At 40.3% G+C, this 463,677-nt stretch overlaps 8 protein-coding genes, 4 long non-coding RNA genes, 1 other non-coding gene and 1 pseudogene across 19 annotated transcripts; 5 read left to right on the forward strand and 9 right to left on the reverse strand.

Moving 5' to 3' along the window:
• Nucleotides 1-7,268: 7,268 nt before the first annotated feature.
• Nucleotides 7,269-9,298, reverse strand: Tceal3 (transcription elongation factor A like 3). Of its 3 annotated transcripts, none has more exons than XM_074062841.1 (3): nucleotides 9,137-9,297; nucleotides 8,500-8,572; nucleotides 7,269-8,134 (listed from the first exon to the last, which is right to left on the reverse strand). In XM_074062841.1, exon 3 carries the CDS (start codon nucleotides 8,106-8,108, stop codon nucleotides 7,509-7,511), a length of 600 nt encoding a protein of 199 aa, XP_073918942.1. In that variant the 5' UTR covers nucleotides 8,109-8,134; nucleotides 8,500-8,572; nucleotides 9,137-9,297; the 3' UTR covers nucleotides 7,269-7,508. The 3 variants fall into 3 exon arrangements, with proteins under 3 accessions (XP_073918942.1, XP_073918941.1, XP_073918943.1); XM_074062840.1 differs by having other exon boundaries at nucleotides 9,036-9,297; XM_074062842.1 differs by lacking the exon at nucleotides 8,500-8,572 and having other exon boundaries at nucleotides 9,137-9,298.
• A 24,708-nt stretch (nucleotides 9,299-34,006) lies between these two features.
• Tceal4 (transcription elongation factor A like 4) lies at nucleotides 34,007-36,203 on the reverse strand. Of its 2 annotated transcripts, none has more exons than XM_020183679.2 (3): nucleotides 36,049-36,203; nucleotides 35,375-35,447; nucleotides 34,007-35,017 (listed from the first exon to the last, which is right to left on the reverse strand). In XM_020183679.2, the coding sequence occupies exon 3, from the start codon at nucleotides 34,989-34,991 to the stop codon at nucleotides 34,413-34,415; it is 579 nt and encodes a 192-aa protein (XP_020039268.1). In that variant the 5' UTR covers nucleotides 34,992-35,017; nucleotides 35,375-35,447; nucleotides 36,049-36,203; the 3' UTR covers nucleotides 34,007-34,412. The 2 variants fall into 2 exon arrangements, with proteins under 2 accessions (XP_020039268.1, XP_073918784.1); XM_074062683.1 differs by lacking the exon at nucleotides 36,049-36,203 and adding an exon at nucleotides 35,692-35,978.
• Nucleotides 36,204-48,379: 12,176 nt separating this feature from the next.
• Nucleotides 48,380-126,265, forward strand: LOC141419635 (uncharacterized). Of its 3 annotated transcripts, XR_012444261.1 has the most exons (8): nucleotides 48,380-48,605; nucleotides 61,721-61,932; nucleotides 65,041-65,125; nucleotides 70,563-70,652; nucleotides 71,124-71,338; nucleotides 72,344-72,444; nucleotides 77,943-78,042; nucleotides 89,733-91,192. It is a non-coding gene; the product is annotated as an uncharacterized lncRNA (long non-coding RNA). The 3 variants fall into 3 exon arrangements; XR_012444260.1 differs by lacking the exons at nucleotides 65,041-65,125; nucleotides 89,733-91,192 and adding an exon at nucleotides 125,740-126,265; XR_012444259.1 differs by lacking the exon at nucleotides 65,041-65,125.
• Nucleotides 98,443-99,775, reverse strand: LOC109699117 (actin-related protein 3 pseudogene; annotated as a pseudogene).
• Nucleotides 101,170-108,794, reverse strand: LOC141419554 (uncharacterized). Its single transcript, XR_012444196.1, has 3 exons — nucleotides 107,962-108,794; nucleotides 102,236-102,392; nucleotides 101,170-102,097 (listed from the first exon to the last, which is right to left on the reverse strand). It is a non-coding gene; the product is annotated as an uncharacterized lncRNA (long non-coding RNA).
• Nucleotides 126,266-163,208: 36,943 nt separating the features above from the next.
• LOC141419601 (uncharacterized) lies at nucleotides 163,209-164,920 on the reverse strand. Its single transcript, XR_012444238.1, has 2 exons — nucleotides 164,796-164,920; nucleotides 163,209-163,637 (listed from the first exon to the last, which is right to left on the reverse strand). It is a non-coding gene; the product is annotated as an uncharacterized lncRNA (long non-coding RNA).
• Nucleotides 164,921-209,685: 44,765 nt separating this feature from the next.
• Nucleotides 209,686-210,111, reverse strand: LOC109697911 (histone H2B type W-T-like). Its single transcript, XM_020181810.2, has one exon. The coding sequence runs from the start codon at nucleotides 210,109-210,111 to the stop codon at nucleotides 209,686-209,688; it is 426 nt and encodes a 141-aa protein (XP_020037399.2).
• Nucleotides 210,112-216,872: 6,761 nt separating this feature from the next.
• On the reverse strand, nucleotides 216,873-217,500 carry LOC141419901 (histone H2B type W-T-like). Its single transcript, XM_074064150.1, has one exon. The coding sequence runs from the start codon at nucleotides 217,323-217,325 to the stop codon at nucleotides 216,900-216,902; it is 426 nt and encodes a 141-aa protein (XP_073920251.1). The 5' UTR covers nucleotides 217,326-217,500; the 3' UTR covers nucleotides 216,873-216,899.
• A 9,480-nt stretch (nucleotides 217,501-226,980) lies between these two features.
• On the forward strand, nucleotides 226,981-228,805 carry LOC109696939 (protein BEX4). The gene is made up of 3 exons (XM_074064210.1): nucleotides 226,981-227,041; nucleotides 227,449-227,522; nucleotides 227,863-228,805. The coding sequence occupies exon 3, from the start codon at nucleotides 227,868-227,870 to the stop codon at nucleotides 228,228-228,230; it is 363 nt and encodes a 120-aa protein (XP_073920311.1). The 5' UTR covers nucleotides 226,981-227,041; nucleotides 227,449-227,522; nucleotides 227,863-227,867; the 3' UTR covers nucleotides 228,231-228,805.
• LOC109675574 (protein BEX1) lies at nucleotides 226,990-455,068 on the forward strand. 2 transcript variants are annotated; one of them, XM_074064209.1, is made up of 3 exons: nucleotides 226,990-227,041; nucleotides 227,449-227,522; nucleotides 454,445-455,068. In XM_074064209.1, the coding sequence occupies exon 3, from the start codon at nucleotides 454,450-454,452 to the stop codon at nucleotides 454,825-454,827; it is 378 nt and encodes a 125-aa protein (XP_073920310.1). In that variant the 5' UTR covers nucleotides 226,990-227,041; nucleotides 227,449-227,522; nucleotides 454,445-454,449; the 3' UTR covers nucleotides 454,828-455,068. The 2 variants fall into 2 exon arrangements, with proteins under 2 accessions (XP_073920310.1, XP_073920309.1); XM_074064208.1 differs by lacking the exons at nucleotides 226,990-227,041; nucleotides 227,449-227,522 and adding exons at nucleotides 453,515-453,668; nucleotides 454,015-454,081.
• LOC141419631 (uncharacterized) lies at nucleotides 242,503-247,206 on the forward strand. The gene is made up of 3 exons (XR_012444255.1): nucleotides 242,503-243,748; nucleotides 246,257-246,393; nucleotides 246,890-247,206. It is a non-coding gene; the product is annotated as an uncharacterized lncRNA (long non-coding RNA).
• LOC109679009 (histone H2B type W-T-like) lies at nucleotides 252,128-252,520 on the reverse strand. The gene has a single exon (XM_020154354.2). It carries the CDS (start codon nucleotides 252,518-252,520, stop codon nucleotides 252,128-252,130), a length of 393 nt encoding a protein of 130 aa, XP_020009943.2.
• Nucleotides 293,081-453,390, forward strand: Nxf3 (nuclear RNA export factor 3). The gene is made up of 22 exons (XM_074062227.1): nucleotides 293,081-293,216; nucleotides 296,069-296,110; nucleotides 442,104-442,278; nucleotides 442,496-442,631; nucleotides 443,172-443,255; nucleotides 443,370-443,474; nucleotides 443,596-443,676; nucleotides 443,798-443,864; nucleotides 444,020-444,108; nucleotides 444,228-444,335; nucleotides 444,507-444,616; nucleotides 446,115-446,151; nucleotides 446,453-446,521; nucleotides 446,606-446,661; nucleotides 446,799-446,906; nucleotides 447,021-447,079; nucleotides 447,193-447,308; nucleotides 447,404-447,446; nucleotides 448,025-448,097; nucleotides 448,594-448,776; nucleotides 449,155-449,215; nucleotides 453,316-453,390. The coding sequence occupies exons 1-22, from the start codon at nucleotides 293,081-293,083 to the stop codon at nucleotides 453,388-453,390; spliced, it is 2,013 nt and encodes a 670-aa protein (XP_073918328.1).
• On the reverse strand, nucleotides 307,947-308,162 carry LOC141419998 (small nucleolar RNA U3). The gene has a single exon (XR_012444713.1). It is a non-coding gene; the product is annotated as a small nucleolar RNA U3 (small nucleolar RNA).
• Nucleotides 455,069-463,677: the final 8,609 nt, after the last annotated feature.

Here is a 463,677-nt window from a genome sequence, read left to right on the forward strand (position 1 = left end):
GAATTCACATGTCATATAATCCCCCCATGCAAATTGTACAATTCTATGGTTTTAGTATATTAGTAGTAAAGGAGTCCAGGGACTGTCACCCCAAAAATGGCATCCAAGTATGCTGATTATTTTAGGACAAAGGAACTTACGGGACAACAAACAGATATGCTGAAAGAGGCATTTCTCTGATATTGCCTTGTCTGCTGAAAGTCTGGACTCCCAAGGTAGAAAACAGTTCTGGTCCTATCTCTGAATTCCATTATCTTCAATCATATCACAGGAAGAGAGATTGCAGTCTGTCAACACATGTGAATAGACTTTTGTCACACACGATTGTCTTCAATTTCTATCCTGAAGAGAATAATTTGCAAATTATTATCCATTTTGTGGCCCAAATAGGCTTTGTTCCAGGCATTATGTGTTCTCCAAATCCACTGAGTTCCCCTAAAATCATTTATCAATCATTCCCTATTTCACCCTCCCCCATAGAAAAAATAATATATAAGTTTCTACATTTTTGCAGGTTTTTTGGGGGAGACAAGGTTTTGTTACATAATCCAGGCTAGCATGGAACTCAGTATGTAGCCCTGGTTGGGCTCAAACTCACCATTCTCCTACTTCAGCCTCTAAGTGCTGGGATTATATAGGCATGTGCCACCATGCCCAGCTAGTTTCTAAATATTGTGAAATTAGTGGCCAATCATACTCCTATGATTTTTCCCTGTGTTATGGATTTTCCCTTTTTGTACATTAATAAATATGCATGTATTTTCTCCTATTTAATCTCCCTTTGTTGGTTTAGTTCAATAAATCTTGAAAAGATGGAGGGGAAATTTCCTTTCAACCCTACAATAAAGTTGGACCACTATCTTGGCTATCTAATTTTAGGATATTTTTATCACCCATAAAGGAAACCTTGTCCTCACTGGCAATCATTTTCCATTCCTGCCCTTCTGCCAGTCCCATACAACCTCTAATGTACTTTTTGTCTCTTATAGATTTCTTAATATAGCCATTTACTATGAATTGAATAAGATGTGGTCTTTTGTGACTGCCTATTTTCACTTAGAATATTTTCAAGGTTCATCCATGATGGACCATGTATAAATATTTCTTCTTTTTATTTTCAAATAAACGTATTATTTATATAGTTCACCAGCTAATCAACATTTCTTCCAATTATGGGGCTATTACCAGCAACACTGCTATGAACATTTGTGTATACTTTTGTATGTTTTCATTTATTTTGTGTATATGCCTATGAATGGAGTTGCTGGATCATATGATAACTGTTTGAAGAACCGCCAATATGTTTCTCAAAGTGAGCACAACATTTTATATTCCCACCAGCAAGGTTTGAGTTGCTGGATCATATGATAACTGTTTGAAGAACCGCCAATATGTTTCTCAAAGTGAGCACAACATTTTATATTCCCACCAGCAAGGTTTGAGAGGTGCAGTTTCTCTTCATTTTTGCCAAACTTATTTTCCATCACTTTCATTTTAGTTAGGCTCCTGTGTGTAATATGGTATTACATTGTGATTCTGATATGCATTTCGCTAATTATTAATAATTTTGGGCTTGTTTCCATGTACTTATTAGTCATTTGTATGTCTTTTGGGGAGAAACATCTTTTCAAATCATAAGCCCATTTTTCTTTATTTTGTGATGCTGTGGATCAAAGATAGGGTCTTGTGCATGTCAGGAGGTGTTCTACCACTTTTTGTAAGATGGTAGTGATGTCCTCTCTTTCCATCCTAATTTTTCTAGTATATGTCTTCTCATTTTTTCTCTTTTTCTCAGTCAGTACTGTTAATAATTGATTACTTTTGTTGATATTTTAAAAGAATGAAATTTTAATTTCATTTTTCTCTATTGCTTTTGTATTCCCTATTTTATTAATTTCACTCTAATTTATTAATTCATTTCTTCTACTTGCTTTATTTTTAGTTTGCTATTATTTTCATAATTTAAAGGTGGAAATTAGGTTATTAATTGATCTTTCATTTTTAAAAAATGAATGCTTATACCTATGAGTTCTCCCTCTTAATCTCTGGTTTAGCTACATCCAGTAACCTTTAGTATATTATTGCTTCATTTTCTTTGATCTTAAATTACAGCATAATTTCTCTTTTGTTTCTTATTTGACTCATCAGTTATTTAGAAGTGATTTTATTCTACAGATATTTTTTAATTTCCCAATTTTCCTTATATTATTGATGTCAATTTCATGCCATTTTGGTCATAGAATATATTTTATATTATTTCAATACTTTAAAAAATTTTAAGAGTTGTGTCATGGCTTAACATAGTTACTGGAAAAAGTAGAAAAAACTAACCACAAAACAGAGAAAAGGAAGGAAATAAAAAAGATTATAGTAGAAATAAATAAAATAGAGAATAGAAAAATGATAGAGAAAATCAATAAAACCAAAAATAGTTCTTTTAAAAAGTCAAGAAAGTGAATAAACTGTTAGTTACACTAGTCAAGAAGACTCACATTACTAAGATCAAGAATGAAAGTAGGGCATCAATATTGACATTATAGAAATGAAGATTACATTATAATGGAATGCTGTGAACAATCATATGTCAATAAATTAGATAACCCAGATGAAATAGACATTTCTAAAAACATACAATGTCCTATAACTCAGGAAGAATTAGAAAATCTGAATAGACCTATAACAATTGAAAAGACTGAATTAGTAAGTAAACTATAACCACAAAGAAAATTATATTCTAGAAAACTTTTAAAAGAGAAGTTAACAACTACCCTTCAAAAAATCTTACAAAATTAGGTGAAGACAGAACACTTCCTAACTCATTCTATGACTTGAACATTACCTTGATACTAAATCAGAAAAATAAATTGCAGAGCAATATCCCTTATTGATATAGACACAAAACATCCTCAATAAAATAGTAAATATGATGATTAATTCAGCATCATATATAGTACCAAATGAAATTCATCTTAGGAATGATGAAATGAAATTCATTCTAGCAATGCAAGTCTAGTTTAATATCTGAAAATCAATCAATGTGTAATGCCATAATAATTAAAAAGGAAAATCCCACACTATCTTATTATTAGACACAGAAAAGACATTTAGCAAAATGGGAACTTCCATGACCTGATGAGAATATACACAAGTGTAAGCCATAGGTTACAGTAATGATGAAAGACGTAATGCTTTTTCCTTAAGATCAAGAATAAAGCAAGAATGTTTGGTCTCTATACTTTTATTCAATATTACAGTGGAGATTCTAACCAGGGCAATTAGAACAGAAGAAGAAATAAAAGGTGTCTAGATTGGAATGAAGAAGTAAATTGTCTCTATTCCCAGATAAAACGATCTTGTATACAGTGTCTTTAAAGTATCTACACACCAAAAAGCTTTTAGGACTAATACTGTGTTCAGTAAGGTTACAGAATACAATGTCAAAATGAATTGTATTTCTATGCACTAGCAAAGGATTATCTGAAAAAGAAATTGTGACAATGTTTCTGTTTACATAGCATCAAAAAAGAATAAAATGGGCTTTGGATGTAGCTTAGTGGTAGAGCACTTGCCTAGAATGTGCAAGGCCCTGGCATTGATCCCCAGTGCCATAAAAATGAAAGAAAACAGAAAAGAATAAAACAGTAATAAATTTCACCAAAGAAGTATAAGAACTATACACCAAAAACTAAAAAATAAGAAATTAAAGAAGACCTAAATATACGTAAACACATACTGGGTTTGTGGACTGGAACACTTAATATTGTTAAGGTGGCAATATTCCTCAAAATGATCTACTGATTCACTGCAATTCCTATGAAAATTCCAAGTGACATGTCTGCAAAAGTTGATAGACTTATCCAGAAATTTATGTGGGCATTCAATGTATCCAGAATAGCCAAATAAATTTTGAAGAAAGAGAAGAATTTTGGAGACCTCATATTTTTCTATTTTCAAACTTCTTGCAAAGCTACAATAATTAAGACAATGTGGTGCTGGATTAAGAATAGACACATAAATCAATAAAATAGGAGCAAGAGTTTAGAAGTAAACTCTCACATTTATGGTCAGTGGGTTTTTGAGAAAGTTTCCAGATCATTCAATGGAGAAATAATGTTTTTATTTCAAGAAAGAGTACTAGGGCAAATGGATATCTACATTCAAAAGAATGAGTTTAGAACCCTCTCTTGCATTATATAAAAACTCAAAATGAATCATAGACCCAAGTGTAAGAGCTAAAAATATAAACTTAAAGAAGAGAGTAAATATCCATGACCATAGGTTAATGTTTTATTAGCTATGACATCAAAAATAATGCAAAAAGATAAAATAGATAAATTGGGCTCATTCAAAATAAAAAAACTTTTGTGATTCAAAGGACACTACCTAAAAAGTTAAAAGATAATCCGCAGAATGGGTTGAAATATTTGTAAATCATATATCTGATAAGAGAATTGAATCTGGATATAGAAGTCTTTTGCACCAAACATTAAGACAAACCACCCAATTTAAACATGGATAGAAAATTCGCCAAAGAAGATTTAGCACTTATCATTATACCAGTGAAAAAAATTTCAAACCATCAATTATGAGAATGTAAATCAGACCACAGGAAGATACCACTTCATACCCACTAGGATGGATGAAATAAAAAGAGAAAATAGCAACATGAAGAAATTGGAACCCTCAAATATTGTTGGTATGGATGTGACATGGTGAATCTACCTCAGATAATAGTTTAGCAGTTTCTTAAATGTTAAACATAATATTACCAGATGACCCATCAATGCCATTCTCCCATTCTTTTTCAGTGCTAGGGATCCAACTCAGAATCTTACTCATGCTAGGCAAGTGCTCTACCACTGAACTACATCTTCAGTCCTTTGACTCAGCAATTCTGTCCCTAAGTATATACTCCAAAGAATTGAAAATAGATGTTCAAACAAATAGTCATAGCGGCATTATTCATAATAGCCAAAGATGAAAAGAATGCAAATATAAATGAACTGATGAATGGTTTTTTAAAAAATGGAATATTATTAGATAGTAAAAAAGGAATGGGTTAGTAATATATACTGCAACAAGGGTGAACTTTCAAAATACACTGAGTGAAAGAACCTAGTCACAAAAACCATATAGTCTATGATTCTACTTATATGAAATGTCAACAATATTCAAGTCCATACAGACAGAAGGTAAATTAGTGGTTGCCAATGTGTAAATGTGCCAATGTGTAAAGGGTTTCTCTAAAATCAGACATTGACTATGGATGAACAACTTCGTGGAAATACTAAATACCAGTAAATTGTATACCTTAAAAGGGTGAATTTTGTGGTATGTGAATTAATTATATCTCATAAAACTGGTATTTTCAAAAGTGCAATTGTTTCCATTTAAGGTCAAATTATTGCTTCTCCAAGGTGGAAGAGGTTCACTGTAATCAACCTTTCCTCTGGAAGTGGTGCCATATTAGGAACTCATCATTAGGTTTGGGTTTTGGCAGATTCCAAACTCAGCTGTAGTCTGAGTCAATATTGTTGACTAATTTCCTAGCAGTATTCCTGCTTCAGTGGCCATTTTATAATTGCGTCCATTGAGTAAATGCTGGAATAGTGAGTGGGATGCAAGGAGAGGCTGAAGGGTATCTACAGAAGGGTATCTCCCAATTATTGAGTTTCCTCTGTAGTGGATGCCTTTAGTGGGCACACTCACTACCTAAATTAACAGATGTGGGTTATTTAGGGCGGAATATAGCCTGGTATATCTTTAGTTCTCCACATCTTTCCAATGGGTAGAAACAGACAAGGCGTCATAAAGGAGCCCTGTACCCCTGTTTTTCTGCTGCCATTCAAATACATTCTGTATGCTGGTGCCTAAGCCTGAACAGCACAAGGAGGATGAGCTTGATCTCTCTCACACTGCCTCTTCAGAATAGACCCCACCAACAAATGATGCTTTCCTGAGAGTGTGGGAAAACTGATTAGCAGCCGATAGCTCTCCGCAATCTAAACCTTTTCTTCTCTGGCACTGGATGGGAAAGTCTCTCCTTGAAAAAGTAATTGAGATAACCCTTTTAAAAATTAGAGCATAAGGCTGGCTCAGCTATTTTGTGGGCTGAGTACAGAAAGAGAACTTTGAAGTTTACTTCTGATTAAATTTTAGTAACATTTGACTGAAAAAAATGCAAGGCATTACATGGTGTTCTGTCAAGGACAACACATGTTACTTCAGGCTAAGTGTCCTTTCCCAGAAATGCTTAGGAAGCAAGCATTTTCAGATTTCAGAGTTCTTTTGGATTTTGGAATATTTGCATGGATTTTACCTGTTGAGCATCCTTAATCTGAAGTCCAAAATTTGTAGCAGGGAGGACTTTGTTCATACTCCCTCAGGGGTCAAATAGGGGCTTCAGCCCCTTTGGGACTATAGAGAATTAGAAGGGCCTAATCACCACGGGGACTCCTTCCATAAGCAGGGAGTACAAGTACAAGGCACAGTGGGACAAGAATGACTAGTAGATATGGTAGTCTTCTGAGAAAAGTGACACCTCAGCTGCTTGGAGTTGTTCCTGCACACAAGTGAGAACTATCTTCAGCTCTTCCCTGAGTGTTTGATAGCAGGGTCCTACTATTGCAAGGCAGCCAGTTCAACACACCTCACATATTTAGCATGTCATCTGACCTACCAGGCAGTCCTATGAGGCAAGCATTATTCCCATTTCAGATGATAATATTGACCCTTATATTGGTGGATTTGTTATAAATGCCAGGCTGATTCCTCTAACTGTGTGTCCCAGAGGTAATGTGAATCTTACTTATTTTACATTCTGACAACAGGAATTTTAAGTGTCTTCATCAACCTCCTTAAGCTCATTTAACAGCCCAATTGCTCATCTTCTGATTTTAGGCTTTAAAAATTATTATGACAAACATAATCCATATCCTTTAGGAAAAAGTGGAGATGAGTGAGTAAAAAATGCCACACATGGAGGAGCCATACAATTGTAGAGGATTCAGGGGAAGGGGCAACAGTGCCCACTGATCTGGTTACACCTAGGGAAGACCCAGAATGGGCACACAGCAGAAGAATGATATGGGGCATCCAACCATCAGGTGGTCAGAGTGACTTTTCAGTACAGGTGAGACCTACTCTTGGTCACAGGGTAGGAATAACCCTTGCTGACTTTTAGTATACACACTTTTGGAGTTTTCTCTGTGTACATATGCATTATGCAAACATACTTACATTTTATAAGAATAGGCCAATACTGTATATGTAGTTCTGCAAACTGTTTTTTATTGTTATTTTACAATGTACATGCACATGGGTGAAAAACCTGTACTAAAAGACAAAGCGCTGTGGTTGGGTGGAAAGGCTGCTGGTTAGGGCAGTGACACCTAAAGCAAAATCTCAGCTTAAGGTTAAAGCACAGGGCCTGGCAAGTATCTACCAGGGAAAGAAAGCAGGGCCCGCAATGTCCCCATCAGAGAAGTCAGAATCCAAGGCCAAAGGCATTAAAGGTATGGGATATCGTGTAAACCCCTTTGGCCTCTACCTCCGCCCCTCACTCCCCTGACACCACGTTGGCCCCTGGGGGCGAATGCATCCTGGGCATCTCTCTGCATCCAGTGATAGCTACCCATTTTCTGTTTTTTCCTCAGCTCTTCCTGAGCCCTTGACACATCTCCACATTCTCTCATCTCCTCACTGCTCAAATGCCTGTCCTGCAAATTCTCCTGAGAGTCCCTGGGGGAGTCGTCAGTCCCCCTGTCCGTTTTTCTTTTTGCTTTCCTAGGCACATAATCTTCAGCTGGGCGCTTCTCAGCAGCGCGCGGCTCGCTGGCTGGCTTTGCCTGGGATTCTGCCTTGCCCTCCCCTTGTGGCTTGCCCTCACCTTCAGAAGACTTTCCCTGCTTTTCTGACTTGCCCTCATCCTGAGCTTTTCCCTCCTCTTCTAGCTCTCCCTCTTCCTCCAGCTTTCCCTCACGTGCTGGCTTCCCCTCAATGTCTGGCTTTTCTTCTTCCGACTTTCCTTCATCTTCAGGTTCTACTTCATCTTCTGACTTTTCCTCCTTTTCCAGTTTTCCTTCATTTTCACTGTGGAGTTCTTCCATGTCCTGATTTCTCTCTTTTTCCTGTCCTGGAGGAAGGGACAGAGGGAGGAGGAGACAAAGAGATAAGGGAGACTGAGGGCACAGAGGAGGAACCAGGTTCATTTAGTGTTTGCATCTGGCCCTTGTGAGGGGTCCTCTAAGCTGGCCCAACCCTCCGAGTGCGCCTTCTGCCTACTCCTTACCCACATTCCCTCCTCACATGAGAGCCACCCATTCCCAGGCATGCCCTGCTGCCTTCTCCATGCTCCTTCAGAGGGGCAAGGTGTGTGCATCACATGTGGGGATGGAGCCAAGCAGTGGAGCCCAAATCCTGCCCTGGCCCTGCCCTGGCCCTGCCCTCTGCACTCTCAGCCCTCCAGGGTTCCTGTCTGTGCTGCTCCCTTCCACTGACCTGCAGGGACTCTGGGCAGGTTGCTCCCCTTTTTCAGGCCTTGCAGAGCACAGGGAAACACAGAGGAGCAGACCTGCAGACAGGACACAGGGGCAGGGACGGCGCGCTCAGGGAACTCAGAGGGACTGAGTCCTTCTGAATCCAGACCCTCCGTTTCCAACCTTTTCCTCCACTCTGCCCCCCCTCCCTCTGCACCCCAGCCGCCATTTCTTTTCAGGCCTTGGGCACCAAACCTGGATGCTTTCCAAGCTACACAGGTCTGCTTGTCCCCCTCCCTCCCAGGGGGCAACCTACTCCACCACCCCCAGCCCCTTTTGGCCCAGGTCAATTTGTTTTCACAGAAGCAGACTGTAAGAGTGGGGATTATTTTGCAAATGCGTGTACGTTTCACCGTCGCACTGCGGGGCGCCCACCCCCCCAGCTCTAAAATGTTTAGAGGGATGGGGGGGCTGGACAAGGCAGCGGAGTCACAGCGGGGTCCTCCTTCTCTCCCCCTTTCTCCCTCTCCCCCGACCGCTCCGTGCCCTCCTCCTCACCGATCTCTCTGATCCCTTCTCCTCCCCGCAGCTGCTGGAGCCAGCTGCCATCCATCTCCACCCCTGGCCAGTCCGCTAGCAGCGCCCGTCTTCACACTGACCTGAGGGGACCCGTGACAGGCCTGCGCCTCCTCGGGCTCGCAGAAGCCCGCTCGCCGCTCGCCCGCAGCCCGGGGCAGCTCTGGGAACTGGTTGAGCGCGGGCGCTGGAACTGGACCGCAGGGCGGGCAAGCGGGCGCGGGGGCTGGTGCCCACGTCGGCGCCTGGCCGGTCACGTGAGCGCCGCGTCACCCGAGATCGCCACCCCCCCGCCTGACCCATCTCACACCCCCCCATTCCCAAGGGACTGAGAAGATGCAGACCGTAGGAGGTGTGTGTGTGGCAAAGCCCACAGATCCCAGAGAAGAGGAGGAGAGGCTTCCTGATGCTTTACCTGGTGCAACTCACAGCAGCCTCTCATCCCTCTTATGTGTCTATTACAGGTGTGCCCATTGCCGCCTGTTAAAGAGGGTACCCGACTTTGCCAAGAGCCCTCAGCTTCTGAACTCCAACAGCTGGCTTTCTAAACTAACTCTAGGCGCTATAGCCCCGGTTTGTAACCCCAGCAATTCGGGAGGCTGAGGCAGAAGGATGGGGAGTTCAAGGCCAACCTGGGCTATTTAGCAGGATCCTGTCTCAAAACAAACAAAACACAACAAACCCAGCTCCACTGGACTGCAGAGCCTGGCGGTGGTGCCTGCCAGGAAGCTGAGTTGCCACCCTGCATGATAGGGTTGCCCCAGGGCTCTGTCCTGGGCTTCTTCTCCTCAGTTCACATGTTCTGTCTCTCTGGGTGATTTCGTTCCTTTGCTTCTAAACACTGATGACTCACCAGACTGCACCCCCAGGCTAGTTCCTACTCAAATCTCAGACCCAGTTTTGCTTTCGCATCAGTAATAATAGAAGAGGTGTTCTCCATACCCTTTCCAACACAATGTATGACATACTTTAAAATTTTCACTAACATGATAGTAGAGAAGTATTTAAGTGGCATTTTGTTTTGCCTTGCTTCATGTTTAAGGACAATTTAAATACCTTATTTGATGAATTGTCTGTTCATATCTTTTCCACTTTTTCTAGTAGGTTGTTGGTTGAGCTCCCTTCGTTTTTCAGGTGTTCTACATATATTAACTTTATTAGACCTTTATCTGCTGTATGTGTTTTTGTGTTGCAAATCTTTTCTTCCAGTTTTATCAATTGCTTTTTGGCTTTGTTTATGGCATTCTTCTGCCATGCATTAGAAATATAGTCAAATTTAGTAAACTTTTATTACCTTTAGATTTTCATTCATGGTTAAGAAATCTTTTCTTACATTGGGTAAGTAATTTCCCTCCTGTTTTCTTCTACTGCACATTTGTTTTATTTCTTTATATTTTGAGAGTTTATACTTATATGGGATGTGAAGTGTGGATCTCCACTCAACAAGGTAGGTTTCTCCCCCTTCCCTGCCACCTCAAATTGGCTTCTTGTTGCTTCACCATCATATTTTAAAAAGTCCGTCTTTGTCCCAGTGTCTTGAGATGTCACTTTTATTACATACTAAAGTTCCATATGTACTTAGAAAATTTTCTGGGCTTTCCATTGTATTCCATTGGTATGTTTGCTATTAATTCACCAATTTGAATTATCGAAGACTTATAATAAGTTCATAAACCTGGTAGAGCTGGTCCCCTTATTATGCTGTCCAGACAGGAAATACCCTTATGGGACTGAACAAAGGAAACAAAATGTTCTCTGGATAAGATTCTTTCACCCTAGGTCTCAAATGATTCAAAGAAGCAGTTGCTCAAGTACATTATCTGCAGAGACAATGAGAAGTACAAGAAAAAGACAGTAAGAGTAAGAAGTGGTAGATACAGCAGGAAGCACAACCAGATCATGAGATTTGAATGTATCAGACCCAGACTATTAAACCACAATGATTACTGTATTCAGATAAATAGAATTTAACCTTGATGATTCCAACAGGGAACTAGAAGCCAGAAAAAAGAACAAATGGACATGATTTTAGTAAACAAATTAAGGAGTATCTTGGCTAAAATTAGAAAGTAAACAGATGGTTGTAACAAAGATTAGATGAGTGGATGACAGAATTAAAGAACTAGAAATTATGTTCAGAAGAAAGTATCTGTAAGGCTCCACAGGGAGTAAAAGAGATGAGAAAAATATAATGGAAGAGGTAAAGTATAGTAGAAATAGAGACAAGATCTGATATGTTTAATTGGAATTTCAGAAGATAAATGGAATTGTCCAGAAACAATCTTTGAAAATATAATGACTGAAGGTATTTTATAACTGATTAACTGATGAAAGGCACTGACCCATAGATCCAAGGATTCCAACAAATCCTAAACAGGTTCTTTACAAAGAAACTTAGTCCAATATGAATAATGCAGTAGTTTTCTTTTATCCATGGTTTTACTTTCTGTATTTCCAGTTTCCTGTGATCCACTATAGTCCAAAAATATTGAAGGGAAAATTCAAGAAATAATTCATGCTTTAAATTGTATACCATTCTGAATAGCATGATGAAATCTCATGGCGTCCCATTCTATCCCTTTGTCCAGCATATCCACACTGTATATGCTACCTACCTGTTAATAATTTAGTAGTTGCCATATCAATTATCAGACCATTGTTGTGGTATTACAGTGTTTGAGTTCAAATAACCACTATTTTACTTAACAATGGTCCCAAAGCACAAAGGTAGTGATGCCAGCAATTCAGATATGCTTAAGAAAAGCTATAAAGTGCTTCCTTTAAGTGAAAAAGTGAAAGTTCTCGATTTAAGGAAAAATCATATGTTTAGGTTGCTAAGTTATATGGTAAGAATTAATCTTCTGTGAAATTGTGAGAAAAGAAAAAGAAATTCCTATTAGTTTTGCTCTTAGACTTCAAACTACAAACATTATGGCCACAAAGCATGGTAAGGTGCTTGGTTAAAATTACAGAGAAAGGCATTAAATTATAGGATTTGATGCTTATTGAATTTCAGACATCCACTGTGGATCTTGGAACAGATCCTTCAAGGATCAAGAGAGGTCAAGTGGCTTCCAGAGAATCAAATGAAAAGAGAAAAAGATTTCAAGTAGCCAGAAAAAATAGCTTATGCCTTGGAAGAACAAGTGAGGGAGACTTCCAGCTTCTCAACAGCAACAACGGAAGTGTGAAGATTGTGGGATATTTTTAGTGTCTTGAAAAAAATGTCAACCTAGAAATTCATAACTAGAAAAAGTACACTTCAAGAACAGTGAAATAAAGACTTACAAATACACAAAAAGTGAGAGTGTTTGCCAGCAGCAGGTGTGAAGTAAAGGAAATACTAGAGAACATTTTTCATATGAAAGGAAAATTATCTCAGAAGACTGGAAGTGAAGGAAGGAGTGAGCAGCAATTAAAAGGATAAATACATAAATAAATCTATATAAATTTAAATCAATATTCTATAAAACAATAATAATATTGTCTTATTAACTCATTGATGAATTGCATGAGAGCTAGCATAAAAGGCTATAAGGTATTTGCAATATCTGGGGAGTTTGTAAATTAACCTTAACCTTTGACTGGTCAAGACTGTATGTGATAACTGCTGGGTAACCATTAAGGAAGAACAAAAGATGTAATACTTTTACATTGATAAGGGAGAAAACAGAAAACTAATCTTGGAGAAGAGAAAATTAGCATGGATCAGATAGAACAAAGAAAAAGAACTTGATAGAATGGTTAACTTATAATTATTATATCAGTAATTATGTTAATGTAAATGGTCTATGTGCAGCAATTAAAAGACAGATATTTTTAGACTGGAAAAATACGAACTGTGTGCTGCTTACAAAAGACAAACCCTGGGGACTGGTGATATAGTTAACTGATAGAGTGTATGTTTTCCATGCTGAGGCTCTCAATTCAATCCCCAGCATGTGAACATCCCCCCAACCCCCACACCCACACCCACTCAAAGATAAATCTGAAATATAAAAATATATGACTATTCAAAGAAAATGAACAGAAAAATTATACCATGAAGAGAGTAACCAAAAAGAAAGGCACTGCAGTTATATTAATAATTTAAAAAAATCTTTAAAGCACACAGCATTTCAAAAGATAAGGAGTGTCATTTCATGATATTTAAACATTTCTATCCACTTATTAACTTGATGTCAAAATAAGCTTAAAAATTGCTAGGCCTACAAAGAGAAATAAACTTTCCATTTAAATGTTAATGCCTCCTTCTCTGTTAACTGAAAAAAAAAGAGACAAAAAAATCACTAGGGACAAATATTAAATGAACAAATGATCCGTAAATTTGGCTTAAGGGGACATATAAAACACTGTACATACTGTGCATGTTCTTTTTGAGCCAATGAAAATCATTTACCAAAGTTGGTTAGGTTCTTAGTCATAAAACAAGTCTTAAAAATTTTGGATTGAAATATTACAGGATATCTTCTCTGTCACAGTGCAATTAAACAAGAATTCAACAACAAAAGTACTTGCAAAAATGTTTGAAATTTAAGTAATAAATTTGCAATCCAATGGAAATTAGAAAAATGTTTGAACTCCAAGATAATTAAAACATTACATACCAATCATTTTTTTGGAATAAAAAACTCCTGGCCAGTAGCTGAATCACACCTAGAAGAATAGTTATTACATGAAATATACATGTTAGAAGACAAGAAATACTGAAAATTAATGACCCCGGCAGCCAGTTTCAGAAAATGGAAAGAGCACAAATTAAACCAAATAAAATCAGAAGCAAGGAGACATAAATCTAAGAGCAGAAATTAATGAAATAAAACACACACACAATAACATGCATCAACAAAACAGGAAGTTCTCTATTTAGTAAATGGTAATAAAATTAATAAACACACAGACGACCTAGGAAACAGTGAGAAAGCACACTGAATCCATGGCAGGAACAAAATTTGGGAGCATCGCTTTAGATCCTTCAGACTAAAAATATATTAGGAAGAACTTTATGTCAATAATTAAAAAATTCAGATTAAGGAGATAAATTTCTAGTAAAATGAATCTTATAAAAACTGAAACACAAATGTTAAAAATCTTAATTATTTATTTTTAAATTTTTTTGGTATAGAGATTAAACCCAGTACCTCTCACATGGTAGGCAAACACTCTGCCACTAAGTTACATACCTAGCCTTTAAAATTTTTTATTTTGAGATGGGGTCTTGCTAAGTTGCCCAGGCTGGCCTGGAATTTACAATCCTCCTTCCTTAGCCTTCAAGTACCTAGAATTACAGGTGTGTGCCACTATGCCCAGTCCTTAGTTATTACTTAAATATGAAATAAATAAAACCCATAATTTAAAATCTTCCAGGATGTTTACCACCATGAAAATTTCAGGCCTAGATAACTTCACCAGTAAATCCTACCACAGATAAATCTAAGAGAATAACACCCATCTTAAAACAAATTCTTCCCAAGAGTTATAAAAGAGGGAGTAGTCTGTAAGTAATTTTGTGTTCAGTGTAACCTTAATATTAAAGCCTCACAAGATTGTTATGCGACAGGAAAAACGCAGGCAATTCTTATCAAAATAGGTGAAAAAATCCTAAATGAGAAAGAATCTGACAGTGTATGAATAGAATAATATATCACAAACAAGTTAAGGTATTCCAGAATTGAAAAGTTGGTAAAACATCTTACATCAACTGATATGATTCATTATATCAAGAGAAAAAAATTCTAACAATCATGATTACCTCAATAGATGAAGAAAAATCACATTACTATTTAGCATAACAAAAACCCTAGAAAGGGACTTCCTTGATTTATTAAGATATATTGCTAAACACATACAGCAAATATCAGTACAGTAAGTATTGAATGCTTTCTTTTATAAACACTTTTATTAGTATATAATAATAGTTGTACAGGGGGTTTCATTGTGACATTTCCATATGTGCATGTAATGTACCTAAGTTTGGTTCATCCCTTCATTTATTCTTCCTCGCCCTTTTAAAAATGACTTCCACAGGTTTCAATGTTCCATATTCATACATGTGTAGAAAGTACTTCAACCATATTCACCCCCCTCTTCATTTACCTTCCACCTCCCAGTAATAACCTTCCCTTAATATGTCTTGTTTTACATTCCTATCCTTCATTGTTTGTCTGTTCATCATTCAGTAGGGATCTGCCTTGGTAATTTACCAGTAAATATATTGTACTTTAATCAGTCTAACCCCTTCTATTACTCTTCCTAACCCTTTTCCCCCACCCCGTATTGTTCAACAGTCTTCAGTGCATTTTGTTGTGTCTTATTCCTATAGAGATGTGAGGTATTTCAGTTTTATTCACTGTATTTCTCTTCCTCTTTCCCTCCTCCTACAGTCTTCCGTTCCCACTATGGGAAACATGTTCTGTATATAATACTTGTATATGTATTTGGATCTGTCTTCCACATATGAGAGAAAACATGTGATCTTTGTCTTTCTGAACCTGGCTTACTTTACTTAACATTGTGTTTTCCAGTTCCATCCATTTACCTGTGAATGACAAAATTTCATTCTTCTTTAAGACTGAATAATATTCCGTTGTGTGTATATACCACATTCTTTTAACCTACTCATCAGTTTTAGAGCATCTTGACTGTTTCCATAGCTTGGCTATTGTGAATAATGTTGCAATAAATATGGGTGTGCAAGTGCCTTTTTTGTAACCTGACTTACATTCCTTTGAATATATGTCCAGGAGTGATATTTTTGGATCATATGGCAATTCTATTTTTAGTATTTTTTGAGGAATCTCCATACTGCTTTCCATAATGGTTGTACTAATTTACATTTCCACCAATAGTGTATGAGGGTTCCTCCCTCTCCCACCACCACCAATCCTCTCTGACATTTGTTATTTTTGTTCTTGATGATAGTCATTCTGATAGGAATGCTGGAAGTGTCTCTGTACCTCATTTTCCTCATTGCTGTAATGGAAACACTATCAGATTCTACCTCATAGAGTTATTATGAGAACTTATTCATGTAGCTCATTAGAGAGTGCCTGTAGGAAATAATGTTAGCTATTTTTCATTGCCTCATAATCTACGCACTGCATGGCCAATGCCATATCTAAATACTAAGTACCACAAAACCAAGCAGGGACTAATGAGGAATTGCTTTGTTTGCCAGTAACTGGAAAAAAAGTAAGAGGGAATCAGGAAGATAATTTTCAGCAGAGTATATTCTTCATTATTCTTCACTTTAAGAGTCATTGGATCCTCAAACACCATTATTGTCTTTTTAATTGATGCATACAGTTGTACAAATCTATAGGGTACAATGTGATGTTTCAAAGTATGTCTATATAGTAAGCGTGCCTTATTTGTAGATTTATTGCAGGCAGTTTTGATCAAGCATGGTCAAAAACAATAATAAAAAATCAAAAGAAATTTAAAAAATAAAAATATTAAATTCTGCAGCTCAGTTGATACAGAGAAGCTCTCAGTTAATTGTGTTTAAATCATTGTGGGATCTGCTGAGTGTTTCCCTGCCCTTAATTTTGTGAAAAAAATGCCTTGCAAAAAGCAAGCGTTGCCTAAAAAGCAAGGTGAAAGTTAATGTGCTCAATTTAAGTGATTAAGTGAAAAATTTAGGTTTGTTGAAATGAGGTATGTTTTAAGCAGAAGTTGGGAGGCATTGTGGAAAAACGAGTCAAGCATCCACAATACAATGCTGACCTGTATGCATCCTTAACATTTGTGGGTTTTTTTCCTGAATGGCAGTCTCCTTAGAACCATACACTTGTGAATACCAAGGGTCTAGTGTACTGTGTAATGATCAAATCACAGCTATTGGCATATCCATCATCTCAAACATTTCTAATTATTTGTGATGGGAAAAGTCAGGAGAAAGGACTCAAACCTTATCACTCAAGAAAAATTACCAAATGCAAAAATCATGTATATGAGAGGAAGAAATGAAGGATATATAAAACAATCAGAAAACAATTAACAAAATGACAGGAGTAAGTTCTTACCAATTACAATAGCTTTAAATGTAAATGGATTAAATCCCCCATTTTAAAGACATAAAGTAGTTGAATAGATAAAGAAAAAAAAAATCCTTGGGTGCTGGTGACTCACACCTGTTATCCAAGCTATTTGAGAGGCTGAGATCAGGAGGACCATGGTTCAAGGCCAGCTAGGTCAAATAGTTTCAGAGACCATGAGACCCCAATCTTCAAAATAACCAGAGCAAAATGAACTGGAGGTGTGGCCCAAGTGGTAGAGTGCTTGCTTTGCCAGCACCTGTTTTGTGAATGCAAAACCCTGAATTCAAACCCTGGTCCCACTAAAATCAAACCAAACCAAAAGAAACAACAACAAAAAACCCAGGACCTGATTATTTGCTGCCTATATGCAACTCACTTTACTGGTAAAGACACATAGACTGAAAGTGAAGAAATTGAAAAAGATACTCTATGCAAGCAGAAACCAAATGTGACCAGGAATAGCCATACTTACAGCAGATAACACTGTACAGAGACTAAAGATATAGTGGTAAATAGATCAATTCATTGAGAGGATATAACCGTTATTAAACATATATGCACCTAATACTGGAGCACCCAAATATATAAAACAAATATTAGTTGTAAAGGGAGAGTTAGACTCTAATACAATAATAATTGGAACTTTAAGAACCAGTTTTGACAGTAGACAGATCATCCAGACCAAAATCAACAGACAAACCTTGGCATTAAACTACACTGTGGACCATAGGGACCTAACAGACATTTACAGAACATTTCATCCTATAGCTACAGAATACGCATTCTTATTAACACAAGGGATATTCTCTGGGATAGCTCAATTGCATTTCTTAACCAGAAAAAATAGTTACAAAGTAGTTTAAAATTCAATATCTGATATTTCAAACTTATATGTTAAAAATTGGAAGACTCAATGTTAGGAAGACAGCAACTCTCTATTAATGCAATACTGAAAAAAAAAACCCTCCTTCCGTCTCTCCTTCCCTTCTTCCTTTGTTTCATGGGCCTTGACAAGCTGTTTCTTTTTTTTTAACAGTACTCATTTTTAAATTTTAGGATATTGTACAGTTTTCAAAGCCAACAACAGAATCTTTATGTATGTGTATTGAAAGCATAACAAAATAAAAGTCTATTTCACAAAAGAAGTTCATATTGCAGTACTATTGAAATATGAGGCATAGAGCAATTTTGCACTTGTGGGTTGTAAACAATACATTCATTTTAAAGAATAAACATTTAATGTGAATAGCAACATTTTGGTTAAAATAATATCATGGTAAATGTTAACAGCAACACCTGAAGTATATGGATACAAGAAAGGTGTTTTGCAATAGATACTATGTAGAATGGTAGAGCATACATGAAGTGCTATAATATCTTACTAAGTTTATAATCATTGCACATTGTTGAGTACTTTTATTTATATAGGGATACATTTCATTCACCAAAGCTGTTTCTGTAGTTTATTTAAAAATGCAAAAAGTCAAGAATAGCCTAAACATTATTGGAAAAAGAATCTAGAAGACTTTTTTCATTAAATATCAATACTTATTATAAAGTGTAAACATTGAGACATATTAAAGTCAAAGTAATTTAGTGTGATATTAATCCAAGGATAGCCAAGGAGACCAATAAAATCAAATGAAACAGACTCATGCACTATGGATCTTGGATTTACAAAAAAGGATATATTTTTATATTTATATTTATTTATTTATTCATATGTGCATACATTATTTGGGCCATTTCTCCCCCCTGCCCCTGCCCTCTCCCTCTCCCAAGGAAATATTTTTAAACATTGGAAGAAAGAACAACTTTTTAACAAATGATGCTGATCAAACTGTATATTGATATGGAAAATATAAATCTTGACCCCTACCTCACATCATACATGTGATGGTTAATTTTATGTGCTAATGATTAAGTCATAGGGTGCCCAGACATTCGTTCAAACATTATTTTGTAGCATTTCTGGTTGAGATTAACATTTGAATCAATAGACCAGATAAAAACGGCTCACCCAATTAATTGAAGACCTGAATATAACATAAAGTTTAAGCAAGTGGGTAATTCTCCTACCTGACTGCTTGAGCTAAGAACTTATACCATTGGCTCTCCTGAGCCTCCAGCTTGCCAACTGGAAATCTTGGGATTTCTTAGTACCTGTAACCTCTCTCTCTCTCTCTCTCTCTCTCTTTCTCTCCACACACACACATGAATCTGTTTCTCTCTCATATAAATATATATATATATGAGTCTGTTTCTCTCTCATATATATGTATATATGAGTCTGTTTCTCTGTCTCTCTCTCATATATATGAGAGAGAGAGAAAAAGAAAGAGAGAGAGAGAGAGAGAGAGAGAGAGAGAGAGAGAGAGAGAGAGAGAGAGAGAGAGAGACCTGATTGCTTAATCACCTCCCATTACAATCAGCTTGTGGGTTAGGATTTCAACATATGAATTTGGGAGGGGACATATAAACATTCAGTGTAATTCACAGTATTTAATGAAATATGCTAGTTATAAAAATGTATGGTGTATTTTCATTTCTATAAAGTTCAAAAACAGGCAAATCTAGAAGCTATGCAATATAGGTTGTAAAATACAATAATGACATTAAGAGCATGATTAACATAAAATTCAGTATCATTATTATCTCTACTGAGGAAGGAGAATATAACTACTGAGAGAGGATATGAATGTTGTTTCTGGAGTGCTAGCAGTGTTCTGTTTCTTGATATGAAGTTTGTTTCCCAGGTTTTTACTTTGTAATAAATAATGTAGCTCTACATTTTATTTATGTGTGTGACTCTGCACGTGTGCTTTAATGATAGTATATTAAAATGGCAGCTCTTCAAGGAGAAACAAGTTCATAACAATCATGAGAGACTTTAATATATTTTAGCAATAATTGATAGAAAAAGCAAATAGCAAAATAAAACATGATAAAGATTGGAACTATTCAACTAAATTTCCCTACATACATAAAACACTGCATCTAGTAAATGGAGGCATGAAACATTTTAAAAAATTAACTATATTTTAGGCCATAAAGATGTCTCAATAAATATGAAGTTAAAAATTATAAATATTATATTCTCTGAGTATAACACACTTGCACAGAAGTCAATAATTAGTAGTAAAAAGAAAACTAGAAAATTCTATGTTTGGGAATATTTTTGTCCTTTTCTCAAATCATTCCTTCTGCCATTTACTGGTAGAATTTGACTTGGTTTTAGAGTATTCAGTCTCTATCAAGGGCATACTTCTTGGCCCAATAATACTAGCAAGGATTAAAGTGAAAGGAAAGTAAAAAAAACCACCACTTTAAACATGGGATAACTAAATTTGGGGAAGGATAAAGATGGTCCCAAGATTAGAAAAAGTTGACAGTAAGTGGTATGGATTAGACTGGAACTTGGTGTAACTCAATAGCCCATTGTCTGGGAGTTGTATGTGTGATGGTGGGGAAGGGTCAATTACTTTTGGCTCCATTTGAAAACAAAAAGAACCCGTTGGTCTTGGAACTCATGTCTGTGGCCTCCCAGCTATTCCCAGTAGACTCAACAATGAGCCTGTAAAATTCAAGAGGGCCTTGCTCCCTGTATCTCAGAGCTTTCTTCATAATTCTTTATGGGAATGACTTTTACCAGACTTTTCTCTCAGAACTGTGGTAGAATGGAAATTACCCAACTCAATCACCTGATACACTTCTTGTGCCCCTTAAGAGGAAATGGGAGATACACAAAAAGAAACACTTACGTAAAGCTTGATGGTTTACGTCTGTAATTCCAGCTATTTGGGAGGTAAAGATTAGGAAGATCAGGGTTCTAGGCTAGCTGAGTGGAAAAGTTAATGAAACCCCATCTCAATGAAAAATCTGGGCATGGTGGTGCAGTTTATCATCTCAACTACTCAGGAGGTATATGTAGGAGGATTGTGGTCCCAGGCCAGCCAGGCAAAAAACATGAGACCCTACTTAGAAAAGAACTAAAGCAAAAAGGGCAGGGGACATGCCTCAAGTGGTAGAGCACCTGCCTTGCAAGCACGAAGCTCTGAGTTGAAATCCCACTAACACCAAAACAAAACAAAACAAAAAAAGCAAGCAAACAAAAAATCAAAAAGGCACATTTGAGAAGGTCATAGACCAAAGATATAGGTCTGCTAAAAGATGAATATTCAGCTTTCCCCCCACATCTTACCACTATAGGATCAAGGCTCTAGTATAAAGCTGGAAAAAACCGGAGTCTTTCTTAAAAAAAAAATTGACACAACAGCAAATATTAAACCATACCAAATTCCTAGTCATATTAACATAAAATTTCACACTACAGGATTATTTACATTTCCTATTATCTGAAATATCATACCTTGCTTTTAACAAAAGTCAAGGAAAAAAACATTCTGATGAGACAAAGCAAGCATTGGACCCATTCCCAGATAGCATAAAGTTAATGAAATCATCAGACAGGGAATTTTTAAAATTAGGGTATATTCATTGTACAGGGGGATTCATTGTGACAATCCCAAATAGGCTTATATTGTGCATTGGTTAGATCACCCCCACCATATCTCCCCCTTGGCCCCCTCCCTGCAATTGCAAGATGTTTCTTTGTTCTATTTCATATAAGAATATGAACTCAATCAATCATATTCCCTCACCTTAATCTCCTTCATCCACTCTACCCCCTCTCAGAAGTACCCCCCCTCCACACACACACACACACACACACACACACACACACACACACACACACACACTGTACCTATTTTAGAGTCCAGACAGGGAATTTGTTTTTAAGGGACAAGTTTTTTTTTTAATTTTTATAAAGAGTATTCAGAGGTTCTACAGATGTAGAAGATATTTTTTTCTCTCTTCTTTTGTCAGTTTTACATTTACTTACTTGTGTATACATTGTTTGGGCTATCTCCCTGCCAGTCCCTCCCCCTCCTGGGTGGAAATTGTTTTGCCCTATTATTCTCCGATTTTGTTGGAGAGAAAACAAAAGAGATAATAAGAAACACATAGTGTTTTTGCTAGTTTGAGATAAAGATAGCTATACAGAAAGATTCCTAGTGTTGCTTCCATGCACTTGTGTATTGCAACCCACATTGGTTCATCTCTGCCAGACCTCTTTGCTACTTCTTGGTCCCCTTCCCATAGTGGCCTCTGCCAGTTTAAGATTACTATATTCGCTCCTCTACAGTGAGCACATCAACCACATTCAAGTTTTAGGTTTCCTTTCCTTTCCTTTCCTTTCCCTATTCCTCCTGTGCGCATTCTCCCCTTAGTGTGTGACCCATGTCCAATATTACTGCATTCGTTTTAGGTCTGTAATCTACATATGAGGGAGAACATACGATTTTTGGCATTCTGAGCCTCACTAACTTTACTTAAGATGATGTTCTCCAGTTCCATCCATTTACTTGCGAATAACAAAATTTCATTCTTCTTTGTGGCTGAGTAAAATTCCATTGTGTATAAATACCACATTTTCTTAATCCATTCTTTGATAGTGGGGGCTCTTGGCTATTTCCATAGTTTGGCTATTGTGAATAGTGTTGCAGTAAACATGGGTGTGAGGTGCTTTTGATATAACTTGAATTGCATTCCTTCAGGTCTATTCGTAGCAGTGGAGATCATATGGCAAATCTGTGTTTAGTTTTTAAAGAAGCCTCCATTTTGTTTTCCAGAGTGGTTGTACTAGCTTACATTCCCACCAGCAGTGTATGAAGGTTCCTTTTCTGCCCACATCCTCACCAGCATTTGTTGTTGGTGGTGTTTTTGATGGTAGCTATTCTAACAGGAGTGAGGTGGAATCTTAGTGTGGTTTTGATTTGCGTTTCCTTTATGGCCAGGGATGGTGAGAATTTTTCATGTGTTTTTTGGCCATTTGGACTTCTTCCTTTGAAAAAGTTGTTTAGTTCAGGTGCCCACTTCTTTAATGGTTTATTAATTTTGGGGGAGTTTAGTTTTTTCAGCTTTCTGTATATTCTGGTTATCAATCCTTTGATGTATAGCTAACAAATATTTTCTTCCACTCTGTGGGTGGTCTTTTCAGTTTAGAGAACATTTCTTTTTTTGTGCAGAAGCTTTTTAATTTCATGTAGTCCCATTTGTCTACCCTTTCTCTTAGTTGTTAGGCAGCTGGAGTTCCAGAGGAAGTCCTTGCTTATACCTATTGTTTCCAGGGTATCCCCTGCTCTTTCGTGCACTAACTGCAAGGTTTCAGGTCTGATATTAAGGTCCTTAATCCACTTTGAGTTGATACTGGTACAGGGTGACAGGCATGGATCTAATTTCAGTTTTCTGCAAGCAAATAGCCACTTTTCTCAGCACCATTTGTTGAAGAAGCTGTCTTTTTTCCATCGTGTGCTTTCGGCAACTTTGTCAAAAATAAGTTGGGTGTACCTGTGTGGATTCATATTTGGGTCCTCTATTCTGTTCCACTGGTCTTCATGTCTGTTTTTGTGCCAGTACCATGCTGTTTTTATTGCTATTGCCCTGTAGTATAGTTTGAAGTTGGGTATTGTGATACCTCCAGCATTGCTCTTTTTGGCTATTCATGGTCTTTTGTGTTTCCAAATGAACTTTAAGGTAGATTTTTCAATCTCAGTGATGAGTGTCATTGGGATTTTGATGGGAATTATGTTGAACAGGTAGATTGCTTTTGGTAGTATAGCCATTTTTACTATGTTGATTCTGTCAATCCATGAGCATGAGAGATCTTTTCATCTTCTGTAGTCTTCCTCTATCATTTTCTTCAGTGGTTTGTAGTTTTCCTTGTAGAGGTCATTTACATACTTTGTTAAGTTTATTCCTAGGTATTTGATTTTTTGAAGCTATTGTAAATGGATTTTTTCCTATATTCTTTCTCAATTTGTTCATTGTTGGTGTATAGAAAGGCTACTGATTTTTGTAAGTTGATTTTGTACCTGGCTACATTGCTGAGGCTGTTCATGGTGTCTAGGAGTTTGGGTGGAGTTTTTTGGGTCTTTGAGGTATAGGACCATGTCTTCTGCAAATATAGATACTTTGACTATTTGTTTACCTATTTGTAGTCCTTTTATTTCTTCTTCTTGCCTTATTGCTCTCGCTAGGAATTCCCAGACTATGTTAAATAGGAGTGGGGAGAGTGGGCATCCTTGTCTTGTTCCTGACTTTAGGGGCAGATTTCTATCTATTGGGTGTAAAATTAAAATTAATATTTTAATTTTTAAAAGAAGTTTTATCAAGGATTTATTTTAGTATAACAGGATAAGATATGGAGAAGTGAGGCGGGGAGAGAAATATTTCCTATTTGCCATGCAGGAAATGGGAGCACAGACTCCCAGATAAGGAATTTAAAATAACTCTGATCATTATGCTAAAAGTACTAAGTGAAAAAGTAGACAACGTGAAAGAATACATATCTAATATAGTCAGAGAAATGGAAATTCTAATAAAGATTGAAAAGGAAGTGCTAGAAATCAAAAAAGCTGATACAGAAATGAGGAGTGCCTTTTATTGGTTGATCAATAGACTGGGCACAACCAACGGGGAAAAAAATCAGTGTGCTGAAAGATATGCCAGTAGAAATTTCTCAAACTGAAATGCAAACAGAAACAAAAATTTTTAAAAAGAACATAAGTGAACAAAGCCAAAGGAATATTTGAAGTAAAAATTGCTGAAAACTTTCCAAAATAAGAGACATCAAACTATATATCCAGGAAATTTAGAACAAGCAAAAAAAAAAAAAAAAAAAGCCAAAAACTACACATAGGCTTATGGCATTCAAACTGTATAAAACCAAAGGCAAAGTAAAATACCATGAATGAAAACAGGGGAAGCTGGGTGCCAGTGGTTCATGCCTGTATTTCTATCTACTCAGAAGGCAGAGATCAGGAGGATTGTGAGACCCTATCTGGAAAATACCCAACAGAAAAAAGGGCTGGTGGAATGGCTCAAGTGGTAAAGCACCTGCCTAGCAAATGTGAGGTTCTGAGTTCAAATCCCAGTGCCAGCAAAAACAAAAGCAAACAAACAAAAAACACCAGGGAAAAACAGTACACCTGTTGAGGAACAAGGATTAAAAATTGCAGAAGCAGCAGAATTCTCAACTGAAACCCACACTTGTAATCCTAGCCACTTGGGAGGTTGAGATATGGACGAGTGTGGTTCAAGGGCATCCCAGACAAAAAGTTCTTGAGATTCCATTTCCAAAAATAATCAGAGCAAAATGGACTGGAGGTGTGGTTCAAGCAGAGTTCAAACTCAATGCCACAAAAAAAGGGGGGAGGGGAGTGGTGTGAAATATTTTAAGTGTTGAAAGAAAATAACTACCAACATAAAATTCTGAATTTGGCAAAACTATCCTTCAAGTGAAGGAAGGATAGTGAAGGATAGTGAAGGAAAAATGAAGACTTTTTATTCAAGCAAAAACTAATGGAATTCAGCACTAATAAACAAGATCTTTGAGAAATGTTAAACAATTTTCTTCAAGCAGAAGGAAAATAATATGGGTTAATAATCAGATCTACACAAAGAATGAAAGAGGATTAGAAATGGAGTAAATGAAAGTAAAATAAAATATTTTATTTTTCTTATTCGTAATTGTTTAAAAGATAACTGTCTAAAGAAATAATAGCAACAATGTATTGAGTGATTATCGAGTACATATAAGTGTAAGGAATGAAAATACTCTGTATTAAGTCACCTACACTACATACAAGTTCAGCAGAAGAATGTTATTTAAAAGTGCATTAGTTAAAAGTCTACAAGGAAGAGAATTGTAGGCCCGTCTCTTTCATGATCTTAGATGCAAAATTCCTCAATAAAATATTGGCTAACTGAATTCAATAGAATATCACAAAGATCATACACCATGATCAAGTTGGTTTCATCCCACGAATGCAGAGATGGTTCAACATATGCAAACCATCAAGTATAATACAGCATATTAACAGAAGCAAAGACAAAAACCACATGATCCCCTCAATAGATGAAGGAAAAGCCTTCGACAAAATTCAACATTTTTTAATGGTAAGAGCTTTGGCGAAACTAGGAATAGAAGGAATGTACCTCAACATAATGAAGGGTATAAGTGACACACCTATAGCCATCATCATACTTAATGGGGAAAAAAATGAAACCATTTCCCCAAAAGTTAGGAACAAAACAAAGGTGTCCATTCTCTCCACTCTTATACAACCTAGTCTTGGAATTCTTAGCCAGAGAAATAAGACAGAAAGAAGAAATGAAAGGAATTCAAATAGGAAAGAAAGAAGTCAAGCTATCCCTATTTGGAGATGACATGATCTTATACCTAACAGACCCAGAAAACTCCACCCCCAAACTCCCAGACATCGTAAGCAGCTTCAACAAAGTAACAGAATAAAAAATCAATTTACAAAAATCAGTAGTCTTTATATATATCAACAATGAACAGACTGAGAAAGAATACAGAAAAAACAATTCCATTTACAGTAGCCTGAAAAATACCTATGAATAAACCTAACAAAGGAAGCAAAAGTCCTCTATAATGAAAACTATAAACAATTGAAGAAAGAAATCAAAGAAGACTACAGAAGATAGAAAGATCTCCCATGCTCATGGATTGGCAGAATCAATATTGTGAAAATGGTTACATTACCAAAAGCAATCTGCATGTTCAATGCAATCCTCATCAAAATTCCGATAACACTCATCACAGAGATTAAAAAATCAACTCTAAAGTTCATTTGGAAGCACAAGAGACCATGAATAGCCAAGGCAATACTGAGTGAAAAGAGCAACACTAGGGGTATCACAATACCTGACTTCAAGCTACACTACAGAGCCATAGCAATAAAAAGATCATAGGCACCAAAAAACATATGATTGAGAAAAATCAAGTTCTTCCACAAGTTTTGCTGGGAAAACTGGATATCTGCCTGTAGAAAACTGAAACTAGATCCATGTCTTTCGCCCTGTACAAGTATCAACTCAAAGTGGATCAAGGACCTAAATGTTATATCTAAAACTTTGAAGCTAGTGAAGGAAAGAGCAGGGGATACACTGCAACAAATAGGCATAGACAATGAGTTCCTAAATAGAACACAAATAGCTCAGCAACTAAGAAAAAGGATTGACAAATGGAACTACATGAAATTAAAAAGCTTCTGCACAACAAAAGAAATGGTTACCAGATTGAAGAGGTAGCCCACAGAATGGGAGAAAATGTTTGCCAGCTATACATCTGACAAGGGACTAATAACCAGAGCACATAGGGAGCTCAAAAAACTGAACTCCAAAAAAATCAATGACCCATTGAAGAAATGGGCAAATGAACTGAACAGAACTTTTTCAAAGGAAGAAGTTCAAATGGCTAAACAACACATGAAGAAATGCTCGACATTCCTGGCCATAAAGGAAATGAAAACCAAAACAATGTTAAGATTCCTCCTCACTCCATGGTAGTACAAATACTATGGAAAACAGTTTGGAGGCTCCTCAAAAAACTAAACATAGAACTGCCATATGACCCAGCAATACCACTGCTGGGGATATACTTGAAGGAATGTAAGTCAAGATACAATAAAGACACTTGTACACCAATGTTTATTGCAGCACTGTTCACAATAGCCAAACTATGGCAACAACCCAGATGCCCTACAACTGATGAATGGATTGAGAAAATGTTATATATATATATACAATGAAGTTTTATTCAGTCATAAGGAAGAAAGAAGCCACATGGTTTGAAGGTAAATGGATGCATTGGAAGACAGCATGTTAAGTGAAGTAAGCCAGGCTCAGAAAGTCAAAGGTTGCATGTTTTCTCTCATATGTAAGAGATAGACATCTCATATGTGGGAGATAGACACAATACAAATATATGCAATATTATAAAAAACATGTTACACTAAGGGGAGGTCAATAAGGGAGGAGAGAGCATAAAAGAAGGAAGAAGGTGAATATGGGTGATGTACTTTCTATACAAGAATGAACATAGGATTTTTAAACTTGTTAAAATCATCCTAAGGGGACTAAGGTAGAAAGGAGGAATGAAGAGGGCATGAGCCCATTTGAGTTATAATACTTATACACATGCAAACATCACAAGGACACTCCCTGTGGAGCTATCTTAAACAACCAAAAATGCCTTTTATTTCCCAGAAATGGAGAACAGGAACATAAAACAGGTCCTGTGTGGGTGTTGGTACCAATGGGAGGGGGGAAGATATAAGGAAAGGGTGAAGGAGATTGATGTAGTGGAAATATTGTGCTCTCATGTATGAAAATGGAAAAATGAGACATGTTGAAGCTATTCCAGGAATGGGGAAAGGGGGGATAAGAAGAATGATGGAGGGGGTGAAGCCAACTATGATATATTGTAAGAATATAAATAACACACTGTATATAAATATATAAATAACACACTGTGCCCCTAGTACAACAATAATAAAAAACATGAAGAAAAAAAACCCAAAAATCAAATAATAAAATACAAGAAAGGAAAAAAATTGTATACATGCTAGGGTTGTAACTCAGTGGTAAAGCACTTCCCTAGCAAATATGAGGCATGGGGTTTGATGCCCAGCACCACAAAAAAGCACACTGTAAGCTCCAGAAACAACAATAAAATTTTAAAAGAAAATATTCTACACTAGAGAAGACAGATAAAGGAGTTTCTGGCAACAAACAAAAAACATTTGTGAACATGGTTGATACTGATCCAATATATTAAGAATCACTTTAAGTGTGAATGGCCTAAATACACCAATTAAAGACAGAAATTGTAAGAGTGGACAAAAATATCAAAATATATGTTGTCTACAAAGAATCTATTTTAATTTTAAAGACTTTCAGAGATTAAACATAAAGTAATGGATACATATATAGATATATGTACATATATAAATATATATATATATATATATTGAATCAAAAGAAAGCCAGAGTAGCTTTATAATATGAGAAAGAGAAGATTTCAGAAAATGAAAAATTATTAAGGATAAAAGGGAGCACTATATAATAATAAGGTGATCAATTCTTCAACAACTCAAAATAATCCTAAACATGCATACACAGAACAAAGCGCCAAAATGTGTGAAGCAAAAACTGACACAGCTGAATAAAGAAGTAGACAAATCTATTATTAGAGTTATAGACTTCAACATCCCCTAGTCCGTAGTTGACAAAGTGGTGAGAAAATCAATAAGGATGTAGTTGATCTGAACAGCATGATCAATCAACTTGCTCTAGTTGATCTTTGACTTAATTTGTAAACACTCCATTCAACAGCAGAACACCACTTTTTCTTCACATGGAATATTCACCAATAGAGATCCTGTTGTAGGCCAACAAATGAAACATAGAAAACGAAGAATGGAAATCATATATGCATGCTCTCAATGGAATTAAACTAAAAGTCAATAACGGAAATATAGATGGATACCCCAAACATCTAGAAATTACAAAGAATTCTTAAGAGAACAAAATGAAGATACAACATACTAATTTTGTAGGAGGTAGCAAAAACAGTGCTCACAGGGTAATTTCTAGCTTAAATGTGTATATGAGAAAAGCAGTTCTAAAGTCAAGAATCCAAGCATTTGTTTTGGGAAACTAGATAAAGAAGAGTAATTTAAGCCTATAGCAAACAGAAGAAAATATATAATAAGATTTAGAGAATAATTCAATGAAATTGTAGCAGGAAAAAAATTCCACAATATAAGAAGATAAATAAAATGGACACATCTCTTGCCAGACTATCCACAAAAAAGAAACAGAGGGCCCAATAGCAGAAATGGAAAGTGGAGTTCTCTCTACTGATCATAAGGACAGTATGAGAATAATGAGGGGATACTATAAACAATTGTATGCACATATAATTTGTTAATACAGATGAACTAGACCAATTCCTTGAATGACATTCAAGGTTTGGTTTCTCTACCAAAACACAGAAAGAGAAATAAATAACCTGAATAGCTTGCATCTATTGAATTGAGTCATTAATTAATAACCTTCCAAAGACAGAAATCTCCAGGACCATAAGGTTTCACCAGTGAATTATACCAAACATTTAAGAAAGAAATAATACCAATTCTCCACAATATGTTACATAAGATAGAATCAGAAAGAACATTTCCAGACCTATTCTGTGAGGCCAGCATTACCCTAATTCCCAAACCAGATAAAGACATTGCAAGAAGAAAATTACAAGGGTTGGGGATACAGGTCAGTGGTAGAGTGTTTGCCTAGCGTGCACAAGGCCCTGGGTTTGATTGCCCAGCACTGCAAGAAAACAAGAAAGGAGAACTACATATTAATATGTGCCATTAAAAAATACAAAAATCTTCAATAACATATTGGAAAATCAAATCCAATAATGTATTAAAATTAGGCAAGACTGATTCAACATTTAAAATCAATGAATATAACTCACCACATTAGCAACCTAAAAGACAAAAAACCATATGACCATATCACCTGATGCAGAAAAATCATTTAATAGAATCCAACACAAATTCACCATAAAAGCACTCAACAAACTAGAATTAGAGAGGAAGTTCCTCAATTTGATAAAGAACATCTCCAAAATTTTGTGGCTAACATAATAGTTAATAGTGACAAAGTAACAATTTTCACCTTGAGGTCCGGAATAAGAAAGATGTGGATGTCCTTTTCCATTGCTCCCATTAAACATAATACTGGAAGCCCTAGCTAGTGCAAAATGAAAAAAAATGGAAACACACACACACACACACACACACACACACACACACACGAAAGGAGGAAGTAAAATATCTCTATTCGCAGAGAATGTGATTATCTATGTAGAAAAATGCCAAAAACCTGACAAACTCCTGCTTGCAAATACCCAGGATGAAGGTTAATGTACAAAAGTCAACTGCTTTCCTTTATACCATCAAGGAGCAATTGAAATTTTAACTGGGCACCGGTGGTACATGCCTATAATCCTAGCTACTTTCAAGGCTGAAATCTGGAGGATCACAGTTCACGGTCTGCCTGGGCAAATATTTCGAGACTCCTCCCCTCTCTAAAATAACCAGAGCAAAATGGACTGGAGGAATGGCTCAAACAGTAGAGTGCTTGCTTTGCAGGCACAAAGCCTGGAATTCAAACCCCAGTCCCACCAAAAAAAAAAAAAAACATTTATAATAGCACTTCCCAAATGCAGAACAGGAGAAAAGATCTTTATATATTATAAATATATGAAACAACCTCACTGGAAGGGATGGGGGAATAACATGCCAACACAGATAAATTTGGAAATGAATGGAGTCTGTAAGATCCAATCCAAAGAAACTGTACATAGCACTCCAATTGTTAAGGTAGTTTCAGGTTAACACTTTGGAAACCCTTCATATGCAGACTGGAATTTAACAAAGCAGATGATGGACAGAGGGAGACAGATTTTTCACAGTAGGAGTAGAAAGTTACAGATAAACCAGGGAGACTAGAATGATCTGTGCAATATTGATTGCAGTTGAAGACACCAGTATAAATGCATGTTTAAATTTATATAGATACAGATGGTTACATATAGGAATGCTTGTGTTTGTCTTTTATTTTCTTTATAAGCATAAGGGTATATACATACACAAATACACAGGTTGTTATATATGCATGTATATGCTTGTTCTGTTAACTGAGAGCCTAGAAGAAATGATATCCCTATAGCAATAAGTATGCTTAGCAACCATATCTTCATTTAAAAAATACCATTATCCAACAAAAGATATCAGGCCTCCTTGGAGAATGGTTGGCTCTAGGAATTGGACAGGAAACATGCAAGACAAGGCTAGAAGATCTTTTAATTTTTTGAGACAAGTTCTCATTATGTATCCCAGGCTGACCTCAAACTTGTGATCCTCCTACCTCAGCCTTAAGAGTGTTAGGATTACAGATGTGTGCCGCCATGTCCAGCTAGGGCACCTCTAGTGCCAGAAAGTACTGAAAAACCCACAATACAGTGATAAAGAATGAATGGATCGAGGAGCTAACTGGAAGAGCTCCCAATGGTCAATATAGAAATTATTTGAGCAATAAAATATGTAAACTAGTATTACATTATAATCCAAATTATAAAATAAATATAAATATTCATGAGTCTGTGCTTATATAAATAAATTGAATAGATAAATGGAGAAGAATCAAATATCCTGTGCTGAAGCATTCCAAATAATTTTTGTGGTCTGCCATCAAGGAGGTGGAGCACAGTGCCCCTCTCTTTAAGTGCAGTTAGGTAACAGTGACTGTTTCAAAGGGTACAGTGTGGAAAGGGAGAAATAAAACAGTAATGTCACTGTGAAGAAACCTGATAAACACTACTTTATCCAGGTGACCATATTAACATCAATAGTGTCAAGAAATATTGATAATGTGTACCCTTTACGTATTTGAGGAGAATGGCATTTTATCTCTGATTTTCTTCCCCCAAACTCATAAACTCCTGTATAACCACAAGAAAAAAATAAAGCAAACCAAAATTGTGGAACATTAAATACCCAATCAGTAGTTCTCAAAAGTGTCAAGATAAAGAAAAAAATAAAAACAGGGAAAGTCTGAGAAAGTCTCACAATCAAGAGAAGGGGCCTTAACAGAAGTGATGACTAAATGTAATGTGGATGGGATCCTGGCATAAAAGACATCAGGGAGTGGAATCTGAATAAAGTATGTATGTTAGTAATAGTGGGTCAATATTGGTTCATTGTGACAAATGTACTATCCTAATGTAGGAGGTTAATAATAGGGGATACCTGGGATGGAGTGTGTGGAAACTGTGTGTTACTTTTGCAATAACTCTCTAAACCTACAAGTGTCCCAAAACAAGTTTGTTAAAAATCATCAAGCCAAGCACAGGTCTATAATCCTAGCTACTCAAGAGGCAGAGATCAGGAGGATTGCGGTTCAAAGCCAGCACCAGGCAAATAGTTCATAAAACCTTGTCTGGAAAATATCCAACACAAAAAAGGGGTGGCAGAGTGACTCAAGTGGTAGAGTGTCTGCCTAGCAAGCATGAGGCCCTGACTTCAAACCCCAGTACTGCCAAAAACATCATAAGCAAATAAAAGGCTACTGAATAGACAGGGGAAAAATCACATAGTGTAGATGAGTCTGTTGAAATGGTGAGGCAGGGTTTGACAGGAATTTCCTGGGAGACAATTCCTAAGAAAAAGTGCACACAGATAAGAGATAAGAGATTAAAAAGTGAGAACACCTAGTCACTCGGATTTTTTTTCTGTTTCCACCTCCAGGATCGAAATCCCAAGGAACCAGCTATATGTAACACACACACGCACACACGCGCGCACCCACACACACACGCATATGCACACACACTCACACTCCTGGGAGTCTATGAAGTTTATAAATTATCAAGACCCAAATGACAAATGGGTACTGGGTTAAGACAGGTCTATTGTAGTTAAAGAGGGATTCTCTACTCTGTTAAGACACAGTGTCGCTTTACTTCATCATAGTCTCCACTTCATCTTCAGCAGTAGAGACCTTAGGGGCACGGGATCCATGAAGATTCCAGGAGACATGGCACTACTGAGGGGAGAGTGGCACTCACTTCTCAGATACCTGGACTTATTCCTGGGCACAGGTGAGACCTCCCTCAGTCTCCCCCAAGTGTCTGACTAGGTACTGGTTCTGCTAGTGAGGGAAGAGGGTAAGAGCCAGCCCAGCCCACTTAACACACCCAGTACCTAATTTTATCTTCTTCACAGCCCTGGAAGGCTAGTTTTATCCCAAATTCACAGATGACAAGCCTATCCCTAACAGCAGTGGATCTGTAGTAATTGTTATGTTGCTTCCTCTAACATGGAGCACCAGAGGAAATGCAACTTTTACCCATCACTTTATATCCTGAAAGCAAGAATTTTAAGTGTCTCCATTGCATTTAATAAGCTCACTGGATAGTTCTTTTGATTGCTTATTTATTATTTTCTTGTTTTTATCTTTTATTATTTTATGACAAAAGTAATCTTTTTAGGAGACAATGGACAGATGAACAAAAGAGAACAGAAAAAAAAATCATCCACAGGTAACCAGTTAATCATTTAGGGAACATCATAAGTTTCAGAGTTGTTTTCCCTACATAATAGATTGAGGAAATTTAATTTACAAAGGTGGGTTGATGCCATGTGTAGCTCTGCAAGTTAATTTTACAATGCACTATAAACATTTTTCCATGCAAAAAATGAAAATCTACCACTGAAATTAGAAGGCTGCAGCTGTGTGGACAGGGCTGCTGGTTAAAGCAGGGTTACCTAAAGCATTTGCATAAGGTTAAAACACAGGGCCTGGCAAATGCCTGCCAGGGGCACTACACATAAGGAATGTCTTCAATGTCCTTTCGTGGGGCCCTGCAGCCACCCCTGAATTCCCGTGGGCCCCTTGGGTAGAAGGGGTCTTGTAAATTTCTTTGCATCCAAAATAAACCTCCAAATTTCTGCTTGATTTTTCTCCTGTCATCCTTTACCTTAGCCATATTGTCAAATTCTCTTATCATATCCTCATTGCTGAGATTCATATCATGTATAGCCTCTTTATAGTCCTTAAGGTACTGAGCCAGCCCCTTGTTGGTTTTTCTTTTGGCTTTCTTGGGTATGTCACCCTCAGCAGGGCGTTTTATGGCAGCCCTTATTTCACACTCTGGCTTTCCCTCTTTGGGCTCTCCCTCACTCTCTGGCTTCCCTTTCTCTTTTGCTTTTCTCTCATTCTCTGGCTTTTCCTTATCCTTTAGAATGTCCTCATCTTTTACTTTTCCCTCATTTTCTAAGGTTCCCTTGTCCCTCAGAGAACAAACTACTTCTGGCTTTCCCTCGTCCTGTGGTTTTTCTTCATGTTCCATCTTTCCTTGGCTGGAAATTACTCCTTCATTTTCACTGTGGAGTTCTTCCATGTCCTGATTTCTCTCTTTTTCCTGTCCTGGAGGAAGGGACAGAGGGAGGAGGAGACAAAGAGGAGATAAGGGAGGCTGAGGGCACAGGGGAGGAACCAGGTTCATTTAGTGTTTGCATCTGGCCCTTGTGAGGGGTCCTCTAAGCTGGCCCAACCCTCCGAGTGCGCCTTCTGCCTACTCCTTACCCACATTCCCTCCTCACATGAGAGCCACCCATTCCCAGGCATGCCCTGCTGCCTTCTCCATGCTCCTTCAGAGGGGCAAGGTGTGTGCATCACATGTGGGGATGGAGCCAAGCAGTGGAGCCCAAATCCTGCCCTGGCCCTGCCCTCTGCACTCTCAGCCCTCCAGGGTTCCTGTCTGTGCTGCTCCCTTCCACTGACCTGCAGGGACTCTGGGCAGGTTGCTCCTCCTTCTTAGGCCTCACAGAGCACTGCTAACAACAGCCGCACAGACCTGCAGACAGAGAGGACTCAAGGGCACTCACTGCACACTTAATGGACTCGCAGGGACTGGGTCCCTTTCCTGAATCCGGGCGCTGGTCACTAAGCCTTTCCCAGCGCTCCCCTCCTTCATCCCCCCGCCCCGCACCCCAGCCGCCATTTCTTTGCAGGCCTTGGACACTAAACCTGGATGCTTTCTTAACTGTCTTTGGGTCTGTGTGTCCCCCTCCCTCCCCAGAAGCAACTGGCGTCCCCACCTTTGGAGTCAACATTGTTCTTGATGCACAGAATGGCAGAGCACTGTTATTCACACTGTCTTATTGCTGGAGCGTCTCCCAGCTCACCATCTCCAATTCCAAAATGGACGGAGGGCAGAGGAGTGGCCCGAAAACAGGCGTGGACACTTGGGGTACCTGCCTTCTCTACCCTCTGCCCACCGGCTGCTTTCTCCCCCTCAGGCACAGGTTCCCCGCTGCTATCTCTACCTGCACTCCAGCCAAGTTCCCTGGACCCGAGCCCCATCTCTACCCTTTCACTGTATCATATCCGCTCCCGCTCTCCCTCCGCATCCAATGTTCCCTTCTGCAGGCAGCATGGAATGCGCTCACACTGACCTGAAGGAAGCCGGCACAATGATTAGGAGCCCAGGGACCAGAGAGATGGCTCTGCACCACAAGCTAGGGAGCGAGGGCAGGCACTGCAACTGGCAGGTCACGTGAGCATCCAGCACCGGAGTCCGCCCCTCCACACTCACCTACTACTGGCCTCTGCTTGCCACCCTCCTCCTCTCTTGATCAGGGACCCCTCGCCAGTCTGGGCCCTTTTGTCTTTTTCCCCTGTTTGGGAATTTGACCAGAGAGGGAATTTTGATAAAGACCACAAAGAGTTTTTTTTTTTTTTTTAAATGAGTTGGGCCATCTGTGGGAGGAGTCTTGACAAAGGTGCTTTAAAATGCCCTTGCAGGAACACAGAGGGGGTCCAATTGAATCCTAGAAATGTAAACTTACATATTGTATGGAGAGTAGAATATTGCACTTTCAAAAAATCAGAATTTTCCCCAAAACAACGACACGTTTGCTTTTCCCTGACATGCACAAATTTTGTACTGAATTAAAAATTATTATATTTGAGCTGAATAAAATAATTATTAATTTATATTAAATGAGAAATCGAATATGCAGTTTTCACTGTAAAGGACTTTCACATCTTTAGGTTGATTCCTATGTATTTTTAAGCTATTGTGAATGGAATTGAAAAACTCTATTATCTTTAGACTGAAAATGCTAGCCTCTTTCTCAGTGGTTTTTCCACAAGAGGGGAGGACCATCCTTTCCTACCCTAACCAGACAAAATTCGCTTGCATGTTTATAGAAAGGAATTATTTACTTTGCTCTAACTTATACAGCTTACAGAGTTATAAAATAGCTCAAATAGAATTAAAAGATCTCCAAGAATATAATATTGATAATACAATTTTTCCTTTAAAGAACATTTTTCTCTATAGTCTCCATAATAAACATTGATCTCAAAGTATAATTATTCTTGAGCAGAAAATAAGGATGAACTCATTAGATTTGCTATTATTATTTACATAGGTTAAGCAGGAATGCTAATTTAATACATTGCCATTCTTTAACTTTCTTTGCTGAGAGTTTTCAAGATTATCATATTGGAATTTTTATTGTGGTAAAATATACATAATATAAAATTTATCATAGAAATCATTTTTTGGTAAATGATTTAATTACATTAAATATAATCACATTGTGGGTATGACTAGCCAGGGCTTTATAGACAGACTCTATCTCAAAACAAAAAAGAATAACAAAAAACATTCACATTGCTATGCAACATCATATATCTCCAGACTTTTTCATTTTTCAAATAGAAACTGTACCATTTTTGGTGGCACTGGGGTTTGAACTCAGGGCTTACACACTTGCGAGGGAGGTGTTCTTACTGCTTGAGCCACTCTGCCAGCCCCAAACTGTACCCTTGAAACACCTAACTTCATGTTCTGTTCCTGCAACCCCTGGTAACCACCATTTTGCTTTCTTTCTCTATGGATCTGACTACTCTAGGTGTCTCATATAAGTGGAATCATATAATGCAGTATTTGTCCTTTTGTGTCTAGTTTATTTCTCTTAGCATATTAGCTTCAGGTTCATCTGTGTTGTAGCATGTGTCAGAATATTATTTTTATTTTAAAGCTGAATAATATTCCACTGTATGCATATTGTACATTTTATTTATCCATTCATTTTTTGGCTATTGTGAATGATGCTTCTGTGAGCATTGGTGTGCAACATCTATTCAAGCCCCTGCTTTCAATTCTTTTTGGGTATGTACCTAGAAGAAGAATTGGTGGATCATATACTGTTTGCATGTTTAATTTTAAAGAATTGCCCTACTGTTTTCCATAAAGGATACACTATTTTATATTCCCACGAACAATGCACAAGGGTTCTAATTTCACTACATTCTTGCCAGCACTTGTAATTTTGTTTTTGTTTTGTTTTGATTTTATAATAGCCATCTTGACAGATGTGAAGTCATATCTCATTGTGGTTTTGATTTGTATTTCCCCAATGATTAGTGATGTTGAATATATTTTCATGTGCTTATTGTGATCTGTATATATTCTTTGGAGAAATAGCCATTCAAATGCTTCCCCTATTTTGAAATTTTGGATTTGTTGTGTTTTGAAGTTAAGTTATAGGAGTTCTTTGTACATTCTGGATTTAAATTCCTATGAAGATATATGACTTGAAAATATTTTCTCTTCTTTTATGGGTTACCTTTTCACTGGGTTGATAGTGTTCTTTGATGAGCGAAAGTTTTTCACTTTGATGAAGTACTACTTAACTTTTGTGGCCTGTCCTTTTGGTATCATATACAAGAATTCATTACCAAATTCAATGTCATGAGTTTTTTTTTTTTTTTGTGGTGGGACTGGGGATTGAACTTAGGGCTTTGCACTTGCAAATGAGGTGCCCTACTGCCCCACAACTCCAGTCCATTTTTCTCTGGTTATTTTGGAGATGAAGGTCTCATGAACTATTGCAGATTGGCCTTGAACTATAATCTTCCCCGTCTCAGCCTCCCCAGTAGCTGGAACGCAGGCACTGTCATAAAGCTTTTATCTTGTGTTTTCTTCTGAGAGCTTTATCATTTTAACTTTTTTGTTGAAACTTGGATCTATTTTTAGTTAATTTTGTATATGGTATAAGGGAAAGGTCTAACTTTATTCTTTGGCATGTGCGTATCCAGTTTTCCTAACTCATTTGTTGAAAAACTGCTTTTAACTCATTGAGTAGTCTTGGCACTTTCACAAAAAATTCAATAGGTCAATTAATAAACATTAATAAACAATGAGCTGGGCTCTTGTGGAGAACATGGCAGCCTTCTGTGAAGCTGTTTTTACACCACTTCCTACTTGTTTCACTCATCAGAGTTGTTCATTGCCTCCTAGCTTCTGATGAGGTGTGACTCTTTCTGTCTCACTCCTTTGGGGTGCAGCTGCAGGCTGTAAGACTGTTTAGATGCAGAACAGTCTCAACTCATGAGAAACAGGATATTCCATTATCCATGTTGCAGTCATTTGAAATGTTTTGTTTTGACCAATGCAAAGAATTATAAGAACTATTACATCTAGCTACTTAAACTTTCAATGTCTATGTAAGTAACAAACTCTCTGAATCTAAAAAGAAGGACTCATTGTTTTGTTAGTGAACAAATCTGTCCCTTTTTTAATTGACATCCATTTCCACAGGCTTTAAGACTGTCCTCATTTCTTTCTTTCTTTTTTTTTTTTGAGGTGGAAATAAAAACTAAGATTATGTTTAGGAAATGGGAATTATAAAGTTTGGGAACTTACATAAAACAGTCAAAATTATACTCATGAACAAATTCAAAACCATGAATATTTTCAGAATTACACACAACATTAAGATGCATAAATTAAATATGTAACATTAAACTTAGGCTATATATATCATATATTGTATATATATCCTATATGTGTATATATATGTGATTGAAAGAACAAAATAGTATATATCACACACCATAGCTCAAATGAATAATTTGCCAACTACTGTAAACAAATCTGCCAAAATATGAAACATCATAGTGAAGCAGTTGAAATTCTGAGAAGATAAAAAGTTATTGTGTTAAGATATTAAAAACATATCAAAGAATTGTTTCTCAAAAGTTTTAGTCTAGACAAATTTTCAATGAGTAAGTGATTTCTATAATATTCATGTGACTCAACATAAGTAAATAAGGTACAATTGTAGATTTCATTTTGTAATATTGACAGCTGGTGTAATCTTATACTAAAATAGTAACATTAACTCAAAGACTATTGACCAAAAAACTAAATTCAAAGGTGAATGAAATAAATCATCTTCAAAAACAGGTGGAAGTTTCTTTCAAATGTATGTGGCTTAATCATTTACATGGCATATTATAACCAGGACCTATTGTTCATCTGAGATGATAAAATAGTTCGTGATAAAATTCAGAATTCTTCATAAAAACTCAGAGGAAGCCGAGATTAGGAGAATGCTTATTCCCAAGAGTTTATAAAATGCTAGAACATTTCTACTTATGTAAGAATATTGTATCTGCTATTAGAATTATTTAAAAATTGTTCCAAATGCAACAGCATTTTCAGTAACACAAAAGTATGAAAGTATATAAAAGATATAAAATTCTTATTATTTGTAGAATATGTGTCTGAGACACTAAAAAAATAGATGGGAATCTTTTAGAATTAACACTAAATTTGCAAGACACAAGATATATACAAATCAATGCCATGTATGAATGTTAAAAATGCATAAATATTCATTCTTGAGTTAAGTCATATGTTAAACAGTTTTCTGATCAAAATACCAGTCAAATTTCACAAAATTAAAATAAATTTTATATGAAAGACTAAACATACTACAACAAAAACAATTTAAAGGTGTTACATATCAACAGAATGGAATAAACAATGCTGGGATACATTCTCACAAAATAATTTGATGGAGGACAAAGTGAACTTCTGGAGAAAGGATGGCTTAGTTAATGAGGTTAAAATAATTGTTGGCTTACTTAATGGGGTTAAAATAATTGTGTGACTAATTGGAGCAAATTTCAAGTGAGACCTTCACTGTATCTAATATCCAAATATAAATTCTTAATCATTTGAAGAGTGAGAAGTTAGAAAGAAAAATTGGAATAACAAAAAATAATAATAAATAAAATATGGGCAAATATTAAATTTTGATGTAAGAAAAATTTTCAACATTAAAAGCAATTGAGTAAATCATAATAATTTAATCACATAAAGTTTAATTCCATAGAGGTAAAAGTCTACTAAAAATATAAAAAAGAAGGCAATGACAACTCTTTCAAAATATTTAAATAAACATAAAATTTCATTGATGATATTATTGTCATCTGAAAAGCTATTCAAAATAGTATGAACAAAAATTCCCATCAAAAGATGGACAAACAATGTGAATAGTCAATTCACCAAAGTGGAGACACACATGATAAGTAAGAAAAAATGACATCTCAACCTGAAATTAAATAATTGCAGTTTATGCAAGAGATCACTTTTAGTGTAGCACATTGGTCCTAATGTAATGTGTCCATAATTAATGCCATTAGTATTGTAAATTGGTGCACATTTTGGAAAGTGGCTTGGTGAGAATGTTTTGGTCCTTGACTTATTATTTCTCCTAAGAATTTATAATGATAGTTGTGGATAGATCTACATTTTATATTGCCAACATGCTTAGAAGTCAAGAACTTTTAAAATAAACTGTATCACATTTCTATTGTTCAATTATTGAATACTGTGTGGAATTATGTGGAATCTAAAATTAACTACTAACATCAACTTACTATACAGTGTGAATCTATGTCTGAATAATAAATGAGGCATAAGCCAAAATTTGGTTTTCTTCCTTGTGCAGTAGGATTACATGTGTGAGCCACTGGCACCCAGCTGGTCATTCTTGAAAGAGTTTCTCAAGTTAATTTTTTGAAATTGAATTTTGAATCAGTTAAAGTTCTTCCAAAAGACAGTGTTCCCTGCAGTATTATTTGTGTCTTCTGTTACAGGTTTGGAGGCCTGATAGGGAGATACCTCCCTATCTCCATTTCCAGATTGTAAGTCTTTGAAGATCAAGGACTCTATGACCCATTTATTTTTACTATAACACCTTGCACAGTGTCTCACTCAGGGAGTTAAATAAATCTTTCCTGATGTGATAGTCAGACTTTCATCACTATGACAGAATATCAGACATAAACAACTTACAGTTTCAGAAGTTCCACTGGCCAGGGATTAGATGACTAGAACAGCACCCACACCTCAGAGACAGACAAAATTATTCCAGTTTTAATCTTAGTTATCCTGTTCTCTCTGTCTTGTCCAGTCCTTTCCACAAACACCACAATAAATCCCTTTGCCCATGCTTCTCCTCTCTCTTTCTGTCCCTGACCACCCAGTGTGGTATGCCCTGCCTCCTGCTTTTCTAGGGAACCAAACCTCTAGTAAAAACTTCTTCCTTCCTGACAGTCATCTCCTGATCTGTTGGTCTCAGCATTCCTGTACCTGATAAAATATCAGGTACACTTTAATTCAGAATCTCACTCTACCAAATATGGCTAATTACGTATGCAGTGACCTATTTCCAGATAAAGTCAAGTTCTGAAGTACTAGGGGTAAAGAATTCTGGGGAGACAATCCAACAGAAGTCAGTTTTACATACATCTTTTTATGTGACAATCCAACCACCCTTTGCTTTAAACCAAACTGCAACCCAGTGACCAAATCTGGTTCTTGGCTTGTTTTTGTACAGCCAGTAAGTTAAAAATTATTGTCAGCATTTTTTTAGAGTTGTAAATGCAAACATATATAAAGCAGCATCAGAAGACTTTGCAACCGAGACTGAATGTAGTCCACAAACCCTACCTGGACAGTCCGCATTTCTAATGACAAACTGTGGCTTGTAGCTGATTATATAGCCATCAGGCCAGCATCACTGTAAACAAAAACTATTTGTAGGGGACAGGGATTTAAAATGGTTGCAGTTAATTTATTGATGGTAATTTCCTGAAGTATAACTACAGATGTATCTGTAGCAAGAATAATTCAACTGATAGGAAATTTACTTGTTTCAATGGCAACAAAGATAATAAAATCAATTCACAAAATTTTAGGTAAAATATAAATTTTATGTCTATTTCTGTAACAGCAATTGTCAATCTGATTAAAAACATAGATGAACATGATTTTTATAAAGGAAATATCTTGAGATATAACTAATAATTCAGGGGCATAATGTATCAGGAGTATATCTGCATTCAGTAATAATAGATACCAAGAGATTCAGTAATCTGGAGTAGGCTCTACACTTCATCTTAGCCAAAAGGCTGAGAAGCAATTGGAGCAGGTTCTAAACATCTCTACTTTAATAAAAATTTATAGGAAAGTCTTTACAAGTGTTTTAGTTACTTTTTTGCTGAGACAAAAATAACTGAGAGATCACCATAAGGGGAGGAAAGATTTATTTTGGCTCATAGTTTCAGTTCATCATGGTGGGGAAGGCATGATGGGGAAGCAGAGAAGTTCACCTCATGGCAGTCAGGAAGCAGAGAAAGAGGGAATGCAGGAAGGGACTGGGGTAACTTATATCCTTGAAGGACCTATATTCTCCAACTAAACCTCATCTCTTACCTTTCTCCATCTCCCAACAATGACATCATACTATGATGGGAGCAATCCATTGACTAAGTTCAAGCTCTCAGTCTAATAGTCACTGGAAACTCCCTTAAAGACACACCCAGAGTTGTCCTTTTTTTCCTAGGCATTTCTTAACCTAACCAACTAGACAATCAATATTAACCATTCATTAGGGGAGCATGGTGATAGAGAATGAGTAAGTCACGGGGAGGGTGTTAATTTGATTAAAGTACAATATATACAGGCCTGAAGTGCTAAGGCAAACCCTTCTAGAACTTCCAATATACACTTTAAAAAATAAAGGGAAGGAGGGAAAAATAGGTCTTTTCTAGGTGTGGGTACCAGTGGGAAGTGGGTGGGCACATGGACAGGGGGAATAAGGGTAATATAGTAGATGTATTTGGTATCCATAAATGAAACCTGTTGAAATTGTTCTGAGAAAGGAGGGCAGGAGGAAAGAGGAAAAATGATGGAGGGGGCAAATCTAACTAAGATATATTGTAAGCACATATATAATTATCATAATGTATCCCCCTATACAACTATTATATGATAATAAAATTTTTTAAAAGATTAATCATTTCAGCCAGTATATGTACATGGATTTAACTAGGTTGTTATTGTGTAATTTGCAATTTTCACTATCTTGTTTCTGAGGTTCAAGTATATTTTAATTGCTGTAGCTCCAGTTCATTCATCTCGATGGGTATATTGTGTTCACTGTATGATTATACCATGATTTATTTATCCAGAACGATGTCTTTTGTTTTTCATATTAATAGGAGTTTCTTTTATAATTAGTACATATAAGTTGTACAGGAGAGTTACATTGTGATATTTACATATGTGCTTTCAATGATCTTAATTAGATTAGCCTCCATCATTCTCCCTCATTACCTCTCCCCCCTTCTTAGAACAATTTCATTGTCCTATTTTCATACACGTGTAACAAATAAGTCGACCATATTTGCCCTTCCTCACCCTCTCCATTTACCCTCTCCCCTACTACTAGTATCCTCCCCCAGACAGTACCTGTTTTACCTTCCTGTCCTTCATTTTTAAGTGTATATTGATTGTTCAAAGGGATTTTGCCTTGATATTTCACATATGTGTATACCATACGTTTATCAGATAAACTACCTCTATTACTTTTTCTCTATGGAGCTGCTCCTTTACAATGCATTTTGTTATACACTGCATCGGTGCGTAACTATCTCTTGATATACATTTCTGTTTTCAGATTAGCACTACTAAAGTAAGTGATGCAAAGGCATTACTTATGCAGATCTTTTGTCCATTTGTCAGATATTCTGTATATATACCAGTAGGTCCATTGGAATTGTTGTCAGATAGGCAAAATCTGCTAGATATGACCAATATTCTCTGCAAAGTCAGTGTACCAGATCACAATCCAATCAGTTGTATATAAGAGGTCCCATTGTTCTACACTGTCCATCTAAAGAGGAGGCTGAGTGCCTGGTTCCATACACAAGCTTTTGAGTCAAGCACATGGAGAATATGATTGCTGCTCTTTCTCTTAGTACAGAACCTCTCTACTATAATTAACCTCCCTGCTGTGATCTGTAAAAGGAAATTCTGATATCAAATAGAATATACAGAACACCTAGACAGGTAGCAGGTGGTTGAGGTTTTTTTCTATTCCATCTTCCTCTTTGAGATTTTATTTTAACCTCAAATTCAATATTGTGATAGAGAGAATTTTGGAAAAGTTAAAAGAAGGAAATTAAACACTCAAGTACATTATATGACAGATTTAAGTCCATGTCTGTGATAGAGAATGCTATGGAGGGAGTGGTCAATGGATTCACTGTCATAGCTGGATAGTGAGAAGTTCAGGGAGGTGACACTGGAGCAAGAATCAGGAGCTTGCCTGAGTCTCAGTAGCTGAAACTTCACTGTTGACAGGATCTGTATGAATCATTTCCTCTTTCCTCTCCTCAGCTGTCAAAGAGGATTATATAAGTCAATGGGAATATGGTACTTGGATTGAGAGTCTACAGTGTTCCAGCATTGTGCTATCTGTTTTATTTTTATTTTTTCCTTTTTGTCATGCATTTTTGCTTAAGTGAATTTTATGGAGCAGAGTCAAGCATCTTGGAGAACAGCACTGGTAATAGTTGGAATGGAGACCTAGAAATCTCTACAGTGAAATTACATTTAATTGATAACAGGAGAAACTCAGTTGCAGAGACTCCCGGGGAGTGAAAGCAGCATGTTTAGAGGCCCCTGTGGCAGAGTGTGAGATGATGGCTCTAGATTATGGTAACTAGAAGGCAGGCCATAGAGCACACAGGGTCTTTAGGGGAAGGTTCAGAGTTTGCATTTTACCTGCTGAGCTCTGGAAAGGCACCAGGAGTTTGTAAAAATGTGTGATCCCACTTATTTTTGGCAGCCTGAAAGATGTTGGACACTGACTAACAATAAAAATGCCACCCTCAGAGTTGAAAAGAGGGTGAGTATCTATGTGTCAGTGTTGTGGGTAGGGTCTCTACTGCTGAAGTAATAGAACATTAGATTTTCACTATGGAAACCTAACATTGGGCTAGTGGTGAGGGCATCTAACAGGACTTTGGGACTGGCTGGTGAGACTCTCTTGATACTTCTACCCAAGCCAGTGTGTTGCTTGAGGAGAAGAAGGATGAAGGATAGGTGATCCATCATGAAGTTTAGGTCAGGCTAAGGCAAAGGCCAATGAAGCATATGGACCCACTTCCTCTTATATGGGTCTTAAACATAATTCCTATTCTCAACTCTCTTGGCCCTAGAGGCAGGATTTAGTTTCTATCATTATCATCATCATCCCACACCTCCCACACCTCCCACTCCCACCACCAATCAAAAGAATTTGTTAAGCCAGGTGCAGGTAGCTCACGCCTAAAATCCTAGCTACTCAGGAGGGAGAGATCAGGAAGATCACAGTTCAAAGCCAGCCCCAGAAAATAGTTCAAGAGACTCTATCTCGAAAATACCCATACAAAAAGAGGCTGGCAGAGTGGCTCAAGGTGAAGGCTCTGAATTCAAGCCCCAGTATTGCAAAAAACATTGTTAAGTGAGTGTCCATGACAAAATGTAAAATACCCAGCCCCCGATGGGTGCCAGTGGCTCATTCTTATAATCCTAGCTACTTGGGAGGAAAAGATCAGGAGGATCAAAATTTGAGGCCAGCCCAGGCAAATAGTTCTTGAGACCCTATCTCAAAAATACCCAACACACACACAATAAAATGGTTGGTGGAGTGGTTCAAGTGGTAGAGTGCCTGCCTAGCAAGCACAAGGCCCTGAGTTCAAATCCAAAAAAATTGCCCAGCCTCTAAGTCCTTGTGGCCCATCATCTACATGAGAAGTCACTGTATATAGTTTGTGTCAAACCTTATTTCGTTATCATCTCAGCTCCAAGAATGCCTTTTAGATACTTTCTTCTTAAACATCACTCTCAACAGCACAATGTCACAAATTTAATATCGTAGATATAGTTCATATTGTGCATGTAATGTAGTTCTTTGCAGGGTCCCAAACCATTGCCATATCTGTGAAAACTCTACCCTCAAGAACCAGATTTTGGCCCCTCTGTGTGATGTTATATCTATTGAGAATGCATGGTATATTGTGACTAGCAAAAAATCTTGAACACCATTCATCCATCCATCTCTTTATCCAAACTAGAAAATCTATCATAATGGGATGCCCAGCCTTAATGGGATATTTATGAAGCTACCCCAAGTGTTGTTATGGAGCAGTATTCAGGTTCTTACTATTGGAGGGAGCTGTAGATCACCCTCAACATCCCTGTTTGGGAGAAACAGTCTTCCTTGGCTCTCTGTTCTTAGAGGCCTTCCTCTCCTTACCAGATAAAGTAGCCCTATCCATTCCACAAGTTTAAGTTTTCATAAATGGTGGGAAGAAACAGTGGCTTCAGATGGCTTTTGCTTCCAGACTTGCCATAAACTCGTGAGGCAAGATGAAAGGGCCCCAAGCCTCGCTCCCTCCTGGAAAAACAGGGATGGTAAGTGGAGGGATGGTAAGTACAGTACTTGCTCAATCCTCAGAGCAAGATGTGTCTTGGCATTTTTGCTACTGATCTCCCATCAGCTACTCAAAGAACCCAAGCTGACAGGCTCTCTCCATGCCTCTGGTCTTGGATTTGGTGAGCATATGTTTTGCCATCCACCTCTGTGGTTAGGAGCATGTGCTTTGGAGTCACGTAAGTCCATAAAGAGAGGACAGCAATTTCTCACTAACAGACTTGTCACAACATTAAATCTAGCTATTAATGTGAAGAGCCTAGAGCTGGACCCTCTAAACACAACACAATATATTCCATAAAAGTTGCTGTCTTTCTTCCCTTGAACAGGAAACCTATGTGGTTCCTGGCCTGCCCCATCAGCCAGGGGCCTTTAATTAGATTATAGGTCAGAATGATCCTGAGATCCTTCCCTAAAACCCTCAGATAAATTTCTTATGTTGTGGAACTAGGACTTCTGTATGAAGGCCATTCACATTATTAATCCATAATAATATGGGCCTCAGAAAATGTATTGATAATGCCATCAAAATGTATTTGATAATGCCAGCACTACATGACAGTGTCTATTTGTCTTTCATGCCATGAGCTCCAGGTATTACCAGATTTTGTCTTTAGTGCCAGTGTAATTTCCTTATTTTTACTAGATCTCCCCCCCAAAAAAAAGGGTTTCCCAAATGATCATTAAACTTACAGATTCACGGTGTCTTCCCCAAGGCTGCCAGATTTAACAAATACAAATACATATAGGACATCCAGTTGAATTTGAATTTCAGATCACATCAACAAGTGTGACGTTGTATATGACTAAAATTATTTGTTGTTTATTTGAAATTCAAATTTAACTAGTTAAATTCGATCTGACAAGCCTAAAAATGGAATACTTTATGAGGTAGAACCAAGTCCCAGCTGAGCTCCCAGTAGACATCAGCACCAGCTGTCATGCCTATTAAGGAGCCTTGGATGTCCCAGATGAGTGGAGCCTCCAATTGACTGCAGCCCCAAGTGACAGCACAGGAAGTACAGAACACTCAGTTGTGGTTTTTGATTTGCGCCGTTTGTTAAGCAGAAACGGAAATCCACACTGTGAACTTTCTTTTTTTTTATGCCCTCTTTATATATATATTTGAAACCAGAGCATTACAGCTACCATAGAAACCTGACGTCATCACAGCGACCCTGGCGACCATGACGACTTTGTAATGGAGACCTGCGTGAACTGGTTGGAACAGAGCAGGCTCCCGCCTCCAGCTGTGTGCAGCAGGCTGAGGGTGTGGGTGCCCGCGGTGGGGGGTAATGAACCCCCCGGGGGGTGGAGAGACGCAGGGATCACAGACCCAGGTCGGCTCCTTCCCGTTTTGGGACTCGGTGCCGGGATGTGTCGTGAGAGAGAGATGTGGGACCCTCCTGGGCCCAGGGAGGGTGGTGTCCTGGAGCTGCTTTCCATGTACAGGTGGGGTGTGGGAGGGTAAGACAGGGAGGGACTCTCTGAGCCCAGCTTCCCCCTGTGTGACGTGGGGGTGAGAGCGCTCACCCTCAGCATCGCTGGGACCTTCAGTGATAACACACGTGTAAGCCCATAGGTCTGTGGTTATTGTGGGATCGCCAATGCCTGTGTAAATTCAGCACACTTCTTACTCCTTTCAAATTTGTTGTTAGTAGATAGGCAAGGAGAAGAAAAATCCCTGGTGAAAAACGTGTTGTACCCCCTGTTTTTTATGATCAGTCGCCTAATGTTTTAGAGCCTTTGGTCACTGACCAGGGCCTAGCATGGTGCCTGGCAAGAATTTACTTCCTAAAGCATAGTGTTTGCTGGGTTCTTTCTCTCAGTGGGCAGCTCTTTATCAGGTGATTGAGCTCATATCAAGTGTCTAAAGCAGTTGGGTTCTGAGGATTGGGTGGTGATGGCTGCTGAATTTTCCTCAGATCTGAAGGGCAGCACTGCTCAGACCCCCCACTACTTCCATCCCCTGGTAGACTATGACTCCTGCCTCCATTGTGTTCATGGTGCTGATCAAAAGCATGCTGTGTGGACTCCTCTTGACATTCACAAATTGGTCTGACAGTACATAAGCTTTGATCTTATCATGGTAGAAGAGGTTCAGTGTGTGAAATTTAATTCCATCAGCAGCTACATGCTTTGTTGTAGCCTTTGAGGACTATCTTGCCTTCTTTGTCACAAAGCAATGGACAGTTGTGGAAGGAAACTGATGTTTAACATGGATTTGCAATAAATTATGTATATTTTCTGACTGTATAAATAATATTCCATGATTTCTGTGTGTAATATTATTATGTATATTTTGGGTTTTGTCCACAGCTCATAACTCCTTCTCTGAGGCAGGTTACAGATACTAGAATTTCTTTTCCCCAAGCTTGTTACTGAATTGCTAATGTTTCCCTGAGTTGTTTTTTTGTTTTTTTTTTTTTGGTCACAGAGCTGACCATCAAGAAATTCTGTGACCGCCTTGTCTGTTAGTAAATCATAAGACCCTCCCATTTCAGTAAGAGTACTGCCCCATATCAGAGAGGAAAGAATGATGTATAGCATGGCCAAGAAAATTTGGAACAGGCCTTGCTGAGTTTCCTTGCCCAGTCTGTTATCATTAGATCATAGACTTTTTGTCCAGTCACATTTCTACATGGTTTTCCACCCTTCAATTATGCTTATGTAATGAAGCCTCTATTAAAAATCCAAAAAGGCTGGGTTCAGCGAGCTTCTGAGTAGCTGAATGGTTGGAAATTCCTGGAGGGTGCCACCAAGAGAGGGCATGGAAGTTCTAAGCCTCTTTCCCCACTCCTTGCCCTACACATCTCTTCATCTGTAACCTTCACAATATCTGTTATTATAAACCAGTAAACATGTTTCCCTGAGTTCTGTGAGCTGCTCAAGTAAGTGAATCAAACCCAAGGAGGGTTGTAAGAGTGCTGATTTATAGTTAGTCATTCAGAAGCACAAGTAAAACCACCTGGGGCTTGTGACTCACATCGAAAGTGGGGAAGGACAGTCTTTGAGATGGAGCCCTCATTCTGTGATAGTGTCAGAACTGAATTGAATTAGAAGACACTCAGCTAGTGCCTACTGCTTTAGCCCTGCTTGCTTGGTGGGCTACACACCTGGTGTCAGAAGCGTGCTGTTGAGTGACAGTAGGAAGGAGCTGAGTTTGAAGTTGGTTTACCTCTAAATGTACAGATAACATATCTCTCAGATGATTATGGAAATGTTCACCTATTAAATCTTCCTACCAATTTGAGATTGTAATGTAAATTCTTTCCTAGTGACAACCTTTTTTCCGTTGTATAAATTAAATTTTCTTTTAAGTCAGAAGTATTACAGATGTTAGTAAAAGATGTCAGTTACTGGAAGTTAATATTTTTAAAATAAGAATTACTCTAGTGTTTACTCTATTATAATGATACTAAGCCACATTCCCTAACTGACCAATTACTCATATGTAACATTATTTTCCTAGAATGTAATTTTTTTATTACTGTACTTCAAAATGAAATGGGCATCACCTTTCCTGAAATATTTAGACCTTCAAATGATTATTTCTATTGTGGTTATTTGTAGTGTACAGCAATTTGATGTTAGTGCAGATCTGTTAATACAACAAGAGCGTAACAGTGGGAATTTTTAGGCTGATTTATTTAATTGCATTGAAGACTTAAGATTATACAAATGTACTTCAAGTGTTTCGAGACACTATTTAAATACAAACTTTAATAAGTTTTAACTTATTTCCTCTTGCCCCTTAGTAATCCCCTCCACTTACTTGTCTTCAGCTTCCCTCTCCATGCCTCCCCCTGCTACATTCTCAAGCAAGCACTGATATTTTCTCACTGTAGATTTTCATTTCTTATTGTTTTATATAAATGAAATAATACAGTGTGTTATTCTTTTTGTCTGGCTTCTTTCATTTCACCTAATTATTTTTAGATTTGTCCATATTGTTGCATGTGTGAATAGTTCCTTCTTTTTATTACTGAATAAAAAATCCATTAAATGGATATACTCCATTTTTTTATCCATTCACCCCTTTTTTTTTGAGCAGGATCTTGCCGTGCAGCCCATACTACCCTCAAATTTGTGATCCTTCTGCCTCAGCTTCCTGAGTCTTGGGATTATAGGTGTGCTCCAACACATCTGGCTCAATTCACGTTTTAATGGAAAATGGATTTGTTCCCAGTCTGAATCTTTTAAGTTAACTGATTAATTTTAATTATTTTTATGGTGCTTGGAATCGAATTCAGGATGCACACATGCTAGGCAAGTGCTCTGCTACTGACTACATCTCCAAACCTTTATTCTCTTTTTAAATAAAAGCTGCTGTGGACATTCATGTATGCCTTTCATGGGCATATGCTTTCTTTCTCTGTGGTAAATACTTAGGAATACAATCAATGGCTGGATGATATAGTAGATGGAAGATTAACTTTGAAAGATTGTGCTAAACTGTTTTCCTAAGGGGTCATACCATTTTCCCCACCAAAAGTATGTAAAAGTTCCATCTTCCAAAACCTAGCCAAGGTTAGTGGAGTGGCTCAAGTGGTAGAGTGCCTGCCTAGTAAGCATGAGGTCCTGAGTTGAAGCCTCAGTACTGCCAAAAAAAAAAAAAAGAAAAATTAATTCAAAACCTAGCCAACAATTGGCACACATTTAATTTTAATTCCAGCCATTCTCCAAGGGGCATAATGGTATCTCATTGTAGTTTTCACTTTTATTTCCTTAATGAATAATGCTTTTGAGCATATTTTCATGTGTTTACTTGCAATTTGTATGTCTTCTTTGATGAATTGCCTGTTAAAATCTTTTGTCCATTTTCTTATTGGAGCATCTGTGTTCTTATTTAAAATCTGTGGGATTTTCTGTATTAAGGATACAAGTCTTTATCAGATGTATCATTTGCAGATACTTTCTCCCAGTTGGTGGCTTGCCTTTTTATTCTCTCTTGTATCTTATACCACTGGAAAACCAGAAGTTTTCATCTTTTTATTTTGAGGATGTCCAATTTATTAATTTGTTCATTTATGTTTTGGGTGATGCAATTTGTTTCATATCTAAGAAATCGTCACCTAACTCAAGACCACTAGAATTTCTCCTATAAATTTTATAGATTTAGCTTTTATATTTTAATAATCTTTTCTCATTTTGATGTCATTTTTGTGTGTGTTCACAGTTTATATTTGTGCATATGGAAGGTCACTTGTTTCAGGACCATTTGTTGAAAAGGCTATCTTCTTTCTCTATTGAATTGCCTTAGCCCCTTATAAAAAACCAGTTATCAATATATGTGAGGGTCTATAGCTGCACTCTGTTGTTTTGGCATACATTTCCATCTTGATACCAGCATGACACTGTTTTGGTTACTGTAGGTTAAGAATGAATCTTAAAATTCATTAATGTTTGTTCTCCAAGTTTGCTTTTTTTCAAACTTTTTTTTTGTGGTACTGGGGTTTGAACTCAGGGCCTCATGTTTGCTAGGCAGGCACTCTGCTATCTGAGCCACTCTACCAGCCCACTTTTGGGTTGAGTATTCTTGAGATAAGTTCTCACTTTTGTCGCCCAGGCTGATCTCAAATGGAGATCCTCCTGATCTCTGCCTCCCCAGTAGCTAGGGTTGCAGGCTTGAGACATGGGTACCAGCTCAAACTTCTTTTTTTATAGTCCAGTTCCTTTCCATTTTCTCATGATTTTTAGCATAAACCTGTCAAGTCCTTGTTAAAAAGTATATGCTAGGGTTTTTTCATTGGGGTTGCACTGAATCTATAGATCAATTTGACAATAGACACCTTAACAATACCCAACATTCTGAGTCATGATGATAGTATGTCTATTCTTTTACTTCCCTCAGGAATGTTAAATAGTGCTCTATTTATAGGCTTAGACATATGTGGACAGATTATCACTATATACTTCATTCTTTTCTATGATATTATAAGTGGCAGTATTTTTTTCTTCTTTTATTTTATCGTTTTTATATTTACTTACATGTGTATACATTGTTTGTGCTACCTCCTCCCCCCACCACCGCCCCAACCCCTCGCTTCCAGGCAGATCCTCTTCCACCCTCTTCTTCTCTGATTTTGTTGAAGAGAAAACAGAAGAGATAATAAGAAAGACATAGCGTTTTTGTTAGTTTGAGATAAGGATAGCTATACAGAGAGATTCCTAGCATTGCTTCCATGCACTTGCGTATTACAACCCACATTGGTTCATCTCTTTGCTACTTCTTGGTCCCCTTCCCATAGTGGCCTCTGCCAGTTTAAGATTACTATATTTGCTCCTCTACAGTGAGCACATCAACCACATTCAAGTTTTAGGTTTCCTTTCCTTTTGCTATTTCTCCTGTGCGTGTTCTCCCCTTACTGTATGACCCATGTCCAATAATATTACTGCATTTGTTTTAGGTCTATAATCCACAAATGAGGGAGAACATGCAATTTTTGGCCTTCTAAGCCTGAGTAACTTCGCTTAAGATGATGTTCTCCAGTTCCATCCATTTTCCTGCTAATGGCAAAATTTCATTCTTGTTTGTGGCTGAGTAAAATTCCATTGTGTATAAATACCACATTTTTTTGATACATTCATCAGTAGTGGGGCATCTTGGCTGTTTCCATAGCTTGGCTATTGTGAATAGTGTTGCAATAAACATGGCTGTGAGGTGCTTTGTTTTAACTTGTTGCATTCCTTAGGGTCTGTCCCTAGCAGTGGGGATCATATGGCAGATCTATGTTTAGTTTTTTAAGAAGCTTCCATATTGTTTTCCAAAGTGGTGGTACTAGCTTACATTCCCACAAGCAGTGTATGAGGGTTCCTTCCCCCCACCCCTGCACATCCTCACCAACATTTGTTGTTGGTGATGTTGTGGATGGTAGCTATTCTAACAAGAGTGAGGTGGAATCTTAGTGCAGTTTTGATTTGCATTTCCCTTGTGGCCAGGGATGGTGAGAAGTTTTCATGTGTTTTTTGGCCATTTGGACTTCTTCCTTTGAAAAAATTTTGTTTAGTTCGGTTGCCCACTTCTTTATTGGTTCGTTAATTTTTGGGGAGTTTAGTTTTTTTGAGCTTTCTGTATATTCTAGTTATGAATCCTTTGATGTATAGCTAACAAATATTTTCTCCCACTCTGCGGGTGGCCTTTTCAGTTTAGAGAACATTTCTTTTGTTATGCAGAAGCTTTTTAATTTCATGTAGTCCCATTTGTCCATCCTTTCTCTTAGTTGCTGGGCTGCTGGAGTTCCACTGAGGAAGTCCTTGCCTATACCTATTGTTTCCAGGGTATTACTGGCTCTTTCGTGTACTAATTGTAAGATTTAGGGTCTGATATTAAGGTCTTTAATCCACTTTGAGTTGATACTAGTACAGGTGACAGGCATGGATCTAATTTCAGTTTTCTGCAGGCAGATAGCCACTTTCTCCAGCAACATTTGTTGAAGAAGCTGTCTTTTCTCCATCGTATGTTTTTGGCACCTATGTCAAAAATAAGGTGGGTGTAGCTGTGTGGATTCATACCCTGGTCCTCTATTCTGTTCCACTGGTCTTCGTATCTTTTTTGTGCCCGTACCATGCTGTTTTTTAGTGCTATGGCTCTGTAGTTCAGGTTGAAGTTGGGTATTGTGATACCTCCAGTTTTGGTCTTTTTGCTCAGTATTTATAAATGGCAGTACTTTTAATGATGGTTTCTTTGTGCTATAGTTTCACTGAACTCTCAGAAGTGAAATATATAATAGTAGTTGGCAGGGAAAGCACAGGATAGAAAAGATACTATCTGTATTAGTCAGGTTTCTCCAGAGAAAAAGAATCAATAAAAATATAAATATTTAAACTGAAAAACATACATAAATATATAAACATATATATATATATATATATATATATATATAGAGAGAGAGAGAGAGAGAGAGAGAGGGAGTTATTTTAAAGAATTGGCTTATATGACTGTGGAGGCTTGGCAAGTCCCACTTCTGATAGTGGATGCCAGCAGACTTCAGACTCAGGAATGAGTTGAAGTCTGAGTTTGAAGGCAGTCTACTAGTGACTAGGAAGATCCAATATTGCAGATGATATCCAATGAGTGAGCTGACAGAATTCCCTCTTCAATGCAGGTATCAGCTTTTTATTTGACTCAAGCTTCCACCTGATAGATGAGGCCCACTCACATTGTGGAGGGCAATCTGCTTTACTTTGTCTGCTGATTTAAATGTAAATCTTATCCAAAAAACACCCTCACAGAAACATCAGAATGTTTTACCAAATATCTGGGATCAGTCAGTTGACATATACAATTAATCATCACAATATCCATTTTACTTAATTTCCATTATCAGCTTTTAGAAGTCATTGATAATATACTCAAACTAGGGAGAAAAATGTTCCTGAGACAATTTCACAGGTCTTCAAAAAAATCAGCTACTGAAATGAAATAGTTTAGGTGCTTTTGAATTTTAGAATTAAATTTTGTTTATTTCCTTTTTTATCTACAAACAAATCCTTCTTGATGAATTCCTAGGTTCTTGGGTGATGAGAGAAAGTGAGAGAACATGTAGATATGTGGTTGTATGCATGTGTGTATATTTGTGAATATTGCTGAACCTGTGAAGTACGGTATATTTGAGGTTAATTACTGTGAGTTATGTGAGTGACATTCAATTTCTAGCACTTCTTAGGAAACAAATGGAGGGTGGTGGTTGTTTGATTTTTTTTTCCCAGCTTTCCTTGGCCAGCATGGTTACCATGGTAACTGAGTGCTGCAGGATTTGGTGCAGACTGAGCATCCATTTATGACTCTTTTCTCCAATCATATACACAATTTCATTTACTATGATAGTTGTCAAGTGGTGCTTTTAATAATTCTGTCATTCTGTCTGGATTTATTAATTGTTATTTGACTGTTGGCTAGAGCTGTATTTATATTAATATGACTCATAGATTTCTGTTTTGGTCAGAAAACTGCCATTTGTTACTGTAACTATGAATTTTATAATCAAGTTGTCCTAGCTTTGGCCTGTGGAAGCCTCTTCAAGTTGGGTTTAGTTTCCATTTGACTTTTTTTCTTTTGATGGTACTAAGATTTAAATTCAGGACTTCACATTTGCTAGGCAGGTGCTCTACCACTTGAGCCACACCTCCAGCCCTTGAATTTTTTTGAGACAGGATATCATTATGTAGTCCAGGCTGGCATCAAACTTGAGATCCTCCTGCCTCAAGCTTCCAAGTGCTAGTATTACAGTTGTGTGCCACCTTGCCTGGATATCAGTGTCCATTTGATATCTCCCTAGAATTCTTGGCACATGTACTTTACTCTTTGAGCCTGAAAAGGTCTCCATTTGTAGAAAGGGACTATCATGCCTACTTTGGAGCATTACCTTAAATATTATAAGACTGAAAACAGAAGTATACTTCATGTGGCATCTAGTTGGTTAGTCCTCTAGCTCAACATCATTCTGCCCTTGCAATATCTCTAAACATTAACATAATAGTATCTTGACCAGAGAGAATATTTAGAAGTGTAACACTAAGCAGACTTAAGATTATTAAGCTTTATTTTTAAAATGTATTTAATTAACAAATAAAGGTTGTGTGTATTCAAGTTATACATGTGATAATTTGATATGTTTGCATTGTGTAATGGTCACATCGATTCCCAGAACTCGTTCATCTTTTAACTGAAAGTTTGTGTCATTTGATCAACACATCCCAATTTTCCTCACCCTCTCAAGCCCTTTATTGACCAATCCTATACTGTTTCTATGAATTCAACTTCATAAGATTACATCTATAAATGAGATTGTCTTTCTGACTCTGGTTTATTTTACCTAGTCTTATATCCTCCATGTTATGGCAGAATTTCCTTCCTATTTATGGTTGAATAATATTCCAATGTCTTTCTGTATGTAATATGTATTTTCTTTATCCATTCATTTTAGGGTGGACACTTAAGGTTTTTTCCCTATATCTTGCTTATTGTGAATAATGGCACAGTGAACATGGAGGTGCAGCTACCTCTTTGAGATGACGATTTTATTTCCTTTGGGAATATACCCAGAAGTAAGATTTCTGGGTCATACAGTAGCTCTATTTTGAATTTTTTTAGGGTTGTATGGCAATTCTATTTTAAATTTTTCTTTATACTATTACCCATATTGCTTTACAAATTACATTCCTACCTACAGTGTACAAGGTGTTCCAGTTCAACACGTCTTTCTCAACACTTATTAATAGTTGTTCTATTTTTGACAATAGTTATCTTAACAGGTTTGAGGTAATATTTGAATGTGGTTTTGGTTTGCAATGTCCTGATGATGAGGGATATGGAGCAGCATTTCACATATCTACTAGCCATTTGTATATCTTCTTTGGAAAATGTCTATTTGGGTTATTGCCTCATTTTATTGGACTATTTGTATATTACTATTGCATTAAGTGAGTTCCTTGTATATTTCAAATGTTATCCCCTTATAAGATATATGGTTTGCAAATATTTTTCCATTCTGTAGGTTGCCTTTTTTTTTTGATTGCTTCCTTTGCCAAGCAAAAAGGTTTTAGCTTGTTATATATATAGCTATATTTAACTATATATATATATATATATTTGTTGTTGTTTTGTTTTTTTGCCTGTTCTCAGATGTTGAGGAATTTTCCCTATGTTTTCTTCCAGTAGTTTATGGTTTCAGATCTTAGGTTTAAGCTTTTAAAATATTTTAGTTAATTTTTGTATATGATGTGGAAGCAATTTCATTTTTTCCCATGTGGGTATCAGTTTTCCCTGTGCTACTTATTGAAGAGACTGTTATTTCTTCATTGTATTTTCTTGGTGCCATTATCAAGGATTAGTTAAACATTGTGTTTGGACGTATTTCTGGATTCTATTTTGTTCTGTTATTCTGTGTCTATTTTATACTAGTACCATATTGTTCTGATTAATATGGCTTTGCCATATAGTTTGAAATCAGGGAGTGTGATGCTTCCTGTTTGGTTCTTCTTTCTCAAGATTGCTTTGGTTGTTCCAGATCTTTTGTGGTTCCATACAAATTTTGGGATTTATTCTTTTTTCTGCTATTGGAATTTTGATGGGGATTGTATTGGATGTGTAGGTCATTTTTGTCAGTATGGACATTTTAACAATGTTACTCGCTCCAATCCATAGACCCAGGATAACTTTCCATTTGTTTGTTTCTCCTTCAATTGATTTCATCAATGTTTTACAATTTTCAGCATACAATCACCTCCTTGGTTAAAATTTATTCATAAGTATTTTATTGTTATTGTTATGTTGTAAATGGGATTCTTTTTTCAGATTATACATTTTTAATGTACAGAAATGCAACATTTTTTTGCTTATTTTGTATCCTGCAAATTTACTGAGCGTGTGTCTTAGTTCTAATAGTTTTTTGGTGGACTTTTAAGGGTTTTCTCTATATATGTAAGCTTATACTTTTGGCAAACAATTTAACTTTTTCCTTTCTGATTTGGATGCCTTTTATTTCTTTCTCTTGCCTAATTGTTTTGGCTAGGAGTTTTGTATTATGTTGAATAGAAGTGGCAAGGCGAATGGGCATGTAGCTCAGTGGTAGAGCATCTGCCTAGCATCCACAAGGCCTATGGATTCAATCACCAGACAGACAGACAGACACACACAAACACACACACACACACACACACATACATGCACACAGACATATACACACACAAACTGAGGAAAGAATGGGCATCCTTATCTTGTTTCTGATCTTAGAGGAAAAGCTTTCAACTTTTTACCATTGAGTATAATGTTAGCTCTGGGCTTGTCACAAATGGTCCTTATTGTGTTGAGGTACATTCCTTCTATACCTAACATGTTAAGAATTTTTATAATGCAATGATGTTAAGTATCATCAAATGCCTTTTCTGTACCCATTGAGATGATCATATAGTTTTTTTCCTTTACTCTGTTAATGTGGCATATGACATTTATTGATTGGTCTATATTGAACCATCCTTGTACCCCAAAGATAAATCCCACTTGATTATGGTGAATGATCCTTTTGATCCTATTAAATTCAATTTGCTAGTATTTTGTGAAAATTTCTGCACCTCTGTTCGTTGAGAATATTGGCTTGTAATTTTACTTTCTTACAGTGTCCTTGCCTTACACCTTGGTACCAGGCCTAATACAATTAGCTTGGAAGTTTTCCCTCCTTTTCAAGAGTGTTTGCGATGGATTGTATTAGTATTTAGATGTTTAGTAAAATTCAGAAGCAAAGCCACTAGGTCCTGTTTTTTTTTTTTTTTTGAATGGGAGACTTTTTTTTATTACTGATTCAATATATTTCCTTATTTTGGTCATATTTCTTATTTCCTGATAGGTTATTTGTCTACAAATATATCTACCTCTTTTAGAATATCCAATTTGTTGATGTATAATTTACAGTAGTCTCTTACGATCTTTTGTAGTTCTGTGATATCAGTTGTAGTGTCTCCTTCATTTCTGATAATTTGAGTCATCGTTTTTCTTAGTCTAGCTAATGTTTTATTAATTTTATCTGTCTTTTCAAAGCATCAGTACTCAGTTTTGTTGATACTTTCTAAATTTTTCTAGTCTCTATTTCAATGATTTCTGACCTGATCTTTATTAGTTTCTTTTTTCTACTTACTTTGGGCTTAATATAGTATTCTTTTTCTATGTTCTTGAAGTAGAGTATATGTAGGCATTAATTGCCATAAGTTTCCTTCTTAGAACTTCTTCTGTTGCATAACTTAAGTTTTGGTATGTTATATTTCCATTTTTGTTTATCTCAGTGTATTTTTAAAATTTTCCCTTTTAATTTCTTCTTTGACTCCTTGGTTGTTTAGAAGCACATTTTAAAATTTCCATGTATTTGTGAATTTTCTGATATTCCTTCTGTTAATGATTTCTGGCTTTATATCATTATGATCAGAAAAGACAGTTGAAATGATTTCTATCTTCTTGAATTTTTTAGGACTTTTCCTGTGGCCTAGATATGATTTTGCCTGGAACATGTTCCATGTGTTCTTGAGGAAAGCATATATTCTGCTGCTAGTGGATGTATCCTGCTTGGCACTGGGTCTGGCTTGTGTAGTCACCTGCTGTAGCAGTGGCCCTGGTGTCTGATGAGTGCTATCTATGAAATGGCTGTGAAGCTGAGCCTGAAGGACAAGCAAGCATGGAAGAGTTGTATCTCTGGGATCCAGGGTGGCATTGGAGACATGGGTGCTTGTGATGCAGTCAGAAAATCAAGACTGAGCCCACAGGTGTAAGCAAAGTGAGAGTGACTCAGGCATGAGGGTGGAGTCTATCTCTCTGTGGTGGCTCAGCTAGTACCTGGAGCACAGTCATGCATAGTGAGGGTTTGGTTCTGGGCCCAGAGTGTGGACCAGATCACTATGGCAACGACTCTGGTATTTGAGGTATAGGTGGACATGATATAACCATGGAACCTGGCTCTAGAGTGTGAGCCTTCATGGAATAAGTACAGCTCTGGATCTGGGAATGCTTGGGGTTTGGAGAAGCGGTGGCTCCTTTCCCTGTGCAGTTCAACAGTGGCTGCTCCTTTTTGGGAAAGAAGGAGTATGCATCTATGTCTTCTTCTCTGGAGTTCCCTTGCCAGAATGGCTGTTGGTTACTTAGTGGTGAGGGATGCTAGATTCCTCTGCGTAGCTGGCCTTTGAGGACTATGGTGGTCCCATCATGTGGCTGATAGCAATAACTTCCAATTTTGTTCTTTGATCCTTGCTTTGGTCTTCTCAGATATGCTGATCTCATCAAAGACCCTTTCTATGTGAATAGTCTCTGGTATTTCCTTTGTGTTGCTATAGATTCTTTAATGGACCTTGAACTATCTCTGGGCTAGCTATTTTAGTTTGTGAATCTCTTTCTCTCTCTTTCTGAAGATGAAGACTGGTACCTCTTTAGTGGACTTTTGTTTAGACCATTTTTATAGGTTACCCTTAAGTGAAATATTATATTATTTTGTTGCATGGTTTGGCTATAGATTCCTGACTATCTCATGGAAAAGCAGGAAGGAAGAAACATGAGGAGGATAAATGTACATTTACATCTCAATAGTAGGAGTTGCCACATGCAGCTCCAGGTCATGTATAACCTCTTTAGTACTTACTAAAACATACACCCATTTTCTCAGTTTATATGTTCTGCAGATAATATTTTTGTCACTTTAAAAAATCTAATGTGTTAAAGTCTTAAAAGTTTCCCAGGTTCTAGAACAAAACAATGCACATGAAACATCTTCCTATTGTTTTCTGGCCCAATTTTCTATCTATTTTCTCAATATGATTGCTCATTACATTGTTATGCTTCTATATCTGGAACTTTATCTGGAACATCCTGGTTAAAGAAGACAGTGTTTTCCAGGAGTTGATTTGCATTCAACCAGACCATTGTCCAAACTCCTTGGTTGATTTAGGGATGTAGCTCATCTAGAACTTGATCTGATTTTGGGCTCATGTGTATTTTCCTTTCTTTTATTATTTTCAGTTGCACAAGGGAGATACCACAAAGATGTTTTAATTCCCAGGTGTTGATCACACGTGGGGTCTGGGGACAAATGAAACTGAGACTCAACGTTTACCCTCAATTCTGGTGTGTCAGCATCTCTTCCTGTGGAAGCTGTGGAATTGAGCACTGGGCGATTTCACACAGTTCCTCACCCTCCTTCCCCTGTGGCAGCCACTGCTGATCTAAATAAGGTGGGTAAACAGACTGCTGCCAGTTCAGGGGGCTTTACTTGGGATAGTGCAGGGAGAAACATGCTCTGAAACTTTTTTCATTTCATAACCTTTACTGAAATCCTGGGCAATAGAGACCTGGTGTGATCACTGAATGTGAGACTCATTTAAGAGACCTACCTGCCCGGAGCCTGGCAGCTGTAACTTCCCCGACACTGCTCTAACTGGGGTTGTCATATGGATACACGCATACATTAGTTCTAAAGCCACCCTATTAGCTAATTCCCGTGGTTTAGGGTTTTCCTATTCTATTGTTGTGTTACTTTCCCATAGGAAAGGCTGGGGATATTTATTTATTCTTTTCACTTACAAAACTAAGGCAATCTTGTTGTAGATAAAAATAGTAAATGAAACAAGCACAGTGGCCCAGACCTGTAATCCTAGCTACTCAGGAGGTGGAGGTTGAGTGGATCACGGTTCAAGGCCAGCCCAGACAAAAATTTCATGAGACCCCCCATCTCAACCAATAAAAGCTGTGCATAGTAGTTCATGCCTATCATCCCAGATACGTGGGAAGCCTAAATAGGAGGATAGAAATCCAGATTGGCTAGGACATAAGAGACCCTATTTGAAAATTAACTAAAGCAAAAAGGACTTGGGGACATGGCTTAGGTGGTAGAGCACCTGCCTCACAAGAGCAAGGCTCTGAGATTAAATCTCAGTATTGCTACAAAACTCAGAAAAGGCATGAAAGGGAAAAAAATCATTAAAAACCCTTAAAATTCTGTTACTTATAAATAAACATAGTAAAATTTCAACTATATATTCAAAAAGTTTGTTTCTCAAATGAACACTTTTGAATATATATTCAAATATATATGCAAATGTAACTATTTAAGAACAGGAATCAGATGATGATCATTATATTACAAAAGTGAATCAATGCCCATTAATATAAATCCACATAACAATAAAAAGGCCACAGGAACATTAGTGGTTATATTAGACATGAAAATAGTGATTGAAATGCTTAATGTTTATTGCTGACTTTCTCAGTAGCAGATACTGTCGTCAGTGGTAATCCTCTCCACAATCTAAGAGTAGGAGCTAATAGTTGCCCAACTTTAAAACTGAGAAACAGCAAGGCCAGAGCTAGCAAGTGGTGAGACTGATATCCAAACACAGGCTGTGGAGCCCCTGGGTAAATACATCTAACCAGTACATGCTACTGCCTCTCATAGATAAGACTAGCCTTACTGCTCATTATGGCACAGAAAAACAAATGAAACTAGGGTAACATGTTTTTTCTCAATTGACAAGGCAGAGATAGAAAGTATTTTAAAAAATGAATATGGTTTGTAATTTGGGGAAATGGCTTATATACAGTGGAAGGGGTTGCCCAGCATCTTGTTTTCCTTTCTGTGCCCTGGGATGTTCCCATCCTGAAGTGAGTGGCTTTCCTATGATTATGGCAGAAAATGCTTATGATTCCCAGTGTTTTTTAAAATTATTTTATTTATTTACAAGAGCAATAGATATTATAAGGAAAAATAGAAAACATAAGTAATAATATAAAATAAAATTCCCCAAACATAACAATCAAAGAAAGCCCTACTAATGATTTCATCTCATTATATTATTCCACAATTTTTCTTATGCATGCGTTTATTTATCTGTGTATGGGTGAATTTTCATATTTATGTATGAAATAGAGGAGCTTCTTTCAGTTTTTTGTACTGCTTTTATCACTAATGGGTTGAATTATATCCCCCAATGAGATATTTCCAAGTGTTTGTCCCCAGTACTTGTGAATGCAACCTCATTTGGATATGGAGTCTATGCACATGTAATTTAGGATCTTGAGATGACATCAGGCTAGGTTTGGAGTGGACTCTAAATTCAACATCTGTTGTCTTTGTAATAGAAACAACAAGGAAATTTGACATACACAGGGGAGGTCTTGTGAAGGAGACAGAGATTGATGTATGCTGCCACGAATCAAGAAAATCTGGAATCAACAAAAGTTAGGAGTGCCAAAGCCTTCAGAGGGAGTGAGACCTTGTGGACACATTGATTTTGGGCCTTCAGTCTCCAGAAATATGAGAGAATAAATTTCTGTTGTTTTGTGCCATGAAGTTTGTAATAATTTGTCATGGCAACTCTAGGAAACTACTATTCTCACTAATAACATATCTCAAATGTCACTGATTGTGAATAAACATCAGTCTATATCCTGTTTTATCATGACTGTAAGAAAAGTAATATTAATGATCATATGTAAAACTAAATGTAAAATTTGGTACAAATTTCTTATTTTCCATATCCTTTACCAGTATTGAGTCATTCAGTGCTCAGAGCACACTTACAATCCTAATCTTCATTGTATAAGTGAAAATCTGAGGTACAGAAAGAATAAAGACTGTGCCCTAGGCTGCACCATTAGACGGTAGGACAGCTTGCATTTGTACCTAGTATATCATGCTTCAGAGTCTTGGAAATTGTCAAAGATTTATTGTTAAGGGAGAGAAGCTGTCTGTATAAATATGCATATTTTAAGACATCATTAATAATACTCAAGGGCTGGGAGTGGGGCTCAAAATGGTGCAGCACCTGTCTAGGAAGCATGAGGCCTTGAGTTCAAACTCCAGTACCATAAAAAAATACTCCATATGATAGTATATTTATTCAAACAACAGTACCAACTGACAAAAAGGTGATTTGTGATCTTGGTGAGAGCATGTTCCATGCAGTCCTGGGGATAGAAGCCAAGTTCACTGGGATAAGGAGTGAGTAGAAAGTGAAGAACGTTAGCAGTGAATATAGAAAACATTTTTTGGTACTTTGAATTTGAAGGGGAGAGAGAAAGAAAGAGAGGGTGGATTGATCTTGTTACTGAATGAGTAAGGAAGTGTCCAGGAAGCGTTATTGAATATCTTCAATCTTTTGAAACTTGAGCAAGTTTACAAGTTAGCATGAAAGTAATTCCATTTTCACTATGAAATTCATGAGATACCGCCGATGGGATGCTATAAGTTTTAACCTCAATAAATATTTAGCTATTGGCAAATGAAAGGATGGACTATTATGTGTCAAAGAAATGCCAATATCTCCTGGGTTTTTTTCTCCTAGGATGCAAGCACATAGGTGAAATCCTGGTGTGACATGGCTAAATTATGCAGGTTCTGGGTACCTGGCACTGGTCACTGCAAGAAAGGTACACGATTTTCCTGGATTTATGTTAACATGCCAAGCAGTCTGGGAGCAGCCATTGGACACCTTGCTTTCCTGGTGTGAGCCTGGTGTGAGCTCCCAGGTCACAGATGGACCTGTCTTTCCAGGTTGGGACCTGCATTTGTGTTTGCTCAGAAGCATGAGGTGAAACAGCTCTTATCAGATTATGGAAGGCCCCAAAATGGAAAGAACATTTTATTCCCAAAACTTTGAACTCAAGGCATATCAGAGAGAACTCTTTACTTCATCAGTATAGATATCTATGTTCTCATTAGAAGAAACAATGAGAAATGATTTTTATGTTGCCCAACTGAGCCGCAAGGCACAGACAGCCCCTACTGCTGTGTTGCAACATTTAAAGGGCCATTAAAATCCCACTTAATGCCATGGAAACTGGGCAGGTTTTCTTAGTTGCCCTCAGGTCAGCTCTGTAAGAATGGCCTAGTCAGTCCAATTTCACAGATGACCAAGCTCAGGCTCAGAAAGCCTAAGTCACTTCTCCAGGTAAGTGGCAGGATTGGAAGGAGTCCATCCCTTACCTTCCTTAGAGGACACTGAGCACTCACAGGTGCAGTTTTATCTCAGTTCAGGTGGGAGGCTGGAACCAATCTCAGTTTTAGATATCCCAGACAATGATAACCGCAGGGAGATTCCTTCCATTAGTTCAGCAGTTCCAGAAAACTCTGGCTGATATGTTGGAACCAAACTCCAACCTGTGACCCTACCTTCTTCATCTGTCTGGTCTGAGACACTCAAAGTTGCAATCTTTATCTGGCCACCAGATGATACCCATCTCCATTTTTCTTTGTCTTTTTTTAATGAAAGGAATACATTTTGCAAAGAGCAACATAAATGATGGAATGTTTTAACGTGATACTAGTTTGGAAATTTCTCATATGTATTAAAGCAGTTCCATTTGCTGTTGACCTCAGACCTAGATGGCATTCACCGATCTGTTTCTTCCCTTGTCAGTGTAGGTTGATGTGTGCATACTGCAGAGGGATTCTTCCCAGAGAGGAGGCTATTTATCCTCTATTACTCAACCACTGCAAGGCTTTTCAGATCTTCTTCCGCCTCCCTCCATCATCCCACCCTAGCACACTGTGGTACTGCTTCCCAAAGTCAGTTCAGAGGCAACTACTATCCTCTCTCAGTCACTCACCTATAGCCTGCCTTGACTTTGCCAGCTGGTGACTGCAAGGCACGGTAGAACTAACCTGTCCTTATATGCTATTAGGGTAGTTTTTTTGCATCTAACTTTTTTCAAAAGCATTAGAATCATTCTGTAAAAGCTGTAAAAGCTGGTTTTAAGGGTAGTGTCATATTTTTCTGTTTATTGTAGAAGCTTCTTTGTAAAGAAATTTGATAGCAGTGGTACACTGGTGCCTTCTGGTGTCTGTAATCTGAACTGCAGCGTGAACATCTGAGCAGGAAGGTGGGAGGGAGGGGCTTTGGGCAAGCCCATCCTTCAGAACTTTCTGGAAATCGGGGTGTATAAAAGGGTCTTTTCCAGTGAGTGCCTTCAGACACAAAGTGCAATCCATCATTATCACGAAGAGAAAGCTATATGTGAGAGGAACAGAATGATCTTTTTTATTTTATGCTTAAAGTCTGCTTGATAAATAACTAGAAATATATATGAGCAAAAACGAATCCAGGCCACTTGTGTTCTTTGTAGCCTACCTTTGCCTTTATGATGACTATATTTAAATGTACATACATTTCTATGATAACATTTTAAATTTGTGTACAGCATAATTTTAGTTGTTTTTACATCAAATGGCTTTTTTATCATATGAATGCCACCAAGTTCATTTTACCTGTATTCTTATAAAAATTTAATTCCTTTACAATTTTTAATTTACAAACTATAGTTTAATAACCTTGTCCATACATATGCAAGTATACTTGTAAACCTTTCTTTACAATAAGTTTCTCAAAATATTCTTCTAAACCATAAAATATATACATCCCAAATATGTATATTATTAATAATATGGTATGAAAGTATCTGTTTCTCCACATGTTGGAATAATGTGAACCATTGCTAATCTGACAGGCAACATATCACTTCTGGTCATTATTTTTATCCAACTTTATTTTTATTGTCAGCTAGAATTCTATCCTATGGAAGTAACATAATTTTTACAATCCCTGATTATATAGAGTGTTCTAATACTCTCTATTATACACCTTATATGGATGGCATTTTCACATTGTATACATTGCTGAAGTATACAGTTGAGTAGAGTATGTGTGACTGCAAGATGAGAGGAACATGCCCTGTTTGAGTGTAGAAAACTGTCATGGGAGAACTATAGTGATACCAGAACCTGGTTAGTATAAGAGAGAATGTATGTATGTGTGTGTGCATGTTAACAACCACACTTCTCTCTGTCACCAGGTCCAAGGTGAGCCAAGGAAGACACCTCAGAGGAAGGAGTCCCCAGCTTGGGTTACCAGGTTCTTGATGTTGTTGCAGAAAGGAATTTCAGGACACATGTAGATAGAGACCAGGAGAATTTTTTAGTAAGGCAATAGAAAGGACAGTACATACCCAGGCATGGGAGAGGGCACATGAAAAGAGGTATATTGAGTATTTTAACATTCAGGGTATTTATGGTAGAAAAAGTGGGAGTTCTGTTAAACGTTTTTTGAGACAAGGCCTTTCCTTTGTTTTGAGCACCTGGTATGTTTAATCATTTCTATTGTTCTAGCGTCTTGACATTATCTGTTGGGCCCAGAGATATTAAGTCTAAATTTATTGCTAAATTTGGGTCATTGTGACATAGATGTCTATTCTCGTTGAACATCCTTTCAAAAGGATGGGTTTCACCAGATGCTCCTTTCAAGATAGGTGTCTTTTCTAAAGATAAGTAGTTTTCTTTTGTAAGCATTTCTGTAATTAAGGGAGTCACTTTCCCAAATGTTTTTCCCAGGGGTAAGTATCTTTCTTCAAGATATACCCACTCAGTTCCCATAATAATCACTTGGGCCAGGTCAGAAATATTGCTTTTCTATTATATGCTTCAGGTCAGTGAGGGAGTATGAAACCAAAGAGAAAGACATGTATGTTTTTTAATCAAGTTATTCATTAATATAGTGTTTCTCTTAGATTCTGGCTTTTGTTTCCCATGCCCCATTTCCCTTAATCTCTCCTGCTTCACTTTTGCTTCTTCATGGTTTTGCATCCTGTTTGGCCTCCTTTCCCAAATTCAAACAAGAAGTGAATGGAGGGAATTCTCCTATAGCCAGATCTTTACCCACATCTTTCACTCTGTCCTGAAGGTAGACTTCTACAAAGGGTGTGTACCTGTGTAGCCTTTTGATAAGTACTACCATACTGACACCCAGAGAGGTGCTTCCAATTTATTCTTCCTAAAATGAAAGCATGTGAAAAAATCTGGAGAGTTTTGAAGAAAGGGATAACACTGACTTCCTGTCACAGAGAGCAGGTCTTGGATTCGGCTGTGGAACTGTTCTTAAGCCACCAGCACAATTTGAAGTTGTGAAAGTGATCAGAGATAAGTCAGGCTTCCTGTATAAGGGCAGTCTGAGGAAGCATGTTAGGGAGAGGGGAAGGTGATTGGTTTGAAGCCTAAGGGGCATAGAGTCAGCAAAGCTGGGATGCAGCCAGATTTATATACATATATACACATATGCATCAAGCCTTTGCATGAAAAAGTTTGGTCATTCCTGGGGTACAGCTGAAGACCAGGGGCTGGGAATGCAGCCTAGTGGTAGAACACATACTGACTATGCACAGGGCTCTGAATTCAATCCTCACTTCACCCCCAAGAAAAAAGAGACCGGGCCAACATCACTTTTTAGCAGCTTTCTTGCAATATAATTTGAAGGCAAAATCTACACATTTTTAAGGTTGATGATTTTTATTAAATGTATAGAGTTGTGCATCCACTAGCATAATTGTGTTTTAGATGCTTCTGTCATCTCAAAAACCCCATTGAGCTGTAATACAGTTAAACTTGCACCTATCCACAGCCCCAGAATCCACAGCTGTGCTTTCTCTCTTTCTGTAGATTTTTCTACTCTCAGCATTTCATGTAAATTGAATTTACAATATTTAGTCTTTTGCATCTGGCTTCTATCACTTCACACTATGTTTTCAAGGCTCATACATATTTTAACATGTAGAACTACTCATTCCTTTTTATGGTTGAATAACAATCTGTTGTATGAATATACCACATTTGGTTTGTTCAGTCATATGTTGATGGTCCTTTGATGATTTCTAGTTTGGGGCTATTTTGAGTAACGTTGCTATGAACTTTTGTGTACAAGTGTTTATGTAGACATATGTTTTCATGTCTCTTGGGTATGTACCTAGGAGTGGAATTGATGGGCATGCAGTAATTCTATATTTATCTATTTGAGGAACTGCCACAATGCTTTTATGACCCTGACAGTCATGAGAAGCAAGGCTTAGACAGTCATCTCTCTCAATATAGACCATTCTAAGGGTTTGAGGAAAAAATACCACAGGGTTGACATGTCCTTCTCATTGCACCATGGGAGTACTACGATACATATGTGACAACACTGGTATATTGACTTTCTTCATTTTGTTAAGGCAGTGTTTGTTAAGTTTCTCCAGGGTATAGGAACTATTTTCCATTTACCTAGAGAGAATATGGAGAGAACGGAAATACTGGCACATTTCTCTTTTCACCATGAATCCATGCGGTACTCTATGTGGTAGAGTGAGTGTCCTCATGGGGCTAGGGCAAGAGACAAAGGTGATTATATCACTTTCATTCAATAGAAGTCACCACCCATCCCATGTCTTTGTGTTTCCCATTTTTTCCTGTTTCCTTACTTCACCCTCATGTTTCTATGTTTCCTTTGAGTTCCTGAAGGGTGAGAACAAATCTTCACACTGCATCTGCTGGACAGGATGCTCAAGTGAGAAATGGGAGATCTCCCTGGGCAGGTGCCAGACACCAACCAGAAACTCTGGGACATTCTCATCTCATGGTACACATCTTCACTCTCTTAGCCTCATATTGGGAATATATGTATTTGATATGTGTGTCTTTGCTGTGTGGCAAAGTGATGGCAACCAGATGAAGGTGGAGACTGGGCACTTGATGGATGAGCCAACATTCAGGGTTTGGCCTCCAGTGCCTGGATTTTCTGATCTTGTTCTCATGCTGGGAATGTCTTATTTCTCTGTTCCCTCTCAGGGTGACTTGGATCCCCAACTTCTCTCTATGTCATCTGTTGTCACAAAGAGCTGAGATTAAGGAGTGAGGAAAGGGCAAAAACAGAGAGGAAGGCAAACAAAGCTTTTGGAGAACCTTCTGTTCGCTGCTCTCTCCCCTGGAGAAAGAAAGAAAGAAAATCATTGCCCTGTTTCCTCTTGTTCCACATGCTTTCATGTTCTCAATTTCTCTCTACAGTTAAACTCATGCACACGACCCCACTGCCATGCCTCCTGATGCAAAAGATTTCATCTCCACTGGCATCTTCCCCAACATGGTGGCTGTTGAGTGAGTACCCACAGGGCACAATACCAGGAAAGTTGAAAACAATTGCCTTCCAAATGGGAAGCTGCTGGTTATATCATGAGAGAGCAAGAGATGGGTCTATTTCTCATCCTGGTGCTTATGTGGAGAGGGTCTTAGTTTCTGTGAGCCTGTGCTTGGTTGTCTGTGAAATGAGACTCACAGTAAATGAGAAAACCTGTAGCGGGCATTTGGGATACAGTAGGACTCCAACACATATCAGTCCTGGCCCTTTTGTATTCTCCCTGCCAGGAGCAGACACCATTGACCCAAACTCATAGAGAGGCTGTGGAAAGGGAGCAGAAAGCACTGAAACAGATCCCAGAATGTGTGAGCTTTGGGTTAGCACTGAGTAGTAGAAGAATGAGTTACCTTTGGGAGTTGTGGAAGAGGCAAGAGTCATGACACCATTTCCTATTACCACTCTGTTTTCCTGTCCTCTTATTTACCATCTAGCTGGACATCGGAGGAATAGTTTTCCATCTATTCCAAGGTAGAAGGGTCATTACAGAGCAAAGGCAAAGGAAGCTCCTGGAGAACCTTCTGTTCCCCGCTCTCCTTCCCCGGAGAAAGAAAGAACGAACATCATTGTCCTGTTTCCTTTTGTGATGTGGATGCTGGACCAAAGACTGGAGTCAGGAGACCAGACATCCCTTAATACAAGATCTCAGGTGAGTCACTTCCACTGTGTTGACCTCTCTCTAGCACAGTGATACCTATAATAGTGGCCTGAACTTTGGTTCTGAAAACACAGTCTAAGTCTGGTCACCACTGTTGAAGTTTGAGTATTTTTTTTTAATTTTAATTTCTATGTGTTAGGCAGAATTCTAAGATGACATTCAATGATGCTTACCCTTGCGCAGTTCCTTTCCCTTTGAGTGTGGCTGAGGAGGGGAAGTTAGAGGAAACATTCAAAGCACAGGAAAAATTCAATGCACTATTGCTATCTGGGAAATGGAGGGAGCCACATGGCATAGAAGTGGACTAATCTCTAGGAACTGAGATTTGTGATTGCCCATCTAGAAAATTGATACAGTTTAGTGAAGTCAAAGCCATACTGAATTTTATATAGCGTGTGTGTGTGTGTGTGTGTAGAGGTAACTGGGGAGAATATATCACGTAAGAGCTTTTACAAGCTATATCATGATAGCTGAAGGTTATGAATATATTCCTAGTGGTATTTGAATGCATTTTCTAAATGGACAATGGATTACTTGTTAATCTGAGCTAAAATACATTAGAGCTTTATTCAAGTAGAATATGTTAAATTTCAAACTTTTCAAAAAAGGTATTGTTAATACCATTATAGCCAAATATGTACACAACTAAGGTTATGAAGTAAAACACTGTGGAGTGTATGGTTCTATTTAATCTATCCCATTTCCTCACACTTCTGAGGAAACCACTATCCAGACATTCTTGTCTAGTCTTCAATACATCCCCTGAACAAAACACACAATTGCTTTACATATTTTAGCTCTAACTATGTAAGTAATACATTTATCAATTCTTGACATGTTTTATTCTGAGAATTGTGTTTCTGTGTAATAAAGTGACTTGAGGGTATTTTCATAGTGTAGCCATGCTGTGTTACCATTCTTGCACACATGCCTGAGATTCTTTAAGTGTGTATCTAAGAGAGCAGCAGCTGGCGGTGTCACTTTACTCTCTCACAGATGCTGCCAAGTGTGTCCACAAAGAAGTTGCACCAGTGTCCTCTCTCAGCAGTGTATGGATTTCTCATGACTCCACGTTTTCAATTTAAACAGGATGCAATGTAAGTACAAGCTCAATGATCAGGTTTTATTGTCAGACTCCAGAATTATTCTAGGACATAATTGGAGGCATAAAGTAGGACTACTAGTTGATCATTTAACATGCACATGTGAACTACACCATTTATAGGTGAATATAACAGGGAAAAAATAAAATGAAACTTAGTATGCAAACAATAGGATATCAGATTAATAAATATTTAAAAAATCATGAACACTTGTTTGTATGTATATAGAAAAACAGGGGCTCTCACTTTGTAGTTATATGGAACACATTATCAAAGAGATTTTTAAGTCCAACTAAATAGTAAGTATTAAAATGCTAAATATTCATGTTCTTTGACAAAGCAGTCCCACTTGTAGGAAATTACCTACCAAACAGCCTGGAAAAACCCGTCTTGCCGTTACTCATCCATTCATACTGCTTAGGGTCAATCTGACCATTTCTCCAGCTGGCTCCGTGACTTCAGGCCTCTTGACCCTGATTCAACCACCCCTCAATCCAAACAGAAAAATCTAAATCTTGACTAAATGCCCAGTCATAAGGGACTATCCACAGAGCTACTCCAAGGGTTGATGTGGAGTAGTGCTCAGGTCTCTACTCCTAGATGGACCTATAGACCTCCCCCAATCCCTGTCTAGGAGAAGTATCCCTTTATCTCCCTTCTCTCTGGAATTGGAGGCTCTCCCCGACCCACAATGTACAAACAACCCAATATTCCCCATAAATTTAAATTTTCATGAAGAATGAGAGAAACACTGGCATCAGACAGCTTCTGCTTCCAGCTCTGCAATAAATCTTCTTTGATGCAAGAGAAGGAGCACAAAGTCTGACTCCCTGCTAGAAATGAACTTAGGATAAACACAGGGAGACCAGAGATTAGCCATCACAAGCAGTATATGAACTGACACATTTGCTGCAGATCTGTCACTGGCTACTCAAGATGCCCAGGCTAGCAAGTTTTCTCTGTGGTGAGCAACCTCTGCCATCCAGCACATGCTTTGTAATCACACACATCCATGCAGAGAGCATAGTGTGGTGTTTGAGTTTTACATGTCATTATCAGAGGGCTAGCTCATCTTTAAGAGACCTAGGAAATCTCTTTGGCTTTCTGTACTTGTACTAATACCTTAAGGTCAATTTTATTTTTTCTCTCTTTTAAAAAATTGTCATATATTAACTGTACAATGGGGTTTCGTTGTGATACTTGCATATGTCCAAGTAATATACTTTGATCTAATTCATCCTACTACTCTTTCATATCCTTCCCTCCCTCACTCCCTTTAAATCATATTTGAAGGGGTTTCATTATTTTATTGTCATACATGCGTGTGAAGTACTTCTATTCATCCTAAGATTACTTTTAGAGCAGACAAAATTCCTAACAAGGACTTCCTTTCCTCCACCTTAAGGAGCAGAGTTCCCACAATTAATTGCCTAGGTCCCAGCCTGGTTCCTCTAAGTAGTAGGCTTTTTAAAATGGTGCAATGAAAGGTGAAGGTGCTCAATGAAAAGCAAGGGGACCTAAGGACAAAACGAGAGTATTTCCGGTGGGATGACCAGTCTGCGCATCGCGGTTGCCATAGAAACCTGACGTCATCACAGCGACCCTGGCGACCATGACGACTTTGTAATGGAGACCTGCGTGAACTGGTTGGAACAGAGCAGGCTCCCGCCTCCAGCTGTGTGCAGCAGGCTGAGGGTGTGGGTGCCCGCGGTGGGGGGTAATGAACCCCCCGGGGGGTGGAGAGACGCAGGGATCACAGACCCAGGTCGGCTCCTTCCCGTTTTGGGACTCGGTGCCGGGATGTGTGGTGAGAGAGAGATGTGGGACCCTCCTGGGCCCAGGGAGGGTGGTGTCCTGGAGCTGCTTTCCATGTACAGGTGGGGTGTGGGAGGGTAAGACAGGGAGGGACTCTCTGAGCCCAGCTTCCCCCTGTGTGACGTGGGGGTGAGAGCGCTCACCCTCAGCATCGCTGGGACCTTCAGTGATAACACCTGCTTAAACAGTAGTCAGTGATTCCATGTATCCCTCCCATGTGTGTTGAAACACGCAGTTGTTGGGAAGGTCTTTAGGAATTTGAGGTAGTAATATGGATTCTTTCATGGTCACCATGTTCGTATTCATTCCATAGTCAATTTTTGAGAATCACCATTCATTTATCAAGTGTTAAATAAAAGTGTCTTGATGTCAGATACAGAATTCGGTAGTTTCAAAATTGCAATACCGTATACTTTGCTCTATTGTAATTACACCCAAGTATGTCCCCTAAAATAAGCAGATAGACCTCAACATTACCATCATTTCCTAGGACATAGCATTTTTTGTTCTCTAGTCCTATCCTCCCTATTCCTCCTAATGCCCATCCCTAGGCAAATACAGCACTTAAAGTACTTTAAGTTTCATGTCCCATAAAATTATCTAAGTGGACTCATTGCAGTGTTTTTGTCTGCTTAATTTTGGGGGTGGGGTGGGGGAGTTTGGCTTTTTCATTCATAGTATTTATTTCTATTTTGTTGCATGTATCCATGGCTCATTAATATTTATTTTGCAGTAGTTGGAATTGAATCCAGGGCCTTGAGCTTGTTAGGCAACTGCTCTACTCACTGAGCTGAACCCCCAGCCTTATTTATTCTTTTTTTGATTGTTGAATAGTAACCCACTATATGACTGCACAATTGTTTGCTTTATCCATTTATCTGTTGTTGGATCTTTGGGTTGTTTCCAATTTGGAGCTCTTGTGAATGAAGCTCCTATGAGCATTTGTAATACTTTTCATGGAAATATACTTTTCCTGCCTCTAGGGTAAATATTTAAGGCTTCAGTGCAGTGACTGGATTGTATCTTAAATATAAGACTAACATGGTAAGAAATTGCCACACTGTTTCCAAGTGGTTGTAGCATCTTTCCTTGCCACCAGTGGTATATGAGTGTTTCATTGTCCACAACCTTCCCCATGCATGATATGGTAAATCTTTGTAGTTTTGGTCTTTCTTATGGGAGTATACTAATATCTCATTGTAGTTTTCATTTACCTTTCTAATGTTTAACAATGTCGAGCACCTTTTCATGTACTTATTTGACATCTGTGTATCTTCTTTAGTGGAGTATTCAAATCTTTTGTGCTACTCTCTTGTTGAGTGTCTATTTTCTTAATGGCTTGTGAGATTTTCTACATTCTGGAAAATCAAATGTATGATTTTCAAACATTTCTCTCATCCAGGTGCTTGTCTTGTCATTTTTTCAACCATATACTTGAAAGAACTAAATTTTTTAATTTTGAGGAATTCTTCTTTGTCCAGTTCTTCACTTATAAATTGTGGTTTGAGTGTCTCATCTATTTAATCTTCACCTAATCCACAGGCATGAGGATTTTCTTCTGTGTGCTTTGATAGAAGTTCCATAGGTTTAGGATTTATATTTAGATCCATGATCCATTTTGACTTAACTTTTACTTTATATGATATATGGGTCATAGTTTATATTTCTGCATATTGATGTACACTTGCCCCAGCACTATTTGTTGAAAATGCATCTTTTCTCCACCGAATGGCTTTTGCATATTTGTCGAAATTCAGTTGTCCAAGGAGCCAAGCATGTTGGCATATGCCTGTAATCCCATCATTTGTGTGGCAGGAGGATCATAAATTGAAGGCCAGCCTGGGCTACATAGCAAGTTGAAGGCCAGCCTGGGATGCATATCCATTTATGTATCTCTTTATTTTGTTCCTTTGATCTACTTACTTATCTGTCTTGATGCCATAGCTTACTGTCTGGATTACTGTAGGTTCATAATGAGTTTTCACATCAGGTAGTGTTGCTGCCTAACTTTGTTCTCTTTTCAAAACTGTATTTACTAGTCCTGGTCCTTTATGTTTCCATATGAATTTTAGAGCCAATCTACCAGTTTCTTTAAAAAATTCAGTATGATTTTATTGGGACTGCATTGAGCCTATAGATAAGCTGAGTCTTCTGACTCATGATCATATAATATCCTCCATTTTATTTAAGCCCTCTTTATCTTAGTAATGTTTTGTGGTATTCAGTGTATAGGTGTCACATATCTGTGCCTAAATTATTCATATATACTTCATATTTTTTAGTTTTTTATATATGCATTATTTTAAAATACAATTAATATTTATTATATCTTCAGTGAACTTTCAGCAACCCAATGTTTAATGACACTTGTGAGGAATCTTTTTGTTTGAAAGCATAGGTCATATCAGGATGGAAAAGGTATTTGATGCTTAACATGTTTTACCCATATCTCCATATCTGCTTTTAAATGTCATTGAAAATATATTGAAACTAGAAGGAGGAATGTTGCACAGATAATTCTGCAGGTCATTTTTGAAAGAATCACACTAAAAGTACATAGTTTAGTAGCTTTCAACATTATGTGTGTGGTTAGAAATGAATATGCTGATTTGTGTGATTATACTTCATTACCTCACATAAGTCTACCTTAATGAGTTCCTTGGATCTTGAGTGGTGAGAGAGACTACATGTATATATGTGGGTATGTATGTATGTACTTATGTATGTGTATCTCCTTGAACCTACCAGGAACGTTATTGTTGAGGTACTTGAGGTTAAGTAATGTGCTCACGTAATTCATATTCAGATCTTAGCACAAGATTGGTATATTGTTTGTTTGTTCTCTAACATTGCTCAGCCAGTGTAGCTCCAGTGGTGACTAAATGACTTTGGGATTTGGTGCAGAGCAAGCATCCATTTATGATATTTATTTGAACCACTTATTACTGTGACAGCTTTCAAGTGCTGTTATTACTTTTTGAATTATTAATTGGCATTTGAGTGTAGATCTTTCTTGTCCCTTGTACTTATTTATTCATTTACTTATTTATATCAGTATGGCTCAGATATTCCTTATTTTTCCTAAACTTTTAACCTTGGTTACTATCATTATTGATGCTCAACGTGTCCTAGCAATGGCCAGTGGAAGCCCGTTCAAGGGTTGCCTCAGTATCCATTTCATGGCTCCCTAGAATTCCTTGATCATGTAATTTGCCCTGTGAGCCTGATCAGCTCCATACCTGTACAAAGGAAGTAATGATACCCACCTCAGAGCATAACTTTGAGGACCTGAAGAGTCTGAAAATAAAGCCTACAGTATGTAGCATCTAGTAAGCCCTCAACATATGTGAGTTCCCCATTCCCAACTTGCCTCCTTCATTCTGTCAATGCAATGACTCTGACATAATGGCCTGACTACAGAGAGAAAACTTAGAAATGTAACAGTAAGCAGGGATAAGCCTACATTTTCATTATGTGTGAGCATCACTGTCACTGCTGTGTTTGGGAGAAGTATGGGATGGAACTGGGAAGAGGGAAAGTGCCATTGCACATTTTCCAGTTAACTGAGTGGGGACAAGCAAGACATCACCATACCATCTCTGCATTCTTCATCCATGTACTTTCCCATCCCTTACTTTCCTCTATTCTATGTGCTTTCTGCTTACTCCTCCTTCTAGTTTAACATCAGAGTGATGTGGACTCTCCACCCCAGAACCAGGGTATCATAGAGAAGAACCAAGTGTGGTGTGGAGTGAAGAGATCATAGGAACATTATAGGTAAGTCACTTCTGCTGTCCTTGTCTATTCAATAGGACAACAGCACCTAATCCCCTGACCATAAAGAATTTTCTGGACTTAAGTGTGAACCAATATAGGAGAGCAATTTGTGATCTCAGGTGGGAGGAAAGGACCAGGGCATGTTGGAGTAATTATATTAACAGATACTTAGAGGTCTCAGAACTCTGCATGGTAGGCCTTGCATATTAATGGCACTCAAATGTGAGCTGATTGGGTCTGTATTTTTGCAACTGAGGTCCATGGACCACTTCAACAAATCAGGGGATGCTTGTTAAAATAGCAGACATTTGGGTCAACCATAACTAAGTTGGCTGAATCAAAACAAGGGAACTGGGGCAGAAGGTGTCTACATTTTGAGCAATTTTTCTAGTTCTGATATTCATCCAGGTTTGAAAAACACTGCTGTGGATGTTCAGGAAGGTCCTGTAATACTTTGAATCTTTTTGTCTTTAATTCCATTAGTGGTTACTCATGAAACTGAGCTTTAAATATCAGTGTCTTCTCTGGTGTATCAAATAGGTAGCAATCCCTCCAATTAAGTAACTTTTATTCAGTGCTTTATGTACAAGGTACTGGTCTAGGTACTGGGAAAACAGCACAGACAACAAAACAGGCAGGACCACTGGAGCTGTCATTCCAGTTTGGGAAAACTGTCAAAGTGTGTAAAGAAATCAATTAGCAGAGTGATTTCATATGGGAATTTGTTCTTTGAAGACAATAAAGATTAAGAGTAGACAACCAGAGAACAGAGATTATTACAGATGGGGTTGTCAGTAAAGCTCTCTCTCTGGAAGTAGCATTTGAGCTGAATTTTGAATGACAAGAAGCCAGGCATGAACAGGCCATTTTGTCAGTGTTCCTGCACTGTGTGGGCACCAGTTGATCCAGGAGCAGAGGAAAAACCCAGTGGCTGAAGCCTGGCAGACAACTATAGACTGGTGGAAGGTGAGGTGGGAGGGAAGATAAATCTCAGGATTTGGGCTGTATAAGGCATTTGGATTGTATTCTGAGATGGAAAGTTAGAGTGTGGGAGTGACATGACCTTATTCTTGTTATCAGGTGACTGGTCACTGTGTGGAGAATGGACTGGAGAGGGATGAGAGTGTATGGGGACAACCATCAGGACGATATTGCAGAAGGCTAGGGGAGGGTCAAGGGTGGATGTTTGCTGGGCTCTTCAGCAGGGTGCAAAGGGATAGGTGCCCTATCTGGATATGGTGCAAGTGGGACCTGCAGTGGTTGTGTGTGTGGAGTGTAGGAAGGGACAGATCAAGGACCCCTGGGCTTGTTCAGCCACATGGATATCTGTTGGTGCCGTTTTAATGGGTAGAAGAATAGTGATGTTTTAATTCTGATTTGTTCTGCATTCATCAGCTGGAATCCTTAAAATTTAATTTAAGACATTTCCCTTAAAAATATTGGGTAACACTGAGGTGTGGTATGCAAAGTAAGGGAAGAGCAAATGTTTTCTTTTGCACTATTTTCTCTTTTCTAAACAAGATTTATTTCCCTAGGGTCCTCAAAGGTGAACTTGTTTTGTTTTCTATGAAAGGGTCATCATGGATGAATAGATGCTTATGCATTGGATATGTCTTAATCCATTGCAGTCATTAGTCTTTTTCATGCTGCAAATGAAATGCTTGTCCAGTGGTAGCCCCTTCAGGTTGGCTTCTTAAGTTTTTTTTTAATACAGTTTCTAGTTTGATAGCTTAGTCCAGATGAATTTGGCATATTCTCCACTCCAGACCTGGAACCAGACATTTCCCCAAGGGAGCTTGGTTCCTTTTAGTGGGAAATGATTTTAGAGCTTCTCTCTGGGTACTGAAGGTGCTCATTCTACTGGGCTGCTTATTGTTTCTTGTCCTTTTCAGTGCATCAAACAAAAAATATGTATTGTATTTTTTTTGGCGCTACTAGGGTTTGAGCTCAAGGAAGGTCTCACACTTGCTAGGCAGGTGTTCTATAACTTGAGCCATTCCACCACCCTGTATCATATTTTTAAGAGTCTATATCATTGGCTTCCATTCTGGGCTGTTTCCCCGTCCCATTACAAATAATCATTTTTCTCAGTTTTTATTTTAACTTTTAGTAAAATAATCAAATTTAATAAGCATATTAACCCTTCTCCCCATGGATAAAAGGCAGCATATTCTACAGCAGAGTAGTGTGGTATAAAAGAAGTGAAAATGTTCTGTACTGAAAGTGTCCAACATGGTAGCTACACCTGTGGCTATTGATCACATGGAACTGGGTGAATGTGACTGAGGACCCCAGTTTATAATTTAATTTAATTTGAAATTTAAATAGCCATGTGTGGGTAGTGGCTACTTTGCTGGACAGCTGCAGCTATTTATTCTGCACCTTGTTTTTTCACTTACCAGTATAACTTGCAGATCACTGCATAGCAATGCAGAGAGGGAGTCTTCATTGCTTTTTATACCTGCTTAAAGCTCTACTTTGTACGTGTAACTTAGACTATCCTACCAGCCACCTCTTGGTGGATATCATCCTTTTTGTCTTTTTGCATTGTTTCTTTGTGATATATTCTTAGAAGTCAGATAGCTGGGATATTGGTAGATAGCATCACATCCCTCCACAGAGGTTGTAGCATTTGACATTGCCTCCAGCAATGCATGAGAATGCCTATTTCCTCACAGATTAAGAGAAACACTGAGGGGAGGTGGATATCATGTGAGAAATCTGTGGAAACCATTGCATTAAATCAGCAAAACTGGATATTCTTGCAGGGGTTCTAGTCCTGTGTTTGTCATTGAGAATTCTGTCTCTGTCGATTTAGACTTTACTTGAAGCTGAAACCCCATGTCACCCCAGAAAACCAAATGGAAAGGACCTCCCTTCTAAGGAAAAGCAGGCACAGAACCAGTTCAGAAAACTACCACTTAGTCCTAGCAAAGGGTGTCTGCCCTTGAGAACAACCATGACTGAAACCACACAACAATCACCTCATCCTTCACTCTCATCTGTGAGCGAGATCCTCTGAGAAGGTAGCTCATTGGCTCTAGATTCCTTAGCTTACCCAGGCCCAACCTCTCTCCACTTAGCCACAGCATTTTCTATTTAGATCCTGAGTTTCAGGACTCTGGGTGACTGCTGGACTAAACTGTCCGAGAATGGAGTCTGTTTGAGTTCATACACCATGGGGTGGGCTCCAACGTCCATGTTGGCTTCGTGGACATTTCTAGTTCTGAAGGTCTAGAGAGCAGTGGCGAGGTGTAGGATGCACATGGAGAATTGGACTGACAGTGCTTGTCAGAAAGTAGACCCCAATAATTATTGCATAAATTGATTACATGTAAATGTAGGAGTAACAGGAATTTAAACCATGTATATAGTATTTCAGTGGTTTTTAAACACATGGAGATTTTCACTTGGTTACCCTGTACTTTCTATTTTGTTATCAGTTTTTAGGAAAAAATTGTTTTTGTTTACCAGAATTTTGACTTTTAATTGGGGAAAAAAAATCACCTATGGAAAATGGAGAATGATGCCATCTGGTGATAAGAGTCAGAATTGCAGTGGCAAAGGTCTACCTTGGGTTTGGCAAGAGGTCAGATATTTGGGAGAGTGAGAGAATTACATGGATTTCATTGTGTAAGCCAAAGGTTTCTGGAATCTTCCACATGTTGGTGGTGATCTGCTATCATCTTATCTACCTTGGCATCCTTATTCCTGGGACTGAAATTCCAATCCCTGTGTGGAGTTGACATATGAGTAATTGCTATGAAGAAGGTTGAGACATAGAAACACACAGGTACATACCCCCAACAGATATATAGCATCAAATAGTTTTGACCTGCCTTTTACACATGAAACAGTGTACTATGAGCATGTTTCCAAAGTAATGATTACATAGGAATTATATTTGTAATCAGTTAATAATTCTTTTCGACCTTTTATAAAATTTTCATGTTTAAACACTATAGTTTACATATTTAAAACGCATGTAAATTTAATTGATGAAATTGTCCTATACCTTATCCTATTTCATAAACACTGAATTATTAAATATTTTAATGTACAATTTTCACACAGCAGTATATAAATATAGTTCTTAGCCAATAAATGTATTTATACACTGTCATTTTGTGATTTGGTTCACTAAATTATTTATTTACAAAGTTTCCTTATTTATAAAACTTTATCTCAACAATTTTGTGATATTAGTGGTTAATTCTCTTACTGAAATAATTGAAATGTGTCAAAGAAATTGAAATTATTTTGTCTCTCCTTTCTGTCTCTACCTTTTCCCCTCCTTAAAGTATAAAGATAAATTTTTTTAGTTTATTCCTACTTCTCTATGTAATACAATAAAATTATATTTACTCACACACTAACATTTATAAGTCCAAATTAATAAATGTTTTTTTTTGTAATGTGACTATGTTCCATGTTACATTCAGTGACTTTCTTGATTAACCAAATATGATTCTTTTTCATTTTATTTTTATTTGCTTTGGTCTATTTCCAGGTGTTCACTGGAGATTTTACTTTGGTTTTTATGTTAATTGTCTCCTGACATCATTGACCTATGCCCATTACTTAAGAATGTTATACACGTTAAGGATATAAAATCTGTGGAATATAGATTGAACATAACTTTTCTTAAATTTTCATAGTCTATTTTCTGCTTTACATATTCAAATGGAATTTTACACTTTAAAATGATTCTTAGTATTAAAAACATACTTCAGCATACTCTTTTCAAGACAATAGCTGAATGATAATGCCTTATATATCAAATGTTCATCAATGTCAGCTCATAGGCCAGAGGAGACAAAGCTTAGTCTTTTGAATCATTCTGGCTCTGTCTTTATGTACAAGACCATGGGGAGTCACTTCCCCTGTGTTGGCCTTAGCCCTTACAGAGAGAAAAACTGTCCCAATGGTTAGGGACAGGGGATTCAGACTCATATACATAAGTAGAAAACTTGTGATCATTTGGTTACCAGATCCACAATCTTAAATACTTATTCCCCAGATAAACAAAGTCCTCATGTATGCATACACTCAATATACCTGCAGGATAATAAAATGGGAGGAAATGTGGTACTATTTTGTAGCACATTTTTATCTGTAGATGCCCAACTACCTCATGGAAAAAGAAGGAAAGAAAACATGAGGAGAATAAATGCACATTCACATCTCAACAGTGCAACCTGTCATTTGCCTCCTTGTCATGAGTAACCTCTATTAGCTTACTGGGGGTCTCTTTTGATCTCTTTCAGACATTTCCAGTTCATATGCTGTAGGGAGCACTAGCAGAATCTAAGAATATATTAACCAATCATTTGTTTATTCATTCCTTTTTTATGTTTAATTGACAAATAATAATTGTGTATATCCTTCAGGTACTATGCGATCTCTCTCTCTCTCTCTCTCTTTTTTTTTTTGGCAGTACTGGGGTTTGAACTCAGGGCTTTGAGCTTGTTAGGGCCTGAGCCACACCTCCAGCCCTTTTTACTCGGTTATTTCAGAGATAGGGTCTCACTTTTTGCTCAGGCAGGCCTGGACTATGGTCCTACTATTTTGTGCTTCCTGCTGTAGTTGGGATGATTGGTACACACTACCACGCTCAGCTTTTTCCCATTGAGATGGGAGTCTCATGAACTTCTTTTGGAAGGCAGCTGTGCTCACCACTATGCCACCAACACACATGAACTGTTTTTGCTTGCGCTGACCTGGAACTTTGGTCCTTCTGATCTCAGCTTCCCACACTTGGGATGATACAAGTGCACCCAGCTATTGGTTGGGATGGGGGTCTTGCTAACTTTTGCTGTGCTAGCCTCAAACTGCAATCCTCCCCATCTCAGCTTCCCAACTAGCTAGAATTACAAGTGTGAACCACCAGTGCCTAGCTTAATGTGATGTTTTGATCTATATATTCAGATAAGACAGAGTAAATCAACCCTTTCTCCCCTGATATGTTCAAAGTCTTTTACAAATCCCACAGAGCCAACCAGCCTAAAACAGTGTCTCTGCATATCCTGACACGTAGGATTGTGTCTTTCATTCTCACTTTATTCATCCAGGCCTGGCTTAAACCTAATCTGCACCATCCAGGTATTCAAAAAAAAAAAGGAATGGTTACCAGAAGTGAGTTGTTGTGTGTACTGACTATCACCCAAACACTTTGGTCAGTTTAGGGATACAGTCTGTTAGGAACTTGATCTGTTAGGAATATCATCTGACAGTTGATTGTAAAGTTCATTTCAGAGACACACTTGTCCTTCCATTGGTATGTGTAATTTCTCTGAAGCTGCCCAATTGGAACTGCCCTGTAGATAGATTTATATACTAGTTCTAGAACTACCACCATGTCCTATTACTAAATTCCATTTGTTTAGGGAACCTCCCCTTGACACTAACCCACTTTCATATGACAATGGCATGCTTACTCTTTTCACTTTCCAAATCAGGACATTTTTGTTGTTGATAAAAATGGAAAATGTATGAAAAGAATAAAATCATTAAGCATTCCTTAAAATTCTTTTACTTAAAAATAAACACTATTTTTTCATTTGAATGATTTTCCTTTCTTTCTTTCCCTTTTCTTTCTTTCTTTCTTTCTTTCTTTCTTTCTTTCTTTCTTTCTTTCTTTCTTTCTTTCTTTCTTTCTTTCTTTCTTTCTTTCTTTCTCTCTCTCTCTCTCCCCCCTTGCTCCTCCCTCCCTTCCTTCCTTCCGTCCCTCCCTCCTTCCTTTCCTTCCTTCCTTCCTTCTCCCATCTCTCTCTCTCTCTCTCTCTCTCTCTCTCTCCCCTATCTTTCTACTGGGGAATTGAACATAAGGCCTCATATATGGTAAGAAAACATTCTAACACCGAGTTACATTCCCAGCCCTTTTAAAAATTTGATTTGAGACATGTGCTTCCTAAGTTACCCAGGGTAGCCTTCCATTTGTGATCCTCCTGCCTCAGCTTTCCTAGAACCTGGGATTGCAGCCAGGTGCCACCATGCCCAGCACAGAAATTTGCTAAAGTTTCTTATGTATCAAGTGCTTTTAAATGTATTGAGCCATTTATACTTACAACATGCTTACAGGATAGATACTATAGCTAACTCTCATGCTGTAGATGAATAACTGATGGACAGAATAAGGGCTTTGCCCAGGATTGCATAATTAGGGAGTGAGACAGGGAGGTTCAGAACACAGTACATCATGTTCCATTGCCTGGCAATCTGTCAACAATTTGTTGTTAAGTAAAAGAAGTTGTCCATATAAGCATGCATATTTTAACAGGTCATTGAAATTAATACTCAGTATGTTGTCATGTTTGTACAAATCTTTGAGTTAAAGAATGTTAACAGGGAATGCAGAAACCTCTGTTTTGAACTTTAGGTTGGAATGGTGGGAGGGGTGTAAGAAGAGGAAGAGAGGAGAAAAGATGGAGGGGGGAGGAACAGAGAGGAAAAGGAGAAATTTGGTGACTGAAGAGGTGATGAGAGGGTCCAAGGAGAAGGTTTTGAAAGCCTTCAATTTTTTGAAACGTGAACAGGTTTCAAAAGTTAACATGAAAAACTTAGGTCAGAGGTAAACCATGAAGTTATATACATGCATTTCTTCTTGCCCCCTTACTCCACTTTAGAGCTCATAAGACACTTCCAGTGGAAAACTATGGGCTGTGTGCACAATTGCTATTTAGTTGTTAGTGAATTCAAGAATAGAAAACTGTGTGGAGGAAATATTAGTAATGCCTGGATTTTTATGACTCAGGGAGGCATCAGGTGGCTGAAAGCCTGATGTGATGTGGCTGGATAGTGCAAAATCTAAGGTCCCGGAATGGGTGACTGTGGATTGGTCCAGAATTCCCATGTATCAACCTGCTAAACAGTTCAGGAGCAACCATTAGGTAAACACTGCAATTTGTCTACAGGTGGAGAACTGCATTTATGTTTGCTCAGAGGCATGATATTAAACATCCTTATCAGATTATGAAAGACCCTAGAATGGAAAGAACTCCTATCTCTAAAATTTGAATTCAAAGTATAGCAGAGAAATACTTGCTTCTTTAGGGCAGATGTCTTGTTCTCATTACTAGAAATAATGAGAAATGACTTTCATGACTCCTGACTTAGCCCTAAGTTTCAGTGAGAACTTACTGCTGTGTTCCAACATTTAAAGGGCCATTTAAATCCCACTCAGTGCCATGGACACTGGGCAGGTTTGTTAAGTTACCCTCAGGTCAGCTCTGTAAGAAGGGTATCGTGAGACCCATATTACAGATGACCAAACTGAAGATCACAGTCACAGTGGTAGGATTGGAAAGAGGTTCCATCTTTCATACTTCCTAAGCAACCTCCCCTTAAGGAGATGGGCTTCAAGCCTGAGACATGGTCACATTACATGCCCCTGTTATCATGGCCCCAGTGGGTCCTGGTCAAAAGCTCCTTCTGCTGGTGAGGATGGTAGAGGAGACAAAATCCTGCCCTGGGGTGTGGGGCCACATGAGGTGGCTAGTCCCTCCCTGCAGAGGGGAGGTGAGGGTGTCAAGCAGCACCTCAGGTGTTGGGACAGATGAGCAAGAGAAAGGGAGAGTGATATGTGGTGTACTACTTTAAGCCAATATTTTTTATATCTCATTTTCTTTAATTCTGATAGCTATTTAAGTTATTCATTGTTCTAATAATTATTCAGATTAGAGTGCTAACTTTAGAGAAATTTATGTAAATCAGGGAGACACATTTGTCATTTTCCAGTGAAGAACCCATTCTCAATTACGCTAACATTTTTTCCTATTTTGTGTTTTTGCTTCCTGTGCTTGAATGACCTAAATTGATGAGACTGCCCTTCCCAGTTTCTGTGGTATTCATTTAAAATTGTTTTTGACCTGTTAAGTTTTTAAGTCACAATACTATGCTTATAGTTGAAAGGCAAATTCTAAAATTAAAAACAACACTAAGAATTGTTTGAAATGTTGGGGAACATATTTGAACACTGCATCAAAGATATTGGGCTAGTATGCATGGTTTCTGAAACACAGGAACAAAGAGATTGGCATTTAATTTCAACAGAAAATTCATATAAGCTAATATATGAACAATAAACATGATGTATGCCAAAACTACAAGAATTAGTTAATGAAAATTTACTTATTATTTCCTTAAAAGTCCTGAGAATATCAATTGGAAAAGGCAAGATACAAATGAAGACGATTAATGTGGTTCCATTTTTTGAAAAGTCTGTGTCTAGGTGTATATAATCGTGTACAGGTCACTTACAGGGACATGTCTAGAGAATATGCACCATTCTAGTAATGATAGACCCCTATGGGTCAAGGTGTAGGAGTTGAGCCAGTGAGAGATGATTTATTTGAAGTCATAAATATGCTTTTGTGTATTGTTTGTGTATTTTGTATCCAGGGAAAAAGCATTTTGAAGAAATATGTAAAACAAATTACTCGTGTAAAAATTGATTAAAAGTTCACATATGTTCTATACAATGGAAAAGTAGTCAGTGTATTCAATTTAATGGGGAAAATGAAGGTAGATGGGCAAATGGAATTGACGCACATGTGTACGTGTGTGTGCATGTGCATGTTTCTAGCTCCCCCAGCTCTACCATCTACAATATGACTCACAGTTTGCAGCCTTATGGTCAGTTCAGACCGGGACTGGCTTCCAGTTGCAGGTTTAGATGTTCCATAAAATGTGCTTCTTTATATCTCAGGAAAGTGGTTGGTACAGAAGTGGAAAAAATTCCAAAATACTCTAGAAGTATGATCCCATTAAGTCAAGTTCACAGTCTACATTCCTAAGTCCCCACTGCTGAGCCAAGGTAGTCTGACACTCTTATAGCTGCAATCCTCACTCTGGCCAAAAAGCAGCATCCAAGGTATCTTCGTATATATTTTTTAGTTGAAAAAGTGTATACATTTTGAAGAGTAACAAATGTCTCGAAATAGTTTAATGTGATATAAATTATGTTTGGAAAATTTACATGCTCACTAAAATAGTTCTATTTGCCCTTTTACCCCAAATCTACCTGATATTCACTGATTTCTCCCCCTGCCCCAGTGTAGGATGAGGTTTGCACACTATAGAGGGGTCCCTTCTAGACAGCAGGGCATTCACCTTCCATTTTCCCATACTAATACAGGCTTTCCAGACATTTCTCCACTCCCTCTCCATCACTTTTCCCCAGGACACTCTGGTACAGCTTCCCAGACCCCACCCTGACTCCCACATCCCCTCAGCCACCTCCTGCCTGCAATATGCTGCCCTATGCCTGCTGGTGACTGCCAGTGTGTGCTAGAGTAACCCGGTGTTTTACAATATTCTTTTACACATCTCATTTTTTCTTCAGACGGAATTAAAATCTTTCTGTATAAGCTGGTTTAAAGATGGTGTCATATTTTTCTGCTCACATATGAGCTTCTTTGTAGAGATGTTTCATAATCGTGCTGCTGGGGTTCCACCTGGTGACAGAAGCCAGAACTGCAGCTTGAATACTACTACACAGGAAGATGGGAGGGAGGACTGTGGCTACACCCACCCTTTAGAGCTTTCTAGAAGTCTAGGTGGAAAAGGGGACAGTCCCAGTGTGCAGTGATATTGAAGACCTCCAAACAAAGTGCAGCCTATCATTATCATGAAGAGAAAGAAAGCTCTGTGTGAACGGATCAGAAAGCTCTTTCTTATTTTTATGCTTTGATATCTCTGGAGAAATAGACGCATACAAGCAAAAATGGATCTATACCAGTTATGACCTTTTCCTTATTATGACCATCTTTACAGGAAATGTATTTTGTGTATGCACATTTGCTTGTTTATTTATTTACTTATGACTATGTAGTCAAGGTTAGCCTGGAAATCACTATGTAGCCCAGGCTGGACTCAAATTCATGATCCTCGTGCCTCAGCCTCCCAAGTGCTGGAATTCTAGGCATCATGGACCCAGCTAGAAAAATATATTTCTATAATTACATTTTAAATTAATTTAAAACAAAATTTCAGAGTTTTTTTTTCCCTGACTAGGTGTTTTACTGTATGGATGCCCAAATGTTATTCATTAGTATCCCAGTGATGAAAATTTAGTGCCTTTCCTAGTCTTTCTGTGACAAATAGTAGTACCTAACAAGCTCTTTTACATCTATATGCATGAACCCATACACAAATATGCAAATATATACATACACATTTCTGTTAACACATTGAGTTCAATATAGTCTTCCCAGTTTATATTCCTTACATTATAGTATGAAAGTACTAGTTTTGCCACATATCAGAAATAATGGGAATCAAAACTAATCGAAGAGTGAAGAAATCTTATATCACTGTGGCTCATTTGCTGCATCTACAATTCTATCTCATGGAAGTGACATAATCATTTCTTACAAGCACCTCTTATTTGGAGTATTCTGATATTCCCTCTTATACATACTGTGTAGGTGGCATTTCCAGAGGGTGTACACTGCTTAAGGGCACAGTTTAGGGCAGGGCTCATGTGGCTGTTTGCAAAGAAAGATAAATACGCCCTGTTTGAGCCCAGAAAACTGTCTTGGAGAATTCTAGTCTTAGAGCCTGGTAGGTGTAGGCGCATGGACGTGAGAGTGTGTGTATTAGAGTGTGTATGTGCTAACAACACACTCCCCTCTGCTTCCTTTTCCCCTTCATGTTTTTGCATCTTATTTGGCCTTTCTTCTTAAATTCAGGCCCACAAGTGAAGGAAGGGAATTTTCTGGAGAGTGGCATTTATAATCAGGACCTTATCAACAACCTTTACTGTATCCTGAAGATAGATTTTACAAGGGAAAGTGGTGGTACAAAGGCTGTGCACCTATTTGACCCTTTGGTAAGTACTGTCATACTGACATTCATATCTGTAATGCCGCTTAAGCTCTCCAAGGCCACATAGGAGTATAGAAAGTAACAATACAGATAGCCTGTCACAGAGGGTAGGCCCCGTACTCTGTCGTGGATGCACTCCCAAGCAATTGCTGCAGTTAGAAGATATGAAAGTGATGAGATGTAAATTGACTTTTGCACAAATTAACACTCAAGGTAGAATGTTTGATGGTAGGGAGTGAGGGGACAGTCTTGCTTGGAGTTACAGAGGACATAGACTCATCAGGACTGAGATACAGCCACAGTTTGATTTATACTCATGTTTGTTTAAAACATGCATCAATATTCACTATGTATGAAAAATGTTTGGTTGTTATTGTGGTACAACAGAAGCCTAGGCGTATGTCATGTTTTAAGGACTTTTCTGCTATGAAACTTTCAGACAATAAAATATATTCAACTACCCGTTGTACCATTTTAAGGGTACAATTTGACACCCCTCCAACATCCCATAATGCTCCAGTGCAGTTAAAGCTAGATCCCACCCTCAGCACAAGGAACCACAGATGCACTCTGTGTCTCTGGATTTGCCTCTTCCAGACATTTCATATGAATGGAATCATATAATATCTCATCTCTTGCATCAGACTTCCTTCACTTGTCTTCAGGGTTCACCCCTGTTGTTGCATATCAGTACTTCATTCCTTTCATTGCATTTTATTTATCCATTCATCAAGTGGTAAACACGAGTCATTTCCGCTCTTTGGCTTTTATGCATGATGATGCTACATCCATGTACAAGTTTTATGTAGATGAATGTTTTTGTTTATCTTGGATGTGTACCTAGGAGTGTAGTTGCTGGACATATGATAACTCCCTATTTAACTGTTAGAGGAATGGTCAGACTATTTCTGTGACACCAGAAGTCTTGAGCAACACTGACTTAGTCCTGTTTTTCTGATTAGGTCATGGTTATACGTTTTGAAAGACAATACCAGAGATTTGAAGTAGCAGGTACTCGCCCTAATACTATGAATCAAGCCTAGGGACAATTTCTGTGTTGTAGGAGAACCTTTCTGAGAGAGAAGATTATCACACCGTTTCCTTTAATTACCTATCATTTTTTGACCCCTTATTGACATTCTAGTTTTGCATTAGAAAAGTGATATCCCACTGAACCTCAAATGAAGAGAGTGTGAAGATAAAGAGAGAGCAGAAATCACAAGCCCTTGGTGATCATACCAGACTCATCACCTATAGGACCCTACACTGGGATTTTCTCTGCTCCATCAGCTTCTTCAAAGAGAGATAGAGGAGTTGTTGAATGAGTACCCACAAGAACACAATAGTAGAATCAATTGAAACTATAAATGTTTTAAGTCCTAAATGTTATTCATTGATAATGGAGACAGTTAAATGCTTTTTGAGGGATTGTAAGAGGTAAAATCTGATTTCTGCCCCTTACTACATGTGTGATTTTGTACCAGGGACTTTGATTTTGCCGTATGTAAACTGGGAATAATGATGGCTTCCTCACAGAGGTTTTTGAGAGAGTAATGCACCACATTTGATCATTGGCATGTAAGTTTAGCTGTCACATACCATAGATCAAGTTCCTGTTTGCAGATCTTCTTTCTTCTGAAAAGAGTGTTTCTGAGGTTTCTCTAAACAGGTAGTTTAAAGCTGCTTTCACATGAGTAGCCATGCTGCCATGACCACTCTTGTGCACCTTTCCCGGAGCACATATGCCTGGGACTCTCTCCACTCTGTAACCAACAGAATGTTCATTAGTTAATGGAAGCTTTATTTTTTTCTCTTATTGATGTTGGCTAGTGTTTTTACAAATAGAATGAGAATAAACCAAATTTATCATCTTCTAGCAGTGTATGGAGGTCTCCTCTCCACTTTTTCCATTTAAATGGGATGTAGCACAACTCAGCCATCAAGGTTTTCCCTTCAAATTCTAGAATTATTCCAAGATGTGTTCTGATGTATAAATGTGAACTATGCCATTTATGGGGAAATTCAATAGTAAAAAAAAAAATCCAAACTAACCTAATATTCTAACACCAGAATGTCAGATTAACAAAGGCTAAAAATATTTAAAAATTTGTGAAACATAATTGGCTTAGATCTGCAAAGACAGATACTTCCTTCTGGTAGTTGGTAGGAAAGTGCACTAATAAAGAGATTGTACCATCCAATTCAAAAGTAAGAATTTTATGCTTTTTGAGTATGCAGTTCCAGTTGTGAAACTTATCTTCCTGAGGTAGAGGGGGAGACTTTGTACATATCACTTATCTGTCCACACTGCACATGGCAGAGCTGACCACTTCCCTACCTGGCTCAGAGCCTTTAAGCCATCTGTCCCTGAAGCATTGTTTTACAATATAGGTTTTCTTATTATGTAGGTATGGTAAGGTGAAGAGATCAGGGGACCACTGCCATAGAGAAGAGTTTGTTATAATTCCTAAGAAGAGTGGTTCCTCCTGCCACACAAGTTCTCACAGGGAAATAGCAGATCTGGTCAGGAGGAAGAGGTAGCAGCAGGAAAATATAGCAAGAACCTTTCTGTGAGAGTGACAGGGTAGGTAGGCTTAGGATTCAGTACCCTTGGGAATTTCTTCAGGTTCCTGGTGCAGGGACTGCCATGAGTTGTGTGATATCAGACCCTGCTATGATTACAACAGAGAATTATTGGCCTGGAGTGTAAAAGCCCAATAAGTGGAGCTATGCGTGTGTATGGCAAGGGGTTCTGCATTGGTTCATTTGAATAGGACAGGCCCATGCCTAGGTGGGTTATTTGCTTGGTGTAGGAATTAGGTAACCCTGAAAAGAGGAGACCCTTCCCAGTCAGTAAGGCCCCAGATGCCAGAGCACAAAGTGTTTAAGAAAAGAGAAAGAAATAGTTAATACAGTCATCTGTTCCTCAATCCAAACAGGAAAATATCCCTCATGACTGGATGCTCACCTTAACTGTTCCATCCAGGCTCTACTCCAAGCATTCATACTTGGGAGTGCCCAGCCAGGTTCTTACTCCTGGAAGGACTGGCAGATCTCCCTGTCTGAGAGAAATCTCCCTTCCTGTCTCCTTTTGAATAATTGGAGGTCCTTCCCTCTTTGTCAGATATAAATGAACTCATCCTTTCCACTAGTTTTTCAAAGAACACAAGAACAGTGGCTTCAAACAGCTTCTGCTTCCAGCCCTGCATTGAACCTTTCCTGAGGCAGGGGGAAGTGGCAGGCTTCCCTGGAAAGTGCAGGGAGGTAAACACAGGGAGAACAGATCTGAACACCCAGCAGGATGTGTCCTGGCACATTTGGTACAGATTTGCCATCAGCAACTCAAGGTGCCCAGACTGGCAACTTCTCTCCCTGGCTCTGGCAAGAATGAGGATTAAGATTTTCTTAGGATAAACTAATATATATTTGAACTTACTAGGTTTTTGCCTTCTAAATGACTGTTATTATAGTTCTGCCTCCCTGAAATAACTGTGAGGTTCCTTAAATGACATATTTTGGTGTTCCTAAATCATTCAATCTTATGATTATACACAGTCTCTTAGTTTTTGGACACAGACAGCTTACTGTATAGTGTGTGTGTATCTTACATGTTCTTCTATCAGAAGAATCTCCAAGAACCCTGGGATGACTCCTGGGTCTCCATTTTCAAAGCCAACACAATTTCTGACAACCAGGACTTGCTTTGTTCTCATAACCTGGGCAAAATTCTGCCAACTGCCTGCATCCCCACTGAGATTCTCTAATGCGTATGCTTTCTCAGGTGGCCTGAAGGGTCAAGATGTTTTGCTTTTAGGTAAAGGCAGGGGTACAGAAGAGAGAGCTGTACAGAGGCATTTTACAGAAGTGAAGGCTCTGCGGAGGCATTCTGACTTCATCATAGCGACCATGGTGTCCATGACAACTTTTTAATGGAGACCCATGTGCTCTATTTCAAACAGAGCTGGGTCTTACCTTCAGGTGTTTGGACTTGGCTGAGGGTGTGGGTGCCCGCGATGGGGACTGCTGAACCTCCCTGGGGTGTGGGGAGACTCAGGAATCCCAAATCCAAGTTGGCACCTTCCTGCTTTGGGACTTGGTGCCAGATGTGTCATGAGGGAGAGAGATGTGGGATCCTCCTGAACCCAGGGAGGGTGGTGTTCTGGAGCTATGTACAGGAGGGGGCACAGGAAGATCAGAGGGGGGAACTTTCTGAGCCCAGCTTCCCCTTCCGTGACATGCAGGTGGGAATTCTCACTCACAACATCGCTGGGACCTTCAGTGATAACAACCGTAGTGATTCCTATGTATCTTTCCCGTGTGTGTTGACACACGTAGTTGTTTAAGAGGCTTTTAGGAATTTGAGGTTGTAGTATGCATTTTTCCATGATGCCAATTTTTAATTCCTTTTTGTAGCAATTTTTTAAGAAGCCAGGAAATTATCAGTTATTAGTTAAAAATGTCAAAATGACGGATAAAGCATTCAGTAGTTTAAAAAATAATACCAGCTAGGCATGGTGGCTCACATTTCTAATCTTAGCAACTTGGGAAGCTGAGATTAGGAGGACTGTGGTTCAAGTCCATCCCAGGGAAAAAGTTCCTGAGATCCCATGCTAATCTGATATCATGATGACAATATTTTAATGGAAACACAAGTGTGCCTGAGGTGGGGGCTGAAGCTCCCCAGGGGATGGGAGACTCAGGGATCCCAGACCCAAGTTCTTCTGGCTTTGGGACTCAGAGCCAGGATGTCTCTTGAGGGACAGAGATGTGAGCCGCTCTTGGCCCCAGGGAGCTACTTTCCATGTACAGGTGGGGCACGGGAGGATAAGACAGGGAAGGACTCTCTGAGCCCATAATTTCCCTGTGTAATGTGGGGGTGAGAATGCTCACCCACAGCATCGCTGGGACCTTCAGTGATAACACCTGCTTAAACAGTAGTCAGTGATTCTTATGTGCCTTTATTCTCCTTTTAAAAAAGAGTGATGGGCCATTATTGAAGAAGAGGAGGGCCAAACAGGGAGTGTTGGCACATGCCTGTAATCCCAGCTATTCAGAGGTTAGCTCAGGAGACTTGTCAAAGCTTGGCTCAGCCATATCTCAGGCACTTGTCAGTAGCTGTGAAGAACAGACAATGGCAGCTGCTGAAGGACCAGGCTGTTAATACTGGTTGCATTGTCCCATGTCGTGGGCCAACTCAACATCTGATTGGATGACATGCTCTGCAAGGAGCCTGTCACCAAACCACATGCATGTGCTTAGTGGACAGTCCTTTTGCTTGACATCACATTGATCAATCTTCATTGTGTCTTGAGCCCCAGAACTATCCTATGGCTGCACTAGAAAAGACTAGGAAGCTGCCCTAGGAAGTAAAAGTTCCTTGGACCACATCAGCTCAATGATGCTACATGGTGAGCATTTTGAAAACACCCTACTGAAATGTCCTAACATACAAATTTCAGTTCTGACTCCTTGAGAGAGTCTGGTTTCACTATCTAAGTCAATTATCTCAGTGCAGTTGACCCTAGGTCTGTTTGTTCCTTTGATTCTTTAAATAAGATTTTTTTTTGTTTTCCTAGCATAACCTCCCTGGTTTGAGCTGCATCTTACTGACATGGCCAACACAATGCTCCTGGAAGTAAAGAGAAGAGCTGTGGCTAACTTCAGATCTGATCACAGTTCAAATTCAGTGACTCCAAAAATGTAGGAATGCTAAACACAGAACATTGCATTCTCTCACATCATGGGCAGATTTGGCATCTGATTGAATAACATGCCCTGCAGGGAGGCTGTCACTATGTCAGAAGCATGTGCTCAGTGTGATTGGGCAGTTCTCCTGCTTGGCATTATGTCAGCCAATCACTGTGAGTTCTGGTACCTGAGAAGCTTCCTCTTGCTTCCACCAGAGAAAGGTAGGAAGATGACCCAGACAGCAAAAGGTCATTGGACCACATTTGCTGACTGATGTCACACTGTAAGCATTTTGAAAAGATATACTGAATTATCCTAAAAAGATGTACTGAAATTTCCTAAAGTGTACAGGTTTCACCTCTGGCTCCTTGAAAGGGTCTGGTCAAGTAACCAAGTGCCTGAACCCAGAGAAGAGGCTCTAGGAACACTGTGGGTGTTTCTAGTTCAAACTAGAATTCATTGCCCTGGGTTTAGCCACCTTGGCTTGAGCAAGAAGTCACTGACCTGGCAAGCACAGTGCTCCTAGCACTCAAGAGACTTGATTGGTCAGCTCCTACTTCCAGTTCCCATCAAACTCTCACTTTATTGAGAAATGGAGAAATTCTAAAACCACAGTGTAACCTGAAGACACAAACAGAAAGGAGCTTTTTAAAAATATATGTATATAAAAAACAGATGCCTATGGCTCACACCTGTAATCCTAGCTATTTGGGAGACAGAGATCAGGAGGATTGTGGTTCAAAGCTAGCCTGAGCAACAAAAGCGAGACCCTATCTCAAAAATACCCAACACATAAAAGGGCTAGTGGAGTGGCTCAAGTGGTAGAGCATCTGCCTAGTAAGTGTGAGGCCCTGAGTTCAAACCCCAGTACTACAAAAATATATTATCTATCTATCATCTATCTATCTATCTCTCTCTCTATCTATCTATCTAAGAATGTTCAACATTTAGCTAAGTTAAAAGTATATTCTATGGCCAGGTATGGTGTCACATGTCTGTAATCCCAGCAATCGAAATATTGAGGCAGGAGGACTGTGAATTTCATGCCAACCTGGTCTACATAGCAAGACCCTGTTGCAAAAAGTGCATATTCTTTGCAAAAAATGTTGATAAAAATGCCCTAGGTTTAAAATTGGTGACTAGACAATGAAATAGTTTTATGAAGAAAAATCTGGGATTGGTATAAAAGTAAGTCTCAAAGTAAAAGTTTTGAGGAGAAAGACATCAACATTATAGAAACAGTTTTAGATTTAAAGAATATGATAATATACAATAATGTTTATTCATATGTATTTGTGGAAGTAAATTACAGTAAATTACAGAAGTTTTGAAGGCAACCTTCAAAACTCAGTATAAACTGTAGTTTAGGTAATTGAGGACAACACGGAGCTATTCTTGGAAATGGCTAAGGGTTCAAGCATGTTGGCTGCTAAAAACTTCAAAGAAAAGTGTATTCTACTTGTAACAAACTAAGCTAAACTAATGTATAGTGATAAATGGTCCTTGATTATGATGGGGAAAAGTTAATTTTTATTTATGAAATTATAACATGATGAGAAAGGCAGGTGAAGAAAATGTAAAGTGGACATATTTACAAATGAGGATGCACAAATCCTACTTGAAATATTAGCAAGTAAATCCTCTTAATTTTGATGCAGGAAGCAAGGGCCATGTCTGTATATCCCCTGGATCATATCACTAATTAACCATCACTGAAACATGCAAAGAAACAAACAAGCAAACAGCACACAGCACACAAACAAACCCATTTTCCCCCCAGATCCCAAGATGAGTTATTGCAGAAGGGCTGTTCTTGAATTGTCCTTGGTCACCTGCTCACACTCTGCCTGTGATTGATTGTAGTTTAGACACTGCAAGTCTTTCAATGGCTGAGTCAGTAGAGACAAAATCATGAGTTGCTCTCATAGGATGCTCCTATTATCTGAGTGATGCATAACTGCACAACTTAGTTCTATTTTGTTTACTTTAATCCCAATCATGCATATTAGAGCTGTCATGTGCATAGGTTTTATTTACCTATGTTTGCTAAAGTTGTTCTATCACCATTCCCTTTTTTTTAAAAGAAATTTGTGCCTTTATTAGAGTGGTGTTAGGCTTTAATTATACCAATTTTGGTAATCAAATTATTAATCATTTTTTAAATAAGAAATGCACTACAGAACTGCAACACTGCTCCAACAGACTTGTCTTTACTTTTCTTTTAAAGCAAGAAATAGAATGCGAGTAATCAGAAAGCACTAGCAGGCATCAGTTAATCCAAGATACTAGCTTCTTAGTTCCAAAGCACTTGCAAAGAAAACCACTGGTGGGCAGTAAGGGAGAGGGGAATGGAAGCAATTCATAATAACTGGAATCCCATGAGTGTGTATGCCAAGTCTCATGAGGCTACTTTTAAAATTTATTCTTTACTTGGTCACATTTTTTCCTCAAATACTACAGTTTCTCTTTGACATTTTTTTCCTCAAAGTATAAAAAGTATGAAATATAAACAAGCTCTTGCATTGCACACTTGGAAGTGTACAATTCAAGCATTATAGAGCTATCTACATACTGATAAATCCCATCAAATGTTGGATAATTCAATAATATACAAAATATCAGGGCACAGAAAGAACTAAAACCCACTTCTTTTTATTGCACATAAGATTCAAATATTCAATCTAAAGAAAAACACTTAATCATTTTGGCTCTCTTCTACATCTGCATGTTGATACATTTATTAAAGTATTCCTGTATAATCATGTTTGGTCTTACTATTCAAGTCAGGTTTAAAACCTTAAAACCAGCCATCCAGACAAAATAGGTAGTCAGGAAGATTATCTCTTTTCCATCTCCCTAACCCCAATAACTACGTAGTCAATTTTATGACATGACTCTGAACACTGGGTTGTGATGACAAATGCTAGGTCCAATTTCTTCATAATCCTTTTTGGTGTGGCATACTTGGTAGAACTCAGGCGTGGAAGCCAGCATGGATCCTCCAAACCAAACTGCATATCACTGCATATGGTGTGTAATAACTTGTACATCAATAGGTTTTGGCTTCAATCTACCGCCACTCAATTCCTCACTTAACTTCAGCCTGGCATCCACAGTTCTTTTCAAATCTCTTTGCAAGTGACGTCCAAAGTCCCTGAACATGGTTGAACCTCCAGAGAGGACAATATTCTTGTAGAGAGGACGTCTGACATCAATAGGACAGTTCTGAATTACTTCATCTACAACTTCTGAGATAGGTTATGTAAAGTCTGGATTAGCAAACTCTGGATGAAAAAAGATTTCAGGTCCCAAGAAGCTCTCATAACCAACATCAATGGAAAACTCTTTCTTTGAGATAGCATTGATTCCAGTATATTGTTTAATTCACTTTGACCCATCAGTGTAATACTTGTTAAATTCTTTTACTAAATCTGGGCAGACGTAACTATAGCACTCCTGTACTGCCTTAGCAGTTTCCAGGGATTGTTCTGGAGGGATTCCTACTTCTCGGTCTCTCAGCAGTTGCTGAATAAAATATGTTATATCTCGTCCTGCGATTGGAATGTGTTTAATACAGCTGCCAATCACATACCATTCAGCCACAGGAATGACATGAGTGACACCATCTCCACTGTCTATTACTATACCAGTCAATGTCACTTCCCCTACTTGTCTTGAGGTCCAGGACGCAGCTAAGGCAAGAACAGCCTGCACAGCAATATACAAGCTGGGAACATTGAATGACTCAAACATTATTTCAGCAGTATATTCCCTGTTTTCTGGAGTATTCAGTGGAGGTTCAGTCAAAAGAAAATAATGGTCTTCAGGTTCTGCCCTTAAATATTTAAAGATCACTTGCTCCATAAACCTTTCCATCAAGTCCCAATCTTCAACTATACCATGGCAGATAGGCCACTTTGTTGCATATGTAGGTTTTTCTATTGCTTCATCACCAATGAAGAAGTCTAGGTCATCAACACCTTTCATCACCCTCCTTTGAGCTTGATCACCTACTTTTGCTGACTCCTTAATAGCAATACAAGATGGGATGATAAACTGTGGTTCTGTATTTCCAGCATATCCTAGTTTTGTATATCCCATGCCACAGTCCACCACACAGGCTGGCAGGTGTCCCGCCATCTTCCTCCTCACCTGCTGCTGCCGCTGCCACCATCTGCTCTGTGCTGGTTGGGGCCAGAAATTGGTGGCAGGAGATGGGAGCTATCTGACCATCCACCGCTCAGCCGCCCTCTGTCCTGGGGTTTGCTGGGAAGCCGAAGCAGTAGCAAGACACCATTCCCTCTTGTATCTTAGATTATTTTTTTATGATCACTTTGAAAAATCTTCCTAAAGCACTTTTTTCCTGTTTTCCTTTGAGGTGCAGTCACTGGTATAAACACTCTTACTTTTGTGGTTTAAAATTCTGTTATTTTTTGGGGGATTGGTTCTGCAGGAAGCTGACTCTTAGATGGAATTTGGTGTGCAGGACATTTATTCAGGATCAAAGCCTGAGGAAGGATCAGAAGGAGGCCAGCATGGGCAGAGGCAGTTCCACATCCTTAATGCAAACCCAACCAAAGTCCTCTCTGACCCAAAGGGGACCTCTGAAGGTAACAGCCCACCAGAGTTATTCCTCTGGGCAGAACAAGTCAGACTGTTATACTCTCTCCTGGATCTGTCCTAGTATGTGGCCTATCTGGAAATGTGTGATGTTGAGAAAGGCACCTCTCTGCAATTCAGGTAGTACCTCAAGGCACTAATGACTGACCACTGGCAGCCCACTTGCTTTGTCAGCAGCTGAAGCAGCAAGTCTATACTTGAAGAAGTTTCTGGGAAGTCCACCTATATGTCTGTCACAACCTCCTTAAGTGATATTTTGTCTAGGAATGCATCTCTGTGATAATTATTTTACCTTAGCATGTGCTTATGGTTTTCTGTTGTTGACGTAGGTCTTCTCTGACACTACTTGGTATTCTTTCAGAGACATTCTCTTTTCTGTGTGCTATTGAGATCTGTGTTGTTACTGTTCTGTAGCTGTACTATGATATGCCCAGTGTGTTTCATGAATTTAGTGAATCATATCTTTCCTTAATTCTGGAAAATAAAAAATCATTTCTCTTTGATTATTACTTCTCACAATTTGCTCAATGTCCTCCACCTGGGATGCCTGTGCTATGTACTATTAACTCTCCTGATCCATTCCTTATGTTACTTCACCTCTTCTGAATATTTTCTCTCTGTAAAGCATTCTGTACAGTTTCTTTTCAATCATCCTTTGTGATATTAATTGCCCATCTACCTGTGTCTAATCAGTTCTTTAAAATTATATTATATTCCCACAATGAGTTTTTTTTCTTTAAGCAGTACTGGGGTTTGAACATGGCCTTGTGCTTGTTAGGCAGGCACTCTACTACTTGGCCATGCCCCCAGCCTTAACAATGAGGTTTTTAATTATGGAAATTTTATTAACTTTTTGTTGTTTTGTCATTTATTTCACATGTCTTTTTTTTTTATCTCCTCACTTATTTAATAATGGGATACAGTGTTTTAAATTATTGGCATATTCTAAGTCCTCTTTTTGTGGGGGTCCTAAGAATTGAATTTCATGTTTTGTGAATGCTAGGCAGATGCTCTACCACTGAGCCACACCCCAAGCCTTCTTCCAAGTATTTTGAGGTCTATAACTTGGTTTGTCATTTATACTAAAGGTGGTACTTTTGAAATATCTTATGTTCATAAGGGTTTCCTGTGTGGGAAACTTGCTATAGAGCCTTGTTTGAGGGTAGGCCCTTTCAGAAAGTATTTGACTTATATTTGCCACGTGTCTACCATAATTAATTGGACTGTACAGATAGTGTTAATATGAACCCCAAAGTTTCACAAGAGTAGTCTTCTGATTACAAACACTCAAAGTGTCTATTTTCCCTCATTCAGAGTCAAGGAGATATGACCAAATATTCCTTGGCATCTCCCTTTCCCAGTAAGAAAAATTTCCAGCTTTTCCCTGAGGGCACAATCATTCTGGAGTCTAGAATTATGCAAAAGTCTCAGTAGTTCATTAATTCCTACAGCATTTTTAACAAGAGATGAACATTTAAAATACTGCTCATTATATTTTTGTTGAGTTCAGGACTGGGATTGTATAATTTCACATTTTCTATTCTAAACATCACCACATGAGAAGATTAAGTGACTCTTAGAAATATAAAATATACAAGGATCACTCGGTGATATTCAATAAATATATATTTTACTCTGTAAAGCTCAAAACAATTTTCATTCACATGCTTAGTTCCTTGGAGGGGCTGGTTGTAGGGCTGGGCTCAGCTGGGCCCTTATTCCTCTCCACAATCTCAGATCCTCTCTATATGATGTCTTCAGCACGATGGACATACTTCTCACATGGCTGTTCATAGGACTCAAACAGCAAGACACAGTGTACCAATCTCTTAAAGTGTAGCTCTGGACCAGGCTTAAAATAATTCCGCAGACCATTCTCCATAGGCTAAAGCCATCACAAAACTGCCTGGTGTCTAGAGGACTGGTAAAAAAAGACATGATCTCTCAACAGGAGGAGTATCCAAGAATGAACACACATTGCCAACATGACAACATATATCCAGAGTTGTTAAAGGGTGCCTAACAGAGGGCATATCCATACAAACAAGTCCTTGGTTACCTGGGCCAGAGTGATGGAGTCTGGAATGATTTCATATTTGAATTACCTCTAGCAATGGTAACCTCTCACATTTCATGGATTCCTGTACTCTTAAGCCAGAAATTTCACCCTGAAGAGACATGAAGAACTATATAGAAAGTATTTCTCATGTGAGTGCCTAGATTTGGGAAAGAGAGAGAGAAAGAAAAACGTATAGAGAAATTGTTTATAGTAATGAACTAGACCAGTACATGGTCCCAATATGTGATTCTACTGATCCAGGGCAATCAAGATTTCCCATATTTCTCATAATATTAGATAACAGCTAGATATGAGCAGTCAGGTGAAGGGATGAAAGACAAAATGGAAGATCAGAGGCCTATTTTAAGAAAAATTTCCACTTAGCTCCTCCTTGCCTAACCTCTTTACTTATTTACTATATGTTTCATATTACGCTAAGAATGCCTCAAGATTGTGGTACCACATTTATCATAGCTGACAAGGCTGACTCTGATGTGCCTCACAGAAAAGACATTTGTGGGCATGAAAAGACAATTATAAAGATTTAACTCTGCATAAGAATGTATAAGCAACAGAGTTCAAAGGGGGCCATCTGACTTGGCACTTTTCCCTTGCAACTTTCAATATTCTTTCCTTGTTCTGTATTTTTAATGTTTTAACTATAATGTGGGGATGTTCTATTCTTTTCCTGTCTGGAGTTCTAAGCCTCCTGTGCCTGGATGACCATGTTTTTCTCAAGATTTGAGAAGTTTTCTGCTATTTATTAAATGTTTCCTATACCTTTAGCTTGCACCACTTCTCCTTCTATGCCCAAGATTCATAGGTTTAGTCTTTTAATTATATCCCAGAGGTCTTACATGTTCCATACATACTTCTTCATTTTTTTCTTTATCTTCATCTGATTTTATAATATATTTACCTTGTCTTTAAGCCCTGACATTCTGTTTTCCATACATTTCAGTCTGTGGAGAGGCTTTCAACTGAGGTTTTTTAAATTGTTGTGCAGGGTGGAGGTACATTGTAGCATTTTCAAAAGTTCTTACAATAGATCAAATATATCATACTTGAATTCACTCCTTTCACCATTCACCTTTATCCCCCCTTCCCTCTCAACTGAGTTTTTCTTTGATTCGTAGAGCTTTTCATTTCTAGAATTTCAGTTTGATTTTTTTCAGGATTTCTGTACCTTTATTGAGTTCCCACCTCATATGTTGTTGCATTGTCTTCTTTATTTTTAACCATTGTTTATTTGTATACTCTTTGAATTAATGTAACTGTTTATTTGACTCTCTTTGAATCCATTGAGGTATTTATGTTGTAGTATCTGATCAAAAGATTTCCAAATTCTCATGTCCCCTGTGGAGGAATACAGGCAGAATAGGTGGATGTAGTAAGAGAGATAATGAAGTTTATTATAGGTTAAGGAAGAAGGGGATTACAGGTGTGGCCCCTACCAGGTGGAGTGGAGGAGCTGTGCAGAAAAAAGGAGTGATTCTTTTTGTTTGTAGGTGGTTTTTTTATACCATCCTTAAATTGGAGGTGGGGTAAAACCTGGGCAATTCTTGGTTACCAGTGGCCTTTGGGGGGTGTGTGAAATCTGGGCAGATTTGTGCATACATTTATGCTAATTTTCAGATATCCTAAGTCCATGTGAGGGGAAATTTCCACAGTTCCCCCCTTTTCTCTAGCTCTATAGCTAACAAAGGATTTTCAATTGAAAATGAGCCCTTTGGATTGAATGAGAAGTTCAGAGGGAGTGAGAGAAGGTGTCTAATCTGAGATGCTCTAAGTTAAGTCATGTATATTTAAGAGTTCCAATCTTTCCCTAATTCCTATCTGCCTCATTTATAATGCCCTCTTTAATTTCATTGATCATTCTCAACATCATTCTTTTGAGTTCATATTGAGATTTCATCCTTTTACTGTCATTTAAATTGTTTATTGTGTGATTGTTGACTTTTTGAGGTGTCATGTTGACTTGTTTTTTTCATACTACTTGTATTTTTGCATTAATATTTGCTCATTTGAAGTCAAGTCATTGGTTGGAGGTCTTAATTGTCTGATATCTTTCAGTTGACTTATTCTCTATGCTGGTAGGACTGGGTAGTGGCATAGATGATGTGTCATTTCTCTTCACTGGCTTAAGGGTAGAACTCAGCAATAACAAATTCACCAATTCAAACCCAAACCAGATATTTATATGAAGTAAAAAACCAATTGGTCACATCATCCACACCCCCATAACATATATAAAAGGGACTAGCATTCTTATATGTACACTAAGGGGTTAGAAAAAATATTATAAATGTAAGATTTGAAATTAATACAAATAAAGTGGCAAGGGAAGGAAAAAGGGAGATGGGGAGAAGGTGGGTGAAGTGTGTGAAGTGAAGGTAAATGAAATAGTGTCTGAGAATATAGTTTAATTATTGTGGAGTTAGATGTTATAAGTAAGCATTGCAAAAGGATAGAAAAATTAAGAATAGCAAAGAAGGAGCTACAATAAATTACCAACACAAAAATAATTAAAAGAGAAATAGAAAAACTAAAAGTTAGTATTTCTTCCTTACTGAGGGGAAGAGGGGAAGAGTGTATGCCAGCTGGGTTTCATCAGTGCAGTGTATGTTCTCCAGTCTCTGGCCCTTAGTGTTCTATCTGTGGTTTTCCTGTTGTGTTTACTCACACATCCCCTCTGCATTTCCCCCTGGCTGCAATCTTATTGTGTTGTTCTGTGGTCAGATCAGGTTCTGGACTGGAGCAGTGGCTGGAGTGAAGTAGGGAAGGATCTGTGTAGTAGCAGCAATTCCTAAGGGCTAGTTTGCTCTGGGGATAGGGCAGCTATGTCCCACTACAGGGATTTTGGTGGGGGTGGACTGGACCCAGGACTTTGAAGTAGCAGTTGAGGATTCATTGGAGGGATCTGTAAGCACAGCTAGTTGGTCAGGAAGCACTCTGCTAAGTGCACTCACTCTCATAGTCTGCAATTTGCCCTGCACAGCTTTGGCTTGTCAGTAGCAAGATTTTATCTTTTCCGCGTTTGCCTCTGGCTTTATGTTTCCTTTGCAAAGTGATAGGCTAGTCACTTTATCCCTTGTATAGATGCTTGACTGGGCAGTGGGTTTAAGGTTGTGCCTAGTTAGCTTGCTTCAGCTCCTAACCTTTGCCCTGGGCAAGGGCTCAGGCACCATGTATCTTCTGCTGGAACAAAGCAAGGCTTAGCAGCCTGTAATCAGCTCATCTTTCTAAGAGACTCACCAGAAGTTGTAAATACATGTGTACACTAGGCTGAGTGGTGAGGTTAGTGCTGTAACTGGTTAGCTTGCTTCCACACATGCAGTTTGACTCTAGGTGGGAGTGGGGTGGGGAAGGAAGCAAGCACCAGCTATCTTCCACTTCAAAGCAAAGTTTGATAGCTTCTGATCAGCCTGTCTTGCAGAGGGACTTATGGGCAGTTGTATATATGAATACACACTGGGCTCAGCAGTAAGGTTAGGGATGTTGCCAGTTGCAGGAGACCTCACAAGGCTTGCTTGTTCCTATGCTTACCTTTTGCCCTGGGTAGTAGGGCACAATCATCATCTGGAAGGTGTAAGGCTTGCTTGCCTGTGCTTAGGCTTCCAGATAGGTGTTTTCCTTGTAGTGTGGCAATGCAAGTGGATCTTGCTGCTGATGCACTGGGCTGGAATAGTCCTGGGATAGAGGAGTTTAGTTCCCACTTCCATGGGGCTGCTCTGTGCTCTGCCTGAGCCACATTTTTCCTTTGTTTCTTTTATAGACATAAAGTTTGATATTTAACTTTTTTCTCTAGCCACTATCTGTATAGTCTTTTATGTTTCCCTCCCTTTGCTCACTAGCTTGCCCACCTTTCTTTCTAGCCATGTGCCTGAAGCTTTATTTCTGGTTCATGGAAACAGGAATGTGGTGTGTTTCTGCAATCCACCATTTTAGCTATTTTTGCCTATGTATATATTTTGAAGTGTTTCCCCTTAGTTTTGCCTCTAGTAATATCAAAGCTTCAGGTCTTACATTAAGGTTTTAGATCCATGCTTGAGGTGATTATTTTTCATTTTTAGTTAATGTAAATTAACTGTTTTTAGGGGTTTCATGCACACTCATGCATATAATATACTTTGATCAAATTCACCCTCTCTTCCCTTCCCCCATTTTATCAATTGTTAGTGAATTTCATTATGCTATTTTCTCTCTCACACACACATGCACACACGAGATGTACTCTAAACATATTTACCCCCATCACCCTCTTCTTTCCCCTTTACCCCTTCCCATGTTTGGTTCCCTACTCCAAACAGTCTCCCTTTTGTAATCATGTCATATTATTGTTGTTTTAGGTCTGGATTTTGAATATGAGCAAAAAAATGATATTTGTCATTTTGAACTTGGCTTATTTCTCTCAACATGTTGTTAGTATATAGAAAAGCTACTTATTTTTGTATGTTGATTGCATCTTGCTAACCTAAGAGTCTTTCTAGTAGAGTCATCAAGTCTTTTTAAGTATGGGACCATATCGTCTGAAGACAGGGACAAATGAAAGTGAAAACAAAATTTGTTAGAATCTTTGGGATGCAGCAAAAGGAGTTTGAAGGAGGAGGTTTATCTCTATGAGTGCCTACATTAATACAAATACAAGCAGTATTATCAAAAACAGGTCACGCTAAGGGGAGGTCACTAATGGAAGAGGGAGGGTAAAAGAAGGTAGTTAGGAAGGTGAGTATGGTTGATGTACTTTCTATACAAGAATGAATATAGAATTTTAAAACCCGTTGAAATCATCATAAGAAGGGAACTAAATTAGAAAGGAGCAAAATAGAGGGTATGAACCAATTTGGGTTATAATACATGCATACATGGAAATGCCATAATGAAACTCCCTGTATACTTATCTTAAACAAACAAAAATGTCTTTTTTTCAAAAACGGAGAACAGGAAGGTAAAACAGTTCCTGCCTGGGGGTTGGTAACAGCGGGAGGGGAGGAGGATATAAGGAAAGGATGTAGGATGCTGAATGTGGTAGAAATATTATGCACTCATGTATGATAATGGAACAATGAGACCTGTTGAAACTGTTCCAGTAATGGGGGGAGGGGGAAAAAGGAGAATGATGGAGTGGATGAATTCAACTACGATATATTGTAAGAAATTTTGTGAATGTCATAATATACCCCCAACACAACAATAATAAATAAATAAATAAGAAAACTACTTTTGGGTTTTTGTCAAGAAAGTTTTTCTTACAAAAGAACAATAAAGGGGAAAATATAATTTATACTTGCAGAACCTGCTCTTCTAAGTCTATATTTCACGTTTATTGGACCCATACCATTTTTGCCTTGTAAGAAATACCTTCCCTTTCATTTTCTTCTCCTTTTGCAATGAACAGCAGAACACTGAGGGAGAATAAAGCTAAAATCCACACAGAAAGAATTTTGCAGAGTTGCACAGACTGAACTGGTTCTGTTTGAGCCAGTGTAGCTGAAGCTTTGCCAACTCAGTACAGTAGATCTGTACTGAGGCTATTCCAATTCAATTATCTTACAAAGCTCAGAGAAAGGTTTCTTATTGCTTTTCCCGAAGCACAAAATTGATTTACTAAGTGAAAGGGTAAAATTACCTTAGTAAAGTTGCTGAATGCCTTTTTGCTTTACTGTAAGTTAAATGTAAAACCTTACTCTAGTGTTCCCTTCTATTAGTTATAAACCCCCACTTACCACGATGCAAATGGCATTCATTTTTAGGCACAGTAAGTGAGCAGAAGAATCCAGGCTGCTGGGAAAGGGCTGTGGACCCGCTGGTTTTCTCTGGTTACTCTGGTATGCATGCAGCCGCCAGCTGGTGGTAACAGAACTAGGAACATACGAGACACGCGGCACCACACGGGCAGGAGGTGGCGCACTCCACCAACGCGAACTCGGGCGTCAGTCTGCAGATCAGCCTCCTTTGATGATTCCGCAAAACTCAGACTCTCGGAACAAGGACTGATGCACTCCCACGATTATCAGTTATTATGGAAGGAATTATCAAAGTAGGAATCAAAGTCCTTGCAAACTTGGGATCATTAGTCCAAAATGATCAGAATTTGAAGAAGCTCTGCATCCCCGGATTCTGAGGTCCCACAACGCACTGGGGTTCTCCTCCACGGAGAAACCGGTCCCCAAGTGCAGCACCAGCGGCAGACGCTGCTTATCCGGAGAAGATGCTCCGCTGTGCGCGTGGTGCACGTGTGCGCATGTGTGATTTAGGAAACGCTGGCCCTTTTTAACATGGTCCACCGATGGTTAACAGTCTCTTGAATCCCTGCACGAGCAGCCTTAAGACTGCTTTCACTCAAACCCTTCTTCATAAAAACCATGGAGACACCACCGGGTCTGTTTTTTTTTTTCTTCTTCGAGATTTGATCTGGAGGTTTCCTGAGGTTTGTGGGTGCCAGCACTAGCTCTTCTCCTGCTGACTCTTGACCTCCAGGGAATGCTTTTATCTCTTCAATATTCCCACTTGCTTTTCCATTTTTGTTCTAGGTAGATGATATCCTCCCACTCCTTTTCTCTTTATTCTGTTTGAATGATAAGGAATGATTTTGGATGCAAAATCCACACAACTTAAGGGAAGGAAGTAAAAGAGCTGAGCTATAGATAATACTCTTTGGAATATATATACATATATATGAATTAATGGACTTGCTGGACTTTTATTCTTACATTTGACCATTAGGCGTTTGCATTTCCCGCCCATACGTGAAAAGACAGCCTTGTTCAGGGAGAGCTTTCACCACGCCTCACCTGGACCCACTGCAGTTCAGGGGTATGTTTTTTAGGCTCCCACTGGACACACATTGGCCATAGTGAGCCTCAGAAGTGACACTTATTAGTTCATCTTCGTTTCATCCCCAGTGAAGTCATGAAGAAGCAGAGGCAAAATACTAGCCCTGTAAAAAGTGGGGTAGGGGAGGCACGTTAGATCCCCACTGGCAAAATCTTGTCTCAGGTTCCGCAGAGTCTAGTAATCCCCATGTGAAGAGACAACCCGAGTTTTTAGCCAGACAAATGGAGGGCACTCACGCTTGCCACCAGGTTTGTGAACTCTGATGAGTCTCCTCATTGCCGTCTCTAGGGGGCAGTGTTTGCCTTTCTTTCATTCTGAGTTGGGGGAGGGCACCCCAGAGGGTTTTCTTGGGGTTCTACTGGAATAGCAGCACTGAGGGAAGTGGACTGTTGGCTAGCTACTTAAAGTCGCTAAAAGCAGTAAGGTGGAGCTACTACCTAAAGTGAAAACATTCCATGAAACCCACAATGCCAAATGTATTATCATAAAAATACTCAGAAGATGGCCTTTTCCTGTGAAAATGCAAAAATCTGGAGCTAAAAACTTGCTCTGAATGGAGGATACGAACATACAGACATGATACAATGTGTGTGCAAAGTGTGGCAGGGCACCAAGCAGGGTGTCAGCACTGGTGGGGGCTTCTGGAATACAGAGGTGTAGTCTGTATTCTGAAGGATGAATAGGGGAACCTCGGGCTGGCAAGAGTAGAGGGAAAAATTTCAGGCAGATAAGAGAAGGGTATGTGCTGCTTTTCCCAGGAAAGGAGTTTGGTGTGTTAGAGTGGAGATGTCAGGTTGGGAATACTAGAAGGATGCTTTAAGAAGGCCAGCTTTTGCTAGCTGATACTCACCCTAATCCTGCTAGTGAAGGGGTCATGGTGCATGGTTTGCAGACTGGCTCATACTGACTCATACATTTCTCTTACTGTGTGGAAAGGAAACAGGATACTGGAATTCTAATGCCTCTCTGGGTGTCTTGTATTCTTGGAGTGGTGAGGATAACCTTTTTGTTGGAGTTTTAAAGGGAAAATTGAGGCCATTGTGCATATATTTTCAAACTGGTCTTTCATATCTTTTCTAATTATGGTGACTTTTTGTGGCATTTCCTTAGATACTGTGATTGATGTAACATATTTGATTTTCCTAAAATGAAATATGTTCTTTTTTTATAACAAGGTAATCTATAATTATTTCCTTTTACAGTAGCTGCAAAAAGCACTTATAAGTAATCACAATGTCCATATTAGCATAAATAAATATTAGCTTATTTATGCTCGATTATTGCCCCTTTAGTAATTCTAATTAATTTAAGTCTATTTAAATGTTAGCAACATTACTATGAAAGAGTTTCTATTAAAACCGAGTTTAAAATAAAATTAGAGATATCTCAAATAACCTAATGATAAGCCTTAAGGTCTTAGAAAAAAAAAACGGAAAAAGCCAGACCCAATATTGCTAGAAAGAAATCACAAATATCAGGGCTGATTTTAATGATGTGGATACTCAGAAAAAAATTTTACAGGGTCAGTAAACAGAGAGTTGATTCTTTGAAGAGATAACCAAGATTGACAAACTGTTAGGCAAATAACCAAACAAAAGAGAGTAGACCCAAATTAATAAAGTTGGATGAAAAAGGTATATGACAATAGATACTACCAAAGTGCATATAACCATTAGGAAATATCTTGAAATCTTGTATTCCAATAAATTGAAATATCTGGGAGAAATGGATAATTTTTGAGACACATATGAACTCACAAAATTGAGCTAACAAGATATAAAATCCTAAACAGATCTATAATGATCAATATGATTAAAGCATTAATAATGAGTCTCCCAAAAGAAAAGCTCAGGACTAGACAGTATTGCTGCTGAATTCTACCAGATCTTTAAAGAAGAACGGACATCAATGCTCTTCAAAATATTCCACAAACTACAAAGGGAAGGAACACTTCTAAACTCATTCTGTGTAGCCAGTATTACCTTGATACTAAAGTTGGATAAGGATACAACAAAAAGGAAAACTGTAGGACAATTTCCTTGATGAATATACATGCAAAAATTCTCAATAAAATACTGATAAACCAAATTCAAAAGGACAGTAAAAAGATCAGACTTGTTTCACTCCAGGGATGCAAGATCTAAAAAGATAACATACACAGATCTATAAGCATAATCTAGTACACAAATAGAATCGTGGCCAAAAATCACATGATTGTTCCAGTAGATGAAGAAAAAACCTTTGACCCAAACTCAGTATTCCTTCATGATAAAGCCTCCACCCCAAATTAGGAACATATGTGTCATACCTCAACATAATAAAGGCTATGCATGACACACATATAGTTAATATTATATTGAGTTGGGAAAAAACTGAAAGCATTTCCTCTAACATTAGGAACAAGACAAGGGTGTCTGCTCCATTCTTATACAGTATAGTGCTTGAATTCTTAATTGGAGCAATAAGGCGAGAGCAAGAAATACTAGGGATACAAATAGGAACTGAGCCTTGTCTTCAATCCCTGATTTTCTTTCTTCTGTCCTGTTTCAAGTATTGGTGACACTTTCCCTTGAGCTTTTTTATTTCCATTTTTAAAAGAAGCTCTATCTCTACTGAATTTCTCATCCTGGAATTTTCCGGGTGGGGGATAGTCGAAGATGGAGTTTATTTTAGTTCTTCTCTGTTCCCACTATACAGGCTGGTGCTGTATGCAGACTGAGGGCCTGGCTGGTAGTGGATCAGTTGTCAGCTTTAGGGGCTGCATTTACTTTAGGATCCTCCCTTCTTTGCTACTGGGAGTTGCTGCTGGTCCCAATGAACTCTGCACACCGTGGGCTGTATAGGTTCCCACTCATTCCAGAGGCCCCCAAATTTTTCCACTCAGGGATGGCTAATAACCAAGCTGAAGGATGCCCCCAAAATGTGTAGAGAATGGGTAAAGCAAACAACACTGAATTCTGGAAGGTGAAAACTGAGGGATTCTAGCACTTTGCCTGCTTTGTCAGCATTTTCAGATCCTTGTCCAACAGTGAACCACTGTGTGAGAATGAGGATGCTGGGTAAATTGAACAATCCACTGGAGTTGGGCTTTGATCTCTCAGTCCTGCCTGGAAGCAAACCACATGTGGGACGGAGGCAGTCCAGAGGCTGAGTAATAGCCAGCCACAGGTTTGAGCTCTTAGTCTCTACAATAATTCACTGGTGACAGAACTCATTCCTCGCCACAAAGGGTGAGGCAAATGACTACTGTGCCCTCTTCAGCCTGCACTTCCTGCTGCACTGACTTCTCAGTGGGTCCACTTCCACCTGTTCCCTCCACGATATGCACTGTCTTTCTTGGCATTCTGCACCTAGATGCTCTGTTCGTTAACCCCAGGCTCCCTGGCTTGTGATTATCCCTTAATTTCTTGTCCCCAGACTACCTCAGCCTCAAACAATAGGCCCTTCTCAAGATGGTGCCAGGCTATTACACTCTGATATGGGGACTGATCACTCCCAAAGTGGATTTCTTCTCCAATGTTGCTGCCATGCAGGAGGAATCACTGTACACCAAATTTCCCAACTGGATTTATGGTTTAGGAGAACTTTGGGCTTTGTTCTGTAGTTTTCACTCTAGTCTATTGTCACCAGGGTTTCCAGGCTTACCTTATGGTTATGGCTTCAGCTCCCCTTCTCCCCCTTGGAGTTGAGGTTGGAGCTGCAGACTATTTCTATCAGGTTGTGCCTGATAAGGATGGGTCCAATGAGACCCTAACACTCACACACATGAGACAGACACTCATGGGTGACAATATGAGAATGAATGTATTTTACTCAAACACAGGGAGAAGTCTCAGTGCTGACCATGGGCCCCAGAGAATAATCTGAGAAATCTCTGTGCCCATCTGCAAACACGGGGGAGCAGAGACAGAGCTGCCAATCCTTACCTGGAGCCCTGCTCCACTTTCACCTCACATGAAGGAGGAAACTTGCCCTAAGTGACCCCTTAATGATTGTAGATCCCAGTGGCCACTCAACTTTGCCCTATTTTCTTTGATGAGGATCCTTCATTTGTGAAGCATCATTTTTCCTTTTCTGTTCATGATTGTGAGGATCTACAGATTTTAGACATATTATATGGACTATTTTTAAATGCTGAGAACAGATCAAGAACCTTTGGTGGACGCTTACTTTGCCCAACACCATGAACCTCACATGTTCCAAAACCACATTCTTTCATGATCTGGAAATTAGTGATGTCTGAGCCTCTCCATGTCCTAGACACCACTGACCCCACAACCACTCTGAGTACTGAGGCACAGATAAAAGATTCCAAACAAAGAAGCAGAAGCTCAGAGATGGGATGTTAATGCCTAAGATTGCTTGTGTAGTGGGTGATGAGCAGACATTAAAGGAAAAAAGCCTCCACCTAAACGAGGAGAATTCTACCTTAGGAGGCAGAATGGTTTAGAAGTTTGTTACCAGGGAGATGGGAGTGGGGAGACTCTTCAATAAGAAAAAAAGGGAAGTCCACGAGGAGAGTGTTAATAAGAGGAAATCAGAGCCCAGAGAAGACCCATATTTGCTTCTTCATTTTCCTGCATGCCCCCTCTGTGCTTATCTCCATGATGATGCTGTAAGTGAGCTGCACAGTCTTGTTTTCAGTGTGTCTCTGTTGCTTGGTGTCTGCCCTGTGGCATGAATTTGCATCTTAAGCATCTCCAAGGCTGAGGAGATGACTGGCCATTGTAAGCACCCCAGAATGCTGTGCAAATAGACAGACTGAAGGGAGGGGACAGTTCTCCTTCTTGTGGGCCTGATAAAGATAGAAGACCACCAGTTAGAGATGAATCAACTTGGCTTGTAACACATTTGTACATGGAAGCAATACTAGGAATCTCTCTGTATAGCTATCCTTATTTCAACTAGCAAAAATGCTTTGTCTTTCTTATCGTTTATACTCTCTCTTCAACAAAATTAGAGATAAGAGCAGAACAGATTCTGCCTGGAGGTGAAGGGGTGGGGGAGAGAGGGAGGGGGCGGGGGACAGGGGAGAGAAATGACCCAAACAATGTATGCACATATGAATAAACGAATAATAAAAAAGGTCTTCAAAACTTAAAATTATATAAGTCCTTTAAAGTTCTCAAAGCAAAGTAAATAACTGAATGCACAAGAAGGACCAAAGAAACTGTGAGCCTCCTGAAGGAAAGTCAAAATCTTAAAATTGAGCTTTGCAGAATGGAACAATGGTGCAATTAGCAGGCCAAAGCATATAAGTCAGCCATTCACCTAAAATGACTGTAACTCACTCTAGTAAAAAACAATGTTCAGGAAAAAAAAGATAGAAGACCATGACAGAAGAATCTGATTTAAGAGTGGACACACTCTGTGTCTGCTGTCTTGTCAGGTACCCTAGTCTAATACACCTGCACAGGGAAAAGGGACAAAATGACCCCCACTCTCACAGACCTGCTCTGCCTTGATGAGGGAAGTCCAGATCTTAGGGACAGATCCCTCTGGAACCCAGGAAACAGGCCAGGTTCTCCACTGAATTGCTCTCAGAGCCTTGTTTGCTGGTCAGAGCACAGTGACCCCTTGGAGCTGGTATTGACACATGAGAAAACACTAGAGTCTGAGCCTCAGGCTCTGCCCTCAGGAAGAGGGTCTTCTCTCAGAGGTGTCCCCTTCCTGCAGACCAGCCCTGGGAAATAAGGGATGCAGGACATGTGAACTAAACAGAACTTTCTCAAAAGAAGAAATTCAAATGGCCAGAAAACACATGAAAAAATGCTCACCATCTCTAGCAATAAAGGAAATGCAAATTAAAACCACGTTAAGATTCCACCTCACCCCTCACCCCTGTTAGAATAGCCATCATCAGCAACACCACCAACAACAGGTGTTGGCGAGGATGCGGGGAAAAAGGAACCCTCTTACACTGTTGGTGGGAATGTAGACTAGTACAACCACTCTGGAAAAAAATTTGGAGGCTACTTAAAAAGCTGGACATCGATCTACCATTTGATCCAGCAATGCCACTCTTGGGGATATACCCAAAAGACTGTTACTCCAGAGGCACCTGCACATCCATGTTTATTGCGGCACTATTCACAATAGCCAAGTTATGGAAACAGCCAAGATGCCCCAGCACTGACGAATGGATTAAGAAAATGTGGTATCTATACACAATGGAATTTTATGCAGCCATGAAGAAGAGCGAAATGTTATCATTCGCTGGTAAATGGATGGAATTGGAGAACATCATTCTGAGTGAGGTTAGCCTGGCTCAAAAAACCAAAAATCGTATGTTCTCCCTCATATGTGGACATTAGATCAAGGGCAAACACAACAAGGGGATTGGACCATGAGCACATGATAAAAGCGAGAGCACACAAGGGAGGGGTGAGGATAGGTAAGACACCTAAAAAACTAGCTAGCATTTGTTGCCCTTAACGCAGAGAAACTAAAGCAGATACCTTAAAGCAACTGAGGCCAATAGGAAAAGGGGAACAGGCACTAGAAAAAAGGTTAGATCAAAAAGAATTAACCTAGAAGGTAACACCCACGCACAGGAAATCAATGTGAGTCAATGCCCTGTATAGCTATCCTTATCTCAACCAGCAAAAACCCTTGTTCCTTCCTATTATTGCTTATACTCTCTCTACAACAAAATTAGAAATAAGGGCAAAATAGTTTCTGCTGGGTATTGGGGCAGGGGGAGAGGGAGGGGGCGGATTGGGTGGTAAGGGAGGGGGTGGGGGCAGGGGGGAGAAATGACCCAAGCCTTGTATGCACATATGAATAATAAAAGAAAAAAAAAGAAAAAAAAGGGATGCAGGACGTATGAGCACATTTAACACACTACCTCCTTCTCTTCTAGGAGATTACAGCAGCTCCAACCCTGGGGTGACCTCAGGAAGGATGTGGTTCTCATGGATTTTGTTTCACAGGTTCATTCTGACTAAGGAAGGAGAAAAGAAGCTCTCATGGGCCCAGGACTCATAGCGACACACAAATGGGCAGTTCCATGGTTATGACAGGGAGAAACCTCAGATATGGTCTGGATCATATGACCTCTGGGAGCTCCGGGTCTTGGGTGAAGAATAACCATCTTTGATCCAATTATTTTTGAGTCCACAAACGTGTTGCTATCTTTCCTGTTCCAAGGGGAGTCCCAGGTGGGAGGGTGGGTGAGGGGATTTTGGAGACCATGAGACAGAGACCTAGTGCATGGGAGACAATGGGACCTGCAGAGCAAGATGGAAGGAGGCAGGTATTTGGTAGGAAACAGTACCTCAGCTTCTAGCTCATTTTCCCTTCAGGGGTGTCCAGGAAGTCCTACCTCCTTCTCCAGCAGGGCCCTGTCCTGGTCTCTGGAGACAACCTGATCCTCAAGTGTTGCTCTGATGTTGGCTACAACAGATTCACTGTGTTTAAGGAGGGGGCACTTCATCTCTGCAAGAGCTCTAGCCAGCAGCTCCAGGTGTCTCAGGCCAGCAATCCCCTGGACCCTCACAGGTGCGGATACAGATGCAAAGGTGCACACAACCTCTGCTCTGAGTGGTCAGTGACTTCCTGGACATCCTAACAACAGCTAAGGAGTCCAGTAGGTTCAGTCAGGGCTCAGATTCTTCACACACCCTTCAGGGAGAGCCCCAAGAGGTGATCCTGATTGAGGGATGGGGGTCTTAAGGAGGGAGGGAAAGACAGAGAGACAGGAAGGGAATTGGGGGAAGGGCAGAGTCAGAGAAAACAGGGACAAACAGAGAACAAAGACTTCAAAAACAGGCCTTGGTAAGGTATCAGCTCAGAATAAGGTAGGCTATCTCCTCACCCATCACTCTCTCTCAGACAGCTCCCTAACCCTCCCTCTCCATACAGACAGGCCCCATGATTTCCTCAAGACAAAACATAACCTTTCTGTGTCAGTCATGGAGCTTGATGGACATTTTCCTTTCCTTTCCTTCAAGGAGGGGGCAGCTGATTTACCCCTGAATCTAAGATCGAAATATCTGGCTCAACAGTACCAGGCAGAATTCTCCATGAGTGCTGTGACCTCAGCCCTCAGGAAGAACTTCGGGAGCTATGGTTCTTGAAGCTAGTGCTTCTACCTATTGTCACAGCTCAGTCTCAGGTGAGGGACCTCTGACCCCATCCTCTCTCAGCCCAAAGGGTTACTCATGACACTGTTCTCATGACAGCTTTGAGACCATAAGAAAAGATGAATTGAATGGGAAGGCCTGCATGGTAGTGTCCAGACCAATAAATGATGAATATACCTCCTGTGGGCTCCCCAAACCTGAAGTTTCAGGTGAGATTAAAGGGTAGGAGGGGATGGAATGGGACATGGATAAAGCTCAGAGGAAAAAGGATTAGACTATGTGTGGAGGATAGTGACCCATACCTCTCACTTCCTAATGTCCCCATCTCAGAATCAGGTCCTCTGTGTGTAACAGGTCCTAACCCCAGTGGTGGTGAAAACACCTTTTCCCTTACAGAAGGGAAACTTCTAGAAGCATCTGAACCCTATTTCCAATATCCAGGGGGAGGATCTGTCTCCAGAGGATCAGGGAAGGGTAGAAATTAATGATGTGTCCAGGTGGCTTCCTGGAGCTCCATGGACAGGGCAGGTGTGTTATTATGTTGGTCAGAAGAGTGAGGGTATCTGAGGTTCAGGAAGGAAAGAGGGACCCAAGGTGATAAGTGGAGGAAGTGGGCCTGTCCCTCCCTGAGCAGAATTCCAGGAGCCTCAGTACTCAGTAGGGGTCAGGACCAAGAGAAAATGAGACAAGATAAGAGTCTAGCTTGGGAGGGACTCCTGGGAGGTGGGCTGAATCTATGTTAGCTTGGCTTCCTTGGGAGGTGACCTTCTGAGAAAACCTTCTTCCTCTTGCTTTGGGCTTCCCATCTGAACAAGGATTGTTGTCTGGTTGTGGCCCTCAATAACTTCCAAATTTTTGAATTTCAGGGGCTTCTGGGATGGGGTGAATCCTAGACCGAGCTGGTCCAGTTCCCAGTCCTCTCTGAGCATGTTCTGATTCTCTCAATAACTGTGAATTGTAAGGATGGAAAAGCTGAGGGATGGGGGCAGGCACATGAAAGTTTATCTATCAGTCCTTGATTCCCAGCTCAGTAAGAGGAAGCCACAACGTTACGGAAGTAGCAAGGATTTAGAACCCCCCTCAGGTTTAGAATTAGCCTTCTTTGGTGGACAAAACAAAATCACTCAGACTTTCTACTCAGAGTCACACTCATCAATGTATGCACATATGAGTAAATGAATTAAAAAAGAGTCTCTCTCTCTCTCTCTCTCTCTCTCTCTCTCACACACACACACACACACACACACACACACACACACAGACACACACACATCTGTTTGATGACCAAGACAATCCTGGAGGATGTGTGAGGAGCAGAGGAGAGAGAAGAACATGCAGGGTTAGCAGGATGTGGTGTCCAGGCCTGACTTGGAAACAGAAAATGCTGGGACTGATCGGGGAGGAAGAACAGCTTGGTGTGTTTGGACAGCACACATGGCTGTTCCCTTAGCTGCACTTATTTTTCATTTCTGAGAAACCCTGAGGATGTGACCCCTCACCTATCTCTGCAGTACACCTAAGTCCTTTCAGACCAGGGCAGGAGGCTTCTCAGGATACCGGGAGGTCTCACTGTGGATATATTTGGAGCCACCACCAGACAGGCTTCACTAAAGAAAAGCATCTCAGGCTGTGGGTCCCACTCTGTATGGCCCCTCCTAAGCTCACCTGGGAACATTCGTACTCAGCATACGCTGGAGACTAAGGAGTGGATGTGCACCTGATCACCAGAGTGAGTCAGGAGATCACCACCCAGCACGTCTTGTGTGCAATTCAGTTTGTTCCTATTCTGTATTTTCTGGTTACACTTGTGTATTCTTCACTTTTTTCTTAAACTTTTAAAGCAATAATTTACCATAGAAATTTAATTTAAGGCACCTGGATTTATGGCTTAAAAATAAGTAATTCTAAGGTCAAGCTTGGTGGTATGTATCTGTAGTCCTGGCACTAGAGAAGCTCAGGTAACAGGATCAGGAGTTTGAGGCCAGCCTAGGCTATACAAACTGTCTCACACACTAAGTCTTAAAAAATATTTAAAAAGATGTGTAGCTGTACTGATTTACATTCCCACCAGCAGTGTATGAGGGTTCCTTTTTTCCCCACATCTTCGCCAACATTTGTTGTTGTTTGTGTTCTTGATGACAGCCATTCTAACAGGAGTGAGATGGAACCTTAATGTGGTTTTGATTTGCATTCCTTTATAGCCAGGGATGGTGAGAACTTCTTCATGTTTTTTTTAAGCCATTGGACTTCTTCTTTTGCAAAAGTTCTGCTCAGTTCAGTTGCCCATTTCTTTATTGGTTCATTGATTTTGGGGGAGTTTAGTTTTTCGAGCTCCCTTTATATTCTGGTTATTAATCCCTTGTCAGATGTATATTAAATTAGTACAAACACTATGGAAAAACAGTATGGAGGCTCTTCAAAAAACTAAAAAGAGAACTGCCATATGATTCAGGCAATACCACTCCTAGGGATATACCTGAAGGAATGTGAGTCAAGATATAATAAAAACACTTGCATACTGATATTTATTGCAGCAGTGTTCATATTTGCCAAGGTGTGGAAACAACTGATATTAAGGAAGAAAGAAACCACATGGTTTGAAGGTAAATGGATACAATTGGAGGACATCATGTTAAGAGAAGTAAGCCAGACTCAGAAAGACACAGGCCACATGTTTCTCTCATATGTGGGAGATAGACACCATAAAAATATAAGCAATATTATGAAAATGGGTCATGCTAAGGGAAGATCACTAATGGGAGAGGAGGGTAAAAGAAGGAAGAAAGCCAATATAGGTGATGTACTTTCTATACAAGAATGAATATAGAATTTTTAAACCTGTTGAAATCGCCATAATAAGGGGACTAAGTTAGAAAGGAGAAAAATAATAAAGGGCATGAACCAATTTGAGTTACAATACACATATACATGGAAAAGTTTCTTAAACAAACAAAAATACCTTTTTTCAAAAACACAGAACAAGAAGGTAAAATAGGTCCTATCTGGGGATTGGTACCAGTAGGAAAGGGAAGGATATAAAGAAAGGGTGTAGAAGGGTGAATATGGTGGAAATGTTCTGTACTCATGTATGAAAATGGAAAAATGAGGCCTATTGAAACTGTTCCAAGAATGGGGAGAGAGGGGATAAGGGAGAATGATGAAGGGTGTGAATTAGGCTATGATATACTGTAAGAACTTTTGTAAATATCACAATGTACCCCAAGTACAACAATAATATAATAAAAAATAACAACAAAAATAAGAAGTGTGGCTAAAGTGGTAAAGCATTTGCCTAGCAAGAGTAATGCCCTGAGTTCAAACACCAGTACTGCCAATAAATAAATAAATAAATAAATACTGCCAATAAATAAATAAATAATAAAGTAAGTAAGTAATTATACTATTTTAAGCAGATTAGACTAAATCTACACATCAATTATGGAGAATAATTTCTTAAATCATTTTTTCTAAGATGTTTGAAACTTAGGTTTATTAATGAACTTCAAAAGTACTTTGAGTCAGGCACAGTGGCTCACACCTGTAATCCAAGTTACTTGGGAGGCAGAGATCAGCAGGTTCATGATTCAAGGCCAGCCAAGGCAAAAATTAGCAAGATCCCATCTCAATCATAAGCTGTGTGTGATGGCATGCATCTGTGATCCTAGCCATGTGGGAGGCCATAGGTAAGAAGATTGAAATCTGAGGCTGGCCCCAGCCAAAAATGTGAGACACTACTTGAAAAATAGCTAAAAGCAAAAAAGGGTTGTGGGGGCATGGCTCAAGTGGTAGAGCACCTGCCTAGAAAGTGTGAGGTCCTGAATTCAAACTCCAGTACTGAAAAAAAAAAGTATTTTGATGTTTCAGTCATAAACCTTCTGTACATTTCATTGATAAATTTAAGAATTGTTCAAGTATTTAAAAATTTGTTGACTCCTTGATTGCTTGATATTTTGTAAATAATAAGTATGCATATAGAAAGCAATTGGTTTGGGTTTATTTTGCTGTTGAACTCAGGGCCTTACACTTGCTAGGCAGGCACTCTACCACTTGAGCCACTCTGCCAGCCCTTTATTGTGGTGGGTATTTTCAAGATAGGGTCTCTCAAACTATTTGCTGGGGTTGGCTTAACCCTAACACTCTAGGTGGAGGCAGGAGGATTGTGAGTTCAAGGCCAGCCTGGGCTACATAATAAGATCCTGTATCAAGAAACAACAACAAAATGTGAAAATTTCACATTAATGTGGTTGATCAAGATTTTTATCAGTAAATCAGAAGCAATTGATTGAAAAGCAATTAAGAAGGGAGAGAATACTAAGTTAACATGAAATAAAAGTAATTACTTTTGAGACAGGGTCTCATTATGTAGCCCAAGCTAGCCTTGAACTCCTGATCCTCCCACCTCTACTCTGAAAGTGCTAGGATTACAGACCTGCATCACCATGTCCAGTTGAGATTTTAAGTCTTAATTTTTAAATTGCACACCAATTTTTCTTGCTTGGAATATGTATATATAGGTAGCTTCATATATATCTACTATATAAATATGCATATATGAATTTACAATTATGTTCATTATACATACCTACATATATTCATATATGCAAATATCTACCCATACAATTCAGCTGGTATATTTTACACATTTATTATTTGTCCTTCTATATACATTTACACTTCAAAAATATAAAAATTGTTTTTATGAACACATTATAGAATATACATCCATTTATGTGTGTGCACATCTTTGTGTTTGTGTGTTGCATTGAAGGTGTTTTAACTATGTGATGATTAGTTAACAGGAAGTTAAACAGATGATGAAGCTCAACTGAACTGACTGGGGTGGGGTACATGGAAGCAGATCCATGCATTCATCTCTTTGTGCTCCTGATGTTCAGGATCCCTGAGGACCAACTCCTTACCCTGGACCTTGAATTTTTAGCTGGTGACTGAGTGGAAACTAATTGCCAGGGGAATTAGCTTACATGGTCCTGCATGCCAGACTGAACTCTGAGCATAGGAAAATTCCATTATTTCTGAACTGAGAGACCATTATTTTCACTCATCATGAGCTCTTGGGACTCAGAAAAAACATTTCTCCAAAGTCACTGAAACACAAGTTCTGAACCCAAGAAATACAGTTTGGCTAAAGAGTCCTCTTAAGAGACCAGGGAAAATGCTGCTATAGCAGGGAAAGGGTTCGTTCAGGATCTGTATGAAATTATGTCATTTGAATAAGACATAAGAATGTGGAGCCCAAGGGAAAGGCTCAGGTCTCTTCAGTGCTTCACACATTCTACTCCTCTTGTTTGGTTCTCAGGAGCAGTTGGGACCATCAGTTCATCATAGAATATGTCAGACCCTATGAGAATTCTCAGTTATGCTGCAAGAGACAGAGGGAAAAGTACTATCTAGGGGATGCAGGTACCCACTGGGGAACTTTTGTTGTGCTCTGACCTCTATGACCTCTTTGTCTACAATTCCCAGCCTCACACTGCCAGGAATACACAGTGGAAGATCTCATCCACATGAGCATGGCTGGTTTGTTCCTCGCAGTCCTTTGGATTTTTCTATTTCAGGTTTGGCACAACCAGAAAATGACACAAGACACAGCCAGAAGGTAAATAGGAGAGAGAGCTATGCACCACTTAGACTGATGGGGCCTGGGAGATAAATCTGATGACCCAGGAGGTTCTGGGGGAAAAGCTGGGGCTTAAATTGGGGAACTGTATTCTGGCACTGTCCAGGATGCAAATGTGGTTCAGGTGTAGGGCCTAGATCTTGGGGGTAGAAAGTGCTTTCCCTGCCAAACTGTGGTGCCTTCCGCCACCTTGCTGTGGACTCTTGCTGACTGTCCCCTTCTCTCCTCTTACCTCCATGATGTGAGGGTAAGTACCATAGGTCAGGTTTGGGTCCTTGCCATTAATGCTGCTCCACGTTCAGTGGAGCTTTACCTTTATTTGGCACATTCCCCATTGTGAGTTAATGAGGTTCCATCGTTTCAGCTGAGAATGTAAAACTTGAGTCAAATAACAGTACAAATGGGCAAATATTAGACACTAGACTGAGAAATATTAAATGCAAAGCGATGTCCTAATACTCTCTCTGGACCCTCAAACCTTCAGTCCTCATCAAATGCTCTTTGTGTAGCTTCTCCTAAAACAATGACCCTTTGACTCACTACACTGTTGTGCTGGAAAGAACTTTCTGGTGAGGCACTGTTGACACTGCTATTAAAAATGTCAGTTTAAGAAATATCCTGATTTGTGGCTTTTGCTGATTGCTGTGTATATTCCCTTCATTGCTAACTTCAAATGCCACTTATGTGAAGTTGGGAAGCAATGCACAAAACTTGTGTTGTCATTTTAATTTCAAATTCTACTGTTTCTCTTCATTATATTTTGCTCTTTGTCCCTCAGATGCTTTGGGACAGTTTCCTTTCTGTGGTTTTGAAAAATAAAGCTTTGAAGGAAAACATTGTGGTAATGTTGTTTGGTCTTTGTTTTCATGTTTTGTGATGGATTTCTAGGAGAGTGGTAGGCCAGAGATACACTGGTTGTATAATCTTGAAATAGGCATCTGGTTGTTCACATTTAATCTGAAATTCTCTCATGGGTCAAAAGCAGAGCTGTCTATTTTTTCTTCTCCTCCTCCCCTCCCCTCCCTCTCTTCCTCCTCTTTCTTCCCCCCTTCTTCTTCTTCCTCTTTCTCCCCATTGTTCTTCTTTTCTTTCTTTCTCTCTCTCTCTTGTCTTAATTCCACTGCCACTTTCTCAAAAAATTTAACAGAGGGGTGCTTTTGGACAATTGTGAAGATCTGAGAGTTTACCATACTTGTGAGCTCACAAGTAGCAAGGCTGACACTGTCTTGTGGAGGCTGGCAGAAGATATGAGGCTCCTGGGTCAGAGACAAAAGGTAGTTCTTGCTCACAGCAATAGAAGTGGCTAGAATCTCAGCATTTGCAGGAATTCTGCAAGTCCCACTTTTCACAGAATGACATGAACAGGGCCAGGCAGTGAACTGTCTATGAGCGCGTTGTGTTACACCATAGAACCTCTGAGTGCTGAGAAGAGTAGGCATGCCTACTATTTCCACCAGATGGAGACACTGTATTCTAAGGCTATTCAGTACACCAATACCTTTGAGAAGATATCCTGGAACAAAAGGAGTCAGCGTCTCTGCTCGTGGTATGTGCAGAAATATCACCTAGAGAGAACAGGGGAATGGAGCATTGTTTGACTGACATCTTAATTTGGAGGTTGGGGAACTTGCAAATTCCAGTTCATAATCCACTCACTGATTTGTCTTCTGCTTCAATGCAGTCTCTTCATCTATATCAGATGTCCTCTTTTGCCTGCCTGTACCCAACTACACACTTACTCGTACACAAAAGCAGCTTCTTCTCTACAAAGTACTTCTTAATCTTTGGGATTTAGTTTATTAAGTCTTCTTTAGGCCAAGTGTTCATTTAAAGCTATAAGCAAAACACAGCTTTAATTTGTTTAGTATTTTCTTTTATCATGGAACTGTATTTTGTGTTACAAAAGTGGAACAGTTGAAGTGTCTGAGTCTAAAATGCCAACGAACATCATTGTGTCACATTGGTTATGAGAAATGTCTGCATGAGGCCAAAGAGCAGATAGCTCCGAAACACTACATTTTATCATCAAATCACCCTAATTTGACAGGTGGAGAGACAATCCTCTCAAACCTTATTTGGGTCCCCTTCTGTTTGGGCTCACTTTCCAGTCATTTGATATCAAGGACCAACGTGATTTCCCAAGTTTTGTTCTCCTATATTGTTTGGGTTATATATAGTTTTTTGAATTTCCATGTAACTTTTATGAGCAGCTTACACATTTTCATGAAATACAGCTGGAATTTTGATACTTTTTCTTTAAAAAAGTTGAACCTATACAGTTGACATTTTTGAACTTACAGGGCAACTGACAATTTTGTATTATCAAAACCTTTGGATCCATAACCATGTGCTTTCATTTATTTTTAATCAGTTATTTCCAAACTCATTTGTAGTTTGAAGTATACACATCTGTCACAATTTTCATTAGATAACTTTCTAAATATTTGATTTTTATATGAGGTTTAACATGCTTACATGTTAAACTGTCCCCATGTCTGAATTAGGAAACACACTAAATTCTCAGACCTTTTTCTCCAGAAGCTCCAAATTCATAGGATGACAATAGACTATATGGAGAATAAGATGATAAGTTTGGTTTGTACTTCAAAAGGATGCTAGTGGGGAGTGGTTGTTATGGTTTGAATGTGAAATGTTACCCATGGGCTCCAAGTTAAATACTTGTAGCTGGTAGCACTATTTTGGGAGGGCCTATTACCTTAAGAGATTATATCTAGCTGGTAGGAGTAAGTCTATGGGGTGTGGTCATTGGGGTGTCTTGTCCCTGTCTGCTCTGCTTGGAGTCTTCAAGGAGGTGAAGAAGTTCCTTCTCCACTCACTCCCACTGCCTTGATGTTCTTCCCAAGCACATGGAGCCGAACAACCTGAGACTGAACCCTCTGAAACAGTGAGACAAAACATAACCCTTTTTCCTTCCTTTCTCTCAGGTATTTTAGATGCAGCAACAAGAAAGCTAACTGAAGCCCTCCTGAGTACCATTTCTCTGTCATGCAGATTTTGAACTTCAACTAAGTGGATAGAGAGGATGATCTGGTTGAAACACCTGGGATGCTGGTGATTATCTAAACATAAGGTCAACATATGTATTTCTTTTGTTTGCTCCCCTTATTTTATTTTGTGAAAAGTCACATGGTACCTGATAAATGTGTATAATTATTATGTGTTAATTCACTTTTAAAATGTCTAAGCAGAATAAGCTGTAATAGTCTATTGCATAGTGAGATGAGTACAGTTCAAAATAACATTATATATTGTATAAAGAACTAGAAAAGAGGATTTGTAAGGTTTCCAAAACAAAGAAATGATAAACATTTAAAGAAATGAAAATGCTGATTACAAGATTTGATCACTACACATTTTGTTTTATATGTATTGAATTATCAGTGTACCCCATGAATACACACAATTGTTATATGTCAATAAAAATGGTGGCAGTTACTCAAGAAGCTTCTGGAATGATTGCCGTATTCTTTTTTAATCAATTTTTGTGTATATAAATTGTACAAAGTTGTGTGTTTCATTGTGACATTTTAATATGCATATAACATAATTTGATCATATTTACTCCCTCTATTTTCCTTTGTCATCCCCCACCCCACTCCACTTTTTCCTCTCCCAAATCCCTGATAGCCTCATTTTTACTTTCATGTTCTTTATTTCCTCTAAATTCCACATATGAGGCAGAACATGTGATACTTCTCTTTGTTAATCTGATTTATTTCAGTTAACATGATCATTTACAATTTCATCCATTTTTCTGCAAATGACATAATTTTGTTCTCCTTTAAATTGAATAAAAATCCATTGTGTGTATATTCCAATTTTCTTTATCCATTAATTCATTGATGGCCAACTAGGCTGATTCCATAACTTGGATATTGTGAATAGATCTTCAATAAACATGGGTATCCAGGTATCTCTGTAGTACTAACTTTGAATCTGTTGGGTACATTCTGAGAAGTGATATAGCAGGATATGCTGTAGTTCTAACTGAAAAAAAATCATAGTGGTTGGACTAATTTATATTATCACCAACAGTGTATAAGGTTTCGTTTCTCCTGCATGCTCACCCACAGTTTAGGTTTGTGTTTTCATGATGATAACCATTCCAACTGTGGTGAGATGGAATCTCATTGTAGTTTTGATTTGTACTTCCCTGATGGCTAAAGATGGTGAACATTTTTCCATGTATTTATAGACCATTTGTAATTGTTTTGTAATCTTCATTTTCAAATGTCTGTTCAGTTTGTTAGTCCAAAGGATTATTTGCTTTATTGTTGTTTATTTATTTTAAAAATACATTCTAGATAATAATTCCTGTTGTATGAGTAGGTGTCAAAGATTTCTCCCATTCAGTAGGAAGGCTCTTCACTCTGTTGATTGTTGCTCTTGCTATGCAGTTATTTAAATAGATACAATTTCATTTGTCAATTCTTGCTGTTATATATCTGCAGCTATTGGTGTCCTATTCAAACAGTCATTGCTTTTGTCTATCTATTTTTTTAAGTTGCATTTTTTCCTTTATTGTTGTGCTGCGTGTGGGTACATTATGGCATTTACACAGGTTCTCACAATGTATCAAATATATTGTAATTGAATTCACCTTTTCAAACATTCTCCTTTATCCTCCTCCCTCTGATTCCTGGAGTAGTTTCAACAGATATCATTTTTGGTTTATGTCTATATTTTGAAGTGTTTTCCTCAGGTAGTTTCAAAATTTTAGATCTTACGTTAAGGTCATTCATCCATTTTGAGTTGATTTTTGTACAGGGTGAAATACAGGCGTCTAGTTTCGGTCTTCTTCATGTGGATATACAGTTCTTCCAATACTAGTTTTTGAAGAGGCTGTCTTTTCTCCAATGTATTTTTTTGGCACAGTCATTGAGAATCAGGTGGCTGTAGCTTCATGGCTTATTTCTGGGTCCACTGTTTTACTCCATTGGTCTATGTATCTGTTCTTATGCCAGTACCATGCTGTTTTGTTACTATGTCTCTGTATTATTACTTGAAGTTAGGTATTGTGATACCTCTAGTGTTGCTCTTTTTGCTCAGGAATGCTTTGGCTATGTGTTATGCTTTGTGTTTACATATGAATTACAGGATAGCTTTTATATTTTTGTGGAGAATGCCTTTAGCATTTTGGTGGGGATTCCATTGAATTTGTAGATTGCTTTCAGTGATGTGGCTATTTTAACAATATTAATTTTGCTGATCCATGAATGTGGGACATCTTTCCATCTGCTAGTGTCTTTCAATTTCTTTCTTCAGTATTTTGTAGTTTTTGTTATAGAGGTCTTTTGCCACCTCCTTGGTTAGGATTATTCTTAGGTATTTCATTTTTTGAGGTTATAGTGAATGGGATTGTTTTCATGATTTTTTTCTCATCATGTTAATTAAGGTATAAAGAAAAGATACTCAGACCAGGGAAGGAGGCTGTTTAGGGCACAGTGGAGTCTGATTGGCAGGTTTGAAGCCACACCACATATGCATCATTAAAAAAGGCATCCCAAGCTGTGGGTAATGCTGGACATAGCCTCCTCCTATGCTCACCTAGGAGCCTCAATACTCAGTATACACCTGAGACTGAGGGGCCAATGCACTTGCTGACTCAGGACATTGTTGCCAAACATGTATTGATACTTGTAGATTGGTCTTTCTTTGAAACTTTAAAGATATTGCTTTCATTTAGAAATTTAGTTGAAGATACATGGTTTTGTAGTTTAGAAGTAAATAATTCTACTCATTTTCTTGGGGATTAGATTGCAGTTATACGTTAATTAAGTTAAAGAATAACTTCTTCTTTTGGCAGAACTTGGGTTTGAACTCAGGGCTTTGCGATTGCTAGACAAGTGCTCTACTACTTGAGCCATACCTCAGTCCAAGAATAACTTCTTAACATCAAATCTTCTTATCCAAGATTTTTTAAAGTGAAGTTTGTGGAAAAAGTTTAGAAAACATTGATATTTTATTTAATAGAAATAATTTGCAGTCATAAGCAGTAGTAATTGTTTAAATGTTTTCATAATTTGTAAGAGAAGCCTTAATTGCTTCATAATTTCTAAATTATAATTAAGTATGCAGAAGAAAGCTATTGGTTTGAACCATATTAATTTAACTTCATACTAACTTAGGATTCTCTAATTTCAAATTGCTTTTCAATCAACATCTTCTAATTTAATGGCAAAGTTAAAATCAACAATAATAAGATAGAAATTTCACTTATTAATTTCTAAATTGCACACCATTTTTCTTATTTCACATGTACATATGTATATAGTTACACATATATCTATTATTGCATAAATATGTACATACACATCTATAAATATGCATGTTATGCATATCTGCATCTACATATATTTCATCTATAAATATTCATCCATTGTCTTAATATTGTTGAACTGGCTTGTTTTTACTAGTTTATTATCAGATTTTTGTATATATTACATTTGAAATGTAAAAAACTGTTTCTGTGAACCATGTACATTACCATCATTTAGAATATACATGTGTTTTTGTGTGTATCCATGTGTCTGTGTGCATTGCATTGTAGGTATTTCTCACTGTGTGATAACTAGTTAACAAGAGATTAAATGGATGATGCATCTCCAGTGAATAACTGCGGTGGGATGCAACAGAGACAGTCCTAGACTCTCATCCTTTTGTGCTCCTGAGGTTCAGGAGCCCTAAGGACCAACTGTTTATCCTGGACCCTGGGTCCTCAGTTGGTGAATATGTAGAAACTCATCTCCAGGGGAATTAACTTACAAGCTCTGGTGTCCCAGACTAAACAGAGATCATAAGAAAGCTCCATTATTTCTAAACTAGGAGGCCATGTTACTCACAAGTTCATAGCTCTTGGCATTCAGGTAAATTTTCCTCCAAAGCAACTCAGACACAAGTTCGTAACTCATGGAACAAAGTTAGCGAGAAGAAACCAATGTGGAGACCAGACAGAATCCTTCCACAACAGGGAAATGTTCATTTAGGATTTTCAGGAATTTATGCTGATTAATAGAGGTTGAGGGGAAAGGGTAAGGGAGAGTAATAGAGAGAGTTAATCTGATTTAAATACATTTATGGGTGAAATGTCATGGCAAATTCCTTTGAACAATGAATATATGCTTAAAAATCAAAGACTGGAATGCAAAACAGGTCCTGTTAGGGAATGGGTACTAGTGGGAGAAAGGTAAATGAAGATGGTGAGGAAGGGTGAATATAGTTGATATACTTTATATATTTGTATGAAACAATGAAGCATGTTGAAATTATTTTAAGTAGAGGAGTGAGGGAGAATGATGGAGGGGATTAATCTAACTAACGTACATTGTGAGCATATATGGAAATGTGACAATGAACCCCCCTGTATAACTAGTATATGCTAATAAAATATTTAAAAACTAAAAAGAATAAAACATAAGAATTTGAAGCTCTGGGGAAAGGCTTGGGTCTTTTTGGCTTTACACATCCCACTCCTCTTTTATAGTTCTCAGCAGCAGATGAGACCATCAGGTCATCACAAAACATGTCAGATCTCAACATAGGTGAGTAAGGAGAATTCTTAGATAAGAGGATGGACACAGAGGGTCATGTCCTGTCCAGAGGAGGTGGGTTCCTTGGAAGGACATGCAGGGATGCTGGGATGATTTTGGTCTGTTCTGAACTCTGTGATCTCTTTGTCCACAATTCCTAGCCTCTCACTCCCAGGATTACACAGTGGAGAATTTGTATGGCCATGACTGGCTTGGTCCCGGGTGGTCCCTGAAATTCTGCTGTTTTAGGCTCAGTAAAGACAGAGGACTCAAGATGAAACTAGGAGGTAAATGGGAGAGAGAAAAGTGCACTGTTTAGAGTTGTGGAGCCTGGAATCTTGAGAAGAATGATATGGTTTGGGTGCAAGGAATGTTCAGATGGTCTGTGTATTAGACCTCATCGTTTACTAAATTGTAACACTTTTCCCCAAACACTGCTGAGTTGTCTTTAACTAGTTCCTTTTTTCCTTATCTCTAAACTCCCCATTTTATTACATTTTCACATAACATCACTTTTTGAGGCAATTACTGCATTCTCTAATGTATGCTATTGACTATTCAGCTCAAACACGGACTGGGGGAAAAAAGAGAATAAATAGGCAAACATATTACAACCTGAATCACAGAAAGTCAAAATGATGCCCTAAGACCCTTCACTCTTCAGAACATGGCCCTGTATAGTTTTTCCAGGAACCAATGGAGACCAACACACTGGTGTTTGATGGAAGGCCTGGGAAACCACACTCTGAAAAAAAAAGTCTTGGTTTTTTTTTTTTTTTTTGCTGATTTCTATGGTTGAATACTCCCTTCACCAAATTCCAGGTGCTAATATGGTATCACAAGTGAGGAGCTGGGAAGTGGTGATGTGCAGAATTGCCTTTCACAAGTGAGTGTGAGGCAGCCACACCACATTTCTGTGATGCAGCCTCAGTGTGTATGTTCCCTTCTGTTTAATAATAATTTATACCCCAACATCATGCCATCACTCCAGCAAAATGATACAAAAATCCTATTACATCCATGTTAGAGGAAAAAGGAGTTAGTAACATCATAGTGAGAGAGAATATTGACCACATAGAATTGTTATGCATTAAGTGTAGGAATAGAAATGGACTTAATCAATTAGGGGAGTAGATTGGGATTATAAAATTAAAAGGAAGAAATGCAAAACTATAGCTATTTTTATTAGAATATGTTAATCATACAATGTAAGAAGTTTTCTTGTGATATTTCTATACATGCACATAATGTACTTTCATCATGTTTACAACCTCTATTACTCTTTCTTATTCCTCTTTGTCTCTTACTTTTCCCTCCCCCTTCACCTCCCCAATGGTCCCCCTTTTACTTTCATGGTCTTGTTTTTCTTTTTCTGTTCTCCCTTATTTTTCACAAGGGAGAGAAAACACAGTGATACTTGTCTTTTAACTATAGAGTCTAGATAAAAATATGTGCAAATGCACCAGGATATAATCACAAGAACATTTATAGAAATATTACTTTTGTTGCCAAAAGCTATAAAGTACAAAAATCCATTCAATCCCTGAAATGACAACAAAAAAAGAAAAATTGGTAGTATAGGTACACATTGGAATATTTCACAAGAAGAGAAAATGTATAAACTAAAACTGCAAACAACAATATGGATCAATTTTAAAAAATTGTTGTGAATAAATGAATTAAGAAAAGAATGCTTTCAGGGTTGTTCCACTATAAACAAAATAAAACATTTACTATTTAAGGAAGTGTTCTGAACATCGTATGTGTAAAGGAAATGAAAGACCCCTGTGAAATTTGTGATGGTGGTGACACACAATGCAATGTTAAAAGGTTGTGTTCAAGATGGAAACCTGAGGAGCTGCTAGAATGCTGGCATGTTTTCACTGACTTCCATTTGGTGTCTCATAATGTACTCATTGCTTGTCATAGTAGTATATTTCTATTTTATAACCAACTTTGATTGTGTATACAATTTAGTCAAGTGTTGGTTTAAGGTGATAAAGTTCAGAGGCTGCAGTAGGCACTGAACATCAAGATTGGCATTGTGTTTTCCTCAAAACATGTCCAGAATCCAGGTCCAGACAATAGCACCTGCCCACAGGAGAAACTACTGACTCTGAATAGAAAACCTGTTTTTCAATATTGCAGGAAATGCATTGAAAACTACAACTGGAAGTGATACCAGCAAGTGGAAGAACAAGAGCACTCTAAGGAACTGACCTTTGTGTGGAGTGAATTCCCTGACATACTTTTAAGTGAAAAGAAAAAACTGTTAAAGAGAAGAAAATGATACTGGAGAAAACTAGACATTGATATGAGAATCAGAAGGAAATATGAAAGCTTGTAAACACCTGCTTATTACTGTAGAAGGAAGCATGAGAAAGATAAACCATACTCCACAAGGCATTTAAAAGCGATGAAATGTTGCAAAATTGTTGTCTAAATATAAATAAATACATTTGGGACCAGTGAAAGATTTTGCTACAATACAACAGTCAGTAGCCGTTTAACTAAAAGTTGAATGACCTACATAATATTTGCACTGCCTCAAAATATTTTGCTACATATCAATGACCAATTAAGAAAGCCAAATAACAACTTAATCGTGGAGAAGACTCAGTGGATGCCAAATTAACCAAGCTATCAAAGGAAAACATCACCAATTAGTAACAGGACAATATCACTGTGTGATTCCAACCAAGAATACATACACTGAATCTAATCATTTGGTATTGGACAAATCTCTTCCCTTGAAATTAGCTGATAATTTCTTACTATCCAGAATACCCCTTTTCTACATTAATCTTCAATTATTTCCACTCATTATTTCTATCTGTGATCAATGCCCATAAGAAAAATCTCCCCCAGTGTTAGGACACTGTTGCCATAAGCATGATTAATCCACACAGGATTCTGTGACTGGGAAGACAACCATTGACAAGTAGAGAAAAGTGAGACCTTGGACAGAACCATGGTTACTGATCTTCCCACAATGGACTTTTCTTTACTCCATGGCATAATTGGAAAACATCTGAAGTAACGAAAATTGGGTTCATAACAGGTTGACATTATTTTCTGAGAAAGGAGAAATAACGGATCTTATTTGGGACCACTGCAGAAGCTGATATGTTGGGAAAGAGCCGTTTTCCTTTCTGTGAAACTTTCAGTGTTGAAACACAGACTGGAGCATGGATGTCCACCCACAGCATCCTCTCAATCAGTGAGATCTTGGGGCTCTTTCCTCTTATCCTCCTTCACAGTGGGGCAGGCAGGGAAATCATCATGATTCTGAAAATCACCACCCAGTTCTGTTCATTCCTTGAGGAAGGGCAATGAGTCATATTTTCATTATTATTTTGTACTTTTAGAAGGAGCCTTGAATTTCATTGATATGTTTATCACTAATTAGTCCTTTCACTGGTATTTTATTAACTTATTATTTATCAATAATTATTTTTAAATTAAATATTCATCTAGACAAGCACAATCTTGGTATATGAGAACCTGTTGCAAGGTACCGTGAGACCAAAGAAAGAGGCAGATGATTAAGGACAAAACAGAGTGTGATTTACTGGGGATTTAATGACAGAAGCATGGGCATGGGCAGAGCCAAAACTAGTAAACCTCTGTGATTTGGATAAGGAAGGGACTTATATAGAGGTCAGAACAAAAGTGACTTCACCCAAACCAGAATGTAGGTGGTTTATCCAAAGATAATATCAAACATGTCAGGCATGTTCCTGGTGCTGACTGAGACCAGGTCCAATCATAAAGCTCCACATACTACTGGTTCTGTGCATGAATATAGTATTCTTGGAAATCATGTATGGAAAACAGACCGTGTTCACTCAGGGGCAATCATGGTGGTAATGGCTCAGGATGACAGCAGTAATGTCAAGGTTGGTCCTTACAGCATTAATCAGAAACTGATCAACAATTAATTATTTGTACTCATAAAGTATCTCCTTAATTAATCTTCTCACTCGTGTATGGTCAGTATATTACTCATTAATAAATGTTCTTAAATTAAGTGTTGATGATTGTGCCACTCAGTTTTTTGTCACAATAACAAAATACCTGAGAAAATCAACTTAAAAGAGCAATGATTTGTTTTGGCTCATGGTTTCAGAGATTTTAGTCTACAATTTCTGGGCAACTGTGGGTTTTTGATGAGGAAGAAAATCATGGCAGGGGCAAAGTGGCTTACCTAATGGCACACAAGAGGTGGAGGAGATAATAGGACAAAACATAACTTTCAAAGGCATGTGCCCCTATGACCTACTTCCTCCAATTGTGCCCCACCTCCTGATAGTGCCAAAAATTATGAATCCACCAATAGATCAATCCATTGAGTCCAGAGCCCTCATGATCCAATCATTTACCAAAACCACATTGTGTTGGGGACCAAGTGTTCAACACATGGACTTTTTTGGGGGAAACTTCATATCCAAAAAATACTGATCAATTAATCAGTTATTCATCATCACTAATAATGCATTTGACTGTTATGTAAATGTTCACTTATTTTATCTTACATGCTGGAACACAACGTAAGCTGGTGGTTTACTTCAGCAATAAGAAGGATATGTCTTTATAATCCAATGTGGCATTTTATTTGCTTAAATTCTGCTAATTGACTAGCATTACAACACATTCTGAGGTATGCTTCCTTCCCTGCAATGGTAAATTACTTATTTAGCATAGAGTGACATTGAATGTGATGTAAACACAAAATTACCTTGAAATTGTAGGATTACTCACTTCCTTGAACATAACCTTCTTTATTGGTAAAAAGCAACATGTCCCATGTGTCCTTTTTCTGCTAAAATGTTCAATGTTGACTGCACCATTTTGTTGACTATCCTACAATATCACTTCTGGAGACCCCAGGACTCCTGTGACCCTGGATGTCTGCAGTCAACATGGAGGCATATGGAGATTGGGTGTTTACAGTGGTAGTCTAGCTGGGGTCCCTGAACCAACTCTACAGATACTTCACTACTTCTGGGATGAGCAAGTGATACAGACATCCTTAGCACCTGTTACTGTTTTTCTGACTCTGGGGTAAGATGTACCATAAAGGAAAGTCCAATGTGGGAAGATCAGTAACACCATGGTTCTGAGAAGCACTGAAGGGAGAAGCACTGAAGATGCCTCTCCCTACCAGTATAGTGAAACAATAGTCACTCCACATTCCTGGAGGGATTGTGTGGGTCAGAGTCCCCATCAAGAATGCCATCCATATTCCTATTTAAATCATCTGTTTTGTTTGCGCTTAACACAGAGGGATTGTGGAGTCTGCAGTGGTGATTCCAACTTCAGCTTCACTCCTGACAAGACTGCCTTACTAGGGAGAATCTATGTGTCCCCTGGCCCCCAGTGGGCAGCTATTGATGTGGAAAAAGTCTACTTTCCATGGTTCTGTGTGTAAATGCTCTGAGGATCATCAGTGCCTCTTCACTGTGGTACTGCAGGTCTGTATCAACCCCCATTCCCTGCCACCTAGTCTGCAGGCCCACAAACTCCCTCCATTGTGCAGGACATACACACATCCATCACATTGATGATGCTGTGAGGTTGGACTTCACAGGAAGTAGCAGCACTTTCAGGCAATGAGACCCAGTGTGTGGGGAATAAATCATAGCAGAATTCAGGTTCTTGCTGCCTTGATAGAATTTCTAGGCTTCCAGTTGCCCAAGAGATGTTGTTATTTCCCATCCAAAGTGAAGACATGCTGTTTCATCAGACCTTTCTAAAAAAATTAAAAATCCCAAGGCCTAGTGGGCCTCTTCTGGAATCTGCAGACAACATATGCCTCCTTGGGTGTGCTATCTCAACTCATTCATTATGTACCTTGAAAGCCCACTAGCTCAGGTGGTGCCCAGAACAAAAGAAGTCTTTGCTCAGGTCCAGGCTGCAGAAAGCATGAGCCACATGATCCAGCAGATGCCATTGTGTGGAGTCTCTGTGGCACATAGGTGCCATACAAAGCCCTTAGTAGGAGGTTGTAGAAGAGTTTACAACACAATCTTTAAGAGTTTGGAGTCCTACTGTGCCATTGCTGTAGACAGGTCTTTGGAAAAACAGCTTCAGGATTTCTTCTGGTCACCACTAGAGACTGAATGCCTGGCCAGAATTACCTGAGACACCATGCTACCCTAACTGCTGATCATAGGTGTTGACTGGCCCACCAAGACCTAATTAAGCATTCTTAGCAGCACTCCATTGTTAGAAAGCAGCTCACATGAGATTTAGCAGAAGAAGTTCCTGAAAATAGGTGCTAGGCAGAATAATAACACCTGAAGGTGTCCACATTCTCATCCCTAGATCCTATGGCTGTTACATTACATGGCAGAATGGGACTTTGCAAATGTGCTAAGTTAAAGGTCTTGGAGGGAGGCGGGGGTAGAGGTTGGAATAGCATGATGGAAGGGGGAAATGAGGCAAAGGATGCCCTAATTTGTATGAGCTTGAAGTGCTTAAGTGAGCTGAGGTTTCACCATCCTCTCAAGCATGTAGACAAACACAGCTCTGAGGGACACTTGACCTAAGTATAGGGAGATTCGCCTTGCACTTAAGATCTCCAGGCATAAGATAATAAATCTGTGTTGTTTTAAGTCAGCAGAAATATGAAGGTAATATACTAAATATCTATGGGTTTTGACTAATATGAGCTCTACAAGCTAGGAGACTCCATCTATTATAGTCAGTGAAATAAAATGCAAATACTCAATAAATATATGCTGATTCTAGGGAAAAGAAGGAGTTCAGACCAGGCAGAAAGCAATCAGGAATCATCATTTCTGCCTGAGGTGCCTATGAGAGCCTGGTGCCCAACAAAGCCTCAGTTCTTGAGAAATGAGGGAGCCTTGCTCCTGCAGAGGACAGTTCTTCTTGTGGGGCTGCTGATGTGAAAACCATACGATGGGGAGGACCCAGCCTAGTGTGTGTCCACACCCTGTGTGTCTGTCTGTACTGAAAGGAAGTGTGGTCTCATCCATCTGCATAGGAGGCATCACAGAGAGACACCATAACCTCCATAATCACAGCCCTGCTCGGCCTGGGTAAGATGTGAATAGGGAAAAGGGATGCTTAGTCTAGGAAGGACACCACCCACAGCCAAGCCCTGGTCCTTTAGGGGATTCTAGGGGCCCAGGAAGTTCTGGGGAGGAGAGGACCTTCTCAGGCTTTAGGGGCAACCTCTCATAGGTATCTCTATTCTAGGGCTGAGTCTGGCAGGTAAGTGTGTCTAGCTGTCCCAGGTCCTTCCTCCACAATGGCAACAAAGAGCTACTTCTGGGCCATAAAGAAAGAGATCAGCAGGTATTGAATGATACTGTATGTGCCTGGAGGGTCCTGGGGGTAAGATCTGAGATCAGAGGAGCCAATGTCCTGGGAAGCAGTCTCTGATTTCCTCATAGGGATCTTCTTCAAACCTATTCTCTGGGCTGAACCAGCTTTGTGATCACCTGGGGTAGAACTGTGACCATCTGGTGTCAGGGGACCCTGGAGGCCCAGGAGTACCATTTTTATGAAAAGAAAAGCCAAAATTCCTTGAACATACAGACCCCATAGGAGCCCAGGAACAAGGCCAAGTTCTCCATCCCATCCATGACAAAGCACCATGCAGGGTGTTATTGCTGTTACTATCACAGTCCTACTGGCTGGCCAGAGCCCAGTGATGTCCTAGAGTTGGTGGTGTCAGGTGAGAGGACACTCTGGAGTCCCAGTCCCAGGATTTTCCCTCAGGAAGGGATTCTTTGCTCAGGGTTGTTCCCCTCTCACAACCCAACCCTGGGGATATTGTGGGAGGTGTGAGCACATTAAACAACGGCCTTCTCTTTCTCCTAGGAGTCTACTGTAAACCTGGCCTCTTAGCCCTGCTTAGCCCTGTTGTTACCTCTGGGGAGACCATGGCCCTCCAGTGTAGCTCACAGTTAGGATTTGGCAGGTTCATTCTGACTAAGAGAACTCAAGCTCTCCTGGACCTTGGACTCACAGAAATATAGCAATGGGCAGTTCTAGGTCCTTTTCTCTGTGGGCTCAGTGCTCACCACCAACAAGTGGACATTCAGATGCTATAGCTGTTGCAGGAACACACCCTAGGTATAGTCAGATCCCAATAACCCCCTGGAAATCCAAATCTCAGGTGAGAAAGCCCATGTGATCATTTTGAGACCTTCAAACACTTTGCCATGAGCCCTGCTTCTCGGTGGAAGGGAATCTTAGGTGAGCTTGGGGGACCCTGAGCCTGAGACAGGAGTGTGAGAGACAGTGAGACCTTCAGGGTTGGATGGGAAGAGGCAGGTATTTAGCAGGAATCAGCTCCTCATCTTCTGTTTGTCTTCTCTCCAGGGGTGTCCAGAAAGCCTTCCCTCTTCACTGTGCAAGGCCATGTCATGGCCTCTGGAAAGAACCTGCGTTTTCCATTGTCACTCTGATATTGCCTACAACAGATTTGCTCTGTCCAAGGAGTGGGGATGTGACTTCCCCCAGCACCCTGGCCGACAGAAGTTACCTGGGGGAAACAAGGGGGTCTTTTGCAACCTACTGGGAAGCTGTACAAAAGTGAGCAGAAACTGGGTTCCCACAGACCTGCTCTCCCTCCTCTTCCTCATTCCCGGGATACTTTGGTCCCAGCCACCACCCACAGGACCCATCCCAACAGCTGGTCACTGAGATCTCCTGGCTCACAGGGAGCACAGACTCTCTCAGGTACTTCTAACTATCTCAGAGGATCTTATTCACTCTTAAACATATCAAGGATGAGATTTTGTCAGGAAGCTGTTGGTTAGACAGATATGGATGGGTACCCCTGAGCCCCAGAGACTCACAGATTGGTCTGCATGAGGGTGCAGTAAAGACAGAGGGAGATGTTGGGGCTCAGAAGGGAAGAGGAGCAGCTGGGAGGAAATGGGGAGCAAGGAGCTCAGCCCCTTAATTCCACATCTCTCCCCAGGAGGCTCTGAGGATCAACCCCACACTCCATGGGAGTCAGGCTCCCAGAGAGGTAAGTGAGGGGCTCTGTTAGAAGGTGTGGCCCAGGAACAAGAGGGCAGGAGCTGAGTTATAGAGTTGGTAAAGCCTTCTCTGGAGATGCTGATTTGGAAAAGGACTGTCTTCATCTTGACCTCAGTTTCTCCAAGTAAAGGAGAGGCCTGGGTCAGACCTTCAAGCTACTTTCAGTGCTGACTTTGGCTGTGACCTCCTGATAGAGGAGGCCTCCCAGGGAAGTCTGCAGTGTGCCTGTCCCCTCTGCCACAGTGATGGTGACATTGTTCAGGAGAGGGGCCCAGGGCTGTGGCAGGGGCATTCAGACTCTTTCCCTCTACCTCAGAGGGCTCAGCTGTGGTGAAGAGAAAAAAGCTGGAAGTCAGACACCCTGGAGTCAATCCCTAGCTCTGCATTTTCTGCTAGGTGACCTGGGGCAGGTGTTCCCCTTGCTAAACCTCAGTTTCCTCACCTCTAAACTGGCTGGGTGAGAGGGGCAATCCCATGTGACAAAACTGTGAAGCTTATACATGACTAATTCAAATATAGGCCAGTATGGGCTTGACACACAGTAGGTGCTCAATTAAGCAGTGATGTTCTTCATTCATAACATCATATGTGCCCAAGGATTGGAAAGGTACCTGAAAGTTCTGATTGGAGTTCCAGTAGCATTCGTGCTGCTCCTCATCCTCCTTGTCCTCCTCAGACACTGGTGTCAGGGCAAAAGCAGGAGGTCAGGCAAGTAAGGAGTGTGTGACCTGGGTCACAGGAAGCAGTGGGATTGCCCAAAAGATGACTAAGGGTGGGATCATGGCCTCAGTCACAGGGAAACCCTCTCATTGGGGACAGGCTAGATTAGAAACCCTTCTGCAGAATCTCAAATCAGAAAACCTAGAACAGAAAACACTTGATCTTGGTATCTGCAGAAATTTTAGGTATTCTCTGAGCTTTTCAATCTCATGAAACTTTTGAACACCTGCCCAATATGTTCAAAGGTCAGTTGATCCCCTGCCTGTACATGAGGGTGCTCCGACCTTCCTAGGCTGAGTCTCTTCCATCTCATGTAGCCCAGAGAGAAGCCAACTTCCGACATCCTGCAGGGGCTGAAGAGCCAGAATCCAGGGAGAGAGGCCTGCAGAATAGGTAACTCTTGGGCTAGGGGTATAGCTCAAAGTATTAGAGTGCCCGCCTAGCAAGTGCAAGGCCCTGAGTTCAAACACCTGTATTGCAAAAAATAAAAGTTAGTTCCTGTCCCCTTGTCTCCTCAGCTCCAGCCCAGCTTCTGTTTCCCAGAAAGAAAGCATCTGTGAGAGTAAGATGGGGACCCGGGGAGATGGCCAAGGGCTCAGCATCATAAAGGGAGGTGGGGAGGGCCTAAGGCTCTGGTTGAGTTGAACCAAACTCCACATTATGGACCTGGGGACATCACCACCCTTCCTTGCTCTGTGTCCCCATTTGGGACAGGGAACAGGCCTGGGGGACTAGAGATCTTAGGGATTCTGACCAAGAAATGACCCCTTTGTTCTGCCCAACAGATGCTACCATGATGGACACACAGCCTGAATATGGGGTGGAGCTGGGCAGTTGAATAAGAGACCTCCACTCTGTCCACAGCACCAAGAACTTCCTGGTGCTCAATACCAAAAGATTGGAAAATGTAGACAAAGTGACAAAATCTCAAGTATGTAGTTTTTTAAATGGACATAAGAATAAATAGAATACTTGAATTGTTTTACATGCCTTAAATGCAATCATGCATCACCTAATGATGGGAATGTGTTCTAAGAAATATCTTTAGTCCATTTCATCATTGTGTAAACATCATGGCCTTACTTACACAAACCCAGATGGCATAGTCCACTGCACACCTTGACCATATGGTGTAGCTTACACCACCTAGGCTGCAAACCTGCACACGTTACTGCCCTGAACACTGCAAGCAACTGCCCTGTTATTGCCAAATTGTAGTACAGTGGGAAGTATTTGTACATCTAGAAGTATGTAAACATAGAAGAGAAATAAAAATTCTAGATGATAGTTATTTTTCAGTTCCATTGTACCTTTACAGATCACTATCCTATTCATAGTCCAAATTTCTTATGTGGCACATGGCAGTACATTGACTTGGTAATCAAAACTTGTCCCACATTAACTTTGGTTTAGCAAGCTTCTTTGGTGATTTCCTTCAAATAATAATGCAGTTATGAAACACAATGCACATGCATACACACTCCAAACCTAAACTTTCTCTGAGAATAGGAAAAGAGGAAATACCCACAAATACATTTTATAAGGCAAAAAAAATTCGATACCAAAGCTTGCAAGGAAACACAACATTGGAAAGGCACAAGACGATGTCTCATGCAAACATATATATAAATTGCTAAACAAATATTACAAATAAAATTCATTCCTGGCTAGGCACAGTAGCTCACACCTGAACTCTCATCTACACAGAAGGCACATATAGGAGGATTGCAGCCCAAGGTTGTTCCAGGCAAAAACTCGAGATGCTATTTGAAAAATAACTAAAATCAAAGAGGGCTGGGGGCATGGCTCAAGTGGTAGAGCACCTACCCAGCAAGTGCATATCCCTGAGTTCAAAACCCCTCAGTACATCCGCCCCCAAAATTTCATTCCTGTCAAAAGGACTAGATTTTTGCTTTTGCTGATGGAAGGTAAGGGTAGCTTAATTTCCAAAAATCAATGATGTAATTCAATACACTAGAAGAATAAATAAAATTTTTCTTTCTAAATAGATGCAAACAAATCTTTTTGTCTGAACATTTTTCATGTATCATTTTATGCCTTTTTCTGAGAAATGTCTATTTAGGGTTTTTTCCATTTTTTTAGTTGAGTTACTTACTTTATTGCTAGTAAGTTGTCTGGGTCCTTTATAAAGTTTGGAGATCAATCCCTTTGCAAATAAATGTTGGCAAATATTTTCTCTCACTCTATAGATGGTCTCTCCACTCTGTTGATTGTTCCCTTTACTGTGCAGAGTTTTATTTGTTTTATGTAATTTCATTTGTCTATTTTTGCTTTACTTTCTTCTGCTTTGAGGTCATATCTAATATATCCTCACCCACCCCAATATCACACAACTTTCTCCTATGTTTTGTGCCAAGAGTTTTGCTGTTTCGTATCATACATTTAACTCTTGAGTCTGTCTTGAGATGATTTGTTTTAAATGGGGTGTCAAAGTATTTATACCCAATCTTCTGCATGTGAATATACAGTTTTCCCTTCATTTATTGAAGGGACTGTGTTTCCCCTATTGTGTGTTCTGGCACCTCTGGCAAAAACCAATTGACCAGAAATGCATGGATTTATTTCTGGGCTCTCTGTTCCATTACAGTGATCATTATGCCTTCTTTTCTGCCAGTTTCATGCTTATTTTCACTACTGTAGCATTGTAGTAGATTTTAAAGTCAGGTAGTGTGACACCTCCAGGTTTATTCTTCTTGCTCAAGATTGTTTTGGTTATTTGTGGTCTTTTGTGATTCTGTTTGAATTTTTGGAATTTTTTTTCTGTCTCTGCAAAAAATGTCATTGGAATTTTCATAAGGATTATACTGAAAGTGTAGATAGCTTTGTGTAGTTTGGATATTTTAACAATATTAATTCTTCAAAATGATATCTTTCCATTTATTTCTGTCATCTTCAAATTTTTAAGGATGCTTTCTAATTTTCAGTGTATACACCTGTCAGTTTCTTGGATAAGTTTACCCGCTAAGTATTATATTTTCTGTAGATATTATAAATAGAATTGTTTTCTTGGTTTCATTTAAAACTTTACTTTGTAGAAGTGGAACTTTTTGTGTGTGTTGATTTTGTATCCTATAATTTCAGTGGGTTTGTTTATCAGTTCTAGCATTTAAAAATTATAGTGAATAGTAATTGAACAAAATAATGTTTTGCATTATGGCATTTTCATATATGCATATAATGTACTTTGAACATATTCACCCTTCTATTTTTCTTTCTTTTTAAAACTAGTTTTATTGACTTTTGAATTAGTACACATTAATAATATGAGGGTGTTGATTGTTACATGTGTACAGTGTACTTCAAAGAAGTTCACCCTCTACATTAAATTCTCATTCTCCTTTCCTCCTTCCCCCAGCATTTCAAACAGTGTTTGGTAGGTTTCATTATGCTGTCTTTGAACATATACATGTAGCATAGCTTGGTCCTTTCCCCGCTACCCTCCTGTTGAACCTCCATTCACCTTCATGTCCTTCATTATTATTATTATAATCATCATAATCATTTTAAATATAAGTTCCACAAATGAGGGAGAACATGTGATACTTGGGTTTTTGAGCTTGGCTTATCTCACTCAACATTATGATATCCAGTTCCATCCATTTTCCTGCAAATGGCATAATTTCATTTTACTCTATGGTTGAGTAATATTCCATGGCATGCATATACATAATTTCCTTTACCCATTCATTGGTGTGGGCACCTCAGCTGATTCCACAGTTCAGCTATTGTAAACAGAGCTGCAGTGAACATGGGTATGCAATATCTCTCTTGTATATTGATTTACACTCCTTTGGATATATGCCCAAGGATGCTATGGTGGAGTCATATGGTATTTTTAGTTGTTGTGAGAAACCTCCTTAGTGGTTGCACCAGTTTACATTCCCACCAACAGTTTATGAGAGTTCCCTGCATCTTTGCCAGCATTTATTGTTTGTTTTCTTGATGACTGCAAATCTGACTAGGGTGAGATGGGATCTTGGTGTAATTTTGATTTGCATTTCCTTTATAGCCAAAGATGTTTAACATTTCTTCATGTATTTATTAACCCTTTGAATTTCTTTTTTTGAGAACTGCCTGTTCAATTCGTTTGCCCATTTATTAATTGGATTAGTCTTTTCCTGTTTAGTTTCATGAGCTCTTCAAATATTCTGGAAATGAATCCTTTGTTTGTTGAATTGGTGGAAAATATCTTCTTTCATTCTATGGGTTGTCTCTTGATTCTAGTAACTGGTTCTTTCAATGTGCAGAAACTTTTTAATTTGATGCTGTCTCATTTGTCAATTTTTGATCCTATTTCCTGGACAATTTGAGTCCTATTCAGAAAATAACTACCAAGGCCTATATCTTCCAGAGTTTTCCATATTTTTTCCTGTACCAGTTTTAAGTTTTCAGGGCTTACGTTAGGATCTTTGATTCATTTGGAGTTGATTTTTGTACAGTGTCAGTGGTAAAAGTTTAGTGTCAGTCTTTGCATATAGATAACAAATTTTCTCCAGAACCATTTGTTGAAGAGGTTATCTTTCTCCAGTGTATGTTTTTTGGATCATTTGTCAAAGATCAGATGGCTGTAGCTGTGGATTTTATTTCTGTATCTTCTATTGTATTCCATTGGTTTCATATTAGTTTTTGTGCCAGTACCAAGACATTTTTGTTACTATGACTCTGTGGTATAATTCGAAGTCAGGTATTGCAATACCTCCAGTATCGCTCTTTTTGCTCAGGATTACTTTTGCTATTCAGGATGAATATGAATTTTAAGATTTACAATAGATTTTTCTATTGCATTGAATCTGTAATTGCTTTCAGTAGTATAGCCATTTTCATGATATTCTGCCAATCCATGATCATGGAAGGTCTTTCCATCTTCTGGTGTCTCCTTCAATTTCTTTCTTCAAGGTCTTGTGTTTTCATTATAAGGGTCTTTTACCCCATTGGTTAAGTTTACATCCAGGTATTTTTTGAGGTTATTGTGAATGGAATTGTTTTCCTGAATTCTTTCTCAGACTGTTCATTGTTGGTATATAGAAAACTACTAATTTTTGTATATCAATTTTGTATTCTGCGATATTTGTGAAAATGTTTATCAGATATAAGAGTTTCTTGGTGGAATCTTGAGTGTCTTTTAAATATAAAATCAATGCAGGTTACTCCAGAGGCACCTGCACACCCATGTTTATTGCAGCGCTATTCACAATAGCCAAGTTATGGAAACAACCAAGATGCCCCACTACTGATGAATGGATCAAGAAAATATGGTATTTATACACAATGGAATTTTACTCAGCCATGAAGAAGAATGAAATCTTATCATTCGCAAGTAAATGGAAGGAACTGGAGACCATCATTCTGAACGAGATTAGCCAGGCTCAGAAGACCAAAAATCATGTGCTCTCCTTTATATGTGGACTTTAGATCTAGGGCAAATGCAGCAATGTGGTTGGACTTGGATCACATGACAAGGGGAGAACATATATGGGAGGTATGGGGATAGGTAGAAAACCCAAAACATGAAAGCGTTTGATGTCCCCATTCCAGAGGAACTAATACAGAAACCTTAAAGCAACAGAGGTTAGCATGACAAGGGGATCAGGAACCAATGTAAAGATCAGTTAGAGATGAATCAACTTGAGTTGTAACACATTTGTACATAAAAACAATGCTAGGAATCTCTCTGTATAGCTATCCTTAACTCAACTAGCAAAAATGTTTTGTCTTCCTTATTATGCTTATGTCTTGTCTTCAACAAAATTAGAGATAAGGGCAGAACAGGTTCTGCCTGGAAGTGGGGGGGAGGGGGGTGACAGTGGGGGAGGGGGGCAGGGGGAAGAAATGACCCAATGTACGCACATGTGAATAAATGAATAATAAAAAATGTTTTAAAAAAAGAAAAAAAAACATGCATTTTTAAATCTCAAAAAAAAGAATTCAATGGGTTTGAAAAATAAAGTATTGTAGTAAAATTTGCATTCTACATGAAGTGCTGTCTTGAGTGGAATTTGTGTATTTTTCATAATATAGAAAACAATCCATTGGAGTTGAAGAAGAAAATGTTTCTACTTTGATTTATACTCATTAAAATCTAAAATACAGAAAGACACTAATTTTTGAAAGTTAACTTGGATTATTGACCTTGGGACTTCACAGTTCATATGGTATGTGAGGCTTCCTGAGTGGGGTTCCACACTTGAAAGGTTCTAGGTGGTGCATCACCAGACTTCTAGCCTATTGTAATTTACTGCAGTTTTTCTTGCTTACTTACATGGATTTATAGGTGATATGACTTAAATAACAGAATAATTACCATCATTTTGTATTGAGATGTAGATATATTGATATGAAAATATTTTGGGACACATAGATGTTTGCTGGTTACTTCCTGCAAATTACTACTGACAAGTTTTGTTTATAAAATGAATGATTGTAAATTTGTTAAATTTTATTTGTGATGAAAAATGTCTTTCAGAGTATGAAACCTAGTTATTAAAAAAATTCACTTGAAGCCAAGTACGGTGGCTCACATCTATAGAGTTCCAGCTAGTCGGGAGGTGAAGATAAAGAAGATGGTGTGATTCCAGGCCAGCCCAGGCAAAAAAGTTAGTAAGACTCCATCTCAATGAAACAAGCTGGTTGTGGTGGTGACACACACCTGAGACTTTATCCAAAAACACAAAACCTAAAGCAAAAAAGAGGTGGGGGCATGGTCCAAGTGGTAGACCAACTGCCTAGAAAGTACAAGGTCCTGAGTTAGAACCCCATACAATACTGCCAAAAAATTGTGTGAAGAAATATTAATCTTTAAAAATCTTTCAATAGTGTTGAACTCGAGTTTACAAATTGATGTCTGATTAGCTTGCAAGAACTAACATCAGAAATGAGAAAATTTACCAGTCAAATTTCAAAGATTACCTTTGCCAATTGGTGCAAGAAATAAAAAAAACTGTATATAATTTAGTAGGCACAGATGTCTTATATTTTTTATTTTGTGGGAAGTATTTTATCCAGTTTCAATAGGCAATGAAACTTAGTATTGAAATAAACTGGATTTAGAACACGACTTTTGAATCACTGTACCACAAAAAGTTCATTTAACATTTAATTTAACATTGAATTATATCATTATTACTAACATTGACATTAAAATAATTTTAGTGAGAGCAAAAGTTTCTGTATCACTAATAAATAAGGACTTAATTTAGAAAAATCAATGTAAAATCATATTACATGAAAATAGGGATATTTTGACTTTTTCCTTCACTATTTGAATCCCCTTTATTTCGTTCTCTTGTCTTATTGCTTCTGGCTAGAAATTCAGCACTATATTAAATAAGAGTATAGAAAGTGGACACCTTTGTCTCATTTCTGACTTTAGAGGACATGATTTCAGTTTTTCCCCATTTAGTATGGTGCTGGTTGTGGGTTAGAATATGTAGCCTTCATTGTTTTGAGGTACATTCCTTCTATTCCTAGTTCCTTCAGAGTTTTTGTCATAAAAGGATGTTGAACTTTATAAGTCTTTTTCTCCATCAGTTGAGATGATTATGTGCTTTTTGTGCTTGATTCTGTTCATATGCTGTATTAAATTTATGGATGTATGTATGTTGAACCATCCTTGAATCCCTGGAATGAAACCAACTTGATCATGTTGAATAATCTTTTTATTGTGTGGTGAATTTGGTTTGCAAGTATCTTTTTAAATTTTTTTTAATTTACCTTATCATTTTTACATTTACTCACATGTGTATACATTGTTTGGGCCACAGTCCCTTCCAACCCCGGATTGCGCTTCTGGTTCTGCTCTCTTATTCTCCAATTTTGTTGAAGAGAAAACATAAGAGGTAATAAGAAAGACATAGTGTTTTTGCTAGTTTGAGATAAAGACAGCTATGCAGAGAGATTCCTAGCATTGCTTCCATGCACATGTGTATCACAACCCACATTAGTTTATCTCTACCAGACCTCTTCACTACTTCCTGGTCACCTTCCCATAGTGGCTTCTGCCAGTTTAAGATTACTATGGTCATTCCTATACAGTGAGCACATCAACCACATTCAAACTTTAGGTTTCCTTCCCTTTCTTTATTCCTCCCGTGCATGTTCTCCCCTTAGTGTGTGACCCATGTCCAATAATATTACTGCATTTGTTTTTGGTCTATAATCTGCATATGAGGGAGAACATGTGATTTTTGACCTTCTGAGCTTGGCTAACTTCGCTTAAGATGATGTTTTCCAGTTCCATTCTTTACTTGCAAATGACAAAAATTCATTCTCCTTTGTGGAGAATTCATTCTCCTTTGTAAAATTCCATTGTGTATAAATACCACATTTTCTTAATCCATTTGTCAGTAGTGGAACAGCTTGGCTGTTTCCATAGCTTGGCTATTGTGAATAGTGGTTTGCAAGTATCTTATTGAGAATTTTTGTGGACAAGCTCATTAAGTAAATCGGCCTATGATTCTCTCTGACTCTCTCTCTCTCTCTCTCTCTCTCTCTCTCTCTCTCTCTCTCTCTCTCTCTCATTCTGTCTCAGTCTAGTTTTGGAATAAGTGTAATGCTGACTTCATAGAATGGGTTTGGTATTATTCCTTCCCTTTCTGTTTCATGGAAAAGTTTTAAGAGTATTGATGATAGTTTTTCTTTAAAGATCTGGTAGAATTAATAATTGAATACATAGGCCTTGGGCTTTTTTTTATTGGGATACTATTGTTGCTTCAATCTCACTGCTAATTAAATAATCACAGATCTATTTAAATGGTTTATTTCTTCTTGGTTATATTTGGTACATCAAATGCATGCATTTCTTCTAGATTTTCTACTTTACTTGGGTATAGGTTTTTGAAGTATTTCCTCATTATCTTCTAGATTTCATTGGTATTTGTGTGATATCCCATTTTTATCTCTAATTTTATTGATTTGGGTCTTTTCCCTCTTCCTTTTAGTCAGATTGGCCAAGGGTTTATCAATCACATTTATCTTTTCAAAGAATCAACTTTTTGGTTCATTGATTCTTTGTATAGTTCTTTTGGTCCCTATTTTACTAGTTTCTTTCCACCTGCAAATTTTTGTTTTGTTTTTGTTTTCCTAGGCGCTTGGTGTGCATCATTAGGTCATTTCTTTGAGCTCTCTGCCTTTTTTTTTTTCATGTAGACGCTGATACATATAATCTTTCCTCTTAGCACTGCCTTTGCTGTATCCCATAGGTTCTGGTAGTCTGTGTTTTCATTTTCATTAGACTCCAGGAACTTTAGAGTTTCCCCCCTTATTTCTTCAGGGACCCATTGGTCATTCAACAATATGTTATTCAGTCTCCGTGTGTTTGAATATTTTCTGTAGTTTCTATTGCTATTGGGTTCTACTGTTATTCCATTGTGGTTTGACAAAATATGGGGACATCTTTCAACTTTATTTTATTTGCTAAGCCTTTTTTTTTTTTTACTATTTTTCTCTTTTTATTAATAAGCAATCTTTAGGGGACACTTTAAGACTAAATATCCCATTCTTTACCAAAATGTTCTCCCAAGATCTAGTCAGTGTTAATGCTTCCTGCTGAATACATTGTGTATGTAAGCCATATTTTCTTTATCTATTCATTGGTTGATGGGCACCTTGACTGATTAAATAATTTGGGTATTATGAATAGCGCTACAGTGAATATGGGCATACATACATCTTTGTAGTAAGCTGACCTGCTTCTTTTGGTTACAAATTCAGAAGTGGTATGGCTGGATCATTAATTTTTTAATTATTATTCATATGTGCATACAAGGCTTGGGTCCTTTTACCCCCCTGCCCCCACCCCCTCCTTACAACCCACTCTGCCCCCTCCCTCTCCCCCCACCCCCTCAATACCCAGCAGAAACTATTTTGCCCTTATTTCTAATTTTGTTGTAGAGAGAGTATAAGCAATAATAGAAAGGAACAAGGGTTTTTGCTGGTTGAGATAAGGATAGCTATACAGGGCATTGATTTCCTGTGCGTGGGTGTTACCTTCTAGGTTAATTCTTTTTGATCTAACCTTTTATCTAGTTCCTGGTCCCCTTTTCCTATTGGCCTCAGTTGCTTTTAAGGTATCTGCTTTAGTTTCTCTGCTTTCAGGGCAACAAATGCTAGCTAGTTTTTTAGGTGTTTCACCTATCCTCACCCCTCCCTTGTGTGCTCTCGCTTTTATCATGGGCTCAAAGTCCAATCACCTTGTTGTGTTTGCCCTTGATCTAATGTCCACATATGAGGGAGAACATACGATTTTTGGTCTTTTGGGCCAGGCTAACCTCACTCAGAATGATGTTCTCCAATTCCATCCATTTACCAGCGAATGATAACATTTCGCTCTTCTTCATGGCTGCATAAAATTCCATTGTGTATAGATACCACATTTTCTGAATCCATTCGTCAGTGGTGGGGCATCTTGGCTGTTTCCATAACTTGGCTATTGTGAATAGTGCCGCAATAAACATGGGTGTGCAGGTGCCTCTGGAGTAACCTGTGTCACAGTCTTTTGGGTACTTTCCCAAGAGTGGTATTGCTGGATCAAATGGAAGATCAATGTATAGCTTTTTAAGTAGCCTCCAAATTTTTTTCCAGAGTGGTTGTACTAGTCTACATTCCCACCAACAGTGTAAGAGGGTTCCTTTTTCCCCGCATCCTCGCCAACACCTGTCGTTGGTGGTGTTGCTGATGATGGCTATTCTAACAGGGGTGAGGTGGAATCTTAGTGTGGTTTTAATTTGCATTTCCTTTATTGCTAGAGATGATGAGCATTTTTTCATGTGTTTTTTGGCCATTTGAATTTCTTCTTTTGAGAAAGTTCTGTTTAGTTCACTTGCCTATTTCTTTATTGGTTCATTAGTTTTGGGAGAATTTAGTTTTTTAAGTTCCCTATATATTCTGGTTGTCAGTCCTTTGTCTGATGTATAGTTGGCAAATATTTTCTCCCACTCTGTGGGTGTTCTCTTCAGTTTAGAGACTATTTCTTTTGATGAACAGAAGCTTTTTAGCTTTATGAGGTCCCATTTATCTATGCTATCTCTTAGTTGCTGTGCTGCTGGGGTTTCGTTGAGAAAGTTCTTACCTATACCTACTAACTCCAGAGTATTTCCTACTCTTTTCCAGTATCAACGTTAGAGTTTGGGGTCTGATATTAAGATCCTTGATCCATTTTGAGTTAATCTTGGTATAGGGTGATATACATAGATCTAGTTTCAGTTTTTTTGCAGACTGCTAACCAGTTTTCCCAGCAGTTTTTGTTGAAGAGACTGTTATTTCTCCATCGTATATTTTTAGTTCCTTTGTCAAAGACAAGTTGGATATAGTTGTGTGGCTTCATATCTGGGTCCTCTATTCTGTTCCACTGGTCTTCATGTCTGTTTTTGTGCCAGTACCATGTTGTTTTTATTAATATTGCTTTGTAATATAGTTTGAAGTCAGGTGTTGTGATATCTCCTGTATTGTTCTTTTGACTGAGTATTGCCTTGGCTATTCGTGGCCTCTTGTGTTTCCATATAAATTTCACAGTAGATTTTTCAATCTCTTTAATGAAAGTCATTGGAATTTTGATGGGAATTGCATTAAACATGTAGATTACTTTTGGGAGTATCGACATTTTTACTATGTTGATTCTACCAATCCATGAGCATGGGAGATCTCTCCACTTTCTATAGTCTACCTCAATCTCTTTCTTCAGAAGTGTATAGTTTTCCTTGTAGAGGTCTTTCACATCTTTTGTTAGGTTTACACCTAGGTATTTGATTTGTTTTGAGGCTATTGTAAATGGAATTGTTTTCATACATTCTTTTTCCGTTTGCTCATTGTTAGTGTATAGAAATGCTAATGATTTTTCTATGTTGATTTTATATCCTGCTACCTTGCTATAGCTATTGATGATGTCTAGAAGCTTCTGAGTAGAGTTTTTTGGGTCTTTAAGGTACAGGATCATGTCGTCTGCAAATAGGGATATTTTGACAGTATCTTTACCTATTTGTATTCCTTTTATTCCTTCTTCTTGCCTAATTGCTCCAGCTAGGAATTCCAGTACTATGTTGAATAGGAGTGGAGATAGTGGGCATCCTTGTCTGGTTCCTGATTTTAGAGGGAATGGTTTCAGTTTTTCTCCATTAAGTATAATGCTGGCTGTAGGTTTGTCATATATAGCTTTTATAATGTTGAGGTACTTTCCTTCTATTCCTAGTTTTCTTAGAGCTTTTATCATGAAATGGTGTTGGATCTTATCAAAGACTTTTTCTGCATCTATTAAGATGATCAAGTGGTTTTTGTCTTTGCTTCTGTTAATGTGGTTTATTACATTTATTGATTTTCATATGTTGAACTACCCCTGCATCCCTGGGATGAAGCCTACTTGGTCGTGGTGAATAATCTTTTTGATGTGTTGTTGAATTCGGTTTGCCATTATTTTGTTGAGGATTTTTGCATCAATGTTCATTATGGAGATTGGCCTATAGTTCTCCTTTTTGGAGGTGTCTTTGCCTGGTTTTGGGATAAGTGTAATACTGGCTTCATAAAATGTCTTTGGCAGTTTTCCTTCCCTTTCTATTTCGTGGAACAGTTTAAGGAGGGTTGGTATCAGTTCTTCTTTAAAGGTCTGATAGAATTCAGCAGAGAATCCATCAGATCCTGGACTTTTCTTTTTGGGGAGACTCTTGATTTTTGCTTCAATTTCATTTTGTGTTATAGGTCTATTCAGGTGATTAATTTCCTCTTGGTTCAGTTTTGGATGATCATATGTATCTAGAAATCTGTCCATTTCTTTCAAATTTTCAAATTTATTTGAATATAGGTTCTCAAAGTAGTCTCTGATGATTTTCTGGACTTCCATGGTGTTTGCTGTTATCTCCCCTTTTGCATTCCTTGTTCTACTAATTTGGGTTTTTTCTCTCCTCATTTTAGTCAGGTTTGCCAGGGGTCTATCAATCTTGTTTATTTTTTGAAAGAGCCATCTTTTTGTTTCATTAATTCTTTGTATGGTTTTCTGGTTTCTATTTCATTGATTTCAGCTCTTATTTTTATTATTTCTCTCCTTCTATTTGTTTTGGGATTTGCTTGTTCTTGTTTTTCTAGGAGTTTGAGATGTATCATTAGTTCATTGATTTGGGATCATTCAGTCTTTTTAATATATGCACTCATGGCTATAAACTTTCCTCTCAGGCCTGCCTTAGCTGTGTCCCATAGGTTCTGGTAGGTTGTGTTTTCATTTTCCTTGACTTCCAGGAACTTTTTAATTTCCTCTTTTATTTCATCAATGATCCATTCTTCATTAAGTAATGAGTTATTTAGTTTCCAGCTGTTTGCATGTTTTTTGTCTTTACTTTTGTTGTTGAGTTCTACTTTTACTGCATTGTGATCAGATAGTATGCATGGTATAATTTCTATTTTCTTATATTTGCTGAGACTTGCTTTGTGCCCTAGGATATGATCTATTTTGGAGAAGGTTCCATGGGCTGCTGAGAAGAATGTATATTGTGTAGAAGTTGGATGAAATGTTCTGTAGACATCTACTAGGTCCATTTGATCTAGTGCATATTTTAGATCTTGGATTTCTTTATTGATTTTTTGTTTGGATGACTTATCTATTGACATAATGGGGTGTTAAAGTCTCCCACAACCACTGTGTTGGCGTTTATATATGCTTTTAGGTCTTTCAGGGTATGTTTGATGAAATTGGGTGTGTTGACATTGGATGCATACAGATTGATGATTATTATTTCCTGTTGGTCTATTTCCCCTTTTATTAGTACGGAATGTCTTTCTTTATCTCGTTTGATCAAGGTAGGTTTGAAGTCTACTTTGTCAGAGATAAGTATTGCTACTCCTGCCTGTTTTTGGGGGCCATTGGCTTGGTAAATCTTCTTCCAGCCTTTCATCCTAACCCTATGCTTATTTCTGTCAGTGAGATGGGTCTCCTGTAAGCAACAAATTGTTGTATCTTCCTTTTTAATCCATTTGGTCAAGTGGTGCCTTTTGATGGGTGAATTAAGTCCGTTAACATTAAGTGTTAGTACTGATAGGTATGTGGTGATTCCTGTCATTTAGTTGTCTTAGTTGTTTGAAGGTTTGATTGTGTGTACCTAAGTTGAGGTTACTCTCTACTGTCTTGCTTTTTCTTTTCCTGTGGTTTGGTGCTATCTGTCTTTTCTTGGTTAAGTTGGGTTTCACTTTCTATGTGCCGAATCCCTTGCAGAATCTTTTGTAGTGGTGGCTTTGTGGTCACATATTGTTTTAGTTTCTGCTTATCATGGAAGACTTTTATTGCTCCATCTATTTTGAATGATAGTTTTGCTGGGTAGAGTATCCTGGGGTTGAAGTTATTTTCATTCAGTGCCCAGAAGATCTCACCCCATGCTCTTCTTGCTTTTAATGTTTCTGTTGAGAAGTCTGCTGTGATTTTGATGGGTTTACCTTTGTATGTTACTTGTTTTTTTTCTCTTACAGCCTTCAATATTCTTTCCCTAGTTTCTTAACTTGTTGTTTTAATGGTGATATGTTGTGGGGTAGTTCTATTTTGATCTGGTCTGTTTGGAGTCCTGGAGGCCTCTTGCATCTGTATGGGAATATCTTTCTCTAGATTTGGGAAATTTTCTGTTATTATTTGATTGAATATATTACGCATTCCCTTCACTTGCACCTCTTCTCCTTCTTTGATGCCATGATTCTCTAGTTTGGTCTTTTGATGGAGTCGGTGAGTTCTTGCATTTTCTTTTCACAGGTCTTGAGTTGTTTAATTAATAGTTCTTCGGTTTTTCCTTTAATTACCATTTCATCTTCAAGTTCTGAGATTCTGGCTTCTGTTTGTTCTATTCTGCTGGATTGGCCTTCCGTTTTGTTTTGCAGTTCTGTTTCATTCTTTTTTCTGAAGTTTCCCATATCCTGGGTGGTTTCCTCTTTAATGTTGTCAATTGTTGTCCTGAGTTCATTTATCCATTTATTCATCGTGTTCTCTGTTTCACTTTGGTGTTTACACAGTGCTTCTATGGTTTTCTTTATTTCTTCTTTTGCTTTTTCAAATTCTCTATTTTTGTTGTCTTGGAATTTCTTGAGTGTCTCCTGTACATTTTGGTTGACCCTATCCAGTATCATCTCTATCAAATTCTCATTGACTACCTGTAGTATGTCTTCTTTTAAATTATTCTTGTGGGCTTCATTGGGTCCTTTGGCATAGTTTATCTTCATTTTGTTGGAGTCTGGATCTGAGTTTCTGTTTTCTTCATTCCCCTCTGGTTCCTGTACTAATTTTTTGCTGTGGGGAAACTGGTTTCCCTGTGTTTTCTGTCTTCCCGTCATTGTCTTTGGTGTTGTTACTGTCCCTGTACTGTGTGCAATTAAGTATTTTCTAGCTTGTAATAATAACAATGGTAATATTTAGAATGGAAGGGTGAGCTGGGATGGAAAGCAAGAACTTAAAGAAAAGGGGAAAACAAATACACAGACAAGAGGGAGAAAACAGAACAAGGTTTCAGACAAGAAAGTTTCAAAGGTATAAACAGGGAGTGTTAGTGTACTAATTGACAGTAAGCTGAACAGACATTAGAGAGACAGAGAGAGGATTGAAAATCAAAAATAAAATAAAGATAAGAATAAAAATAAAAAATAAGTTAATGAAAGAAATATCTGTGTATAAAAATTAATTAAGATAAAATGGAAAATAGAAAATTAAAAAAAAAAGCAAACCAAAAAACCAAAAAACCAAAAACACCTCCAAGTTTAAATGCAGTGAAGTTTCAGTCTTAATAATTTGGGTGTCCATCTCAGTCTCCAATCCTGGAGATGGTGCCTCAGATGTTGTTCTGTAGTTGTCTCATCAAAAGGGACACATAAAGTAGAACAAATCTCCACACACACACACACACACACACACACACACAAAAACCCCACCAAGTGTCCCAAGTTCAAATGCAATACAGTTTCAGTAAGGTTTTCAGCATGCAGGTGTAATTCGGTTGTTCTCTCATCAAAGGTAGGGAGATAAAGAAAAAAAGAGTCTGGAGATAGTTCTGAGAATGGTATCTGCAGCTGTGGCTTGCCTGCCTGCTGCTGTCAACCTGCTGTTGCTGGAGGCATTATTTATGCAGATCTCTGAGGTGAGCTTAGCACTCACCTGGCCCTGCAGGCTTTGTTTGTTCAGAGTTCTCCTGGGTGGGAGCCTCTGCTACAGGCTTTCCCCTTTCCAAGCACACTGGGAAAGGTGACACTGCACCTGTGTTGTCAGGCCTGCCTGTTTATTTACAGTTCATGTGGTGGGTCTTCCCCCCTCTCCTGTGCAGTTTTCCTCCCACCACCACTTTCACAAGCTTTCCTGCTCCTGATTACTGTGCGGTGCTGCTGCTCCTGCCAGCCACCATGTTTGTTTACAGTTCACGTGGGAAGTGGTTCTTCCTTCCTCTCCTGTGGAGTTTTCCTCCCTCTACCACTCTCACAAGTTTTCCCGCTCCTGGTTGCTGGGTGTGCACCCCCGCTCCTGCCAGAGCCTCTCCGGCCCGCCCGGCTTGTTTATTTACAGTCCCAGGAAGGATTCCCTTCCCCCAATCTTCAGCACTCAGGGCGCCACACCCTCTTTCCCATGCGTCTTTATTGTTCTTATTGCTTATTACTCAGTTTCTCTTTTTTCCCCAGGTGGAGGTCAGTCTGTCCAGGGGGCTATGCTGCTCTGGCCCAGGCTTGTCTGTGGGAGTACCGTGGTACCACGAAGCTCACCTGGTCCGTGTCTTCCCAAGCCATCTGGGCGCCGGTGACTGGCGGCCCAGGGGTCCTCCTGGTTTCTCCGTTTAATGTGAAGTGGAGATTCTCTGCGCCAGCTGGAGGTGTGGAGGGGTCAAAGTTATGCCTCTTCTCAGTGATTATGCCTGCAAAGTGTGTCTCCAGCGTCTCTCCAAGATTTCACTATAGGAGACTCGCTTTCTGCTTCCTCCCCCTAGACGCCATCTTGGAATCCCCTCACAATGAAACTTGTTGAAATTATTCTGAGAAGGGGGAAGGGAGATGAGGGAGAATATGGAACAAGTGAATCAAATTAAGATACAGTGTAAGCACATATGTAAATATCACAGCGTATACCCTCTTTATAACTAATATATGCTAATAAAAAGAATTCATCATTAATAACACTTGGGAATATTTGTGTGATTAGGTGATTTTTCTATTCTTGTTTTCTTCAGTGACAACTTTTAATTTTTAATTTCTCATATAGTTCCAGTCTTATTGCCTGTAATGAATTTACCGTCATAATAATTTGCAATATGCACAATATAATGGTACTAATAACAATACTCATAACACACTTTTCATGAGCCTTGTCTCAGCCAGTGTTGTAAGTGATTTATAAGTATTATTCAACCCATTCCCCATAAGAAACCTGTGAGGGCTATACAATCAATATCCCTGTTGCAGGATACTCAAGGACAGGGAAACAGGACACCGAAGCAGTTCAGCAGGAAGCAATGTTTTATTGTGCCAGCACAGACTCAGCCAACTCATGTCCAAAGCCTGAGCCCTGAGAACAAAGGGGCCTTACCTTATACACCCTTGCAAGCAGGTTACAGAAGCAAAAAGCAAGGTTTAACCCATATATGGTTGCATGAAACTCTATTGGCTACTTCATTCCCCAGTGTTATATGACATTCTTCATGTTTAGATCCTTTAAGCTTTATCTCCCTGCTATGTCATTCCCTCCTCCCTGCTACATTATCAGAACACAGACTTGCTTACTTCTTTTCTGGTCCTCCTCCCTGCTATATCCCCACTTCACATAGGAGGATAGAGGTTAAGTAAATTACCTGAAGTTGTTCAACTAACAAGTTGCAAAACCAGAACATAGGCAAACCTTCTGATCTCCAGAATCAGTGCTCTCAGTCTCTAAATAAAGAAAATAATAAACATATTAAAATGATGACCAGGAGAGATGAAAACAGTCATCTGTTTTCTTAGAATAAGTTTGAAATTGGATTATTTTTCTAATATTTTAGTAGCAGCAAATTCCAATCCCACTCTTTCTTCTAAGGAGAACCATGTTTTCTCTCACATTGAATAAGACTGAGCAAAGGTAAAATCCCTGATATTGAGGACTTGAGAGGTTATCACAGTAAGACCAAGTAATGATGAACTTAACAGGGAGTGGAAACTAAAAAGTCAGAAACTAAGCCACAGAGGAAAGCTGTCCAGTAAAAAATCAAGGCACCTCTCAACAATGGCAAAGGTAGCTATTTATGTATGGATGCATAATTCATGTGTGAGAAATGTGCCAGGTAGATTCCTTCTGCTGTTTTGACCCATACACATTTTCAAAAATGAGTAGCTTTTGTGTGATAAAAAATATCTCCTAATTTGCTTTTTATAGTATAATAATGGATTTATTTTTCTTCCTGAACAAAGCTTGGATGTCTATTGCAGAAACTTAAAAAGGAAAGGAAAGGTCACCTTTTGACCAGAATCAGTGCTGGAGTTTGAATATCCCTGAGCCTGGGGCAAAGAAATAGGGTTAATCTTGATTACTGGTAGAACTAATTTTGGATGTATTGTGATACTATGGTACACTTGGGATATGCTGGAAAAGAGTTCTACTAGAAAATTGGGTAGGAATCTACAGAATATGAGAGAGTCCTGGGCTACAGATGTGGAATACTGTGTTCTCATTCCTAGGACTATAGTGACAACCTTAGAATTATATAAGATCAGCCAACAAGAACATGGAGACTGAGAAGAGAGGGGAGTTGCAATATTTAGAAAAGAAATACACTTCAGGCTCTAAGAATCCAAGTTTTGGAGTCTGTCAGAAATAGTTGGGTACAAATTTCCACCCCGTCCCTTACCTGTTTCAAGTAAAAGAAATAAAGAGTAAAAATGTAAGATGGTTACAAAAGATTCACATTGCACATATGAACAGAGAAAGAATGAACGTAAGAGAATCTTGAAAGGCATATTATGCAATCCATATCCATAAGAAATTTGGTATTGTTTCTTAAGTGGTCACAGAAGATAGATTTTAAGACTATGAGCATTTTTATAAATAAACAGGCCATTTAATAAAGAAAAAATGATCAATCAATCCACCAGAATAGAATTGTAATCTTTAATTTATATGTACCTAATAAAATAAAAAAAATGAAAATCAGGATAAAATGATGATATATTAGTCAGTTTTCCATTGCTGTGGCAAATACCTGAGTAAAACAACTTAAAGGAGGAAAGATTAAAAAAATAATAAAATAAAGGAGGAAAGATTTATTTTGGGTCACAGTTTCAGTTCATTATCAGCTGGCTCCAGTGGTTTGGGCCTGAGGCAAGGCAGAAACATCATGGCAATGGGAATATGTGGCAGAGGCTGCACATTTCATGGCAGCCAGGAAGCAGAAGGAGTGACAGGAAGGAGCTGGGGTTTAATCCATTGATTAGGTCAGAGCTGTCAGGATCCAATCACTTCCCAAAAGCCCATCAGCTGGCAACCAAGCCTTTAATGCATGAGACTTTGGGGGACACTTCAGATTCAAATCATAACAGATGACTAGAGAAATCCATAATCCTAGTAAGAAAAAATAACATGTTTCCAATAACTAATAGTATAATTAGAAAAGAATCAGTAACAATATTGAAGATTTTACAGAAGTAGTAATGTATTTGACCTTACTGACATATTTGGAATACAGCAAACAACTGCTGAAAAAATTTTCCTTAAAATGTACTTGTCAATATAGCTCAGTGGTAGAGCTTGTCTTGCATGCCCAAGGCCCTAGATCCATCTCCAGTACCACAATAAACAAATAAATAAATAAGCACATAAATAAATATTCATGAACTACTTCCCCAGATTGCCACATAATCTGAACCACAAAAGAAAGGTCACCAAATCTGAAACACTAAAATCATTCTAGGACTGGGAGTGTGGCTCAAACTGTGTGACTCAACCTGCTTTGCAAGTGAGAAGCCCTGAGTTCAAACCCCAGTCTCACCAAAAAACCCCTAAAAAACCTAAAATCATTCTGCATATTTTTAGTCTTTACAAAGATAACTAGAAGTCTCAAAATGTTTCAGAATTAAGTAATATGCTCTAAGAAAGGCTTGGGTCTAAAAAAGGAATCACAGTGGAAATTGTATAATACTTTGAATTTAATGATGATGAATAGACATGTACAGGAAGAAATTAATGCTGTCTTCTAGAACAGGGCTGTGCTCAATTGACTACTCTGGCTTTTGTACCAATTCTATTGAGCAACCAGGTGTCAAGGTGGTCAATTGGGATAATGAGCTAAACTGAAAGTAACAATAAAGCTTTGCTCCAACAGTGCAAACAAGAGGCCAAAAGAAAAGGGACTGGCTTCACATCATTCCATTTTTCCCTATAGAATTGTACCAGGAGAGAGAAAGATGGATTGGTGCAGATGGTAAGAGTCATCTCATTGCCAAGAAGCCCCAAACCAACGGCTCCTATCTCTTAATTGACTCATTTCAATTAAGTCAAACCTGTATTCAACACATGTACAATACATGTGTGAGCACATGTGCACGTGTGTAGACAAAAATTGGAGGAAACATACCATTCTGAGAATAGCTTCTACTCGTGCATGGTAGGGCTGAAGGTTACAGAAATATTCATAGTAGCATTTAAGTGTGCTTTCACATTTTCTAAATGAATGACAGGATACTGTTAGTAAGAGTTAAAGCCCATTAGAGATTCATTTATGTCAAATGTGTTTGATTTCAAACATCTAAAAAGGTCTTCAAAAACCATAACAGGCAAACGTCAACATGGTTAAGATTATACAATGAATCACTGCAGAGTGGACGCCTCTGGGTAACTTCTCTAATTTTCTGACTCCCAGAGGGAGCCAATATCCACAATCTGTTTTTATCATTCTCATGTTTTGCTCCCTATTTAACAGTTCATGAATATACCCCTAAACAAAACACACAACACAACTGCTTTGCACATTTTAATCTCTAACCATCTAGGTACTATATTTATGTAACACTTACTCTTAAAATAATGTGTCTCTTAAAATAGTGTGTCTGAGATTCCTCAGGTAAGGTGACTTTGCTATTTTGTTATTTTAACCATGCCACATGACTGTGATTGCACATGTGCCAGAGGCTGAGTACAAACTTAAGAGAGCAGCAGAGCATGAGGCCTCACTTTATTCTCTCATAGACATTGAGAAATGTGTACACAAAAAGTTGTACCACAATTATTCCTCTGCCACCAGTATTTTGAGATGTCATGGTTCTACAGTTTCAATTTAAACAGGACATAGCATAAATCTTGCCAAAGTCTAGAATTATTCCAGGACATATTCCAAAGCTAACTGTCTTTGCATGTTGAGATGTACATGTGAAATATACCATTTATATGGAAATAAAGTGGAGAATAATGAAGAGTAAGTTAATATTCCAACAATAAGATATTACTAACAAATATTAATAATGTTAGCAAACATTTAATTGCACAGATCTGCAGAAACAGGGACGCTCACCTTGTAGTTGGCTGGGATATACACTATTAAAGACATTATAAACTTTAACTAGATAGTAAGTACTACAATGTTAAATGCTGAGGCTCTTTGCCAAAGTGGTCCCCCTGTGGGAACTTATCCTCCTGATACAGCCTGAGGAGATGTCTGCCATCATGACTTACGTGTCCTCACTGATTAGGGACCAGCTGATCATTTCCCTAGCTGGGTCAGTGCCACCAGAACTCTAGGCCTTGCTCTATCCACACTCCATTCAAACAGAAAATCTGTCTCATGATTAGATAACCAGATTTGGTGGGCTATATAGCAGCTGCACCAAGCATTGATAAGGAACATTGTTTAGGTTCCTACTCATTGAGAGACTTGTAGACCTTCTCCCTCTTCCCTGTTTGGGAGAAATATTCCCTCTCTGTATCCTTCAAGGCCCAGCCCTCCTTACCAGGTAAAACCAGCCCAATATTGTCCATTAATTCTAATTTCCATAAAGGATGGAAGAAAAAGTGACTTTAGGTAGCTTCTGCTTCCAGTCCTACCTCATAGCAAGAATGGTCCCCAAGCCTTTATCACTGCTGGAAGTGCAGAGAGGTAAACACAAGGAGAACAGGGATGAATCCTCACAGCAGGAGGTATCCTGACAAATTTGCTACAGATCTGCATCAACAACTCAACGTGCCCATGCTGGCAGCTTCTCTCCCTTGCTCTGTCAGTGGGCTTGGTGGACAACCTCTTCACAATGTAGCTCTGTGGTTAGGAGCATGTGCTCTGCAATCACACACATTCGAGAAGAAAGGATAGCCAGACCTAACTAGCAGGATTGTCATGGGATTAAATCCAGGTACTAATTCTAGGAACATGGATTTGACACCCTCTAAACAAGTGTTTCCATAAATAGTAGCCATCTTTCCTTCCTAAGGCAGGGGACTCATGTGGTCACTTTACCTACCTGTTCAGTCAGCCTGATCGCAGGTGAGAATCACTGTGGGATGCTATCTAAACCCTCACCTGCTACTCCCTTGTTGGAAGTAGTGCTTCTTCTGCATCAAAGGCCAATCAAGTTGTTAAGCCACAAACCTGAGAAAATGTATACCCCTATTTAGTACCAACAGTGTATATGCAAGTCAGTTTTCCTTTATGTTAGGTATTAACAGCATTCATCTCGAGAATTTGAACTGCTTGTTTCACCAGACCTGCCACATTGAAAATATCTTGGATAGTCATTAAAATTACATAGAGGGTTTTCTCCTAGGACTGTTAGATTTAGCAATATGAAAGCCCAGCCTCATTCAAATGAACAAAATAATAGTGCATACCAAATCCAGAGAAACAGAAACAATAGTGTGTGTGTGTGTTAGAGGTAGAGAGTGCAAAATCTGCAGGGTGGGCTGGCAGACTGAAGACAAGGGAAGACAAGGAAAGATCCAATGTTGAAGTCCAAGTGCAAAGCCTGTTTGCTAGCAAAATTTCCTCCTGCTCAGGGGAGATCAGACATTTGCTCTAATGAGGCCTTCAGATGATCGGATGAGGGTCACCCACATTATAGAGGGAAATCTGCTTTACATTGTAAAAATATACAGAATAATGTTGAGCTATCTAAGCACAATGGCCTAAGTCTGACTTAACACATAAAATTAACCATCACACTTAGGTTAAAAATCAATATTTATTTCAAATCCAAAATTGATTGGCTGTTCCTATTTTATCTGGTAACCCTACACATGGAGGACTCTGTGTCTAACCAAGGTGCTTCAGGTAGCATCCCTAGCTGAACTCCCAGCAGACACCAGTATCAGTCACAATGCATATGATGGTTCTCTCTAGATGTCCCTGATAAATGAGCCTTCAGATGACCACAGAAGAAGTGCTTCTCAATGAAGACATCCTCAAATGCTTTCTCCTGGTACAGGGATAGTCCTTTCCAAGGAAGTCCCTTTTCATGGGCAGTCATACACAGAGCTCCTTCATTAGACAGCAGGTAGATGTACTCTGCAGTCCTTGGCCTTTGTGAATGTCTCAGCTCAGCACTTCTGGGTGGATGTGTTTGTCCAATTCTGGAATTATTTTATAAGGCATCTACATTCCAGAAAATATACATATCACATTTTCCAATATTACATTTATGAGGAATAAAATTCATGTCTTTTTCTTATTTCGCCATATTTATTAGTTGGTTTAGAGCTTAGACTTTGAGTAGGAGGTATTTTGGGGTGCTTTTAAAAGACTTAAGCCTTTTGGAGCAAAACCATAAGAATACTTTGGGAGAAAGTGAGACAAAGAAAGAGAAGAGCTGTGAATCTATTGTAAGACGCATCCCTGAAGAGCAGATCAGAACAAGGGCTCATGATGGGCAGCTTACTAAAAAGAGGTTTGACGGGAGATAGTCTGGGATGTGCAAGCCCTGTTTCTCCTCCCAAACTCACCAATCAATGAAATTGTTTCTGCTATAGAAAATGAGTGTGTAGAGAGGATAGATTTGTGTTGGTCAGGGATGTCCCTGTTTCTCCTTCTAAATTGATTAAGTAATTCCTGAAATAAAGAAGGAGTTGATGTGCAGAGAGGGAGAAGTGTTTTTGTCATGGATGTCCCTCTATATGGAAGAAAATACCTGGAATGGAGGATAAGAATTCCTCAGTATAAACCAATGTATGGTTGAACTGACTAGGTTTATGCCCACTAAATTACTATGTTGTTCTAGGCTCATCTTCCTAAAATAACAGTGAATGTCCTTGAGTGACATTTTTTTGGTCATTTTTTAGATCATCGAGTCGGGTGATTGTGGACAGTCTCTTAGTTTTCTGCCACAGCTGTTTAACTGCATAGTGTGTTGTGTATCTTACGTGTTCCCCCTCAGAGGCTAGCCCATCTCCAAGAGCCTCAGGCGACACCCTGGGTCTCTGTGTACTGATAATTCTCCTGCTCCTTCACTGATACTACTCCCCTAAGGTCCCGTTTATGGTGAATAAAAATTCCCTTCCCGAGAACAGGTTTTTTGTTCCAACAACCTGGACAGAGTTCTGCCAATTGCCTGTGTCCCCGCGGAGATTCTCTAATGCATATGCTTTCTCAGGTGTTCTGAAGGGTGAGGGTGTTTTGTCAGAGAAAGCAAAGGTACAGAAGGGAGGGCTGTGCTGAGACATTTCCAATCTGTGGAATAGTGTGCAGTGCGGTTGCCATAGAAACCTGACGTCATCATGGGGACCATGGCGTCCCCTCCTGGACTCGCTTACTTACGCTTTTCAGATGAAGTTTACAGGGTAAAGACATTTTGCTTTGCGAGAAAGGTGAGGGGAGTCAAGGCCAGGGCTGTGCGGAGGCATTTCCGGTGGGAAGGACAAGTCTGCGCATCGCGGTTGCCATAGAAACCTGACGTCATCACAGCGACCCTGGCGACCATGACGACTTTGTAATGGAGACCTGCGTGAACTGGTTGGAACAGAGCAGGCTCCCGCCTCCAGCTGTGTGCAGCAGGCTGAGGGTGTGGGTGCCCGCGGTGGGGGGTAATGAACCCCCCGGGGGGTGGAGAGATGCAGGGATCACAGACCCAGGTCGGCTCCTTCCCGTTTTGGGACTCGGTGCCGGGATGTGTGGTGAGAGAGAGATGTGGGACCCTCCTGGGCCCAGGGAGGGTGGTGTCCTGGAGCTGCTTTCCATGTACAGGTGGGGTGTGGGAGGGTAAGACAGGGAGGGACTCTCTGAGCCCAGCTTCCCCCTGTGTGACGTGGGGGTGAGAGCGCTCACCCTCAGCATCGCTGGGACCTTCAGTGATAACACCTGCTTAAACAGTAGTCAGTGATTCCATGTATCCCTCCCATGTGTGTTGAAACACGCAGTTGTTGGGAAGGTCTTTAGGAATTTGAAGTTGTGGTATGGATTCTTTCGTGGTCACCATCTTCAGCACTTCAGTCACTATTAGATCAGATTTCATGCTCTGGGATATATTTAAATGGAATTGTAGAGTTCATTTACCTGTATTTGTGCTTATCTTTATATCCATTTTGTTGCATTTACCAATAGTTCATTCTTTTTTATTGCTGAATAGTATTCCAGTATATGTCTATACTACAGTGTGTTTTTATGTGTTTATCTGTTGGTGAATATTTAGATTGTTTCTAATTTGTGGTTCTTGTAAATACAGCTGCTATGAATAAATATTCTTTCTCTGGGGTAAATGCTTAGAAAGGCAATGGCTATCATGTTATAGAAGTCAGATTCACATTCTAAGAAACTGGCAAGCTGCTCAAAGTGATCATACTGTTTTTCATTGCTATGAGCAGTGTATGAGAATTTCATATTCCACAACTTTTTTAGTGCTTGGTATGGCCAGTCTTTGTCATTTTGGCCATTCTTATGGGAGTGTACTAGTGTCTTATTATAGTTATGTTCTCTTCCCTAATAATTAATGATGTGCTTATCTGACATTTGTATGCCTTCCTTGTTGGAATGTCCATTCAAACCTTTTGGTCATTTATTTATTGTATTGTCTGTTTCCTTATTGTCTTTTGTGTGATTTTCTACATTCTAAATACAAGTGCCTTATTAAAAACATTACTTTCAGACATTGTCTCCAAATTAAGAGTTTGTCTTTTCATTTTTCTCAACCATATATTTGGAAGAGCAGCTGTCTTTAACTTTAAGGAAGTCCAAATAATCTGTTTCTTCATTTATGGATTGTGATATTCATGTCATATGTTAGAAATACTTTTCGAACTTATGGTCATGAAGATTAGAGTGTTTTCTCCTATGTTTTCTTATTTTTTTAAGTTTAGGATTCATTAATAGTACAGGGGAGTTTCATGTGAAAATTCCATATATGCCTATAGTGTATTTCAAACAAGTTCACTCCCTCTATTATATTCCCGTAACCTCCCTCCCAGTTTCCTCCCTTTATAAAACAATATTTAGTGGGTTTTTTTATGATAGATTTAGGTATTATTTTAGACCTGTGATCCATTTTGAGTTGACTTTTATATATATTATGATATATAGGTCATTTATATTTGTGCATGAGTATATCCATTTGTGACAGCAAAAAAGTTTGAAAACACTATCATCTACCCACTGAATTGTGTTTGCAACTTTGTAAAAAAAAGGTTGCCCATACAAAATAGTTTCTGCTGGGTATTGAGGGGGGCGGAGAGGGAGGGGGCGGAGTGGGTGGTAAGGGAGGGGGTGGGGGCAGGGGGGAGAAATGAACCAAGCCTTGTATGCACATATGAATAATAAAAGAAAAATGCAAAAAAACCAAAAAACAAAACAACAACAAAAAAAGGTTGCCCATATATGTGTTGGTCTATTTTTTGGATTTTTCCATTTTTATTAAAATATATTCATTGTATGGGGGGTAATTCATTGTGACAATTGCGAATAGCCTTATGTTGTACACTGGTTAGATCACTCCTGCCATCTCTCCCACCCCTGCAAACCTCTCGCTTCCCCACTTGAAGCAATTGCAAGAGGTTTCATTGTTCTATTAAGTATATGTATATGAAGCCCATCAACCATATTCCCTTACCTTTATCACCTCTGTTCATCCTCCCCCGCCGCAAGTACCCACCCACACTCTATCTATTTTATAGCCCTGTCTTTCATTATTAATTCTAAAGTCAGTGTTCAAAGGGGTTTCCCAAAATATCCCTGTTGTGAGTATACTTTAGTTTGGTCATTTCAGTCCCTTCCATTATTCTCTCTTATCTCTTCCCTCCCACCCGCCATTTTTCAACAGCTTTCAGTACATGTTGTTATGTCCTCGACCTGCACAGATGTAATGTGTTTTCATATTGTTGACTCTCTATCATTCTCTTTTCCTTTCCCTCTTCCCCCAAGTTCCATAGAGTAGTTCCACTGTTGCAAACATGCTCTACATGTAAGTTTGTATATGATCATGTTTGTTTTTGTGTATATGTTTATCTTTTGGATCTATCTTCCACATATGAGAGAAAACATGTGGCCTTTGTCTTTCTGAACCTGGTTTACTTCACTTAACATGATGTCCTCCAATCGCATCCATTTACCTTCAAACCATGTGTTTTCATTTTTCCTTATGGCTGAATAAAACTCATATATATATATGAGATTTTCTTAATCCCTTCATCAGTTGTAGGGCATCTGGGTTGTTTCCATAGCTTGGCTATTGTGCATAGTGCTGCAATAAACATTGGTGTGCAAGTGTCTCTATTGTGTCCTGACTTACATTCCTTCAGGTATATGCCTAAGAGTGGTAATGCTGGATCATATGACAGTTCTATTTTTAGTTTTTTAAGGAATCTCCATAGTGCTTTCTATAATGGTTGTACTAATTTACATTCCCACCAACAGTGTATAAGGGTTCCTGCTTTGCTGCATCCTTACCAACATTTGTTGTTTGTGTTCTTGTTAATAGCCATTCTAACTGGGGTAAGATGAAATCTTACTGTAATTTTGATTTGCATTTCTTTTATGGCCAGGGAAGTTGAACACTTTTTCTTGTATTTACTGGCCATTTGTATCTCTTCCTTTGAAAATTCCCTATTTAATTCATGTGCTGTTGATTCATTGGGCTGTTGATTCTTTGGGGGTTGAGTTTTTTGAGTTCCCTGTAGATTCTGGATATTAGTCCCTTATTAGATGAATAGCTGGCAAAGATTTTCTCCCATTCTATCGACAGCCTCTTAACTAGTGACTGTTTCTTTTGCTGTGCAGAAGCTTTTTAGTTTGTTTAACCTTTCAATTATTTGTTGAGCCACTGGAGTTCTGTTTAGGAAGTCATTGCTTATGCCTATATGTTCCAGTGCATTTCCTACTACTTCCTGTAGTTGTTTCAGAGTTTCAGGCTTCATATTAAGGTCCTTAATTCACTTGATATTTGTACAGGATGAGAGTCATGGATCTAGTTTTAGATTTTTGCTTTCAGATATCCAGTTTTATGTTTTGGATTCTTTATTCTGTTCCTTTCATATACATTTCTACCTTGGTGCCATTATCACAGTGTCCTGATTACTTTAGATCAAGGTATGAATATCTTGAAATAAGATATTTATCCTCCAGCCAGGTGGCTCACACCTGTAATCTTAGCTACTCAGGAGGCAGAGATCAGGAGGATCATGGTTCAAAGCTAGCCCCAGGCATGAACCTGGGTTCATGAGACCCTACCTCAAAAATACCCAACACAAAAAAGAGCTGGCAGAGTGGCTCAAGTGGTAGAGTGCCTGCCTAGCAAGTGTGAGGCCCTGAGTTCAACCCCCAGTACCACCAATAAAAAAGATATTTATCCTCCAACTTTGTTCTTTGATAAAGTTTTTGTAGTGTAGGCTCTCTGCATTTTCCCGTGAGTCAGCCTGTTAATTTCTTTCTTGAAAAGTCTATTAAGAGTTTTGTTGCATTAAATCTGTAGATCACTTTGAGGAGACTAGACATTTTAATAATACGGAGGCTTCCATCTCATGAAGATAATATGTGTCTATATTTAGGTCTTAATTTCTCTCAACAATGTCTTGTTGTGTTCAGTGTACATGTATTATATAGTGGTCGACAAACTATTACTAAATATTTCACACTTCCTATGCTATTCTAATTGGCAGTATTTTAAATTACATTTCCACATATTTTATTTTTATTCAACTATCAGCAGGCAAATGTTGAACAATAGCTGTTGAAGAATCGTTGAGGTTGAAATCTCAGGCTACCTACTCTATGATGAAAAAGTACTTGATGCTTAACATGTGTTTGCCTATATTTCAGTGTCAGCTTTTAGAATTTTTTTTAGCAGTGTACTGAAATTTGGAAGTGAAATGTCCTCTAATTAATATTGTGGATGATCTCTAGAAAAGCCCATCACTAAAATATGTACTTAAAATTGAATCTGTTGAATTATAGAGGTTTTTCTTCTTTATCCCTCAGCAAACTATCTCAATCAATCACTGGGATCATGAGTGGAGAGAAAGAGGGAAGAAGGGAGGGGGGAGGGAGAGAGAGAGAGAGAGAAGGAAAAAGGGGAAGGGAAGGGGAAGAGAAGAGGGGGGAGAGAGGGGAGAGACATGCACTTTCCTCTTTTTTCTCGGCTTTCCAATGCCAGTGTGGTTACCATGGTGACTCAGCAACTACTGTGCCATTTGGTGAGACCGAGCATCCATTATTGATGAATTCAGTTATTGCCATGACAACTGTTAAGTGTTGCTTTTCTAATGTTTTTATTCCTTCTAAAATTTCTTTGAGTGTAGAGTAGAGCTTTCAGTTCTCCCTTATTTTTTTGTTGACATATTTATTCATGTATTGATTTATATGAGTGTGACCCATTTTCCTCAAAGGATTGTTCTCTGTTATTATCATTATATATTTTGATGCTCAAATTGTCCTATAATTAGCCAGTGGAAGTCTCTTCAAGTTGACCTCAGTGCCTGTTTTTTGTCTCCTTAGAATTCCTTGAACATGCTCTTTGATTTCTGAGCCCGACTGTCTCCCCCATCTGTAGAAAGGAAGTAATGATGCCTACCTCAGAGCATAACTTTGAGGGTTTAAAAGGAAAAACCTATAAAGAGGGACATTAGAAGGTCCTTAGCAAATGCTAGTTCCTCATTGAAACTTTGTCTCCTTTATTCTGTTGTCAATGTCATGTCTCTTATATTAACATAATAGCAGAATATAGAGAGAATGTTTGGAAATGTAGCAGCAAACAGCAATAAGGCCACATTTTCATTACATAGGAGCATCAGTGTCACTTCTGTGTATGGGAGGGCTGTGGAATGAAGCTGGGAAGAGGAAAAGTGTCTTTTTCCAGTCGACTGAGAGGGGACAGACAAGATGTCATCTCCCCATCTCCTGTGTTTCATGTGTTTTCCCATCTTCCTAGTTTCCTCTCTGTTCCATGTGCTTTTTTTATTCTTCTCTTTCTTCTAGTGTAATATCAGAGAAGGAATGGAGTCTGTATCACTGAATAAGAAATTATTGGAGAGGAGTAAAGTGTGGTGTCTAGTCTGCTAGACAGTTCAGAGTAGTAAGACTGAAAAGATCATGGGAATACTGTAAGTAAGTTACTTCCTTTCCACCATCCTGTGTATGCAACAGGATGACAATTTTCAATCCTCTTCATGACCAGAAATACTCTGGAGTAAAGTGTGATCCCATGTGGGAGAGACATCTGTGGTCTCAGATGGAGGTAAGGACTAGAGCATTTTGGAGACCCTTCAGATGTCCCTGAACTCTGCATGGGTGGCATTGAATTAGTGGTACTCAAATGTGAGCTACTGAAGTCAGGATGTTTTCAAGTGTGGTCCATGGATCCCTTCATCAAACCACCAGTGGTGCTTATTAAAACAGCAGTATTTGGATCCACACTAAGTCTGCTGAATCAAAACCTGGGAGGGTTTGTGAGAGTTATTTATATTTTGAGTACATTTTCCAGTTGGTTCTGATATTTATTCATGTTTGAAAAGCACTGCTGTGGATCTTCAACTTTGAATCCTTTCATGTTTAATTCCATTAGTGGCTGCTCCTGAAACTCAGCCTTAAATATCAGTGTCTTCTCTGGATTATCAAATAGGTAGCAATTCCTTCCATTAGGTAATATTTATTCAGTGATTTATGTACAAGGCACTGGTCTAGGCACTGGGGAAACAGCACAGAGAACAAGACAGGCAGAGGTCTTGGATCTGTCATGTTGAGTGGGAAAACTGACAATAAACAGGGAGTCAAATCCATAAGCAGGGTGATTTCATACTGGGTATGTGTTTTTTTTTGGTGGTACAGGCATTTGGACTCAGGACCTTGTGCCTGCTAGGCAGGTGCTCTATTATTTAAGCCATGTGCCCAGTCTTTTTTGCTTTGGTTATTATTTGTTTTTTTGGTGATACTGGGATTATAACTCAGGGCTTGACACTTAGTAGGCAGGCACTCTACCTTTTGAGCCACAACTCCAGCCCTCTTTGCTCTGGTTAGTTTGGAGATAGGGTCTCACTTTTTACCCAGACCATCCTGGACCTTGATCCTCCTATTTTAGGCATCCTGCTGTCTCAAGATGACAGGCACATGCTACCATAACCAGCCCTTTTCTGTTGAGATGGAATCTCACAAAACTTTTTGCCTGGGTTGGCCTGGGATTGAAAACCTCCTGTCAGCCTTCTGTATAGCTTGGAGATGACAGGTGTACGCTTGTGTGTAATTTTTCTGTATGGCTCTTCCACAACTTACTGTGAAATTTCCATTTATTATTATTTATAGTTGTAGATCATTCTTTATCTTTAGTGTATGGCCTTACATTGGCTGTTTCACAATAAATGTATCTATTCTGGAGTTCTGGGTATTCTTCAGTTTTTGACTTCTGAATAATGGTGCTATTGACATCTTGTACATGTCTTTGGATGGCAATTTGTTTTCATTTTTCTTGGGTGTGTACCTTGTACCTACCACAGACCCAAGAGTGGAATGTGTATGTTCAGCTTAGTAGATGCTGACAAGCAGTTTTGCAAAGTAGTTGCTCTAATTTATATTCCAGTTAGCAGTGTTCACAAGTTCCACTGTTCTACATCTTTGCCAGCACTTGGGACTTTGATACTATTTGTTGTTTTGGTGAGCATGTGATAATATGTCATTATGATTTTAATTTTATTGTCTCTTTTAAATTTTGTTTGATTTAACTCATACTGATGTTTTGAGTCTCTTTTAATCTAAGCAAGATTCCTTTTTTGCTTTCCAATTTATTAAGGTATTAGAGTTTGTATTCTTGATTTTACTTATTGTGTTCCTCTTGTGTTGTTGTTTGTTTTCTTCTGGCCTCTCCTATTTCCTTTAAATTGGTAATTAGAGTTAGAAGCTCCATCCAGTTCAGGTGTTTTGGCAAGAGTACCTCAGATATAGTGTTATGTGTTTCCTATAGCCTTATACCACATCCTATACCACAGTCAGTTTGGGCTGCTATAACAAATTATCAAAGAGTGGGTGCATTAAACAACAAACATTTATTTCTCATGGCTCTGGAGGCTGGAAGGCTGAGATAAGTTTGCCAGCATGGTTGGATCCTGGTGAGGGTCCTCTTCCTGGTTATGTCCTCATGACCTTTCCTTGGTGTGTGGATACAGAGAAGAAGAAGCAATTTTTCTCATGTCTTCTTATCAGGGGACTAATCCCACTATGAGAAAATGCCACCCTCATGACTTCATTCTTCCCAAAGGCCCCATCTCTAAATACCATCACATTGGGGATTTCAAAATATTAATTTGGGAACAGCACAAACATTTAGTCAGTAACACATCAGGAGCCTCATTGTGATGTTAAGCTTGCACACTGGGTTCAGCTGCTGTCAGCTTGATCCATCAATCCTTGGTCCATCCATTATCAAACTTCCCATGTGCCTTCATCTTCAAGTTTCTTCCAGTCTCTAAAGGTTGTTGCCTAGGTCTGCATTTTATTAAACATTGCAAATGGTGATGTTCTAATTCTATAATTTCTTCTGCATTTTATTAACTGCTGTAACAGAACTCACCCCCATCAACGATTAAGGTTCATTGTACTTGTAGGAAGTGAAGGATGAATGTTTAATTTTTTTGCAGTATTTCCAATTTTCAGAACAACTATGTCTACAGGAGTTTCCAAATGTAGGCAATGAGCTGATTTTTATTTGTTTTATTTTGTTTTTCTTGAGAAAAACTCAGAGATGTTTCCATATTTGATGTTTTATTTATTTATTATTTATTTAATTATTTATATTTATGCATTTATTTTGTGGTACTGGTCCTCATGCTTGCTAGGCAGTGGACTAGTTGAGCCACATATCCAGCCTTTTTTTTTTCTTTAGTTATTTTTCTAATAGGGTCTTGTGTTTTTTCCTGGGCCAGCTTCAAACCGCAATCCTCCTACCTATGCCTCCCACCTAGCAGGAATTATAGGTGTGTCCTAACATACCCGAGTTTTTATGGGTTGAGATGGAGTGTCGTTAACTTTTTGCCCAGGCTGGCCTCAAACTATGATCCTCTTAATTTTCACCTTCTGACTAGCTGAGATTACAGACATGCACCATTGTGCCTGGCTCACTACTTGATGTGTTTTAAACCATTGTGGTCACTAATCTCTTTGATGTTCAAACTGTTTTTACCTTTGTACAGTGGGAATTCCTTCAGCTTGGCTTCTGAATTTTTTTGTATTAGTGTATTAATACACTAGTTAGTGTAATTGCACCAAGTGGTGGGTTTCATTATGACATCTTCATACATGTATATAAGGTACTTAAATCACATTTATCCTCCCTATTACCCACACTTGTCCCCCCTCCCACTGGTCCCCTATCTACTTGGCCCCAAATAATCCCCCTTCTACTTTCATATGTTTGTATACTCCACATATGAAAGAAAACATGTGATGCTTGTCTTTCTGAGTCTAGCTTTTTGTTGTTGGTGGTAGTGGTCGTGGTACTGGGTTTGAACTCAGAGCCTCACTCTTGCTAGGCAGGCACTGTACTACTTGAGATATTCCAGCATCCCTGTTTTGTGTTGGGTATTTTCGAGATAGGGTCTCATGAACTATTTGCCTGGGCTGGCTTCAAACCACGATCTACCTGATCTCTGCCTCCTGAATAGTTAGGATTACAGGCATGAGCACCAGTGCCTGGCCTGTGTTTAGTTTATTTTGCTTAGCATGCCAGGCTCCAGTTCCATCTATTTTCCTAAATTGGCATGAAATGGTGTACTTCTTAATGGCTGAATGATAATCCATATATATGTACTGTATATATATACAAACTGTATATATATATATATATATATATATATATATATATACATATATATACATTTCTCTCTCTATATATACACACACACACATACATACATATACAGGCTTCTGAGTCTTTTTGTTATATTCTCTGGATGATAGTTTAGTCCAGTTTATCTGATACAATTCTGGCCCCCAGACCAGAAATCAGCCATTGGAAAATTTTTAGGGAACTCAGTCTGAGAATTAGAGTTGCTAACTGTTACTCAATTCTTTATAGTTTATTGCCTTTTTCAGTGCCTGGAGCCAGTAATTATAGATGACATTTTTTTGGTGGTACTGGAGTTTGAACTCAGGGCCTTCTGTTTGCTAGGTAGGTGTTCTACCACTTGAGCCATGCTCCTAGCCCTTTTTGCTTTCGTTATTTTTCAGATAGGGTCTCACATTTTTGCCTGGGTCAGCCTAGGCATTGATCCTCCTATTTATGCTACCCATGTAGCTGAGATGACAGGAGTGTACCACCACACCCAGCTATCGGTTGAGATGGGGTCTCACTTTCTCTATGAGCTGGATTAAAATGGTGTTCCTCCTGATCTCTACCTTCTGAGTATCTGGGATTATAGCAGTGATGCACTGTGCCTGGATACATTTTTTTGGCGGTACCAGAGTTGGGACTCAGGGCCTTATGCTTTCTAGGCAGGCACTCCACCACTTGAGCCATGTCCCCAGCTACATTACATTTTTAAGAGAGTATATATTATCAGCTTCCTTTCTGGGCTACTCCTCTCTCCTCTTGTATAGCTAATCATTTTTTATTAGTTTTTGTTTTAGTCTTCCATTTTTAAAAATGCAAGCAAATATTATATATATATATATATATATATATCAATTACCTCCCATATCTACAAGTAAAAGGTGGTATATTATACACCATCACTGTTCAGTGGAAATTTCTTCATTGGTGAAAATGCTCTGTAACCTGCATTGGCCAACACAGTAAACACTAGTTATCTGTGGCTGTTGACCAGTTAAAACATGGTGAGTGTTAGTGAGGAACTGAGTTTATAATTATATTTAAACTTAATTTGATAAGTAGATTATTTTAAATTACTTAAATTTATATAACTATATATAGCTTGTGACTAAAGTAGTGGACAGCAATAGCTCCTGCCATTTTTTGCATCTTGTGTTTTTCATTCACAATATATCTAAGAGATTACTCAGTGGTAGTGCAGTGAGCGAGTCCACCTTGCCTTTTTTTTGAGACAGGGTCTCACCATATATCCCTGAACTGACCATGTAGCATAGACTGGCCTCAAACTTGCAATCCTTGTGCCACAGCCTCCTGAGTGCATGTCTAAAAAGAGTCTCATGATGCCCTATTTACACAACTGTATCAAAGGATAAATGAGAAATCTTGTACAGAGTATATGGCTCATAATAGGTTTTTCACAAATTTCTCTTCAACTCTTTCCTCTAAGAGAAGTGGTATTACCTAAATCAAACAGTATAACTTCCATAGAGACCACCTAGAAATGTAGCAGTAAGAAATAGCACTTACTCACATGTTACGAATAAAGCTTTGGAGCCATTATTGTGATGCAAAGTGACTGATGATAAATTTCAGGAGAAAGATCATCAAATCATTTCTTTCAGTCCTCATCATTTTCTGTCCTCTTATTTGATATTCTAGTTTGATACTGGAAAATAGTTTTGCAATGAGCCCTAAATGAAGAGAGAGAAGAAGGCAAGAATCACAAGTCCTTTATCTTTTTACCAGACCCATCACCTTGTACAGGACCCTGCCTTGGGATTTCCTCTCCTCCATTAACTTCCCCAAAGAGAGACAAGTACACAGAAGTAAAATCCTGTGAAGCTACAAGTTTCACAGAGGTTATTCATTGACATGGAGACAGTTAAATGCTCTTTGGGGGATGACAAGTGGAAAAATCTGATTTCTGCCCCTTACTACATGTGTGATTTTGTACCAGGGACTTTGATTTTGCCATATGTAAGTTGGGAATAATGATGGCTTCCTCACAGAGTTGTTTTGAGAGAGTAATGCAGCACATTTGATCATTGGCATGTAAGTTTAGCTGTCACATAAACCACAGATCAAGTTCCTGTTTGCAAATCTTCTTTCCTCTGAAAAGAGTGGTTCTAACGTTTCTCTGAACAGGTGGTTTGGGGCTGCTTTCATGTGAGTAGTCATTTTGTCATGACCACCTTTCCTAGGGCACATATACCTGGACTCTCTCCATTCTAGCCAACAAAACATTAGTTGACGGAAGCTTCTCTCTTTTTTCTCTCAATGATGTTGGCCAGTGTTTCTACAAACAGGTCATACCAAATTTCTCCTTCCCACATTTTCCATGTAAATTGAATATAGCAGAAATATAACTCAGTCATCAAGGTTTTCCTTCAAACTCTAGAATTATTCTAAGATATATTCTGAGGCATAAGCGTGAACTATGTAACACTCATAATTGGATGAGTTCTCAAAAATAGCTACTCCTTTCTGGAAACTAGTTAGAATATGCACTAATAAAAAGATGGTACTGTTCATTTAGACAGTAATATTAACAATATTGAATTTTCATGCTCTTTGAGGAAGCAGTTCTACTTGTGGAATTTATTCTGATGTAGCAGTTCGAGCCCCTCCCCTACATCACTCATCTGTCCACACTGCACTGGACAGAGGTGTGGTTACTTGTCTGGATCATTCAGAGACTGCAAGTGCCCTGTCTCTGAAGTTTAGGTTTTCTTAGTATTCAGGTATAGTGAGGTGAAGACATCAGGAGACCATGGTCATCCAGAAGAGACTGTTACTTACAGTTCCTAAGAGAAGAGGCTCCTCGTGTCATACAAGTCCACACAGGGAAACAGCAGATTTGGTCAAGAGGAAGAGGGAATAGCAGGAAAACATAGCAAGAGACTTTATTGTGTTTCCCATACAAAAGGACGGGCACAGCAGGTTAAATGGGCTTAGGAGTCTGTATTCTGAAGAATTTCTGCAGGCTGGAGGTGCAGGGACTTCCCTGAGTTGTGTGGTATCAGTCCCTGCAATTATTGTAGTAGAGAATTCTTGGCCTGGAGTGTAAGAGCCCAATAGAGGAGCTATTGTATGTTTGGAGGTTCTGGATTGGTTCAGTTCAACAGGAAAGATGCACACCTGGGTGAGTTCTTTGCTTGCTCTAGAAATTAGCTAACCCTAGGAAGAGGAGGCCTTTCTCAGGCAGCAAGGTCCTAGATGCTAGCACATGAAGCATACAAGAAATAAGAAAGAAATAGTCAGTTAATACAACCATCTATTCCTCAATCCAAACAGGAAAATCTTCCTTATAACTGGATACTCACCTTAGATGGTCCATCGATGGGCCACCCTAAGCATTCTACTCGTGGAGGGATCAATAGACCATCCTGTCTGGGAGTACTCAGAGGTCCTTCACTCTTCACCAAGTGTAAGCAGCCTCCTCATTCCCGTAAGTTTAAAGTTTTCCAAAGTACACATGAAATACTGGCTTTAGATATTGTCTGCTTCCACCCCTGACTTAAACCTTCCTTGAGGTATAGGAAAGGGGCCCCAAGCCAGGCTTCCTGCTGGAAATGCAGGGAAGTAACCACAGGGAGAACAGAGATGAACCCTCACAGCAGGATGTGTCCTGACACATTTGCTACAGGTCTATAATTTTCAACTCAAAATCACCACGCTGGCAGCTTCTCTTGTGGGCTTTGACTGTGGTCCCGGTGAGCATCCTCTTTACCTGCAGCTCTGTGGTTATGAACACATGCTCTGTAGTCACATCCAAGAAGAGAGAATAGTGACACTTCATTAGCAGGGTTGTCATGAGATTAAATCTAGCTACTAATGAGAGGAACCTGGAGTTGACACCCTGTAAATAATTGCTTCCATAAATAGTAGCTGCCTTTTTCCCCTGCAGCAGAGAACTCACGTGGCTGCTTGACCCACCTTCCCTGCCAGGGCTTCTTAACCTGACTGCAGGTAAGAATCACTTTGGGATGTTTTCTAAATCCTCACTGGACACTCCCTTGTTGGAAGATATAGGACTTCTAGGTAAAAGTCCACTCAAGTTGTTTAGCTGAGATAACATGGGCCTCAGAAAACAGATATGTCCATTTGGCACTGTTCAAAGATAAACTTAGGCATATTAAAATTTGAAAGAGTTAGTTTGAGCAGACAGCGATTCACGAATTGGTAGTTCCAAACCACAAGAAGTTTGAGCTGCAGTAAGGGAGAAGGGGGGGTTGTTTTATAAGTTGTTCATAGAATCAAGGAGAAAATGTTTTGTTGCTTGAAGTGAAACTTATTATTTATTTATTTATTTTGTGAGTAAAGCAGGAGAGATTATTGAGGTAGAAAAGAGTAGAATTCCCAGAGTTGGGGGGAGTCCTAAGAGAAGGTGCCAGAGAAGTGACATGGTCTGAGGCTTTTATCCATTTTTCTCCAGGGCATTGCTCAATCTCTGTCCTAATTTGGTATATACAAAGCAGCATTTTGCTTGGCTGTGCCTGCAAAGTTCTGATTGGTTGTGACCTAAATCCTCATACTGCCCTTTTTCTGATCTGTCCTGTTTTTCCTTCTTTCCACCCATTCAGGTCACAGGGAGGTCATAATGGAGGTTTCCAGGAGCCCTTCCCTGTTGAAGAAGTAACCCTAACTGCCATTAGAGAAGAGGGGAGGTGACTTCTCTCTGACTGCTTCAAGCTAGAAAGGAGTATTGGTAGGGGACAGCAGTCAGGGCTTTCTCACAGAGACCTATTTAAGGGTCCCCGGTATTTGGAGGTCTTTATTTGAGGCTCCCATTTTTATCTTAAACTTAAGTGGTGACAAGGGAAATTTAGGTGGCAGGAAATTTAGTTGATTGGTTGACAGGACCAAGACCAGGAGACATCCAGTTATTTTTTTTTCTTTTTACTAAAAGAGAAATCAAACAGAAATTAGTGAAAACCATCCTTTAAAGTAAAAGGTATTTTTTATATTTGGATAAAACTAATAGGATTTTTAAGAATCATAAAAACATTAAGGACAATATATAAAGTCTATTGAAAATACTTGCCATTCATAGAGACAGTATAGTAGATTGACAGGCCTAGAGGATAGTGTCGCTGGTGAGGGAAGGCTGTGGGGTTTTTAAGATGGATTTTAATAGGGGTGGCATTGATTGCTCTGCCTATTTTACCTTGAGTGGCCCATACTTCTGCATCCATGTTTCCCTCCATTAGGTAGACAGACATAATAATTACCCTGGTGCCATGAGAATAGTGTCTCTCCCCAGTAGGGCTCTCTGGAATGATTAGGAAGGCATGTGTGAAAAGGAAGTCGTTCCATTTACAGCTGAGCAGCTGAGACGGATCTGGTTAGAGGTTTTCCTAATATATCCTTTGTAGTTATTTGGTGGGTAGGGAGGAGTCCAGGGTTTAAGAGAAGGGCTGAATAACTAGTTCCTGTGTCAAGGCAGAAATTTACAGGCATTCCCTCCACATTTAAAATTACCTGAGGTTCCAGTTCAGAGATGCCAGTCCAAAGAATAAGAGTTAATTGAGGACATCTTGGGCCCCCTCAGTCCTGTTGTTGCGCCATTCTGAATGGGTCTATCCCCAGAGAACTTTGCCAGTGGGGACAGTCAGACCTCCAGTGGCCTCCCGTGCAAATTGGATAGGGCTTTGGGAGTTCTTTCTCCAGGTACACTTTCACTGGAAGTGTCCTTCCCAACTGCATTTAAAGAAGGCTCTCCTGGATCCTCTCTCCCTATTGAGGGAGTGTCCATTTATATTGGCCTCTCTCATAGCGACCGCTAGGAATGCTATCCCCCCCATTTTTATGGCATTCTCCCTCAGAAGCTTGTTCCTCATCCCTGCTATAAAGTATTTTTGTAACCATTTTTAAAAGACTGTCTAAGGTATTTTTTAGGTCCTAACAGAATCTTTTGACGTTTCTTCCAGATATTCTGAGCACATTGGGTTATGAACTTATCTCTCAGTATTAATTGTCTCTCATAGGATTCAGAGGTCATACTAGTATGTTTGGCCAGAGTTTCTCTCAGTCTTTCTAAAGGGCTGAGGGAGTTTTCTCAGGGCCTTGTGTGATCAGAGACAACTTTAAGTAATTTAGGGGCTTAGTACATGTTCTCCTCAGCCCTTCCACAATGTGCAGAGGAAAAGAAACAATTGTTTGAGAAATAAATGCTTGTTAAAATGTTTTTATGAATTTGATTGTAAATGCCATAGAGAAGGATCCAAACTGTAGGTCACAAGAAAACTTGGAACAGTCATTGTTAGAATTTTTAAATCTTTAGTAATTGGCAACAGTTAGTTGACAGCATTGCCTTAGTATCATTAAGCTCTCTGTATGACATTTGGGAATACCTGTGTACAAACCTGTAAATGTGTACCATCATTAACAGTTTTAATTTGGAGGATAATAGCTTAGTATAGCATTTTTAGATGTTGTATTTTAGTAGGCTTACTTGAAGAGCATAAATACATTTAACACGTAAAAGAGTCAGCAACAGTCAGCATTATAGCTTTATACATATCATACACATATATTAACTTAATTGTTACCCTTGGGAGTAAAACCTTGACTCTTTTGATAGGCAAGATAATGGGTGTACAGCACTACCAAATCCTTAGTTTTTTTATTTTTTTTATCAGTTGGGAGAGCAATGTCAGTGAACCGAAATATATATATGACATATATGTATATGTATATATATGACAATGTTTACCCAGCCAAGACAAATAGATGTAGTTCAGGTTCCAAGCAGTAAGGCTGCCCAAATGGCACGCCTCTCCCATCTGGATGGCACTGACCATAAATGACAGAAATGCCAAAGGTCATATTAACAATATTTATATGTAGAAGGTTTAGATGCAATGCATTTGGATAAAAGAGACCATTAGCTGGTCATTTTACATGTACTAAACTTACATACTTTTAACTCTGCATATGTTTGCACAACACAGTTATTAGGTGTCATTTAAGTGACTTTTACATGAATAGATACTTAAATGAACTCTGATTTAGTTAAAGATTAGTTTCCTAAGTAGTCAAAAGCTTGACAAAATCGACAGAAAACACAGCAATTATTTTGATACAATCTTTGCTTTAAGCCAGTTTCTTACAAATGTTACTAAAAGCAGAACAATATTAAGATAGGCTTATTATAGATTTAAGTTTTAGTTTTACTTCAGTGCACTAAAGTTTGACCTTAGATTTTTGACCTTACAAAATTCTTTTGGCAATTTTTAAATTACAGCGAACTTAGTCACATACATAAACTTTTGATAAGCTTTAAGACCTTTGTAATTTGCACTTATAAAAGATTTGAATTTAGACAAAATTGTTTCTTTTCCCAATAAAATAAAATACTCTCCTAGCTTTATATTTGAATATAGACTCGGGAAGAAAAGCAATCAAACTGTTTCTCTATACAATAAGCAATTTACAAAAACACATTTGTTAATAGATCCAATTATAAAAGAGTTGAAGGCTAATTATACTTACGACAGAATGAAACAGATGAAGGTTACTATCCACAGTATCCTTTTCTCTAGTCCTAAGGCAGAGGATAATTTTTGAGTGTCTGCATTTTAGTTAGACCTGGTTGACATAAGAACTGTGAAAAACTGGTTTTCTTAAAAAGTAGCAGCAGATGAAGTGGGAGAAAGAACAGAAGAACAATTTACACTAACTCTATTATACGAATCATCCTAAAGATGTTTACATATGCATATTCAGAAAAGGTTTTAAATTAGACATGCCATAAATGTCAATTTAAATCCAAATAGATTCAAGAGCTTAAAATATGCAAGCTTTTAATTAAGTGGCCACAAGTTCTTTGGTCAGTTATTATTTAAAATTTCAGGAGCATACTGAGATGTACCCCATGCTCTTTTTTAAGGCTCATTTTCAGAGGCTTGATAGCTGAAGCAAGAGTCAACCTTAAGGAAGCATTTTGAATCAGTCTCAGTCTCCAGTAGATAGCTACTGTTGCCATAGCTATCAGAATTTTAGCCTAACAAGACAATCATCAGAGACATACAATAATGAACGCACACAATATCCACACAATGACAAGTAAACACAATTACATTAATTCTGAGTGCACTATTAGATGCTGTTTTCCTCTTTTTTAGTAGTCTAGTCACCTATCATTCTCCATGGAGGGGGGGTGGTCAAGATGGACATAGTGCTTTTTATTCTTAAGGAGTTCACAACGGAGATCTCTAATACAAATACCCTGGGTTCTCTGTTATCTCACATTCCTTTCCTGCCAATTGCTAGCACAAAATTCTCAAATGACCCCAAATGCTGAGAGAAGTCTCTGAACAAGGGATCCAAAATTCCTTGTCAGACAAACAGCGCAAGCGCAAATGGTTCAGATGAACCCCAAATGGCTCAGAAGAGCCTCCAGGCAACAAGGAAAAGGAAGGTGAAGGCCCGAGGTGCATCAATGGGGAGAACTCATGAAGGTCAGACTTCAGGACCTCTACAGTCCAGATGATTGTTTCTCTAGCTCACCAGATGATGGTAAAAAGAAGCTGATGCTGGCCAAAGTGGATATACAAGAAAAGAGATTCCTGAAATAAAAGCAATTCCAACAGCTGCGGGCAAGTTGCAGGTGGCTAGCACCTAAAGGATTAATTTTCTCCTAGCATGGCTTGCCAAAGCTGAAACCAGACTTTTGGACCTAAGGTCCAAACTCCTGGGATTCCTTATAGCAGGTCCAGCCACTCATCCCAGTACTCCAAATAAAGAAGCATGCTGAAGGCAGAGAAAGGAGATTCATTACACAGCCTGGGACACACCCTGGAAAGAGGCACAGTAAGTACTCAACCCATCTTCAGCCATATTTGGGGTACAGACATGAGTTATAGGTTTAAGTAGGCAAAAGAACTCAAGGTGAAACTTTAGTTAGAGGTTAGTTGGTGGCTTTTTCATGGTTAGGGATTGTTTTACTCTTTACATTGAGTTGACCTTTGTTTTGCTTATGTATGAGTTCAAGGTGCAGGATCCATCTTGTTTAATGCCTTCCCACCCCATTACCTTTTTTTTAACAGTACCAACATTGCATTTGAGTGTCCTTTGTCCCTTTATTTCTACTGATACCAGGGCATTAGTCAGGGTTCTTCAGAGAGGCAGAACCAATACGATATATAGTGATGTATAAGAGGAGATTTACTGTGGAATAGGTTCATGTGATTATGAAAACCAAGAAAACCCAAGAACCAGGAATGCCAGTGGTGCAAGTCAGTCCATCAGCATGGGAACTGAGCCCATGGGGGAACCTCAGTCATAGACTGAACATCTGAGTCCCTGAGGGGCTGCTGGTATTAAGTCTCAGAGTTTGAAGGCTTAACCATGAGCCTGGAGTCCCAATGTCTAAAGGGCAGCTTCAGAAGAGAGAGCCAATAAATATTTCGTCTGTCTTTTTTGTTGTGTCTGGGTACTCAATAGGTTTCACAGTACCTGCTCACATTTGTTGGAGATCTTGTTTATTTTGTCTACTGACTCAAATACTAATCTCTTCCAGAAACATCCCCACAGACACACTCAGAAATGATTTACTGCCTGTTTCAGTACTCCTTAACTCAAATTGACACATAAAATTAACCAATAGAGACAGGTATTACCAGCTTGTGTCTTTATTGCCAATCTTATCTGCTTGTTTTCCATAGTCCTGCCTACTAGAAGAATTCTCATAGTTGTTAAACTTAGAGATTCCCTAGCATTGCCAGATTTTACAAAAGAAAATCCAGGATGCCCATTTGTATCTCAATTTCAGATAAGCAAAATAATATTGCATTCCATGAAGAGTAAAAATGATTATTTACATAGTATTCAAAGTTAAATTAAATCTGCACCGCTACACACGGCAGGCTATATTAGGTAGAACCAAAGTGCTACAGTAAACAGAACCTGCTGTGCTCCCAGAAGATGTTAGCACCAGTAGTCATCAACATGAGGGAGCTCCATGGGGGCTCCTGATGAGTGGAACCTCTAGAAGATTGGAATCCCAGGTGATAGGCACCATGTAGAGCACAAAACACCCAGCTGAGCCTAGTCAATATGCAGACTCCTGGGAGAAAAGAAATGGCTTTTGTTTTATTGGGCAGAAATGGACATTGAAAACACCTGGTTTTGGTGAATTTTTCATTGTGTTCTGTGATCTGTTGTCATAGGGTCATATGGGGATTCTATTCTCCTTGAAGGCTTAGTAAGACTTGCTATAGTTTTGACTATAGTCTGTGGTATATATGTGTGTGTCGTGTGTGTGTGATTTCTGAACATTTTATCAATTCCATCATAAAGAGAGTTCTAAGAAAAATTTCCACTATATGTGCTTTTTACCCTGTTCTTGGTATTTAGATGAATTCCATTGTACTTCCATGAGATAAGCCCCCACTACAGTCACTAGTATTAAGGAATTGAGAGGATATTGCTACAAATTGATTCCTGTGCCATATGGAAAACCATAACTTCAGTGGGTTTCTTGGTGAGTGTAATCAGGACAAGGAGTATTTATTCACTTTGGGAAGTATTCCTCAATGAGATATCCTGAAACACTTCCTCATGCTACAGCATAGCCATATGGCAGACATCACTTTCCATGGGCACAAATAGGGCTTCTTCACAAAACACTTGATAGATACAAAGTTCGGCCCTTGGCCTTTGTGACAGTCCAGTGCACTCCTTCTGGTGGGATGAGTTTGTTCAATCCTGAGGTTCATTAACACTAAATGCCCCAACAGCAAGCCTAAGTCACATTCTCCAATATCACTTTTATAAGGAACAAAGTTGAAGTGTTGTTCTCCTTATTATTTTGTCACATTTCTTAATTGGTTTAAAGTCCAAATTTTGGAGCAGGGAGTTATTTGGGGGATCTCATTGACACCTAGAGAATTTGGAGAAAGACCAGAGGAATAGTTGGGGAATGAGCAAACTTCAGGAGAGAGCTGTAAGCCTATGGTAAGACCCAACCCTGAGGGGTAGAGCAGAGCAAGAGCTCCTGCAAGGCATGTTACTAGTCATATGACTAAAGGGAGAGAGCCTTGGCTGTGCAACTCCTGTTCTTCTTCTTAAATTTCCAATCAGGGAAATCCTTCCTGTGATGGAGAAGGGTCAGTATGTAGAGAGGCTAGATGTGTGTGAGTAATAGATGCCCTCTCCATGGAAGAAAATATCTGGAACGGAGGACAAGAATTCCTCAGATTGTATATTTGAATTGGCTAGGTTTCTGCCTACTAAATATCATATTATTTTAGGCCTGATTTCCTGAAATAACTGTGGGATTGCTCAAATGACATTTTTCCATGTTCCTAGATCAATCAGTCTTGTGATTATGGGCAATCTCTTAGTTTTCTACCTCAGATGGCTAACTAATTAGCCTAATGTGTCAGTTTTCCATGTTTCAGGTCAGAGGGCTAACTCATTTCCAAAGGTCGAAGGAGACATCCTTGAGTATCTGTCATGATAACATTCCCCTATTTTCTCTTTTAAAGCTAATAAAATTCCTGACAACAGAGACATACTTTTTTCCCATAACCTGGCAGAGTTCTGCCAAATGCCTGTGTCCCTGCTGAATTTCTTTAATGCGTATGCTTTCTCACATGAAGGTGTTTTGCTTTCCTGAAAGGAAAGGGCACAAAAGGGAGGGCTGTGGTGGAGGCATTTCCAGTCTAGCACAGCATGTGCATCATGGTTGCCATAGAATCTGATGTAATCATGGCAACCATGACAACCATGTGGACTTTTTAATGGAGATGGATGTGATCTGGTGAGAAGAGCAGGGACCTTCTGTATCATTTTTCATTCTTTTTTTTTGTCTACTTTTCAGTTTTAGAGGTTGCTAGTGACACATTCTGAAGCTCAAGATTCTTTCCTAAGCCACATTCAATGTACTAATGAGTACACCAAAGACATTCTTTGTTACAGAGATTTTTGGGTATTTTTAAAAAACTTTCTTTCTTGACGTTTGCATGTCTCTGTTTATATTGTCTATCTGTTCTTGTATGTTGCCTGATTTATCCTGTAGAGCCCTTCACATATTAACCACAATTGGTTTGAATTCCCAGTCTAATAATTCCAATGTCTTTGCCATACCTGTATCTGATTCTGATTCTGATTCTATCTCTTCAAACTGTATTGTCTTCCTTTTATTCTGCCTTATAATTGTTTTGCAGAAAGCTAGATGTGATGTACTGGGGAAAAGGAACTCAATTAAACAGGGCAGTAGTTGTGTGGTGGTAAAGTATGGGGAATGGAGAAGTACTCTAACCTATGAGTAAGACACCATCTTTTACTTAGCTTGTGTCCCAGGGCTCAGAACTTCACAAGTGTTTCTCAACCCCTTCCCCCATCTTTAGGTGGGGCAAATTAGCCAGAGGAGGCTGTTGCTGGATAGTTCCTTTCCATCAGTTCAGTTAGAATCTGATAAAGCCCTGAGATATTAGAGTCTGGTAAAACAGTCTCTGTTAAGGGCAGGCCTTGTTAAGAATAGGATGATCTAGCCTGTTTCAAAATGGGTCATTTCCCTTTTTCCTGCTGGAAGCACAAAGATATTTTTGTACATATTCATTGTGAGACTTTGTAAGCTCCTGCCAATAAAACTCTCATAAGTGTGGGGTCTCCTATAACTGGTCCCCCCCTGCAGTTTTTAACTTTCATACATGTCTACATTGAACCCCAACAAATTCATCACTTTTAATTTTGTTTATATTACTCTGATTCTGGTTGCTATGGAGATTTCTGCTGATAGCATAGCAGGGAGGAGGGCCAGAAAATAAGCAAGCAAGTCTGTTTACTGATAATGTAGCACAGGGGAAAGGATGGCATAGTAGGGAGATAAAACTTAAAGAATCTAAATGTGAGGAAGGTCACATAGCACTGGGAGTGGTGGTGAAGTAGCCGATAGAGTTGCATGCATCCATATATGGGTTAAACCTTGCTTCTTGCTTCTGTAACCTGCTTGCAAGGTATGAAAGGTAAGTCCCCTTTGTTCTTGTTGCTCAGCTTTTGTACTCGAGTTTGCTGAGTCTGTGCCAGCAAAAGAAAATGTTGCTTCCTGCTGAATTGCCTCAGTGCCCTATGTCTCTGTTCGAGGATCCTGCAATATTTCTGGGGACTCATCCAGGGTTTTGGAGACAGTGGTTTTTCATCTCCCTTGTTGCTGGAGTGCATCCCCTGGACCACCGGGAGAAGTGATTCCGCCAGGCACCAATGGACGGTTTGATCTGGAGGAGGGACTTGTCCTCTTGGCAAGTCAGGGTGAGGGCCTTGGATGCACAACGAAACCCAGTGAGGTGCAGGAATCAGTGAGGGGAGTGCCCCCTGTCAAACTGGTAAGAACCCGGGTTCAAATATTAGGCCTGCCACTAAGTGGCAGAAGGGGAGCTTGAGCACCTCCCAGAGTCACTAGAGTAACTTTGAGCAACAGTGAAACTATGACTTCTAGATGCTGGGAGTGGGGCGGAACTCTTGGATGCCTGCATGTGAATGTGTATGAATGAGATGTAGCGTGGCTATGAAGCAAGTGTGGTGCCCCAATCTGTGGGTCTGTGGCGAACTCATATGGTTTAGGGTGAGCCCTAACAGAGCCTCTGGTCCAGGGTTTATACAGATCACTATGCTAAGAGATGCCTAAATCCCCACAAGGGGAGCAGCCGGAGACAGACAAAGCAAGTGCAGATGTTGTGTAGGTACAGTTACTGGCTGGGCAACTGCATCCAGGACACCAATAAGGGGCCGTACTGTTCTTCCCTGTGTATCGGAGAAGAGGACCCCTTACCTCTCCTCCAAAACCTCTACCCCTCCGTTTCTGCCTTGATGTCTGTTAATGGGAGGAAATTGGAGTGTATGGTTAAACTCTTTAAAAAGGGATTTAATGGAGTTTATGGAGCTAAGTTAACTCCTAACAAACTCAAGGCCCTTTGTGAAATAGATTGGCCCACCTTTGGTGTAGGGTGGCTCCTGGAAGGGTCACTAGACAAACTGTGATTAATGAAGTTTATAGGGTAGTTGTAGGAATCCTGGGCACCCAGATCAGTTTCCCTATATTGATTGACGGCAGGATGCTGTCCTCAGCCAGCCCACATGGCTAAGACCCTGTCTGGAGGAGGCCTGTAGGATTATGTAGCTAGGATGGCCATGACTTCCAAGTGTAGAGAGAAAACAAATGAGCCTGTACTGGCTGAGGAACTCCAGGAAACACCACCACCATATATGCCACTTTATCCACCTCTGCCACTGGCACCCAGTTCCTCACCCTCACCTCCAACATCAGATGGGGAAGCTTAAGGGACAGTCACACCTGTAAAATCTGGCCCAGAGCCTCTGGAGCCTCAACTTCCCTGACCTCCCTGAGTCCTATGGATCCCATACCCCCTCCAAGTCTGCCAGTGCTCACCTCACATCCCCCATTCAATCAGGGGCATCCAACCAGTCTCCATGAGGACCCCTTCTCTGCTCAGACTTCCACCACCCTGCAGATGCCCCTGAGGGAGATCCAAGGCCCAATGTATTATGACCAGGATAGTCAAATACAAGGAGGATAGATATTTGTCTACCAGCCCTTAACCACCACAGACCTCCTAAACTGGAAACATCATACCCCCTCCTTCATGGAAAAGCCTCATGCTCTGATTGATTTGATGCAGTCTATCATCCAGACTCATAAACCCTCCTGGACAGACTGTTGACATCTTCTTTAGACTCTTTCATACTGAAGAGCGGTGCCATATGATGTTGGCAGCTCTAAAGTGGTTAGAAGGTCATGCCCCTGAGGGCACTCTAAATGCCCAAGCATATGCTCAAGCTCAGTTCCCTGAGGAAAACCCCCATTGGGACCCCAATGATGACCAAAACTACCAGTGACTTGAGCAATATCAGGAGGCACTATTGGGAGGCATAAAGGAAGGAGGGAAAAAGGCCATGAATACGAGCAAAACATCAGAGGTCCTCCAAGGGCCAGATGAGAGTCCCAGCCAGTACATGAGCATTTGTGTGTGGCCTTCCACTTTTACTCCCCCTTTGACCTGGAGGCCACTGAAAACCAGCAGATGTTTAATGTGGGTTTTGTTGGCCAGGGTGAGGGGGACATAAGGCGAAAATTGCAGAAACTGTAGGGATTCGCTGGAATGAACACCAGCCAGCTTCTGGAGGTGGCCACAAAGGTTTTTGTCAGTTGAGATCAGGAGGCTGAACAGGTGGCCAACAGGAAGATGAAAAGGAAAGTGGACCTCCTTGCATCAGCCCTTGCTGAACAGTCAGGCAGGCCCTGGCAAGCTAATTCAGGCAGAGGCAGAATCAATCACCACAGATGGTGACCGATGTCCCCAGGACGCCCCTGCCCTGGGGAGGAACTAGGCAAAATCAATGTCCCTACTGTCCTCAAGAAGGGCACTGGAAGAATGAATATCCCCAATGGGCCAGGGATTCCCAGAGGCCCCCCAGACCAGAGGCAGAGGCCAAATTGTTGAGGGAAAGTATCAGCCTACCCACAGGGAGGATGGTCCCTGGGAGGAGAACATTGTTGCACTGGCAGGCCTGGAAGGCTATGAGGAGGATTAGGACAGACTGGACTCCATTCAACTGGGCCTCCAGGAGCCTATGGTCCGAATGAAAATAGGGGGCCAACCTGTTGATCTCCTAGTGGTCACAGATGCAGAACATTCAGTTGTGACAGTGGGCCCCCTTTCCAAAAAGCATACATCTATTATTGGAGCTACAGGGGACTGGGCCCACCACCCCTTCTTAGTGTCCTGAACAGGCAATCTTTGGAGTCATGAAGTAAGGCATGAATTCCTCTATCTCCCTGATTGCCCTGTGGGCCTGAAGGGCAGAGATTGTTATGCAAACTGAGGGCACACATAACTTTTGAATCAGATGGTACAGCAGCCTTTAAGTTGAGAGGACCTGAGGCAAAGACTCTAATCCTCACAGTTGCACAAGAAGAGGAATGGTGGCTCTATGCCCCTGAGGGAAGGCTTTCTGAGATTCCTGAGCTTCCCTTCAAGATTCCAGGTGTATAGGCTGAAGATAACTCCCAGGTCTGGCCTGAAATGTGCCCCTAGTAGTGGTGGAACTAAAGCCAGGAGCTACCCCCATCAGCCAGAAACAGTACTTCATCGCCTCAAGGCCCAGATCAGAATTCAAAAGCACTTTGACAGACCCCTAAAATATGGGATCCACCGACCTTGCCAGTCATCCTGGAATACCCCCTTATTACCAGTCCAGAAACTGGGGACTGAGGATTTCAGGCCAGTTCAGGGCCTCCAGGCAGTGAATTCAGCAACTATCACTTTGCGCCTCGTAGTCCCAAATCCATACATGCTTTTAGGCCTTGTCCCAGCTAAGGCAAAATTTTTTTTTACCTGTCTAGATCTTAAGGACACATTTTTCTGCATCTGCCTGCCCCCACAGAGCCAGCTTATTTTTGCCTTCCAGTGGGAAAATCCCAATAATGGAGAAAAGGGGCAACTAACCTGGACTCAATTGCCACAAGGTTTCAGAAATTCGCCCATATTTACAGAACTGCCTTGGCATCCAACCTCAAAGCCTTCTCAGCTGACCAGCATGGCTGCACACTCCTCCAGTATGTAGGTGGCCTCCTGCTGGCTGGACCAACTCAAGAGGACTATATGGAAGGGACTTGCCTCCTCTTTTCTCTTTTATGGGAGGCAGGGATACAAAGTCTCTAGCAAAAAGGCCCAGATTTGCCAAAACACTGTCAAATACCTAGGCTTTCATCTGTCCCAGGGGCAATGCAGGCTCGGCCCTGTGAGGAAACAGGCTGTCTGTTCCATCCCAGCCCCTAAGACTTGCCAGCAAATCAGAGAGTTTTTGGGAGCTGCAGGTTTCTGCTGAATCTGGATCCCTAACTACTCCCTCTTGACCAAACCCCTCTATGAAGCCACGAAGAGGGGAGAACAGAAACTCTTAGTATGGGGGGGAATAACAAGAGAAAGCCTTTAAAGAAATCAGGAGGGCACTCACAAATGCCCCTGCTCTAGGCCTGCCAGATGTGATGAAGCCCTTTTTCCTGTATGTCCATGAGTGAAAGGGAACAGCTATTGGGGTCCTGACACAGCTACTAGGCTCATGGCACTGTTTGGTGGCTTACTTGTCAAAGCAAGTAGATGCCATCTGGGTAAAGGAATGGAATATCCAACTGTTAAAGCCTCATTGGAGAGGCCCTTTTGTTGTTATTTTGTCTACTCCCACAACAGTTAAAGTTGCAGAGATTGCTCCTTGGATCCACTACAGCCGAGTAAAGACAGCCTCTTTTGAATGGGAATGCATCCCTGACCCAGCCTCACCATGCAAGATCACCTTCTGGAATACCTGTATTCTTCCCTGGCAGAACTCTGCTCCCCAGGAGACAGCAGGGGACCATGAATGACGGGACAACAGCCCTGCTCTAGTCACTCTAGAAGCTGACTAGTCTATGCACGGAAGTTCAAACATGGGATGTGCCCCTGTTTTCCTCTATACACTTGGACTCTTACTTTTTGGGTTGGCCCTTGCAAGGTTTCCCCCATGTTTTGAATGTTATAAGAGAGACTTTGTTGGGACCTCCACACAGCCATACTTTGTACCATACACTCACCAACAGGTGGGATGTTACATCAGCTCATATACTCCTCAGGTTTGGGAGGTTGGTGGTAGGTGATACTGAAAGTCCCAGAGTAAGGGAAACAATGCAGGCTACAATTGTCATGGGAAGTGGGGAGAATGGGTCTGCTAGGCTTATTTGGGATATTGGGGAAGCTCTGATGGTGGGGGAGTCCAGGACCTAGCTTGGGAACAACTTGGTAGAGAGACAGCACACCGAGTGTCAAACGTACTCTCACCCCGAATGGTGCCAGCTGCCAATCAAAGCACTGGACCACTGTATAATAAAATCAGAAGTGAACTAGACCTCCCAACAACAGGAAAAAATCTTTTTGTAGATCTGGTGGAAAGGATTGCAAAAGAACTAAATGTCTCAAACTGCTTGGTGTGTGGAGGCACCCTCATGAGTGAGGAGTGGACTTGGAAATGGAACGGTTTAAACGCTTATCAACTTTTATTGTGGAATCAATCTATAACTAGACAAGAGAGTAACGGACCGCAGACCTACATTCTCACATCAGAGATAATTAGGGAAGAATGTATCAGAAGAACTGGGCCAGGATGTGAAAAGTGGGTGAGAGAAACCCTCATAAGAAGCTACTCTCTTGGGATGGGACTAATCTAACCTGGTCGCCCGATGGGCCTACATTTTACTGTGCATTGTCCCCATCGGAAAACGGTTCCCAAATGTCATGATTCTTCAACCAATGACAGCCTCTTAAATTGTTTACTACTGATGAGGTGAACCCATTCTGAGGTGTCCCTGAGATTGACAAATATTGTAATAACCTTACCAATACTGCCCTGGGGTGGTGGAGGGCACTGGATGGGTTATTTTGGATATGTGGGGAGCGAGCGTATACCAAACTCCCTAGGACTTGGAAGGGAAGCTGTACTATAGGAGTTATCCAGCTGGGGTTCTTCCTCTTGCCCAACCACCAAGAGGAACAGCTGGGAGTTCCCCTTTTTGAAACTCTGGGGCCTAGAATAAAAAGGGACCTCAAGTTGGGGGACCAACAGAGATGGGGAGAAGATGAATGGCCCCCAGAGGATTATTGAGACCTATGGCCAGCCATCTGGGCACAGGATGGGAGCTGGGGTTACTGGACTCTTATCTATATGCTCAACAGAATCATTAGATTACAGGCAGTCATGGAGATTCTTACCAACCAGACCGCCTCTGACCTAGAGCTGATGTCCAGACGACAGACCCAAATGTGAGCTGCTATATATCAAAATTGCCTGGTCTTGGATTATCTTTTAGCTAAGGATGGGGGAGTATGTGGCAAGTTCAACCAATCAGACTGTTGCCTCCACATAGGTGACAACAGTCAAGCAGTAATGGAAATTGCCACTAGTATTAGAAAGATGGCTCATGTACCCGTACAGGTGTGGAAAGGATGGGACCCAGACAGTCTGTTCAGTGGGTGGTACTCTGCCTTGGGTGGATTCAAAACCCTGATAGGAGCAGTGGGTCTAGTCTTAGGTTCATGTCTGATGTTACCCTGCCTGGTTCCCCTGGTATTGCAGTCTATCAGGACCATTATGGAAGCCACTACAGAAAGAAAAATGGCCGCCCATATAATGATGTTGTGGAAATATAAACCCCTAAATCAGGATGATGCTCTTTGACCCTAGGTGGATCTGAGCATCAAAGGGTGGAATAGTGTAGCAGGGACGAGGGCCATAAAAGAAGCAAGCAAGTCTGTGTTCTGGTAATGTAGCAGGGGGTAAGGGATGGCATAGCAGGGAGATAAAGAATCTAAACATGAGGAAGTTCACAGCACTGGCGGGGGTGAGGGGGGGGTAAAGTAGGCAAGAGTTGCATGCAACCGTATATGGGTTAAACCTTGCTTCTTGCTTCTGTCACCTGCTTGCAAGGTATAAAAGGTAAGGCCCCTTTGTTCTCAGGGCTCAGCCTTCGGACTAGAGTCCGCTGAGTCTGTGCCGGCACAAAAAACATTGCTTCCTGCTGAACCGCCTTGCTGTCCTGTGTCTCTCTTTGAGAATCCCGCAACAATAGGTTCCTGCTCCTGTAAACTGAGGTTCTCTATGTTGACCTATCTGTTTCACCAATGTTGGGAGCGATAATTTTCCCTTTAATCTCCCCTCCCTCAGGCACCTAAGAAGAATTGTTGATTTTTCAGTTTCTTCAGCTTTTTACTTGCTATTAGGAGGGAGTGAGGACTTCCAAACTTCATATATGACAGGACAAAAACAGGACAACTAATTTTTGATTTATCTCTTTTATTGCATGTGTAAAGTTTTCCTTCTTTTTATTGCTGAGCAGTGTTTTTGTGTCTACAAAGTATGTTTTATCCATTAACTTCTTGAGGAACATTTGTGTGGTTTTGAATTTGGGTCTTATGTAAATGAAGCAGCTGTCAACATTGGTGTATGTCATTGCATGGATAGCAACCTTCTTCCTCCACAATAAGTACTTAGGAATTCAATTGCTGCATCTGTGGTGAATAAAAGACACTGAGAAATCATAAGGCATTGACAAACTTTTTCAAAGGGGCCCCAACATTGTTTCTTCCCTCAAGCAATGCATGAGAATTCCACCTTCCACAACTTGGCCAACACATTGTATGGCTAGTCTTTTTAATTTGAGTTACCTCCTAGGGGAATAGTGGTATCTAGCAGTTTTAATTTACATTTCCCTTTTGACTGGAGATGATGATTATATGCTTATGCTCTTGTTTGCCATTTCTATTTCTTCTTTGGTGACCTTTCTCTTCATATATTTTGCTAATTTATCTATTAGAGTATCTGTTTTCTTCTTGTTGCCTTTGAGGCATTTTCTGTGATGTATATGGAAGTCTTCAATCATAGATATGATTTGAAAGTATCTCCTAGTCAATGACTTGATTTTTCATTTTCCTAGGCATGACCACAGAATAACAAAAGTTTGTAATTGTGAGAAAGTCCAATTTATTTGTTTTTTTAAAAACTTAATTATTGTGCCTTTGTGTCACATCCAAGAAATCTTCACCTAACACCAGGACATAAGGACATTCTCTTTTGTTTTCTTCTGGAATTTTATAGTTTGCATCTTATATTTCAGTTTTTGATTAATTTTGAGTTAATTTTGAGTATGATGTAATATATGGATTATAGTTATATTTGTTTTTATGGATAACCATGAATTTCACCACTACTTCTTGGAAAGACTGTCATTTTACAGCTGAATTACCATGACATCTTTGTTAAATAAGTTGTCCATGTATGCATGAGTCTATTTCTGTATTACATACTAAGTATGTAATACTTCCACTGACTCATGTCTACCTTGATGCCAATAGCATACTGTTTTGCTGCCCGTAGGTTTGTTTTAGTTCAGTTTAGTTTTGAGACAAGGTCTCACTAAGTGTTCCAGGGTGTCCTCAGACTTGTGATCCTCCTGCCTTAGCCCCCTGATTGCTGGGATTACTGACCTGCCCTATCAGGCCTTATTTTGATTATTGTAGGTTTATGATTAGTCTTGAAAACAGGTAGTGTTTATTGTTCAAATTTAAAAATGTATTTGGCATATTCTATTATTTGTATTTCTACATTAATTTTAAATTTATTAGAATTCATTTAGAAATGAAGAATTTCTAAAATAAAAATCTGCTAGCATTTTCATTGGGATGTTATTGACTATATAGGTCATTTGAGAGATAGTAGACATCTTCACATAAGATCATCTCACTCAAGAAGAAAAAAATTTCCCATAGACAGTTCTACAGATCATCTGTAGTAAAGTTAATCATTAAAATGATTATGGTATTTCATCTTTGTATTTGTGGTTAGAGTTGAATTTGTTGAGCAGTAGAATTTTTCTTCTATCCACTAGCAAATCCACCTCCATCAATCCCACATTTTTTGATGGTGTGAGAGAGGGAGAGAACATGTATGTATGTTGTATATGCGTATTATATATGTTTATATTGCTGAAATAGCGAGGCATGGTGTATATATTGTGAGGAAACATGAGGGAAGTTACTGAGTTCACATAAATCCCAAATAAATCAGGATGGTGGTTGGTTTTTTTCTCGGCCAGCATTTCTATCATAGTGATTTAATCACTGTTGTGGGATTTGGAGTAGATTGAACATCCATTTTCCTTTTTTGCCTGAATCACTCCCACACAGTTCCCCATCCATCGGAAATGGTATTAGCCTTTGATTTTATGTGTAGTTAATCACTTTTTGGGGGTTCCAAGGAAATTTGATTTTTTCTGAGGTAAAGTTATAGATAACTGAAGAAAACACTAAATACTTTTTGAAAGTTATTGGGGTATTGATATTCTTCTGTAGCTCAAACTGTATTAGAATATTAGGAGAAAAATTCCTGGAATCATATGTAATATGGTCTTTTGTGTCTTCCTTTTTTTATTCAATACAATGTATGAGGTTAAGGTTTGATATTCTCTGTAGTTGAACATTTTTCATTCCCATCATTGTCAAGCATTATATTTGGATGCTTCATTTTATATTTATCTGTTAGGAAGATTTGAGCATTTTCAAGTTTTTGACTTATGAATAACTGGTGTGAATGTTCTTATCCATATATTTTGGGTGGATATTTATTTTCTCTTGGACATGTACCAAAGAGTGGCATTTCTGAGATACAGGGTTTGTGTATGTTCAGCTCAGTAGATCCTGTCAGCCAACTTTGTAGAATGACTGCTTTGATCTGCATTTCCACTAGCAGTGTGTAGGAGTTCCACTTGCTCTATAACCTCACCAACACTTGGTATCTTTCATCTTTTTCATTTTGTTTTTTGTTATGAAGGCTGAGAAATGCCATGATTTGCAGTAGTTATCAAGGTATGAGTAAAGTCTAAATCTGAGTACCGAAGAACTAGGAGAGCCAATGCTGTAAATTCCAGTCCAAAAGCCAGTTTTTCATTCTTCTCTAAAGCCAGGAAAAGACTGATAGCTCAGCTCAGGCAGTTAGTCAAAGGAGTTCCCTCTTATTCAGCCTTTTCTTTCTATTCAGGTATTTAATTGATTGGATGAGGCCCATCCATATCTGGGAGAGCAAGGTGTTTCACTCAGTCCACTAATTAAATTTAATCTCACCCAGAAACACTATCATAGACACACCCAAAATAATAATGTTTTACAAAATGTCTGGGCATTGCTTGACCTCGTCAAATTGACACATAAAAGTAATCATCACACCTTCTAACTCATTTGCTTCAGAATCTGGACCTTTTGTCCCATGCAGTTTGCGTTGTGGTTTTTGTTGATTGTATCCTTATTATGTCATGCACTAAGTCCCTTTGGTCACTCTTATACCTTATAAATTTGTATTAGATTTAGTGGCTTCACTAAATTCAGAATTTTTTGAAAAGGCACATCAGCTGTGGTGATCTTTATTCCTATAGTCTAACCAAGAAACTTACTGTGTCTAGTTGTCTCTTCTTCGGACATTACAATTGATCACTAGGTTCAAGTGTTACTAGCCTGATCAATTTACTATAACATTTCCCCTTTGCCTTACACAGCAATTCTTTTGCAGGTACTCAAGATCATTGTGTAAATCCAGAGATCATGGGAAGGGGAGAATGTAGTTACTACTGTTTAATTGAGTAACTTCTATGGGAGTATGAAGAAATTTTGGAAATAGTGGTGATGGTTTCACAATATTGTGAATATAATTAATACCACTGAATTGTACATTTAAAACTAGTTATCAGGCTAGTTCAAGTGGTAGAGTGCCTGCCTAGCAAGTGTGAGGCCCTGAGTTCAAACCCCACCACCATGAAAAAAACAAACAAAAAACTGGTCATAATGGCAAAATTTTGTTATATGTATATTTTACCATAATAAACTATTTTTAAAAAGGTTTACAGAAGGGTGACATTCTAATTCTAGAAATATTTTTGTGTGTATTAGCTAGAATTCTATTATAGAAACTTTCCATCTTCAACTATTAGCTTATACTATTAGCTATACTGAAGGGTACAATGAATGCTTAATTCTTTTGCAATAGTTCATGCTTCAAAAAACAAGTTGTTTCTCCAGCATTCTGTAAAAGTGAACAGTGATTATGTTTGTGTCTTGGTTTTTTTTTTTTGAAGTTTCATAATGAGCTCTAGATATTTGATGGTTTAACCCATTGCAGTCATTAATCTTTTTGATGTGCAAAAATTTCTATTTTTGTCCAGTGGGTGGCTTCTGAGTCAGTCCTTCCTTCCTTCTTTCCTGCCTGCCTTCCTTCATTCCCTTCCTCCTTTCTTTCTTTATCTCCCTCCCTCCCTTTCTCTTTCCCTTCATCCCTTCCACCCTTCCTCCCTCCCTCTCTTCTCCTTCCTTCTTTCTTTCTTTTCTCTCTTTTTCTCTTCCCTTCTTTCCTTCCTTCCTTCCTCCCCTTCCTTCCCTTCCCCTCCCCTCCCCTTCTCTGCCCTCACCTCCCCCTTCCCCTATCTAGCCTTTGTTTTGAAAACAAATGTTCCATCCTGGGCTACAACTCATTTTCTTCAATTTTTTTTTTTTTGGTCAGAAGGCGTGGCTCAAGCAGTAGAGCACTTTCCTACTAAGCATGAAGTGCAGTACTGGCCAAAATCTTTTTTCTTTTTTAAAAATTTCGTTTATTTCTTTTTTGGATTTTTGATACAGAGTTCAATACAATTTCTGCAGAGATTAAAATATCCTGTATCTGCATTTTCCAACACAGTAGTCACTAGATATCTGTAGATACTGACTGTGATTGAGAGACTGAAATTTTAATTTCATATAAATTTAACCAACTTAAATTTAAATAGCCACATGTAACAAGTGCCTACCATATTGGATAGCAGCTGCTCAACCTTGGTTTCCTCACTTTACAACATATCCTGAAGATCACTATTAGTAGTTGTCATTATTAAGTCATTCTGGATTATTACCCCTGCATAGCAGTCCTAGATGAAGATGTACCTAAGATTATTCAGCCAATCCCTTATTGTTAGACATCTGGCTTATGTCTAGTCTTCTGCTATTATGAATTGTTTTTATCAGGCAAGGCCTATCCTTCCGTCTTTTTGTATTTTTGCATTACAACTTAGGAATGTAGCATCAAGAAGCGAATGTGGGTACTATCTCATTTCTTTGATTCCATGTGCTTTCTGCTTTTCTATTTTCTTTCTAGTGTGACATACATGGGTGAAAGAATTTCTTACTGAGCCCCAAGAAGAACAAATAGTACAGAGGGGCAAAGAATCATGATGCATCATCTAGATAGACAATGGGAGTCATCAATCCTACATCCTGGATATCACATTCATCTACAGACCCCAGAACCTTGAGTGAGTCCTTTCCCTTTATTGGCCTTTGATCTACCACAGAAGGATACTCAGTATAGTAACAGCGGCTTTGGGCTTTGGGGTGACAAGACCTGGATTTGACCCTTTGAACAATTTATTGCTCACTTTCTGATCTAGACAAGCAAGCTATTTGTTATGTGCCGTATAATTATAGGCATCTATTATTATTATTCTAGCAGCCATTCAAAATGCGAATGACTGAAGGAGGCATTATATTATCAGTTATTACCATGTGCCACACAATTGTGAGTTTTTAAATGTTGCATTGAGTAATGAACACAGAGATTAAATAAAGTGTTTAAAAAGCTCATGAGAAGAATCAGACATATAACATTACTTAGTGTGCTGCAGATACGGTATCTCTAATCAGATGCATTGTTCAAGCAATGTGCTTAGTTGGCTGGTAAAGGTTCATTAAACAGCAAAGTTAGATCATATCTTATACTTTGTTATTTAATCAGAGCGTTTCTGCCACGTGTTAATGCTTAGCATAAACCTTTAGAAGAAAGCTAAAACACAAATAACAATCAGAATACTAACATATACGTAATAGTTATGTGAAATGTAATTTATGCATCTGCATTACATTTGCATACATGCATTGCCAAGGAAAATTAATGGAATAAAATAACATAATGTGAGTTTTAATGATGACAAAAATGCTGGGTATTAATATTTTATTTTCTGCACATGACTCAGTATTAAACATTTGCAATGATAAGGAGAGATTATAATAAAAATGTAGTTTCTAAAATATCTGCTTGTTGTGTTATATTTCAGAAACAAAACTACGAAATTAATCTGAGTGGAGAAAAAAACATTACTCCTCTATGATCTCATCTGTTTCCTTCTGCCCTAAAGATAATCACTACCCAAAATGAGATGATTTTTCATTCCCGTGCATAACTTCATCCTTTTCTCCATATGAGAGCTCTGTAAATAAAAACAAAACTATTATATTTTCCCTGCACGCACAGTGTTCTGACCTTTTAACTTGTTAATATATATTTCTTATACTCAAGGGAATCTTTCCATGGGATAACCTGCAATCCCAGCACAGTGTTTGGTACATCATTCATAATGGCAATGTTTGCTTCCTTCCCAATAGTTCCATCTTTGACAGGGATGTTATTTCTTGACTTCAGTAGCATCACTATATTTCCTGTTGCATAGGAAATTCAGTGCCATCTCTGCTGTACAGGGTAATCAGTTGGACTAGGGGAAGAATCCTCACCCCTTTCCATTGAATAATCATGCTTTTCCTGTACTCTGTCAGGGGCCTCTGTTCTCATCAGATGTTTATAGGACCTGGGGCTCTGGAACATTTTGGAGTTCCAGAAAGAGATGAAACTAGATTTTCAGGGGGGGATGGTGCTCGAGTGAGAGTGATGAGCTCTTCTTGGGCCCCTGTGCTGGAGTACCCCAAGGTGAGTTCCTTCTCCTTCACTGTCTTCTGCCTTCACCAGCACTGTCATACAGGTGTTCACTTAGGTTCTGTCCCACCTCCAGTGGCTTTGGGATGGATGGGTCATGGTAATCATTGCACCAGACCTGCGTCCTTGTGGAAGTTATGGTGACCTCTTTAGAGCCACCTTAATATATAAAGAAGAGGAAGCCCTCACTATAGCCTTCAGAGACTCCTCAAAGAAGAACTGGGCCTGGTAGCAAGGGCAGGACTTGTGGGGGTATGTAACTCACTCAGAATCCCTCTAATTAATATGCTTAAAGAGTGAAAATGTATTCTCTTAGTGAAAAGAAGAGGAAAGACAGCCAAACAGGCATTTCCAGTTTAGAAGACCAGCATTCATATTGCAGTTACCTAAGTAACCTGAACTCATTACGGTGACTATGAGCTCTTGAATACAGACTTGGCATGGCAGGAAGAATAAGGTCCTACCTTTAGGTCTCTGGACTCAACTGAGGGTGTGGGTGCCCCACAGTATGGGGTTGAACCTCTCTAGTGTATGAAAGACCAATCTATCCTAGATCCAAGTTACCTCATTCCTGCTTGGGAGTCAGTACCATGAGGCGAAGAGATGTAGGACCCACCTGGCCCCGGGGAGTGTGGTGTCCTGAAACTACTTTCCATTTATGGTGGATGCAGGAGGATAAGACAGGGAAGGACTCTCTGAGCTTAGCTTCCTCCTCTGTGAAATGGGGGTGAGAATATTCATGCACAGCATCGCTGGGACCTTCAGTGATAACAATGGCTTAAACGGTAGTCAGTGATTCTCATGTATGTCTTTAGTGTGTATTGAAATACACAATTGTTTAGAAGGCCTTCCTAAGAATTTTAAATTGTAATATGTATTCTTCAGTGGTGCCTCTCTTTTAATGCATTTTATAATGATTTTTAAATGAAGCCAGGAATTTATTAAGTGTTAGTTAAAATTATCAAAATGATAGGGATAAGGATTCACTATTTTCAATAATAATCCACCTGTTTTGCTCTACTATAATGATACCCAGCTATCTCTCCTAAAATAACCAGATAGACCCAAATAGAATTGTCATTTCTCAGAACATAAAATTTTCAGTCCTGTGGTACCTGACATCTCTTCCCCTATGCCTGTGTTGTCTCTGTAGAACACAGAACTTCTGTTAATATAAATTAATTTTGATGTCATAGAAATTCTATTTAGAATCACAGAGGAGTTTTTGTTCATTTTTTTAAAAATTTGGCTTCTTTCCTTTGCCCTGTTTAATTTTGGATTTATCTGTTTTATTGCATATATCAGTGGTTCATTCTTTTTTTTAATTGCTGAACAGCATTTCAGTATACAACTGTACCCCAGTTTGTTTTATCAATTCACCTTTTGTTAGTCCTTCAGGTTGTTTCCAGTTGGGAGCTCTTGCCAATAAAGTTGCTATAAACATTTCTAAATAAGTCCTGCCATGGAAATATGATTTCTTTGCCTAGGGTATACATTTAGGAGTGCAATGACTGGATCATATTTTATTTATAAGATTGACATTGAAAGAAATTATCAAACTATTTCCAAGTAATTGTACCATTTTCATTGCCACTAGCAGTATATACAAGTTTTATCTTCCACAACTTTGCCTGTGCTTGATTTGGTATGGCAATTCTTTTTATTGTTTGCCATTCTCATAAGAGTCTAGTAGTATCTCCTTGTAGTTTTCATCTATCTTTCCCTAATGATTAATGATGCTGAGTGTCTTTTCACATACTTTTAAAAATACTTTTTGCTTGTATATCTTCTTTAGTGTAATATCTGTCTAAATCTTTTGCCTATCTCTCTGTGCAGTGCCTATTTTCTTACTAACTTTTATGAGATTTTCTACATTTTGAATGCCAATCCTTTATCAGATATATAATTTTCAAAGGGCCTTGTCTTATTTTTTGGACTATGAATTTGGAAGAGCTGAAGTTTTTAAATTTGAAGAATTCTATTTTGTTGAGTTCTTCATTTACAGATTGTGGTTTTGGTGTGTCATTTATAAAAATTTCACCTAATGCAGTTACAAGAATTTTCTACTATGTGTTCTGCTAGACCTTTTATAGATTTAGGTTTTGTCTTTAGAGTTGTCACCCATTTTGAGTTGACTTTTGAATATACTATGCTATATGGATGAGTTTTTGTTTATAGGGATAGCTATTTGTCCTAACACCACTTTCTGAAAAGACTATACTTTCTCCATTGAATTGCCTTTTTATCTTTGTCAAAAATTACTTGTCCTTATGTGTGTGGATGTAGCTCTGGTTTCTTTATTCTCTTACTTTTATCCACTTGTCTATCTAGATGCCAATAGGATACTGTCTTATGTGTAGGTTGTAAACAAGTTTGGAATCAGGTAATGTTTTCTCTAACTTTGTTCTTTTTCAAAGAGGCATTTCATAGTCGAATTTTCCACATTGCTGGGATGACAGGCACGTGTTACCATGCCCAGATTAAGATGGGGGTCTCACTGTTTGCTTGGAATGGCCTCCAAATGTAATTCTGATCGTCGCCTTCTGAGTAGCTAAGATTACAGGTGTGACCCACTGTGCCTGACTATCCTAAATCTCTTTTAATCCATTTTATTATTGTTTCTTCTCCTTAAATATCAAGATTGTAACCCCTGATTTCTCTTCATTAGCAATTGGTTGGTATGTGGCTGCTTATTTAAAATTTTTTAATATAACATTTGAATGCCTTTATTTAAGGTACATGTCTTGAATAGCATTAGTCCTGGATTTTACCTCAATAGGCAATCTGAAAATCTTTTTTTTAATGGGTAAGATATATCCATTTACATTTTTTATATGATCAATACATTTGGTCATTTGGGTTTAGTTCATTCTATTACTTAAATATATATAAATAATATATAGAATTGCACTAAGCCATTTAATAGATAATCTGTTTTATTTTATTTATTTTCTTTTGAGGGCGGGAGGTTGAACCCAGGGTCTCACACATGCTAAGCATGTGCTCCATTGCAGAGCTATATTCCCTGGCCCAAGTCACCTGTTTTATTTGCTCTCTCTTTTTATGCAGTGTTTAGAATAGCATTGTACTTTTTTAGGTGTTACATTAATTTCAATTTGTGCATGATGCTGGGGACTAAACACAAAACCTGATACCTGGCAGGTATGTCTACCACTGAGCTACATCTCTGGTCAATATACCCTGGGAAAAAAACTACTAGTAATGAACAGAGAGAAGGCCAAAGATAATAACACCTAATTCACATAAAAAGCAATATACATATGTATCAAACTTTCAAAAACATGTCAAATAGCTTTTTGGTGGTAAAGAGTTTAAATTCAGGGTCTCATGCTTGCTAGGCAAGCACTCTACCACTTGAGCTTCACCCCCAACCCTTTTTACTTTAGTTTATTTTTCAGGTACGGTCTCACTTTTGCCCAGGGCCAGCCTAAGACCATGTTCCTCCTACCTCTACCTGCTGCATAACTGGGATTACAGACATGAACCACCATGCCTGGCTAAGTTTTGAGATAGGGTCTTGCTAACTCTTTTTGGGGAGGGGGCTGGGGCTGACCTCAAACTGTGATCCTACCATCTGTGCCTCCTGTGTAGCTGGGATTACAGGTGTGAACCACCATGACTGGTTTTGTTTTTGAGGTAGGGACTCGCTAACTTGATTTTTTTGCTGGGCCTGGCCTCAAACTGTGATCCTCCCATCTCTATCTCTTGTATATCTGTGATTACAGGCATGAACCACCATGCCTGACCCTCAAACGACAATAATTTTTAAATTACAAATTTATATCCATGGCTGTCAAACAGAATTAAATTGGCAAGTGCTTAAAAATGTGGTCTTAATTTTTCAAAATAATACATGTAAGTAAACATGTTTTGTATATATCATATATATGCATGCACATATTTCTATATACAGGTTGATCCCCATTTCTGTCTCTACTTATATATGTGTGACTCTGTATTATTGTGCAATGATGTGTGAACTTGACCTGGGCCCTCTGTTAGATGGGTACATTGACACTTAACTCATGGAGCTGTTGTGAGAAGAAAATGAGCAATGAACAAATGTTGTGGATAGCGTCTGACACATAATACTGCACCAAATGTGTGCACTGGCCTCCCTATGTTTGACAGGACTTTAACATTTGCATTTCCAGCATATCAATTAGATTTGAAGCATGAGGAAATGAAATGCTTGCATATTTTTTTGATGGAAAGCTTTACTGTCTCTTTGTAGGACAATATACCTGCTTGTGGTGTGGAGGGAAAAGCGAGTCATCCTCTCATTACTTTTTATTTGATGTCCTTTCTTACCGTATTCTTTTACCCTCTTTTCACATTGAATAACAACTTCCCATTGAGTCCCAGATAGGAGACAGTACAGAATAAGAGAGTGTAAAGATGGGTCTGTTGTATAACAGACTGAAATATAGCCTGTCTCCCACGTACCAGCTCTGTCGTTATGTAAGGGACCATGGAGAGCCACTTCCCTTGTGCCGGCCTCAGCTCTTTCAGAGAAAAAGGTTGTATATTCCAATGGTTAGGGACATGGGCTTTGAAGTCATATAAAGTGAGTGGAAAATGTGTGAACATTTAGTTACCGGATTCACAATAATTAGCAGATGCTTATTCTAGAGATAAGTGAAATCTCCATATCTAATACCTATATACTACATATACCTGCAAATATAATAGAATGGGAGGAAATGCAAAAAATGATGCCTTTTTAAAATGAATGACTGATGAGGCTATTATTTAATTATTTGTTTCTGCACTTGGCTATGTTTTCCACAAGCTTTAAATTACAACAAATCATTTTAAAAATTAGAATTAAAGGTGGCAGACTCTCACAGCCGCAGCCCTCACTCTGGCCAAGAGGTGGAATCCAAGCTATGTCCTTATGTATATTTTAATTGAAAAAGCGTACATGCTGCAGAAAAATAAATGTCCTGAAATAGTTCAGTGTGATACAAGTTATGTTTGGAAAATTCCCATGAGTATTAAAGCTGTTCCATTTGCTTATTGACCCAAATCTGGCTGGCATTCACTAACCCTTTCCCTCCTCACTACAGGTTGAAGTATGCACACTGTAGAGAGATCACTCCAGAGATCAGGACATTCGCCCTCCATTGCTCCCCTTTTGCTCAGGCTTCTCAGACCTTCTTACACCCCATATCCATCACTCCCCCAGGACACTTTAGTGTAGCTGCTCAGACCCTACCCTTGTTCCTTCATCCCCCTCTTGGCCACCTCCTGTCTGCACTGTGCTGCCCTATGCTGGCTGGTGACTGCCAAGATGTGCTAAAGCTACCTGGTGTTTTATGACATATATTTTTACAATATTCTTTTACACTTAACCAATTTTTTCCAGACAGAATTAAAAACATTCTGCGTAAGCTGGTCTTAAGAGCACTATCATGTTTTTCTTCTCATCATAGAAGCTTTTTTGATGAAACATTTGATAATGATGGTGCCCTGGTACCATCTGGTGACAAAAGCCAGAACTGCAGCTTGAACACCCCTGAACAGGAAGGTGGGAGGAAGAGGCTGTGGGCAAACCCATCCTTCAGAACTTCCTGGAAGTCTGGGTGGCTAAAGGTGCCAGTTCCGGTGTTCAGGGATACTGAGGAAATGCTAGATGAGGGGAACAAAACAAGCTTTCTTATTTTTATTCTTTGATACCTCTGGATAAATATCTAGAGAACTAGAAGCAAAAATTGACTCATTCTAATTGTGGTATTTTTTCAGTTATTATCTTTACAATCCAATTCTCCCCTTATTGCGACCATCTTTCCAAGAAAATATTTCTTTTATTTATCTATTTTTGAGACAGAGTCTTGTGTAGCCTCAAATTTGTGATCCTCCTGCTTCAGCCTCCCAAATGCTGGGGTTGCAGTCTTTAAACATTATGCCCAGCTAGAAAATTATATTTCTATGTTTACATTTTGAATTAATTTTTTTTTTATTGTTTTATTATTCATATGTGCATACAAGGCTTGGGTCATTTCTCCCCCTGCCCCCACCCCCTCCCTTACCACCCACTCCGCCCCCTCCCTCTCCCCCCACCCCCTCCCTTACCACCCACTCCACCCCCTCCCTCTCCCCCCACCCCCTCCCTTACCACCCACTCCGCCCCCTCTTTCTCCCCCCACCCCCTCCCTTACCACCCACTCCGCCCCCTCCCTCTCCCCCCCACACCAATACCCAGCAGAAACTATTTTGCCCTTATCTCTAATTTTGTTGAAGAGAGAGTATAAGCCATAATAGGAAGGAACAAGAGTTTTTGCTGGTTGAGATAAGGATAGCTATACAGGGAGTTGACTTGAATTAATTTTCAATGAAATTTCAGGTCTTTCTTGGGTGTTTCACTATATGGATGTCCCCAAATTTATTCATTAGCATCCCAGCAATGACAATTTAGTGCCTTTACCAGTTTTTCTGTGCCAAATTATAGTATCCCTAACACTCTGCTTTTACATATATATGTATGTGGAGACATACATAAATACACACATACACAAATATATGTGTGAACATTCCTATTAACATATTGAATACAAAATGCCTTTACTAATTTATATTTCTCAAATCATAGTTTGAAAGGACTGGTGTGCCACACATTAGAAGTAATGGGAATCATTGCTAATCAGATAAAGAAACTTCAAATCACTGTTTTCATTTTGAGTCATTTGATGACTCACTTCATCCTGAAGATAGACAGCTGCAAAAGAAAATGGTGGTGCAAAAGGTGTGCACCTATTTGGCCTTTTAAGTAGTGCCATACTGACATTCATATCCATTGTGTCACTTAGAGTCCCCAAGACTACAGAGGAGTATAGAAAGTAACAATGCTGAAAGCCTGTCACAGTGCATAGGCCCTGGACTCTGTCATGGACCCACTGTGAAGCCGCAGCTCAACATTGGTTCAATATCTTAATATTGGGTTTAGCTGGTACACCTGATGAGCACACGGCTGTTGTTCCATGGCTGCAGGTTCCTCATTGGCTGAATGGGAGCAGAGTGGAGCTTGAGCTGCTTTCCCTGTACCCTCCCATCTTCCCTATTTTGCTTACATGCAAGTCATGAATATTCACATGTTCCAGAACAAAATATTATAGCAAGGAAAGGAACATAATCATATAACTGAAGTTGAAATAATGAATTCAGTTTCCGAATAGGCATTGCTTCTTGAACTTTTTAGGCTTAGTTATTTCTCTACTATGTTTGTTTGGCTCCTCACTTATTTTTTTCAGTGAACTCCCTAGAGCATATAATATTGAAAAGTTTGATTGTAGAGTATGCTTATATTATTAATATTATTTTCCTCAGATGCTTATAATTTATAATTCTTTTTACTTTCATAATGTGATTTATACAAATCCATATATTTAAAATACCATTTCGAAATATAATCAGTATACACAATTTATAGTCTTTTACATAAGCATACCGTTTGTTATTTAAACATTAACTCTTTCACCTAGTTTGTCTTTTCGGTGAATCACACCATTAGATCATGACTGATCATTAGCTATCACTTTTACTCAATCAACCACTGCAATGAATAATCACATATATTCACATTTACTCCAGTCATTAGCCCCATTTTAACACTCTTACACCAGTAATTCATCTTTATCAGTCCCATCGTATTCCCTGTTTTGTATCTACATATCCATTTTTGAATGTTCTCCTAATGCTGTAATATTTGATCGCTGAATTTACAAATGTAAAACAATAAAATAATCTAATGGATGTGATTTTTTAAAGTTACTTTTTATAAAGATATGTATGATTTCAGTGTATGTGAAAAACTGTAGAATAACATACTAAAATTATTGACATTTTGAAGTAACACCAAGTACGATAAATTCAGTATCTTAGTAAAAAGTTCTTTTCTTTTTTTGATTTCTTTCTTATTATTTTGTTGTGGTACTAGGGGTACATTATGACATTTACGAAAGTTCTTACAGTATATCATAGCTGAGTTCACTCCCCATAATTCTCCTTTATCTCTCCATCCCCCCATTCCTGGAATAGTTTCAACACATCTCATTTTTACATTTTCATACGTAAAAATGTTTTTTTTACAATAGTCCACTGGAAAAGGCACATAGCTCCTTTGGCAGCATCCAGCATTATGTTCTGGATTTGTATAGCAGTTTTGAGTCAGTATCCAAGCTTTTACTTGCTTTCAGGGTAGATTTCAGGCAAGAACTTTTACTCAGATCTATTCATATGATTGATCTAATTGTCCTGCATAAAAACAAGTACTAATTCTGTCCCTTTTTGTACTTCGTCCTGTCACTATTAATTCCAAGGGGAGCTCAGGAGGTGAACTTACCTCCTTCATGCCTGCACTACTCAGGGAAGCTTCTCTGATATTCTTCCCTGTCCCCATTTTCCCCTTGAGCAAGTGGGGCCATATTGAAAGGGAACAATCCATGGGAAGGTGTCTCCTTAGTGGGGCATTGGGGTTATATCTCTATCCTCATGGGCTCAAGGAATGTTTTAAATTTTTTAGTTTCCCCAGCTTTGTTTGATTGTTTGGCTGAGACTAATATCCTTTAAAAGCTGTCAGATAACTTTTAAAAGTTCACATCTTTAAAAAAAACTGTTCAAATGAAACACTTAACAAAAATGAACAAATATATGTCATGTACCTCTGGAAAATTACACTCTACCATCCTAGGGTATCAAATTGAAAAATGTTATTACAGAAATGAGGGTGACCTGGCTGATCCTTACAAAGTGACCTAGTGACATAAATAATCATGTGATTAACTGCAGAGTCAGTCAATGAAACCCACTATAATCCCTGGAACAAGTAACAACACAAATATCTCGGTATCTGTCTAGCTCTCCATAGTAGATCTAGATACAAATATCCACCTGAAGACACACGTGGCGATGTGGTATTTGTAAGGAGTTAAGAAGGGCAGGACACCCCCACCCCCAACCCGGAGCTGTGCACCGCTGCCAGTGCTACAGGTCTTTTGGGACAAGTGGTGGCTCTGAAAAGAGCCTTTGGGTTTTGGGGTGCTCGGGGCGTGCAGAAGCGGCTCACTTTCTCTGGGTGAACATGGCCATGGCGCCGGCGGCCTGGTACACCACTTTACTGCCGACCTTCCCGGGCAGCAGGAGGCGCACGGCCCTCTGGATGTCCCAGGTGGTGATGGTCGAGCGGTTGGCTTGGCGGGACAGGCGGCCGGCCTCGCTGGCGATGCCATCCAACATGTCATGGACGAAGGAGTCCATGACGCCCGCGGTCTCCTGGGACAGGGAGAGGTCCTGGTGAAACTTCTTCAGCACCCGGGGGAAATAGGTGGCAAAGCTGCCACCACGGCCGGGTCGTCGGTGGCACCTTGGCTTCTCCTGAGTCTGCTGGGTCGTAGAGTCTGTCCCCTTGGTCTCCTGGGGACCAAGGTCCTCCTCAGCAGACATCTCAGAGGTTGGCTCGGTTGACTTGTCCAAGCTCCGCTCTGCCATCCCTCAGGCTGTGAGGAACAATGGCGGCTGCTAAGGGGCCAGGCCTTTAATATTCAGGTCAGTGTGTCACGTCACAGGCCGACTGAACATCTGATTGGAGGGTGTGCTCTGCAGGGAGCCTGTCACTAAGGCGTGCGTGCGCTCAGTGTGATTGGATGGGCCTCCTCCTGCTTGGATCACGTGGACCAATCACAGTGGGCACTCAAGGTGATTGGACGCTCCTCCTGGTTGGCATCTGGGCTACAAAGATCACATCAGCCAATCACCATGGGTGCAAAGCTTTTTTTTTTCTTTTTTCTTTTTTTGTGGTCGTGGGGCTTGAACTCAGGGCCTACACTTTGAGCCACTCCACCAGCCCCTTTTCTGTGATGGGTGTTTTCCAGACAGGGTCTCACAAGCTATTTGCCTGGGCTGGCTTTGAACCGCGATCCTCCTGCTCTCTGCCTCCTGAGTAGCTAGGATTACAGGCGTGAGCCACCAGTGCCCAAAGGTAGGAAGATGATCCGGAGAGCAAAAAGTGTTTGGACCACGTCTGTTGACTGTTGCCACACTGTGAGAATTTTGAAAAACCATCATTGAAATTTCTGAAATTATGCAAGTTTCAGTTCTGGCTCCTTGAAAGAGTCTGATGTCAAGTAACCGCATGTATCAACCCAGAGAAATGACTGCACGCACGATGTGACCAATTCTAGTCCAAACCAGAATTGTTGACTTTGGTCGAGCCACCCTGGCTTTAGCGGGAAGTCCCTGCCCGGCCAGTCCAGTGTTCCTGGGAATCAAGACATCTAGTTGTCCAGCTCCTACTTCCAGTTCACATCAAATCCTCAGTTTATGGGGAAAAGAAGAAATTCTAAAACCACAGTGTCCAGCCAAAGAATGCAAACAGAAAGGGGCTGTTAAAAAATTTTTTTAACAACGTTCAACGTTTACCTAAGTTAACACTGTATTTTAGGGTCAAGCCTGGTGGGGCGTGTTTATAATCCCAGCACTCCAAATGCTGAGGTAGGAAGATCGCGAGTTGCAGGCAAGCCTGGTCTATATAGCAAGACCATATCTGAAAAACACCTATATTCTTAGCAATATTTAGATGTCAAAACTGCCCTGTATTTAGAATTGGTGACTATACTATGAAACAGTTATATTTTAAAAATCCAGAAATTGTTACATATTAAGTCTCAAAGTAGAATATTGTAGAGAAAAAGGGCAGCATCACTATTGAGACATTTCAAGGATTCCATGATAGCATAAAAAAGTGTCCGTGTGAAGATATTTGTTCAAGTACATTACAGAAATTCAAAGGGCTGACAGACCTCTAAAATTGAGTATAAAGTGTAGTTTAGGTAATGAAGGACAAGGGGCTTTTCTGGGAAATGGCTAAGCATTCAAGCATGTTTTCTGCTAAAATTTTCAAGAAAAGTTTATTCCACTAGTAATAAAATAATGAGCAGTGATAAATGGTCCCTGATGATGATGAGAAAAAGTTCATTTCTATTTATTAAATTATAATATGATGAGAAAGACAGTGAAGAAAATGTAAAAACAGAGTTGTTGAAACTTCCATTTGTAGGTCAGGATGCACAAATCCTACTTGAAATATTAGCAAACAAATCTTACTCTTAATTGTGATGCAGGAAGCAAGGACCATGTCTATACATTCCCTAGATCATATCACTAAATAACCATCCCTGCAACAAGGAAGTGAACAAACAAGCAAGCAGCACACAAGAAAACACACCAGTTTCCCTCACCATGTCCCAACGTGAACACCCAGAAAGGCTCTGCTTGGGTCATCCCGGGTCACCTCCCTACACTTTTGGCCATCGATTATGGCTCAAATGCTGCAAGTCTTTCAATGTGCCAGTGGGGATAGTCATGACCTCTCATGGGATGCTCCCATCCTCTGCATGAGGCATAACTGCCTAATTAAGTCCTACCTTGTTTTCTTTAATCACAAAATAACCATCATCAATATTAAAATTGTCATATGCCATTGTTGTTTTTGATTACCCATGTTCACATTGGATTATCTTTCTTTGATCACTTTCAAAAAATTTCCTAAACCACATTCTTTCCATGTTGCTTGGAGATGAAGTCACTGCTGTATTAACACTCTTATCTTTGTACCTTAAACATGCCTTCATTTTCAGGATGGGTTCTGCAGGAAACTGACTCTCAGGTAGAATTTAGTTTGCAAGACATAAACTCAGGATCAAGGCCTGAGGAAGGCCAGAAGGGGTAAAAGGGGGCTGACATGGGCAGAGGCAGAGTCGCACATCTTTAATGCATGCCCACCCAAAGCCGCCTTTGGCCCCAAGGAATACTTTGAAGGTAGCACAGCCCTCCAGGCTGAACAAGTCAGAACAAGTTAGACTTTGATGTGGTCCATCTGGAAGTGTGCCATCTTGGGGAAGGCAGCTTCTGCTTAATACCTGAAGGTACTGCTAATGGCTGACAACTGTCAGCCGACTGCTTTCCCAGCAGCTGAAGTGATGAGTCTCTCCTTGAAGGGGGTTCTGTGTCTATCAACTTTTTTCTTAAGTGATACTTTGACTGGGAATGCACCTCGTGGGTGATCATCATTTTCTCTCATCCTGTGCTTGTGTCATAAGATAGGTCTGCTGTGACAGCACTTGCTATCCTTGTAGAGTCATCTGCTTTTCTCTCTGCTATTCAGATCTGTGTTGTCCCGGTTCTTTAGCTGTACAATGACATGTCCAGGTATGTTTGATGAATATAGTGAATTATGTCTTTCATTTATTCTGTGAGATAAAGGGCCATCACTTCATTATGTAATTGCTTGGGCAATTCCAGCTTAATTAATTCCCAAATGTAGATTGAGTTAGGTCGCACAAGTTAGTAATGCATTTCCTTATAGTCTAAGGTATTTCCTGTCAAGTAGGTTAATACAGAGAACCATGGTTTCACTTTCAACTGAATTTACTACAAAAGAATTAAAGAAAAATGACACATGTGATTTCAAAGAAAGAAAGGAAAAAAGCTTGCGAACCTGGGAAACAGCTTCCCTGGTTATGAAAGGAAAGTGTGTCTTTAAGGACAAAGCCAGAGACTCAATAATAGGAAGAAAGTTCCCTACTCCATTCCACTTATGCAAATGAGGAATGTAAGTGTGCTTAATCCAGACTGATCATTTTTATGTAAGTGGAGGATACGACCATGTCCATTCCTGATTGGCTGGCTTTAAATATGACTGTGGGTCATGTACTTCATCAGTCAGGGATGGGTAACAAAGTGATACTTTCTGGAGCTATTTATTTTGGCAGTAGAGACAAAAACATTTCTTGCCAAGGGCCACAAAGCTCAATTGGTGGTCCTTCCAGGGACACAGAGTACTGTGTGCCCCCATAATCAGAAAATGGCTATCAGGCAACATTCCAAATTTTAGCTCTAATGAATCACTTGGGGTCCTCCTTGTAGATTCAGCTTCTCTTAAAGTTCACACCATTAAATTTCTGATCAGCTCAAAACTCAAAGGATAATAGCATGTCTGATAGAACAGATATTAGAGTGAGATTCAGCACCATATCTAACCTAAGTCCCTGGATAAGGCACTTTCCATCTGTACAAAGATTGCATCTGAGAAAGATCTGAATTGCTGCACAGGATAGAATCACTATGGCAGCCTGAGTATCAAAGTATCATAACAAGCATAGTAAGTATGCCTGCTTAAAATATGTTTCCAATGTTACACGATACCATTTAGGTGAAAGTACTGTTTATTGTAACAGAAGTAAATGAAAAATGTCAGCATCACCCCTTTGGCTTGTTTTCCTCGTGGTGTTAGTTATATTTCCACCAGGTCTAGTGAAGTCTGACTGAGGACACAGCCTTCAGTTCCCTGCCCACGTGCTCAGTGATAAGGCAATCAAAGACAAGGCCACCCCAGCACCTGGCCTTCAGACAGTAAACACAGAAGCTTTAAACAGACAAAAGACCCACAGACCTTGCACAGTTCTTGATTTTATGTGATTCTTCATTAAAACCAATTTGCCAAGGATGAATAATGGAAACCTGGATAATCATCAGGTCTAGCCAAAGCCACATCATCTTTGCATGTATCCAGTATCTCAGGACCTGACATGTTTTACACTTACTTCTGTGTAGGAAGATCTGGAAAGTAGATGTAGTAACAGTATGGACAGCTGAAGGATCCCATTGAGAGCTGAAAGCCATGAGGAATAGGACTGGCCTGTCATAACACTCAAATAGATACAGGGAAGCATGGCAAGGGCTTGCCTGCTTCACTAAACTCCTTCGAATCCAAATGTGGTCCTGAGTTTCTTGTTGACATTACTCAAAATATGAGGAAAGAAAGGTCACATTTTCAAACTTCATCCTACCTAACTTACCCTCATTCTCATTTTAAGCACAAGTATGAGCCATGATCAAAGAAGGAGAGGGGAGTGATGGGCCAGGAATCAGGGTCGATTCTGTTGTATTAGTCACTGTATTGGGAACTGGGTTTTCATCCTGCATAGTTAATGTGGCAAGTTTTATTTTGATAGGTAGGAGTGCTAGGAAGTGAGAAAAGTAAAATATCTCAAAACCCAAATATAGTGAGGACAAAACCAATGTGAGGACAGGAGGAATCATTTATATTCTACTAATTGGTTTCCATTGTCCCCTTCGATGGCTGGAGGATGGACTCTGTCCTCTCATAGGACTAGATTCATATCCTTTTCACCATGATTAAAAGTATACACTGTACCCCACAAACAAGAACCAGTAGGCAAAGAATCATACCCAATAAATCACATGTTTCTCTCTCAAATCCAGGACTCAGTATCCCAGGAAGATTCTCATTTGTTCTACCTGGCATACCTGATCACATTGTGAGCAAATGGCTGTTGTTCCATGTCTGCAAGTTCCTCATTGGCTGACTGGGAGCATAGTGGACTTTGAGCTGCTCTCCTTGAACCTTCCATTTGCCCCTATCTTGCATAGATATAAGTGATGGAGGTTGACACGTTTCAGAACAAAATATTATAGCAAGGAAAGGAACATAACCAGGTAGCTGAACAAGTTAAGTAGTGAGTCCAGTTTCTAAAAAAGTAAGAATAGTTACAGTTTCTTGAATTTTTAACTTAATTATTTTGGTACTGTATTTATCTCCCCATTTATTTTTTAATGAAATCCTTAATGGAGGTAATATCAAAACTAGTTTGATTGAAGTATGCTTATCTTATTAATATCATTTTCCTGAGATAGATGCTTACAATTTCTTATATTTTTTCCTTTCATAATTTGCTTTATTTAAACCAATTTATCTAAGATATCATTTCAAAATGTAATCAGTATAAACAATTTATAGTCTGTTATGTAAGTGCAAGATTTGTTATTCAAGCATGAACTCTTTCCCCTAGTTTGTCTTTTCAGTAAACCACACCATCAGATCATGATTGCCCACTAGGTACCCCTTTTACTTACTGAAGTGAATAATCACATTTATTCATTGGTCACGAACCCCATCTTTACACTCTTAGAAATAGTTCACCTTTATCAGCCCCACTATATTCTCTGTTTTAGATCCACATATTCACTTCAGGTTGTTTCTTAATGCTCTTATTTGATTGCTGAATCGGCCACCCGGAGCACAAGAAAATAATCTACTTGACTTCTTAAAATTACTTCTTGTAAAAAAACATGTATAAGATCAATATACATGAAGAACTTTAAAATAATATATTAAAAGCATTGGTCTTTGAAGTAGCACCAAATATTGAGTATCTTGGTGAAACAGGTTTGGGTTTTTTTCCTAATAGTTCACAGGAAAAGCACATAGATCCTTTGGCATCCAACATTTTGTTGTGGATGTGTCTAGCAGTTTTGAGTCAGTATCCAAGGTTTTACTTGCAGTTAATTTCAAGGTAGTTTCTCTTGGCTTCCCTGTGCAGTAAGAACTTTTACTCAGATCTTTGCATAATTGGTCAAATTGTCCTGCATAATAACAAGTGCTAATCCTGTCCCTTTTGTACTTTTTGTACTTCCTCCTGTCCCATTGATCCGAAGGGGAGCTCAGGAGTTAACTTGCCTCCTTCATGCCTGCACTACTGAGGGAAGCTTCTCTGATATCCTGCACTGTCCCCATTTTCTCCAGGAGCAAGTGGGGCTGTGTTGAAAGGGAGTAATCCATGGGAAGGTGTCTCCTGGGGTGGGGGTGGGGGAGTCATATCCCTATCCTCATGGGATCAAGGAATGTTTTAAATTTTTTTAGTTTACTCAGCTTTGTTTGATTGTTTGGCTGAGACTGATAGCCTTTAAAGGCTATCAAATACTTTTTTAAAGGGTCACATCTTTTTTTGCAAAAGGTCAAATGGAACTTGTAGAAAAATGTATAAATATATGTCATCTACAATGTCCCTCTGGATAATTCCACTCTACCCTCCTGAGGGAATCAGAGTGATAAAGATAAAAGTCGTTATTACAGAAATGAGGGTGACCTGGCTGATCCTTACAAAGTGACCTAGTGACATAAATAATCATGTGATTAACTGCAGAGTCAGTCAATGAAACCCACTATAATCCCTGGAACAAGTAACAACACAAATATATCGGTATCTGTCTAGCTCTCCATAGTAGATCTAGATACAAATATCCACCTGAAGACACACGTGGCGATGTGGTATTTGTAAGGAGTTAAGAAGGGCAGGACACCCCCACCCCCAACCCGGAGCTGTGCACCGCTGCCAGTGCTACAGGTCTTTTGGGACAAGTGGTGGCTCTGAAAAGAGCCTTTGGGTTTTGGGGTGCTCGGGGCGTGCAGAAGCGGCTCACTTTCTCTGGGTGAACATGGCCATGGCGCCGGCGGCCTGGTACACCACTTTACTGCCGACCTTCCCGGGCAGCAGGAGGCGCACGGCCCTCTGGATGTCCCAGGTGGTGATGGTCGAGCGGTTGGCTTGGCGGGACAGGCGGCCGGCCTCGCTGGCGATGCCATCCAACATGTCATGGACGAAGGAGTCCATGACGCCCGCGGTCTCCTGGGACAGGGAGAGGTCCTGGTGAAACTTCTTCAGCACCCGGGGGAAATAGGTGGCAAAGCTGCCACCACGGCCGGGTCGTCGGTGGCACCTTGGCTTCTCCTGAGTCTGCTGGGTCGTAGAGTCTGTCCCCTTGGTCTCCTGGGGACCAAGGTCCTCCTCAGCAGACATCTCAGAGGTTGGCTCGGTTGACTTGTCCAAGCTCCGCTCTGCCATCCCTCAGGCTGTGAGGAACAATGGCGGCTGCTAAGGGGCCAGGCCTTTAATATTCACGTCAGTGTGTCACGTCACAGGCCGACTGAACATCTGATTGGAGGGTGTGCTCTGCAGGGAGCCTGTCACTAAGGCGTGCGTGCGCTCAGTGTGATTGGATGGGCCTCCTCCTGCTTGGATCACGTGGACCAATCACAGTGGGCACTCAAGGTGATTGGACGCTCCTCCTGGTTGGCATCTGGGCTACAAAGATCACATCAGCCAATCACCATGGGTATCCTGCACCCCGAAAGCTTCCTGTTGCCGCTCCCGGAGAAAGGTAGGAAGATGATCCGGAGAGCAAAAAGTGTTTGGACCACGTCTGTTGACTGTTGCCACACTGTGAGAATTTTGAAAAACCATCATTGAAATTTCTGAAATCATGCAAGTTTCAGATCTGGCTCCTTGAAAGAGTCTGATGTGAAGTAACCCACATGATTTATGAAATCATTATGGGGGCTGGCGTAGCAACTGAAGTGGTACAATGCCTCTTTAGCTAGCGTGAAGCCCTGAGTGCAAACCCCAGTACCACGACCAGTAAAAAAAATACAAACAATACTTGGTAATATTAAATTTAACTAAGAAAATGTAAGACATGTACACTCAAAAGTATAAGCCATTGGTGAAAGAAATTAATGAATTCCTAACCAGAAAAACACCCCATGTTCTTGGATTGAAGGACTTTATAATATTAAGATGTTACATTATGTGCAAGCATGAAGCCTAGAGAGAGAGAAAGAGAGAAAGAGAGGATAGTATATAATATGATCTACAGATTCAATGTAATATGCCTATCCAATAAACTTTTTTCAAAAAAAGGAAAAGATAATACTAAAATTCCTATGGAATTTTTTTGGTATTGGAAATTAAACTCAGAATTTCTAGTCATATGAATCTTGAAAAATAAGACTATTGTTTCCTATTTCAAAAGTTACTACAAAGCCACAGTAATTCAAACAGTGTGGCACTGACATAGGATATATAGTCAATGAAATGGAATTGAGAGCTCAGAGATAAGTAATACATATGTAGTGAATTCAGTTTTGTCAGGGATATCAAGACCATTCCATGAGGGAAAGAATAGGCTCTTCAACAATGGCGCTGAGACAACTGGATAACCATATACAAAATATTGAAGCTATTTTATGCCATATATAAAAATTAATTCTAAACTGGTCAGTTACTTAAATGTGAGAGTTAAAAGTAAAACTCTTATTTTTAAAATTTTTATTTTATTCATATGTGCATACAGTGTTTGGGTCTTTCTCCCTCCTTCCCCCCACATCCTCCCTTAGCCCCCTTCCTCCCTAACCGTCCCTTACCCCTCGTTACCTGGCAGAAACTATTTTGCCCTTATCTCTAATTTTGTTGAAGAGAGAGTATAAGCAATGATAGGAAGGACCAAGGGTTTTTGCTAGTTGAGATAAGGATAGCTATACAGGGAGTTGACTTGCATTGATTTCCTGTACATGTGTGTCGCCTTCTAAGTTAATTCTTCTTCAACTAACCTTTTCTCTAGTTCCTGGTCCCCTTCTTCTATTGGCCTCAGTTGATTTAAAGTATCTGCTTTAGTTTCTCTACGTTGAGGGCAACAAATGCTATCTAGTTTTTTAGGTGTTTTTCCTATCCTTATACCTCCCTTGTGTGCTCTTGCTTTATCATGTGATCAAAGTCCAATCCTTTCTTGTGTTTACCATTGATGTAATGTCCACATATAAGGGAGAACATATGATTTTTGGTCTTTTGGGCCAGGCTAACCTCACTCAGAATGATGATCTCCAATTCCATCCATTTACCTGTGAATGATAACATTTTGTTCTTCTTCATGGCTGCATAAAATTCCATTGTGTATAAATACCACATTTTCTTAATCCATTTGTCAGTGGTGGGGCATCTTGGCTGTTTCTATAACTTGGCTATTGTGAATAGTGCCGCAATAAACATGGATGTGCAGGTGCCTCTGGAGTAACCTGTGTCACAGTCTTTTGGGTATATCTCCAAGAGTGGGATTGCTGGAACATATGGTAGATCAATGTTCAGATTTTTAAGTAGCCTCCAAATTTTTTTCCAGAGTGGTTGTACTAGTTTACATTCCCACCAGCAGTGTAAGAGGGTTCCTTTCTCCCCGCATCCTCGCCAACACCTGTTGTTACTGGTGTAGCTAATGATGGCTATTCTAAAAGGGGTGAGGTGGAATCTTAGTGTGGTTTTAATTTGCATTTCCTTTATTGCTAGAGATGGTGAGCATTTTTTCATGTGTTTTTTGGCCATTTGAATTTCTTCTTTTGAGAAAGTTCTGTTTAGTTCACTTGCCCATTTCTTTATTGGTTCATTAGTTTTGGGAGAATTTAGTTTTTTAGTTCCCTATATATTCTGGTTATCAGTCCTTTGTCTGATGTGTAGCTGGTAAATATTTGCTCCCACTCTGTGGGTGGTCTCTTCAGTTTAGAGACCATTTCTTTTGTTGAGCAGAAGCTTTTTAGTTTTATGAAGTCCCATTTATCTATGCTATCTCTTAGTTGCTGTATGCTAGGGTTCCATTGAGAAAGTTCTTGCCTAGACCTATTAATTCCAGAGTATTTCCTACTCTTTCCTGTACCAACTTTAGAGTTTGGGGTCTGATATTAAGATCCTTGATCCATTTTCAGTTAATCTTGGTATAGGGTGATATACATGGATCTAGTTTCAGTTTTTTGCAGACTGCTAACCAGTTTTCCCAGCAGTTTTTGTTGAAGAGGCTGTCTTTTCTCCATCGTATATTTTTAGCTCCTTTGTCAAAGACAAATTGATTATAGTTGTGTGGCTCCATATCTGGGTCCTCTATTCTGTTCCACTGGTCTTCATGTCTGTTTTTGTGCCAGTACCATGCTGTTTTTGTTGTTACTGCTTTGTAATATAGTTTGAAGTCGGGTATTGTGATACCTCCAGCATTGTTCTTTTGACTGAGTATTGCCTTGGCTATTCATGGCCTCTTGTGTTTCCATATAAATTTAATGGTAGATTTTTCAATGTCTTTAATGAATGTCATTGGAGTTTTGATGGGAATTGCATTAAACATGTAGATTACTTTTGGGAGTATAGACATTTTTACTATGTTGATTCTACCAATCCATGAGCATGGGAGATCTCTCCACTTTCTATAGTCTTCCTCAGTCTCTTTCTTCAGAAGTTTATAGCTTTCCTTGTAGAGGTCGTTCACATCCTTTGTTACGTTTACACCGAGGTATTTTATTTTTTTTGAGGCTATTGTAAATGGAATTGTTTTCATACATTCTTTTTCAGTTTGCTCATTGTTAGTGTATAGAAATGCTCATGATTTTTCTGTGTTGTTTTTATATCCTGCTACCTTGCTATAGCTGTTGATGGTGTCTAGGAGCTTTTGAGTAGAGTTTTTTGGGTCTTTAAGGTATAGGATCATATCATCTGCAAATAGGGATATTTTGACAGTTTCTTTACCTATTTGTATTCCTTTTATTCCTTCTTCTTACCTAATTGCTCTGGCTAGAAATTCCAGTACTATGTTGAATAGGAGTGGAGATAGTGGGCATCCTTGTCTAGTTCCTGATTTTAGAGGGAATGGTTTCAGTTTTTCTCCATTAAGTATAATGCTGGCTGTAGGTTTGTCATGTATAGCTTTTATAATGTTGAGGTATTTTCCTTCTATTCCTAGTTTTCTTAGAGCCTTTACCATGAAATGGTGTTGGATCTTATCAAAGGCTTTTTCTGCATCTTTTGAGATGATCAAGTGTTTTTTGTCTTTGCTTCTGTTAATGTGGTTTATTACGTTTATTGATTTTCGTATGTTGAACCACCCCTGCATTTCTGGGATGAAGCCTACTTGGTCGTGGTGAATGATCCTTTTGATGTGTTGTTGAATTCGGTTTGCCATTATTTTATTGAGGATTTTTGCCTTGATGTTCATTATGGAGATTGGCCTATAGTTCTCCTTTTTGGAGGTGTCTTTGCCTGGTTTTAGGATAAGTGTAATACTGGCTTCATAAAATGTGCTAAGCAGTTTTCCTTCCCTTTCTATTCCATAGAACAAAAACTAAAACTCTTAGAAGAAAATATAGCAGTAAATATTTCTTGTATTGGATTTGGTAGTTGTTTCTTAGTTTTAACACAAAAAGCATAATACTCAGAGAAAAACAGACATATTTTACTTGATCAAAATTTAAACTCTAAAGTGTGAAAAGGCATCTCAACTAAGTAAATTTTAAATTTACAAAAATGATAAGTGAGATTATGAATATATTAATTAGCATGATTTATCATTCTACGTTGTATACATGTATCAACATTTTACACTGTATTCTATATTTAATTATGATATGTCAGTTAAAAGCTGCTTTGATTTGGATCTAAAATGTCCCCCAAAACTCATATGTTGAAGGCTTGGAACCCAGTGCTGCAGTATTCTGTATATGTGTGTTTGGGTCTTTTTGGAGATGATTGTATTATGAGGGCTCTGATCTCACCAACCTGTTTACCCATTGATGGATTCATAGCTTAATGAGTTACTGGGAAGTGGAAATTTTATGAAGTGGGACCTAGCTGAACAATGTAGGTCACTGAGGGCATGTCCTTAAAGGGTAGTTTTTCCCCTGGTCCCTCTCTCTCTGCTTCTTGGCTGCCATGGTTTTGCTCCACGCATGCTTCTCACCATGATGTTCTGTCTCACCACAGGCCCCAAAACAAGAGAGGGAAATGACCATGGACTGAAACCTTCATAACCATGAACCAAAACAAAAATTTCCTCTTTTAAATGGATTTTTTTCACAGTGATGGAAAGCTGAATAACACAAAACCATTAATTTAAAAAATATAAGTCACTGATTAGACATAATGTTTGTAGGTCACATATACGATAAAAGACAGAATATATCCAGAATATATGAAGAATTCATCCAACTTGAGAATAAAAGGACAGATAACCAAATTATAAGATGAATTTGAATAGACATTTCTCTGAAGAAAGGTACACAAATGGGAAATAAATACATGAAAATATTCTTAACACAATTAGTCATTAAGTAAATGAAAATCAAAACCACAATATGTTAATTCACACCAAGTATCATGGGTATAGTTTTTAAAAAATAAAAATAACAAGTGTTGGTAAAGTTGTGGAGAAATTAGAATCCTCATACACAGCTGGTGAGAATACAAAATGGTGCAGGTGCTGCGGAAAACTGACTGGTATTTCATTAACAAGTTAAACAGTTACTAAATGACCCAGCAATTTCACTCCTAGAGTTATGCCGAAGAAAACTGAAAACATACATTCACATAAAAACTTGTACCCAAATGGTCATGGCAGCATTATTCATGATAGACAAAAATGGAAACAACTCAAATGCCCATCAACTGATATGTAGGTAAGCAAACTGTTATATATCCGCTAATGAAATATTATTCAGCTTCAAAAATAATGAAGTACTGCTACAAGCTACATGAGTAAACTTTGAAAATAATATTGTAAGTGAAAGATCAGGAACAAAACACCACATATTGCATAATTCCATTGGTATAAAATGACCAGAATAGGCCTATCCATAGAGACAGAAAGTAGATTAGAGTTTGCTGGAGGCTGTGGAGAGAAAGGAATTGGGAGTGGCTACTAACAAATATGGGCTTTCTTTGGGAGGTGACAGAAATGTCATGAAATTATATAGTGGTGATGGTTACACAACATTGTGAATATGCTAAAAGCCACTGAAGTGCACACTTTGAAATGATAAAATTTTATATGGGACCATATTTCATAAAAAATTGCAAATGAAACAAGATTATATTAAATGTTGAATTATGGGTAAATATAATTTCTGTTGGAAATTTATGTAATAATTTCTAGAAATGGTTTACATAGTGGCATAATTATAGACTAATGACTCGCCCATCAGTATTTAGGAACTTAAACTTTTCTGTTTTAGGTGAGAGTGGGTCTAGGAGTTGTGGAGGAATCCACCAGTTTGATCCTATTTATTCTCCCCTATTTAATTTGAATATGTTTCTAGCAAGAATTTCAGTAGTTTCCAGTCTAGCAGACAAATCATATTCCTTACTTGGGAAGCAAGAGTTGGGCAATTCTGAATCACCATTGCATACTCAGTCCTCACCATGTACATCCAGTAGAAATAGAGTAACACACACACACACACACACACAAACACACGCTCGTACACAAACACACACAGCAGAACCACCTAAATCCAGTAGAAATAGAGTAACACCCACCCACCCCCCGCCCACACACACACACACACACACACACGCTCGTACACGAACACACACAGCAGAAAGGACTACTATCCTAAAACTTCTGTTTGATATCAGCATCCAGATAAGTTTGAGTATAAAGTGAAGAGAAGGACTTTATGCATACTTCCTTAGAAACAGAATGGGACTGTGGCCCAATGAGAGGCCAGATAAATCAGTAGCACTTTGCAGAGGAAAAGGGTACCATAGAAGGGACATCAGTACCCAGTAAACATGAAAGTACCCAGGAGAGAAAGAGGGAGTCTCAGTAGTAGAAGACTGGCCTCTGTCAGCCAACTGGACTTGTTCCTGAATATAGTTTAGATAAAACCTATGGACTTGTGTGGGATGATGTTCAGAGATAAAAGTATTAAGAATCTCAACACAGTGTTACGTGCCAGTGCCGAGGGTCCTTGTCTTCACAGGCCAGAGAACTGGCTCGTGAGGCAGCTGAATAATGAGCCAAAGACGGTAAATAAAGTAGGATTTACTAGTGAGAAAGGAAAGGCTACAGGTAGGGAACTGCAGTGGAGCCCGGAAGCCGGTGGCTCACTGCACAGGTGAAGGCTAGGGTTTTTATGGATGTTTTAACTCTGGTTTAGGTGGGTTTTTCTCATTGGCCATGGATTCGCAGGCTTTCTCAGGTGAACTGGTTTGGTTTTCACCTTTATTGAGGGAGGGGAAACAATCTAGAGAGCATTTTGCTCATCAGCCCTGTGGCAAATCTGAATCTGTCCTTTAGGATGCAGGAATGCAGGCCTCCATCTCCTCAGGATATAGAAATGATATTGCTCTCCATGGGGGATGGGATAGTCACTCATCTGCCTTAGTTCTCCAGACCCAACAAAAGGAACCAGTGTGGTATCTGAAGTCTGTAATCCCAGCTATGCAGGAGGCAGAAATGGGAGAATTACAATTTGAGTCCAGCCAGAACAAAAAAGTTAGCAAGTGCCTATCCCAAAAAACAAACTGGGTGTGATGATGTCTCTTTGTTATCTCAGTTATGCAAGAGGTAAGGTAGGAGGATCTTGGTCTGAGGTCAGTGACAGGGCAAAAACATGAGACCCTGTCTGAAAACTAAACTAAAGCAAAAAAGGCTAGGGGCATGGTTAAAGTGGCAAAGTGCTTGCCTTGCAAGCACAAGGCCCTAAGTTAAAAAACCCAGTACCACAAAAAACAAACAAACAACAACAACAAAAAACCCAGCAGAACTTAAAGCAGGAGTTGGTCTCTTCTGACCACAAAGCACTGGACTATACACCACAGATCTATATGTGAAGCCTGCCCTAGCTGTGAATATTGGCTGATAACAACTGAAATATTACCTCTTCTCTAGAGAATTGTTCTCAGCCAACTAGGAGCTGTTTTCCCCAGAGACTATGCTTTGCTCCATCTGTAGTTTTTGATCTTCGACTATTTGACATTACGATACAAAAAACCAGTGCCTTTCTATCAAGGTATGACTATAATGGGAAGACACCTAAATATGCTCACAACTGTAGTTTCAGCCCAATTACTAACTCATTTTACTAGCCAGTCTACTTTGAATTACAAGTTTTTAAAAGTTTTAAGCAGACTTTTCTTTTCTTTCGTTTTTTTCTCTCCCCCTACCCCACATTCCACCATGTGAAGAACTCTAGAATGTCTTTATCCTCTGGGCAAGGTCATATGCTCCTCTCATCTTGCTGACAGCAGTAGTGAAGGACCATTGAGGACTGCAAAACATACAGCTCCTGTCAGTAATTGGGAAATAAGCAGACCCAAGGCCACCATCTGACCCAAAGCCTTGCCTCAGTACGTACATCCAAAAGCCCAAACTCTTGGGAGGAGGACAGAAGCTTCTGAAATAGTAGCTCACTATGGTTCTTATTGTGCTTGGCAAATTAATAAACCTTCATTTCTTTTCCTCCAAAACCCTGCTCTCCTTATTTGTAAAATTGGCATGGAGTCGAGGGGCCAAATTTTTGGTACCAGGACCACTTTGTCTTTGAAGTTTCCAGGTGGGATTTACTAAAGTTTATCTCCAGTTAAACCCCATTCTCCCTGTCCTATTCTGCGTGCTTCACTCCCATTAACATGAGAATATCATCTCAAGAAACTGCTTTCATAAGGATCTCTGTTTCATGTTCTGCTTGTAGGAAGCCTGACCTAAAACAAGAGGTGTTTATAGAAATATTCTGGTTAAAATCACAAAAAGAGGAAAACATAATTGTTATCTGTTTTAGCAAATAAGAAATCAAGAGACAAAGGCTATCTCTTGGAAGAACATGAACTGAAATTGAACCTGAATTCAATTAAGTTTTTCTAGAATTAACTACTATTTGATAGGAAACAGAGTAAAGAGTCACGTATTAATGATGATACCACCGAGATCCAGACTGTGGGAAAATATAGGACAAACCACTCTGTTTCATCAACTATTACATTGAAGAGAAAATTTAAAAGAACCTATAGATTAGAAGAAATGTAGGTTGGGTGCTGGTGGCTCACGTCTGTAATCCTAGTTGCTCAGGAGACAGAGATCAAGAGGATCGTGGTTCAAAGACAGCCCTGGGCAAATAGCAAGAAAATCCATCTTGTAGAGATATGCACTTCAATTTGAAATATTTATGACTAAAGTGATATGTCTAGAATTTCTTTCAAAAGTAATTTGAGTGCTAGAAGTCGATAAGGATGAAGATGAAATAAAATTGGCCATACCTTACTGTGGAAACTAAATAATTACTGCATGGGTTTGCATTATTCTTTTCTATTTTTATGTTTGAAAATTTTCATAGTAAAAAAATCAAAATAAATTTAACGCAAGCTATAGAGTGCAATTTTCAATAAAAGTGAACAAAACGCAAATGCTGTCATTTAAAATTTTGACATCCTGCTCATCATAGATATTCTTCCACTATTTTTTATTTTCCCTTAAATATTGCATTAAATGTTATTTTTGTAAGAACTGAGATTTTCTTGCACCCCCTTAAAGGCTGGGACCAAATCTTGGTGCAAAGGATGAGGGCATCCCTGGAGCAGAGAGGAGGGACAGGCAATTCCCCACAGAAGTGGGAACGGCCAACAGCCCTCTGACAAGATACCGCCCTTCCTTGGTGGGCAGAGAAAGAAAAGCCCAGGAATACACAAAGAAGGCAGTGACAGAGCCCAGCCTGGAGACATTCAACACCAGTGGGTGCGGAAAAGGGGCCGTCTGGCCCCGCCCACGCCGGGCAGCGGCGGCTGCTGGCGAGTGGGCGGGGCCACTAGCGATGACGCAGGCCTCACGTGACTGGCCAGTATAGACTAGCAACACCTAGCTCCAGCGCCAGACGCCGCCAGAGCTCGCTCCCTCTACCAGAGGCAGCTGCACCTGCTCTGGGGGCCCAAGGAGCGCGCGGGCCAGGGGCGGCCCCAGAGAGGAGGAGGCGGGCGAGGAGCGGGTGAGACCCCGAGCGGACCCTGGGGTTGGAGTGGGAGAGCGGACCCCACCCCCGGGCCCTGCTGCCCAGGGCGGAGGCGCAGCCGGTTGGGGCTGCAGCCCCCACTCCCCGCCGCGGCCCCGCAGGCGGGCGCTGTAGGTGGGCGGCCCTGTGCATGCGGAGCAGCCGCCCGCTGGTCAAGCCCGGCGGTCCCGAGGCTCCGAGCCTGTGGAAACACCTGCCTGCGCCATAAGCGCCAGCTTTTCCCACGGCCGTGCCCCGCCCCCCGCCCTGTTGGTGCAGAAAATGGTGGTCAGCGCGGGGGGCGGGGATGCGAACGCGGGCGGCAGGGAGGGGCGGGGGGCGGGGGTCTCTGGCACCCAGCACTCAGCTGTGGCGGCCCCCGCTCCCAACCCGGCCATCTGCAGATCTGCCAGGCCGTGTCGCGGCGGCGTCTCGCGGCGAGAATCAGGAGGAGGAGGAGAGGCAAGGATAGGCCCAGGTTGGTGAGTGGGACATCGCTGGGGGCGAGGACAAGGGGGCGGGGGAACGTGTGGGAAGACAAGTCTGAGATCCCCCAACCACAATTCTTCCTCCCTCCCCCATCCTGCGTTTGGGTCTGGTGGAAGCCTGGAGGTGGATCCACTGGGAAAGTGATGAGCTTTGGGGAGGGAGGAGGGCGGACTGGACATGTGGACCTTCTCAGGTGGGAAAACGAAATTAACCGAAGGCCTTTGAAATTGAGGCTTCTGAAAGTTGAAAGGTGCTTAGTAGGTCCTCTGTCCTCGTAGCTGATCAGTATACCAAGAATTCGGTCCCCTTTCTTGTCTCTTGTCTCCTAGGAGTAATGGAGTCCAAACAGAAACAAGCACTTAAAAATCTCAAAGTGGAAAATGCTCAACAGGAAAGCGAAGGAGAGGAGCAGGCCTCTATTCAGAGTGAAGAGGAATCCCGCCACTTGGGAGGGGCTGAAGGCCAGAAGCCTGGAGGAAATGTCAAGCTCGGGCGAGTCAGGCGACTTGTCCCTAATTTTCGATGGGGCATATCTAGTAGGCATATTGATCGCAATGAAGTGGGAGATGATGTAGAAAAGTTTGTTGGGCAGATGATGGAAATCAAAAGAAAGAGTAGGGAGCAGCAGATGAGGCATTACAGGCGCTTCCAAACCCCTGAACCTGACAATCATTATGACTTTTGCCTCATACCTTGAAACTAAGATTTTTCCCTGAGGCTCCAAATGTGGCCACTGCTTTACAAGCTTGCATTTTTGTAAAACATTTGGTGTATCTATATTAATTTCTGGTTGAATATTTTGCTTCAATTTAAAAGAAGTTTCTGCATGGCTGTTCAACCTGTTTTAGAAAAAAATGATTTTCATAGTTTGAAATTGGCTGGGGTAATTGGTGTATGTCACCACACCTAGCTTTATTAATTGACATGAGGGTCTCACTAACTTTTTGCCCAGGCTGTCCTCAACCTGCAGTCCTCCTGATTTCAGTCCCCCAAATAACTAGGATTACAGGCATGAGCCATTGGCCTTTGGCTAACCTCTAGAATTTTATTAGTTACAATTTAGGCATTCCTACTCTAATACTGGTTCCCATGGAGGTTCCTGCTCCAGTAATTTGTGATTCTCTGTTTTTTACCTGTCTGACTCTCCAATTTGGGAGCAGTTGTTTTCCCTTTTATTTCAGTTTTCTGGGGGAATCTAAGAAGAGTTACTGATTTTTTTGGTTCAGTTCTTTATTTTTTGTCAGGATAGTGTGACAGCTTTCAAGTTTCTATGTCAGGACAAAAAAGACACTTATTTATCTATTTTGTCTCATGTGTCACTAATTCATTCTTTTTTGTGGTACTGGGGTTTGAATTCAGGGCCTCATGTTTGCTAGACAGGCGGTTTAACCACTTGAGCCACACCTCCAGCCCAATTCATTCTTTTTTATTGCTGAGTAGTATTCCTGTATGTGGATATAACACAATTTCACTTACTGATTTGCGTCTTAAGAAACGTATGAGTTGCTTCCAATTTGGGTGTCTTCTGAAGAAAGCTGCTCTGAACATTGGTACATATGTCTTACATGGGCATATGACTTCTTCCAGGTTGAACATTTAGGAGAGCAATAGCTGGATCATTTTGCAAATGAGAGATTAGTATTATAAAAACTGATGAATGATTAGTGGTTTTTCCAATATAGTTCCAACATTTCATTTCCACTAGCAGTGTGGGAAAATTCTGTCTTTGATCACATTGCCAACATTTGATATGATCATTTTTTAATATTGACCATTCTCACAGGGGTGTAGTGATGTCTCATAATTTCAATTTACATTTATTTAATGATTAATAAGGATGTCCATATGTTCATGGGCTCATTTGTCCTTCTGTAACTTCTTTGATGAAGTGTCTCTTCAAATATTTTTCAATATATCTATTAAATTGACTTTTGAGAGATTTTTCTATATTTTATATACAAGTCCTTTATTGGATATATGATTTTCAAATAATTTTTTCCATTAAGTGCTCTGTCTTTTCATTTTATTAACAAAAATGTGGTAGGACAAAAGTTTTTGTCTTTTAGAAAGTCCATTTTATTGATTTGTTCACTTATAGATTATGGTTTTCATGTTCCCATCTAAAAACTTTCTCCTAATCCAAGGTCAAAAGGATTTCCCTTATGCTTTCTTCTGGAAATTTTGTAGCTTAGCTCTTATATTTAGGTATTTGATACATTTTACATTAGTGTTTATATATGTTGTGATATATGAACCACAATTTATATTTGTGTATATGGACACCGATCTATCTGAATAACATTTGTTGGAAACACTGTATTCTCTCCACCTTTGTACCTAACTGAAAGCCAGCTGTCCATGATGTTTTTAAGTCTTTTTAATTTGAGGAAGACCCATCATTTTATAGATAGTCATTTGTGCAATTTGTGTTTTAACAAATTTGTATTTATAAAATATAAGCAAATATATATGTATTACTAAATTTCTTCTATTTCAGATATAAAAATCAACATATTCTAGATCAGTGGATTACAATAGAATTTCTACACAGATAAAACTATTTTGTATCTGTTCCTACTGCTTGTTATGTACGTTTGGTACTCTGGGATGTAGATATGTCTTGGAACTTTTTTTTTTTTTTTTTTGCGATACTGGGGCTTGAACTCAGGGCCTACACCACGAGCCACTCTGCCAGCCCCCTTTTTTTGTGATGGGTTTTTTTCGAGATAGGTTCTCACAAACTGCTTGCCCAGGCTGCCTTCAAACCACAATCCTCCTGATCTCTGCCTCCTGAGCAGCTAGGATAATAGGCGTGGGTCACCAACACCCGGCTTGCCATGGAACTTTTGATTGACTTTTTTTGTTGTTGTTCATTTATTCACATGTGCATACATTGTTTGGGTCATTTCTCCACCCTCCCCCCCTCCCCCACCCTTCCCCCCTCCCCTCTCAGTTCCAGGAAGGTCTCCTTCTACCCTTATTACTGATTTTGTTGAAGAAAAGACATAAGCATAATAAGGAAGACAAAGCATTTTTGCTAGTTGAGTTAAGGATAGTTATACAGAGAGATTCCTACTATTGTTTTCGTGTACCCATGTGTTACGACCCATGTTGATTCAACTCTAAGTGATCTTTACATTGTTTCCTGATATAACCTGTCATTTCAAGGTTTCTGTATTAGTTTCTCCACAGTGGGGACATCAAACGCTTTCATGTTTTGGTTTTCTACCTATTCCTATATCTCCTGTATGTGCTGTCTCCTTGTCTTGTGATCCAAGTCCAAACACATTGCTGCATTTGCCCTAGATCTAAAGTCCATATATGAGGGAGAACATATGATTTTGGTCTTCTGAGCCTGGCTGACCTCGATCAGAACGATGTTCTCCAGTTCCATCCATTTACCTGCAAATGATAAGATTTCATTTTTCTTCATGGCTGAGTAAAATTCCATTGTGTACAAGTACCACATTTTCTTAATCCATTCTTCAGTAGTGGGGCATCTTGGTTGTTTCCATACTTGGCTATTGTGAATAGTGTTGCAATAAACATGGGTGTGCAGGTGCTTCTGGAGTAACAAGTGTTGCATTCCTTTGGGTATATCCCCAGGAGTGGGATTTCTGGATCATATGGCAGGTCTATGTTTAGATTTTTAAGAAACCTTCAAATTTTTTTCCAGAGTGGTTGCACCAGCTTGCATTCCCACCAGCAGTGGATTAGGGTTCCTTTTTCCCCACATCCTCACCAACACATGTTGTTGTTGGTGTTTTTGATGATGGCTATTCTAACATGGGTGAGATGGAATCTTAGTGTGATTTTGAGTTGCATTTCCTTTGTGGCTAGAGATGGTGAGCATTTTTTCATGTGTTTTTTGGCTATTTGAAATTCTTCTTTTGAGAAAGTTCTATTCAGTTGCCCATTTCTTAATTGGTTCATTGATTTTGGGAGAGTTTAGTTTCTTAAGTTCCTGTATATTCTGGTTATCAGTCCCTTGTCTGATGTATAACTGGCAAATATTTTCTCCCACTCTGTGGGTGGTCTCTTCAGTTTAGAGACCATTTCTTTTGTTGTGCAGAAGCTTTTTAATTTTATGAAGTCCCATTTATTTATCCTTTCTCTTAGTTGCTGGGCTGCTGGGGTTCTACTGAGGAAGTCTTTGCCTATACCTATTTGTTCCAGAGTATTTCCTGCTCCTTCCTGTAGTAACTTGAGAGTTTCAGGTCTGATATTTAGGTCCTTGATCCATTTTGAGTTGATACTAGTACAGGGTGATAGACGTGGATCTAATTTCAGTACTTGCAGACAGGTAACCACTTTTCCCAGCAACATTTGTTGAAGAGGCTGTCTTTTCTCCATGGTATATTTTTGGCACCTTTGTAAAAAATGAGGTGGGTATAGTTGTGTGGATTCATGTCTGAGTCCTCGTTCTGTTCCTCTGGTCTTCATTTCTGTTTATGTGCCAGTACCATGCTGTTTTTATTGCTATTGCTTTGTAATATAGTTTGAAGTCAGGTATTGTGATACCTCCAGCATTGCTCTTTTTGCTGAGTATTGCCTTGGCTATTTTCAGTCTCTTGTGTTTGCAAATTAACTTTAGGGTAGATTTTTCAATCTCTGTGATAAAAGTCATTGGGATTTTGATGGGAATTGCATTAAACATGTAGATTGCTTTCGGTAGTATAGCCATTTTTACTATGTTGATTCTTGCGATCCATGAGCAGAGATCTTTCCATCTTCTGTAGTCTTCCTTGATCTTTTTCTTCAGGAGTTTGTAATTCTCCTTGTAGAGGTCTTTCACATCCTTTGTTAAATTTACTCCTAGCTATTTGATTTTTTTTGAGGCTATTGTGAATGGAATTGGTTCCGTGTATTCCTTCTGAGTTTGTTCATTGTTGGTGTATAGAAAAGCTAATGATTTTTGTAAGTTGATTTTGTAACCCGCCACCTTACTGTAGCTGTTTATGGTGTCTAAGAGTTTTTGGGAAGAGTTTTTTGGGTCTTTAATGTATAGGATCATATCATCTGCAAATAAGGATATTTTGACAGTTTCTTTACCTATTTGTATTCCTTTTATTTCTTCTTCTTGCCTAATTGCTCTGGCTAGAAATTCCAGTACTATGTTGAATAGGAGTGCAGAGAGTGGACACCCTGTCTTGTTCCTGATTTTAAGGGGAATGGTTTCAGTGTTTCACGATTAAGTATGGTGTTGGCTGTAGGTTTGTCATATGCAGCCTTTACAATGTTGAGGTACATTCCTTCTATTCCTAGTTTTCTTAGAGCTTTTATTGTGAAGTGGTGTTGGATCTTGTCAAAGGCTTTTTCTGCATCTATTGAGATGATCAAGTGGTTTTTGTCTTTGCTTCTATTGATGTGCAGTATTACATTTATAGATTTGCGTATGTTGAACCACCCCTGCATCCCTGGGATGAAGCCAACTTGGTTGTGGTGAACGATCTTTCTGATGTGTTGTTGGATTCGGTTTGCCATTATTTTATAGAGGATTTTTGCATCGATATTCATTAAGGAAATTGGCCTGTAGTTCTTTTTGGAAGTGTCTTTGTCTGGTTTTGGAATGAGAGTAATATTGGCTTCATAAAATGAGTTAGGAGGTGTTCCTTCCCTTTTTATTTCATGGAACATTTTATGGAGGGTTGGTATTAGTTCTTCTTTAAATGTCTGAGAGAATTCAGCAGTGAATCCGTCAGGTCCTGGATTTTTCTTTTTTGAGAGGCTGTTGATGGCAGCTTCAATTTATTTTTTGTTATACATCTATTCAGGTGATTAATATCCTCTTGGTTCAGTTTTGGTGGTTGTAAGTTTCTAGAAATCTGTCCATTTCTTCAAGATTTTCAAATTTAATAGAGTATAGGCTCTCACAGTAGTCACTGATGATTTCCTGTATTTCCGTGGTGTTTGTTGTTATCTCTCCTTTTGAATTTCTGAGTTTACTGATTTGGGTTTTTCCTCTCCTCATTTTAGTCAGGTTTGACAGAGGTTTGTCAATCTTATTTATTTTTTCAAAGAACCAGATTTTTGTTTCATTGATTCTTTGTATGTTTTTTTTTTGTTTGTTTTTATTTCATTGATTTCAACCCTTATCTTAATTATTTCTTTCCTTCTGCTTGTTTTGGGATTTTCTTGTTCTTTTTTTTTCTAGAAGTTTGAGCTGCAGTGTTAGGTCATTGATTTGAGACCTTTCTGTCCTTTTGCTATATGCACTCATGCCTATAAACTTTCCTCTTAGGACTGCCTTTCCTGTATCCCATAGGTTCCGGTAGGTTGTGTTTTCATTTTCATTAACTTCCAGGAACCTTTTAATTTCCTCTTTTATTTCATCAGTGGCCCAATGTTGTTGAGTTATGTGTTGTTCAGCTTCCAATTGTTTGTGTGTTTTTTACTGCTTTTTTTGTTGTTGATTTCTAGTTTTAATGCATTGTGGTCAGAATGCATGGGATTATTTCTATTTTCTTATATTTGCTGAGGCTTGCTTTGTGCCCTAAGATATGATCAGTTTTGGGAAAGGTTCCATGGGATGCTGAGAAGAATGTGTATTGTGCAGAAGTTGGATGAAATATTCTGTAGACATCAGCTAGGTCTATTTGATCTATGGTATGATTTAGTTCTAGGATTTCTTTATGATTTTTTGTTTGGATGACCTATCTATTGGTGATAGGGGGGTACTAAGGTCTCCCACTACCACTGCGTTGTAGTCTCTATATGCTTTTATGTCCTTCAGAGTATGATTGATGAAATTGGGTGCATTGACGTTGGGTGCATATAGGTTGATAACTGTTATTTACTTTTGGTGTATTTCCCCTTTTATTAGTATGGAGTGTCCTTCTTTATCTCATTTGATCAAAGTAGGTTTGAAGTCTACTTTGTCCAAGATAAGTATTGCTACCCCTGCCTGTTTTTGGGCACCATCAGCTTGGTAAATCTTCTTCCAGCCTTTCACTGTCAACCAGTGCTTGTTTCTGTCAATGAGATGGGTCTCCTGTAGGCAGCAGATTGTTGGATCTTCCTTTTTAATCCCGTTTGCCAATCGGTGTCTTTTGATGGGGGAATTTAGTCCATTAACATTCAGTGTTAGTATTGATAGGTACATGGTGATCGCTGTCATGTAGTTGTCTCTGTTGATTAAGGGTTTGATTGTATGCAGCTCAATCAGTGTTACTCTCTACTTTCTTGCCTTTTCTTCTCCTGTGGTTTGGTGCTGCCTGTACTTTCGTGGTTTTGTTTACTTTCATATTCTGTGTGCAGAATTCCTTGGAGAATCTTTTGTAGTGGTGGCTTGGTGGTCATATATTATTTTAGTTTGTTCTTATCATGGAAGACTTTTATTGTTCTGTCTATTTTGAATGAGAGTTTTGCTGGGTAGAGTATCCTAGGATTGAAGTTATTTTCATTCAGTGCTTGGAAGACCTCACTCCATGCTCTTCTTGCTTTTAATGTTTCTGTTGAGAAGTCTGCTGTGATTCTGATGGGTTTACCTTTGTATGTTATTTGTTTTTACTCTCTTACAGCCTTCAATGTTCTTTCTGTAGTCTCTGTACTTGTTTTTTTAATGATAATATGTTGTAAGGTAGTTCTATTTTGGTCAGGTCTGTTCGGTGTTCTGGAGGCCTCCTGTACCTGAATGGGCATTGTTTTCTCTAGATTTGGGAAGTTTTCTGCTATTATTTTGTTGAATATATTATGTATTCCTTTTGCTTGCACCTCTTCTCCTTCTTCAATGCCCATGATTCTCAGGTTTGGTCTTTTGATGCAGTCAGTGAGTTCTTGCATTTTCTTTTCACAGGTTTTGAGTTGTTTGACATAGTTCTTCAGTTTTTCCTTTAATTGCCATTTCATCTTCAAGTTTTGAGACTCTGTCTTCTGTTTATTCTGTTCTGCTGGAATGCCCTTCCATTGTGTTTTCTATTTCTGTTTCATTCTTTTTTCTGAGGTTTTCCATATCATGCGTTACTTCCTCTTTAATATTGTCAATTTTTGCCCTTAATTTGTTTCTCTCTCTGTTTATGGTGGTCTCAGTTTCAGTTTGGTGTTTATTTAGGGCTTCTATGATTTCATTTATTTGTTTCTGGGTTTTCTCATATTCTTTGTTTTTTTTTTTTTTTTTTTGTCTTGGAATTTGTTGTGTGCCTCCTGTACATTTTGGTTGACCATGTCTAGTAGCATCTCTTTTAAATTCCCATTAATTACTTGTAGGATTTCTTCTTTCAGAATGTTCTTGGGGGCTTTTTGGGTTTCTTGGTATAGTTTATCTTTGTTTTGTTGGAGTCTGGATCTGGGTATCCGTTTTCTTCATTTTGCTCTAAATCCTGTACTACTTTATTTTGGGGCGGGGAGAATGGTTTCCTTCCCTTTTTCTTCTTCCCATATTTCCACTAGGTACTGATTCTGTCCCTGGACTATGTGTTATTTAGTATTAGCTGGGTAACAATATTAATACTAACAAAACCAAGAAAGAAGAATAAAAAAGAGAGAGAGAGATGGAAAGATGAAAGGAATAGAGAAGAGAGGAAAAGAAAAAAGAAAGAAACAAAAAATGGGAGAGATGGTAGATGATCAAACAGCAAACCAGGCAACAAATCCCTTAAAGAAGGGGTAAAAAAAATCACCAGTTCTGGAACAGTAGAATTGCAGTCTTAGTTGTTCTCATGTTAGTTCTTTAGCCACCAGAACTGTCTGTGTGTGTTTCTTAGGTAGGTTGGGAGCCTTCCTGTGGCAAGTGGCAGGTGGGTTGGGTCCCAGGGGCCTACGGGTGGAGGCCTTAAGCTGAGGTGAAATAGCAGGCTTTTGGAGCGTGGTCCTGGTGTGTCTGAAGGGCGCAGGCTGGCAGAGTGGAGATGCTGTGTGTCTGTGGATCCCCAGCTTGACAGGCCAGGAGGGCCTGGCCCAGTGGAACAGAGATCGTGCGTGTTTGTATCTCTGGTGTGGCAAGCCTTGGGTGCGTGGCCCAGCACAGCAGAGATCGGCAGGCCTGTGCAGGCCTGGAGGGCCCGGCCCAGCAGAACAGAGATCACACATGTGTGTATCCCTGGTGTAGCAGGCCTAGCAGGCAAGGCCCAGCGAAACGGAGATTGTGTAGGCCTGTGCAGACCTGAGGGCATGGCCTGGCTGAAATCGCGGATGTCTGTGGATCTCTGGCTTGGCAGGCCTTAAGGGCTCCTCTGGCAGAGATCGTGCGTGTCTGAGGGGTGGAAGTTTTGGGTAGCACAGCCCTGGCGGGGCAAAGGAGTAGGGCCAGAGGATCAGAGATCCCACTGTGTGCGGAGCATTGGCTCTGTGGGCCTATGGGGCGGGGCTTGGCATGCAGCCGGGGTAATCTTTTAGTATATGGTAGCGTGGAGAGGCCTCCCACGAGCTAGGGGTTCAGAGTGCTGATGTTTCAGCTCTCCCTGGTCTTTTATCTCAGTCAAGCGTGTCTCCAGCTTCTCCTCAAAGTCTGTGGATCATGGAAGTCAGAAGGTCTGTGGCTGTATTCCGGTTGCCGTCTTGGATCATCCTCCTCCTTGACTGACCTTTATTGGCCAACTTCTCTCTCATTTCTGGTTTTGTGCTCTTACAATTTGTTCTGCCAAGAATGACTTTGTGTTTGTGCTTTTTTGTCATTCTGCATTGAACCTTTTGGATAGATTCTTAGAATATGGATTGCTGGATCCAAGAGAAAATACCCTTGTCCCATGAAATAGATTATTTGAAACAGAAAGCATCTGGAAATGTGGCATCAAGAAGTAAACTTTGTTCTTATCACATCATTCCTTTAATTCCACTAACTTCTTGGTGTTTTATTTTTTTCTAGTGTAATATTGGTGAAGGAATTTCTAACTAAGCCCCAGGAAGATGAACTAGTACAGAAGAGCAAAGAATAACAAAGGGTTAGTTAGAAGATGGGAGTCATCAGTCCTGTATCCCAGATGTCAGGCACACCTATCGACCACAGGACCTTTGGTGAGCACTTTCTGTTTCTTTGTCTCTAGCGTAACACAGAAGTGCACTCAATATAGAAATAGCAGTTAGGGGGTCTTTGAGGCTTTGGGGTCAGAAGAACTGTGATTGGACCCTGAGAATGGTTACTGGCTGGTTGTTTGATCTCAAGCAAGTAATTTGTCTACTGTGTGCCCTATAATTGTTAGCATCTTTTATTATTGTTTATCATTATTATTATTATTCCACCACCCTTGAATGGCAGGAATAAAGGTCGCACTGACAGATAATAACAAAGTCCCATGAATCTTTGATTTTATGACCATTGATAAGAGTGGTTGACATGCTGATGAAAGTATGATTATAGAAACATCATGAACAGACCCAGACATTAATAGGTGACAGGTAAGGCATTTTCAATCAAATGCACCTTTCATGAAATTGACTAGGCCAGCTGACAAAGGGGTTCATTAAAAAGTAAATTTAAATCATATTTTTGCATTGCTGTTTAGTCAGAATGCTTCATCCATGTGTTAACACATAAGTTGAAAACAAAATCCATAATAAAACACTCAGGATACTAAACTGTACATATATTTTATAATAACTATGTGAAATGAACATATAATGCATGTACAATACAAGTATATATGTGCAGGTACAATGTACCCATAAGATGGCATAGGATAATTTATCACATTAATTATAATCCTTAACATGTTATATCATGTTAATTTAATTCATGATGATATTGCTGGGTATTGATATTTTGCCTTTGTACTTGGTCCAGTACTTAATATTTGCAAAGATTAGTATGGATTATATGTATGAGAAAAAAGCTTTATTCCCTAAAACCTTTGCTGGTTAGGAAATATTTCAGATTAAAAGTAAGGACTTTTAAAACCTGTAAAGTTAATCCAGGTTAAGGAAAAAATTTTTCTCCTCCCTTGCTCCCACCTCTTCTTTCTCTCCTACGTATAGTCATTCCCCAGAGTGAGATATTTATCACTGTAATGTATTGACTTATCCTTTTATTTTGTATGATGGCTTCTCTAAACAAAATGTGCTGTTGTTTTTCACATTTCACTACATACAAGCACACCCATAAACAAAGTAGGTGTTCTTATTCTCCAACTGGCTAATTTAGCATTTCATAATTGTATATGTATACATATATATTTATGTATATGTAGACATACACACATTATAATTCTTGCACTCAAGAGATTGTTGTGAGGGGCTCAAGGGGAAACCTTGATCATGGTCCCAACACGATATTAGGTGCATCGTCTAGAACACCACTCTTTACTTCCTTCCCATCCCAACTTTCTGATCTTGAATAGGGAAGATGTTTCTTAACCTTTTCACTTCTACTTCTGCATTTAACTATTCTTTCCATCTATTCCTCTAGTTTACATTGTGTTGTTCTTCTCTCAGTACTAGGGTTTGAATGCAGGACCTTATGCATGTCTACCACTTGAGGCATACCCCCAGCTTTTCTTTCTTTTTATCTTTTAGTTATTTTTCACAGTCTTGTATTTTTGTCCAGGGTTGGCCTTGGACCACAATTTTCCCAATGTACACCTACCGAGTAGCTGAGGTTACAGGTGTGTAACACCACGCCTGGCTTACATTATGCTTTTTTAAAATTAAAGCTTTCGTATTGAATGTTAAATTCACTAATTTGCATTATTATTCATGTAGGTTTTTAATATTTTGTAATATACTTTAATAACTACACTAGCTATAGATTCTATTGTGTTTAATTATCATTGTATCCATCAAAGTATGCAATTTTAATATATTTCCATTTGCTCTCAAGATTCATTTTAATCTTAGAGTCGGTTTTCACAATGTCCCACACTCACCTAAAAAGTGCATATATTGTTTGATAAGCTTCACAATTCAGTATATATAAGACACCGTTGGAATTATGTTTTGGTCTTCTGTATAGTTATTAAATATTGCTTCACTTGAACATTTTTGGATTGTGACAGGTATGTTCGAATCATCTGTCCTTAGTATATTTCCTCCTGTTTCTACTTGCACCTACTGTAGCTATGGCTCTATCAATATTTTTATGTGATTGAGAATTCAAGTATTAATAGCTCACATTTGTTTATAAATTGTGGCCATTAGGTTTATCAACCATGCTTTTGGTATCTTTCAATCCATTTTAGCCTGAATTCTCTCTTAATTATCAAGATTATTACCCCTGCTTTCTTCCTACAATCAGTATTCCTTCCTTCCTTCGTTCGTTCGTTCCTTCCTTCCTTCCTTCCTTCGTTCCTTCCTTCGTTCCTTCCTTCCTCTCTCTCTGTCTCTGTCTGTCTGTCTGTCTGTCTCTCTCTCTCTCTCTCGCTCTTGCTCTCGCTCTTCTTTCCTGGGAATCAAACCCAGGGCCTTGCTCACGCTAGGCAAGTGCTCAACCACTGAGTCACATCCCCACACTTACCCCTACTTTGTTATGACTGGCAACATCCTGGTATATGTTTACTCATTTAATATTTTTAACCTGTCAATACTTTCTTTTAGGTATATGACTTGAAAGAACATAATTTTGAATTTTGCCTCAATAGGTAGTCTGAAAGTATTGTTATTTTAATAGATAAATTAAGTCCATTTACTTTTATTAATATGATCAAAATCTTTGGTAATTTGTGTTCAGTTCTGATGAATTGTTTTTAAATAAAAAACATACAGTCTTTTACTACATTATATGCTTTATTTATTCCTTTAGTTTAGTAGCAACCAAAATTTGGTTGCTTTGTTCCAATGGTTTCTTTTTTTTTACTAAATGTTTAATTTCACTACTTGGTGTCTTGATATGGAATAAAGTCTTAGTAATGAATACAGAAATAGTCGAATGACATAAACATAATGCACAGAAAGAGAATATTTTTTCCAATTAAACTTTCAAAATACACCTAATTTTCAATAAATGAAAGAATACAAATTAATATACTGGGTTAGGATGCTGAGTGGAAAAGGTAAGTTGTTGAAAATTATATATAACCTGATAATATAGGTAAAGAACATATATGTGTGTATGAATATATATGTGTCTTATAATATATAGAAATGACCTTGTAGTGGTAGCTTAACCTTAGTGAGCCTGACCTTGGTCATCCATAAAATGAACATATCAAGTCTTGTATCTGAGAGCCTTTATGAGTAAAATGAGCAAAACTGCAGAAAGCATGCAATATATAATAGTTTAACAAATATATTATACATATATGAATATAGATAAGAATTCTTCCCTTCATTCTCCCTGCCACAGGAGATTACTTAAACATGAATATCTCACAAAGACCATTTGTACTTGAAGCAATGGGAAAGAAAGTATATACATAATTATATGGCATGTAACCTTTATGTTTATTTTTAAATAACATCTTTGTCTTTTTTCTCCCAGGGTTTTCTTGGTTGATTATTATAGTCTTCAAGCATTAAGAATGGAATAGGTATGCAACCTTTGATGCCACTTGTTTGTAAGTTAGCATACTAAGAATGATGGAAGTTAAGAAGGAAATCATTGCCTTGCTATTTTTTAATTTCCATTTTGACACCTTCCTGTATGTCTCCCAAACATCCATATGCTAAAGACTTGGTTGTCAGCATGTGGTGCTATTGGGTGGTGGTGGGATGCTTAGGAAGTGGGGTCTAATGGAGGAAAATTAGGTCATTGTGAATATGGCCTTGAAGGGAGTGTTGGAACCCTGGCCCCTTCATCCATGTCTCTCTCTCTCTCCCTCCCTCCTTCGCCTCCTCCCTCCCTCCTTGGTTCCATTAGGTGAGTGGCCTCCTCTGCTACATTTTCCTGTTGCCATGATATTCTGTTTCACCACAGGCCCAAAAGTAACTGGGCCAGCCATGGACTAAAACCTTGAACACTGTGAGACAAAATAAACCTTTCTTCCTTTAAGCTGATTTATTTCATGTATTTTTGTCACAGTGACAGAAAGCTGACTAACACACTTCCATTGAAACCCAGAAAGGAGACAGTATAGTCTAATACATCATGAAGATGGGTCTTCTGTACAATAGGAATAAAACTGGAATAACTCATAGAAACAGTGCTTGTTATGAAATACTCAGACAAAAAACTTATAAAACTACTTTAAGATACTTCTGATACTTCTGTATACCCTTAATAAGAAATAAATACATATAGATTTTCAGCTCAGTCATTTTTATTGCATTCCTAATACATTTCTTTAGTGATTTATTACATATGTATATATTGCTACATGAAACATGGACAATTGTGGTGCATGTTTTGTCTAGAAGTACTGGATTATCTGATGGGAAGCAGGATGGAAGAAACATGAGGATAACAAATACACATTCACAGCTCCACACTGGTATCTGCCTCTGTGTTCCCCTTGCCATATGTTGTGTTTTAGAGCAGCTGAAATAGGCACACCCATTTTCTCCACTTATAAGCTGTGGAAAAGTGGCATGTTCTTCAGATACTCCTGGGAACCTTGCCTGAATAAGACTGAGACCCAGCTTTTATCCTGACTTTTCCTCTGGAAGCTGTGGACTGAGTACTGGGTGATTTCACTTAGTCCCTCACTCTCCCTTCCCTGTATCAATCACTGCTAGGATAATTAGGTGGGTGAATAGAGGAACCTAAGGTTTTCTTTGGGAGAGTGTAGGGAGAAGCATGCTGTGAAACCTCAAGACCTTCACTGAAATTCTGGGTAGTGGAGACATCATCTGAGTGCTGAATATAAGGTTCATTTGAGGTGCATTGCTCGCCTTTGCTTTGGGCATCTGTAATTTGTCTGGAGCTGCTCTGTTGGGGCTATCATGTGGATAGAGTCATGAATTTGTTCTGGGAACAACTTATTATCTAATTCCCTTGGCTTACAGATGTTTCCCATTCTAACTCCGAGCCACTTTCCTATTTGTCGGTCTAAGAATACTTATTTATTCATATCGTTGATTTACTTCCAAACACTTTTAGCAACTCTTCACACTGTTCCAAGACACTTCCACTGTAGGTTTAAGAGGGAGAATATGCAAAAGAAAAAAGTAAAACCCCTTAAAATGTATTACTCATAGATAAGCATTACACTGTTTACATTTGGATCATGTTTTCCTGAAATTTTGATGGCAAATATAATTTAAGAAGAGAAATAAGACAATATCCTACTCACTGCTTTATAAACTACTTTTTATGGTAAATATAAAGATCAATTCATTCCAATCAACATAAATATATTTATGAAAAATGGCACTAGCAACAATAATAGTGTGAAAATGGTGATAATTTTTTTTTTCAGTACTGAGGATTGAACCCAGAGTCTACCACTTGACCTGCCCTTTTTGATTTTGAGACAGGGTCTCACTACCTTGTAGCTTGGGCTCACTGAACTTGTGATCCTCCTGCTTCTACCTCCTGTGTGACTGGTACTGCAGGTGTGTACCACCATGCCCAATTAAAATTGTTTTTCTAGGAGACAATTTATTCTAATTGTAACTTGTCAAGGTGCCAACAAAAATGACTAATTTTTCCAACCTGGTGCTTCTCAAGGGAGCTCTAACTTGACTACAGTTTTTTTTATTGTTGTGCTGAGTGGGAGTATATTGTGGAATTTACAAAAATTCTTGGGATTTCTTAGACTCCTCACACTATTTAAGTGCTGAACCTGTCCTTCTTACTACTTTGAACATAAGGGAACAGTGAGGGAGGGCTTGTGAGTGGTAAGTTTTAGATTGAATGCAAGCTGTCTGGTTCCTGAGTAAATACATTCACCCAGTATTTGCTACTCCTGCCACACCTCCAGCCTCCGTAGGCAGAAATTTAAAGTATTAAAATTCTCACAGTGCAACTGGGGGTGTGGTTCAAGTAGTAGAGCACCTGCCTAGCAAGCACAAAGCCCTGAGTTCAAACCTCAGCACTACCACCAAAAAAAAGAGTAACTCAAATTTTTCAGTACAATTAGGAATTTGGGGACAATTTTATCCTGTTACAATTTGAAAGAGGGTCCTTCAATATAATTTCTACCTTCATGAGTCTCAGGAAGTCTGTCTTTCCCGTAGTTTGGGCCAATCATGTTTATGTTTTTCTTCTGTTTTGTTAATTTGTATAATTGCAAGAGTAATGGTGTTGATTTTAGTTAAAAATAGATAACATAGGAAAGGAAATAAATGCCACCCTCAAATAGACCACTGGGCCTTCACTGATACCATGATCCAGTCTTGTGAGACGCTGAGCAGAGAATAGTTTATGCTGCGCCAGACGTCTGAACTACAGATCTGTGTGCTAATGAACGGGTAAGAAAATCAATGCAGAAAAGTCAGTGTAGAAAATCAAGTCAAATCCATACTGAATGCTTATGTAGTGTGTGAGTATGTGTGTGTGTAGAGGATAATCGGAGAAAACATACTACATCATAAGAATGAGTTTTTAGTACATGATAGGACTGAAGGTTATGAATATATTTCTAGTGATATTTGAATGCATTTCCCACATAGTCTAAATTTATGATGGGTACTTGTCAATCAAAGATAAAGCTCAATAGGGACTTATTTATGCTAAATGTTAGACTTCAGATATTTCAGAAGATACAATAAACAATATATGCTATAAAGTTAAACTTTACAGACTGGATGCTCCTGGGTAATTTTTCTGATTGCTTCAGCTTTAGAAGAAACCATTATCTAAAATTTGTTTTTAACATTTTCCTGCTTTACTCCACATTTTACAACTCATGAATATATCCCTAAACAAAACACATGATTGCTTTGTTTATTTTAAGCTCTAATTATGTAGGTAATATATTTGTGTACTACTTATTGTATTTCTCTGTACTGAAAATGGTGTTTCTGAGATAAAGCAACTTTTGGGTTTTGATATTTTAGCCATACTGGCTGAGCATACTTGCACATGTTCTCAGAGTCTGCATTGTGGATTTAATTTGCATGTTGGCAAGTGTCTGGAAAGAAGATGTGCCAAGTTGTCTCTTCCAGCTATGTGAGGAGTTCTCATGACTCAGAATTTCAATTTAAACAGGACACAACATAAATATAAATGCAGTGGTCAGGTTTTCTTGGGAAACTCTAGAATTCTTCCAGGACATTCTGAGGCATGAAAAGGTCCCTTTTCATGTAAATAGGCAATTTATATAGAAATAAGATGGAGAAAAAGTGAAAACCAAGCTTTCTTTCTAAAAAATGAGAACCAAGCTGGCGTATTACATTGGCAAATCATAATGTTGGGAAATACATTATCGTGCAGATCTTCAGAAACTACTGCTCTCAATACTTACGGCAGTATGGTATACACATTAGTAGAGATTATAAATTTTAACTAGCTAGTAAATATTTGTAAATATTTAAAATGTTAAATGATCATTTCTTTGACAAAACATAAACATTTGTCAGAACTCATCCTCCTGACACACTGCAAGGTGGCCCTTACCATCATCACTCATCTGTCTACACTGCTTAGGGCTAAGCCGATCATGTCTCTAGCAGCTCTGTGCCTTCGGGCCTCCTGAATCTGCCCCATCCATCCTTCCATCCAAACAGGAAAGTCTATCTAGTACATGATGGGGCTGGAGGTTATGTATGTATTTAAATTCATTTTCCATATAAATCATGGCTGAGATGAACCATCCACAGATCCAGCCCAAGTTTGATATAAGGCAGTGGTTAGATCCCTGTTCTTAGAAGGATCTGTAGATCTCATTCCTCATCCTTGTGTGGGGGACATCTCCCTTCCTTTCCCTTTTCTTTGTTCTCAGAGTCTCTCTATCCTAAGTTATATAGGATACTTTCCATGAGTTTTAAGTTTTCATAAAGGATAGAAAAACACTGGCTTAAGACCTAGCTTCTGCTTCTAACCCAGCCAAAAACTTCCACTAAGAAGGGGTACTAACCCCAACCCCCTGCTGGAAATGCAAGGAGATAAACATAGGGAGAATAGAGGTGAGCCTTGTCAATAGGATGTGTCCTGACACATTCACTATAGATCTACTACAAGCAACTCACAGTGCCCAGACTGTCAAGTCCTCTCCTTGATGCTGGCAGTGAGCCTGGTAAACATCCTCTCTGCTATCAGCCTCTGTGCTTAAGAGCATGAGCTTTGGAATCACACACATCCATGGAAAGAAGATAACTCACTAGCAGGTTTGTCACGGGTTAAATGCAGACAATAACATGAAGAACCTGGATCTGGGCTCCTCTTAACAGTCTGCTTTATTAAAAAAATTGTTGCCTTTTCTCTGTAGAGCGGGGAACTCCTATGAAACCTTGATCTGCCCTTTCAACCAGGGCCCCTGCACCTCTTCAGAATGACCTCAATGAGCCTCTTCTAAACACTCACCAGGAATTCCCTTGGTGGAAACAGGGCTTCTACATCAATGGCCAATAAAATCATTATGTAATAATATTGGCCTCAGTAAATGGACCCACCCACAGTGTATATGAAAGTCTGTTTCCTTATTTTGGCAGTACTGGGGTTTGAACTCAGGGCCTCACACTTGCTAGGCAGGCGCTCTACCACTTGAGCCACTGCCAGCCCATATGCTCCTTTTTAATTGCACCAACACTAGATAGTGTCTTTTTTGCTAATGTGATCTACTTTTATCAAGACCTGCCCCATTGTGTCATCTCACATAATTATTAAACTTACATATTCAGAGACTTCTCTGCTAGGGTTATCAGATTTAGCAAATAAAAATAAAGAATATTGCATAAACAAAATAATACTGCATGCCACATCCAGAGAAATGGAATTGATAATGTGTGTTCTTAAACAGAGAATTAATTTATTTTCAGGAATTGGCTAACATGATTATGGAGACTGGAAGTCCAATATCTGCTGGATGGGCCAGCAGACTGGAGACTAGGGATGATCCATTGCTGCAGTTCAAGTCTGAAGGCTGTTTGCTATCCAAATTTCTTCTTACTCCAAGGTGAGTCCCACCCACATCATAGAGGGTAATCTGCTTTACTCAAAGTCCACTGATTTAAATATTAATCCCTTCCAAAAAACACCCTTACAGGGACATGGAGAATAATGTTGATGAGATATCTACATATCCAGAATAACACTGATGAGATATCTGGACAATGTGGCACAGTCAAGTTGTCACAGAAAATTAACTATCCCACTAACACTAAAAAAAAATTCTTTGGGGTTGGCAGAGTGGCTCAAGCGGTAAGAGTGCATGAGGTACTGCATTTAAACCCTATTACCACCAAAAAATATTCTTTGTAGCAACATATGGCTGCACAGCCTGTAGTTCCAACTATTCTAGAGGCTGAGGCAGGAGGATTGCTTGAGTCCAGAAATTTGAGGCCAACCCAAGCAACACAGAAATACCCCACCTCAAAAAGAAAGTTTTGATTGTTCTTATGGAATCCAAATTTGACTGGGTGCTCTCCATTTGATCTGGCATCTCTACATAGGAAATGCTCTGTGGAGGACCAAGGTGCTCCAGGGAACAGAGTTACTGACCTCCCAGGAGACTCAAGCGCCAGTTGTCATCCACGTGAGGGAACTCTCGGGATATCCCAGATAAGTGGGTTCTCCAGATGATGGGAGCGCCAGGTGACATATGGAGCACAAAACACCCAGATAAGCCCATTTAGCACACACACTGCTAAGAGATAATAAATGGCTATTGTTTTAGGGGAGTGTACTGTTGAGCAGAAATAACTACTTAAAATATTATGGTTTGGGTGACATTCCTTCTTTTTCTGTGGTCTTATCACTGGATAAGACAGAGATTCTCTTATACTTGAGGAGGGGGCTTTTATAATTTTGAGTATAGTGCATGTGTTTTGGTTTATTTATGGGTATACATTTCTGAACATCCCATCAACTTCTTGAAGAGACTGCTCAAGGAAATTTTGATAATGTAAAATTTTTTACCCACTATTAAAATTTAGAAGCTATTTCCAATCTCCTTCTATAAGATGAATCTTCACTGAAGTCACTCATCTTAAAGAATTGAGAGGGGTTTTTGTTTTGTTTTTACCATCAACTGCTCCTGAGCCATATGGAATGCCATATCTTCAATAAGTTGCTCAATAAGCATGCAGTCAGGACAAGGGTATTTATTTGCTTTGAGACGGTTTCTGAAAGAACTTGTTCTTAACACTGTCTCTTAGTTCTTGGCAAGGAAGTCACTTTTTCATGGCACATAAACACACGTAGCTACCAGTACGCAGCAAATAGCTATACATGATAGTCCTTGGTCTCTGTGACCATCCCAGTGCAGTACTGATGGGTAAGTAAGTCTGTCCAATTCTGGGAACCATTAATAGGAATCTCACTTGATAGCAAATCTAAGTCATGTTTTCCCATGTCATTTTTTCTTTGTAGTACCAAGGCAAATGGCGTCACACATGCTATGCAAGCTCTGTACCACTGAGATACCTCCCAGCCCCTTCCTCTTTACAAGGAACAAAGTCAATGTAATGTTCTTATTTTTTGGTTCCAACTATTAACTGATATACAGCTCAGATTTGGAGCAACAGGGTATTTGGGGGCTCCTTAAAGACACAAGCATTTTGAAGTAAAAGCATAAAAACACAAAGAGATGAGCTGTGGAGCCATTTAAGATCCACCTCTGTTGGGTAGAGCAGAGTAAGTGCCCCTGTAATGCAGCTTACTACCAAGAGTTTTGAAGGGAGAGAGTCTGAGGTGTGCGGTCCCTATTTCTCCTTCTAAATTGATTGCCACTCCTGAAATAAAGGAATGGGTGTGTAGAAAGGGAGATGTGTTTTTGTCATGGATGTTCCTCCACATGGAAGAAAATACCTGGAATGAAGGATAAGAATTCCTCAGTATAGGACCTGGATATGAATCAACACAGCTACGCCCACCTTATTTTTCACAAAGGTGCCAAAAATATACGATGGTGAAAAGACAGCCTCTTCAACATATGTTGCTGGGAAAAGTGGTTACCTGCCTACAGAAAACTGAAACTAGATCCATGCCTGTTACCCTGTACCAGTACCAACTCAAAGTGGATTAAGGACCTTGATATCAGACCCGAAATCTTGCAGTTAGTACAGGAAAGAGCAGAGAATTCTCTGGAAGCAATAGGTAAGGACTTCCTCAGTAGAACTCCAGCAGCCCAGCAACTAAAAGAAAGGATTGACAAATGGGACTGCATGAAATTAAAAGGCTTCTGCACAACAAAAGACATGGTCTCTAAATTGAAGAGACCACCCACAGAGTGGGGAAAATATTTGCTAGCTATACATCAGGCAAAGGATTGATAACCAGGGATATACCTAAAGGAATGCGACTCAGGTTGCTCCAGAGGCACCTGCACACCCATGTTTATTGCAGCGCTATTCCCAATATCCAGACTATGAAAACAGCCAAGATGCCCTACTGCTGACAAATGCATTAAGAAAATGTGGTATTTATACAGAATGGAATTTTATTCAGCCACAAAGAAGAATGAAATTTTGTCATTCTCAAGTAAATGGATGGAACTGGAGAACATCATTTAAGTGAAGTTAGTCAGGCTCAGAAGGCTAAAAATTGCATGTTCTCCTTCATATGCAGATTAGAGACCTGAAACAAATGAAGTAATATTGGACATGGGTCACACACCAAGGGGAGAACATGCCCAGGAGGAATAGGGAAAGGGAAGGAAATCTAAAACTTGAATATGGTTGATGTGTTTACTGTAGAGGAGTGAATATAGTAATCTTAAACTGGCAGAGGCCACTATGCGAAGGGGACCAGGAAGTAGTGAAGAGGTCAGGTAGAGATGAATCAGTTCGGGTTGTAATACACAAGTGCATGGAAACAACGCTAGGAGTCTCTCTGTATAGCTATCCTTATCTCAAACTAGCAAAAACGTTACTACATATTTCTCTTATGTTTCTCTTCAACAAAATCGGAGAACAAGAGGGAGGAACAGGTTCTACCCAGAAGGGGGCAGGGGGAAGGGAGTGTTTGTGTGAGGGGCGGCATTGTATGGCAGCCCAAACAGCGTATACACATGTGAGTAAATGTAAAAACGATAAAATAAAAAAAAATTCCTCAGTATAAACCAATGTGTGGTTGAACTGACTAGGTTTATGCCCACTAAATTACTATGTTGTTCTAGGCCCACCTTCCTAAAATAACTGTGAATGTCCTTAAGTGACATTTTTTTGGTGTTCGTAGATCATCGAGTCGGGTGATTGTGGACAGTCTCTTAGTTTTCTGCCACAGCTGTTTAACTGCATAGTGTGTTGTGTATCTTACGTGTTCCCCCTCAGAGGCTAGCCCATCTCCAAGAGCCTCAGGCGACACCCTGGGTCTCTGTGTACTGATAATTCTCCTGCTCCTTCACTGATACTACTCCCCTAAGGTCCCGTTTATGGTGAATAAAAATTCCCTTCCCGAGAACAGATTTTTTGTTCCAACAACCTGGACAGAGTTCTGCCAATTGCCTGTGTCCCCGCGGAGATTCTCTAATGCATATGCTTTCTCAGGTGTTCTGAAGGGTGAGGGTGTTTTGTCAGAGAAAGCAAAGGTACAGAAGGGAGGGCTGTGCTGAGACATTTCCAATCTGTGGAATAGTGTGCAGTGCGGTTGCCATAGAAACCTGACGTCATCATGGGGACCATGGCGTCCCCTCCTGGACTCGCTTACTTACGCTTTTCAGATGAAGTTTACAGGGTAAAGACATTCTGCTTTGCGAGAAAGGTGAGGGGAGTCAAGGCCAGGGCTGTGCGGAGGCATTTCCGGCGGGAAGGACAAGTCTGCGCATCACGGTTGCCATAGAAACCTGACGTCATCACAGCGACCCTGGCGACCTTGACGACTTTGTAATGGAGACCTGCGTGAACTGGTTGGAACAGAGCAGGCTCCCGCCTCCAGCTGTGTGCAGCAGGCTGAGGGTGTGGGTGCCCGCGGTGGGGGGTAATGAACCCCCCGGGGGGTGGAGAGACGCAGGGATCACAGACCCAGGTCGGCTCCTTCCCGTTTTGGGACTCGGTGCCGGGATGTGTCGTGAGAGAGAGATGTGGGACCCTCCTGGGCCCAGGGAGGGTGGTGTCCTGGAGCTGCTTTCCATGTACAGGTGGGGTGTGGGAGGGTAAGACAGGGAGGGACTCTCTGAGCCCAGCTTCCCCCTGTGTGACGTGGGGGTGAGAGCGCTCACCCTCAGCATCGCTGGGACCTTCAGTGATAACACCTGCTTAAACAGTAGTCAGTGATTCCATGTATCCCTCCCATGTGTGTTGAAATAGGCATTCTTCCATGATGCCAACTTTTTAATTCCTTTTATAGTGATTCCCATGTACCTTCATTCTCCTTTTAAGAATGTTGATGGGCCATTATTAAAGAAGTGGGGCAGGGTGGGGGCGCAAGGCAGGAGTGTTAGCACATGCCTCTCTAATCCCAGCTATTCTGGAGGCAGAGATCAGGAGCATCTCAGTTCAGTGTCAGCAGAGGTAAAAAGTTGTAGAGAACCATTTCTAAACAAAGAAGCTGAATAGTGGTGCATACCTGTAATCTCAACTACATAGGAGGAATAGGAGAGAGGATCATGGTGTGAGACCAGCCTGGGCAAAAAGCCTGAGACCCTATCTGAAAAGTAGCTCAATGTGAAAGAACTGAGGGCATGGCTCAAGTGGTAGAGCATGTGTTGTTTGCCTAGCAAACACAAGGACCTGAGTTCAAACCCCAGTGTGGATCCTGTTGCATTGGTATTGTACTGGAAACTTTTCATCTTGAAAAGTTAATGGGTGAGTTTGTTATTTTGACCATCACAAGTGTTTTACCCCTTTTACTCAATTATACACTGATATTCATCACGTCCAGTCACTAATCACATTATTCATTCTTACACCAGTAATTCATCTTTGTCGTCTCATTTTGCTACTTATTTTCTACTATCCATTTCGTGCTCTTTTCCTACTGCTCTTATTTGATTGCTGAATTTACAAATGCAAAAGCCCCAGAGCACAATGAAATAATATGTACTACTCAAGGAAGCTTTCTGATATCTTGCCCTGTCCCCATTTTCCCCTTGAGCAAGTGTAGCCACGTCAAAGGTGATAATCCATGAGAGCGTCTCTCCTGGGAGGGTGTTATATCCCATTTTTGACTCACTGAAGAAATCTTTTGAATTTTTTAGTTTATTCAGCTTTTGTCTGATTGTTTGACTTAGACTGAAATCCTTTAAAGTTTTCCAAATAATTAACAAAGGGTTATTTACAACTATTTTTTAAAAGTCCAAATGAACAGTTAACAAAATGACCAAATATGTGTCATATATGACATACCTCTGGACAGTTCTATCCCACACATCTCAGAGAATCACAGTGAGAAGGATAAGCGTCATTATTACAAAAAAATAATTATGACCTGACTGATCCTTAATAAATGGTGACTTAGGAGTAAAAGTGATAAAGAATCATGTTGCATATTAAATACAGAACAATTCGATGAAACACATTATTTTCCCTGGAACAAGTAATAACACATAATATGTTAAGACAGAAGTGACAATGTGGTATTTGTAAGGAATTAAGAAGGGCAGGACACCCCTACCCCCAACCTGGAGCTGTGTACCACTGCCAGTGCTATAGGTCTTTTAGGACAAGTGGTGGCTCTGAAAAGAGCCTTTGGGTTTTTGGATGCTCAAGGCATCCAGAGGTGGCTCGCTTTCCCTGGGTGAACCTGGTGGCCTAGTGCACTGCGTTATTGCTGACCTCCCTGGGCAGCAGGAGGTGCACGGCCTTCTGGATATCCGAGGCGGTGATGGTTGAGTGGTTGGCTTGGCAGGACAGGTGGCCCGCCTCGCTGGCAATGCCATCCAAAATGTCATGAACGCAGGAATCCATGATGCCCATGGTCTCCTGGGACAAGGTGAGACCCCGTTGACACATTTTTAGCACCCAGGGGAAATAGGCTTCCAAGCTGTCACCACACCCGGGGTGATGGTGGGGGTGGTGGTGCCTTGGCTTCTCCTGTGTCTGGGACGTGGAGTTGGTCTCCTCGGTCTCTTGAGGAACAAGGTCCTCCTCAGAAAGCATCTCAGTGGTTGTTTCTGCAGACTTGTCTAAGCTCTGCTTAGCCATCGCTCAGGCAGTTGCCAGTAGCTGTGAAGAACAGACAATGGCGTCTTCTATTAACAGAACGGCCGGACTGTTAATATCCGTTGCTTTGTCCTAAATCATGTACCAACTTGTCCTCTGATTGGATGGCATGCTCTGCAGGGAGCCTTTCAGTGAGTCACTTGCATCCTGTCGGTGTGATTGGATAATCTGCTTGGCATCCCATTGGCAATCATCATGGGTGTTTTGAGCCCTAGAACCAACCTGTTGGCTGTACCAGGGAAGAAAAAGATGCCGCAGAGAGCAAAAGGTCATTGGACCCCATCAGCTGAACAATGCCACAGCACAAGCATTTTGAAAAGATGCACTGAAATTTCCTAAAAGTTTCAGTTCTGGCTCTTGAGAGGGTCTGACATCAAGGAACCAAGCGTCTAATCCCAGAAAAGTGACTCTAATCATGTTGTGGACATTTCTAGATCAAGCCCGAATTTATTGTTGTACTGGATTGAGCCACCCTGGCATGAGCAGGAAGTCCCTGACCTGGCCAGTACATGGCTCCTGGGAATCAAAGGATCTTGTTGTCCAGCTCCTGTTTCCAGTTAAACGCTCTCAGTTTACCAGGAAAAGGAAAAATTCCAAAACCACAATGTCCAACCAGAGAACAGAAACAAAAGAGGCTATTTTTGTTTTTAAAATTTTAAATTAAAAAAAATTGTACAGTTATTTTTTATTTGCATATAATAGTTGTACATGGTGGATATATTGTGACATTTACATATGTGCTTACAATATATCTTAATTAGATTCACTTCCTCCATCATTCTCTCTCATCTCCTCTCCCCACTTCTTAGAACCATTTCAACAAGTTTCATTGATGTATTTTTGTACATGACTACAAAATACATCCACTATATTCAACCTTCTTCACCCTTTCCTTATGTCCTCCCCGCTCCCCTACCGCCCTTGGACAGGACCTATTTTACCTTCCTGTCCTTCATATTTTAAGTGTATATTTATTGTTCAAGGGGGCTTCACCTTGGTATTCCAGACATGTATATATGGTGCTTTAATCAGATTAATCCCCCTATTACTTATCCTTTCTCTATCACCCTGCACCCCTGTTGTTCAACAGCTTACAGTGCATTATGCTATCTTCATACATGGATGCACTGCATTTCAATATTATTCACTCTCATTCTCTTTTCCTCTCTTGTTTCCCCATAGTCCCCTCAGACAGACCCACTAATATAATTATGTACTCTCTCTCTATTATATATAATATATTATATTATGTAATAGTGTATGTTATGTATTATATATTGTATATAAGGTAATGTATTTTTATGTGAACATCTACCTTATGGGTCTAGCTTCCACATATGAGGCAAAACATGCTACCTTTGTCTTTCTGTGCCTAGCTTGCTTATTTTGCTTAACATGATGCTCTCCAATTCTATCCACTTAACTGCAAACAACATAATTTCATTCTGCTTTATGACTATATAATACTCCATTCTGTATATATACCACATTTCCTTTATCCATTCATTAGTTGTAGGGCATTGGGGTTGTTTCCAAAACTTAGCTATTGTGAATAGTGCTACAATAAACATGGGTGTGCAAGTAACTCTGTTGTATCCTGGCTTACATTCCTTCAGGTATATGCCCAGGAGTGGTAATGCTAAAGCTAATTTTAGTTTTTAAAAGAACCTCCATTCTGCTTTCCATAGTGTTTGCACTAATTTCCACTCCCACCCACAGTGTATAATAGGTCTTTCCCCCAACCCCTCGCATCCTTGACAGCATTTGTTGTTGTGCGCATTATTGATGACAGCCAAAACCACAGTATCAAACCAGAGAATACAAGAAAAGGGGATATTTATTAAAGTATATAAGGATGTTCAACGTTTACCTAGGATAAAACTGTATTCTAGGGCCAGACTTGATGATTCATGCCTGTAATCTCAGCAATCAGCATCTGAGGCAAGAGGATTCTGAGTCTGACCTACATAGTGAGACCTTGTCTATGATAAAAACTGCATTCAGAATACTTAAATGCTTAAAATGCCTACGTTTAGAGTTGAACAGTTTTATTTTAAAAATTACAAAATTAAATCTCAAAAGTATTGGGGAGAACAGTGCATCAACATTATGGAAACATTTTAAAATTTAAAGAATAACACATAAACATTTTTTCAAATGTATTTGTGGAAGTAAATTACAGAAATTCAACCAAAGGCAGTACCTCCAAAGCTGAGTATTAAGAAAAGAGCTAAGTCTTTTCAGTTTTAAAATAATGGAGTTTTAAGTTTTCATGTGGTTATATGTGTCAGTGTTTACTGGATTAGATATTAAAACTGAGAAATTTAGACATATTTTTAATTCACTTGGAATTTACAATAAAATATCCATTACATCATGTAAAGTTGTATTGTACGCTCATATGAATAATACATTTTCTAAACGTCATGAAATGAAAACAAAGTTGAAAATCTCTTTCATATCTATTCTAATAGAATCTTGTAACTGCTCCTGCACTTAATCTGTTTCCATAGCATACATAATGATCTCTGGAAAATTTCACCATACATTTGTGAGAGAAGGAGAGTGTAAAAGGTAAATACCATTATCTCATAGGCCCCATGAAAGATTAAACAAAGAGACAACTAAAAGAACGGACTCTAGTAAAGTGGTGTAATGTAACATTGTCAAACAAACCCTATTTTATATTTTAAATAAATTGAACCATAGCTATACTAAAGTAAAATTGATAATGTTTAGTTTATTGTCAAAATATGTTTTAAAATTCATAGGACCCCACCCTTCAATAACTTAGAGTAGATCCAATTTGTTTGGAATACATTTTTTTACACTAACCTATATGTCTCTGAAAAGAAACATGTGGTTTGGACACGTGGTGGGTTGCTGATCTCCCCAGGCAAAAGAAAGTGCATGGCCATTTTCCACAGGAGTGAATCTTTTGACATTTTCACCTGCAGTATATGATGATTTCAACTTGTCTACATGTTTGCCAGTAGCACGTATTATCTCTCTTTTTTATTATGTCCATTCTACTGGGTATGAAGTGGTATCTCATTGTGGTTTTGATTAGTATTTTCCTGATGGTTAAGAGGTTGAAATCTTTTACCTATATTTACTGGTGGCCTATATTTTTCTTTGGAGAAGCATCTATTCAGATCCTTTTCCCATCTTGAAATTTAATTATTTGTTTTTATTATTTAGTTATGAGTTTTTAATACATTATAGATGCAAGTGCACATATACATGTGCACATGCACACACACACATATATCATGTAAAAATTTTCTCTCATTCTGTTGGCTGTCTTTTTCACTTCCTTAATGGTGTCCTTTAAATCACAAAACTTGTACATTTGCCAAAGCCCCACTTATCCATATTTCTTTAATTGCTTGAGCTTCTAGTGTTATATCTAAAGAAACCACTTCTTAATCCAAGGCATCTGGAAGTGTGAGGATTCCAACTTTCTTCTTCTTCAAGATCGTTTTGTCTATTCTGGATTCCTTGCATTTCCATGTGAATTTGGGGATAAATCTATCAAGTTATGCAAAGAAACAAGATGAGAGTTTGATAGAGTTTACGTTCAATCTGTAGGTTAATTTGCAAAGTTACACTGCTTAATAGTACTAAGTCTTCTAATCTGTGATAATGGGATGTCTTTCCATTTATTTAGATTTTCTTTCAATTCTTTCAACAATATTTTGTGGTGATTGGCACACAAATCTTGGACTTTTTATTTAATTTATGTCTAACAATTTTATCCTTTTGATGCTATTATAAATGGAAGTGTTTTCTTATTGTCATCTTTGAAATGTCCATTGCAAGCATGTAGAAATAAAAAATTGATTTTTCTATACTGATCTCATTTTCTTTTATATTGCTGAGCTCCTTTATTATGTCTCATAGTTCGTTAGTATGTTCTTTGGGGTTTTCTATATTCAAGATCATATCATCTACAAATAGAGATAGTTTAACTTCTTTTTCTCCAATATGGCTGCCTTTTATTTCATTTCTCTTGCTTACTCTGAAAATATTTGAATGTATGTCAGAAATTAAGCTTTTTATTTTCCCTCAAATATGTACACAATTATACAAATATCTACATACTGATACAAATTATACAAAAATTATATATAAATATAATTATACATATATAACATAATTATACAAATACAATTTTCACCAATGACCACAAAATGTTTTCTCATCACATATTAAAAATCCATATACTTAGTGATTTCTCTGTGTAATTCTTCTTAGTATACTTAACCAAATTGTATAGTGAGTAGTAATAACATGGTAGCTTTATAATTCATTCAACTTCACTGAAGTGTGAGTTCTTCCATCAGGAAGTAGTGAAATAGCACACCAGATAAGATGAAGTACTATCTCAGTGCCTGACACATAAATGACATTCTCTAGAGAGCAATACCACACACTGCCTATCTCTGTGAACATAACAGTGTCATTATTCATAGGGATCCTGGATAAATAATAAACAACTATTTTACTGCATACTGTCAATATAGTACATGTAATATATTGAAAAATGTTTTTATAAACCAAACACCCAAAGATAATGTGAGTAAACAGATGTATTAAAAAGATTATATAACTAAATCTGTACTGATGGCTACTTGTGATGTTCTATGTTTTACCATTATATAAACTAACACAACATATTCACTACTGAAGTCCCAATACTAGAAAAGAATAAATAGTTGGGATGGGAATTTTAAAAATATTTTAAACACAAGATTATATTTCAGCCCTTCATTAATTATCTCCATGGGAAGAAGTAGAATCTCTAGGTCGACAAAATGAAAAAATTTAGAACAGTTTACAAAGTTGACCTTCAGAAAATTTTTGACAATGCACTCAACAAGAACAGCAGGGTGTCCATGTGTCTTCAGGTGCTCAACAAAACTGATACAGATTTTCATGTAATCAAATCAAGGTTTTCCTAACTTGTGCATCTCCTTAATATTGTTTATTTGAAAGCTTTCCACAACAAAAGTCTATGTGGAGGTAAAGCGATACTATCCATATCAGAACAAGTGGAAGATACTTATTCACAGATTGTTATGGCAGGGGGGGCAGACCCCATCATTTGTGAGAGAGAGAGAGAGAGCCAAAAAAGGGAAAGCCAGCCAGAAAGTGAAATAAGGGCTGCCATAAAGTGCTCTGCTAAGGATGACATACCTAGGAAAGTCAAAACAAAAACTAACAAGTGGTTGCCTCAGTATCTCAAGGACTTCGAAGAGGTCATACGTGATATGAATTTCAGCAATTAAGCTATCATAAGAGAATCTGACAATATAGCTAAGGTGAAAAATGACAAGAGAAAAGTCAAACAGAAATTTTGAGGTTTATTTTGGATGCAAAGAAATTTACAGGACCCCTTCTACCCAAGGAGCCCACGGGAATTCAGGGGTGGCTGCAGGGCCCCACGAAAGGACATTGAAAACATTCCTTATGTGTAGTGCCCCTGGCAGGCATTTGCCAGGCCCTGTGCTTTAACCTTATGCAAATGCTTTAGGTAACCCTGCTTTAACCAGCAGCCCTGTCCACACAGCTGTAGCCTTCTAATTTCAGTGGTAAATTTTCATTTTTGCATGGAAAAATGTTCATAGTGCATTGCAAAATGAAAAACAACTTGCAGGGCCATAGGTGTCATCAACCCACCTTTGTAAAACTGTGAACAAAAATTTCTCAGTTATTTATGTAAGGAAAACAATTCCGTAAGTTATCCTCACTAAATGATTAGCTGGTTATCTGTGGGTGATTTTTTTCTTGTTCTTTTGTTCATCTCTCCATTGTCTCCTCAAAAGGTAACTTTTGTCATAAAAATAATAGATAAAAAAAGAACATGATAAAATAAACAATCAAAAGAACTGTGCAGTGAGCTTATCAAAGGCATAGGAGACACTTAAAATTCTTGCTTTCGGGATATAAAATTCTGGGTAAAAGTTGCATTTCCTCTGGGGCTCCATGTTAGTGGAAGCAGCATAACAATTACTACAAATCCACTTCTGTAAGGGACAGGCTTGTTATCTGTAAAATTGATATAAAACTAGCCTTGCATGGTTATGAAGAAGATAAAATTAGGCACTGGGTGTGTGAGGTGTGCTGGGCTAGCTCCTACCCTCTTCCTCAGTAACAGAACCAGTTCCTGGTCAGACACTGGAGGAGAGCTGAGGGAGGTCTCACCTATGCCTATCAATAAGTCCAGGGAACTGAGATGTAGGTGCCACTCTCCCCTGGGTAATGCCATGTCTCCTAGGTACTACACATTTCATCATGGATCCTGTGCCCCTAAGTTCCCTGCTGCTTTGGGGGAGCTGGAGATCATGATGAGCTAAAGCAACACTGTGTCCCAACAACAGAATGGAGAATCCATCTTTAACTACAATAGAGCTATCTTAACCTGGTATCCACTTATCACTTGGGTCTTAATAAAGGATTACATAGGAAACTCCTTTACGTGCTTTTTTGTGTGTTTTTGCATACAGATGGCTCCACAGGATTTAGAACCTTGAGATGGAACCAGAAAAAAAAGCCTGACTGACCAGATGCTGTGCTAGTCTCATTTTTTAATCTCTTAGTTACAGACACTTTTTTTTGTTAAAAATTACCTCCCCAAATTCCTGTTGAGCCTTACCTTACCATTTCAACAGACCCATCTACCTATGTGATTTTCCCCCTGGCTCTTCAGTAACCTTTTATTTGATTACAATGATTTTTAATAAGCTTTTATTTTAGGCTACTTGTAAACTTAGAGAATTATTGCAAAAATAACACAGTTTCTATATACTCCACCCCAGATATTAACATTGTACCTTATTATAATATACTGTACCCTATTATTTATACCCTACATTAGGATGGTACATTTGTCACAATGAGCCAATATTGTGTATACATATGTGAATATTCCTATATGTAACCATATGTATATATATTGATCTAAACGTGAGTTTATACTGGTTTCCCCAATTGTAGTCAGTTACCACATGGATTATTCTTATCTCTCTTGCTTCTCTGTAGCCTTTTACTCCAAGTGTGGGAAACCTGTCTCCCTCCCACTGCCTGCTATCTAGTTTGACAATTGTTAAATTTCAGTATACTTGGATAGTGGTTTCCAAATTATTAATCTGCACCCTTGTGGAAAACACCCTTACCAATTAGATTGTTGTATAGAGTTCCTTTGGCTTGAATCTTACATAGTCCACTACTTACAAAGTAGCCTGTGTCAGCATGTTATTCCCCCATCCCTATCAGTGCAGTTGTTTCCTATATTTATAAGACATTACGATGCTTTTGTCACATCCTGTATTTGGTGAGTGCTATTAAAAGTGCTTTTAAACTTTAAATTTCACTTTTATAGAGAAGCAATTCACTTTTGTATATAAACTTTGTCCTGGGACTTTGCCTTTTATTTGGCCAATGTTGCAAAAGTAGAAGGCAGTACAGGAGGTTGTCTCCCTCTAAGCTCACAAAAGTGAGCTGAATACATTGTTTCTATATCCTGAAAGGAGAATGTAAAGTGTATTTGCACCAATCATGGCAGTCTAAACAACAGACTCTGTCCCAAAGTCTCAGTTTGCACCAATCACATCCTAGTCATCATGCAAATGAAGGACTACATTTGTGCCAATCAGAGCTCAGTCCCCATGCAAATGGAAGACTGTGTTTGCAAAAATCACAGCACAACTTTCATGCCAATGAGACTGTAATAAGCACACTCCTTATGCAAATAATGGACTGTCTTTGCACCAATCACAGTCCAACCCTCATGCAAATGAGAGACCTTGCTTATACCAATCACAAGCTGACCTCATATAAATGAGGGACCATGCTTGCACAAATCACAGCCAAGCCCTCATTTAAATGAGGGACATTGTTCACATCAACCACAGCCTGGCTCTCATTCAAAAGAGTGTCAATGTTTTTAATGATCACAGTCTGACTCTCATGCAAATGAAGGACTAATTTGCACCAATTACCACCTGGCATTCATGCAAGTGCCCAGATCTTATGCAAATGTGGGGCTGTGCTTGCACCAGTCACAGCATGGGCCACATGTAAAGAAAGGCCCTGCTTGCAGCAATCACAGTCTGCATCACATGCAAATCAGGGACCATGCTTGTGCAAATCACAGCCCAGCCCTCATGCAAATAAAGGACAGCATTTATGCCAATCACAGCCCTGTCCTCATGCAAATGAAGGATCAAGTTTGCACCAATCACAACCTGGCTCTCATGGAAATGCATGGCCCTCATACAAATGAGGGACTGTGTTTGAACCAATCACAGCCCAGCTCACATGAAAATAAGGGGCCCTGCTTACAGCAATCACAGCCTACAGCTATCAAAAAGGAAGGACCATGCTTACACAAATCACAGCCCAGACCTCATTCAAAAGAGGGATCATCTTTGCACCTGGCCCTCTAACAAATGAGGGACTAAGTTTGCACCAAACACAACCTGGGCCTTGTTAAAATGAAGGACCAAGTTTGTAGAAATCACAGGGTTCATGTAAATGCCAGGTCCTCATGCAAATGAGGGCCCCTTCTTACACCAATCACAGCTCAGTTCTCATACAAATAATGACCGAATTTGCACCACCAGCAGCCTGGCCCACATACAAATGAAGGGCTGAGTTTAGACCAGTCACAGCCCAGCCTTCAAGGAAATGTCTGTCCACTCTTGCAAATGAGGGACCTGCTTACATGAATCATAGAACAGCCCTCGGGCAAATGAGGGATTCTGTTGTCACCAATCACAGCCTGGACTTCATGCAAATGCTCAGCTCTCATGCAAATGAGGGACCATGAATGCACAAATCAAAGCCCAGCCTTCATTTAAAAGAGGGACTGTGTTTGCAACTATCACAGGCTGGCACTCATGCAAATGAGGGACTACAATTGCACCAAACACAGCCTGTTCCTTGTGGAAATGAGTGACCATCCTTGCACTAATCACAGACCAGCCCACAGGGAAACACACTGCCCTCATACAAATGAATGAACACGTTTGCATCAAAAACCCTAGCCCTCAGTCAAAAGAGGGACCTTTTTTGCACAAATCATATCCAGACCCTCATGCAAATGAGGGACGAGTATGCAACAACCATTGCTTGATCTTCATTCAAATGAAGGACTGAGTTTGCACCAATCACAGTCTGGCTCTCCTGTAAATGCCTGGCCCTCATGCAAATGGGTGACCTTGCTTACAGCAAACAGCACAGTCCTCAGGCAAATGAGCGACTGTGTTGACACTGATCACAGTGCAGCCTCATGGAAAACAGTGACAGTGTTTATACCAATGACAGGCTAACTCTCATGCAATTGAGAGAAAGAGTTTGTACCAATCAGAGCCTGGGCCTCATGTGAATACATAGCTCTCATGCAAATGAGGGACCAGGCTTTAAAAAAAAAAATCACAGCTTGCTCCTCATGCAAATGAAGGACCATGTTTGCTCCAGTCACAGCCCTCCTGTCATGCAAATGTCTGGCTCTCATGCAAATGAGTGACCATGCTTACACCAATCACAGCCTGTACATTACACAAATGAGGGAATATGTTTGCAGCAATCACAGCCCAGCCCTCATGCAAATTAGGGACCATGCTTACACAAATCACAGCCCAATTGTTTTCAGCAATCAAATCCCGGCCCTGATGCAAACGAAGGACAGAGTTTGTGCCAATCACATGCTGCCCCTACTGGAAATGAGGTACCATGCTTGCCCAAATTACAGCCCAAGCCTCATGGAAATGAGGGACCATGTTTACACAAATCACAGACCAACCATCATGGAATAGAAGGAGGGTGTTTGTGCCACTCACAGCCTGGCCTTTAAACAAATGAGGGTATAGGTTTGCACCACCCACAACCTGGCCCTTACTCAAAAGAGAGACCTTGTTTACAACAATCACTGCAATGCCCTCAATCAAATGAAAGACCAAGTTTGCACCAACCACAGTCTGCACCTCATTCAAATGAAGGACCAAGTTTTCACCATCATAGTCCAGACCTTATAAAAATGCCTGTCCTTCATGAAAAGGAGGGACTAAGTTTTTGTCAACCACAGCCTGGCCCACATGTAAATAAAGGACCCTGCTTGCAGCAATCAAGGGACCATACTTGCACAAATCACAGCAACACCTTCATTCAAAAGAGGTACATCTGTGCGCCAGTCTTAGCCTGGCCCTCATACAAATGATGACCAAATTTGTACCAATGACACCCTGGAACACATGCAGATGAAGGACTGATTTTATACCAAATCACAGCCCTGCCCTCATGGAAATGCCCAGGCACTCTTGCAAATGAGGAACCCTGCTCACACAAACCACAACACAGTCCTCAGGAAAACGAGGGACTGTGTTGTCATCAATTATAGTTCAGTCCTCATGCAAATGTCCATCCCTCAACTTGCACCAAACACAGCCTAGCACTCTTGCAAATGAGGATCCCTGCTTGAAAAATCACAGCCTGACCGTCATGCAAATCAGAGGCCATGCTTGCACAAATCATCAGCCCAGTCCTCATGTTGATTAGGGACCTGGCTTGCGCCAATCACAGGCTGGCACTCAGGGAAATGAGTTAACATTCTTGTGCTAATTACTGCCTAGCCCTCATCTAATGCCCTGCCCTCATGCAACTGAGGGAGAATGTTTGCACTAATCACATACCAGACCTCATTTAAGACAGGGACTGTGTTTCCACTACTGTCGGTCTGGCCCTCATGCAAATGAGGGAGTGAGTTTGCATGAACGACAGCCCGCACTTCATTCAAGAAAAAAGGGACTGTGTTTGCACCAATCATAGCCTGCTGTTCATGCAAATGAGGAACCAAGTTTATACCAACTATAGATCAGCCCTCATTCAAAGAGTGTTCCTGTTTGCACCCAAACCAGCCTGGCTCTCATACAAATGGAGGACCCAGTTTTTGCTGACACAGCCCTATCCTCATGCAAGTGCTCTGTGCTCGTGCAAATCAGGAACCATGCTTGTTCAAATCACAACCCAGCCTCATTCAAAAGACAAACCAGGTTTGGACCACTCACAGTCTGGCCATCATGCAAATGAGGTAATGAGTTTTTGCCAACCACAGCCTAGCACTAATTCAAAGAGTATATTTACACAAGTCACTGCCTGGCCATTATGCAAATGAAGGATCGAGCTTGCACTAGTCAGAGCTCTGTCCTCATGTAAAGGTGCAGCCCTCATGCAAATGAGGAAATCTTTTAATACCAAGCTTACACCAATCAAAGACTATCCCTCATGCAAATGAGGGATAGTGCTTGCACTAATGACAGTCATGTCAATGAGGTTCCATGCTTGTACTAATCACAGCCTAGCCATCATGTACCACTCAAAGCCTGACCTTCATGTAAATGAGGTGTCAAGTACTTACCAACCACACTTCAGCCCTCATTCAAAAGAGGAAAAGTTTTTTGCACCAATCAAAGCCTGGCCCTCATGCAAATAAGGGAACCTTTTTATACCATTCTCGGTTTGGCCCTCTAGTAAATGATGGACTGTTTTGGTGCCAATCACATGCAAATGAGGAACCATGTTTTCACATGCAAATGAGGGACCATGCTTGCACAAATCACAACCCGTTCCTCATGTAAATGCCCCACTCTCATGCCAATGATGAACTATTCTTACATCAATCAAAACCCTGTCCTCATGCAATGCCTGGCCTGTATACAAATGAGGGAGGAAGTTTGCACCAACCACAGCCTACACTTCATTCAAATGAAGGACCAAGCTTGAACAAACCACAGCCCAGCCCTCAGGCAAATGAGGGACTTTGTTGGCCCCACTGACAGCCAGGCCTTCATGCAAAAGAAGGGCCATATTTGCACCAATCACAATCTGCCCCTCTGCAAATGAGAGACCAAGTTTACACCAATCACAGTTCGGACCTCATGCAAATGATCAACTCTCATGATAATGAAGGACACTGCTTACACAAATCACAGCCTGCACATCATGCAAGTGGGGGACCGTGCCTACAAAAATCACAGCCGGGTCCTAATGCAATTGAGGGACTGTGCTTGCTCCAGTCACAGCTCAGCCTTCAGGCAAATGAGGGTCTGTGTTTGCACTAATAACAGCCACGCCCTATGCAAATGAGGGACCCTGCTTGCACAAATCACAGCCACACCCTCATTCAAAAAGACTGTGCCCATCACAGCTTGGCCCTCTTGCAAATGAGGGACTGAGTTTGTACCAACTAGAGCCTTGCCCTCATTCAAAAAATGGACTGAATTTACAGCAATCAGTACTTGCACCAATAAAACCCTGCTCTTGTGCAAGTGAGGGATCCTGCTTACACCAATCACAGCCCAGCCCTCATTTAAAAGAGGGACCATGTTTGCATCAGTCACAGCCTAGACCTTATGCAAATGAGGTGTGTTGAAGCAATCATGGCCTGCCTCTTATGCAAATGAGAGACCATGCATGCACAAATCATAAGCCAGTCCTCATTTAAGAAAAGGGCTGTGTTTGCACCAATCAGAGCCCAGCCCTCATGTAAATGAGGGACTGAATTTGCACCAAAAATAGCCTGGTACTAATTCAAAGAGTGTCCCTGTTTGCATCCATCACAAACCTGCTCTCATGCAAATGAAGGACCAAAATTTCACCAATCACAGCTCTGCCCTTGTGCAAATGCCCAGCCCTCATGTAATTGAGGGACCATGCTCTCACCAATCATAACCTGCCCCTCATGCAAATCAGGGGCCAGGAATGGACAAATCACAGTCTGGTCCTAATCCAAGTGAGGCACTGGGTATGCACCAATCACATGCTGGCCCTCAGGGAAGTGAGTTACCATTCTTGCCCTAATTATATCCCAGCCTTCATCAAATGCCTCACCCTATGCAACTGAGGGAAAATATTTGCACTAATCACAGACCAGACCTCATCCAAAAGAGGGACTGTGTTTGCACCACTCTCAGCCTGATCCTCATGCAATTGAGGGAGAATGTTTGCACTAATCACAGACCATACCACATTCAAAAAAAGGAATGTGTTTCCACACTGACAGCCTTGCCTGCATGCAAATGATGGACCAAGCATTTACCACTATAACTTGGCCCTCTTTCAAAAGAGGGAATGTTTTCGCACCATCATAGTCCAGTCCACAGGCAAAGAAGGATTGTGTTGCACCAAGCACAGTCCAGTACACATGTAAATAAGGAATCCTGTTTGCAGAAATCACAGCTGCCATCTCATGCAAATGAGGGACCATGCTTGTACCAATCACAGGCTTCCGCTCATGCAAATGAGGAACCGTGATTGCACAAATCACAGAAATACCATCATTCAAAAGAGGGACCATGCTTGCACCAATCACCACCTGGCCCTCTTGCAAATGAGGGACTGCATTTGCAGCAATTACAGCCTGACCCACATTCAATTGAAGCACCAAGTTTGCAACAAGCACAGCCCAGCTTGCAACAATCATAGCCTGCTTCTCATGCAAATGAGAGAGCATGCATGCACAAATTGGACTGTGTTTGCACCGATCACAGCCTGACCCTTATGTAAATGAGGGACTGAGATTGCAGAAAAAATAGCCTGGCCCTACTTCAAAGAATGTCCCTATTTGCACCAATCATAGCCTGGCTCTCGTGCAAATGAAGGACTGGGTTTTCACCAATCACATCTCTGCCCTCATGCAAATGCTCAGCCTTCATGTAAATGAGGGACTATGTTTTCACCAATCACAGCCTGCCCCTCATGCAATCAGGGACCAGGAATGGACAAGTCACATATAGATCCTCATGTAAATGAGGCAGTGAGCATATACCAATCACAGCCTGGCTCTCATGCAAATGCCTGGCTCTCAAAATGAGGGACCCTCATTTTTGCACCAATCATAGCCTGCATCTCACATCAATGAGGCACCATGCTTGGAGAAATCACAACTACATCCTGATTAAAATGAGGGCCTGTGTTTGCATCAATCAAAGCCTTGCCCTCATGTGAATGCAGGACCAATTTTGCACCAACCACAGCCTGGCCTTCATTCAAAAGAAGTACCATATTTGCACCAATCACAGCATAGTCCAGCACTCATGCTAACCCACAGCTCTCAGGCAAATGAGGAAGCATGGTTGCACCAAACACAGCACCTCTCACATGCAAGTCAAGAGCCCTGCTTTCAGAAATCACGGCCTATATTTCACAGAACCATGGAACCATACTTGCACAAATCACAGCCACACCATCATTCAAAAGAGGGACAGTTTTTGCACCAATCACAGACCTGACCTGGTGTATATGAGGGACCCACTTTGCAACAACCACAGCCTGGCCCTCATTCAAATGAACAAAAGAGTTTTCACCTAATCACAGCTTGGCCTTCATGCACATGAGTGACCCTTCTTACATCTATCATAGCCTGGCCCTTATGCAAACGAGGAACCGAGTTTATGCCAATCATAACCTGCCCCTCCTGCAAATGAGTGAACATGTTGTCTGTAATTGCAGTCCAGTCCTCATTCCAAAGAGGGACTGTGTTTTCACCAATTACAGTCTGGCACTCATTGCTTCTTTTGGTAAATTCTTTTACCAGCCTGCAACACCAAAAATCCCTAACAGGCCGGGTGCCAAGTCTCATGCCTGTAATCCTAGCTACACAGGAGGCAGAGATCAGAAGGATCACGGTTCAAAGCCAGCCTGGGCAAATAGTTCATGAGACCCAATCTCAAAAAAGGGCTGGTGGAGTAGCTCAAGGTGTAGGCTCTGGTTGGTACTGCAAAAAAAAAAAAAAAAATTCCCAACAGCAGACTGCCAACCAGGCAAGCATGAAGCCCTGAGTTCAAACCCCAGGGCCACAAAAAAAATTGGGATCTTTTTCTCAAATACTCTAGTCATATTTCAAGAGCTTAATAGTCACAGGTGGATGGTGGATACTTGGCTGAACAGAGCAGATCTGGGACATTTCCATTACAACATAATTTTTCTGTTGGATGGCACTGCTCTGGAAGAAACATCCACTGGTGGGGTGAAAAATAAGTGGAGGGGGAGAGCAGTTTGTGACTGAAGGCCTAGGTTGAGGGAGAAGAAAGAAGTGGGCTTGGTAGGCAAGCTGTGGGGTCAGAGGCGGGGATGGTAGGAGTGGTGGATGAGGAGGGTTGGAGGGCCACAGGACATCATAGTGACATAGGGAGATTCACTCTCTCACAAAGAGCAAGGAGGGACCAACAGAACATAGTGACAAAAAACGCCATAAGGTACTTCCAGGATCTGTGAAGGGTGCTGGTGTAGTTGATCGAGGGGGTAGCATGGGGACAGCTGCTTTATCTGCGATGTGCAGCAGGCTGTGGTGCGATGGCCCAGATCCACAGATGGAACCCGCCCAGCAGGCCCTCAGATAAACCTCACACAGGGTAAGGGCTCTGGAGAATGGCTTGAAGGAAGTGAGGTGAGGCAGAGCTCTAAAGTCCCTCTGGCTCTACCATGGGCTGTGTGAATTTGGGCACAGCCCTTTCTTTTTCTGTGCCTCTGTCACCTTGTCTATAAATCAGGGCTTTGAAGGAGGATGGGGACATGGACACCTGTCAGAGAGGCCTGTCCTTGCCACACAACCTAAAATATCTCCACCTGGGACACCGTAAGCCCCAGCCTTAGCTTCACCTTTTCACATAACACTCAGCTCTACCTGTGACTACAGGATGCCTTCATTAGTATATTTTCCCCTCACAAGGATGCCAGCACCATGAGGGCAGGCATATAGCTTTGCTCACTACTGTACACAATGTAGAGAACAATGCCTGGCACACGTGAGGTGCGTGTAGTGTACACCGTGGACCCCCATTTCTGGCACATGCTCTCCAAGCTCTTTCTGCATCCCCCTCCTGAGAGAGGCCACCTATCCTGCACCCATCCTAAGAAAGTCACAGTAATGAATGATTGATAGGGGCTTTTAGAGCCTGGCTGCCTGCTTCTGAGCAGGACAATCAAGGGGGGGAAGTCACAACCAAGAGTTTTGGTGGCATCAGAGTGGGTCTCCATCTGTTTTCAGCATCCTCTCCTGCCCTCTTCAGGTTGTCACCCTCTCTCACAAGTTTCTTCCGATAGCACTGTTACCTGGGTCCCCACCCATGGCTCTTCTTCTATTGCTGTGGTGTCCCAAGTGTGGTTCCTGGACCAGTAGTACATGCATCATTTGAGAATGTGTGACAAATGTAGATCTTCTGTTCCCAAACCAGACATCTTGAATTAGAAACTGGGGTGGGGCCCAGCAGTCAGTTCGGGTATAATAAGCCCTCCAGGTGAATCGGATGCTTGCTCAAGTGTAAGAATCATTGCTGTAAGAAACTCGGCCAAAGACAGTGTTGAATGATTGAATGAATGAATGTGCTACGTGAAGATACGAAATTTATTTCAGCCTGATGCACCAACCAACAAAGGGCATGGCCTGTGAGCTTCCCCATGCAAGGGCCTGACTAGGTGTCAGGGCTTCCACCCCACACTAGCCTACGTGGGAATTCACAGATGATAGGACACACCTGGGCCTGGAACAACTCTGAGACCAGAGTTGAGACCACATGCTCCTCACAACCTGACTTCCTTAGGTTGACCCCTGAAACCAGGAAATTCAAACCAACATGAGGTCTCAGGAAGGGGAAAGATCCAACTCAAAGTCCCCTGCCTGCTTTGGCTGAGTTCTTTCAACCAGTAGAACAGAGTGCAAAAGGAGACAAGGACAAGAAACACATGAAAATCTCTGTCAATGCAGAAAACGCCCTTTACAATAATACAACACCTTTTTAGAATAAAAATCACTCAAACAACTAGGAAGAGAAGTCCCTCAGCATGGTAAAGGATATTTATTAAAAACAAAAATAAAACAAAGAAACTATCCCAGTGAACATTCTCAATAGTGAAAGACTGAAAGCTTTCCGCTTAAGAGCAGGAATAAGACAAGGTCACCTGCTTTGTGACTTCTACTCAACATGGTACTAGAAGTTCTAGCCAGAGTGAGTAGAAAAAAATAAGTAAGCAAAAGGCACCTATCATGGAAAGGAAGAAGTAAAAGTATTCACTGACACCATGATGTTATAGCCAGAAGATCCTGATGGATATGCACACAAAATATTAAAGCTAAGAGACAAGTTCAGCAAAGTTACATAGCGTAGGATGAATACACCAGAATCTGTTTTATTTCTATGTCTAGAAATGAACAATTCTAAAAGGAAAAGAGGAATGTACAGACACATGCTTAACATGGATGAACCTTGAAAACATGCTACACTTCGCCAGGGTCACATAGCATTATTCCACTTACACAAAACGTCCAGAGCAGGCAAACCCACAGAGACAGAATGCAGATTGGCAATTGCAGAGGCAGAGGGCATGATGGAGTGGGGATTGAGTACTTAATAGGAACCGGGTCTCTTTAGGGGTGATGAAAATAGTTTGGAACTTCATAGAAGAGATATTCGTACCGCACTGTGAACGATACAAATGCCACTGAATTTGCAATGGGTTCTTGGATACCACAACCGAGGTAAAAAAGATAATCTGGACTTCAGCAAAAATTTTCAAACGTCTTCATCAAAGGATACTATCCATAGTGCAAAAGCAATTCACAGGATGGGAGAAGATATTTGCAAATGATACGATAGTCAGAACGCACAGAGAACTTCCACAACTCAAGAAGAAAAAGACAATAATTTTCAAAATGGACACTGACGAACACTTTAAAGTGATGAATGGTTAATTTTATGTTATATGAGTTTTATCACAACTTTTTGAAAAGGAGGGGGGTACCTCTTGGGGAAGAAGAGCCAAGTATGGGAGAGTCAGAGACTCCAAGCTCTCATTCCCCCAGAGTCTCGCCCTGTCTTCTGCCCTCCAAGCGCTCTAGGGTGCTGAGGTCTGTGTCTCCCTCTCTCCCACGCTGTAACTGGAACACACTGCCCATAGTCCTGCCTCAGGGACTTTGCACTTTCTGTTCCTTCTGCTTGGAATGCCCTTCCCTCTGATATCCACATCGCCCACTCCCTTACTCCCTTCCCATGTGATCACACGTCACCTTTCATTACGGGTGAGTAAACCCTCTCTCCTGACTACACCCCCACCCCCTTCCTCCTGTCCTTCCCTTCCTCTCAGCACTTTGCACCTTCTACGTGCATTACCATTACTTTTTTGTTTGCTGTCTACTTTCCCACCTAAGTGGCAACTCAAGCAGGAAAGAGACTTGGCTCCTTTGATCCCATCCTGGCCCCACAGCACCCAGAATGGTGTCTTGCTCACTAGATACTTGTTAACAGATGTGTCCTAAGCAACGCCCAGCACATGATACCCAGGGACAAGACGTCAGATGCTGCCCATCACTGACTGACCCATATACCCAGGCAAACATTCACTGGAGTCAGCAGAAGACCAGGGCCCAGCACTGGCTAAGCCCAAGCGACCCTCAGTGGGGCCAACTCTGGGCCTTGCACACCGTAGGTACTCAATAAACATTCATTTCCCTGCGTTGATGTTATCTTGCGAACATCAGGCCACCTTTTCTCCTTTAGACCTCTGTTTATTAAGCATTGAAGGCCATGCCAGCACAGGGCCAGGCATGAAGCCCAGAGCCAGCGTGTGGGCAGAGTGGGATGAGGCAGGGCAGCGGGTGGACCTTACATAGCACCCACAGAAAGGCCAGAGAACAGAAGCTCTGGGAACCCTGCAGGTACCTGCAGGACACTGCTGTAGGCGCTAACAGCAGAGCACAAGGAGAAGAAATATTTCAGGCATAGGGAACGAGGGGTGCTCCTGAATGGTAAACCTGGATGTCTGAACTGGGTGTGGGTCTCACAAGAGCAGCAAGTGCACCTCACGCCTCATCGCTCTGCAACTCTGAGCTCCACTTGTGACTGTCCACTTGTGACTGTCCATGGTGCTAAGAACCAAATCCTACTCCTTCCACCGCCTGCAAGACCCAGTAGGCCACACTAGGCCTGATGTGTTATGGATATCATGCTTTCCCTTTTGCTCTAGCTGCCAGGGAGCTCCAAGGCAAATGTGCAGCTCAATCACCAGCTTGGTTAACCCTTTTAGTTGACATATGTCAATTGTCCTCCTGCCTTTCGCCTAGATTTTCTATTTGAGACTTTACCTTTTGTGCTCTTTTGAGTATATTTACTGATGACAGAGTAAATTGCTTTTAGACTTTTGGGGAACCAAGGCCAGGTATGCTGTTGTCCCTCCAAGTTTCCTCCAAGGTCCTATAAATGATAGGCCTGGAGCCTACACCCCATGTTCATTCAGCCTTATCCTGACCCTATGCCCTTCTGGTCTCTCTCTGTGCAAACTCAGAGCCTCCTGCCCCTGCCCTCCCCTTGCCATATGGACTTTGGCACGCATGTCCTCCTGGCCCAGACCCTTGACTGTGACTGTGACCACCCATGCCTGGGTCCCAGGAAACCAGGGAAGCCAAGAACAAGACTTCCTACCAGTGCCTCACAGGCTTCTCTCTCCCAGGAGCCAGGTTGGAAACCTCTTCCTGGAATCTGTCATGAGCTCATAGTGGTTCAGGTCACACCTCCATCTAGAATTCTCACAGTTCAGGATGGGACAGGGGAGGCAGGAGGGTGACAGCCATTCCAACTCCCTGGAAGACTGGATGGACGCCCTGCCAGGGCCACCCTCAGGCCTGACCATCTCCCCAGGTGACTCTGAGCAGGAATAGCTTGGCTTTTCCACCCAGTGTGGAGGGACTCAGAGACCTCTGGCATCTGAGTGCCGGCTCTGAGTCCAAGGTGAGTCCAACCAGGAAGCCTGGGGGTCAGAGATCCCACACTGTGAGGTCAGAGAACCCATGGCACCCCCAGATGCTTTCCCCCAGTGGGGCAGACTGGCACCTGCAGATTCTGATGCAACCTCCTGCTCCACCCTCTGCTATGCTCTGTCAGGAAGGATAAGGAATGCCTTGGCCCTGAAAACCTCGGCCCCCAGCAGGAAAGGAGAAGGAGTTTACAGATGTACAGGTTGTGGATGAAGATTGGTCTGCAGATAGGATTTTAAAGTCTTTTTTATTTGCAGTACTGGGGCTTGCACCCACATGCTAGGCAAGTGCTCTAATGAGCTACATACCTAGATCCACCCTCTGTTTTAGATTTTGTTTTTTGAGACGGGGTCTCACTATTTTTGCTTAGGCTGGCCTTGAATCCTGTGTCCTCCTGCTTCTGCCTCCTGAGTGCGCTAGCATACCCAACTGGATTTTAAAACTAGAGATTTGGCACATTAAAAAATTAGGGAGTATCATTTACTCACATGCATTTCCAGTTTCTCTTGGAAAGCCAGATGCTCCAGCCATGCTGGGCCCACAGTGGAGGCTGCATAGCACCCACCCAAGTGGGTAGGGCTGGAGTTCTGTAGTTCACCCCAGACACTCCCACCTGCTCACTTACTTCTTTTTGTATGTTTGTTTGTTTTATTGTGTCTTTCTGAGACGGAGTCTGGTTATGAAACCCAGGCTGGCCTTGAACTAGCTATCCTCCTGCCTCCACCTCTCAAGTGCTGGAATTATAGGTGTGTGCCACCATGCCTGGACCCTGCCTACTTTTTTCGCATTTCCTGCTGGACCCTTGTTGAGATCTAGCCCCACAGATCTCAACAAGTCTTTGTTGAGACTTGTTACGAGAAATCACTGGAACCACCTTAGTTGGATGGGACAAGGGATTAAGGTGTCCTGTCCTGGTGTGGTCATTCCGGTAGGGGGCCTCTGAGGCTTGTCCACAGAGTACAGGTTGAAAGTCACTAATGTAGAATCCCGAAGGCTCTAAGAGGTTCAGTCTTTACCAGTGGACACCCTACTTTCATACCCCCAGAAGACAGGGAGCTCACTACTCACAGAGCTGCCTTTTTATGACCTCTCTTCTAATTAGGGACCAGAGACTCCTATACTTCCCTGTGCTAGGGGTAGGACTGGGTGCCCTGAGTCTGGGCGCCCCTGAGACTGGGCTTCCCCAGGCTAAGCTGTTCCTCCTCCGTCCATTGACTCTGCCAACAGTCCCCTGTCCATTGTCCTGTATCTTCAGCTTGGTAAGATAGCACCGCATGTGCCCCACTAGCAGGTCTTCCTCCCAGGCCTCCTGCACCTCCACTAGCTTAATGCCCTAGAGCAGCTTCTCTTCTGGAACCACAAAGTGAGCCCGTCTGTCTTTCCTTCCTGCTGACCTCAAGGACAGGCCCAGTCCCAGACCCTCCTGCAGGCTACAGTCTTTGTATAGGGCAACCCCCAGCCAAGGAAGAGGCTATCACAGGTTACATATGGGTATTATGAGAATGAGCTGCCTCTCAGGTCAATGTGGGCAATGGCCAGGCCTTCTAGCCTGTGAACATAGGACACACAGTAGGCTTCATGTTTCCTAAGCCATCAATAGCCACCAGGTGAGCTCAGGTGCTCTGGATGACTTCCAGAGGCAGGTGGCACAAGGACACAAATGCTGACTCTTCTTAGCAATTCTCTCTCAATCTTCTGGTGACCTTCCAGGTTGCTGAGGATGGTGTGACCTCTCCATAATACCTGACTGACCCTTGTCCACCTCCCTTTCTACGCTAAGGAGAGCAGGCATTAATTCCATAGTCTGTAGGCAACAGTGACCAGCCAACATGGCATTTCACAGTTGTTTTCATTGCATTTCTTTTTTTTTTTATAGGAAGTGAAACTGCCTTTTCCCATTTAGAAGACATAATAGTTCCTTTTTAAAAAGGTTCATTTACAGAGAAAGAGAGAGACAGAGACAGAGAAAGACTAAGTCATTAACATGTGAATAATGAACAAGTTGTATCAAGAGGTGGCAAGGTTCCAAGAGTGGCTTAAACTGACATTTAAGAAACTCTGCATTATTTCCTTACCCCTTATGTATTCCAGACAAGATTGGCTCCATTTTGCAAAAGAAGAAGCCGAGGGTGAGAACAGACAGTGCCCTCGAGCACTGTGACACCAGATCATGATGGTCTCTGCATACCAGAGAAATCAGAATAGAGGGCACCAGTTTGAATGAGGCTTGCTTAGAAACCAGACCTGGTAGGAATCAACAAGTTCCATACATTTTCCACATATAGATTTAGACAGGCATTCCCATTCCAGAACATTCGATGGTCCCCATGGCCTTTAGGCAAAGAACAGCTACTTTTGTGACACGGCATCCAAGGCCCCTCATCATGGCCCCTGTCTCCCTTCCAACCTCATCTTCAGAGGACACAGAATGGAACATGGCTGACTGTTGACTTCCTGGTAAGGGAGACAAGGAACCCTTCTGTCGACCTACTGCATGATGCAGGAGCCCCAGAAGGGACAAGGGGACAGTACATATTTAGGAAGGCAAGAGAACAGCAGGTAAGAGGCAGGCTCTCACCTTACCAGCGTTCAGACCCTCACTGCACATCAACTGTGTTCTTTCTACTTCATAGTTTTCATCAAATGCTCAGTGTGGTCACTACTGCAAATGGAAAATCAGTACCACTTGTCATAAACAGAAGTTAAGCAGAAATGAACAACAAACCCAATAGAAGCAAGCAGTGTTACTGATCTTTAGTTTGATCCTATTTTTTGCAAGATGTAGAGCCCAAGGCTTGCTCTATTTTTCTTAAGGAAGGAGATGGGCTTAGGTGTTAAAGATGGGCTAGGTCCAAGGTGACACTCTCTCCACAGTGTGATCAGAAGGATGGATGCTTTAAAAATAGTCAGTGCTTCATCCTATGCCATTTCCTATGCCTCGACTAAGGAGCCCCTGATGTACAAAACCCCACCTAGATCAGACCACAGTTAAAATGATGTGCTCCCCAGAGTGTCACCTTGGAGGTGCAGAAGGAGGCACATCCAAGGATGAGTCAGGAATGGGGATGGAGCTGACTTCCAGACCCAACTTACCCACTCAGTACCTATGTGGCTTTAGGCATGTTTGTAAACTTTCGGGCCCCAATTTCCCCCATCTGTAATCAACAGGATTGGAGCAAAAGTTCTCTATTTCCTGAACCCCCAGAATGGGCACTGAACTGCTCTAAACTTCAGCTTCCTCGTGTCCAGCATTATTCAGCCCCCCTTCTACTGGGCCTCCGGAGCACAGGCTTATTTCATGTTATGGCCTGGGAGATAGGAGCCACAATGGCACCAGAGGTTTTCCAGGGGACCAGGTGTGCCCAAGGTGACACAGAAGATCTGTGGAGAAGCTGCTGAGTAGCTGAGTACTTAGGTGTGTCTGGCGGGAAGACCCCAGAGCTTCACTTCTATGCCTAAACAATTGTACCCCACAGCCTTGGGGCCTGGAGTGGTTCCTTGCCTGTAAGATGCATGGCTGTTGCACCGACTGGACTCCTGTATATGAGGAACTGGGCACATAAAGCAGTCAGAGTGGCAGGTCTGGATTCCAGGGATCTGTGGCTCAACCCACCTAACAGTGGGGGACCTCTTCCAGCCCCTATGTGTGACTATCTCCATTACATTCCTGTAGCTGCCACACAGGGCCTGGAATAATTCCAGCCTCCTTCCCTGTGGGGCATCTGCACATCTGTGGGGACCAGAGTAGGGGAGACATCAGAGCCAAGCATGACGCCAGCCCCTGCTGCCTGCAAAAGTCCCTTGGTTCATGGAGAAGGGACACGGGGCTGACCTTACGTATGGGGAGTCTTAGTGCATGGGTCTGTGCACCCCCTCGATGGTCATACTTGTCCCGCCAGCCGGCTGAGCCCTGGCTCTACCACCACAGAGGCCCCTGTGGACACCAGAGCTTGAGCAGGCACTGCTCCCTGAGCCCCAGGCCACAACACTGTTTCCAGAGCCCACCCTCTTGATGCTGCTAGCTGCTTGGTTATGCTTTGATTGGGGTGGGTGGGTCGCGGGGCAGGGACTCAGGCCTGCTCCTTCTGCCTCTCCTGTGTCTGTGCAGAGTGTGAGAATCCCATACAGCTTTCCTGAGAAAAGCAGATCATGTCGCCCCTCTTCCTTCTGCCCCTCATCCCCCGTGCCCAAGGGTAAAGTCATGGCCGTCACAGACAAACACCCCATGGCATCCTACCTGGCTCTGTATGCCATGCCTCTTGGAAGGAGGTCCCCTTGAGATTTCACCCTAGTGCATCACAAGGGATGGAACCTGAGTTGTTGTCCCACCTGAGAGGCAAGACTAGAACTATGCTTTGTCCCCACATGCCCAGCCTATCTTTGTGTTCTCTGAAGCTGGGTAGAAACAGAGAAGCAAAGAGTGGAAACACCAGGTTCCCCAGTGCTCCATGCCCCTTACTTGCTGTGTACCTTTGGGCAAGCGTCAGTGCTTTCTGGGCCTTTGTTTGTACTACCAAAATATGGGGGCAGTAGGGGTTGCTATGGTCTTGGCACCTCTGACTAGTGGGAGTGATTACCTCTCCTGTGTTGAGGTCACACAAGCAACCTCTCTGGTACAGCCCTCCAACCTCGTCCCATCCTTGACAGTTCTGCCACGAGACAAGCACACCTTACACAAGTCACAGTGCTCTTTGAGCCTCAGTTTTCTCATCTGTCGAACAGGCCTGGTGATCCAGTCTTCAGTAAGATGTTTATGCTCAAATTCCTGTCTTCATCCCCCCCCGCCCCCCCCCGTATGCTTCCCCAGAAAGCTGAGACAAGTAGGAACTACAGCTGGGGGTGTCTGTGGGGCTGGAACCTGGGAGGAGGCCCCAACAATAATGCCCAGAGGACAGGGACAATAGGTCTCTCTGTTGGTCCAGCTGTCTCTGCCAACCAAATAGAAGCAGCTGACCAGAGGGCTGCAGGAGCAGGCAGCTGTGATCCCTGGTGACTCCATGAATATGTGGGGATAGGAAAGAGCAGAGAGCTCTAAGGAGTGCTTTCCAAGTGCCCGCTTCTTGAAACATGACAGCAGTTGATTCTCTAATCCCAATCCTAAACGTACATCATCATCACACCAAATTTGTCATGAAGCTTGGGCCTGGATTAAATCCAGAGTGGTCATTTTCATCGTAGCCTTGAAGGATTTGCTTCAGCTTTCTGGTCCTGTAAGCCAAATAACTTTTCTCTTTTTAAGCTGATTGTCTCAAGTATTTTGTTAAAGTAGTAACAAAAAGCTGACTAGCATACATGCATTTCTGCTCTGTTCCCCTCATTGAATATCCACAGTAACAGATTTACAAAGTCCATGGCATGCCTTCAGAGATGTTTTCCTGTTTTCTCTCCACTACTCAGCACTTATCCCACCCTGGCAACCTCTAGGAGTGCTTGGTCTGAACCTCAGACTATGTGGTGATTTCTTGGGTGGCAGGGTGCCAGCTGGAGCTGGAGCTGAACCTGACTCAAGGGATCAGAGTTGTCCAAGCACAGCTGATGAACCAGTGAGGGGTGGGGAGAGGTCATTAAGTGGTCATTCTCAAGAATTGAGGTCCCTGTCTATAAAGGGAAGATGGGAAATAATAATTCCTGCCTCAAATTGAGAGACTAAATGTCATATTGTATTTATGATTGTTATAACTCACATTGAAAATTACTGGCTGGACTTGTATTATATACACATTTAATGTGCAATGAATCAAACATGAGAGAGGAAGCAGGGGGAGGGAGAGAGGAAGAGACAGAGGGAGGAAGGAGAGACAGAAAGAGAGGGCTTTAGCACCTTCACTCCGCCCTAATCCCCTTCATACTAGACCTTGGTCTTCATTGTACTAAGGAAATCAAGGCCATATCCAAATTGAAAAAATAAGGTTAAGAGTTAGCTTTCAAATTTCCAAGGGCCCTATATTTGTTAGTTTTCCATCACTATAACAGAACACTTCAGGCAATTAACTTGTAAGTAAAAATGTTTATTTTGGCTCATGGCCCTTGAAGTTCCACTCCAAGATTGAGTGGTCCAAAGGACAGCACATCATGGTGGAGTGTGTGGTGGAGCAAAGCACTTATGCCCTGAGCCAGGAAGTAGAAAAGGAAGAGGAAGAGACAAGGGTGCGACAATTCCCTTCAAGAGCATGCTTCCAAATACCTAAGGACATCCCATAAGGCTCCACCTCCAAAAGATTCACAGCACCTCCCAATACCACCTCCCTGGAGCCCAAGCTTTTAACATGTGGATCTTTGAGGACACTGAGCATCCAAACCATAGCAGGCCCTGAATTCTATTAAGGGAGTGTGAGTTAAGGATAAATTTCAAGGGTAAGTAATTATAATGCAATTTGGGATTTACATGCAGGTGTCTTCTTTCTTTTCTTTTTTTTAAAGCAGATTCATTGTTACAATTCCTTCCCAACCTTTCTTCTGCTTAAAAATATTTTTTTTATTTTTAATCCCCCAAGAAGGGTCCCAAGAGCCTTGTCTTTCCTGGTGTTGGGCTGTGGGCACTGCAGGGGTCATTTTTTCTACTCAGAGTGTTCAGTACATAACTGTAGAAGTTAGATTTGAAAATCTTGCAGACTTCAGAACCTAAGTTCTATAGGAGGCAAAAGTCCTTATATATCCTCCTCTAGCGTCTTCCGAACCACAAAATCTAGGACCTTGGAGTCTCATCCAGAGCTAATGTCAGGCAGAGAAAGAACCAGAATATGCCCTCTACAGCCTTGTTGCTTTCGTTGCTGCCACAAGGTGGCGCTGTGGAAAAGCTCTCTTGCAGAGTCAGGTGGAAGCTCTTTGCTGATCCAGGTGCCTATGGATAGTTCTATAGAGGTAAATCTAGTGGCCCAAGTCAGGAAGGGAATGAAATGAGCATTAGTTGCTATGGTCATGGGTGCTGTGACGATGGGCTGTCATTGACGCCTGTCCCAGGCAACCTGTTAGAGGGGCTTTGATTTTTGCTTTATTTTTATTTAGCTTTAAGCTTCAAAAGCTGCTTTTCAGAAATGGCATTTTACATCATTGCTTAGATGAATTAAAAACATCACTGTAGAGCACATCGCTGTTTTGAGAAGCTTTGAGTGGCTCCTCTTCGGTGAGCAACCACAAAACATGTTCACAGGGGTGTCACTGCCTTGGCAGAAGAAGACGATGATGAAAACCTAGGCCTAACGCATCAAAGCTCATGCCTAGAGAAAAGTTGGGGAATCCTGCATTGCAGCCAAATTAGCTTGGGGACAAAGTAATCAATATCTCAGGCGCTGGGGTTGCAGCTCAGAGGAGAGCAGGTGCTTAGCATGGATTCCATTCTCAGGGCAAAAAACAGCAACAACAAACCAAAACCCAAACCCCAAATCCCAGCCCATGATGTTCATTCCCTTTCATAAACCTGTCTGATAGGCAAAGAGTGTTCGTGACTAAGTAATACCTTGCAGGAATGGGCATGTGGAGCCAATACGGGGAACATCATACTGGGACACAATATGCCTGGTCTGCTTTGGGTGGAGGGAGACATGCATTGTGGGAAAACTAGTAACCCTGGCATTGTGGGCATGACTTTGGTACAGCAGATGAACTGAGATTATACCAAAGCCATAAGCAGTGTGGAGCCATGCTACTGAAGGTTCCAGACCAGTGAGAGCATTCGTAGCACTGCACCAGGTTGCATAGGAGTGATGTTCAACGGAAACTCCACCTGGTGGGGACATGAGTAATGTAACCCCAACTGCGCTTTAGGCAAGGGGTGCTGCTCAGTGGTAGGGATGCTTCCCCAGCATGTGAAGGACCCTGAGCATAAAAATGGAAACGAGAAACGGGGACCTGCCAGAGACCAGGCCCAGTTCTCTTTACAAAATTTCCTTTGTGCTGGGTATGTAGCCCGGTGATAGAGTGTGGACTTAGTGTGCAAGAGGCTCTGGGTTCAATGCCAGCACTAAAAAAAAAGTTCTTTTCATTTGCTAGACGGAGTCATCCCCCATGGTTTTTCTCAAATTCAGGAAGAGAAATAATCCTCATTTAGTCTGTTTTAACCCTCAAGTCTATTTTAACTCGGAAAATTAGAGATATTCTGTAATTGTAGTTCCAACTTGCTAAGTAAAACACAACACAAGTAACTCCCTAATTTTGCTGTTAAATTGTCTTTTCAGCAAAGAATTTTTCCAATTAGTCGTAGCTCCTACCTGTGGTTTCTGTTTTCCTTTGCTCGTTTGATCTAAAATCTGTAGCTGACACTACAAAGCCATTGACTTAATTATTGGGATAAGGTTTAATTATCTTCTACTTAAGATGGAAAGGTTAGACTTGACCAGGTACAATTAAGGTAATGCCAACTTTCTGCTAGCCTCAACATTTGGCCAGGAGTTCAAAGTTCATCCTCAATTTAAAGATGAGGTCACTGATAATCAGAGAGGTTAATGTAGACTGGGAAGTTCCAGAGATTAGCATCCAGGTGTAGTAAGTCATTTGCAAAAATGGTCCCATTCTTTCACCACTCCGAATATGAATACCCATGTGTTTAAAAAGTTAATTTTGGCAAATACTCAAAAGTTTATCACGAGCATTTTTAGTCATCGTGTCTACTTGAAACTTTAACATTTAGCCAACATCTCCCCATTTCCCCATTAGCCATGTTAAGTGTGTACGTCTGTGGCACTAAGTACGTCGTTGTGCAGCCATCACCACCAGCATCACCAGAACTTCTCATCTTCCCAAACCAAAGTTCTGTTCACCTTGAACAGTAACTCCCTACTATCCCTCCCCAGCCCTGACACCCACCATGGAACATTCTGTCTCTCCAAGTTGGACTACTCTAGCAACCTCTTACATAAATGGCCTCACAGAGCGTCTGTCCTGTGTCTGTCTTATTCCACTTAACATCATGTCCTCAAGGTTTGTCCATATTTTAACTTGCGTCAAAATGTCCTTCTTTTTTGAGGCTGAATAAGATTCCGTTGTATGGATGGACCATATTTGTTTTGCCCATTGATGGACACTTGGGTTGTTTCTACTAGTTAACAACTGTGAATAGTGATGCTGTGACCTGGGTGCACAAATAGCTGTCAAAGTTTCCGCTTTCAATTCTTTGGGGTGAATATCCAGAAGTAGAATTTCTGGATTGGATGGTGATTCTATTTTTAGTTTTTAAGGAGAACTCACATTGCTTTCCAAGGTGGCCACATCATTTACTTTTCCACCAGAAGAGCTCCAGAGTTCCAATTTCTCCACACATTCACCAGTGGACTCGTTTCCTGTGTCTTTGATAGTGCCCATCCTAGTGGGTGTGAGGCAGCATCTCATTATGGCTTTGATGTGCATTTCCCTAATATCCGTGCCTTTTGCGGTGTGATAGGAAGATCCTGCCATGAAAAGGTGAAGTCTTTGTGGCTTTAAACCTTGCTTTGGGAGTAACAATGTGACGGGAGTTAGGTCATGCCTGTTTGAAGCCCTCAAGAGGCCCTGCACACTTTCACTCTTGCATTGGAACCGCCCAGGTTCCCTGTGAGCCAGCCCATACCAGCCTGCTGGAGAGCGGAGGCACATCATCACCCTAGCCACCAGCAGATCAATAGTCAGATGTGTGTAAGGCCATCCTAGACCTGAGCTGCCAGGTGACTGTGGCAGGAGTCCAGCCAAGATCAGCAAACCTGGCCTAGGTCAGAACAGCCCAGCTGACCACACAGTCATGGGCAATAAGAAATTATTGCCTTTTTAAAGTCACTAAGTTTGTGGCGGCTTGTTATGAACCAATTGCTAAATGATACACTCTTTCTACTTCTGGCTCTAGGGTTTTGCTCCCCACGTCCCATGGGCAGACTCTCACGAACCAGGTTAAAACATGTAAAACTCTTGCTTACTTCCTCAAATAAATCAGAGCAACTCCTTAACTAGTATCAGGACACAGAGATGGAATGGCTCCCTTCATTTGATGTCATTCCTTTGGTCCAGTTCTCATGTGGGCCTGTAGACCCTCTGACATATGCCACACAATAATTCTATTAGTCTATTTTCTGTTTCTACAATGAAGTATCTGAGGCTAGGTACTTTATAGAGAAAAGATGTTTATTTATCTCAGTTTTGGAGGTCCAAGGTTATGGTTCCAGGATCAGTTCAGCTCTGGTGAGAACTGTATGGCAGATGGGATCATGGTGAGGCTGCGGACACATGCAGGTAGGACTGACCACATAACACAGGGAGCCGGAGAGAGTGGGGTTGTTATAACAACCCTCTCCAGAACCAATTCTTGGTCCTATCATAACTACGTTAATCCCTTCTAAGATCATGCTCCCAAATGACCTGAACACCTCCCACTAGGCCCCACCTCTTAAAGGTCCCACTACCTCCCAGCACTGTGTCATTGGGGATCAAGTTTCCAACACATGAACCCCTGAGAGACAAACCATATCCAAACCACAGCACTAACCTTCCCTTTCTCCCAGGGGCAGGCACAAATCGACCAAGGTGACGGAGGTTCATGTCAACTTCTATGCCCATTTCCCTGAGGAAGAATGAAAGTGAGAAAGAGATATCGTAAGGTCAGCACACTCCCATTGGAGGCTTCCACTTTCCAGTTTTGATGATCTCCCTATAGGATGCCTGGGAATATTTACCTTTCACATACTTCCCAGGCAGATCCCAGGTGCAGGCAGATCCCAGGTGCAGGCATATCTGGGAATCATGGTGGAATGTGGGGGAGTTGTGAAAGGCTCCAAGCAGGTGAGGCATCTGGGAATATATACCTTTCACGTACTTCCCAGGCAGATCCCAGGTGCAGGCAGATCTGGGAATCATGGTGGAATCCTGGGTGAGTTGTGAAAGGCTCCAAGCAGGTGAGGCACCTGAGCAGACCTATGTTTAAGATGTCCTGAGGGTCAGGCATGGTGGTACACACCTGTAGTCTCACCTACACGGGAGGCAAAGGTACTAGGATAGTGGTATGAGGCCAGCCCCTGGGAAAAAGTGTGTGACCCCAACTAAGCACAAACTAAAAGCTAAAAGGGCTGATCAAGAGGTAGAGAACTTGTGTAGCAAATATGAGGCCCTGAGTTCAAATCTCAGTATCACCAAAAAAATAAAGAACATCCCTTGGTGACCACTGAGCTCACCTGGATATCAGGGTTCCCTGATGTAGGCAGCTTCCCCCACCCTCCCCCCCACTCTCATCCAGGTGGAGTCAGGGCCTTGTCCTCACCCATGGCCCAAGGGCCCTGTGCATACTCTGTTGTCATCACTCACACACCTATTGTCTCCTCCACTCATCTGGATGCTTGTATTTTGCCACCCTGCAAACATTATGCAAATAGTCCAGCTGTTTTGCATTTGTGTTTTTCTGGTCTATCAAATGGAAATAGCAATAATACCTGTTTCCTACAGTGTTAGAAGGACTTGGTGATGGCTGTACACAGCTTACACTCATTAAATTGGAACGGGTTGGGAGTCCAAATGTGGACAATTGATTATTAAAATTTAAATACAAAATAATAGTTTTCATGGATGTATAATGTGCAGATCTTAACTATATATACCTCTTACTCCCACTGTGGAATCTTTCCATCATTTCAGAAATTAGTTGTCCCTTTTCAGTGGATTGCCCTTCCCACCAGAGGTCACAACTGCTCTGATTCTTAATGTGATAGATTCCTTTCGCCTACTCTTAAACTTCCAATACTAGGAATCATACAGTCTGCATTCTTTTCATGCCTGGTTTCCTTCATTCAACACTATGGCAGTGGGATTTGTTCATGTCTTCGTGTTTATCAGTATTTTGCTCCTTCTTATTGCTGATAAGCATTCTGTTTTATGAATACACACACCAACATTATGCATCCTCCTGCTAATGAGTATTTGGGCTACTTCCAGTTGGGAACTAATATGCATAAGACTCTTATGAACATTTGTGATCAAGATTTTCTTTGTGAACATTCATTTTACTTGGGTACCAGCTAGGAGTGGATTAGCTCATCAACTTTTTTCTACCTTTATGAGAAGCTGCCAAACAGATCTTCAAAGCAGTTGTATTGTTTCAAACTCCAGCCAGCTATGTATGAAGTTCCAGTTGCTCCACAGCCTGGGCAGCATTTGGTCTTGTCACTCTTCATTTGAGTTGCACCGTTGTGTGGGAAACAGTGACTTGCTGTGTCAGTACTTTGCATTCCTCTGATGACTAGCCATGGTGGGAGCTTTTTCTTGCACTTAATGGCCATTTGTATTACTTCTTTTATGGAGAGTCTATTCACTTTTACCCACTTTTTAAAAAAGAACCAAATTGTTTCCATTATTAATTTGTTGCCATTTTAAATATATACTCTGCAAAGAGTTCCTTGGTTAGACGTAAGTACTGTTTGGTATATATTCTCCCAGTTTATGCCTTGTTTACTTTTTTCACTTTTCAAGAGAGCTTTGGGGAGTTGGGATGCAACTTGGCAGTAGAGCCTGTGCTTAGCAACATGAAACCCTGAATTCAATCCTCAGCACCATAATAAATAAATAAGCAAACAAACAAATAAATAAATAGAGTAACTAGATGAACAGAGCTTCGGGGTATAATTGAAATAAAATGAACTGCACATATTTGACACACACACACAACTAACCATAGTCATAATACTGAACATATTCATCACCCCAAAGTGTTCTTGTGATCCTTTGTAGGCTCCTACCTGCTTCTTTCAACTCCCAGCTCCAACCAACTAGTGATCTTCTTTCTGTCACTAGAGATTAATTTGCATTTTTTGATTTTATAAGTGGAAGCATACAGCATGATACATTTATATCTGGCTTCTTTCACTCAGCATACTATCTAAAAACTAATTAATGCTGTAGTATATATCCGCGATTTTCTCCCTAGTCCAGGTACTATCCAAATCTTTCCCTTCCAACGGGTTATCAGCAGTTTAAAGCACCTTGAAACAGAGAGCCCACTCTGTTTTTCTGCTGCTCCCCCCCACATGTCAGAGGCCACATGACTCTTGGGCTCCCCCTTCACATGTAATAAACTGTATTATCTCCCTTACGACCTTATGTGCTCTGCCTGGATTCCACACAGGGTTGAAGGATTTAGAAATCTTCTGGTCAGAGATTGAAAAGCCTGCAACATATTTGGCCAGCACAGCCTGGAGGTAAAACCTCACATTTCAAAATACCATGTCTGCTGTTTTCTCTCTTCTCCACCCTTCTCATGTTATGTCTACCCTCGGAAGCAATCTCCCTTTCCCCCATGTACGGGTGATGATCCCCACATTTCCGTGGTCTCCACAGGAAAGGCATCTTGCACCACACCAGGGTCCCAGCTCACTCTGAGGCCCACGGGTCACGTTGTGGGGTTGTGCCCCAGAAATGAATGTCCCAACAGGTGGCCTGTGTTAATCTGTGGTGTCCTCCACTTCTTGTAGGGGAACTGAGAGACTCGTTAATGGCCAAACCAGGACAGGAATGCTGTCCTCGCAGCCTCACACCTCTCTGTCCTCTCGACTATAACATCTTGAATGGATGTGCTGTGGTCTGCTCCACTGGAATCCACTGCTTCAGCAGCAGAACCAAAGTACTGATCGGCAGCTTTGATGAATGGGGAAGCAGCTTCCTGCCCTGGATCTTGGAGGAGAGGGCAGCCACACCAGGATGAAAAGAAGGCTATGTAAATGGATGGAATTGGAGAACATCATTCTGAGTGAGGTTAGCCTGGCCCAAAAGACCAAAAATCGTATGTTCTCCCTCATATGTGGACATTAGATCAAGGGCAAACACAACAAGGGGATTGGACTTTGAGCCCATGATAAAAGCTTTAGCACACAAGGGAGGGGTGAGGATAGGTAAGACACCTAAAAAATTAGCTAGCATTTGTTGCCCTTAATGCAGAGAAACTAAAGCAGATACCTTAAAAGCAACTGAGGCCAATAGGAAAAGGGGACCAGGAACTAGAGAAAAGGTGAGATCAAAAAGAATTAACCTAAAAGGCAACACACACGTACAGGAAATTAATGTGAGTCAACTCCCTGTATAGCTATCCTTATCTCAACCAGGAACACTTGTTCCTTCCTATTATTGCCTATACTCTCTCTTCAACAAAATTAGAGATAAGGGCAAAATAGTTCATGCTGGGTATTGAGGGGGTGGGGGGAGAGGGAGGAGGCAGAGTGGGTGGGAAGGGAGGGGGTGGGGGCAGGGGGGAGAAATGACCCAAGCCTTGTATGCACATATGAATAAATAAAACAATAAAAAAAAGAAAAGAAAAGAAGGCTATGGGTTCCCACAGCCTCACTCTCAGCACTCCTCCTCTTAGCTGCTTTCCCCATAACTCCCCCATCTCTCTAGATGCCAGGCCCCTATCCCAGTCCAACTAAATGACTCTAGGACAGAAACTTGGGAAAAAAGTTGAGGATTCCCTATGGGATTTCAAGAGTGGACTCTAAATCAATTCCTAAGTCCCTTTTCTTGAGAAAAGTTGATAAAGGCCTAGTTCCACCTCCATTTGCTTTGGCCATTTGGCACATTTCTCTGACAACTTTAGCTGAAAAAGGCAAAATAGCTGGGTTAGCACACAGAGCCAGGACTTTATCCCAGAACTCCTCATTCAGGGATAAAGCATGGTCACCTGGAGGAAGTCAAACCGAGGAAGAATATCCTTATCTGAACCCTTTCTAGAGATGTTTGGACATTGTTGGGGCCCTTCAGATCCCAAAGTTTCCATAGACTTAAGAAGGGGATGCCCTGAGGGCCTCTGGGATTCCTACACCTCCAAGGGAACTCCCTCCTTCCCTGCTCCCCTCTGTCTTAGATAAAGTGTCTTTTATTATATGTACCTGACCCCAATATAAAATGGCATGAGAGCAGAAGCTTAAGTGGCAAGAGATTTAAGGAGGTCTGAGGTGCCTCATGTTCACACTTACATGGCTTTATATCAAGGGCATTCCCTTTATAGAGAGACCACCAGACCCTAAGTAGAAAAATAACACCCTGCTACAGGGAATGATATCTTTCTCTCAGCAGAAACATGCCTTTTATTCTTATAACAGATTGCCAGATCATTCTTGCTTCCTTCTAACACTGTCCATGTGTGTGGTTCTATGGAGACCTCCACAAAGTTCTGATGGATTCTCTCCTGACTCTGATATGATTTCTCAGAAATTCAATATCAATCCTTCTCTTGTTCACCTTGCTGTTCATCCCTTTGCCTTGAGGAAAGACTTTTACTCTCCTAGACTTTCTTTCCTTTTTGGGCTACTGGTTGAATGTAAGAAGGATTCACAACCCTTCCATTTGTTTTTCTGTTTGGGGCCTGTATAGTGTATGTCACATGACTTAATGTTCCATTTGAAAGCCCTTTTGGATAAAACATATGGTCACAGGAAATGCTGCCACCGTGATTGACGCCCCCCACACCTTCTTCAAGAGGCCCAACCCCATAGCAGCCATCTTTGAAATGATGTCAAAATGGCAGACACACCAGCACCATCTTCCCATCCTCTAGGGAGAATTGTAATTAACCTGTGATTCAAGGGTCTGAGAATATTCAAAATCAATATAGTTTTTACATGTGTTGTTTTTAAATCTGGTTTGTCAAGAATTGAGAAAAAAGTTCATTTGGCCCTGGAATTCAAAAAAACAAGTGACTAATTTGCACCTTTTAAGCACTAGCCACTTATAGCTAGTCAACCCTGGACAGGAAGGAGTGATGGAATTGATCCCCTGCAGCTGCTGGAATTGATTTTATTCCAGGGGCCTTTTCTTACATTTCCGCTTTGGCTAGCACTGGCTGCTGGCAAAAAATGAACATCTGGACTACTGGAACCCTGAAATATTTGGATTCACTTGAAAATTTTGTGCTGGCAATTAACAAGAAAGGGATCTAAGGTATACAGAGAAGCTAGAGTGTTTGTGTTAAAAATCTGTTGCACACTACCAAAGAATAAAAAGTGCTGAGTCTATTTTGCCTCAGAGGAAAAAATCTGACTAATCTACTACTGAAAATAATGACAAAAGCATTCCTGGTGACTCCTAAAATTTTTGCAATTATAAAAGAGGCTTCAAGGGGTGTAAGAGAGGGTGTCTAATCTGAAATGCCCTAGGTTAAGTTATATAGTTTTAAGAGTTCCAAACTTTCCCAATTTTTTTTTATCCTGCCTCAACTTTCCCCTGAGGGACAGGTTGGGGAGAAGTATAAGCATAAGTGTCTGTAGGAGGAGTAACCACCTCCCTCTCATATTACCTAAAATAATCTAAGGACTTTACTGACAGCTTAAATGGTAACAAAAGCCATGGTCATGCTTCAGAGTCAAATAGACTCTTTGATGCTTGTCACTTTTCAGAATTAAAAAAAAAATCTTGTGATAGCTAAAAACGATGGGTTTTCTCTTTTCCTAGAGGAAGGGTGTTGTTTTCATGGTTAAGGACTTAAAATTGTGCATCCTGACTGCTGCCTCTGGCAGGGCCCCATCTGTTGCTTCTATCAGTGCTCACATTCGGGTAATGCCAGCTAAACTTGTTGACCAGGTTTATCTCTTCCAGGACAAAACCCTTTTGGATCCAAATTGTGACACAACAAGGCTTTCGATCTCTGCAAGTGGAAGAGATCCCCAAGAGCAACCTTGATTGGGCAGGACAAAGACTTAGACAACAGATAGCATCTGATGACTAAATGAGTCCAAGGGACAGCGGTTGGAGGGGCAATCTTCCTGATAGGCAGGGTCTGAAGCCCCCTGCCAGCTCTGAAGCAGATACTAAAGATGGAACTTCTTCCCTCAGTAAACCCCAACAAGAATTTTTTTTAAAGATACTGTCCTTCGGGGAAGTTGAGGAAGGAGAGAAAATAGGGAAAGATTAGGACTGCTAAATCTATGTGACTTAATCTTACACATTTCAGATTATATAACCTCTCTCACTTCCTCTGAACCTCTCTTTTAATTGCAGAAACTTTAGCAGTCCAGGGATCCCGGACTGCAAATCTTCTGCCAGCTGCAGAGCTAGGCAGTAAAAACAAAACCTGTGGAAACTTCCACCCACGTGAAGTTAGGTCACCTGAGAATTAGCAAAAGTATATGCACAGTGATGCATCTCTCTAGTGCAGGCACTGCCCAAATCTATCCCCTCCCACAGGCTGTTGGCTGTTTAAAACATTTTGAAACAGACCGTCTGCTCTCTTTTTCCTGCTTTTCCACCCCACCTGGCAGAGGCCACACCATCCTTGTGATCGCCCCACTCATTTCTAATAAACTATATTATCTCCCTTAACTACTTCCATGTATTCTGCCTGTATTCTTCCACATGGGATACAAGAGTTTGGGAATCTTCTGGTCAGGGATTGATGAAGCCTACAGCCGTTTCATGGCTTCCATTCCAATAAGTATTTTTCCCTTATCTTGGTGGGCTAGCTACATTTTCAGTAGGATGTGAATAGATGTAGGAGATTAGATATCCTTGCTTTGCTGGTAATGTAGAGAAACTTGCACTGTTTTACTATGAAGTAAGTGGTGAATTATATGTGTCTCATGGGTATACTTCCTTAGATTAAAGAAGGTTCCCTTCTCTTCCTACTTTGCAGAAAATTGTTACTACAAGTGTTGAGTATTCTCACTGTTTCTGCTTCAGTGAGATAGTCATATGATTCTCCCCTTGTATTCTGTAAATGTGCTCATATATGTTGATGAGGCTCTCTTTTTGGTGGTACTGAGTTTCAGCTCAGAGGCTCACTATTGTTAGGCAGGTACTCTAGTAATTGAGTTACACAATCAGCCATTTTTGCTTTAGTTAATTTTTGGATAGTGTCTCATGTTTTTGCCTGGGTTGGCATGGAGCCTGATTCTCCTTTTTAAGCCTGCCTCATAGCTGGGATTACAGTTTTGTGCCCCAATACCCAGCATACTGTTTGAGGTGGGGTCTTGCTAACTTTTTCCCTAGGCTGCCCTTTAACTGCAGGCCTCCCAGTATCTGCCTCCCAAGTAGCTGGGATTACAGAGTTGAGCCACCATGCTTTAATTTGATTGAGTTTTGAACATTAAAGCAATCCTGAATTTGTAGGATAAGCCCTACGATGTAACATATTCTTATGGTTATGATGCAATATATTTTTATATATATTACTGGTTTCTATTTCCTAATATATTAAGTTTTTGTCTGACGGAGTTATTGATCCATCATTTTCTTTTCATGGAAATTGTGTCAAAGTCTGTAATCATGGTTATGTTAGCATACTCCAAAGAAATTGGAAGCATTTTTATCTCCCTTACGTTCAGAAACAGACTTGTAAATTATAATGATTTATTCCATAATTGTTTGATACAATCTTCCATAGAAATTGTCCTGACTTGGAGTTTTCTTTGTAATGATTTTATTACAAATTTAATTTTATCGGTAAGAGGAGCCAGGTGCTGGTGGCTCACGCCTGTAATCCTAGCTACTTAGGAGGCAGACATCAGGAGGATCACAGTTCCAATGCAGCCCAGACAAATAGCTCACAAGTTCTTGTCTTGAAAATGCCCAACAGAAAAAGGGGTTGGCAGAGTGGCTCAAGTGGTAGCCTGCCTGACTACCGTGTGTGAGACTCAGAGTTCAAACCCTGATACCATTAAAAAAAAAAAACCACACAAACAAACAGTAAATGGGCTATTCATATCCTTTATTTCTTTTCACATACATTTAGAAAAATCGTGGTATTCATAGAATTTGTTCATCTCATCTAGGTTGCCCTTATTTATTAGCATAATATAAAAGATTTCTACACCTTTCCTTCAGTAGACAAAGAAGTAAATAAACATCAGAGAGGACATGGAATATTTGACAACATCATCAAGAAACTTGTGCTAATAGAATTTTCAGATTATCACACCAAACAACTGCAGAATATACATTACTTTCAAGTAGTCTTCAAACATGAGGTGGGTGTAGGACATATCCGGGACCATAAAACAAGTCTCGAATATCTAAGCACATCAGATATTAGTAAAAATATGCTATCTTTCACACCCATTAGCATGACTACTATTCGAAATAATAAGGCAAGTTATGGCAAGAATGTAGACAACTTAGAAGCATTTTGCACCATTGGTTGAAACCTAAAATAGTGCATCCACTATGGAAAGCAATATGAAGGTTCTGCTTCAAATTGAATGCAGAATCACTATATGATCCAGCACATCTGGATATGTCCAAGACACCAAAAAGAAGGTCTTAAGAGATATTTGCACACCCATTCTCATGGCAACATTATTCACAACAGTCAAAAGACCCCATTTCCATTAGCAGATGAACAGATAAACAAACTGTGAAACATAGCCCAATGGAAAAATTATTCATCCCTAAGAAAGGAAGGAAATTCTGACACATGCCACAACATGGATGGGCATTGAGGACATTATGCTAAATGAAATAACAGACACAAGATTTCAAATACTGTATGATTACACTTATATGAAGCACCTAGAGTAGCTAAATTCATAGAGACAGAAATTAAAATAGTAATTTCCATGTTCAAAAGGAAGGTAATTATGAAGTTCTTATAGATGCTTGCAGAGTTGCAGTTTGGGAAGGTGAAAGCCTCTTTAGAGATGGACAGTGGTGATGGCTGCAGGACAATGTGAATGTGCTTAGTGCCACTGAACTGCACCCTGAAAACAGTTACGAAGGCTAGTTGTATGCTATCTGTATCCTACCACAATTCAAAGTGAAGTAGAAGCTACTTACAGGGTCTCAAGGTGTAGATGAGTAGTGAGCGCCTGTGTGAGGCTTAGGGTACAGGCCCCAGCGCCAAAGAGAAAAAATACTTTAAAAATTTCCTAACACATTTGAAAATCACAAAATCCACTTTATGTATGTAAAGAATACAAAACAAAGTCACAAGAGAAATGTGAAAATATTTCAAAGTGAATAGTGAAAACACTGCATTTGAAATTTGTGAGAAGCCAAGACATCAGTCCTTAGAGGAAATGAATAGTTGTTACGATGGCTACTTGTTTTCTATCAGATGGTGATGTGATAGGCAGTAACTTTTTTCAGTTCACAAACCTACAACTCACTTTATGTTCAAACGAGGTATTTAATGGAGCAGAAGCTATTATGGTCATAATAATATACTGTGTTCTGTGAATGGTTATTTTCACCAGCCATATGTCTACATGTCTACACTACATTCAAGTTCTGGGTCAGGCTCTATGCAATCATGGGCACGTGACTTCACCCTCAGGGTTTCAACATCCTTACCTGGAAGATGGGAGTAAAAGTGAAAGCCAGCATTTGCTGGATCTCTTCAAAGGACTTTCCGAGTTGCTATGTATTATGCTTTGGATTTTAATGGGGATAAAAGATTACTGACGCAAACAGGGTGTATGGTTCAGTGTTAAAGCACTTGTCTGGGCTTCAGGAGGCCCTAGGTTTCATCTCCAGAAAAGAAAAAGTCAGAGATGTAAACAGCGCGAGAAAAATTAAAAGCTGGGTACACCCAGAGGGATGATTTTCTTTTACCTGGGAGGAAAGCGCCTTATCTTTAAAGTCCATGCTTTTTCAGGGTATCATCAGCTCTTTAGCATCCAAATGTAGCCCAATTTTGGTGGAAGAATACTTTCAGTTCCGTGACAAGAAACTGCCCCATAGCACCTCATATGCTATCGCTTGGGGCTGAGGGGTCCCCACAACCCTGTTTTCAAGAGAGGTGATGAGAGTTGAAGAGGCGGGGCCTAGCGGGAGGAAGTGAGGTGACTGGGGGCGTGCCTTTGAAGGAGCCAATGGACGCCGCCCCTTCCAGCCTCTTCCTGCTTCGTCCAGAGGTGAGCAGCTTTGCGCCATCCACGCTGCTGCCGCCACTGCTGCGAGGCGCCGTGCTGCGTGCTGCCCCGAAAGGAGCCAGATGGCCTCTAAAGTGTGAGTCATAAGGAGCCATTCCTCCCGGTGAGGCATTTTCAAAGTGCCAGGAAGCTGGTATTGTTTTACTCAACAAAACCCTTCTTGGCAGTTCCCAGGGAAAGCTCCGTACTTTTTCCTTTTTCTCTCTTTTTTCTTGTTCTTTTTTAATCACTAGCACCTTGGGTGGCTGTGCCCGTGAGCTGACCCGAGAGACATAAACCCTTGACTTGTTAGTGTGGAACAGAGAACATAGATGGGGCTAATTGCTGTGTTGCTTGAATGGGACGCCTCAACCTCAAAGTCACAATGAAGAGAGGGAAAAAGCTTAAAACGTTGTTTTGAAAAATGTCATTGGAGCTGGAGGCGTCTTCAAGTGGTGGAGCGTGTAAGCAGCATGAGACCCTGTGCTCTATTACTGCCAAACGTCAAAGAAAGAAAAAGAAAAAGTAAAATAAACATAAACAAATTTCATTGGGAGCCGGGTGTGATTATGTATGCTTGTAGTCCCAGCTCTCGGGTGTTGGAGGCAGGAGGATTTTGAGTTTGAGGCCAACCTGAACAACACAACGAGACCTCCTCTCAAAAATTAATGTTACTGGGAATCTTGTTGGCATGGCCTGGATGTCAGGAGAGCTGCATCTTCATTCTTACTCTATGGAGCAAGTGGTTGTGTGAATTTTGGAAGTCACTTTCTTTTTTCTGAGGCTCAGTTTTTAGGTCCCTGAGATGGGGTTCGTTTTACCTACTTAGCTAACGAACCCTGTGCAGAGTTCATCATCTAGTGAAAGATCGTTCTTCATTCTTTAGCAGCATCCTTTGGAATAACTTCCCCACCTCTACCCACTAGGAATATCTGAGGGGGTCCCAGACCATCCTGTATTTTCCACTAGGGTAATCTCTCCTCAGGGGACAGGTTAACTTCAAGGAACACTTTCCAAGACCTCCAGGGAATGTCTGAAACCAAGGATACTCCTGAACCCTATAGATTTAAAATTCAACTAGGCAAAGGAAGAGATTAACAGCAATAGCTAGTAGTAAAATGCAGCAATTATAAACATATACTCTACTGAAAGCTGTGTGAAAGTAGTCTCTCATAAAATATCATATTGTACTCTAAATCTCAGTGACTTCAGGGTAGGATCACCCTTCTTCCCTTAGAAAATGAAGAACTTTCACCAATTCACTGAAAGGAGGCACTTCAGTTTCTCTTTGGTATATCCCAATTGCCAGTACCACCACTCTTACACTGATGCCTTTATCAAGTGAAATAAGGGTCACTTGAATCTAAGCACTGTGACATCTCTGCTGGGCATTTTTGGTGCTGTGGGTTGGTAGAGGAATTTTCCAAGCCAAGCATGTAGGAGAAATGAGAAGTTTATTAGGGCAGGCACTACCAACAGAAGTAGTGGGCAGCAGACCACAGGGGTGTTGCTGTGGCACCAATATGAGGCTTGGGGCAGGATCATTCATGTAAAGTAAAGTGAAAGCAAAGGAAAAGTGCACTCTCAGACAGAAGGCCAGCAGACTCAAGAAGGAACACTGTGTTGGAGATCACAAGACCTGAAGCTTTTATTGAATCTATAGACATGGGGGTGGTCAGTCCCAGAAAGCTGAATTAGGTGTCATTATCTCTTCCCACATGTTGGGCAGGGGAGTTCTGGGCTTTGAGTGGTCAGACTGGGGCTGTCATTTTTTGTGGGCTCCAGAGGTTATAGGTCAGTATGAACCTGCTGTATGGCACAAGCCATTCTGTTAATGTCAATGGGCCAGGATGTGTTTCCTTATCAACATCCCAACCCTGGTTCTAAGCCATCAGGTTTCCTAACTCCGTGCTTAGCCACCATCAATGTCTACAGGAGATCTGATCAATCAGACAACTACTTAAGTGACTCATGGGTCACTGGTATATATAGGCCAGATGTGCTAGACAGAGTGCTGAGTCACATCTGTGCAAGATCTCGTAACGTTCCTCAGAAAAGTGTGCAATTTAAAATTTACCAATTGTTTACTTCTGGAATTTTCTATGTAATATTTTGGGCTCACATTAGATAATGAAAACCATGGAGGGCAAGCTCTTGTATATGGGGGGACTACTTCATTTTAGCTAGCTTGCATTCTATTACTTTAAACTTATTGTCTTTTTTAAAAAGAGTGATTAGACATATTCTTGCAAGAGTGCAAGCATTTTAAAAATGCAAAAGGCAGAAACAAAAGCTTCTGTGCTGTTCCACATCCCTGATGCAACCTTGTTTGGGTGATAGAATTCTCCAGAGGACTGTAAAGAAACTGAGACTTTGTGTTGTTTTTTAAGAGCTGAAGTGTTGCTATGTTGCCCAGGCTGGCCTTGAACTCCTGGGCTCCAGCAATCCTCCTGCCTGTGCTCCTGAGTAGGGAGTACAGGTGTGTGCCACCACACTCCACCCATCCTGAGATATTTTATTCACCTCTATTCCCAATACCCAGTACACTAGGATGCTCATATCTTTGGAGGGAATAAACAGCCCACTTACCTCTCTATTGTTTTCCTTTTAAAAGTCTGTGTCTTGACTAACAAATCTGTAAAGCTATCTTTTCATATAATTAAAAGAGCTACAAATGGTTTTCTTGTCATGGCATTTCCTCTCAATTACAGCGTTCGTGTAAAGTTAGGCAAAAAGCAAGAGCATACATGTTGTAAAGTTTCACTGTAAATTTAATGAATGTGAGAGAAAAAAATGTAAAATTTAAAACAAACCATCAAATCCCCCAGGCGAACCTCCCTCACACAAAAACCTGAAGTGTATTGGTGTGTTGTCTTTTTAGTAAGTTCCTTTTTAATGAAACTTTTAGAATCTACATTTAAGTTTTGTAATTTATTACTATTTTTATAGTGCCGGGGATCAAATCCAGTGCTCTACGCAAGCTCCCTACAAGTAAGATACACACCTAGTTCTCCTTTTACTTTTTAAATAAAGTTAATCATAAATTATAAAGAGACACAAAGTGTTCAATTTAACAAAAGGTTGCAAAGCGAATCCTTATGAAACCTCCACTCAGTTTAAGAAATAGAACATAATGACATCCAAAATTCTCCAGTGCATCCTTAAAATATGCCTTTTTATTTTATTTTCACAGTGCTGGAGATGCAACCCACGGCTTCTTGTATGCTAGGCCTGTGCTCTACCACTGAGGCCCATATGTGCCCACATTGTGCTCTTTGTGTTTTTAAATAAATTTAGTTTTATCTTTTAAAATTTTTAGTAGCATGTATTAGTTGGGGAGGTATGCATTGTGACCTTTACATGTGTGCTCACGATGTATCTTAATTAGAATCACCCCCTCTATCATTCTCTTCATTCCCCTTCCCCTTCTTGTTGGAACAATTTAGATAGGTTTTCTTTTTCTACTTTCATACATATATACAAAGTCCATCCACCATTTTTACCCTCCTTCACCCTCTCTGTTTACCCTTCTTCTTCCCACTGGTGCCCATCCCTGAGCAAGGACCTGTTTTACCTTCCTGTCCTCCATCTCGTTAAGTGTATGTTGATTGTTCAAAGAGGTTTTGCCTTGGTATTTCAGATATGTATATATTATACTTGAGTCATATTAACCCCCTGTATACTTACTCTTTCTCTATAGAACTGCGCCCCTATTATTCAACAGCTTTCAGTGCATTTCATTATTCTGTCTTCATACACAGATGCAATGTGTTTCAGTATTATTCATTCAGTCTTTCTCTTTTTCTCTCTCACCTCTCCGTAGTTTCCTCAGACAGACCCACCATTATAATTATGTTCTCTTTCTTGATATATATATATATATATATATATGCATATATATTCAGATATATAGACAAATATATGTGTATATATTTACATAGTCATTAATGTATATATTTGCATGTATATTAGACAGTGTATTATTTGTGTATAAATTTAACCTGTAGGTCTAGCTTCCACATAGGTGGGAAAACAGAGGACCTTCGTCCTTCTGAGCCTGGCTTACTTTGCTTCACAGTGTGCTTTTGCCAGGCAACACTATGATTTTGTGATCTCACAATATTGATCTGTAGATTAGATTCACCTGTTTAAAAGATTGTACACTATTTTATCACACGAATATCCTGTATTTTAATTATCTATTCTCTGACTTAGTGAAATGAGAGATACTTCTAATTTCTTCACTTTTATAAACAGTTAGTAATAACTATCCATCCTCTTCTTGTACAAATGTGTGAGGATTTCTCTATAGATGTGTTTTCAGACTCTGTGTCATGTCTTATTAGTGGGTTGAGAAAGCAGTGTAAGGAGTTCCAACTTACTTTCTTACTCTTTACAGCTTTATTGAGATATAATTGATATATCACAAATTTCATCCTTTTAAGTGTTCAGTTCAAGAGTGCCTATCTAGCAGTGGCAAGGCCTTAAGTTTAAACTTGAGTAATTTAAAAACATGTATTAAGTTCAGTGGTTTTTGATATACTCACAGAGTTGTACAGTCATGACCACAATCTAATTTTAGAACATTCTCCTTGTTCCATGAAACCTTGGAACCTTTAGCAGTCACTCCCTGTTCCTCCTCCCACCTTCCTGTCACAATTCCAGGCAACCAGTGATCTACTTTGTGTATAGGTGGATTTGCCTATTCTGGACATTTCACATACACAGAATCATACAATATTTGCCCTTCTTTGGATTGTTTTTTTACTGAGCATGTTGTTCATTCAAGTCATTGCATGTATCAGAACTTTTTAATGTCAAGTAATACCCTATTGTATTTCTTATATACCATAGTTTGCTTATCCAGGCACCTACTGATGGGAATTGGGTTGTTTTCACATTTTGGCGATTATGAATAACGCTGTTATGGACATTTCTGTACAAGTTTTTGTGTGGCTGTATGTTTCATTTGGTGTATACCTAGAAGTAGAATTGCTGGATCATATGCTAATGCTGTGTTTAACTTTTTGAAGAGTTGCCAAACTCTTTCTAAATTAGCTATACCATTTATATGCCCACCAACAGTGTATGAAGGAGTCAGTTTCTCCATCTCTTCATCAATACATGCCAGGTAGTTATGAAGTATTACCTCATTTTAGTTTTGAAGTGCATTTCTAGTGGCAAAGGATGAGGATTTCTTTTCATGAGCTTATTGGCTATTTTTATATCTTCTTCAGAAAAGTGCTTATTCAGAACCTTTGCCCATTTTTAAATGTTTTAGTTGAGTTATGTTTTTTATTATTGAGTTGCAATCCAACAATTTTGAATCAATGAAATGTAGGAAATGCATAGAACTGTGTCTGGCACACAGTAAAAGCTCCAACACTGAAATAATAAATGAAGTAGAAGATACCAGAGTGATTAGTTGTAAGAAGTTGGGAGGTGGAGGCAGGAGGGTAGTGACTTTGAGTCCAGCCTGAGCTACATACATAGTGAGTTCTAGGCCAGCCTGGGCTGCGTAGAGAGACTGTCTCAAAGAAATTGAAATACAAACAAACAAAAGATCAAACAAAAAAGAAGGGTAAATATCATTTCCTAAAACTTATTTCACTTATGTAAGTGTATGTGTGAAGTGGAATATACATGGATTGTATTTCTCATTCTAGATTGTGCTAAAAAGAAATTCAAATCTTGGTATTCTATGGAATTTACTCAGACTGAGAGTTGCTATACTGTAGTTTATGCTCATGTTCAAATTAATACCACACAGTGCAAAAGATCACTCCACAACTCTGAAGCCCTAAAAGCTCTAGAGCCACTTTCCTGTACGTCTGTAACAAAGTTCTATGACAGGGAAAACTGACCTAAAATGAGCTGAGGCTATTTAAAGTCTGTATTTTTTTCATTTACTATGAATATCCATGTTTCAATGCAGAAAAACCAATTTCTTGACAATAGGAAGCTGCTTCTAGCCCACTGGGAGTGGAAATGTAAAAACTATATCTGCACATTTTACCTTTGAAACTGAAATAAATAAATAAATACTGAAACACATCGGGTCTCAAATAATTCCAGCAAAGTCATTCAGAATGAAAAACTCTCTGAATTTCTGGAACTAATTTACAGTTCCACCAGGAATATAAGAGAGTTCACTGTCCCCCAGTCTTTACCCACACTTGATATTGTCAGACTTGAAACATTTTTGATTAGTGAGAAAAGATGACTTGTCACCACTTTCATTTGCATTTTGCTGGTTCCTGGCAAGGATGATCAGATTTTCTTCTTTGTATTGGCCATTTGGCTTTTCTGTGCTGGAAACTGTCTGTTCAACATAGCTATCTATCTTTTTAGTATTGTTTCTTTAGTTCTCTACGTTTGGGGCTCAGAGAAGTCTCTGAAAAAATGGCATTTGTTTTTTTCATGGTGAGCAATTAGACCTAAAGAAAATGGAAGATGTAAAAGCCTTAGAAGCAGGCTCAAAATCACAAGCCTTCCCATCTTGTCTCACTTCTCCTCATTCCAGCACAGAGAGACTTCTTGCACAATTCTACCTAAAGTCCAGACCCACCAAAGAAGAAACAAATAGCTCTGGTCCCTTGGCTGAGCTTTTATTAACTTAACTTATGTGGCAGGAAGAAAGACAGAAGTTTGTCCATGTACCTGGACAGACTTGTCATATACCGTTATCTTCTATTTTTGTCTCATAGAGAAGCATTTACAAACCACTGTCTACTGTGCAGCCCAAAGATTGTGCCCCAGGCCAGTGTATATTCTCCAAACTCATTGAGCTCAAAGATAATTTGCTATTTTCCTGATAGTCCCCATTGACCCCTCTCCTACAGAAAGTGGAGTATGTAGGTTTCTAAATCATGTTGGGCTGGTGGATTATCACACCCTGTATTCTTCCCTGTGCTGTGATTTCCCCCTTCTACACATTAATAAATACGCATCCCTTTTTTCCTATTTAGTCTGTTCATTGTCAGTTCATTGCAGTGAGCCTTCAGAGGGTGGTGGCTGTGTGTGTGTGTGTGTGTGTGTGTGTGTGTGTGAACTTCCCTTTGTTCCTACACTGCAGACTCCAACACTATATTCGTGTAATCTTAGTTTTTATGTGGTGGAGAATTTGGATTCCTCTAACATTTCTCTTTTTTTCCCTGGGATGAAACTGTAGAAGATAAACTAAGAAATTTCTGGTAAGGATGAGATGATTCCTTTCTTTCTCCATACAAGATGAAGTATCCAGGGCTCACAAAGGAAAACTGTCAGGAAAAAAGTTTCTCTCCTCCAATTCATTAAAAATTCAGCTCACTGATAACAACAAACGCCATGGAAGTCCAGGAAATCATCAGAGACTACTTTGAGAACCTATATTCAAATAAATTTGAAAATCTTAAAGAAATGGACAGATTTCTAGATACCTATGATCATCCAAAATTGAACCAAGAGGAAATTAATCACCTGAATAGATCTATAACACAAAATGAAATTGAAGCAGCAATCAAGAGTCTCCCCAAAAAGAAAAGTCCAGGACCTGATGGATTCTCTGCTGAACTCTATCAGACCTTTAAAGAAGAACTGATATCAACCTTCCTTAAACTGTTCCACGAAATAGAAAGGGAAGGAAAACTGCCAAACACATTTTATGAAGCCAGTATTACACTTATCCCAAAACCAGGCAAAGACACCTCCAAAAAGGAGAACTAATAGGCCAATCTCCTTAATGAACATTGACGCAAAAATCCTCAACAAAATAATAGTGAACTGAATTCAACAACACATCAAAAAGGTTATTCACCACAACCAAGTCGGCTTCATCCCAGGGATGCAGGGGTGGTTCAACATACGAAAATCAATAAACGTAATAAACCACATTAACAGAAGCAAAGACAAAAACCACTTGATCATCTCAATAGATGCAGAAAAAGCCTTTGATAAGATCCAACACCATTTCATGACAAAAGCTCTAAGAAAACTAGGAATAGAAGGAAAGTACCTCAACATTATAAAAGCTATATATGACAAACCTACAGCCAGCATTATACTTAACGGAGAAAAACTGAAACCATTCCCTCTATTTTTTTTTTCATTTTTCTTTTATTATTCATATGTGCATACAAGGCTTGGTTTATTTCTCCCCCCTGCCCCCACCCCCTCCCTTACCACCCACTCCACCCCCTCCCGCTCCCCCCCTCAATACCCAGCAGAAACTATTTTGCCCTTATCTCTAATTTTGTTGTAGAGAGAGTATAAGCAATAATAGGAAGGAACAAGGTGAAACCATTCGCTCTAAAATCAGGAACCAGACAAGGATGCCCACTATCTCCACTCCTATTCAACATAGTACTGGAATTCCTAGCCAGAGCAATTATGCAAGAAGAAGGAATAAAAGGAATACAAATAGGTAAAGAAACTGTCAAAATATTCCTATTTGCAGACTACATGATCCTATACCTTAAAGACCCAAAAAACTCTACTCAGAAGCTTCTAGACATCATCAATAGCTATAGCAAGGTAACAGGATATAAAATCAACATAGAAAAATCATTAGCATTTGTGTACACTAACAGTGAGCAAACTGAAAAATAATGTATGAAAACAATTCCATTTACAATAGCCTCAAAAAAATCAAATACCTAGGTGTAAACCTAACAAAAGATGTGAATGACCTCTACAAGGAAAACTATAAACTTCTGAAGAAAGAGATTGAGGAAGACTACAGAATGTGGAGAGATCTCCCATGCTCATGGATTGGTAGAATCAACATAGTAAAAATGTTGATACTCCCAAAAGTAATCTACATGTTTAATGCAATTCCCATCAAAATTCCAATGACTTTCATTAAAGAGATTGAAAAATCTACTGTGAAATTTATATGGAAACACAAGAGGCCACGAGTAGCCAAGGCAATACTCAGTCAAAAGAACAATGCTGGAGGTATCGCAATACCTGACTTCGAACTACATTACAAAGCAGTAGCAATAAAAACAGCATGGTACTGGCACAAAAACAGACATGAAGACCAGTGGAACAGAACAGAGGACCCAGATATGAAGCCACACAACTATAACCAACTTGTCTTTGACAAAGGAGCTAAAAATATACGATGGAGAAATAGCAGCCTCTTCAACAGAAACTGCTGGGAAAACTGGTTAGCAGTCTGCAAAAAACTGAAACTAGATCCATGTATATCACCCTATACCAAGATTAACTCAAAATGGATCAAGGATCTTAATATCAGACCCCAAACTCTAAAGTTGATACAGGAAAGAGTAGGAAATACTCTGGAGTTAGTAGGTATAGGTAAGAACTTTCTCAATGGAACCCCAGCAGCACAGCAAATAAGAGATAGCATGGATAAGTGGGACCTCATAAAACTAAAAAGCTTCTGTTCATCAAAAGAAATGGTCTCTAAACTGAAGAGAACACCCACAGAGTGGGAGAAAATATTTGCCAGCTATACATCAGACAAAGGACTGATAACCAGAATATATAGGGAACTTAAAAAACTAAATTCTCCCACAACTAATGAACCAATAAAGAAATGGGCATGTGAACTAAACAGAACTTTCTCAACAGAAGAAATTCAAATGGCCAAAAAACACATAATGTGTTCAAATGGCTCAATAAAGGAAATGCAAATTAAAACCACACTAAGATTCCACCTTACCCCTGTTAGAATAGCCATCATTAGCAACACCACCAACAACAGGTGTTGGCGAGAATGAGGGGAAAAAGGAACCCTCTTACACTGCTGGTGGGAATGTAAACTAGTACAACCACTCTGGAAAAAAATTTGGAGGCTACTTAAAAAGCTAAAACATTGATCTACCGTTTGATCCAGCAATACCACTCTTGGGGATATACCCAAAAGACTGTGACACAGGTTACTCCAGAGGCACCTGCACACCCATGTTTATTGCGGCACTATTCACAATAGCCAAGTTATGGAAACAGCCAAGATGCCCCACCACTGACGAATGGATTAAGAAAATGTGGTATCCATACATAATGGAATTTTATGCAGCCATGAAGAAGAACGAAATGTTATCATATGCTGGTAAATGGATGGAATTGGAGAACATCATTCTGAGTGAGGTTAGCTTGGCCCAAAAGACCAAAAATCGTATGTTCTCCCTCATATGTGGACATTAGGTCAAGGGCAAACACAACAATGGGTTTGGACTTTGAGCACTTGATAAAAGCGAGAGCACACAAGGGAGGGGTGAGGATAGGTAAGACACCTCAAAAATTAGCTAGCATTTGTTGCCCTTAACGCAGAGAAACTAAAGCAGATACCTTAAAAGCTACAGAGGCCAATAGGAAAAGGGGACCAGGAACTAGAGAAAAGGTTAGATCAAAAAGAATTAACCTAGAAGGTAACACCCACGCACAAGAAATTAATGTGAGTCAACTCCCTGTATAGCTATCCTTATCTCAACCAGGAAAAACCCTTTTTCCTTCCTATTATGGCTTATACTCTCTCCACAACAAAATTAGAAATAAGGGCAAAATAGTTTCTGCTGGTTATTGAGGGGGTGGGGGGGAGAGGGAGGGGGCGGAGTGGGTGGTAAGGGAGGGGGCGGAGGCAGGGGGGAGAAATGACCCAAGCCTTGTATGCACATATGAATAATAAAATAAACAAAAAATTCAGCTCACTAAAATGTCTAATAAATGGATAACTGCACTAACCTGCATTATTCAGGCACTCCAGGTTGTCTTGAAAGATATTTCAACTTGCTTCAGCCTAAGGTGTAAATATTCAGAATTTGTGGTTCATTTAGTTAAATCTACATGGCTGATGACTTAAATCCTTAAGTTTTTTTTTTTTTCTAGTTTTTGGCAGGACTGTGGTTTGAACTCAGGGCTTCGTGCTTGCAAAGCATGCACTCTACCACTTGAGCTGAGCTTCCAGTCTCTTTTGCTGTGGTTATTTTTGACATGGGCCTCAAGAACTATTTGCGTGGATGTCCTTGAACTGTGATCCTCCCATTCTCAGTCTCCCATGTAGCTAGGATTACAGGCATGAGACACTGGCGCCTATCTCAAGTTTTTATTGTTGTTGGTTTGAGCTGAGGCCTCACCAGGCTGCCTCTAGCTCAAGTGATCCTTCCATCTCCCAAGTAGCTGCGACTACCGACATGTACCACTGCTGCACCTGCCTACTTGTTTCTTCTTAATCCGAATAAGTAATTACTTATATTACGGGAGTCATTTACTGTTATCAACTGCTTTTATATTAAATATATTTTTTTTGTGTTCAGTATGCACTGCAAAGTGGAAATTGCTGGCCACAGTTTTCAGTCCAGAAATCTGAGAGAGGAAGTGACTTTTACTTAATTTATCTTAAGGCCAGATTAGGGAAAAGGACAGAGGAATAAATTATAGACATAAATTATGGACCGAGACCACACCCTGGAAGGTCATAGATACGATTAAAGCTGGCTGGGAGTACAATAGAAAGTGGTGGGTACTGTGGCAAAGTGGAGAGATTTACAAACCCTTCTCTAAAAGGTCCTCTGTAGTCTATAATGGCCATGTGGGAATATGGGCCCACTGTTGCCAGAGCTCTGACTTTTCAAGGACGACTATAAATCCAGATGATACATAAGGTACCCTGAGTTTTAAATGGTGGCAAACCATTCGCATTAATGAAATCTGAATAGGTGTTTTGTTTGATGAAGATTCTTGGGAATGGCAGACTCCTAGGGAAGGGGATTCTTGAATGCCTTCTTATTTCTAAGGACTGTGCTTAGCACTCTCTACAGGTGGTCATACCTGAATCCTGTCCGGCCTCTGTGAGTTAGAGCTGATGAGAATCTCCACATTAGAGCTGAGAATGCAACCAAGTAACTTTCTGCAGAGCCACAGGGCCAACAGGTAGCAGAGCCAGGACTTGGCCCGAATTTGCAGGGCATCAATGAGAGCAGTGTCTAAGGTGGGCAGTGAAAGCAAAAGCTCTAGGTGAGACAGTAAGAGGGTGCGGTGTCTACGGGGAATTTAAAAACAATAACACAAATGGATTCAAGGTTATGTTATTACCATGCACAGAAAAAATTAAACCATCTCAGGGATAAAATGTGCATCCCTGAGAAACACTTACTTCTCCTGGTCTAGGATCTAAAGAACAGCTGTGGCCACTATTGAGGGCTTTTGAAAATTGTGCTAAAACACCCATAGCATAAGTTTACCATCTTATCCATTTCAAGTCCTTTCAGTATCATTCAATATAGTCACATTGTTTTGCAACCAGTCTCTAGTGTTTTTCATCATGTAAAACTAAAACTCTGTACCCATGAGGTAACAACTTCCTCTTCTCTACCTCCAGCCCCTGGCAACCACTGATCTACTTCTGTCCCTATGAATCTGGCTTCTCTGGAAATGTCATATAAATGGTGGAATTGTATGATAGTTATCCTTTTGTGACTGACTTAATTTTACTTACAGCAGTGTTTTGAAGTTCTTCCCTGTGGTAGCATGTGGCAGAATTTTCTTCCTTTTCCAGGCTGAATGATATTCTGTTGTGTGCATGTAGCTCATTTGCCTATTCATTTGTCTGTGGGTGGTCACTGGGTTTTTTCCACCTTTTGGTTGTTATTGGGGATGCTGCTATGAACACATGTGTGCAAACATCTGGTTAAGACCCTGCTTTCAGTTCTTTGTAGTACATGCCCAGAAGTAGGATTGCTGGATCTCATGGTAATTGTACTTTTAATTTTTGAGGAACCACCATACTGTTTTTCACTGCAGCTGCACTGTTTTACATTTCCTCCAACAGTGCACAAATGGTGCCAGTTTCTCCACATCTTCAATACGCTTGTTTTCTTTGTGAGGGGCTATCTCATTTTGAGTTTTAATTTACATTTATCCATTCTGTGTGATCACTTGTAATAATTATTTGGTTTAAATATCAAAAGTGAAACAGTATGAACTGTAAGGGAAAATCTTTTTGTTGGAGCAACACAAATATTGAATTTGCATATTGGGTTAAACATTGAAGTTTCTTTTGTTTTCATTGTTATTCTTGCTATTATTTAATAGTTAGTACAATTTAATGTTGTTAATTATTGAAATAAGCCAATATGTAGGTATAAGATTTTTTAAAGTACACTACCTTTCTTTTGACTGCAGTATTTATCTTTATTACATTTTTGCGAGTTTGATTATATATAGAAAGTTCAGTAAGAGAAAAAATTTCTGAGATGTCATTACATTGCTTTTAATGTTTATTACCGAAAACAATTTTGTCCTGTAATGGAGGAATATGAAAAAATGATCCTGCTTAGAGAGTTAAATTCCCTAGGTGCACTACCGAGGTATGGAGTAGCCAGGTGTGTCGAGGCTGAGGCTTCAGTGTGGGAAGCACAAGTAAGAGGACGTGGCGCTAGGGCAGTAAGTAGAGATACGGTGCAGGGACTGGGTACCACAGGAAGGAGCTTGGGTTGTCTGCCAAAGGCACCTGGGAAGCCTGTAGGGCTGGGCAGGTGAGGGGTGTGTTATGACCTGTGTTAACCACTCTGTATCATGTGGAAGTCAGATGTAACAAAAGTGTAGTGTCCGGGTTCTCCAGAGAAACAATCAATAGTGCATTTTTTTTAGACAGGGTGTCACATGTAGCCCAGGCTAGCTGCAAAGTCAAGATGTTCTTGCTCTAGCCTCCAGACCGTTGGGACCACAGGACGGCATCATCAGGCCCAGCTATGTACTTTATTATTGTGGGATTTTGTTCATGCAATTATGGAGGCTGGGAAGTCGCACAATCTTCCATGTGCAAGCTGAAGAATAGGGAATCTGGTGACATGAGTCCATTTGAGCCTGCAACCTAAGAGCCATGGAGCCAGTGGTTTAGCTCATGGTCAAGTTTGAAGGCCTGAGAAGGTGGGATGGGAACCTAGGGTATGTTTTATAGTCTGAAGGCTCAAGAACCAGGAGGTCCAATATCAAGGGTTAGGAGATGACGAATGTCCCTTCCTTTACCTTTCGCTGGCCCAGGGACCACCCAGGCCCCTCTCCACTCATTGATTATTGGTGGTTAGGAATCACCAGTTCTTCCCTTCCCATAGGTTGGCGTTAGTTTTAAAAGCACCTGGAAAAGAGACTCTCTCTCTGCCTCCAGCTTCCACCTGGCACACCATGGCCTTTTGTAACTCCTCTCATTAATCTTTCATAAACCTCCCTTACTACACCTGTGTGTCCTGCTTGGATACTTCTACCACAAAGGACACAAAGAATTTGGAATTTTTTTTTGTGGTTCTTGGGTTTGAATTCAAGGTTTACACCTTGAGCCACTCCACCAGTCCTTTTTGTGATGGGTTTTTTGAGATAGGGTCTTGTGACTGTTTGCCCAGGCTGGCTTCCAGCCACGATCCTCTGAAATCTTCTGATCAGGGACTGCACCTCCCGATACCATTGCGATAACAGTATTGCTATAACATGTTTGTGAAAGGGTCTTTACATCTTAGAGGTATATACTGCAATAAAGAAGACATGATCAGATGCTTTCATCCTTTTTTCAAAATGAGGCAGGGTGGAAGTTGGTTGCAGAAGGAGCAGAAATGGCTATGGATTGTGGCCACAGGACTACTTTTGTTGACTGTAAATTTTTTTTGCAGTACTGGGGATTGTACCCAGGGCCTTGCACATGCCACAGGAGCACTTCAGGAGTGCCCCCATCTCATTTGTTTTGTGAGACAGCATCTCCCTGCCTTTTTTGCCCAGGCTGACCTCAAACTCTCAGTCCTCCTGCCTCCATCTCCTGAGTAACTAAGATTACAGCTGGGATTGTAGGTGTGAACAACCATGCCCTGCTTATAAAATATTTTTATTTTAAACCACACAGACTGTGTCCTCTCCCTCTTATTCCCCCTTAGAAGAGTAAGAATGATCATCAATGACAAATGGCATTTGCACTGAAACAACACCAAGAGCCGGCTTCAAGCTCAGGAGAGAATATTGTGTCACGCCCTCATGGCTTCTGGTACTTGACGTGTTCAGGAAAACTTCTTTAATAACAAAGTATAGATGTGATCCCTGAAAGTATGGTCTTTGTTTTTAAAAATCCAAGTTTTTTAATCTACTATAAAAACTGAATTTGAAATATAAAGGGAAAATATTTAGATAGCATAAAGAGAAACAAGGAAGGAGGGAAGAACAGAGAAAAAGACATAAAGAGACAAACACTTTTTACCTCCATAACAGTCCACGCATGAAAAATGCTCAGCGCCAGAGGTAATCAGTATGGGACAGTATATAGTCAAACTAAAACATTACATAATTCTATCTGAGGAAAAGGAAATGAATTAGGTCATCACCACTGCTGCCAAATCACACAATAAGCACACCAACAAAAGGCCAGATGGTAAATTCATATACTACCGTCAAAATTTTCCACTAAATCTTAATTTACCCATAGTCTATTATACACACCAACAATTATTTTCTCATTCTGTAAAAAAAGGAGAAAAAGTGCTGGTGGAGTGGCTCAAGTGGTAAGAGTGCCTGCCTAGCAACCACGAGGCCCTGAGTTTACACCCCAGCACTGCCAAACAAAAAAGAATAAAATTCTCAACATCAGAAGACAAACATGAAACAGTCTGAACCCCACAGCAAAGGAATGAATGAGTAAGCCTGGGAAAGGTACAGCCTTTGCCTTTTATCATATGTGTAAAGGATTGAGGCAAAAAACCAGAATGGTTTTCTAGCATAATAATAATGGTATATGGACAACAGTAGAAAAGCTGTAAAACCAGGAAATATGGTTCTTAGAGATTAAAGCTGAAGCGTACAAAAATTCCACTCCATGGTCTCCTCTTGATAATAAATCAGGGAAATGAAAACCCAGGAATTATGGGCCTCTGGGTCTTTCCTGCCTTTTGGCACCAATCTTAGAAATGCATGTTTTGTTCACAAAGGCTCCTCTGTCTCTCCAGTGAAGGCAGATGAGGAGATTGGTGGTCCAGCAGGTGACCAAAGTAGAGCTTTGAATTCCCCAGTGTGGGTTTGTTCATGTCTTGGAATATTACTCAAAAGACAGATCTCTCCCACACTGATTACACACCCAGGGTTTTTCTCCACTGTGATTTTGTTTATGTTTTCAAGAGATATTATACCAAATGAAAGCTTTGCCACTTTGCTCACATACATAGGGCCTCTCTCCACTGTGGTGTCGTTCATGTGCTCAAAGTCACTTAGAAACATGAAGGCTTTCACAAGTTGCTTACATACATAGAGTTTCTCTCCACTGTGGATTCCTTCATGTATTTCAGTGTAACTTTAAACTGAAGGCTTTACCACATTGCTTACATATCCAGTGCTTCTCTCCAGTATGAATAATTTTATGTTTTTCTAGGTAACTGTCACAACTGAAAACCTTTCCACATGGCCTGCACAGATTGGATTTCTCTTCACTGTGAGATACTTCATGCTTTCATAGATAACTGGAATAAGCAAAGGCTTTTCCACATTGCTTCCACCTATAGAGTTTTGTCCACTGTGCCTCATTTCATAAAATTGAAGGAAAGTGGAATCAGTGAAAGCTTTCCCACAAGACTTACATACATACATAGGGTTTCTCTCCCTTGTGGATTCTTCCATGTCTTTGAAGGGAATTGGAATTAGCGAAGGTTTTTCTGCAATGCTTACAGGCATAGGGCTTCTTTCCTATGTAAATTCTTTTGTGTACCAGAAGGGAATCATAACAATAAAGGCTTCCCTACATTGCTTACATGCATAGGGTTTCTCTCCATTATAAAGACATTCATGTCTTTGGAATGAACTAGAAGAAGTGAAAATATTTCCACACTGCTTATAGTCAGTGGCTTCTCTCCAATGATAGTCATTGCATGTTTCTCGAGGGCCTGGGGAGAACAGGAGGCTTCTCCACGTTTCTTATGTTTGTAGAGCTTGTCTCCGTATTTGTGATGCTGGAATACTGTGTCCAGTGGGAGTTTTGTGGGGGACATTTAGGGAAGAATGAGCAATGAGAACTTTTTCACAAAGGTGGTTTCACATGATGTTACTCCTGGATGAGTTTGCTGGTTCATAATACACTCTGGAATCTGGTTGCAGAATTCTCCACATTGTCTAGATTCGATATGTTTAAAGATTTTCTCCAACACTTGGCTTCTTAGATTTGTCCGGAAGGTTTTGTACTCATCTTCAGTGTTTGGTTCTTCCAGTGATTTTCAGCAGCCAGGCTTCTGAAGGTTTCAAGCATCACATCTTTTTACAGCTTCTTCTGGGAAGGATCAAGCAGAGCCCACTCCTCCAGGCTGAAATTCATAGTAACTTCTTTAAAGGTCATCAACTCCATTTCCTGGGTGTCCTGGTGAAGTCCTTAGGCTCCTGAAGTCAGGGACACAGAGCTGCCAAAGCTGAGGCACCCTGGGGCCTCTCTCAGCTCAGACCTGGCTCTGATGAAAGCATAGTCTTGTAAAATGTTTTTTATAAGTTACTAAGTTGTTTCAAAAAGGTGTTGGATAGGCTCTGATATGAAAACACATCACAGGTAATTGTCTTAACAGTTCTCTAAATCCTTACACGCTCTAATGAAAGACCCAGATTGGTGTGGGTGGGTCTTGATAGCGACTTGTGCTTGGGATCATTTAACTGATGGCCCCAAGAGTAGGTGTTTGGCTCTGAGCCTTAAGCAAGAAACAGTGTTCATGTAATGGGATGGAATGCCCATGTTTCCTTTATGAATGGCTACTTCTATTTTGATAACTGATACTGATTTTCTAGTTATAAGACCAGTAAAATATGTGTAAACCCTTTGATATAAAGACAAATAGGGAATAGCAGTACAAATGGTACTTAGATATTGTAAAACACTTTTTAGGATGCTAGGATATGACAAGGTTGGGGGACACTGAAACAAGTTGCAGAAAATATTTCATCTGTTAGGTGGAAAAACTGTCTTATAGAAATCTGTGGTTTCTTCTGTTCTTGAGGGTCTCTATGTCCAGGGCCAAATGGTCTGCACAGCTTTCCCCGTCATTTCTCCACACTTCACATAAAGCACTGAAGGAGGCCCAATGGCTGAGAGTGGAAACACACCATACAGTGAAGGGGAGTGCAGTTTCCTTCCCATGGGTCCCAGCCAGGCCTCAAACACCATCTCTGACCAGGTTTGTAGATGACTGAAACTAAGGGAAGGGAAGCAACTTTATGACCAAAGTAAAATGTAAAAACCTCAAATGGCAAAGTGTTTTCCCATTATTTTGTTTTCCTAGGGCTGTTTCCTGCTAGGAAAAATGTCTTCATTACCTTAAAACAAGCACAGAAGCATTTAGCAAACTGTGTCTTCTTGGATGTGTTGTGTTAGTCCTGTTTGTATGCTTGCTTTTTTGTAATTAAACTTTATTGTTGAGACAGAGTTTCCCTATATAGCATAGCTTGCCCTGGAACTCGTAATGTAGTCCAGGCTGGCCTTGAACTTGTGATCCTCCTGTCTCAGCTTCTTGAGTGCTGGTATTACAGATGTACACCACCACACTTGGCTTGTGGGAGGTGAGTAGTTGTAGATTCACATATATTTGTAAGAAATAATAGGTAAGTTTCATGTACTGTGCCTTGTTTCCCTGAATGGTAACATCTTTCAAAACCAGGGAGTTGACCTTCCACTTGTTCCAGGCTACTGGAGTGGCTATCCACTGTATTTTTTTATTCATTTATTCTCATGTGCATTCATTATTCCTCCTTCGTGCCCCCTGCCTCCACCCTTTCCCTCCACCCTCCTCACTTCCAGGCAGAACTTGTTCTGCCCTTATCTCTACTTTTGTTGAAGAGAAGACATAAGCATTAATAAGAAAGACAAAGCATTTCTGCTAGTTGAGTTAAGGATAGCTATACAGAGAGGTTCCTAGTATTGCTTCCATGTACAAATGTGTTACAACCCAAGTTGATTCATCTTTAATTGATCTTTTCACTAGCTCCTGATCCCCTTATCATATTGACCTCTGTCGCTTTAAGGTTTCTGTATTCCGCTGGAGTGGGGACATGAAACACTTTCATGTTTTGGGTTTTCTACCTATCCCCATACCTCCTGATATGTTCTCCCCTTGTCATGTGACCTAACTCCAACAACACTGCTGTATTTGCCCTAGATCTAAAGTCTGCATATGAGGGAGAACATACAATTTTTGTTCTTCTGAGCCTGGGTAACCTCGCTCAGAATGATGCTCTCCAGATCCATCCATTTACTTGCGAAATATAAGATTTCATTCTCTTCATGGCTGAGTAAAATTCTATTGTGTATAAATGCCACATTTTCTTGATCCATTCGTCAGTACTGGGGCATCTTGACTGTTTCCATAACTTGGGCATTGTGAATAGTGCTGCAATAAACATGGGTGTGCGGGTGCCTCTGGAGTAACCTGTGTTGCATTCCTTTGGGTATATCCCCAGGAGTGGGACTACTGGATCATATGGCAGATCTATGTTTAGATTTTTAAGAAGCCTCCAAATTTTTTTCCAGAGTGGTTGCACTAGCTTGCGTTCCCACTGGCAGTGTATGAGGGTTCCTTTTTCCCCACATCCTCACAACATCTGTTGTTAGTGGTGTTTTTAATGATGGCTATTCTAACAGGGGTGAGGTGGAATCTTAGTGTGTTTTTGATTTGCAATTCCTTTATGGCTAGAGATGGTGAGCATTTTTTCATGTGTTTTTGTGCCATTTGAATTTCTTCTTTTGAGAAAGTTCAGTTGCCCATTTCTTAATTGGTTCATTGATTTTGGGAGAGTTTAGTTTCTTAAGTTCCCTGTATATTCTGGTTATCAGTCCTTTGTCTGATGTATAGCTGGCTAATATATTCTCCCACTCTGTGGATGGTCTCTTCAGTTTAGAGATCATTTCTTTTGTTGTGCAGAAGGTTTTTAATTTTATGAAGTCCCATTTCTGCATTCTTTCTCTTAGTTGCTGGGCTGTTGGGGTTCTATTGAGGAAGTCCTTGACTATACCTATTACTTCCAGAGTGTTTCCTGCTCCTTCTTGTACTAACTTTAGAGTTTTGGGTCTGATATTAAGGTCCTGGATCCATTTTGAGTTGATACTAGTACAGGGTGATAGACCTGGATCTAGTTTCAATTTCTTGTGGATAGATAACCACTTTTCCCAGTAAAATTTGTTGAAGAGGCTGTCTTTTCTCCATCGTATATTTTTGCCAACTTTGTCAAAAATAAGGTGAGTATAGTTGTGTGGATTCACATCCGGGTCCTCTATTCTGTTCCACTGGTCTTCATTTCTGTTTTTGTGCCAGTACCATGCTGTTTTTACTGTTACTGCTTTGTAATATAGTTTACTGTTATTGCTTTGTAATATAGTTTGAAGTTGGGTATTGTGATACCTCCAGCATTGGTCTTTTTGCTGAGTATTGCTTTGGCTATTCACAGTCTCTTGTTTTTCCAAATGAACTTTAGGGTAGATTTTTCATTCTTGTGATGAATCTCATTGGGACTGTGATGGGAATTGCATTAAACATGTACATTGCTTTTGGTAGTATAGCCATTTTTACTATGTTGATTCTACCAATCCACGAGCATGGGAGATCTCTCCACCTTCTGTAGTCTTCCTTGATCTCTTTCTTCAGGGATTTGTAGTTCTCCTTGTAGAGGTCATTTACATCCTTTGTTAAGTTTACTTCTAGGATTTTGATTGTTTTTGAGGCTATTGTAAATGGAATTGTTTCCACATATTCCTTCTCAGTTTGTTCGTTATGGGTATATAGAAAAGCTAATGATTTTTGTAAGTTGATTTTGTATCCTGCCACTTTGCTATAGCTGTTTATGATGTCTAGGAGTTTTGGGGTAGAGTTTTTTGGGTCTTTGAGTATAGGATCATATTGTGTGCAAATAGGGATATTTTGACAGGTTCTTTACCTATTTGTATTCTTTTTATTTCTTCTTCTTGCATAATTGCTCTGACTAGAAATTCCAGTACTATGTTGAATAGGAGTAGGGATAGTGGGCACCCTTGTCTCATTCCCGATTTTAGGGGAAATGGTTCCAGTTTTTCACTGTTAAATATGATGTTGACTGTAGGTTTGTCATAAATAGCCTTTACAATGTTGAGGTACATTCCCTCTATTTCTAGTTTTCTTAGAGTTTTTATCATGAAGTGGGGTTGGATCTTGTCGAAGGCTTTTTCTGCATCTATTGAGATGATGAAGTGGTTTTTGTCTTTGCCTCTATAAATGTGCTGCATTACATTCATAGATTTGCATATGTTGAACTACCCCTGCCTCCTTGGGATGAAGCCAACGTAGTCGTGGTGAATGATCTTTCTTATGTGTTGTTGGATTCGGTTTGCCATTATTTTATTGAGCACTTTTGCATCGATGTTCATTAAGGAGATTGGCCTATAGTTCTCCTTTTTGGAGGTGTCTTTGTCTGGTTTTGGGATGAGAGTAATATTGGCTTCATAAAATGAGTTAGGCAGTGTTCCTTCCCTTTCTATTTCGTGGAACAGTTTAAGGAGGGTTGGTATTAGTTCTTCTTTAAATGTCTGACAGAATTCAGTGGAGAATTCATCAGGTCCTGGACTTTTCTTTTTTTGGGAGACTATTGCTGCTTCAATTTCATTTTGTGTTGTAGATGTATTCAGGTGATTAATATGCTCTTGGTTCAGTTTTGGATGGTCATAAGTATCTAGAAATCTCTCCGTTTCTTCAAGATTTTCAAACTTATTAGAATATAGGTTCTCAAAGTAGTCTCTGATGATTTCCATGGTGTTTGTTGTTGTCTCCCCTTTTGCATTTCTGATTTTACTGATTTGGGTTTTTTTCTCTTCTCATTTTAGTCAGGTTTGCCAGGGGTCTGTTAATCTTATTTAATTTTTCAAAGAACCAGTTTTTTGTTTCATTGATTCTTTGTATTTTTTTTTTGTTGCTGTTGTTACTATTTCATTGATTTCAGCCCTTATTTTAATGATTTCTCTCTGCTTGTTTTGGGATTTTCTTGTTCTTGTTTGTCTTGAATTTGAGATGTAGCATTAGGTCATTGATTTGGGATCTTTCTGACCTTTTCATATATGCACTCATGACTATAAACTTTCCTCTTAGGACTGCCTTTGCTGTGTCCCATAGGTTCCGGTAGGTCGTGTTTTTATTTTCATTAACTTCCAGGAACCTTTTAATTTCCTCTTTTATTTCATCAATGACCCATTGATCATTGATCAATGTGTTGTTCAGCTTCCAGTTGTTTGCATACTTTTTACTGCGGTTTTTGTTGTTCGGTTCTAGTTTTAATGCACTGTGATCAGATAGAATGCATGGGATTATTTCTATTTTCTAAAATTTGCTGAGGCTTGCTTTGTGCCCTAAGAGATGATCAATTTTGGAGAATATTCCATGAGCTGCTGAGAAAATGTATATTGTGTAGAAGTTGGATGAAATATTCTGTAGACATCAGCTAGGTCCATTTGATCTGTGGTGTGATTTAGTACTAGAATTTCTTTACTGATTTTTTGTTTGGATGCCCTATCTGTTTGTGATAGGGGGGTATGAAAGGCCTCCACTACTACTGTGTTGGAGTCTATATGTGTTTTTATGTCCTTCAGAGTATGTTGGATGAAATTGGGTGCATTGACATTGGGTACATATAGGTTGAGAATTGTTATTTCCTTTTGGTGTATTTCCTCTTTTATTAGTATGAATTGCCCTTCTTTATCTCATTTGACCAATGTAAGTTTGAAGTCTACTTTGTCTTCAAACTCCTCCCTGTTTTTGGGGACCACTGGCTTGGTAAATCTTCTTCCAGCCTTTCACCTTAAGCCAGTGCTTGTTTCTGTCAATGAGATGGGTCTCCTGTAGGCAACAGATTGTTGGATCTTCCTTTTAAATCCAGTTTGCCAAATAGTGTCTCTTGATGGGGGGCACTGAGTCCATTAACATTCAGTGTTAGCATTGATAGGTATGTGGTGATTCCTGTCATTTAGTTGTTTTTGTTGTTTAAAGGTTTGATTGTGTGAAGCTGAATCAATGTTACTTTCTACTTTCTTGCCTTTTCTTCTGTGTTTTGGTGCTGCCTGTCCTTTCATGGTTTTGTTTGCTTTTCCTTTCTGTGTGCAGAATTCCTTGAAGAATGTTTTGTAGTGGTGGCTTGGTGGTCATATATTGTTTTAGTTTCTGCTTATCATGGAAGACTTTTATTGCTCCATCTATTTTGAATAATAGTTTTGCTGGGTAGAGTATCCTAGGGTTGAATTTATTTTCATTCAGTGCCCAGAAGACCTCACTCCATGCTCTTCCTGCTTTTAGGGTTTCTGTAATCTGCTGTGATTTTGATGGGTTTACCTTTGTATGTTATTTGTTTTTTCTCTCTTACAGCCTTCAGTATTCTTTCTCTGTTCTCTGTGGTGGTTGTTTTAATGATAATAAGTCGTGGGGTAGTTCTATTTTGGTCAAGTCTGTTTGGTATCCTGGAGGCTTCCTGTAACTGAATGGGCATAGTTTTCTCTGGACTTGGGAAAGTTTTTGCTATTATTTTGTTGAATATATTACAAATTCCTTTTGCTTGCACCTGTTCTCCTTCTTCAATGCCCATGATTCTCAGGTTTGGTCTTTTGATGGAGTCGGTGAGTTCTTGCACATTCCTTTCACAGGTCTTGAGTTGTCTGACTAATAGTTCTTTAGTTTTTCCTTTAATTTCCACTTCATCTTCAAGTTCTGAGATTCTGTCTTCTACTTGTTCAAGTCTGCTCGAGTGACCTTCCATTGTGTTTTGTATTTCTGTTTCATTCTTTTTTCTGAGGTTTTCCATATTATGAGTCACTTCCTCTTTAATATTGTCAATTTTTGACCTTAATTCATTTATCTCTCTATTTATGGTGTTCTCTGTTTCACTTTGGTGTTTATTTAGGGCTCCTATGAATTCACTTATTTTTTTTGTGTGTGTTTTCTCATATTCTCTATTTTTGTTATCTTGGAATTTCTTCAGTGCCTCCTGTATGTTTTCGTTGACCATGTCTAGTAACATCCCTATGAAATTCTCGTTGACTACTTGCAGGATTTCTTCTTTCAGGGTGTTCTTATGGGCTTCGATGGGTTCCTTGGCATAGTTTATCTTTGTTTTGTTGAAGTCTGGATGTGGGGATCCATTTCCTTCATTTCCCTCCGAATCTTGTACTAATTTATTTTTTGGGGGAAAATGGTTTCCATCCCTTTTTCATCTTCCCATCATTCCACTTGGTGCTGTTTCTGTCCCTGGTCTATGTGTAATTTATTATTATCTAACTTACAATAGTAAAACTAATAAAACCAAGAAAGAAAGAGAAAAAAGAAAAAGGAAAAAAAAGGAAGAACCAAAGAAACCAACAGGGAAAGATGGTGGACAAACAAACAGCAAACAAGACAAACAAACATTTAAAGAAAAGAAAAAAAATTCCAGGTTCAGGAACAGTAGAATTTCAGTCTTAGTAGTTCTGGTGTTACTCCTGTTTGTCTGTGTCTCCTATGCAGGTTTGGAGCCAGAGTCTGACAGTGTGGGAGCACTCCTGTTTTCTCAGTATTATGTGGTGTGAAAAAGCTTTGTAAAGTTTGGGGGTTCAGGGTTTTGGAGTTTTTTTTCTTCTTTTTGGTTTTTTTCTGCCAAGTGTGGCTCCAGCAGGAAAGTATTCTGTTGGGTCTGCTGAAGGTCTCCCAAGCACGTTTGGAGCCCAGCGGCAGTGGATGTGAGGGTGGCAGCCTGCCTGTTTTCTCAGCATATCATGGCATGGAGAGGCCTACCACTGGCTAGGGGTTCAGGGTGCCAAAATTTCAACTCTCACTAGTGCTTCATCTCCACCAAGCGTGGCTCCAGCATCTCAGTCAGGTCCCTGATTCATGGAGCTCATGCTGTCTGCAACTCTGTCCCAGTCACCATTTTGGATTCCTCTCAGTTCTGTTGTTTATTCAGTTTTTTTTTGCTGGGGGGGTATCAGTCTGTCTAGGGTGTTGAGCTGGTTTATCCCAGGGGTGGCTGAGGGATACTGTGTGATGCTTGGGGATCACCTGTTTGGTCTGCTGAAGATCTCCCAAGCACGTTTGAAGCTAGTGGCCAGCGGGTTGGTGGGAAGGCGGTGGTGGTGTGGGGCTGGTTGGCCTGCCTGTTTTTTCAGTGTATTGTGGCATAGAGAAGCCTTCCATGGGCTAGGGGTTCAGGGTGCCAAAGTTTCAGCTCTCCCTGGTGCTTCACCTCTGGCAAGTGTGTCACCAGCATCTCAGTAAGGTCCCTGATTCACAGACCTCATGCATTCTGCATCTGTGTCACAGTTGCCATTTTCTCCAGTTCTCAACTGTATTTTCTATTTGACTTAAGGAGTAATTTTTCACAGGCTGTGCTCAGGCTTGGTAGCTTGCACCTGGGCTGTTTTTCTTTGTACAGAGAAGCGCAGGCTGAGCTGCCCCTCCCATACTAGGCAGGGCTAGGAATTTCACTCAGTTTATTAGGACAAATGCTTTCTCCTGGACGGGTACAGTCAATGCCCACAACTGCACTGGATTATTCAGTATCCTCAGATCTGAAATCAGCAAGTTCACCTGACTGAGTTGTAGGCACCTCTTGGTGGTATGGGAGGTCGGTTGCCCAGGTCCCGGATGTCAGTTGGCAGTTCCAAGTCAACAATTTTTGTTCCTTTCTCCCAAGTCTGGGACTTCCCAGGCATTTACAGGGAAGGCTCAGTTCACAGTCCTCTGTGTTGATTATTATCACCTTGGATGATCTTTCATGGACTAGAGGATACTCCTGTCCAAAAAGCAGGAGTTGACCTTGATGTAGTCAAGGTACAGAACTTTTCAATCTCACCAGGACCACTGATGTTGTCTTTATGTAGCCACCCACCCCACCTCTAACACCTGTGTTTACCCATACATTCTCCCTTTTCATAATTTTGCTGTTTCAAAAATGGTATACAAATGCCATCATATAGTATGTAACTATGTAAGTCAGTTTGTGTTACTACAACAGAATACCCGAGGCAGCTAACTTTGTAAGGAGAAAAGGTTTGTTTTGCTCACCATTTTGGATGTTCAAAGGCATATACTTGGACTTGCTTAGTTCAGGTGAAGACCTCATGAGGAATGATAGATGTTAGTGGCAGGAGCATGTATGGGTTTACATTTTCAGATAGGAAGTAGAAAGAGAAATTGGGGTCCTTTGGCTCCTTTTGAGGGCACACTCACAATGACCTGAGTACCTCCCACTAGGTCCCACCTCTTTAAGGGACACAGCACTTACCAGAATTATCACCCTGGAGATCAAGCCTCTTAATCTTGGGATTACGTTTGGGAGATGCTGAAACCATAACCCAAACAGTAGAAATTACACTTTGTGATTTTTACCCTCAGCACAATTCCCTGGAGATTGAGCCACATTTTTGTATACATCAGTAGTCATTCCTTTTTATTGCCGCATAGTGTTCTATGGTATGAATGTGCCAGAGTGAATTTAGCCATCATCCATTGAAGGAACTTTGTGCTTCATTGGGTTTATTTGAAACATTTTATGTACAAGGGCTCATATGAACATTAGTTTTCATTTTTCTGGGGTAATGTCCAAGCGTGTGTATGTTTGTTTTTAGTGAATTAGTTGCCATATTTTCAGCCAAGATATTTCACCTAAAACTCCATGTCACTAATTTCTCCTTAATGATTGTATCTGGAAAGATTGGGTCACAGGAATTCTGGTTCTAGTGGATCAGGAGCCTCCAGTCCCCTCATGCCCCACCTGGCTCATTTTACTTACTTGTTTACCTGTCTGGAAATGGATACATGCATATATATTTTCTTAAATATGCACAAATTTTCTCTCAAATTTATTCAAATGTATAATCCGTGGAAGACACTGGTCACCAGTAGGGAAGGGAACTGGATGGTGAAACAGGGAGGAGACTCTCTTTCTTTATGAATACTTTTCAACCTTTTTATCTTAAGCCATCTAACTCTATTACCTGCTCAAAAAATGAATCAGAGTAAGGGCTGGTGGTGTAGCTCAGTGGCAGGGCACTTGCTTAACATGTGCAAGGCTTTGAGTTTGATCCCCAGCACTGCAATCAAAGGAGAGGAAAGAGAAGGGGAGTGAAGGCAGAAAGAATAAAAGAACACACAGGAAGGCTTCTTCACAGATAAACTCTGTGCTGTCTTTTTTAATGTAACAGCTTTTAGCCTTGCTCAATTTATGTTCAGTAAAGTATGCATATTGTACTTATTTTAAATAATTCTGAATACAAATAAAATGGTATCTTTTTTGGATGAATATGGAACATAGATAGCAAGTCCTAGGAAATTATTTATCCCTCTGTAATAACATGCTGGTGCCCAGTTTCCCATCAGCCAAAATTTAACTGTCTTATATTTCACTTTTACGGGTGCCTGCTCTTTTAGACAACCAATAGCTCCTCTATTGGTCTGAAATTAGAGGTTGCTACTAGTCTCAATCACTCATTGAATGTCTCAGCCCTGGTACAGGCTCATGGATCTTTAATGTCTAGAGTATATTTTGGGAGCCTGATCCAATTCTTTCATAAACCTTTTGTAATAAAATTATATACTTATATATATATATATATAATTGATTTTCTCCTGGCTACTAGGAACAATGATGTGATGCTTCAAAATTTGGTGATATGTCTTAATACCAAAATGGTATTATCACACCAGCTTGGGTAACTTTGTATAAAAGTTATTTTCTTGTAAATTTGACCCTTTAAAAACTTGATGCAGACCTCAAATCTCTTCATCCTAGAGGCCACACACATTTCAGAATTCAGAATTTTCTAAATTGAAAAATGTGTAGTTTATCACCCAACAATTAATGCATTAACATTTTATAGCAAAATATATGACTAATTGCATAAGTAAAGTATTTATTTTTCTAGGTGGGCAAGTAAGTTGGGAAGAGATTCAGAGGTCAGGGATACATGGGTGCCTAATTTAGTCATAAAGTCTCTACCCAGGAGAAGGGTTGGACAATTAAGGATAACTGGAAAGGAGTGGATAAAGACTTGATCTACCAGGGCGCAGGTTAACAATGAATCTGGAGGACCTTAAGAGGCTGCCTTCCTGCCCCAATTATAATGATGGGGGATAGAAGAGAGAACCTGGAAACTCAGAGCAGAGTAAGTGACTCGAGCCTCAATAAGATTAATTAGCTTATTTGCTCTGGACAGAGCTACCTGAGCATTGGCCATGTTGATGGTGAAACAAGCAGCCTGCTCAGGTGTTGGGGCCTATCATTCCTCAGTGCCCAGAAGTCCCAGGAGCACTGAGTGAACTGGCAGTTCTCCCCTCAGGGAGCTGTTTGACCCCTAGAAAGATCCTTTCCCTCCTATCTTATGGAAGGGAGAATCCCTCTTCCAATGTCCCTCTTGTTTGCATTGGAGAAAAGGCCCTGGAGACAAGACACTTTTGGGGACATTTCTTTCTCCAATGGCCAGTTTGTTTGTAGTAGAAGAAGGTACCATTGTCAGGATCCTTGCCTGAGGCATTGGATGGATAGGCTCAGTCTGTTCCTTCTTTTTAAGGTTATTACTTTTGACTTCTGCTTCCTTTTGTTCCTCATCCCTGTTGTTAAAAAATTTATAATGGCCACATCTACCAATTCTGAAATAGTCAATTTAGCAGCCTCAGGGATGAGAAGGGCCATATCCATCAGAACTCCCAGGCAGGCTTACCATCCTTTGGCCACTATGACCAGTTCTCGGCTCAGATACCCTACTGGTTGCTGGGTAGGTCCTAATAGTTGAATGAGGACCCCTAAAACTACCCTGTTCTTTTCATGAATGTATAAATTAAAGAACTAACTAGTAGGGAGGTGCAGAACAAGCGCGTGGAGAAGGTCTTGTTTCAGAGTTTCAAATGCATTTTGTAAGTCTGGGCTCCACATTATTAGGTGAGTTCCCATATGTTGGGTTAACTTTATTGCCTGATAAAGAAGTCAGACTATCTTTCAGAAATATAGATATCTATAGGCTACAATATCCAGTTATTTCCCCAAAACCTCTCAGTTGCTTAAGGGTTCTGGGGATGGGATAGACCAAAATGGGTTCAATTCTTTCTGGCCCTAGGGAGCGAGTTCCCTTGCTAAGAATCAGACCCAAATACTTTACTTGCTTCAAGCAGAGTTGGGCCTTAGGTTCTGATACCTTATACCCCTTTTCTGCCAAGAAATTCTATAGATTTCTGGTATTAGCCTGACTCATTTCCTTAGTGAGAGCACACAAGAGGATATTATCCACATACTCAATGACCTTATTATCAAGAGATGTAAAAGGGGCCAAGTCTTTATCTGGGGCCTGCCCAAACAAATTGGGGGTATCCCCAGAAACCATGAGGAAGGGCCTCCAGGTCAGCTGTGAAGATCAGGTGTTGGGATCCTTAAAGGCAAAAGGGAATTGAGAGTCTGGATGTAGGGGGATACAAAAAAGGTGTCTTAAATCCAAAACAGTGAACCATTCGGAGTCCTGAAGCATTTCTGATAATAAGGTATGAGGGTAGGGAACCATTGGGTGTTTGGGACAACTGCTGTATTTATAAGTCTGAGGTCCCCATTGGATTTTTGGACTCCCAAAATAGGGACGTTACAAGGGCTGTTACAGGGAATCACTAATACTTATTGTTTGAGGTTGTTGTTTATCAGTTTGAGTCCTTTCCCAGCCTTGGATCTTAGAGGGTATTGTTTCTGGTTGGGGAGGGCAGAAGAGGCCTTTAGACGAACTTGCACAGGAGCTGCGCTCAGCACTCGGACAATTTGTCCTTCAGTTGCTCATACTTTAGGATCAATCTCAGTCTCTACAAGTGGAAGGATTAGGGTTTTACCAGTCTCCACCAAAACAAGGTTCTTTAAATGATCCAGGATATCTTGCAGCAGTGGAGGGGGGGTTGGGCTCTCTAACATTACAATGCAGGAGTGAGAGAACAAAAGGCCATTCCATTCACAACTCAAAGGTTAGGTAATGTATCGTGTTAATGGGGGGCATTAGACTCCTGTATAGTTACTTTCTGAGTGTAAGGGGGCCCAGGGTTTGAAATGAGGACCGAGTATGTTAACCCTGTATTGAGTAAGAAATTCCTCAGTTTCCCTTCAACATTAAGTCTCACCTGAGGTTCCCTTTCAAAGATGATGATCTGATGGAGAGGGACTCCTGGGAACCTCAATCCTATTGTTGAATCATCATTGAGTGTCCCATCCCAGGGAACCTTTGTCCGCTAGGACAGTCTAATCTTCAGTGGTCTCCTTGACAGTTAGGACACAGTTATGTGGGCTGCTTCTTCCTCTGGGGGCATTCTTGTTTAAAGTGTCCTTGCTTCTTGAAAAAGAAGCACTCTGGATTGACATCCCCTTCTCCCTGGGGTCTTTCTCCCTGCCTTGCCTCCCTCAGGGCTGTGACTAGAGTTAATGCCTTTTCCCTTTTTTTTCCTTCCATGCTCTGGATCTCCTCCTCCTCCCTGTTGCAAAAAGATCTTATTGGCCATTCAGAGGAGATTCTCCAGATTGTTGTCTGTCCCTTAAGGAGACATTTGGAGTTTTTCCTTAATATCTTAGGAAGATTAGGTGATAAATTTATTCTTGAGAATTAGTTTCCCCTCGTAGCTATAAGGGTTTAAAGTGGTATGTTTAATCAATGCCTCTCTTAGTCTTTCCAAACATTAGGAAGGAGTCTCCTCCCTCCCCTCCCTGCTTGGCTTGGGAAACTTGAGAATAATTGAAGGGTTTGCTCCAAGTGCATCTAAGGCCTTTGGCAACACATTGAAAAAAGTGTTCAGTCCTCTCTCCCTTCTTCAGTAGTATCAGCCTACCCTGGGTAGTTGGTTAGAACTGCCTGATTCCCTGATGGATAGGAGTGGATATCCCCCTTTTCCTGAGTTCCATCTCTTTGCTTCCTCTGTGACTTCTATAGAATCTGCCCCAGTGGCTATTTTCCCTTTTCCTCATCTGTGCCTGGTTGGGATCTTAACACGTGTTGGGGTTTCATGGGGGTCCTGGATTTCCTATGGTCATTAAGTCAGCCCCATATTCCACATTTGCCTGAAGGACCACTTCCCTTTCAGCAGCAGAGAGAGTCCTATTGAGAAGGAGTATGATTTCTTTCCAAGTAAGGACAAAAACGTGGCTCATTCTATGAAAGCCTCAATATATTTATCCAAGTCATCTGTAAATTATCCTAGGTCCTGTTTTATCTGTTTAATGTCTTGGAGGGAAAAGGGATGAAATTCCAAATGGGGTTTCCATCCTCATTTAGCTCTTGCTCTGGTAAGGGAAGGAAAGAGGGGTAAACGGGAGACTCTTTTGGAGAATAATATGGAGGGGGAGCAGTCAGAATTTACTCCTTTTGAGTCTCTGGGATCTTTTTCTTAGATTTTGCTTATCTTTAAAAAAAACCTATTTTTTGTACCACCACCATCAGGGAGGGATCAATAACACATTTTCAGCATAACTCGGCATTTTCTATCAGTGCAAAGAATGTCTACACATATGGGACTTCTAACCATTTATCCTCCCTCTTACAGAGTAAATCTAATTGGAGAATAGTATTGACATTGATACTTCCCTATAGTGGCCATTGTTCCTGGTCACCCAGTTGGTAACTTGGCCAGGCACAGGTGCAGAAGATTAGCCTCTCCTTCTTGAGGGTCTGAGGGTCAAATTGCTGCCAGTTTTGAAGGATACACTCCAGTAGGGAATATACAGTTGATGGAGTGGAGGAAGTGTTTCTCATTTTTGGGAAGTAGAGAGATTATTCTTGGAGTCCCTAGAGCTCAGTCACTCCCATAGGGGCCAGACAGGCCATCTCCCATCTGCCTTTGTGCCCCCACACTGATGCAGAATTCAGTGAGGGGTGGAGTCTGTTTGGATTATAGTTGCTCTCTACAGGTATGACTCTTAACTTGTTCTTCCTGTTTTTTTCTCTTTGTTATTCTGTTGTGGTTTTAACTCTAATTTTCTGACCCATGAAGTGACAATATCCTTTTGTAGTTCCCATTGTGCCTTTCTTAAAATGCTTTCTAGCCATTGGAGAAGTATTAGTTGTTCCTGTGGCAGAGGCCTAGGTCCAAATTTTTGGAGATATGGCTGGTCTATGATTTTGTTCAGTTGTCTGTATTTGACCCTTTGCTCTTTGAAATTCCAATGAAAGGGAGATATCCCAATGGTGGGGTTCATACACTGTATGACCAAGATGGATTGCTGTGGGAGAGTTAGAATACTTAAAAGAAATTAGCAAATGTACCTCCTGGGTCAGGAGTTAATATTGGAAGTGTCTAGTAGCTGGGTCTCCATTCTGTCATATGTAGAGAGGGAGAGGCAGATCAAAGAGATGCCCTAGGAATTGAGTGTGTGTGCCATGGGGATCCCCATAGGGTCAGTCTTTTGGTTTCAAGGCTTCCCCCAGGCCAGAAGAGGTCTGGAATTGGGTCTTATAAACTGTCGAGAAATACCCTTACATTTCTGACAAGGGAGGGGGAGCCACTGATTGTTATAGAATCCCTTATCAATTTGAGTGCACCAAAAGCAAGGGTGGTGAAGGAAGGGTGAAGCCCTCCTGTAAAGGCAGTCTGGTAGAAGTTAGCCAAGAGGAAAGCAGGACATGTAAGAGAGTAATGGGGAAAGCAGGCACAGTAGTCATTGAGGATAGTGGTTCTCAGCCCTGTGCAAGAGGAATATGTGTCATCTCTGTTCCAGAGGTGATCCCACTGAAAGTGGTACTGGAAAACTCAGATGAGGGTGGCTTGCTGCTCTCAGGCCACCATAAAGAAAAGTGAAAGAGAGATCCAACAGTCCAGGGGCGCAGTAAAGCACAAGGGGCCCTGATATTTGGTCACTTTTGGACTGCCAGGCTGGCCAGACTGTCAATCCCATGGTGTTTAGGTCATACCATAGAGTAGCGCTTGTCTGAGACCTTTAGATGCTGTGAGGCACCTTCACTTTCCACTGACAAAATGGAAACTGGGGCCAGGCTGGGCCAACATTCTCCTGCCAAGACGGGGAATTGAACTGGCCCACCCCAGCAAGCCTCACATCTGAGCCTTGTAGGGCAGCAGACACGCTAATCACTTGTACTTGGCTGATGGATGCCTGTTATTGCTGAACTTAGACAAGTGAAACTAAAAAGAGCTGTGGAGTTCTTGGAAAAAAGAGGAAATAGAAGTAAGAGACCATTGAAGATCCATACTCACCATCTGTCGATTCTCCTCATAAGGGCCACCAAGGAATGATGTAGGAGTTGGGGGTTACCTGGGTTCTTGTCTGGAGATCAGTGAAGAATAACGAGCTTGAACTCAATGGTGAGATGCAAAGTAACAAAAGTTTTCTTAGGAAAGGAAAGGAAATCAAAGACTCCTGTGTGCAAGGTACTGGAGGAAAACAGTCCAAGCCACAGTGGGCTAGTTGGCTTGGGGTATTTATGCAAATTTTGGTGGGCTTTGCAGGAGTGGGACTTGCAAGTCCTTGGAACATTTTCTGATAGGTGGAGGCAACCCCTCCTTCCTTTCCCTAAGACTCTTATACGGCTTTGGCAATAAAGCTCTGGGCACAGAGGTCTTCATTTCAAGACAATTCCCATCGTCCCCTCCATATGTTGGGCTCACATCCCCACTTCTAAGGCTGCTTGTGCTGTTGTGCATGTCTCTCTTTCCTTGCTAATCCTGCAAGGCTATATTCTTTTTTGTTCTCTTAATGACCTTTGGTATGAGTTGCAGCCACCCTTTGGCCCCTCCCTAACTACCTAAATACCAAGCTAACTCCTAACAATATAAAATTGACTTAAAATAAAATGCTTCTCTCTTTTTCTCCTGCATGCCTCTCCCCCATTCTACCTGGCAGGGACGTCACCTTGGAGCAAAACCAGGAGTCCCCTGATAGGCAAGGCAACAGGTGTATAGCACTGACAAAATCCAAAGCCCTAGATTTTCCATCAGCCAGGGACAGCATCAGTGACTTCATCCATGAGCACTTTTTCCTCTGAGGAGCAGCTCTCAATCCATGAGACACTCTGCTTTTGGTGAACTGTTGCTTGGATATTTTACTAAGACTAACAGAATGTTATCCAATTAACACTGGGTAAGATAATAAGACTTTTCAATGACCTTGAACAGGAAAACTTTCAGCGAAAGCAAGAAAAAATGCACACAGGATGAAGACTATACCAAGAGTCAAAAATCTTTACGTTTTAACTATATGGTTACTGTGGTCTGGATGCACAGGAATGCAGAAGAAAGTATCTTTTAAATCTAGCACTATAAAACAAGCTATATCTGCTGGGATTTATGATAATAGGGTGTAGGGGTTAGGGACCACAGGGTGTATGGGAATGACTGCCTCACTAACCATCCTCCAATCTTGTATTGGTCTCCAGTGTCTGCTTGGCTTTTTAACCCCAAGGATTGGAATGTTGCAGGGGCTATTGCAGAGCACTAGGAGTTTCTGCTGTTTTAACCTCTTTACTATTTTAGATAAGTCATCTCTTGTCTCCTGACAAAGGGGATATTGTCTCTGATGGGGATATGCTGCCCTGAGTTTAAGATGTATTTGTACAGGGGCAGCTCCCTGAGCTCTGCCAATCTTTCCATCTTCTGCCTAGAAATCTGAATTATTCTCATTTTCCACCATAGGCATCATCTGGTTAGGATGCCCTTTTATCAAGACATGAGTTTTCATTTGAGCTAAAATGTCTCTACCCAACAGAGGAGTGGGAGCTTCAGGCATTATTAGAAAGGAGTGTGTGACTAGGATGCCATCTCATTCACAGTTGAGAGGCTGGGTAAAATAGCGAGTTAGGGGCTGGCTAGAGACTCCTCCGACTGTTTTCTTTCAGTCCAGAATAGGAAAGGAGAATCAAATATAAGGCGCCCATGTTCAATGGGAAAATCATTTTTTCCTCCACTTTAATAACTACTTGAGGTTCCCATTTGGTGATCTCAGACCAGAACAGGGACTTCATGAGGTGGGAACATCAGGGTCCATCAGACCTGCTCCTAAACCATCACAGAAGAGTCCTTCCCTTGGGACCTTTGTCCTTTGGGGCAGTCCACTTCCAGCGGTCCCCTTAGCAAATTGGACAGGGCCAGAGAGGTCTCTCAAGGCAGTCCTTTTTAAGTGGCTGGGCTTCTTGCATCGGAAATAAATGGGGTCATTTCCTCATTTCCCCCTCAGTCTGAGATTGTTCTCTCTCATGGCTGCTACAAGTGCCTCTGCCTTTGCTTTTATTTAATCTTTTCAGCCTTTAATTTTTCCTCCTCTCTATAGAGCAGCTTGGTCAATTTTAAGAGATTATCTATACTGTCTTTAAGGCCTCTAGAAAGCTTCTGAACTTTTTTACACGTCTGGTGCAGATTGGGTAATGAATTTATCTTTCAGAATCAGCTGCCCCTCATATATATCAGAATTGAGATTGGTGTGTTTAGTAAGGACCTCTCTCAGTCTCTCTGGAAATGCTGAAGGGACCTCTTCCATTTCCTGTTTAATATGAGCAAATTGGCTGTAATTGCGAGGTTTAGCTTGGATTGTTTGTAAGCCTTCTGTTGAGCTGGGAATTTTTCCTCAGGGCAATGAACATTTGAGCATAGGGAACTTCATACAAGTTCCTGCAGAACAGGTATAACTGTAGAATGGTATTATAATTGATATTTCCCTCTGAGAGCCAAGCCTCATTATTCCCCAACTGGTATTGGGGCCAGGTGAATGTGAAGTAGAAATTCAGAGCCATTTCTTGAGGGGTTGTGGGTCAAAGATTTTCCAGTTCTTAAGAATGCACCAGGGGGAGGAATACATTGAGGTGGTTGAGATCTAATTTTCTATCTGTGGAGACAAGGGGTTTTTCCTAAGCATCCTTAGGTTCCCCACGTTTCCCCCAGTGGGAGGGACAGAATGTCTCCCATCCCCTGCTGTCCAACTCCAGTTACGTGGGGTAAACAGAGGACACGGTCGGAATTTCTCCCGCCTATACCAATGTGGCCCCAATGTGCCTTTCCCTTGTGTGGGTTCCTTTCCTATACTGGCCTTAGCTGCAAGCTCCTCACCCACTGGGCCACTATGTAAGGAAGAGAAATGCTGCTTCCATTTGCCCCCTATGGGGACTGTCAGTCACATGACTGAAATTCCTGAAATGACAGCATCTGCCTGAAAAGTCAAGCTTCAGGTCTGGGCAGAAATACTTCTTCTCCTGGAGTATGGAACTTAACTATAAGAAATGGGTGGGTTCTTTTTTCTTATCAAGGCCAGTAAGCTAGTTCCTTTTCTATCTCTCTGCACCAGGGGCAAGAGGATGAGGAATATTTCAAAAGCCTAAGGAGGAGGAGTGGGCACCTTCCCTTTGCAATGACATTCAGGCAGACAAGCGAGAAGGAGGATTGCAAGGGGTCCACAGAGAGAGGGAGAGAGAGAAAAAGAGAGAGTTCTCAGGCTCATGCAGAAGGAATTATGAGTCTCCTCTCTTCTGGAGGTCCATCCCGCCAGGGGTGGTACTGGAACAGTATAGATGAGGGAAACCTCAACTTGTGGGCCATGAGAACCGTCAAGAAAGTGAAAGGGAGATCTGACTGTCTTTGAGGCTCAGAAATGGCTCAAGGGGTTCTGATACTTAGTCACCTTTTGGGTTATAGGCAGTCCTGGATGTCACACACCCAGCCTTTGAGTCCTGCCAGAGTCATTCTAGCCAGGGTCCTTCAGTTGCTGAGGGTAAACCTTCCCTTCCCGCTGACCATTCTCAGATCCCCTTCTTAGTAAATTAGTTCAGAAAGGAAATTGAAGATGGACTGATGCCCTCTAGCTAGCCTCACCTGCTGAGTGTTTAGACTGGCAGCCATGCTATTCGCATTGAACTGGCTGACAGGTGCCTGGTATTTGGTAGAATGATAGAGGTCTTTGTCTACATCCAGGAGGGCTGGGGAAAAAAAGGTCAGAGGCAAGAGAGTGATACAATCCTGGTCCTGGGCAACTTACTCTTTGTTAAAATATCCCAGACAACCCCCAATATATTACTGGATTGTCGATCCCAAGTTGGTTTCCTGGCAAAGTCAGTGATTGAAGACGCTGCACCAAGAGTTAAGAGTAAAGCAAGCACAAAGTTTATTGAAAGGACAGCAAAACCTCCCAGCATGGGAGGGGCTTAGGAAAGCTACATGCCATAGTATAGCTGAAGTCTAGGAATGATATGGGTCTCTGCCTGGCTTAGGTCCAACTATTTTACCTTGCAACTACATTTGTGATTGGTTGGTGCCCAAGTCAACTCTCCACTGAACCTGGCCACCTGACTGTCCCCATCCTTATGGAACAGAACACTTCAGGAAGGTCTGGTCAACTCATCCTGCCTTGGTGCCTACATCTTGCAGCTGCATTTTGTTATTTTGGTGAAAGGCTTGTTCTTTCTCTGAGAAACCTGTTGTTTCCCTCATCTTTTTAGATGTTTGCTTTTAAAGTGTCTCCCTCATCCAAAATGGAGCCTCTTACTGTCCCTTGTCCCTGTGCCCATCCACCTGATGCTTCAGAGCCAAGATGTGCTCAGAGCTTGGGGGGTTGCGTGACCCTCAATTGAAAAGTTTTTGATCTGCAAAGCCTCAGAGAAAAGGTCTTGATTTTCTACTGCATGAGCTCCTGGCCCCAATACCAACTGGGGAATGGACAGACTTGGGAAGTCTGTAGAAGACAATGCAAAGTGTTCGAGGCCCCATACATACAATTGTTTTTTGCACTGAGGGAAAGACCTGAACTTTGTATAAAGTGTTGTATATACGTGAGGTGTCGTTAGCTACCTTACAGGCTTTAGCTCCTGGAGAAAACTTGAGGAAAAATGGAAAGAGAGATATGATAACTATAGGGTTAATGTACAGACTTTTTTTTTTACTCTTGTCATATTCTTCCTCCTGTCTACAGTTTTTTTTTCTTGCTTGTGATTAAAGTTTTGATGTTCCTGGTCATTTTAAAGTTTTGCTATCTTACTCAGCCATAATTTGGATGTAACATTTCTGCAAGTATAAATATTCTGCAATAAAATATTCAAGCAACAGTTCATCAGAAGTAGAGGATTTCATTATCTTGTTACTACCCCCACCCAGGGAAGATTATATCTAATCTATGACTAAATTGTTTAAGAGTTAATATAGTTACATGAATGTGTGTATTGGTCTATCAAACATTGGGCAAAACTTATTTTGCCACTGAAATTTCAGAAAACGAGTGATTAATTACTAAGGTTGATTTTCAGGGCTTTTTTTTCATTTTTATGCTTGCTTCAGCCTTGGCATGCCTAAAACTTTTTTATGTGTGTGTGCATGTGTGTTGTATGTGTGTATAAAACTAATAGTTAAAAACTGTTGTTGCTTTAAAAACTGGGTATTTCATATCAATCAAGCTTACCAGAAACTGACATTCAACTAAAGAAAAAGTGACCATTTTAAAAGCCTCAAACAAATGACTGGGACTGTTTATGCATACGTTTTGTTCTCTGCCCCTAGCTCTTTTGTCTAGTTATACCTGTCGTCTATGACTGTACCCCAAGGACAGCTAACGGAGATATGTGCTTACTCTGCATCTTCCCATGGCATGTCCTGGGCCATAAAATAAATCTCCTTTCTTTGCCTTTACCATGCCTCCTTATTTGGTGTAGAGGTAAATGATTGTGCCTGGCATATAAAATCTCAGGAGTTTGATCCTTGGTTCCAAAATTCCGGTTGCAGCTTTGGAGAAAATGCGCCCTTTAGGTACTGGCCACTAGCAGCTGGTTGACCCTGGATAGAGAGGAAGGATAAAATCCGCTCCCAGCAGCTGCTGGAATTGCTTTTTTTCCAGGAGCTTCCTTTTGTCTTTTCACTCTGGCCAGCATCAGCTGCTTTTTACAATCATTTGATAGAACAAAAAATAAACACCTGGACTTTTGCCATCTGTCTGACAAGAAATTTTAAATTCTTTGTTTAGAGGCTTTTCTGAGCATTTGGGGTCATTTAAATTTTTGTGCATGCAATTAAAAACAAAAATGTAAGGTAACAAAAAACCCAGGGTGTTTGTGTTGGAGATCTCTCTTATAAACTGCTTAAACTTTTTGCATAAGTATGTAAACATGTTGAGGATGGTTCTTACTGTAGAGTTAATGTAAAAAAATAGTTACTTCTGCTCTGTTCTACTGCTACTTTAAAGAAAAACAGTTTTCAAACTTATTTCAGTCAGGTCTCACTAAGGTGTAGGCCTTCAGGTGTTAACACTCTAGATCAGACTAGAGGGGAAAAAAGGGCTATTTTAAACTCAGGCGTTTAAACCTGCAGCAGGGATCTTGAAGTTTAGGTAGTTAAAGAAATGAATTGAGCCTGTTTCATTCTGTCATAAATAAAATCTGGGATTTAATACATGGGTCTATTAAGTAATGGACTTTCTGTAATTGTTTTCATACAAAAATTTTACAATTGCTTTCTTTCTGGTTTTATCATACAACTATAAGGCACTAAGTTAAACAGTTTTATGAATTATTTTCAACAATCAGGAAAAATATAAAAGGCATTAAGGATGTAGTTTTTAACAAACTAAAAGTTTAAGAAAAAATACTTTTAGATAAAAAAGAATTATATAAAGAAAGTTTTGTCCTTAAGATAGGCCCTCCCAGAAGGTACAGAGTAGGTAGTCATAAAAGGATGGAGCTTATAAGAGCTTATGTAAGTGATTAAGTTGACAAAAAAATCTAAAAGTTACATTAAAGATTTTTTAAGATCAAAATTTATTGTACTGATGTTAGACTAGAACCTAATTCTTCTAAGCTCATAACAACAAGGCTGTCTTAAAATATTGTTCTGTTCTTGATAATGTTTACAACAATCTGACTTAAAGGAAAGGTTTTTGTTTTGTCAAGATAGCTATCAAAGATTTTTTGGTGGTACAGTTGGTAAAAAGAAATTTACTAAGACAAGAAAGCAGAAAAAGCACAATTTATTAAAATACAAGGAGTGCTGCTACACGTGATAGTGGGTTAAAACAAATTTACTTATGTAAAATAAAGTAAAAACAGTTAAAGCACAGACTCCAGATAGGATGAAGAAAAAAATTCAAAAAGGAACAGTGCACTGGGGGTCTTGAGATCTCCAGGCTTTATTGGAGTCAATAAAGTGGAGGTAATTAGTCCTAAAACACTTGATTTTGTATCACTAGCTCTCAGACACTGGGAGTTAGTGTGGCATCAACTCCTTCCTCATGATTGGTAGAGGAAATTTTTTGATCTGGGATGGTCACATTGGGTCTGTTAGTTGTGGAGGGCTCCACTGACTATGGGTCATCAGAACCCTACTATATGTCATGAGCCATCTGTTAATGTCAACAATCTGGGATGTGATTCCTTATCAACATCTAAGCCATAGCTCTTGACCATTAGGTTTCCTAACTCCATGCTTACTCCCTGTGAATATTTACTTTTGTTCTCTGTGGATTTTTTGCCAGGGTTTTGACTACTGAGGTAACTGAGTCATAACTAAATAAAAGTTTATTTAAGGGTCTGTTTATGACAGGTCTTCTTAATGACCACCTCATAAGTGTGCTTAAGCAACTATTGTCTTGGGTGATTCTAATGCAGTTAGTGCCCTTTATGTGTCTGTGACTAAAGATATGTGGGGCTAACTGATAGGAAATTTAAACTTTTAGATTTTGTCAGTGCTGTGCAACTGGTATCTCACCTATCCAAAAATCTAAGCTTTTACTCCCAGGGTAACAACTAAATTAATATGTATGTATAACCTCTATAAAGTTGTGATGCTGTTACTGACTCCTGTATACTAAATATGTTTGAATTTTCCAAGTATATCAAGCCTTCTAAAATACAAAGTTTAGATAAATGTTGTACCAAGATGGTGTCCTCCAAATTAAAACTTAATGCTAGCTTTTACAAGTTTTTATACATATGTTCTTAATTAAAACAAGAAAATTAATGGTGCTGATATATTGCTGCCAATCATAATTATTATCCTAAAGTGCTATAAATAATGGAAATACCAAGACTATTCTGTTGGTTGCTAAATTGTATACCAGAATTTTAACCATAGCTATCTTAAGTTTTTGTCATTATAGTTCTGATTGTTCTGGAGCATTTGCAATTAAGTCTATGAGAAAATGACCCTAACCAAGTTAGGTTTTTAAATATCCTCTTTTGTTGGGTTTTATTTTGTATTGTCCTTGTCTAGAAGCCCACAGCCTAAGAACCACTCCTTCTAATCCTCATCATTGCTTGGATTTGGCCAAAAGGGTCTAATTGGCACTGAGTCCCACCCAACCTGCTTGTTCTGCACCCCCCCAATGTCAGACTGAAAACAGAAAATCCAGGATAAAGCTAATCCTGGAAACGAAGGACCAGGATGACCAATCAAAAAAAAAATCTTCAGAGGAGACTGCTCAAAGACAAACAGTTTGGAAACAAGGGTGGATTGCTGTCAGAATTCAAATGGAGTCACTCATGCCAGACCTCTCAAAAAAATAATCAAAGCCAAGAGGGTTGAAGAAATGGTTCTTATGCATGTGTGGCTACCTGGCATTACAACTGTTTCAGGCATCTCTGATAGAAGACAAACTAATATTTTTGGTCAGGGCCCTCTATTTAAATAGAGGCAAAGTGGCTATTTTTACTGGCTCCAGACATGTCCTTTGATACTTAAAGATGTTTTTAATTTTAGATTTAAGCAATGAGTTTTTCTAGACATAGATAGACCCCTCATTTAGACCATCACGACACAAGTTAGTTGCCTACTGATAATGTATTGTTGCCATGGTAATCCTACTCAGTATAAAAACCACAGGTTCAGACATTTGAGGAAAGTGCTATAGCCAACACCTCCTGCTGCATGTACATCAATACCACTGGACAAGTGGACACTCGTACAGAAATGGTTCTCAATAAAGCTAAATGGTTAAAAGAATAATCAGTAAATACTCAAGTTGTTGGGCAAGTGTGGGGGGAAAATTAAATCTTGGCTACCAACCATCTCTAACCTGGTTCCTCCCTCTACTCAGCCTCCTGGTCACAATAATTATTCTACTACTTTTTGATCCATGCATTCTCAATCTGCTTATCGTTTGTTTCTTCAAGGTTGTAGACAATCGAGTTCTAGATGGTGATAGAAGCAGAACCGCACACACAAAAGACTCCTCCTGGTACCAAGGACCCCTTAATAAACCCTCCTCCTCGACATCTTGGAGGAGGCCCTCACTGACTATCCAGGGGCCCATGATGCCCCCTCTCAGCCTGAAGTAGTCAGAAAGAGTCTGCGTCCCTTTTCCTGACACAAGTCAGGGTTCCCTCTGGAGAGGGGGCAATGTCAGGGAACAAATGTGAAGGGAAATAAAATGACAGAAATGTCTCTGTGAACAAACTACAGAAATGACCCTGGGGTTGTAAAGGGATGGATGGTGGAAGTAACTTTGTCTTAGATAAAGGACATAGGAAGGCATACTTAAAAGCAAAATATCTAGGGAGACGTGAGAAACCAGCTTCGCATGGAGGTGCAGAAGGATAGCAGTTTTTCTTCCTAGATAAGGGAAACAAGATAAAGCACTCTTAAAGGCAGATGTCAAAAGGGATGAGATATAGACCCCTAAAGGAGAGTAATACAGCAAACTTTCCCAAGATACACAAAAAGGGATCTCACCAAAATGATGATCAGTAACCGTAAAATGCACATGACAGGTTTCAGAGACAGGATGGACTGAGGCCCTCTTTTAATGTCCAGTCTGATAAAGATGGGAGGCAACTAGATGATTGGGCTTGACCAGAAGTTAAACAGCCAATTATAGCCACAGTGTCAAAAGTAGAGTGGGGAGGGGTATCTATGTTGGCCTCTATTTAGTCTCATGAACTTTAGTTATCCCACGGCTTAGTTCTTTGACTAAGTCCCACCCATTAGGGAGCTTTGCTTCCTTTCGGTTAACTCTGAGCTTGCTTTACTCTTAACTCCTGGTCTTGCATGAACTTGCTGTAACTCTTCACTGCTTGTCTGGCGCTTTCAATCAACTGCACCAAGACATGAACCCGGGGAACAACATTCCAGTCTGGTATCAACACTGCAGGAAACGAAGGTCTCAGGCCTTAGAGAAAACTTACCAGGCCATAGATCTGTATGTCCATTTGTTTGAGTCTTCATATGTGTTAATTTTGGTGGCCTTTGAAAAAGTAAAGTGTCCCCACATACAATCTGGCAAGGCCTTACTTCCCAATCCTAGTGTACTAAATGGCATTAAATGATAAGTAAAATCATCTTACATCTTTTAAAAATACATAGGTCAATTCCCCCAAAGGATTTTCTAATACTGCTTGTACCAGATGCTCCAAAACAGTATTCAGTTTTCTTGCTCTGTGAAACTTTTTCCCCATTAATGATTCTTAGCTTCCACTAGCCGAGTTTACCTTAGTGTAACTTGGATTTGGTGGTTAATTCTGTACTGGTTGCAAAGAGTTTGTATTGAGATATTTTCTTTTCAACCCTCAGCAGATTGTCTTCTGTTGTATTGTTATCTTTTTATGTGACATGTTGCTTTTGCTATCAGCTTGACTCCTTGCCTAGTATATGATAGTTCTATTGATATTTTATTGTTTATTGATAGACATTTCTTAGAGTTTTTGAAAAATGTCTCAAACTCAATAAAAAAGTTCCCTTCATAATCCATTTAAAATTATTTACTACATTCTTTGTGTCCTGCCTAAATTAATGTCTTGCCAGATGCAAAAAAACAAGGTATTTTTCAACAGCACTGAGGAAACTGAGTTTAAAGTATGTAAAAATTCTTTTAAATGGTTCTAATAATGCTAGTGTTACTTATGTGTATCTAAATGATATAAAATCATTTACAGAGTTAAATGCCTAAACATGTAAAGTAAACAACTATAGCTCTTTTATCTAAGATACATTCTAATAAGGTCTTTCACATTTCTGCTGTTTACAACAAATGCTAAGAGGTCTGACATCTGTTTGTCTTGGATAAGTAAACATTGTTTTATATATATATATATATACATGTATGTATATATATGATATATATTCTATACATTTGAGCATTAAAATGGGCTATTTGGGATTACTGATATTGCCTTCCCTTAACTGATGGAAAGTATAGGGTTTTCTAAACTGTTAACCATGGGTAGCTACAGGTATAGACACTTACAAGAAAAATAACCAATAGACTCTGATGGCTGTCACTTTTTAAAATGAAAAATTAGATTTTTTGACAGCTAAAATTAAAGACTTTGCCTTTTTCCTAGTAAAAGGGTGTTGCTTGTATAGCTTACAACTTAAATTTTTACATCCTGGTTACTGCACCTGGTAGGACCCCTTCTGGTGCTCCCATCAATGTTTACATTTGGGTCATGCTTTTTAAACTTGTTTGTCAGATTTATCTCTTCCAGGACAAAAGTCTTTAGGATCCAAATTGTGACATGACAGGGCTGTCAATCTCTGGAGGTAGATGAGGTTCCCATGAATGATCAGGATTGGACTGGGCAAAATTTCAGACAATGGATGTCACCTGATGATTTATGTCCCCAGGGACAGTGGTTCTAGGGGGGGGACAATATTCTTGTTAGGTAGGGTCTGCAGCCCCTTGTCAGTTCTGAAGTAGATATGGAAGATGTACCAACCCCTGTCAGCAACCCCCCAAAAAGAATTTTTGAATATTGTCCCTCAGGGGGAAGTTGAGGCAGGGTAGAATGAGGGAAAGTTCAGGACTTTTAAAGATCATCTGGCCTGATTTACAGCACCCTACTCCCCCTTCCTTACCATCTTCTCTGAGCCCAAAGAGCCCCATTTCAATTGCAAACCCTTTGTTAAACTATAATGGAAATTTCCTCCCTCATGGACTTGGGGTACCTGGGAATTAGCATAGGTATATGCATGAGTCTGTCCAAATTCAGATTTTCCTCTCTCCCCCAAAATATTGACAGGGGTGCAGTAGAACATTCTCCTTTGTTCCCAGTCCACAGGAAAAGAGATCCCAAGCTGAGACTCTGAAGCTCCAGGAAGTCAGTGGTCTCCCTAGATCCAGCCTGGGTGTTTTGTGTGCGTGCAAATGAGCACCTTTTCCAGACCTCCAGTCTGTGTGCTCAGGAAGACTTTGCTTTTCTGAACCATACTGAGATGCCTTTTCCTAGCTTATTCAGATGGGAATCTTGAAAAAGTTTAACATTTAAAAATATTTTTGTCTTTATTTTTTTCTTTCTCCTTTTAAATCTTTATTTTTATTGAAACATCATAGTTGTACATATTTATGGAGTATTGTGAGGTTAATTCCATACATGTGCATAACGTGTAATAATCAAATCAGATAATGACCATTTTGCTCCCCTTAAACATTGGTCATGTCTTTTTGTGGCATGTTTTTGACTCATCTCATCATTCTTTATAAAACATATAATAAATCATTGTGAATTTTAATCACCCAATTGTGCCCCAGAGCACATTGCTCCCTCTAACTGTATTTTGGCTACTGATATGCATCCTCTATCCCTGCTTCTCCCACCCTTCCAAGCTTCTAGAGAGCCCCATTCTGTTCTTTCTATTACATAAACACTTTTAGCTTCCACATATCAATGAGAACATACAGCATTTATTTTGTCCACCAGTTTTGTCTGAATGTTTTACATTTCGACTTATTCTTCCATATTAAGCAAATTATCCTGATGGAGGAATAAACTATTTCTGTGCTCTTTGGAATTTATGCCTCAGTATTCCCAAGCCACCTTGTATGCAGTAAGGGCTTAATACATTTTTATTGATAGATTGGATGAGTTCAGAAGTCATTCTGGGTGACTTCTCTCTAGTTCAAGTTTCTGGGTTAGAGGTTGTTGATGCTATCTCAGAAAGCAATGGGCACCACAAGTGGGACAATTGTTCATTCAAAGGCCCCACTGAGTCTCTTTCCCCCACAACATGAGTAGAATCAAGACGTGGCCAAGGTCTATGTCTTGTGCTGGATTTTTGCAAGTAGCCTTTCCTAACCAAGTCTATGCCTTTATGGAACTGCAGCTGGGAGCAGTTTCCTAGATTGTCACAAGATGTGAATACTTGTAGGGACCTCCAGGGAGGGTGTCTCAGGGACAGTGTGGGCCCCTGCCATAGCCCTTCCAACAGCCCTGCCTTGGAGGAGGAATCTTAGTGCTTCCCTCCATTTCAGGTCCCTGGATGAAGCCCTTGTCAACTATACAACCATATTGCTTATGTGTGGCATAGCCATCAGCCAAGTGTGTTGGACAAAAGTGGACAGAGAGCCAGCTCCATCTACAGCAGATTGAAGTAAAACTGGTCCTTTCACTCTATGTGAGGTCAGCTGTGGTGTGGGGGAACATTTTCATTGTGATTGGCTGGGAATTTCATATGAGTCCAAGAAATCTCCATGGAGAGCCCACATTATACCCTATCTTTTACTCTGATGACTAATGAAAGGCAGCTGCCACCAGTACCAGGGATCTATGTAGTAACACAGCTAGGCTGGCAGAAACAGGAGGAAGACTGAATGGCATTAATTTCCCTCAATAATATAGGGGTCCATGTGGCTCCAAGAAGGGCTTTGGTTTGTCAATGCAGTGCTCAGGTGGGAGAACCAGACAGATTTTTGCTCATGCAAAGAACTCCTTGGCAGTCAGTTCTGAGCATTATCCAGGCATCTGGAGTGTAGTGAACACCTACTTTTGTGGGTGTGCAAGCACAGCAGTCATAAAGATAGCTCTGGAACAGGCAGCTCCTTAGTGAGTGGATTGTTGATGTCTCCAAACCATCTCAATATATGACATGGGGCTGTCTTACATTCTTGAGTGTCCCACCTTAGCCAGAGGTCAGGGCCAGGAAAGCTGGCTCTGAGTTAGCATGTCCATTAGCAACATCATTAAATTAGCTCCTGCCAGCATCCTCCATGGGCTTTGGCCATGCAGGCCTGGTGGGTTTCACAGATCTGCTTCTAAAGCCAGAGGAGGGTTTGTGCCTTCTGGGGGTGAAGAATTCATTTCCATCCATAAATAGCTCTACCAAGACTGTCACACATAAACAGTGTTTTGGCCCACTTCCCTAAAAGCACTTCTTACATGCCTGCCAAGCAGGGACTTGTGGGGGCTGAAAGACAAGGATGTGGGGACTTTGCCTGCACCATAGATGGAAGCACCTATTGTTTACCAAAGCTGGTGCCTACTCCTTGTGCCCTCTTTCCTCATCAGAAAAATTTTGAGGCCGTTGAAGTAAAGCATTATGCTATGGTATTTTATTTCAGTAGACATTTGGAGATACTTAGTTAAAGAGACAACTTACTAAAGAGGAGTCCGGGGAATCTTGAAGGCAAGAGAATCAGAAACTTTCACATGCATAGGCATCTCCCAGAGGACTTGTCATGTCCCAGATTGCATGGCCCCACCTCTGGCTCCATAGGTCTGGGGTGGACTAGAGAATATGCATTCCTAACATGTCCACAGGCGGTCTCAATAGACCACCTGGTTGGAGACTAACTGTTCTAGGATAGCATACCAGATGAATCAAAGGTATTTATTTCATGGGGCCTAAGGTCTGGTGAAATAAAGCACAGTTACAGGTAGGAGAATATACCACAGAGAGATGCAGTGTGTTGGCCAATGAGGTGGGATGCAAGCTTCCCCCAAACTGGCCCAGACTCTGCCATTCCCTCTTCAGAGCAGTGATATTATTACCTCACATGTGCCTTTCATGAGAAATGTTCAGTGTGCCTTATGCACAGCTGGTGTCAGTTTGGAGATGTCATCTTCCTTATATTTCTTGTCTCTATACCAAGGTCTTCCCCCCGTTCAGGTTGATACTAGGGAAGGTAATGATTATTGGGGCCATGATACAGGGAGGAGCCAGAGAGACCATTGTTCCCCACCTCCACCACAGCCAGGCCCCAGAAAGGCAGCCTGTCTGCCTTCCTTGGCTCCAGGCTGCTACTCCATGGGTCTATGTCCTGATGGAGGATGGGCTGAAATGGTGCTTCAGTTTTTGTGCCCTTGAACTCCAGGGATGAAGTACGGACTGTCCAGGATGGCAGGTACTGATGGATGCCACCATTTCACCGCTTGGATTGCCTCCAAGGCTTTAGTAGAACATTCTTTTCTCCATCAGCAATAAGAGTGTGGTGGTGTTAAGCAGTACCTGGATGGTGTGTGGGTTCACAATTGCAGTGGTTCTGTGTTGGGAGTCGTGCATGGTGGATGCAAGTCTGGCAAGGTCAATATCATTTGTCAGGTATCATGCATGATATGTGACTGGGACCGTCAGAATTCTCCCTAGGATGGGAAGTTCTGGGTGGGTGCCCTGGTTCTGGTTTTGGTGTGGCCAGTTGTGGCTGCGGGGGCCAATGCCCTGTTTGTTGGATTTAGGTTCTGCCTCCTGAGGACCACCCTTCTCTGAGGGTCCTAGCCCTCTCCTCTGGATCTGAAGCCCCTGCTTAATTTCCCCCATCCAGGACAGTGTGCCAACATGAGGATGCCAAGACTCCTGAAACTGCCCATTTTCAAGCTGAGTTTCCTTGGTCTTTCCAGCTGCTCCATATGGGACAAGGTCTCCAGTACCCACAGTCCTACTAAAGAGGCTCTGCAGTGGGTAACTATGGCAATTTGCTTGGCAACACTGATCTTTTTGCATTCCATTCATCAACTCCAGCCATCCCAGCACCCTTGTGTGTTTTGCTGCTATCCTTTTTGCAGATGAATTGCCTAATTAGCCAGATAGCAGCCCAAAGACACCAAGGGAGAGTTCTTGGTCATAGCCCAGTGCTGCTGGACATCAGAGCTTGGGGTTCTTCTGTGTGTTTCTGTCCAGCAGGGCTTGAGTACATGCTCAAAGGAAGGAAAGAGCTGCTCCTGGCCCAGATACAGTGTGTATGCAACAGCATATGTCTGAGTTCAGAGGTGTGCATTGTAAGTGTAGATGCATGTAAAACCTTGGAATTGCAGACCTGGATTTCTATGTACAGGAGAAAAAGAAAGCCCAAGTCATCCACTCGCATCTTTGTAAAGTCAGAGGTCCAGTGAGTTCCCCATCCCCAGCTTCTGTACCAAGTTGGGTACATATCTTAACTGACTTTCTGTTAGTAGGGAAGCTGGAAAGCTGAGGTCAAGTGTTCTCCTCCCCAAGAGGCTCTCCTGTGCCACACCAATTGTACTGACACCTAATAGGTAAAAGTTGGTGTTGAAAGGCTGACAGTTGCCCTTCTTTCCCAGGGGATGAGTATTCTTTGGTGTCAGAGAAGGGTGTAGAGATCATTTCCATTCCTAGGACTAGCCCAGGGAGAAAAAACACAAGGCATTTGGATTCTCCCTTACATTCTTGGCCACAGTGCCTCACAGAGGCATCACCGGGAAGGCTGCCCTGTGGTCCTGCTCACAGGAACACCAGAAACCTGGTCTGTTATGAAATGTATGTGTGCAGTGCAACTACGGATGACATCATTTAGGTACCAGTCCTCCCATCAGTCATCCAGAAGTGCTTTCCTTGTGAGCAGCACATGAGCTGCTCTGTGCTCAGAGCATCTAATCACAGTGCCAGTAGGAGCTGTTGAGTGTACTACCCTAGAGGGTCCTGACAAGTCCTTGTTGCCCAAGGCTCACTTTGATCTGACATTGAGTTCATTGGTTGGCTACTTTATCTAGCAGTTTTTGCATCTGCCTCCAAGAATCTTGGTTAAACCACAAAGTCTTCTTGTATATCAATTTCACAAGGACAAGAAAGCATTGAGCATATAAAAATCTGTCCTGCTGGTATGGCAGGGTTCACATAGGCATCCTGGGGAGTGCAATGCAAGACCCTACATTGGGCTCAGCATGAGCACATGTTGGGAGGGCTGAAGGGTTTTTGTTAGGCTGAGGCCAGCATGAGTCAACAGCAGTATACTCACTACCATCGGCAGGATCCCCTGCTAGATGGGGACAGAGTAACATGAAGGCTGGAGGGCTGCATGGAAGTGTAAGTTGTCCTGCAGGAGGCACCCCTGGGCGTAGTAGATCTTCAAGGTCATTCCAAAAAAGAACTCTCAGCCATGTGTAGCCCGCTTCAGGAAAGGGTCAAGGCAGGGAAAAGCTAGTTCTGCTTTTGGTTGAATTGTTTGCCGTTTGGCACAGATTCCACTGCACCAAAGAGTCAGGAAAGCTTCTGAAGGGTTGTAGGTAGGATGCCCAACACTATGACCTGATTGTCACTGGGCCTGACAATCTGTCAGGAATAAGATTTCCTAAAGGTGGCCCCAAATTTGCATACTATGAGTGTTTCCCAATTCCCATCTCATGGGGCCAGGATCCTCTCACCAATGCCTGGGGCTTCACCAGATTGTTCCTATGAGACACAGGCAGTGTCACTTAGGAACAGATATCCCATATCAGCACGCTCTGTGGGAAGTCCTGCATAGCCCACATTCTTCTGGGAAGCTCAAAGCACTTGTGTATGCTCAAAACTCAGACATTCTGCCATAAAGACCCCTGGCTCACAGGGCTATACCTAGCACTTTCCAAACACATCCACACATGGTGAAACATGGCACACAGTACTGGGGTGATTTCTGACTGTGCAGCCTGCATTAGCAGATGTGACCCTGGTGGGAAGGCAGTGGCTGCTGAGAAGAGGCAGGCAGCTGTCCCTCAGGACTTGAAGGCTAATGATTATGATGCCACTGTCTCCATCCAGCTGCCCTTTTGGGGATGCTAGGCCACTGGACCTTTCCTCTGAAAACATGTTTGATGTCTTTCCCAGGCATACAGGCATACAGTTGTACTGTATCCACAGTACTTTGCATTAATGTGCATGGTCAGGGGAAATGCTAGAACAAGTTGAGGGTGGTGACTAGAGTCTGTAATACACAGCAGGACAGACAGCTATAGCCTCACCAAATAATTCTCAGATGATATCCAAACTTAGGTAAAGAACAGGTGGACAGGAGCCCCCTGTGAGCAGGGCATGTGCGAGATGGAGAAGTGCCAGTGGCCCCTTTACCTAGACATATCAGGGTCCATACTAGTTCTTCTTCTGGCCCAGAACTTGACATTCAGGGTACTCATGTACCACAGGACCTTCCCTGCCCCTGAGAAGCTCTCAGTCTACTGGGAGAGATGGAGGAATTTATTCCAATGAGGTAGGGGGTATTTAGGGAGCCCATGTGACCCAGAAGTAGGGCTTAACAAAGGTTCTAAAAGGGAATGACATTGAAGAATGGGAGGGCTATGGCATGTGCAAAGGCCTGGAGGATGGAAATAACTGGAAGAGTTCTAAAAATGACAGATCATTCTGAGTCTAGGGTCTGGGGTGCACCTTGCTGGTAGGAAAAAGCTGGAACTCATTATGTCTGAGCTGGGCTGTTCATTTAAATTATCTGCATTTATTTAGCAGACACTTGGAGAGCTCTTCCTAGAGGCAGATGTGCTCTTCCCACTTTCTGACCTTAACTCACCCAGTCATCACCTAAAGTTCCCAGGTTGGTACCACTGGCTGATGAACCAGTAGTCCACGGAGGTGAAGGATCAAGGTCACATAGGGAGTGGGGGATAGTATTGGAGGAGCTGTGCCATGTGGGTCCTGGTGAAACCTGAATCATAGTGAGGGAAAGGATCCAGTCAGAGCTGTTGAGTTCAACTCAGCCTGGCCCAGTGATTCTCCTGCCCAGGGCCCATTGACTCTGCTTCTCTCTCCAACCTGTCCATCCTGTTTAGCAAATGGAACTTTGCCTATCTGGGCCCCTCTGTAAAAGATGTATTGATACCTGGGCTGTGGAGAACATTTATTTTCACGGGCTTCATTCTGCTGATTTCAGACTGCCCTCTCTGGCTTCTCCTAACCTACAAAGAGAAACAGAAAGCATCTCCTAAATAATATTGTGAGAAAAGAAGAAACGTGTCAAGTTCCCTCCTTGACAAGAAACAAGGTTATTCTTCCTTTATTCCTTTTCTCCCTCCCTCCTTCTCTCCCTCCATCCCTCCCTCCTTCTCTCCCTTCATCCCTCCCTCCCTCCCACTCTTCCTTCTTTGGAACCCAGAGCCTCATGCCTTCTAGCAAGTGCTCTAACATTGAGCTACACTTCTAGCCTAAAAGAAACTACTTCTAATCCAATTACAGGCCCAGTAATGGACAAAGAAGCCAATTTTCAAAGAGAAAGTCACGTGTTCACTCCCTCATCCCATCCTGGACTCACATGTGCTCACACAGGCAGATACACACACAGAAATACATAGATACGTATACACACCGAGATATGAGTAGATACATAGACAGATACACACATATCTATAAAGTCACACAACATAGACAAATACACAAATGAAAGTAAGAACTCACACAATTACATATTGTTCCTAGTTAAAAATAGAGAAAGTTCTTGTACTTGGTTGAAAATAGAGAATGTTCTTGTACCTATCTTAGAATAAAAGGCAGGGCTTTGCAGCATCCAAGTTCTGTGACCTCAGTTGGATCCCAGAAGGGTTCTGCCTCAGTTTCCCTTCTTGAGAGCAGGTGGTGTTTGACTAAGTCCAAAACCAGGGAAACTGGATGTGGCTCTTAAATGTGTTTTTTTTACTCTCTCTGGCCTCTGAAACAATTTTTTATTTGTTGACCATGTTTAAAAATCGGGAGATCCTGTATAAAAATACAGTAAGCAGCTTGTCCTGAAGAATGGCATTTTTCCAGATGGCAGAATCAGCAGATGAACTACAGACTCCCTATAGTGGAGCCCACTCTCCAGTTTGCCACAGTTCCCCCCACCCAGCCATGCCCTGCTGTCTGTCTGACTGAGATTGAATGCTAATTGCCAGTTATCTTGGTGCTGGCAGTGTTGTTTTTCTTGTAGTTGCCAGGAATGTGAGCTGTTCCTACAAAACAGGGAGGCCTGGAATATATGCTTGAAGGGAACAGCCAGCTTCTCTTCCTGCCTGGCAGACAGCTTCTGCTTCTGTGGTGAACACTCTTGACACCCAAACACCTTGCCACTCTTTCAGGATTTTTCCATTCTTTCTTGGGAAGCACAACCATTTGCTTCAGGTAACTCAAATCCCACAAATCTTTGAGGAAGACAGGGAGAGGATGCTTCCTTTGGATCACTTCACAGATGTGGAATACAGGCTTCAGTGAACAGTCAGAACACAGAGGATATAGGAGGGAGGGAGTTGGAAAGCCACCCATGTGCTCAGGATAAAGACCTTCTGAGACCCTCTGGGAGGCCCAGTTGGTCTGATCAGAAGTTGGGAGCTCAGCAGATAGTATGAACTGCCTGCCTGTGAGGGTCCCTGAGCCAGGATGGGTGGCCAGGGAAGTCAGTAGCCTCAGCAGGCTTTAGAGGAAGGGACTGAGATGGTGGTGGCACACAGGAATGGTACACACAAGGGGTCTGGAAGAGAAGTGTTTTTTCATGTCTGACACTGAGATTGGGATGTCTACCATTGAAATTATTACCCAAGAGCCTTTTAGGGTCAACCAAACTATCATTGCTATTTTAAAAGTACAATTGTGTTTCACCCATTTTGAATAATAAGAGAAATAGGTCAAAGGTGATATTTTCCTCTCTGAGGTATAAAAGTGATTCAGCCTCAAGCTGACAAATTTTACTTAGGAATTTATCTAAGAATCATTTAGGGGTAGAGGTCCTAGAAACATCTTGGGTCATCAGAGCCAAAGGTGCTTGAAGATTATTGACTCTCTTTTTTTTTTCAGATGGCGAAACTGAGGCCCTGTGAGTTCCATGAATGACCAGAGATTACAGAGGTGGTGCCACAGTATCTGGACTGGCATGCTGGTGCTCCATCACCTATCCCTGACCTGTGAGCCCCTGCTCAAGCCAACCTGTGCCTGAACATGATCAGTTCTGATGCACCTTAAATGAAATGCTTAGTAACCATCATACAAATGCACAGTGGCTTTGAGAATGTGGTGGGCCATTTTATAGACTCAGAAACTGAGACTTGCAAAAACTAAGATTTAGAGTGGAAGTGACTTGATCAATATGACATGGTAATTGACAGCCAGATTCTGCCTAGCTCAGACCTTTGTCCTGTCATAGCAGAACACTTTCTGTGCCATTCTGTGCCCCTTTGTGACAGGGACTCTCTCTTTGGCACTCCTGGGGCATGTGGTGAACAGAATTTTCTTCCTGACTCATCTCTACTTTCTGAGTCCTAGAGGCTGAAGAAAACAGTCACTGGAGTTAATGGACTGTGACTAGGCTAATGTCTTGTTTTGTTTGTTACTCTGCCATCTTTTTGTTTCAAGGTGGAGACTTGTCAGGAAGCTGCGCACCTTGGTGGTTGGGTGAAGGCAAGTGGCTGAGTGCTCATCCCATTTCAACAAATATGAACTAAACTCCAACTATGACAGTATACCAGATACTGCACCACTGAACTGTGTGAGTGATCTTTGAACTTTTGAGGGGTCAGCATCTTGACCAGGAGAGATTATAACTTGGAACTGGGATAGATATTTACCTGCTATGTGTGGAGCCTGGATTCAGAAACAGCTCCTGAAGCCCACCATTTTCCTCCTTTGCCTGGACACCTATCGGCATATGGCAGCCCCTCTGAAAACCAGTGGGCATTGCTTCTACTTCACATGTACCATAAGCCAATTTCTCTGAAGACATTGAACATTCTCAGGCAAGGAAGGTTTAGCAATGAGAATAATATTTCAGTCATGGATTTTGATTACCCTGGGTTGGAATTTCTTTTAGTGAGACTGGCCAACTGTGTTAGGAGTAGGAACCTTGTCACTAGGTTTGGTCACTGTAGGGAGTGTGGCATTTCTACTCCTATGATCCTGAAGTCAGTCCCAGTCCTAGTCATTCCTGAACTGTGAGCCCTCTTGGGGAAGGCATCTCCTCCCTGAATAATGGTTGATCAGTGAGAGCAGTGCATGGTGTAGGTCATCACCATACTTGCACAGTGTCCTCTAGGTGTCTCCTGTTTCTTACCTGAGGATCTCTAAAAGTTCTGTATTATTACACAGCACAAAGAGGCCCTGGAGTTCCTGCCTGTTGGGATGAACCTGATCTTCACTGTCCACTCCATTATTACTCTGCAGATGTCTTCCACACTCACAATTCAGTCCTCTACTTGGCCATGAACAGGTGGAGTGTGGGCTCTGCTCATTTCTCAGGTAAAGGCCTAACTTGTATTCAGAGTTAATTTCTAGTAGTGTGTAGGTGGCAGCAGAGAGAGGCATATACCAAGGAAAGATGTTACTTATTGTTTCCAAGAGATGGGGCATGCTGTGCTATTTGGGGCCAGGTAGGGAAGTACCGGGTTAGGTAAGGAGGCAGAGGAAGCAAGGGGAAAGCATGGCCCAGCACCTTTGTCAGTGTATGGTGGGAGGTTGTTAAGTTATTGCTTCACATACTGGGCAGGAAGCAGAGCACACAGGTTGGGAATTGAGGTTGGAGGGTTTGTAATAGGGATTTTACATGATATAAGTGAGAGGGCATTAAGGCTGGTGGAGTGGCTCAAGTGGTAAAAGCGCCTGCCTGCCAAGCATGAGATTTTGTGTTCAAATCCCAGTGCCGCCAAAAAAAAAAAATTAGCTAGAAGAGAGACAGAGGACATGAGAGATGTAAATAGTCTTGGTTGTTAATTTGACCCTGTTATCAATGGATGTAGCTCATCAATTACAAAATCTATAACAGTTGATTAGAACAAGTCACATGACTTTTAGTGCATGGGCACCAACAAGGAAAGAGCCCAGCACTAATGGGAGCCCATTTGTAGAGAACCAGAGAGGTCAAGCCATTTTCTCAGTCCCACACAGCCAGGAAGTAGGGTTTGAATACCAGGTTCCTTCCAGTTCCAAGTACAGTTCTTCTAGGCTGGCTCTTTTGAAATTCAGCTACAGCTTCCATTCTGATGTGAGCTCTCTAAAGTGAGGAAGGGGTCCATGACTTCTGCCTGGCCTGCCGTATGTCCAAGTCCATGAACATGGACTTAGTGGCTCTTAAAGTGTGGTCCCCAACCTAGAAGCATCAGCATCCCCTGGAAATAGCTGGAGATATGCATTTCCAGGGTCCAGCAGCCTGTGTGATTGTAAAGGTTGAGAGTCACTGCCCTAGGGAGATGCAGACCAGCTCGGAGGGAGGCAGATCAGCATTAGTTTTAGGAGGAAGGATTAGGGCTTAGTATGAGGCTCCACATGTGCTCCCTGAGGGTCAGAGATAGTGTCCAACTATTAGGGATGATTCCATTCTGGGCTGCCCATGGGCCTTTAGCCCACCAAAGCACAGGTGTAATGGCCATTGCATGGTTGGAGGAACCATGGTTTGAAGTTAGGCATGATTCTATCCCCGGCTCTGTCCTTTGTGGGTCCTGTGAGCTTGGGCAAGGCAGGTCACCTCCTCAACCCTGTTTACACTTCGTTTACATGGGGAACATGGCCCAGTCCCAGAGTCATTAACTTAGGGCATGGTGTGAGGGCCTCTGACAATCTGTGGGGTACTATGCACACACATTTAGTCATCTGTCAGCATGGGACATAGCAGCCATGGAGGCAATGGAGCCCAGCTTTCCCATCCTTGGCTGCACTGCAGAAGTCACTCTGATCTTGTGTAGCAGGAACACCTGTTCATAGCACTAAGTTGGGTTCAGGAGTCAGAGATTGCACAGGAAACACTAGATGAAGCCAGACCCTGACCCTCAACCCCACCCAAGGCAGACTTTGCCACCAGAATAGCTTTGGAGGATGGTTTGAGTAGGTGCTTTGTAAGTGCTTTACCTCAACCAGCCTCATTTAGTACATTTGCACACCGTGTTTCAGATATGCCATTGTCCTTGTTTTACAGAGCAGACGGGTAGAGCTGCATTGATTGCTTTAGTTACACAGCAAAGGGCAGCCTGGGCCTCCCAGATTGTGACACTGTAAGTGACTTTCTTCCCTAAGCTTTGGCTTTTCCTAATGAATGCAGGATGATAATGCCAGGAGTTCAGAGAGGAGGGTGTGGGGTTTGTCCTTGGAGTGACAGGAAAGAGAGTTGAGTTTGTACTCACGTGGGGCAACTGCCTGGGGCCACATCCAGGAAGTCAGACAGTCAAATTGTCACTCAGCAAAGCACTTCCTGCATTTTTGCCTGAGTCCACCTGTCTCCTCTGTGCCTAGAGATGACTTTGTGCAGACTGTCAAGGTTGCCACCAGCAACCCCTGCATCATCTGCCTTGCCAGTGCGGGTCTGGAGCTGCTCTGTGTGGGGAATGTACAGCACTTGGGCCTCTCTGACTATAACCCACTGCCTGTCCTGCAGGCTATCTCCCCAGAGCTTTCCAGAGTAGTGGTAGTGGGAGATGTTCTCTGCCTAGCCACTGTTTTCATCAGCCTCATAGGTGAGAGGGATTCTCTAGAATCACTGACAACTTGCTGAGATTGGAGGGAGCCCCTGGGACGGTGCTCTGGGCCCCATCATGGGTGTTTTTTTATTACTTTGACTATAGTCAATGTGTTGGTTTAAATATGTTTAGATTTCTGAACATATAATCAATTCCTTTCTAAAGATAGTTCTAAGAGAAGTTTGTGTCATATATGCTTTTCACCTTTTCCCTGGCATTTAGGCACCAATTTCATTCTCTTCATGAGATGAAGCAGCCATGAAATAGCTAGTGTTAAGGGATTGACAGTATTTTTTCATGAACCACATGGAAAAGCATTTCTTCATTGAGGTTCCCAGTAAGTATCAGGAAAAGGTATTTATTCACCTTGAGAAGTGTTTGTCAAAGAGATGTCCTTCCTGAAACATGTTCTCCTGCTACAGGATAACCTGTGGCAAAGAAATCACTTTCCATAAGCATAAATAGACAGGGCTTCTTCAGAAACCAGCAGAGTGATACACATGTAGCCTTTGACTTTGTGGTTGTCCCAATTCATCAGTGCTGGGGGGACAAGCTTGTCCAATCCTGACACTTATTAATAGGAAGTTCCTTGCCAGCAAGTCTGAGTCACATGCTCTAATATCACCTGTATATGGAATAAAGTTGATGTGCAGCTCTCATTCTTTTCTCACATTTCTTAGTTGGTTTAAAGCTTAGATTTGGAGCAAAGGGCTATATTAGGGGGCCCTGTGAAGTCCCAGTCATTTTGGAAGAAGTCTTTATGAATAGAAGGGGAGCAAGCTAAACAGAGAAGAACTGTGAACCTATTGTAAGCCCCACCCTGAGGGGTGTTGCAGAGCAAGCGCTTCTTCATGGGAACATTGCTGATATGATTGGAAGTAGAAAACCTGGGCTCTGCAACCTCTCTTCTTCTACACTCTCCACTCAGGGAAGTCCTTCCTGCCCTGAAGAAGGAATGAGTGTGTAGTGAGTCTAGATGTGTGTTGGGCATAGATGCCCTTTACCATGGAAGTAAAATGTTGGGAATGGAGGGCAAGCATTCCTTAGGATAAACCAAGTATGGTTGAACTGTCTGTTAAATGACTACATTATTCTAAGCCTGCCTCTGAGATAAAACTTTGAGGTTCCTTAAATGACATTTTCTGGTATTTGTAGATCATTCAGTAAGGCGATTATGAACAGTTTCTTAATTTTCTGTCACAAATGGTTAATTACATAGTGTGGTGTGTAACTTACATATTCCTTCTCAGAGGACTAGTTCCTTTCCAAGAGCCCACAGGGACAATCCTGGGTCTCTGTGTACAGAGACTACTCCCCTAAGGTCACTTTTACAACCATCAAAATTTCTGACAACAGGTATATGCTTTGTTCCAACAACTTGTGTCCCTGGCAAGTGTCAGGTGGCCTGAATGAAGGTATTGCTTTACTGGAAAGGTAAGGGTAGGGAAAGGAATGATGTGGGGAGGCATTCCGCATCTGTGCCTCATGATTGCCACAGAAACCTGACTTCATTATGACGATGGTGGGGACTATTTAATGGAGACCTACCTGAACTGCTAAGAAGAGCAGGGTCCTGGCTCCAAGTGTTTGGACTCAGCTGAGATTGTGTTTGCTTGTGGTTGGGACTGAACCTCCTTGGGTGTGGGGAGACGCAGGGATCCCAGACCCAAGTCGGCTCTTTCCTGCTTTAGGACATGGTGTGAGATGTCTCATGAGGGAGAGAGATGTGGGACTCTCCTGGCTCCAGAGAGGGTGGTATATTGCTCCAGAGTGTCCAGGAGTTACTTTCCATGTACAAGTGTCATGCAGGAGGATAAGACTAGGAAGGACTCTCTGAGCCATCTTCCCCTTCTGTGAAGTGGTGATAAATATACTCACCCACAGTATTGCTGAGACCTTCAGTGATAACCCACATGCAGGTCCATAGTCTTGTGGTTATTGTGTGATTATCAATATCTGTATGAATTCAGGACACTTCTTACTCCTTTGCAAATTTGTTGTTAGGAATAGATTAGGTAGACTAGGTAAAGAAAAAAAAAGGTCATGGTGAGAAGCTCATTTTACCCTCTGGGTGTTATCATCAGTGACCTAATGTGTCAGCACAGTTCATCACTGACCATTGCTTAGCATGGTGCTGCCAAGTATTTACTCCTTAAAGCAAAGTGCTTGCTAGGTTCTTTCCCTTAGCTGCTGTTCATCAGGTGTGAACTCATATCAGTTCTGAGGTGAGTGAATCCTTTGTTTCTGCATCCTGGGCCCCAGTGTGGAGCTCACTGCTTCTGTATATCATCTTGGGCTCCCCAGAAAAGTTCTGGTCAATAATCTCCCATTGGGTTTCACATGCTTAGTCTATAATCACGTGCCAGCTTGACCATTCTCAGTGTTTCCCACTATATTGTCAGAGTCCACTTTGTCAGAAAAAGACTCATCCAAGTTGAGCTGGAATGGGAGACAATTCCTCTAGAAATAATAGGATCTGCAAAACCCACCATCTTCCCTCACTTTGTAGGCAGAGACTATGAGCATGCTTCCTATAAAAGGGAACTACTGGAGAGCAAGATAGCTAGCTCACGGTAGGGCATTTGCCTGTCATGTGCAAGGCCCCTAGGTTCGACAGAAAGAAAAGAGTAAGAAATTATGACAGTTGACCAGGGAATGGAGAGTCCTCAGGTCTATGCTAGGTGTCTCATTAGCATGTTCCCTCATCTCATCCAATAGCACTGGAAGAGAAAGTACTGAAATCCGTATGTTAGAGAAGAGGAGACTGAGGAAATAAAGATAAGAAGCTTGTTCTGTTGTGGTTTGGCTATGCTTTGAGTGTGATATCAGAGGGTTATGTGCTGCAAACATGGTCCTCAATGTGGTGGTATAAAGAAGTCATGGGTTCTTTTAAGGGTGTGTCCCTTAAAAGGATGGTGGAAGGTAGAAGTACATTCTTCAAGTACTCAGCAATTTAGTCAGAGGCTGTTAATAATTAAAAAGACCCCCCCACCCCCGCTTACAGCAGGCACAGAAAACATGATTGTAATGCCTTTGTCCTTGGTCATGGAGAATAATATTAAAATGTAAGGCATCGAGAAAATTAAGCAGTGTACTGTTGAGCAGCTTCACTGGCGCATGGCCCCGTGTTTGAGGCTAGAGTTGGGCATATTGGGATCTAATGCTTCACGTATTCACTCATTCTCCCCCCTCTTTCTTTCTGGTTTGTTTCATGCCTAGAACTCTCAATGCCTTCTGACAAGCATACCAGATCCTGAAGGAGACCACATCAAGCCTGTGACTGTCCAGGCCATGGACACATTTAGAGCCACTGCAGTGCAGCAAGGACAGAGTAACCTCTTCCTGGGCCACTGGTGTATCTTCTCTGGCCGTGTGTGTCTGCATAGGTGTGTCCTGCTTGCTGCTTTAAAGTCAAGTTCTTTTTCTCCCTCAGGACCAGCTGAAGATAAAAACAGACTGTTTTCTGAAAGATCAGAAAGAACCTGAACATTAGCACTGCCTAGTAGAATTGCTCACCTCTGTGGGTGACTCACCCAAGAGACTCCCAGAGATGGGAGGTGGTGGTAGGAGCTGTGTTTCATTCCTGGCCTCTGGAAACTTCTCTAGTGTCCATAGTTCCTTCAGAGGTGGTCTGGCAGAAGCTGCATCCATACTGGGATACAGTTTGTTGATGTCCCAAAGTTGTGTACCGTGTGGTTTCTAGTGTCTCTAGCTGAGATTCAGTTTTGCCAGGATAGAAAGAGCAGTGAGGCCTTGACTCTGAAAGATGCCTTTGCTCCATTTGACCAAGCCAGGGAGTTTTCATCCCATCTTCTATGCCATCTGATGCCTGCAGGATGATCAGACCATCTGTGCCAAGCTGGAGCTATCAGCTGGTTTAATTGCTGCTTTATGTTTTGTACCTTAATTAAGAATTCAGATATCTGAATGCAAGGTGCTTCAAGGTTCCCCAACAGCACCATCTACGTTGCTGAACTTGGATACCTGGGTTAGTGCAGTCTATTGGAACTTCTGAGACTTTGCTTGTGACTACATGAGTTCAAGATATTAAGAAGCAAAAGCAAGGGCTGCGGTGTAGCTCAGCAATGTACTGCTTGCCTAGCATGTGTGAGGCCCTGAGTTCCATCCACACTACTGAAGAAAAAAAATCAAAGAAGAGCAACAGCTCTCACCCTGGCCATTTTGGTTACTTCAGAGACTTGGGGACATTTGCTTTCAGCTTCACCATAGCCTGACCAGGGACAGTGGAGGAGCGTGTCTACTCCAGGTTTTTTTCCTAAGAACTGATACAAACTTGACCATTGCTGTGGACCTTTCAAGGTTGAGGATCCAGTGGTTAGCTCAGTTACAGACAGGCCCTGAGGTGACAGTTGCCATAGCCTTGGTTGTGTGATGGGAGAGGCATCTGAGAGAAGATAGCAATAACCTACAGCAATGGAGGACCCTGACAGTCACAGCCAGAGCCTGGGAGTCCCCATGACAGAATCTTGAGATGTCCTTGTAACCTGTGCTATCAGAGTTCCCATAACAGTGCTTCCTTGGGGCTGAAGTGACTCACATGTTGAGCCTACTGTAGTTCAGTTTGGAGAACATTTACCTGATATTCAGCAGATCTGCAAGGTCCTCTGGTTAGGCTGCTCGAGAGCCCATTATTTGGTGCAGACCCAAGTTGACAAGGTATTGAGACCAGTGAGGGTAGCCCTTTGTGACTTAGGAGCTTACTCTGCTCAGCAGTGTTTCCTTGGCAACATCTGTCTGCCTGGACTGTGCTGGGCACTGGAGTTCAGGGGGAGTATGACTGGATCCTGGACTCGGTTTCTCAGGAGAGACCAGTGCAAACAGGTGGTGGCAGGGCAGTGGTAGGGAGTTAATAATTGTGGGAGCAGGGGAAAGACTTCTGGCAACTTCATGTAAAGCAGACACTGTGTTAAATGTAGCTTCCATTGTGGTAAGGATGTCTTGGTAGAGTTAACAGCTTGGACAGCAGTATATGAATGAGAGAAATCAATTGGCTTCATGGTAACAGGAGTAGCTGGTGTGGCATCCTGTGTGGTAATAAGGCAGAGAGACCTGAAGAGTAGAGCTGGCTCACAGTGGAGGGTACTGAGTGTCAGACCTCTGAGTACAGACCTTCTACTGCATGAGCATGTAGACCTGCCACATCCTCAGGTAGACCTTTCATGGCCTGACATGTTGTAGCCACAAACCAGACCTGCCATCCCCTCAGACTAGAGGTGCTGCACCCTAAGAATGTAGATATCCATGGTCTTGGCTAGTTATGCTGGGACGTCAGTATAGACCTACTAGGCCTAAGAGTCTAGCCTCATGTGACCCCAGGATTGACCTGCTCTGACTTAGAACGTATACCAGCTGTGGTCTTGTTGAGACCTACTATAGTTTCAGCCTAATCCTGCCATGACCCTTGGCTCAAATTTCAGTGGCAGTTTCACTTGTTAATTCACTCTTTGATTCAATAAGTAATTATTGACCACCTACCATATGCCAGGTACTGGTCTAGGTGCTTGGTACAAAAAGGGCCCAAAGGCTTGCCCTGGAAGCTTGTATAGACCTCACAAAAAGCGATGAGAACACAGTAGAGCCCAACGTGGGGAAACCGTGCACCTCTGATTATGCCATTAAGGACTCCACAGCCTGCATTTCCCTTAGTCACCTGGTACATTTCCTTTTAGGATTATTTTCTGCTTTTTTTGTGATAATGAGAATTGAACTCACCACCTGTGCACAAGAACTCTACCACTAAGGTACATTCCCAGCCCTTTTTATTTTTTTATTTTGAAACAGGATCTTTCTAAGTTGCCCAGAATGGCTTTGAACTTATTCTCCTTCCTCAACCTCCCGAGTAGCTGGTATTACAGATGTGCATCATCACGTCTGGCTTCTTTGTGCTTTTTAAAGCAGCAGTGTGTTTGGGATTAAAGTATATAGTTACTCTTGTGGCCTGCATTGCCATACTTGGTTAGCACTACATTAGGGACCTGCACAAGGTGCCATCATATGGTTTTTATAGTGTTCACTTGAACATCTCCTTGTACATGAATTTTTTTTAATCTTCTGCCTATTTGTTATGGGGCTAGATTCCAGGTAGGAAGTTCCTGAGTTCAAGGACTGTGAGTGTTTTCCAGGCTTTTTTCCAAGTTTGTTTTACAGAAGAGGCAAATCAGTTTACATTCAAATTCTGCCCCAGCAAGGACATAATTTCTTCCAGAGAACCTTGAGTCCATGGGATCTTCATGACAAACCTACTGCAGATGTACAGACTGAGTTTCAAAGAAGACACAGGGCTTACCTGAACAACCTCCCCAATGCAGAATGAGGACACAGGAACCAGGCCCTGCTCTGCCATATCCTCCAGAGGAATGTTGTATCTTTTTCCTCTTCCTTCTCTAAGATGTGGATTCCACCTCTATTGCCACAGTAACTCTGGTCTCCTGGAAGGAAGGAGATGCTATTCAAAGGAGATCCCCAAACCTGGATCCTTGTTCCACCCAAGATTTTTTGAAACATCATCTCTGAATACACAGACAACATAGCCTGGCTCTTTAGGGGGGCCCCTAGCTCCTAGAATTACCAGCAGCACTAGATTTTTATGACTTGTTGGGTCTTGGATGAGCAGTTAGGGAGCCCATCTTGCCCACCTGGAGGCATGGAAAATCTGTTTAGTCATCAGAGGGACTTGGAGAGTACATTTTATAGATGGTCTAACAAAGGCTCAGTAAGGTGGGTGACTGAGTGAACAACAGGAATATTGAGCAGGATGTGGTTGTCAGGATCCCCCAATACAGCCAGTTTCATAGAGCCAAAGCTGTCTGTGCTTTCCCGTATCCTATATCCCATAAGACATAGCTAGCACATGGGATAAAAGTCAGCTGAGTTTGTGTTGAGACAGATTCTGAATGTGCAGCTGATAAGTGTGTTGGTCAAGTGGCTGGGGAAGGCAAGAAAGGCAACAATAGCTGTTTCTCAGACAAAACCACTTTTGTTGCTATAGGCTCTATTCTCAGGATAGCACTCAGTTTATGGGAACCAAAAGCCACAGTCTGACAAGGTCGCTGTGGCTTAGCAGCATTCCGACAAGGTCGGAATCTGCAGGTGCACCATGTCTCTTATCACGGTGGGAAGGAATGCTAAATGGTCTCTCTTGACTGAAAAGAAGTTTATACTTAGTCAAGGATACTGGCAGTAAAAATATAGGATGGCAAAAACAGAAAAGTTGTAACTAGGTCAGAGTGTTTTCATGTTCAAGTCTCTTCCTCTTTTATATAAAGCTTGCTGAGAAAAATAAAATTTTGCCACTTGGTCATCAGTCTGCTGGCCCTCTCGATATGTGTTTTGTCATTCCCTTCCTAAGTGAGTGAGTCCTTTTGTATGTCGTGTCTTGTTCGTTCCTTTCTTGAGCCCTTTCGGGTCAAGGACCTCTGCGATCCTGGCACTCACTTTTCTAACCCATTGCCCTGTCAGCCAGGCCCATGGACAGCCTCTCTGTCCTGATGCACAACTCGGCATGAGGAGGAGCTGTGCACAAGTACAGTTGGGAGTCCAGGTGAGAACCTGGCCATCTTTCCAAGAAGCTGTGTTCTGTGACACATACTACCTCTTGAGGACTCCTCTTGAGGCTTTTGCCTGAGCAATGGGTGAAAGTGGGCACATTTACTGACATGAGGGAGGGGCCATAGAAGGTGATACTGACTGACCCACATATTGGGCAATAGTGTTTCCTCTAGGCCTTTGTTAAATATGTCTTTTATCTCAGAATTAGACCTGTCTTAGCAGATGTGTATGGATCTCAATTAAAACACCAGAACAGCCTTCTACCCATCTCCCAATAATATAAGAGAAGCCTGTGACTGGATACACTATTAGGTAATAAAGTGGGAGCTCAGACTATTTGTCTGTTAGGACTTGGAGATCAGGGGCCACAGGTGGGCCTGGCAGAGACTGGTGACCACCCTACCCCTTACCTCTCCTAAGTGAGATTCTCTCAAATCACTCAGGGTTAAGCACCAAGTGCAGGACCTGCACAGAGGTAATCCATGTTTATATTTGAACAGGAGAAATGGGAAAGGAGCCTTCTGGTGTCTGGGAACCCCCTTTCTGTATGAATTTATAATTCAGGACTTAGTGGCCCTCCCAGTTTAAGATTCCTATCTTTAAGTTTGGGGAACTTTCTGAAATGGCTCTTTAATTCTCTTGGATCTTCTGTGTTCTCTGGTCTTCTCTCCCAAAACCCTGGTTTGGCGGGCACTGGCCCGTCTGGTCATCTAGTGTGTGGTTTTCTGTCAACCCTCCCCCAGAGGCCCTTGACCCCCTCAAGGGCAGGGCCAGTACTAGACCCATTGCCCTCTCACTTGCCTCCAATCCCAGCCTAGGTCCAAGAGCTAAAACATGATTCTAATGAAGCCAAGACCTGGATGGGGGGGTTGCCACTGGAGCCCCAATTCCAAACCTCCTCACAGGTTGTCCTGGCCCCAAAGGTCTCATCTTCATTTTGTCAAAATGGAAAGCCTTCTGAAAACCACATACCTGGATTACACTGAGTCCAGTGTCTGTGCCTGCAGTCATCACACCTTTGACAGTGACCAGAGCAACCATGTAGCTCAAGGAAGACCAGCTGGAATTCCCACTGCCATCATGGACCTAGAGAAGAAAATACTCACAAGATCATTCAGCCACCTGTCTCATTCCTGCATGTGGAAGGAAGTGGATCAGGGAGGAGTGTGCATGCAAACTCACATACTCACCCATTTACCCCCCCACATTCATCTACTCACAAGAATAGGCTCACCCATTCAGTCACATGCACATGTCACCCTTACGATTACATAATAACATACTCATCCCTTCATATGCACATGCTCAGTCATCCACTTATTCATACACATTGACCAGCTCACACACTAATAGCCTATGCCACACCATCATACATGTGTTCACACTCATTAGCTAACCCACAGTCACCATTAACATGTATTCATAAGAGCAAACACAAACACTGGAGTGTAGCACAGTGGTATACTGATTGCCTAGTATTCCATTCCCATTTTGGGATCCCTGAGAACAGAGCAGTAAATATCCGTTAGAAGCCAAAGCACACAGCCTTCAGCTTTGGCTTGGCTGGAGGGAAAGCATGCTAGTAACCAGGGATCTGCATAGTGACCTGCCACACACACCAAGCCATGGCATTCCTGTAGCTATTCAGGGCACAGATGTATTTTGCTCAGTCCAATTAGCCTTCTGATATTTTGGGGTTTTAGCATTAGAAAATCAAGAGATTTCACATGCAAAAACATTAGGATTTCCTGTCTACCCTGAAATACCAAGAAGAGGTACCAGACCTTGGTCTATGACATCACTCCTATTGATGCCTGACCCTGAAATCATCTGACTTTGTGACACCTGATATCAACCCCACCCCAATTTGTAATAGGGGGATGATGAGGCCCTGAGAGAGTGAAGGCCACCCCAACATGGGATTACGGATCATGGGATACCTATGTGCTAGTCCATGTCCTATTTATGTGCTACAGGCTGTCTGGAACCAATATGAGGTAGACATTCACATATCCATCATGATCTATCCCAGCATCCTGATGTTTCCATGACATCCAAAGACATGCACTATCAGTACACCATAAAGTCCTGTGAGAACTCCATCTCTGGATGCTTTCCTTGGGGTGTTTCCATGGGATTGTGGCTTTTGTCCATTATATTACTTTTAATATTATCCTCTAGAAGTAAGAAACAATTTTAATGACATCTATGCTTCCTGAGGTTTCAATTATAGCAATGTAGCTAGTTACTCAGGAAAAAGAAAATAGACACAGAAAAGTTAGTTTTGAGTTTCACTTAATTATTTTTCTAAATTGTATTGTTTTGCAATGCAATGTAAATACTTAGAGAAAACTGAAATTCAAGGGAAAATATGCCTACAGGGGATAAAGGAGAATGATGGAGGGGGTGAATTCAAGTACAATATGTTTGATATATTGTAAGAACTTTTTTAAATGCCACAATATACCTCCACCCAGCACAAAAATAAAAAAAACAAAAAACAAAAAATTTATTGCTCCTTCATATTAATGTTCCTACATGGTGATAGGCAGCAGACAATGACCTCAGATGGGGTTTGAGCCTGTAGTCAGCCAAGTCCCATCATTCCTGTGACCCACCTGGAGTAATGACAAGTGTCCTGACCATGAAACAGCACATGCCTACCTGCCCACTCACATTCTAGGCAGTGCTCTACCACTGAGATGCCCCCTAGAATCTATCATTTTTAAGTTAAAACAAATTCTGATTTTGGATCAAGGAAGAAAGAGGTTTTGGTCTTTCATGCCTTTCCTGCAAGTTCACAGAGACCATGTAATTCTCTTCTTCATGAAGGTGAGGTGCTGCCAGGGTGTAAGCACTGCAGCAGCATTAGGGTGAGAGCCATGGCCCAGCAATCCATCACTCTCCTTGTGAGCTAAACATATGGCCAAGTCTACTTGAGTGCCAGGATACTCATCACTGATTACCTGCCCCTCAAGGTGAGCCAGGACCTGGCTCTGCACCACCCATTATTTCCCCTCTTTCCCTACTGTATGTTCCTGAAAGTTGGGGGAGTGACACCCTGTTCCACAGGTCCTGGGTGTTGCCATTGTCCATGTAGGCAAGCTGTGGTTTGCTCAACACCACAGTCACTCTAGCCAACAAAACCAGATGGGAGCTTTATGTAAAAACATTACTTTTTCCTTTGTTTATTGGAGATGTTCGGGACATGACTACTTTACCTGCCAGTTCCCTCTTTGATTGGTAAGTAATTATTGACTGCTTGCTGTGTATCAGGCAGTGGTCCAGGTGCTCAGTAGAAAATGGGCCAAAAAACTTGCCCTGGAAGCCTATATAGACCTCATAAAAAGTGCGAAGAACACAGTGGATCCAAAAGTGGGAAAATCCTGTACCCTTGATTATGACATGGAGGATGTGTTTCCCTTTGTCATCTGGTAAGTTTTCTTTTAGGATTATGTTTTGAGTTTTTGTGGTACTAAGGCTTGAACCCAGGGCCTTGTGCATAAGCACTCTACCACTGGGCTATATTCTCAGCCCTATGTATTTATTGTAGTATACACTGTAAGTCTTAAAGTTTTTGCAAGTGAAATATCTATTTTAATGCTAAAAAACAAAAATATTAGAAGGCAGAATAAACTGAACAAAATACATCTGTCCCCTGAATCCTATAGGGCTTCCATGGCTTGGTGTGTGTGGCAGTTTACTGTGCAGGTTCCCTGGCTGCCAGGCATACTTTTCCTCCAAACAGGCAAAGACTGAGGGATGTTCCTTTGGCTTCTAACAGGGAACTGTTGGTCTGTTGCCAGGGAGAGCCAGATGGGAAAAGAATGTGAACAGGAAGTCCGTGTGAACCAAGAAAGACACCAGAGCAGAGAGCCTGTTTCTTTGGGGAAATGAAGAATATTCCTTCATGTGTAATAGTGAGAAGAACACAGACTGAGTTAAAGGCACAGGGCACATTGCCTTCTGACATCAACCATGCCAAGGCTGGCTGGTATGATCAGAGTAGTGCATGGAGAAAGGCCCCATTCCCCATTGGTGTTGTTTTGGAAAATACACTAAATTATTAAGAGCAATAAATACATAAATAAGCAATAACAAAATTAGCAATGAATTAAATTAGAAAGTTTCCAATCCTAGCTTGATGGGATCATCTTGGTCTCCACCCTGGAGTATAGCACTTTAACACCAGGCAGGGCTCTCATTAGGGCCCACCACACTTGTAGGCTGTGGGTTCCTTCACTTGGAGTGTAGTGAGAAGATAGAAAGCCTACTGGAATTCAGAGGGAAAACTCCATCCATCCTGTGCCATGGTTCTGAAGGATGAGGAAGTGCAAGACCAAATCATTGTTTTCTGTAGTGAGTGCATGTCTCTAAGGAGAGGGAGGGTGGTCTTTCTGGTAACACCCTCAGTTGCAGTGCTTGTAAAATGAAGGGACTGGACTTGATTTCTGAGGACCCAGTTCTTGCAACTAACATACATTTCCCTCTATTCTCTCTCCTTAATTCCCACCTCTGCAGTGGGAGCTGAGTCCAGAGTATGACTTTACACCATTGCAGGGTTTATCCTGCACAGTTCCATTTCTGACCCATTTCCTGAGACTTGGGGTCCCCCACTCTGAACCATGCACATCCCAATGTTTGAACACACTTTGATGAATGGTGTCAGGTCTGTGTGGACTCTTCATGCAAACCTCCAGAACCATGTGAATTTTCTAGTGCAGCTATGGAGTTTTCCTTGGATCCTTGCAAGGCATCCTCCAATCTTCCTCTTCCTGAGATGTTTGCAGAGGGCACTTGGGATTCCCACCTGATAATCAAATACTGAAAAAGTGCTGTCCTGCCCATAGGTCTCTGGGTATTTTTCAACCCCCATGGGGTGCAGATGTCATTATGCCCATCCTACAGAAGGGAAAACACTCTCAGCTCAGACAGGAGAGGACTTGCACTCAGGGTAACTGACTGCTTCTTCTACCCTGCCAGGTCATTGCCCTCTCAGTGGGAAACGAACTCAGGCTCACTAACCCCTTCCCCGCAGTAGAACACACTGTGGTGAAGTTTGCATTCCACAGTTCAGCCTCAACCCTCATGCCCATCGATGCCAGTCCACAGCTGAATCTGTCCTGTCTGCCACTCCAACAGAACAAACAGGTGGTAAATGTGGACCACTTTTGAGGAGAGATTGACATTGCTGTCTGGTTAGGCAGGAGGGCCTTGGCCATTTCGTCCACAGTCTTGAGTGCTCTAATGGCCATGACTCCATGCTGCACCACCTTGATCTCAACAGCCAGCCCTGCTAAGAGAATTTTTCTTTGCACATTACATGGGGGTGGGGGTTCTGGACCTGGATAGGTGAGGTGAATGTCCAAAGTGCATCTGCTGCAGGCAGCCTCAACTTACCACTATTAAACTTACATTTTTCAACTTTGCAATGGTATGGAAACACTATAAATTTATTATAAAGCATACTTGGAATGTTGAATTTGGATCTTTTTCCAAGATAGTGATATTCTGTCTGATCTTTTGTTGAAGCTGCCCAATGGCAGTGAGCTTCAACTCCCAGTCAGCTTCATGATCATGAGGGAAAACAATCAGTGCTGTACAGTGTGCTGTGTTCCATGAGTAATATGCAATTTTCAAGCCTGTATTGTAAAGCAGACTTTGTGTTTGATAATTTTCCCAACTCTAGGCTGATGTCACTGTTTTGAGCACATTTAGGGTAAGCTAGGTTGAGTTATTGTATTCAGTAGGTTTTGAACATGAAACAGTATATTCAAACTATGATGGGTTCATCAGGACTTAACTCTGTCATAAATTGAGACGGTGTGTGTCCCAGCACCAGGTGAAAATCTTCCTCTCAGATTCCAGACTCACCGTCTCCCTCTGCTGGACACTTAAGAGGTTGTAAACTCCTCCCACCCCCTTGTGTCTTCTGTGACTCCACCATATTGTAGTCTGGACAGAGTGTGTGTGGTAGATTGGGTGTAGGGGCTACTAAGGAGAGGTGATAGCTGTAGCATTGTTTTTGAGTGTCAGGCAGCTGTGGGCTATTTCCAGAGTAAGTGTTGGGAGGGCAAAATAGTCCCTGAGGTCATTTTAAATGCCAGGAATTTTAGAATGAAACCCACAGGTGCTGTCCCCTGGCAGCTGCACCCCATCCAATCCTCACAACTTAGGGTTTTTCACAGAACAGGACACTGATTATGTCCTCTCGGGAATGGGGACCCACTCCTAGCAGCCCCAGTGCCCGGCCCTATCTCAGAGGGAAATTGTCTCTTCTCTCCGTCAACACATACTTCTGCAGAAGTTCCTCTAGGCCAGGCAGTTTCTAGCTTCTGGAATACAGAGTGATCAAGAGGGTGAGAAATCTGCCTCTCAGAGCTGACAAGGAGACAGGAGTTCTACAAGAGGTGTAGGTGTCGGGTGCAGCTAGGGAAGTGAAATAAGACAGACTGTGGCCTGAGGAGGTGCTGCAAAAGGAGAGAGCAGGCCTGAAGCCTAGCAGAGCTGAAAGAAAGAGTGAGAGCAGAGGCTCCAAGGCTCACTGGAGTTTCCGTTGTCCCTCCTGTCCACACAGTGGCAGAACAGTTCAGTTAACGTTTACTTCTGAACCTCATTTCCTCCTCACCACTACCACCTTCGAGATCAGGGTCTTTACAACTCCTCTACTGGCTTGCCTATGAGGCTCAGAGTTGTGCTGAGTTGCAAGTGTAGAACCTAGATCAATTTATCTCCAAGTGCAGTGCTTCCTCAGTGGCTCCCAAGGACCTTGTGTTTTCCTGGATCCATCTAGGTGGGAACCACTCACCTCTGGGTAGCTGGGTCTTCTGTACACCTGACTAAAACTGTCTGGAGACAGCTTTATCTGGAGCCTCTCCCATCATAGGGCAGGGTGCTGGGAGAATTAGGTCCCTGCTGGACTAGAAAGTACGACTTTGCATTTGATCCAAACCTGTCTCTTTGAAGCTGTAGGGGAGCTTACTGGCTGCAGTGTCTAGAATTTGGGACAATTCAACCTCCATCTTTCCTGCTTAAGTTCAATTTTTCTTTTCTTCTTGCCACTCTGGCATGGATCAATAGTGTAGGTTCCACCTTTTCTCAGGCTTCCTCATCACTCAGATCTGAGATGGAAACCTCTGAAGATCTACACGTGAGGCCCTCCACTTGCTCCAATACTGGCCCCATAAAGGTTAGTTAAAAATAAGGTTTGTTGCTGTCCAACCTCAGAGCACACTCATCACTGATTTTGACAGGGATGCAGCAGAATATCCTTTGTTCTCTCTATACAAGGAAGAAGATCCCAGGTTGAGAGCCTGAAACCCTAGGGAGCTAGCTGTCACCTTGGCTCAGGCCTGGGTGTTTTGGGCATGTGCAAAGGAGCACCTTTTCCAAGCCTCTAGTCAATGTGCTCAGGAAGAGTTTTCTTTCCTGACTCAGTGTACTGAGGTGAATTTTCCTGGCTTGAGATAAAAAATCTTCAAAAATCTATGATTTAAGGTATTTTTATTGAAATATCATAAGTGTACATATTTATGGAATACAATGTGATTAATTCCATACATGTATATAATGTATAATAATCAAGTCAGGATTATTAGTATTTTCCTTCTCCTTAAATATTAGTTATTTCTTTGTGTTGGGAAGTTTTGGATTCTTGTCATTATTTATAAAATATATGATAAATCATTGTGAACTTTAGTCAACCTACTGTGCTCTAGAACACGAGAACTTAATCCTTCTAATTGTATTTTGGCACCTGTTCTTCATCTTCTCTCTATCCCTACTTTTCCCACCCCGCCCAGCCTCTATTGAGACTTTTCTATTCTCCTCTCCTGTGATATCAACATTTTTAGCTTTCACATGAGTGAGAACTTACAGCATTTATCTCTGCCAGTTTTTTTGAATGCTTTACATTTTAACTCACTTTCCATATAAAACAAATTATCCCTGATAGAAGGAATAAAATCATACTATGTCTGGAACCCAGTCTGGCCTGTGGGTTCCCTGTCACTGAGAATAGGAGCCAGAATCAGGGCAGCTGCCACTGTGGGCCCAGCATTAGGTATTGCCAGTCTGGGTCTGAGTCTCACCTGTGGGAACTAACCTACTTTGAATGATGGTGACAAGTGATTTGGAGTTGTTGCAGAGGACTGATGTGACTGGATGCAAGAGTTCAGAGGGATAACCATTATCCTTTATCCCGTTTATGTTGTTCTCTATTTAAAACCTGCACATAGATTCCAAATTCACTCCATGAAAAGGCAAAGCTCCTCTGTGATCTGCAGGGTCTTGGGTCCTGGTCTCTCAGAACCCACTCCATCTGTGTTTGTATGCCCTGTAAGTTCCTGGACCTGCCACCTCTGCCCTCTGTAGGTCTTGTACTGGCTAGTCCTGGGCCTTCTGTCCTTCCCCTTCCCAGACCCCATGCTTCCCTCCTTGCCTTTCCTCAGTTCTTTATTCAGATTTTTCCTTCTAGGAGGGGCCTTCCACAACCTTCACCTAAGTGTTCATCCTCTTCATAATTCTGAATTCCCCCACCCACAAGCACTCACCATGACACAATATTGCTATATAATCTACTTATGTAATTTATTCACTGCCAGTCTCCAGAATACAGCCTGGCTCTTGTTAGGAGCTCAACTCATAGATAGTCGACTGAGCAAGTCAAGGAGCACCCTGGTCCTGTTTCCCTATTGTCAGCTGCCTTTGTATCATTTAGGCCAAAGTGGTTGGAGAACCTGCTGCTGCAGGGTGGTGCTGATTGGGAATTCAGGTGCCCTCAGAAAAGGCAATTTGTGCTTAGGGACAGCTGGGCAAAATCCCCAATCAGATCTACATGTATCTTCCATGTTCTTGAACATTGGCTATGAACAGAGCCAACCACATCTGGACCAGGTCATGCCTGGTCTTTCTGCAGGCTGGGACCTGTGATTATTTAGCCAAGGGTTGTCTCGGGTTGAATGGGATGGTCTGGCTTTGTAGCTTGGCTCTGAATTGGCTTTCATATTTCGTTGATGTCAGCAGGAAATAATGTACCTCACACATGTAATTGCCATCTCATTCAGGCATGGCCCCTGTGATTTAGTCTCATTATAGGGACCTTGAAGATCCCTGTAGTGCATCCTGGGTACAGTACCAATTTAATTTTATAATTCTCCAAATCCAAGGGCCACCTAATTCATATTTGCAGAATAAATTAATTTTGTTGAGACACCAGGGTGCAGTCAACCAGTCAGAATGATGGAGTGGAGGCAGACTCCCAGTTAACATGGGACCTCTGAGCAGGTCATCCAATATTCCTCTCACTGTGCTTGGGTGCCAGTTGTTTTCCAGAGCTTGGGTGGAGCTGGTGCCCAGCTCAACCATCAAGAAGCTGGATGGTGTCAGATGAGATCCTTGAGTTTTCAAATCAGCCACACTGAGTTCCACACTTAAACATGTGCAACCATGAGCAAGTTGTTTAATGTCTTTGGTCTTCAGCCTCTCTATTTGTAAAATAACAGTTAATGTTCATGGTCCTTATTGGAGGGGTCCAGTCATCTTGCAAACATGCTTGGCCTAGTGTTGATGTCCTTCCAAGGAAGATCGTTAATTTTCCATCCAGAGTTGTATCTGGAAGAAGAGGTGGGATGTCAGGGATGACTGTCCATTATCTCAGCTCCCTAATTCATATCTTGCCTAGTCACTGAACCCTCGGCATGCCCAGGTAATGGTGCTGATCTGCTGTCAGGAAGCATGCCTTTGGATTTGCAGCATTCTTAGTCAGGTGTTCTCTGGGGGCAGAAGAGCTAGATGGTGTGGGAGCAGGACCTTAAGGTGGAGGTGAGGAGCTCAATAGCTATATGTTAGGACAGGGTAGGCCATGCTGAGATAAAAACAACCCCAAACTCCTGTGGCTTTGCAACACAAGTTAATCTCTTGCTCATGTGTTGGTTGCATCTCAGATTGACTCAGTGAAGCTGCTTCTTGTCATTGTCATTGTTACTTTCTATATTTGGGGTGTGGAGCAGGTGTGGAGCAGCAACCAGGAGCCATTGTGGATAGAAAGATTTTGGCAGATTATGGTCTGAAATCAGAGCTTCCCCATGGAATTGTCACAGGTCACATGTCACATTTCACTAGCTAGAACCAATTACATTGTCACCATAAGGTCCAAGAGGACATTCTCTCTTGCAAAACTGATCCTGAGAGGATTGAACCAAATGGTGAACTATGCTAATGGCCACCCATTTCCCTACTTGAGGATGAATTAAGAGGACCACATCCCTGTAAAATGACCTAATGGGATTCATATTTAAAAGTCCTAGATGGTAGGTTCTGCTTCCCTTGTTCTGGCTGGAGAAGCCAAGGATTGGAGTGTTTGCATCTTACCTAAGATGGAAAAGATAGAGCCAAGGGTGAGTTCAGGCTATGGGATGAGATGCTCTGTTCCTCAGCTTTTCTGCCTTTTGTGCTCTGCCTCCATGCCATTTGGTCAGGTAGGGAAGGGACTGATACAAGAGTGAGGCTGGACTCAGCTCTGGTTCTAAGGGAAGAATCTGCTCACAGAACAAGATATAATGGTAGATTGGTGAGTGTTCAGGTGGGGCCCTCACGCCTTGCATCTTCTAACCTGAATATCCTTTGGTGAGTTCTTTTCCTTCCCTGGGCCCCTGCTTGCTCATACTTAGCATGGGATGCCCACTCTCACTCCCTGTGATATTTATTGATTGGATGAAAGCTTGACTCTGAAAGTTGCTTTGCCGACGTAGGGGCTCTGGAATGTCTTAAGTGTTGTCATTGCCATTTGAGGGGAATGTCTTTGAGGCACTGAGTAGGTTGAGGGATGGATAATGGGAAGAGTTTGGAATGCTGGAGACACAGGAGGAAAAGAAAATAGCCTGGCAGAGTTGGGGACTTCCAACCTTAGTAATGTTAACATCTGGGACCAGATCATCCTCCTGTGAGCCTGCCCCATGCGATGTGGGGTGCTCAGCCTTTCCTCTTCTTACTAGATGCCAGCTTCACTGCCTCCCACCAGTTGTGACAGCCAAAATTGCCTCTAGACATTGCCAGAGGCTTTCCTATAGGTAGAGGAAATCCTCATCTCTCACTGAGTATCAGAGGCCAGGTTGAAAAGGGGTTTGGGAGACCTTGGTGGCTTGCAGTAGTGAGCACTGGTTTGTGACTCATCTCTGCTCCTTCATTAGGGCCCCCTGAGCCCACAAGGCATCCAGTTGGCTTCAGGTTATACTGTGTGGTCAGCAGTGCCCATGCCTAGTCCTGGGCAAGGTGTCTGATCTTTGCTTTTGGCAAGTTCCAGTCTCCAAACACCACAATCCCTTACTGGCCTCAGTGCCTGTGACCATGAGGGCCACTGATTAGACAACTTCAACTCTCTGATCATCCACTGGAAGTCCAACCAGCCATCACTGACCAGCATGGAGCCTGACCAGCCCATGTAACTGGTACCTTTTAATGATGGGAGTGGCCAGAAAAGTTACATGGTGAGCCTTGTTGCTATCCTGAGGGTTCAGGCAAAGGAGGATGAGACCAGTTCATCCCTTAATAGACAAGAAGTGTCCTGTAGCAGGCTTGTGCCATTGGGACCTCAGTTATCTAGGGTTCCCCTTCATCTACAACTAAAATTTAAGGTGCAGGGTGAACTCACTATTATCCTTCAATCCTGCACAAATGTATTGTGATATCGAATCTAGAAGCTCATGACCCAGAGAAGGAAGTTCTATCACATGTTGTACAGCATATCCTTTCACTTCTAGCCACAGTGTTCATAACCCTTTCTGTTGAGTCTGTCTCCTTTAGCTCATCTCAGAACCCCTTGGCACCTCACTTAGGGTCTGTTAACTCTTATGGGACATACAATTTCCATGAACACAGTTACCTGTTTTCAGACTTGAATCCACAAATATACAGGGAGGAGAGGAGGCTGAAGAGGCAGACACAGGGCCAATATACAATGGTTCCCCTTCCCTGGACAGGTTTTTCAGGCTGTTTTTGTTTACTAGGTACCAAGAAGTCTGGCTATCTTGCCAAGAGAACTAGCTACCAGCAGTCCCACCTCAGCACAGGCAGAATGAAGCAACAATTACCTCTCAGGCCACTAGTGGGCAGTGCTGTGGGCAAGTCTGGGAAGACCTCCTACTCCTGCCTGAGTCCTACCTGAGGGTCTTGAGCCCCCTTGTTGCAGATCACAACCCGCTTGATTCTCCCCCATCCCCAGCATGTTATGAGGACCCGATGTAGAGAAGCTGCGAGTAGGGGGCAAATGGGTACATTTGAGGGAGGAGTGGAAGAATTCCCCCAAAATGGTCCTGCCTGGCTGATGCCCACCTTACCATGGGGTATGCTCCCCAGTAAACTTTCATTTTAATAAGGTAGAGGCAGCAGATACTAGCTGGAAAAGGAAGGTGGGGCCTGATTGTAGAGGATCCTAGATACCAGATTGAGGAGCTTCATTGTCTGTTGGGAGAAAGCTTTTATGGAGTGCCTATCTCTGGGGAGCAACCTTGAAAGGAGACGCCCACTGATGGGGTTCACCTGTTCCTGTCTCTGATGGCTTCATCCCATTCCAATAACTGGAATATTTGACTGGTGGGTGGCATTGTGGGATACCTCATGGGAATCTATACACCCTGCAGGCTCCCCTTCAGTACATTTGAACTAATGTTTTTGGTACTCTGGGGCTTTTTTTGCCCTGTGGGCTTCCTGTGGTAATTGACATCACTCACAGCTTCCTTTCCTTGAGCTTCTGCTCTCCTGATATTTGTCCTCCCTCTGACAGATGTCCATTTTCACAGTGCCTGTCACAGAATAAGCATCCATATATAGTCACCCATTGCTAATGGTGAGAACATTTTCTGAGGATCATGTTGTTAGGCAATTCCATCATCCCATGACACTATAGCATACACCCACATGAACTAAGACAGCTACAGTATCACTCAGTGATATAGTCTTATGACCCCCTGTCAGGCATGCATTTCATCACTAACCAAAACATTATTGTGTGTCATGCGACAGTACATGGGAATGAGTGAGCTGTACCTGGTTCATATCCAGTACTCACTTTCCAATGACAGGAAGCAGATACATAGTGTATCCTATGCCATCCAAGGTAGTGAGGGCTGTCCTTGTCCTTTGTGAGTCAGTCAAGAAGACCCTTCTGTGGGAACCTAGTCCATGGGCTGGTTAATGGCTTTTCTTTTTGCCCACTTTTCTGTCCTCTCCTAAGGCAGTATCTGTCATATGTGCAGCACCTGGACATTTACTGTGAGGTCCTGAAGGTCAGGGTGTGTGCATTCGTTTTCCTGTGTGGTAGAATGAGGTCATAGCTAAGTATTTATAACCACTTTGTATGTGGGGAGTGGAGGGGACAGGATTATGAGGGACCTCTAAGGGGAATGTGACCATTCTACTGGGCTCAGGAGCACAATGTTTTTATTGGGGTTTATGTCCTGCCTAGAAGTAGGCACATCTAGCCCTTTTTTCATGAGGAGTAGCCTGATATTGGCCATGACCTCTTGAATCTGATGATATTAGCCTCACCCCTAAAGGATAAGCCAGCCATGCATGTGTCAGTCTCCCAAAAGCTCATTCTGGTGGAGGACATGAGAGTGAATCCAGAAGAGGGGATCATCTATAACTATCCTGGTGTCAGATATAGTTGTTTGCCAACATCCTGCCTAGAGAGACCCAGTGGGTGATCCATTGTCCTCCGACACCTGGTCTGAGCTCAAAGGTCATCCTGTGTGACTCGTCCCCATTTCCTAGGTCCCTGGGTTGTGGGTTGGTGATGCTATCTCAGAAAGCCATGGAAACTACAAGTAGGATAATTGTTCGTTCAAAGGCCTCACCTGAGCCTCTGTCCCCCACATCACAGGTGGAGATTGGGAAGACGGTCAAGGCCTATGTCCATGTGCTGGACTTTTACAAAAAGGCCTTTTCTTGGCCAAGTACTTCATGGACCTGAAGCTGGGAGCAGCCTCTCAGATCATCACATCGGTATAAGTACTTGCAGGGACCAGGGAGGACATATCAGGGATTGTGCAGGCCCCTGACACAGCCCTTCTAGCAGGCCTGCCTTAAAGAATGGCGGAGTGCTTTCCTCCATTTCAGGTCTCTGGATGAAGTCCTTGACGACTATACCTTCACATTCCTCTTGCACAGCATGACTGGCAAGTGTGATGAACTAAGCTGGACAGAGAGTCAGCTCTACTCACAACAGATTGAAGGAAAACTTGTCCTTTCACTCTTTGTGAGGTTAGTCCTAGTGTGGGGGGGACATTTTATTGTAATTTACTGGACAAGTCCAAGAAGCCATCATAGAAAGGCCACATTAAAACCCAAGCTTTACTATGACCTGTAATCAAAAAAGCAGCCACCACCAGGCACAGGGCTCTGTGTAGCATCAGAGTTAGAAAGGTAGAATGGTAGGGAGGCTGTGTGGCTCAATTTCCCTCTGCAATGTAGGAGGTCCATGTGGCTCTGACAAAGCCAATGTAGGAGGTCCATGTGGCTCTGAGAAAGGCATCAGCTATTCCCACAAAGCAGTGGCCAGGTGGAAGCTCCAGGCAGATTTTGGCTTGTGCATAGTACTCCTAATCAGTTGGTTTCAAACCTTTCCAGGCATTTGGAGAGCAGTGAACACCTACCCAGTGGTCATAAAGGTTACAAAGGTAGCTCTGGAATAGGCAGTACTTGGGCGTATTGAGCTCTGAGGTCCCCATACCATCTCAGTGTGTGACGTGGGGCTGTCTCACATCTTTGGGTGCCTTATCATAGCCAGAGACCAGAGTAGCCAGGGGCAGGAAATCCATGAGCAGCATAATTGAACTAGCTCCTGCCAGCATCTTCTATGGGATTTGGCCATACAGGGCTGGTAGGTTTCATTGATCTACATTCTAAAGCCAGAGGAGAGTTTGTGCCTGCAGGTGGAATTTCAACTTCCTTCTCCTGGTGGTTAGGAATTCATTTCCACCTATAAATAGTACAGCCCTGTGGAGACTAATTGTCTGTCACACATAAACAATATCTTGGCTCACTCACCTGCAAGTAATGCTTACATTCCTGCCAAGCAGGAGCTTATGGAGGCTTCAAGACAAAGATGTGGGAGTGTTTCCCTGTGACAGTGACGGGACACCTACCTCACTGTTGTCCACCAAGGTTAGTGCCTACCCTTTGTGCCTCTCTTTCCTTACCAGAAAAATTTGAGACCATTGAAGTAGTGTACTATAATGTGGCATTTTATTTCAGTGACATTTGGAGATATTTAGTGAAAGAGGCAATTTCCATAGAGAAGTTGGGGGAATCTCAAAGGCAAGAGATGCACTAGCATCTCCCAGGGGACTTAACATGCCCAAAATTGTAGGGCCCCACCTCTGACTTCTTAAGTCCGGGCTGAGCCAGAGAATGTGCCAAGTCCCCAGGCAGTCTCAATGCTGCTGGATGGGGACTACATGTTGAGAACTGCTGCTCTTAGGGAACATACCAGATGAGTCAAAGGTCTTTATTTTGTGAGGCCTGGGGTCTGGTGAAATAAAGAAGTTACAGGTAGCAGTATGTACCCCAGAGAGCTGCAGAATATCCGCCAATCTGTTGGGAGACAAGCTCCCCCAGAACTGGCCCAATCCTCATCCCAACCTCAGCCAAAATAATATTGTTACTTCACGTGTACCTTTCATGAGAAATGTTCAGTGTGCATTTTGCTCAGAGAGTATCAGCTTGGAGAGGTCAGTTCCCTTTTATCTCGTGTGCTGATCCCCAGGTCTTCCCCCCATTCTGATTGATACCCAGGAAGGTAACAGAGATTATTGAGCCAAGATGCAAGAAGGAACCAGAGGTCACAAGCTCTCCACCCCTACCAGAGTCAGGCCCCAGCAAGGCAGCTTGCCTGCCAGCCTTGGCCCTAAGCTACATAAACCCTTGGCTATCACATGGGTTTATGTCGTGGCTTGGTAGAGGATGAGCTGAGATGGCACTTCAATTTTGGTACCCTTGCTCTTCAGAAATGAGGTTCTGGATGTCCAGGATGGCAAGTGCTGATGGGTGCCACCATTTTCACCCCTTATGTTGCCTTCATAGGTGGCTCACAGCCTTAGTTCAACATCTTCTTCCCCATCACAAATGAGAGTATGGAGGTGGTAAGCAGAACCAGGCTGCTGTGTGGGCTCACAAGTGGCAATGGCTTCGTGTCAGGAGTCATGTGCATGGTGGACGCAAAGTTTGGCAAGGACAATATCATCTCCCAGATATCATAAATGCTATGTGACTGGCACCGTCAGAAATCATTCTAGGAGAGGAAACTCTGTGGCAAGTGCCCTCATTCTGATGCAGCTGCTTTTGATGTGGCTATCTGTGGCTTCAGGGGCAGGAATGCCCTGTTTGCTGGGTTTGGGTTCTGCCTCTTGAGGACTACCCCTCTCTGAGGGCACAATCTTGCCCTCAGAGAATCTGAGTCCCCTGCCTAACTTGGGACAGTGTGCCAACATGAGAATGCCTAGACCCCTGAAGCTGCCCTTCTCCAGGCTGAGTTTCCTTGGTCTTTCCAGCTGTTCCACATAGGATAAGGTTTCCTATTCCCCCAGCCCCTTACAGAAGCTCCAAAGTGGGTAGCAGTGGCTACTGTGCTGGGAAATAAATAGAACTTGGTACTCTGTGTTCATCAACTCCAGACATCCTGGCACCCTTGTGTATTTTTCTACTGTACCTTTTGCAGATGAATTGCCTGAGAAACTAGGTAGTGGCCCAAGGACACCATGGGGCACTTCTTTGCCTTGGATCAGTACTGCTTGTCATCACAGCTCTGGGTCCTTTTGCGTATTCCTTTCCAGAAGGATTTGAGCATGTGCTGACAGGAAGGAAGGGGCTGCTCCAGCTGAGATACACTGTGTATGCAATAGCATGTGTCTGAGTTCTGAGGTGTGTGCTGTAAGTGTGAATACATGAAAAACATTAGTATTGAAGACCTGGACTTGTATTTACAGGAGGTAAAGAAAACCTAAGTTATCCAGTAGCATGTTTGCTAATGTAGAGGTTTAGTGACCTCCCTAGTCTCTATGCCAGGCAGGATACATTTCCTTGGTGCTTCTCCAGATCAGCAGGGAAGCTGGAAAGCTTAGGTTGAGTGGTCTCTTTCCCCAAGAGGCTCTCTTGTGCCACACCAAGGGACTGACACAAAGCATGTGGAAAGTTGGTCTTGAAAGGCTGACAATTGCCCTTTCCCAGCGAACGAGTACTCTTTGGTCTCAGAGAGGAGGGTGGAGACCATTTCCATTCCTAAGAAAGTCCCAGGAATAAAGAACACAGGGGCATTCGGATTCTTCCTGATATCCTTGGCCACAATGCCTCCCAGACACAGCTACACTAGAAACCTGGTCGGTTATGAAGAGCACTGTACATGTGCAGTGTGACTGTGGACAGCCTCATTCAGGTCAGGTCTTAGTTCTCCAGAAGTAGATCCCTTTTGAGCAGCCTATGAGCTATTTTGTGTTCACAGCATCTAAGCTCAGTGCCTGTTGCTGCTGGTAAGTGTGCCAACCTAGAGGGGCCTGATAAGTCTTTGTTCCTTGAGACTGACTTTGATCTGATTTTGAGTTCATTGGTTAGCAAATTTATCCAGCATTTTCATCACCTACCTCCAAGAATACCTTAGTGAAATCACAAAATCTTTTTAAGTGGCAGAGGCAGCTAACCCAATTCTGTGTATTGATTTTATAAAGACAGCAGGAAAGCATTGAAGATGTAAAAATCTGTCCTGGTGGCATTGTGGGGTTCACATAGGCATCCTGGAGAGCAAAATGCAAGACTCTAGGAGGCCCTGCTTTATTTCTCCCCTATAAGAATGGATAATGGCTCAGGAACTGATTCCTTTTCCTCTTCTCGGGGGCCAACATGGCTGAAAGGGCAGGTGGCTGGAAATGCAGCCAGAGAGCACACAGGCCTGTGTGCCCTCTGTCCTCTTTGTGGTCTGATCTTGCCAGGCTACCTCCCTCTCTGGTGGCCCAACTGGCCAGTTAGAAGAAGTGCTGAAGAAAGGCCCTCATGGCCCCTTCCAGAGGGAAGTCTTGGGCTACTAGTTCCTCTGATAGGCAACTTCTTGATCCAAGAAAGGCAAGGACTCAGCCTGAGGCCCCCATGTCCATGCTGAATATGTGATTCTGGTCAGATGCTTCAAGTTCCACCTGTCCAATTCAGGTCACAGTATCAGCACTCTGAGGCTGAGGGATGGTCTACTATTGGCAGGAGGGGACTGATCAGTGAGAAGGATGAAAGAAAGGAAGGGAATGAACAGATACTGAATGCCTACTATGTGTCAGGCATTTTCCCAGATACAGGGGCACAAGGCAGAGGTAACAGGGTTGCCATGATCACATATCAAAAGAGCTGTAGGGTTTTGTTAGTCAGAGGCTAGCATGAGTCAACCACAGTATGCCCAGTCCCATGAACAGGGTCTCCTGATAGATGGGGAGAGGGTAGCATGGAGCCCTGAGGTCTGCGGAGCAGTGTAAGCTGTGTTTCAAGAGCATTTGGGGTCATGCTAGAGCTCCAGGATCATGGTTGAGAGAAAGGGACTCTCAAGCATGTGTGACCCACATCAGGGCTGGGTCAGGGCAAGGAGAGGCTAGTCCTTTCTCTGGTTGGATTGTTTGGTATTTGTCAAACCTTCCCAAACCTGTGCTGTGTCCTTTTCTGGTTAGGAAAGACTTAAGCACAGGTTCCACTGCACAAAAGAGGCAGGAAAGCTTCAGGGAAGTTATGGGGGGATGATCAGCACTATGGCCCTTGGTCCCAGGGCCTGACATCTCACCCCAGATGCCTGAATACATCACCAGAATCACCAACATCTAGAGCCCTTTATTTTGGGCTAATGTGGTTTTATGTCTGATCTTCCACTTATCTGTCACCAAAGAGGAGTTACTGTGATCTCTGAAGGTGGTACCATGAGGTAACCACCTTGCTAGTTCTCTTAACCTCCTGTGGGAGGCTGGTATCCTGGAGGTATGGGAGGGTTCCTACCTCATCTTCTCACAGGATCTGTATGCCTTCCTGCCCACAGTGGTGTTGGTTGCCTTCTGCCCTCTCCCTGGGATCATGGGGACTTCCTTCTCACAAACACTGACCACTACAAATGGGCTTAATAGGTATATAAACCCGTGTTCTTTTTTCAAAACAAAATACCCAAGACAAGGGCAAACACAACAAGGGGATTGGACTTTGAGAACATGATAAAAGCGAGGGAGAGCACACAAGGGAGGAGTGAGGATAGGTAAGACACCTAAAAAACTAGCTAGCATTTGTTGCCCTTAACACAGAGAAACTAAAGCAGATACCTTAAAAGCAACTGAGGCCAATAGGAGAAGGGGACCAGCAACTAGAGAAAAGGTGAGATCAAAAAGAATTAACCTAGAAGGTAACACACATGCACAGGAAATTAATGTGAGTCAACTCCCTGTATAGCTATCCTTATCTCAACTAGCAAAAACCCTTGTTCCTTCCTATTATGGCTTATACTCTCTCTACAACAAAATTAAAAATAAGGGCAAAATAGTTTCTGCTGGGTATTGAGGGGGTGGGGGGGAGAGGGAGGGGGCGGAGTGGGTGGTAAGGGAGGGGGTGGGGGCAGGGGGAGAAATGACCCAAATATTGTATGCACATATGAATAATAAAACAATAAAAATTTAAAAAAAAAACCTGCCCAAGAATGAGAAAGAGAAAAAAAAACACCCAAGACTGGGCACCTTATAATGAAAAGAAGGTTGTTAAACTCATGGTTTTAGAGGTATAAGAGGATGGTACCAGCATCTGCACTGCTCTGGTGAGGGTTTCTGGCTACATCACAACATGGTGGGTAGAATCATGGTGGAAGTATGTGCAAAAGAGAGAGTTCCCCTGATGAGACAGGAAGGCAGAAAGCAAGAAGGAAGCAGTTTTGCTCTGCTTATAAAGACTCAGTCTCACAGAAACTAATGAGTCCCTTGATGGCCTCATTAATACCTTCCCAGGAAAGCACCCTATTAGTCTTATTACCTTGCACTAAGCCTCACCCTAGAGGTTCCACAACCTCTTGTCCCCACACTGGGGATGAAGCTTCCAAGGAACTTTTGTTCCTTGAGCAACAAATCACATCCAAGCCACAGCTGTAGGTAACTGCTAACATGGGGAACCACATTTAGCAGCCTTGTGGGAAAGTAACACAAATTCCAGAATGTCACAGGGGCTTGTCTATAGCTTCTGATCTGCTTTCTGTAATGATGCCTGGCAGCCCTGGGTCTTCCTCCAGTTTTATCCCAGAGGGAAAACTTCCCTCCTGATATTGCAGATCTGGAAAAGCTGCAGAAACTTGGAAACATGTTTTTGTGTTAAGTAAATCCAGAAACTGGGAAGGACTTGCCTGAAGTAACACAGCAAGCTTGTGGGGACATAGGCTACAACCAGTGGGCCATGGTCACAAAGTGCCAAATGGGGTTTGGTTTGAAATGTCCTTCCTGCCTTATCCATAGACAGGGCTCCTCAGGGCTGGAGGCGTGAGGAAAGGGATAAGCACAGGAATGGGATTTCATAAATGAGACCCCAAGTTTGCATAATTTAGGATGAATGTCTCCCCCTTCCCACTCCATGGGACCAGTGTCCTGCCCCCAGTGATAGGGACTTCCTAAGATTGTTCCCATGGGATGCAGGCAGTGTCACCTATGAACAGATATCCCAGGCTCTGCAGGAAACTCTGCACAGCCCACAGCCCTCTGGGAGATCCGTAATGCACTTGTGCACACTCAAGACTCAGAGACATCCTGCCATAATGACCCCTGACTCACAGGACTGAACCCAGAACTTTCCAAACACATCCATACATGATGAAACGTGGCATTTGGTACTGGGATGACTTCCTTCTGTCCAACCCTGCATTCGGAGACCTGACCCTTGTGGGAAGGCAGTGGCTGTTGAAAAAAGGCAGGCAGTTGTCCATCAAGACCTAAAGACTGGAGAGTCTGGGGCCACTGTCTCCATCCTTCTGCCCTTTTGGGAATGCTGGAGCCCTTTCCTGAAAACATGTTCAGTGTCTTTCCCAGGCATTAATCTGCCTACTGTTACAGTTGCCATGACTGTGCATGGCCAGGTGAAAGGCCGGTCCAGGCTGAGAGTGGTAGTCAAGGCTGTGGACCCCATTGCTAGACAGACAGCTGCATGGTCTCACCAAAGGGGTTCACACCTGTAATCCTAGCTACTTAGGAGGCAGACATCAGGTGGATAGTGGTTTTGAAGCCGGCCTGAGGCACATAGTTCGTGAGCCCCTATCTCAAAAAAACATGAACACAAAGCGGGGCAGGTGGAGTGGCTCAGGTGGTAGAGAACCTGCCTAGCAAGTGTGAAGCCCTGAGTTCAAGCCCCAGTACTGCCAAAACAACGAACTCTCCAATGAGATCCAAATTCAGGTAAAGGACACATGGATGAAAGACCCACGTGTGAGAGAAATGACACTGGCGCCTGTTCCTGGGACCATTAGGGGCTGCAGAAGTTCTTTTGTTGGACCAGAACTTGGCACATGGTATACTCCTGCACATGGAGCAAGACCCTCCCTGCCCCTAAGGAGCTCTCAGACTACTGAGGTAGAAGGAGGAATTCATCCCAGTATCACCAGTATGGGGACAGATGGAAGGTAGAGGGTGTATCGGGTTCCCTGGGGATCCAGAGATGAAGCTGAACAAAGGTTCCACAGGGGAGTGACATTGCAGGATGGGAGGGCTTCTGACACATGCAAAGGCCTGGAGGATAGAAATAACTTGAAGTGTTCCAAAAATATCATATCTTTGTGAGCCTGGAGCCCAAAGGTACACCAGGACGGTATACCTTGAGCTGGAGCTCAATTATGTCTGAGATGGGCCATTTATTTAGCAGACACCTGGAGAACTCATACTAGAGCCAGATGTGCTCTTCCCACTTTCTGACATTAACTTACCCAGTCCTCAAATAAAGTCCCCAACAGGTGCTGTCACTTGTCCATGAACCAAAGGTCCAGGAAGGTGAAGGGTCAAGGTCACACAGAAATGGGAAGCAGCAATGGAGGGGCTGTGCCATGTGGGTCCCTGGAAACCTGAGCCATAGCCAGGGAAAGGACCCAGTCAGAGCCACTGAGTCCAACTAAGCCTGGCTCAGTTATTTTCCTGTCCAGGGCCTGTCGCCACTGCATCTCTCTCCAACCTGTCCATCCTGTTTACAGGATGGAACTCTGCAAATCCCTATTTACAGGTGGCTTAGATAGGCCACCTATCTAAGCCACCTGTAAAACAGGAGTTGCTAATTTGGCTATGAAGAGCATGTTTAGCTTCAAGGGCTTCATTCACTGATCTAGGATTCTGTAATCCCTGGCTCCTAACCATTTGTAAAGAAAAACAAAAAGCATCCCCTAAATGATATTGTTAGAAAAGAAGAAAGGTTTCAAGTCCCCTCCTCTTCCTTCCTCCATTCCTCTCCCTTTCCTTCCTGCAGCCTGCCCTCCCTCCCCCCTTCCTACCTCCCTCTCTCCCTTCCTTCTATCCTTCCTTCCTTCCTTTTCTTTCTTTCTAAACCAGAGCCTCATGAATGCTAGTTAACTGCTCTGCCACTGAGCTATACTCCAAGCCTGAAACAAATTTATTCTAATCCAATCACAGGATTGGCTTTCAAAGAAAGAAACATCCATTTCCCAACTCATTCACCCCTTCTTGTGCACACATGCATACACAAAGGCAGAGAGACAGAGACACATAAAGACACACACACACACACACACACACACATACATCCATACTCATTCAGAGACAACACAGAGCCATAAATAGATATACAGACATGTGTATTTACACTGATACACATATATGGATAAAAACCCAGATGGATGTATGTACTCACACAATTGCATTTTCTTCCTGGTTAGAAATAAAAGAAAGTTATTGAACTTATTGTAGAATTAAAGGCAGGGATTTGCAGCTTCCAAGTTCTGTGAGCTCACTTGGGACTCTAAATAGTTCTGTGTCTCAGGTTCCCTCCTAAAGGCAGGCAGTGTTTACTAAATCAGAAACCAGGGAAGATGTCTGTAGACCACAGGCATATTTTATTTGGCTCACTTGGGCCTTTAAAACTATTTTTATTTGTTATCAAATAAAAATCCAGAAGGCAGCTTGTGCTAAAGGTGTAGCATTTTGACACATGGCAGAATCAGCAGAAGATGAGGCACAGCCTCCCTTTAGTGGAGCCCCACTCTCCAGTTTGCCACAGATCCCACCATGCCCTGCTGTCTACCTGATTTAGGTTGAATGCTAGTTGCCAGTTCTCATGGTACTGTCAGTGTCACTTTTCTTGTAGCTGACAGGAGTATGAGCCATTTCCAATAGAGGAAGGCCAGGGATACATGCTTGAAGGGAACAAGTGGGACCAATTTGGAGACAGTTTTCTTTGCTCCCTACCTGGCAGAAGGTGGCCCCTGCATCTGTGCTGGATTACTTTGATCACAAACCCCTTGCTGCCCCATGAGGCTGGTTCCCTTTCTCTGTTTGGGAAGCATGGCCACTGCTTCAGGTCACTGAAATCCCACTGATCTTTGAGGCAGACAGAGAGAGGATGCTTCCTTTGGATCATTTTACAGATGTGAAATGCAGGCTTCAGTGAACAGTCAGAACACAGAGGGCCTGGGAGGGAGGGAGTTGGAAAGCCACCCATGTGCTCAGGATATAGACTGCAGAGACCCTCAGTGAGGCTCTGCTGGTCTAATCAGAAGCTAGGAGCTCTGCACCCAGCAGAGCTGCCTGCCTGTGCAGGTCCCTGAGCCAGGCTGGGTGGCCAGGGAAGTCAGCAGCAGCCCTGAGAGACCTTAGAAATGGGATTGAGATGGTGATGCACACAGGAATGGCATACATGAGAGGTTTAGAGTTCCCAAGTAAGTGTGGCCTCAGACCAGCTGGGAGTAAAGGGATCAGATTTGATCTGACATCAGTTTTATTGCCTCCCTGTGCCCAGAATCTTGCAAGAATGTGACAAGAGGACTTGGTTCAGATTTTCACATCTGTAATCCCAAGTACGTGGGAGGCAGAGATGGAGAGTATCACGGTTCAGGTTTGGCCTTGGGAAAAAAAACGTTAGCGAGATGCTATCTTAAAAATCAAGCTGGGCATGGTGGTGCACATCTGTAATCCCAGGTGTGTGAGAGGCACAGGTAAGAGGATCGCAGTCTGAGACTAGCCCCATACAAAAACTAGAAACTACCCAAAAAATAAAATGAAAGCCCAAAGGGCTGGGGGCATGACTTAAGTGGCAGAATCCCTGCTTAGCAAGGGTAGGCCCTGAAGTTCAGACCTCAGTACCACCAAAAAAAAATGTCATGAGACTGAGACAGGGCCAAGAGAGTGATATGGGGAGTTATTCTGAGGTGATGATAGAGAAGAGCAGGATGTCTCAGTGACAGAAAAGAAAATTTAGATATATGGTCCTTCCTGGCAGACAGACAATTGAGCGAGCCCCCAGGCCCTGTAGTGATGCACACTGATTTCCACACACACATGCCAGCAAGTAAAGTTGTCTCTAGCTGAGAGTCAGGAAGAGGCCATGTTTCCTGGCTCTCATAGGTGAGCACAAAAATGAACCTGCCCACTTTTCCTCATCACACCCTTTGCCCTCTCTTAAAGGCCAGCTCTTCCCATCACATCTCCAGCTACCTAACAATTGCTGGCAAAAGTTTGTCTCATCTCAGGTCCCTCCTCCACCCTCACTGGTGAGAGAGAAGCAGATGCCTGAACTAGACAGGACTCTGGTCTGTCACAGGAAATGTGGCCCTCCCTCTATTCCATGTATTTGAAAAGTTGGAGCTATGAGACCCTGAAATGGAAGTAGAACAAATGTTAATATCACCCAAGTCATTTTTAAGCTCCAGAACAACAGATACATGACTCAGCTCTTGTTTTCAGTGAGAGTGAGCAGTTGTGCTACATCCCACAAGTCTTTTGTCAGGCTAGGCAGGAGCCCTGGCAGTTTCCTGGGAGTCATTCTGTGAATCTTGCTTGACTGGGGCGGCCACTGCTTTCTGTCTTCTTTGCCCATGGACTTTCTCTGCTTCTCTCTAGTACTTCTCCCATGGGGCTCTCTTCACCCTGCAGCCTAGAAACATTTTCATGCTCACTGCTGAAATTCAGTACTTAAAAGGTGAAAAAGTACCAACTTGAAAGTGTTAAAATTTTTAATGCCCCTGTGTTTTAAGACTTGCTACTCAAAGTGTAGCCCAAGAATTGGCAATAGCAGCATTGCTGGGAACACATTAAAATTCAAATCTTGGGTCTCACATATACCTGGAGAAGGGAAAGCTGCACTTTGACAAGTTCCCTAGGTAGCAGGGATATACACTAACCTTTGGGAAGCCCTGTTTTACAGGCTATGTGCAGACATAATTCCCACCCCTGATTCAGTGGGGATGCCTTTCCTAAGGGTGACTTGCACTTGGATGACTGTTACCAGGTCAGGGACTTTGTGTGGGCTACACAATCAGTTACTTATTACATGAAACACACACACACACACACACATGCCACAAGGTGGCTGGGAACAACATATGGTTAGATCTTGAGGCATTGAACCCATGCCCCTCACTATGTCCCATCCCACTAACATATCTGTTAAAACAATCTGTCTTGTTTCCCACCTAGATGGTGTGGCTTCTGTGGACAGAACAGAGAATGGTCCTGTCGTGTACATGGATGAGAAGGGCATCTGGTACTGTGATTGGAATGTCCACCATTTAAGTGATTACCCAGGAGACTTTCTGGGCCAACCAAAGCATCATTGTTGTTTTAAAGGTACAATTTTTTGCACCCTTTTTGGATAAGACGAATAGCTCAAGAGTGATAGTATTTTTTTCTCTGAGGTATGAAAATGATTTACCCTCCAGCTGAGAAATTGTAGGTAGTAAATTATCTAAGAATATGCAGGGGCAGAGGTCCTTGGTAGAACTTGGGCCATCACAGCCAAAGGTCCTTGAAGATTATTGATTGTGTCTCTGTTGTTTTCAGATGGCAAAACCAAGACCCACTGATGGCCATGAGTGGATTGAGGTCACAGAACTGGTGCCCCCAGCATCCTAACTGGCATGCCCTTGCTCCATCCCCTGTGCCTGATAGGGCAGTCAGTCAATAACTACTGACTGGTGAGCCCCTGCTCAGGACAATCTGGTGCCTGAACATGGTCAATTCTTATGCACCTTAAATGATATGATCAGCAGCCAAGATTCAAATGCACTGTGACTTTGACAATGTCCATATTATAGATGCAGAAACTGAGACGTGGATGGAAGTGACTTGCTCAAGGTCACATAGTAATTGACAACCAGAGTCTGCCTGGCTAAGGCCTGTGTCCTGTCATGGCAGAACACTTCCCTCTGCCATTCTGTGCCTTTTAGTAAAAAGAACCCTCTCCTTGGGCAATCCTGGAGCATGGTTTGTAATAAGATTTTCACAGAACATGAGAGACAGCACAGGAGAGATGTAGGCAGTCTTGGCTGTTAGCTTGGCCCTGTTATTAATGGATGCAATGCACCAATTACAAAATCCATAACAATTAATTAGAGTGCATGAGCACCAGTGAGGAAGGACTCCAGCACTTACTGAGGATCTGGGTACAGGCCCTTCCCTATGACATCTCAGTACCATCTCACAGGATCCCAGTTTTAGAGAACCAGAGAGGTCAAGCCATTTTCTCAGTCCCACATAGTTAGGAAGTGGGGTTTGAATACCAGGTTCCTTCCAGCTTCAAGTACACTTTTCTTAGGCCAGCTTTTTAAAATTCATCTGTGGCCTCCATTCTGATGTGAGGTCTCTAGAGTGAATAAGGGGACTGTGGCTTCAGCTTGGCCTGTCAAATGTTCAAGTCCATTGGAGCAGTGACTCTTAGAGTGTGGTCCCCAACCTAGCAGCATCGGTGTCCCCTGAGGATGCTAAGAATGAATGCTCACAAGGCCTAGCAGCACCAGTGTCCCGTGGGGATGACTAAGGATGCATGTTCCTAGGGCCCAGCAGCCTGTGTGATTGTAAAGGTTGAGAGCCACTGCCCTGGGAGATGCAAACCTGCTCAGCTGAAGGCAGATCAGCATCAGTCTCAGGAGGAGAGAGTAGAGCTTGGGGTGGAACTCCATATGTGCTCCCTGAGGGTCAAAGATGGTTTCCAGGTATTGATGACCATTCCAACCTAGTCTTCCCATGGGCTCTGAACCCACTAAAAGGCACACTGCCTGGTTAGAGGAACCAGAGTTTGCAGTTAGGTTGATTCTAACCCTGGCTCTGTCCTTTGTGGGTCCTGTGAACTTGGGCAAGGCAGGTCACCTCCCCAAGCCTGTTTACACTTCTTTCACATGGGGAACATGGCCTAGTCCCAGAGTCATTAGCTAAGGGAATGGTGTGAGGACCTCTGGCAAACTTTGGAGAACTGTGTGCACGTATTTGACCATTTGTCAGCCAGGGACATAGCAGCCATGAAGGCAATGGATTCCAGAATTAAGGAGCTCATTGAAAAAAACCAAGGAGCCAGAACTTGTACAGAAAAAACTAAGTCCAAAAGTTTAAGAAGCAGTTCCTGTTTTTACCTCTTTAGAAACTGGACTTACAATTTTGACTTGTTTATTGATCTAATTATTTTCCTGTCCTTGATATGATACTTTGTTCTGGAGCATGCAAACCATCATGACTTGCATCCATGCAAAACAGTGGTGATGGGAGGGTCCGAGGAGAGTAGCTCATGCCCCATTTTAACCCAGTCATTCATAATGGGGGGCTGCCTGTCTAGCAGAAATACTTATCTGTCAAAGAGAGGCAAATAAATTTCATAGAAATAAACATAGGGAAAACTGGACCAAAAGATTAAATGATTTTCAAATGGAAGATTAAATGTAGCTGGATAGAAATTTTGTGAACTAGAAGATAGATGAAAAATTATACATAATACTTCATATAGAGAGGAATAGAAAGGAGTAAAGAGAGCCAGTCAGACTTCAAGACTGGACTAAAAGGAGTAAATTTTGGAAAAATGATATTGCTTGTAATTTTCTAGAATAAGGGAAAGGTATGACATGCTAAATTAAGGAAACACATCTGTGTGAATCATAGTAAATCTTGTTAATATCCAGAATATATAAAAAGAGCTCCTACAATAAATAAATCTTATAAAAATGGGCAAAAGACTTGATGATATTTCTCCAAAGAAGATATACAAATGTCCAACAAATGTATGAAAGTGTTTAAATATGTTTAACATATTATTATTATTTGTAAGACTGAGGATTGAACTCACAGCCTCATCCTTGCTAAGCAAGCACACTACCACTTGACCCATGCTCCCACCCCCTTTGATTTTTTTAGTTTTTTTTTTTTTTCAGATAGGACCTACCACTTACTTTCCCCAGGCTGGCCTTGAACTTCTATCTTCCTCTTTCTGTTTCCTGAATAGTTGAGATTACAGGCATGTTCCACAATGACTGGCTCAACATTATTAATATTCAGTAAAATGTGAATAAAACTCACAATTAGATATTACCTTATACCTGCTAGGATGGATATGACAAAAAACAAAAGAGAAAACAACAGTGCTGGCAAGAAAAGAAAGTGGAACCCTTTTATACTTTTAGTAAGATTGTAAACTGGTATTGCCGCCATGTAAAAAAAAAGTGTGGAGTTTTCAGAAAAATTAAAATGGAGTTACCATATGATTCCACATTTCTGATCGTATACCCAAAATATATGAAAACAGAATTTCAAAGGCATATTTCTAGACTTGTGTTCACTGTAGCTTTATTCATAATAGCTAAGAGGTGGGAGTGACCTAAATGTCCACCAATAGAAGAATAAGTGAAGATAACATTGTGTAGGTACACTGCAGTAATTATTTTTCTCATCACTGTGACATAATGTATGACATAACAACTTAAAAGGAAGAAAGATTCATTTAACTCACAGCTTCAACGTTCATTATGTTCACATTTCAGTTCATTATGGTGGGGAGAGCTTGGTGAGCAAATGTGTCCAATTCGTGGAAGCCATGAAGCAGAGAAAGTAATAAAGGAAGGGGTCAAGGAAAGATGTGGCCACTGAGAGGCCCCTAGAGACTTACTTCTTCAAACTAGACCCACCTCATACCTCCCAACACCTCTCACTGATGTCATCATATTATGAATCCATCAAGGGTTTCATCTATTCATTAGGTCAGAGCCAGCATCCTGTAAATATTGCTGAAAACACTATCACAAATACATCCAGAGGTGTACTTTCCTAATCCCCTAAGCATTTCTCAATCCAATCAAGTTAACAATTAAAATTAACCATCACTTAAATATGATCAAAGTATATTATATGCATGTATGGAAATATCACAATGAAATACCTTTGTACAAGTGATACATGTAAATTAAAAAAGATTAATCATCACACATATACCAAAATATTATTAAGGCTTAGAAAAAGAGACTCTGTCATATACTATAACATGGATAAAACTTAGGACATTATGCTAACAGAAATAAATCTATCACAAAAATCACAAATACTGAATTATCTCACAAATATGATGTACATAAAGTAGCAAAAATCATAGAACTGTAAAATACAATGTTAGTTGCCAGGGGTTTTGAAGAGAGGAAAATAGGAGAATTGGTCAATGAGTATTGTTTCAGTTTTGGAAAATGATCAAGGACTGGCAGAGTGGCTCAAGTGGTAGAGCACCAGCCTAGCAAGAGTGAGAACCTGAGTTCAAAACTATACAAGACTGAATATAAAAATTTTAAACCTGTTGAAATCACCATAAGAAGTGGACAAGGTAGAAAGGAGAAAAATAGAGAGGATGAACAAATTTGGATTCATATATACATGGTCCTGTCTGGGGATTGGTACCAGTAGGAGTGGGGAGGATATAAAGAAAAAGTATAGGAGGGTGAATATGGTGGAAACATGTGCTGATGTATGTAAATGGAAAAGTGAGAAATGTTGAAATTATTTCAGGAATAGAGGGAGGGAGGAATAAAGGAGAATGATGGAAGTTTCTGCTGGGTATTGAGTGGGGGAGCGGGAGGGGGTGGAGTGGGTGGTAAGGGAGGGGGTGGGGGCAGGGGGGAGAAATAAACCAAGCCTTGTATGCACATATGAATAATAAAAGAAAAATGGAAAAAAAAAAGGAGAATGATGGAGAGAGTGAATTTAACTATGATATATTGTAAGAACTTTTGTAAATGTCACAGTGTGCCCCCAATACAAGAAAAAAAAAACAGTATCACCAAAAAAAAAAAAGGGAAGGCAATTTCCACAGCTAAGTTGTAAACTAAGGTACATATGGTAAACACTATTGCAATGTACACTTCAAAATGGTTAATGGTAAGTTTTAATGGTTTTACCACTAGAAAAGTTAGTAAGAAGAGACACTTGGATAAACAAATAAGAAAAAGTTGTGAAAAGATGGTCCACAACAGAAGATATATAAATGGAAAATATGCAGATGCAAAGATGTACCACACCATTACTTTTCAGGGAAATGTAAATGAAAAATACAATATGATGCCTGCACATTCTCTTGAGCAGGGTCACAATGAAAAAGAATGACTATAATAATAAACATTGGCAAGGTTGTAGAGGATGGAGCTATGATGCACTACTGATGGTCAATAAAAAAATAAATGGTACCACCACTTTGTTTTTTTTTTTTTTTCATTTTTCTTTTATTATTCATATGTGCATACAAGGCTTGGTTTATTTCTCCCCCCTGCCCCCACCCCCTCCCTTACCACCCACTCCACCCCCTCCCGCTCCCCCCCTCAATACCCAGCAGAAACTATTTTGCCCTTATCTCTAATTTTGTTGTAGAGAGAGTATAAGCAATAATAGGAAGGAACAAGGGGTTTTGCTGGTTGAGATAAGGATAGCTATACAGGGCATTGACTCACATTGATTTCCTGTGCGTGGGTGTTACCTTCTAGGTTAATTCTTTTTAATCTAACCTTTTCTCTAGTTCCTGGTCTCCTTTTCCTATTGGCCTCAGTTGCTTTAAGGTATCTGCTTTAGTTTCTCTGCATTAAGGGCAACAAATGCTAGCTAGTTTTTTAGGTGTCTTACCTATCCTCACCCCTCCCTTGTGTGCTCTCGCTTTTATCATGTGCTCATAGTCCAATCCCCTTGTTGTGTTTGCCCTTGATCTAATGTCCACATATGAGGGAGAACATACGATTTTTGGTCTTTTGAGCCAGGCTAACCTCACTCAGAATGATGTTCTCCAATTCCATCCATTTACCAGCGAATGATAACATTTCGTTCTTCTTCATGGCTGCATAAAAATTCCATTGTGTATAGATACCACATTTTCTTAATCCATTCGTCAGTGCTGGGGCATCTTGGCTGTTTCCATAACTTGGCTATTGTGAATAGTGCCGCAATAAACATGGATGTGCAGGTGCCTCTGGAGTAACAGTCTTTTGGGTATATCCCCAAGAGTGGTATTGCTGGATCAAATGGTAGATCGATGTCCAGCTTTTTAAGTAGCCTCCAAATTTTTTTCCAGAGTGGTTGTACTAGTCTACATTCCCACCAACAGTGTAAAAGGAAAAACATTACGGCAGTTTCTTACAATGACTATTTTACATCTACCAAATGATTGTGCTATTGCACTCTTAAGTATTTATCATAAAAGAAGAAAGCATATATTCATGGAATGACACACAAATATTCATACTAACTTTATTTACAGGATCCAAAAATTTAAAACAAGGCAAATTTTATTCAACATTTGAACGGGTAAAAAAAATATTATAGTACAGTTGACTCTCCTTATGTTCAGGTTCCACATGTGTGAATTCAACCAAGCATGGATCAAAAATCTTTGAAAAATTTTGCATTAGTACTGAGCATGTCCAGGCATTTTTGGTCATCATTCCCTAAACAACAAAATATAACAATTATTTAAAAAGTGTTTACATTGAAGCACATATTAAAAGTAACCTAAAGATTAAAGTGTACAGCCTCCATGTTTCCATTTAAATAAAATTCTAGAAAACAACAGTCTATGGTAACAAAAAATCTGTGGTTGCCTGGGAACCCCTAGGTAGGTTCATTTCCCACCATGGATACCCACACCCTCAACTGAGTCCAAACACCTGGAGGTACCACCCTACTCTTCCAACCAAGGCATGTAAGTCTCATTAAAAAGCCATCAAGGTTGCCATGATCAAGTTTCTATAGCAAGCATGATGCTCAGCCTGTTGTTCAGACTGGAAACGCCTCCACTTAGCCCTCCCGTCCATGTCCTTGTCTTTTCAGGAAAGCAAATCAATTTTATCCTTCAGTCCATTTGAGAAAACATACTCATTAGAGAAACTAGGCACAGACACAGGCAACTGGCAGAATTCTGCCCAGGTTGTTGGAACAAAGTATGTCTCTGATGTCAGGATTTTTTTTGCTATCAAAGTGCCCTTAGGTCCTTCATTTTTTTAAGCATATATTGCTAATCCGGCGGGGATTGCCTTGGCACTTCAGACTTGTATGTATCATGCTTTAATCAAATTATTCCCCCCATTACTTACTCTTTCTCTATCACCATGTTCCCCTTATATTCAATGTAATGCATTATGTTATATTATATTCAAATATAGATAGATAAATTGTTTTGATATTTTTCATTCTCTTACATTTCATTTCCCTCTCCTGCCTCCCATAGTCTCCTCAGACAGACCCACCGATAAAATCTTGTTCTCTCTCTCACAGTATATGTTTCTACACATACATTTAACTTACAGGTCTAGCTTTTACGTATGAAGGAAAACATACAACCTTTGACTTTTTGAGACTGGCTGACTTTGCTTAACCCGATGTTCTCCAGTTCTATCCATTTACTTGCAAGCAAGATAATGTCATTCTTCTTTATGGCTAAAAAAAACTCCATTGTGTATATATATATACCACATTTTCTTGATCATGGTATCTCCCCTACCAGGTAAGTATGCATTCCACATTTTCTTAATCCATTCATCAGTTGTGGGGTATCTGGGCTGTTTCCAAAACTTAGCTATTGTAAATAATGCCCCAATAAACATGGGTGTGCAAGTGGCTCTATCCTATCCTGGAGCACATTCTTTCAGATATATGCCCAGGAGTGGTATCACTGGGTTGTATGGTAATTTTATTTTTAGCTTTTCAAGAGAGCTCCATACTGCTTTCCATAGTTGTTGCACTAATTTACATTCCCACCAACCGTGTAAAAGTGTTCTTTTTTCCCCACATCCTCACCAGCATTTGTTGTTTGTGTTATTGATGATAGCCATTCTAACTGGGGTGAGGTGGAATTCAAAGTCATTTTGATTTGCATTTCTTTTATGCCCACAGATGTTGAGCATTTCTTCATGTATTTATTTATTTATTTATCTTTATGATTTTATTATTCATATGTGCATACAATGCTTGGGTCATTTCTTCCCCCTGCCCCCACCCCTCCCTTACCACCCACTCTGCCCCCTCCCTCTCCCCCCTACCCCCTCAATACCCAGCAGAAACTATTTTGCCCTTATTTCTAATTTTGTTGTAGAGAGAGTATAAGCAATAATAGGAAGGAACAAGGGTTTTTGCTGGTTGAGATAAGGATAGCTATACAGGGCATTGACTCACATTGATTTCCTGTGCATGTGTGTTACCTTCTAGGTTAATTCCTTTTTATCTAACCTTTTCTCTAGTTCCTGGTCCCCTTTTCCTATTGGCCTCAGTTGCTTTTAAGGTATCTGCTTTAGTTTCTCTGCGTTAAGGGCAACAAATGCTAGCTAATTTTTGAGGTGTCTTACCTCTCCGCACCCCTCCCTTGTGTGCTAAAGCTTTTATCATGTGCTCAAAGTCCAATCCCATTGTTGTGTTTGCCCTTGATCTAATGTCCACATATGAAGGAGAACATACGATTTTTGGTCTTTTGGGCCAGGCTAACCTCACTCAGAATTATGTTCTCCAATTCCATCCATTTACCAGTGAATGATAACATTTCGTTCTTCTTCATGGCTGCATAAAATTCCATTGTGTATAGATACCACATTTTCTTAATCCATTCGTCAGTGGTGGGGCATCTTGGCTGTTTCCATAACTTGGCTATTGTGAATAGTGCCGCAATAAACATGGGTGTGCAGGTGCCTCTGGAGTAACCTGTGTCACAGTCTTTTGGGTATTTCCCCAAGAGTGGTATTGCTGGATCAAATGGTAGATCAATGTTTAGCTTTTTAAGTAGCCTCCAATATTTTTTCCAGAGTGGTTGTACTAGTTTACATTCCCAGCAACAGTGTAAGAGGGTTCCTTTTTCCCCTCATCCTCGCCAACACCTGTTGTTGGTGGTGCTGCTAATGATGGCTATTCTAACAGGGATAAGGTGGAATCTTAGTGTGGTTTTAATTTGCATTTCCTTTATTGCTAGAGATGGTGAGCATTTTTTCATGTGATTTTTGGCCATTTGAATTTCTTCTTTTGAGAAAGTTCTATTTAGTTCACTTGCCCATTTTTTTACTGGTTCATTAGTTTTGGGAAAATTTAGTTTTTTGAGTTGCCTATATATTCTGGTTATCAGTCCTTTGTCATATCTGAGTCTTCCTCAATCTCTTTCTTCAGAAGTTTATAGTTTTCCTTGTAGAGGTAGTTCACATCTTTGGTTAGGTTTACACCTAGGTATTTGATTTTTTTGAGGCTACTGTAAATGGAATTGTTTTCATATATTCTTTTTCAGTTTGTTCATTATTAGTGTATAGAAATGCTAATGATTTTTCTATGTTGATTTTACATCCTGCTACCTTGCTGTAGCTATTGATGGTATCTAGGAGCTTCTGAGTAGAGGTTTTTGGGTCTTTAAGGTATAGGATCATGTCGTCTGCAAATAGGGATATTTTGACAGTTTCTTTACCTATTTGTATTCCTTTTATTTCTTCTTCTTGCCTAATTGCTCTGGCTAGAGATTCCAGTACTATGTTGAATAGGAGTCTCACTCCTGATTTTAGGGGAAATGGTTTCAGTTTTTCACCATTAAGTATGATGTTGGCTGTAGGTCTGTCATATATAGCCTTTACAATGTTGAGGTACATTCCTTGTTTTCTTAGAGCTTTTATTATGAGGTGGTGTTGGATCTTGTTGAAGGCTTTTTCTGGATCTATTGAGATGACCAAGTGGTTTTTGTCTTTGCTTCTATTAATGTGCTGTGTTACATTTATGGATTTGTGTATGTTGAACCACCCCTGCATCCCTGGGGATGAAGCCGACTTGGTCCTGGTGGATGATCTTTCTGATGTGTTGTTGCATTCAGTTTGCCATTATGTTATTGATGATTTTTGCATCGATGTTCATTAAGGAAATTGGCCTATAGTTCTCCTTTTTGGAGATGTCTTTGTCTGGTTTTGGGATGAGAGTAATATTGGCTTCATAAAATAAGTTAGGCAGTGTTCCTTCCCTTTCTATTTTGTGGAACAGTTTAAGGAGGGTTGATATTAGTTCTTCTTTACATGTCTGATAGAATTCAGCAGTGAATCCATCATGTCCTGGACTTCTCTTTTTTTGGGAGACTCTTGATTGCTACTTCAATTTTGTTTTGTGTTATAGATCTATTCAGGTGACGGTTTAGCAACATGCTCTCATTCCTTAACACTAGTGATTACACTGAGGCTCATCTCCAGAAAGGGAATGGAATTAAGTTCTAAATTAAAAAAAACAGATTGAGAAGCTGTATATACTGGAAATTTCTCTTGGAATTCTCTTTAAGAAGAATGGATTGGGTTGGGCATAGCTTAGAAGTAGAATGCTTCATTATACTCTCAAAACAACTCTGTGAGAAGACATCATTAATCCTAATTTACATATGGCAAAATAAACTCATTGGTGGAAAATCACACTGACAGATTTATCTAATACAGAGAAGGAATAGGATTGGGATTCTACCTCTTCTCCCAAAAGGCCCCTAACAGTCTCCTGCTTCATAACAACAGGTCCTGCTAGGGGGTGGTTACTAGTGGGAGGGGGATAAACAGAGAGAAATGGTCTATGTACTTTGTGTATGAAAATAGAAAAATGAAATCTATTGAAATTGTTTTAAAAAGGAGGAGAGGGATGAGGGAGAATGATGGAGGGGATGAATCTAACTAAGGTACATTGTAAGCATATATGGAACTGTCACAATTAAACCCCTTTGTACAACTGATACATGCTAATAAAAATGTTTTTTAAAAGCTCAGACATTCACAGGATTCTGCTTTTCTAACATTTCAGTACTCGTTCAACAACTCCTGTCTCTTTGAAGGTGGTGAAGCAAAGGAAATCCCAGTGCAGGTCCCTATAGCAGGTGATATGTTTACTATGAAGGCCAAGGGCTCGTGATTCCTGCCTTATCTGTACTCTTTCTTTGTTTGAGGCTTAGTGGGAAATCACTTTTCTGATATAAAAGTATAATATCAGTTAAGGGGACAGAAAATGACAGGGAATTAAAGGAAATTGTTTGATGTTCTTCTCCCTCACCAAGGTCCAACTGCCTGCAACATAATTGGCTACAAAGTTTGGTTCATAGTGTGAGTGTGAGTACATGCTACTTCCTTCTGCTATGTTTGCAGGTGGTGCTTTTACTTTTAGGAAATTGTCATCAATTTTGTGGGTGGGGGGAGTAATAAAAAGGAACAGATGAGAGGAGACTAATTGCTTTTATCAAATAATTCCAAATAATACATGCAGCTATATGCCCTCCATGAAGTAATGCTTACTTCTTATCCCCAGCTTCTGACAGCAGAACTGACTTGGTGATTCACTTGTAACGAAGACAATAGGCAAATGGGAAATAGTCATTGTATACTGGAGAAACCTGGGAAACATCCACTTAACCAAGTGATAATGGTAAGCATCAGCAATGATGTCTCATGGCTATCATGTCCTCCAGATATGATGTGACTAGATGGGCACTTCAGGTTTCTGATGATATTGTCTTTCAAAACTGATGACCATGTTCTAATCAGGAGAAAAACATGACTAGGTCTCTGTGCCTCAAGACTTCAGATGTCATGGAAATAGTCCAGGCATTCCTCTAACCATTAAACAGAAAGTTATCATGTATCCCAGCAATTGCACTCCTAGGCACATAGCCAAGATAAACAAAAAAATGTCTACATAAAACTATACATGAATGTACATCATCGTTCACCTGAGCCAAAGAGTGTAGATAACCCATGTGTTCAACACTTGATAAATGGATAAATAAAATGCAGTACCCTATTTTTCAGCAATTAAAGGAATGAAGTACTGATATGCTAAAACAAGGATGAAATTTCAAAACAGTAAAAGTGAAACAAGTCAGATTCCAAAGACTAGATATTATATGATTCCATTCATATGAAATATCTGGAAGAGGCAAATTCAGAGACAAAAAGCATATCTGTTGTTCTTGGGACTGAGAATGGGATCCTGCTTTACCTGCACTGAAACATTTATACATTTACTAAAAATTGTCAAGTTGTACCCTTAAAATGGGTAAATGACTATTTTATTGTCTGAAAGTTACACTGCAGAAAAGTCTGTAGAAATATGACATCTTCCTGGGCTTATGTTGTACCACAACAGCAACCAAACTTTTTTCATACAAAGCTATTGATGCACATTTTACACAAACATGAGTGTAAATAAAAGACTGTGGACCTGCTGACTCTGTGTCCTCTGTAACTCCAAGTAGTGATGGTCCTCTTATTCCATACCACCACCTGTGCTACCTTGGGATGCCCATTTGTGGAAAAGTTAATTTCCATCTCATCACTTCCATATGTTTCATAATCAAAAGATTAGAATTCTCCAAGACAATTTGCTGGGCTCAAACAGGACATGTTTATCTCACCTTGCCAACAGTCACTTGAGCTCCATTCTAAACTGTGCCCTTTAGCAGAGTACACTCTGAAAATGCCATCCACGCAGGGTCTATAATATGGAATAGTAGAACACTCCAAATAACATGGGGTTGTGAAAATTGATTATGTCACACCATGAGATGGAATTGTAAAGGCAGCAATTGAGTCATAATGAAAATAATGACATAAGAATTCTTCAGTCTCCAATTAGCAGTGATTCCCATTATTTCTAATGTGTGGAGTAATGCTATTATGTGTGGGATATTAATTAGTAAGAATATTTTGCATTCAGTATGTTAATAGAAATGTTTATATATACATTTGCATATATGTGTGTATGCATCAATATACATATATATGTAAAAGTAGAGTTTTAAGTATACTATTTTTGTCACAGAACAACTTGCAAAGGAAGTACATTTTCATTACTAGGACACTAATGAATAAATATTGGGGCACTTATACAGTGAAACACCCAATCAAGGAAAAGAAACCTCAAATTTTGTTGAAAAATAATAAGCTGAGGTAGGATGATTGGGAATTTGAGGTCATCCTGGGTTACAAAGTGATTTCCAGGCCAACCTGGGGTACAGAGTGAGAATATGTCTCTAAAATAAGCAAATAAATAAATAAAAGAAATTTACTTTCCTGGAAAGATGGTATTAACAAGGAAAAGATCATAACTGGTATAGATCCATTTTTGCTTGCACATTTCTTTTTCTCCAAAGGTTTCAAAGCATAAAATAAAAAATATCTTTTTGATACTCTCATGTGGAAGCTTCTCTTTATGATAATGTTAGAGGCCCTTACTATCCCTGTACACTAGGACTGTCGGCTTTTCCATTCAGACTTCCAGAAAGCTCTGCAGGATGGGTTTGATCTCACCCCTTCCTGCTGCAGTTCTGGCTTCTGTCATGAGGTGGAACACAAGCACCACCTGTTATCAAATGTCTCTACAAAGAAGCTTCTACATGAGCAGAAAAATATGACGCCACCTTTAAAACCAGCTTATGCAAATGTAAAAACTATTGCAAGAATACATACCATGAAATATCAGGCAGCTCTAGTGCACCGAGGTAGTCACCAGCAGGCATAATATAGCATGTTGTAGGCAGGAGGTGACTGAGAGAGGATGCAGGAGCCAGGGTATTAGGTATACTCTAATACTGTGCAGCTGTATTAGAGTATCCTGAGGAAAGGATGATGGAGAGGGGTGAGAGAAAATCTGAGAAACCTAAGCAGAGGTAGAGTAATCACCCTGATCTCTGAGAGGGAGCCCTCTACAGTGTGCGCACCTTAATACACTAAAGAGGGAAGAAATCAATCCATGAGTGTCAGCTAGATTTAAGGTTAACAGTAAATGGGATGGCTGTGATATGCATGTAAATTTTTCACACATTACTTCTATCACATCACACCTTTCAGGACGTTTGTTACTTTACAAAATATTCATCTTTTCAATTGAAATATGTATATATAGATACAGCTTGGATGCTACGTTTTGGCCAGAGTGAGGATTGCAGCTATGAGAGTCTCAGACCACTTTGGTTCAGCAGTGGAAAAGGAGAAATGTAGGCTGTGAACTTGACTTAATGAGATCATACCTCTAGAGTGTTTGGGAATTTTTTCACCTCTGTACCCACCATTTTCCTGGGATATAAAGAAGCACATTTTATGTGATATCTAAATCGGAAGCCAGTCCTAGTTTGAACTGACCATAAGACTGCAACTGTGAGCTATACTCAGATGGTAGAGCTACAGGAGCTAGAGCACTTCCCTTCCAAGTCAGTTCCACTTTTCCATCTACTTCATTTTCCCCATTAAATTGAATACAAAGACTACTTTTCCAAAGTATGGAAGTTTATGAACCTTACTTTTGTCAACTTTTGCACAAATATTTTGTTTTACCTTTTTCCAAAATACTTATTTTCCTGAATAAAAAAAATCTCAATATGCAAAACATAAATATGACTTGACATAAATCTACATCACTCACTGGCCCAACTCCTTCCCCTTGAAGCAAAGGGGTCTGCCTTCAGTAGAATGGTGCATATTCTGTAGACATGACCGTGTAGGTGATTGTGTACACCTACACACAGACTTTTCCAAACGTGGAGTCACAATAATCATCTTCATTTACGTATTGCTTTTTCCAATTGATATTCTTAGGATTTTAAAGGAGGTAATAAATGAATTTGCATTAATTCTTGTGCCTTTGGCAAATTTCAGTGTTTATTTTTCATATGTGGTTAATATGGATATTCTGTTAAAATTATATGCCAGTCTCTTATTGTGTTTCAGAAATTATACACACTAGTCCAATATCTTTGATATAGTCTGAAAATATTTATCCCAAAGTTTTCATATAATTCTTAATGTTATTTTTAAATTTAGAGTTTGTTTTTCAATTTTGATCATAGTATGGTTGCTTACAAACACTACAGGTCAATTTTTTAAATGAATACCTCAGAGCTTTGAAGGGCAATCCTGATCAATTTAGATCATTTAAAGCCCTGGAGGTATAAAGACAGGGTAAAAATGTTAGAGGAATTTAGAATGGGTTTCTGACTGTGAAATGACAAATGTGTCCTTCTGGTTTATATAAACCTCTCTAAAGCTAGCACTTGAATAGTAACTTGAATAGCTGTTAGAATGATAGGAAATAAGATACAAAGCGCATTGGCTTAGAGTAGCACAGCACATATCACTTTCCATTCCTCTCGCACATCTGTCTCAACACCTGAGCTGCTGCCTGACCCCACTTACCAGTACAGGGATCAGCCACCTCATGTAACCTCACACCCAAGGGCAGGATTTCATCTCCTCTACCAACCTTATCAACAATAGGGGCTGTTGATGAGGACCTGTGAGGCCATGATAGCAGGGGAGTGTAAGGTGACCATGTCTCAGGATTGAAAGCCCATCTTCTTAAGGAAAGGTTGCTCAGTGTTCTCTATGGAGGTTAAGGGATGGAATCTCATTCCAATCCTGCCACTGTGGTTTAGCGTTTGTGGGCCTTGGTTTGGTCATCTGTGAACTGGGTCATATCAGTAAGGTTTAACTGAGCCTTAGGCCTAATTGGGCATCATGAAAATCATTTCTCATTGTTTCTCCTAATGAGAATACAGATATCTATACTAAAAGAGGAAATGTATCTCTGATGTGCCTTGAGTTCAGAGTTTTAGAGACAGGAGGTTCTTTCCATTCTTGGTTCTTTCATGATCTGATAATAGCTATTGACATAATGACTCTGAACAACCTGGGAAGACAAGTGTGTCTACAAACCCCCTGGAGAACTCAGAGACAGATCATAGCAGCGAAGTAAGGTGCAGTATTTGCCTAGTGGTTCCTCTTGGATTGCTCAGTATGTTAACATATTTATAGGGAAATTCTGGTCTCATCCACAGTCACTAGTACAGGGATCCTGAGATCCTTCATCGTTTAGCCACACAATATCAGGCTCTGAGCCACCTGCTGTATCCTTGAGTCATAAAAATCCAAGTGTTACTAGCATTTTTCACAGAGTTTTCCATTCTTTCATTCATTACAACTAAATACGAGTGGAGCTCACAACCCATACTGTTTTGCTGGAGATGTCTCATGTAAATATAACGATTCATCCAAATGTATAAATAAACACATGCATAAGAAAACTTGTGGACTAATGTAAGATGAAAACATTAGGCTTGCTTTAGGTGTCATATTTAGGGAATGTTATATCATTTCCAATATATTCTATAATATTTTACCTATCGTTTTGTAAGATACAAAATTCTGAGAATCACTGTGAAACATAAACAGTTACTGCCCCGCTTATGGGAAAGCCACTCCCTTCTGAATGGGAATATCCCTGAGACACAGGTAGGGAGAAAAGATGCCAGGCAGCTCATTCCCAGTATTACAGGACACATTTCCCTAAATTTCAAATGACGTTCATTTAAAAAATATTTTAAATCGCTGCCTAGTCATCTGAGGGAAAACATGCCACCTGTTTCATTTGTTTTTCTGCATCCTGATAAACAGTAAAACTGATCTTATCGGTGAGAGGCAGTAGCATATACTGGTTGGATGTATTTAACCAGGAGCTCCATGGCCTGCGTCCATATCTCACCCTGGCTGATTGCTAATCACTAGACCTGCTCTCTCTATTTCTCAGTTCCCTTTTGTTAAAATGAACCAACAATAGTCCCTCCTCAATTACGGTGAGGATTAAATGAATAAGTATAGATTGAGCAATGACAATACTGTGGGGCAATGAGGAAGTCAGCAATAAATTTTAACCTTTTTGTGGTTGCGGGTATTGAAACACAGTAGGCAAGCACTCTACCACTGAGCTATGCTCCCAGTCCAAGTTTTAACACTTCTAGCATCAGTATAATATTGGAATTAACCCTTATTGTTTTCATTGCAATTTGTGTGGTTGTGTGGATTTTATGGTTGGCATGGATTGAACTTTATGATATTTGCCATAAAAATAGTTTGCAAAACTGTAAGTGGGCTATTATTCTATTCTTAAATATAGATAGACGTGCAGAGCAAAATTTCTGTTCAAATGCCTGTAGGCAGAACTCTGCTCTTCTCACCAAAGCAGGTTCATCTCCATAAAAAAATCATCACAATTGCTACAAGGACCTCTGGTTTCTATGGCAACTGCAATGCACAGGCTATTCTACAAACTGGAAATGTCTTCCCACAGCCCTCCCTTCCATGCCCTTGCCTTTCCCTGAAAGAAAAACACCTTCACTCTTTGGGCCACCTGAGAAAGCATATGCATTAGAGAAACTCTTGCAGGCAATTGGCAGAACTGTGCCAGGCTGTGGAAACAAAGCTTGTCTTAGTTGTCAGGAATTTTGTTATCTTTAAAAGTAAAGAAGCAGCAGTATTATCAGTACACAGAAACCCAAGGATGTTTCCTAGGGTTATTGGAGATAAGTTAGCCCATTTGCAGTGGATCTGTGCTTTCTGTAGCATTACAAACCAGGAGACTCAAATCGTAGAATAGGCTGTGCATTGCAGTTGCCATAGAAACCTGAGGTCCTTGTGACAGATGTGATAACATTTTAACAGAGAAGGACCTGCTTTGGTGAGAACAGTAGGGTCTGCCTCCAGGTGTTTCAAGAGAAATTGTCCTCTACAACAATATCCTAGCCATGGAATCTGGTTATCTCTCCTCCTGTAAGGTTAAGCTTCACTAGATACAGTTGTCTGTCAGACTGACCCACTCATACTAAAATTTCCCGTATGCATTCACCTCTTGCTTTTTGCACTTCCTGAAGATTGTTGCCAGAACCTTTTTTTTATTCATATGTGCATACAAGGCTTGAGTCATTTCTCCCCCCTGCCCCCACCCCCTCCCTTACCACCCACCCCGCCCCCTCCCTCTCCCTCCCACCCCCTCATACCCAGCAGAAACTATTTTGCCCTTATTTCTAATTTTGTTGTAGAGAGAGTATAAGCAATAATAGGAAGGAACAAGGGTTTTTGCTGGTTGAGATAAGGATAGCTATACAGGGAGTTGACTCACATTAATTTCCTGTGCGTGGGTGTTACCTTCTAGGTTAATTCTTTTTGATCTCACCTTTTCTCTAGTTCCTGGTCCCCTTTTCCTGTTAGACTCAGTTGCTTTTAAGGTATCTGCTTTAGTTTCTCTGCGTTAAGGGCAACAAATGCTAGCTAATTTTTTAGGTGTCTTACCTATCCTCACCCCTCCCTTGTGTGCTCTCGCTTTTATCATGTGCTCAAAGTCCAATCCCATTGTTGTGTTTGCCCTTGATCTAATGTCCACATATGAGGGAGAACATACGATTTTTGGTCTTTCGGGCCAGGCTAACCTCACTCAGAATGATGTTCTCCAATTCCATCCATTTACCAGCAAATGATAACATTTCATTCTTCTTCATGGCTGCATAAAATTCCATTGTGTATAGATACCACATTTTCTTAATCCATTCCTCAGTGGTGGGGCATCTTGGCTGTTTCCATAACTTGGCTATTGTGAATAGTGCCGCAATAAACATGGGTGTGCAGGTGCCTCTGGAGTAACCTGTGTCACAGTCTTTTGGGTATATCCCCAAGAGTGGTATTGCTGGATCAAATGGTAGATCAATGTCTAGCTTTTTAACTAGCCTCCAAATTTTTTTCCAGAGTGGTTGTACTAGTTTACATTCCCAGCAACAGTGTAAGAGGGTTCCTTTTTCCCCACATCCTCGCCAACACCTGTTGTTGGTGGTGCTGCTAATGATGGCTATTCTAACAGGGGTGAGGTGGAATCTTAGTGTGGTTTTAATTTGCATTTCCTTTATTGCTAGAGATGGTGAGCATTTTTTCATGTGATTTTTGGCCATTTGAATTTCTTCTATTGAGAAAGTTCTGTTTAGTTCACTTCCCCATTTCTTTATTGGACCCAGGGCTTTGGGAATGCTGTGTCAGTGTTCCACTGGGCTCTAACCCCACCCTGATGATTTATTGCTTTTTATAACTAAATGGTACTCTCTGATGCAGACATACCCCAGAGTATTCAACCGTTCCCCTATTAGTAGACATATGTCTTGTTTTTAGTTTTCTGTTGTTATGAATCCTTCTGTCAGAAATATGCTTATGATTTTATATCTTTTTGTCTAGTTTCTCTGACAGCGATTCTTAAAAGGGAAACTGCTGGTTCCAAGAGTAACTGTATATTTAATTTCACTAGATAGCATCAAATCCTCCGTATAGGAGTTGTACTGTCAAGCTAGCTACTGCATTATGGAAAGACCAGAGAAATAACATAAGCCTCCTGACACACTTCCTTTGCTGTGAAGTTGCCTTCTTTTTTAGAAGTAATGCTGTATGGAGTACCATGATAGTAAATAAGGCATTCTGTAATCCCATGCATGGTAGTTTTGACAAAAGCACGGTGTGCAGAGACAGAAAAGCCATACTTAAAGTATTCCAGTAAGAACATACTCCATTAAGAACAAAATCCTGCCCTTTACATGAAGAAATTGATCCAGTGTAATCAATCTGCTATCAAGTAGCTTCTGTTCACCCCTGGGGAATGGTTCCATATTGGGGATTCACAGTTGGTTTCTGATACCGGCAGATTGGTCACTCAGAAGTGACTATAGTCAAGTTGGCCTTGGTTAGTGAAATTCCATGTTACTAAACTATGTATATTCTACATCACTGTCACCATGGATACTTTGTTCATGAGCACATTGGATGATGACAGGAGTAGGTAGGGAAAAAAGCTGACTGGTATCCACAGAACTGGCTGTGCTATCTACTGGATTATACAAGTCCCCTGCTGAGGTGCCCTTTCATGAGCATCCACATGGAACAAAAATATTTCCATATTTTTATCCAACTCAGAGCGGTCTATCCACATATCTCTTCCCCATACTTCCTTGTAACCAAATTGTCAATCATGCCTCTTTCAAGTTCTTGACCACTCAAGCCAACCCATTGTCCATAGCCCATGATTTACATTCACTTAAAAGTGAATTAATCACTTAAAAGTGATTTAATCACTTAAAAATGTGTGACTTTTCCATCTGGTGTACATGGTTTCTAATGAGAAATTTGTTGTTCCTTATATTATTTTTCATTAGGTAATATGTTGTTTTCCCATGTCCTGCTTTTTAAGATTATTTTGTCTTTAGGTTTTTTTCCTCATCTAGGACAACAATGATCTGAATATTAGTTTGTCTTAGTCCCACAGGTCCTTTATACTCTGCTTTTTTTTCTATTTTCCCTGTTGTTCTGATTGGGTAATTTCTATTGTTCTATATTCAGTATCACTGTGTATTTTCTCTTTCCTTTCCATCTTCTGATGAGTCCATCCATCCAAGTTTTATTTTAATTATTATATGTTTCATATGATGATTAATTTTTTGAGTCAACCTCTCTGGGCTATGGTGACCAACATTATTCTGGAAATTTCTGTGAAAGTTTTTTTTAATGAGATTAACATTTAAAATTATGGATTTCAATAAAGATTACCATCAAGAATGTGAGTTAGCCTCATTCAATCAATGGAAGACCTTAATATAACAAAGATTTGTTTCCTCTGACCAAGAAAGAATTTTGCTGGCACGCTGCCTATGGACTTGAACTGCAATCCTCTCTGAGTCCCCTGCCTACCAGGTTGACTTACAAATTTTGGAGTTACCAGGTTAATACAATCATATGATCCAATGCCTCACAATAAATCTGTAATGTTGCCTCTGTTTCTCTAGAGATCTCTAATACATTTCAATGCTATAATTTCCTTCTTCTTATCTTCTACCCATTTGCTGAGAATTTCTGATTGTTTTAACAGGCTCATGTTTTGCTCTTCTTCATTTCTTCTGTTCCTTTGCTGAGACTTTCTGATTGTTTTGTCATTATTTCAGACAGGCTCATGTTTTGTTCTTCTTATCTTCTCTCCCTTTGCAGAGACTTTGTGATTGTTACATCATTGTTCAAATAGGCTTGTGTTTACTACCTGAAACATTTTTATGATGACTTATTTAAAATTCTTGTCATATATTTCCAACATCCATAATATCTTGGTGTTGTCTATTGAAAGTTTTTCTTATTCAGGTTGAGATTTTTTTCTCCTACTTGGATAGAAGAGGGATTTTATTATACCATTTTATGTATGTATGTATTTTTGTGGTACTGGGAATTGAACTCAGGGTCTCATGCTAGAAGAAGGATGTAAAAATAGTATTCAGGACATTTTGGATATTATGTTATGAGACATTGGATCTTATTTAAAATGTACATTTTAGCAAGACTTCTATGACACCATTCCAGTGGAAGAATGGGGTTATTATTTTGTAACAAATAGGGATAAAAGTTCAGCCCCTGAAGTTACCTTCTCTGATATCACCCCAGTGGGTAGGGAGGGAAAACTGGCTAGTCAGATCACTATTGAATACATGTTTCCCACTTAGCCTTTGCTGGCATGCTGGTGGTGGAGCTGTGTTTCATTCTGTGGTGCTCAGCTGGAGTAGAGAAGTGATGTTCTAAAAGCTTTTTATCTTACTTGTCCTTTTCTGGTTCTTTTTTTAGGAACAGAGTTTCATAGTCTTGTGTTTGTTTTACTCATAATACCCAGGGATTTTAATTCCATCCAACAGGAGTAAGTGGGAGAAATGTGTTTACTCCTTCTAGTCCCCTAAATAGAAGTCTCTTCCTTCTACTTCTAATATTGGCAAAATTTCCATATTAGCTCTCTCCCTTTCTTAAAGTATAATACTATTCCATTGATTATTCCATTTGAAATGGAACTATTCCATTTGTTCCCATTGATTTTTTTCACTTGACATTATATACCTGGAGATCTTTCCATAGCTCCTATGTCTATAAATAACAGACATTTATTCTCTCACAGTTTGGGAGACCAGAAGCCCTAAATCAATTTCACAGGAATTAAGGTATCATTTGGACTATGCTTCTCCCAGAGCCCTTGCCTCTTCTAGCTTCATGAGGCTGTTTGTATTCCTTGGCATGTGACTGTACAACTCCAATCTCTGCATGCTTGGTCACATTGTCTCTTCTCTCTGTGTCAACTCTTCCTCTACCTCTTCCTTATAAGAACATTTGGGATTGCAGATAATCCAGTGTAATCTGGAGGTCCTTAAATTAGTCACATGAGAAGATTTTTTTTCCATATAAGTAATGTTTTCAGGTTCTAGCCATTATGACCTCAAATCTTTGGGGCAGTTTAAATTAAATTAATTACAGTGACCATACCACTTTGAAACCTTGTGAGCAGTATACACAAACACATATTTTCACTTCCTTATCAACTAAATGCATTGAAAAACCCTTGAATATTTGACAACCTACTAATTGAGAAATAGTATCTAATTGAAATTTTCATTGTATTTTTCTTATTGAAAATAAATTTGAACATATTTGCATTTTTCTATTACCTATTTATGTATCTTACACATCTTTGGTAAGGGTGCTTTTGATGCCTCTATATTGAAAACCTTTCATATATAAAAGATATTAACACTTTGTTAAAAGTATTAGTTGGAAATAATCAAGTTCTTCTTAATCAGCTACCATGTTTTTATTGTCATACAATGTTGTCACTGTTATTTTTATGTAGTCAGATTTATTAAATTTGTAATACTCTTGGATTTTAAGTCACAGGAAAATTTCTTCCATTTGCAGCTTTCCAACCATAACACCAATCGTTTTTCTCTATTCTATTATGTCTTCCTCTGTGTGTGTGTGTGTGTGTGTGTGTGTGTGTGTGTATGTTAGTTGTATATTTGAAAGCTATTGATTTGGGGTGTTGGTTAGCATACCTTATTATTTTGCTATTTTACTAAATTCTCTTTTGGTCAGTGTAATTTTTCTGTTGGTTCCTTGAGTTTTTCAATGTGTAATAATATCATTAGTATATATGGAGTGATTTTTAAACAACTTTGCTTTTAATTGCAAGCTTTTCCACTTATATTGCACAAGAATTTACAAACAATATCAAATGTTAGAAGAGATAAGTAGGTATCTTTTCTTAAATTTGTCTTTAGCAAAAAGCTTTGGTTGAGATGCACATGTTACCATGCTAAGAAATTATCCACCTATTCTTATTTTTAAAAATATGAGTGTGAGTTGCTGATGTCAAATACCTTTTCTGAGTCCATGGAGTTGATGATATGATTTTATTCTTGGCTCTGTTAATATAACAAATTGTATAAATGCTCTTTTTCACATTGAAATACCTTTTGTTTTCTTAGAATGAGCTCCACAATGTCATTTGCTATTTTTGTGTATTAAACTATACTTATAAATATTTTATTTAAACATATTCCCTCATATTCTTATATAAGATTTGTCTATAATTTTTATTTCTTGTTTAATTTTGGTACATTTGAGAATGTATTATGTACTTGCCTCATCACAAAGATTTTAAGGTTTTCCATCTTTTTGTTTCCCTTGGGGTAGTTTAAGTAGTATTGAAATTATCTTAACTGTGTTAGTCAGCTTTCCATAACTGTAACAAAAAACCTGAGAAAGATCTATTTATAAGAAGAAAATATTTATTTCAGTTCATGGTTTCAGAGGTTACAGTTCATTATCACTTGACTGTGTTGCTTTGGGCCTATAGTAAAACAATCATGGCAGCGATCATGTGGTAGAACAAAGCCTCTCACCTCATGGCAGCTGAAGAAAGAAAAACCACAGACCATGAGAAAACTTTTGTAAAACACATACCTGATAAAGGACTGATATTCAAAATATACAAGGAACCCTCAAAACTCAATAGGAAAACAAATAGCCAAGTTAAAAAATGGAAAAAAGAATATAACAAACACCACACCAAGAAAGATATACAGTGAAAAAAATGCTCATTGGTATATATTCAAATGAATTGTAAATCTATGTTCACAGAAATATTTTTATACAAATGTTTAGAGCAGCTTTATTCATAATTGCCAAAACTTGGAAGTAATCGACACAGCCTTCCTTGTGAAACTAAAGTTCTCTGAAGTAAGCCTCTGTATTAAAGAACTTGCAGACTGACCTAGGCTGAATAAAACATCATGATTGTGAAGAGATGGAATGTTGCAGGTTGACAGCCAAAATTATCTTTGCCTAAGGTAAGGGCTCTTTAGAAAAATAGCCATTTGCTTTTAAACTTTGTATTTGACATTATGTTTGAATGACTGTTAGATAAAACTTTCAGACTATATTGTTAAGCTTAGCAGACCACCATCTTCTACCAAACCTAGAGCTAAGAATGCTATGTAATAACATCTGAAACTTATAGAAGAGATTTCTCCACTTCACTGTAGCCTGAATATTTAATATACTCCAATGTATTTGTTGACTATATTGATTTGTGACTTTCTTTATTGTTTAGCTACATAAAAGTTCATGTAATCTTCTTAACTTCAGAGCACATCACCACAATTTGAATCCATATTCCCCAGCCATGGCCACTCTTATTTGGCTCAGAATAAACTATTTTCTTTAAAGCAGAGTTGTTATTTTCCATAAACACCCTTTAATGGATAAATATATAAACAAACTATGATATATCTATATAATAGAATGTTATTTAATGATAAAATGAAATGAGGTATCAGTCTTTAAAAGATATAGATAGGACTTGAAATGTCTCTTGCTAAGTGTAGAAAACAATCAGAAAAGGCTGTGTGATTCCAAAAGCAAAACTATGTAATCTGAAAAAAATATCAGTTGCCAGGGTAGGAAAGGAAAAAAGTTTTCTGTCTTCTTAATTTTTCTGACTGGGGCATATGAATCAAATTTAGAAAAGACAGATTGACAGGGGAAAAGGCACAAAATTTTACTGACATTTTTAACTTCATGTGCATGAGGACTTCAGAGAAAAGAAGTAAGAACATAGAGACATTAGACTAAAGGGTTATGTATCATTTTAACAAAGGATGATAAATTGTGGAGAAGTAACTAGACAAAGGAAATGGGGTTTTGGACTCCTTGAGGTGTCAAATTATGGGGACACTAGGAAATGCTTGACAGGTAAGAGCTGTTTAGTAAGGATTTTTATGCAGACTCAAGTCATACCATGATAAGAGTCTAATCTAGAGTTATTTTCCTTTTCTGGGTATGCAAGAGGAAGATGCACTTACAAATGGAATTTTGTAAACTTTGCAAACAAAAATGTATGCCCATTTTTAGGCAGGGAGAGGGGAGGAGATGAAAAGGCTCCTTCGGTGTCTGCTGCTTTTCAATAGCCTTCAGCTCACAATGATCCTCATGCCAATGCAGTATATTTTGCGGTAGCATAATCTAATCAACTTCACCTGGGGTTCAGGAACAGTGATGAATGAATGAATGGAGCATAAAGGATTTGAGGGGCAGTAAATATATTCTGTAGGAGTCAGTAATGATAGGGGCATGCCATTATACAATTGTCAATACCTACATAATATACAATACAAAGGGTGGACCCTATTGTAAGCTATGAATCTTAGTTAATAATAACATGTCAATATTGGTTCAATAGTTATAGAAATGTACTAAGCAAGACATAAATAATAGAAAAAACTGTATATAGAAGGGGATATGTGTACACTCTGCTCTTGATGAACTATTTTTGGACACCTAAAAGAAACATGTGGAGAGCAAACATACTTAAGAATTCAACATTTTTACTTACCATATATGCCTTCCTTTCCACGCATATTTTATTTCAGAGCTTCTTTTAAATGGAACCACTTGTTTTTCCAGTTAATATTCTGAAGGGGACAGTAGCAGCATTTTTCAGTCATGTTTTTCTGATGTGTTTAAAATCTCCACATTTTTCTATGCCAACTAGCTTAAAACAATGTATCAGTGCATCTTGAACATAAAGTATTTTCCCATTCATCTGGCCCTAATTTTTTGTCTTTTATTTCAAATTTTTACTGCTCTATGCCTGGCCTGTACATTGGGAACCTAATTTGGGCCATGTTGGTTAAAGAAGACAGTGTTTTCCAGGAGTTAGCTTGAAATCCAGCTCTTTGTGCCAGGAGACCTCATTGGTACGGCCACATGAGTTTGCTGATCCTTGGGATAAGTGAGTGAGAGGGAAGGCAAATGATATGTACTAAACTGCTTTAAGCCAATGTACTTTATATTTCACCTCCTTCAAGCTTAACAGCTGTTCAGGTTTTCGATCATGGTTATCATTATTCAGACCAGAGTACTGACTTTAGGGGAGCTTATTTAAATGAGGGAGAAATTTTGGTGTCTCCTGGTCAACAAATAACCCTGAATTATTGTAAAGTTTTTCCAACTTTGTTTTCACTCTTGTTGTTTGTTTCATATTACTTTTGAAATTATGACATGAATAGTTGAGGAGCCACACATTAGTGATATTTAAAAACACATTTTAATTGAAAACAAAAATACAGGCCCTAATAATTATGTAGCAATCAAGGAAAACCATTTAAAAACTATATTCTCCCTTTCTTTTCCCCTTTCTTACAATCTTCCCTGTGTTTAAATGATTTTAAAGCAACTGAGGCCAATAGGAAAAGGGGACCAGGAACTAGAGAAAAGGTTAGATCAAAAAGAATTAACCTAGAAGGTAACACCCACGCACAGGAAGTCAATGTGAGTCAATGCCCTGTATAGCTATCCTTATCTCAACCAGCAAAACCCCTTGTTCCTTCCTATTATTGCTTATACTCTCTCTACAACAAAATTAGAGATAAGGGCAAAATAGTTTCTGCTGGGTATTGAGGGGGGGGAGCGGGAGGGGGTGGAGTGGGTGGTAAGGGAGGGGCTGGGGGCAGGGGGGGAGAAATGAACCAAGCCTTGTATGCACATATGAATAATAAAAGAAAAATGAAAAAAAAATAGAATAAAGAATTGTACCCAGCCCACCACCTTGCACAAAACAAGAAAAATAAATAAATAAATAAATGATTTTCTCTAGTAGGGTGTTTCGATTCTTTGCTTATTTTCTTCTTAGATCTAACATCTGAATTTCCAACATCATCCTTTCCATGCTTAACTTCTTTATTCACACTCTGGAGAAACCTAAAACAATCCAAAGGATAGTGTAGCATTTGATCTTTCTGCCCATTAACTGTGAATGGATGGGTTTATCATGAGTCAAACATGTGTTGGGAATTCACAGATTTTTTTTCTCAGTGCAAAGGTCTTTACAGAGAGGCCTGAGCCCATGGGTTGGGTGGCTGAGAAGATGCAACTCTTCTGAAATTGGCAGCTGCAACATGGGAGCACTCAGTTCAGTGTTCAAAAGCAAATTTTTTCAGACCCTCATACCTTATGTTGATCCTGGAGGGATCCACCCTTACCTGAGCAGGAGGTGAGTACACAGAAAGACTTGTCTTTCATCAAGCAGATGGGTTTATGGTCAGCTCAGAAACATGATGTGTCATTTGGAAAGACTCCAGAAAGTTCAGATATGGATTCTTTTTAAGCTGGAACTCAACAAAGATCACAGAAAGATATTCTTATCTCCTAGGCATACAAACAATATTATTAGGAACCCCCAGGGGTCACACAGCACATGCATACCCTAGAGTCTACATTAGGAGAACCTAAAGGTTCATGTGCCTTTAACTTATGGTTTGAAATTGGACCTTTTCGCAATAAAAGATGATGTAGTGATGATTATCAGAGAATTTTGTATATTAAGAAAGTTTTTAAATAATCTCAATATACAGTTAAATATATAATGGCAACAAAAGAATTTCCACAAACGTTGGTAACATGAAAAAGAAACTGGAATCTTCTCAGTGTAGGTATGTACATTAGGAAACCTGCACTGTCTGGTCTCACTAATGAGGATATGATTTAATACATTTTCACAGGATGATTTTTCATTATCTATTAGACTCTATGAACCTCTAATCTCTATGTATTCAAGGCCTGTCCTTTATTTGACAATGTTCCTGACACCATGTTTTCCATAAGATTACCCATGTCTTGAACTCCTTGGCATAGAGAGTACTTCCATCATTTAGATGTCCATATTACTATCTTTTCAAATTTGCATAGTTTTTCTTCAGATTTGTACTTTCCTGTGAACATGCAAAATACAATGGCCACCCAACATTGCCCAACACATCATCAAACAGACTCCAATATCTACTACAGACATAAGAGATATTGGTTACAATATAGGTAATACAGGGCTGTGAGGGTATTTCAGGGGTACAGCCCTTGCCTAGCATTCACAAGACCCTGGGTTCAATCCTTAGTAATGCAGAAAAATAATACATAATATCAGATATGTAAACAGATTATTATTATATAAGAGCTCTTGGAGACATGGGAGCACCATGTTCATTTTACACCTTGGTATTTCTCAATGAAAAACAATTCCCTTTTCTATGCATATATAGTAAGTCATATTTATTCATAATGAATGCAGATCAGGGATAAAAGACAATGCTTTAATTTCTTAAAAATAAATACAGAGCTATGTGTGAAAACTGACATGTACAGAGTGGCATCTTTCTTACTAAAGTCTTAATTCCCTATTAAATATTTATTTCACATTTTCATCTTAAGCCACCTCCTTAAGTAGAAGTATGAGGGGTCAGAGTCTTTCTCACTGAAATTCAAAACAAGTTCTAAGTGTGCATAAAGCCTTCCCAATAAGTCCCTCCTCTTCTCCCAAGTCATTGAAAGTTGTTATCTATTAAATACAGACAGATATGCTGATTTAATGTGAGTCAGTTGTTGTTCAATGAGATGCCAGAGCTGTAGGACTGCTCTTACTGTCATCTTTGCAGGTGGAGTCATCACTGGAGAGTAAGGAAAGAAGCTGCAGCAGTGGAGATTACTGACTCCAAAGCTCAGATCATAGCACTTCCTTAACTTGGTAGCTCAGACAGGAGCTATATTATGATTATGAATGAAAATTGGGTACAGAAGAAGTAAATGGGATTTTTAGCTATGGCCACTGAAAGGACTGACAAAGATTTCACCAAAAGTGAAAATTATAGATGAATCATATAAGAATATGACATTTCTTAAATGTTTGCAAACAGAATTTTACATTACACACACACATACACTCCAGGTCATGACATTGAGCTTCAATATCAAGAAATCGAATAGTATATTCTATTATAGTTAATCTGAGGAGAAAAATTCCATAATCAAATCTACAGGTGCAGAAAAGGTTTTGCCATCATTAATATCCACTAATGTTAACAGAACTTAAGAAAATAGGAATTGGTAGCTACTTCCTTAACATAAATACACACACACATACACACATGCATGTACACACATATATACCCATACCACATACCCCTTAGACAAAAAAATCAGCATCCTACCCAGTGGAGAAATACCAGAGACTTCCCTGCTAAAGCCAGCAACCAGAAATTATACCCACTTATGTCCTCTAATATTTAACATTGTGTGGATGATATTATTCAACACAATTTGTAAGAATAGGCAATTAGAAGCAAAAGAAGGGGTCAAATTCTTTTTACTTGCTAATCATAGGGTTATAAACTGGAAAACTCAAAGTAGCAATGGAAAAATTATAACAATAAAGAGAATTTAGCAGAACATACTATTACCTTAAGAATCAATAGCCTTCAAAGTACAGACAAAAATAATGGAAAAGAAAATGGTTGGCATGAATTTAAGATGCAATATACTACAATGAATTAAATCACAAAATTTGACTTCTAAAAGTAGAAAGATATTATTCTTGGATAAGGAGACTCCATATCATAAAGGTACTAATTTCCCTATATTAATTTATTGCATTAATGTGAACCCAATAAAATATAATTTTAACTTAAAATATAATTTTAACTTAAATTGATTATCAAATTTATTTGTCTAACTAAACAGCAAGTCTAGACAGAGAAATTCGAAGAAAACTGAAGAGAGGGTGTGATAGCTGGTCCTGTCAGATACCAAAGCATAGACAGTAGTCACCTCTTCTCTGCAGTTTTGCTTTCTACAGTTCCAGTTACCTGTGGCCAAGTGAGGTCTAAAAATATTAAGTGGAGAATTCTAGAAACAGAAATAATTCATGGGTTTCAAATTTTGTGATGTGCTGAGTAATATGATGTAATCTCACACCATCTTGCTCTATCCCACCTAGCACATCAATCCCACAATATATATATACTATCCCCCTTTTTCTCACTTAATAGTTGTCCCTGATATCAGATTGACTGTTGTGGTATCATAGTGCTTGTGCTTAAGTAAACTTTATTTTACTTAATAATGGTCCTGAAGCATGAGAATAAACATGCTGGTAATTTATTACAGTATATTGTCATAATGGCTATATTTTACATTGATTATTGTTGTTACTCTCTTGTGCCTAATTAATAAGTTAAATTTTATGATAGGTATGTATGTATAGGAAGAAAAAGTAATATATAGAGTCACTACTATCTGTGGTGTCAGACATCCTCAGGGGGTGTTGGAATGTATTCTGCTACAATAAGAAGGAACCCCCATAATAAAATATATATGATAGAAGAATATAGTACTGTCTTACTACAGAAAGACAGTAATGGTACAAAAGACAAAATACTGATATGCGCGTAATTATATTTTGAAATTTAATACATGATTAAGGAAACATTTCAAATACTGTAGATATTGTTGCTGATTTAAGAAGTAGGGCTGTGATAACTATATAATCATACTTTTGGGGGACAGGGTCTCACTATGTTGCCTGATATCAACATTTTGGGTTCAAGGACTCAAGTGATCTTTCTGCCTCAGATTCCCAAGAATCTGGGACTTTAGGCCTCTCTACCACTTCTGACTCCCGATAACCATATGTTTAAAAGGGTGAAAGTGAATACATTCCCCTATCTATACCAGAACAAATTCCAAATGGTTCAGAATTAAATGTAAAAATAATGGAGCCATATAATTATTAAAAGACAATTTGGGTGAATTCCTTCATAATCTGGAAGTAGAGAAAACTTTTCTAAGTATGATTGAAAATCCAAGAGCATTAAGTGATAGGCAGAATGATTCGCAGACCTAATTGCCCTTATAGACTATGTATTTTCCCCTTCAGAACATGTAAGAGGGGGAAGTTAGCATTGTATTTTTATTTCTAACTACTGACCACATTCTCTCCACTCACTGATTCATCTTCCCACTCAATTTTCCCTCATCCAACAGTAGGCATCTATTGACCATTTGCCATGCTCTACTCCCAGTGGTCTTGTGTTGCACAGGTTAGGGCCCATAAGGTACTGCAAGCAATAATGGAGATCTGTAGGTCAGATCTAATGGCAAAGAAGCTCTCAAGGCAGGAAGCTAGGAAATTCTTAACAACTTCCTGTATCAGTCTCCTCATCCCTTGCTTGATATAGGATGCTTTCTCCTTTCCTGAGATTATTCCAAAACATTCCCTGGGGCCCATTCAGGCTATAAGGAGCACCCTACATAAAGAGAAATAAAAAACCCCTACTCAATAAACACTAGTCTCTACCATCAGGAAGCCAGGTAAAAACAACACAAAAGCTTTCACTGTATATTACCCTAGATTGGTTTAATAAGGACTTAGATCAAGGCTGTCTAATATAAAGCTGATCAGGGACTCATTTGTCACATAAGAATGACTGATATCTAATAAAGACTTTGATATGGTTTCATATACCCTTGGTAAAACTTGAACAGGAACCCAGGACTGCTGACCCCTAAATCCTTTGTCTACTCCTCACATCTACACCAAAGTTGGTTTACTCACTTTGTGCTCCAATCTCAGGAGGACTATGTTCTTCCTCCTTGACTCAGATCTTTAGACAATCATCTCAATCTGAGCTCATGGAATAGCAATTGTCAAATATTTCTGATTGTTCAAAAATTTTTGAACAAGTACACACCCTTTGAGCATGCTATTACTTCTCTAGGAATGCATCATAGGGAAGTGGTCAGCACATGTAACGGACATAGATACAAGATGGTTGTCCTTACTGACTGCTTGCTTCAGCCCTCTGACATGCTGACAAGGGCCATATGCTGAAGGCTTGGCTGCCAGATGATGGACTTTGGGGAAGTGATTAAATCATGAGGGCCTCCACCTCAAGAATGGATTAAAATATTGATGGGTTCATAATTTTATGGGCTATTTCCAGGTGACAGGAACTTAGGAGGTGAGATATAGTTGAAGTTCTTGAGGGCATGCCTTTGGGGACTATGTCTTGTCCCCAGCCTCTTCCGCTCTTGCTCTTTTCTTTCCGGCCGTGATTAAGTAAATACCTTCCTCTGCCACATGTTCCTACTGCCTTGATATTCTGCCTCCTTTCAGGCAGAATCCTTCCTCATTTAAGTTGTTTTCCTCAGGTATTTTGTCACAGCAATGGATAGCAGACTAACACATGTGGAGTGAGTTTAGAGGGAGAGGGAGAAACCTCAGAAAAAAAGGAATTAGAGGAAGGATGAAGAATAAGGATACAGGTTTTCTGTTTTCAGAACTCTAGAATTCTATCAAAGGTTTTGGTCATGCACAAAGAGGGAAATAATCCCCCCCCCAATTCCACTGAATGATTCTTTTTTTTTTAAGGATAAACTAATTTTTTTATTAATTTATTCATATGTGCATACACTGTTTGGGCCATTTCTCCCCCCTGCCCCCCACCCCCTCCCTTGCTCCCTCCCTCTCCCCTCCAGTCCCTACGCTTCCAGGCAGAACCTGTTCTGCCCTCTTCTCCAATTTTGTTGAAGAGAAGACATAAGCAATAATAAGAAAGATGTACTATTTTTGCTAGTTTGAGATAAAGATAGCTATACAGAGACATTCCTAGCATTAATGATTCTTATAGTCCTTAAAACTATCCATACACAGCCAGGTTCACACTCAACATGTCCATCACTCTCTTTCTGTAATAGCCCAGTGATTTTTGGCAAGCATTCAAAATGATTGCCCTTATTTACATAACCTCTATTAATTGCTATACATTGAAATGATGCATGTATTTTTACTTGAATAAAGATCAAAAATAAAGGAGATGTAATTTACAGTATCATTTGCTTGCATTAGTCTTGGCAACATTAATTTCCTATGCTCCAGATCATCCATCCCAGAGGAAACATGTACTGCTCTCTCTCTTCCACCTTAAAATCCAGTCAATTCACATAGTCCCTACATCCATATCTCTTGGCCCCAGAAAGATGTAACAATTACCACCACCACCATCATTATCATCAAGAGAGGTTGTTGAGCAAGCATTCATGCATGAATGTAAAATGACCAGTCATTAAGACCTGGTGGTGGTCAATCAATTACAGTAAAAGCTTCTGGGAACATAAACATTCTTCAACCTTCTATCATTACCATCTCACTAAGGAGGGTTTTTAGATATGTTTTTCCTTATCAATTCCTTTTAACCTGGTTTGTGAAATTTTAATAGCACAGATGAAGTATTCCTTTGTGGTGACACAAGCCATTATGATATATACCATCCCTCTATCCTCAAGAACCATTTTTCAGACCCTTGAGAGCAATACTGCTCCTTCTGTTAATCCTTAATACCTTGTGATGAGGCAAAAGCTGGGACCTCATTCCTACCCCTTGCTTGATGTGTAATACTAGAAAACTTTCTTAACCTCTACTATGCTGCCTTTGGTCATCTCTAAAAGAGGTTGTGCAGTGCCTTCCTTACAGAATGATAAGGAGGGGTAAATGAGAGATCCTGTACAGAGAAGATAGCATGCATTAGAACTTCAAAACGTTTTTGTCCTGGCCCGATTTTCTCTTCCCTTCCAGAGAAGTGGTAACTGTTCCTTTCATAAAACAGCAAAACTGCCACAGAGACCACCTGGAAAAGAGGCAATAAGAAGTTGCATGTAAACCACATTTACATCATTAGTGAAACATTGGGACCACTTTTGTGTTACAGAAAGACCTTGCTGAGAAATTTGGGGAGTGAAAAGATCATCAAAAAATGTCCTTAATTCACTATCATTTGTCCCCATATTTTATCTTCTAGCTTGATATTGCAAAGGTGGTGGTGGTTTTCCACTGAGCCCCAAATGAAGCTGGTGAAGATTCAGGAATCACAAGCCCTTGACCCTCATACCAGACCCTGCACTGAGATTTCCTCTGCTCCATCAGCTTCTCCAAAGAGAAAGGAGTTGTTAAGTGAGGACTCACATGGGAACAATAATCGAATCTTGTGGAACTACAAGTTTTTAAGACCTCAAAACTCATCACTTGCAAAGGAGATAGTTGGATGTCCTTAGAAGAGGTAAGAGAATCCCATTTCTTATCCTTACTAGATGACTGAAAAAATTGATTTTTCCTAGTAAGTTTGATTTTGTCACTAGTGAAAATGAGAAAATATATAATTCACAACGTTGTGAATTATATAAAATGTGTCACGGCACATTTTAGCTATAAGTATACGTGATATCATGCAGTAAATGTCCCTTTGTATCTTTTCACGTACAAAAATGTATATGAAATTTCTATAATAAGGTAACCTTGGGACTGTTTTGATATTAGGAACCCTGCCCATTCTTGGACATGGTACCCAGGCTAACAATTTCTCCCCCTGGTTCTGGAATTGGGCCTGGAGAGCAACCTCCTTGCCATGAAGCTCTGTGTTTAGGAACACATGTTTTATAGTTACACATATGCATAAAGTAAGAGTAGTGATACCTCACTAAGCTGGGCTGTCATGAGATTAAATCCAGACACTAATGTAAAGAACCTGAAGTTGGACTCCTGCTTCATGGATATTATTATTTGTTTTTCCTCCCTGGGAAAGGGAACTCAATTATCAACTCTACCTGCCCCATTAGCTAGAGCTCCTTAATCAAGATGCTCATCACAATTACCTTGGGATTGTTTTCTAAACCTTCCCCTAACACTCCCTTGTTGCTGGAAATTGAACTTCTGTATTGAAGTATTAAGATATACTACTTAATACAGGCCTCAGAAAATGTACACAGCCATTTGGCACTTAGTTTTCATCAGCACTAGGTAACTGACACCAGCTTTTGCATTTATTGACAATGTGATTGTTCAAATCTTCACTTATCCCACTGGAATAAGTGGGATGGTCACTCTCAGATGGTCACTGAAATTACAGATTCACAACTCTTGTTCCCCCCATAGTATCTTCCATTTTAAGAGATCAAAGGGAAAATTGATTTCTGTAATTGACCTGAAAGTAGATTGAACACTTACAAAATGACTTATTAAATGGAATTGGGCTGCTTGTTTTTGTTCCTGGTGTCAAATTACATGAATCAAGTGATGAGGTGTAAAGTGATTGATGATGCCCTGCTCTTAACATAACACTGTTACCAGGAGACGGCATCCCAGGCTCCAGGAGCTACCTCTACTTTGCTTTTGGGATCATTTTCTGTGGACTAAGAAAGCACACCTGTGCTCCATCTGTGTCTCTGAAGGTGTGTGCTTTCTGGAAATTAGGTATAGGAGGAATGCTGGAAAATTGTCACCTAGCAGGAAGCCATGAGAGAAGAGGATCTTGATGCAAAAAATGAGTGAAAACTGTGTCCCCAAACCAGATAAGTCAGTTCTGAATATGAACACCAATAATAAAGGTGACACATTTCCCCTCCTGAGATTCATCTGAACTTCCTGTCAGAGGATAACACTGCCTTGTCTGTGTGCCTTGGAAACTGGTTCCCGATATTGTGAACAATGCCAGTAATACTGTTGCCCTTGCATGGATGGATCAGGACAGTAATGGGGAGGGTTCACTCCTTTGAAGGGAACATGTGTTCAGGACTATTTTCAAGACCCCACTGACATGGGACAGAACAGCCTTCTCTTGCTGAGGAGGACATGAGGGATAATGAAGTGGGCAATAGATGTATCTATGTGTGGCAAGGGCCACACATGGGTAAATGAGGACCTAGACCATCAACTCTGGCTGTGATGCTGACCTAGGCACTTTAGAGTACTTTTACATGCTTTCATAGCTGGAACTAGAACCCAGGCCTGATGAATCCCAGCTCTCTGTTCTCCTCATTAGTTATCACAGGATTCCTTTTGAAGCAAGGCAGTCCTGGTTCTCACCATCTATTGGAGACATAGTTCCCTGATCTCAAAAACAAAAGAGATTGACATCATTACCTTATAACTAGTCCTGGAACAGTATCCTTTGTGTGTGTGTGTAAAATTCACCCTGTGACAATATAACCCCTTTTCTGGGGTGCTTGGAAAATGGAGAGATCAGAACTTGTTGTAGTTTGCCTTGAGCAGAGTATTGTGCACACAGGGGTGTGCATAGGTTGGGGGACCTTGGTGGGAAAAGGTGGGCTGCTTTTGAGAACCTTTTCAGGTATGGTTTTATCCACTTTTCTAATGGCAACAGCATTACCTGGGACGACTCTTCCTTCCAAAGGCTATATTTGGCTCTGAGCCTATGTTGTTATACAACACCTTATTTCTGAGCTCAGACCATGATTCAGGGAAAACGTTCTGGGCAGCTGTTTCCATAGCAACCTAGAGAAGGTATAACAGAGAGGGGGTGGGGAGAAAGTGTAGGCAGTGTGTATAGGGGTGGAATCTTGGTGTCTTGATGGCCTGCCTTTTGGGAGAAACTATCTCTGCAATGTGGACATGTCAGTTAATGTGGACTATAAGGAAAACAGACCAGGTAAAGAAGATGGTCAATGAACAAATTATATGGTATTAATATCAAACAAAGCTTATATTTAGTCTTTTAGTATACATAGGGCATTTCCAAAAAGAATTGGCAATATACTTTCCAAACTGTCCAATGAATTACTCTAAAGAATAATATCTAAGGCCAGATGTGGTGACTTACACCTGGTAATCCCAGCTACTTGGGAGGTGGAGATCAAGGGGAGCACAGTCTCAGAACCACCCTGGGCAAAAACATGAGATGCTACCTGAAGAACAGATAAAGCAGAAAGAAGTTGAGAGTGTGGCTCAAGTGGTAGAACACCTGCTTAATAAGTGTGAGGCCCTGAGTTCAAACCTAGTACTAATAAATAAATAAATAAAATTTGTTCTCTCATTTTAAAAAATAGGGGCTTCAATTTTAAGAAAATAGAACCAAAAGAAAAATGGAGACAGATGTCCCTTTGCTGGACCCATCCAGATCTGCAGCTTTAGAATTCTCTGACGGGCACTCATTAGGCGATAGAGACCTATGATACATGGTATCAGCTATGGTCTTGTGGTATTTTTCCACCCAGTGACAGCAGTCCTCTATTTGCATCATTTTTGTCATCTTTAAGCACCCAAATAAGAAACCCAAGCTCTGACTAAGATGGAGAGAAAGCAACCTGTGAGTATGTTCATGGAGTAATGGAGTTTGAGACCTAGGAACACAGAATATACAACTTTGCTGTATTTCAGCAATAGAAGCCATACAGTTATTTGTCTACTTGTGTGCATCTGTTTTATCAAAACAATTTAATTTAAACATCGCTCCCTAAACCCTATTGTGTGCCTATTTCAAAAGCAATAGGAATATGTATATGACAAAAAGTCTTCCTTGACAAAACTTAGGTTCCTTTGAACCTTCTTTTTAAGTTGGGGCATATCTTTGACCTGCTGAAGCAAGTCTTAACATAGAACACTGCTAACTCCATCACCTGTCCTCAGTATCTGATCATTTTTTATATATCATCCAGTTCCTCATCCTCCCACTGATCACTTTGCCTTGCCTTTAGTAAGAATCCTGTTAAGTCCATTTGGCAACAATCCCTCTATACCTTCTCCCTGCTCTTTGACTAAAAATCCACATTTGTCCTTGCTATATTTGAAATTGAGCTTGTTTCTACATTGGAGTCTTTTCCCTATTGTAATAATACTGAATAAAATATCTTTCCCACTTTTAACTATTCTCCAACACTGTTCCTTTTTAACATGTACATCTTTCTCTCTTAATCCAGTTACAAACTTGTTCTCTTCAAATTATTATCTTGATAATTTTTCCAAATTTATGACATTTTTAAAGAATAAGAAAATACATATTTATAAGTGAAATTATATTTTATCTCCTACCTTCCTAATGTTCATCTCCTGATCCAAAGGTATCTTCTATGAGTGGATTGTTGCATATTCTCCAAATTTGTTTATCTGTAGGAGGAGCATTAACTTGTATTCACACACACATACTCACATTTTCACATTCATGTATTTAAAATTATAGTCACATCGTACATACTCATCCTTTTGTTTGGTGGTGCTGGGGCTTGAACTCAGGGCCTCACACTTGATAGGCAGGTGCTCTATCACTTGAACCACTCTGCCAGCCCATCATCTTTAGCTTGCTTTCATGTTTAATGCTATTTACCTCAATGGTTATTCATTACTTCTTGTGAGTTTGGTATGCTAAAATTTGGGGGTTTTGTGCATACACATTTTTGTATGAATGCTTTTTTGCTGTCATTTCTATATTTCCTTGTCAGTTAATAAATGTGGTTCATATTGCAAGTATGTCAGCATGTTATACTAAATATAATTTTCAAACAACTTTTACCTTTTTGAAAATTAGAGGGATTTTTGCTTGTTTTGCTTTGTTTTGGTTTTTAAGACAGATTCTCCATAAGTAGCCCAAGCTGGCCTCAAACTTATCATCCTCCTGTCTCAGCCTCTTGAGTCCTATGATTACAGGCATGTGCCATTTGGATTCATCTCAGAAAGCGTTTTTAAATTTTGATAATATTTTATCTAAAATTGACAGTTCATTGTAATGTAAATTGGACAATACTCTGGTAGAACATCAAGTGCCAGAACCCAGAAGATTAGAACAAAGTGCAGAAGGCTTTCAGTTCCAATAGGAAAAGTTTTAGCATAATTTCAGACTTATTTACTCCCAAGAACTTTACAAAGCTGTTTATTTAACTTATGCCTGGATCTTAATCTGAATATTGGGAGTAATAATATATAAGTGGTATAGTTAATGGGTTGAAGGAGACAAAATATAGCCCAGATCTTATTTATAGTAACTCTATAATTTTATTAAAAGTTACCTTTAATAGAGTAAAAATTGTATTGCCTAGGTTCTGCTCACCTACTCAAAGATCAGCACATCCATATGGCATCTACATGCTGGCCAGTCCTCCCAAAGGATGGGGTTTTATCTTGGTACATGATAAGATTCCAAATATGTTTTTATAAATCTCTTCGGTGTCTAACTTTTTTAATGTTTCTAAAAGTTACTATAGATTATTTTTAAAATAATAAATATCACATAAATTGTGATAATTTTGAAATATTATAGACATTTAAAGATCTAAGAAATAATATGATAGCTGTGAGCATGGTTTAAGACATGACATATCACAACTGCAGTGAAATCCCCGTCTACTGTTTTTTGATTGCACTTTCCCTTCTCTCAGAGGTAGTCACTCTGTTGGAATTTATTTTTATGATTTTATACTTTTAATATCAATGACTACATTCCTCATCAGAATGAAATGTTCTTTTATTTAACTTTAACACTAGAAATGTGTTGGAGTCTATTGTATGGTTGTCTGTCTCCCTTCTAGTGTCATTTCATTGTTTGTTTTCAAGATACTTCTATATGTTGATTATGGTAGATCTACTCTATTCAGTCTTCATCACTGTGTATGATTCCATTGTATGACTGTGTCACAATGTATTTTCAATATCCTATCTGTGGACATTTTTCTCCTTACAGATTTTCACATGTTATATTCCAGTTGTATCATTCAAATATATTTGATATATTGTAAGTACTTTTGTAAATGCCACAATGTACCCCAAGTACAATAAAATAAATAAATGAAAGCAACCTTAAAAAGCCACAAAAAACCAAACCAAAACAAAAAAGTGTAATTGCTGGATCATTATGTAGCATCACACTTAACTTTACCAGATATTCTCTAGGTATTACCATACTGTTCTCCAGAGTGGCTGTGCACTCACTAGTAACACATGTCAGCTCCCTTTACTCCAATCATGTGTCTAAAGGGAAGGTTATAAATATGCCCTAGGGTCAGAAAAACAGAGATACGATACTGGCTCTGTTTTTAGAAACTGTGAACTGGAGAAATTTAATATCCAGAGTCTTACCTTCCTGATACCTAAAAGGAAATCTTGACCCCTACTTCAAGGAAAGTTTGTAAGGGTTCCAGGGGAAAGAAACCCATGCAACAAACTACAGAAATGATCAATAAGATAGTTTCAAGGGGATACTTTTGTAAAGAGCTCAGAAGAGGATTTGGGTGTCATCCACAATGACAATGTCTATCATCCCAACTACACTGATTTCCATCCCAACTACTCTGATTATCAACAGGGTATTGTTTCTTAACTTCAGTGCATCATTCTGGTATTAGAGGATATAAGAAGAAAGGAACGAGCCAAACACCAGTGGCTTACGCCTGTAGTCCTAGCTATTTGGAGGCTGAGATCAAGAGGATAGTGGTTAGGGGCTGGAGGAGTGACTCAAGCAGGAACAGCACCTGCCTAACAAGCATGAGACCCTGAGTTCAAACTCCAGTGCTGCCAATTTTTTTTTAAAAGTAGTGGTTCAAAGCCAGCCTGGGAGGGGAGTTCACAATACCCCATTTCATCTAATACCTGGGCAAGGTGGCATGTGCTTATCCTCCCAAGCTACTTGGGAGGCTGAGATGGGGAGGATTGCGATACCAGGTCAGCATGGGCAAAAAACGTTTGCAAGACCCCATCTCAATGGGAAAAAACAGGGCATGGTGGTACAAGTCTGTCATCTCAGCTGTGGCAGGAAGTGTAAAATAGGGGGATTATGGTCCAGGCAAGCCTGGGCAAAAAAGTGAGACCCTACTGCAAAATAATCAAGAAGGTCTGGAGGCATTGCTAAAGCAGTAGAGCACCTGACTTGCAAGTGTGAAGCCCTGAGTTCAAACTCCAGTACTGCCAAAATGAAAGAGACACACACAGAGAGAGAAGGGAATCACATATGTTCATCTGTATTATGAGAGATATATAGTGCCATTTCTGTCCTATGCCATATTATAGAATTGAGGCAGTTGAAGTGTCCTCAACCTTTTCTATTGAATAATTATGCTTTTCCTGTGCTCTGTTGAGGCCCTCTGTGCTCTCATTAGATATCCATTTAACCTGGGGCTTTGAAACATTCTTGGAGCTCCAGGAAGAGGTGACTGTGGGTCTGCAGGGAGAGTGAGGACCCATTCCTGGGCCCCAGTGCCTGATCAACCTAGGAGTTCCTTCTCTTGCCTTGTTCTGCACTGTCACACAGCTGTTCACTGAGTATCTGTCTCTCTTTGCAGTTCCAGTGGCCCAGAAGGTGGAAAGTCAAAATCATTGCACCAGGTCTAAGACCTTATGGAAGTTATGGTGATCTCTATAGAGCCACCTTAACATAAAAGAGGAAGAAGGCCCCACTGGAGTCATCAAACGCTTAAAAGAAGATCTGGGCCTGGTGCCATGGGCAGGACTTACGGGGGCAAAATGGAAGTAGGGAACAGGAAGTCCAGTCTGACTGGAATGGATAGTGGGGGGCTCACAGGGGAGCAGACAGGGTCTTGAAGTAAGGGACTAGACACTATAGGGTCTGAGGCCATCCAGATGTGGAACTGTTGCAGGACTATTATTTCTTTGCTTCATTGTAATGCTGCAGGAACTTTCAAGAAATCTGTATGAGATCAAATTCTTGTGTGAATAGGAGATGGTTACTTATGAGATCAAAGCCTTGCCTGACCTAGGACATACTTGGTTAATAGTGTACCCACCTAACATTACATCATCACTTTTTAAAATGTAGGTTATGGTACTAAGAAACCAGACACCACTTTTCTCCACCTGTATTTTATTTTTTCTAGGAGTGAGGAGGCAGGTTTAAAGATTTTGCCTTTGGATATGGCCACTAAGGAAGAGGTGAAAGGGAAGTACAACCACTGACTTCTTCCAGTAAAGGGGTTACAGGAGAGTGGAATCACAAGAAGCAGTGCTTGGAGGTACATTCTGAGATCATTAAGGGAATGGCCTATTAAAGCCTTTTCCATAATCAAACAGGATGAATAGAATCCACATTTAGAATGAGAAGCAGTGGTTTAGCATAGGGCTGAGGGTGGAGAGGCTACAGGCAGGCATTCCAGGAGTAAGGGTATCAGTTCAGAAACAAATTTTAGGACAGATTTTTGGGAGTGGAGATTGGTTCATAGGAACCAGAGATACTTTGAGGAAAGACATACAAATTAGTTGGAGATGATGGCTGAAAAGATAACCCCCAGTTTCCATAGCTGCTTCTAGGGCTCCTTGCTCACATAGGCTCCTGGGCTCTGATGGGACATGAGGAGGAGTCTATCTCCTACCCTCAACTCCCACTTTGTAAGAGGAATTCCTCATTGGAGGTGCCCATGAACTTGACTCCGTTGTTTATGGTGGCCAGAAAAGGAAGTGACATATGGAAAATAAAGCCTCTTAGAGTTAACCCATGTGAGTTCTACAATCACAGCCTTCTTTTCACTCTATGTCTAAGCAGAGTGTGCCAGGGTTCAGAGAAATGAATACAGAAGCTATAGGTGTATAACTGGGCCCTAAAAATTGGGATTTAAAAATTGTCTTTTTCAGTTCAGCTTTCTATAGGAAATATCATACTATGAATGAAAATGGCTGCTCCCCAAAGTCCTGGCTCTGGGAGATAAGCCAAAAGAAAGGCTTATCTTCCAGTTCAAGGGGCTGGTAGACTGGCTCAAGTAGTAGAGATACCTAACAATTATGAGGCCCCGAGTCCAAACCCCAGTACCACAAAAAAAAACCCAGTTCAGATAACTCCATCCAACAGTCAAATCTACATATGCACATTTCTTTTGTTTCATCTCTTTCATAAGTTGTAACACTGTTATGGGTAAGGGAGAGACAGACTGATAATGTATGTCTCCCCACTTTTGGCCAAAACTGTAAATAAATTTATTTTTACATGTTTATACACATTATTTCATTTTCTCTTAGTGTAGGCACATTAGAACCCACAACCCCGGGACTCTAGTAACAGATAGACCCTCTGGCCATGGCTATTATTTGCTGCCTTTTTATCATAATCACCCATCTCACCCCATCCCACACTCTTTCCATACCACAATCTACCTGTGCTTTAGTACAGGCAGGTACAATAGATTCTGTTCTTCACAGATCTTTGATCATCATGTAGTACAGCTCTTATAGAAATAAGGAGTGGCAGGACTTAGGAAACTCTGCATTACCATATCAGGGTGGCCAATCAACTCAGGACATCCTGCTGTCAGTTTCTCTGGCCAAAAGACCACCGAGAATATACCTGTACTCTGCAAAGTTGAGATTTTACACACCATAAGAGGAAGAATGCTCACCATGGACAATGATAGAATGTCTCAATAAACAGGTAGGAGGGATGATTTATAGGATTTTTTGTCAGATGATTTTGGGGTGAGCTCAAAGTAGTAGAGGATTTCTCCTGACTGAGTGCTGTCAGAAAGCAGTATTAATTCTCTGATTTGATATCTTAACAAATTTGGTTTAGAAGAAGAGAACAATAGAGCAAGGCTAAAGCTTTGATTAGTAATGAAATAGGAGTCATTCATATTAGTCATAATAAAATATTATTTGATCATTTCTGTGGTTTGTATGGTCATCTTGGGTTTTTTTGCCTTTGTCTCAATTCATCATGGTCATAGGATGACTTTATATGATGTTACTGTTCTCTGGGATGATCTATGTACAGCAGGAGAATACCACAACCTAGTTGTGAGAGTCATGATACTTCATGATTAGTATGGTTGGGTGGAGGGGAAATGCATCCTGAGAGACTATAAGTATTCTCAACAGGACACCCAAGAGAGTACTAGACTAAAAAAAGCCAGGTGAGGATGAAGCCAATTAAGATGACCAGACCAATTGTGTTGATAAAGGTCCTACATATATTTGCTCACCTGAGTGCAAGGTGAGCCAATTTGATACCACTGTAATTGAATGTAGTAGCAGGAGGAATCAAAGCAAGATCTGCCTTCATCCACTGCACATGCTCCTAATAGCTGAGTTTTGGTACTATCCCCCTTTGTAGATGAGGCCAGCACAGGAGAAGTGATTCAATTCAATTAGAGGGAAGTTTTATATAAGTGAAACAACGACTGTGGCAGCCAGTGAAGACTGAAAGCCTTAAGGATTGGGTAGGTGAGATGTGGTGCATATCACATACACAAACACACCTGTTTTTTTTTTCTACAGGGAAAAGCAGGTCATGAATGTTTTCAACATTTTACTTCTTATGCTTAGTTTAATGTTCAATACTCTGAAATATGAAAACATACTTTTGCCAGTATGAAATCAGTTTCTGTTCCATTGTAGACATAAACTTCTGTTCATTTAGCTATGACATTCTATTAATGCCTTCTGTCAAATCATTTCTTTTCTCAACTCCTAAAAATGAATTTTCTCAATGGAAGGACAAGGATTGCTTTGTATCTAAGTAGATTTATTTTCAGAAAACTGTAACAAGTACTCCATCTCTAATAGGGATGCTACTTGTCTTGGCACATCTCCAAATTAATCAGATTTAATTCCCAAGAGTCTGAATGGAGATATCCTAATTTTGGGCTCAATTCCGGTAGATTGTCTACAAGCAAATATATTGTATAGATTTAAATTGCAATTCTTTAAAATATTTTTTTAATTTTGTGAGAACAAATTATTTGTTAGACACAAATATTTCTGCCACATTTTTCCAATGATATTCTTGAAGTACATAATTCATTTGCAATAATAAATTATACAAAGATTCCCTTCTATGTTAAAAGCAGTATCTATGCAATATGACTAAAACTATAAAAATGAAGACTAAGGGTTATTTCGAATGGAGGCAAGCTAGCAACAGGAAGAGGTTAAAAAACTTCCACCAGATTCAACCCTCCTCAGCAAAAGGTTACCCCCCATGCTGGACTCGTCCTTGTCCCTGCCCTTGGCTGCTACCTCTTGTGGCTATCTTCTATTTGGAACAGCAACTATAAATTCCTTAAAAGACAAAGAAGCCTCCTAGCTCAAGAAAGGGAAACCTGTCATCAATCTCATCTCTCTGGTAAAACCCCTTACTTTAAAACCTTATGAATATTGGTTGCATCTCATGAATACAATTAAAAACCCAGCGATTGATGTAAGTGCATGTGCATAATGCCCATGTTATATAACAAGACCTTGTCAATCAATCCTGTCAATTACCATAGCTACTTCCAAATATACTGCCCAGATGTTTCCTTCCATTTACCCTTACACTTATAAATTATCCATTGTGCCAGGAGATTGGGGCTCTTGACTCATCTTTCTCGAGACCGCCACTCTCTTGCATGTATTTTTCTGTGTATACTTACCCTTCACTTTCAATAAAACTTTATTGTGGCTTTGCAATCTGTGTGTCTCCATCCAATTCTTTGTTTGGGATGCTAAGGATCTGAAATCTTCTTGACCAAGATCTGCGACCACCCACCAGTAACATTTTGGTGCACCAATCCAGGAGGGAAGCCCCCTATTCAAAATCCCATCTCAGCTACCTGTTTTCACTGAACTGAATTTCTTCCCTTTTGCCTGACATTTCTCACTATGGGACACCATATCCTACAGGATGGATCCTGTCATTTCTGTCAGTCCCTTCACCCTTTTGATTGCCACTGTCTTATGGCCACCCCTGGAAGTTGGCTCCAACTCATTCTTCATCTCCTTAGATGTCAGGGAAGTCCTTTGAAATCTCTCTCTTGAGTCCTGCAAAATGATTCTAGGGTTAAAACTTTGGAGTAAATGTGCAGATTCCCTTATGGAATTGTAAGACTAGGCCTTACAGTGGTTCTTAAGTTTATTTTCTTGAGGGAAATTGATCAGAGACAGGTCACTCCCCTTGATTGCTTTGGTCATTTGGCACATCTCTCTGACCTTATTTCACAAGACACACAAGACATCTTGGATCACAGGAAAATATAATAATTGGGTTGATGCATAGAGCCAACCCCTTCACCTTGGAATCCCTCAGATAGGGGTTGAACACAGCCCTTGGAGGAAGCCAAAGAACAAGTGGCATAGGTGCACATCCAGAGCCAGAAATGTCTGACCATAGTTGGAGTAAATTGGAAGAAGTTCTCCAGACTCCCTTATCCCTCAGACCCATAAAGGACACCCTGAGAGTTCATGGAATTCCCACCACCTCCACAGGATCCTTCAAAAGGGAAGCTTCTCTTTTCACAGGCCCAAATAGGGGAAGCTTCCTGCATCCCGACAGATTTTTAGCTCATCTGTATCCTTAAACATTTGGGAAACCTTGATCCTGTTAACCTGAAAAAGAGACATATTTTCTTCTACTAAAATGTAGCCTGGCCCTGATAGCAACTGGGGAGTCAAAAAATGTGGCTCAAGAAAAGGAGCATAGATGATAATATCATCCTATAGTTACATTTGTTTTGCAAGAGACAAGGAAAAAGGTCCAAGGTACTATATATCAAGTCTTTATGGCCTTATTCAAGATCCTTCCCTTTGTAGCGGACCCCTCCGACCCCCAATGGGGAAACCAAGTGATGAAGGTATGAATGTCCTTGATGATTCCCTGTTACAGGGAGTGACACTTGTCTCTCAGGGTGAATTACTACCTCTTCCTTACCATAATCCTCCCTCTGCAACCTATCCACTCATGATATCCCCACATACTCATAGTGGAACACCCTACTTGGAGGTGTCTTGAGTCTTGTTCCTGGTGTAAGAGTTGGCAGGACAAGAGGGACCAATTTGGGTGCATATGCCTTTTTCCATGGCTGGTATCCAACAATGCAGAAAAAACAACTAGAGATATATTCTGAGGACCCTGGGTTGGGGATTCCCAGATCTTACATACCATGAAGGTCGTCCTGCAACTCAGGCCTACCACCAGTGTCTCCCTTTCTCTGCCGTCCAACTCCTGCACTTCCCCAGCAGACAAAACCATGTGGATTGGTGTAAGGAAGTAACTGAGCCCTATAACTGGCTCAGGCAGCTTGCACAGCAGCCCAACTTGACACGACACAGTCAAGTGCCAGGATTCCAGGAACAAGGTTTGCTTTCAGGCTAAGCAAGGATACCAGACTGCATCCCCTTCATACCCCTTTATTATGATCATAGGGAAAAATGAGAAATAAAAGACAAAGTCCCAACTTAGGTGCATCCCCTTCATACTCCTTTATTATGATCATAGGGAAAAATGAGAAATAAAAGACAAAGTCCCAACTTAGGACTCTCCAGGTCATGAGTCAGGAAAAGATATAAAGAAGAAACAAACCAAGAAATCTAGAAAGTTTAAGATATGCTGTGATCTGCATAAGAATAAAGAACCCTGAGTCCATTTTGTAACTGCCTAAAGAGAATTGTAATTAACCTGTGACTAAAACATTAGAGAATACTCTATTATATTAATTATAATTAAAAATTGATATATGTTGCTTTTAACAAACATTGGGCAAAAACTTCTTTGCCCCTAAAATTCCATAAATCAACTGATTGTTTGTTGAAGCAAATGTTCAGTTTTTTCTTTCCATATCAAATAAAAATTGACAGTTTTGGCATGCCAAAATTAAAACACTTCTGTGTGTTTATGTATGTGTGTATGTAAACATCTTTAGGAATGCTCTTAAACTGTTATTATAATGTTAATATGTAAAAGTGTTGTCACTTCAAAAAAGTTATCTAAAAAAAGTTATTTAAAGTTCTTATCTCTGCCAGGTCTAACTAGAATGCAGACATTCAGCAATTAACTCTCATGTTTCAGACTTGAAAAAAGGAAAGAGGCTAACCTGAAGGGACAGCCTGCAGAAGGGATCTTGGAATTTAGGTGTCTGGGCCAAATGACCTTAACTTGTGTCATTCTGTCATAAATGAAATTTGAGGTTTATTTCTCTTTTATAATATACAGTCTTATTAAAAATATACTTTCTGTGAATTCTTTTTATATAGGAAAACAAATTTAAGACTGCTTTCTTTTTTGTTTTCCATGAAAATATAAGGCTACTTAGAGTATTTTAATTGTCTAAGTTCAAAAATTATATAAAAGTCATTTAAAAATACATATTAAAAACAAGAAACAAAAAAATCAACAAATCAGAAAGATATGGGAAGGTATTGGAAATATGTTATTGGAAAAAGAAAGTTAAAGAGAAATGAAAACATTTTGGATGAGAAAGGATTTGGTAAAGTAAGGTTTGTTTTAAAGGATTGTTCCAAAATGGAAAAAAGAAGATAAGGATAAACAATAGAAAGTCCAGAAAGTTGTGCAAGATAGAAAGTAAGTACTAAAATGTATATAAAAGATGGAACTTCTAAAAACTTATGTATATTATTAAGTTGACTGTAATCTCAGTTACCTAAATGATTTTTCTAAAGTCAAACCCTAATGCGCTGATCTAAAAACTAAAATCCAATTTTATGTGTATAATAACAAGGTTGTCTTAAAAATATTGCTCTGTTCTTAATAACATGTGTAGAAAAGCTGACTTAAAGGAAAGGTTTTTGTTTTATCAAGTAAACTGTGAAGGGGTTGGTACCACAAGTTGGTAAAAAAAACTTACCCAGACAAATATGTAAGAGAAGCAAAAAGTTTATCAGGACAAGGAGTGCTGCTTCATCTCTGATATGAGGGTTGTGGCAGATTTTTTTTATGTAAAGCCAAGGGGAAGCAAAGAAAAAGTGCACCCTCTGGTAGTACATTGAACAGATTCAAGAAGGAACACTTCACTGGGGGTCCCAAGACCTCAAACTTTTATTGGGGTCTGTAGCTATAAAGTTGGTTAGTCCTGGAAAGTGGGTTGTATGTCACTAACTCTCAAAGACTGGGTTAGGACTCATCATATCCTCCCACATGCAGGATGGATGGAATTTTTTAACTTGGATGATCAGACTGAGGCTATAATTTTTAAGGGCTTCAGGGGCTGCAGGTCAACAAGAACCTACTTTATGTCACAGGTCACTTTGTTAACATCAGAAATCTGGGATGTGATTCCTTATCAACATCGAAGTCATACTTATTAGCTGTCAGGTTTCCTAACTCCTTGCATACTCCTCATTACTAATTGCCTGTGTTCTCTGTTGATTTTTGTCAAGGTTTTGACTAGTAAGGAAACTGAGGCTTAACTGAATGAAAGTTATTGTGTCTGTTTTTTTAAAATGACCACTTCATAATTGTGGTTAAATAACTAGTATTTTTAGTGGTTTTAATACAACTAATGCCCTATATGTGTCTGTTACTAAAGATGTGTGGTATTGTATTTTTAAACTTTATCTGAATGTTGTACAAATGATAACAGAGTTAGAAATGTATAATGTAGTACATGTAAAATGAACAGATGATGCTCTCTTTTAGCTAAGATGCATTTCATCTGAACTTCCTACATATAAAAATGATTAATAGGACCTTTGACACTTACACAATTTGTGGCAGTACCATTTACATGGGAGAGACCTACCATTTGACCAGCCCTGCTGTTTGGAACCTGGACTACATCTATTTGTTTTAGAAAATGGAAATAACTACACTTCTGTCAATTGCTAAACTGCTTTTCAATATTTTAATCATGGCAATTCTAAGTTTTTGTCTTTGCAGTTCTGATCATTCTATAGCATTTGCAACCAAATCTATGGAAAAGTGACTGTAACAAATGGTTATCTGTCAACTGACTCAACTTTTTTGGTTGGGTTTTGTTTTGTATTGTCCTTGTAAACCTTTGTAACTGTTGTCTAATGAGATTCTGCAGAAGTACATCTTCTAACAGCCTGAATATTTTTGAAATGCAAGGATGTCTCCTGTAGGGCAAACAGAATTAAACTTAAAAATGGACTCCAGGAAGCCCGGCCTAAATGCCACTCTTTCAAAGCCTCTTTGTTGCTTAAGTTTTGCCAAAAGAGCTTTATTGGCACTGACTCTCACCTGACCTATCTATTACTTTCCCTCTGACACTGGACCAGATCAGACCATCAGGGAGAAAGCTAACCCTGGTGACAAGGACCAAAATGGCTAATCAGCAACATTTTCAAAGACTGTTCAGAGACAAACACTTTGGAGAACAACTGCTCAGAAAATGGTGGACTTTGTCAGAATCCAAATGGAATCACTTGTTCCTAGACCTTTCCAAAAGGAACCAAAGCCAAGAGATTTAAATAAGGGGTTCTTATGTATGTATGGCTATCTGGCATTAGCATCCTTCCAGGCACCTCTGAAAGAAGGCAAACTCATACCTTTGTCCAGGGCTTTCAATTTAATAGAAACAAAATGACTATTTCTACTGGCTGCAGACATGTCCTTTTTTAATAGTCCATGCTCATGGAGTCTTTTACTCCTTCTTGTATTCTGCTTTGGAATGGTGTTTAACTTTTGCTTAGAGACCCTAGGAGTCTTCTTCCTGTATGGGACTGACTCCTACTAGTGTTTGACTCTAACTGAGCTGGCACTTGCACCCTGATACACCTGGCCCCTTATATAGATATTGCTCCAAAGAATCAGTCCTTAACTGCCCCACTTACAGCAGCCATCTGAACAAAAACAGCCATTCAGTTCACCCCTCTCCTAACCAGATTGAAAATTTCTGCAGGAAAATAGTTTTTGCCTGGAAGTGAGGGGGTGGGGGGAAGAGGGTAGGGGCAGGGGAAAGCGGGTAGAAATGACCTAAACATTGTATGCACATATGAATAAAAGAAATTTTAAAAAAAGAAAATTTACAAACCACCTCCCTCTCATATTACCCCAAATTATCCAAAGACCTTTCCGATATCATGGAAGAAACAGAAAAAACCATGGTCATGCTTCACAGTCAAATAAATACTCTGATAGCTATCACTCTTCAAAACAAGAGAGGATTAGGTCTCTGGCAGGTGAGAAAGATATGCCTTGTCTTTTCTTAGAGGAAGAGTGTTGTTTCTATGTATATCATTTGGGTATGGTCAGAGAAGAAACAAAAAGGTTAGCTGATAGATCTTCCCAAACCTGACAACAATTATCCAAGACCTGGAGATCATGGTTCAAGATTTGGATTACACTACCTGGCTATTGCCTTTGACAGGGTCCCTTCTGATGTTTCTGTTGAAGCTCATGATTAGATCTTGCCTGTTGAACTTAACTAGATTTATCTCTTCTAGGATCAAGTCATTAAGATTCAACTTCTGATACAACAGGGATGCCAATCTCTACAAATGTATGAGATTCCCCTTGAGCAACTTGATCTTGCTTGGCAAAGACTCAGACAGCAGGAGCTATCTGGTTACTGAGCCAGTCCCAAGGGAAAGAGATAGGAGAGACAATTTCCCTGGTTGGTAAGGTCTGCTGTACCTTGCCAGCTTCAAAGCAGATACAGAAGAGAAAGACCTCCTCTCCCTCAGCAACCCCCAAAATAATTTTGGGATATTGTGTCTCAGAGGGAAGTTCAGGCAGGCAGACAGGTTTGTAATAGGGAAAGGAAAAAAATAAGATGGGAACCAGTGGCTCACACCTGTAATCCCAGGTTCTCAGGAGGTAGAGATCAGGAGGATTAGAGTTTGAAGCCAGCCCCAAGCAAATGTTTTATGCGACCCTATCTTGAAAATATCCAACACAAAAAAAGGGCTGGCAGAGCAGCTCAAGTGGTAGAGCACCTGCCTACAAATGTGAGGTCCTGAGTCCAAACCCCAGTACTGCCAAAAGAAAAAAAAGAAAATGCCATGGAACTCAACCCTCCTCAACAAAAGATCACCCCCATAGTGGACTCTTCCTTGTCCCTGCCCAGTACTGCTCTTCGTTATTCCCTCTTATGGTTATCTTGTGGATGGAACTGCAACTGTAAATTCCTCAAAAGACAAGAAACCGTTGCCAGTTCAGACAAGAAATTGGCACGTGCTCATTAAAGGGAAATCTGTCCTCAATCTGACCTCTCTTGTAAAAGCCCCTACTTAATACCTTATGAATATTAGTTGCATATCATACATACTATTAAAAACTCTGGAATCAATATAAGTGCATTCACAGAATGTCCTATGTTATATAACAAGACTTTTTTTGCCCCTCCCAACTATACTGCCCAGATTTTTCCTGCCATTTACCTATACAACTTTTAAATTGCCTGTTGAGGCGGGAGACTGGAGCTCTTGAGGCATCTCACTAGGCCTGCTGCTCTCTTGCAGTGTGTTTTCCTGCCTACATTTTCCTTTCACTTTTAATAAAACTTTACTGTGGCTTTGCAATCTGTATGTCTCCATGCAATTCAACATTTGGGATGCCAAGGACCAGATACCTTCTCAACCAGTATCTTCTGAGACTACCCACCAATAACAAAATCATCACCATAAATTGAAACTAGTCTTTAATTTTTGACAGTCCCCCTTTGGGGGACACTCATTCAGACAATACTATACTCACAAGTGCAAAATGTATACTAATCTACTTAGATATCTTGGATATCTATAGATCTGTTGATGGGATCTTGTAGATGTGGGATAATTTCACTTCCTAAGTATACATTATTAGAGTTTAATATAGTTTATGTTTTAAACATAAAACATAGAGTTTTATGTTTAAGCAATTTTATTGAAAGAAATACTTGAAAGGATCTAATAACTAAAACAAAATTTCACTATATTTGCCATCTTAGAATATTTGGACTACTGTAACTAAAAAAAATATATTTCCCATAGTTATTGATGCTGGTAAATTCAAGATCAGGATGCAGCAGATTCCATGTCTGGTGGTGTCTCACTCTCTGTTTTATAGATGATTCATCTTGCTGTGTTCTTATATGGTAGAAGGGGTAAAAAGGGACTAACTTGCTCTCTTAAGCCCTTTTATAAGAGCTTGAATCACATACCAAAGTGGAAAGCCCTCATGTCCCTATCACCTTTTGAAGATCTCACCTCTTAATATTGTTGCATTGGAGATTAAGTTGCAACATTAATTTGGGAGGAGCACAAATATTAAAACCATAGAATTTACCACAGTAAATGTTGTATAAAAACACAACTTGTATTGTATAAAAATAAAAATTTAAACTCCTAACCTGACAATTTACTTTTGTAAGTATGTGTTCTTTTCTGCTTTATACTTCTTTCACCTCAGATATTCATACACTTACATATACAGATTTTCTCTTCAACTCAAGGGCTGGACTTCCTCTCTCAAAATAAAGAGACCCAGGAAGAGACTGCCAGCAAGGACTGGAAAATTCCAGAAAGTTCTGTCTGATGCACCAGAGCTCCTTTCCCCTTCTTGCAAAGCCATTTTGCCTGAGACTTTCTCTCTACATTTCTGTTTCAAACAACCAGGAGCAGTTATCTACATTGGATACATTTTTTTTCTACTCTCATTACAGTGAGCCAATGAAGTTTGTTTGCTATTTCCTTTATTTTTTTAGGGTCTGTTTTTAAAAAATTTTTATTCTGTCTCTGGGATGGGCTGGAGTTAATTCCATCTTTGTGACTATTTTCAGAATATTCTGTTACTTTGCCTTAACTTAATAAATCTTCACATAGTCACATATCTTTAGTAAAACTGTACATGGAGGGGTTTCTCTATTCCATGATTATCATTTCCACTACATGTTTCTCCAGGTAGCATCTGAACAATTTCAGTTAAGCAACCTGCACTTCATTAAGCCTCATCAACTTCAGAAAATGAATGATTCTGAGGTCAGATACCCTTTGTAAGGAATAAACAAAAAATAGATGTAATGTAGCAAGTATAGTACCCCTCCACTGTAGGTACTCAGAGTTCTCTGCGCTTGCAGAATGAAGGAATACAATGTAATATAACCAACACAGAGCTTGTAATGTAAAGTTCCCTGTATTTGTAGCAACAAGTAGCTGTATCTCAAGGCTTCCTCTGAAGAGATGGCTCAGTTGGAACCAGTTCCTGGGTGTGTGGTTAGTCGGAAACTGAGGGGGCAGTAAGCACAGGAAGTTAAGTCCCCTCTATCCCCCAGGGTTCTCTTCTCTGTGCCCTAGGGAACAAAACTTCCTGTGAGGACTCCATTTTGTCAGTGTGGCTTTCATCTTGGAGTGGCTTGGAGCCTGGTCTCATCTTCCTCAGACTTTTCTAAAGTTCTAGCTCCAGACCACACAGATTTTCCTCTTGAGAATCAAGTGAGGATAAAGGTGACAAGATACTTCCTTCAAGACACACCATGGGTGAGTTGGTCAGCATGAGGCTTTAGTCTCAGGCCCCCATAGGGCAGGAGGGATCTATCCCCCTTTTTCCCCAAAAAGGCACCAGCTGATCACCCTTTAGGTGGAGGTAAGGTCCAGGCTATTAGTTTTCTACTTTCCAGAAGGTAAGAGTCAAATGGGCTGTGAGATACTTGTCATGTTTTCACATGGAAATCTCCCCTTTTTTTGGCTTGGCTGAAGTAGTTTTTCTCCTAGTTGAGGAGAGAGGCCTGAGTTTGTGGTTTTCTTATATCCAGGGTATAAGGAATGGGCTATATATCACCTAGAGCAGGGTTCATGGAAATTAACATTCTTTGTATTCATACTAGTGGTAAAAGAGGGGCAGGGAGGCTGCTAGTACCCTTGAATCATCATACAGGATTTTCTGGAGACTTGCTTTATGGTCTACCATGACCTATTCTGGAATGTTCTATGTGTAGTTTTATGTACCATACCCCATGTCAATTAGGTACATTTGCTATATATTTTTAAAAAGAGGGGGGCTCTTGCTATGTTGCCCAGGATGACCATGAACATCTGGACTAAAATAATCCCCCTATATCAGCCTCTTAGGTATCTGGGACCATAGGCATGCACCACCTTGTAGGCCTGTTACTCATATTGTTTAAATCTTGACCCATGAAACTGAATTGTCTTACAGATTTATCTGTTATTTAGTGAGGTGTGTTACAATTCCCCAAAGACTATGTATCTGTCCATTTCTCTGTTTCCTTTGGTCAGTTTTTGCTTTGTAGATTTTTGCTCTATGTTAAGATATTCATAAAAATGTAGAATTTTTGCCAGACGACAATGGCTCACACATGCAATCCTAGCTAATCAGGAGGCAGAGAGCAGGAGAATCACAGTTCAAGGCCAGCCCAGGCAAATAGTTTGCAAGACGCTATCTCAAAAATACCCAACACAAGACAGGGCTGGTGGAGCGGCTCAAGTGGTAGAGCTCCTGTCTAGCAAGTATGAGGTCCTGAGTTCAAGCTCCAGTGCCACCAAGAAAAACTTTAGGATTTTTTCAGGTGTCTTCATGTTAAACTGAACCTTTCATAATTACTAATTCTTTCTCTTTCCCACAGTATTTATTTCTTCAAAGTATACCTTTTCTTTTACTAGTACAAGCTTTCAGTTAGTTAATGCACAACTATATATTTTGCTATTTAAAAATGTTTTTAAAATTTTAATTGGCATATACTAATCATACATATTATGGGGTACAGTATGATAATTCAATACATGTACACAATGTGTAAGGATCAGATTAGAATTATTGACATATCCATTACCTCAAACACATTACCTCAAACATTTATCAATTCTTTGTGTTGAGACTATTCCAAATCCTCTCTGCTAGCTATTTTGAAATATACAATTAATTGGTGTCAATCATAGTTACTATACTATAGAACATTAGAAGTTATTCCATCTATCCATCTGTATCCCAGTACTCATTAACTATATCCTCTCTTTACCCTCACATACCTCTCACTCTTCCCAGTCTCTGTTTATCACTATTCTACTCTCTACTTCTGTGAGATCTTTTTCAGCTTCAAAATAGAAGCAAGAATATTTTGCATATTTTTATTTAATTTTTCTATATTATTGAACTTTACATGTGTTTTTAAAGAAGCATTTGATGGAATATTTATTATGTAATCTGATTTTTCCTGCTTCTCAATTTGGAATATTTAATTTAGTCTATTTTTATTTAAATTATAGGTGCAATTTGGTTCAAATAGACCATATTTTTATACATTTAGTTTTTTCTGTTCTAAGTTCCTTATCCTCTCCTTTCCTATAAAATGATTAATATTTTCAACTATTAAATATTTACCTCACTTGGCTCATTCTTTTGCTCTTCTTATAGTTCTTGTAGTGTTTACTCTTAAGATAGCTAGGTACACCTTTGTCCTATCATAATCTAATGTACCTTTCTTTGCATCTCCTCAGATGATACAGGAACCTTGTAACACTGTGAAGCTATTTACCCCCACTCAATTTATTGCTGCATATTCTTTTTGTTCTTAGCATTCTTAGATTTATATATCCAAATTTAAAGGGAGCCAACATTTTATAAAAATGTTTTCATTTCAGTAGCCCTTTTATAATGAGATATAAAATATAAGCCATTTAGCTTGAGGTCTTCCCAACTCCCAGTTATTTTCATAACTGCATCTTTAGAAACAATTTATTCTTCTATTTTAGAATATGTTTTGTTATAATTACTGTATATTGCAAAGTTAAAGATATATACTGAAGTCAGAAAATATTCTAAGAAAAAATCCTATTATGTATAGTAAAACTAGCATTGGTAGCATCTGTTGTTTGTGAATGCCTCAATAAAATAATGAAGTTGTTTATCTTACGCTGACATTAAATCAAATTTGAAAAAAGTGAAAATAATTCAGAATGATAAAAAAAGACTATGCCAGGAATACTGTTTCTCACCTCAAAAGTCAGAAAAAAGACCTAAACAGTGTTATCATATCTGAGATTAAACAATGTTATATTTGTTGGACACTGGAAGTGACCATTTCAGTTTTTTTAGTAAATCAGACTTACACATGGGTATACAGCTGTTTTTCAAACCTGTTTCATTCTTGATTGCTTTCTATTTGCTGTTATTTACACACTTGGATATCATTGGCTAAAATTTCACTGATTTGCTACTTCACTGAGTTAGGTTTTTTGGTCAATTTGTTTGTTTGAGACAGAGTTTTAGTATGTAGTCTAGGAGTCTCAAATTCATGATCGTCCTGTCTTAGCCTTCAGAGTGCTGGGATTACAGGAATGAAATATTATGCCCCACTGAGTGCTTTTGATTTTCTTTTTCTTTTTTTTTAATTTAAAAAAATTTTTACTGTGCTGGCTGGGAGTACATTGTGGCATTTACAAAACCTCTTACAATATATCAAAGTTGAATTCATGCCCATGCCTTCCTCCATTCTCCTTTAATCCCCCTTCCCCCATTCCTGGAGTAGTTTCAACAGGTCTCATTTTTCCATTTACATAGATGTGTACACAGTATTTGCACCATAGTCACCCTCCCACATTCTTTTCCCACCTCCTCCCCTCTCCCACTGCTACCCGCCCACCGCAGTACCTATTCTGCCCTCCTGTTCTCCAATTTTTGTAAAAGAAAAAAATGACATTTTTGTTTGTTTAAGATAGCTACATAGGGAATTTCCATGTGACATTTCCATGTATATATGTATTATAACCCAAAATGGTTCATCTCCTCTATATTGCTGTGTATTTTAATTATATATTAAAATCCCCAGATGAAATTATCATTGTGTTATATAGCCAGTATTCATTTAGATTTACCTCTGTATTTACAAATGTCATTAATCTTTTTTTTCCTGCCTCTATGATCATATTTTTTCTACCTAAAAAAGAACCTTTATTTTTTTCTTTTATTTATATGTGCATACAATGTTTGGGTCATTTCTCTCCCCTTCTCCCCCCTTACCCCCCACCCCCTCCCTCTCCCCCCTGCCCCCTCTCTGCCAGGCAGAAACTATTTTGCCCTCATATCTAATTTTGTTGAAGAGAGAGTATAAGCAATAATAGGAAGGAACAAGGGTTTTTGCTAGTTGAGATAAAGATAGCTATACAGGGAGTTGACTTGCATTGCTTTCCTGCGCATGTGTGTTACCTTCTAAATTAATTCTTCTCAAACTAACCTTTTTCTCTAGTTTCTGGTCCCCTTCTCCTATTGGCCTCTGTCACTTTAAAGTATCTGCATTAGTTTCTGTGCATTGAGGGCAACAAATGCTATCCAGTTTTTTGGGTGTCTTACCTATCCTCATACCTCCCTTGTGTGCTCTCGCTTTATCATGTGATCAAAGTCCAATCCCCTTGTTGTGTTTACCCTTGATCTAATGTCCGCATATGAGGGAGAACATACGATTTTTGTTCTTTTGGGCCAGGCTAACCTCACTCAGAATGATGTTCTCCAGTTCCATCCATTTACTTGCGAATGATAACATTTCATTCTAAAGAACCTTTAATATTTCCTTCTGATCACATTTCCCCTGAGATTTTCTTGCATGGACATCATGAAATGTCTAGTTTTTGCTTAGGAATTTTTTCCTTTAAGTACTCTTTTTCTCCCGTTAATGTCTTGTACTGATTTGATGTTTTGTTGATTTTGGAAACTTCTCAACTAAAATCTCCTCAAATAATGCTTCCTTATGGTTTCCTTTCCTTATTTCTTGGAGTCAAATTAAATATGTGTTAGGTATTCTTACTCTGTCTCCTTTAATTCTTTCCACTCTCTTTTGTCATTCTCCATAGTTATATATAGCCAAAAGTCATTTCATATATTCTGTATATTTCTTCAATTTTATTTTTCATTTCTCTAGTTCTTTCAAACAGAGAACTTGTCTTTAATCCTTGAACCATAACAGCAAACTTTCAAAGTGGATTTTTTATTATCCCTCAAACAGAGGGGAGAGATGAGGTTTAGAAATGAAAACCAATTTGTCTTAAGTACCCCAGCCCAAAAAGGGCAGACCAGGTACTAAAAGTATAAATCGACCCAAACCTTTCCCACTATGCTTGTTTTCTCCTTGGCTACAGATGTCACCTACCTCTCATTTCCCAGGAAGTGGAACTACAGTAAAGTCTTTCCACCTTTTTGGCTGTGTAATACATTTCTTTTTCACTTATAATGAGCAGTGATATTTCTTTATTAGTTGTTGTATTTTCCCAGGAATTTTTCTGTTATTCTACATTGACATATTGTTCTCAATTTAAGGACACAATTCCCAAAATAGACTTGTTCAAAGAAGAGCAAGATGCTGGGGCCTTTTTCGAAGGAGATTTCCCAATTGGTCTGAGCAAGTCAGTGCTACCATGCTTACATCATACTACCGGCAGCAAGATGGAGCTCCAGCAAGAAGTGATGCCCTCATGGAATCTCGAGAAAGATAGTAAGTGACCAGTCAGCATGGCTAGAATGTACCAGCTAGTGAAATACATAACCCTGTAGTTAAATATGTCATTCTTCTATCCAATCAGAGAGTGAGGATGATGCCATCAGATTAATGGTTGAACAAAATTTTTGTAGGCCTGGTACCAGTGTGGCAAAATATGTAAAGAATTTCTGAGCATAGATGGACTGCTTCCTTTTCTCCATTTTCCCCATAGCACTCCCTATGGCATCCCATCCCATCATCGGCGAGTCAATTTACATGGTAACATGGAGGGAGAGGAAAACCCTCCAGAGAGAAGAATGGAGAGGAACAGGCAAGATGAAACCTTAAGAAGCTGGTTCAAGATCACAGTGAGTGTCCTGACAAAGGGGATCTAATATTCAGAAGAAGGATAACAGGGGAGGTTGTGTTGGACTTGTGTAGAAACACCAGATACTTTTCTGAGTACTGGGGAGTTTTCTATTGGCAGGATAGCCAGATGTGTTGGTTCATACCTATAATCCCAGCACTTGGGAGGCACAGACAGGAGAATCATGAATTGAAACCAGCCTGGAATACATAGTACCAGGTTAGCCTGGGCTACAGAGTGAGACCTTGTCTTAAAAAAAAATAAGGAAGAGGGTTTGGGCCAGGTCTGCCACATCTTAAAGATATCTTGGAAATTTTTAAAAGGAAGTTTATAGTTCATATTAAATATCTATAGTTGATTATTTGAAGAAAATTTAAATGTAAAGAAAGGATATTTAAGAAATCCATGTCTAGTGTAAAAGTTGGAAATAATGGAATGTTTCCTAAACCTGGAAAATAGGTCTGAAAGGAATATGTTTGAGTCTACTTTTAACTTTAAGTTCCATTATGTCAGTCTCCTCTCCCAATTTTTTTGCTCCTAGATCCCATTTGGCATAAAATATGAGGAGAAATGGCTGCTGAATTTGATTCAGAGTCAATGCAGTGTACCTTTCACTCCAGTCGAGGTAAGAGAGTACAGTGAGGAAGACAAGAAGAAACAGGACAGATGGAGGGTTGGGTGAGCAGTGACTCTGGCCTCAAAGCCTCACATTCTATTTCTTTCATCCCTATCTTTATAGTTTCACTATGAGCAAATGCAGGCTCAGTTCTTTGTCGAGAATGGCAACATCGCCTTTGAATTGAGGAATATCAGTGGCAAGATTTGGGATGAGGATAATGAAAAGGTGTGTGAAGGGCATGACCAGGGCTAGTTGTGAGAAAGAGGGAAGGCCAAGGGCAAGGTCTTGCATGATGTTGTGGCTCATAGTTCTTGGTGCCAATATTGCTCCTATGTGTTCTCTGCAGATATCAATCTTTATCAGTCCCTCTGGTGTACCCCACACTGTGCAGCAAGAGCTAAAGCCAGAAAAGATGGAACAGATAAAGGTAATGTAGACTCAAGACAAGCTGTGTAACCACAATCAGACCCATCTCTTTTTCCTCCCATCTATTGCCCCCTTTCCCACCTTAGCCTCAGAGTCTCTGAATCCCACTTCCAACTCTATAGCTGATGGTGAATAGATGTGATGCCTTCCAGCAGGATCTTAACACCCAGCAACTCCCCTCTGACCCAGGTATGTCTAGCAGTAGTAATTCTATGGTAGATGAGGGTAGATGGGCCTATCTGGGATGGAGATTAAAGATTTGTAATTTAGGGAGGGGTTAGTGCTGACACTGTACCAGCTGGGCCCCTCTTAGCCTTCTGATTCTCTCTCCTTGCTTCCTGAAGACTTGATGACTCATACTATGGAAGTGGCACTGACTCCAAAAAGGTACATGATTACTTCCAAGCCTACACATGAAGAGAACATATTCAAGGTGAGATCTTAGCCCTAATGCTGGTTTTTAGGGTGAAGGTGGGAGAGATTAGCTAGTAGTCAGATTGATCTCAGATATCCCTTGTTGGAGCCCTCACTCTAATTCTTCCCTCATCATAGCTTTTTCCCTTGAACCTGAGCCACAACAAACCCTACCAGCTGGTTGCCCTGCTTGATGCAATACCAATGACTCCTAGTATCAAACCCCTGAATGTCTCCAAAAATGAGGTGAGGCATAATATTCAGATTGTTCGTTGAGAAAGTGTAAAGGCTCTTTAATGTGATTATAAGGGGCAGAGAAGTGGATTTGTTGCCAAGGGAGGCAAGGAGAAGGGTTGGTGGTTCAGGGTCCTCCTACCTCTCCATCCTTGGTTCATGTGTTTCTCCCCATAATTATAGGTGATATCTGCATGGAATATGAACAAGGGAAAATGGCTGCAACCAGCACAGATGTTTGCAGACAGAAACTCTATCTGCACCACATTCCCGGATAAGTCCACCAACATAAAGTCAGTCGCATCCTCTGTTACCCCCTGGGAGCCTGACCTACCCTTGATTTCCCATCTGTAGGAGGTAGCAGCCCTGGTCCTCTAGGAGGACCACAGGCCATGCCCTCTCCTCTGTCTGGGTTCTCAACTATGCCACAGATCACCTTTCTTTCTGACCTGCACCCTTTTTCAACTAGTCTAAGATGTGTTTCCCACCTTTGTGCACATGGCTGCCTCCAGCGTGCCTTCCCATGCATTATGCAGATTGGACTGATCTTCCCTGTCTTGAGAAGGTCCTCCTTTTCGTGCTCCTAAAAATTCCTCCCACCTATCTTAGGCTAGCATGGAGACTGTCCTGCCCCATTCTGAGGGCTGAGGTCTGCCGTCATGATATCCATTCCTCTGTGTCATTGCTGGGATCTCTACCATCTTGGGGAGAAATCTGGGTTCCCTGGATCAAAGATCCAGAAGTGGGCTACTGCCAGTGAGCAGAGGGCTTCCTGAAACAGGAGCAGAAGGCAGAGAGCAGAGGAAGTTGAGAACAGTAGGACAGGCCTCATGGGGGCACTGCCCCTCACTCACTCCATAGACCCTCTATCCCACGCTGAGGTCCTGGGATATATTCCTGCTCCCAGGGATGCTCCATTTCCCATGCCCAGCTCAGACCGTGCTCACACTGGGGACAAAGGCTCAGCCTGCATTCAGTGAGACCAAGCCCAGCAGGTGCATGTTGTTTTGTGTGTTGGGATCCAGGCTCAGGCAGGGGACAGTGAAGGAGAGGGATATAGCAGGGGGACCCATTTTCTTCTCTCTTACTCATTCCTAGCACCAGGGTGGGTAGACCTCATCCCTGTCCCCCTCCCTTTGCTTTGCTTATTCTTTCCACTTTGTCTCTAGTTTCCTGTCCTTTCCCTGTTTCTCCCTGTCTTATATATTCTCCCTTTCTGTTGTCATTCCCCTGCCTTGCTGTCTCTGTCTCCTGAGTCCTGCCTCACCTCCCTGACTCAGTACCCTGGGGGAAACGGGTGGGACCTGGCCTTGGGCTGGCCAGGTTATGCTTTACAGAGTGCTAAACACCCAGAAAGATGGCAGAGCCCTGGGCTCCCATCTCATTCTGTGCTCCTTGCAGAGCCTTCTGTTGGGACTCAGAGGCAAGGAAGGGAAGCAGGTTGGAGAAGGAAGTACTAGAGCCTGGGCTCCCACTGCAACTTCTTATGGCCATGGAGAAGGGGGTCAGGGTAGTATAGGCGGGTGTTACCCAGGGGGAAGGAGAGGTAGGAAATCAAGGGCGGTGAAAGAGAGAGAAACAACTTGTCTTGTCAGTCCACAGGAGGAATAATTCCACAGTTTAACTTTTGTCTGCTTTTATATTTATTTTTCAACCAATGTATAAAAACATAAAAAGGTACATATTAGCTGGGCATGGTGGCATACCTACACATTAATGGAGTACCATGTAATGTTTGTATACATGTATACATTGCATAATTTTAAAATCAGGTTGTTGTTCTTTTGGCAGCTCCATTCTGGAATCGTTTCCCAAGTTATTATGCCTGGTAAGCATATCCCTTGACCATGAACATCTCTGACTGCAAATGACACTGCTTCCAACCTGCCCTGAAATTAAATTTTTGGATCTAACCCTTCAAGCTTAAAGGGATAGGGAGAAGTAATACAGAGCCATGTGGAAACTTGACAAAGACTATGGCCTTTCTTCACACTGGAATACCTGATGATATAATTTCTAGGGCCCTTTCACAACTGACCTCTAAACACTTTTCTGAATCCATTCATTTCTTTGATCATCCTGTATCACCTCTGTGCTCTTCATTGATGTCCTTCTCTTGCTTTTTCCAGGATAACCAGGAGACACCTAGACCAGCTCTCTGTGATACTAAAGCTCACAAGAGTTTACCAATTTGCAAGGTGAGGAAAGAGGATCACATAAGGTTTTAAGTTATGCATAAGTAAAGGATAACAGCTGTATCTTGAGTACTTCTTTTATTTCAGGGAAGTTTCTTTGGATCTGAGATGCTAAAGACTCTGGTCCTGCAATTTCTACAGCAGTAAGTAACTTTGGGGATCTGAAGACGGAGAGGGATGGGGCAGGGCAGGTGAGGCCACACAATCACAAGTTTGCTTATGAAATTTTGAAGTCTCATTTGGTGCCAGAACTTAGAGATAGCCTGCTACTCCCCCACAGGTATTACTTTATTTATGACTATGGAGATCGCCGGAATCTGTTCAATGCTTACCATGAAGAGGCTTTCTTCTCTCTGACCATTCTTTCCAACTTTAAGGACTCAGCCCTGTAAGTATCAAAGCTCAGCCTAAGAGCACTGTCCCTCCTCCTCCCAGCAGACACAGGTGAGCCAACACCCACACTGGCTGGACCATGACTTCTTGTTGACCTTTATTCTCCTAGAAGCAGTTTGTGTGAGTACTTGAAGCATACCAGAAATGTGAAGACTCTCAAGGATCCCTGTAAGTGTGTGTTGGGGGAAGACTGGCCAAGGTAAGGGAGTGTGAAAGGGGCAACAGTAAGGCCAAGGGCCAAGCTGTGGCAGCACACAAATCTTCACTTCTCTATACTGCAGATGTGCAGACACAGCTGCTGAAGCACAAGAAATGTGATATTGTGAATTCCCTTTGCATGTTGCCCAAAACTCAGCATAACTTCAGTTCCTTTGTGGTGGACATGTGGTTCCAGACGGTGAGCCCCTGCTTCCCTTCAGGGACAGGCCCAGAAAATTGGAGTTGGGTAGGAGGTTAAGCAGGATCCTGAGTTCCTGCATTCTTCCCTTTCAGGAGACAATACTCTGCTTTTCTGTCAATGGGGTGTTCAAGGAAGGTGAGTGTCAGTAGAGTCCCCTCTCCAGATATCCTACTTCTGTCTTCCCCTGCTAGGTTTCTTTTCAGTACTCTCTTGGCTTCCCTGATTCTTTCCCTTTCCTCGTATTCTCCCTTTCCTGTTCTCCTGCCTGCACCATGCCCAGAAACCATACTGGCTTGACATAGGTCCATCCCTGTCTGACCCATCGCTCACATGTTAAGGACACAGACTGTGGGGTTTGATGGCTCTCATCCTAGTTCCTTAGTCTGTGGTCTCAGACCAGTTACTTAACTTCTCTTTTTCCCAATTAACTGAAATGGGGCTAATAATACCCATTTCTTGGGCCACTGTAAAATAGAAATTAAGTGAATTTTTGACATGGTTTTCACAGGTACCAACAAATGATAAGGGACCCATCACTGGGAGTGGATTATTCCTATTGTTGCCCCCCAATTTGCACCACACCCTTCTGACTCCAAGGAAGCAATTTTTCTGGGTTTGGCTCCCCTTCAGCATAAACCCTGAGTGGGAACACTATGTGACCATGTAAAGCATGTGCAACTCAAGGGGGGCATTGTTGTTTGTTGTCCTTGAAGTGGAGGGAAAGTCCCAAGGATGTGTTCATGTCTTCACCCGGACCTTCATCACTACCCCTGGTAGCAGCTCAAGGTAAGTGTTGTGTTGTGGGTGGGAACCCATTCCTAGCCTGGGGTCAGTGATGTGGGAATGTGGTTGCGAAGTCCTCTGGGTATCTTTAATATCATTGAAAAACAGCAGCCTAGTCAAGTAGTTAAGAGTGTGGTCTCTGGAATCAGAATACAGGTTTTTTTCTGATGTAATATTCACTTGCTCTGTGACTTCGGTCAAAGTATATGACCTATCTGTAACTTAGTGTCTTTCTCTGAAAATGGTTTTTACATCATCCACTCCCTTGAGCTTTTTAAAAAGGAAAATGGGAGTGGAAAACTATTCCTGGGTTATAGGTAAAGTATGTAGATAAAGTATAGTAAAGTATGTAGATAATATCCAAAGATGGGCTTCGTGGGAGTGTTAGAGGATACCAGCCAGGAAAATGGGCACAGTATGGAGATGGAAAGAATCCGGTTGCTGAGCAGTGAGAGTAGGACTATTATTAAGGTATAGGGCTGTCTCATTTTTGCTGTAGTCTATGCATCGTCAATGACAAGCTGTTTGTGAAGACTGCCAGCCTGCATGGGACCCAGAACACCTTCTCCATCCCCATGCCCATATCATCTTCGAGCTCTGGGCCTGCACTCTCTCAGGAGAGGCAAAGAGTGATGCAGACTTTCTCCACTCAGTCTTGGATGAACCTTGAATGGTCTCAGAGGTGAGTGTTGGGTATATATGGTGATTAAGTATGAACTGGGAGGAGCAGAGAAGTGAATTATCAGCACTTGTGTATAATTGATATTACTTCTTTATTTGACTCACTATCACATTAAACATTTCCCTTTTAATATGGTAAGCCAAGTTATTTTAAACAGGTATGATACTTCTCTATTCCTTTATTGGGAACTCTGTTCCTTTATTGGGAGACATTGGCTTTTCAGGATTTTTCCCTAAGACATCTATTGTGCCTAAGGGTCATTCTGCTTTGTATCTTGAAGTATACACGAAGGCATGTTTCTGTCATGTAGATTAGAAAATGCCACTGTACTGTCAGCTTGGGTATTAATGGATGTCTCCTGTCTTTTCTTTACCCCAGATGCTCTCATGACAACTGCTGGAACTACAGCAGACCTGCACAAGTTCTTGCTCTGCCCAAGGTAAGATATGGTAATCCAGGCGAAGTAAGCAAAAGCCAGGTAGCCTGAGGAAAAGGCCAGGACTCTTGGCTCTGCTGAGCTCCCAACTCCTTTCTTCACTTCCTCCAGGCAAGGGACAAGATCCCAGAAGAGACCTTCACCCAGAAAGATCCTGGATCCTAAGTACAAAGCCAAGAGAAGAAACCCTCTGGTGTCACCATCTTCATCTTCATTATCTTAGCTGTGTTTTTGTTGTAGTATGAGTATTTTAATGTTACTGAACTTGGAGGTCTGGTTGCAGCCTTGTAGGGTTGACTCTCATCCATGCAAAGGACAAGTTGTTCTGTATATTTTCCCCAAGTCCCAGGATTCTTGTTTCTTTTCTTACAAAGAGTAATGTTGCCTGTTATGTTAAATCCCTATAAAATCAGTTTGAGGCAGGCATTACTACCTCTGTCCTTGACAGGAGGAAAGGGGTGCTCAAACTGAGCAACTCTTGGGAAGAAGTGAAGTAGAGACTCAAATCCTAGACCTACCCTTAGGCCAGAGCTGAGCTTCAGAGGGCTGAATGGCTTCCTAAGTTGAGGGTCTTCTCTAACTCTGTTAAACTGGGGCACTGATGTTCTATGTTCCAAGTGCATTAGTCAAATTTTTTATGCAAAGAACAATATTATGTGCTGAGCCATACAAATTTATTCAAATTAAAAACAGCTTCTTTGGAAAGAAATAGCATTAAAGAGCACATGAAAACCTGGGAAGAAAAATTTGCATACATGTATGACTGATACGCTACTAATATACTTGATATATAAAGAAATCAGTAGAAAGAAGGGAAACTAATATGAATTTTGAATTGTTATTAGAAGCAATAGTAATGTCCAGCGTATCTATTAAAATCTGTCCAACTATAAAAACCACACAAACGTAACTATAAATATTGAGATATTAATTTAGAAAAGGAAGCTAAAGACTGTTATTTTCAGAAAGATATATGGAGTTTGTGTGTATGAGTATGTGCAGGCATGTTTCTATATTGATGTATTCCTTTCCTAAAGTTGCTATAATAAAGTACCATAAACTGGATGATATAAAGCTGCAGAAATTTATTTCCTTATAATTCTAAAGTCAAAAATCCAAAATTAAAGGCAGAGTGCTTGGTTAATATGCCCAAGGCTCTGGGTTCAATCATCATTACCACAAAAATTCCAAAATCAAGGTGCTATAAAAGCCATACTTTTCCCAACAGCTCTAGATCAGAGTCTTCTTGGTCTTGCAGCTTTTGGTTGCCCTTGGTGATTTTTTTAGTTTTCAGAAGCATACCTCATATTTCTAGGTAGACATTCCCTATGTCTTCTCTCTTTTTCTCTCCCTTTCAAAGTCATCCATTTTTGGATTTAGAGTCTATCTTAATGCAGGATGATTTCATCTCAAAGTTCTCCATTAATATCGGAAATGCCCTTTATTACAAATTAAGTAACATTCTGGGGTTGCAAGCAGTTATATCATTTGGAGATCACTTATACTTCCAACATTGTTTCTTCTGGCCCCTTAAAATCCTCATCTATCTCATGTAAAAAATATACTCACTCTATCCCATCATTTCTAAAAATGATGAAGGTTAGACATATACCATTTGATTGCACATTTTGCTTATTTTTTGGTGGTACTGGGGTTTGAACTCGGGGCCTCACACTTGCTAAACAGATACTCTACCACTTGAGCCACTCTGCCAGCCCTGTCTTGGATTGGTTTTTTTTTTCAAGGTGGGGTCTTGGGACCTATTTGCCTGGGCTGGCTTGGAAACACAATCTGCCTGATCTCTGCCTCCTGAGTAGCTAGGATTACAGGCATGAGAGCCACCAGCACTCATTTTAAATGGATGATTTTTTTTGTGTGTGGCATGTGAATTATATCTCCAAAAGTTTTTTTAAGATATAAAGAGAAACAGTTTTAGTTAGCTTTCCATCACTAACACAAATACCTGAGATAATCAACTTATGAAAAGAACAGATTTGTTTGGTCTCACCGTTTTGTAGAGTCCAGTCAATGATTGTGTGGACCTGTTAGTTTTTGACCTCTGTTGTGGGTACAGCACATCATGTCAAGAGTGCATGACAGAGCAAATGTGCTCACTTCATAAAACAAAAGAGAGAAAGAGGAAGAGGCCAGAATCACTTAATTCCCTTGGAGGGTATCCTCCCAGTGGATTAAAACCTCCTACTAGGCCCCACCTCTTACATGTTCCACCATCTCCCAATAACACCACTTTGAGGACTAAGCCAACACATAGGCCCATGAGGGGCATTCCAGATTCAAACTATAGCAGAGACTTAACCAGACTTGCTTATTAATTGAATATGAGGGACAATGTAGAGGGTTTCAAGAATGATGGCCATGGGCTGGGAATGTGGCTAAAGTGATACAGCACTTGCACAGCAAGTGCAAGGCCCTGGGTTCAAACCCCAGTACCATGTCTATGGCCATACCACTCTGGATGCAACCGATCTCATCAAACCCCATTACCACACACACACACACAAAAGATGGCCATGTTTTGGGGCTGGCCAATGTATGAATTCTAAGATTTTAAAAAAAGCAAAAAAAAAATGGATTCAAGTTGGGAAGAAGTGGGGGTGAGGGGAGAGAGAAAGAAAGAGGGGAATGATCAAAAACATTTTTTACTTTTTGAGGGGAGAGGAACCATAGCATCTTTTGCAAATCTGCTACAAATTATGGCCCCTCTCCCTGCAAAAATGTAAATATACCAGCACTGACCCTATATACATAATTTTGAGCAACATTTAAAGAGTTGTAGAGACTTGCAAATTGAGAACACCAAATTTCCTCATTGATCAGCAGACAATGTTCCTTAGGCACTGGCATAAACAAAGAGGTATCAAGATGGGCATGGACTGTCAGTAACCCTGCAGCAGAACTAAGCTCTTCCTCAGTGAGCTGGAGGTAAGGAGTTAGGGTGAAAGTCTCAGCAATCTGTACGTCCATAGTTGGGTAAGTGGTAGTAGAAAGGTCCCAGGTAGGATTCCACTTGGGCTGTGTGAAAAAGAGGAGAGAACAGGCAGGCTTAGAAGCCCCCTTCCCTCACCTGACAGACACTTGGACATTCTGCTTCCTGATATAGAAACAGATATCTCATCTATGCTAGTAGGTGAGTCACTAGGTGGGGACTGGGGAGAAAATGGAGAAAAGAAACCTAAGGTCTTCTCTCCATTTATATTTTTGGAGTAAACAACAGAGTCAGGAACCTGAACGTAGGAAACAAGGAGCTCTGGGATATGGGGGTGGTAAGACTAGCACCTTCCTAGCCTCTTGTCAGAGAAGGGATGATCCAACTGTCTCTGCATCCTTCAACCTGCCTATCCTCACAGCTTTTTCCTTTGCTTAGGTGTTCAAAACCCGGAGCTGAAGGAGGGTGAATATGATGGATGTACTTATGAAAACAGAAGAAAAAATCTGTTAAAATTATTCTAAGGGGTGGGAAGGAAGAATGATGGAAGAAATGAACCTAATTAACGTATATTGTAAGCACATAGGTAAATGTCACAATGAACCCCCCCCCGTACAATTAATATAATAAAAAAAACAGGCATTAACTTTCAGCAGATGATGTCAGTTGCCAGCAAATGTTTTTTCTACATTTGGTGAATGCTTATTAGAATAAAACTGACATATTTATTATCACTTGAAATTTGTCCCCCAAGGAAAAAACAGATTATTTGCATAAAATAGCCAAGATCTGATAATTAGATTTCTCACTGAAGATTTACTTTATTGATCATTTTAGGAACACAGGCCATGTTCAAGTAGATTTCCTGTTTTTGTTTTTTTTTTCAAAAAGAGGTTCAAACAAATTAGAATGTTCTAGAAAAGATGTGGTACCGGTGAAAATAAGTGATTTTTTTTTCATCTTCCAAGGTTGAATATTTCAATTTCTTACTTATTTTTCATATTTTGAAGCACACTCATTTTTAAAAAAAAGAGAAATTATTAGGAAACTATATACAATCAGGGAGATGACAGAAAGCAGTTAAAGCCAAGGGTTGGGGATGTTGTGGGGGGCGGAGAAAGGGGGGGTGCTGATGCTGAGCTTCCATGGTAACTAGAGAATGGCCAAGTCCAACCAGAAGATGGTGATGCCACTTGTGGGCCCTCAGATTGGAGAGGACCTTGCTGAGTGACGGCCAGTGCGCACAGGGACACTGCGCACGGAAAGGCGGTTGGGGGACGTTACGTGCTTCTGCTTGCTGCAGGGGGCGGGGGGCCTCCTGCCGCACTGGCCGCCGTGGGTGCGGGGGAGGGGTGGGGGGGGCAGCTTGGCGGTGACGCGCGGCCCTCACGTGACCCGGAGCTGCAGAGCGACGCAGCCCTGGGTGCAGTCGTCACTCGCGTCTGGCTACCAGCTCCCCGCTGCCCTGCGCACGGCGGGCTGGCATCGGGCCCGGGGAAAGCGGAGCAGGTAAGGCCCCGGGGCCCGCGCGCCGCGGCCAGGCCGGCAGCAGCTGGCCGACCGGGCGGCGGGCGCAGGGAGGACAGTGCAGCGGTGCGCGCAGCCTTCTCTGCACCCCAGCATTCTCCCGCGCAAAGTAGTGACCCCTGGCCGGGGGTGGGTGCGGTGGTCGCTGGGGCTTCAGGGGAAGAGCAGCAGAGCAACTGAAAGGGAAGGGAAACGGGAAAAGCGGCGGGAGATGGGGACGCGGGCCCTGCTTTGAGGGAGGCAGGGAAGGGCCCGGGTCCGGGACGAGGCGTCGCCGAGTGCTCGGCTGTAATCATCCCCACTTCTTCACCCACTGAACCACCTGCAGGTCTGCGGGGCCGAGTGTCGCGGCGGCGAGAATCGGCAGGAGGAGTAGACGGCAAGGATAGGCCCAGGTTGGTAAGCGGGGCACTGCTGGGGACGAGGGCAAGGCGCGGGGGGGCAACGTATGGAAAGACCAGTATGAGACCCCCAACCCCAACTCTCTCTTCCACGCCATCCTCCATCCCCCCTCTCCATTTTGGCGTCCGAGGAGTCCTGGAGGTGGATCCGCAGGGAAAATGGTGGGCTTTGGGGAAGGAGGGGCTCAGACCGGGAGTCCCCTAGAGGGCGCTCAGGGCCTCTCTGATGGAAAAAAAAGGAATAAACACGTGGATAACTAGGCTACTGAAAAGTGAAAGTGTGTGGTAGGACCTCTGTCCTCGGTGCTGATCAGTCCACCAAGAATTCGGTCCCCTTTCTTGTCTCTTGTCTCCTAGGAATAATGGAGTCCAAAGAAGAGCAAGCAGTAAAAAACCTCAACGAAGAAAATGCTGGTCAAGAAATGGAAGAAAAGAAGCAAGATGCTAATAAAAAGGAGCCACTGGCCCTGCCTTTGGAAGCTGGTGAATACTGTGTGCCTAGAGGAAATCGCAGGCGATTCCGTGTTAGGCAGCCCATCCTGCACTATAGATGGGACCTGATGCATAGGCTTGGAGAGCCTCAGGCAAGAGTGAGAGAAGAGAACAGGGAAAGGTTTGGGGAGGAAGTGAGACAGCTCATGGAAAAGCTGAGGGAAAGGCAGTTGAGTCATAGTCTGCGGGCAGTTAGCACTGACCCCCCTCACCATGACCACCATGATGAGTTTTGCCTTATGCCCTGAATCCTGGTGTTTTCCCCGAGGTTAATAGGGAGACCCCTGCTTCCTAAACTTACGTGTTTGTGAATGTACTGTTGTAAATCTTTTGATGTTTCTTGTTCCTTGTGGGTCTCCTATTACCAGCTTCTAAATGAATGTTGTGTTTTTAACCCAGTCTGTAAGATTTTTGTTAGCAGAAGAATTTATTGCATGGAAAGATGCTTATTATATATTGTGAAGTTAATAAAGCAATTTAAAAAGGCAATTTTAGTATTTATTTTTTATTTAAAAGCTTATACTTATCTGTTTCCTATATGGTGATAAAACTGCTGAAATTGAATATACAAATGGATTAATATAGGGACTCATTTCTGCGAGGCAGTATGTTAGCTATACTTTCATGGTCAGTACAAAATACTTACTTGATATAAACAATTTAAAGGAAAGAAGGATTTATTTGGCTCATAGTTTCAGAGATTTTAGTGCATTATGGCCAGGTGGGCGTGGCATCAGAGCAGCACATGTCATGGTAGCCAGGAAACAGTGCTAGTACTAGCAGGCTCTACTCCCTCTCCCACCCCAGTCTACGGGATGGTGCCACCCACATTCGGGGTGGGTCCATTCTTTCAGGAAACATCCTCACAGACAATTCCCTAGGTGCTTCTTAATACAAGCAAATTGACAATTGAGATTAACCACCACAGAACAGTTGATTTTTTTTTGTATTTTATGTAGTTTGAGATTAGAAATGCAAACAATTTTAACAACCTTCTGAAAACAGTAGTGTCCCCTAATAAATGTTCATTTACTGATATTTGAATTTACTTAGATGGATAAACCCAGGCATTTGTTATAGATCTAGAATGACAGTCTTCAAACCCAATCAAGGTTAGGAGTGTGTGACCTGTGTTTACCTGATTTTGTCATCCTTGCCTGTTATGTAAGACCTACCATCTTCAGATTTCTCTTTGCATGTAATTTAGCAGAGTGTCCAAAGATGGGTAACACTAGTCAAACACAGCTACAGGATTGATTATTCCCAATAGCAATTTCTGTTCATTATGTTGTGATTTCTGCTCGACAAAAGGTAGACACTTTTAAAAATAAAATTAAATTAGTCATAATTGAGTCAGGAACTCTTCTTGTCCCACTTCAATTATCAACTAAATAACCTTAAATTTGTAACTTCACACTCTCAAAGAGATTACTTGCAATTCCTAAAACACTAGCTTCATTTAGTAATGCCCTAATGTTTCTAAAAGCAAGCTAACTTCTACCTGTGCAAGAATCACCTAGGGACTTTATTAAGTTGTGGATTTATACATAGATCTAAGGTTCCACCCTAGATATACTAAATGGGGTTCCAGAACTTTCATTTATAGCAAGCTTCCCTGGTGATTCTAGTGGGCCTTAATGCCTTAAAGGGCTACTGGTATGTGTATATTCCCAAATAGGAACATACAATACAGAACAACATAAAGGTGAATATTTTATTTCAGCTGAGAGAAGCTTTAAAAATGTAATGGATGAGAATTTTAAATAGGCCTTTTTAAGTTTGCTACATAAAAATTTAAAGTGAAACTGGTTATTTCTCATGAAACATTAGGTAATGGTTTCCTTTGTGATTAACTGCATTTTTTTTCTAAAGAAAAAGGATTAGTAGTGCAAAAAAGAAATACAAATTAACAAAGGATCCAGTTAAAGGAAATTTTTAGTGAGTTTATACATGGAATAAAGGCACTTTAAAATTGCCAGTAACAGAACTCAGATATATAGATTTCAACTTACTCTTGGATATGGTATTTAGGCCCTAGTGTAACTACCCCTACTATAAAGTATAGGCAAAATCACTAAGTCTGAGGGGGATTCATTTGTTTGTTTTGGCTTTTTTGAGACAAGATCTCACTATATAGCCCAGGCTAGTCTGGAATTCCAAATGTAGCCCAGACTACATTTTGCTTCTGCCTCCCAAGTGCTGGGATTATCCATGTGCACTATCACACCAGACCTAAGTCTTGCTTTTTGCTTAATAAAATACAGCAGAAGTGATGGAATATCATTTATATTACAGAAGATTGTAGTTTCTGTCTTGCTAGAAGATTTATTCTCTCTCCTTGCTGCCATCAAATGGTTTTGATGAAACAAACTGCATGTTGGAGAGATACACACAGTAATGAACTGAGAGTGTCCTCCATCCGTCAGCAAGTGAGGAACTGAAACCATCAGTCCAATAGACCTTGAGAAACAGAAACCTGTGAAAACAATAAGAATTTGGAAGGAGAGCATTTCCCAAAGTAGTCTTCAGATAAATCAGTGAGGTTTTGTAAAAGACCTTAAAGCAGAGAAATTATAGGCCATACCCAGACTTCTGACTCACAAAAATCTCTGGGATAACACTTACTGTTTTAAGCTGCTACATTTGGGGTAATTTGTTGCAGAGCAATAGATAGCTAAAACAGTGTGTATCTCTAACAGATAATGGTGCTTTAAAAACAGCCACATCACCATTTTCACATATTAAAATGGGCAATTCCTTAATATCCAGTCAATGTTCAAATTCCCAGTGGTCTTGTAATTTTTAATTCCAAACTACATAAGCTAACAAATCAGATATGTGAGCAATATTTTTGCCTTCATAAGGTTGTAAAATGACAGGAGCAACCTACATAAAGCTTTCTATTAGGTTGGCTAAAATGAGTGTATGTTTGAAAAAATAGCTTCGCATTTAACATAGGCCTGGGGCCATAGATTCTGAAAGTCTGGTAAATGCTAAGAGAAAATCTAATCTCTTCAGTGCAATGAAAATTGAGGGTAGGCTGAGGGTCAGGGAGTGGTATCACATACAACACCACAATAAAAAATATCCATTTGAGGAGTCTCTACTCCCATTTCCTGCTAGGGGGGACAAGAAATGTTTCTCTCCTTTTCCCACTTCCCCACTCTTACTTTGTTACACTAAATTCCTTCCCTAATAAACTTTACTATTACTTTTACTATAAAAATATATATTTATTTGAGGGAGCTTGGCATGATGGCACATGTCTGTAATCACAGCTATTCCATAAGTGGAGATTAGGATAATCACAGTTCATGGTTAACGTGGACAAAAAGTTAGCAGGACCCCATCACAACCAACATGCCAGGTTTAGTACACACCTGTGGTCCCAGCTGTGCAGAGGGCATATGTAGGAAGATCTCAGTACAGGCCAGCCTCCAACAAAAATGTGAGACTTTATCTGAAAATAAAAACCAAAAGAGGCTGAGGGTGTGGCTTAAGTGGTGGAGCACCTGTCTTGCAAGTGCAAGGCCTTGAGTCAAATCCCAGTACTGTTCAAAAACTCCATTTGATAATGTAATATTGGCCTTTTTCAGAAGTCTTGGCAAAACAATTATATTTAATCAGACTTTCAACATAACCTGTTTGTAGAATAAAAGAAACATATGCTTGAAGAAGGGATATCAGGCTAAAAATGTTGGAAAGATGCAGGCACAAATCATAAGATTTGTGGTTGAGTAAATACCCACCATGAAAAGTTATATTTCAGTACTATTAGAGGAAACATGAGAGTAAGACCACAGGATGAACCAACAGGCATGTGAGACCAATCAATCTGGTTTGATTGAATAAACTGTAGTGTGCGTCACCAAGGAGTAATTTTTTCACAGATTAACATAAGAAGATAAGGATTATATTTCACAAATTATATTTATATTTCACAGATTAACATAAGAAGATAAGGATTATAATTTGTGGGTCTTATGGATCTCAATTCTTGGTAATATGAATGTGCTCTGAGAGCTACACATTGTGAAATTTGATAGACAACAAACATGCATTTCCATTTCTATAAAAAAAAATAGAATATCTGAGAGTACTTGAGTACCACTAATTGATTTCCTACCAATCTGATACTGAAAAGCTTGTAAACATTTGGTACTCCAATTAATGTCATCTGGAAGTATTCCCATGGAGACAAAGCCATGGAAGTGCTTCAGGAAAGAAAAGATGATGGTGATGATAATACCACCATGGGAACAGGATCTTGGAGGTTTTTTTAAGTGGCATGAGGACAAATTTATGAAGATTTTATAGAAGGGAACTATGAAATAAATGGCACAATTAAAGGGAAAGAAGCAACATAAGAGAAGGAAAGATGCAAAAAAAAAAAAACAATGCAGGAATAGATTCAGAGCATAATATTCAGCTGACCCAGTGAGGAAAATGCTTTAAGAACATATCAATTAGTGGGTGTTCAAGGTATTAAGATATATTTAAATAACAATTGAAGCAGTTTCAGTCCATGGGGAATTTATAGTAAAGTGTCTCAACAGAACTGAAAAATAAAATTGTCATCTTGCTGTCAAAAGAGTAAAATCCAACACACACACACAAAATGAATCAGTGTAACCAGCTGAATAAATTCATATAAAAGTATGATATGAATATTTTCAGTATTTACAGCATCAAAGAAAAAGAAGATGGGCAAGTATAAAGGTAAGGCTTTTAATACCCAACAGTCATCCTCTGACAAAAAAAAAATCAGATGACTTTACAGTGACAAAGGTGGTGTGTACTTATAAATGTTTAACAATTGAGTTTCTAGTAAACTATTTGTACTGTTAGACTATTTCCACTGTGTAAATACTTACTGCCATTGATTTCCTACCAATATGGTATCATTTAATACAGAGTTAAGAAGAGCTGTGCATATGAGCACACTACAACTGTCAAGAGCATACTACAGGCTTAGAGGCCTCTTCATGAAGGTGATTAAAATGGACAATAACATGTAAGGAAAAATAAAGATGAAAGTTAGGAAGGAAACATCTGTTGTAAAGGAAATGCAGAATGAGCATAAAGGAAGAGAGGAGGAAAGAAAACTAGACCAAGGCAGACAGGCAGTATACATATGGTAAACTTTTTATAGTGGTACTAAGGGTTGAACTCTAGGCAGGTGCTCTACCACTGAGGCACTCCTCATCTTATGAATAACAGGAACTAAAAGAAAGAGTGTGTAAGGAAAGAGAGAGAGAGAGACAGACAGACAGACACACACACACATACACACCAAGAGCAGAGAGAAAGAGAGAGAGAGGAAGAGAGATTGTACAATCATTAGACTTTGGAGTCAGGCAAACCTTAGTTCAAATATTGACACCACCATTTACAAGTTCCATGACCTTGAGCAAAGTTGTTTAATCTCCTCTCTTAGCTTCAATTATCTTACCTGTAAAAATGCAGAAAGTGTTTAGCATGATGCCTATCATATACTAAGCTCTCATGTAAAATGAATACAAAAAGATTTGGTTCACTAAAATGAGCTGCCTAATGTTTCAAAGTTAATAAAATTTGTGGATTTGAAAAGTATTTATCGATCTCAGTGTTCATAATTTGTCAGAGGGTTCACATTTTGTATGTACACATTTTCTTTCACACAATGCTGCACAATTTGTGAATCATTGCATATTGATTGATAATATTTAATCATTGATACATGGCATAGGAAAATTCAAATTTTAGGTTCCCAAAAGTCTGTCAACACTGAGCCAGCATCCCCTTGTCCCAGTTGATTGAAGGAAGCCTACTGGGGACTTCAAAACTTTAGAAAGGCATGTGCTTCAACCTTCTTTTTTTTTTTAATCCAGTTTTATTTACTCACATTATCTAGCTACCTTTCAGCCCTTAGAGGTACTTCAATTTATAGCCTCTAATTCATATCAACTACATTTCCAAACTTAAACAGTGGTTCAACAAATAATTAAGATTCAGACCAATGTGAGATTCAAGACAATTTTATGATCCAAGTGTACTGTGTACAATAAAGCACCAGAAGTCATATGTGGCTATTGAGAATTTAAAGTGTGAATAATGCAATAAAAGATGTATTATTTTGGTTTTGGCGGCACCAGGGTTTGAACTCAGGGCCTCATGCTTGCTAGGCAGGTGCTCTGACAGCTTGAGCCATTCTGTCAGCCCTTGGAGATGTATTATTGTGTGTAAATCACACACAAAATTTCAAAGGCAAGTATAGAAATAAAATGTAATACCTTATTAATATTTTTACATTAATTATGTTAAACTGATGTCATTTTGAATATTATTAAAATAAATTTCACTTTTTTACTTAGAAAATGTATTTACTACAAAACTCAAAATTAGATATATAGTTCAAAATATATTTCTATAAGCTATTTTCAAGATAAATCAGTTTTAAAATTAAAACATTTAAATTGTTCTGATAATAAAAATGATGTACATTCATTTTTTAAAACACAAAGAAGTATGATGAAGAAATTAAAATAACTTAACCTTACTAAACATTAAGTATTCCAGTTTCTTTTCTTTTAGATGTTTTTCAACACAGTGTCTTGTTCTATAAAAATTGATCATACTGTATATGCTCTTTGTATAACATTTTAAGTTGTTCTTTTTCTAATATCCTGAAGAGTTATTTGAAACAAGATTGCTAAATGGATTAACACATTAAATGATAACATAACTGAGAGAAAATTTAGATGATTAATTCAAGCATGTTAAAAGCATTTCTCAGCACATAACCCAATGCAAAAATGAAGCAGAATATAACTTTATTACATATAAACAAACATTTACATAAAAATAAAACAAACTTTGTCACATAATATAAACTTTTGTAGTATATAATCACAATGTAAAGTGAAGCAAATAAAATACTGAAAATAACATATGAAAGGCATAGAGTTAACATTATAAGTATATAGTGTGTGGAGAGTGGAGTAGGAGAAGCCTATGAGGACATAAGCATAGTTGTACTCAATGTTCTGTAGGCTGAGTTCATCACAGCCCCAGCCACAGAATAAGGCTACAGTAAGATGCAGAACAGCTGCTTTTCCTAAAATGTTTATGTCAAATCATCTGTAGACTGAGATTTAGCACAGCCCCAGCCACAGAAGAGAGTGAGAAGGCGAGATGCTCAGCTGCCTTGCCTAAGTTGTTTAGAAGTAGAAATGGAGGTTTCTCTTGTTACAGTGTCATGCCCTTCCCCAAGAACTGCTGCTCTACCTCCTTGTTTACCAACGGATATAAAAGACTTGCTGAAGAAGGACATAAGGTTTCTGGATGGCAGAGGTTTTTGGATGTGGGAGGCTTTTTGGGTGAAGGGAGGCTTTTTGGGTAAAAGGAGGCTTTCTGGGTGAAAGGAGGCTGTGGGATGAAAGGAAGTTTTCTGATGGGGGGAAAGCTGAAGGGAGGATTGCTGGAGTGAGGATTGCTGTTGCTGACAGGAAAAGAATCACTGAAGGAGAATTGCTAATGGGGAATTGCTAAAGCTAAAGAGAGAACATGGGACAGTGCAAGTCTGCACCAAGAACTTTATACATAGGCTTTAAAAAAGCTAAGCTAAAGAAAAGCTAGGGAGATTCCAAGAAGGCGGCTAGAGGGAGGAAGCAGAAAGCATGTCTCCTAAAGTAAAATCTTGGAGAGATGCTGGAGACACACATTACAGGAAAAACCACTGAGAAAAGGCAAAACTTTGACTCCTCCACACCCCCAGCCTGTGTGTAGCATTCCCACTCCACATTAAATGGAGAAACCAGGAGGGCCCCCACACCACTGGCAGAGGGCAGCATCCAGGCAGCTTGGGAAGACAAGGACCACAAGGTGAGTTAAGTGGCACACAGTACTTGCACAGACAACCCTGGGCCAGATCAGCATAGCCCCCTGGACAGACTGGCCCCCAACCAGGGAAAAAAGAGAAAAAAACTGAATAATAAGCAATAACAACAAAAAAGACATGTATCAAAGAGGGCGGGGTGCCCTGAACACCAAAGAGGGGTGGAGGGGAAATCCCTCACAACAAGCCAGCTGGAGAAAGCAGGAGCGGTGGCACATGCCCAGCAACAAGGAGTGGGAAAGCTTGTAAAAGTGGAGGTGGGAGGAAAACTGCACAGGAGAGGGGGGAAGACCCACTTCCCACGTGAACTGTAAATAAACATGCCAGCCTGAGAAAGTGGGTGCAGTGTCACCTACCCCAGTGTGCTTGGAAAGGGGAAAGCTTGTAGCAGTGGCTCATGCCCAGGAGAACTCTGAGTAAACAAAGCTTGCAGGGCCAGGTGAGTGCTAAGCTCACTCTAGAGATCTGCATAAATAATGCCTCCAGCAACAGCAGGCTGACAGCAGCAGGCAGGCAAGACACAGCCGCAGATACCATTCACAGACCTGTCTCTAGACTCTTTTTTTTTCTCCTTTTCTCCCTACCTTTGATGAGAGAACAACCGAATTACACCTGCATTCTGAAAAACTTACTGAAACTGTATTGCACTAGAACATGGGACTCTTTGTGGGGATTTTTTTTGTTTAGTGTGGTTTTGTTTTATTTTGTTTTTTCTAGTATTTTTCCCCTTTGATGAGACAACCACAGAACTACTTCTGAGGCACCATCTCCAGGATTGGAGGCTGAGGGACGAACACCAAAATTATTAAGACTTAAACTTTATTGTATTTGAACTTGGAGATTTTTTATATTTTTATTTACTTATTTATTTAGTTTTCTTTTCATTTATTTTTTATTTTTTTATTTTCAATCCTCTCGCTGTCTGTCTAATGCCTGTTCAGCTTACAGTTGATTAGTACACTATCTCTCCCTGTTTATATTTTTGAAGCTTTTTTGTTTCTTTGTTTTGTCTTTTTCTACTTGTTTATTTGTTTTTCCCTTTTCCTTTAACTTCTTTGCTTTCCCTCTCCTCTCACCCTTCCATTCTAAATATCACCATTGTTATTATTACAACCTAGAAAATACTTAATTGCACACAGTACAGGGACAATAACAACACCAAGGGCAATGGCAGGAAGACAGAACAAACAAGGAAACCAGTTTCCCTACAGCAAAAATTTAG

The sequence above is a fragment of the Castor canadensis genome, chromosome X (genome assembly GCF_047511655.1).
Source record: "Castor canadensis chromosome X, mCasCan1.hap1v2, whole genome shotgun sequence".
In the NCBI taxonomy this organism is placed as follows: Eukaryota; Metazoa; Chordata; class Mammalia; order Rodentia; family Castoridae; genus Castor; species Castor canadensis.

Coding starts and splice junctions, on each gene's coding strand:
- LOC109697911 (XM_020181810.2), bottom strand. CDS start 210,111: ATGGCAGAGCGGAGCTTGGACAAGTCAACCGAGCCAACCTCTGAGATG.
- Tceal4 (XM_020183679.2), bottom strand. CDS start 34,991: ATGGAAGAACTCCACAGTGAAAATGAAGGAGTAATTTCCAGCCAAGGA.
- Tceal3 (XM_074062840.1), bottom strand. CDS start 9,086: ATGGCAGCTGGCTCCAGCAGCTGCGGGGAGGAGAAGGGATCAGAGAGA. Junction 8,573..9,035: donor AGAAGGGATCAGAGAGATCG/GTGAGGAGGAGG, acceptor TCCTGTCTGCAG/GTCTGCTCCTCTGTGTTTCC. Junction 8,135..8,499: donor CCTGCCCAGAGTCCCTGCAG/GTCAGTGGAAGG, acceptor CCCTTCCTCCAG/GACAGGAAAAAGAGAGAAAT.
- LOC109679009 (XM_020154354.2), bottom strand. CDS start 252,520: ATGGCTAAGCAGAGCTTAGACAAGTCTGCAGAAACAACCACTGAGATG.
- Nxf3 (XM_074062227.1), top strand. CDS start 293,081: ATGGACGCCGCCCCTTCCAGCCTCTTCCTGCTTCGTCCAGAGGTGAGC. Junction 443,256..443,369: donor TACCTTTCACTCCAGTCGAG/GTAAGAGAGTAC, acceptor CTATCTTTATAG/TTTCACTATGAGCAAATGCA. Junction 444,617..446,114: donor GATAAGTCCACCAACATAAA/GTCAGTCGCATC, acceptor TTCTTTTGGCAG/CTCCATTCTGGAATCGTTTC.
- LOC109675574 (XM_074064209.1), top strand. CDS start 454,450: ATGGAGTCCAAAGAAGAGCAAGCAGTAAAAAACCTCAACGAAGAAAAT.
- LOC109696939 (XM_074064210.1), top strand. CDS start 227,868: ATGGAGTCCAAACAGAAACAAGCACTTAAAAATCTCAAAGTGGAAAAT.
- LOC141419901 (XM_074064150.1), bottom strand. CDS start 217,325: ATGGCAGAGCGGAGCTTGGACAAGTCAACCGAGCCAACCTCTGAGATG.